This window comes from Bos taurus, chromosome 5, assembly GCF_002263795.3.
Source record: "Bos taurus isolate L1 Dominette 01449 registration number 42190680 breed Hereford chromosome 5, ARS-UCD2.0, whole genome shotgun sequence".
Classification (NCBI taxonomy): Eukaryota; Metazoa; Chordata; class Mammalia; order Artiodactyla; family Bovidae; genus Bos; species Bos taurus.
This window is the reverse complement of record NC_037332.1, coordinates 111675352-112252067: the sequence shown is the minus strand read 5'-3', so window position 1 is coordinate 112252067 and position 576716 is coordinate 111675352. Positions and strand designations below refer to the sequence as shown.

At 44.2% G+C, this 576716-nt stretch overlaps 10 protein-coding genes, 2 long non-coding RNA genes, 3 other non-coding genes and 1 pseudogene across 21 annotated transcripts; 7 read left to right on the top strand and 9 right to left on the bottom strand.

Moving 5' to 3' along the window:
• The first annotated feature begins 12747 nt into the window (after positions 1–12747).
• LOC112446911 (U6 spliceosomal RNA) lies at positions 12748–12854 on the top strand. The gene has a single exon (XR_003034987.1). It is a non-coding gene; the product is annotated as a U6 spliceosomal RNA (small nuclear RNA).
• Positions 12855–74958: 62104 nt separating this feature from the next.
• On the bottom strand, positions 74959–87906 carry RBX1 (ring-box 1). Of its 3 annotated transcripts, none has more exon segments than NM_001046241.1 (5): positions 74959–76011; positions 77991–78076; positions 81030–81100; positions 85869–85947; positions 87809–87906. In NM_001046241.1, coding segments are annotated over 5 exon segments (327 nt in total). In that variant the 5' UTR covers positions 87887–87906; the 3' UTR covers positions 74959–75998.
• Positions 87907–92336: 4430 nt separating this feature from the next.
• On the bottom strand, positions 92337–136197 carry XPNPEP3 (X-prolyl aminopeptidase 3). 3 transcript variants are annotated; one of them, XM_005207416.5, is made up of 10 exons: positions 126969–127059; positions 126039–126185; positions 117979–118386; positions 115910–116112; positions 108910–108972; positions 106087–106200; positions 101042–101127; positions 99713–99893; positions 98522–98642; positions 92337–94951 (listed from the first exon to the last, which is right to left on the bottom strand). In XM_005207416.5, the coding sequence occupies exons 3-10, from the start codon at positions 118328–118330 to the stop codon at positions 94785–94787; spliced, it is 1287 nt and encodes a 428-aa protein (XP_005207473.1). In that variant the 5' UTR covers positions 118331–118386; positions 126039–126185; positions 126969–127059; the 3' UTR covers positions 92337–94784. The 3 variants fall into 3 exon arrangements, with proteins under 3 accessions (XP_005207473.1, XP_005207472.1, NP_001179123.1); NM_001192194.1 differs by lacking the exon at positions 126039–126185 and adding an exon at positions 136049–136112 and having other exon boundaries at positions 94449–94951; positions 126969–127085; XM_005207415.5 differs by lacking the exons at positions 108910–108972; positions 126039–126185 and adding an exon at positions 136049–136197 and having other exon boundaries at positions 126969–127085.
• DNAJB7 (DnaJ heat shock protein family (Hsp40) member B7) lies at positions 129998–131062 on the top strand. The gene is given in 1 exon segment (NM_001099730.2): positions 129998–131062. A coding segment is annotated over 1 exon segment (915 nt). The 5' UTR covers positions 129998–130102; the 3' UTR covers positions 131018–131062.
• Positions 136198–136338: 141 nt separating the features above from the next.
• ST13 (ST13 Hsp70 interacting protein) lies at positions 136339–160057 on the top strand. The gene is given in 12 exon segments (NM_001101926.2): positions 136339–136859; positions 140831–140888; positions 142200–142275; positions 144199–144269; positions 147367–147433; positions 149833–149917; positions 150041–150151; positions 152649–152751; positions 154321–154437; positions 155284–155332; positions 157429–157562; positions 158058–160057. Coding segments are annotated over 12 exon segments (1110 nt in total). The 5' UTR covers positions 136339–136749; the 3' UTR covers positions 158187–160057.
• Positions 160058–165288: 5231 nt separating this feature from the next.
• Positions 165289–207859, top strand: SLC25A17 (solute carrier family 25 member 17). The gene is made up of 9 exons (NM_001045948.2): positions 165289–165447; positions 184253–184313; positions 186104–186170; positions 187561–187712; positions 199537–199653; positions 200614–200759; positions 200848–200943; positions 203103–203185; positions 207053–207859. Exons 1-9 carry the CDS (start codon positions 165394–165396, stop codon positions 207198–207200), a joined length of 924 nt encoding a protein of 307 aa, NP_001039413.1. The 5' UTR covers positions 165289–165393; the 3' UTR covers positions 207201–207859.
• LOC112446916 (uncharacterized) lies at positions 181486–181585 on the bottom strand (annotated as a pseudogene).
• LOC101905167 (small ribosomal subunit protein eS27-like) lies at positions 191038–191501 on the bottom strand. The gene has a single exon (XM_059887168.1). The coding sequence runs from the start codon at positions 191374–191376 to the stop codon at positions 191218–191220; it is 159 nt and encodes a 52-aa protein (XP_059743151.1). The 5' UTR covers positions 191377–191501; the 3' UTR covers positions 191038–191217.
• A 45783-nt stretch (positions 207860–253642) lies between the features above and the next one.
• Positions 253643–258337, bottom strand: LOC104972593 (uncharacterized). Its single transcript, XR_807002.4, has 3 exons — positions 257602–258337; positions 256863–256976; positions 253643–253866 (listed from the first exon to the last, which is right to left on the bottom strand). It is a non-coding gene; the product is annotated as an uncharacterized lncRNA (long non-coding RNA).
• A 647-nt stretch (positions 258338–258984) lies between these two features.
• On the bottom strand, positions 258985–262460 carry MCHR1 (melanin concentrating hormone receptor 1). Its single transcript, NM_001103292.1, is given in 2 exon segments — positions 258985–260846; positions 262060–262460. Coding segments are annotated over 2 exon segments (1062 nt in total). The 5' UTR covers positions 262142–262460; the 3' UTR covers positions 258985–259866.
• A 10838-nt stretch (positions 262461–273298) lies between these two features.
• On the top strand, positions 273299–273429 carry LOC112446871 (small nucleolar RNA SNORA33). The gene has a single exon (XR_003034957.1). It is a non-coding gene; the product is annotated as a small nucleolar RNA SNORA33 (small nucleolar RNA).
• A 16-nt stretch (positions 273430–273445) lies between these two features.
• Positions 273446–299896, bottom strand: LOC104972592 (uncharacterized). Its single transcript, XR_009494682.1, has 3 exons — positions 299739–299896; positions 276238–279985; positions 273446–275165 (listed from the first exon to the last, which is right to left on the bottom strand). It is a non-coding gene; the product is annotated as an uncharacterized lncRNA (long non-coding RNA).
• A 36060-nt stretch (positions 299897–335956) lies between these two features.
• MRTFA (myocardin related transcription factor A) lies at positions 335957–512101 on the top strand. 2 transcript variants are annotated; one of them, XM_010805772.4, is made up of 16 exons: positions 335957–336015; positions 378657–378918; positions 401047–401100; positions 472521–472586; positions 493538–493593; positions 496071–496146; positions 496816–496977; positions 500434–500609; positions 501056–501187; positions 503126–503391; positions 503900–504071; positions 505144–506361; positions 506744–506839; positions 507212–507364; positions 507633–507693; positions 510771–512101. In XM_010805772.4, the coding sequence occupies exons 3-16, from the start codon at positions 401055–401057 to the stop codon at positions 511271–511273; spliced, it is 3183 nt and encodes a 1060-aa protein (XP_010804074.1). In that variant the 5' UTR covers positions 335957–336015; positions 378657–378918; positions 401047–401054; the 3' UTR covers positions 511274–512101. The 2 variants fall into 2 exon arrangements, with proteins under 2 accessions (XP_010804074.1, XP_005207502.1); XM_005207445.5 differs by lacking the exons at positions 335957–336015; positions 378657–378918; positions 401047–401100 and adding an exon at positions 445571–449239.
• On the top strand, positions 406133–406210 carry MIR2439 (microRNA mir-2439). The gene has a single exon (NR_031049.1). It is a non-coding gene; the product is annotated as a microRNA mir-2439 (primary transcript).
• Positions 512102–512223: 122 nt separating the features above from the next.
• On the bottom strand, positions 512224–546281 carry SGSM3 (small G protein signaling modulator 3). 2 transcript variants are annotated; one of them, NM_001076545.1, is given in 22 exon segments: positions 512224–512732; positions 512944–513004; positions 513105–513227; positions 513729–513814; positions 513889–513937; positions 514056–514126; positions 514237–514389; positions 514551–514600; positions 514779–514833; positions 514960–515115; positions 515211–515338; positions 515491–515545; positions 515951–516175; positions 516407–516552; positions 516799–516994; positions 517211–517354; positions 517889–517996; positions 518069–518265; positions 519508–519574; positions 519941–520026; positions 520521–520632; positions 546193–546248. In NM_001076545.1, coding segments are annotated over 21 exon segments (2244 nt in total). In that variant the 5' UTR covers positions 520528–520632; positions 546193–546248; the 3' UTR covers positions 512224–512651.
• Positions 546282–559809: 13528 nt separating this feature from the next.
• ADSL (adenylosuccinate lyase) lies at positions 559810–576482 on the bottom strand. Its single transcript, NM_001102377.2, is given in 13 exon segments — positions 559810–559939; positions 562007–562183; positions 562588–562677; positions 563273–563363; positions 564681–564828; positions 564973–565042; positions 565395–565485; positions 566301–566347; positions 566562–566733; positions 569517–569596; positions 570101–570145; positions 571784–571987; positions 576268–576482. Coding segments are annotated over 13 exon segments (1473 nt in total). The 5' UTR covers positions 576439–576482; the 3' UTR covers positions 559810–559852.
• Between the last annotated feature and the right edge of the window lie 234 nt (positions 576483–576716).

Here is a 576716-nt window from a genome sequence, read left to right as displayed (position 1 = left end):
TACATTAAGAGGTTAACGGATAAACAAACTCTGGTATATCCATACAATGGAATAGTGTTTGGTAGTAAAAAAGGAATATGTTGATGATACCTACAATAAGATAGATGAATCTCAAAATGATTATATTGAGTGAAAGAAGCCAGTAAAGTAGTATATGCTGGGACTTCGCTGGTGGCACAGCAGTTAAGAATCTACCTGCCAGTGCAGGGGTCACGGGTTCTGTCCTTGATCTGGGAGGATTCCACGTGCCTCAGAGCAACTAAGCCAGGGAGCCACAACTACTGAAGCCCGCCAGCTCTAGAGGCTGTGTGCCACAGCAAGAGAAGCTGTCACACTGAGAAGCCTGTGCATTGCAATCAAGAGCAGCCCCTGTTTGCCACAGCTAAAGAAAGCCCGCCCAAAGCAACAAAGACCCAGCGCAGACAAAAATAAGATAAACAATGAAATAAATAAAATTATAAAAAATAGTATATGCCATATTCATACATAGCAGTTATATACACTCTAAAAAATGCACATTACTGTATAGTGGGAGTATACAGTGGTGGCCTAGAGAGGTATCCAACACTTTGACCACCTGATGGGAAGAGCCAACTCATTGGAAAAGACCCTGATGCTGGGAAGGATTGAAGGCGGAGAAAGGGATGACAGAGGATGGGATGGTTGGATGGCATCACCAACTCAATGGACATGAGTTTGAGCAAACTCTAAGAGATGGTGAAGGACAGAGAAGCCTGGAGTGCTGTAGTCCATGGGGCTGCAAAGAGTCAGACATGACTGAGAGTGACTGAACAAGAAAGTTAAGCGGGAAGGATCACCAAGGAACACTAGGAAGCTTTGGAAGAGGTGATGGCTAAGTTCATTATCCTGATTGTGATGATGGTTTATATATGTCAAAATTTTTTAATTCATACACTTTAAATGTGTACAGTTTTTATATGTGCTATTAAATTAAACATGCACACACAATTACATTAACATCTGAATAAATAATATTAAAATAAATGGCTTTTTGGAGAGGGACTTTGCTGGCACTCTGATGATTAAGAGTCTGCGCTCCCATGGCAGTGGCACAAGCTCGATCTCTGGCTGGGGAGCTAAGATTTCTCATTCCACACAGCTCAACCTGAATCCCCCCTCAAAAACAAACAGTTTTTAAAAATTGTCCTAGTTTGGATGGTAAATTAAATCATCACCCTATATATTTTTCTCTCCACTTATAAAACATACTTACCTGCTCCCCAATAAAGAAACTTCCAAATCCCACTGTATCCAGCTCAAACTATAACCTAAGTCTGTAACTACCTATCGGGTTCAGATAAAAGTTTTTAAAGTTTAGTCACTCAGTCGCATCTGACTCTGCGACCCCATGGACTGTAGCCTACTAGGCTCCTCTGTCCATGGGATTTTCCAGGCAAGAGTACTAGAGTGGGTTGCCATTTCCTTCTCCAGAGGATCTTCCCAATCCAGGGATCAAACCCAGGTCTCCCACACTGTGAGCAGATGCTTTACCGTCTGAGCCACCAGGGAAGTCCTGGTTCAGATAAAGGTGCAACCTAAAAACTAAAAGACAAACTATCTTTAAATATATACTAGTGGAGAAGGCAATGGCACCCCACTCCAGTCCTCTTGCCTGGAAAATCCTATGGACGGAGGAGCCTAGTAGGCTGCAGTCCATGGGGTCGCTAGGCGTCGGACACGACTGAGTAACTTCACTTTCACTTTTCACTTTCATGCATTGGAGAAGGAAATGGCAGCCCACTCCAGTGTTCTTGCCTGGAGAGTCCCAGGGACCGGGGAGCCTCGTGAGCTGCCGTCTATGGGGTTGCACAGAGTCAGACACGACTGAAGCGACTTAGCAGCAGCAGCAGCAGCAGTGGAGTAAGAGGGGCTTCCCAGGTAGTTCAGTGGTAAAGTATCTGCCTGCCAATGCAGGAAACGCAGGTTCAATCCCTGGATCAGGAAGATCCCTGGAGAAGGAAATGGCAAGCCACTCCAGTAATCTTGCCTGGGAAATCATGGACAGAGGAGTTTGGCTGGCTGCAGTCGATGGGGTCACAAAAGGGTTGGACCTGACTGAGTGACTGAGCATGTGCGTACAGAGAAGATAATACAGGAGAAGTGGCAGAATGTTACTTTCAAGATTAGCTCATGAAAAGATGGTGGTTCTGTCTTGTGGGCTTAACTTTCCCTTTCCCTTGGATGGTTTACTCTGGGAAAATCCAGCTGCCATGCAGCAAGGCTGTCCTGTGCAGAGCCTCATTTGAGGGAGTTTGGAAATAGATCTTTTGAGGCAGAGGAGCCTGGTGGGTTGCAGTCCATGGGGTGGCAAAGAGTTGGATACAACCGAGCACAGACACACGTAAGTGGAGTGAGAACAAGATAATCACAATGACTGTTCTGAAAATGTCCATTACTCTCCAAGGACGCAAGGAAGGTGGGCACTGGGGAGGTGGCTTACTGAGGCCGCATAGTTTCAGTGCTTGCCTCCTGCTGAGGCGGGTTTCCTTCAGGGTTGAGTAGTCACAGATGTTCTCAAGTTCGTGGTTTCTTTGCTAATACAGTAGTCCCCTCTTATCCCCGGTTTCAGTTTCACTTACAGTTTGCCCCATTTCAGTTAGCCAGGGTCAAACGCCATCAGAAAATATTAATTGGATAACTCCAGAGCAAACTATTCATAAGTTTAAATTGCACAGTGTTCCGAGAAGTGTGATGAAATCTTGCCCCGTCCAGCTCTCTCCTGCAGGGACATGAGTCATCCGTTTGTCCAGTGTATCCACACTGCACATATTTCCCATGGAGAAGACATTTAGCACCCTTCTTGGTGATCAGATAGACTATTTCAATGTCCCAGTGCTTGTGTTCAGATTACTCATTTCACATCATAATGACCCCAAAGATCAAGAGTAGTGATGCTAGAAATAACAGTATGTATGGGGTTCCGTACTATCTGTGGTTTTAGGCACCCACTGCTGGTCTTGAAACGTGTCCCCCGAGGACGAGTGGGAACTACTGTTTGTTTTTTTTTTTTTTTGGAACTACTGTTTAATTCTTTCTCTGAGCAGCTCCAGATTATTTGCTTCCTGTGCAAGGAAGTGACCACAGCCAAAGAGCTCACCTACATATAACTTTTAGGCCTGGATACTTTGGTCTATGGGCTTCCCTGGTGGCTCAGGGGTAAAGAATCTGCCTGCCATTGCAGGAGACGTGGGTTTGATCCCTGGGTTGGGAAGATCCCCTGGAGTCGGAAATAGCAACCCACTCCAGTATTCTTGCCTGGAGAATCCCATGGACAGACGAGCTGGGGGCTACAGTTAATGGGGTCGCAGAGTTGGACACGATTGAGGAACTAAGCACGCGTTTTGGTCTACAAGTGAATCCCAGGGCTGAGCCTGATGGCCGCCACTTTCAAAGCCTCTAAAACAGGGTGGGGAGGCACATTCCTTAATCCCATTTTTGCCTTCAGGCTCCTGGCCTCTGGGGGAAAGTTAGCCTTATCTCTCATTGCTTTAAGCCACTCCTTGTAATTGCTTAGGTTTGAAATACCAAAGCAGATGGCTTCTTTCAGCCCCGAATCTTCTCTGTGTTATGGAACTTTTGGACAATTTGGATTGGGGGCTGCCAGCAGAGTACATTCCTTTGCACCTCTGCTGAAGACTGGAGCGCTTCTGTGTCCTGCTCTCTGAGAACTCTTGAAAGCAAACAGCACCCAACACACCCAAAGACTGAACTTTCTCTACCAGTTCTCCAGTATTCCTGCCCTGTTGGGAATATTAGTGTGTTGTGATGTCAAGTGGGCCACAGCCAACTTTTTTGTTTTTTTGTTTTTTAAATAAGTTAGAATAGAATAGAAAATATCAGATGCTTGCAGCTCAGGGCAGGAATAGAAGCTTCACTCCACAAAGTTCCCTGCTCAGCTGCTTCCAGCGCCTTGGCTCACCCTCCATGGCTAACTGGTGGCTTTCAGACTCTGGCACTGATCTCAGAGGGAGAGCAGTGAGCGGTCTTCAAGGAGATCTTGGTTCCCTGCCCAGGAATTGAACCTGGGCTGTTGATGTTGTTCAGTCACTAAGTCATGTCCAACTCTTTGTGACCCCATGAATCCACACCAGGATTTCCTGTCCTTTACTAGCTCCCGGAGTTTGCTCAAACTCATGCCCATTGAGTCAGTGATGCCATCCCACCATCTCATCTTCTATCACCCCCTTCTCCTCCTGCCCTCAATCTTTCTTAGTACCAGGGTCTTTTCCAGTGTTCCAATGTCAGTTTTTCGCATCAGGTGGCCAAACTATTGGAGCCTCAGCTTCACCATCAGTCCTTCCAATGAATATTCAGGACTGATTTCCTTTAAGATTGACTGGTTTGATCTCCTGGCAGTCCAACAGACTCTCAAGAGTCTTCTCCAGCATCACAATTCGAAAGCACCAATTCTTCTACACTTAGCCTTCTATATGGTCCAACTCTCACATCCATTCATGACTACTGGAAAAACCATAGCTTTGACTATATAGACCTTTGTTGGCAAAGTGATGTCCTTGCTTTTTAATAAGCTGTTTAGGTTTGTCATAGCTTTTCTTTCAAGGAGTAAGGGTCTTTTAATTTTGTGTCTTTGGATTTTGGAACCCAAGAAAATAAAATGTCACTGTTTTCACTTTTTCCCCATCTATTTGCCTTGAAGTGATGGGACCCGATGCCATGATCTCAGTTTTTTGGATGTTGAGTTTTAAGCCAGGTTTTCACTCTCCTCTTTCACCTTCATCAAGAGGCTCTTTAGGTCCTCTTTACTTTCTGCCATTAGAGTGTATCAACCATATATCTGAGGTTGTTATTTTTCCAGGCAATCTTGATTTCAGCCCAGCATTTTGCATGATGTACTCTGCATATAAGTTAAATAATCAGGGTGATAATATACAGCCTTGATGTACACCTTTTCCAATTTTGAACCAGTCCACTGTTCCATGTCCAGTTCTAACTGTTGCTTCTTGACCTGCACACAGGTTTCTCAGGAGGCAGGTAAGGTGGTCTAGTATTCCCATTTCTTTAAGAGTTTTCCACAATTTATTGTGATCCACATAGTCAAAGACTTTCATGTAGTCAATGAAGCAGAGGTAGATGTTTTTCTGGAATTTCCTTGCTTTTTCTATGATCCAACAGATGGCAATTTGAACCTGGGTAGCATGAATGAAAACCAGGAATTCTAGCCACTAGACCACCAGGAGCTAGAGCCCAGAAGCAAAATGGCCCTGGCTCTTTCCCCAGTTTGAAAGCAAGATTGTTTCAAGGAGACAAAAACTGTGAAAACAGGTACAAAGTTTGTTATTAGAGACACAGCACAATGTATGGGAAAGCACACCAGAAAACAGTTTATTTATCCAACTCAGAAGCACAGCAGAGATACACACTCAGAAAGAAAGTGTATGGACATCCTTTCTAATGAGGGAGACTGTGGTAAGTCAGAAACTAGGCAGAGACATACGCCCAGAGTGGAGTGGGGGGCATCCTGAGTGAGGAGGAGCACAGTAAGTCAGAAACCAGGCAGAAATGCACACCCGGACGGAAGTGCAGACACCCTGAGTGAGGAGGAGTGCAGTAAAGAGGTGATGTAAATCATTTGTATGGGACAGTCCTTCCGGGTCTTTGTTTATTGCTTTGGCCAATTAACTTGTTTCTTTCTTCACACCTAGATGCATGCACAACTTTTTGCTAAGATGGATCCCACTGCAGAGGCCTGTGAGTGCATGTCCACATTTATTATGGGGTGGGGCCCCCTCCCTTTTTGACCCTCAAGAAGCCTTCCTGTGCATGTGCAGACAGGGAAGTCTTCCTTGACCTCAGGAGTGGGCACCTGATCTCTTTAGCAGAGCTCAGCTTTTGCCATAGCTTTGTCCTTGGGATGTCTGGGTGAGACCAAAGGCTAGGTTTTATTCTACTTGACAAACACCAGGTGTCAGGTCCAGAGGCCTGCTGCCTCCTACCTCAGCACCAATTCAGTATCTTTAGACGAGGCAGAAGTTTGTGGAAAGATGGAGGAGCAGGCAAAGGGAGCCCCAGCAGTGTTTTATTTTCTGTTCTTAGAAGCTGCCATATAACACTTCTACTTATAGCTCACCAGCAAGAGTTTAGATACATGGTCACATCTAGTGCAAGGAGGGTGAGAGATGTTATTTATTTATTTTTTGTAATTTTATTTATTTATTATTTTTGGTTGCACTGGATCTTCGTTGTTGCTTTCAGGCTTTCTCCAGTTGCGGCAAGTGCAGACGACTCCCTGCTGCGGGGTATGAACTTCTCATTGCGGTAGCTTCCCTGTTTGTAGAGTTCTAGGTTCTAGGCATGTGGACTTCTGTGGTTGCAGCTCACAGGCTCCAGAGCGTGGGCTCAGTAGTTGTGGTGCACGAGCTTAGTTGCCCTACAGCATGTGGGGTCTTCCTGGACCAGGGATTTAACTGGTGTTCCTTGCATTGGCAGGTAGATTGCCATGCACTGTACTACCAGGGAAGTCCTGAGAGATGTTATTTTCATGCTGGTGACTGTGTGCCCTTTTAGTGATATTACAATGGGGAAAAAGGGAGAGAGCACGTTCATTATAAGGCAACTAATAGGATTCACTTGTAGATTCAAGGTATCCTGCTGCTGCTGCTGCTAAGTCACTTCAGTCATGAGTGGTAACCAAGTATTTCATTTTTTTTTTAACCATTGATTTTTTTTCAAAACTCTCAGAGCTGTTCTCACATAGCTAGAAGACACCTTCACTTTGGTCTGCCTTTGACCCATTCCCAACTCTTCAACCATCAGACATAGTGCTTAAACTTAGAAGTGGAATCAAGATTCCTAGATTCAAATCCAGCCTACCCTGCCTATGAGCTGGACCACTTTTTCTGGCAAGTTATTTTAACCTCGTCTCAGTTTCCTTGGCTGTAAAATGATGGAGACCAATAGTATTGTAGCAGAGTATTTTTACAAGGATGAAATATGAATTTGCATGTAAAGAAGCAGAGTGCCAGGTGCATAATAAACTTAATAAGTGATCAACAACAATTTATTATTCAGTAGCTCTTTGCTACCTGAAGGCTTAACTTCTCAGCACATGACAATCTTCCAGAATGTGCTGTGGTGCCCCTAGAGGGTCCCACTCCCCATTGTATGGTACCTCATTTATTCATTTTTTTAAATAACATTGTTTCCAATTAAAAAGTAATACAACCCAATCGTTTTACCTTTGGAATCTATCTTAGAAACTTGCTGAATGCAGAGACAAACCTGTGTGCTGCATTGTTGTAAGAGTAACAAATTGGGAAACAACCACTCAGAAGAGAACATTTTAAAAGTCAGGAAGAGAAAGACAAATACTGTATGATATCACTTCTGTGTGGAATCTAAAATACAACGCAAAGGAGCATATCTATGACACAGAAGCAGACTTACAGATACAGAGAACAGGCTTGTGGCTGCCAAGGGGGTGAGGGGAGGGAAGGACTGGAAGCTTGGGATTAGCAGATGCAAACTGTTATATATAGGATGGATAAACAAGGTCCTAGATACAGGGACCTATATTCGATATCTTGTGGTAAACCATAATGCAAATGAATATGAAAAGAATATATACATATATAAATGAATCATTTTACTGTACAGCAGAAATTAAGCCTGACATTATAAACCAACTATAACTTCAACAAAAAATTCAAAAATACTACGGAACAGCCAGACTCTGGAATCCCATGAAGTCATTTAAAGTCCCAGATTGACCTCTTCTGAAACCACTCTTCCTCTATCCGCCTCCGGCCTTCCTGAGGGGGTCTCAAACAATCCGTTCTTGTTCCTGTTGTGGGACTTCTACATGAGCCCTTTCCTCAGCTTGGCATATTCTGTCCCTGACAAATTTCATTTGGATATAACTTTCCCTAACCCACTTTTCCCAATCTAAAAGAGTTCCTCAGCTTATCTCTAGCACACTAATTAATTAATTGACTAAAATTATTATTAACTAATTAATTAATTTACTGTCTGTCTCTCCCAGCTGGAACACAAGCGTCAGGAGAGTGGGACCTTAGTCTCGTTTATCATTCTCATGACAACCAAACTGCTACATAGTGGTGATTCAATGCATATTTGTTAAATAAATAATATTAGCTATACTTATTAAGTGCTTTCTATTTTCTGGGCATTGTTTTATGTCCTTTAAGTATATTAATATATATAGAATCCTTACAACAATTCTATGAGGCAGTTGCTATCATATTATATCATTTTACAGATGAGGCTGTTGCCTAAGGCCAAGGGTTAATAAGTTGCAGAGCTGAATTTCAACCTAGGGAGTGGGTCCTGATCTTATGACCTTAACCCCTACACAACATGTAGCTGAAGCAGGGCTCAGGGCACAACTTATAACTGTAAATGCCTAGTTTTAATACAAAGAAAGATCTTAAATCAAGTACTTAAACTTCCGCCCTAAGGAACTAGAAAAAAGAGCAAATAAAACCCAAAAGAAGGAGAAGGAAGGAAATAATAAACACTAGAGCAGAAAACAAATGAACTAAAGAGCAGAAAAACAAGAGTGAACGTCAATAAAACCCAAAGGTTTCTGAAAAGGTCAACAAAAGTGATACACTTTTAGCTAGACTGATCAGAGAAAAAGAAAATTAAAATGTCTAAAATCACAACTAAAAGAAGGGACATTAAACTAAACTTAAGGAATAGGAAAGATTATAAGAGGATACCATATGGGAAGATGCTGCTCAAAGGGTACTAATCTGCAGTTATAAGATGACTAAGTCCTGGGGATCTAATGCACAGAATGAAACTCTGCCCAATATTATGCTGTGTACTTGAAATTTGCTAAGAGAATAGACTTTGGACTTCCCTCATGGCTCAGATGGTAAAGAATCTACCTGTAATTCAGGAGACCCGGGTTCGACCCCTGGGTCGGGAAGATCCCCTGGAGAAGGGAATGGCTGTCCATTCCAGTATTCCTGCCTGGAGAATTCCAGGGTCAGAGGAGCGTGAGGTTGCAAAGAGTTATACATGACTGAGTAACCAGAAGTTTTAATTTTTTTTTTCATCCTCACCACACACATGCAAAAAAAGTAACTATCTGAGATAATGGATGTGTTAATTAACTTGACTGTGGTAGTCATTTCACAAAGTATACATAGGTTAAATCATCGTGTTGTACGCCTTTAATGTATACAATTTCATTTGTAAATTATACATCCATAAAGCTGGAGAATACTATGAGCAACTGCACTGCAACAAATTAGATAATTTAGATCAAATGGGCAAATTCTAGAAAAGCACGACGATTGAAACTCCCTGAAGAAGCAGCTAAGGACTTCCCTAGCGGCTCAGTGGTAAAGAAGCTGCCTGCCAGTGCAGAAGACTCGAGTTTGATCCCTCGTCCGGGAGGATCCCATGTGCCTCGGGGCAATTAAGCCTATGTGCCACAACCACGGAGTCTGTGCCCTAGAGCCCGTGCTCTGCAACAGGAGAAGCCGCCACGGTAAGAAGCTCACGTGCTGGAACAAAGAGTAGCCCCTGCTTGCCACAACAAGAGAAAGCCCGTGAAGCAACAAAGCCCAGCACAGCCAACCAAAAATAAATACAGTTATTCCAAAAAAGAAGAACCTGGGCTTCCTTTGTGGCTCAGTTGGTAAAGAATCCTCCTGAAATGCAGGATACCTGGGTTCTATCCCTGGGTTGGGAAGATGCTCTGGAGAAGTGAAAGGCTACCCACTCCAGTATTCTGGCCTAGAGAATTCCATGAACTGTACAGTCCATGGGGTCCCAAAGAGTCGGATGTGACTTAAAAAAAAAAATAAAAAGAAGGAGAAGCTGAAAATGTGAGTACGCCTATTGTAAATAAAGATATCCAATTAATAATTTTAAATGTCCCACAAAGACAAGTTCAGTCTCAGATAGCTTCACTGGCAAATTCGACTAAACATTCAAAGAAGAATTATGGTAGGTGGAATAAAGGCTCCCCAAAGATTCCCTTGTCTGTCGCAATTCAAAGAACCTGTGAATGTTAATTTATATGACAAAAGGAATTTTACAGATGTGATTCAGCCAAGAATCTAGAGATAAGGAGATGATCCCGGATTTTCTGAGTAGGCCTGATGTAATTAGAAAGGTCCTTATAAGAGGGATGATGGAAGAGTCAGGGTTAGGATGCCACGTCAAGAAGGAAGCAGAGGGAAGAAGAGTCTGGAAAAGAAGCTACTACTCAACTGGCTGTGATGATGGAGAAAAGAGCCATGAGCAGCTTCTAGAAGCTGGAAAAGGGAAGAAGCAGAAAGATTCTGTCCTGGAGGGCTTCCCTGGTGATGCAGTGGATAAGAATCCACCTGCAATGCGGGGGACATGGGTTCGATCCCTGATCCAGGAAGCTCCCACGTGCTGCAGAGGAACTAAGCTCGTGTGCCAAACTACTGAAACCCGTGCACGTAGAGCCCGTGCTCTGCAACGAGAGAAGCCACTGCAATGAGAAGTCCGTGCACCTCAGCGAAGAGTAGCCCCCACTTGCGACAGCTAAAGCAAGCTCCAGTGCAGCAACAAAGCCTCAGCAAAGCCAAAACTAAATAAATAAAAAGAAAGTAATGTGTGAACATTTGTGCAAGAAAAAAAAAAAAAAAGATTCTTTCCTGGAGCCTCCAGAAGGAAGCAGTCCCATTACACCTCAATTTTTGGACCTTTTTTAAAAACTTCATTCTCTTTTGGCCGTGCCTTGCAGCGTGTGGGATCTTAGTTCCCTGACCAGGGGTCAAACCCATGACATTGGAAGTAGGAAGTCTTAACCACTGGACTGCCAGGGAAGTCCCTCACTTTTTGATTTTTGGATGTTCAATCTCCAGAATTGTAGAAGAATACATTTGTCAATTTAAGCCACTAAGTTTGTGATAACATGTTACAGCAGCAAAAGGAAATGAATACATCAATCTTCCAAAGACTAGAAGGGCCAACTCTTCCAAAAACAGGAGAGAAAACTTCCCAATCGTTGCATGAGGCCAGTATTACTCTGATATCAAAACTAGGCAAATACATCACAAGAAAAGAAACCTACAGATCAATAACCCTCACAAATTTAGACACAAAAATCCTGAACAAAATACTAGCAAAATGAACCCAAAAGTATATGAAAAGGAAAGAATGAATATATGTGTATAACTGAATCACTTTCTGTACAGCAGAAATTAGCATAATATTGTAAATCAGCTATATTTCAATAAATAAGTAAATAAAAATAAAAAATATGTAACAGGATTATACACCATGATCAAGTGGGATTTATTCCAGAAATACAAGGTTGGTTTAATATCTTGTGCAGAAAGGAGTAAACACATGGAATTTAAGACTGCTATCCTTAGAAATGCTGGTTTGGAAGGTGGGCCCTTGGCTGGCATCTGGAAACGGGAATTTCAGGACTGGTAAGTGCAGTTCACTGTGCCTATACTGTGTATACAAATAATGTGGTTTATGCTAACTAAATACCTCCTTTCCTTCTAAGAGTCTGGAATTTTGGTCCATGCTAGGCAAAGGATGCCTGAATGACTGGTCTTTATTTAAAACCTTGGATGCTGAATTTCAAATGAGTTTCTGTGGTAAACAACATCTCACGCATTGTCAGGACTTGTTGGAGGTGTTAGGTATGTTTCCACTTGAAAAGCACGCTGAAAGCTTGTGTTGGTTTCCTCTGGACTTTGCCCCACATGCTGTTTCTCTTTGCTGATTTTGTGCTGTATCCTTCCACTATAATAAAACTTAGCTGTGAGTATGACTACATACTGAATCCTGTGAGTCTTCTTGACCTTGAAGATGGTCTTGGGGATTTGAAAATTAATTAATGTAATATAGCACATGGATAAAATAAATGACAAAAACCATATGATCATCTCGATAGATACAGAAAAAAGCATCTGACAAAATCCAACGTTTAATAATAAAAATACTCAACAAACTAAGAATGGACGGTAACTCTCACAACCTAACAAAGATAATCTATGAAAAACCCATCATAATTAACTACAAACATAATTGTGAAAGACTGAATGGTATATGATCACTGCAGATGGTGACTACAGCCATGAAATTAAAAGATGGAAGAAAAGCTTTTCTTTCCTTGGAAGGAAAGCTATGATCAACCTAGACACCGTATTAAAAAGCAGAGACATTACTTTGCTGACAAAGGTCCGTCTAGTCAAAGCTATGGTTTTTCCAGTATGGATGTGAGAGTTGGACCATAAAGAAAGCTGAGCACCAAAGAATTGATGCTTTTGAACTGGTGTTGGAGAATACTCTTGAGAGTCCCTTGGACTGCCAGGAGATCAAACCAGTCCATCCTAAAGGAAATCAGTCCTGAATATTGATTGGAAGGACTGATGCTGAAGCTGAAGCTCCAATACTTTGGCCACCTGATGCGAAGAGCTGACTCATTGGAAAAGACCCTGATGCTGGGAAAGATTGAAGGTGGGAGAAAGGGACGACAGAGAATGAGATGGTTGAATGGCATCACCAACTTGATGAACATGAGTTTGAGCGAGCTCTGGGAGTTGGTGATGGACAGGGAGGCCTGGTGTGCTGCAGTCCATAGGGTCGCAAAGAGCTGGACACGACTGAGCGACTGAACTGAACTGCATGATATACCCCTAAGATCAAGAACAAGACAAGAATGTCCACTATCATCACTTCTATTTAACATTGTTTTGGAGGTTCTAGATAGGGTAATCAGGCAAGGAAAAAAAGTTCATCCAGGTGCTCACTTTAGCAGCACATATACTAAAATTGGAATGATACAGAGAATATTTGCATGGCCCCAGTGCAAGGATGACACAAAAATTCATGAAGCATTCCAGATTATTTATTTATTTATTTATTTATCTTTGGCTCTTCTGGGTCTTTGTTGCTGCTTGGGCTTTTCTCTAGATGCGGGGAGCAAGTACCACTTTCCAACTGCAGTGTGAGGGCTTCTCAATGCAGTGGGTCCTCTAGTTGCGAAGCACGGTCTCTAGGACACTCAGGCTTCAGTATCTGCAGCTAGAGGGCTCAGTAGTTTCAGCTCCTGGACTCGAGAGCACAGGTTCAATACTTGTGGCCCACAGGCTTAGTAGCTCCAAACATGTGGGATCTCCCTGGATTAGGGACGGCACTCGTGTCTCCAGCATTGGTAGGTGGATTGTTTACCACGGAGCCATCAGGGACACCCACATATTTTTAATTATTAGAGAAATGCAAATCAAAACTACAATAAGGTGCCAGAGTGAGACTGGTCTGAATGGCCATTATTTTAAAAATCTATATATAAGCTGGAGAGGGTGTGGAGAAAAGGGAAGCCTCCTACATCGTTAGTGGTGATATAAATTGGTGCAGCCATTATGGAAAACTATCAAGAAAGTGAAAAGATACTCTCATCCAGAATATGTAAAGAGCATTTACAACTCAATAATAAAAGGACAAATAACTTCTCTAAAGATGTATAAATCAACAATAAATACATGAGAACATTTTCAACATCATTAGCCATCAGGGAAATGCAAATCAAAACCACAACAAGATCCCACTTCCCATCCACTAGGTTTGTTCTTGTTGAGTCACTAAGTCGTGTCCCACTCTGTGATGCCATGAACTGCAGCACGCCTGGGTTCCCTGTCCTTCACAGGGAACATCAGTCAGTCCAGTGAATAGTCCTTCCACTAGGTTGGCTGCAGTCAAAGATAGACAATGACATGTGTTGGTGAGGGTGTGGAGGACTTGGAATCCTCATACACTGCTGGTAGAAATGTAAAATAATGCGGTTCTGTGGCAAACAGCTAAGCGGTTCTTCAAAAAGTTAAACATAGTGGAAACAACATGAATGGCCATCACTGGATGAACGGATAGAGAAAATACAATACACCCGTACAGTGAAATATTACTTGGCTTTTAAAAAGGAGGGACTGATGTATACTACAACATGGATAAAACTTGAAAGCATAAAACATCACCATTATAGTCACAGCATGTCACATATTGCATGATCCCTTTTTTTTTTTTTTTTTTTGGCTGCCCCACTGGCTTGCAGGATTTTAGTTCCCCAACCAGGGATTGAACCCAAGTCCTTGGCAATGAAAGCGTGGTGTTCTAGCCACTGGACATCCAAGGAATTGCCTGTATGAATGATCCCATTTTATGAAATGTGCAGAAATAAGCAAATTCATAGAGACAGAAATAAGATTAGTTTCTAGGGCCTGTTGAAGTTGAGGGGAAGTGGGGAGCGACTGTTAATGGGTATGGGGTTTCTTTAGGGGGTGATAAAAATGTTCTAAAATTGACTATATGATGATGGTTGCACGACTCCATGGATATATTGAAATTCATAGAATTGTACGCTCTAAGTGAACAAATGGTATGGTGTGTGAATTATATCTCAATACAGTTCAAAAAATGCAAGGAAGCAATCAGGCATGACTCCTGAGAGGAGAGGCTGGAGTAGGAGAAATAAATTGAAAGTTACTGGGCCACAGATGGGGACGGGAGAGATCTGACTGGAGAGATGAGTAGGCGGGTAAGAAGCTTTGGGATCAAGTCCTGGGACCTTTCCTCGCTGGAAAAGAGGAGAGGAGGGGAGTTCAGGAAAGAAGGCCAAATAGGAGCAGATAATGGGGTGGGAGATACCCATGTGATGTGGGCCAAGGGAGAGGAGTGTTTTGTGAAGGGGCAAGGGCCGAGTATGTCCCAGGCAGCCGAGTGGGCAGGAAAGAGCAAGCAGGATGTAGGGCTAACCCCAGACTCTGCCCTCTTTGGCAAAAAGTCCATGATGGGCCCCTCTGAAGCCCCCCTGAAGCAGTAGAGGATGGAGTTAGGTGAAGGGGTAGGAAGAAGGGCACTAGGGCAGTTTCAGCCTGGCTGCTCATTGCCTACGTGACCTTAGAAAGACAGCAGACCTGACTCCTCAGCTCCCAGATGGGGCTAGCTGCTGTTCAGTTGCTAAATCACATTCAACTCTTTGTGATCCCATGGACTGTAGCACTCCAGGCAACTCTGTCCTCCACTATCTCCTGGAGTTCGCTCAAATTCATGTGCATTGAGTCAGTGATACTATCTAACCATCTCATCCTCAGTCTCCCTCTTCTCCTCCTCTTAATCTTTCCCAGCATCTTTTCAGTGAGTTGGCTCTTTGCATCAAGTGGCCAAAGTATTGGAGCTTCAGCCTCAGCATCAGTCTTTCCAATGTATATTCAAAGTTGATTTCCTTTAGGATTGACTGGTTTGATCTCTTTGCTGTCTGAGGGACTCTCAAGAGTCTTCTCCAGCACCACAGTTCGAAAGCATCAATTCTTTGGCGCTCAGCCTTCTTTACGGACCAACTCACAACCGTACATGACTCCTGGAAAAACCAGAGCTTAGACTAGACAGACGCGTGTCGACAAACTGCCTTTTAATACGCTGTCTAGGTTTGTCATAGCTTTCCTTCCAAGGAGCAAGCACCTTTTAATTTTATGGGGCTAGTACTGCTGGCCTTTTAGAGTTGATGAGGAGATGAAATACTGTACCCTCTGCAGACCACCTGACACACAGCACTTTAGTTGTTAAAAGCTCTGGGTCCAGAGACAGGCAGCTAGCTGTGTGATCTTGGCCCGTTTCCTTCACTTTGAACCTCAGTTTTCAGGAGGTTCAGGGACATCTGAGTCAAAACTACCTCACTGGCTTGTTGCAGGAGATAGATGAGAAAATGCAAGGAAAGCATTTGGCGAGGGGCCCAGACACGGTACGGGCTTCACGAAGAGCTGGTTGTTCCCTTCTGCTCTCAGCCCCTGCCCTGATGCACGCCCAGGCTGGGTGACAGTCAGGGTCAACCGGGAGCAACTCCCACTAACGATGTTCCTGAAGGAGTGGACTCCCTGCTCCTAGACAACCACTCAGCTCTGCTAGCCTGGCATCAGTGGGCCACGGAGAAGATTGAGACCAAGGGTAGAGGCTGGGCCTTAGCTGGAGCTGGGTGAGGGGTGGATGTGTGCCTGCCTGCGGGGTGGGGGGACTGTCGCCTCTCCTCCGGTATTGGCTCCCAGACCCGCAACATGATCACCACCTTGACCCCGGGAGGGAACAACTGCACCGAAGCCATCCTGTGACGCGAGTCCCTCAGTAAGGCCCCCTTAACCTTGAGCAGCTGCCGCGTGCACGGCCAACAGCTGGGCCCCGAGGCCCATAAATCACCGATGGCACAAGCCAGCCAGAGCGATCCGCGGGGCGGCTGCCAGGGGTGGGGGTGGGGATGTGGGTGCAGGCAGAGGCTCAGAAACACTCCCCCTTACCCCCTCCCCCAAGCCATTCCATTCAAGCCCAGGGTGGCGGCTTTATAGGCTTGCTGGGCAAACTTTCCTTGAATCCACTGAGGTCTTCCGACACCACAGACCCTGCACATGGGGAAGCAGAGTGGACGTCCGGGGAGGCTACACGCGTCTTCCAGCCAGAGGCCCTGTGCATCTTGCCTGCGTCCTGGCGGGTGAACCCTGGGGCACACAGGAAGTCAGCTAATCCTGCGGATTCCACAAATGCGCCCAAATATATGCTCCCCGCCACGGCCACCGGGCAGAGGCAGGGAGACCACCACCCAGGGGACTCGGACACACGCCCCAGGCGATGTTAGTGCAGGGCACCAGAAGACAGCCTGGATTTTTCCATTATCTGATGAGAGTGCATTCCAGACCATTCATCCACGTGTTTACTTTGCTTCTGTGTGATTTGTCTAGAAATGTCTGTAATGGCATTTTCCCTTGAACATTGTAATAGGCCGCGGAGAGGAGAAGAGTGTTAACCATTATTTGCCATTAGACTCCTCACAGCAAAAACTGGCTGGTGGTGGAAACACACGTGGGTCGTTGGCAGGACCTTCTGGCAATCTGCCCTGCTTGTTCAGGTCTTGAAACGACTGAAAGGAAAAGTGCAAACATGGAAAGAGTTGTTTGGGCTGGTGGGGTGATTTGCTTTTAATTGTCCCTGGCAAAACGAATCTATGGGGTGGGGAGGACGGTAGCCCTGGCGACTGGTGGTGACTGGGCAGGGTTTCTGGGGGTGTCAGTGGTGTTCTGTGGTCCACACAGAAGTAGGTTATTACCTGGGCTGTTGCTGTTGTTCAGTTGCTCAGTCGTGTCTGACAGAGACCCCATGGACTGCAACACGCCAGGCTCCCCTGTCCATCACCAACTCCTGGAGTTTACCCAGACTCATGTCCATTGAGTTGATGATGCCATCCAACCATTTCATCCTCTGTCACTCCCTTCTCCTCCGGCCCTCAATCCTTCCCAGCATCGGGGTCTTTTCCAATGAGTCGGCTCTTCGCATCAGGTGGCCAAAGTATTGGAGATTTGGCTTCTGCATCAGTCCTTCCAATGAGTATTCAGGGTTGATTTCCTTTAGGATTGACTGGTTTGATCTCCTTGGTTTCCAAGGGACTCTCAAGAGTCTTCTCCAACACCATGATTACCTGTGTAAGTTCGCTCTATTCACCTAGCTGGACACTTACCATTTGTGTGCTTTCCTGTACATTTTACTTTAATAGAATGTTTGCTTTCACAAATGATTGTGAATGATATTTTCTTATTTGTAAACACTAAGATATTTTCAAAGGTACTCATAGAGTGAAAGGGAATTGATTGATTACTGAAGCCAATTCCCCTGCTGTGCTGATGAGAAAGGAAGAGTCAGGATGAAACTGTTCACCCAGACCCTTTGAGTCAGAGGCTGAACCAGAAAAGGGAGCTCAAAACCCCCTCATTTCTATTCTACCAAACCAGGTGATCTCTGCAAGCCTGGATTAAGAAAACTTCTCGTGGATCATGATTTTTTAAAAAAAGAATACTAACAATGTTTAAAAATTAATATGGTGTTACTTTAGTTTTTGGATTGGTTATATGTACAAAAGCTACAAAATTTAAAAAGTTACCAAAAAAAGTATATGCTGCAAAGTCAGTCCCATTCTAAGGGACTCTGTCCCACCCCAGCCCAGGTACCATTGCAGAGATTTCTGGGCATCTTTATGGAGCCAGTCTGTGTGTGATTAACATGCTTTCCTTATTCACACGAAGGGAACACACTGAACACACCATTCTACACCTTGTTCCATCACTTCATAACTCACAGTGAACCCTGTTCATTTTACCATCTGAGCCACCAGGGAAGCTCTAACCCTGTTCATTTGAATACCCTTAGCTGCTGCCCAACCACACCCCTGCCTTTTAAAGGCTATAGAGTGCTCCTTTGTACGGACTATTTAAGCAAATCCTCTATTAGTGGACATTTAGACTGGTTCTAATCAGTTGATATTAGATCGATGCTGCAATATATAGATTTTTCATGTTATTTGGCAAAAGTGTACATAGATCATAGGATAAATTCCTGGAAGCAGTGGTGGCTCAAGGGTTCATCCACTTAGAATTTTACTAAATATAGCCAAATTGCTAGCCTAAACTGTGTCATCTTACAATCTCATAAACAAGGTACCAGAGCACCTGTTTCCCTCTACTCTTGCGACACAGTGTTTTCAAATTCTTTGGACGGTGCCGATCTGATAAATTCAAAAGGGTATGTCAGGCTGATTATCATGTATGTTTCTCTTATTCTAGGCAGACTGAACACTTTTTCATTTGTTTGAATCATTTGTTTTTTCACTGTGAGAACCATCTGTCCATATCCTCTGTCCATTTCTCTATTCTTTTTTTAAAAAATTTTCAACTCCATTTTAAATTGAGTTGTTGGCTTTTTATTATCAAATTTTTATTTGGGAATGTCATTTGTAGAGTGAAAAAAAATCACACTCCTTCAGCACAAAAATCAGTTATACTTTGTGTGTTCCTTTCATGGTCTCTTCCAGGAGCATACATGCTTTGACACCGTTACAACCTATTAACAGTATCTACCATTATAGTGGATGTTTCCCAGGTGGCTCAGTGGTAAAGAATCCACCTGCCAATGCAGGAGACTCAGGTTTGATCCCTGGTTCGGGAAATATCCCCTGGAGGAGGAAATGGTAACCCATTCCAGTATCCTTGCCTGGAGAATTCCATGGACAGATAGACGCCTGACAAGCTACAGTCCATGGGGTCGCAAAAGAGTCAGACATGGCTTAGTGACTGAACAACAACAACCATTTAGTGAGTACTTCCTGGTTGCCAGGCGTTGTTCTAACAGTCCTAAGGGTACATGAAATTTCTAGTTCTGCTTTTTCACATAATGCAGCCGGAGTGGTTTTCATGTTGCAACATTGTCTTTATGACTCTCACTTGCAATGGCTACTTAGCAAGCTGTCAAGATAGTGGCTATCCTATTATGGAATCAGCTGTTTTCTAATTGTTAACTTTCAGTTGCATCTATTGCTTTATCATTTCTGATAAGTAAACTCTTCAAATGTATTTAAATTAAATTAAATTCTTAAATTAAATTCAATTCTTACACTGATGTTGTAAGTTGCATCTTACTTTGCCTGCATCGTCACTCGTGTGTCCAGCTCCTCTGTCCATGGGATTTTCCAAGCAAGAACACTGAAGTGGGTTGCCATGCATTTCCTTCTCCAGGGGATCTTCCCAACCCAGGGATTGAACCTGTGTCTCCTGCACTGACAGGCAGATTCTTTACCACCGAGCCACCAGGGAAGGCCTCAAAGTACATAGCAGAGTCTTGATTGATTTCACTCATGCACAGCCAACTCAGAATTTAGCCTAGGCAGGATCTTTTTGCTTTGGAATAAAACAGCAGAACTGATGTCAGATGTGGGTGGAGACAGATCTGAAAGGAGCTTCCCACCCTGGTGATTAAGGTTCATCTGCTCTGTGAACCGACATCTAAATGATAATTATGGGGATAAGGTAAGCCAGCACTACCCAAAACTTGTTGTATTAATTGGTTGTGATTATAGATGATTCCCTATTTCCATGTTACGGAGCATTTTTTTTTTTTAGTTATAAAGTAGGCAGTGAGGAGAGCTGCCGAAGAGATGAAGAGTTTCCAGGGTGGGAGACAGAGGGGAGTGGAATTCTGAGGAAGAAAATGGGAGGAGGGGTGGGGAGGGTGGGGGTAGGGGAAAACCAAAAGAGTGGATTGCCCCGGGTCCTTGTGACACAGCAAGCCCACAAGGGCATCTGACCCACTTTTAGGCAGGAATTCTGCTTTTAGGCAAGTTGGAACTCTTGCCTACACACCTGAATGGGTTCAGCCAAGACAGACAAAATTCTGTCGGTCCCCAGTACTCCAGAGTGAGGTGACCCGCCCCTTGGAGCACAGGCCGGGGCTGGCAAGTGGGGTTATTTCTTTGCTGTACTGGTGACTGGATGCTCAGCACCCCCAGCTCCTCATATCCAGGGAAATCACCCAGCTCCTTCCCAGAGGTTCCCACCCAGAACACCCAGGACACCGCTTGACTGTTCCAACCTGCACACAGGTTGTACGTTGCAGCTTCTTGGTGTTGTGGCTCTGAGGTTTTATCTCTATCAACTTTGGTTGCCAAGGCAACCACACAGCAGTTTAGTCTCCTGATACTCACCCATCTAGGCTGGCTTTTACTGTAGTAGGTAGTCTATCTCTTCTCCAGGGGTTCTCCCTGATCTAGGAATCCAACTGGGGTCTCCTGCATTGTAGGCAAATTATTTACCAGCTGAGCTATCAGAGAAGCCTTCATTAAATCTTCTTTACTTTAAAAAAGCACATAGAAATGGCCACCCAGTGGCTGTCTGGGTTCACACTTCTAGGTCCAGTTCTTTCTCCCTCATCTTCCTCCTTGCCTACTGGACAAATGCAGAGATCACCAGAGGGAAGGGCCGGCGTGGGAAGGAGGAGGTGTGTCCACAGAGAGGCTCAGTGGTGAGCCAAGCAGTGGTCCTTCATTCTTTTTTTTTTTTTTTTTTTTTAAGATTTTTTTCTTGGACTTCCCTGGTGGTACAGTGGATAAGAATCTGCCTGACAAAGCAGGGGACACAAGTTTGATCCCCAGTCCGGGAAGATTCCACATGCCTCGTGGGGCAGCAAAAGTCGTGTGCCACAACTACAGAGACTGCCCACCTAGAGCCTGGGCTCCACAGCAAGAGAAGCCACCGCAGTAAGCAGCCCAGGCACCGCAAGGAAGAGTAGCGCCTGCTTGCTACAACTGGAGAAGGCCCTTGCTCAGCAATGAAGACCCAGCACAACCAAAAATAAATAACTTTTTTTTAAGATTTTTTTTTTCTTGATGTGGACCATTTTTAAAGTCTTTATGGAACTTGTTACAATATCGCTTCTGTTTTATGCTCTGGTTTTTTGGCTGGGAAACATGTGAGATCCTAGGTCCCTGATCAGGGATAGAACCCACACTCCCTGCACTGGAAGGCGAAGTCTTAACCACTGGATCCTTCACTCCTGCGTTGTTCTTCACAGCCTGCTGAATAGGTCCCTCCCTTGCTGGTGCCACCAGCCTGAGGTCACACAGCCAGGGTGCAGATCTAGATACAAGCTCCAGTGTCTTCATATCCAATCTGTGGCTCTTTTTCCTGCAACCAAGAGGGAGAATCTAGGGAATCATGGGAGAGGTGAGTCTCCAGGGAGAATGGGGGACAGTAGGGGGGGGTCACTGCTCAGCTGTGCTACCCCAGGTGCCAGGCTATGCCAGCCAGCCCAGCTTCCTTCAACCCCAGCTTCCTGGACTCAGACTCAGAACCCAGTACCAACCGCCGTGTGTTGAAATGAGTCCGTGATTTGCCTGCCTCCTTGTAGTGATGCCTGCTTTTGTTTTCCAAGCATCTCTCTTTCCACTGGGAGGCTGACTCTACCCCATCCCATGGCAGGATGGTCACTCCTAGGGACTTGTTGTTGCTGTTCAGTCACTAAGTTGTATCCAACTCTTTGTGACCCCCTTGACTGCACATGCCTGGCTTCCCTGTCCTCCACTATCTTCCAGAGTTTGCTAAATTTATGTTCACTGAGTTGGTGATGCTATCTAACCATTCCATCCTCTGCCGCCTTCTCCTTTTGCCTTCAATCTTTCCCAAAACAACATGGTCTTTTCCAATGAGTCACCTCTTCCCATCAGGTGGCCAAAGTATTGGAGCTTCAGCTTCAGCATCAGTCCTTCCAATGAATAATCACGGTTGATTCCCTTTAGGATTGACTAGTTTGATCTCTCGGCAGCCCAAGAGTCTCTCGTCTTCTCCAGCACCACAGTTCAAAAGCATCAATTCTTCAGCACTCAACTTTCTTTATGGCCCAGGGCCTTGACTGCCACCTAACTATGGGACTGGGTCCAGCAGTCAGGGTTTGGATAATGAAGGTGCCCAATGTCAACCCAGAGTGACTGGTCAGAGGAACATGCAGCCCTGTCTCGCCCAATCAGTTCCTTCCCATCCATTTGCTTAGGGACATCAGGAGGGACAGGGTTCCACTTTCAGGTTATGACCTTCAAAGGTGGGGGCTGGGGTTTGTCAGCAGCTGCCTTTCCCACCAGATGGAGGTCTGGCCATGGCCAGAGGAACGAGACACACATTCGAGGAGAAATAGGGACAAGCAGGGTCAGGAAAAGGAGAGCCCTGCCCATCCTGTGCCTTCCAGACACGCTATGAGAACACCTCCCCTGGGCTTCACCTGGTCACCCAGTTTCTACACCAACTCAAGAGGAGGGCCAAGTATATTTTCTGACTGGGATCCAGAGTTACCAGTGATCAGAACTGCCAGAGTTACTGATTATTCTTAGCATAAATGAAATGCCCAACCTCAGTGAATCAGTAGTGAAAGAAGTAAAGGTGTTAATCGCTCAGTCATGTCGGACTCCTTGCAACCTCATTGACTGTAACCCTCCAGGCTCTGTCCATGGGATTCTCCAGGGAAGAATACTGGAGTGAGTAGCCATTCCTTTCTCCAGGGGATCTTCCCAACTCAGGGATCGAACCCAGGTCTCCGGCATTGCAGGCGGATTCTTTACTGTCTGAGCCACCAGGGAAACCTGGTGAAGTGAAATGAAATGCCCAAATGAAGTGAATTTCCAGTGAAATGCCCAACATCAGTGAATCAGTAGAGCACAGTGCTTAAGAGCACTGTTCTGAAAAGCCAGATTACCTGGCTTTGTGAATTCACTAGTAGAAATTTGGCTATATTAATTGTCTTCCTCTAAACTTCATCCTTTTTATCTGTAAAATGGGGATGATAAAGATACACTCGTGATAAGTACTCAGTATAGGTGGGTTGCTATCTTTCCTTTGTTGCTTGTTATACTATTAGTGGACTTCTCAGGTGGCGTTAGTGGTAAAGAACCCATTTGCAATGCAGGTAGATTCTGGAGACAAAGGTTTGATCCCTGGGTAGGGAAGATCCCCTGGAGGAGGGCATGGCAACCCACTCCAGTATTCTTGCCTGGAGAATCTGCATGGACAGAGGAGCTTGGCAGCTACAATCCATTGGACCGCAAAGAGTTGGATACAACTGAAGCGACTTCACACGCATGCATACTGTTAGTATTTTCATTTTAATATTTATTATATGTGTTTGGATTATGATGATAAGTGTTGGCTAATGTTTTTTTCTACAATTAATATTTTTTTGAAGGCCCATGTGCCAGGCGGTGTGCTAAGTTCTCTATGTGGATGATCTCAGGACAAGAATGAGAAATGGCAACCCACTCCAGTGTTCTTGCCTGGGAAGTCCCAGGACACAGCTTAGCAACCTAACAACAACAACAAATTGTCCTCTTGCAGAGATGCACACAATGCTATTACTGCTCTCACGATACTCACAGAAGAGAGAGGGAGCCAATTGTGGACATGGAAACCAACAAATCCGAGGAAGAACAGAGTTACGGAAGATGCTGCAATGTGGGGGTTCACGAAAGTTGGCAAGAGCAGAGACACCTCCACCCATGCGTTTCCAGCACCAGACACAGCTCCTGGTACCCAGCTGGGGTTTAGTTAGTGTTGAATGAACAGAAGAGCCAGTGATGCTGGGGAAAGGCCCCCTGGGAACGTGTTCTCCAGGCTGGGGCTTACAGAAAAGAGTTGTATTGGGCCGGGGGAGACTGAGTCTGAAAATTCCTGGCTTTGAGAAATCCAGATTTACTTTTAACATGGAAAACTTAAGGAATCTCATATTAAAACCTGGGCTTGGGGGCCTCTCCTGGAAAGTTGGAAGGTCTTGCAACCTGGGGCCCACAATTCTTCCTAGTGACTGTCTCTTTGCTGAGCAGCAGTGGCTCCCTCCAGGCATGAGCCTCCTTGGCCTTCAGTCATTTGCTCCTCCTTTCCTTCCTGATCCTCGAAGGCAGCTGTGTAGACTCTTGTATTGAACCCACGCTCCTGGGTTTCCTCACTACTCTTATTTAGAAAGCTTTTAATTCAGGGATTCTCAACTTAAAGGGTGCAGGAGAGATGGCCTCTTACACACTAGAAAGATTCTAGCACAACTCCTTCCCCCGTCCTTCTTCTCCCCACGCACAACCAAGATCACTTTTTTTTTTTTTTCCAAGATCACTTTTGGAGGCCCAACCTCACCCCTGGCACGCTGGCAGCGCTGAAGTGTGGAAATTCCACCCACAAAGTTTCCCTGATTCTGTGGGAAGATGTGTAGACTCTCCTCTCACGCACCAGCATCACCCCCTCCTCTCTAATCATCGCTAGAGCTTGTCACCTAGCAACATAGCATCCGTGGGGTAGCAACCGCTCACCAGTTCATTCATCCCTTCAACAGACACTGACTGAGTTGCTCCCACGCCCTGGATAGGCAGAGACTCAAAAAAGATGGTTGTGAGGATGAATGAAGATACAGGGATGAATGAGGCCCAAAAGGAGGTCAGACTCTGGAGAAAAAACAGATTAAAAAAAAAAAGATTTGTAATACAGGCCATGATAGATGTATGTATGCATATGTAAATTCCAAAGAGGAAGCAACAGTCCTATACAGGGAAGTCAGAGACTGAAGATGGAATAGTTCAGTTAGGTCTTAAGAGAGGCAGGAGTTTGTTGAGACAGAAAGAAAGAACAGGAGAAACCACATTCCCGGGCACAGGAATATCACAGGCGAAGGCTCCAGGCAGGTGGAACCACATGGCAGGTCTGAGGCCACAGGGAAGTATCAATATCAATAGAGCAGAGAATGTACCAAGATTCTGAAAAATCTACATCCATGAAGGGTCAAGCCAGTCTCAACATTCAGACAATAAGATTGGGGTTTCCTTTGACAAAGAGGGTAGACTCACATCCCTGCACAGCCCCCTCTGAGCACAGGGCCTGGACTGCGCCCGTCAGGAGAATGTTTGCAGAATAAAACTGAAGATGAAACAGAGACAGGAAGGGAAAACAGGAACCATCCACACACCAGGCACAGCCAAGACACTGCCTGAAAGTGAAAGCTTCTCAGTCATGTCCAGGTCTTTGCAACCCCATGGGCTCTTCTGTTCATGGAATTCTCCAGGCCAGAATACTGGAGTGCGCATAGCTGTTCCCTTCTCGAGGGGATCTTCCCAACCCAGGGATCGAACCCAGGTCTCCCACATTGCAGGTGGATTCTTTACCATCTGAGACAGTAGGGAAACCCAGATGCTTCCTGGGTGCTTCCCAAATACTTTCTTACAGAAGTCCCCTACACACGAATGAGTTCCATTCCGAGAGTGAGTTTGTAAGTCCAATCTGTTCATGACTCCAACAAAGTTAGCCTAGGTACCCAACTAACACAATTGGCTTTATAGTACTGTACAAGGTTTAGAATACTTTTCACACAAATCATATGTTCATTAAAAAACAAACACAAAAAATAAAGAAAACATTTTTAATCTTACAGTACAGTACCTCAAAAAGTACAGTAGTACAGTAGACAGCTGGCATACAGGGGCTGGCACACACGTTTGCATCTTTGAAAGTCCACAGCCTGAAGATTCATGTATAGGGAACTGACTGTACCTGTTTCCTTCTGGAGAAGGGGACGACGGAGGACGAGATGGTTGGATGGCATCACTGACTCGATGGACATGAATTTGAGTGAGCTCCAAGAGGGATGTGAAGGACAGGGAAGCCTGGCGTGCTGCAGTTTATGGGGTCACAAAGAGTCAGACACGACTGGGCGACTGAACAACAACCCTAAGGCAGCTGGCACACAGGGGTTGGGCGCACACTCGCGTCGTGTGCTGCCCCCTCACTCTGTTCTTTACCATGCTGCTCTGTGTTCTCCATTCATTAATTCCTTTGTTCATTTCCAGGCAGGAGAACAGAGACAAAACTAGCTGTTTTAGCAGGGAGAAATTAACGAGGGAAATTGGTTAAACAGATTTTTTAAAATATGTTTTATTGACCTATGGTGGCGCTGGGTCTTCTTTGGACTTCCTTTAGTTGAGGCAAGCAAGGGCTATTCTTTGTTGCAGCGTGCAAGCCTCTCACTGCAGTGGCTTCTCTTGTAGCAGAGCACAGGCTCTAGGTACATGAGTTTTGGTACTTTTGGCGCCAGGGCTCAGTATTTGAGGCTCCCAGGCTCTAGGTCTCCAGCTCAGTAGTTGTGGCACACAGTCTAATTTGTTGCGAGGTATGTGGAACCTTCCTGGACCAAGGATTGAACCCCTGTCCCTGGCATTGGCAGGCAAATTTTTATCCACTGTACCACCAGGGAAGTCCTGAACACATATCGTAGGACTGAAAAGGCAAGGCTGGAGTTAACACAGAGACAGTAACTGCAGGTGGCCACCACCTGCCTTGGGCCCCGGAGGACAAAGGCAAGAGCTAGAGCTGGAGAACCTGCACACCTGGAGGAGGGGCCCATGGAGCTTGGACTCCGATGAGGCCATCATGATAGTACCACACCTCCTCCTCCACCAATTCCTCAAAGCACCCATTATTCCTCTGCATCCCTAGGCTTCCCAGTGCAAGCGCCAAAGACTCTCTACCTGAAGGACTTTCTTGGGCCGCAGGAACTTACTCAGACTGAATGTGGGCAGTACGAAAGTGCCAGGAAATTAACACTCCAGGAGCAGCCCTGAAGGATGGGAAGTAGAAGTTAGAGGATAAATAGCGTGCTTCCCTAATCCAGAGTAGCACCATCCCAAGGACTGCTCTGCACCACTTCCAAAGGGAGTCTGTGATGATCTCTAGCTGCCCACAGTGGTGCTGTTGTTAGTCGCTCAGTTGTGTCAGACTCTGCAACCCCGTGGACTGTAGCCCAACAGGCTCCTCTGTCCATGGGATTTCTCCAGGCAAGAATATTGGAGTGGATAGCCGTTTCCTTCTCCAGGGGATCATCCCAACCCAGGAATCGAACCAGGTCTCCCATATTGCAAACAGATTCTTTAACATCTGAGTCACCAGGAAAGCCCCCAGGGGTAACCTATCATTAATGTACCCTGTATATCAACCACATCCTGGGCATCAGCTTCCTTACCTTTCCTGTCTTACTTTTCCACTCCATTTACTGGGACTTCCCGGTTTCATTTTCAAAATAAGCTACCTGCTCTCAGATTCTTGCCTAAGGACCTGCATCTGATGAAATCTAAGGTAAGACGTTACCAGAAGTGGTTCTAGGAAGTAAGCTCTCAGAACGGGATTTTGGAATTGGATCACTTGCCAGCCAGATGGCAATGAGGACTCTTATTCATGGTGAGTGGGATGGAGATGACCCCAAATACGCTGGACCAGCACAAGGACTGAGACTCTCATCTTTGGTTGATGGGGATGCAGTACCAGTAGAAGATGCTGCATTGGCATCTGCAACGATGCTACTGCATGAAAAACACCAGGATCAGGGATTATAAGGATCTGGGGGCTTTTTAAAAAATATATTTATTTATTTGTTTGGCTGCGCTGGGTCTTAGCTGCAGCATGTGAGATCTAGTTCCCTCACCAGGGATGGAACCTGGGCCCCCTGCATTGGGAACATGGCCTCTTGGCCACTGGATCACTAGGGAGGTCCCTAGTTGGCTGTTTTAACTGCCACAAGAACCCAAAAGGAAGAAAACAATTGGCTCAAGTCAGTCAATAATCAACTCAGAGCATGATGTGGAAGCCAGAAAGTCACCATCTAAAGAGACCCTCATCTCCTGCACCCAGAGGACAGACAGTGCTGGAAATCAGATCCAAGATTTTATTTATGAGTTACAAAGAAGGCTGAACTCGCAGCCCAGCAAGTCTCCTCTGCTAGGGACTAGAAAGAGGAGTGAGGCTCTGAGGCCCGGATGTGACATTGAGTAGATGCCTTAAGAGAAACTTAAACACCTAGATTCACCATAACCACCAGAGACAGCAGGACTGGCTCCTCCCCTTCACTGAGAGAAAATGAAGGAAGATTCCTTGGGATTCCAGACACAGTTTTGTAGCCCCCTTTTTAAGTAACGATACTTCCCCCATGGCTCAAGCAGTAAAGAATCCGCCTGTAATGCAGGAGACATGGGTTTGATCCCTGGGTCGTGAAGATCCCCTGGAGAAGGAAATGGCAAGCCACTCCAATGTTCTTGCTGGGAAATCCCAAGCACAGAGGGCCTGGCAGGCTACAGTCCATGGGGTGGCAAACAGTTGGACACAACTGAGCATGTGATGGATTTGTAAGTAACAATTTGCTTTGAGAATTCAGGTGAATCACTCCAGCCAGTAGAGTAACCTCTTTCTTTACCAGATGGGAAGTGCCAAACATCCAGATTCCAACTGAATGAAACCATAGCCGTGTCCCCTAATATTAGGACAAATTCCTTCTTTGGGAACTAAGGCCTCCCATCAAGCTAAAGGTGTGGGAGAAGGAGCTGAGCAGGTTTAACAGTGAGAGGTGCTGCTCCTGTCTAGACCTTCAAACAGCACCACGTATTGACCACACGTGCAAGAAAGCACGTGTAAGACAGACTCCCATCCTTTCAGGGTGTTCTTCTCAACCGGCATCAGGAAAGAACTTCCAGTAGGTCACTCCACCATCTTTCAGGCCAGCTGCCCCTAGGTGGTGGGGTACATAGTAACACTACTGAATTCTATGCACGCGTGCTCACACCTACAGTTCTTTTGCTAGGAAGCCAGTCCCTTGATTGGATGTGCAATGGAATACTATGAAATACATGTTGCATGGAATACTATGCAAGTGCAAAAGGCATTCTAAGAGACTATGGACGGTGATGCAGGGAGAAGCACTGATGACAGGATGTATGTTTTTCTAGAGAGGAAAACTGCTGCCAACACGATGGAAGGGGTCCAGCGTAACCAGCCTACAAGCAAGTGGCTAGTCCCTGGGGGATGATGGCATGCAGGGTTGGGGAGGTGAGTGCTGGTCTCTGCTTGGGAGGTTATACACTCAGGAATGGCAGAAGCCAGGGCAGCTTGTTGAGGGGAGGGCCTTGTTAGCTGTGCATATTATCTTCATCCTCGCCACATGGACCCACTTGAACCAGGGTGGCCAGGGAAAGAGGCTGACTGACAGCCGCAGAATGTATCATTTTGTCCACTTGATAATACTGAGAGCCTCCTCTGCAACAGATATCCTGTGAAGAGCATTCAAATATGACACAAATAGGTCCACACTGCCTGTTCTGAGCACCCCCATCTACATAGCTCTTCCCTAGTTTTCCTGTTGGACTCCCCTGCTGGCTCAGTGGTAAAGACTCGGCCTGCAATACAGGAGACCTGGGTTTGATCCCTGGGTTGGGAAGATCTCCCGGAGTTAGGGCATGGCAACCCACTCCAGTATTCCTGCCTAGAGAATCCTGTGGACAGAGGAGCCTGGCAGGCTGCAGTCCATAGTGTTGCACAGAGTTGGACACGACTAAATTGACTTCAGCAGTGGCAGTTTTCTGGTTACTCGTCTTCCAGTCCTGTCCCTTCAAGTCTCTGTTAGTTACGGCCTGTAAGTCTAATTTCAGGTCATCCCCAAGTCTAGACCTTGTAGACAATGACATACACTACTCCAGTTTTGCCCCTTGGGAGGATTTCTCTTCACCATTGCTTTTTCAAGAACACTCATGACTAGGGTTGTAGGGTGACAGGCTGATGGGGAACTTATAATAGAAGGATCAGGCTGAAAACACCTGATCAATCACCAAGAGACAACGAGGCTTTATGGGATGCATCAGGAAGTTCCCAGCACGATTAGAAAGATGTTGCTTTTGTTGTTTAGTTGCAAAGTCATGTGCAACCTCCTGGACGCACCACCAGGTTCCTCTGTCCCTGGGATTCTCCAGGCAAGAATACTGGAGTGGGTTGCCATTTCCTTCTCCAGGGGATCTTCCCAACCCAGGATTGAACTCTCATTTCCTATGTCTCTGGCATTGGCAGGCAGATTCTTTACCACCGAGCCAATGTAGAAAAACTCAGTGTGGAAAATTCTAAAATACAAATGATCTGGTTTCTTAAAAAATTTTTAAAGGAGAGGAAATGTTGTAGGTTAAAAGAGGGTTAAGAGACAAATCAATCAAGTGCAATATATGGATTTATTTGTATCCTGACTGTAACACACAAATTATTAGAAAATCACTTATGGGATAATCAGGAAAGTGTGAACACTGGTGACTGGCTATTAGATAATTATTTAGGAATTACTGTTAATTGCTTTTAGATATGAAAATTATTTTGCAGTTATGTTAAAAAACTAAGTTCTTAACTATGAAAGATTGAATCCTTCCGTTAGAGATACATACTGAAGTCCATTTATGACTGAAAGAGAATGAATTCTAAGATTTGCTTTAAAGTAACTAGGCAGGTATGGATGAAACAAAATTGTATGTTGATAAAGACAGATGTTAGATGACGGGTATGGGTTCATTATATTATTCTACTCTCTAGTAAGTCTTAAATTCTCTGTACTAAAATGTCATTTCGTTTTAATGTATCTTGACCTTATGCTCCCTTTGGCCTCATTTCTCTAGTTTCTGCTCACATCACAGTTTCTCCAAAGATTAATCACTCCCTCACTCATGTTCTCTCAGGTCTCTCTGGTTTGGCTTTCAACTATGTTGCACTTTTGAAATTACTCCCACCAACTTCACCAAGGGTGTCCCAGTTATGAGATTAAATGGCCACTTTTTCTTTGTCCTCCTTTTCCTTGACCTCTCCATGATATTCCACACTGTCAATCCCTCTCTTTCTTTGGAACGCTTTCTTCCCTTGACTTCTGAGAGACCACTCTCCTGATTTCCCTCCAACTTCACTGGCCACTATCTATTCCAGTCCTGTGATTTTAAATACACTACAGGTTCTCAGGGAGAAGGCAATGGCACCCCACTCCAGAACTTTTGCCTGGAAAATCCCATGGACGGAGAAGCCTGGTAGGCTGCAGTCCATGGGGTCGCTAAGAGTCGGACACGACTGAGCGACTCTACTTTCACTTTTCAGTTTCATGCATTGGAGAAGGAAATGGCAACCCACTCCAGTGTTCTTGCCTGGAGAATCCCAGGGACGGGAGGCCTGGTGGGCTGCCGTCTATGGGGTCGCACAGAGTCGGACACGACTGAAGCGACACAGCAGCAGCACAAGTTCTCAACTTCCGGATTTAAATCTCTAGCCCTTGGGACTTCCCTGGTGGTCCAGTAGTTAAAACTCCACTCTTGGAATCTCTAGCCCTGCTCTCATCCCTGGGAATTCTCTTTAAATACCTACCTCCCCATGGTATCTCCACTTGGATATCTCAATGGCAGCTCAGGTGTAACATACCAAACTCCATTTTGGTTTCCCCCAAATCTTCCCCTAGTCTTCTCAAGTCAGTTCAAAGCACTGCCATTCTTCTAGCTTCCCGTCCTCCAAGCCTCTCTCCTTCAAGACTTCTGTCTAATCCATCAGCAAATCCAGTCACTTCTACCTTCGATTGGAATCACACCTCTTCTCCCTGGCTCCTCTCTGCTCAAGCTCTCACTTTGGGAACTTAATACCCCACCCCCACCCCGCCCCCCCACCCCCGGAAAGCATGGCCTGGGCTTTCACCCATCATTTCAGTCTTTCCACTCCTTCCTCTGTTCAGTCTCCTTTATCTTCATGTTTAGCTCCACTCCTTAATGTTTTAATCTATTCAGCTTTTTAAATGTTTTCTAAACAAACAAAGGGCTTTTCATCAAAAGCCAGTAAGTGTCTCAGGGGGCACAACTGAAATCTGACCCGATGCCAAGGATCTGTTTCACAATGACAGGTCGGGGCCGTGGGTGGAGAGTGAGGGTCAGGCAGAACCAGATGGTCACCTGCTTATAATTGTATCTGAGTGCTGCGCACCTGGGGGACTCATCTTACCATCGTGACTTTCGCTTATGATAAAAAAATCCTCCATGACATGATTAAACAAAAAATCCAAGATTACCAACTTTCCTGTAACTTTAAGGACAGGAACTCTCGCCCGGCTCTTCGGGTCAGCCCTTGAGGCTGTGATCTCACCCATATAGTGAGGGCTGACAGTCACTAACTACTATCAGCGTGGCCCTGATCCTGTCTATAATCTCCACCAGGGCAGGGGTCCAGGGCGCTCCAGTGGGCTCGCCTGCGCAGCTCCCAACCCCCGATTCGGTGCCAGCGGCCGGGACACCTGGGCGGCAGCGGGGCGAGAACGGGGCTCCGTGCCCCCTGAGGCCCGGCACGTGCAGCCGCCGGGACCCCGCGCGCGCGCCCACACCCGCCCCGCCCGGGACCGAGACGGCGGGACTGCCCGCGGATCAGCGAAGGTTAAGGGTCGAGGTCCGCACTGAGCCCTGAGGCCAGGGTGGAGGGGCCCGGGGATCGCGCGCTGAAGCCAGAACAAAGGTTGGAAAGAGCGGAGCCCTAGGGCGCGGCTCTCTCCGCCCCGGGCCCAGGTGTCGGGGTGTGGCCGGACCGAGCCGGCCGCCGCCGCCCGGGTCTCCCTCCTCCGCGGAAGCCCCCGGGGCCCCGGCGGCCGCGGGGTCTCGGGGCGACCCGCCCGCGCCGAGCTGCCCGAGGGCGCCTTTGTGTCCGGATCTGGGTGAACGAAACCGCCACCGTTTTGCTCTCGCGTCCGAGTTCCCTTTTCAGATTCCCCCCAACCCCACCCCCACCCCGCTCCCCGCCCGGGAGCCGGGAGGCCGCAGCCGAGGCTTCATCACTAAAAAGTAGACGCGGGCCCCGCCACCCCTACCCCGCCTCCGGAAGTGCCGGTCCCCGCCACCCACCCCAGGCAGGTGCGCGGCCCTGGGGGCCACAGCGAGGCGGCGCGGCTGGGCGGGGGGTGGGAGGGCCTGGGCGGGCAGGCAGGCAGGGCCTTAGTGGGAGTGGAGGTGGGGTGGGGGGTGCTGCCCCGGGGTTGCGCCCGGGTCAAAAAAAGCCCGCAGAGCAGGAGGCGGGTACTGCACTGTTGGGGGCCAGGGGTCGCAGGCTTGGGGACGGGATTGACAGGACGCGGCCCGAGCGGCAGGCAGCGCGGGCACACGGGTTGCGTGTGACCTCGGCAAGCGGCCTCTCTGGGCCTCGGCTTCCTGGTCTGTCTAATGGGAATGGCGTTTGTGCGCGCCACCTGCAGGGCTGGGCCGAGCGCCCCTCCGCTTCTGCCGGGCAAACCCAGTTACACAGGTCTGGGCTCCTTCCTCCCCTTAAAACGGAATTCCCTTGTGGCTCAGCTGGGAAAGAATCCGCCTGCAATGCGGGAGACCTGGGTTCCATCCTTGGGTGGAGGAAGATTTCCTGGAGAAGGGAAAGGCTACCCACTCCTTGGCCTGGAGAATTCCATGGACTGTATAGTCCATGGGGTCGCAAAGAGTCAGACACGATTGAGCGACTTTCACTTTCACTTCCCATTAAAACAGAGGTCGGCAGAGGACCAGAGGGTTGGATGGCATCACCGACTCAATGTGTTTGAGCAAACTTCAGGAGATGGTGAAGGACAGGGAAGCCTGGCTGCTGCGGTCCATGGGGGTTGCAAAGAATCCGACACACAACAGCCCATTAAATATTCTGAGGCTTCTGGCACCGAGCCCGTGCTGGGCGGGAGGGTGCAGTGATAAAGGCAGCGGGCTGGGCCTGGAGAAGCCAATAAAGGAGACTTTCCCTCCGGCCAGAAGGTGGGCCCTTGAAGCTGCAAGAAGTCAGCCAGCCCAGGGCCCTTCTGTGTGCCAGGCCTAGGCTCTCCAGGTAGTGCCAGCCACTTAGAGTACTTGCTTGCCCCTTGGCCTGTTTTTAGAAAGGCCATGTGACCTGAACACTGCTTCTAGATAAGATACTAGGTGTAGACTCTCAGAAGCCAGACCCCGACCCTTCAGTAGGCTGAAAGATCCTTTTCTCTTGCCACCTCTGCATTAGGAAGAGTTCTGAAGGAACCCCCTTTTCTCAGCTTTTCCCCATCCCGCAGTGCTTAGGGCCTCAGGCCATCCCTCAGTTAGTTTCAACACAGCGCCTTAGCTGGTCTTGTTCAGGGCCTGTCCCCAGACTGTTCAGTAGGTGAATACTGAGTGAACGGAAGAAGTCTTTTGTTCTCACCCCCGACCCCCACCCCCATGCTCCCTTTTTTGTTTAGTGGCTAAGACTTGTCCAACTCTTTTGTGGCCCCATGGTCTGTAGCCTGACAGGCTCCTCTGTCCATGAAATTTCCCAGATAAGAATACTGGAGTGGGTTGCCATTTCCTTCTCCAGAGGATCGTCCCAATCCAGGGATTGAACTCATGTGTCTTGCGTTGGCAGGCAGGTTCTTTACCACTGAGCCACCAGGGAAGCCCCGAGTGCTCCCTGCAGAGGCTTAATAAATAATCCCACCTACCATTTACTGAGTGTCTGTGCTGTGCCAGGTTCTATGCTAAGTGCTGAGTTCATGCTTTCCTATGAGGGGGCATGGAAGGATCACTTGGGTAGTTCAGCCACACCAAAGCTGGATGCTGGCATGGGACAGATTCTGGAGGCAATGGGCTGCTCCGCCTGTTCAGCTGAGCTGCACAGACTTGCACAACTCCATTGTCAGAGCGGCCTGGCATTCCCCATGCAGGGACTGAAGTCAGTTCGGGGGCCTGTGCTGCCATTCTGGAAGCTTGCAGGACTGTCAGGTCAGCCAGGGTCCAGGTCCTACTGATTCTACCCCTCAGTGTCCCTCCCATCTGCCTGGGTCTCCATTAGTCCCCAGACCATCATCCAAGGCACCCTTCCCTCTGATTGCCAGTTCTCCCTTTTTAACCTATCCTGACCCTCCATCTTCTGGAAAAAGCAAATTCCATTCTTGCTTCTCTGGTGGCTCGGATGGTAAAGAATCTGCTTGCCAAGCAGGAGACCTGGGTTCAATACCTAGGTCCAGAAGATCCCCTGGAGGAGGAACATGGCAACCCACTCCAATATTCTTGCCTGGGAAATCCCATGGACAGAGGAGCCTAGTGAGCTACAGACCATGGGGTCGAAAAGAGTCAGACACGACTGAGTGAGTAACACACACAACCCCAGGGAGCAGGCCTTTTGCCACATTTTGGAGGGAAGTTTATGAGGCTCTGGGCCATATTTTTAACCTATTCTCCAGCCACCCCACTGCAGGCTTTCCAATACAGCAGAACAAACCAGTTCTCACTTCCCTGCCTGGCTTCAGCTGGGCCTTCCATCTGGGCTCCCACCATCCACACCTGCATCGCCAGGCAGGGCCCAGTGGTCTGGATGCTGCCAGATCGAAGCTGCCTCTTGGCTCTTTTGATTCCTCTGTAAAGACTGTGAGCTGCTAGAGGGAGACAGGACTCCCTAGAGGGAGCTTAGACGTCACAGACTCCCTAATGTCCAGCACAGTGTGTGTGTGTGTGTGTGTGTGTGTGTGTGCAATTGCTCAGCCATGTCTGACCCTTTAAGACCCCATGGACTGTAGCCTGCTAGGCTCCTCTGTCCATGATATTTCCCAGGCAACAATACTGGAGTGGGTTGCCATTTCCTACTCTAGGGGGTCTTTCCGACCCAGGGATTGAACTTCTGTGTCTTGCTTTTCCTGCATTGACTGTATCACTGGCTCCACCTGGGAAGCACAGCACAGTGTGTGCTGAGGCAAATGAATAATAGAATAAGCGAATGAGGGACTTCCATGGTGATCCAGTGGCTAAGACTCTGCTCTCCCAATGCAGGGGGTCCTGGGTTCAATCCCTGGTCAAGGAAGTAGATCCCCCATGCTGCAGTTAAAGATCTTTCATGCTATAATTAAGGCCTGGCACAGCCAAAAAAAAAAGAATTAAGTGAACAAAGGGGCTGCAGATGGGACCAGCCTGTCCCCATGGGCTCCAGTGAGTTTCCAAGACACACTTCAAGCAAATAACCCTAACCTGGTTACATTCCACCCAACAGAGAATACCAAGGGCAGGTCTAGGGTGGGAGCTGTGAATCCGGGGAGCCCTAGGCCTTGCCACAGGGCACTGCCGAAGGCCAAGTAGGAGGGCCAGCATGCCCCTCCCCCACCTCAGGCCACCCAGTTCTGCTGTGTGAGGCGGTCTCTGGGCTTCCTGTCGGATTTTTCCATAGAGGATGGGAGGGATGGGAGGGATGGGATTTAATATTAACTAACCTTTACCACCTGCCAGGGATGTCGAAAGGCTTTCCATGTGTATTTCATTTACTCCTCACATAGCCATCGTACAGTTGGGGAAATGAACCAAGTAACTTGTGAGGACGCAGAGTGTCAGCACTGGGATTTAATTGTAGGTTGTCTCGCTCCAGGATGATTTGAATTTAGGATCAACAGGTGGGCCTTTCTCTGCTCACTGGCTTGCAGGGGCCATGGGCTACCTGGTGATAAGCTGGCTTTCTTTCCCTCTCAGTGCGGCTGAGAAGCAGCAACTGAGGGAACCTGCGGACGCATGACCTTGTTAGCATGACAAGAGCCCTGTCGCAGCAACCCAGATGTCGCCGATAGGCTATCAGCCTTACCAGCACACATATCGCCCAGGAAGTTCAGGCAGCACTCCAGTGGCCGCACCTGCTAGGGTTCCGGGGCAGCGAGTGGGGCCAGCCTCAGAGGGTGGGCCCAGAGACGAGGGGCCCTTTGACTGTGTCAGACTGAGGCAACTTACAAGATATAAAACATGCCTGATATAGAACAGTGCCTGTTGTGAAACAATCGCTTTTCTACTCAAAAGCCTTCAGTGGCTCCAGATAATTTGCCGTGATTTACCCCTTTGGAATGAGTAGGGTGTGGACTGGCAATAATGTTTTCTCACCATTAAAAACAAACGTCTGTGGGACTTCCCTGGTGGTCCAGTGGTTGAGACTTCGCCTTCCAATGCAGGGAGTGCAGGTTTGAACCCTGGTAGGGGAGATGAGATCCCATGTGCCTCCCAGCCGCCAGCACCCCCCCCACCAAAAAAACCCCAAAACCGTAAAACAGAAGCAATAAAAAAAGAAAAAACCAGAAGCAATATGTAACAAATTCAGTAAAGACGTTAAAAATGATCCACATCAAAAACAACAACAGCAAACAAACAAACAAAAAAAACGAAATATCTAGATTCTAGCTCTGTAAATCCTTTCCCATCTGGGCTTGTTCCTCTCCCTCTCCTGACAACCCCTGCCCCCACCACACGGGCTTCCCACATGGTGCTAGTGGTAAGGAATCCACCTGCCACTGCAGGAGACACAAGAGATGCAGGTTCGATCCCTGGGTCACAAAGGATCTTCTGGAGTAGAAAATGGCAACCTCTCCAGTATTCCTGCCTGGAAAATTGCAGAAAAGCCTGGCGGGCAACAGTCCCATGGCACCGCAAAGAGTCAGACAGGACTGAGCGACTGAGCACACCCACACACGCAGGTAGCACAGACCTACTTTAATTTTCATCTTGACCACTGCAGTAATTTCTCCCTTATTCTCCCACTACAAGCATCCATTTGCTCAACATGTATGTCTTAGCTGGAGGCTGTGCTGGGAATTGGGGGCTCCACAAAGTAGGCCTGCCCCTCTTCTCCTGGAGCTGGTGGTCCAGCAATGCAGGCAACACCAACAATTAGCCATTATCAAGACCAGTCGTGCTGGGTTCAGGGGTCCCCTAAATGCCCAGAAGGAAAAAGGGAAGCTAGGGGAGGAACGGGGTGATGGGCAGAGAGATGGGAGGGGAAGCTTAAGGGCTGGGCAGAGTGGGAGCCCAGAGGCTGTCATACACATTACACTGCAGGCAATGGACGTGGGGCCCACTGAGGGCAACAGGGAGAGGTAACAACTTTGTCCAGGTTCTTTTTTTTTTTTTTTGGTCACACCTCAAGGTATTCAGAATCTTAGGGACCAGGGATCGAACCCGTGCCCCCTGCAATGGAAGCACAGATGCCTAAGCACTGGACGGCCAGGGAAGTCCCAACTTTGTCCTAGTCCTAACCTGGCTACCCCACCATGGCTTACCAGGACAGACCAGATTCCAGATAACACCTTCCAGCCTAGGTCTTCTTTGTAAAAAGGGAGGACTGGGTGAGACCGTCATACATGGGACTCAGCCATACATATACATGTACCCATTCTCCCCCAAACCTCTTCCCATCCAGGCTGGCATATAAGATTGAATAGTTCCATGTGCTACGTAGTAGGTGCCACAGGTTGGTTACCTACCTATTTTGAATAGTGGTTTCCCAAACTCCCTAACTATCACTTCTCCCTGGCAACCATAAGTTTGTTTTCTAAGTCTGTAAGGTCTCACTTTTTTTTTAATCTGTAAAATGAGAATATAAAATAGTGTGACCTCACAAGCCAGTTGTGAGGATGAAATGAGTTTCTGCTCCTATGATGGGAACGATGCCTGTAACAAGGTAATCACTCAATAGATGTTAGGCATTCTTCCTGCTGCTGAGTCAGTTCAGTCATGTCCAACTCTGTGCGACCCCATAGACGGCAGCCCACCAGGCTCCCCCGTCCCTGGGATTCTCCAGGCAAGAACACTGGAGTGGGTTGCCATTTCCTTCTCCAATGCATGAAAGTGAAAAGTGAAAGTGAAGTCACTCAGTCGTGTCTGACCCTCAGCGACCCCATCGACTGCAGCCTACCAGGCTCCTCCGTCCATGGGATTTTCCAAGCAAGAGTACTGGAGTGGGGTGCCATTGCCTTTCCTAACACCTTAAAATTATGTTGAAAACCATTGGAAGTGTGTACTCCACAGTCAAAACAGTGGTTGGTGGCCCAGAACTTACCAAGGGGTCTTCCTGACCCAGGGATCCGACCCAGGGATCGAACCTGGGTCTCCTGCATTAGTAGGCAGATTCTTTACTGTCTGAGCCACCAGGGAAGCCCATAAACATGTAAACACTCAGCACAAATATGAAGTCATTAATTACGATAAATGCAAAGCAAGAAAATGGACCTGAAGGACAAGTGTGGGAGCCAGTAAAATAAAGAGCAGGTGAAAGCTTTGGGGTCTCCTACCCAGGCCACGAGTATTCAGTACTCAGGAATTAGGGAAAGGGAGGGACTTCTGGTGGTCCGGTGATTAAGACTTTCCCTTCCAGTGCAGGGGGCTCTGGGTTTGATCCCTAGTCGATTCCTGGATTGGGAAGATCCGCTAGAGAAGGGATAGGCACTTCAATACTGCCCACTCCAGTATTCTTGGGCTTCCCTTGTGGCTCAACTGGTAAAGAATCTGCCCACAATGCGGGAGACCTGGGTTGGATCCCTGGGTCAGGAATATTCCCCTGGAGAAGGGAAAGGCTACCCACTCCAGTATTCCGGCCTGGAGAATTCCATGGACTATACAGTCCATGGGCTCACAAAGAGCAGGACATGACTGAATGACCTTCACTTTCACTTGAGGAGCTAAGATCCCTTGGCCAGGAAACCAAAATAGAAAACAGAAGCAATATTGTAACAAATTCAATAAAGACTTTAAAAATGGTCCACGTTAAAGAAAAAAATCTTAAAAAAACAACAACAGTAGGAATTAGGGAAAAGGAGATTCATGGTGAAGGAAGAAAGGTTACTAAAAAGAAGCAAAGTAGACATTGCTGAGTGGAGTCGAGGCTTCTTCAGAAAGGAGTAGATGGAATCTTTCCCAAAATACAAGTTGGATGGTGTCATTTCTAGGCTTAAAATGCCCCCGTGGCTCTCTCTCCTGGGGATAAAGACCAAATTCCATGTTTTCTAGCAAAATTGGGCCCCACATTCCACCTCAATCTCTCTGATGCCTGGCTTTTGCTGCCTAGCTTTTCTCACCCGAGAATGGTCCAGGAATATTCCTGTGGAGCAGACAGCTTGTCCTCAGGACCACCTCCTCTCCCTTCTCCCAAGTCGTTCCCGTCTCCCTGGCGACAGCAGGAGCGAGTTTGCTTGCCACTGCCCCCACCCCCAGGATCCCGAGGGGCTCCACGACCTGCCACATGGGGGACCCTGTGCACACACATGCTGAGGTTCCCCGTGCCAGCCGTCTGCAGCACCCACCATACCCCGAGTGACCTGCTCCGTCTCACCTGTTTCCTAAAAGACTCTTCCTGACACGCTTCCATTCACCTCACTAATACCTGAACAACCCTTGGCTCCGTGGCTTGGAGGCTTCCTCTTCCGAGAAGCCCTCCCTGACCACTCCTCAGGGCTTCCACACCGTGTTGATTTGTCCCCCCTCCTATTGCCTCACTGAAGTCAGTCCCCCTGCTCCTCCAGGCGCTTAGATCCAAGGGGAGGGAGACAGAAAAGGAAAGAACAAATAGGAAAAAAATATGTAGTGCAATGGCAGGAGGAGGGAGGCAGTGTGGGAAGAGAGGTGGCAGTTTGGGGTGGGTCGGGGGCGGTCAGGGGAGTTCCCGGGAGAAGACCTGCCGGAGGAGAGGGTCAAGCGACACCTGGGGGAGAGCAGGCCAGGTCAGTGCAGAGAGCCTGCCTCAGGGAGCACAGCCAGTGCAAGTGGAACCGGACGAATGAGGGACAGAGAGGAGAAAGGCGGGGAGGGACAAGGGGGCCCCAGAGTATGTAGACTCTGAGACCTTTGCAAGACCTTAGGCTTTTACTCTGAGTGAGATGGCAAACTAAAGGAACCAGCATTCACTACACCTGCCCTGGCCAGGCAGAGTCCTGAGGACAGAGAGAAAAACAGCCCTCCTCCCAGGGGCTCCCAGGGCAGTGCAGTGTCCCCCAGCCAACTCATACCTGCATTGTAGAACAGGCCCTCCGACCAGCACACACGGATGGACTGGAACACTTTATTTGACCTGTATGCTGTGTTCTGATGAAGGTTTATTACATACAGGTGATTAAGACAAGTTCCCTATCAATTTCTTCTTCTTTCTCTTTCCATGCTTGCCTTGCTTTCTTCCAGAAACATTTATTCAAAGCCTATTATACTAGCTACAGAACTGGATTATAACCCATGGAATAAAATATCCACAAATCCATACTGATGTACGTGGGTGAATGAATAAATGAATACATAAATGAGGAAACATGGGAGAGGAAAGAACAGCTCTGTTTTACAGAAGGATTCCAATTAATAAGTGAGAAGGAATGAGGGGAACAGGGGCTCACCATTAGAACACCATAATAGTACTCACGGCAGCCAGCATCCACCGATGGATGGAAAATTAGTGGGAAAAGTTTAAGGAGAGGAGCGTGTGTGCATTGTCTAAAAGGTATTTATTAACTACAAAAAGAAAAATAATAACTGAACAGTGGAAAAATATGGCAGACACCATCTTAACCAAGTGATTAAACTGCATATCTCAGGAAGAAGACATATGAACATCAGGTATCCCTAATGTAGTGAAAAGAAGGCCTCTTCTTCCGTTATGCTTCCCCAGAAGGCACAATCTCCCTCAAATGATGAAAAAACATGAGATAAACCCAAAGGGAAGGACGTTCTACAAAACACTTGACCAGTACCCTTCAAAAGTGTCAAGATCACGATTTATGTAAGGAAGGACTGAGGGACCCTTATGGGCGAGGGGAGACTAAGGTTACATCATGGGTAGATTTAACGTACCATCCAATGGGATCCTAGAAATGGAGTGGGGGTGGGAGAACATTGGTGGAAAAATTGCTGAAATCTGAATAAAGTCTGCAGTTAATTTTATTTAATAGTATTGTCCCCATGGTATTTTCTTGGTTTTGATCATGATACTGTGGTTATGTAAGATGTTAACTTGAGAGGAAGCTGGGCAAGAGGATATAGGGGAACTCTCGGTGCTATTTTTGCAACTTTTCTGTATGTCTAAAATTATTTCAAAATAAAAAGTAAAAAGAGAAAAAAATTTAAGAAACCAATTATACCCCTAGGACCCAGCTTATGGTCTCTAAACATGATTGCCTTCAAGAGGAACCAGAGCTCCTTAGAGAGTGGCTGATTCTAGATCTGAACCCCAGAGAATTCTGGAAGATCTGGAAACACCAGCTAGCAAAGAGGCTATCAAGACTTACAGGGTGTGGGACTTCTCTGGTGGTCCAGTGGTTTGATCCCACATGCAGCTTGGCCAAAAAGTCAAAACAAACAAAACCATACATACATGGGCTTCTCTCATGGCTCAGTGGTCAAGAATCCACCTGCCAGTGCAAGAGACACAGGTTTAATCCCTGATCTGAGAAGATCCACATGCCTCGGAGTAGTTAAGCCCATGTGCCACATATACTGAGCCTGTGTTCTGGAGTTCCAGGAGCTGCAGCTACTAAGCCTGTGTTCTGGAGTCCAGGAACCTCAACTACTGAGCCCACGAGCTGCAACTGCTGAAGCCCGTGCAGCTGAAACCCTAGAGCCTGTGCTCGCAGTAAGAGAAGCCACTGCTTCTCGTTCTCCACAATGAGAAGGCTGTTCACTGCGACTAGAGAGTAGCCCCGGACTGCCGCAACTGGAGAAGAGCTCTCACAGCAACGAAGACTCAGCACAGACAAAAGTAAATATGCAAATAAAATTTTTAAAACATATATTAAAAAAAACCCATACATATGTATATGTTTTTGCTAAAAAAAAAAAAAAAGACAAAGGACTCAGGAGCTGAGTTGAGGTTTCCAAAGGCCTTTGGTGGATGCTGGTGAACAAACTCAGTATTTTGAAGACTGGTAAATAAAGGGTGAGATTGAAGCGTTTTTCAGGCCCTTCCTTTAAAATCTATACCTCAGATGAGTCAGACAGGTGGTGACAGGAATTTCACTTCACAGAGGTATTCTGGAATTGATCATTCCAGAGAATGATCAATTAGATGATTTTCGTCTTGCAACTCCTCATGAATTTAGGGACCTCAACACTGAACGACAAGGCTGCTCATGTCACACCAAAGAAGACAGCCAGACATTTTTTGCCTCCTAGTGAAATCACACAACACCTCTTCTGAATTAGTCTTGTCTAAAAAACTCTAATTTGAATCGAATCAGGCTTTAGGTGAAACTATCCCTTTACGAGAAATACAAAGAACAGAGAAATTTGTTAAATTAGACCGCAGAGATGCAATCAGCAAACTGTCAGCTATTTTAGGATAAATAATGTGTTTTGGAAGAACATAAAAAGAGATGAAGGGGGACACTGTAGATAAAAGATACCTAAACAGTATATCAGCTAATTACATAAAGCGGTCATGATTTTCATCCTGATTTTCTTTAAAGCAGCTGTAAATTGGAAACACCTATGCATATGTGACACTGCTGGAAATCTGAACACAGACTGGCCATTTGATAATATTAAGGAATAATTGTATATCTTCTTAGATGTAATGGTATCGTGGTTGCCATATATATGTGCATATATTTGGGGGGATCCCAGGTGGCTCAGCGATAAAGAATCCACCTTCGAAGCTGGAGATGCAGGAGATTCGAGTTCGATTCCTGGGTCAGGAAGATCCCCTGGAGGAGGGCATGGCAACCCACTCCAGTGTTCTTACCTGGAGAATCCAATGGACAGAGGAGCCTGGTAGGCTACAGTCCATAGAGTCGCAAAGACTCAGACACGACTGAGCTACTAACACACACACACATATATTTAAAGGTCTTCTTTTGAGAGATACACACTGAACTATTTGGAGAAGAGATAATATGATCTATAGGATTTACTGCCATGGAGTACATCACAGAGGGGTGGATGGAGCATGGTCAGGCATGGGTGGTTGGTTACTGGGCTGACAACAGTTCACTAAAGCTTTTGACTGTGTGGATCACAACAAACTGTGGAAAATTCTTAGAGATGGGAATACCAGACCATCATACCTGCCTCCTGAGAAACCAGTATTCAGGTCAAGAAGCAACAGTTAAAACCAGACATAGAACAAAAGGACTGGTTCCAAATTGGGAAAGGAATGCATCAAGGCTGTATATTGTCACCCTGCTTATTTAACTTATATGCAGAGTACATCATGAGAAATGCCGAGCTGGATGAAGCACAAGCTGGAATCAAGATTGCAGGGAGAAATATCAATAACCTTAGATATGCAGATGACACCACCCTTATGGCAGAAAGTGAAGAGGAACTAAAGAGCCTCTTGATGAAAGTGAAAGAGGAGAGTGAAAAAGTTGGTTTAAAACTCAATATTCAGAAAACTAAGATCATGGCATCCAGTCCCATCACTTCATGGCAAATAGACGGGGAGACAGTGGAAACAGTTTATTTTTGGGGGGCTCCAAAATCACTGCAGATGGTGACTGCAGCCATGAAATTAAAAGACGCTTGCTCCTTGGAAGAAAAGCTATGACAAACCTGGTGGTGGTTTAGTTGCTCAGTCGTGTCTGACTCTTGCGACCCCGTGGACTGTAGCCTGCCAGGCTCCTCTGGCCATGGGATTTTCCAGGCAAGAATACTGGAGTCGGTTGCCATCTCCTTCTCCAGGGGATCTTCCTGACTCAGGGATTGAACCCGGGTCTCCTGCACTGCAAGCAGACTCTTCACTGACTGAGCTACCAGGGAATTTCCATGACAAACCTAGACAGCATATTAAAAAGCAGAGACATCACTTTGCTGACAAAGGTTGATATAGTCAAAGCTATAGTTTTTCCAGTAGTCATGTACGGATGTGAGAGTTGGACCATAAATAAGGCTGAACACCAAGAACTGATGCTTTTGAGCTGTGGTGTTGGAGAAGATTCTTGAGAGTCCCTTACACAGCAAGGAGATCAAACCAGTCCATCCTAAAGGAAATCAATCCTGAGTATTCATTGGAAGGACTGATGCTGAAGCTGAAGCCACCTGATGTGAAGAGCCTATTCATCAGGAAAGGCCCTGATGCTGGGAAGGATTGAAGGCAGGAGAAGAAGGGGATGACAGAGGACGACAAGGTTGGATGGCATCACTGACTCAGTGGACATGAGTTTGAGCAGGCTCTGGGAGATGGTGAAGGACAGGGATGCCTGGCGTGCTGCAGTCCATGGGGTCTCAAAGAGTCGAACACGACTGAGCAACTGAACAACAACAATGGTTCATTATTATCCTATTTTATTTTTCGCATATTTCCATACTATTCCAGCATATTTCAGCACGATAAAAAGTCTTTTAAAAACATCTGCAATCTACAACCTAGAAATAACAACTATTAACATTTTGTAGTCTACCAGTGTCAATTTAAAAAATGTAAGTGTGTATGTACCTGTGTATTTTATAAAATTTGGATCATATGACATAAAATCACACTGCTGTACCAGTAAATACCCTACCCGTGGATAATTTTTACGTCTTTTTTTACCCTGGGTGCTGCAGAGTCAAGCCTGATTTCCCACCTCCAAGGCAACCTGTGATCTAGGGGAGTGTGCAAACACAGCCCTGTGACTCAGTTTGCCCCTCTCTATAATGGGAGCACGCTTTCCACCTCCCAGCTGTAGTTTCAAGGACAGAATATTCACTCTGTTGCCCAGGCCTCCCTTGCAAGGGAGACCTGGACTTGATTCCAGACAGGGAACAACTGCCCAGGTCCATCCCAGGGGCCTCCAGACTGAAGGACAGTGTCCCCTGCATTTGGGCACTTAAGTTCTATTCCTGAGCTCCACTTCAGAGCTTGTCCTTCGCCTGTTTCTCTAGGCAGTGTCCCTGCCTTCCAGGCTGCATCAGGAGCTCCTTGGGGGCCCCAGAGCCACCCTGCCCCCGCCTGTGGCTGCAATGTGGTTAGCAGTCACCTTTCTAGCTTCCCCCAGGACCCCTCAGGCCCCCCAGCGCCTGGCAGAGGGTCCCGCCCAAAGGAAGCTCTCATAAATGTGTGTTGGCTAAACAGGAAAGAAAAGCCACGGGGTATGCAGGACCCAGTGTGTGTCTGTGTGTGTGTGTGTTTAATCAAACCCCAAACCCCAAAACCAACTCCTCAGTGAGGCTTTACAACATGAAGTGCCAGGCAATTGAGGATTAGAGGGACGAACTGTCGCATCTTCCCCACCCCGCACACCCCTGCCCCCTGCTTTCCTTGGGAGGCTCAGGAGGAAGGAATAAGGGGGTGAACCACAGAGGGGCAGCCCGGAGGAGGCAGGCATGCGGGTTCTGGCGGGAGGAAGCAGTGCGAGCAAGAGGAAGGGCCCCTTCAGGCCACACTGTGCTCAGTGAGTCTCCGGGCTTGAGAAAGCAAGCGGGGAGGAAGCCCTGGGAGGGAGTCTGGGGCTGGCATCTCCCTGTGTGGCAATCATGATTGCTCCAGAGCCAGCACTCCCCCTCGCCCACACTTCCTCCCTGTCTTCCCACCCCTCGGCCCATCGGCCTGGGCCTGCACCCACACCCATGGCCCTCCTCTTGGCTTGTTTACCTGGTGAGGTGCAGTGGAGTGTGCTCCTTCAGGCCTCACTCAGCCTGATTGCCAGGGCTATGGTGTGGGAAGCTGCTTTGTTCCTGCTGTAAAGGGGGGACAATCAGTTCACATGGTCTCCCCTTTAGTAGAGCTCATGAGTGGCTAGGGAGACAGAGCCCCCTTGATCAGTTTACAAAACCCAGGAGACGAGTTGCCCAGAACTTAGGACCTGAGCTCCTCCCCCAGGATCCAGATCCATCTCTGTGAGTGTCCCCAGTCTGCAGTAAAGGGCCTGGCATTTCAGGAGAGGAGGAATGCAAGAGGCTTGGGAAATACTTGCTGAATGAATGAGTAAGTGAACCATGTTAAATACACTGCAGTGACCACAGGACAAAGTAGAAAAGAGTAAGAATTCCAGAGTCAAGCAGTCAGATCTGGGTTCCAATCTGTTCTCTGTCAAGTGCTAAATAGTCGCTTGGGGTAGGTTGCCTAAAAAGTTCTGAGCCCCAGGTTCCTGTAAAATGAAAGCAAAAGAATTCTACTTTGTTTATGAATTTTTTTTTTAAGACAACACCTTCTTCTTTTTTAAAATTCTTGTCTGTGCTGGGTCTTTGTTGCTGTGGAGGTTTTTCTCTAGTTGCCAAGAGTGAGGGCTACTCTCTGGTTGCGGTGCTCCAGAGCAAAGGCTGTAGGGCGTGTGGGCTTCTGAAGTTGCAGGTCCTGCGTCAAGCGCACAGGCTCAATAGTTGTGGCGTACAGACATCGTTGCTCTGTGGCATGTGGGATATTCCTAGATCAGGGATCGAACCCAAGTCTCCTGCATTGGCAGGAGGACTCTTCACCACTGAGCCACCAGGCAAGCCCCTGTTTATGAAATTTGTGTGGCATCTTTGTAGAGGATGTGGCATTAATAGGCTTAATAAATGTTCACTATTGTTGTTAGTATTGTTTACTAATTCAGCAAATATGCATCAAGCACCCACTATGCTGCAGAGGGCGCAGGTTCAATCCCTGGTCAGGGAAGCTCCCCTCGGTATGGCCAAAAAAAAAAAAGAAAAGTTTATCATGAAAAATAATAAATGGAAACCCATTAAAAGAAAAAGAAAAAAGAAGGTGACATTTGAGCCAAGACTGGAGGTGAGGGAGACAGACGTGCTAGTATCTTGAGGAAGAATGTTTGCACAGAAGGAACATGCCTGTGCAAAGCTCCCCAGGTGAAACGTGCCTGGCGGGGCTGGGGGTGGGGGCGGTCGGGGAAGCTGAGCTGAGAGATGATGTCACAGGTCAGGCCGCCAGATCCCATGGGGCAGTGCTGGTCATGGTGAACTTGGCCTTTACTCCAGGTGGAGCGGAATCACTGCAAGGTTTTGAGCAAAAGAACGACATGATCTGACTTACATTTTAAAAGGAGGTGCGGAATGAGGCTGGGAGAGCCGGTGCAGAGGTCCTGGTAGGGCAGTGGTGGCAATAAGAAATCATCGGATTCTGGGTGTATTTTGAAGCTGGGACCAGCTTATTTTCCTGAGGGCTCTGATCTGGAGTGTGTGTGTGAGACAGAGAGAGGAGATGATGGCGATGCTGAGCCTGAACTAACAGAAGGAATCAGTTGCCACCAACTGAGATGGTTGAGGCTGCAAGTGAACCAGGTTTTGGGGAGGAGATCCACTTCAATGTGGACGTATTAAGATCTAGATGTCAGACATGTGCATGAAGATATCTAATAGGATGTTGATGTAAAACAGAGTTGTTAGCACTGGTGGTGGTGGTTTAGTCACTAAGTTGTGTCCGACTATTTTGATCCCATGGACTGTAGCCTACCAGGCTCCTCTGTCCCTGGGATTCTCCAGGCAAGAATACTGGAGTGGGTTGCCATTTCCTTCTCCAAGGGAATCTTCCTGGCCCAGGAATCGAACCCGGGTCTCCTGCATTGCAGGCAGATTCTTTACTGACTGAGCTACGAGGAAGCACTACAATGAATATTTTCCTTCACTTTTACACCCAATCCTCACACTAGCCAGTGAGGAAGGCAGGCCAGGGATTATTACCCCAGTTTGGCAGAATGGAATCTCTACAGAGTATATACCTGAAATAATTGTAAAGAAGTATTCAAGCAATTGCTGGTACATGAATCATAGCAACACTATTCACAATAGTCCAATGGTGTCCATCAGTGGCTGAACAGATGTGTAAAATGTGGGAGGCCCGTACAATGGGATGTTATTCAGCCATAAAAAGGGATGATGGACCAATGTATGCTACAAGGTGGATAAACCTCAAAAACATTATATTCAGTGAAAGAAGTCAGTCACAAAAGACTACGTATTATCATTCTATTGATATGAAATATCCAGAATGGTTAAATCTGTAGAGACAGAAGGCAGATTAGCGGTTGCCAGAGGCTGGGGAAAGGGAGAAATAGGGAGGGATTACTTAATGGGCACAGGGTCTCCTTTGGAAGTGGTGAAGGTGTTTTGGAACTGGTAGGGGTGATAGAAAATGGGACTAAATGTCATTGGGTTTTACACTTTAAAATGGTTCAAATCATGTTTTGTGAATTTTAATCTCAATTAGAAAACAATCCTTCTATGAAGAACCTAATGCCAGGCTTGTGGTACTCAGCGCCCTGCGGTGACTCCCGGGCTAGCTTGCTTGAAGCCTGTGAAGGACTCTCACCGGTTCTTCATCCCCCTCCTGAGCAGAGTAGCCCAGCGAGACAAAGGGATGTCTCCCCTGCGAGGTCAGTTCCGGGCTATTGGCTCTCCCAAACTCCAGACCAGGGAATCTGGTCTGACAAGCACGGAACTCGCACCTGAGACCAGCCCTGCCCTGGAAAGCCTGTGGCTGGGGGGTGTTGCTGGCGTCCCAGGGAACCTGTACTTCCGGGTCTGTTCCTGGGAAGGAAGGAGGGGCAGCAGCCAATCAGGCTCCGCTGAGCGGCTGTATTTAACCCTTCAGGGTCCAGGCTCCCGAGACGGAAGGGTCTTTTACGGATCATCTCTGAAGAAATGGAAGCTCCAGAAAGATAAATACCTTCTCCCAAGTCACGCCGCCTGTAAATGGCTGAGTCGGGACGAGGAGGAAGGGAACCAACATGGATACGGCACTTACTCCGCGTCCAAGAGCCTCACAGAAGTCGTCTTCGCTCCATCTGCAGAGGAGATTCAGGGAGGTTTAGGCACCACGCCGACATCACGCAGCGGTGAAGGGGCAGGGCTGGCAGTTGAATGTAGGTCTAGCTGATTCTTATAATATGTAATTCTTTTCTTTTAAAAATATTTACTTATTAGGCTGCAAAGGGTCTTAGTTGTGGTCCACCGAATCAGTGGGGGCATGTGAATTTTTTTTTTTTTTTCTGGTTGCGGCATGTGAGAACTAGTTCCTTGACCAGGGATTGAAGTCGGCCCCCCTGCACTGGGAGTGCCCACTCTTAGCCACTGGACCACCAGGGAATTCCCATAATCTGTAATTCTTGCTAGACCTTTATCTGTCTGGTTCACACGTGTCTCCCCAACATCGAGGGAATGAATGAAGGAATCAAGCTCTTTCCAGTCTCCCACACCTCCATCCAGATTCACCCTGATCAAAGTTAACAGACCCTAGGGGCGATTACACGGTTGCCATGGTAACCGAACTTTAGAAGTAAGTGCTTCAGGCAACCCAGGACAAAACCAGTGAACCCTTCTCTCTCTGGAATAATTACAGCTTTTCTGTCCAAGCCGACAAAGGTTAACACAAAGCAGCAAAGAGGAGAGAGTCCCTGATGACAATAAAGTCATACTTTATTGCTCTTGACCATCCTTGTTGACCAAGGACCCTGTTTGTCCCACCACCGCCACCTTCACAACAGACCCATAGTTTAAAAAATGGTATCTACCGAGGACACTTGCCCATAAGTGGTAAATAAATTGTAGCCTCATTCTTTATCCATCAACAATTACAGAACTACCATCAGAGCTTCAGGAGATAACCATCCCCTCACGAGCTTTGATAGTATTTTAGCCCCAAATCAGAAACTCCACAGTTTTGTTAAGTAGTTCATGCCTGTAGGGTTTGGACTTTCTGAAATATAGGAAATAGCTTCCTGAGGCCTTTCTAAACAAAATCAGAAGTGAGACTGAGGAAATAATCACAGCTACAAAGAACCTTAAAAGAATTGTGATGATTATGCAAGTAAATGAGAAAGCCTGAACTAAATGGGTGGTTTTCTAGGAAATCATAAATTACAAAAATCAGTCCTTAAAGACCATTAAATTGTAAACAGACCAAATATTACATAAGAAAATGAAAATGTTTATTAAAGAGCTATTCTCCCACACGTAAACGGGAAAGAAAGTACTGAGTCCAAACAAGACTTCAGGTGAATTCAAGCAGAACTTTATAAAGTGATGAGTAAAAATGCCATTCAAATGGTTCACGGCCCTAGAAGTGATAAGAAAGCAGCTACATTTGTAGAGTCCCAGTGGCACACACAGTTCTGAGTGCTGTGTTCATTTAATTCTCACAATAAAGGATTATTCCTGTTTAAAGATAAATTATTGTTCTCACTCTGGAGATGAAAAAACACAGGCAAAAGGAGTCAATAAGTAGTTCAGGGTGACACAGTTAGTAAGTGGCAGATCCTAATTTGGACCCAGTTGAGTTTAGCTCCAGAATTCACCCTGAACCACTATGTCCGGTCAACTCTTCCAGATTACCTTTATGAATATTACATATCAATAACCAAGTCTGTCACTGATGGCGCAAGACAGCAACAACACAAATTATCTCACTTATGAATACAACAGCAAAAGGTGTAAACCCAATACTAGCAAAGACAATCCAGCAGCACATACAAAGTTATATGCTACAACCGAGTAGGTCGTACCAGGAATAAAAGACAGTTCAACATTAGAAACACCATCGATATTATTCACCATATTGACAAATCATTGGAGAAAAATTGTCTGATTATTTCAGAGATGTTGAAAAGGTATTTGAAAAAGTTCAAAAATCCATGTTTGATTTTTAAGACAATTCCTTAACAAGAGGATGGGAAAAATGCATCCTTAAAGTACAATTACACCCCACAGCCACCTCCCTCAACACACACACCCATACAAATACATATGTATATACCTCAAGCCAAAAAGTCTAAAAGACTTCTCATTAAAGTCAGGACAAAACTAGTATATCCACTACCATCACTTTTATTTATAATTGTTCCAGAGGCACTTACCAATGTAATTAAACAGTTATAAAGGTGGAAAAAGTGATATAATTATTATTTACAGGTGAAACGATACAATTATATTTTAGAAAGCCTACAAAATTCAACTAGAAAATTGTAGCACACAATTCAGTGATGCATCTCCGTACACATTTCATATACAAAAATCAATAGCCTTACTAGATATAAAAAGATTGGTCTGAAAATATAATGGAAGACTTTTTTTTTTAGCCAGTTCCTAGTTTCCTGACAAGGGATCAGACCCCTCCCCCTTGCAGTGAAAACATGGAGTCTTCACCATTGGACCAGCAGGGAAGTCCCAGAGGACTTATATTTTGACCCAGCAATTTCAGCTCTGGGAGTTTATCTTACCAACATACTTGTGCATACATTCATTCATTTATTCTGCAGTTACTACTGAATGCTTACTTATTCCATATCAGATAGCTTTCTGAGTGCCAAGATTGCAAATAAACAAGCAAATTGACAAAAACAAAACAAATAACAACAAAAGCCTTTTTAATCTAGTGGTAGGAAACAGATAATAAGCATAATTTTAAAAGTAAATGATACAATGTGTTAGAAGATTACTGTCAGGATAGGGAGATTGGGCGTACTAGGTGGTCAGGATAGGCCTCGTGGAGAAGGAGGTGAGGGGCTGAGCCATGTGAATATGGGCACTGGGGGCAGGGGGCATGCACAAAGTCCCTAGGGTGGGGTTATGCCTGATGAGTGCACAAGAGTCATGTGTGTAATAGCAAAAGATTCAAAGAATAAGTATTCATCGATAGGGAACCAGTTTAAACAAAGTACATCTACCAATGGAATACTATGCAGCTATACAAAGAACGAAGGAAACTCTCTGCGATGTGAAATGGGAAGATCTCCAGTTTAGTGGAAAAAAGCAGGGAGCAGAATAGATTCTAAATCATGCTGGCTTTGCGTATCCAAAGGAGGTAAATCAGTGTTAGAAAGATGTCACTTTTTTCTCAACTAATTTATAAATTTAATATGGGCTGTCCCCAAAGAAAAAGAAAACTAGTTTTTAAGAGCTAAGAAAATTCTTAAAAAGAGAGTAAGTAGAGGAACTAGCCCAGCTGGATATTAAAACATATTATAAAGCTATGGTAATTAAAATTCTTTTGTATGGAAACATGAGTAGAGATCAATAGAGTAAAATATCCTGAAACAGACCTAAATACACATAGGAAATCATAGATTATGTAAGAAGTTTTCCTGGGAGTATGAGTAGCCATTTGGAAACAAATACATTTGTATCCTTCCTGTAGTACTTACACTAAAATAAGCTGCAAATGGCTCAAAGATATAAATCTAAACTACGAAACCATAAAAGTAGCAAATTAAAAAAAATTTATAATCTTGCAGTGGGGTGGGCTTACTTAAGCATGACGCAAAATTCAGAAGTCATCAACTCTGACCACAATAAAAGTTTCAAAATTTTCCATGGAAAAAAATAAGAAAATCAAAAGACAAACTAAGCAATAGTTTATGCAACATATGTAACAGACAAATTTCTGTAACATAAAGACAACTCATATATCAAAATACAAAAAGCTAAGATCCTATAGAAAAATAGTCCCAGGATATGAACAAAGAGTTCACAGAAATGGAAATTAACATGGCTCTTAAATACGTTAAAAAGATACTTGTGTGCTCAGTCGCTTCAGACATGTCTGACTCTTCGCAACTCCATGGACTTTGTCCATAGTCTTTGTCCACAGGATTTTTCCTGGCAAGAATACTGAAGTGGGTTGCCATCCCCTCCTCTAGGGGATCTTCCTGATCTGGGGATCGAACCCACATCTCCCTCATCTCCTGCGTATTAGGCAGATTTTTTTTTTTTTTTTTTTTTTTTTACCACTGAGCCACTGGGTAAGCCCAAAATCGCTCAGTTGTGTCCGACTCTTTGCGACCCCATGGACTGTAGCGTACCAGGCTCCTCAGTCCATGGAATTTTCCAGGCAAGAGTACTGGAATGGGTTGCCATTTAGACTCAAGGATTGGCAAAGATAAGTGGTTAAGAATCTGCCTTGCAATGCAGAGGACGCTGGTTTGATCGCTGGTCCGGTAAGATCCCACATGCCGAGGGACAGCTGAGCCCCTGCGCCACGGCTGCTGAACCCTCACTGCGGAGCCCACAAGCCACGACCACTGAAGCCTGTGCACGCTAGTCTGTGCTCAGCAACAAGAGAAGGCACCACAATGAGGAGCCTGTGCGCTGCAACTGGAGAGTAACCCCCGCTTGCCACTAGACAAAGCCTGTGCACAGCCACGAAGACCCAGAGCAGCCTAAAAGAAAAATAAACTCTTCTTTAAAAAAAAATACAGTGGTTTGATAACATATGGCTCATAATCTATTGTCATTGACTAGTGCTGATCTAGATTGAAACCAGTTCCCCCGTCAGCTGTTAAATCACTGAGCTACAGCACCTGGAGGACTCGTCCTTCCAGATCCACCAGGACCATTGCAGGAGCTGCCGGCCTCAACCCTCTGAGGCCCAGGCAGGGATGCTCATCCCGCCATGCCTGTTAATCCTCAGTCACTGCCCCAGATATCAGCTGTTTTGGCCATCTCTTTTCTCCATACCATTCTGTAATTCCCCTCTTGTTTTAATAGCCCTCTGCTCTCCACCTTCTGAAACTTTTTTCCTTTTCTCTTTGGAAAGCTGATTCTTGGTCAAAAAAATCACCTAGGGACTTTCCTGGTGGTCCAATGGTTAAGGCTCCGTGCTTCCAATGCAGGGGGCACAGGTTCAGTCCCCTGTCGGGGAGCCAAGATCCCATATGCCTCAGTTCAGTTCAGTTCAGTCGCTCATCGTGTCCGACTCTTTGCGACCCCATGAATCGCAGCACGCCAGGCCTCCCTGTCCATCACCAACTCCCAGAGTTCACTCAAACTCACGTCCATCGAGTCGGTGATGCCATCCAGCCATCTCATCCTCTGTCGTCCCCTTTTCCTCCTGCCCCCAATCCCTCCCAGCATCAGAGTCTTTTCCAATGAGTCAACTCTTCGCATGAGGTGGCCAAAGTACTGGAGTTTCAGCTTTAGCATCAGTCCTTCCAATGAACATCCAGGACTGATCTCCTTCAGAATGGACTGGTTGGATCTCCTTGCAGTCCAAGGGACTCTCAAGAGTCTTCTCCAACACCACAGTTCAAAAGCATCAATTCTTCGGTGCTCAGCTTTCTTCACAGTCCAACTCTCACATCCATACATGACCAATGGAAAAACCATAGCCTTGACTAGACGGACCTTTGTTGGCAAAGTAATGTCCACTTTTCGTGGCCAAAAAGTTAAAAAAAAAAAAAGTCGAAATAACCTGAAAGCCCATCAAGGCATGAATGTATGAACAACACGTGGTCTATTCATTTAACAGAATATTATTCCACTACAAGAACTAAGTACCAACACATGCTACAACATAAATCCGGAGAACATGCTAAGTGAAGGAAGCCAGACACAAAAGGCCACTAATTGTATGATTCCATTCATATGAAATGTTCAGATTAGGTAAGTCCATAGAGACTGAAAATAGAGAAGTGGTTACTGGGAGAGAAGGGAAGATGGGGAGTGATTGCTAGTGGGTATGGGCTTTCTTTTGGAGATGATGAAAATATTCCAGAATTAGGTAACAATGATGACTATACACCTTTACAAATGTACTAAAATCCACTGGATTATGCATATTAAAATGTGAATTTTATGGTATGGGAATTATATCTCAGAAACAAACAAAGAGAAAGAGGCCAACAATCTGGATCATTATGAGAAACCTGATGTTTTTCACATTGACTTAAATTCCTTTTTTTTTTTGGCTGCACCACGTATCTTGTGGGAACTTAGTTCCCCAACCACGGATTGAACCGTGGCTCTAGCAGTGAAAGCACCGAATCCTAACCGCTGGATCGCCAGGGAATTCCCTGACTTAATTTTTGAGCAAGCAAAGCAAAGTAGTATTTGGCCTGTAGGCCACCAGTTTGGAACCTTGGAACAGAAATCACGCTCTTTTCTGAGGTCACCCATTCCCAGGACCCTCCCTCACTCAAGTATTCCCCCTCCCTTTCTTGCACCCGCCCCAGTCTTCTTTCCCGCCTCTGAAGTCCCCATCTCGGCTGTGCTCATTCACTGACAGCTCAGTTTCTATCTTCGTCTCCCCTCCAGCCCCTCCTTTGCTCTGCTACCTTCGTGCCCACGTATGAGCCCCTCCTTTCCAGCTGTTAGTGGCTTGAACTCTTGTTTTGTGACCTCAGGCCTATCTTTGACTCCACGCCTGTCCTCACTCCCTTCCCCTCCCTTGCGGATTCCACAATTCCCCACCATGGCTGCTCTCTTGACAACATCCTCTTCTCCCTGTTGCACCTCCCTGTTGAACCTGCCTGGAACCCCCACCTCGGGGTCAGTCTGATTGCCCTTCCTCTCCTGGGGAGCGCCTGGGCCCTGAGCTTTGCTGGAGGAAATCATGTCACCACAGGGCCTGTTGCCATCGCTTCATGGGTGATGACTGTCACTGGGTCCTCGTCAGCTCACCCTGCCGCCCACTGCAGAGGCTACCTCTGACCTCACCTTCTATTCCACACAGAGACCGAAGGCCCTCAGACAGGATCTCCCCCAGTGTCCTGCCACCGAGGAGCCCACCTGATTGCCTCCTGAAGGGAATATGTGTCCTTTTTCCATCTTCTGCATCTGAATGTTTGTCCCCCCAAATTCATGTGCTAAATCCTAATACCTGGGACTTCCCTGGTGGTCCAGTGGCTAAGACTCTGAGCTCCCAGTGCAGGGGTCCCAGGTTCGATCCTTGGCGGGGGAACTAGATCCCACATGCTGCAACTGACATGGCATGGCCAAATTAAAAAAAAAAAAAAAAATCCTAACACCTAATGTAATGGTATTAGGAGGTCTTTGGGGGTGATGAGGTCACTCCATGAATGGGATTCATGCCATATAAACAAGGCTCCAGAGGGAGCCACCCTTAGCCAGTCTATCACGGGAGGCAGCGCCAGACACCAGATCCGCTGTTAAACTCCCAGCCTCCAGAACTGTGAGAAATACATGTTTATTGTTCGTAAACAACCAGGTCTGTGGTATTTTACTACAGCAGCCTGGATAGACTAAGACGTCATATAAGGCCAGGCCTCCCCACTGTGCGGACTCTCACACCCCAAACCCCACTTTCCACGCCTGGATGCCCCCTCAGGCTTCTGTGGGCTCTCTGACTCTTTGCCAAGAGCAAACCGAGCTCCTCATGTCTCTTCCTCCCTCCCTGCCTCTCTCCTCCCCTCTGTGTCCTTTCCTAACAACTAGCCTCTTCCCTTCCTAAGCCGATTCTTTTTGAATGAGTTGTCTACACTGGCTGCTTCAGTTTCCCCATACATCCCTTGATCCCCACAACAACCTGGCTTCTGCTCGCAGTTCCACCGAACCCTTTCCTGCAGGCCCCACCTGTCTCCACCTTGCTCAATCAAGGGCACTTCTAAGTTCTTAGCTTCCTGGGCTTCTCAGAGCAGCTAACAGCCCAGGGGTCTGCCCTGCAGCAGGTGATGTGGTGGAGGGGTCTGGGGGAACGCACTCAAGTGACATTTAATCCAGCCTGGAGGGGGCCAGACAGGGCACCCTGGAGGAGGTGACCTCAGAGCACAGCAGGAGAAGATGAGTAACTCAGCCAAGCGGAGAAGGGACACAGTGAAAGTGGAAGTCGCTCAGTCGTGTCCGACTCGTTGCGACTCCATGGACTGTCAAGGGAATTCTCCAGGGCAGAAGAGTGGAGTGGGTAGCCTTTCCCTTTTCCAGGGGATCTTCCCAACCCAGGGATCGAACCCAGGTCTCCCGCATTGCAGGTGGATTCTTTACCAGCTGAGCCACATGGGAAGCCCGAGGGTGCACAAGGGCTTTTTAAAAAAATGAAAGAATTCCCTGGTGGCCCGGTGGTTAAGACTCCTATACTTCCATTGTAGGGGGCGTGAGTTCAACTCCTGATCAGGGGACTAATATTCCATATGCCTTGTGAGTTGAACCAAAAAAATAGAGAAAAATATGGACACAAATTTGAATTTCATATAATTTACATGTGTCATGAAAAACTATTCTTGGGAATTCCCTGGTGGTCCAGTGGTTAGAACTCCAAGATCTCACTGCCAAGGGCGAGAGTTCAACCCCTGGTCAGGGAGCTAAGATCTCAAGGTGTGCAAAGTGATCAAAAAATAAGATAAATAAAAAAGAAAACTTCTTTTTTTGAGTTTTTTCCAACCATTCTTAACTCCCAGGCTATGCAAATACAGACAGTGGGCTGCATTTGGCCTTCATGCTGAAATTTGCCAACCCTGCCTGCGTGCTACGTCACTTCAATTGTGTCTCACTCTTTGAGACCCCATGGACTGTAGCCTTCCAGGCTCCTCCGTCCATGGGACTTTCCAGGCAAGAATACTGGAATGGGTTGCCATTTTCTTCTCTAGGGGATCTTCCCGATCCAGGGATCAAATCCATGTCTCTTACATCTCCTGCATTGGCAGGTAGGTTCTTTACCAGTAGAGCTACCTGGGAAGTCCCTGGAACAACATGATGAGAACTGAGTTTTATTTTTTGTTTATCTTTTGGCCATGCTGCATGGCATGTAGAATCCCCAACCAGGGATTGAACCTGTACTCCCTGCATTGGCAACACCTGGTCTTAACCACTGAGTCACCAGGGAAGTCCCAGGAACTGGGCTTTATTTTTATTTAAAAAAATATTTATTTCTTTATATTTTGCTGCAGTGGGTCTCGGTTGCAGCACACGGGATCTTCGATCTTCATTGCAGCATGCAGACTCTATTTGCAGCACGTGAGATCTAGTTCCCTGACCTGGGATTGAACCCGGGCCCCCTGCCCAGGGAGCTCGGAGTTTTAGCCACTGAACCACCAGGGAAGTCCCAGAACTGGATTTTAGAATAATGAGGCAGAGTGGGAGTGAGTAAGCCAAAGAAACTTATCAGAAAGTGATCTCTGAGAGAGGATAAATAACCAGGTACGTGGCAATGAGGATGGAGCTAAGTGAATGGACTAGGGAGCCTCTGGGCACAGATAGGACTTAGAAAGCTTCCCAGCCACAGCCACTCCAGGAGAGATTCAGTAGACCAGGCGCCTTTCCTCCTCTCCTCGCCACCCCAGAACAAAGCACGATCCCTGAAAGCTAGGGTAATGGGAGTGGGTATCACCACTGATCCACCCAAGCTAGTTCTGGATAGATCCTCCCCAGAACACATGCCAGGGGCTTTCCACTACCACCAGCCCCACAACTGTCCAGAGAGTGCTGACCTGTGTCGTGACTGTTGACAAGGTCTTCTTCATTCTCATGGATGCTTTGGACGGACTGAGCGAGGCTTCAAGGCAGAAGGACTTCGCCAGCTAGACCACCAGTGGGGTCAGTGCAGGCAGCTGGTCATGGGAGGCTCTACTCGGAGGGCGAGACACACAGCCCCGCCATCCTGGAAGTAGGTGATAGGTGGGCTGCTGGACCCGCTCAAGCGGTGGGTGTTTCCAACGGTCCCAGGAGTTGTTGGACTTTACAGGAGTAAACTCCTGCTCTTCTCCTGAGTCAGCAAGGCCCCACCAAACTCCTCCTGACTCTCTTTTCCTGCCTCTAACCTCAGATATAATCTCCTCCTCCTACCCCAGGTGATGCCTAACATTTTATCTCTTTGCTTTCCAAACTACTGTTGTTAGATAAATACCATGTCCCTCCCCATCAAAGGGGCTGCCCCTCTAGTCTCAAAACCACTATACCAACATCCCTGATGGTATAGTGGAAATGAATCCGCCTGCCAGTGCGGAGGACATGGGTTCCATCCCGGTCCAGGAAGATTCCACTTGCAGCAGGGCAACTGAGCCCATGAGCCGCAACTACTAAGTCCAAGTGCTGCAACAGCTGAAGCCTGTGTGCCTGGAGCTTGCGCTCCACAAAAAAGAGGAGCCAGCACAATGAGAAGCCCGCACACCACACCTCCAGCAAACCTGTGGGCGGCAAGGAAGACCCAAGATCCAGTTCAGTCAAAAAAAACCTAGCTGGTGCAAATCAAAGCTCTGGCTCTCGGCCACAACACTCAGCATGCTCTCTCAGCAGGATGGGTGGGCAGACCTCAGATCTCCTTGCCCTCGACATTCTACCCCATCATCCAGACAAAATGCCTACAGTACCAGTGCTGAGAAGGAGGCTCTACTTAGTACTGATAACTTTATCTCTGAGAGAGATGGGAGGAAAAATAAAAGGACCCACATTTTGGGTGAGGGTGGTTGTTGAGCAGCATGGAGGCCCTTCGTTGTTCAGTTGCTCAGTCGTGTCTGACTCTTTGCGACCCCGTGGACTGCAGCACACCAGACTTCCCTGTCCTTCACCATCTCCTGAAGCTTGCTCAAACTCACGTCCACTGAGTCTGTGAAGCCATCCAACCACCTCATCCTCTGTCACTCCCTTCTCCTCCTGCCTTCAGTCTTTCCCAGCAAATGTTGTTACTTTGACTTTCATGTGATAAAGTCAAAGTAAGAACATTCAGCACGTGTACCACAGCTACTGAAGCCTTCGCACCTAGAGCCTGTGCTCCACCTCAGATGGGTGTTATTCCCCCAAGGACACTCAGCAGTTCAGCAAGGAATGAATTAAAACAATGATGGAGCCAATCTGGGTGACAATGGACATGAGGATGGGAAAGGCAGGGATGAGCAGTTAAAAGATGGACAGCCAGTAGCTTAGGGGTCCCAAACATGTGTGTGGGCTAATGGCTTAGTCGTGTCTGACTCCTGGCGACCCCATGACTGTAGCCCGCCAGGCTCCTCTGTCCATGGGATTCCCCAGACAAGAATACTGGAGTGGGTTGCCATTTCCTTCTCTGGGGGATCTTCCAGACCCAGGGATTGAACCTGGGTCTCCTGTATTGCAGGCAGATTCTTTACCATCTGAGCTATAAGGAAGTCCCAGGGGACTAAAAGGGAGGAAATATAGTTGGAGGTAGAAGTACCAGACTAGGGTGTTTGGAAGGTCTGGTTGCTGTGCTGTTTATTCGCTAAGTCATGTCTGACTCTTTGTGACTCCACAGACTGTAGCCCACCAGGCTCCTCTGTCCATGGGATTCTCCAGGAAAGAATACTGGGGTGGGTTGCCATTTTTCCTCCTCCAGGGGAGCGTTCCAACCCAGGGACTGAACCCACATCTCCTGAATTGGCGGGTGGATTCTTTACCACTAAGCCACCTGGGAAGCGCTAGAAGGTCTGGAAATGGAGCTGCAAGTGACAAGGTTTGGGGCATGACAAGATCAATGGTGGCCAAAGAACAGATTCTTGGCAGCACAGAGGTCAAGAGCCTGGGGGTTAGATGGGTGGTCTAACCCGTGGATGCCGGATTCACAAAGAAGGCGGGAAGGAATAGAGGTGGAGAGAGAGGCAGTGAGCCCTGGGGAGGATGAGGAGCACCTGGAAGGAAGGCAGGGGAGTGACTTGAGAGTAGGGACCTCCTCTAAGGGCCTGTGCACCAAAGAGGCGTCCGAGGAAAGGAGAGTGACCGCATCGGGGGAGAGGGGGAGAGGAAACAGGAGCATGGAGGAGACTCACCCCACCTCTGGCCCTTTGGTCCAGGGAGTCCTGAGGAGAAAACAGTCCCCATTTAAGGACTGAGAGGAAGCGGTGTCCCGGGGAGAGTCAGGCTAGCGGAGAAGACGTGGAGACGGACAGGGTTTTGCAGGCTGTGAGTTCTAGAGTGTGGTGGGAGCATTTGGTTGATCAGGAAGTGCAGGGACTGGACCATATTAGGGGCTACTTGGAGTCACACGAGGTTGAGGGTCCAAGTGGTGAGGGGTGAGCTGGCTTTGGACAGTGTGAAACGTGATGGGCCCATGTCTTCTGCCTGTTCCTTGGACCCCTTCTCTTCTCTCCTGAACTCATTCCCAGTTGCCCTAACCCAGTCCCACACCTGGAACACCATCTGCCAGTGAAGCCCCAGTTACAGCTTCACCCTCAGCCTTTCCGTAGGGTTCCCAGCATGACGGTCTGCTGGACATCTCCACTTATGTAAAAGACCCTCCCAAATGGAAGCTGTGGGACTCTTCCCTGGTGGTCTTCCCAGTGGTTAAGAATCTGCCTTGCAATGCAGGGGGCCTGAGTTGCATCCCTGGTCAGGGAACTAAGATCCCACATGCCTCGGGGCACCTAAGCCTGAGCACCACCCTGGAGAGCCTGCATGACTCAGTGAAGATCCCACATGCTACGACTAAGACCTGATGCAGCCAAATATATATATATATATATATATATATTTTTTTTTTTTTTTTGAAATGGAAGAGGTGAACCGACAAGTCCTCTCTTCCCCTAGTAAATGGCACTAGCATTCACCTTGTCACTTAGAACAGAAGCCTACAAGTCACCCTGGAAACCTCTGTTTGCGTTGTCCTGCTCTGTCCAGCATATCACCAACTGCTAAAAGCACCTGCTTCTAAATCCACCTTGTACCCAGCATCACTCGTGGCCTTCACACTCAGTCCTGGTCCTGTGATGGTTACTCCCTCCTGGTCCCACACAGCGCCCCCATCGCCACATCTGCCCCACTATGGTCTATTCTCATGGAGCACTGAGAGCGAATGTTCTAAAACAAATATCAGAGCAAGTGACTCCCCTCCTTTGGCTTCCCAAGGCCCTGGGATAGAATTCCAAATCCACAACTTCGGAATCTGGCTGCTCTCCGCCTTCACTCCCACCCGCCACACCCCCTCAACTCCCACACCCCAACACACCCCCAACCCACCCTGGGCTCACCTTGCTGGTGTCAGCCTAGCTGTGCCAGCCTCCAGGTTTCACTCAGACACTGTGTCCGGCCCCAGCCTGGGCCTTTGCCTGGAAGACTTGTCCTCACCTTCAGGGCTCTGCTCCAAGGACACCTTCTCCTAGAGGCCCTCCTGATCGTCCTGCCCCAAATTGCCTCTCCCTCCACCCTCCCCCTTATTCTGCCTTGTTTTCCTTCATATGCATTGGAAGATTTCGTGTAAATCAATACTATGCTTATTTGTTCACTTGATGGCATTCTCTCTGGGGGAATGATTCAGCTACACCTTTTTCCACCGCTGTATTGCCAGCTTCATTCAAGCTGCTCTCAGCTCATAGTAGAGGCTCAGTAAGTATTTGTTGAATAAATATCTGCTAAAGAAGGCTATTTTATCTGACATGGGATTCAAAAGTTCATTTTGAAAACCAGAGACTGGATATTGCAGTAGCATTGCATGCATTCCTGCCATAGTAATTCACATTCTCCCCCAAGGAGAACTGGGTGGAGGAGAAAGCCCATGTTTCTCAGCATAGTAACGAACGTGTCCTTTTCTTATAAGGCAGGGGCTATGCTCTGCCTTCCATGGCGTTAGCCTCCTTTGTCTCTGAAAAGAAGACACCGACCTCCACTCCTGCCGGTGGGTTGCATTTCAGAGTCCAGGGGGGCTGCACATCAGTGTTCAGCTGGCTGAACCCTGGTGAGGGTGAGGGAGACTCTACTTGAACTTGAGGGAGGAAGAAAGGTCATTCCTGTTTGAGAAAATTAATACGGAGTGGGGATGGTAGTTTTCAAGAGAGAAAGAATGTGAATGTGAAAAGGCCTCCAGGAAACAAGGAGCAAGGAAGACTTGTTCTGAAGGTTGATGTCACTGGGGAGCTGGGGAGAGTCTCTCGAGGGAGAAAGTGGCTCCAGGCAGTGATAAGATCAGTCTGGGTCAAAAAAGATCCTGAGAGGATGGATTGGAGGAGGCAGAGCAGATGCAGAGAAACCAGAGAAGCTGTTGGTGAGTGTCTAAGAGGTGATGGTGCTATAGACCGGGTTGGGGAGATGGAGAGAGATGCATGGATTTGACAGGACTGCAAGGAGATCCAACCAGTCCACCCTAAAGGAAATCAGTCCTGAATATTCATTGGAAGGACTGACGTTGAAGCTGAAACTCCAATACTTTGGCCACGTGACGTGAAGAACTGACTCACTGGAAAAGACCCTGATGCTGGGAAAGATTGAAGGCAGGAGGAGAAGGGGGTGGCAGAGGATGAGATGGTTGGATGACATCATCTACTCAATGGACACGAATTTGAGTAAACTCTGGGAGTTGGTGATGGACAGGGAGGCCTGGCGTGCTGCAGTCCATGGGGTTACAAAGAGTCGGACACAACTGAGTGACTGAACTGAACTGAACTAAGAGGTTAAGCTGATGGAGCTTGGCGATAAGTCAAATATAGATGAGGGAGAAGGAAGATGGAAGGAGATGCCCACAGGGAGTTCCCTTGTGGTCTAGTCCTTAGGATTCCAGGCTTTCACTGCCGTGACCCAAGTTCAGTCTCTGTTCAGGGAACTGAGATCCTGCAACTGAGCTGGCCAAAAAAAAAAAGAAAAAAATTAGAGACAGATATCCATATTTCTTGGTGGTGGTTTAGTCTCTAAGTTGTATCCGACTCTTTTTGCTACCCCATGGACTGTAGCCCATCAGGCTCCTCTGTCCATGTACTTCTCCAGGCAAAAATACTGGAGTGGGTTGCCATTTCCTTCTCCAGGGGATCTTCCCAACCCAGGGATCGAACCCATGTCTGCTGCTTCTCCTGCATTGGCAGGCGGATTCTTGACCGACTGAGCCAACAGGGAATCCCTCTCTTTGTTACCGGAGCCTAGATAGTCATGGTGCCATTTATGTGATGAGGAAGACTTCACAGGAAGAGGCAGAGGGAGAAGGACAGACACTGAACCAGAGAGCAGGAGGGAAATCTGGGGAGTTTGGCATTACAGGAGTCAGTGCAGGTACCAGAACTGAAGTTACAGTGTGTGATGGGCCGAGAGCAAACTTTGCCATACATATATATTCGTCATTGAAAATGTAGAAGATCTTGGAAGAAACAGGAATGACCAACAACTCAACAGAAAACCAGGCAGTTGGGACTTCCCTGGTGGTCCAGTGGTTAAGAATCTGCCTTGCAATGCAGGGAACTCAGGTTCGATCCCTGGTCGAGGAACTGAGATCCCACATGCTGGGAGCAACTACTGAAGCCCATGTGCCCCAAGGAAAGGCCCCTCTTGCTGCAACTAAGACCTGACACAGCCGTAAGCAAATAAATTTTTAAAAAAGAGATAAAACGATTGAGACTTCGTGCAAGTGCACACCTGCCTTTGACTGTGTGCCCTTGGGCAAGACTCTTAAACACTCTGAGCCCCAGTATCCTCATTTCCAAAGGGGGATCCTGATGAACAATCATGATTGCTCAGCATCAGAGAGGGATACGGATGAACAATCTGGGAGACCTGGGACTGAAAAAGGAGTCAGAAATGGTTCGTGTGGACCAGTTGTTATGTTTTATTCTTTGGACCTCAGAAATAGGGGCTGGGAGAAGGTCAGGGCCTGTGGTCACGGCAGCCAGCTTTGGAGGCCCAGGTCTGATGAGCTGGGGTGTGTGGAGAGCCCCGCCCAGTCAAGGCGGTGACCCCAGGGACCATCCAAGCTTCTCTGGAGGACTGGTTAAGTGCAAGACTTCCACAGAGACTTGGGCAGCAGAGTGACACAGAAACCCAGAGATGCACAGAGATTAAAGGCAAGAGTAGAAGTCTGCTGCAGAGGAAGCTCTGAGCAGGCAAGACTGACGAAGCAGTAAGGGCTGAGAGGCAGCTAGCTGATGATGGTAGTTGAAGAGGCTGCTGGTACCCTGCCCCATCACCCCTTGGTCCTTTTTATTTTACCTGCAGATACAGGAGATGCTTCTCTGCATGCAGTTTTGTTTTGTTTTATTTATTTATTTGGCCATGCTGTGTGACATGTGGGATCGTGGTTCCCTGAGCAGGGATCAAACCCATACCCCCTGCAGTGAAAGCGGCCAGGGATGTCCCTGCATGCAGTCTTTACCTCCAGCACTCAGTACTCAGCCCTTTGTTCCGGGCAGCCCGGAAGGGCCGGAGACGTGAACCGTCTAGGGCGGTGGGAGTGGGCGGACACACCCCCGCGAGCACGGCGCTGAGAGCTCGGCGAGGCTCCTCCCAGTGAGGCGGAGCCCCGCTGCCCGCAGGCGCGTCCTCATTTTCTCCTTTCACTTTCCGTTTCACTTTCCCTTTCCCTTGCTGCGCTTCCGGGACTCGCCTCCGAAATAAGCTCTGGAGTTCTTGTCTCAGGGTCTTCTTTGGGGGCATGTGAATTCAGACAGTAGCGCTGCAGAAACAGATGTGGCTTCCCAGTGTCTCAGTGGTAAAGAATCTGCCTCCCAATGCAGGCGACACAGGTTCGATCCCTGGATCCCCGTGGAGCAACTAAGCCCAGTGCACCACTATTACTGAAGCCCAGGTGCTAGAGCCTGTGGTCTGCAACAAGAGAAGCCCGCGCACTGCACCTCGATAGCAGTTCCCCACCCTCTCGCCACGGCAGTGACTAGAGAAAAACCTGAACAACATGGAAGACACAGCACAGCCAAAAATGAAGAAATAATTTTTTTAAATGGGTAAAGGATTTGAATGGGCATTTTGCCAAAGGCATACACATAGCCAATAAGCCAAACTGAATGACTGATGATGTTCAGCACATTTTCAGCTCTGGGAGCTGGTGATGGACAGGGAGGCCTGGTGTGCTGTAGTCCATGGGGTCGCACAGTCAGACATAACTGAGCCACTGAACTGAACTAAACTGAAATCAAAACTACAATGAGATATTGTATATACAATTTTTTTTTTTTTTAAAGGGACTCAAGTGACCTGCCCAAGGTCTCATGGCTCCTTGGTGGTGGGCCAGGAGGGGACCCAGGTTTATCTCTTTCTAAGACCGCCTCCTCTCTACTCGCCCACGTAGCCTCTTCTACAGAAAGGCTAGTGTAAGGGAAACACAAGATAACGGAGTGAAAGCCCTTTGTAAATGCTTAAGGGCTGCACAAACATCAGGCCTTATCAATCAGGGAACATGGGGAACTCCTTGGTCAGGGAACGAGATACCACAGGCTGGCAACTAAGTCCTGGAGGAGCCAAATAAATAAATAAATAATAGATAAATAAAGTACTAAAAGAGAAAAAATAAATTACTTCTTAAAAAAAAAATCAGAGAATATGGCTGTTTTCCCAAGCACCAATCTAATGAACAGCATTATTATTATTACTGATTTGTACATTCTACTCTGACCTTCAATATATTAAGAACTGAGCTTCTAAAAAAACAAAGCAGGGACTTCCCTGGTGGTTCAGTGGTTAAGACTTTGCCTTCCAAAAAAAAAAAGACTTTGCCTTCCTTTAATGCAAGGGATGTGAGTTGAATGCCTGGTCGGGGAGGTAAGATTCTACATTTCACCCAAAAAAACAAAACATAAAACCGAAACAATATAGTAACAAGTTCAATAAAGACTTTAAAAGATAAATTAAGAAACAAAGCGAACACACAAAAAACTAACAGGTCTCATCTTCACTCTGTCCCTAAAGGTTGTATCTGGCCACGGTTTAAAAGAAAAAGACTGACAACTCTGGGTATGGATGGCAGCACACTGAGGGGCCAGGCTTCTGGAAGGGGTAGGGTGAGGTGGAGTCATCATCATCAGAGACCAAGAGAGAGGGTGAGTCGAATCCCCTGGGTGAGGCGGGGCAGGTAGAGCTCAGCGCCAACTGTGGGCCTTGGGATGAGCACACCAGCTTTTGCATCAGACCAACCTGCAGTGCTGGAGATCTGGGTTCAATCCTTGGGTTGGGAAGATCCCCTGGAGATGGCAATGGCCACCCACTCTAGTATTCTTGCCTGAAGAATCCCAAGGAAAAGGATTCTGAAGAGCTACAGTCCACGGGGTCACAAAGAGTTGAACACAACTGAGTGATTAACACTTTCACTTTCAACCTCAGTTTAAAATCTGCCTCTGCCATTACCTACGGTGAGAATTTATACAGTCACTTAAGCTCCCTGAGCCTCAGTTTCTTAATCTGTAACATGGACTAGCAACAGCACTAATCTTGTAGATTCTACTTTTGTGAAGACTCAGTGGATGATAAAGTTCTCATTGATGCCTGGCAAGTCATCAACAGTAGTGAATAATAATAATGGTAAATATAGACATCAAAAATAATTACCAAACCCTTAGACTTTAAAAAGATAACATTAATTTCAAAGTGAACCATAGCTATTACAAGGATCAGAAAACTACATCTCCACTGTCAGTTTAATACTCTTTCCCAATAGACCACCAAACCTGGATCACAGTTGATTTGGTCAGCTTAAGTTAAATAAATGAGAGAGTCGATTGATCTCGCAGTCCTGTGTTTATTTCCTCATGCAGCAAAGGCACCTTGGTAGGTGCTGGAGATTCAGGGGTGAATAAGACAGGTGAGGTTTCTGTTCTGAAATTTCAGAACCAGGTAAAACAAGTGATCACATAAGGGACCAAGAGGATTTTAATAGCACCAAGTACTGTGTAGACAATAAAATGGGTTGATGTGATAGAATGAATGGGTGGCAGGGAAGTCCTGCTTAGGCAGTGGCAATTAAGGGGAGCTCTGAGACTTGAAGCCAGTCGTGCTGAGAAGTGGGGGAGCCCCAGGCCAAGGTCCTGGCTCCCTTGGGGCAGAGAAGTGGGGGTCAGGAAGGTGGTTGGAGCTCTGTGAATACCAGAGGGAATGACATTCTTAGATGTGGGAAGGCAGGAGGGGTCAGCTCACCTGAGAAGGAGTTGCTGTGGGTGAGAAGTTGCAATTTAAGTTCAGTGGGAAAGCCAAGGAAGAACGTCTTAAAGTTAATCAGATGATGCAGATATTTAAAGCAGGACTTCCCTGGTGGTCCAGTGGTGGAGGGTCTGGCTGCCAATGTGAGGGACATGGGTTTGATCCCTGGTCTGGGAGGATGTCACATGCCACAGGGCAACTGAGCTGGTGTACCACAACTAGAGCTCGTGTTCTGGAATCCTAACTCTAGAGCCTGAGTTCTGAAATGAGAAGCCAGAGCACTGCAACTTGAGAGTAATCCTCGCTCGCCACAACTAGAGAAAGCATGCCATAAATACATATATAAATAATAAAATCCAACAAAACAAACATATAAAGCACACAAAGATTTCCAAAGGGAGGTTGGCTTTGTCAATGGCTGTTACTAGTCAAAGTCTATTAGCCACGGCTGCTTATTCTGCAGGGAGTAGGGATGGGCCCTGCTTACTTTTGACTCAGTGAGGCTCAGGTTTTAGGTTGCTGAGATTAAGCCCCTTTAGAAGTCAACATATTATTTATTTGGATGTATTAATGCCATTAATCCCTTCCCAGTCCTTTCTTGCTTGCCTGGGATCCACTTTTCCTCTGTCTGCCCATCTGTAATCCCAGCTCTGCTCTCTTCGATGTTAATCTCAGCAGGTGATCTAATTTTCTTTATTTCTCACTTTTCATGGTATCCCTTATACCTATTTTTAAAGATAAGGCTCCTAAGCTCAGAACCTTGTTCAGAGTCACCTCGTGTTGGTAGCAGAGCCAGGCTTTTAGCTTAAACTCATTTGACCCCTCGCTATGGGAAGGCAGTGGAGATCAAGAAGGCCTTAGGGAGAAATTTGAGTAGTACTGTGAAAATACAGATAATGCTGTATACTCAGGAGGATGGGATATAACAAAGGAAGATATAATGACAGCAGAGAGGAGCTTGGCAACTCAGATAAAGCAAGGAGAGAGACAGGCTCCTGAGCTTTATAGCATCTGCCATCTTTATAGGAACACCCAGCGGGTAAGCAATGAAGAGTAGGGTTGTCAGTATGACACAAGGGAGCTGAACATAGTCTCAGGTGTCTCCAAGATGTGCTGGGTTGGGAGTGGAGACAAGGAACCCAGCCACTGACTTTGTTCAGAAGCAAAGATCTGAGAGAGGCAGTGGTTAGGAAGATCAGATGAGGTTGTATATATGAGAACATGATGGAAATCGTGAATTTTGAGGATCATGCTTCCGCAGTTTGAGTCACTGATCTTGGTAAGTGGAGCCTTCCGGAGTCTGAAGACAACTTAGCATCTTGGTGGGGTTAGGGGGAGGGGGAATTCTTCTTTTTCTTATTTTATTTTTTAAAAAATTATTTTAAATTTCTTTTACTTTTGGTTGGCTGGGTCTTTGTTGCTGCTCAGGCTTTCTCTCTACTTGTGGTGAGCGGGGGCTACTGTCCAGCTGTGGTGCTCGGGCTTCTCCTTGTGCGGCTTCTCTTGTTTCAGAGTTCTAGGCACGTGGGTTTCATGGCTCTAGGCACCTGGGTTTCAGGGTTCTAGGCACGTGGGCTTCAGAGTTCTAGGCACGTGGGCTTCAGAGCTCTAGGCACGTGGGCTTCAGGGCCCTAGGCACGTGGGCTTCAGGGTTCTAGGCACGTGGGCTTCAGTAGTTGTAGCTCCCAGATGCTACAGCATACTTGTGGCTCTTGGACTTAGTTGCTCTGCGGCGCGTGGGATATTCCTGGACTGGGGATCAAACCTGAGTCTCTTGAATTGTCAGGCCAATTTTTTTTTTTCAGCACTGAGCCACAAGGGAAGCCCCCCTTTTCCTTATTATTTCCCCTTTAAATGCAAGAGGAAACATAGCAAAAAACAAACAAAACATGGTGACAAATGACCCACAATTTAATATACCTAACAGCAATCTCATTTTGCATATTATCTATGTTTTTTACTGGAGTATATTGTCGAATATGCTACATGGGCAGTCACGATGCCCATAATAATTCTATTTCCTTTTGGCATCACATAATAAATGCTTTTACGCATTTCTTATCAGTTTTCACAATTAAAGAAAATATTCTACCCTATTAAAGTTCCATCTTACAATTAGTATTCCATTTGATTAGTGTTAGAGCATGTCTACATGTTTATTTCTAGGCAGTTGTATTTTTGTGAAGTTTTGAAATTCGGTGAGATTTAAACATTAGTGGTGTAAAGAAAGAAATTGTTGGCAAATGTATGCTCCTTCATCTTTGCCTTGTTCCCCAACAGTTTTGAATGAATGAAGATGCCTTCTGCAGACTCTTGAGAATACAGCTCAGAAGAGTCCGAGAACGTGAGTTTGTTGAAGGGGCAAAATCTTTAGATGACATAAAACTGGACCTTCTGGATTATTCTTTTCTTTTTTTTTAATGTGGGTTATTTTATTTTATTTATTTATTTTTTTAAATTTTATTTTATTTTTAAACTTTATAATATTGTATTGGTTTTGCCAGATATTGAAATGAATCTGCCACAGGTATACATGTGTTCCCCATCCTGAACCCTCCTCCCTCCTCCCTCCCCATACCATCCCTCTGGGTCGTCCCAGTGCACCAGCCCCAAGCATCCAGTATCGTGCATCGAACCTGGACTGGCGACTCGTTTCATACATGATATTCTACATGTTTCAATGTCATTCTCCCAAATCTTCCCACCCTCTCCCTCTCCCACAGAGTCCATAAGACTGTTCTATACATCAGGGTCTCTTTTGCTGTCTCGTATACAGGGTTATTGTTACCATCTTTCTAAATTCCATATATATGCGTTAGTATACTGTATTGGTGTTTTTCTTTCTGGCTTACTTCACTCAGTATAATAGGCTCCAGTTTCATCCACCTCATTAGAACTGATTCAAATGTATTCTTTTTAATGGCTGAGTAATACTCCATATGTATGTATATGTACCATAGCTTTCTTATCCATTCATCTGCTGATGGACATCTAGGTTGTTTCCATGTCCTGGCTATTATAAACAGTGCTGCGATGAACATTGGGGTACACGTGTCTCTTTCCCTTCTGGTTTCCTCAGTGTGTATGCCCAGCAGTGGGATTGCTGGATCATAAGACAGTTCTATTTCCAGTTTTTTAAGGAATCTCCACACTGTTCTCCAGAGTGGCTGTACTAGTTTGAATTCCCACCAACAGTGTAAGAAGGTTCCCTTTTCCCCACACCCTCTCCAGCATTTATTGCTTGTAGACTTTTGGATCGCAGCCATTCTGACTGGCAATGTGGGTTATTTTAAAAGTCTAATTGAATTTGTTGCATTACTCTTTTTGTTTTATGTTTTGATTTTTTGACCTCGAGGGGTCAAACCTGTACCTCCCACACTGTAAGGTGAAGACTTAACCACTGGACTAATAAACCAAGGGAAGTCCTTGGGTTATTCTTTCATGATACTTTTTATCACGTGCATGAAGTGAAGTGAAGTGGAAGTCGCTCAGTCGTGTCCAACTCTGCGACCCCATGGACTGCATAGTCAATGGAATTCTCCAGGCCAGAATGCTGGAGTGGGTAGCCTTTCCCTTTTCCAGGGGATCTTCTCAACCCAGGATCAAACCCGGGTCTCCTGCATTGCAGGCGGATTCTTTACCAGCTGAGCCACAAGGGAAACCCAAGAATACTGGAGTGGGTAGCCTATCCCTTCTCCAGGGGATCTTCCTGACCCAGGAATTGAAGCAGGGTCTCCTGCATCGCAGGTGGATTCTTTACCAACTGAGCTATGAGGGAAGCCCCATGCATTCGTGCTAAGTTGCTTCAGTCCTGTCTGACTCTTTGTGACCCCATGGACTGTGGCCCGCCAGGCTCCTCTGTCCACGGGATTCTCCAGGCAAGAATACTGGGATGGGTTGCTATTTCCTTCTGCAGGGGGTCTTCCCGACCCAGGGACCGAACCTGCATCTTTTAAGTCTCCTGCATTGACAGGAGGGTTATTTATCTCTAACATCACCTGGGAAGCCACTTTCTATTATAAGGGCTCCTAAATCTTGTAGGTGAAGGGAATAAGGGACACATTTCAACAATCCAGATGATGATCAAGGCCTGAATAGTGGAGACAGAGTGGACAAAAGTGGATTTGAGAGATGCAAAATTGAAGTATAATAGATAGGACACAGTATACACATGGATATTTGGGATGAGGGTTGAGGTGACATTAAAGATGAGTTTAATGTTTCTAGACTGTTTGTTTGGATATCAGTGTCTCTGAGCAAGATAGAGGCTATCACTTCCAGAAGGAGTTTGTTTGGCAGAACATAGAATAATTATCAAGGCATCTGAAAATAGTTCCATTCTCTGCTAAGTATAGGATGATAGGCTCTACTTTTGTGTAATGGTTAGTTTCATGTCTCAGAACGCAAAATGTAGAAACAATTAGTTTGAAAAATTGCTACTCTGAGGTTGCTCTGAAGAAAGTAGAAGAAAGGGGACACTTTGGTGAAAGACACCACGCTGTTTCAGACTTCATCATAGCCTGGGTTTAGCTAGAAATATGGTCTCACTTTGGGGGAGATTTCAAAAAGTTCGGAGAAAAGAGGACACTATGATGCTGGAGGCCCTAAAGGGAGGCAGGGGCCCTGACCCTGTTTAGAGGAGTCTGGGGGAGGGCTAGCCTCTCAGGTAACCCGGCACTGAGACAAGGGAGTAGGGAGGGGGACTGGATTGGGCAGGAGGTATTCTTGGAAGGACGGAGGTTCAAGCAAATCCAGCTGAAGCTTCCACGTGGCACTGGGATGAGGTCAGAGGAGCTCATGCCAGGCTGGAAAGAGAGGAACAGAGATGGGGATGTGCTTTGCGGTTACAGGTCGTGTGAGGCTCTGTATGCCATGGGGTGAAGACCCAAGTAAGAGGGCAGGGCAGTGGGCTCAGTGGGGACAAGAGGCCCTCAAAAGGTGTTTCAACAGTAGGCTGAAAAATTGGTCCAAGCAGGAAGAAAATAAAAGGCATTGAAGGAAAAAATATCACAAGAGGGACTTCCCTGGTGGTCTAATGGTTAATGACTCCTTGCTTCAGGGGAAGGGGTTCAATCCCTGGTCAGGGAACTAAGATCCCACATGCCAAGCAGTGCAGCGAAAAAACAAACTGATCAAATAGGGGACAAAAACCGAGAAGAGAAAAGACAGGCAAAGGACTCTCAGAAGTATTCTGTTGGCTGAAGAAGTGAATAAAAAATGTCAGATGACATTTTCATAAAATGATGGGCTTTTTAGGACTGTTTTGAGAATGAATAAGGAAACAGTGTACACATACCTGGCAGGGGCAGGAGGGGATTAATGATGACAGTTGAGAACCAAAGGCCTGGGTGATCGTTGCAGCAGACTGGATACGGTAAGAAATGTTGGAGAGCTCACCGCAGCACAGGGCATGTTGGAGAATCAGGCTCGGAAAATGGGCAGCAACTGGGACCACAGCCAAAATGATGCCACAAAACTGGTCTGGGAAGGTGCTGGCTATTGAGGCTATTAAACACCGGCTGTCACAACCCATTTGGCTGTCTGCACTGGGCCTTGGGTGCTGCCAGTGCTGCTGCCCACAGCCACAAAGGATGGCAGCCCGAGTGTCTCTGATGGAGGTGGGGTACCCTACCTCTCCAGCTGCTTGGAAGCCGGAGGAGCCGGGATGAGGCACGCTCGTCTACAATGGGAAGTGAACTCTGTCCATCAAGGTAGAGATTTCCCAGCTAGTGGAAGGGGCATCAGTCAAGTTAAAGATTTGTTTCAGGTTGTAGCAAGGAGACTAACGATAACAGTTGGAGAACTGCAATTGTTTTAGAGGAAAATGAAGACAGCCTGTGCTGTCAGTGGCGATGGGAATGGAGAAGAGGGTGCAGGTTGCAGTGAGTGCTGCAGGTGAATGGAGTTTAATGACTACTTAGATGCAGAGGCGAAGGGAGAGCTCAGATGCCTCTGAATGCCTGTGGCTTCAGGAATTGAAGAGTTGCACCTCCATTAATCAGGCGAAGGTTTGATCCCTGGTCAGGGACTCCAGATCCCACAAGCTATAAGCATAGCCAAAAAAAGCAGCTGGTCTTTGTGAAAGAGCGATAGAGAGAATCCCAGCAGGGATGCCCTGGTTCTAGTTATTCATTCTTATGTCCAGCCCCTCTGTGTCCCTTTCTCCTTTCAGAGGACACAGCCCCCTGGCCCTCACAAACATTCCATGACCTAAGCAGAAGCTGGAGTTGGCTGCTCTGCAACCAAGGGTCCTTATGGATACCCAGGCAGAACTCTGCAAATATGTGACGCCAGCTATGTGAAAACCGTTCTTCTGCATCGCTGAAGTGTTCCTGCAGTGTGAATGACCACCGGAAAGGGGTTTAAAGGAGGTGATTTCTGCCGAGGGTGGAAGGAACATCGACGGCACCAGCCGCCTGGCCCTGAGCACCTGCACAGTTGGCGGCCAAGTGGGGAAGCTGGGTTCCACCCAGGCTGGACCTCAAAGTTCTTACTTACTAAGCTAGAGGTTCTCAAACTTTTGAGTCTCAGGATCCCCTTATGACCTTAAACACTGACGAAACCAAAGAGTTTTTATGGGACTTGCATCTATACATATTTACCACTGTGGAAATCAAACTGAGACATTTAAAAGACTTTAAAAGAACAAAAATCCATCACGTTAACATAAATATTTTTATTCAAAGTTAGTTTTTCAAAACAGAAGTTAGAAGAGTGGCACCGTTTTACATTTTTGCAAATCTTTTTTATATCTGACTTAGCAGAAGACAGCTGGATTCGCTGCTCTGCGTCTTCATTCAATACGTTGCTTTGGTTGAAGGAAAAAAAGAAAAACTGGCCTTTTACAGACATGCAGCCAGAAAAGGAACTTCGTGAACCTCCTGAAAGTGTTTCTATTACTCCCACAAGTCCTCAGCACACACTTTGAGAATCACTGCAGTAAATTAACCCTCCTCTTAAAGGCTAAGAGACTGAAGTAGTGTTAAAACTGGCAGTTCCGTTCACGGCCAAGGCATTTTAAACAAATTACAAAGGGTGGTGGTGGAGAAGGGAAACCTGAATTCTCCCGTTAACTCTAAATGACACTGATTTCCAATTTGAGTTCACACATTACTCCACTGCCAGCCAAGATAACATATTAATTTTTTTTTCAAGTTAACTTTTCTAAACTAAACTGAGAAAGCGACACGTCATACACAAAGTTAACACCTGAACAGCGTTCTCACAGTTTATAAGGCCTCTTTCTGTGCCCAGATGATCCTGTTTAGTCCTTGGCAGCCACTTCACGGAGGAGGAAGAGCTCGGAGCAGAGAGACCACTCGCCCAAGATCACCATCAGCAGCCAGGCTGTGGACCAGGCTTCCTCGAGACCAAGCGACGTGCTCGCAGGACGATCCTGCTTTGGCTCTGATGAACAAACGTCTCACTTTCAAAACCTGGCCTTCCACCCTAGAAAGGGGCGGGAGGGCTCTTTACTTGCATTCACTTTTTGCACATACACAAGAGACAGCGTCTGTTCTAGAATCCAACTGGATTTTATTTCACACAGAATACAGTATGGCTGCCGGAATAGCAAACTGAAAAGACAAAGCAGAAGAGACACGGTTCTATCTAACTTATAATTACGTAACAGGAGGGCAAGTCATTCAGTGGATAACAAAAAAACAGTTGAGCTTGATCGAAGAATTCTCTTTTTCTAGTGCCCATACCTGGAAGACAAAGTAAATTATTAATTCATTCCTTATTGTGATTCCCTGTTTGAGACTGTAACACCTGCTAAAAATATATCCGCCAATCTGGTTAAAACTTTGAAGACTGGGTTACAACCCTGGTCTCTGCCCGTTTCAGCCTACCAGCCTCCTGTAACATTGTCCCTACCACCCTCTTCATAGTGATGGTCCCCCACTCAACTGTACCCGCCTGACTCTTTCCAGGTGCCAGGCAGATGCAGGGCAGTAACAGGGAGGAGTCACAGCTGATGCTTGTGAAAGGGAGCTGCACCTGATGGCCAGTAAGTGGCTAAGACAGCTTGAATCCTCTGCCCCCCTCCCTGTGGGCCGCCTCTTCCCCTCAACTCCCGTACTCGGGCTAGTTTAGGGTAAGGCTCGTACAGAGAACAGTAACCGAACAGCCTTCAGTGTCAAAATCTATCACCAGTTCCAATGACAGCCCTGAGTCCACTGAGCACCGCAGAAAGAGAACTGTCGAGAAACGAGGTGTGGATCTCAGGGCCTTTCTGATTTCCCCAGAGGCCAAAATTTGGCTCCAGAAAGATTATAACCAATGACAGGACATTTTTTCCACATATAAGATTTCTTGAACACAGAATCCATTATTATCTTAATCTTTTGTCCTGGTTCTTAGCGGGTAGTTCGCCTCTAATGAAAATACTTCGTTACACAGATGGAGACCAGGGCACCAGAACTCTGCATCACTGTTGCCATCATCCTGAAAGGCTGCTAGATTCTTTAAGCACTCCTTATAAGAAATTCGCTTAAATATTCTCTAAAAAAGTCCTCACAGGGTAGAGCTCCAGCTTGTTAGTGAGAATAACCTGGAAGTTATCCATCAGATTAAAGCATGCTGAAATGAAATTTGCTTCTTATGAATTTGTTTTCCCAGGGCACTCATAACCACAGCCAGGCAAAGTCACCAGCTGGATAAAGCGACAGGGCCAAGCCCAGCAGGGGGACTCTTCACACCCCCACTTCTTAGGCTCAGCCCTGGGCACGCGTACGGGCTACGTGAGACAGTTTTGGTCTGAAACGGCACCCTGAGCCTGCTCCACGGCACAGTCAATGACAAAGGCCTCTCGAGAACTTCGAAAATCCCCCTTTCCATTAAAAATTTGATAAATTAACTGAAAATTCAACAGATAAAAAAGTGTTTCACAGAAAAACACAACAGGCATAAAAACATGAAAAGCGGCCCAACTTTACTCAAAGTTTTAAAATATACAATTGAAAACTGATTTTCACCTGTCAGTAGCTAAGATGAAAACGTCTGATAACAGAGCACTGGCAAGAAATGGAGAATGCAGTCTTCTGCTTCACTGTTTGTAGGGGCTGTGAATTAGTACATATTCTTGGGAAAGGAAAAAATCTGACACTATCAAAAAATAGAAACATACATACTCTTAAACCAGAAATTCCTCTTTTAGGAATTACTAGTCCAGACCGACCATTTGAATTTTTGAAAATTTGCATGCCATGTATTAATTACACGCTACTACAATTAACAGCAGCAGCAATGATGATTTAGTTGAGATAGCCATAAACCCTGTATCAGAATTAATCCCTGTGAGATAAACCAATGAAACGGGATATAATTCTAGCCCAAAGCAAAGACAGGTGACACGAGTTAGCCCCTGGAGCCTTATTACTGATGTGATTGTGGAAATATTTAATAGCTTGCAAAACGAGCATTTGCAAGCTTCTACTACTACGCCCAAAGGCCCCACCCAGATGGCTGGCAAACTCTAGGCTGCAAGTTTCTAATGCTGGTTCACCTTACGCGTTTTAAACAGACACGAGTCCTTGTCTAACCGAAAGCTAGTTTACGAACCGAGCATGTTTTATGTCTTCATCTTCTAAAACTGCGCACCGTCCAGCTTGACGTGAGTCCAAGAATGGCACTGACCACACAGCCCAACCTTACGTACAAAGTGGAAACAGCCAGGGACACCTACTTTTGGAATTCCCACTCTCTGTTGTCCAACGGACACACCTGCCGTGTTTTGAGCCAGCGAGAGATGCAGTGGAAGTGAAAAGCATGCTGGAAGAAAAGATACATTTTATTAAAAATAATTCTGTGCAGGCTCAGCCGTCTACGGACAATACGTCTCAAGGGGAGCAGGGTGGTGATATACAGCGGCTGGAGAACCAAGGAAGGCAACACACAATGGGAGACAAGAGGTCTACGAGGGGTTACACCCGGTTAGGTACCAGGCCACGGCCCACGAAACGTTTGCGAGGCTTCGTTCCTACCAAATGAAGCACACGTTTAGGACGCGTGGTGGGTGTTCACGCAATGAGGTCTCTTCCCCTTTCCTAAGGTAAGATGGAGTGGGGCTCCCTGGGTCTTGTCGGCCTGGAGGGGAGGCTTGCTTTCCTCACACACAGGCAAAAGGAGGCCCTCAATCATCCGCACATTTCAAATTGCCCACTCTTGGTCTCCAGCTCCCTCCCCATCCTGGAGAAGGGAACCCCAGGAGGAGAGGGTTCTCCTTAGCACATGGCAGTGCATCACTCCCGCCAACCACCCAGAACTGCGATGGGCACGTCCCCGACCTTCCACACCCAGCTCAACACTGCCCAAAGGACTGTATTTGCAGATTTGCTCATAGAGGCATTGATATTACAAAAGCTTGGTACTTAACAAGCCTCTAGTAGTGGGTGAGACTTTGTCTTAAAAAAGGAATCAGATAAAAAAAATCAGGGTAAGAGGAAGCAGTGTGATGGGCATTCTGCATGCAAGCAGCTGGAAGAGCATCAAAGGGCTGGTTCCATGATCCAGATGGGAAGTAAAAGGGCGAAAGCACCAAGAACGCTGGGCGCTGACAGGGAATGAGGGGTTGGCCTTTGGGTTTGGGGAAAAGCAAAGTCTGTGCGTGTTAGGGACATGCAGATGCTGATCACAGCACTTCTGCAATGATGCTTATCCTCCAGCCCTGCTCGTGTGAGCAGCATCAGGATGGAGCAACAAGGGTCCCTGCATCTGAGCCACGACGGGTCGGCTGAGGTGGGGACTGGGGAGAAGTGCTGACACCCCAATACACAATGAAAGTTTGGGCAGGCCTGGCTTACAGCCCTGAAACCTGGTCAGTGTGTCTACCCAAACATGCATGGAACTTAAAGAATCATAATGTGGATTATCATCTGTGAAAACTGACTTTCCACACAGACAGAAACAGAATGCAGTGATGAAGACTAGAGTCCATACTAGTGCACTGGGGCTACTCAGGGACAAAGACTCCCAAAGTGACGGCCCTTTGCAAGATCCTTTTCGTCCTGATGCTCACCTGACTTACGGTGAAAAAGAGGAAAAACAACATTTCCAAAGGGCAGAAAATGGAGGCATTTTTTCAATCCCCAGGCAATGGGGACAGGCTCACCTAAGGGCATTCAGGACCCCCTTCTCCCTCCCAGCTGCCCCACTAGGCTCTTTGCCAGTGTTCAGGGTCCTTGTACTTGCGCCCCACCCTGAAGACGGAGGGAAAGAGGGGCTGCAAATGAGGCTGCTGGGCCAGGACAGCACCCCTGAACATCCTCGATCCCAGCTTTCCTCCTGCCAACAATCTAAGACCTATCAATGGACGTACCCAGCAGCCTCAAAACGCACTGCCTCGTGCTTTACACTTAACAGGAGGGCTATGAACACCTATCACCTCACTGGAGCCTGCAGCAACCCTGCCAAGCGTGACGGGTATCACCATCTTCATTTTACAGACGTGAAACTGAAGCCCAGATGAGTTAAGTGACGTGCCTAATTCACAGAGCCAGTCAGTGTCATAGAAGACCCAACCCGGGAACCCAGGACTAGTCCAAGGCTTCAGGCACACCTGCTGCTCTTTCTGGTGGCAGGTTCTCTGAGTGTGACTCTCCTGAGTCAAATTTAAGGAGCAGCGCACTGCTTTTCCTTCCACCACAAAGTGACATGGTTCTCACTCTACACCTGGATGCCACAGAGAGCCAAGAGCCCAATATGCTTTATTCTTTATCCTCGAAGGTGGCACATGCAGTCCCTTGACCAACAGGAGCTACTGTGAGACTGCCAAAGGGACCTGCAGGAGGTATTCTAGGCACTTTTTTTTTGAGCAGAGAAAAAGGTTTATTGCAGGGCCATGCAAGGAGATGGGTGGCTCATGCCCCACCCAAACCCTGAACTCCTCTAAGCATCTTTTTTTAAACATAAAATCATTTCATCCTGATTATGATGCTAAGCAGTATACTAACAGCTCCACTTCATATGAGGCTTAGAGGGGCCAATACCTTGCCCGCAGCTGCCTAGCAAGTCAGTCACAGAGACAGGGAGTGGTGGTCTGACTCGAGTGTGGCTTCTTAGGCCTGTGTCATGCTGGGAGCTCTCAGTCCCCTGGGCACAGGACACCCGGACAGGACATTTTTAGCTCATATGACTGGGACTACATGGCTATAAGGATGAATTTTTAACGTGCTGGAAATAACATATTTCATGTCTATTATCCTTCACAGCTGTCACTCCCTGGAAGGCTGTACATTCAGTCCAACGAGGCTGCACAAAACATTTCTGTCACGAAGCACATTTAAAAAAAAACCCAAATGCTAACTTGGTACATCTGCCCCCTCCACCCCGACCCCCCAGCAACATTCACAGGAATGCTCAATTTATTCACCTAACTTAGTTCCACAAGACACTCAGCCTTTAAGAAAATCTGGTAAGAAAGTACAGATTTCCACTAACATAATGTTCCAACGATTGTGCCGTAGGCTTTGAAGTCAATTCTCAAAGATAAAGCCCAACAGTGTTGCTGTGGATGCTGGTACACTTCATAGTTGAGACGAACTGCTGCCTCTTAACTAATACTTTTTACAGGTGAATAGTACAATGGTTTTATATGCCTTTTTTTTTTTTGCTATCTGTGTACCTTTGTGGAGAAAGGTGGGCTAGTCTTTTTTTCCCTAGTTACAAGATGGGCAGGCAGGAGAAGCGGTACAAGCCACGCTGGGAGGAAAAGATATTGCCTTACGTTACAGACGCCCCACGCCACGGTGCACTCTTCAGAAGTAGCGGACGCCTGGTTGGCTTGACATTCTATGCCTGTGGGAACAAGAGCGACACGATCACTGGCCCCACGAGCAACCACCTTTGACCTCCAGTGGCTCTACCCACACGTGAGGACATGACAGGGCAGGGGGTGATGATGATGGCCTCAACGGGAACAGAATCTCAAGTGGTTAATTAGTCATAATTGTTTTTTAATGAATGTGGAAAGGGGTGATGAACAGAGAAGGCAGAGCTGACTTAACAGCACGCTTTGCAAAGAATTCCTCCCCTGATTCAAAAACAGAGTAACACAGCAAAGGGCGCTTTCTAAGTCTCAACGTGACCTGACTTGTCCAAATGACAGTGATTCCTCATAATGTGGTAAATTTAGTAAATTTTTAAAGCCACCTCCTAACTCTTGGTGTTCTGAGAACTGGCATCTTCTCTACGCGGGGTGAATGTTTGCTGTTGGGCCCTTACACCACCCAGGTTTGCCACGTGAAAGCCTCAGTGACAAGCTCCAGTCCCTGAAGGAGTCAGGCAGACACATGGAGCTGGGACAGAGCAAATAAAAGGGGTGTAGAGGGCTGCGGATACTCTGTGCGAGGACATCAGAACTCAGGTCCTCAAAGCACTGTCAGCACAGCAAATTTGTGAGGCCGACAGGTTGGAGAATTGGGGTCACCAGCTGTGATGCTTACTGTCCCGAGACGTTTCTGACCAGTGAGTGGAACAAATTACTGCAAACTACCCGAATATCCATTTTAGAGGGGGAAGGGAGAGAACTTAAATGGAATGAAAATTTGACTGAGATCAAGAAAGGATGAGTAAAGCTCTATTGGGGATAAATATTCCAAGAACAAAAATTACTAACGTGTAATTTGCTTTCTCTGAAGGTGGTAACTAAATGGAGTCTTCTTTCTGATGAATAAAAAGCTTCGGGAAAGACTATTTAATAGGAGGCAATTATTTCAAACTTTCATAGGTGGAAGATAGTAAAACTGTAAGAAAATAATGCTGAGATGTTAACTTGGTCTTGGGAAGTGATATATAACATAATAATGCTTTTCCTGAATGGCAAAGGATCTGAAATCACAGAACTTCTTTGCTACCCAGATTCAGTTTAAAGAGAGTAACTGGTTTTCCTTCTGAAAAAAGTGGAGAACCTAGGGTCTATGTCATATATTCAAAATACATAGTGGGAACTTCCCTGGTGGGCCAGTGGCTGAGACTTTGTGTCCCAATGCAGGGGGCCTGGTGTGATTCCTGGTCAGGGGACTAGATCCCACATGTTGCAACTAAGACCTGGTATAGCCCAATAAATAAATGAAGATTTTAAAATATTAAAAAAAAAAAAAGAATGCATGGGGTCTGTGAATGTACCCTGTTCAAAGAGATGGCAGAGAAAAGAAAATCTGATGTTCTTCAAGTGGAATCCTCTCACTTAGATGTGGACCATGTATTAAGAAATTAGCTAAGTAAGAGGCACAATTATTACTATTTAATAATGAAACTCTTTCAAAGTATATTACCATGTTTAAATTTTTCTAGGCCTACATATGTTTAGGGGGCTGTCTTTCTATGCCAAGTGCAAACTAGGCTCTCAGTACTTGAATAAGGAAACAAAAATGGCTTCTATAAATAGAGAGAATGGGGGCCAAATATGTATCTATTCTTTATCAGAAAATTCTTAACAAAGAACAACAATAAACTGTACAGCACAGGGAATATAGCAAACATTTTATAATAACGTCAAAGGGAGTACACACTATACTTTCAATCACTAGGTTGTACACCTGAAACTAATAAAATATTCTAAGTCAGCTACACTTTAACAATAATTTTAAAAAGCAGAAATAGGACTGCAATCTAGAATGCCAGATAAAAGGGGATAAGGCATGAAAAATTACTAAAGTGTTCTCAAAGATAAAATGTTTTCAAGCTTTCGGTTCAGAGAGTGAGCATAGGGGTTTAGTCGTTTGCTTAAACAGGGGAAGAAATTGCTCACTGTCAGCCTAAAGCAGACAAAAAAGCAGCATGCAACAGGTTCTTATCAGACCCCTGCAAAGGCAGAAGTGTATTTCATGTGACTTACAAAGCTTGAGGACTTTAATACAAGGGCCATCACCACCAGAGGACTGCTAAAGAAGCAACAGCTTCTTCCCGGAAGTGAAGAGATTTCACCCTTTGAAAACACTGATGGATCTTTTTTGTGGTTTTAGGTTTTTGTGGTTTTAGGAAAAGACTAACTTATGGGCAAAGGCTGGGTCTAAGCACTTCTGGACAACCTTTTATCTGGGACAAGATTACCAGAGGTAATGGAGAAAATGACACCTAGCAGATTGCATTTTTCAGCAACTCTTAAAAGCACCAAGAAGCAGGGTAATGCAAAGTGAAGTCCGAGGCCATAGTAGGACATACAGTATCAATCTGGAGGCCAAAAGGGAAGTCTTCAGACCGAGAATGCTTTGCAGGTGGGTTCAACTGGAGCTCAGCCATAATTACTCATTTATTTACAACTATGTATATAATTATTCATTTAACTCCAGGCCGGAATTTGTTAGAAAATGGCCACTGCTAAATCAAGATTCTTATTTTCATCTTTAACGAAAAGTTTTTTTTACAAGAACCATAATTCATTTTTGAAAGGAAGATAAGTCTAGTTGTGGCGATCAGATTTCTCTTTAGTGTCTGTAATAAGCAGAAGGCTATGTTTCATAAGGGTAGAGACCCGAGCCCAGTTGCTGTTTTATCCTGGAGCCTTGCAAAATGCCCAGGGTGTGAATATTCATCAAATAATAAAACACACGACGTGAAATCACTTTGTTATAGGAGTTCAATGCTCTCCTTCTGCACCCAACATTTAAAATATATGATAAAGCAGGTGTCTACCTAAGAGCCCACATCAAGCCCTCAAGCGTTCAACACTAAGAGAAGACGGTATCAATGGCCTTTGTCTGTCACTGTCTTCTCAAGAAGTACATTCTCTTGCAACCAGAGACACACAATGACTTAATCACAAGAAGTTAAAAAAAAAAAAGTCAGGATTATATAAAATCATTAAGTATTTATAGAAGAGAGCCTCAAGAAACTAAAATTTTCTCTGGGAACAACTCCTTGTGAAAATGCACAGCCCCCTCCCCCCCCCCAAAAAAAGGGCAAGCATGTAATCAAAAACCCCACCCAAGCACATGTAAAACCGGGCATGTGTTTTTCTGTGATGGGTCTTTTCTATCTCCATTAAACATCATGGTAGCTGCTGATCTGCTTTGACTGTCGTGTGAAAAAGTGTTAAAACAGGGTCAAAACTCAAAGACACCAAGGGCAGTAAACAACCAACACAGACCAAGACTACTTTCCAACGCAAAATATTTGCTTTGTGCTTTCCAAGTTGCAGTGATCAGACTGGTCCCGTTTGTTTCTGTTCTTCACAGAGCAAGCACCTAGGGAGAGACTACTATGTACCAGAACACTACGCCCGATGCAGGAACACAGCTGTAAACAGCACGGAATTATAAAGAGCCAACTAAGCTAAATGACTGCCACAGAATCTCAAAGGAAACTACAGGACATCTCGGAAACGCCTGTGTTTGTGTGTATGTAAGTACGGTCAGGGAAAACGTCTATGAGCAAGTTTAAGGTGAGATCTGAAGACCAACTAGGGGTTAGTTCTGCATGACCTAATAAGTAGCCCTGGCCACGTATGGCTATTGAGCACCTGAAATGTGGCTAGTCTGAAATGAGACGCACTGGAAGTGTAAAATGCACTTTGAAAACTTAGTACAAAAAAGACAAAAAGTAAAATATTTCGCTTTAAAATATTGATTACATGTTGAAATTTAAAATATCCTGGATATAGGATAAAATACAAATCATCTGTTTATTAATATGAGTATCAGAAAACGTTAAATTATGTATGTGCCTGCATTTTTGACTTACACTTAGACAGTGCTGAGTCAGATAAAGATAGGTGGAGAGTGGTAGAGAAGAGATGGAGAAGATTCAAACAGGATATATAAGGGTTCTAAACAAGAGCATGGGCACTTCAAGAATGGAGAGGAAGTCAGAGGAACTACCAGAGTAAAGCAGGACAGCGGCTCAAGAGAAAGCCGAAGAGACAGGTAAGTCATTTAAAACTAAGTTACAACTTCAATTCTAGAAAGCTGCACATTCTTTGCGCTATTTCTGATTTCAATCAAACCATTTTAGTATCTGGATGAAAAAAGGACTGTTCCTGGTGTGACCAACGTTCTGGCCCGTTACTCTAAGGATACTAACTTCCATCAACAATTAAAAGCAAACCTGCTACGTGTTGCCCACTATGTGTAATGAAATATGTGGAAATTGAAATGAAATTTCTTTAGAGCAATGAACTGACTACCGAGGTGTCGGCAGTGATGTCCTCTCACTACATTTGGGGCTAACACTGAAAATCCACTCTTGGGACTCTTTTCGTCATAAATTTCCCCCAGCAAAAACTAGTGCTGGACAGAACGTTTTAGCTCAAAGTTAATTTTCTTTCTTTCACTGTTTTTGCCTTTGAGTGTGGTTACATGATGGGAAATAGAATCTAGTCAACAGGACCTGGGTGTCCACAATTCATTCTAAATGTGGCCCTGCCATCTTTAGGTTGAGCAGATTTATTCTGAGAGATGGGTATGCCTGCAGGATATCATAAAAAGCTACTTTATTTGAAACTAGATGTAGAAGGCCCCAAATGCTCTGACTATATTTCTTTGTGGAGAAGAAAATTGGTCACATCAGGATAGCCGCAATCTCTGTAACCTTTTCAACTCCCCCCCATCCTCCTTCAATTACTTACAAAGATCCATAATGTGGTTCCTGCAGATGGCACAGTTATCAACCACAATATCCCAGGCCCAGAGGGCTACTGCATTCCACTGCAAAGAGAAAAGGGAGAACAATGCACTCCACTCCTCGTAACATAGACACACACACGACACAAACCACACACACGCTCTAGGATTTCATGCTGCACTTATCATCTTTTTGGCTACAAGGGCCACTAAACAAAAGAGCTGCTGGATATCACCTTACTCTCATTTATTATTTCAGAGAGCAAGGGCTACACTATGCACACCCATTCTCCCAACAGTTGAGTATATGAACACAGAAATGAATGTCATCTTTTAATTTTTACCTACAGTTTAGGTGGCCATGTCAATGTAAACAGATCAGGAATGATGTTTAAATGCCTGTTTTAGGTCTAATAATCACAAACCTGAATTATTGCGCAGGCTCTCCTGGCAGTTGCAGGAGAGCTCAATTTCTGTATAAATGAATATCTGCTCTTCAAGGCAACTCTGGAACCAGGAATAGGGGAAAGCAAGGAACAGAATGAACTAAGATGATGACTGGATCATAAAACGGGTAATCATGGGATAAGCGGATAACCAATCACGCAGTGTCAGTACACACCAAGGTCATCACTTAAATCTTACAAGATAATTGCACAACAAACTTTACAATTTTGTTTCCTATCTGCTTAGACTATTATATTAATTTCCGCAAGAGTTTATCTAAAAGTAGCATTTAAGTAACTCAACCTTCTGACTTCCGCAATTATAAATATTCCCAAACTCCTTTTCATCCACGAATCTGGTGCCACTTCCTAAACCTGCATCTCTTTCCAGCCTAATTCTCAGTGTCTGGTAACTTCTTCAGTACTTTTCACACGACAGCTTCAACTTGGAGGGGGAAAAAAAAAATCCTACTTCTATTCTTCAATATGGCTGCTAGCTGTACCTGAGCATGCAGTGCCCACAATGAAACGACAAAAAGCACCAGGAGGGGGAAAACTGTCAGGGTCTAGGCCAGATGTTGCAGGAACAACATCTTCCCTATTTCAGAGTCTTCATTTTGTACATATTTGTTTTACCTTAGTTGGGAATCGGCACTTTACTCCCAAACTGTACAGTTGCAAACAACCGTAAGGCATTTCATGCAAAAAGACACGTTCCACACATTTCTGCTTTTCCATTTCTACCAGGTCGTTCGCAACTAGTACTCAACTCTCGCTAAATGACACAAGGTTTGAGCTCACATTTTCTTTTTAACGAATTCCACCATGCCTTTTTTTTTTTTTTGGACAGGGGGTTTCTGGATATGACCGCAGGACCGGGGCAGCTTTGTGACAAACCTACAGACCTCTTAGAAGAGCCAAGAGTTACACTCGAGACACTTTCAACTTGGCAGGGGCGAGGGCCGGAGAGGGCTAATGGAGGCCTCGGTTAGGCGAACACCAGGTCGTGGTCCGTCAGAGGGACTCCAAGTTTCGCACAGGGGCAGGGCACGGAGATGTCCAGCCCGGGTCCTCAGAGGCCTCCAATGCGGTAGGACCTCAGGTTCCTGGCTTTCGCCGCACTGCCCCCATCCTCCACCCGCCGCAAGGCTCCGACTCCCCCCTTCCACCCACCCCACCCGCTCTTTCCCCACCCCTCCGCCACTCCAGTGACAGCTCAAGCGCTTGGCTCCTGCAGCCAAGTCGCAACCGCGCTATCTCAATAAGCACTTCCGTGATTGGCCCCTCAGCCTCTGAAGGAAACCAACACCGCCACGGACAGTGGGCCGCAGCCACGCCGATCAATCCTAAGGCCCGCCCCCTGGCTTCCTTTCCTGGTACCCTGTCCCAGGAACGCCCTGAAATGAAGCCCTTTCCTCCGCGCTTCGGTCATCCTCGGGCCTGCCAGCCAGATCCGCGCCTCTCTAGCTTCCCCGAGGAAGGCGCTGGCGAGACCCAACCTTTTTCACTTCAAAGCGCTTCTTGCCCGCGCCGCTGTTGGTGCCGCTCGGGGTATCCACATCCATCGCTGCCGCCATTTTGGAAACACAAGGCTGTCGGCCGGCTACTGCGCCTGCGCGCTAGCGCACGCTTCGCTTCCCCTCCCACCCTGGCACCTCCTCCCTCACCCCACCCATCACTGGCGCGCTAGGGGCAGGTAGGGGCGGAGCGTGTAGCCACGCCCCTTAAAGGCGCTGGCGCTGGTTTCCCCCCCCAATCCTACCCCCTCACACACCTACCCCGCGTTGGCCGGGAGGAGGCGGAGGCCGGAGTGGCTGGGGCGGGGCGGGGCGGGGCCAGGCCGACGCAAGCGAGCCGGGTGGAGACGTTCGAAAGGACTCGCTCTTGTTGCCCTCCCCCGGGAAGCCCCCAGCCACACTCTCAGCTGGGGCGGCGGCTCCTTCCTCCGCCTGCACAGCGACCTGCAGCACCGGCTCCGCCTCTCGTTTCCCGGCGCCGCGCAGCACCCCCTGCCCGCCGGTCCTCGTCGCGTTCTTCCGGGGAAGGAGCAAGGGTGGGCGTCCCGCCTCCTGCTGCCGCTGAACCCGAGACCTCACACTGGGCTTTCCAGATACTGGTCGGCTTCTGAACCCTTCGGAGGTGCTTACCCTCCCTGAAAGGCCGTTCGATTTCCTGATTCCAATCCGGGAAATCCTCAGGATTCAGTGGGAAGATGGTCTCCCCTCCTGCCCAGTGCCCTCCCCAGGACTGAACTGAACAGGCATTCTCCAGCCCTGCCTTCACCTGCCCATGAAGGAGGTGGACGGAGGAGGTTTAGGAGCCTGGGAGGTGCCGGCTCCAGCCTACCCCAAATATACCAGTCCGCCCTGGATGGGTCTGTGGTTAAAGTGCACGATTTCATCTTCACTCGCTTGAGCACACTCTTCTCATTCCTCAACGAGTGCTCATCTTTCTCCTTAATTTCGGCCCTCTTTCCTCTAGTTGCGCTATCATCGCATTTGAAGTCGCTGCACTTTTTGAAGTATTTGTGTGAGATATTTGCCACTTATTGTTACTGATCATTCCTTAACCGCAAAAGCACCTGTACTTTCTGTCACCCTCCCATCTCTAGATCAGGCTCCACTTTTTCATCTCTAATCCTGCAGAGGTATGTCTCTGCTCGATCACTCTTAAATCTTGTTTGAAACCTCATATTTTCTCTTAAAATTGAAGAGTGATGGATTGTGTTGACTCTACTGTTAAACCAGAAGATATAGGATTTGCTTCCTTGTCTTAATCGTAAAGAACAACAAATCTGTGGAAACACCACCACAGCTTTAACCAGACAAGAATATACAAAATTTGTGTGAGAGGAAACCGTACAAAGCAAGTTTTATTAATGATTCCATTTTAGGAATTCAGTTATTTGTTTTCCTGCCGGAGTATTGGAAAACAGAGTAAATTGAGGGCATATGTATCTTCATTCAACAAATTCATTGAGTATGTACTGAGTCCTGTTGTAAATGGGAGAGACACAGTGATGAGGAGTCAAACACCTGGTAGGGAAATAATATACAAGTCAACAAACATATCAGAAAATCGCAGGTATCAATAAGTCAAAAAAAGTCATGAGACTGAGGGGAGATGGAGGCAATATTAAAATAGGTGATTAGATAAGGCCCCTATGAGGAGTAACATTTCAGTTGAATTCCTTGCAAGGGCCTAAAAGACCCTGTATGATATGCTTCCCATTCATTTTACTGAACTTTTTCCTTTACTGGTACATGTACCTTCTAACTTTTTGTTTGTTTACTCATTTATTAGATTTATTGTTTCTGTGTGTCTGGCCAAGAGAAGGAATATTTTATTATTCTCTTTATTTTTGACTGCCCTGTGCAAGTTGTGGGATCTCTGTTTCCCGACCAGGGTTTGAACCTGGGCCCACAGCAGTGAAAGCTTGGTATCCTAGCCTGGGAATTCCCTATTGTTTTATTGATAACAAACACTCCTAGAACAGTGCTCAGTCCGTTGTATGTGCCCACTATGTGTTGAATGAATAAATTTGAAGCTTACAGAGTGAGGGTGGTTGAGAGGAGACAGGCAGGTAGGGGTCAGATGAGGTGGGGATATTATTGTAGATGTTATTGGAAGGCATCGGAGGGGTGCAGTGTAAGGGAGGGGACTAACGGTGACATGTGTGTGCACACACGTGCTCAGTCATGTCTGAGTCTTTGCAACCCCCTGGACTGTAGCCCACCAGGCTCCTCTGTCCATGGGGTTTTCTAGGCAAGATGCTGCAGTAGGTTGCCATTTTCAGGGGATCCTCTTGACCTGGGGATTTAATACGAGTCTCTTGTGCCTCCTGCATCGACAGATGGATTCTTTACCACTGCGCCACCTGGGAAGCCCAAAAGTGACTTAATCGTATTTTAATTTTGAAAAGTTTTAAACTTTGTTGGAAGAAGGTATTGTAGAGATACAGGAGAGGAAGCAGCAGGAGTTTGCAAGTTGTTTGCTCTGTGAAGAGCTACAGTGGGGCTGTTCCATTAAGCTGTGAAAGCCTCATGTACTGGTCTCTCCTTTGGATGTTTTCCTGGCTGTGATGATTGGCCATGCCTTTCTGTATACTAGCTCCTGCTGCGTAAACTTTTTGTAGACCCCATATAGATTCTTACCCTTCATAATTTTAGTTTACAATGCAATAGGCTGTTCAGTTTAGCTCTGTTCAGTTGATCCATCCATTCATTCATTCATTCAACAAATATTCCTAAAATATTCACAGAACCTGCTGTGTGTCAACTACACCATATTGCTTTAGATATTCTAAGAACTTGGAAAAGTCCCTTTTCATCATTGAATTTACCATATGTAGCAAAAGAGGCGATAGTCAGTTAATGATAATTCCAATGAATTTTAGGAAAGGAGAAGTAAAGGGTGCCTTGAAGCAGAAAGATTGCCTGGAAGGTAGAGGAAGTCCTCTTAGAGGAAATGGTATGAGACTGAAGGAGAGCCAGACAAAGAAGCCTGGATGCAGTGGTATGCTGGTAAAGAAAACACAACAGCTGTTGGGACTCCCTTGGTGGCCCAGTGACTAAGGCGGTAAGCACCCAATGCTGGGGGTCCAGGTTCAATCGCTGCTCAGGGCATTGGATCCCATGTGCCACAACTAACAGTCTGCATGCCGCAACGAAAGATCCTGTGTACAACAACTGGCACAGCCAAATGGATAAATACTAAAAACAAACAAACAAAACCAGTTCTTAAAAAAGAAGTCAAGTTCTGATTTGTAGCTTTAGCAGTCAGACTGCAAAATTCCCAAAAGGTTAACAGTTGCTCCTGCAAACTGATGCAATTTGGCTCCAGCACTCACACACACTGAGGGATGTGGAAGAAGGTGCCATTCCAGGTACAGCCAACAGCATACAGGAGGGGCTGCAAGCATAGAATGCACAGCACACTCGTAAAGAAGCCTGGAATGGCTCAAACATGAAGAGAACCGGTGAGATAAGAGTCTGCAAAGATGTGCAAGAATCAATTGTTAGCCTCTTCTCCCAGTTCTGTAAGTTGGTATCTTGAAATTGGCCATAATCGTCCTGTTTATGCCATGGAAATTGGCAAATGCTACAACCAGGGATTCCCTTATCCTCCTAAAGTCAGTTGATAAACATTTACCACTGGTATGAACCAGGTCATGCAAGAATGTTTGGTAGAGCCATGCAAAGAGTTTTGGTCTTTATCCGCAGTGAGGAGAAACCACTGAAGGATTTTAACCAGTCACATGGTCAGATGGGGCTTCCCAGGTGGCACTAGTGGTAAAGAACCCAGCTGCTAACGCAGGAGATATGGGATGCGGGTTTGATCCCTGGTTCAGGAAGATCCCCTAGAGGATGGCACGGCAACCCACTCCAGTATTCCTGTCTGGAGACTCCTGTGTCCATAGGGTCACAAAGAGTCGAACATGCCTGAAGTGACTCAGCACAGGCTCAATAGTTGTGGTGCAGGGGCTTTGTTTCTCCGAGGCACGTGAGGTCTTCCTGGATTGGGGATTGAATGTCTCCTGATTGGCAGGCAGATTCTTAACCACTGAGCCATCTGGGAAGGCCCCCCTGACCCCTGCCCGCCTGCCCAGTTTCCTTAAGCTGTAATTGACAATACTGTAAGATGTTTAAAGTGTACATCCTGATGATTTGATACACGTATATATTGTGAAAAGATGTCTCCCATTAAGTTAATTAACACATCCATCACCTCACAAATTTTTCTTTTTTTGTGTGTGAGAACATTTAAGTTCTACTTTCTCAGCAGATTTCAATTTTACAATACAATGTTATCAAGTATAGTCACCATGTTATATGTTACATCCTTGAGTAAATCTAATCCATTGGTTCCCCCCTTCTATGACTGATAAGATTATTCCAAGTTTGCCAACATGATTTTGTGACAGTTGTCAATGAATGCTTTGTAAAACAAAATACTTTGTAGAACAAAAGTCGCATTTAAAGCTATGAACTTTAGATTTGAAAATAACACACAAACACCAACCACACATTCTTATATTGTTTTACAGTTTATTTTTAAAATGACAGTAACAAATGCTGTTCCCTTGTTTGGGAACCATGTATTTATTTTCAGTCAATAGCGCCTTAAAAAGTAACAGCATTTTGTCCAAATTGAACTTATATAATTGCACAAAAGTCAAACAAAGCATTAAGAAATGCTGGCAAAGACTGCAGTTCTCTCAGCTCCTCATGAAGCAAACCCCCAAAGGCCTGGATTTCAGTGGAGACCCCTGACCCGAATAATACTGATGCTCACCCTGAGTTCCTCAGGGACACACAGGTGGAGGTGAGAGCAGCCAGGGAGACTCGCATGCTTTGTGATAGTGGAATTCTGCTCTACCCCTAGGGCTTCGAGATACAGTCATTAGAATTATTAAGCACTTCAGCTTGAAGTATATTTGTTCAGGCTTAAAACGCACCCTTATCAGCTTACATTCTGGGATACAGATCCCACTTCAGGAAACTAAAAAAAAAAAAAAAAAATAGAACCACACCATAAAAACCTCTTCTAAGCGAGGTCCTGTATGCTGCCACCCCGGCCCTCACGTACTTTCTAACATACATACAAAAATAAGTTACATGATCGTTGATCATATGCCAGCTGAGGGATGGTAGACAGAGTCTAACTCAAAGCCCAGCTCCTGTTTTATTGACAGCAGTTACTGGAAGGACTCTGAAGTCACAGCTGGGCTGGCGGAAAGCTGCTGTGCTGTGCTTGTGATCTGACATGGACACAGGACAGGGAGAGGCAGCATCACGCATCATGTCTGCAGTCTTTCTATTATTAAGAAAGTTAAGGAGGATGTTGGTTATGTATGTCTTAAAATATGTAACAAAGCCCATTTTTAAAATTTTAATGAGATATAGTGTCTTTATCTGGGGATTTAACTTATTTTATGGCTTTTAAACCCAATTAACATATAATGTCTATAGTAGTTTTCCTTTTCTGACCATATGAAAGTTAATGAAAAGATAATATTTTGAAAGAAGATACACGAAGACATCTTTAAGTCACCATGAGAGGTACCTTCCTAACTTGGGTACAATTATGGGAAGAGGAGAGTTATTATTTTACTTCTTAACTGCTGTGTTTCAAGTTAAAAAAACATAGTTATAGTTTCTTTATCACAGAGAAAAATAGCAACTCCTGAATACTTTCACAGCCATAAAAGTATGTGGCAGAGGCAACAATGCTCCTCTCCTAGCCTGTTCTTCCCTAAAGCAATTATTTTCTTAAATTTATGTTCTAACAGCATGTTTTATACATTTTGGGCTCACATTCAGGTTTAAAGGAGGTGAATACACTATTTCCTAAAGCAGCCCCCTATGACTGAAGCTCCCAAATAAACCATCTGCAGGGGTCTAGCCCCGTTCACTCTGCAAACTGAGTTTAACATAACTGCATTCAATGCTGTATGGAGGGAAACGCTGGGCTTTCCCATTGCCCATCCAGGCTAACGTCCAAGAAAGGAAAGGATCAGAGGGTGTTTACAGCTACTGGCTGGGTTCCATGTTTTGCTTTTATCAGCACTAGAGGAAATCACAGAATGATAACTGGGTGCTGTTCCCCTGACTCTTAACTCGGTGAGCAGAGGATCTGCCCTTGGCCAGAGAAGCAGCTTCAAGGCTGTGCTCTGAGGATCGGTGTGGTAAGAGTCTATAAAGACAGCAAGGATATCTGGGAAAGGAGTGCTCTTTAGATTGAAAACAGACAGATGGTGGTCTGGATCTAGAGCAGATACATACATACTTTTCTTTCTCTTCCATTTCCTTCCTTATCAAGAATCTAAACACCTTCCAGGTCCCAGGCAACCAAATAGTAAAAAAAGCTCAAAAATGTTCTGTTCGATAGCTAGTGTTGCTGGAATCTGGACTGTGGCTCAGTGATGGGGCTGGAGAACACCAGTGCCCTGAGGGCTCACGTGGGCTCCTGAACAGGTAAGGCAGGTATCATGGAAGGTACACACTGGCCACCCACAATCAGACAGGCGGCTTTCAATGTGGGCAGACTCTGGTGATTAGCTCGAAGTGTAAGCATTACACGAAAATTTGATGATATTAGGTAGATCTCAGGAAAAGTGCAGAAGGGGAAGGACCTGGAGAGAATTTTCCACAAGTGCCAACTGGAATGCATGGACATATGTAACCAACATCTTTCCTTATATCTTAACATTAACCTTGTCTCGGTCATTAATTCTACAGAATTAATGTTAATAAAGTTGCAGTAACATATAGTCCAAAAATGCAATTTTTCCAAGTTTCTAGCCACATAAAACAAAAAGACAACACACAGACTCACACAGACTTGCACAGCTGCAGCACTCCCCAAGGGAATGCATGAACAAGTATCCACACAGAGATCCCTGGAAAGCACACACGCACAGGTACCTGCGTCCACCCCCCCTGCACCCGAGACCCACGCGGGCTGCCGTGAGGGTCAAGAGGCCCTACTGCATATCTGTTCGATGTCCTTCATCTCTTTGGGACAGTCTGCAGAAAGGACGAGCGGGGATGCCTCAGTCACCACCACATCATCCTCAATTCGTACACCGAGACCACGGAACCTCTCAGGGGCATCTTGGTCGTCCTCCGGAATATAAATTCCTGAGAAGTAGAAAAAAGAAGTCGAATGTTTGATTCAAAAATGGCAGTGACTGGATGATTTGGGGCAAGTAAGTTAACCTCTTTGTGTTACAATTCATCTGTAAAGCCAGGATCCTAACAGTACCTACCAATAAAAATGTGGAGTGAAAGTGAGATAATAGATATAAAAATGTCTGGTATATAAACCGTCAAGACTTAAATTGAAGAAAGTAGGGAAAACCACTAGACCATTCAGGTATGACCTAAATCAAATCCCTTATGATTATACAGTGGAAGTGAGAAATAGATTTAAGGGCCTAGATCTGATAGATAGAGAGCCTGATGAACTATGGACGGAGGTTCGTGACATTGTATAGGAGACAGGGATCAAGACCATCCCCATGGAAAAGAAATGCAAAAAAGCAAAATGGCTGTCTGGGGAGGCCTTACAAATAGCTGTGAAAAGAAGAGAAGCAAAAAGCAAAGGAGAACAGGAAAGATATAAGCATCTGAATGCAGAGTTCCAAAGAATAGCAAGAAGAGATAAGAAAGCCTTCCTCAGTGATCAATGCAAAGAAATAGAGGAAAACAACAGAATGGGAAAGACTAGAGATCTCTTCAAGAAAATTAGAGATACCAAGGGGACATTTCATGCAAAGATGGGCTCGATAAAGGACAGAAATGGTATGAACCTAACAGAAGCAGAAGATATTAAGAAGAGGTGGCAAGAATACACAGAAGAAATGTACAAAAAAGATCTTCATGACCCAGATAATCACGATGGTGTGATCACTCACCTAGAGCCAGACATCCTGGAATGTGAAGTCAAGTGGACCTTAGAAAGCATCACTACGAACAAAGCCAGTGGAGGTGATGGAATTCCAGTTGAGCTATTTCAAATCCTAAAAGATGATGCTGTGAAAGTGCTGCACTCAATATGCCAGCAAATTTGGAAAACTCAGCAGTGGCCATAGGACTGGAAAAGGTCAGTTTTCATTCCAATCCCTAAGAAAGGCAATGCCAAAGAATGCTCAAACTACCACACAATTGCACTTATCTCACACGCTAGTAAAGTAATGCTCAAAATTCTCCAAGCCAGGCTTCAGCAATATGTGAACCGTGAACTTCCTGATGTTCAAGCTGGTTTTAGAAAAGGCAGAGGAACGAGAGATCAAATTGCCAATATCCGCTGGATCATGGAAAAAGCAAGAGAGTTCCAGAAAAACATCTATTTCTGCTTTATTGACTATGCCAAAGCCTTTGACTGTGTGGATCACAATAAACTGTGGAAAATTCTGAAAGAGATGGGAATACCTGCCTCTTGAGAAATCTGTATGCAGGTCAGGAAGCAACAGTTAGAACTGGATATGGAACAACAGACTGGTTTCAAATAGGAAAAGGAGTACGTCAAGGCTGTATATTATCACCCTGCTTATTTAACTTATATGCAGAGTACATCATGAGAAACGCTGGACTGGAAGAAACACAAGCTGGAATCAAGATTGCCGGGAGAAATATCAATAATCTCAGATATGCAGATGACACCACCCTAATGGCAGAAAGTAAAGAGGAACTAAAAAGCCTCTTGATGAAAGTGAAAGTGGAGAGTGAAAAAGTTGGCTTAAAGCTCAACATTCAGAAAACGAAGATCATGGCATCCGGTCCCATCACTTCATGGGAAATAGATGGGGAAACAGTGGAAACAGTGTCAGACTTTATTTTTTTGGGCTCCAAAATCACTGCAGATGGTGATTCCAGCCATGAAATTAAGATGCTTACTCCTTGGAAGGAAAGTTATGACCAACCTAGATAGCATATTAAAAAGCAGAGACATTACTTTGCCAACAAAGGTCCGTCTAGTCAAGGCTATGGTTTTTCCAGTGGTCATGTATGGATGTGAGAGCTGGACTGTGAAGAAGGCTGAGCACCGAAGAATTGATGCTTTTGAACTGTGGTGTTGGAGAAGACTCTTGAGAGTCCCTTGGACTGCAAGGAGATCCAACCAGTCCATTCTGAAGGAGATCAGCCCTGGGATTTCTTTGGAAGGAATGATGCTGAAGCTAAAACTCCAGTATTTTGGCCACCTCATGCGAAGAGTTGACTCACTGGAAAAGACTGATGCTGGAAGGGATTGGGGGCAGGAGGAGAAGGGGACGACAGAGGATGAGATGGCTGGATGGCATCACTGACTCGATGGACGTGAGTCTGAGTGAACTTCGGGAGTTGGTGATGGACAGGGAGGCCTGGCGTGCTGCGATTCATGGGGTCACAAAGAGTCGGACATGACTGAGCGACTGAACTGAACTGAACATTACTAGAACTATTATTGTAGTTATTTTTTGTTATTAGTCTACAAGATCTCTTCAACTACAATAATGTTGATCATGATTCTGTCATGTGCTAATGGCTCAAACAGGCCACTAAAGTTACTTTATGACTATGTCAATATATGCTGGGAACTAGTGGATTACATAAATGCATTCTTTCTTTGCTTAACAGTCCCTTGGAAGAAGGGCACTTTGCAAAAATAAGGACATACAGAATTTTATCATGTATTTAAAAAGCACTTATTAGAGATTATTAGTCTCAACAACCAGAAGCTGCAGAAATACTGAAATAAGTCATAAATGTAACTGATACACATGATATAAAGAAGGAAAAAGGAAGAGTTTAATGAACATCTGAAAAATTCTAAGGCCAAGTTTCCCTTTCTAATCATAAAATCAGACAGATACCAGGTCTTTTCATTTTAAGAAACTGTAAATTTCCTGTTCTATACTCACAGATGCTGTTCTGTGATAAGAAAAGGATCAGCAAAGGAAAGTGTAGTCAAAGTCTAAGGAAGTGCCAACTTGATTGGACTAAATGGTAAACAAGGCCACAGATAGCAACATACGCCTGGGCTCAAAGTGGAGCTTAAAAGACGTGTCCCAGCTATAACTTACATAATTTAGATGTGAAAACACTTGAAATTTAAGACTGAGATCTGCTTTCATGACAGAAACAGCATCTGTGTTTAAAAGTAACTTGTAGTCTCCATCTTCACACTCCACCATGGCCACTACTTCTCTCCTGCCCCACGCCTACCATCATTCAAGCTGGGGAACCATCAGACTGCCCGCTCTCTCTGAAGCCCAGGAGAAAGGGTCTGGATACTGAAGAGTGGAACAATGCAGGCAGTTCCATGCAGTTTGCAGAGGAGCTGCAACTATGAACGTGAGGAATCTGAGAATCTCTGGAGGAAAGTGCCACGGGTCCACAAGCATCAGCAGCCCACCACAAAAGGAAGACTAGTACAAACTGGTCCTGGCAAAGGCAGGGTTAAAATAAAGATTTATTTCTTAATATCTACTGATAGGAAGTATTCCCCATCTGTTGTTTATTGGAGAAGTCAAACAAATTGTGTGATGTTAAATAAAAAAGCTCAAGGAGGATCTAAAATAAAGTTCCCTTCTATACTGGAGAGATTCATTTTCCTGTTTCTTCTAATTTAATTACATTGGTTCACATAAGAAGAAAGTGTTTACCCTTCTATCTAACACTAGGATTATGTGTCCCAGGGGATGGGAGGCTGTTGGCACCTCCCCTTACCTGGCTCCACGGTGATTACCATCCCGGGCTGGAGAGGGAGGGAGCGGGGCATGTCTGGAGTGTCGTGGACGTCCATCCCCAGGTAATGGCCAACATGATGTGGGCAGTATTTTCGAGCAGCCTGGAAATGATATGATCACAGTGTTATCAGAGCAATGACCCTTAAGGGAAAAGTTGGGCCTGTGTAAATCCACGAGATACGTGTCAATACTGTCCCCTGCCCTTAGCTCTGCTGCCTGTGTCATCTATCCCTGGGCTAATGCTTAAGAGACTGAAAACTGCTACCTCTTGTGTGTAATTCTGCCAATGGCATTCTATTAATAACTAATCCACATTTCTGTTCCTACCATTTCATACTACACACATGCTAACTGGGGTCGCCCCAGCAATGACAACGGCAAGTGAAAATTTCTTTTCTGGGGGGGAGGGAGATAATTATGTTAGAACAGTTCTTTTTCCAGCATGCACACATCCCTCTCAGGGAGCCTTCTCTGGAGACCCTAAGTATCTCACAGCAGCTTGTGGGGTAGGTAGGAAATGTCATACAACATAGTAATTATGAGGCATTTACCAACCTGGGTACTTCTGTCCGTTAATTAAAGATTTGTTGGCATGAACAGGAGGAATTACAGCTTCTTCCTTACTGATAAAAGAAGCCCTGGCAGTCTAACTTGGAGATAAGAGATACCTTACTGGTCTGTCTGGCTTGACCACCTGGCATCTTAATTTAAAACTGAGTCTTTAAAGTTTTCTTCAACACCATCATACTTTGGATGCAGATGAAGTTCACTAAAGACATGGCAAGTGAGAATACTGTTAAAAGTCTCAACAATGTTACTGAAGCCACACACACCTTCACCCTTTGACCCCCACTTTTTCAAAATCATTAAAAAAGAATTAAAGAGTTAACCTCTCCTCCCTTTTATGTCCTTTCCCACCTTGTCTACACCGGACTTCATTTTATGTTTTCTGAAGATTGAGCTAGTCACACAGTATACAATGAACTGCATGTGCTGCCATCTTCTGGGAGAAAGAAGTACTGTGCCTTTTGTTTTAATCTATGTTCAAAAAAGTCCCTCTTACAGCAGAATCACAAACTCCCATTTCTAAATCGAATTAGCTTTACATAGGATAAAGCCCAAGCAGCATGTCAGGTGTTCTTAAGAACTGAGATTGAAGGAAGTGAAATACCTTGAAGGGATTCTTCTCCTTAATGTTCCTCGTGATCCCCAGCTCCTTTAGCTTCTGGCTTATCAACGTCAGCATCATGCTGTAGACGTTCTCCAAGCTGGTTCCAGGGCAACAGAGGGTCAGACAATCTCTCTGGACTTCGAGAACAGCTTCATACAGCTCTGCCTGAGGTGCCGTGAACCTGGCGACAGGGAAATCCAAGAACGAGAATTTGGAACTGCCTGATATTGCAGGAAGTTTTCTTCTAAGTTTGATTAGAAAAACTCTCTCAACGGTCAGCAGATAGACATGGTGAAGTAAGAAGATGCACCCAGCCATGAATGCAGTTAGAGGGCCAGATCAGGCTTAACCTTGATCCTTCCCATTTTTTTTAACCATTAAAAAAACACAAATACAAACAATACCAACCAGTCAGCCAACCAATCAACCAAATAAAAAAACAGTCTAAAGATCTACTTCTTACAGGCAAAGTAGATGTCATGGGATAAACTAGTCAATACTTTGGCTACTAGTAACTTACTAGTTTCTGCGTGTCTTTAGAAGAATCATTTTTTTAGCAGTAATGGAGGAAAACTCTAACCACTTACATCTTACCCATTACAGCTCTTCTTTCAAGGACAGACTTACAGCTGCAGTTTCTGCCAGCTTTTAGAAAGCTCTCTGGTGTCTTCAAATACTTGTTTTTATTTTTCTTTTTTGTTTTTGGTTGCACCGGGTCTTTGTTGCTGCAGGCTGGCTTTCTCTAGTTGTAGAGTGGCGGCTACCTTGTTGTGGTGTGCAGGCTTCTCATTGCAGTGGCTTCTCTTCTTGTGGAGTGCAGGCGCCAGGCGCACGGGCTTCAGTAATTGCAGCACGCAGGCTCACTAGCTGTGGTGCACAGCTTTAGCTGCTCCATAGCATGTGGAATCTTCCCGGACCAGAGCTCAAACCTGTGTGCCCTGCACTGGCAGGTGGATTCTTATCCACTGTACCACCAGAGAAGTTCTAAATGCTATTTTTAATATTTTGTCCAGATTCTATAATTATTATCTGTGGAGGGTTAACCTAGCCAAACTATTCTACCAAAACCTAAATATTATTTTTGCAATCAGAAAGTAAAAACTTTAAATTTATTTTTTTTAAAGTGTGTGCACATGTTAACTAGGTGTCTTTACGTGCCTCGTCCTATGATATGATGAATAAAGCAGTCTCAGAAAAGAATCAGGGGCTTTGTAAAGGCAGTTAACCTGAGCTGGAGGGACCCTGTATATTTCTTTAGTCCTTTATTCCAAACATACCCATTTTCTAACTCATATTCCTAAGAAGCGGTGGGATCTGTAGCAGCCCTACCTGCCATTGACGGGCCAGGTACGAGTGATGTCACTCACGTAGCAGGAAGACTCACAGCCTCCATCCAGCAGCACCATCTCCCCATCCTGGAGCAAGAATAAGACAGGTAAACAAAGGTGACTTTATGACTGTCAGTTGTATCTTCTAACTTAAACTCTTTATGCCTTTCATTAAGAAAAAAAAAAGTTCCAATTTAAAGGAGACTAATCTCTGGTTCCTTCTCACAAGAAACACCATCTAAGTGTTTCATATGAATTCACGTTGGCTCAAGAAAGACGGCACTACTGAGTGGTTAAGTGTGTTGGCTCTGGAATCATAGTGCTTGGGTTTGAATTACTAGATGCGAATATTAGCAAATCATAAATGTTACCTCTGTCACTATTAGTTAAAAAAAAAAAAACCTATGTAAGTTGGTATCCAAGGCCTTTATTCACATATAACTTACCCATTTAACTTTAGAATGTTACTCCCTCTTTTGCTCTCCATCAAAACATATGGTGGGAGCAAAAAAAAGAAAAAAAAATATTTTGCGTAAATCTCTGTTTTACCACTTGTCACGTTATACTGCAATTTTCTCTTTATGCCTTTGAAGACAGGCCATATCTCATTCATATCTAAATAAGCACAGAACTTGGCACACAGTAGAATAATGGTCAGATAAATACATATATAATAATGATAAGAAGAATGAATGTGGTTTTTATTTCTGGCAAAATACAGAATAAATTTTAGAAAACAACTCAGTTCTGGATAAAAATATATTCTATGAAATGCTGACATTACATCATGTAAGATGTCTTAAAGACTTTTTTCCTTGAATAAAGATAGCCCAGAACTGAAACTAGCGCTGGGAGTGAGTATTACAGTATATAAGGTAAGTATTACAGTATATAGGAAAGAAAGTGTCTGCAGAGTGGGCAAGATGAGCAGGAGATTCCTTCAGTAACCCAGGACATTCACAGGGGTAGCAGGCCCTGGGGCATCAGGACCCACTTCACTTCTGACAAAGGCATATGCAAATAATATTTAGAGGAAATGGCCCCCAAATTTGGGACCGCACAATTTCCCCAAAATAACAACAAGCAAACATGAGCTCACAACCAGATGCTGTCACGGTCAAGCACGTGAGGCAGTAGGTCACGGTCAGTGAGACTCAGCAGGACCAACAAATACCAAATTCAGATCTTCCAGAATTCCAGGTAATGGAATTATCTGGAATTCATGACAGGATTGCTGTCATGAAATGTTTATAAAGAGATACAGAATGGAATCACAAAGGTTAACAAGCAACAAACGACAACTAAAAAATAACCATGTGGATTTGAAAGGAATGGAGATAAAAATTACTTTTGAAATAAAATACTATGTGGATGGCTGAAGGCGTAGGTTAGACAAATGAAAAAATGTAGTTTCCTAGAAGACAGACCTACCAAAAACCCCTAGAATATGACAGAGACAAAGCCAATGTAAACATGAAAGAAAAGTTAGCTTACTGAAAACAGAAAAGAGGTTTAACCTATTAACATATCTAACTGAAGTCCTTGAAGGAGTGAGGAGAGAGACATAGAAGAGATGATATCTAAAGAAATGTCTGAGCATTTCCTAGAACTGATAAAGACACAAATCTACAGATTCAGGAACCAGAAGGTATCATAATGAGACATGTAAAAATAAATTTGTACTTAGAAATACAATAAAACTGAGAAATACCAAAGAAAAAGAAATCTTAATGTAGCAAAAAGAAATTTCCCAAAGTAAAATAATAATTATTTTCTTTTCTAAGATCAGCAACACTGAAAGTCAGAAAAGAGAGTAAAAATATATTAAAACTGATGACTAAAAATAACTGTCAATCTAGGATGGTTTTCTCAGCATAGCCATTTTTCAAGAATGAGAATGAAATAAAGCTGCTCTGGCTAAACGAAAGTGGAACAAGTTTATCGGCTATATACCTTCATCTAAAGGATGCTGAGGTGGAAGGAAGGTGACCCCAGAAAGGCCGGCTAAGAGGTAAGAAGGGAAGATGAACACGCAGGTAGGTTTGTTTCAAGCCTCTGCCGTGACCTATTCCTGACAGCTGCATGCCGCTGTGGTAAGCCCTGAGGCAGAACTACGCGCAGCCTGCGGTCTCTCTGACCACAACTGTGCCAGGCTCCTACTAGCCAGTCAACAGCAGAGCCCTTCCAACACCGGGCGTTTCTCATGGCTTGTTGATAACCTCGCCCACTAACTTGAATTGAAAACTTTTAGATAACCAAAGCTAGACTATGACCTATAGGTTTTCGACCATTTCCCCTTATTTCTTACTTGCTCTAATAACAGCAATATGTCTTCTCGCCTTATAAAGCTAGATTTGTGCTTATTCTCTAGTTTTTCAAGAATGAATACTATATTGTTTAGGAACAGGTACCCTGGTGGTAAAACTATGAAGAAAAACCAAAAAATGGTTAAAATAAGAGTTTGGATGATAGGAGACAGAAAGGGAGATGTGCATGTGATTGCCTAGAAACTTCTAAGGTTCAAGCAGTGTTCTTCTTATCCTTGATGGTGGATACATGGTTGTTCATTTTATTATTATTTTAAACAGTACATTTATTGTTTATAACATATGATAAATATGACAACTTTAAGAAAATACATGGAATGTAATGAAAGTGAAATATTAATTCTTAAATAATCATAATTAGAAAAGAAAAAAGGATGAAAATTAACGAATTTAGGGAATTCCCTGGTGGTCCCGCGGTTAGGACCAGGTGCTTTCAATGCCCAGGTTTGATGCCTGGGGGACTAAGATCCTATAAGTCACATGTCACAGTTAAAAAAAAAGAGTTTAGCACCTAATTTAAGAAGCTAGAAAAAGAACAAGAGAATGAACATAAAGAGCAGAAGAGTAAAATTAACGAAGGCCAGGACACAGTGTGGTAAGATAATAAGCAAAGACAAAATAGCATTAATGATATGTGAAGTTGACTTTAACAGACTAATAAAAACCCACAAGCCTCTGCTGAGATTTCTTTGCACAGATCTTAAGTGTACAGACCTAAGTTTTGTCAAATCTATATATCCAGGTAACTATATGCTCATGCTCTGACCCAGGCAACGCCCCATCAGAAGCAACCACTGATCTGATTTCTAGCACCACAGATGAGTTTTGCTTATTCCAGAACTCCATATGAACATATGAATAGAATCATATAGTTTGCAATTTTTTTCTTTGGAGGTCATTTGTGCTCTTGGTAGTGCTGTGGTTTGCTCCTTTTTCTTAAGGATATACCACATGGCAACATCCTCATCTAACATCCTAGTTACAAACTGGCTATCAACATTCTTGTACAGGGCATTTTGGGGGTATATGTTTTAATTTTTCTTGGAAAAGTACCTACAAAAGAAATAGCTGGTTCATAGGGATATGTATATTTACTTTTAAATAAACTGTCTATTAAGATTTATTAGAAAAAAAGAGAAGGCAAAAATAGTTCAAGACTGTAAAAAGGTACATAAAGGAAAACAAAAAACAAAAGGAAAAGAAAAAGAACGTAAAAGTGTAAATAATTCCAAACACAAAAGATTAAAACGTAAGATAATTCTATGAATAATTTTAAAAACTTGGTCAAAATGCTAGAAAAATATAATCTACAACACTGTTTCAGGAAGAATGGAAATATAAATTGATAAAATCACTTTGGGAATGTCTGGCAGTTTCTTTTTTTTTTTTTTGGTCTCACTGAGTGGCATGCAGAACTTTCTCAATCAGGGATCAAACATGAGCCCCTTGCAATGGAAACGCAGAGTTTAAACCACTGGACCACCAGGGATGTCCTAGGCATTATCTACCAAAGTTGCAAATATGCATACCCTGCTGCTGCTGCTGCTAAGTCACTTCAGTCGTGTCTGACTCTGTGCGACCCCATAGACGGCAGCCCACCAGGCTCCCCTGTCCCTGGGATGCACACTCTATGACTCAGCACCTCCACTATCAGGTGAAGTTCCTTAGCAACCTTGATAACTTGTGCCACAAGAGAAGATGCTTAACTTCATTGGTAATAGAGGCAATGGAAATTAAGACCACAATGAGACCACACTGTCTTATCCCAACGAAAATGATAGAAATTAAGAAGTTTGATAATAGCAAGAGATAGAGAGAATATGGTCAACAGAATTAATTATACATATATGCTGGTAGGAGTGTGAACAGATACAAATACACGGGGAAAAAAATTATTTTATCCTGCTTGAGTAAAAAGAAAAGTTAAGCTCCCAAAACTACATATAGCAGTATGTAATTTTCATATAGTTCATAAAGAGGCAGAACTAATTGTTTGGGGAATCATGTCTATATGATACAACTATTTTTTTAAAAAACCCAAGAGAATGACAAACAGGAATTTAGGATACTGCTTAGTGACCTTTGGGAAGGAGGCTGTGGGATGGCAGAGCTTGAGGGTATGTAAGCAGATTGAACATACTGGCAATGTTCTTGAGTTGAGTCATTGGTTCACAGGTATTCATTAGAAAAAAAATGTATAATTTACATGTTTGCTATATTCATTTTTTTGAATTTACTGTAAATTTAAGTAGATAATTAAAAGTAGACTTAATAAAGGAATACAAGACTCTTTACTTATAAATCACTTGGGAAGAAAAACCATAAAATATAAGTTCCCTCATAGCTAATAGGCTATTGGTAAAATCTGCCTGCTCCCAAAATAAGCTTGGCCTGTTGTTGGCACAAGACTTCAGTGAAGAAGTTTAACCACATGAAATGAGCAAAGGATTTAGACTAGAACAGTTGGCTCGGCATTAATGAGTTACCGCAAGTGTCTTTTCCTCTTCTGTTAAACAGGCATGTTAATAACTGCTCCTATCTCACAGTGCTAATGTGAGGATCAAAGGATAGCATGTCTGTAAAAGCATTTTATAAACAAAGGGTTTTATAAACGGCAGTTAACTTGTGAAAGCTGAAGGCTAGGGGGCTGTGAGGCTACAGCTGTTTCCTACTAAGGCACCTGAACCCAGGGGTGGTAGCCTGAAGGGCATCTACGTACCTTGATGAGCTGATTGTTCTTTACATAGTGCAAAGTGTTTGACCGGTTACCTCCAGCAACCACAGGTGGGTAAGCTAAGATGTCTGCACCACGGGCCCGGCATTCAAACTCAAACTGAAAAACAGCAGCAAAGTATGACAATACAGGATGGAAGAAAGGATTTCCTTAAGGCTGCCCTAGCCTAGTCTCTCTTAACAGCCCACACCTCCATCCAAGTACGCAAGTCAATACCGGAAAACGATTCATCACATTTTTTAACCAAAGTTTTATGATATAATTTCAGTCCATTTCTTTTATTCTCACCCCAATACTGTCATTCAACTCTATTACTACATCTGTTCTTTTCTTCCAAGTGCTCTAACTTTCCTATGATTTTCAAAGAGTTAAGTCCTGAAGAGAGCACAGAAAACTTATGATCAGGCTGAGTACAGAGATATAGTCTAGATACTTTACATGTTACTTTTTCTTTCTTATTTAGGTAAACACTGGAATATAGCTTGCATTTTTAACAACAGCTCTAAATTACCAATTTCAACCTTCCAAATAGCTACCAACCTACATGCTCTGGAAATTTGAAAAAGGATGCTGCTGCTGCTGCTAAGTCGCTTTTCAGTCGTGTCCGACTCTGTGCGACCCCACAGACGGCAGCCCACCAGGCTCCTCTGTCCCTGGGATTCTCCAGGCAAGAACACTGGAGTGGGTTGCCATTTCCTTCTCCAATGCATGAAAGTGAAAAGTGAAAGTGAAGTCGCTCAGTCGTGTCCAACTCTTAGCGACCCCATGGACTGCAGCCTACCAGGCTCCTCCGTCCATGGGATTTTCCAGGCAAGAGTACTGGAGCGGGGTGCCATTGCCTTCTCCGGAAAAAGGATACTAGGTAAATGGTAAATTCTAATTTTGCTATGTCCTAGGATGAAGCTGGAGGCTGGTTCGTATCTGCTACTATCCATAGAACCACCTCAAATTCTCTGCTTTTACATTTACCTAAACACTATGATTCTTATTAACTCCCTCTTGTGAAAGTCCTTCCTTCTTTATCTGTTCTTTTCAATTTTCTCCATTTAATTGTGAAAGAAAGTAAAAGTAGCTCAGTTGTGTTCGACTCTTCGTGACCTCATGGAATAGTTCATGGAATTCTCCAGGCCAGAATACTGGAGTGGGTAGCCGTTCCCTTCTCCAGGGGACCTTCCCAACCCAGGGATCAAACCCAGGTCTCCCACATTGCAGGCAGATTCTTTACCAGCTGAGCCACCAGGGAAGCCCAAGAATACTGGAGTGGGTAGCCTACCTCTTCTCCAGCAGATCTTCCTGACCCAGGAATTGAACCGGGGTCTCCTACATTGCAGGCGGATTCTTTACCGTCTGAGCTACCAGGGTAGCACTACATATTTTAGATTCATCTAATAAATTACCAGTGACATTTAAGAACCAAATCTGTTGGGGGCCAGCGTGAGGTACTCCACCCATGGCAAAGGTCATGAGGAAGGAGGCTCGACATACGTAAAGGCGGGATCAAGCCTCAGGAGTCTCCCTGGAAATCCTTGAGCATCTACCCCCAGAGCCTGCCTACTTTACTACTTTGTGCTCTCCCCTACACCTCTGACTTTACGGGGGGCTGTCTCCCACCACCTCTTTCGGAGAAGGAGTTAACTTAGAGCTCCAGTTAATAATAATTCCTGGGCATGATAGGAGTGTTTCAACCTACAAACTCCTCTGAAGGTTCTCTAGCCTGCCTGACGGGCTTGTCCGGCCACATGTGATTGCTCACAGCTTCCCAACCGTGAGAGGCATGAGATGCTTTAAACCTTCTAAAAACAGGTTCCTTAGAAAAGTTAGAAAACTATTAGTATAAGTATAACGGGCTGATTAGAAATTGTATTGGTGAAGGGTTTTTCATTTGTTGAGCCAATGTTTGTTGCTAAGTCTCCACATCCCCTGCCCTTACACACGTTAATGAATATATAGAAGAAATAAGTATTAACCTTTGATATTAATCACGTTAGACCTTAGGCTAAGTAAATTCTTTCCTTAACTAAAACCCACTACACCCTCACCCTACAGGAATGTAACTTTATTTGGGTGGCGTCTGTTTTAAGAATAATCACCCTTGGAGAAAAAAGTGTTCTGGTTGACTGACCACTGTCACAAGGAGAGGGTCGTAAATTGTCAGCAGGCCCCCCTGGCCAGAAGATGATGTAACACCCCTAAGACCTCTGTATACATTTGTGTGAAGCACCTGACTTTAATAAAAGTCAGGACTGCTGTCCCCACGTGACTTTTGTATAACATCTCAGTGTATAAAAGTAGACCATGGAAAATAAAGAACTGGGATCAGTTCCTCGAAAGACTGGTCTCCCCATGTCTCTCTCTCTCTCACTCTGGCTGAGTCTCCATCTGGAGCGCGGAACCCGCCATGCTTACTAACTATGCCTGGGCTTCTAAGATCCGACCGGGGAGGCCTCAGTGTCTCCTCTCCTTCGGGAGAATGGAAGGACGCCTGTGGCCTACGTAAGTGGTGCAAGCTTCTTGTCTTGAAGTTTTATTGGTCTCCCGCGTAAACCAAGCTACTCAGCCTCTTTTCTCCACTGAATTTTCCTACTGAGCTATCCTCATTCTATTACTCTTTATATCTTTGATGAATATTTAAATAGTCGCCTAAGCCGTCTCCCCTTCGAATACCCTGGATCAGCCGGGGCTGGACCCCGGCACAAATCCTCTTCATGGATACCCTAGTCATGTCCATGAAAGCCAACTGGATGCCATATGCAAATCAAGAAAGTACATTTGCCTCTGACAAAACTTCGCCAGGCATTTGAAGCTCACCTTAGCATACAGAAAGCCTTCTTCCACAGGGGCTTTACTGGCAAACATGGTCTCTATAAAAGCCTGCAAAGAGAATGAAGGAAGAAAAGAACATAGTCCCATTTTAACTACGTTGCTTATCCAAACATTCAAAATACTGGAGCTCAAATGAAAAACACAGTTCTCCCCAACTTTGTTGACCTGAAGTTACGGCTTTGTGAGCACGATAATATTTTCCAAAGGGAAAAATATTGCTTTCTGGAATAGTTGGCTGATGACAGACTTAGTGGAAGGGCATTCAACCTTCCCAGTTAGAATATACACTGTATGCTAGAATAAGCGGCAGGGAAACACATTTGTCATTTATCTTTCAAATGCTTCCACAGCCTTAGAATATATGCAATTATGGATGGACTCATCTCCAACCTTGGCACTATCAACATTTTGGGCCAGGTTATTCTTTATTTGGGGGCTATCCTGTTCCATGTAGGATGACAGTAGCATTCCCTAACTGTGATAATTAGATGTTGCCAAATGTCCCCTAGGGAACACAAAACTGCCCCCGGTTGAGAACCACCAGCCTACAATATAAGTAATTTAATTACTGGATTGGCTAATAAGTTCATTCAGATTTTTCTGTAACATCTTACACAATGTGCCTTTGTTTTCATTTTGTTTTAGCTCCATTCCCCTCAAATCTTGCTTTTATTCAACTCTACCATGATTTTATGCTCTCTTATATTTTATGTATCCATGTAAGCTAATCAAAATCCTTTTTGAAACGAGGTCCAGTGAGGAATTACAGACATGGATGTTTACAAAGACAGAAAACATACACATGTATAGTGTGGCTATCACAGAGAATTCCTGGGTTGGCCAAATAGTTTGTTCAGGTTTTTCTGTAAGATTCTTTTTTTTTTTTTACCCTTTTCTTAGTGGAACTATTCTTAAGGAAAACTATTTTGCCCAAATATCAAAAGTCTTATAGAAACAGTCTAGATTAGAATGTTGGGAATCCTGAAGGAATATAATCACTGGTAGCTAGAAGTTGTTTATTAAGAAAAATAAGGGCAAATTCTCTGTTGTCATTACTAAATTGGTAGATTATAAAGGAATTACCAGACTTAATACTTCTAAGACGGCTTCCCTGTGGCTCAGACAGTAAAGAACCCACCTGCGATGTGGGAGACCCAGATTCGATCCCTGGGTTGGGAAGATCCCCTGGAGAAGGGAATGGCAACCTACTCCAGTATTCTTGCCTGGAGAATCCCATGGACAGAGGAGCCTGACAGACTACAGTCCATGGGGTCGCAGAGCTGGACATAACTGAGTGACTGACACTTCTACTTTCTTTCAATACTTCTAAATTTTAGGACAACATTGCCTAGCACTGACCATGGTCAAGGTCTGAAACATGTTGGTTAATAGTGCTGAGAGGAGTTCCCAAGCAGTCTGTTATCAGCTTATCAGTATTGATAACAGTGAAATTAACGGTTTGTTCTTGGATTCCCTGGGACCTCTGAAGGGCTTTGCTGCTTCATAGCAGGAATATACCAACACAATCAAAACCCTAGGATTCCTAGCTGAGATTCCTGGGGCTGCATGGTTCTGAGGTGTTCTATGTGTGTATCTGTGGTTCCAGAGCCTCCGAGAAAATGCATCTTCCCCAGTCCTGACTGAGGAGGACAACAGGAGCCTGTACTCTGGACCTGGCTGATGGGTTATTGTTGTTGTTCAGTGGTTAAGTCGTATCTGACTCTTTGCGACCCCATGGACTGCTGTGTGCCAGGCTCTCTTGTCCTTCACTAATCTCCCCGAGTTTGCTCAAATTCATGTCTGTTGAGTTGGTGATGCTATCTAACCATCTCATCCTCTGCTGCCCACTTCTTCTGCCTTCAATCTTTCCCAGCATCAGAGGCTTTTCCAATGAATTGGCTCTTTACATCAGGTCGCCAAAGTACTGGAACTTCAGCTTCAGCATCAATCCTTCCAATGAATATTCAGGGCTGATTTCCTGAATCAACTGAAAATTTTGACTGGTTTGATCTCCCTGCAGTCTAAGGGACTCAAGAGTCTTCTTAGCACCACAATCCGAAAGCATCAATTCTTCGGTGCTCAGCCTTCTTCATGGTCCAATTCTCATATCCGTATGTGTTGGCAAAGTAATGTCTCTGCTTTTTAATACTCTGTCTAGGTTTGTCATAGCATTCCTTCCAAGGAGCAAACGTCTTTTATATTTCATGGCTGCAGTCGCCATCTGCAGTGATTTTGGAGCCCAGGAAAATAAAATCTGTCACTGCTTCCACTTCCCCCCGCTTCTGTTTGCCATGAAGTAATGGGACCAGATACTATGGTCTTAGTTTTTGAATGCTGGGTTTCAAGCCAGCTTTTTCACTCTTCTTTCACCCTCATCAAGAGGCTCTTTAGTTCCTCTTCACTTCCTGCCATTAGGGTGGTATCATTTGCATATTTGAGGTTATTTCCCCTCGCAATTGTGATTTTAGCTCAAGCTTCATCCAGTCCAGTATTTTGCATGATGTACCCTGCATGTAAGTTAAATAAGCCGGGTGACAATATATAGCCTTGACGTACTCCTTTCCCAACTCTGAACAGTCCACTGTTGCAAGTCTAGTTCTGCTGCTTCTTGACCCACTGTACCCTTATAGTGTACCCTTCTCCTTTAGTAACTCAAGACTTGGAAGCACCACCACTGTCTTTAACAACTGATCCGTTTACCTGCCATTTGTTAGTACATCTGGCATCTAAATTCATTCACTTTTTTTTTAAACCCAATATGAAATCCATATTGCATAAAATTAACCAATGAACAATTCGGGGAATTCTCTGTGCTTCCACCACAGGGGGCATAGGTTTGGTTCCTGGTTGGCGGACTAACAGCCCACAAGCTGTGCCTCGTGGCCAAAAAAAAAAAAAAAAAGTGAACACTTCAGTGGCATTTAGTCTATTGACAATGCTAGGCAGCCTCCACCTCTGTCTAGTTTAAAAACATTTTCACCACCACAAAAGAAACGCCCTACCCAATAAGCAGTTACTTTCCCCATATCCCTGTCACCCTAGCCCCTGGCAAGCATCAATCTGCTTTTGGTTTCTATGGATTTACATATTCTGGCTATTTCACATAAACGGAACTACATAATGTGTGGCCTTTTGTGTCTGGTCTGCTTCACTTAGGATAATGGCTTCAAGGTTCATCAACGTTGTGGAATGTATCAGTATGTTATTCCTTTTTACGGCTGACCAGTATTCCACTGTATGTATAGATGTATATACTACATTTTGCTTATCCATTCATCAATGGATGGTTATAAGAGTTGTTCGCACCTTTTGGCTATTGTCAATAGTGACTCAACTTCGCTCATAGCTCAGTCGGTAAAGATTCTTTCTGAAATGCAAGAGATCTGGGTTCAATCCCTGGGTCAGGAAGACCCTCTGGAGAAGGAGATGACAACCCACTCCAGTATTCTTACCCGGAGAATCCCACAGACAGAGGAGTCTGGCAGGCTACAGTCCACAGGGTCACAAGAACTGGACACTACTTAGTGACTAAGCCAGCACCACCATTGTTTGAGCACCTGTTTTTAATTCTTTTGGGTATATACCTAAGAGAAGAACTGTCAGGTCATATAATAATTGCTTAATTTTTTTCAGGAACCCCCAAGTATTTTCCACAGTGACTGAACACTTCTCCTGGTAATGTACAAGTAAGGAAGTACATGTCGCTCAGTCGTGCCCAACTCTTTGTGACCCCATGGACTGTAGCCTACCAGGTTCCTCCGTCCATGGGATTTTCCTGGCAAGAATACCGGAATGGGTTGCCATTTCCTTCTCCAGGAGATTTTCCTCTGGTCGCGGTCAGTGGGGGCTGCTCTCTCGTTGTGGTGCACGGGCTTCTCATGGTGCTGGTTTCTCTTACTGCCCAAGCTCTAGAGCACAGGCCCAGCAGTGTGGTGCTCAGGCTTAGCTGCCCCGAGGCTTGTAGGATCTTCCCTGGCCAGGGACTGAACCCATGTCCCCTGCACTGGCTGGTAGATTCTTTACCACTGAGCCACCAGGGAAGCCCAACATTTGTTATTTATTTTTAAATAAGGTATATTATTAGGTGTGAAGTGGTATCCGATTTTGATTTGCATTTCCCAAGTGGCTAATGATATTTAAAGCATTTTTTCATGAGCTTAGGTCATTTGTATATCTTTGGAGAGATGTCTATTCAAGCTTCACTCACTTTATAATTGGGCTGTCCTTTTTTTTCTGGTGGCCGTGCCAAGAGGCTTGCAGGATCTTAGTTCCCCGACCAGGGATTGCACCATCACCCTCAGCAGTGACAGTGTGGAGTCCTAACCTCTGGACTATCATGGAATTTCTTTTGTTTTTGAGTTGCAAGAATTCTTTACATATTCTGAATACTCCATCTTTATCAGATATATGACTTGCAAACATTTTCTCCCATTCTGGAGGTCACCTTTTTACTCTTAAAAAATGCCCTTTGAAACACAACTATTTTCAACTTTGATCAAATCCAATTTATTTATTTTTCTTTTGTTGCTTATTTTGGTGTCATATCTAATAAATTCAAATTCATAAAGATTCAGCCCTGTATTTTCTTCTAGGAGCTTTATATACTTGTAGCTCTTGAGGTTAGGTGTTTGATCTATTTTGAGTTAATTTTTGTATATGGTGTGAGGTATGGGTCCCACATCTTTATTGCGCATGTGGACACCCAATTGTTCCAGCATACCTGGATTATTCTTAAAATACACAGTTAAGGAATTATTTTGAAAGAAAAAGGATGATTCTGATGAGAGGGGTGAAAATAAAACTCTTGAGCTTGGGTGACTGCCAAACCGCTGCTGGTTTGAAGTAGTACTGGCTTTTAAATCAGTGGAATCTGAAAAAGATAGAATCTGAACCTTAGCAGCTAGCATAATGGATTGGAAAGGAATCGCAAACTGACGGCAGGTATGGCTTTGGTTTGAGAAAGCTCACTCTTCTTCAGACGAGTCTCACTCACTTTGGGCAGCAGGTGGAGCTCTAACCAAAGCAACGTGCGCCACTGTTAATGAACCAGTGAGGCTTCTGAGACATGCTACAACTAAGATAATTCAAGTATAGCAAACTGTCTGATGGAGGACAAAAAAAAAAAAATCAGAGACCCTTATCTAGTAAGGTTTAGTACGCAGAATACTATGTAAAGAACTCTGCAACTAAAAAACAAAAAGATAAATAGTTCTATTAGAAAATAGGCAAAAGAGCTGAATGGACGTCTCCAAAGATGATATATAAAGGTCCAATAAGCACACAGAAAGATGCTCAATGAGTGATTAGGAAAATGCTAATCAAAACCAAAATGAGATACCATTTCTTTTGTGTGTGTGTGTGTGAAAGTTATTTATTTATTTTCGGCTGCTCTAGTCTTTGCTGCGTGTGGACTTCCTCTAGTTACAGCGAGTGGGGCTACTATCTCGTTGTGGTGCGAGGGCTACTCATCGCAGTGGCTTCTCTTGTCGCGGAGCACTGGCTCTAAGGTGCCCAGGTTTCTGCAGTTGCGGTGCATGGGCTCAGTAGTTATGGTTCATTGGCTTAGTTGCCCCGGGGCATGTGGGATCTTCCTGGACCAGGGACTGATTGAACCGACGTCCCCTGCATTGCAAGGCAGATTCTTTTTTTTCCGCAAGGACGATTCTTAACCACTGGACCAACAAGGAAGCCCAAGACACCATTTCACATCCATTAGGGTGGCTATCATCAAAGCAAACGAACAGAACAAAACCCCCAAACCAAAACACAAGTGTTGGTGAGGATGCAGAGAAACTGGAACCCTTGTATACTGCTAGCAGAAATGTCAAATGGTGAAGCCACTATGGAAAACAGTTTCAAGGGAGCAATCAATGGGTGACATAAAAGGGAAAATTTAACGTAATTTTGTGCCTCAAGAGATGCTTAAAGCAAGACAATACTATTTCTCTTAGCCTTGACTCAGAAGCTCCTTGGGGTGGAGGGCTCTGATGAAATCTTTCTCTTTTGAAGAGCCTAAAACAGAGCTACACAATAGCCAACGTAACAAACACACTTCCCAGAGCGACATACGTTCTCAAAATGGACAAGAGATGAGAACTCTGTGTTTGACTATATGAAGCTAGTTTTTTGGGTTTGTTTCTGATTCTCACGTCATAGGATGGATCTATTATAGAGGAGCTATGTTGGGAAGCAACCTGTGGGAATATTTAACAGGTTGAACTTGAAAAACACTGATTAATAATAATCTAAATGAACATTATACAGTCATCAATTGTGATGATGGTTTAAAAGAGGTACCACAATATGATGGTAGAATGTCATCTACTCTATGTTGATGAGATCAAAGGTTTATACTTGGTCTCTGTGAGAGCTGTTACAGAGCAGGAATATGCCAATGAAACTAAAATCCAAAAATCCCTAGCTGAGATTCCTGGGGCTTCCTGGTTCCGAGGTGTTCTACGCATGCATTTGTGGTTCCTGAGCCCCACAGAAAATGCACCCTGCCCGGTCCTTACTGGGGAAGGACAGCAGGAGCCTGCACTCAGCTTCTCTGGACACGGCTGTGAGACAGCCATTGGCTGTGTTAGCTATTCTCACATTAATGCTGTTGGTAAACTGTGCCTTTCTCCTGTAATAAACTGATAATTCATAAGCATGGTCATTTTAGGTCTCATGAATCTACTTTAATAAGCTCTGTGGCCACTATTACTGTAATTATGATAAGGAAAGGAAATAAAATGAATTAACTTATGTTGTTCCAAAGAGAAACAACTAAGATCGTGGATAAAAAGATACAAGAAGGATATCTGATTTGCCTTCCTAAGTACTGCACAAGTCTCTAGACACACTCGGTAAACATCAGAGCAGAAGCTATATGTCCATGTGCCATTAGACTACTGCCCTGGGTACACAACCTCAGGTGCCCACTGAACCCTAAAAGCTGGACTTTTTAATTTGGGAAGAACTTCTTCTGTAGGAACCATACCTGTGATGTCAGCTTCCCAGCAACCTGCATCCGTTCAATTTCTGCAGGAGATTTGATCAGCCTGAGGCGCTGTACCAGCTGCTGCACAGCCCGAACCTTGTTCTTGCTCCTGGCTTTGACCTCCGCCAGCTGCTGCATGTAGTCACAGTGGAGTTGTTTGTGAGCAGGCCTCATCCAGTCATACCACAGTGTATGTGTCTCAGCTTAAAAGAGATTTAAAATAAGACAGCGACAAGAAATACCACCTGTCATTGACTTGAAGAATCAAAACTATTTTTAAATGTGTAGTATAAACTCTAAAGGGTTGAACACACTCTGTCAGGACCTAAAGGAATGGGTCATAAGTCATTGGGAAGGCCCTTCCTGAAAATGGCAAGATATTCTGAGACTGGATATACAGCTTTTTCTGCCCTCAAACCTCAGTGTTTTTTTGTAAAGACAATAGATGAAACTAGAGCTTTACTCAAGCTTTGATTATTTTTAACTGTTTAAGAACAATTGTGACAATGGTTCTCCAAACCACAAGTCAGCTAGAGGTACTGTTAAATAACTGGACACAGAAGGACAGAAAAAGTACTCAGCTCACAACCTCATGGTTAAAAGTGCTCCATCCCTGAGTTTCAAACAGTCTCAGTTCGGGTGGGAGGGGGTCTCACAGCTGATAATCCACATTCATCCAGAATACCTGTCCTCTTTCATCTGCCATGTGTTCTCATTACAGACAACCACAGTTCACCTTTCCACTTTGTAGACCCAAGGAAATGGTTGAGTTTTGCTCGAGACTTAAGATAAGGCACACCAGGAAAATTTTTTCCACTTACACCATGTCTCTATTTGTTTCCCCCCCTTTTTATTTTCTGACAGAAACCTATGAGTAGTATTCCCAACAATTTAAATCTGAAGATTTCTATGTTTCGTACAGTGGACTGGGGACAGAAGAGGGGGGAAAAGCCCTAAAAATTTTGATTGGGTATGCATTAGTGATACAATCTCCAAAATATTTTTACTTTTTAAAATAAAAATGATTTTAAATATAGACTACATGTCAAACTCTAATCTTACTTTTAACAGAAATTTAGTTGTTGTAGTTTTTAAAAAGTAAAACAACCATGACTATTTGCTGTCATTTTATAAAATCATAGGCCAACCTTTTTAAAACTTTCAATCCAGGATTGTTGGAAGCAATTTTGAAATCCTCTTTTAATAAAAGAATGACTTCAGAAATGTTTATATATCTTACAAGAATGTCAGACTGAAATTTTACAATCAAATACCTTATTTTGTCTAAAATCAGTATTTTATAACTTGACCATCTATCTTATTTACCAAATGTGGCTCTAAGTGACTTTTGGACACTAAAAAGTAAAATACTTCCTAGAGCTGTAGATGTATAAGAATCACTAAGGATAGTTTATAACGTAGTATACACTCTGAAAAATTCTAGAAAAGGAGTCTCAAAACATTGAGTGACCACAATTCTACCAGAATAAACATAGAGAAAGTGATGTTTTTCAAGGGGCATGAACTCAACTGTGTACATGAACCACTGGAGAATCTTGTTAAAACGCAGATTCTGATAGGAGGTATGAAGTGGGGGCCACAGATTTTACACTTCCAGTATCTAGTCTGCATTTGTAATTCTTTTTTTTTTTTTGCATTTGTAATTCTATAACGCATCACCAGGTGTTTCTGCTGCTGGTGAAGGATAAATCATTCTTTGAGAATATTGTCCATTTTTGAAGAGTTGGCAAAAGTGGTAAGATAAGTAGTAGGCAAGGGTCAACGGATTGGTCAGTTATCTTGAAGACTGGCCCATGTCCATCCTCCACATTAAAATCCTCTTTCTGGGATTTCACACTAGAACAGACAGTCTCTGAATGAATAATCTAATGAAGATTTAGCAAACGAATAAAGGAAATCCTTAAAGTCTTATGGAAAAGCTTTATATTCTTTCACAGTGCCAAGGGCAATGTTGCCATGCTAATAGTTTTAGCAAAGGAAGAACAAATGGTCAAGAAGGTCTTAGTCCCAACCTGGCCTGTGATCTGAGTTCTGCTCCTATCTGTTACCTTTCAGCTTTGGTACAAGATGTTGAAATTCCTCCAGTGTATAGGCTTCATCCACTCCAGTTAGAGCTATTGCTCCATCGGTGCCAGATCGAGGGCCATCCCAAAGTTCTCGACTTGGGTCTCTCCGAGGCACAAAAAGCATGGCCTTGTGTGCTGGTAACTGCTTGCCAGGGAGGCTCTGAAGGACCAGAATGCTATCGGGCTCCTGGAATCCACACAGGTACAGGAAATTGTTGTCTTGGTGGAAAATATAGGGGATATCATTGCTCATGTAGTACGTAGGGTTGGACAGCAGTACCACTGTGTGGTCTGTACCACTCTGCTCTTGTGCTTCCTTGTGGATCAGAGACATTAGTTTGTGTCTGCGAAGGGCATATTCCACCTGGGATAGTCCTGGCGTCACCTCCCCTAGAAATGACAGATAACAGTGAAGCTTCGCATTTCTATAGTGGCAGAGTATTGATACTTAAGATAGTTTAATATTAGATGGATACACTCAAGTTCATTTCTTCAATTTATGCCCAATCTCCTCACAGCACATGGCAAAATTAAGGAGATAACCCAGGTTTCAAATTTCTATTCCATTGCAAAAATTTGGAAGAAATGATAGTTAAATGTGGTCCTGCCTGAAAACTGGGATCACGACCCCTTAAGATCTTTTCCAGCTCTCTGGTTCATTCTTTTACTCATTCGCTCAAATACTTATTAATTATTATGCGGAAGGCACTCTCAGGGACACAATCCAAGTTGCCCTTAAGTTTCAATATACAAGGTGAGGAGAAGGATCACATTTTCTGTGTAAGACTTCCCCAAAAGAATATAAGTTCTTTGAAGACATCGAATTTTGTCTGTTTGCCCAATGCTATATTCTCAGGGCCCAGAATAACAACTGGAATATAGCAGGGCTTTGAACTCTAGTAATATTATCTGCCTCTTGGGGATGTTATGAGAATCAAATCTGATAAAGTAAGTGGTTCTTAAAGACTTAAAAGATGTCCTAGAGAATCTTTTGAAAGCTACGGATTTATTCTGTTTACTAAACTCCGTGTAGGCACATACAAACTTTTGACATATAATTTCAAAAGTCTCAGATTCCCTTAAGCTCACTCAAACAACCCATTTTAAGAACCTTTGAAGGGTTATGTCTTAGTTCTTAATACTAGTACCTAGAAGACTGCCTGGCTGCTAGCCCAGTGATGCCTGTGTGAATGCTTCACTTCTGAATGGAAATTATGCCTGCTTTCACTTCAGGTTCTCAAACAAAAGAACTACTAAAACAGTTGTTTCCTAAGCCTGAACTTAACAATATTAAGAGTAAAACAACATCTAATGCTTACTGAATGCTTACTATGTGTCTGTACTATTCTAATTATTTACATGTATCAACTTTTTTGGGCTTCCCTGATGGCTCAGTGGTAAAGAATCCACCTGATAATGCAGGAGATGCGGGTTCAATCCCTGGGTTGGGAAGATCCCTCGGAAAAGGAAATGGCAACCCGTTTCAGTATTCTTGCCTGGAAAATCCCATGGACAGAGGAACCTGGTGGGCTACAGTTCAACGGGGTCACAAAGAGTTGGACATGACTTAGTAACTGAACAACAACAATCAACTTATTAATCTTCACAATGACTTTGTGATGTGGGAAAATAATTATTATTCCCTGTGGTAGCCAGTCTCCATATGCAAGTATGAGAAAATGGCCATGAAACACTGCTGTATATAAGAAGTGAAATATCAAGATGGACAATATGTTCGCATTATTAAAAAAAAAATTAAAGGAGAGAGGAAAAAAAAGAATCTAGAAAAATCTGGAAAAGAATCACAATTTTTACAGTGGTAACCTATGGAGAATGAGATAAACTGAAATTCTCTAACATGATTTTTTTATTATTTGAATTTTGCTTCAGGGGGTATATACTCTTAAAATTAAAATCTCAAATAAAAAGATAGAGAGGCTAAAAAAGGGACACCGTGGACGGTCCACTCCATACTCATAACCTATAAGGGTTTTCTATTGTCCATTAGATCAAATTCAAACAATTAAGCTATTTCGACACTTACATTTAATATTAACATATTAATGTTCTCTACCAGGTAACTTCAACTTATCTGGCCAACACTTTTGGTAACAGCTTTACTGAGATATTTTCATACTACATACAATTCACCCATGTACAAGTATAGAATTCAACGCTTTTTGGTATATTCACAGATTTGTGCAACCATTACCCAAAACAATTTGAGAAAATTTCATCACTCCAAAAAGAAGCTCCGCACCAATTAGCAGTCATTCTATTTCCTCTGAATCCACCCCAGCCTTTGAAAACTGCTATTTTCCCTCTCTATGGATTTGTCTATTATAGAGATTTCATATAAATGAAAATACACAATATGTGGTCTTTGGAGACTTAAACTTTTTTCTTAGTATTCCTCCAATTATTGTGAAATTAATTACTTCTAAGTCTCAAGTCCAACTTGTTCTTTCCCTATTACCTTGCTTACAATGTGCCCCTTTTCTAAAATTTCTTCTTCCAAAGCAATTCCACTCCAAGACTTGAAGCTCAAGATGTTTGCTTTTAGACCCTTCTCATTCAAAACACTTTCTTAACTAACCCTGTTCATGCTCATTTGTTCCTTTGATCTACTTTTTAAAAAATTAACTATTTCTTTTCCATATATACATCTTATAGTTGTATATAAATGTACTCACACCATACTCCCCCCCACCATTTCTTCATTATTTGAGCCCTCACTCCCCTTCCCTCCTTCTACCCACATTAGAGCCACCCCCATGGTTTGTATTCTAGTAAGTAAACTTCCCCTTTATGGATCACAGCCTTGTCATGGGGGAAGGAACTTATATAACTCAATGAAGCTATGAGCCATGTTGTGCAGGGCTAGCCAAGATAGACGGTCATAATGAAGAGCTCTGACAAAACATGGTTTATTGGAGAAGGGAATGGCAAGTCGCTCCAGTATTCTTGCTGTGAGAACCCCATGAACAGTATGAAAAGGCTTTTTAAAAAGATACGACACTGGAAGATGAGCCCCCCCCCCCCAGGTTGGAAGGTGTGAAAGATGCTATTGGAGAAGAGCGGAGACAATTATGGACATGAATCTGAGCAAACTCCGGGAGATAGTGGAGGACAGAGGAGCCTGGCCTGCTACAGTCCAGGGGATCACCAAGAGTCAGACATGACTTAGTAACTAAACAACAACAACAGGACTTAGTGACTGAACAACAACATCATATCCTTTCCTATTTTTCTCAATATTCATATAAACGCATACATATTACCTGCATTCAGGGTTTTATGAGTCCCTAGTGTTTTACAAAAATGGGACACCACACAGTCTTTTCTTCATATTGCTTTTCTAACACAACAATACCTCATAGAAATCCCTCCCACCAACTCATCTGGCATAACTTCAACTCATTCTGCTTGATGTCTCCATATTATTTCTTGGGGGCACTGTATCATAATTTCCTGATTAATTTCCCTACTGCTGGGCATTTATATAACTTTCTGCTATCATAATAAATATCTTTATACTTATCCATAGGGTGCCTTCATGCGCTACGCACACTGGTGCTTTGATTTCTGTGGGACAGCCCCAGGAGAGAAACTGGTGGATCAAAGTTCTTCGAGTTTTCCCAGTCAGTACTCATGTCCAGTACGTGCAGCTCAGTTGTTTCTGCTTACTTGGGGAGTGTCTAGTTGTTCTACCTGTAGCTGTATCCCATTAATAATTTTTAACTTTTATTTACCTACAATAGAAACACTGACATTTTTATTAACGAAATTGGGGAGAAACAGGATAGATAAATGAGGGGTCTTGTGACAATTTGAATTGGGAAAGCAACAGAGCTGGTCCTAGAAGAGTTCATAGCACATTTCTTTCTCTCAGGATTAAGCTGGCTAAAAGTACCCTAGGGCTCCACCGCAGAATACTGAACTTTGTACCAGAGCCTAAGAATAGCTTAACTATTCATCTCCCTGATAATTATTCATGTTAATTCTGTTGCTGTTACTCAATATTGGAAATTACCCAGTTTACCACAAACAGCACATACTCTTTTCTAAAAGCAGAGGCTGCTTATAACAAGTGAATTATCCAACTTTTCCTTTTTTTGTTTTACTTTTGTCCCTTTCCTGTGCTTCACTTTTGGTTATTTCATAGCCTTAGTCCATGTAATAAAACTAAACTTAAAAAATCAATTCATTTTGTGTTTTTAAAAAAATTTTTGAAAGAAAACTCACAGTATTAATGATCTTAATTAATGAACGTCTTATCTCATTTTCATTAATAACAGTATACACATAGCGTATTAGGAAGTAACTTCTGAAAAAAGATAAAAATTATTTAAAAATCAAAGCAGGACTGCAAAACCATCTTTCACATTCTTTAAGCATTCACTATTGCTGAATGTAATTTCATACAAATGATTATATGAGAAATATTTAAAACACTGGCTACATTTCCCCAAGCTTACTAATTATAAACACTATAGAGTGACTATTAACTAAATGCTTCTAAACTTCTGAAATTTTAAGGAACTCTTGGTCACAACAGAAAAAGTATCCAAGGAAAAACATACCTTTTCTTATCAATTGAAGGAGGGGTAAAAGTGTGATAAAGCAATGAACTTTAACTCTACAGGTAAACCTGACAGTTATTATGACCTTTGGTCATAGAACTAACCATTATAGTCAATGTAGCCTGAATTTCTTCAGATAAAATTGTATCTGAATAGACTTTATGGGTAATTTCATCAAACTGTAAAGTATTAAAAGGCACAGTCAGTATTTTGTCACTTGAAGTCAATTAAGGATAGAGGGGCTACTCGAACAAGCTTATTTAGTCAATCAAGTGCCTAGATGTCACAATCTGGACTCTAAATAGCAAAGTCTCATAATCAATCTCGAGAGTCGGCTGCCAAGAAGAAAAGCTCTTCCAGGATATCGAGAACTGGGCCTCTGAAGACAACAAGAAAAATGTTCTTCATATTTTATCAGCCAGGCAGAAAACCCAGAGAGGAGTTTTATGAAGACTGAATATGGATGGAAAGATGCAAGTCTTTGCTACAATCTAGGTATGTATTTTAATTACTTCCTGAAACTAACTAGCTTAGGATTTTTTTCTTTTCTGGTTGTGCCTTGTGGCATGTGAGTTCTTAGTTCCCCTACCTGTGCCCCCTGCAGTGGAAGAGAGGAGTCTTAACCACTGAACTGCCAGGGAAGTCCCTAGGTTAAGATTTTAACATGGTCTGATTTGAAGAAGTGTCCCTGAATTTTGTTTAGTATTAGGTAGCTTTTATTGTGTAATAAGAAAGAAGTGCATAAAATGATCTATGACTATATAGTTGGAAAACGAGGATAAAGAAAAAGTTAACAAACATTTCCTTTACAACATAAAACACAGATATCTCTGAAAAAATGAAATGACCAAATAATTGAAAAAAATCTCTAAATGGATTTTATTTGCATATACTGAGCAAAACAAGCTAGAGAAAAAGGGTTCATACTGTATGACTTCACTTCCACAATACTCAAGAACAGACAAAACAAGCATGCTGATAGAAACGAGGCCAGTGGTTAAGGATGGAGGTGGGATTGACTAGAAGGGTATGCGAGGACCTTCTAGGTTGATGGCAATGTTCTATATCTTGAATGGGGTATGAGTTATATTGTTGTATGTAGGTATATGGACAATCATTATCTTTATAAAAGTAATTGTTTTTACATGAAAGCCCCAAATTATCTGGCTTTCTTGCACAATGACAAGAATGAGTTTCGAGTCATTCAGGAGACTTTTATTATTCAGTTCTTAGGAGATTTCCAATCCTTTCCTGGGGTAGATTCATGCTAATCTTTACCCCAGAGAATTTCTTGATATGGACAAGAAATATGCACAAGGTGTTTCTGTAGTATCTATAATAGTATAAAAATCTCACCCCACTGAAATAAATCTTGATCTTTTAGATACTATTAAAGTCAATCATGTTTAACAAAACTTAAAAAAAAAAATACACCCCTTGCTTAAGGCAGAACTACAACTAAACTATCACTAAAGATGATAACTAACTGGTTTTGAAACTTTCAAGTGAAGAAGATTGGGGAATGATTATGTATAATCCACTCTAGAACCTTTCTTTTCATCATTTTAAATATTACACTTAACAATAACCGTACAGTCTTAGCCATTATTTGATGATAAGGGACAAAAAAGTTCATGGTAAAGGCATTCCCTCAAATTCTGGGCCACACAGTTGTGTTCTGATTATGTTCCAGTGAATTTAGTCATTGCTGTAGTTGAAAGAAAACCAAGAAGTGGTTCTGCATAGGTCAGACAAGTCATTCTGATAAGCCCAACTCTTTGAATAACCCCTTTTTAAGCTCCAAACTATATCACATATTCCAAAATTAATTTTGCTTAGGAACATAAATATAGGTTTTGGAAATAATACTTAATTAGACACTAATTTTTCCTATCCTCTGGAAGGGAACTGTTGATGAAGCTGCACACCTTGCAATGTCAAGGAACTAAGTGTCTTTCCCATACAGATACTGTAAAAGTAGACTCATGGTTCATAATGGTATTTAGCTCAGAATGCTTGCCTTCCTTCATGGAATCCCTTTTCTTCTTGGTGATAGATACTAAGTAGAAGGCATGTTAATGATCAAGGAGGATGAACTGACATTTCTGTCTCTACATACATGGTTCTTAACACAGAGATGGCAATGTCATAAAAAGAAGAAATAGCCTATAATGCTCAGACTTCTTTAAGCAAAGGACAAGTTTTAAAAATCACTGAGAGGACTTAGGGGAGTGAATCTGACTCTTTATTTCCATCTAAAGCAGTAGTAAGCACAGCCAACACAGAACTCCTTTATCTCCTATGTCTTTCTGCTGATATCTTCCAAGTTACTGTTGCTTCGGGAAATGCATAGGTATGGCCAAAAGAAATCCAGGGAAATTCAAAATTCAGGTGTTGATCCAGTAATTTCACTTCTAAGAATTTGGGGTTTTTCTTTTTTTGCCACATGGCTTGTGGAATCTTAATTCCCCGACCAGGGACTGAACCTGGGCCACCGAGTGAAGTACTGAGTCCTAATCATTGGACTGCCTGGGAAGTCCCACTAAGAATTTATTTTAAGGAAATAATTGATCAGTATAGAGAGTGTGTATACATGCACACACAATTCGATGTAAGAAATAAGTCTAGAAAAAGAAAGCACTAAAATCTCAATAGTTGTTTTCTCTAAATGGTGGAATTATGAGTAATTTTTAAAAAAAATTATGCTTATCTGTATTCTTTAATTTGCCTATAATATATGTAGAACTTGTATAATAATTAGGAAAATGACTGAGATGTTTTCCAAAAGTTTAAAGTACTGGCAAGTATTGGGAAAACATGCCAAACATGAAACCTTTGGGAGCAAAACATATCATAGAAACATAATTTTATATTTCAAACTAACAAACTGACTTTAGGTCTATAAGAGATTTAAAAAAAAGGATTGCATGTCTTTTAATTTTTCTTAATAACTGACTTTTCCTACACCCCACAGTTATTTGAACACTTTGATAAGTTCTGCATCTCTACATGGTGCAAGATAAGTGATGAATACTTGGAAATTGTATGTGATGGCTTCTTTCACAATGACAGTTCTTTCAAATTCCATCCACGTCTATCCCTTCTCACTTACACCAATCCTTACTGTCCAGGAGGATAACGATTAGGACGTGCATTCCTCTCTCCCCATAGTATATGTGAACATATGAACTTGTATGTGTATGCTTACTCATACCCACTTTTTACATGGTTACCGTGCACGTAACAGAATTAACAGTCTAGACACAGAGGCCATCACCCTGAGGATGATTACTAGTTTCAAGACCTGGAAAATGCAGCTCACCATGTAAAAGTATCTCACCACGAGAAATCAGTAATTTTCAAAGCTGGTAAAACTTAATATCAAACTGAAGCTACAGGCAGGTTGACTGGATAGAGAAATATTTAAATCAGCACCAACTGTACTGCTACAAAGCTTACCTTACAGCTTTGAAAAACTCTGATTTCTTGTGTGTTTCAGTGGTGAGCTGCATTTCCTGAGTCTCAGCCGACTTCGCAGCAGGTACTCTAGTCTGATGAAGATCAGCAACAGGAAGCCCTCACTGACAGACACACTGGTATCATTCACTGAGTGGAGATAGTGAAAGAGCAACATATTTCCAAAGGCAATTCAGACCGTGTTAATAATCTAGGCTTACACAGTAAATACAGATTTAACTTCCCATGGCAGAAGCCTGGGAAAACCTGACTGCATTTTCTACAAAGCATTTGGTTTCATCCTACCTACTTCTTTGGGATGATATTCATTCATCATAGTTCATCACTTAACTGTCTCTTTGAAAAAACAACACAAAGAAACCTTAGGTATGAATTTGAACAATAGAATGACATATCTTCTAGCAGCAATATTGGAATCTTAAAGTAGAAAAAAAATCAGTGAGGTAAACCTTTACCAATTTATAAAAATTAGTGAAGTAAACTTTTATCAACTTTTTGCATCATCTTTATCATCGTTATCACCTCTCAAAGCTGGGACAATCACATCTGTAAATCTTGTGTAGTCTCTATAGAAATATTTTTGTTAATACTGAAATGAGCATTTCATGTTTTCAAGAAAAATGTTTCCTAACATGTCTTTAATACAGTTCACAATGAATCGATAGTCAGAACACAGTTCTAGAAATCATGTTTTAGGAAACATTTCTTTAAAAACATCTTGAAATACATATTTTTTTCACTGATACTTTTGAATTTTAGCCTAATCCTATTTATTCCCCTAGATGGTGCTGTCTAAACAGTACTATTAGCCCTACAGCTATTTAAATTTACATTAAAAAATTCTACTGGATGGCACGGTTCTAGACAAAGCATCTGAAGAGAGAGACGGTCATTACAGGTCAAAGGCCTTACCTGGTCTGAGGAGGTGTGGGTGTGTAAAGGGGCTGGGCTGGCCTAAGTATCGGTTTGGAATCCTCCTCTCTGGGATGGGCTGCAGGGAGTATCTTCGCCGAGAACATGACAAGCATCCTGAAGGAAAAATAAGGACGATGAAATGGAACAGTGCATCTAGCTAGTCCTCACAGTACATACACATTTATCTGGCTCCAGCAGTAGGTTGCTTTAGAAAAATGCAAATCGGTATCTCCTTCAATATTTGCATGGCTCTTCCTCTGAGCCAGCCAGAGCCTGTGTTGGGCCTCAGGGATATAGAAATAAGACTCTTTTTACCTTGAGTGACTTTGGTCTACTATTACATAATAGAGGCATACATACCCACAGTATGATTAGCATATGAATAAGGAGCTAAGGGAACAGAAGAAAAAAAACAGACAAAAGCAGGGGAAGGGGTAGGAAGCATTTCATTGAAGTAGTGTTACGCTGTGCCCTAAAATTTAGAAAAAGTGAATGTTTTTACTGAGAATATGTGAAGTCTGGGGAAATATGCACATACTCTCATTTAATCTTGGAATGTTAGAGCTAGAAGAAATAATGTATGAAAAATGCTTAATCACAGTTAGTACACAAGAAGCTAGTAACCTTCAATACCAGTACTGAATACTAGAGTTCAATACTCTAGTATTCAATGAGATCTATTAAGTGTGTGACTGGCACATGCTGGAAAAAACACAAGAATAACATAAGACTATCTGCCCTGGTCTTAAAAGAATATATAGTCTAGTGGATGTGAGACAGAGCAATGCCACATGGTGAGCACAGTGGTGGATTCATACACAAGGTTTCTGAGAGCACAAGACTAAAACAATGCTGTCTCGGTGACAAAGACAGGACACAGAGCTCTGGGGAACAGAGCAGCACACAATCGGTGCTCCTGTGGGGCTGCAGAAGTAGGTGCCGCCTACTCTGAGCAGGAACTGGTCAAGTGAAAGCGACAAGGGGAGTGGAAGGTATCATGAATGGGACACGAAAGGGAAGGCATAGAAGACACCGTGCTTACATGTGCGTGTGTGCTTACTAAGGCAAGAGGGACGGAAAAAGAGTTTCAGGTCAGTGCTGCTGCTGGAGGGAAAGCAAAATATCGGCAAGATAAGGATCAGACACCTAAAGGCTTTGTACACCAAACTAAGGAATTAGATTTTTAACTGTCACGAGGTTGGCATTATCGCTTTAAAAAAAATAAAAAACAAATAAGGAATTAGATTCTGAAGTAATTTGGGCAATGTTGGCTCATATGATAAATAGTCTACCTGCAATGCAGGAGACCTGGGTTTGATCCCCAGGTCAAGAAGATCCCCTGGAGAAGGGAATGGTAACCCATTCCAGTATTCTTGCCTGGAGAATTCCATGGACAGAGGAGCCTTGCAGGCTCTAGTCCACAGAGTCAGAAAGAGTCAGACATGACTGAGCAACTAACACTTCCACTTTCTCATGCAGTACTTAGAAAGCTAGGATTTAAATTCAGTTTTAACTTCAAAATCTTTGCTCTTTCCCCTCCACCTTGCCACTCAGTAAGTCCTCTCTGCCAAATTCCCAATGACATAGTTAGTGCCATACAATCTCCCTGCATACATACAATCACTCCAATAGCAAAATGTGAAAGTCTACACAGAGTTAAAGGTTCTAGTAGGCATTATCAAGTAGGAATGACAGTGTATGTATTTAAATTTCACTGAATACTATTCTTCCTATGATTGTTATTTTTAATCCCTGTTTCATTAAAAAAGTTTGTCTCAGTGCCCTAAAATGGTTTTATCACTGCAATATTTTGCATGGTAGCCCCCAAAAGATATGTCTATGCTGTAATTCCCCAGACCTTGTGACTGTTAATTTGGAAGAAAGGTTTCTGCAGATGTAAAACTAGATTAAGGAACTTGAGATAAAAAGATCATCCTAAAAAAAAAAAAAGATCATCCTGCATTATCTGGGTCAGTCCTAAATCCAATGACCTGTGTCCTTACGAGAGAAATGCAGAGGGAGGAGAGAGAGAAGAGAAGGAAGCAATGTAACCACGGAGGCAGAAATAGGAGTGATGTGGCCACAAGCCAAGGAATACCTAGAGCCACCAGAAGCTGAGACGTAAAGGATGGAGTCCCTCCTAGAGCCTTTGGAAGGAATGGAGCCCTGCTGACACATGATGTCAAGCTTCTGGTCTCCAGAACTGTGAGACAATGCATTTCTATGTTTTTTTTTTAATGTATTTATTTAAAAAAATTTTTTGTTGTGCTGGGTCTTCGTTGCTGTGTGTGGGTTTTCTCCAGCTGTGGAGAGCGGGGGCTACTCTGTTGTGGTGCATGAGCTTCTCACTGGGTGGCTTCTCTCGTTGCGGAGCACGGCTCGAGGTGCAGCTTCAGTAGTTGCAGCGCTTGGGCTCAGCAGTTGTGGCACACGGGCTTAGTTGCTCCGTTGCATGTGGAATCTTCCTGGACCAGGGATCGAACCTATGTTCCCTGCACTGGGGATTCCTATCCACTGGACCACCAGGGAAGTCCTCTACTGTTTTAAGCAGACATGTTTGTGTTAATTTGTTATGGTAGTCTCAGGAAACCAATATAATGACTTTCTAAGGTTGAAATAAGTATGTCAACTGCTTGAGTACTTTTTCAGAGTTCACAAATTCTTCATTTTTCCAAACCAAAACATGGAAGAACTAAGAAGTAGGTTATTAAAGCTCAGTAACCCAGAGGTCATATTATGCAAGGGGCATGCTGCGGCCATACTATAACAGGTTCTGCTGGTTTATGGGGCACTGTTTGAGGCTTCTAGGAAAACATAGGAAAAACAGTCCAGAGGGTTAAGGATGGTCTGGTTTGACTCTGGACTAGCTCCATTTAGAAGGTCTGGTCCCTACACCAAGCCCAGAGTGACACCACAATGCAGCCCTCTGACATAAGCTTGTAAGTCTGCTTGCCACATAATCAGTATCCTAACGTCTCCTAGCAGTGGTCCAAGGTAATAACATTGTCCTCAATGTAAAAATGCCTATTTACAGTCACTGCCTCTACCACCAGCACCAGCAGAGCCTGAGCTGAGAGGAAACTACGGTTCTCACTCCCTAGAGCAGCCCTTTCCAACCATCTGTTAAAAACATGGTGGATTACTACCAAGTTCTAGGATTGGAGAGACATGCTTCACCTGAGGACATTAAAAAGGCTTATCGAAAAGTGGCACTTAAATGGCACCCAGATAAAAATCCAGAAAACAAAGAAGAAGCCGAGAGAAAATTCAAAGAAGTAGCTGAGGCATATGAGGTATTATCACATGATGAAAAACGGGACATTTACGATAAATATGGCAAAGAAGGATTAAATGGTGGAGGTGGAAGTGATTTCGACGATTCTTCTGAATATGGCTTCACATTCCGTAAGCCAGATGATGTCTTCAAAGAAATTTTTGGTGACAGGGACCCATTTTCATTTCATTTCTTTGAAGACTCACTTGAAGACCTTTTAAATAATTCAAGGAGCTCCTATGGAAGCAGAAACAGAGGTGCAAGATCCTTTTTCTCTACATCCAGTGAATACCCAGTTTTTGAGAGATTTTCTTCATATGATATAGGATATACACCATTTGGTTCACTGGGCCATGAGGGACTTTATTCATTTTCTTCCCTGGCATTTGATGGTAGTGGGATGGACAACTACATTACTGTTACAACTTCAGGTAAGATTGTTAATGGCAGAAATACCAATACAAAAAGAATTACTGAGGATGACCTAGAGAGAGATGAAGACGACGGTGAGTTGAAGTCCTTTCTTTTAAATGGTGTGGCAGATGAAGAGGGCTTTGCTGAAGAATATTGTTGGAGAAGACAGTCATTTAACAATTATTCACCAAAGTCCTGCAGCCCCAAACATGCAAACAATGATGAGCAGGGTATAACTTGGGTCACCAGCAACTGGAATCCCTCTATTTTCTCAGCAGGATTCAAAGAAGGTGGTACGAGGAAAAAAAAGAAGCATAAAGAAGTACAGAAGAAGAAGTCAACTAAAAGGAATCGTTAAATTGATTCTTCAGACACATTATGTTCATATAACATTTGAACACAACTCTGTGTGTGTTTCTGTTAGTCTTGTAGATAATATTTGTTTAATACTACACTAAGATTATGTTTTTAACGTGCTTAGCAGGATTGTAGACATCTGATGAGTGGTCGTTTGGATTAGATTTGTTAGAAAAAGATGAATCGTGGTAACAGTGATATTAAGAGTTTAGAAAACAGCAACGATTATTTTACTTTTTGTTTTTGAGATAAATGCTTATATGGACTTCCCTCATAGCTGAGTTGGTAAAGAATCCACCTGCAATGCAGGAGACCCCGGTTCGATTCCTGGGTTGGGAAGATATGCTGCAGAAGGGATAGGCTGAGTGAGTGAATGAGTGAAGTTGCTCAGTCGTGTCCGACTCTTCGCAACCCTGTGGACTGTGGCCCAACAGGCTCCTCTGTCCATGGGATTCTCCAGGCAAGAATACTGGAGTGGGTTGCTATTTCCTTCTCCAGGGGATCTTCCTGACCCAGGGATCGAACCCAGGTCTCCTGCATTGCAGGTAGATGCTTTAACCTCTGAGCCACCAGGGAAGCCCAAGGGATAGGCTACCCACTCCAGTATTCTTGGGTTTTCCTTATGGCTCACATGGTAAAGAATCTGCCTACAATACTTATATATTATATATATCACATACATACTTATATATTATGAAGCTTTTCTTTAGTCAAGTCTATAATCATTCCTTTGACCTAATTAAAGCTACTTTATAGACTTCTGACACACATAAAGCATTAGCAGCTAAAAATGTATTAAAACACATGGGTTCAGTCTACATAGTTATTAATGAGATGACTTTTTTCAGTGATCACAGAGCACTTCAGACACAACTTAAGACACTATAAAAATGAACGTATAAAGGCATTTTAAGTTAAAAATAGCTACACTTATATCTGGACGCCTATGTTCATAGCACACTTATTCACAAAAGCCAAGAGGTGGAGCCAGTCCAAATGTCAATTGACAGGTGGATGGATAAATATTTATACATATAAGCATACACAGATTCTGAATTCAGCCTCAAAAAGTAAGGAAACCTTGTCACATGTGACAACATGGATGAACTCTGAGACATCATGATTCTACTTATATGAGGTATCTAAAGTCAAATTCATAGCAATAGAAAGTGGAAATACGGTTACCAGGGGCTGCAGGGAGGAGGACAAAGCGCTGTTAGTGGATACAGATTTAGATTTGCAAGATGAAAAAGTTCTGGAGATCTTTTCACAACTGTTTATTTAAAAGTTATTAACATGGAAAATTTGATGTTACATGTATTTTACATGCAGAAGGCAATGGCAACCCACTCCAGTACTCCTGCCTGGAAAATCCCATGGATGGAGGAGCCTGGTAGCCCAGTCCATGGGCTCGCGAAGAGTTGGACACGACTGAAGTGACTTAGCAGCAGCAGCAGCAGACAGACTTTTAACCGGCTACCGGGCTTCCCAGGTGGTGCTAGTGGTAAAGAACTCAGCTGCCAATGCAGGAGACCTCAGAGATGCAGGTTTGATCCCTGGGTGGGGAAGACCCCCTGGAAAAGAGAACGGCAACCCAATCCGGTATTCTTGCCTGGAGAATCCTAGGGACAGAGGGGCCTGGTGGGCTACAGTCCGTGGGGTCGCAGAGTCAGACACGACTGAAGGGATAGCATGCATGCACGTATTTTACCACATTTTTTTTTTTTTTAAAGCCAGACTTATCCTGGGTTCTTCAGAGCAATGTGGCTGTATCATGCATGGGTGGCCATCAGTGACTTATTTCTAATTTTTTGAGTATGTACACAGGATATAAAAATACATTACTCTAAAATACCAGCTTTAGCCATCGCAACCTAGGCTTATGATGGAAGAAAAACAGATGAGTTTCAGAGTTACAGATATATCAGATATTGAGCAACTGGTTTAAGCTCAATGTTTTACTATATTGGCTTCCTTTAAATGAATTTATTATCAACACAATTACTTCTTAGCTTCCTGTAATTATTTCATTTTCAAAATACACTGCTTTCATCCTAGTATTTTTATTCTTTCACTCATTCAATGGTATTTTTTGAGTACCCACTATTTGTGAGGTAGTATCCTAGGTACCTGGGATACAATAATGAACAAACAAAAAACTCTTAGCTGTCACAGAGCTTAGACTGGAGAGAGACAATAAACAAATACTAAGTAAAATATGTTAGTCATAGGTGTAAGTAAAAAAAATCAGGGGAAGGACATAGAAGTTTTGGAGCAAGAGCATTGACATTTCAGCCAAGGTAGCCAGGGTGAAATGATGGTTACATGTGAGAAAAGATCTCAGTGAAATGAAGGAGTAAGCCATGTGGATATCTGGTCACAGAGGATTCCAGGTAGCAGGACTAACAAGTCCAATGTCCCTAAAGCATGTCGTATAAGGTGCATGAGGAACGTGGAGGAGATCCGCATGGCCCTTTCTGAGAGCAAGTAGGTGAAGTATGAAAGGTGACAGAAGTCCACAGTATGCAATGACTTCCAGAAAACAGTATAAACTACGGTATAACATTTGGGACAGGAAGCCACTGGAGGCTCTGAGGAGAAGAGTGACATACTCTGACACACTTAAACAGACCTACTATGGCAGCTGTAAGTAGGACTTGCCTGGCTGTCCAGTGGTTAAGACTTCACACTTCCATTGCAGGGAGCAGTTAGGGAATTAAGATCCGGTTGCCAAGAGTCAGATACAACTTGGCCACTTGACAATATTGCCTTTCTTGAGCTTCCATGTCACTTGAGTCAAGACTCTAATCACCATCCTTTGCTATATTCTCATTTGTTGCTTCTCTATCATCTGACTAGACTGTAACTCTAGGCAAGTGGAGATTCGTCCAGAATGACTCCCTAACTCAAAAGTTATTGACTCAAGTTATTCTGGCTCAATAAAAAGTTCCCAAAGAACTCTACTTAGCTAGAGTAAGACCTAGCACAAGTATAACAGGAAAAGGACTATATGGCAAATCACAAAACATTCCTGATTTGCTACTTGTGATACTGTGTTAGTTTCAGTTCCCTATCAGTAAACTATTTGCTCTAACTTACTGGACTTGTGAAGATCCGATGAGATCATTCATTCAGAAAGCCTATATATGTATGGTGGTGGTTTAGTCACTAAGTCAACTGAGACCCCATGGTCTTAAGACCCCATGGACTGCAGCCCGCCAGGCTCCTCTGGCCATCGGATTTTCCAGGCCAAGAATACTGGAGTGGGTTGCCATTTCCTTCTCCAGGGGATCTTCCCAACCTGGGGATTGAACCCAGGTCTAATGAACTGCAGGCAGATTCTACACTGAGGGAATTCCCCTATATATGTATATTATGATATTAATAGAAGAGGTAGTTAAATTTACTTATTCTACTGAGGCAAAATGAAGAATGATAAACACATTTTTCAAAGATCTTAGTGTGTATAATCCAGTAAACTAAAAACTTAAACTACACTCAGTAGTGCTCAACTCTTTGCGACCCCATGTACTATACATTCCACGGAATTCTCCAGGCCAGAATACTGGAGTGGGTGGCCGGCCTTTCCCTTTTCCAGGGGATCTTCCCAACCTAGGGATTGAACCCAGGTCTCCTGCATTGCAGGTGGATTCTTTACCAGCTGAGCCACCATGGAAGCCCTGGTGTAATTCAGTACCTTGTCCTAAACCTTGATTAATCAGGTTTCACACAAAGCCTCAACAAATACAAAAAAAGAGAAGTCACAAGTAAATCAGTGGTTCCAGCTCTAAATCATAAGCTATGGCCTTTGTGTTCAAGACTGACTAACAGCCTATCTATTCACCTACTCTCGATGATCTTGGGACAGATTTCTGCAGCCTAGCTATTAGAAGCAAAGAGCAAGTTCTGTGCACTGGACAATTATTACTTTTTATTTTCATATTTTAGAGTTAGGAGTAAGTCTTGCTATAATTACCATCCCACTATCAATAAATTCAAGTATGAAAGTGAAGTCGCTCAGTCGTGTCCGACTCTTTGTGGCCCCATGCACTGTAGCCTACCAGGCTCCTCTGTCCATGGGATTTTCCAGGCAATAGTACCGGAGTAGATTGGCATTTCCTTCGCCAGGGGATCTTCCCGACCCAAGAATCGAACCCCGGTCTCCCGCATTGTAGACAGACGCTTTACCGTCTGAGCCACCAGGGAAGTCCAAATTCAAGTATAGCAACACAATAAATAAATGCCAAGACACGGTTTTGGTGTCACAGACCACATGCTCTGATGCACACATTATTCATCTATCGCCTCAAAAAACTAAAATATGATTCAATGGCAGATCTGCCTGAAAGGCAGATGATTCAACCTTCACTGATCAAGTTTTCATGTTTATTGCATTAATTCCTCACGATACAATACACCGTAAAAATATCCTCCCCCCCCCCCCCGCCATATTCCCAGAATACTCTACCTTGCCTTTACAAGCAAAACTTTCAGACATAAAAAGCCTCAGGAGTATTTCCAAATATTACCTCTTCCAAGAGGAACTACTCAAAGGATTTGTATTATTAAACTTAACGTTTCACGTCCATTTCGTGAGAGCCAGCTCTCACGTCAACTCTTTGAAAACACGAAAATACGATTTTAAGTTATCCTAAACTTACTAGGTTATCCTAACAAGAGCTACCTGATGCGAGACACCTTGTCACCAGAACAAGTGTGATAACTGACACAAGTTTCTTGAGTCCGCAAGACTTAGCCCCTCGGGGAAGACAGCACACACTTTTCTCTCTGCATGCATTTCAACTCCCAGAATACCTCAACGGTACAGAGAACACCGGGCCCACCCTTTGTCAGGGGCAGTAGGAGGAAGAGAAGAAATTTGAGGAGTGCACAGAGGGTTTGGGCGTGGAAGTCCCGGTAGAAGGGTCCGCCGAAGCAGGGGTCGCCTGAGACCAACTTGGATCCCGCTTGGCGCGCCTCAGGCTTCGCAGAGCAAGCTCCGGAGGGGACACTGTGGGAGGTTAAGTCTAACCTGAGAGGCTGCGGGCGCTTGCTACCGCGGGAACAAGCCTAGTTGCAGAGAATAGCCAACGCATAACTGCCACGCTCAGGCGTCAGGAAGGAAACGAGGAAACCTGCCGGAGAAGCGGTCGCCAGCAGGGATGCGTCGCCAGGAAACCTGGCCAGGCGCCCCTCCCCTTCCGGCCGGCGCCGCTCGCCGGGCTTTCCTCCCACAGCGGCGCAGTATGTTTACGTCACGCCCGGATTTGGGAGGGACGCTCCGACCGGAGGGCCATCTTGGTGGCGTCATGGCATCATGTTCTATTTAATGGTCACACTCAAGAGACTATTCTATTCTAAATGACTCCCCACAGAGGCTAACAGCTTCCGCCTCCTTGAAAGCACCGGATGGGAGGATGATCCCTCTAGAGCACCGGTTCTAGAGTTAATATAAGAAAGAGTGTATGGAGAGGCAGGCAACAGCACGAACAGCCACGCTTCTAGAAGGTTCTGAGCAGTGCGCAGGGCAGCGGCAGAGGGAGTAGGAATGAACAGGCGAAGGACCCGGGGTCACGAGACCGTTGGGTGGGCGGAGCCAGCGGCCGGGGAGGTTCTAGTCTGTTCTGCCTCGCGGCAGCCGCCCCCTTGACGCGGTCACGCTGAAGTAGCGCCCGGGCCTGGAATCGGGCCGCCGCCCTCGCCGCGCCCGCCGCCTCCCGCCACTGCTTAACTATGGACCCCCGCAAAGTGAGCGAGCTTCGAGCCTTCGTGAAAATGTGTAAGCAGGACCCGAGCGTTCTGCACACCGAGGAAATGCGCTTCCTGAGGGAGTGGGTGGAGAGGTGAGACCCGGGCCTGAGGACCGTTGGGGGGAGGGAAGAGGGACGGCCGGAGCGGGTGCTGGGCCCCGAGCTGGCGCGGGGCGGAGGAGCGGGGAGCTCGGCGGCGGGGCTCGCTCCCTGGAGGCCACCTCGAGGGGCTATTGGAGGATCGGGACGCTTAGATGGTTCAGAGGCGCGGAAAGAAATGGCAGAGCTGGGTTCCCTGCACCCTGAGGTGTCCAGGGGTGTGTCTTCGTCGAAATACGGAGATGCAGAGTGTTGCGGGGACCTGGACACTGTAGACGTGAGGCGGGGAGGGGGGAGGGCCGCAAGACGGCTCTCTAGCGTGGAGTTGTTTTTCTTGCCGTCTCTGGTGTCCTGTTGAGGTCGCAGTAACACAAAGCAACTCTTACACGCACTATGCTCTTAAAAATTGGTGTGGTTAATAAGTTACGGTACAAGTGAAAACTATGCGATTACGATTCTAAGTGCGTAGAGTTATTTTGTGAATCCCTTCTTGTCCTTTGGTAGTGGCAGTTCCATCACTTCAAACACTGAAAGAAAAATGATTTAAGAACCCCCTTGTTAACACCGTCTGTTCTTGTTATCTGTAACTCCAGAGTACGTCGCTACGAGCGTAAAATTAATTGAACAGGCATTGTGCCAGATGCTAGCTATGAAACAGTATGAGAACAGTCTATTGAGTAATACAAATGAATAAACACAGAAATTCATTTTGATATTTAGAGGTTCGTATTCTGCGTTTTGGAGGGGAACTTAAGGAAGAAAGGGAACCCTTCCCCGAGATGATTTTTTAAAATCAATGCCTCTGGTGAGGAATTTGAAAGAGATGACATACAAAATCGCATCTCACGGTGATACGTAGCGACAGTACAAAGAAACGAGACCCTTAAAAGGTACTACCCTAAACATTGATCTGTTTTCTTCAGTAAGATTTTTATAGGGAAAGATGCACCAATGATGAGCCAACATTTGAAAGACTAATTCTTCCAATGAGCTTGTTGTAAAGAAGAGATTTAAGTTCAGATCCATCAACGTTGTTTGTGGTGGGATAGTCTTTTTTTTTTTTTTTCTCTTTCAGTTTCTCAGTCCTTGTTTATGCATACCAGTTTTCTCGCTACTGTAAGATTTCTGCTCCTGATATTTATGTAAAATTCTGAGCACACTTACAGTTAGTTACTGTAGTAGTTTAGTAACAGTTGTTAACAGTTAAGAATACTATTCTGCAAATTCTCCTTTTTGACAGAAAAAAGCCCATAAGAGTTGCAGTTAGATTTTCAGGACTAGAAACTGAGATCTAGATTTTAGTTGTTTATTGCATAACTTGATCCAAAAATGTCACTTAAGATATTTGTGTGCTTTCCTCTTATTATCCATTCTTGAGAGGAATGAGCCTACAATTAGTCCAAGTTCTTAAAATTGCAGGAAAAGGGGACCTATACTGCAGAAAGAAATCACTGGCATCAAGAGTGAACGGTATACCCAGTGGATACATGGTTTGTGCCACCACTAGAGGGGTAGAGAGGACCCTGAAGAAAAGTTAAAGCGTATCTGAGAACATTGTTGTAACTTATCCCGGAGAGCTGGTCGCTGTGTAAGAGAATTATGATTTAAGGTCTGAAAAATACTCTCAGGTGTCGTTTAAAAAAATAATAATAACCTTGTGTCTTACTTTAATGTTTCCCATAGGTAATTCCAGTTTTTCTTTCTGGTTCTTTTTATATTTTTCTTTTGGTAGACTAAATTGTTGGCTTAAGTGTGGAACGAAGGGTCTTTTTTCTGATTCTGAACACATCTGATTCTGAACGTTTAAGTTGAGGTACTAACCTACAAGCTTTTGTTATTTGTTTCCATCTAAATTTAAACTTAAATGGTTGTGGTCTCTGAAGTGTTTTAATTCCTCTCTTTTCTGCCTTCATATCAGCCGCCTTAAAGCAGTCCAAGGTTAATAGTAGATTGGGCTGAATGTGGAGACTTGGAAGGTCTAAGAATATTCCTAAACCTAATGCCACTTTAGGTTTCCATTTCAGGTTTTCCTCCACTCCAGTACTAAATTAGTCATGGATACCGGGGCTTAGACAGTCTCTTTGCTTATTTGCCATAATTTCTACCATTATTTATACCTTTAAACTTCATTTAGTTTTAAGAATTTATAAGTTTAATATACTGGACAAAGAAATATGAAGAAAAAATTTTGGCTTGGTAGCTAGTGGGAATTGGGGAGGCTACATTCTTTCCCAGAAATATGTTTTGGAATATTTTTGTTTCTCTAGAGGCAGAAGTGTTTTCTGATGCTGTTTTCTCCTATTTGACAACTCGGTCTACATTCTATCTTGTAGGTGCTTTTTATCCTTTAATTTTATGGTAATTTAAGATAAAAGGGAGTATCTTTGTATTCTGTTCTCCAGCACAATACATGGACCGTTGCTCTTCAGCAAATACTCTTTTTTTTTTTTTTTAATATATATATTTTATTGAAATACAGTTTCAGGTGCGCAGCAAGGTGATTCAGTTATACATATATTTAAAAATTATTTTCCATTATGTGTTAGTTGCTTGGTCGTGTCTGACTCTTCATGACCTCATGGACTGTAGCCCTTCAGGCTCCTCTGTCCATGGGATTCTCCAGGCAAGAATACTGGAGTGGGTTGCCATTTCCTTTTCCAATAGTTCTCTGTGCTATATAGTAAACCTTTGTTTCAGCAAATATTTTAAATGAAGTGAACCGAATGCATTTGTACTGTCAGTGAATTTAGAATATAGCACCCAGTTTTTTGTACACGTGTGTCAGTAACTATAGCAAAGTAGACTGAATGTTACCAAAGTAAGAGAATTATGACTGAAGTCTGTGATTCCACATGAGAAGGTCTCTGCACTAGTCCTACGTAAACGCCTGTATTGACAAAGTCCAGTTTGCAATTTTGACAGGGAACTAGCTTGTTTTCAATCTTGGAAGCATAAAATAAAACTTGTGTACCTATAAATTGGTGTTACCTTCCAGTAGTTAACTAGAATTTGGAGTGTGAGAAAATCTAAATCTAAATCTATGAATAAACCCTCTTGGGTTTTCCTCCCAAGTTTTAAATTTTTTGGAAACTGTTTCTAGCTTGCAAACAGAATGCAAGTGTAGTATGAAGAACGTTTTTCCTGAACTATTTCCAACACTGTCCCCAGTGCCATTTAGTGTGTGTTTTCTACAAACAAGGACTGTCCTTTGCAGTGCAGTCATCAGCTCAGGAAACTGATGCATTAATATTATCTAGTCTGCAGAATTACATGTTGCGCTTTGTCGTCATGTCTCTTTGTTCTGAGATAGTACTTCAGTCCTACTGATTTTCATGACCTTGGCAATTTTTAATATTATGAGCCAGTTGTTTTATAGAACTTACCTCAATTTGGGTTTGTCTGATCTTTCCTTAGGGTTAGATTTTGTTTACTGCATTCCTTGGCAGGACTGTTACCTTCCAAGGTTGTTTTTTTTTTTTTTTTTAATTTTAATTGGAGGCCAGTTACTTTACAATATTGCAGTGGTTTTTGCCATACTCTCCCAAGATTTTAACATGAATTAAACTGTTAGGACTGTGTTTGGATGTCATCCTAAATACATTCTGGAATGCTGCATTTTGAAACTGACTTAGTTTAAGAATTCTAGTGTCTTCATTAAAATTTAACTGAAAAGAACTCATATTTGATTATTATGTTCTTTTGAAAAGTTATTTTTAAAGAATTTTGTCCTATTTGTATGCTTGTTCCTTATCATTAAATCCCTTCACTCTGCTGAAATGCATGCTTAGTGTTTTGGATTGTGTAATGATTCAGTAATTGGTACACAGGAGCCATTTTTCATTATCACTATCAAAGATACTGAGTAATTGAAGATTCTTTTTGATAACTGTCACATTAAATAGAATGGGAAAGGTGCACATTTAATTTTAGTTTTCTAAATATATTTTTTTTTCATCTTCCTCAAGCATGGGGGGTAAAATACCACCTGCTGCTCATAAAACTAAATTGGAAGAAAATACCAAGGTAAGTTATGAATTTCATTTGTATGTTTAGTGATAAAGTACTATAAGGTTTCTTAGGAATGTTTTTCACCTGCTGCCCTCAAATTACCACCCCTGATTTCTCCAAGAAATCACTTGGAAATATCTTGGTAAAATTTCTATTTTGCAGTCAAATCTCTGTAATCTGATTTGATACTTAGAATGTGGGGTTGAATATTCACTGTGTTGTAAAATAAGTGAGAATAAATGCTGGATGCATGTTACATGCATGAGCTGTAGGTGGTAAGCTCTGTAATTTTATGCATTTGTAGTCTTCATCATTTGGGGTGGGGGAGGGCAATGCCGCATGTCTTGCTGGATCTTACTTCCCCACTGAGGATGAAACCTGGCACTGCAGTGAATCCTAACCTTTGGGCCTCTGGGGAATTCTCATTCATAATTATCATCATTTTTTAGCACGTAGTATAGTATTTTTGTAGGTACTTTATTAATATTTGGAAAGTAAATGGAAAAACAGCCCAAATTTGTTGCGCTCTATTTTTTCTGCCTACTACCTGAGGGATATTTCTGAGTGTGATTCAGGGTGTTGCTTTAGCATATTTGCCAAAAAGGTGTGTACAGTAGGGAGGTTGCTCGGAGAGGTTACTAGTAGCTAAAGTTTAGAGATGAGGGTGGGGGAAGAGTGCTCTCTCCAGAATTCTTTTTCTCTTATTTTGTGCCTCTATGTCTAGAAGGTTTTCTCCCCTCAGAATTTTCTCGTTAGCTGTCTTAAATTGATAAGAAAATTTGCCGTTTTATTATTTAACGTTATCTTTGAAGGGTGAAATGAGAGAAGTAAAAGCTCCAGAAATAGTTAATTCTTTTTTTAGATGAGTCATTTGTCAGGTTTGGTAGATTCTGAGCCCTAGGTAGGCTGTTTTGCCATATGATAAATATGTATGAAGATAAAATTGTTTTTAATATGTATCTCTGCTAAAAACTTTATTTTGCAAAAGTAATAATGTGTTTGATTATGGGGAGTTGTGGACTGTAGTGCCTGGTAAGGCATAATATGTGGTATATCCACTTTATTAGCTTCCTAAAATCTTAACATTTTTAAAATTCTAAAACTCATTGTCTAAATGGTTTGGATAAGGGAGTGGACCTATACTTAACTTAAAAAGAGCAATAAAAATAGAAAACTAAAAGTAGTGTACCAAACACAACAAGAAAGAACATTAACAACTGAAATGTAATGCATGTGAATAGTATATATATAAATGTATAAATTAATAGAATATGTATTGGGTGTGTTATTAAATGCTGATAGCATTGTTTACCTTCCCTTTGCTAGGAAGAAAAAACAGATAGTAAGAAGACGGAGGAAAACGTAAAGACAGACGAACCGTCAAGTGAGGAAAGTGATCTAGGTGAGGAGACGGTAGTTAGTGTGTATTTGATAATATAATATGATCACTATAATATGATCCCGTGTTGATTTTTTGTACTAGATACTAATCAGTGCTAATAGTAGTATAGCATGAACTACATATGAAACTTGAAGTTTTCTTCTAGTAGCCACATTTTAAAAATTAAAAACAGTTGAAATTAATTCAAATAATGGATTTAGACTAATATGTAAAATGTTATTAGCATTTCGACATGTGATCAGTGTGGAAAAATTATTAATGAGCTGTTTTTCCATTTTTCATACTAGGTCTTCAAATTCAGAGTATTTAAGTATTTAAAGTATATCTCAATGCAGATGTTATATTTTTGTTGGAAATACTTGATCAGTATTCAGACTTCATGAAATTTGTAAAAAAAAAAAAAAATTTTTTTTGTAGAAAAAGTTGGGTCACATACCCAGGTTTTTCTAGATGTGTGTAAAAGTTTTCAAATAACTGAATCAGGTACCAAAAAATTGTTTTCCTTTAGTATCTGCATCTATGTTAGTAATATTAGTTCAGTTTAGAAGAATTGATGTGTCATGGGCCTGGGGTTTTATTTGGTTTTGTTTTTTCAGACTGCAGACTGATAAGTTTCTTCATAAATTAGGAGGTCCTTTGAGACTATAAATATATACCCTAGTTATTAATTGGATAGTCTCTTAATTCATAGAACCTATCTAAAAGCTAAAAAAAAATACTTAAAATTTTTAAAATTTCGAATTGGTTCTTGATCTTTGGTATGTTGGAAAGAGCTTGTTGTTTGTGGGCTTAATCAGATCTTTTACTTACTGTAAAATATTTTTTAGTCTTACAGTTTTATGAAAATTACCATGACTATAATAATTCCTACAAAATTAAGCATTTTGTGCTTGAACTAAGCTGGGGGCTCAGCAGGTAAAGAATCTGCCTGCAGTGAAGAAGATGAGAGTTTAGTTCAGTCCCTGGGTCGGGAAGATCCCCTGGAAGAGGAAATGGCAACCCACTCCAGTATTCTTGACTGGAGAATTCCATGGACAGAGAAGCCTGGTGGGCAGAGAATCAGACACAACTGAGTGCACACACACACAAGCTCAGTTCCTGTTAAAAATTAATTAAAATTTTTTTTGTTGGATGTGAATTCTGATTTCAGGTAGCTAACTTTAATTTCATTCTTTTTTGACTGTTTAGAGGAAACTGCTTTTATCAAATTCACTTTGCTAAATATGTTTCCTAATACTGTATCAGTAGTATGTGCTGTGCTAAGTCACTTCAGTTGTATCTGACCCTTTATGACTGTAGCCCTCCAGGCTCCTCTGTCCATGGGATTCTCCAGGCAAGGATACTGGAGTGGGTTGCCATGCCCTTCTCTAGGGGGTCTTTCTTACCCAGAGATTGAATCTAAATCTCTTTTGTCTCCTGCATTGGCAGGCGGGCTCTTTACCACAAGTGCCACCTGGGAAGCCCTGTCAGTAGTATACTTTTAGTTTAAAATTTATCCGTTCTGTTTTCAGACAGAAAATGGTAAAAAAAAAAAAAATATTTTACCATGATTTACAGTAACTTGCGCTATCTGCGTAAAATTAAAAAAAAAAGAAAAAGCGTAAATGTCTTGGTATGTAGAACAGAGTATTTGCATTGATTCGGTTTGTTGCAATTGACTAAAGCAGTGGTGTGTCTGTGTGTAATACGTACAAGGACTAGTGACTCTCCTAAAACACTAGGATTGTGTTTTACAAGAAAATATTTTAGTATATCAGTTTAAATAAAACTAACAAAGTAAAATATTTAAGTTAACCTAGAGTAAAATGTTTCAGTTCATCAGTTACACAAGCCAAGGTTAATTAGTTTTTAATAGCCTCCTGTGGCCAGTGGCTACTATATTGGATAGCACAGCTCTTATTGGCATTTTCTTAACTTTGACAGAAATTGACAATGAAGGTGTGATTGAACCAGACACTGATGCACCTCAAGAAATGGGAGATGAAAATGTAGAGGTAAAGTCAATGGCTTGTTTTCTATTTGCTGTCAGGACTGTGAAAGCTTACCGGTTGCAGTTATCTTATGATGTGTTTCTCCTAGGAAAAGGGCATGTTAAATCTTACTCTCACTTAAGGCATCTAGGAAAGCATTTGTTACTTAAAATATTTGGGAAAACTCCCTGTATTTTTTATCATACTCTAACAAAATGCTTGTTTTCTGTTAACCTGTTTCAGTTTCACATCTGGTTGAACTGCTCTTGAAACCATAGAGTTCACCTCACATTTCTACAAGTGAAATTGCCTGTTAATGGGATATCTAGTACCAGTTGTTTTCTAAAATGATTTTGTCACAGCACACTATATTAATCTCAAGGTGGTGAAAATTGATTCTTAGGAGATGGATCTTGAAAAAAACCTTTAGGTGTTACAGTGGTTAGTAGTATTCCAAAGATCATAACACATTAACATGTATGGAGTATGTCTGCACAATTAAAATGGAGGAGGTAAGAAGTAAGGGGAAAATGCCTAGTAAGCTTTTTTGGGGGTTGATAATGAAATGGAGCTTGAGAAACGCTGTAATATACTAATCATAGCTTAATAGATTGGTTCAGGCCCTCATCACTACTTAATATTGTCATATTTCAACATTGCCATACTTACTTTGTAAAATGGTGGTGTTCATCTCAGTGTGTCTAGGTTTATAATACTTTGTATTTATCCTACTTGGGATTTACTAGGCATCTTAAATCCTAGGGTGGTTAACTTTTTTTTTAAGCTCTGAAGTATTTACAGTTAGTATCTCTTTCAAAAATGGCTTCTTTCCCATTCTGCTATCACTCAGGAGCCGTAGTTAGACACATTAGACCTTTTCATCATTAAGTTCCATCTCTTTAACACTGATGAATTATCTATACTTTCTTTGTCTAATCAGCTGTTCTATCAAGTTGGAATTTGAATGCTTGTTTTTCATTTTGATATTTTTGCTTTGATTTTTATTTTAAAGACGACTTGGTTATTTATAAGTGTCTTGCTCCTTACTCATTTTCAGATCTTGCCTAAATAGTCTCAAAACACATTAAATTTTTTATCACATTGTTTTGCTGGTCTTATTCTCCTGTTATTTTTCCTGATTCTTGCTCATTGAGGTACTTTGTTTATTGTAGTTCATGTGCGAGAGAGAGACTGTGTGTGTGGATGTTTTATGGAAAGTTTTTGAGGCCTAAATAGAAGGTGTGTTTCTCCAGAGAGGGATATGTTTGCTTCCATCAACACTCTGATTTGGTGCTACTGACTCAAGGGCCATTTTAAATTTTCATGGTTTTTTCCTTGCATGTTCAACTACACAAGTAATGTGACTGTGGTTATGAATTTTCAGTGGAGATTTCTTTTTCGCCTCACTGCACAGCCCTCCCTCTTTGCACAGGTTTATGTTTGGAATAGGCGTTTGGGGTTCCCGATTGGTTCTGGAGGCTGTCTGAGCAGGCAGCATTCATTGTGTCACCTGAATCTAGACTTTGGTTCATGTGTCCTGCACTATCTTCAAAAACAGAATTGCAAGGTCACCAGGTTTGGTACCTTCCATAGTGTTAAAAGCAAATGGAGTGCCTGGCACCTGGCTGAATTTCATGTCTTCGTTTAATCTTGTTCTTTGAGGATTTCTACATTCTTAGGTCATAGATGGCTTTTGAAAGGTGTGCTTTAGACTTGTTCAGAGTATCATGTGTACCATATTGCCATAAACTGAAGTCATCTTGCAAATTATCCTGGCTGGGCAGGATACTTTACTATCTGACAAGCGTGTTTTCCTTTGTTCTTTTTAAAAGGGTTTTTTAGTTTGTCCAAAACTTGTATGAATTTTTGTTGGAATTGCTTTTAATTTATTGAGTAACTTGGGGTTAGATTGATGTAGTCAATAGATTTTTCATGAGCATAGTGTTTATCTGTGTCCTTTAACAGAATTTTATCTCTCACCCCTTCCCCTCCCTTGAAAGTCTGGTGTGCTCTTAGAATGGTATCCTCTTCTATTGTATTTTAGAGTTGACTTTTACAGATGTGGAAGAACTCTGGGTTTATATTTTATGTAGCTTTTGTTTCTGAGAACTTCATTGAATTGTCATAGCAATAGGTATAAAGACAGCTTGGTATTTTCCTTCCAGTTTTTAAATCTGTCAAATCATTTTCTTAATGAATTAGCCAGCATATTCTATAGTGATGGTGATAGAGTGGATTTTTGTTTGTTAAATTGCTTCTTGTAGGACATTTGCTAATCTTTGTAGTGTCAACATCTTGTACAGTGTCTTGTTCTGTCTAGTATAGGTGCTCATGGATGGTTATTGGACCAAAAGAATGAGACGTTTTTCTTGTGAAGATTCAAGCCTCTTAGGAACTAACTTTTTCACTTGTGAGGAGACTGGGTTTTATAGTACAGGCATGCCTCCAAGATATTGTGAGTTAGGTTTCAGACCCTTAGGATAAAGTGAGTCACACAAATTTTTTTGTGCATGTAAGAAGTTTTCTTGACACTATACTGTAGTCTGTTAAGTGTGCCATAGCATTATGTCTCTAAAAATGTGCATACCTTAATTTAAAAGTACTTCATTGCTAAAAAAAATTGGCCATCTGAGGCTTCAGCAAGTCATAGTAATAACATCACAGATCACCATAGCAAATACAGCACAAAGTGAGCAAGTGCTGTTGGAAAAATACCTCCTGTAGACTCCTAGGGTTGCCAAAAACCCTCAGTTTGTAAAAGGTGTAATGTTTTTTTGCAAAGTACAATTTTAAAAAAGCTATGCCTATACTTGTGAATAACTAGAAAAGATTTGAAAAAAACTAGGGTGGGAAAAACCTGCTCTAATCGGGATGGAGGGAAGCAAAAATCATGTCTAGGGCAGAGTATAGGGAGTGAAATTTATTGTTTAGTATGAAAGATTAAAATGTATCCTGTATAATTTCTTACTAGTTATTTATCATAATTATCCTCTTTATTCCCTGAAGACCAGAGTCGAATGAATGAAAATGGGAGTTGTGATTACTACACCCCTAAGAAAATCCAAATTGTTTCCTCTTTGTCTTTGCTTTTCTACTGAGTTGATCTTCAATTTCCCCCTAGATAACTGAGGAGATGATGGATCAGGCAAATGATAAAAAAGTGGCTGCCATTGATGCCCTAAATGATGGTGAGTGGGTTTTTTTTTTTTCTCTTTGCTATATTTCTGTAGTAGTCTGAATATTCTCTTCTCTAATTTTCTGCTACAGTAACTGTTAATAATGGGAAAGTGAAAGGGAATTTAAATTTTTTGAGTATTTTGTGCTGGAGAAGAAGGTGTCCTGTTCTCCACTCAGCTCTTGCCCATTGATAGAGAAGCTGAAATGAGCACTCAAGTATCATTATCTTGCCTCAGAATGTAGACAGATCCTGATTGTCACTCCAAGACTGTGCTTTCCTGACTATAGTGTTTTTCCCCTGACAAGAGGCCTTTAAAAGGTGGACGACTTCACCCCAAAGGGTATTAGATCAGTGAGCCTCAACTTTTTACATAGTAAAACCCTTCACAAATACTGTCCATTGACATAACAGTCTTGTTCTAGTCTCTGCATGTTAGAACCTCTTCAGAAAATCCTATCAGAATGGGAGAGTGCTGATAGTATTAAGTATATTGTTTAATTACTTAAAATGTATAACAACAAATTATTAATTGGGTACTGAGCAGACCCCTTCAGAACTGTGGTGTAGTGTCACAATGCCATTGCTGAATAGATGCTGTTGTATAATGCTGTTGTGCATTTGGACTTCATTCATCGTCTTAGATGACTAAAGTTTTATTTTAAAATGGTTTCCACGCCATCAGGGAAGGCCCTAGAATGAGTTCAGTACTGACTGTTATTCAGGTTCCTTTATACTATTGCAGTTACCTTAATCGGTTGTCTACCTGAAATGTCTCTGTTGCTTTTTGTTCACTGTTCCTAGGTTATTTGTACTTATAACTTGTTTTTATTGTTACACACTCCTTTGCTTGTAACCTGCAATTAACTTTTGCATACATTTTGAAGATAATTATAGCATTAGAGCTGCTAGAGTCAGATCCCATATTTGCCGTCCCAGCCTTGTTCTCTTTTTGAATATTAATCCTCCATTCTCACTTTCCTTCACTGTTCCTTTACTTGTGCTTTACTGCTTCTGTATAAAGGTCTTCTTCACCTATTTCAACTTTTAATTTGTACCCAGCAATTTGTCCCAGCCACTTCTCTTCCTGACCATTCCTTTTCCACAATAATCTTTTCTTAATTGCCCTGCCCCATAGGATTTCTGTTTACCTAGCAGAATGAGGAGTGGTTAAATTCTAGATACATTTTAAAAGTAGAGACACAAGGAGTTTTGGTTTCAGATTGTGCAGTCAAGAATAACTGCAAGAATTGGGGCTTGAGGGTAGATCAGCAGTTTGCACACTGCAACCTCATGTTTTTATAGAGTTGGTGGAACAGAGCCACACCCATTTATGTTTTGTTGGAGGCTGCTTTCCCACTAAAACTGCAGAGCTGAATAGTTAGATTGTTAGTCTGCAAAGCCTGAAAATTATTAAATGGCCCTTTCTAGAAAATGTTGCTGACCTCTAAACTAGACAACGAAGGAGCCATTTAGTTTATAAAGTCAAAATCTTTGTCTCTAATACATTTACTTGTGTTATTCTATTATATATATAAAAAGTGTTTAGTTGAGAATGTAGGGTAGGGGAATAGATTTGGAGATGGGGTAGGAATTAAGAGTTTCATTTTGAATGTGGTAGATGTGAATTGCTTGTTAAGACATCCAGACCTAATTTCTAATAGACATCTGTAGGAGTAACTGATAAGACAGAACGTTTTTCTGCATTGTTTCATGAGTTCTGTTAAGGTCCTTAACACTTGAGTTAACTGGGTAAAGATTTTTCATAGTGAATTGTGGCCTTTACTTTAAAACTGTTTGTTTTGTCTCACTGGTTTCCTGTGTATTATGTTTATTAACTGACTTTACTGAAGGTACTAATAAACAAAAGAAGCAATTATGAGAATGGGATATTGAAAATGAATTTAAAATACGGGTATGGTCTCTCGTCAGTTCTAGTCCACCCCCCCTTTTTTTTTTTTTTGGCTTGTGAACCATCTCTGCTATGTATAGTTTATTGGTCTCTGATATGTTTAGTTTTTTTTTTTAATTTCTGTATCAGCCTCATGAATGTAGTATGGGTACTTTTTTATAAGTTTAATTTTATCCTTTTAATGGATAGAAGAAAATTAATTAATGGAATAAAATTGCCTTAGCCTTTGATTTTATCTTAATTTAAAAAGTCAGTAAGTCTTACCAAGAGTGTGGTATTCTGATATTTTTAAGGGGGGTTGTGTTCCCCAAAATTATCTCTTGTCTTGGGTGACTTACAGTATAGGTCTAGTAAAGATTTGCTTTGAAGAGCTACTTTTGTGTATTAATTTAGAAACTAGTCTTCTACTGGACTAAAAGGGGAATGTGAAAGGCTAATAAAAGAGATAAACAGTTAATATTTTTTATCCACTATTTCTCAATAAACTTGTTTCACTTTAGGTGAACTACAGAAAGCCATTGACTTGTTCACAGATGCCATTAAGCTAAATCCTCGTTTGGCTATTCTGTATGCCAAGAGAGCCAGGTGAGAAATCTAAATAAAAGAGCTAATTTCTGCTTATTTGTTTAGATAGAATTGCTTCTATGGCAATCCTAAAGATGTTATTGTTTGAAATGAATACTTTTTAATACCAAACTTGTTTTTTAGTGTCTTCATCAAATTACAGAAGCCAAATGCTGCCATCCGAGACTGTGACAGAGCTATTGAAATAAATCCTGATTCAGCTCAGCCATACAAGTGGCGAGGGAAAGCACACAGGTAAATAGCGGAACCTAGTTATTTTCAGAGCTCTTTAAATTTAAAATCTGGTATTTTAATATACCTTCTTTTTATTAAAAAAAAAAAAGAAACCTAATGTGGTAGGTACATGCTTAATATGTAAAACTGAGAGACTATGTCATACGGAACAAGTAAGAAAATAAGAATTCTTTTCACTTCTTCCATTCAGTGAATATCAGTGTTAACATCTTTGGCCACATGTAGCCAAGGATTTTTCTCAAAGTTATCTCTAAGAAAAGATAGTAACTTTATATCAGTGTCTTACAAACTTTCTCTTATTTTAAGACTTTGTCACTGTAACTTAACATTAAACAACCAGTATATTATGGAAGAAGGAATACAGCAACTTGAAACTACTTCAATCACTGCTCGGTAACATGAACTATCAGATAAAGGGGAAAATAAATGAATTTCACCCAGATTAGTAATCAGACCTGAAAGCAAAGTTTAATATGTGGATAAGTCTTTGTGGTTTGGGGTGAAATGCCCTGTGCTGTTTACGTCTTACTGGTTTGGAAAAGGTCTGTGCTTCAAGGGGGATGCAGCTGGAGGTGAGCATGCTTGGGACCTGTTGTATTAGGTAACTCAGTAAAGTAGCTCTAATGATTATGAAGACAATGTTAAAGATACAGGTAAAAGATTGGAAAATTGTTATTAATGCTTTGTGGGTATACGAAAGGTCATGCATTGCTGTGGATTGTCTTGAAGACCCCATTTGTCTTTGAGCATTTCTTTGTCTTCTGGTGCAAGAACTCATTCTGTACTTTGACTTGGAATAGACCATTTCTTCAGGAAATCATGGTTTGTTTTAGTGGGACTATTTTGTGGAAAACTGAAGTTTGGCCACTAGGTATGTTTATTGTTTCCAGGATATCATCACTGTCATTTCAGTTAACCTATATAATGTTCTTGGGGTGAAAAGTTTAAAAATTTTGAGTATATACTGACATTTTCAATTAAAATTCAGCGTTAAATGTTTTCCCTTTTGTATTTTTTGACAGTATTCTCCTAGAATCGTGCCTTAAGAAATAATACACCCTCTAAGTGGGGGGTTGTTTTTTTGTTTTGGTAGTTTTTTCTTATCCTTAGAATACTTCTGTCTCACTTAAGATATAGTCAAAATACTATTTTAAAAATTACTTGCATAAATTTTTCCTGCATGGTTAATGTTGTCAATGTGATAAACAAGTAGCCTCTTTTTATTTCTGTTTGTGTTCAGGGTTAGGGCTTGCTTTATTTCTGTCCTTTCTTATTTGAGTATGTGAAACACTTGCATGTTTAAGAGTCAAAACTGAGTTAATAGGTATACCCAGAGAAGTCTCATTTCCATTGCTATCCTCTACTCCATTTGGAGAATCTCATGGACGGAGGAGCCTGGTGGGCTACTGTCCATGGGGTTGCAAAGAGTCGGACACAACTGAGCGACATCATTCACTCACTCACCAAACTTTAGTTTCTTATTAATCTTCTATTTTAAATAAAATGTGTACACATGTATTGTTTCTTACTGCATATAGAAGGTAGCATGTTAAATACACATCATGTTAACTGTTTTTTGTTTCTTTGTTTTTGAGAAGCAAGGGCTCATGTTCACCACAGATGGGAGGCCAGTTGGGGAGAAGGTGGCAGGTGGCATAGCCACCTTATACAGCATGCCATACTGGTCCACTGTCAGACCAGTGATGGCCTCGGCTCCATTGCCCCCCAGGCTGACTCTGGCTCCTGCCTGGCTCTGCCCGGCCACCACAATCCTTGGGGACCATTCAGAGGCATCACTGGAGGGTGTGTGGTTAGTTGAGCAGCTGGTGGTTCTCCCCATATCCTTGTTGGTCACGGGGAGGTGTCTTTTTTTGGTGGAAGGCATTCCTGACTCCTCTGATGAACAGATTTCATACTGCTTTGTGGTGTTCTGGATCCTGGAAAGGGTCGGCTTACTCCTTGGGGCGTCAGAAGGGGCGGCTTTGTGACTGCCTTGCACCCCTCTGTGCTGTTGGCTGGAGCGCCCACATCTGAGCTTCCAGTGGCGCTTCTGAGCAGCTGTAATAAGAAGCAGTGTCCTCCCCACTGGCTTGGGAGCCAGCCCATCTTAACGGCGCTCCCTGGGCTCCTCCTGCTGGTTCCGGAGCGGCTACAACGGCTACCACCGCCATCCCTAGCCCCAGAGCCACCCCACACCCCTTAATTCTGTTTTTGATGAGTTGAAAGTTGTGGCTCTACATAATTTTTTAAAATATATTCTGAATTAAAAAGAAATTTTTTTAAGTTTTTAAACGTTTTTTAGTAAAACAGCTTCCCAGTTACCATAGAGGAAATAAACTCATACTAAATTTTTATAGAGTGGAAATGTAATAATTAAATTAGTTCATTATCTAACTTAAACCTCTTCTGTTACAGTCCTATTTTTATAAGAAAGACACTGTGCTACATAAATGAATATGGATAAAGGCCTCCAAAAATGACTTTAAATCTGTTTCAGACTTCTGGGCCATTGGGAAGAAGCTGCCCATGATCTTGCCCTTGCCTGTAAGCTGGATTATGATGAAGATGCTAGTGCAATGCTGAAGGAAGTTCAACCAAGGGTATGTTAAAGTAAAGGAAGGGAAAGTCATTACGGTGATACTCCTTGGCTCTGTTACTTAACCCTTGGCAGTAAATTTACTGCAGATGCAAAGAAACGACCATTAGAAGTTACAATCTGTAATCACTTAAATTTGTGTTGAATTCAGGAACTATCATTGAGTTTTCATGCTTTAATTTCTCCTGCAGTTATTTACAGCAAGCTCTGCAGGCCTGCAAAGATATAACCAGAAAGTTAGAAATGGTAAAGGGGGCATCAACTTTATAGCAAAGGAGAAAACAGAAAATCTAGAAAATGTGACCCAAGATTGAGTCTGGTCTGTCTGTATTTCTGTCTAAAATTGTTAGTTAAAATAACTTAGTGTATCTACATGGCAAATCTTTCCTTTTGTGTGAAATTCCATTCTGAAGAATTTACTCTCAAAGACTGTGGAAGTTTTATTAAATTTAATCTGTCAGATGATTTGATTTTCTTTGTTTTTGTAACAGGGCTAAATTAACAAGGTTACTGAGTGAAATATTCTAGAACACAAAGTTTTTAAATAATCATGAAGAAGCTAAAGTAACAGTTGAATATGAATCTTACATTTCTATTCTATGAATAAATGCTAGATTCCAAGTATTTGACATGTACTGTGTACTAGTGCCTGGCTGATCCTTATAGTTAAAACTAACATACTTCTCTTCCTTGCCCCTTCATTTGATTGATGAGGAAAACTTAAGTATAATTAAACTGTGGGAAATAACTGCTATATGTGTTCCCAGTCTCTGCCTTCCCATGGCATGTATCGGGCAAGAATTGTCATGCAATCTGACATCTGTTTATCATCTTTGCACTAGTTAATTGTTTGAAATTTTTAACACTCCTCTAACTTCAAATCCCAGCCTCTTCTCTGGGTCACAGTTGATAAGCCTCTGCTGTGCTTAGTCACTCAGTCGTGTCCTATTCAAAATTTTTAGACCCTGTGGACTGTAGCCCGCCAGGCTCCTCCCTCCATGGGAATTCTCAAGGCAAGCATACTGGAGTGGGTTGCCATGTCCTCCTCCAGGGAATCTTCCCAGCCCAGGATTCGAACCCAGGTCCCCTGCATTGGATTCTTGACCATCTGAGCTGCCAGGGAAGCCCAAGAATACTGGAGTTGGTATCCTGTCCCTTCTCCAGGGGATCTTCCTGATCCAGGAATCGAGCTGGGGTCTCCTACGTTGCGGGCAGATTCTTTACCAGCTGAGCTGCCAGGGAAGCCCACTCACCTCATCACTGAGGTTCTAAGTCTCCCTGCTTGGTCATGGTAGCTCTCAGAAGATCTGCTGCCTGCACGTGAACTGTAGCTGCCCAAACATGGTTGCCTCTTCACACCCTTTAATGGTGGCCTCATTAATCCAAAATTTATCCACCATCTCCTTGTGCCTGAGTTAGGTCTTTTTCTGTAAGATAAACCTAATTTTTCAGAACTGTGTGTTAAGTTTACTCTTTCCCCAAAGAAAAATAATACTTTAACAAAACCATTGATTTGTGTTGACCTTATTCCATTTTCAGAGAAGACATTTTTCTGTGACTGTTTCTTTCCTAGGCCCAGAAAATTGCTGAACATCGGAGAAAGTATGAGCGAAAACGTGAAGAGCGTGAGATCAAAGAAAGAATAGAAAGGGTTAAGAAGGCTCGGGAAGAACATGAGAGAGCCCAGAGGGTAAAATTTCTGTACCTAAACCATTAAAGAGAGATATGGTAGATAGACTTTTTTGGATATCATTCTAATTCCTGGCCTTTTTAAAATAAAAAGAGCTGGCTGCAGTTCTATAGGATAGTGATACTACTTAAAAGGAGGTTTTCCTTCCCTTCATTGCTTAGTCTTCAAGTTCTTAAGTGAGTTTTTATAGCACCAATTTATATCCTTGCTTGTGTTCTCCTAAAATCAATACTTCTTCCTGGCCAGGTAATTAATTTAAAACTTGGCAGTGTTATTTGCTTTGTTTTTTGATATTTTGAGTTTTATGATACCTTCTGTTTTAGTAGTGAATTCATAGCTATTTAAAATTGACTCACTATTTCTTAGTTTTAGTTCCAAGTCAAAAATACTACTTAAAATCATTACCAAAAGTTATGCTAGGTTGCTTCAGTCATGTCCGACTCTCTCAGACCCTGTGGACTACTGTAGCCTGCCAGGCTCCTCTGTCCATGGGATTCTTCAGGCAAGAATACTGGAGTGGGTTGCCGTGCCCTCCTCCAGGGGATCTTCCGACCCAGAGTTTGAACCTGCTCTTATGTCTACTGCATTGGCAGGCGGGTTCTTTACCCCTAGCTTCCACCTGGGAAGCCCACCAAAAGTAATAACTTCCTCATTGAGAATCCAATTGAAAATTGGTTTTTTGAGGAATGGGATGTTGTCTTTAGCCCAGTACTGCCTTTTGAAACTTGTCATTCTTGTACCTCCTCTAGCTAGTTTATTTTACAGTTTTTTCATGGTTTGTATGGATAAGGTAGGCATGGACAGCAGACTTCTTACTATGTAATTTATTTCCTTTTCATATTAAAGGAGGAAGAAGCCAGAAGACAATCAGGATCTCAGTATGGCTCTTTTCCAGGTATTTTGAAAGAAAAATTAAAATTCCTAATATTGTAGATAATTGGGGATTATTCATTTTGGGGCTCAGATGTGTGTATTGTATTTAGTACCATTAGTCCCTGGGAAAGTTTCATTCTTGGTAAAATTTTGTTATTGGAAGTACAGTGTATTATTTTCCTGCAAGCCTTGAATAGTAGCAGTGAAAGTGTTAGTCACTCAGTGGTGTCCAACTCTTTGCGACCCCATGGACTGAAGCCCGCCAGGCTCCTTCTGTTCATAGGATTCTCCAGGCAAGAGTATTGGAGTGGGTTGCCATTCCCTTCTCAAGGGGATCTTCCCGACCCAGGGATCAAACCTGGGTCTCCTACATTGCAGGCAGGTTCTTTAGCTTCTTTACTGTCTGAGCCACCAGCAGAGGCCTCTGCAATACAGGTAGAAGAGCTGTTAAAAGGTACTCAGTATATTTTTGGATACTTTCTGAATTGAGGCAGTGTGACGTTTATGTAAAGATGAAGAGTTTTTTTTTTTTGAGTTTGTCATTGTAATGGGGAATCGGCAGCTTCCAAGTAACTAGCTTTCTTGTGAAGGGTTATAGAGGCAGCTACGCACCACCTCTCTACTTAGAATTTACGTGATCAGAGGCTAGAAAAGGTTGCTGCTGTTGTGAAAGGTCATGTGCCGGCAACTGAAAAGGGGTGGGGATGACTTGGAGCAAAAGCAAAAAAATAAATTTTAGCTCATGGCTTACTTTTTGTTTATAGGTTAATACCTCATATCAGGTTCCTTATTTTAGAAAATGACCACTAATGTGGGCTAGCACTTGAGATAATTTTTTGTATGATGGGCTTTATTACATAGATTTGACAAGCAGACTGGCTCACCGTTGTTGCCTTGGGTCAATAATTTTTGTGGAGACTAGTTAAGTCACAGCAGCACAGGAAGCTAGAAGTTGTTTTCAGGTCTCCTTATCTGATTAGGTCTCCTTACCTGTGATTGTTAGTTATTTATGGGCGTGTTTGAATTGTTGAGACAGATGGAAATCACTTTGTTGTATATATTTCTTCTTTAGAGTAGCTTTACTTAAAATGACTTGATCCATAGAATATGTTAATGTTACCTGTATTTCTCTCTAGGATGTCCCTATATTATTATAGTGTGTTAATTGTGATTTTAGAATATCTCCAGTGAACGTAAAGATTTATGGTAGTGAAAAATGGAGTAGAAAAATTTGAGTTTATAATCTAAAAATATACTAGAATTAGATTGGTTTTTGTTAGAACTTTTTTTTCACTTTCAGAAATTTTGATGCAATTTGGGTGAAGATTTAAAAATCCATAGGCTTTTTTTTTTTCCCCTTAAATTTTGGCCACGTTGTGTGGCTTAAAGGATCTCAGTTCCCTGACCAGGGATTGAACCCAGGCCACGGCAATGAAAACATCAAATTCTAACCACTAGATCACCAGGGAACTTCTAAAAATCCACAACTTTTTATAACATGTATTTAGGGTAGTTCTTGAAGGAATAACTGCTTAGAAGAATATTGCTTTTAAGAAGAAAAAAACACGAATTAACTTTAAATTGAAACAGATGAATAATATTAAAGACTGAGAAGATGACTTATTACACTTTTTAATTTTATTCTTTTTAAAAAAATACTTATTTTTAATTGGCGGATGATTGCTTTACAATATTGTATCAGTTTCTGCCATATGTCAACATTGGTGTGTGTTCTGTCACTTTGCGACTTCATGGACTACAGCCCACCAGGCTCCTCTGTCCATCAGATTTCCCATGCGAATACCGGAGTGGGTTGCCAATTTCCTTCTCCAATATCAACATTAGACTTTTTAATTTTATAATTCCAAGGGACTATTAGCTTTCTCTATAGTTTTGTTACTAGGGAAAAAGTATTTACAGCCTTATTTTTAAAGAGGAAATGTGATGATAAAAATTACGTCTTGTATCATCCAGTTTGAATGTTCAGACTATTTAGTGTTCAGCAGCACCCTTGTTCTTTGTGCATGCACATGTGTTTTATCAGAAGGAAATAATATACTCTCAGACTACTTGGGAATATGGTTGGTGTCTATACAGATCTCTCATTTATTCTTGCAGGCGGCTTTCCTGGGGGAATGCCTGGTAATTTTCCTGGAGGAATGCCTGGAATGGCAGGGGGAATGCCTGGAATGCCAGGAATGCCTGGCCTCAATGAAATTCTTAGTGATCCAGAGGTCCTTGCAGCCATGCAGGTAAGACTTGGAAGAACAAAGTTGAACTTTATATCATTAAAGCATTTCTTTCTTAATTCTATGTGGGAACATATTAAAGTTACTCTGATAGCCATATTTTACTGAGCTGAATTATGTAGTCGTGACATTCATTTTCTGTTTTTCAGAATGAGTAGTTTAAGTTTTTAAAAAGCTGTCTATAGGGAATACTCTGCAATAGTTGGTAATTATATCCAGTTGTCCTTTTCTATCAAAATTGTATACCTTTTTTTTCAATTGTCTTGAGTGACATAGTTGAGTTTGACTTTGAAGTGCTCATTAATAATATTTATGCTTCAGGGGCTTGTGCAAATCTGAGTTGATTTAGCCGTGAGGAAGACTGGAGGATGACTGCTTTCAGTGCTGTGTCGGTTTCCGCTGTATATCAGAACTATAGGTCTAAGAGATAGGATTTAGGATAAAAAATTGATGACCCATAGAATATTTTTTTAATACTACATATACCTTTCTTTGCAGGATCCAGAAGTTATGGTGGCCTTCCAGGATGTGGCCCAGAACCCGGCAAATATGTCAAAATATCAGAGCAACCCAAAGGTTATGAATCTCATCAGTAAATTGTCGGCCAAATTTGGGGGTCAAGCATAATGCCCTTCTGACGTAAAGCCCTGCTGGAGGAAAAGCAACTTAGATCATCTAATGGATGTTGCAATAATACAAACCAGTGTACCTCTGACCTTCTCATGAAGAAAGCTGGGGTGCTTTGAAGATAATCCCTACCCCTTTGCCCCAAATGCAGCTGAAAACATTTTACAGCGGTTTGCCATTAGGGTATTCATTCAGATAATGTTTTCCTACTAGAAATTTAAAACTTTAAGCAATTTTTAAACCTTAAAAATATTTAAAATTAAAAAGGTGTATTAACCCCTACATTTTTCTTTACTAATGATTTTTATTTTTTCCTTTGAATTAATTAGGCAAGTCAGATACATCAGTGTGGAAGATTTATTGTTACAAGTTTGAGTGAAATAAAGATTTGTTAGTGGGAGGCAAATAGAGCATTTAAATAGATAAAGTTTGAATTGGACATATGGTTACTGAGGCATTTTGATTTGTCTTTTTAATTGCTTTGTTGTTACTATCTTAAATGATTTGCTTCTGGAACTCTTGGGACCACCAGTATTGCAGTAGGACCTGGGGAGGGACTGGAAGTACTTGGCAGGGCAGCAGCTGTCTTACTACATTTTATATCACATGTCCCCTTGTGCACATGCAGTTAAATCTTACACTGTGGTGAAGGGATGGTTTTTATAATGCTGCAGTAAAATTGGATTACTTAGCTCTGTTCTTGTCTCATACCTAAAATAAATTGTTTCGTATTTCCACATAGGGGAAATAAGGGAATGTTTTCCTTTCTGTATTTCTGTGTTTAAAAATGTCCTTTTCACATCAGAAAATGCCCAGTTCTTTGTCCGCTTTTTCTGCTCGTTTTCACAGTTTTTTCCTCCTACTCTTCTTGGGCTAAAAAGATGGTCCTTTTTCACGAATATCACTGCTATCATCATTCATAGCATAATTATACAGGCATATTTAACGCTGGGTTTAATATTTAATACAGTGACAATGTAGGGTAATACCCATAATAGCTTCAGTTTCTTACTTGGCAAAGAGATTTCATATTTAAGTGTTAGATTTTCTCTTTGGTGAAATCGTAACATATCAAAGGACCTTGGAAGAAGGGATTCCCTTTGATGTTTGGTCTCCTACTTAGGTAATACCTATTGCAGTTTGAGTTTATCTTGTAGTATTAATCTTTGGAGAAGTTTGAATTAATTGATACACAGAGAGGGAAACTTGACTTCCTAATCACTGAAGAATTAATGAGATTCATGATGATTCTTCATTGTGAAGTTGTCAGCATTGTGAAAGATTCATTGTTCTATTCAGTTTTTAAATACTGCAACTCTCTTTACTCTCCTTCCCTCTCTTCCAAGGATAAAGAAAATGATTTTCTGTCGTACATCCAATTCTTACATTAAATGAGACTTAAGTCCAAGCACTGTAACAGGAATTGCTGGGTTTCTGCTTACTATCTTTCAATGTAAAGTGCCAGTGTTTAACAGAAATTTCAAGGGATGAGACCCCCTATACTTTGCTTATTTGAGGAATCGGTGGGAGCAGTGAAGTAAACTCCATGGAACACATTTCTGAAATCATAAGTTAATTCAGGTTCTCACCCTTTGCTGTATACAAGCAAATAGAAATGCATCAATGAAATGAGAAAAAACTGCTGATTGAGCATGCGTTTTAAACCCTTTAGAAATACTCAGTGTATAAACCTGAATTTGAGCTTGCTGATGCTCTTTTTGTTAACATGTGTTCTCCATTCTCAAAATCTCCAATGTGTGCTGTGAGTACCTCAGGACCAGCTACTGCTGGATTTTTTATTTGATTTATACATTACCTAAGTATGTTCTAACATAAGTGGGTAAAAGTAAAATTATTTTCCTGAAAATGTATCCTGTGCTTTTAGATTTCTAAGTTAATATAAAGTACGTACTCCTTTCATTAGGAACTCAACATCGTAACATCATTTCTACACCAGAAATGTCCTTTTCTTGTGCCAATGATGCTATAAAAAGGTAAAGGAATTTTTTTCTGCTTAAAAATACATAGTTACTGGATATTTCTAGCTACATTAAAAATAAAGTATGGCTTCAAACTGAATATTGACTGTTCCCACCACCGTCACTCCCCTTTTTTTTTCAGCACATGTCCTATATTTTTTATGTGTCTATCACTCATCCTAAGGTATTTTCTAAGCACAGTATACTTTAGATTATACAGTGTTGTTAAGAAGGAGCCCTACAAATACATTCTTTTGAGTAAAACGGAGCTTTACATATCCTCAGGTAGCAGTTCAGAGGTAAGCAGTTCTGCCATATTTAGGAACAGGAGAGGGCATCAAGGAAGCTTATGCTGAAATACTTTAAAAAATGGGAAACAAAATGTTCATTTGAAGGGCACTGGTTAAGTGAGGAATGTCACATCATTGGTTGTGATGAAGTGTATTAGTCCACTTGTAACGGGCCCTATAGTTGAGTTGCTCAGTTGTATCTGACTCTGTGAGCCCATGGACTGCAGCACGCCAGGCTTCCCTGTCCATCACCACCTCCTGGAGCCTGCTCAGACTCATGTCCATCGAGTTGGCGATGTCATCCAACCAATAAGGGACTGAAAAAATTCGTTTTAAAACTGGTGCAGTGATTAAAATTAAATGTATAGCAATATTTATAACCAATAAAGTACACTTTTAAGTGCATGCGTTAAGTAGGCAAACAGTTAATGATAGCCAATAAAATTAAATCGAAACTGAAGAAGGCATGTTGATTTGGCGAAAGCTTTAAAACTATGGCTTGTAAGTAAATAGGTGGAACCAGGGTAGTGAAGAGGTAAATAGCATAAATATGTATAAATACTATGAAAATCTAGATATCCTGTTATATAATAAGGATGTTCTTTAGTACACTCATCTCATTGGGACATTTTCAGGTTGTGTAACCTGACTACATGCAAGTGTAGAAATGAACAGGAAGGTGATCAGTTCTAAGTTCCTATTTTATTTTGTACTGATAATACAGGTGTGAACAGAAGGAGGCTAAAGATTTAATATACTGTTTCTATAGTGTGGGACTTAATGCTTGTATAGTTCAGGGAGCTCTCTTTTAAGAAAAGTAGTACATAATTAGGAATACTGAGATGTGAAATTATTTTTTGACAGCTGCTATGCAAAAGATTTCACAGAGATGGACATGCTGTCTGCATATCATACCGTACAAAGGGGAAATAAGAAAAATTGTGTTCAATTACTGCTATAAAAGGATTCATAAAGTGTGTTTATAAGTCCATATGCTACATAATGCAGTGTGTTCTTGAGAGAGCTTCCAAATTAAGTAGAAGTCCACAAGGGCTGAGTCCTCCGATTAACGGCGGACAAGGTTCTGTGTTCCAGTGCAGAATCCTACCTTCGTTTGACTTTCGGACCTGGACCTTCATGTCATGACTCTAGGGAGTGGTGGGAGTATTCCTGGGAGAGATTCCTAAAACAGATCTAGCAATAACATGTTAATACGTATGAATAGGTATTCCTAAATCCAGCTATCTCCCCAACTTGCTTGTAACTTAGCTGTGGTCACTGGAGCAACACTTAAATGTGCATGCTTAGTCGCTCAGTCATGTCTGACTCTGCGACCCTGTGGGCTGTAGCCTGCCTGTCTCTCTGTCCGTGGGGATTCTCCAGGCAAGAGAACAGGAGTGGGTTGCCATGCCTTTCTCCAGGGGATCTTCCCAACCCAGGGATGGAACCCAGGTCTCACATTGCAGGATTCTTTACTATCTGCGCCACCAGTGAAGCCCCAGAGTTACAAAGGGATCTTAACCAGTAGCAATTGAAATACTTTCAAATTTTGTGAAAACAGGACCAGGTAAACACTGTTAGGGCCCTCTCCTGGGAGTAAATGTGATAAAAGGCGTAAAACATTGGGCCTCTGGCTGTAATAAGCAGTCAGTTCAGTTCAGTCGCTCTTGTCGCTCTGTTGCGTCTCTGCGACCCCATGGACTGCAGCACGCCAGGCTTCTCTGTCCATCGCCAACTCCCAGAGCCTACTCAAACTCATGTCCATCGCGTCAGTGATGCCATCCAACCATCTCATCCTCTGTCGTTCCCTTCTCCCGCGTTCAATCTTTCCCAGCATCAGGGTCTTTTCAAAGGAGTCAGCTCTTCGCATCAGGTGGCCTAAGTATTGGAGTTTCAGCTTCAACATGAGTCCTTCGAATGAATATTCAGGACTGATTCCCTTTAGGATTGACTGGCTGGGTCTCCTTGCAGTCCAAGGGACTCTAAAGAGTCTTCTTCAACACCACAGTTCAAAAGCACCAATTCTAAGGCACTCAGCTTTTTTTATAGTTCAACTCTCACATCCATACATGACTACTGGAAAAACCGTAGCTTTGACTACACAGACCTTTGTTGGTAAAGTAATGTCTCTGCTTTTTAATATGCTATCTAGGTTGGTCATAGCTTTTCTTCCAAGGAGCAAGCATCTTTTTTTTTTTTTTTTTTGCATCTTTTAATTTCATTGCTGCAGTCACCATCAGCACTGATTTTGGAGCCCAAACAATAAAATCTGTTTCCATTGTTTTTCCATCTACTTGGCATGAAGTGATGGGACCAGATGCCATAATCTTAATTTTCTGAATGTTGAGCTTTAAGCCAACTTTTCATTTTCATCAAGAGGCTCTTTAGCTCTTCACTTTCTGCCATAAGGGTGGTGTCATCTGCATATCTGAGGTTATTGATATTTTTCCCGGCAATCTTTATTCCAGCTTGTGCTTCTTCCAGCCCAGCATTTCTCATGATGTACTACTCTGCATATAAGTTAAATAAGCAGGGTGACAATATACAGCCTGGACATACTCCTTTCCCAATTTGGAACCAGTCTGTTGTTCATGTCCAGTTCTAACTGTTGCTTCTTGGCCTGCATACAGATTTCTCAGGAGGCAGAAAAGATGGTCTGGTATTTCCATCTCTTTAAGGATTTTCCACAGTTTGCTGTGATCCACACAGTCAAAGGCTTTGGCATAGTCAATAAAGCAGAAATAGATGTTTTTTGGAACTCTGTTGCTTTTTTGATGATCCAGCGGATGTTGGCAATTTGATCTCTGGTTCCTCTGCCTTTTCTAAATTCAGCTTGAACATCTGGAAGCTCATGGTTCATGTACTATAGAAGCCTGGCTTGGATAATTTTGAGCATTACTTTGCTACTGTATGAGATGAGTGCAATTGTGTGGTAGTTTGAACATTCTTTGGCATTGCCTTTCTTTGGGATTGGAATGAAAACTGACCTTTTCCAGTCCTGTGGGCACTGCTGAGTTTTCCAAATTGGCTGATACATTGAGTGTAGCACTTTCACAACATCATCTTTTAGGATTTGAAATAGCTCAACTGGAATTCCATCACCTCCACTGGCTTTGTTCGTAGTGATTCCAGGATGTTTGGCTCTAGGTGAGTGATCACACCATCGTGGTTATCTGGGTCATGAAGATCTTTTTTGTACAGTTCTGTGTATTCTTGCCACCTCTTCTTAATATCTTCTGCTTCTGTTAGGCCCATACCATTTCTGTCCTTTATTGTGCCCATCTTTGCATGAAATGTTCCCTTGGTATCTCTAATATTCTTGTAGCGATGTCTAGTCTTTCCCATTTTATTGTTTTCCTCTATTTCTTTGCATTGATCACTGAGGAAGGCTTTCTTCTTTCTCCTTGCTATTCTTTGGAACTCTGCATTCAAATAGGAGTATCTTTGCTTTTCTTCTCTGCCTTTAGCTTCTCTTCTTTTCTTAGCTATTTGTAAGGCTTCGTGAGACAACCATTTTGCCTTTTTGCATTTCTTTTTCTTGGGGATGGTCTTGATCACTGCCTCCTGTACAGTGTTATGAACCTCCATCCATAGTTTTTCAGGCACTCCATCAGATCTAATCCCTTGAATCTATTTGTCACTTCCACTGTATAATTGTAAGGGATTTTATTTAGGTCATACCTGAATGGTCTAGTGGTTTTCTCTGCTTTCTTCAATTTCAGTCTGAATTTGGCAATGAGTTAATGATCTGAGCCACAGTCAGCTCCTGGTCTTGTTTTTGCTGACTGCGTAGAGCTGCTCCATCTTTGGCTGCAAAGAATATAATCAATCTGATTTCTGTATTGACAATCTGGTGATGTCCATATGTAGAGTCTTCTCTTTTTTTGTTGGAAGAGGGTGTTTGCTATCACTTGTGCATTCTCTTGGCAAAACTGTTAGCCTTTGACCTGCTTCATTTTGTACTCCTAGGCCAAATTTGCCCGTTACTCCAAGTAGCTCTTGACTTCCTACTTTTGCATTCCAGTCAAGGACTATCAATCAGCAAGGGTATTATGAAAGTAAACTTGATAGTTCTGAAACTGGCAGAGACCCATGACGATGGTACCTAAGTGACTGAAGTTGAAGTCCTGAAACTTGGTGTCACAGTATGTTGTGGGTGAGGGGTAGAATGTGGTTTTTCTAATTTTGTGTAGTTTGTTTTCACTTAGCAATATGGAATTTTCTTCGGTATTTTTTTTTCTTCAGTATTTTCTAAAGTACGTTTAAATTTACATAAATTAACTTTTGTAATCCTAGCAGTATTAACACTGTCATTTCACAAAGGAGGAAACCAATAGGTTAAAATTTTTTTACGAGGTGCCAACTAGTTTGTTCCCACCTCCATCTGATCATTTTGATTTCCTGAAGCTCAAGTTCTCTTCCCACCAGGGTTTTTCAGAGGGGAGAACATTGCCCAATCAACATGTATGTCTTCTTGACGAAAATGTGACTAAAAATACTAGCTAGAGAAAATATGAGTAAAGTCTTAGAGAAACAGGAAGATGAGACCCCATCTTGCTTGTCTCCAGCTAGTCTTACGAAGAGATGTGGAGGAAAAAAAAGGTTTTCTTAAGTCCCCAGTGTTGGAGTAGGTGTAAAGCACCACCGGGCAGATCGCGACAACGCGAGGAAACAACAGTTGACCTCCTGGGTGCCGAGTTTCCGCGAGACCCAACGCTCCACGTGAACGCCGCAGCACCACTCTGCCCCGCCCCGCGCCAGCGCCGGGCCAGGAGACGCGGGCGCCCTGCGACCCGGAAATGGTTGTTCTGGAGGAGGCGGGCCTAAGGGGGTGGAGCTTGTGACTCTCCTGCCCGGTACTCTGGCGCAAGTTTCGCCAGTTGATTTGGCTTCAGCTTCTGCTGGGAAACTGCAGCCGGGTGTGCAGGAACCGCACTTATGTCTTCCGTGCTGTCCTACGAAAGCCTGGTCCACGCCGTGGCGGGAGCCGTGGTGAGGCGGGGTCTTCATGCCCGGGCCACTGCGGGGTGTGGGGCTTCTCTGAGGCCAGACCAGGCTTTGGCTGGGGGAAGGGGATGACAAGGCGATCGTGTCGTGACTGGGGCGTAGAGGAATGGGGCATAAGCTAAATGTTGCTGGGAGAATTTGGTGTAAAGGCCGACACCCTCTCCGCTCCTGGCTACAGTATCTGGGATGTGTGTGTGTGTGGCGGGGGCGGGGGGAAGTGTTTGTCCCACACACCCACAAGGAGGAAGATATTGTTCTCTTTGCCATCTGAAATTTAAAGGGCAGTCGTCCTCCTGTCCCACCCCACTGGGCGCACAAACTTTGACTGGACCAGAGGAAAACCTAGGTGTGAAGCTGTGTTGCTTAATCACATTCTTAACCAAACAGTCTCTTTTCACACACTAAACTGCAGGTGAGAGGCAGAACCCAGCAGGGATACATACCTCTGGCCAATATTGTTGGCAGGAGAAGATACCATTTTTTTTTTTTAAGTCAAGAGCAAAGTTGCTTTTACTGCAGGTGTGGTTTACTATGAGGAATGCTCTTGGTTCTTGAGCTTCTGGATGTCTCACTTCCATTTGACACCACTCTTTTGGTTCGGTACCTTCCTCTCTGGTTCTCATCCTGGTTCTCATTCTGGCTCTCTGCTTTCCTACATCCTTCTCTAGCTGTCAGTATGCACCTGATATCACTGGGACTTCAGAGGCATATAACTGGCTGAATCCTCTCCTCTTCAGTTCAGTTCAGTCACTCAGTCGTGTCCGACTCTTTGCGACCCCATGAATCGCAGCAGGCCAGGCCTCCCTGTCCATCACCAACTCCCAGAATTTACTCAAACTCACGTCCATCGAGTCGGTGATGCCATCCAGCCATCTCATCCTCTGTCGTCCCCTTCTCCTCCTGCCCCCAACCCCTCCCAGCATCAGGGTCCTTTCCAATGAGTCAACTCTTCCCATGAGGTGGCCAAAGTACTGGAGTTTCAGCTTTAGCATCCGTCCTTCCAATGAACACCCAGGACTGATCTCCTTTAGAATGGACTGGTTGGATCTCCTTGCAGTCCAAGGGACTCTCAAGCGTCTTCTCCAACACCACAGTTCAAAAGCATCGGAGCTCATGTTCTGTGCAGACTAATGGAGGCTGAGCCCCAACTCCATCCTTGTTAGATAAGTGGCCTAAAAACTTTACTTTCCTAATCTTTAAATGGAGGCATTGACACCTACCTCACAGAGTTGTTATGTGAATTAGATGACACAGTAGTTGATGGAAGTGCCTGATTTAGGAGTCCTAGTTCGCTCAGACCAGAAGAGCCTTTCAGCCAGGGTAAAGGCGCTGAAATGGAAGCTTGCTTGATATACCCTAGGATAGGCCTGGAGACCTTTGGAGTGGAGAAGCAAAGGGGGGCAAACAGGTTTCAGGAGACCAAATTGTGTGCGAATTTTAACCCTGAGTGTGAAAGGCAGCTGGCTAGCTGTTAGAGCAAGTTATTTTGAGCATGCAGCAACTTGCTTACATTTTAAACATGATCACCATGGCTGCTCTGTTGGCAGTAGACTGTAAGGGAACAAGGGTGAAGGCACGGAAACCATCAGCCCGCCAGGATGGTAGCAGTGGAGGTGGTGAGAAGAGCTCATTCACCTGGAATGTATTTCTAAGATAGAGCTACCAGGGTTTTGATGGTAGATTGGATGTGGGATGTAATAGAATAAGAGCTGGTTGACTCCCAAGTGTTTTGGCCTTGAGCAACTGGAAGGATTGTATTTCCATTTACTGAGATGGTGAAGACTATAAAGGAGCAGCTTCTGGGGGAAAGATGAGAATGGTTTTGGGTTTTATTTTTATTTATTTTTACTTCTTGGCCATGCCACTCAGCATGCAGGACCTTAGTTCCGGGGCTCGGGATTGAGCCTGTACACCCTGCATTGGAAACTCAAGTCTTAACCGCTGGACCACCAGGGAAATCCCTGGGTTTGGTTTTTGATAGTTAAGTTCGAAATGCCAAAGAGTAGTCATGAGACTAGATGAGCTCACCAAAGAAATGAGTTTTGTGAATGGAGGAGAAAAGTCTCAAAGGATTAGCCTGGAAGCAATGAGAGGACTAACAAAGGAGACTTGGAGAAGGCAATGACACCCCACTCCAGTACTCTTGCCTGGAAAATCCTATGGACGGAGGAGCCTGGTAGGCTGCAGTCCATGGGGTCGCAAAGAGTCAGACACGACTTAGCGACTTCACTTTCACTTTTCACTTTCATGCATTGGAGAAGGAAATGGCAACCCACTCCAGTGTTCTATGCCTGGAGAATCCCAGGGGCGGTGGAGCCTGGTGGGCTGCCGTCTATGGGGTTGCACAGAGTCAGGCACGACTGAAGCGACTTAGCAGCAGCAGCAGCAGCAGCAAAGGAGACTAAGGAAAGGCTGCATTGGGTAGGAGGTGAACTGTTAATAAGAGAACGTGGTGTTCTGAGAGTTGCACACAGGAGGGTATAGACCAACTGGGTCAGATGCTGCCGATGAGTCAAGTAAGATGAGGACTGAGGATCGACCGTTGGATTTATCAATGTGTTTATCAACATGATAAATCCAGTGGTGAACTGAGAAGACTTGTTTTGGTGGATTTGTAGGGTGAATAGTGGCAGTGCATCAAAGAGAGAATGAGATTGGGAAGATGGGAAATGTTTCTTCTCCTTTCTTTTTCTTAATAAATAGCCATTCATTCAACATCTTTATTGAGAGCTGTGTATGTGCCATGCACTGATTTAGGTGCTAGAAATAGAGTGGAGAACAAAAGCTTTTTTCTTTACAAAGTTTGCTTTCTAGTGGGGAAGTCAAGACAATAATTGACTAAGTCAAAAAACAGATTTTATGTAGTGTTAAGTTTTATGAGAGAAATAAAATAAGGGTTAACAAACTTTTTCTTTAAGGAGGCAGCTGGTAAATAATTTAGGCGTATGGTCTCTGGCAAAGCTACTCAACCCTGCCAAGATGGTTTGAAAGCAGTCATTGACAGTAATGGACGGAGCGGTGTTCTGATGAAGTCTTAGTTTACAAAGCCAGTCATTGCATAGACTTGACTCTTGCAGCTAGTTTTCTGAGTTCTGCTGTAGGCAGTAATTAGGGATGGAGATGATATAGGTTATTTTAACCTGCAAAGGCATTTCTTTTTTTTTCTGTCTCGTTTCCTATTTTCCTCGTGTTAACAATTCTGCTTGAAATTAAGCACCTGAAATTTTCAATGGTTTTTCTTTCTCCCATAAGCTATGTTAGATTATCTACTAGATATACTTTCGTAAGAATAATTTCTTTTCCTCTTGCTTCCTGGAACATGTTAGAAGGAGAAGTTGCATTGTGTTTTGTTGCTTTATTGAATATCAGGCTGAGAGTGGATCTCTTAACTCTTTGCAAATTTCTGTTTTAAGGATAAACTTCACATCATGGACCGGCTTTCTTCTAATTGCTACCAAAGGAAAACAGTTTCACCACAAAATGTCACTACATTTGATGAGAAAAATGGCATTACTTTTAATGTATAGTACTGTGGTTTGATTGACTCATGTTTAGTTAAATGCCTTGGCCATACAAAGTTTTGAGATGATCCAGGAGAGCATAGGGGTTAGGAGCACTTGAGTGCCTGAGTGCCTGACTTGAGCAAGGCAGCCTGTATCAGAAATGCTGGCAGTTTCCCTCACCAGCTTTTTGTCTTTGATATAAACTGGTGTAATTACTTGTTGCTTCTCCCCGAAAGATTGTTAGGTCATTGTTTAAGATGTTGATTTACAGCCTTTTTGAGTGGACATGTTTTATGTTTGCTTAGTCACTTTTTTCCAGGTTCTACACTTTCTCACCTCAAGTGTGGTGTATGCGCATACACATAACACTTTGAAAGTTAAACAGATTAGTGATTTGGAGTGCTTTATGGTACATTTTGGTATAATTGCAGATAATCTCAAGTATTTGAGAACCAGAATTGTGCTGTTTCAGGAGAATGCTTTATGGCTAGTCGATGACTGTTGCCTGATACAATTAATGGCCTCATATGTAAATAATTCTCAAAATTTTGAGTATAACTGGATTTATAATTGTATATTTTTGGTTCTCATATTAGCTTCTGAAGGTAGACTTTATTTGAAGAAATGTACATTTGTAATTAAGAGATTTTATTAGTCTAGAATTTGAAAAGTGAGATTGGTTGGAATTGTCTAGGGGGTTTAGATGCTGAAACAGACATTGGGATTGTAATGATGATAATTAATTGGTAGCTTTCAAGAGACTTCTTTTTCCCTATTGTTTATTTAAAATAAAAAAATTAATTGCATAATTTGTTTTAAAAGAATTACATTTCATTGAATAAATGCTGATGGTTAAAGAATTCAAGTCTTATAGAAATATGAAAGTTTTCCTTTGTTCTTGCCTTTTACCTTTTATTGTTCTGTGACTCAAAGCTCAGACAGAGCCATCCTTAGAACTGTGTAAGAAAGCTTATTCAGAGCACTTTTCACCAGTTGGTATCAAAAGAGAAAATTAAGCACAACTATCTGACTCCTGGGCTTGTGAGGTAGCACTAGTGGTAAAGAACCTGCCTGCCCATGCAGGAGGTGTAAGAGAAGCAGGTTCAATCCCTGGGTTGGGAAGATCTCCTGGAGGAGGGATGGCAACCCACTCCAGTATTATTGCCTGGAGAATCCAGTGGACAGAGGAGCCTGATGGGCTACAGTCCATACGGTTGCAAAGAGTCGGACATGACTGAAGCAACAGGCACATCTGACTCTTACATACTTAACATTAAGTGGACTTTTTACCTTGTAGGCTCACTACCTGCCTTTTAGAAATAGAAACCAAGCAGAACTTGTTGATTTTCTGTCCAAGGCCTCTGGATATGAAGGTCATGGGAAAGTCCCTGTCCTCGGGAAGCTCTTCTTAGGTGTGTAGTGGTGGTGTATAGTCAACGCTATGGTTTTTCCACTGGTCACGTATGGATGTGAGAGTTGAACCTTAAAGAAGGCTGAGGGCCAAAGAATTGATGCTTTTGAACTGTGGTGCTGGAGAAGACTCTTGAGAGTCCCTTGGACTGCAAGGAGATCCAACCAGTCCATCCTAAAGGAAATCAGTCCTGAATATTCGTTGAAAGGACTGATACTGAAGCTGAAGTGCCAATACTTTGGCCAACTGATGCGAAGAAATGACTCATTAGAGACAACCCTGATGCTGGGAAAGATTGAAGGCAGGAGGAGAAGGGGGCGACAGAGGATGAGATGGCTGGATGGCATCACCGACTCTATGGACGTGAGTTTGAGCAAGCTCTGTGAGTTGGTGATAGACAGGGAAACCTGGCGTGCTGCAGTTTGTGGGGTCGCAAAGAGTCAGACACAACTGAACGACTCAACTGAACTAAATTGTAGGTTTGGGGAAGGTTGTACAGTTCAGTCGCTCAAGGTATCTTATCTACCACCTCAAGGTATCTTATCTACCACCAAGATAAGACCTTGGTGGTACCTAGGAAGAGGTGGTGGGTTGCCCCTGTGAAGGTGATGGGAAGCCCCCAAGGCTGACATATTACCAAGATTGTGCACAGTGGAAAGAGGTAAAAAAAATCAGCCCACCCACAGGAAAAGAGAATGTTGCTGTGTGGCCCAAAACATGAAATATCCACTATATCATGTTGTTAAAAAGACTTCAGAAATCATTGGCTTTTTAATAAAAAATATTCTTGTCATATGAGTATTCCATGCTGCTGCTGCTAAGTCACTTCAGTCGTGTCCGACTCTGTGCAACCCCATAGACGGCAGCCCACCAGGCTCCCCCATCTCTGGGATTTTGCAGTCTTGAACACTGGAGTGGGTTGCCATTTCCTTCTCCAGTGCGTGAAAGTGAAGTTGCTCAGTCGTGTCCGACTCTGTGCGACCCCATAGACGGCAGCCCACCAGGCTCCTCCGTCCATGGGATTTTCCAGGCAAGAGTACTGGAGTGGGTGAGTGTTCCATAATTTATGAATATTTTGCATTGTTTCTGACTTTTCACTGTGGTAAATATTTAGTACAAATGTTAATGTGACCTCACGCCACCGCATTATGAAGGAACTATGGGATTATTTGGTTACGATTTGGAGTAAGACACGACTATCTGTGTCATCTTGGGTCGTTCATGTTTTCTTTTTGAACTTGAGTTTTCTGAGCTATAAAATGGAAACTTTGCTTACTGGGTCCTCCCGAGAAGTCAGTGTGGTAACACTTGTGGAGTACCTATCTCAATACCTGTGATAGTGTGGTAAACCCATACTCATTCGTTTCTTTATCAGATGTATTCTTGAAAATGCAGCATTTGGCCGATTTTAGAAATTCAGTGGAATTGAAATTTTCTCTCATCTTATGTGGTCAGCTCTGTCCATTCACTTGTGACAGATGACCTCGCCTTTTGCTCTAGATAAAATAGATAAAAAACGTTTCCATTTTTTCTAATTACAGAATCAGCTACAGTTGTCCTCAGTATTTCCTCCATTGTGCTAATCTCAGGAAAGACGGATGTGGCTGGATTCTGCTACCTTTGATCTTTATCCTCCCCTCTTACATTACCCACAGTTATCTTTTGGGACTTTGCTCCATTCATTTTTCCTTCTTTCCTGTAACTTTAACCTTTTCCCAGTGTTTTTCCCTTCAGCTGTGTCCTGTAATGTAACCACACTGATCTGGTTGAGAAACTGCCCTCTTAGGTGCTGCTCATTCTCCTTCCTTTGATGCTAAGTTTATTTAATGACTAGTCTGTACTCACTGCCTTCCCTCCTCATCCTATTCTGATCACTGGACCTGCTGTCCCACAGACCAACACTGACTTCCAAATGGCTTAGTCTCCTGACTGTTTTTCATTTTTATTTAACTCAGCTTTGTAGTATTTCACACTATTGACCCTCCTACCTTCTTAAAGCTCCTTCTGAAAGAGCCATATTTTTTTAATGAATTTACTGAATAACAATTGCTCTTTTGGAAGGAATGTAAGTCAGATCAGATCAGTCACTCAGTCGTGTCCGACTCTTTGCGACCCCATGAATCGCAGCATGCCAGGCCTCCCTGTCCATCACCAACTCCTGGAGTTCACTCAGACTCACATCCATCGAGTCAGCGATGCCATCCAGCCATCTCATCCTCTGTCATCCCCTTCTCCTCCTGCCCCCAATCCCTCCCAGCATCAGAGTCTTTTCCAATGAGTCAACTCTTCCCATGAGGTGGCCAAAGTACTGGAGTTTCAGCTTTAGCATCATTGCTTCCAAAGAAATCCCATTGCTAATTTTAGGGCCCTGATTAATATTGAGCCCTACTGCTAAAAAATGCTATAAAAAGTACATACAGAGAGCAGCATTTCTTGAGTGCCAGCTGTGTGCCTAGTATGATATTGGGTCTTTCCATAAGTTAATTCTTACCTCTTACAGCAGCCCCCACAGTTTTTTTTGGTCCCCAGATTACAAATGAGGAAATCGAGGCATGGAGATTTGAAGTAATTTATGTGTGTACTCTAGCTGGCACTTGAACCTCAGTTTATTTTGTTCCAAAGCCCATGCTCCTTCTGACACTCAGGTATGTTTAAGCCTTCTGTTTACCTTGTATATTTGTGTTATCACTGTGAGGGTTAGCTTGATTGTTGTATCAGGGGAAAGACTTATATTAACTCTGGTTAGGTGAAGAACATTTTTTAATATGAAAGCCACAAGTGGCTTTCATCTTTGGAATTTCCTTAGCTCGAGATCTACCACTGACAGTGTATTTTAGTTGTTTTTCTTTTTAAACTAATCCTTCTGCCCAGTAATGCCGTGTACTGTATTAGAAGATGCTGTACACCGGTTTCAGGGGTGCTCCTCTGACTCAAGCACTATTTCTGGAGTCCTGGAAATTTGCTTTGGAACTAGCATTGCATTGAGGGGGTCGGGGGATTGTTTTTCATCCTTCAGGAGAGAATTAGCATTTTGGAAATGGTTGAATTTGGTTGGTCGGCCAACCCAAACATCATTGTTTGTGCTGAAAGGGCATGATACTCTGCTTCTGTGTTTATATGTGCCCCTGTCTTGGTATTTCCAGAAGATTGTACATGCTTAGGAAGCCAAGCCTTGACCAGGCTCACCCCACTGTTTCCTTCTGACTTGGTGGTGTTAAGTACCTCACTTCAACTCCATGTGTGTTTGTGTCATTCAAATTAAAAGGTAGACTGGATATTTATTGACCTTTTACAGGAGAGACATAGCCCAGAAAATGAATAAACTATCTGTTTTGGACATATAACCTGAAACGTAGATATTGATACATTATTAAGGAATCCAGGTGCTGACGATGGGATCGTTCACAATAGAGAGAACCAGAAATGCCCAAGAACTTAGGCAAAAAGTGATCTGTATGACTCTGCTTGCCATTTTTATCTCTGGCTGTGATTTGTCTCCTATCTGCAGTATGGTGTTGCCAACTGCCTAAAGGTTTTGTTTTCTGTTTAGTCATTAATTAATTAGTTAAAAGTTCCTGTCCATAGTCTTAATAAGGAAGATAAACTCATTAACAACTAGATACCATACAGTGCTGCAGCTGCTGCTGCCGCTGCCAAGTCGCTTCAGTCGTGTCCGCCTCTGTGCGACTCCATAGACGGCAGCCCACCAGGCTCCCCCGTCAGTGACTGGGATATATAATAAGTCCCCTTCATATGAATCTTCAACTTGAGAGCTTTCAGAGATGCAGATACGCGTTCCATCACAGTCAGGTGTGAGTGAAATGGCAGCTTGCCCTCTGTCTCCTGTTGCTGACGCTCCTTCAGCTCTGCGTCTCCCACCCCTCCCTCTCCTAGCCAGTAACTCCTTGATTGTTCACTCAGTGCCAGACCCTGCATGCCAGCCGTCCTACTGTCCTGCTGTCCTTTTCAAGGTCCTGTACTATAAGGTTAAAAGTGTTTTCTTTATTTTTTTGTGTTTTTATGTATATTTGCGTGACCAGTATTATAAACCTATTACAGAACAGTATTATAGAGCCGATGGTGTTAGTTGGGTGCCTAGGCTAACTTTGTTGAACTAATGAACAAATTGGACTTAAGAACTCACCCTTGGAACAGAGCTCGTTCGTATGTAGTGGATTTACTGTGGTAGAATTTTGTACCTGGGATATATAATACTGCTCGAACTCAAGTGAGAGCGTATTTAATTTTTTATCATCTGAAATTCACTGTGCCCAAGACTGAACTAGTAATTTCTTAAAACTATATCATTTTCATTTTCTATTTCCTGTCAATTTTCTGTCTATTTTCTATTTCTGTTTTCCTCTTTTCATTTACCTATTTCTGTCAGTGGTATCTTCATTTCTCTGCCTCTCCCATCTCTCTTGCGATCCACATCCAATAAATAAGCAGATACTATTGAATCTTCTATAGTTCTCCTGGCAGACATTCCTTCTCTATTTTCCTAGCCACCACTCAAAGTGATTCAAGGCCTTATTATTTTAAATCAGATGTATTGATACTTTGCTAAAGCAGTATTAGTATTTGTGCTCTGGTCTTTCTGGTTGAAACTCTTGAGGCTGTGTGGATGGCCCCTTATAATGCCTCTGGTATGTCTTTTAATCAGATACTTGTGTACCAAGAGCCTAACTTCAGATTCTGGGTTTTTTCCTCCCTGATTTTGTCATTGTCCTCATTTTCATATTTGGGATACAGTGGTAGTTATTTTATGTTTGCTCTGATTTACTTTTGCTTGGTATTTTTTACTGTATAAAATTTTGTAAATTTTTTGGAGCAGGGGAATTAAGTTAAGAATGAATTTCTAGTTCACTTGTTAAATATCCAAGGAACATAGAAGAGAGGTGGTGGATGCTTAGGGGTAATAGATTCAAAATGTGAACATATATGTTTGGGAATTAAACACATTATTGAATGATCTGTGGGTTAAAGAAGAAATCAAATGGAAATAAAAAAGCATTTAAAACTGAGTGATAGGGAATTTCTGGTGGTCCAGTGGTTAGGACTCTGTGCTTTCACTGCGGAGGGAATAGGCTCAATCCCTGGTTGAGGAACTGAGATCCCACAAGCTGTGAGGTGCAACCATACACGCACAAAAAAGACTGCCTAAAATTACTCAGTGCAGATCAGATCAGATCAGATCAGTCGCTCAGTCATGTTGGACTCTGCGACCCCATGAATTGCAGCACGCCAGGCCTCCCTGTCCATCACCAATTCCCGGAGTTCACTGAGACTCATGTCCATCGAGTTGGTGATGCCATCCAGCCATCTCATCCTCTGTCGTCCCCTTCTCCTCTTGCCCCCAATCCCTCCCAGCATCAGAGTCTTTTCCACTGAGTCAACTCTTCACATGAGGGGGCCAGAGTACTGGAGTTTCGGCTTTAGCATCATTCCTTCCAAAGAAATCCCAGGGCTGATCTCCTTCAGAATGGACTGGTTGGATGTCCTTGCAGTCCAAGGGACTCTCAAGAGTCTTCTCCAACACCACAGTTCAAAAGCATCAATTCTTCGGCGCTCAGCCTTCTTCACAGTCCAACTCTCACATCCATACATGACCACAAACAACTGATAGCTCTGGTGGCACATGCTAAAACTTGTAGCTACGCTAAAAACAAGTCATTGAAAAAAATCCCTAAGTGGGAAGACATCCTCTGAATAAGTGGGTTGGAAAACATTATTCTTAAGGTGGCAGTGCTTCCTAAGAGGATCTGCCAGATTTGGCATACTCCATATCAAAATTCCAATTTGCTTTTTTGCAGAAATTGACAAGATGATCCTAAAGTTTATATGAAAACTCAAGGGATCCAGAGTAGCCAAAATAATCTTGGGGAAGAAAAATTTGGAGGACTCTTAGAATCCTAATTTCAAACTTAGTACAGAGCTACAGTAATCAAGAGACTGGTATTGGCATAAGGATAGACAGGCAGATCAACAGAGCAGCACTGAGAATCCAAAAAAATAAACCTCCAAATTTGTGTTTAGTTGACTTTTGGCAAGGACACCAAGGAACATCAATGGGGAAAGAACAGTCTCTCTAATAAGTTATGCAGGGACAGTGGCACATCCACATGCAACAGAATGAAGCTGGACCCCTGCTTCACGCCACACAAAAATTAACACAAAATGATCCTCAGACATAAATGTAAGAACTCAAACTACAAAACTGTTAGATGAAGACATTGACATAAGTCTTCATGACCTTGGATTAGGCAGTGGTTTCTTAGATATAACACCAAAAGCACAGGTAGTAAACATAATTTGGACTTGATCTAAATTAAGACTGTGCTTCAAATACTATTAAGAAAGAAAAAACAACAGAATGGAGAACATATTTGCAAGTCTGATTTGCTATATCTGATAAAGTGCCTAGCCTCCAGAATATGTAAAGAATGTTTGCAGCTCATTAATAGAAAGGCAAATAGCCTAATTTAAAAATGCACAAGTGGGACTTCCCTGGTGGTCCAGTGGTTAAGAATACGCCTTGTAAAAAAAAAAGAATACGCCTTGTAATGAAGGGGACGCGGGTTCGATCCCTGGCCCGGGAAGATCCCACAAACTGAGGAGCAACTAAGCCCGTGTGCTTACAGTCCTTGCTCTGCAACAAGAGAAGCCACCCCAATGAGAAGCCCAGACTCATCACTAGAGAAAGCCCTTATGCAGCAACAAAGACCTACCATAGTCGATAAGTAAAAATTAATAACTTCAAAAAAATGCACAAAGGATTTGAATAGACATTTCTTTTGTGAAGATATACTAGTAGCCAATAAATACATGAAATGCAAGTTATCAGAGAGATGCAAATCAAAACCACAATGAGATACTATTTCACATCCACTAGGATGGCTATACAACCCACTCCAGTACTCTTGCCTGGAAAATCCCATGGACGGAGGAGCCTGGTGGGCTGCAGTCCATGGGGTCGCTAACAGTTGGACACGACTGAGCGACTTCACTTTCACTTTCATGCATCGGAGAAGGAAATGACAACCCACTCCAGTGTTCTTGCCTGGAGAATCCCAGGGACGGGGAAGCCTGGTGGGCTGCTGTCTATGGGGTCGCACAGAGTCGGACATGGCTAAGTGACTTAGCAGCAGCAGCAGCAGGATGGCTATAATTAAAAGCACAGATAATGACAAGTGTTGCAAGGGTATGGAGAAACTTGAAACCTCATGTTTTGTTGTTGGGAATATAAAATTGTATTGTCACTGTGGAAAACTGTTAGTTCCTCAAAATGTCAAACATAATTACCATATGACCCAGCAATTCCACTGCTAGAGAATTGAAGACATATCCATGTAAAACTTTGTATACAAATGTTCATAGCAGCATTATTCATAAAGCCAAAAAGTGGAAATAACCCAAATTACCAACTAATGAAAAGATAAGCAGAAGGTGATTTATCCATATAATAGAATATTTTTCAACCACAATAGAGAATGAAGTTCTGATTCTATAACATGGAGGAACCTCAAAAGAAGCCAGTCAGAAAATCATTTGTTATTTGGTTCCATTTACATGAAATGTATAGAATAGGCAAAAGAGAGACAGAAAATAGGTTAGTGGTAGCCAGCGTGTGAGAGGAAGAGAAAATGAAGAGTGATTGCTTAAAAAAAAAAAAAAGGGTGACTGCTACTGGGAATGGGTTTTCTTTTAAGGTGATTAAAAATGTTCTGGAGTTAGCTAGTGGTGCATGTTGTACAACTTTGTGAGTATCTGAAAAAACCAGAGTTGAAAAGGAAAGCTGTCAGGTACAGCGAAAATACCTAGATGGAAAGGAGTAACTTATAAAATCAAGTTTGGAAAAGAAGAAAGACCTAAAACCAATGAGCTGAGCATCCATCTCAAGATGTTAGATAAGGATATAAGTTCACAAAGGAAAAGGGAGGTAATAAAGAGAAGAATCAGTAAAATAGAAAATAGAAACACAAAATGTTCTGCCATGTGGTATGTTTTCAGTTATTTGTTGAGAATGGAAATTTGATTACGAAAATAAAACAGTATATGATTGCATATTGGTAAAATAATGATTTCACCCACCCCTAACAAAAATCTGTCAAGCCATGGTACAATCATTATTGTCTTAAAGGTGAAGAAAGATGCTCTATTCCAGTAAGTTCCAAATCTACATTTCTGTCCCAGAGTCTCAGGAACTCCAGATGGATCTGGCTGCCTGCTGGATATCTTCATATAGAAGTCTTTGAGGCACTTAAAAGTCAGGCTTCCATGGTAGCTCAGCTGGTAAAGGCGCCTGCAATGAGGAGACCCTGGTTCGATTCCTGGGTCTGAAAGATTGGGCTTCCTTGGTGGCTGAGATGGTAAAGAGTCTACCTGTAGGGCATGAAACTTGTCATCGATTCCTGTGTTGGGAAGATCCCTTGGAGAAGGAAATGGCAACCCACTGCAGTATTCTTGCCAGGAAAATTCCATGGACAGAGAAGCCTGGCAGGCTACAGTCCATGGGGTCACAAAGAGTCAGATACGACTGAGTGACTTTATTCACTTTTAATGCAAAAGCCAAGCTCAATATGCTTTTCCCGAAGTTGCTCCTCCTGCAGTATTTACCATCTTAGTTCATGACTACACTCTCACTGTTTTGTTTTTTTTTAAGCCAGAAACCCGGGGGTTGTCCTTGAAATTCCACTTCCTCTCCCCACATCTGTCCAGTTGGTCACTAGAATAGTCCTTAATATACTCAGCAGAAGCCTTTGACTTGACGTCTACTTAACCCCAGACTTTTGTTCCCTTCTTAGTCATGCTCTCTGTATTCTGAGGATAATAGCCTTTGAATTTCCAGGATGTTCAGGTCACTTCCAGACTTGACTTGGTTTTCCTTTCAGAATTCTATTAGATGTTTTTCTCATCTAGTGTCTCTGTTACTTAAAAAACAAAAAACAAAAAACAACCAAACCCAAGCCTCTGATAAATGATTCCCCTAAGGTATTAATTATAGGCTGTATTTATTTTTTCTAGAATTATTTGCCTTTTGTAGAGTTTTGTGGAAAGGTTGTGTCCAACCCAAAAGTTTGTGATGTTTTCAATTTCTTACATAACACGGGTATATCATCAGCTGAAAAGGATATTAGAAGTGATATGTTCAATAATTAAGTTTATTAATAATGTACTATTTTTCATATTTAATGGCATGTTTATAACAGAAGTTCTCAAGACTATCTGGTCTCATAATTTCTTTATACTCTTAAGAATTATTGCAGACTCTGAAGAGGTTTTACTTATTTGGTAATAATTTTCAATATTTATTGTTCTAGAAATTAAAGCTGGGAAATCATAAAGATACTTATCTGCTAAAAATATTAAGCCTGTTACATGTTAACATACATAGCATTTTTAAAAACTGTATTTTTCCCCCATTAGTAAGAGTGGCATTGTTTTGTATTTTTGCAAATCTCTCTAATACTTAATAGAAGATAACTGGATCCTTTTATCTGCTTTTGCATTCAGTCTGTTACAATATTATACATCACAGAGCCTCTGGAAAGCTTCACTACACACTGTGAGAAGATGAGAATTAAAAAAGGCAAAAAAATGGAATTATGCAGTTGTAGTTTATGAAAACAGCTTTGATCCTGCAGACCCCTGGAAAGGGTTAGGGGACTTTCAAGGATCCCCAGCCCATTGCTTTGAGAATCTCTACACTGTCTTATTCTCTTGTATTCTGGTGTCTTTTTTTTTTAATTTCCTTCTCATTTCAAAACTAAAGCCAACACATGCTTATTGTTTAAAAATAATAATTATACAGAGATACATCCCAAGGGAGTTGTTAATCCTTCTCCCTATATAATCCCTGTTAAGAATTTCCCAATTGTGTGTGTGTGTTAGTATTGTGTATACTTTTACAAGTAGAAGAGAAAAATGCAAAGTTGCTTATGTCTTGATTGAAAAAAAGATTGAGAACTGAGGTAGAACCGTGAACAGTAGAACCTGGAGTTCAAGAGACCTGGGTTCTGGCTGCCTCTGCCCCACTGGCTTTCAGCAGACTTCTCAGTGATGCTCTGATCCTCGTTGTGGCTCACTGGTAAAGCATCTGCCCACAGTGCAGGAGACGGGTTCAATCCCTGTGTCAGGAAGATCCCCTGGAGAAGGAAATGGCAACCTGCTCCAGTATTTTTGCCTGGAGAATCCCATGGACGGAGGAGCCTGGCCGTCTACAGTCCATAGAGTCACAAAAGAGTCAGACATGACTTAGCAACTAAACAACAACTTCTCAACCCTGGCCAGGCTCCTTGGTGTGCAGGGAAAGGGTCTGCAGTGCCAGGTGACCTGTAAGGACTTTTCCACCTCCAGGTGCCAGTGTGGTGTAGAAATTGTTTTCCCAGCACCAAATGGTTAAATGCCAGAAGGGGATGGTAGATTGTGACTCAGAATGTTTGGTTTTGGTGAGTTAGAAGAAGGTTGTTTCTGGGAAAGAGAGTCTTTTAAATTGTAATTGTTGTCAACAATAGAACTCCCACTCGGAAGGTTGGAATTCTGTGGGACTCAGATAATAGATTGATGTATATGCCTCTCTGGCACCTGGTGTAGTCATTGTCTCAGTATTTTGTGGTGTCTCATTTTATGTGAGTGAGAAGACAGTCCTAGAGAAAAAAACAACACTGAGTATTTATGAAGAGCGGAATTTAATTCAAATTTCTGAAAAAGTCATAAGACTGTAGCTTAACATAAGACTTTCATGTATAGAATTATGAAAACAGTCATCTGTGTGTTTGCTTGGTGAGAAGACAAATACAGCAAGTCCCCAAAGTACTGAATAGCTATGTTCTCAATTTACCTTTATCATTTGCAATATACTTTCTCATAGATGTTAAGTTTATTTGTAGCTGGATACAGCTGTACTTTTGTTATTAATCACAGGCTACCAGGTCGAATGGTGTAAAACAAGCAGGTCAGAAATCAGATACACAGCCCATGAGCTAAAATTAAAATGTCAATGTGTTCCTTTCTGGAGGCCAGAGGAGAAAATCCATTTCTTTGCTTTTTTTGGCTTCTAGACGCTGCCCACATTTCTTGGCTAGTGGCCCCTTTGTCCATCTTAAAAAAAAAAATATGGAATGCTTCACAAGTTTGTGTGCCATCCCTGCGCAGGGGCCATACTAATCTCTGTATAATTCCAATTTTAGTATATGTGCTGCCAAAGCAAGCATCCTTTGTGCATCTTAAAGCCAGCAATAATGGGCTGAGTCCTCTTGCCTCACTCCCACCTACTCTTCTACTTTTAAAGACTTTTGTTGGGCCCACTCAGATAATCCAGAATAATCTCTCTGTTTTAAGATCAGCTGATTGGCAAAGTGACTTGCCATGTAATGTAACATGTTCACAGGTAACTGGGGGTTAGAATCTTTCAGGGGGCTATGATTCTGCCTACTCTATCTACCTTCTGTGCATTTTGGTTTGTGGTTTCTTCTTTCAAAACAGCCTTACTCTGTTATCCTTTTAATTTCTAATCCACCAATTAGATTCCTTTTAGTTTTTCTACAAAGCACTTTTATATTAATGTTCTAAATCTTCTGTCTCAGTATTAGTGATTGGAATGCAGAGGAGGCAGTGATGGGTTTTCAGTTTACCATCTGGATCCAGTCTTTCCAGTACTATTATATTTTTTAAGTGTTTTTTAATTTTATAGATCTGAGTTTTTTATGCTAGTCCTTGAGGAGGTAGTAGACCTTTGAGCTCTTTGGACTGACTGTTCTCTTTATCTTGGTACAAGACGTACTTTAAGATTTCAAGATTGGAAGAGGCCATGGCAACCCACTTCAGTATTCTTGCCTGGAGAAGCCCATGGACAGAGGAGCCTGGTGGGGTACAGTCCATAGGGTTGCAAAGAGTTGGACATGACTGAAGCAACTTAGCACACACACAGGGCAGGGTCTTCTAAGTTAGAAAACCTCAGGTGTCTACTTAAAGCTGACAGGGAAGACGGATGGAGGTGATCCAATTGTTTGAGGAAGTAGTTTCCAGGCAGGACTTTTCTGTCTGGAGCTGCCCTGTCTACGCAATAGCCTGCATAGATGAACTATTGCAGCATGATAGGAAGTAAACTAACCTTGATACGTGTTCACCAGCTTTCCAGCCCCCATTTTTCTTGGAAATTGCCTGTAAGGTGAGCAGAGATGCCAGGAGAATAGATTTGTAGACTGTACACCTTTACAGATCCAGAGTTACTTAAACCATTAAATATTATCTAGTTCTTATTAGGAAAGATCATTTGATGTGGGAGCCATCAGCATAGCATAAATAGCTGAGTTCAGTTCAGTCGCTCAGTCGTGTCCGACTCTTTGCAACCCCATGAACTGCAGCACGCCAGGCCTCCCTGTCCATCACCAACTCCCGGAGTTCACCCACACTCATGTCCATCGAGTCAGTGATGCCATCCAGCCATCTCATCCTGTGTCGTCCCCTTCTCCTTCTGCCCCCAATCCCTCCCAGCATCAGAGATAGCTGAAAGTAGATTGAATTTAATAAACGTTTAAGAATCAATGATATTCAGAGATAAATAGATGTTCTCACAATCGAGTGGAAGAGTGAGATTTCACTGCAGCCTGAATGCTCATAAACAAGTGCTGTGGGAACACAGAGGACCTGATGGCTGGGGGTAATAACATTTAATCTGAGTTTCTAAGAGTAACTAACAGGACAACACAGTGTTCTCCCTTGTCAGACAGGCTCATCTATAAATAGATAAGAGACTTAGCACATTTTTGTTCTTATCTTTAAAGTTGACTTAGTTTCGCATTGTTGTCATGATAAAAATATTCTGTGTTACCGTTATTAGATCAATAGCCTACAACTTGATCTTATGCCCAAGAATGTACACCAGAGGCGTCTGCATCTAGGTTGATAACCATAAACCCACCTGGGGATTTCATGCATATGATTTTATCCCTAACTGTATGCTTCTAGTTTTTGTCTGTCTTGGGGCTTTATGAATGAAAAGACTGGTTGTTGGCTTCTTATTTTTCCCCACTGATAATTTTTGTCATTGGATTCTCTTGGATGAATTATTTGTAGAAGTTTTAGCAAAGATATTTCCCCTCTTTTATTTACAACCAAGCTGCTGGTGCTGCTAAGTCGCTTCAGTCATGTCCTACTCTGTGCAACCCCATAGATGGCAGCCCACCAGGCTCCCCCGTCCCTGGGATTCTCCAGGCAAGAACACTGGAGTGGGTTGCCATTTCCTTCTCCAATGCATGAAAGTGAAAAGTGAAAGTGAAGCTGCTCAGTCGTGTCTGACTCTTATCGACCCCATGGACTGCAGCCCACCAGATTTCTCCATCCATGGGATTTTCCAGGCAAGAGTACTGGAGTGGGGTGCCATTGCCTTCTCCGTTAAAACCAAGCAGACAGAGCTGTTTTAAAGAACAATATGATCCTTAACCCTCTTTTACTTTGTGGTGAATGTATTATTAAGGAGAGAGTATAGAAATACGTATCTGATTACGAGATTTTTTGGTTTCTTGGGTTATCAGAGGAGAGCATAGGAGCAGTAACTGACCAATAAAAGGTTAAAAATCCATTTACCTGCTGTCTTTGACATGTGTCCAAGGTTGTAAATCCCTAAATTTGTCATCTCGAGGGACCCACTACATTTTCTTTTTCAATATCAGAAAGAGATTTCTTCTATCTGTTCAAGTATGTAACTAGCAGAAGTTTGAACAATAATGATCCCAGTAGATTAAAATAATCTGTATATTCATTCTCTGAAAATTTGATTTGACCCATTGATAGCAACGAACTTATGTTCATTTAAAAGTTGTGGCTCATTATTTTTGTGATACCATAATGGCTAAAGGCTTTTCAAATTTTTCAGGGAAGCATGACAGCAATGACAGTATTTTTTCCCTTGGATACAGCTCGACTTCGACTGCAAGGTGAGTATCTTATTGTCATCACATTCCTGTTCATTTGATATCAGGAAGCAAACTTATTTCTCTACTAAATTCTAAATCAACATAAGGATATTCTGTTTCATTAGTATCTGCTGTTGTCCATTTTCACTGACTTTAAAGACTGGTCATCACTGCTATTTCCTAATTAACAGAGAGGTGTTTGTGAATGAGTCATAGCCTCAGCCATTTTCTAATCTGAGAGACCTGAGTGGGTTTGCATTAGTCATTTTGAATCATTACAGTTTGTTCTGATAAACAGTATGACTTTTGAAAGGCAGAATGTAGAGGTTTTTTGTTTTGTTTTTTTTCACTAGGAGTAGATTTTCTGGAAAGAGAACAGAGAATAGGAAACATGGACCCACACATCATTATCATTGCTCTTCTAGGCATGGAGTTCTAGGCGCCCCCCACTCATTTCACTTTATATTTATAAATTCTACTTGTTTTTTCCTCAGTATTTTTCAACTTGAAATTATAAGCCTATGCCCAAACTTACATTAAGAGATAAGAGTAAGATTAGCTTTGAATAAACTAATTGCTGTGTTAAAACCCTTCATGACTACTGTTTAATTAATTTTAGAGATTTTGGGCAGGTAGTACTTTTACATGACTTGAAACCTAAAATACGTAAAAAGATAGACAGTACAGTGGAAAAAATCTCACTCTAGTCTGCCTCCTTTTCGTTTCGCTATAGATAATATCTTTTCTTAGTCTCTCAAGTAGCCCTGAGAGTCTTTATGGACTAAGAAGCAAATGATATATATTCTCAATTTCCTCTTTCTTACTCAAAAAGCATACTTTTCACACTATTCCATATCTTGCATTTTGGGGATGCCTTCCAAATCGGGTTCCGGGGGCTTCTTGATTCTTGCGGTTGTAGAGTGGTCCATGGCACGGCTGCAGCGCAACCTGTGTACCCCTGCACTGTTAGAGATCCTTGATTATTTCTCCTCTTTTGTGCAATAGACTTGTTCACATGTCATTCTGTTTCTGTAAATTCTGGGGGCTAAATCCCCGGAAGTGGGGTTGTCGGATCAAAGTGTGAGTATTTGTAATCTTGATGGTTATCGTCAGGTGCCTTGTACAGTGTTCCCTAGTTTGTCATCTCATGAGCTATGCAGGTACCAGTTTTCTTACGTAATTCATTCATTTTCCCATTTTTAGATTCTCAAAATGTTCAGATATGGGTAGGAAATTTGAAATTAAAGTAGGTTTTGTTTTCATTGAGAATGCCAAGAAAAGTAGAGTTCTCCTTTTAAGACCTTTTTTTTTTTTAGATTAGGAAACAGAGCCCAAGGCTAACATTTTGAAAGCTTGAATTTTAATCCTGGCTCTGCTGCCAACCACATGTGTCCTTCACAGTGTTGTGTCTGTAACCTCTTCTCTAAAAGGGAAATGGTAATTTATTTTCTCTCTAGTTTATAAGATATTAAGATAAAAATGAGAATATATAACTTTGAAAAAAAAAAAAAAACAGAAGAGCCCTATGAAATATAAAAAAATAAATTTCTCCTTTTACATCTTTTACTTTACAAATCAGGTATTGAATTAAAATGTTTTATGGTTCATGGATAACAGTTAAAACCCAGGGAATCAGCAGTTGAGAATTTAGCCCACGGGAACAGAGGAGAATCATTGAATTCTGAGGCAAACCAGGGAGCCCAGAGATTGAAAGATTGCTCAGGCGAGGTCAGTGGCCTCTCAGTGAAATTTGTTGGTGCTGAAGATAACAATTCTCAAAGGATTTATCTTTAAACTCTTTTATCTTGTAGTTGATGAGAAAAGAAAGTCCAAAACAACACACATGGTGCTCCTGGAGATCATTAAAGAAGAAGGCCTGTGAGTACTACCGTCTTGTTCATCTTTGTCAGATGGAGCAGCTCACTGGGAGATTCCTGGGCGTCTGTCGTGTCTCTGCTCACTCTCGATCCATTTCTCATAGCCTCGTTGTGTTGTGAATTTGTAATTGCCTGACTTTTAACTACATAGTTATTTTCACTTCCTTGAAGGTCTGTGGTTGGCCATTATAATTCTTGATCACAGAGACTTCACATGAAACCTATGCTTTGTTTTATGTACAGTAAGTTGAAGGAGGTGATAGCTGTTTGATTCATCCTATCAGATACATTCAGACCTGTGTACCTTTTAAAAAGCTTTTAATTTGGAAATAATTTCAAATTTACAAAAAGCTGCAAAGCTAAAATAGTGTTAATACAAAGAATACCAGTATGTAGTTTACCCAGATTGACCCGTTGTTGACATTTTCTTTCCTATTTGTTTTTTCCATTTCTGCTCATGTTTTCTCCTTCCCTCTCCGCCCGCCCCATCCTCCTTCCTTTACTACACAGACACACAACGCACTCAAGTTTTTTTCAGAATTATTTGTTAGTAAGTTATATACCGTACATCAAGCCCCTTACCCCTATGACTGACATTTTCAGAGTGTGGACCTTCTCCCGTTATTTTTCCTTAAATAAAATGTTTCTCATTTTAAGTTTGCCTCAAGTTTCTTCATGATTAGCATGAATCTATGCATTCTTGGGCAGAATAACATGTAGGTGAAATTGTGTCCTTCTTGGGATGTCCCATCTAGAGTCACATATTGTCCACTTGCCCTTTACTGGTTAATTACAATTTCTTAGATTTGAGTTAACCACTGAATAATTTTATTTTTCCTCTCTTGCACCTGTAAGCAGTCTATGAGGAAATACTTAATTTAGTATTATAGAGACTCAGAAATGCCGTGGTTTCCAGTCGATTCCTTAGTTATTTTGGTGGTCACATTGTCCCAGCTGTGGCCAGTGTGAGCCCCTGCAGTCTGGTTCCCGTGCCCTTATGTCCCGATCACTTTTTTTGGATGCCCCCATCACTTCTGTTCTGTATTTACTTAATTTTAAATGTTCTTGCCCTGTAATAAAGTGAGTAATGCTATATTAACTAACAGTCATGAGGAAATTGTCTCTAATTTTATATAGTAATTTCTAAAGGAAATCAAGGGGAGGAATCAGTAAATCAGTCATTGAATGTATGTTGTTTCCTGTTATCTTTAATGCTAGAAAAGATTTCTTGGGCATCCTCAGAAGGTAGGATATGTGTACAGTTTGGAGTTTATTTTGATACAGGAATGAACTTTGAGAATATGTGAATGATGATCAGCCTTTTCTAGGACTTTCTTTTCTAGAGGCTTCTGTCCCACATCTTTACTTTGCTTATTGTGTTCTTCTCCTAGCCTGGCACCATATCGAGGGTGGTTTCCAGTTATCTCCAGTCTCTGCTGCTCCAATTTTGTTTATTTCTACACTTTTAATAGCCTCAAAGCAGTCTGGGTCAAAGGTCAACATTCTACTACTGGAAAAGATCTGGTAGTTGGATTTGTTGCAGGTAACTTTAAGTTTTCTGAATATAAGGTGTTTTTATATTTTATTATTTATATTGTATTCATATACCCTATATGAGGTTATTTTAACACACAGTAATACTACAAAGAATGTAATTAGTTTTCTAACTTGAGTCTGTGTGTGTGTATAGTAAAAATGCATAACATAAAATTTACCATCTTAATATTTTTTAAGTGTATATTTCAGTAGTAGGTTTATTCACATTATTGTGAGACAGATCTCTATAACATTTTCATCTTACAAATAAGAAGCTGCTGCTGCTTAAGTCACTTCAGTCGTGTCTGACTCTGTGCGACCCCATAGACGGCAGCCCACCAGGCTCCCCCGTCCCTGGGATTCTCCAGGCAAGAACACTGGAGTGGGTTGCCATTTCCTTCTCCAGTGCATGAAAGTGAAAAGTGAAAGTGAAGTCACTCAGTCGTGTCCAACCCTCAGCGACCCCATGGACTGCCGCCTTCCAGGCTCCTCCATCCATGGGGTTTTCCAGGCAAGAGTACTGGAGTGGGGTGCCATTGCCTTCTCCGAAATAAGAAGCTCTATACCCATTAAACAGCAATTCCCCTTTCCACCCTCCCCCCAGCCCCTGGTAACTCCAGTTCTACTTTCTGTTTGTATGAATTTGACTACTTTCAATGCCTCATGTAAGTGGAATCATACAGTATTTGTCTCTTTTTTTGACTGATTTATTTCACTCGGAATAATGTGTACTCAAGGTTCATTGATGCTGTAGGATGTGACAGGATTTCCTTGTTTTATAAGGGTGAATGGTATTCTGTTGTATGTATATACCGCATTCTGTTTATCCATTCACCCACTGATGGACACTGAGGTTGTTCCCACCTCCTGATTACTGTGAATAGTTGCTGCTGTGAGCGTGGGTTGTATGAATCTCTCTGAGTCCCTGCTTTCAGTTCTTCTGGATATGTTCCAAGAAGTGAGATTCCCGGATTATATGGCAATTCTTTTTTTAATTTTGAAAGGAACTACTGTGCTGTTTCCCACAGTGGTTGCACCGTTTCATAATCCCGCCAGCAGTTGGTTCCAGTTTCTCCACATCCTCATCAACACTTGTTATTTTCGTTTTTTTTTTTTTTTTCCCATCATAATGAGAGCGAAATAATAGTTCACTGTGGTTTTGATATGCAGTTTTCTGATGATAGTGATGTTGAGCATCTTTTCATCTGAAGCTGAGCATCTTTGGAGAAATGTCTGTTCAAATCTTTGCTCCTTTTTTTGAGTTATTTGATTTTTTGCTGTTGAGCTATAAGTATTCTTTATATATTCTGAATACTAGCCCCTTATCAGATATATGATTTACACATATTTTCTCCCATTCTGTGGGTTGCCTTTCACTCTGTTGGTTATGTCATTTGATGCTCAAAAGTTTTTGAGTTTGATGTTATGCCATTTGCTTGTTTTCCCTTTTTTGCCTGTGCTTTAGGTGTCATGTCCCAGAAATCATTGCTAAGTTTAATGCCATGAAAGCTTTTTTCCTAATTTTCGTCTAGGAGTTATATAGTTTTAAGTCTTTAATCCGTTTAGAGTTATTTTCTGTGTGTGGCGTCAGTAAGGATTCAACTTGATTCTTACGTGTGTGAATGTCCAGTTTCCTTAACACCATTTGCTGATGTGACTACACTGTCCATTACCCCATTGGCACCGTTGTAAAGCTCAGCTGACCACATACAGGAAAGTTTATTTCTGAGCTAACTTGGCTTATTTTCATCTTCTTAATAGGAGAAGAGGGTCAGTTATCCCTGTTTAGTAGCCTGTACCCGGAATTTATGGACATTAAGATCTCTTTTTTTAAAAATGAAAATTACAGTACCTTTCCTGCTTATTTTCTGGGGGTTTTGTTTGTTTGTTTTGTTTTTTGGACTGAGATGTTTAACATGAACAGGACTGGCTACATAATTTCCAGGGTCCAGTGTAAACTGAAAATGCAGGACTCCTGTTCACAATTGATTAAGCACTCCAAGATGGTTGACAGTGAAGCCTTACACCAAGCACGAGACAGGGTTGCATACCCATGAAGCCCACTGTTAGTGTGAAAGCGTTTAGTCAGGTGTGACAAAGAGATCTTAGTGCACAGCTCAGTGTAGTCAGTATCATCATAGTCGTTAATACTTTTGGGGTTCATAGGAGAAAGAGGGTCCCTTTTGGCTGGGAGATATCTGCATATAGAAAGCAGTGGCTCTTGAACTGAACCTTGGCAGAATTAGTAGCACTTGGAGATAAGTGGTGGTAGTTTCCCGATGGAGGGAATTGAGAGAATATAGGACCTTGTTTAGAACAGTGAGCTCTGCAATTTAGTGAGTGGGTAAAGTGAGTATAGGAACATGAGCAGTAAGTTGGAGAGTTAAGGAGCCCGATTTTAGAAGTCTTTGGATCCTTGTCACCTGAGGTTTCAGAAGAGCTGGGAAGCCATTAACCTGATACTGTGAATATTTAGTTATTGTCTGTTTCTTCTTAGTGGAATAGAACACTGTAAGATATAGAGCAGTATCTTATGTATAGCTCATACGTATGAGGTATATATTACATATGTAAGATAATATATGTTGCAGTTATATAGCTGTGTTTAGTTATTATATGGGCTTCCCTTGTGGCTCAGCTGGTAAAGAATCCACCCACAACCCGGGAGACCTGGGTTCAATCCCTGGGTTGGGAAGATCCCCTGGAGAAGGGAAAGGCTACCCACTCCAGTGTTCCGGCTTAGAGAATTCCATGAACTATGTAGTCCATGGAGTCGCAAAGGGTTGGATACGACTGAGCTACTTTCAGTTTCACTTTAGTTATTATATATACATATATATTCATATACATATATATTGTTATATACATATATTCCCCCTCCCTTGCTAAATTTTCAGTAAGAACAATTCCTAACGTAGTAGGAGCTCAATAAATATTTGCTGAATAAATAAAGTATTTGTTGAGTTAATCAGAGTTTTATTAAAGAGGTGGGAAAAGAGTAGATCTATTTCCTTTTGTGTGTGTGCTTATCTATTTAGTTTGTATCTCAATTAATTTATTTAAATGTTGTCCATTTAGTGTTGGTATTTTGTGGACTTACTTTTTGATATATTCTTTGAAAAATTACAGATTTGGAAGCTGCACAACTGAATAATGTAAATGTCCAATTGAAATATAAATGATCTGACTGAAAACCAGTAGCCAGACCAAGAGCATTCATGGCCCAGCTCCTCCTCTTCACCTTATGAGACCACTGCTACTTTTCATTTGGTCTCTGAGCCTTTCTTATGCTTAGTAGTCTTATTTTAGTCTTTAGTTGATTTTTATTTATTTATTTATTTTTTTTGCCCATAATCAAAACTTTATTAAAAAACTGACACTAAAATAGGAGAGTGTTGCTGTATACCTTACAAAATTAAATGTAATTACATTATCTTGGTAGATTAACTGGAATTACTGAACTGATAAGGCTTTCTGCAATAGAACACAAATTCAAGAAGTTGTGTGGATCATTAGTGTTGCTTCCTTCTAAATGAACAGCCTTCCGTGAGTCTGGCCTTTCCTCCTGTTGGCTGGCACAGCACTGTTGAACAGCCTACGCAAAGCACTACTGTCTGAGCATGGCTGAAGACCGTGGTAATCTTGTAGCAACCTGGACATTTTACATCCATGAAGTAAGAATTTGGACTTTGAACCAGCCATTTCTTTTTATGTTTTTTCTTTTCCTCATCCAAGGAAGGATGCAGTAAATCTAGGCATGTTGATCCTTTCGCAAGCCCAGCCCGTGCAGATCTCTAAGGCGACAACCCCAGCGAGCAGCACGCGACCTAGTCTTTAGTTGATTTTTAGATAATAAACTTTCCCTTGAACCAACTTTATTTTTTTTAATTGAGATATAATTGACATATAATATTATATTAATTTCAGGTTTACAACATAATGATTCAGTATTTGTGTATATTGTGAAATTAACACTGCAACAAATCTGGTTAACATTCATCATCACACATATTTACAAATGTATTTCTTTTCTTGTGGTAAGAACTTTTAAGGTTTGTTCTCAGTAACTTTTAAATATACAATACAACTTTATTAAGTAAGTCACCTTGTACATTATATCCCCATGACTTATTTATTTTATAACTGGAAGTTTTCTACCTTTTGACTACCCTCACCCCCAACTCTGGGCTTCCCAGGTGGCTCAGTGGCTAAAGAATGCACCTGCCTATGTTGGAGGCTTGACTTGGATCCCTGGGTGAGGAAGATCTCCTGGAGGAGGGCATGGCAACCCTCTCCATGGCAACTCTCTTGCCTTGAGAATCCCACGGACAGGGGAGCCTGAAGAGCTACAGTCTATAGGGTTGCAAAGAACTGGACACGACTGAAGGCGACTGAGCATGCATACACAGACTCCCAACCTCAGCCAGACCAGCTTTCAAATAAAGAGTGTAACGCACTTTCTCTGAGGAAATGAATGAATAAGTAGGTAGCTCAGGACAGAAATCTGGAGGTCTTCATAGAGAGTGCTCTCTTTCCCTCTGTGTCTGCTCAGGCTTCATGAACCACCAGTCTGTCTCTTAAAGATCTCTTGAACGCATGCCCTCTTCTCCATGTCCATAACTGTTTCCCCAAATCAAGTATTACTATCCCTCACCTGGACCATTGCTCTGCTATGATCTCCTTGCTTCTCAAGTCTTTCTCACTGACACACTTTGCACAGTTCTGCTCAGGTAGCCTTTCTAGAAGAATAGTTTTCAGACACTTATAATTTGAAGAACTCAGGTTTGAAATTTGTTCACTGAAAAAAAAAAATCAGAATAAATCCAGCCTATAGAGAGGGGATCTTCTTTTTTATATAACTGCAACAAATGGAAGTCTGGTATGATCTTTTATTCCTGAGACTAAATGTTTGTAATACCTTGATTATATTAGTTTCCATATATATTTACATTGAAAAGGTTATGTCTCACTGTCAGGGACTAACTTAGGTAACTTTCCATGAAACTACTATTTTATGGAATATAGGATGAAATCTTCTCCCTTGTGCTTGTCCAGAGCTATTTGTTTGCTGTGTCTGGCTTCCCGTTATACATGAGGTATACACCACCCCTTGTTACATTCTCTCGCCGTGAAGTGAGAGTCGCTCAGTTGTGTCCGACTCTTTGTAACCCCAGGGACCATACAGTCCATGGAATTCTCCAGGCCAGAATACTGGAGTGGGTAGCTGTTCCCTTCTCCAGGGGATCCCAGTCCAGGGATCGAACCCAGGTCTCTCACATTGCAGGTGGATTCTTTACCATCTGAGCCAACCAGGGAAGCCCTACATGCTCTCACTGTACTCTGCTGATTTCCTTTCTGACTCTTACACAATTTACAGTTACAGTAGATTCTCCCACACCTAAAACAGCTAGCCCAGTATGGTAGGGTGGTTAGCTTTTAAAAAGTCAGTAGAAGTATGGAATGTCATAAATGGCCCATGTGCCTTAAATATTTTATTTTAACCTAAGATATATGAATATATACTTCTCTAATTTTCTGTATGGCCAAGGCATATCCACTCATTGATGGGAGTTTTGTGCTTTTTTTCTGGTATGAAAGTGAAAGTCGCTCAGTCGTGTCTGACTCTTTGTGACCCCATGGACTGTACAGTCCATGGAATTCTCCAGGCCAGAATACTGGAGTGGGTAGCCTTTTCCTTCTCCAGGGGATCTTCCCAACCCAGGGATTGAACCCAGGTCTCCTGCATTGCAGGCAGATTGTTTACCAGCTGAGCCACAATAACCTGTGCCTATAAATGCTTTGTCTACTGTAACAGATATGACCGACATAAACAGGTTTGAGAAAAGGCATAATTCACTCTTGGTAAGCCTCGGCCCCCGTGGGATGGAAGTAAAAGAGCATGGGGACACTAGAGCGTAGCCTCCAGGCCGCAGGAGCCAATGTGCCGTGGCCTCGTCAGAATGTCCGTAAAGGGAAAGAGGAACACAGGTTTATCTGGTGAGTGCAGTATGTGGAACTGATTAAAAGAGAGCCCACTGTGTTGGTATCATTCTCATTCATTTATTAGTACATTCTGAACTGTTTTCTTGAGAGTGTGAGAAAAGAATGGAATTGACGTACAGTTAGAACCCACGGGTCTGCGTGGATTGTGAACATCATCTATTACACGTCTTGTCAGAGAAGCAGTTGAGAACTGCTGTTCTGAGGTCTGAATCAGATTGTTAGGCCCAGCCTCAAACCCTTCAGTCCCTGCCGCCTGCTGATAGGATGATGTCACAGCGCCCTCAGCAGAGAAGACACTCCCTGCCTGGTACACATGCAGGATAAGGGTCCCCCGTACCACATCTGCTGTGGTACTGCTTCCCTCCCTAGCTTGGCCTTCCTGTGCCTGTCCTCCCAGGCCGTGATTCCTTCCTCACCAGCTGCTGTTGTCAGCCTGAAGCAGTCTTACTGCTCTTTTTTGTCTCGTTAACTCCTATTCATCCTTTTATTCTCCGCTCACGCCACCTCCTCTTCAGGAAGCCTTCCCTGTTTCTCATACTCACCACCCCCAGGTTTATTCTGGGTTAGGTGCCCACCCTCTGTGCTTCAACTCAGTGTATACCTCTAAGTGCTTACGCTACTGGATAACAGTAGTCTGCATATTTGTCTTTTATCTTTTACTGCTGCTGCTGCTAAGTCGCTTAGACCCTCCTTAAAGGCAGAAATTACTTTTAAAAAAAATCTCTGCATATCTAGTACCTTAATGCAGTGGCTGATACACAGAAAGTGCTGATTAAATGTTGAATGAATTAAATTTTTAATGTTGTTTAAGTCAATTCAAAGGACTGCAGTCTTCCCCATTTTCTTAAGTGGCAACTCTCATCTTCTAGTTGCCCTACCAAGAGTCTTGAATTCATCCTCTTTCTCTCTGATCCCACCCCCAGTCCATGAACGAATCCTATTTCCTGTTTCTTCATATGGCATCTAGCAGTTAGCCCCTTTCCCCTACTTGTACTACCCTGAGCCCAAACCACCATTGAATCTTGCCAGGATTGTCCTCAGAGTCTCCTAACTGATGGCCTGCTTCCTTCTTTGTCCCCTTCAATATGCGTTCAACACAGCTGCCAATGTGATCACACTAAAGCATAGAGGGATTGTATTATTCCTCTGTTCAGAGGCCTCCAGTTGCTTCCCTTCTCACTCAGAATAAAAGCCAGAGTCCCCAGAGCCCAGTGTGTCCTGCCCACCTATCCGTGCCCCTCACACCACTACAGCCACGCCAGCCTGAACTGTCCCAGAATACTTCTCCCTCGGGGCCCGTGAACTTGAAGCTTTTTCCTCTTCCTGGTTCCTGCGTGGTTCGCTCCCTCACCTCCTGTAAAGTTTTTCTCCGAATGGCTATACTGTCTAAAATGGAGTCCCTTTCTACCACCAAAACTCTATCTCCCTCCTCTGCTTAAATTTCTCCTTAACTTTATCCTCTGACATACTACGTATTTTCCTTATTTATCCTGTCTTACACTATTAGAACATAAGCTTCACAAGGACAGAGATTTTCATTTTTTGTGTACGTGTTGTATCATCAGCACCTACTTAGCACGTAACATTGTATGGGAAAACCCGAACGAATTTTTTTGCCAACCCAATACTAGACACACAGTACATATTTGATGAGCAAACCATAGGTGACTTACTTGCAGGTCATAAACATTTACTTCTCCTAAAATACACATAAAGTTACTTAAGAATTGCTAATTGGGCTTCCCTGGTGGGGATCAGGGGCAATGCAAGAGACTCGGGTTCTATCCCTGGGTCAGGAAGGTCCCCTAGAGAAGAAAATGGCAACCTACTCCAGTATTCTTGCCTGGAGAATCCTATGACAGAGTAGCCTGGCGGGCTACAGTCTGTGGGGTTGCAAAGAGTCAGACACAACTTAGTGACAGGCTAACTTTTTACTCTTCAGTTCATATCTCAGGTAAAAAAACACCTAATGGCTGGTTTTATATGTTTCCACTTGCTTTAAGAAGGTAGATTTAATACCAATAAGAATAAAACTTCTAACTGCTCTTGGAAAGAATAGACTTTTTGGGGTGATAGTGAATTCCTGTCTTTTGAGGTTTTCAAAAATAAAGTGAAAGTGAAGTTGCTCAGTCATGTCCAACCCTTTGCGACCCCATGGACTGCAGCCTGCCCATGGGATTTTCCAGGCAACAATACTGGAGTGGGCTGCTATTTCCTTCTCCAGGGGATCTTCCCAACCCAGGGATCAAACCCAGGTCTCCCGCATTGTAGGCAGATGCTTTTACCATCTGAGCCACCAGGGAAGTCCCAAAAATAAAGTGAATAATCACCAATCCACTTGGTGATTGCATTAGGTCCATGGGGAACGTGTGACTGTGTCTAGAGATATTTTTGGTTGTCCCAGCCAGAGGATGCTCCTGGCATCCAGTGGCTGGCGGGCCAGAGACACTGCTCCATACCCTACACATCTGCACCCCTGCCGCCCAGACGTGAACAGTGGCACAGTTGAGAGACCCTTGGTTAAATGATTTGTATAGTCCTTAATGATTCTGAGATTCTTTGATGATAGGTCCTCTCTTTTTCTGAAGGTAGGGAATTCCTTGGAAATTACTGTTAGGAGTTTTAACTTCTCCTCGTAACATGTTTTTATATCTTAATGCCTACGAATTTTTGTTCGTTTGTTTGGCTGCACTGCGGGGCTTGTGGTATCTTAGTTCCCTGCCCAGGATGAACCCCTGCCCCTCAGTGGAAGCGCCGAGTCCTAACCACTGGACCCAGGGAATTCCCCAGTGCCTGCGCATTTTTACAATGAGAACAGCTTTTTTCTCTTCCTTCTGTGAGCCCAGTCATTGTATTACCATCACTGTAGGAATGAGTTACATCATCTCCCAGGAGAACTACGCACAAGTGCTATTGTTACTCCGGCTGTGCTAGAAACAGATTTGTTACTATTTATTGTATTTTCACAGGAAAAAACCCATGTAGCTTAATACCCTGGAGAAGAATTTGAGCCCAGAACCTGACAGATAACATAAATGAAGATACTTGCCATTTTTATGAAATTGGAATTTTTGTCAATAACTCTTTTTGAGTGCCAATGGTATTATCATTGTTGCAACAGTTGAAATTAATTTCCTGCCTTTATGCCTTAAATCTGGTAAGGCAGGCTTGTTCCTGCAGTGTATCAAGTCGCCTTCCTTTGTAGGGAGCCAAACTCTTAGATTGGTGACCTTGATCTGCTATTTTCTTGTCTCAGCGGTCATTGCACACGTTCCCCAGAAGAGCACCCAATTAATGTTCTCTGTTTTTGTTTTCTGTCCTTAACTCAGGAGACTCACTGCTAATAAAACTTCGTTTTCAAGATTTCAGAAGTAAAGAGCTGTGTTCCAATTATTCCCTGAATCAGTGAATGATTTTAGTATGTTCAGTAGCTGTTCTTCATCTCTCATTTTTGATTGTGTTTTCCAGTAAATTATTTTTTATGAACAAAGAAAGAAAATAGAATCACTTGAATTGGAAAGAGAACAGTCTCCTGTTCTTAAGTAGGTAAAGTATTGGTATTCTCATCTTAGAGCTGAAATAACGGCCATGACTTGGAACTGGTGAAATTTCCTACACATAAATAAGCAGACAGCTTTCTTTATTCTGCAGCCATACCCATTTTACCTTAGTAAGAGTTGAAATCGCTCATCATATTCTTTTGCAGCTGGTTTTTCCTCCACAGAGAAATGTCCTTTGCTTGCTTATATAGGGTACAAGTTTTTGTCTTGGATCCTCAAGTGTTTTCTCAGAATTCATAAAATGAAAGTGGTTAAAAAGTAACCTTTCCATCTATTTGGCTTAGAGTATGAACAAAGATCTTCTCAGATAAAAAGCTTTGAAGTACAGAATGTTCTTACGAGGACTTTGTATTCTCTTCTGTAAATGATATGATGCATTTTTGTACTTGACATTGTCCTTAGAATCCTCTCAGTCTTTCAGCTCATGTGGGTAACAGGATAATGTAAGCAGATTCCTGAATAATGGCTAAATCTTCATTTAGCTGCATTTCCTCTGACCTGTTCTGTGTGTGCCTACCTCTCGAGTAGAACATGAAGGGAATTTTTATTTCCAAAGAATTTCTTTAATGGGCGACCTATTTCGTTTGTTTAGAAAGGTGTTTGCACTACAGTACCCGCGGAAGCTTGTGATCTCTGGTTCTGAGCTTGCCTGTCTTCGTCTAAAACAAAAGCAGCAGACTGCTCAATAGTACTTTCCACTCTGATTTTTCGGACTGTTGGTTTTTTTGTTAAGTGATGTGTACATTATATTGAATAGGAATACATTATAAAGTCTGGGCAGATGAGTGTGTATTGATACTCTTATCTTGGCCTCTTGGGCACTGGTGCTTTTTTAAAATGAGACTTGCAAGAATCTTAGTTACGACTTTTTCAGATTATGACCAGTATCTTGACAATGTATGAAGATTTTGAGTCATAACTAAAGATGACTCCTTGGTGTTATATGGAAAATTCTAACAAATACAACTCATAAAACGATAATGCCTTTTGAGAAATATGTTCTCATAATGTTCCCGAGAGAGAGGTGCCAAAATGTCTTGCATTCCACTAATGAAAATTCAGGATTCGGATTTCCTGGCATTTTCACCAAGTTTATTAACTTTGGTGTTATCTGTATAGTATGTTTGAAATTCCTTAAATCAAAACATCCTTAATCTTGCTCTGTTGCTGTGGTGGTGGTTTGTTTTTTGATTGCACCATGGGGCTTGCGTGATCTTAGTTCCCAGACTGGGGACTGAACCCGTGCCGCCTGCAGTGGAAGCACCAAGTCCTAACCCTGGATCTCAGGGAATTCCCAATCCTGTTTGTAAAAGATTTCTCTTCTTTACGATTGTGCCTCTCACTTCTGAGCGTGGCCCGATAGCTTGGTAAATGGTTGTTGGCTGAGTTTGTTCATTAGTTTACTTGTTAAACGTTTATTTAACACACATTTATAAAGTATATACTGTGCGTCAGGCATTTTTATTACAAGTCTGTCTGGTATTTTTCTCTAATCATTTCAGGACTGATGAGGAATGTCTTAATATCTCAAGATGGTGCTAAAATTGGGATCGTGTGTTTTCAAAACAGAAGCACCTGGCTCGTTGTATTGTTCCACTCTGAGGCCACCTTGGGTGGCCAAGATCCCCATCCTTAAGCTTGTAAGAATCACGATGCTTGTGAAGCTGTTGCAGGTGTTTTTGTGATGGTTCATAACGACTGCTTGCTGCCTGCCTGTCCTAATTCCCCGAGTGATGAGGAACTCTTCTGTGAGCCTCTAGTCCCTGTCGAAGTCCTTTCAAATGTCACACTTTCTCCCACCTGTCTTTTATGGTACTGGATCCGTACTCACTTAAAACCATGTGAGCTACTTACGTGAGAGTTGGAAGGTGTGTGTTTTATGTGATATTGTCATGGACTTATTTAGCATGTGATCAAGAAATCAGTTCCCCCATCTGAAAGCTGTTTTTAAAAACTGTGTTTAAAACTATATCAAAATTGCTACTTTGGATGCTGCATAAGTTGACAGATTGCCTCTTAGTGTACAAAGGAGGAAACTCTGCACTCTCCTCCCGTGGCGAGGCGCTGCTGCCGGCCAGCCCGCTCTCGGCAAGGCTTCTGAATTGCTTCTAACAGTGGTGGCTTGTGTTGTACCTTGGCACAAAGGGACACCTCACCTCAGGTCTCCTAGTAGGTCAGCAGAAAAATAACTGGAACAGGGACGTGTTTAGCTTTAACATAAAGGTTACATTTTGCTTTCCCTTTGTCTCGCCCCCTTTCTCTTTACAGGGGTGGTGAATGTGCTGCTCACAACTCCACTTTGGGTGGTAAACACCAGACTGAAGCTGCAAGGGGCAAAGTTTAGGAATGAAGACATTGTACCGACCAACTACAGTGGTATCATTGGTGAGTGTCTTTTGGATGTGTTCCTTTTTAAAGGTTCTCTTTTCTCTTTGTATCTGGAATTTATCAGCATGATAAGGACAGCCTCAAATCTCAATGTCCAACAGTAAGCATTTGTTTAGCTCCTGTGTCTGTGGATTGGCAAGGATTTGATTCATCTAATATGACTCCAGCCTAGGATTCTCAGCTCCATGTGTCTCTCTTCCATTTCCTGGGACCAGCCTCAGGATGTTCTTCTCTTGGTGATAGCAAAAGCACAGGAAGACATGCCTGATCATACAAGCATATTTCAAGCCCCCGTTTGCATCTTGTCTGTTACCATCGTCTTGGCCAACACACTCCCAATGGCCAAGCCTCAAGACAAGGGATAGAGAAATATACCGGTGGAGTATAGCCCATAGAGCGAAGGTGGGAAGGGATGAATATTTCTGAAGAATAATTTGCTACTTTTTCTCCCCCAGTGTTGTCTTTGAATAAAGATACAAAATTAGTGTCTGATATCTTTGAGATTCTACTTTTTAATAGTATCACACTGCCAGTTTCTTCTTTCCCATCTTTCCCTCTTTATAATGAGGACAGTGATTTTCTTAAAAGGCAGTCCTATAAAATGAACTCTGGAGAACTGTCTTATCTTTTTCTGTACTGGCCTTCACTGTGAAACCCACAGGCTGTCGTTCCCCATTCTGTCTGTGTAATACAGAGAGCTCAGAGGTGGAGATGATCAGTACTGAGGAAAACTTGACCTGCTAACCCCAGATTTGTCAGGAAGGGTTGCCAACAATTGAAGTTAGTCTCTCAATAACTCAGTGACTGTCAGTATCTGATGATTCTCCAGAAGCAGTTAACGGATTAACTTGTCATTGCCAGAAGGAAATCTTGATAGAATCAGTCTGGCCTGTGTTCTGGGCACGTTGTCTTTCTAGTTAGGGGATTGTCCTCAAAGGTCCTTGATTTCTCGCTTAGATGCTTTTCACCAGATCATCCGGGATGAAGGGATCCTGGCTTTATGGAACGGCACCTTTCCCTCCCTGCTGCTGGTCTTTAATCCTGCCATCCAGTTCATGTTCTATGAAGGCTTAAAACGGCAGCTTTTAAAGAAACGAACGAAGGTAAGCCCTGATCTTGAAAGCTGCAAACAGCCCCTGACCCCTTCTCACTGTGTGGACTGATGCAGTTCGTTCTTTCTTTGCCTTGCAGCTTTCTTCCCTGGATGTGTTCCTCATTGGTGCAATTGCCAAAGCAGTCGCCACCACGGTCACCTATCCTATGCAGACAGTACAATCAATTCTGAGGGTGAGTGCTAGGCTTCTCCTGCATTTAGACAGACAACATTCTAAAATAATGTGGTTTCTTTGTTTGAAGCAGTGTTAATAAAGCCGTGAAGTGCTCCAGAGCATTTCTCAGCCAATTTCCCGTTGTTTGATATTTTGCTAACTAGTCAGGCTGTCAGTTGGTTTTCTCTTTGGTTTGGAACAAAGTTTACACTTTGAATTTCTTTGGTCACCTGCTGTCTTAGAAAATCCAAGTATGGAGGAAGTTCTTTAAAGACCTCAGGAACATAATAAGCTTGCTTCCTTCACATTCAGGTTGATTGGCCTGGTGCATAGGGTAGATTTCCCTTTACAGAATCAGAGATTCATTCAGAAGGAATGAATGATGTAGCTTTCCTGAAGTATTTTCAAATTTCTAGTTTCTCATTCATTCAATTATTTATTCTTTGAAATATTTTTTTAAGTACCCATTCTACGAGCAACTGGGGTGCACGTGGTGAATAAAAGCCATAGTCCCTGCCCTTGGGAGTTAACCGAGGAGAGAGCGAACAAGTAAATCAGCATAAATAAGTAACTGCAGGTTGAGGAAGGAGCTATCAAGGAAGTAAGCCACATTCTGTGATTTAGTGGAGAGGGCCACAGTGGGGGTCTTCTAAGATGGCACGATTGGGGTGGGTCCTCTGAGGAGCCCTGTGTAAATCAAGACTTAAAGGAAGGTAAGGACCCAGCCATGCAAAGAGCAGAAGAAAGAGCTTTCCAGGTAGAGGGAACATGGTGTACTAAGAGCTTGATGAATCCTAGCAACTGAAAGGGAGGCCACTGGCTGGAGGTGGCTCAAAAGGAGATCAGAAAAGAAGCAGGATGGCTATGAGTGATGACTGGATTTTATTCTCACTGCAATAGGAAACCGTTGCAAGGCTTTAGACAAGAATAATGTGATCTCATTTATAATTTGAGAAGACTACTATGACTATTCAGGATAAGAGAAAAGGGAGTTTCAGGTTAGGAGGCTATTTTGGTCACATGTGTATGAGATGCGATGGTGGAAAGGGAGGGATTCAAGTTGTGTTTGGGAGAAAAAATTCAAAGGACTTAAACCGATGAGTAAAATGGAGGCGTTAATGAAAGTATTTTAGTTTGAAAAGATTATTCCCTTCTGTTAAAACTATTTTTACCAATGGACTATTTTTCAATTGGTACTTAATATAAAGAATTTCAGTTGCAGTCAAATAAATGTATTTTGACATTTTTATAGTAGAAACATAACATGCAGAGCTTGGACTACAGAGATTCTAACTGATTAATGTTTGTCATAACTTCTTAAAAGACTGGAAGCCATTCCATCAGTATCTAAATCTTCATCCTGGGCGTGATTTTTTCTTTTGAGGTAGAATTTTCTCCATGATTCTCTGTAAAAATGAAAACTCTCATGCTTGCTTCACTGGAAAAAAATTCTTATTTTCAGTTATTTCATTGAAATATTTCATTTGTTTCATTGAAAAAATAGGCTTAATGAAATCTAAATCTAAAAAAGCCACCAGGGGCTTCCTTAGTGGTTCAGATGGTAAAGAATCTGCCTGCAGTATAGGAGATCCAGGTTCGATCCCTGGGTCGGGAAGATTCCCCTGGAGAAGGGAATGGCAACCCGCTCCAGTATTCTTGCCTGGAGAATTCCATGGACAGAGGAGCCTGGCGGGCTACAGTCCACCAGGTTGCAAAAGAGTCGGAGGACACGACTGAGCGACTAACACTTTCACTTTCACATATTAAAAGGGTATTTTTATTACCATGTGCTGTAAGATGTTACTCCAACATAAGTGGAAATTAAGATTAAAAAAAAGTGATAACAGGGCTTCCCTGGTAGCACAGTGGTAAAGAGTCCACCTGCCAAACGCAGGAGACTCGGGTTTGATTCCCCTGGGAAGGTCCTGCATGCCGTGGAGCAGTTAAGCCTGTGCGCCACAACTGTTGAGCCTGTGCTCGGCAACAAGAGGAGCCGCCGCAGTGAGAAGCCCAGCGACTGTGACCAGAGGGTAGCCCCGCTCAGTGGAACTAGAGAGCAGCCCGCGCCCAGTGACAGAGACGCAGCACAGCAAAAAAAGAAACAATAAATAAGTAAAAATTTTTAAAAAAGAAAGCGGTAACAGATGGTAATTATTTGTCTTGTTCCTTCTTCCTTAGTTTGGACGTCACAGACTCAACCCAGAAAACAGAACACTGGGGAGTCTTCGGAACATTCTCTATCTCCTTCACCAGCGAGTAAGGTGAGCTTTGTAGATGTTTCACATTCTGTCCTCTCTTTTAACAGCTGTCTCTGCCAAGAAGTGGTTGGATTTGCTTATCTTGTATTTTTGCCTTGGCAGCGGCATCCTGAAAACTTCTCCCTTGCCTGCTGTGCTCAGACATTTCTCATTTAGGAGCTTAGTGACACATGAGAGCATTTAGGGAAATTGTGGAAAAGTTCATGTCCTTGGTTCTTCGTTAGTTAGAAATATTCAGGACTTTTTTAGAAAGGGAATCCTCCAGTGAAATCCTGCCATTTGCAACAACATGGATGAACCTTGAGTGTTTTGTTAAGTGAAATAAGTCAGGCCGAGAAAGACAGATGCTTTGTGCTTTCACTCAATGTGGAATCTGCAGACAGACAAACTCATCAGTGCTGAGAACAGATGGGTAGCTTCCAAAGAGGAAGAGGGTTTGAGGGCAAAGTGGGTGAAAGGAGTCAGCTGTATGGTAGCAGCTGATTATGGGACCTGTGGTGGTGATCACTGTGCGGTGTATAGAGAGGTCAAGTATAATGCTGTACACCTGAACCGTGGCATTTCCCTATAGCCCAGTTGGTAAAGAATCCGCCTGCAATGCAGGAGACCCCGGTTCAATTCCTGGGTCGGAAAGATCTGCTGGAGAAGGGATAGACTACCTACTCTAGTATTCTTGGGCTTTCCTTATGGCTCAGCTGGTAAAGAATTCACCTGCAATGCAGGAGACCTGGGTTCGACCCCTGGGTTGGGAAGATCCCCTGGAGAAGGGAAGGGCTACCCACTCCACTGTTCTGGCCTGGAGAATTCCATGGACTGTTTAGTGCATGGGGTCGCACAGAGTCGTGCATGACTGAGTGACTTTCACACCTGAAACAAAGGAGAGCCCTCCTGTAATCTAATCTAGAGACTGCTCTGCTGAGTAGTGCTCCATTGATCACGTATCCCAAAACCCTTGTTAGAAATAAGCAGGTGTCAGAGAGCCGCAGTCATCATGGGAAAGGGAAGGAGGGTAGGCAGAGGAACAACAGCTGTAATCTCAGTTACGACAACAGTGATGATGATGGCGAGGGGAGTTAGCGTTTTTGAGCTATTATGTGGCAGACACTAAGCCAGATGCTCTACTTGGGTAATCTCACTTAATCCTCACAACAGCCCTTTGAGGCAGGTACTGTCGTCATCTCCCCATTTCTTTTAAAGGGGAAATCAAATAGGTCAGCACCTTTGAGGCAGAAGCTATTATAACTTTATTAGTGTTCCTAGAGGTAAGATATTTTAAACTAAGTTTATTATAAAAATAGAATATGCTTGGGATAAAAAATCAAAGATAAAGAATTGGTGTAAAGCTGAAAAAACAAAAATGCTGATCATACCAAGTGTTGGCAAGAATGAGGCAACTAGAACTTTCCTGTGCTGGTGGGAATTAAGAATGGCACAAGCATTTTGGAATGCAGTGTGGCATCTTCTTATAAAGTTAAACATACACCTCCTATAGACCCAGCCATTCCCTTTCAAGGTGTTTACCCAAGACAAATGAAACATGTCTACACAAAGACCTGTGCATAAATGTTAGTAACAGCTTTATTTGTTAGAGCCCAAAACTGGAAACATCCCAAATGTCCATCATTGAATGAGTAGGTACAAGTTCTGATATACCTGTACAGTGGGATACTGTTCAGAAAGGAAAAAGAAATAATTATTGATACACGCAAAAATGTAGGTGGATCTCAGAATAGTTCCGCTGAGTAAAAGAAATCAGACAGAAAAGAATTCATATTGTATGATTCCACTTTCATGAATCCACCTGCCAGTGCAGGAGACGGAAGAGATGTGGGTCCAATCCCTGGGTTAGGAAGATCCCTTGGGGAAGGAAATGGCAACCCACTCCAGTATTCTTGCCTGGGAGCTTCATGGACAGAGGAGCCTGGTGAGCTACAGTCCATAGGGTCGCAAAAGAATTGGACACGACTGTGCACACACACACGCTCATCACTCAGACTTAGAAAATGATCTACAGTGACGGCAAAGGAACGTGAGGACAGCGTCCTCCTGGGGATGACGGATGGTGGGTACGTTCATGACCTTGAACGTGGTGATGGTTCACGGATGTACCCACCAGTCAAAACTCGTCAAACTGAAATCATTTAAACTTCAATAAAGTTATAAATACATGCATATCTACACTGTTTTCTGTCTCTTTTCCAGGAGATAGTCACTATTAAAAAGTATATGTATTTCCAAAATACTGTATAAAAAACATATATTTTCCACTCCATTTCCAGCCCCCTCTCCTCTCTGGAGAATAGTAGGTGGTGCTGGAAATTCCCAGCTTCTGATCTTTGCTTGGTCTGTCTGGTGACCAGCCCCACCCAGGAGTCCAGCACGGATCACCTCATTAGAACAGAAGACACTGCTGCCACCCAGGACTTAAGGGATTTAGGAGCTCTGTGTCAGGAACTAGGATCAAAGACCAATTGTTAGAATAAAGAAATGTTCCTAGTGTTCTTTTCACTTAGGAAATTATAAGCAAGAGCTCCTAAAACTCTGTGCCAGGAACTGAGGACAGGGACTAATAGATTTTTTTTTTTTTCTGTTATCTCCTAGCAGACCTCACCTTGAGAAATACCAAGGTGGAGTTTCTTGGGTTTCTTGGGGGAACATAAGTTAGCCAGTGAACGAGACATTCATGAGTCAAAGCTTTTCATTTCTATTTATCACATGATTCACTCCAAATAATAGGTTTTCACACATAGCAAGTATGTAAAATGTAGAATAGCTCCTGAATGGAGCACTTGACTTTTAATATCTCAGTCTGCATGCGTGCTACATAGAGCCCTGGAGTTGCTGATGAACTAGCAGATGAGATTAATTCACTCTCAATAATTAGCTCTGGAGACATCATTTACTCAGCTTCTGTTTCTAGCTGAAGCATTCTTCTCTGTTGTTGGAGCAGTCGTTCTAAAGGGCTGGTGTCCAGGCGGGCCTTGTTATCCTCATCACCTGGGAGCTTATTAGCAATGCAGATTCTTGAGTCCCATCCCAGGCTTAATGCTTCGGAATCTCCGTGGATAGGACCCAGCAATCTGTGGTTCACCGAGCCTTCCCAGTGATTGTGACATACACTAAATTTGAGAACCACGGAGTTAAAGGGTCAAATGTACAGAAAGACTCGGTATTGGAGAGATTTTCATTCCTGTCACTTTCTCTAGTTCTGTTCAGGCTGCGATGATCTAAACCAATTGGCAGCTCTCCTACCATTTAGGGACTGTTGCTGCTGCTGCTGCTAAGTCACTTCAGTCGTGTCCGACTCTGTGAGACCCCGTAAGCCCAGAGACGGAAGCCCACCAGGCTCCCCCGTCTCTGGGGTTCTCCAGGCAAGAACACTGGAGTGGGTTGCCATTTCCTTTTCCAGCGCATGAAAGTGAAAAGTGAAAGTGAAGTTGCTCAGTTGTGTCCGACTCTAGCGACCCCATGGACTGCAGCCTACCAGGCTCCTGCGTCCATGGGATTTTCCAGGCAAGAGTACTGGAGTGGGACTGTTAGGTTGAAATAACTTTGTTGAGAGAGCCTTAAAAAGTCAAGATCTAAAAGTTCTTTGTTAATCTTAGATGTTGGCATTAAAATGGTTTTAGGATTTTAGGATCTGTACCCTGTCTGTGAGAACCTATCATCATTCCGCTGATTAATCATGGCTTTGAAGAAATAATCAACTTTTGTCAATTCCCAAGCACCTTCAAAGATAAAGTACTTAAGTAACAGAAGTCTGTTAATATCTAAAACTTTGATTGCTTCTTTTGATCCTAAGAAGAAGCCTTTGCAAAGTAGTATGTTTCTTTGAAAACCTTTTGTTTTTTCCTCATCCCTTCCTTTCAGGCGTTTTGGAATTGCGGGACTCTACAAAGGCCTTGAAGCCAAGCTGCTGCAGACAGTCCTGACTGCTGCTCTCATGTTCCTCGTTTACGAGAAACTGATGGCTGCCACCTTCATGGTCATGGGGCTGAAGAGCACGCGCAAGCACTGAGGCACCTCTCAGCCCCCGGCGCTCAGAAGTGCTCCAGACGGGGGGCGTGCGTGATTCCACTGTACTTGCCCCTTCCTCTGAGAAGTCTACCCTCATTGGCTTGAGATACATCCAGGGTTGTAGCCAGCTTGACTCATTACCAACTTAACTCTTTTGATGGTTGGTTGAGTTTTGTGGAGGAGGTTGGACCAATGGCCATATGAAAAGAACACATGATCGAAAACCTAAAAATGAAACTTGATGGGGATTTATTGATTTTCCTGAAGGGAATGGACTATTGCTCTCATGTATAATCTTCTCCAGTTAAAGTCTTTTTGAAATTTACCAGCTATTCTCTTTCCCTGAACCACCCCCCGGCTCCAGGTTCTACAGCCGATTTGCTACCATGTAATTCTCTTGGTATTCTCCTCCTATATACTTTTGCACGTCTCCATCTTGGTATTTTCCTCACTAAAAATGTTATGACTATGCCACAGGCATGCCTATTATTCTTGAGCTTTTTTTCTCCTGATTCAGGAAAGATATCTTCTTTAGTGTGTGAGCTATTTATTTTGTGGGGGAAATGAAAATGATTAATTCCAAATGATTCTCTTATAAACTGTAAGCATCACTTATTCTTTCGTATCTGACATAATTAAAAAATATTTATTTTGAATCAACCTTTTCACTACAGAATTTGAGGTTTTGTGTTCATCCATATGGGCCCCAGTAAATTGTAAGCACAAAAGCGATTCTTCAAATTTGCCCTTTAGAGTATTACATTGGGTTTACAACCAGCTGGTAAAAATCACAGAAAAGGGAAAGGGAGCAGATACCTTGTTTAGGCTCTGGAATACTGTCTTCTTTTGTAAACTCATGGTAGAGGCTGTATATTTTGAGAATAAACTTCTGGTTAAGGTTATTTCTGTTTGAAAATGTTGCTTAGAGTCCTGCTACTCAAAGTGTGGATCCCAAACAGTAGCATCAATATCACCTTGGGAGCTTGTTGGACATGCCATCCCAGACTTTCTGAATCATCTTCTGTGTTTTAACAAGATACTCACGTGATCTGTACTCATCAAAGTTCAAGAGAACTTAGAGCTCCTGACTCCACCGAAGATGCAGTTGGTTTCAATTATGGAAACCAAACATCGATATCGAAGGAAAGGTAGAGTAATGTATTATATTAGAGCATCCTGTGAAAAGACCAGAAGTTCTGTCATCATTTACGTTCACCTCACAGCACATGTTCAGGTTGGTAGGACTTTCATTATGTGGTCAACAATGAATTTTGACGTCTCAAGGCACTCAAGAAGCAAACCCTCTTGACATGAGTAGAACAGCAGCTTTTTTAGACCTTATTTTAGCCCCTATATCAAAATGACAGGTTTTTCATTTATAAGTCTTATTCAGTCAATTAAAGTAATAATGAAGTGTCTGTGTCTATTCTATACTAGTATTTAAGTTCAATTTTGAGAGTGGAAATTTATTTTCTCTCATCCTGGTGGTAATTTCAAAATACATGATTATTAGACTAGTAATAATCAAAAGATCATTGTGTTGTTCTAGAAAACAAAACCTAAGAGGAACTCGTAATCAGAGAACTAGACTGAACACTTCTCTAAAAGCTAGAGAATTGGCCCCACTAACTGCTTTTTATTTTATTTATATATTTTATTTTTTAAAGTGTGTGTGTGTGTGAATGTGTCAAGGCTTGAGTGGGGACTTGGGAGAAGAATGACCATAAAGATGCCATGTGTACTTTTGTTATTCTTTTAATTTTTAATTTTGATGTTCACTTTGGAACTTGAATTTTGAGCTCAGGGTATTATGAATTGTTGGTATGTTAAAATAATTCCCAAGTCAGGATATATAGTTATATTGGATGTTTATGATGTGGGAATGTATCTGATGCTTCTTTTTTATCTGATTTTATGAGGAAACAATTTCACTTTGAGGTTTATGTTCCCTGTGGAAGCTAAGCTCACTATGAGTTAATAACTCACCCAGTTTTATAACCTTTGATTGTTAATAAGTTGCTTGAGAAAACTAAGGAGCTGAATTCTATACTAGGGGAAGGGAAGACTTTCTTTCTGATTCTTTATGCAGTTTCTCTAGAAAATGAGGATTAAGAACCTTAGAGATTATGTTAGAAAATTTCATCTGTAAGCATTTAATCTGTGCTTTAAAGTGGACATTAAATGTCCTTTCTTGTCTATTTTACTGTTAAGTTTGAAACACAAAAATAGGATTTACCATCAGAACATAAGCAGTTGGAGTTAGAATCTTGGGTTTTATTCTCAGCTCTGCCACTAACAAGTTATGTCATCTTGTGTTTCGGCTTTTTTATAAGTGGAGGCAATAATACGATCGATCCATCTCAGAGGGTATTTGAGAGCTCATAATGTCAGCTAAATCCCTTTATGATCGTGGGAGAAGGAAGATCTGAGTGAAACTTGTAACAAGCCCAGATTTATATGGCAATTTCCCTTCTTAAAGCTTATACACTTTCTCATTTTATAATCCCAATACCTCTGTGAAATAGGGGGCAAGTAACCATATTCCCATTTAATTAATAAGGAAATTGAGACAGCTATCAAATGACTTGGCTGGTTGGAGCCAGGACTAGAGTTGGGTTTCCTGCAGTCTAGTGTAATGATTACAAGAATGGGTTCTGGAGGTAGACCCAAGTTCAACTCTGGTCTTGCTCTCTGCCAGCTGTGGGAACAAGGCAATTGCCAAACGGGTATAAAACTCCGTTTTCTCAACTATGAAATGGAGATGATGATAAACCTACCTCATAGGGTGATTGTGAAGATTGAATGAGATCATATATATAAATTTCCTAGCACAAGGCTTGCCATATAGGAAGAGCTAGATAAAAGTGACGACTATTACTACAGTATTATTATTGATGAAGGATATGACTGAATAGATGCAATTGTAGTTCAGTGGAAAGCACTCTGGGTTTTGAGTCAGATCTAGGTTCAGACTTTCATTCTATCACTTAAAAGCATTGTGGTGTGGAGTCACAGATGTAGAGGATGGACTTGCCATGGGGAACAAGGGTAGGGATGGATTGGGAGATTGGGGCTGATATGTACATACACTATATATAAAATAGATGGCTAATTGGGACCTACTGTATAGCACAGGAAACTACTCAATACTCTGTAACTACCTATATAGGAATAGAAACTAAAAAAGTGTGGATATGTGTATGTGTGTAGCTGATTTACTTTGCTATATAGCAGAAACTGGCATGGAACTGTGAATCAGCTATACTCCAATGAAGTTTAATTTTTTAAAAAAAGCATTATAGCCACAGACAAGTCATTTCCTCTCCTTTCTTAGTCTTTATGTGTTTATCTGTCCAATAGAAATGATGACCAGGCAAGGCTATTTTATATATGTGTGTGTGTGTGTGTGTGTGTAATTTTTTAATTTTTAGAACCAGCCTTGCAAGGTAATCACTTCTGTTGGCTGGGTGAGGATGTATGTGTATATGTGTGTGTGCGCTTAGTCGCCCAGTCATGTCCAACTCTTTGTGACCCCATGGGCTGTAGCCCTCCAGACTCTTCTGTCCATGGGCATTCTCCAGGCAAGAATACTGGAATAGGTTGCCATGCCCTCCTTCAGGGCATGCCCTCCTTCCCAACCCAGGTCTCCCTCACTCCAGGCAGATTCTTTACCAACTGAGCCACCAGGGAATCCCATATATATGTATATATGCATCTGGCAGAGTATATGACCTATAAATATGCTTAATAAATGCCAAGGTTTTCCACTCAGATGTAATTGACATATAACATTTTATTAGTTTCAGATGTACAATGGAGTGATTGCATATAGGTATATATCGCAAAATGATCACCACAGTAAGTCGTAAACATCTACCACCAAAACATGCACCAGATAAATGCTGTTTAAACCAAGAAAGCCAACTATATTTTACTTTGAGACAGTATTTCGTCTTCCCATTTGTTTTATTAGTGGACATTTCTTTTCTGGAAGGCTTTTGTGTACCTCATCAAAAGTGAAGCCAAACCCAGTAATTTTATGTTTTAACCACTACAAGAGTCCCTTGGACAGCAAGGATATCATCCAGTCAACTCTAAAGGAAATCAACCCTGAATATTCATTGGCTCCAGTACTTCGGCCATATGATGTGAAGAGTCAACTCATTGAAAAGAGCCAACTCATCTTTCCCTAATACTGGGAAAGATTGAGGGCAGGAGGAGAAGGGGGTGACAGAGGATGAGATGGTTAGATGGTATCACCAAGTCAATGGACATGAGTTTGAGCAAACTCCGGGAGATAGTGAAGGACAGGGAAGCCTAACATGCTGCAGTCCATGGGGTTGCAAAGTGTCAGACACGACTGAGTGAATAAACTGATTGACTGACTAGACGGTAAAGAATATGCCTTCAGTGCAGGGGATCCAGGTTCAATCCCTGGGTCGCAAAGATCCCCTGGAGAAGGAAATGGCAACCCACTCCAGTATTCTTGCCTGGAGAATTCCATGGACAGAGGAGACTGGTGGGCTACAGTCCAGGAGGTTGCAAAGAGTTGGACACAACTGAGTGACTAACACTTTTCTTTAAGTGACTGAACAATAATCCAACATTCAGATGAAGGCACCCAAATGTTTATCAGTTCATCAGTAAAATATGAACTGGTTCAGTAGCACTGAGTCACTGGCTGAGCTACTGTCTCATCTTCGCTCTCTAGAAAAGCTAAAGAATTCTGACTTCATGGCACCAAATGCCACATGTCTCTGGAGAGCCCTGCTTCTGGGCTGATGAATTACTTACCTAGCAGTGTTGACTGTCACCAGAATACCAAAGATATACAAAGGCTTGCTTGTAGAATATTTTTATATGCAGGAAATGCAACTGATGTGACCGCACAGGATTTTTACTATAGAAATGATTGGACTTTGGGTTAGGCTTTCTTTATGGGGCATACTGGTAGCCCCTGAAAATTATGTTCCTTGAGACACAACACGGTAAGAAAATAACTTACCATGGACTGCATGAGAAAAGAGAAGATAGAAAATAACTATAAAGAGTGGAGAGGAAATTAGGAGACGGATATGAGGGTCAGGGGGAGGTGGGGACAAGGCACCAGTGCCTAGCATAGCACTCAAGGAAACATGCTCAAAAAATGCTCATAGACTAGGCAGTGAACTGTGGAACCCACCAAATGAGATCCAGTCTGGGGAAGGGGAAGGAAAACTTGGTTTGGAACTAACCGTGAGAATGGGTAATGGAATTTCTGTGTGTAGAGTGCCTGGTAAATGCCAGGCACAATGAACTTACATATATCTTGATACCTTTGTAATAACTCTAAATACATGAGATTGATTCCCATTAACAGATAAGATAGTTAAGGTTTCAAGGGTAATTTATCAGTGGTCACTCAATGACTGAGGGTCAGGATTTAAAATTTAGGCTGACTCCAGAACTTTCTACCTTGCCACACCACATTCTTCAGATGTCCCTAAAAGTAAGCCTTCTGAGCCAGTGTGTGCATTCCCTTTTCAAACTTAGAGGAACATATGATTGAAGATGTGTAACTCTTTCTGTAATGAACTGTGTGAACCTCTATATGGTGCTACAAGGCTCAAGGGAAGCCTCTGGCCTCTGAATCCAAGGGTGGCTCCATAAATCCAAGTCTTTCTCCTATTCTTGGTGGAGATAAGGAATCAGCTCTTCCTGGAAGCCTTTCTGGAATTTTGTGTTCTCCTACCCACCCACCTCCAAAGACTTTTGTGCACCTGTACTATTTTGTATGGGCTTCCCTGGTGGCTCAGCGGTAAAGAATCTGCTTGTCAATGCAGGGGTCACAGGTTCAAACCCTGGTTCGGGAAGACCCCACATGCCGTGGAGCCACTAAGCCTGTGCACCACAACTATAGAGCCTGTTCTCTAGAGCCTGGGAGCCCCAACTAGTGAATGCCACGTGCCTAGAGCCCGTGCTCCACAAGAGAAACCACTGCAATGAGAAGCCCACGCATCACAGCTAGGAAGTAGCTCCCACTAGCTGCAGCTGGAGAAGACCCGTGCACAGCAGCGAAGACCCAGCACAGCCATAAATAAATCTTTTTTAAAAAAATCGAGGAAGTCCTTTCTATTTCTCTTTTAATTTACAGCTAGTTTATAGGTATGACATTTACAGATTTTTTTCTAATGCATTCATTCTCACTTTATTCTCTCTATTGAAAGGATTAATTACTTTTGTACTGTACAGGTGGAGAAGTGAGACACAAATCTGGGTCATGTCGCATAGCAAAGGATTGGGAGTCAAAAACAGGAGTTCCGGCCCCCTGGTAGTCTATCCAGTAAGCTTTCACTGGCTTGTACTGCTTGGAGGTTTAAAGTTTTTCTTTTAGTTTTGGAGATTTTTTTGGTTATAAAAAATAACACACAGTCATTAAAATTTTTCAGAAGATACAGAAAAGAAGAATGAAGTGAGTAAAGATATATTCCTGTATGCCTGTGTTTATATATATCTTCGTATATTCTTACTGCCCAGAAATCACTGCTAATATTTCACTATATCTATTTTCAGACTTGTTTAAATACACAAATTCACAGATATATTTAGGTAGGATTTTTAAAATGAGATCAAACTATGCCTAACTTTGTAACTTTTTGATCTCAAATATAACTTGCTGTCAATAAATATGTCGTAGTTTGTTATGTAGAATTGCATTGTATGAATGTACCCTTATCTAGTTAGACTCCTATTGATGATCGGGCTTCTGGGTTGTTTCCAATTTTTTGCTATTATGAATAATATGATAAAATCCTTTATATATGATTCCCTTTATATTTTTTGATTACTTCTTTAAGAAAAAATTTCCAGGAATCCAGTTCCTGGGTTAAAAAGGTATGCCTCTTGCAAATTATATTATTAAATTAAAACTTCATCCTGTCTATTCTTCTTATGTTCATTGTCAAGCATTTTCTGGGACTTCCCTGGTGGTCCAGTGGCTAGGATTCCATGCTCCCAGCACAGGGGTCCCGGGTTCGAGCCCTGATCAGGGAACTAGATCCCACATACAAAACATGCCACAGCTAAAGCTCTCACATGCCACAGCTAAAAATCGCACACGCTGCAACCAAGACCCAGCACAGCCAAATAAATAAATATTTTTTAAAAATAAAATTCTCCCTTCCTTAAAAAGAAAAAGAAACTTCTTTTCTTCACCTCTACTTTGACAAACAGCAGGAGAAATTCCATTCTGGGTGTGACAGGGAAGAAAAGTTGTATGCCAGGGGCTAAGCTTTATATGCTTTTTCATTTAATTCTTGTAACAATCCTATGAAATTCAGAGTTAGGTGTATCAGAAGTAATTGTTACAGGAGTTTCAATTTGCTGAAAATTAGATTTCTTCCGGCAGATGACTGGGATCATTGAACAGCACATGCTGATGCGTAATAATTTATTGAGCACCTACTATGCTCCAGTTGCCATACTAGGTGCTTTACATAAACTGTCTTATTTAAGCCTGCTACCGAGGTGCCAAAGCTGGCATACTTTCCACAGTTTTTCGCCTTCGAGCTTTGGTTCCAAATCTGCATCCCAGCTCCCGAGTCTTTGTTAGGTGGCAAATTCTAGAGGGCAGGGACTTACTCTGAATCATTCCCTGGATCACCCGTGAACATGGGGTCACTCTGGGCATGTGCCACTGTAGAAATGCTTTAAGATGATGATCTTACTTTTACTATTTATCTTTTATTGACTTTTTACTTTATTAGTAAGCTGTTTGATGGAAGATGGCTGTTTTGGTTTTGTTTTAACCATCTGCAGCTATGGAAAACCTTTATGCCACCAGAGGGCATTGCAGTCAGCCTCCTTTATCATCATCATAAATCCCTGCAGTCACTGTGGCTGATCCATATTGATGTATACCAGAAACCAATGCAATATTGTAATTATCTTTCAATTAAAAATAAATAAAAATAAACAAACAAAGCACTGCTGTCAGAGATGCTGAGAGAAATTTGTTCCCAATTAAACTGAAGAAGGCAGAATTCTTAGGCATGATGAGCGATCAGCATAGGGCCCGTGGCTTGCGCTTGGTGGAGCGCTGCCTTGAAGAGCCTTTTTAATCTATAAAAGTGAAGAATGGAGTACGTAGTATTTGCTGAAATTATATTCTTTTACTTTTTCCTTTCCCCAGGCCTATGCCTAAACTTTTAATTCATCATCCACAATTTATAATCTTCTCTTGGCCAGATATTAAAGCCGGCTGCTCTGTCTCAATAGGAATTGAAGGCAGAGAACCAATGGACACAGTTTTTCTCCAGGAGCGTCCACCGCTTTACTGGTCTCTATTAACACTAATAAAAACTTGCAAAATGGACTGAGCCACAGCTGAGTAATTTGCTTGTTTCTGTTCACCATCTGATAGAATTGCTGATAGGCAGGGAAATGATTAAAAGGCAGAGCCGGAGGGAAAAGAGATCAAAGGCATTCTGATAATCCATGAATTTAAAAATTAGTTTAAATCTTTACTATTGTTTTTTTTTCCTATAAACAGGTACATCTTACCATATAATTTGAAATACATTTTCAAAATATTGAGGCTTCTAAGATATAGCCAACTAGAGCTCTGTCCCCTAGGAACATTTGAGATATTTATTTCACAAATACTTTTCAGTATATTTGATAAAGACTGGGGCATACAGATATGAATAATAATTAATCTTTATATATTGCTTTGCAGTGTATAGAACAATCTGGCATCTTGGAGAAGGAAATGGTAACCCACTCCAGTATTCTTGCCTGGAGAATCCCATGGACAGAGGAGTCTGGTGGGCTACAGTCCATGGGGTCACAGAGTCAGACACAACTGAATGGCTAACACTTTCACTAAGGCTTTCAAGTCTTATGAATCCTAGCATCTTTCCCTAAGGTATGATTTATGCAGTAATACCTGTGTTAAAAAAGAACAGGCTCATCATTTGAGTGTCAAGCTTTGTCTCTAACACAAAGGTCTCTGTGCTCTTTTTTTTTCCTTTGGTTATTTGTGGACCATAGAACCCAGGCTACAGCTCTATTAAGTAACTTCTGCATTAAGTTCTATTTCTCTGTTTACTTACCTACCTCCATGGATAGATTAAGGGCTCAAAATCCTCACCACCATCACTGTGTCCCAAGTGTGATTTGTCCACTGAGTATATGTATTGAGGGGGAGGTGGGGTATAGTGTAGAATTTAGAGTGCCTAAAGTTGCAATCCCTGGGATAATGCGTATTTTGACAGAAGTAACACATGGCTGCCCCAAAGTTCAGTTTCTTGGTAGTTTCCCCACACTAAATGCAACGGTATATGTACTCCTTAGTCTGAACTGAATGAAGTGCGAGATGTGTCCAGAGAGAAGGGAGCTGCAGAATAAATGCATAAGCTCGGGAGTGTGTAAGCAGAGAAAATACTGTGGAATTAAAACAAGAATGCTGGCGTCAACCTTACCACGTGTTATTGTTCATCTGTTGCTCCGAGTCCTGGAGCACAGTTTTCATCTTTGTGTCTCGAGTACCTAAGCGAAGACTTAATAATAAAGGTGCTTAATAAGTCTTGTTGTCTTGTGCCAAAGGTATGCTGTTAATCAAGAAGTCAACAAAGAATGTTTGAGCGCATGCCACCTGCCAGCTCTCTGCTTAGTAACGGGGATACACTGTGAGGAGAATAGACAAGGCCCCTGTCCTTGTGGGACTTGTGTTGGGATGGAGGGAGGCATGAGTGTACAGGCCAGTAGGGGATTTTAGACACAGATAAGTGCTGGAAACAACATAACATAGAAACATATCCATCTGACATACTCTAATGGATTTTTTTGGACTGATGGGTCTTCGTTGCCTCCCGTGGGCTACGCGCACACGAGTAGGGACTACTCTCTAGTTCTGGCGCCTGGGCTTCTCCTTGGAATGGCTTCTCGTTGCAGAGCACGGGCTCTAAGGCTCATGGGCTTCAGTAATTGTGGCACATGGGATTTGTTGCCCTGAGGCATGTGGGATCTTCCTGGATCAGGGATTGAACCCATTTTCTCTACACTGGCAGGGAGATTCTTTTTTTTTAATTAATTAATTAATTTAAATTGGAGGCTAATTACTTTACAGTATTGCAGTGGGTTTTTTTGCCATACACTGACATGAATCAGCCACGGGTGTACATGTGACCCCCCATCCCAAACTCCCCTCCCACCTCCCTTCCCATCCCAACCCTCTGGGTTGTCCCAGTACACTGGCTTTAAGTGCCCTGTTTCACACATCGAACTTGGATTGGTCATCTGTTTCACATATGGTGATATACATGTTTCAGTGCTATTCTCTCAAATCATCCCACCCTCGCCTTCTCCCACAGAGTCCAAAAGTCTGTTCTATACATCTGTGTCTCTTTTGCTGTCTCGCGTATAGGGCCATCATTGCCATCTTTCTAAATTCCATATATAGGTATTAATATACTGTATTGTTCAAGCTGGTTTTAGAAAAGGCAGAGGAACCCGAGATCAAATTGCCAACATCCCCTGGATCATGGAAAAAGCAAGAGAGTTCCAGAAAAACATCTATTTCTGCTTTATTGACTATGCCAAAGCCTTTGACTGTGTGGATCACGATAAACTGTGGAAAATTCTGAAAGAGATGGGAATACCAGACCACCTGACCTGCCTCTTGAGAATCCTATATGCAGGTCAGGAAGTAACAGTTAGAACTGGACATGGAACAACAGACTGGTTCCAAATAGAAAAAGGAGTATGTCAAGGCTGTATATTGTCACCCTGCTTATTTAACTTCTATGCAGAGTACATCATGAGAAATGCTGGGCTGGAAGAAGCACAAGCTGGAATCAAGACTGCCGGGAGAAATATCAATAACCTCAGATATGCAGATGACACCACCCTTATGGCAGAAAGTGAAGAGGAACTAAAAAGCCTCTTGATAAAAGTGAAAGAGGAGAGTGAAAAAGTTGGATTAAAGCTCAACATTCAGAAACTGAAGATCATGGCATTTGGTCCCATCACTTCATGGGAAATAGAGGGGGAAACAGTGGAAACAGTGTCAGACTTTATTTTCTGGGGCTCCAAAATCACTGCAGATGGTAACTGCAGCCATGAAATTAAAAGACGCTTACTCCTTGGAAGGAAAGTTATGACCAACCTAGATAGCATATTGAAAAGCAGAGACATTACTTTGCCAACAAAGGTCCGTCTAGTCAAGGCTGTTTTTCCTGTGGTCATGTATGGATGTGAAAGTTGGACTGTGAAGAAAGCTGAGCGCCAAAGAATTGATGATTTTGAACTGTGGTGTTGGAGAAGACTCCTGAGAGTCCCTTGGACTTCAAGGAGATCCAACCAGTCCATTCTAAAGGAGATCAGTCCTGGGTGTTCTTTGGAAGGATTGTTGCTAAAGCTGAAACTCCAATACTTTGGCCATCTCGTGCGAAGAGTTGACTCATTGGAAAAGACTCTGATGCTGGGAGGGGCTGGGGGCAGGAGAAGAAGGGTTCGACAGAGGATGAGATGGCTGGATGGCATCACCGACTAAATGGACATGAGTTTGAGTGAACTCCGGGGGTTGGTGATGGACAGGGAGGCCTGGTGTGCTGCGATTCATCGGGTCACAAAGAGTCGGACACGACTGAGCGACTAAACTGAACTGAACTGATACTGTATTGGTGTTTTTCTGACTTACTTCACTCTGTATAATAGGCTCCAGTTTCATCTATCTCATTAAAACTGATTCAAATGCTCTTTTTTCAATAGCTGAGTAATATTCCATTATGTATATGTACCACAACTTTCTTATCTACTCGTCTGGCAGGCAGATTCTTAACCACTGGACCACCAAGGAAGTCCTCTAATGATATGTTAGTTACCAGCATCTTTGTGAGAGAGATTATTCAAACAATGTGTGCGAATGCTGATATGAGCAAGGTAGGAGAGTATCAGAGCAGGAGAACCTGAAGCCATGCAGAGATAGAAAAGGGCTAGAATACAATACCATGTCACCAGCTAAGGGACTTTATATATTAAATGTGTATGTATGTATTGTTATCATAATTGAGACTTTTCCCTCAGCTTTGCGTCTTTGTATTTGTCTATGTGGCAGATTCTAGGTCCAGCAGGTAGTGTCTACAGATTGCCATGATTCCACTCCTGCTCACGAACTTCATGCCCTTTCCCCACCTATATCAGTTCAGTTCAGTCGCTCAGTCGTGTCCGACTCTTTGCAACCCCATGAATCGTAGCATGCCAGGCCTCCCCGTCCATCACCAACTCCCGGAGTTCACTCAGACTCATGTCCATCGAGTCAGTGATGCCATCCAGCCATCTCATCCTCTGTCGTCCCCTTCTCCTCCTGCCCCCAATCCCTCCCAGCATCAGAGTCTTTTCCAATGAGTCAACTCTTCGCATGAGGTGGCCAAAGTACTGGAGTTTCAGCTTCAGCATCATTCCTTCCAAAGAAATCCCAAATTCTGCCAAATGAGAACTTGGTTCATAACTGAGTTTAGGCATCACCAACTAAAACCAGTCAATCCTAAAGAAAGTCAACCCTGAATATTCACTGGATGGACTGGTACTAAAGCTCCAATATTTTGGCCACCTGATGTAAAGAGCCAACTCACTGGAAAAGACCCTGATGCTGGGAAAGACTGAAGGCAGAAGGAGAAGGAGGCAGCAGAGGATGAGATGGATAGATGGCATCACCGACTCAATGGACCTGAATCTGAGCAAACTCTGGGAGACGGTGAAGGACCGGAGATCCTGGTGTGTTGCAGTCCAAGGGGGTTGCAAAGAGTCAGACATGACTTAGCAAATAAGCAACAACAACAGACTAAAATCTGAAGTAAATTAAGCAGTCACTTTTCTATTATTTTTTTTCTGTATAGAAATCTTACAAAATACTAATACATCTTTGCTGCCTTAATGATAATAGAATATATATAATCGACTATTACTGTAAAACTTGGACATCATTGTGATGTTATCATGCTGGTTAATAATGTGGTAACACCTTTGGGAGATTATCAAATAATTTTTCCTTTTAAGAAAATCACTCCAAATTGCTATGTATTTTGCATTTCTGTATCTGCTTTTTACAAATACAGATTTTCCTGTACCTAGTTCTTAATTGGCACTTTTTTCTGACCTTAATATGACTGCCTCTGAAAGTATTCTCTAATTAGGATTCTCTTATTAGGCAACTTCTAATATGCTGAAGACCAGTCTGTCGGAAAACCAAAGTATCTAGAAATTTTTGTAAAATAACAGTAAATCACCCAGTAAATCAGATTTACCTGCAGAGCTTAAAAAAAAAAAAAGCAAATCCTAAACCCTACCAGAGGCCTGTAGGTTCAAAGGTGGTGCTAATGGTACTGAACCTACCTGCCAACGCAGGAGAATAAGAGACCCAAGTTCGATCCTTGAGTTGGAAGGACCCACTGGAGGAGGGCATAGCAACCCACTACAGTATTCTTCCCTGGAGACTTTCCTGGACAGAGGAGCCTGGCAGGCTCCAGTCCATAGGGTCGCACAGAGTTGGACACGACTGAAGCGACTTAGCAGGCACACAGGCTTAGGTCTAAAGTGGCTGGTCAACAGGTACAAGGGACTTAGTATACTGGGTGAGAAACCCAAAGCCCTTTAACATCTAGTCTTAGATGTTAAGACTAGACTTAGCATCTCCCTGCCTTTCTAAATACTATTTCTTGGGACCTCCTGGCAGTCCAGTGTGTTTAAGACTCCACTTTCCACTGCAGAGGGCAGTGTCGATCCCTGGTCCAGGAACTAAAAGTACAGCTAAACCTCACCTGTGTCATCTAGCCTTCCAGCTACACCATGCTGGTTATGACTCGTTTTCTTTGCATGTGTTTTTTTCTTCCCTGAAGCAGACTGCTCAGGTGCTTATTAGTCCACCTTCTCTTTCTTCACTAGCGACAAAAACCCGTTTTATTGAATCGTGACTATGTTCATAGTTAAATAACACATTTCCTAACCTTTTGTACAGATGACAATGCCCTCCTCCCCTCCTCTCCTTTTCCTTCTTAATTGGCAAAAGTTATACATGAATACATTCTGGTCATACAGGCTTCAGACAATACAAATGTACACCTTTGACCTGCTTGCCACCGAGAAGTAATTGCCTCTAACAGTTTGATATACAACCTAACAATACCCTTCTGTGAATTTAAATCATTTTGCTTTCTACATAGTCATCCAACATTTTTGACTCCTATTTCCTCAGTCATGTTCATCCAGCCTTTTTTAATTGTGGAATTTCAAGGCATATTTTTTAAAATATGTTTTTTTCTAAGGAAAAGAAATTCTGAAAATTTAGATTAGAAGAGCCTTTGGGGATGCACTGCCCTTTCACCTTCAATCATGTCTCTCCTGATTTTGAGTTCTTGTTTTTCAAAGAATGGTGAAAATCTATTTTTCTCCCTTGGTCTTCTAGCAGCCAGATGAAAGTGAAGTCATCATGACTGTATTATCAGTCATGATAATACAGAGAGAAAGCACTTAGGATAGAGGCACCTGGCTAAGGAGACAACGGGCCTAAAGATCTCAGGTTGACCTATAATTTCTAGTCCCAAACATCTACCAAATATAGAGCATTATTGCAGTAAAGGCACTGGAGAGGGAATGCTCCGGTTGTCCAGAGGTTAGAGTTCTGTGCTTTCATTGACAAGAGCCCCAAGTTCAATCCCTGGTCAGAGAACTAAGATCCCACATGCCCTGCAGTGTGGCCAAAAAAAGCAGGAATTGCAGAAACACTATGGGGTGTATGAAGAAATATGAGGCAATCCTAGCCCCCAAGAAGCTTGCAATTTATTTTGGAAGATCACCAAAAATACAAAATTGTTTGGTCTTCTATAAAAATTAGTATCTATAGGGACTTCCCTGGTGGTCAGGGGCTAAGACTCCGTGCTCACAATGCAGGGGCCCCGGGTTCAGCCCCTGGTCAGGGAACTAGATCCCACATGCCGCAACTCAGTTCAGTCACTCAGTCGTGTCCGACTCTTTGTGACCCCATGGACTGCAGCATGCCAGGCTTCCCTGTCCATCACCAACTCCCAGAGCTTGCTCAGACTCATGTCCATCGAGTTAGTGATGCCATCCAACCATCTCATCCTCTGTCATTCCCTTCTCCTCCTGCCTTCAATCTTTCCCAGCATCAGAGTCTTTTCCAAGGAGTCAGTTCTTCACATCAGGTGGCCAAACTATTGGAGTTTCAGCTTCAGCATCAGTCCTTCCAATGAATATTTAGGACTGATTTCCTTTAGTATGGACTGGTTTGATCTCCTTGCAGTCCAAGGGACTCTCCAGAGTCTTCTCTAACACCTTTCTTCAAAAGCATCAATTCTTTGGCGCTCAGCTTTCTTTATAGTCCACGTATAGTCCATATACATGACTACTGGCAAAACCATAGCTTTGACTAGATGGACTTTTGTTGGCAAAGTAATATCTCTGCTTTTTAATGTGCTGTCTAGGTTTATCATAGCTTTTCTTCCAAGGAGTAAGCGTCTTTTAATTCCATGGCTGCAGTCACCATCTGCAGTGATTTTGGAGCCCCCCAAAATTGAGTCTGTCACTGTTTCCATTGTTTCCCCATCTATTTGCCATGAAGTGATGGGACCAGATGTCGTGATCTTCGTTTTTTTGAATGTTAAGTTTTAAGCCAACTTTTCCCTCTCCTCTTTCACTTTCATCAAGAGGCTCTTTAGTTTTTCTTCACTTTCTGCCATAAGGGTGGTGTCATCTGCATATCTGAGGTTATTGATATTTCTCCTGGCAATCTTAATTCCAGCTTGTGCTTCATCCAGCCTGGCATTTTGAATGATGTACTCTGCATATAAGTTAAATAAGCAGTGTGACAATCTACAGCCTTGACGTACTCCTTTCTCAATCTGGAACCAGCCTGTTGTTCTATGTCCGGTTCTAACTGTTGCTTCGTGACCTGCATACAGATTTCACAAGAGGCAGGTCAGGTGGTCTGGTATTCCCATCTCTTTCAGAATTTTCCACAGTTTGTTGTGATCCACACAGCCAAAGGCTTTGGCATAGTCAATAAAGCAGAAGTAGATATTTTTCTGGAACTCTCTTGCTTTTTTTATAATCCAACAGATGTTGGCAATTTCATCTCTGGCTCCTCTGCCTTTTCTAAATCCAGCTTGAATATCTGGAAGTTCACAGTTCATGTACTATTGAAGCCTGGCATGGAGAATTTTGAGCATTACTTTGCTAGTGTGTGAGATGAGTGCAATTGTGCAGTAGTCTGAACATTCTTTGACTTTGCCTTTCTTTGGGATTGGAATGAAAACTGACCTTTTGCAATCCTGTGGCCACTGTTGAGTTTTCCAAATTTGCTGACATGTTGAGTGCAGCACTTTAAAAGCATTATCTGTTAGGATTTGAAATACCTCAGTTGGAATTCCATCACCTCCACTAGCTTTGTTCATAGTGATGCTTCCTAAGTCCCACTTGACTTTGTATTCCAGGATGTCTGGCTCTAGGTGAGTGATCACACCATCATGGCTATCTGAGTCATGAAGATTTTTTTTTTGGTGCAGTTCTTCTGTGTATTCTTGCCACCTCTTCTTAATATCTTCTGCTTCTGTTGGATCCATACCATACATACCATATGAAGACCCAGTGCAGCCAAATAAATAAATAACCTTTTTTTTTTTTTAAGTACTATCTGTAGGCAGTTCTCTAATGGTCAAGTGGTTAGGACTTGAGGCTCTCACTGCTGAGGGCCTGGGTTCAATCTCTGGTCAGGAACTAAGATCCTACAAGCTGCATGGCACTGTCCAAAGAAAAGGGTAGTATCTATGATCTTCCTATATTGTAATTTCTTCATATGTAAATATCTCATTGGTGCAGCTAGATTGTGAACTCCATGAAAACAGATTGTATCCTGTGTTCCACTGCATATTCCAACATGGAAGCTCCTGGTGTGGGTTAAAGGAGATACTGAGTTATACAGATGATAATGTTCTCGAGTTTAAGCCTGTCTCTTCCATCAACAATGGGCTTATCTGGAAAGGAGATAGTATCAGTCGCCAGAGGTTTACTGTAGGGCGTCTGTGCGCCATCAGGAGGCATGAAGTCCAGGCATGGATCGGCTGTAGAGCACACACGGTGTCTTATGTTCCTCCTCTTCTTTCCCTCTGGCTCCAGCCAAGTGGGCAGAAAGGTGAAAAGGAAAACATGGATTCAGCTGTGAGAGTCACAGGTGTGCTCTGTCAGTGACTTGTGTGAACCACTCTCTCCTGGCACGTTTAATTCTGAGCAGAAAAGAAGACTGGGGTTCCCCAGCTCACGTGGGATTGTGACGTGACACCAGGCAACACCACCCACTGCATGACAGTCAGAGTTGTGTGCAACCATCATATCCCGTGATTATGCTTTCTTCCCAAGCTAACCCACCCCTTTAATGCCTAGTTCTAGACCCAATCCTGTTGCAGCAATGTGAACTTTGACATGTTTTCTAGTCCATACTCCTTACACCTCGGCAAGTTTTACCAATTTAAATTACTCCCAATTGTGACGTAATGTAAAATTCCCTACCTTATTTATACAGATTTCCTCACTGAAGAAAACTTGGGCCAATTAGATACATGGATGAAGAAAAAAAGTCACCTAGAGTTCTACCACTCCAGAACAACCATTGTTAATATTCAGTGTTGTTGTTGTTGTTGTTCGGTCACTCATTCGTGTCTGACTGTTCGCGAACCTATGGACTGTAGCCTGCCAGGCTCCTCTGTCCCTGGGATTCTCCAGGCAAGAATACTGGAGCAGGTTGCCATGTCCTTCTCCAGGGGATCTTTCTAACCTAGGCATCAAATCCACATCTCCTGCTGGGTGGCAAATTCTTTACGACTGACCACCTGGAATGCCCAACATTTAGTGTATTTCTCATTTATGTTCCTGTGTGTATAGTTATAAAACTAGGATTAGATGACATAATTACAGTTTTTTTAGTTTTTAAAAAAAACGTTATTGACATATAGTTGGAAAAGACCCTGATACTGGGAAAGATTGAAGGCAAAAGAAGAAGAGGGTGGCAGAGGATGAGCTGGTTAGATAGCACTACCAGCTCAATGCACATGAATCTGAGTGAGCTCTGGGAGATAGTGAGGACAGGGAAGCCTGACGTGCTGCAGTCCATGGGGTCGCAAAGAGTCGGACGCGACTTAGTGCCTGAACCACAAAGTTGATTTACAAGGTTGTCTTCATTTCTGCTGTACAGCAAAGTAGCTCAGTTATATACATACCCTTTTCTATTCTGGTTCATCACAGGATACTGAATACAGTTCCCCATAGCTACAGTTGTAAATCATAGTGTAAAAGGCAAGTTATACTTACTATTTTTGTCACTCTACATCAGATTATACCTATAGTTCCGTTGTTATGACATGGTTTGATAAACATAATTTTTAACAGTCCACCCCATTTTTTATGCAAACCAATGGATGCTAAGGATATTCACATCTCACAAATTAGGAACCAGTGAGGGAGTGGGGAGAAAACTCAGTAGTCTTCTGTCCAAACTGCTCCCCTCAGGAAGAAGAGTCAGAGACATCTCAGACTCCATCTCGTGGTTGAGACTCAGACTGGCCCCAAGCCTGCTCAATCTCCAATCTCAGCTTAGTGGAGACCTGGCTGGGTGACCCCAAGCAAGCTGCTTTGCCTTAGTTTTCCCATCTGCAAAATCAAGATGCTGCTGCTCCTTCCTCCTAGTGTTTTCAGGAGGATTAAATGAGCTAATATATGCAAACTGCATAGAACAGTGCCTGGCAAATCCTAAGTGTTATGTAAGTGTTGGCTGTTTTTCTTCGTCGTGGCTGGAGGTCCTAGAGTGAGATTGGGGGCCTGGCAATATTTTTATTTTCTATGCCTCTGTGATTTAATGGAGCTTCCCTGATGGCTCAGACAGTAAAGAATCTGCCCGCAATTCAGAGACCCCACCAATTTGATCCCTGGGTCAGGAACATCCCCTGGAGAAAGGAATGGCAACCCACTCCAGTATTTTTGCCTAGAGAATTCCATGGACAGAGTAGCCTGGCGAGCTACAGGGCATGGGGTTGCAAAGAGTGGGACACGACTGAGTGACTAACACACCCTGTGATTTAATAGCTTTTATGCCCTTAGATGAGGTCTTCTATTTCACTTAGGGACAAATGTGTTGTTGCTTCAGTATGAATATTAGAATGTAATTTAATTAAGAAGAAAAAGAAACAGATTCCCGGGGGAAAAAATCTTTCATAAACTTAGCATATCATTAATGATTTTTTTCTCTCAAAAATGCCAAAAGCCTGATTCCTCTCTGTAAGTATGCCACAGAGTTCTAGAACTCTGCTATACCAGCTGGTAAAAACCTCTCACATGGCCTTCTACGTGAGCTCTGTGATCACTCTCACAACATTTGCTTCTAGAAGGTCATCTCATCTAAGTTGCTTTTCCAAGAACTCAGGCAGGAAATTGAGTTGTTTTCTAAATCATCCCTGAGTATGATAGCAAGCTCACTGGACGAAGTAGGGTCAGGAGACTTGGATTCAAATCCTAGCTGCTTTCTTTCTTTTTAATTTTTATTTGTTCCTTTTCGGCTGCGCTGAGTCTTCGTTGATGTGCTCAGGCTTTCTCTAGTTGGGGTGATCGGGGGCTACTCCTCGTTGCCCTGTGTGGGCTCCTCGTTGTTGTGGCTTCTCTTGTTGCAGAACAAAGGCTTTAGGCCACTTGGATTCAGTAGTTGTGGTACACAAGCTGTTGACCTGAGGCATCTGGGATCTTCCCGGACCAGGGATTGAACCCCTGTCCCCTGCATTGGCAGACAGACTCTTAACCACTGGACCACCAAGGAAGTCTCCTAATAGCTTTCTTAGTTCTTTCGCTGATTATTCTGAGTGGCTTTTGGCAAATCACAAGACATCACTGAAGCTTGGTTTTCTTTTCTATAAATGAGAATGGGTATTGTCCATAACAGCCTTGGAAGGATGCTAGAAGACTAAATACAATAATATGCAAGAGAGTGTGGTAGAAATTAAAAAGCATCATGTGGCTGTGTCATTCTTATTATTAGGTGGAATAACATAAACTTCCTAATCTGATCCCCATCTGAAAGGGGTTTTGTTTTTTTCATTCTCCACCGTGTCTCCTGTGTGTGCCTTCTGGAAACATGCCGTGTCCAATAGCTGAAGATGCATCACAATGAACAGATAATTGCAGTGTCCAGCTTTGTGTTTTTTCCTGGCTCCCATAATGAACCAGCCTGTTAATTTCCATCCAAGGGAAGCAGGCTGATTATTTTTTATCAGATCTTCTTCTGTCACATTCATTAATTGTAAGTTCCAAAGGAAAACTTTTCTATTTAAGCCAAGATCTACATCTCATGTGATTAGCGTGAGCCTCTTCAGGCACCTACTGTGTGGTGTGCTCCCCAAGAGGTAGGCTTGTAGCTATGGTAACTGAAGCCTTGTCCAGACCCATGGATAGTCTGTGGATAAGGCAGGGGCAGTGCTGACTGTTGATTTCTCTCTTCTTCACTGTAGTTCTGAATCCCCTGGGGATGTTGGTGGGATTACTGAGAGCTGACTCCCTTGACTCTCAGCTATGTCTTTTGTTCTTTTGATAGCCTGCATGCGTGCTAGGTTGCTTCAGTCATGTCTGAGTCTTTGTGACCCTATGGACTGTAGCCCCCCAGGCTCCTCTGTCCTTGGGATTCTCCAGGCAAGAATACTGGAGTGGGTTGCCATTTCCTCCTCCAGGGGATCTTCCGGACCCAGAGTTTGAACCTGGGTCTCCTGGGTCTCCTGTGTCTCCTACACTGACAGGTGGGTTCTTTGCCACTAATGCCACTTGGGAAGCCCCCTTTTAATAGCACTAGATGTCAAATGAGAGAAGAGAGAACACCGAGAATTGCATGTTTTAATATGCTTGTGCCCAAATGATCTACAGCACTGAGCACAATACCCACACCCAGCAAGAATCAGGATTAGGTTATTCATCGGTCAAAAAACATTGATTGAGGGGGCTTCCCTGGTGGGCCAGTGGCTTAGACTCTGCACTCCCAATGCAGGGGGCCCAGGTTCAATCCCTGCTCAGAGAACTAGATCCCACATGCTGCAACATTCACCTCTACCAAACCTGTTCTTTACTGGTACTGCTTCTGCACCAGGAGTAGAAATACAGTTCAGTTTCTCAGTAAGAGTGGTCATGGTGATCTGTTTCCCTCTCTCTTGCCCAGTCCTTCTCGAGAACTGTGAGGATTTGCCAAAAGGCTGGCAGGGGTCAGGGCTGAACCCACACTGTGGCCAGATTTGAACTTGAACTCGGTGTTATTTGATCAGCCTTTTTTAGGTATTCTAACCACATGCCAAGCGTATGCTAAGTGCCGGAAAAACAGAAATAAATGGGACCTGGCCTCTGTCTGTGGTTCATGATTCAATGGGGAACACAGATGTGGAGTGACGACTATGAGGAGCTCAGTCAGGGGGACAGAGCGCTGTGGGAATGTGCCTGCAGGGCCTGTCTCCACACCCCTTCCTTTGCACTTGCTGGTACCATGCAGAAGATGCTATTCCTCACCTTTTTCACTTGGATGATTCCCCAGCTGACCTTCCAATCCAATTCCAAGATCATCTTCTCTTGAAAGCTTTCCTGATAGTCTACCCTCAAACCTGTTTTCCCAGAGCCCTATGTTGGTTTGCTTGTCCAGTTCACCATTTTTGACTCTAGGCTATGTTTAGCACCATGCTTAGCACAAAATTAATTGGGCCCTTGAGGACTGACTCATCTGATTCACACAAAGCAAACTCACAGGGATCTAACCTATTAAACAGGGAGTCATTTTCCTCATCTCCTGGGGGTGGGGAGGACAGGAAACAGGGAGCAGAGGAGAAGGCCAAAACTTGGCAAGCCCCCTCGTGGGGCTCCTTTACTGTCTGAAGCACACCTCTGTGGCACACCTCCCATGGCAGAAGCATGGGAGCCTTCTTCCAGCTGGACTCTGAGAACCCCGAGGGCAAGGGCAGGGGCTTGATGAGGATGGAAAGAGGGAACAGGGATCCTCCCGGGCGGCTTATTGGTATGGGAGTTAATTTTATGTCAACATGGCTAGGCTACAGTACCAGTTGTAGGGTCAAACAACAGTCTATATGTTGCTGTGAAGACATTTTTCAGATAGGATGAACATTTATATCTGTAGACTTTGAGTAAAGCAGATTACCCTCCATAATGTGGGTGGGCCTCATTCAGCCAGTAGAAACCCTTAAGAAAATAGACTGGGGACTTCCCTGGTTGTCCAGTGGCTAAGACTCCCAAGGCAGGGGGCCTGGGTTCATCCCTGGTCAGGGAACTAGATCCCACATACCGCAACTAAACTATGGTGTTGGAGAAGACTCTTGAGAGTCCCTTGGACTGCAAGGAGATCCAACCAGTCCATCCTAAAGGAAATCAATCCTGAATATTCACTGGAAGGACTGATGCCGAAGCTGAAACTCCAATACTTTGGCCACCTGATGTGAAGAACTGACTCCTTGGAAAAGACCCTGGGAAATTCTGGGAAAGATTGAAGGCAGGAGGAGAAGGGGATGACAGAGGATGAGATGGTTGGATGGCATCACTGACTCAAAGAACATGAATTTGATTAAACTCCGGGAATTGGTGATGGACAGGGAGGCCTGGTGTGCTGCAGTCCATGGGGTTGCAAAGAGTTGGACACGACTGAGCAACTGAACTGAACTGATCCCCAACTAAGAGTTCACACACTAAAACTAAAGATCCCGCATGCCACAGTAAAGATTGATGATCCTGTGTGCCGAAACTAAGACCTGGAGCAGCCAAATAAATATATTTTTAAAAATTTTATTTATTTATTTGGCTGTTCCAGGTCTTAGTTGTAGCATGTGGGATCTAGCTCCCTGACCAGGGATCGAACCTGGGCCCCCTGCACTGAGAGCTCAGAATCTTAGCCACTGGACCACCAGGGAAGTTCCCAAATAAATATTTTTTAAAAAAGAGAGAGAGAAAAGACTGAGCTACCAGAGAAGGAAGGAATTCTGCCTCCAGCTGTCTTAGGACTCAAGACTGCAACACCAATTCCTGCCAGAATTCCCAGCCTGCCGACCTTCACTGCAGACTTCCAACTTGTCAGCCCCCATCACTACAGAAGCCAATTTTTAAAAATAAATCTCTCTCTATAAATAGATTTTTCAGTTCTGTTTCTCTGGAAACCTCGATTAAAACCTTCAGTCTCACATGGGAACTTATGATAGATCCATAAGAATTAGTACTCTGAAAGCTGTGGACTTTTAGTTAAAGTCATCAAATCTTAAGCTTTTAGACTTGAAAGCACTCTAAAAAGTTATCAAAATTACAGTTTTATTTTGTTATTGAGAAAACTAAGGCTCAGAGAGGCCAAGTTTCCTAACCAAAGTCACCCAGCAGAGAAGTAATTATAATAGATGGAGCTGGCACCTGGTCCTCTGACATCTCACTTTTTCTCAAAAGAACATCAGTGAAAAATGAAATATATAATGTCATCATACTGTGCCTTGATTTTATGATGGCACAAGCGATAAGTATCCTTTCAGGATCTGATTTACATGTAAAAGAGTCATTCTGTTTCCACTATAGAGAATACAAATGGGAAGGGGCACTGTAGAGTAACTGCTAAGGGGTGTCTTCCTGCTGTCTTTCAAAATTCATAGGCTGTCACTAACCACATCTGAGGGTAGAGCTTGGGACTTCCCTGGTGGTCCAGGGCTAAGGCTGCTTTCTCCCAATACAGGGGGTCTGGGTTTGATCCCTGGTTGGGGAACTAGATCCCACATGCTGCAATCCCACATCCCACATGGGGAACTAGAGTTTGCATGCCACAGCTAATACCCGGTGAAGCCAAATAAACAAATAAATTAAATAAAAATAAAACTTAAAAGTGTGCTGCCTGCCCTGTGGGAAAGTGTTGAATAACAGAGGGGTAGCTGAAATCAGGGGGCTCCAAGATCTTTCCTAGTTTTAGTAGTAGGAGTAGGAATAAGTGCTTCTCTTAGAATTAGTTGGGGCAAAAAAACCTCATCATCCATGAGAGTTTGAGGATTTCCTTAAGCAGGTGTCACTAAATGGAGTTTACAATCTAGTTTACTTTATAAACTTACTTGTTAATCCATTGCCTTGCTTCTGCAATTTCCCCATCCCACATTTTGAAATACACCAGGAAGACTCTTTTTTAAAATTCATTTTTATTGGAGTATGTTGTTGTGCTTAGTCACTCAGTCATGTCCAACGCTTTGTGACCCCATGGACTGTAGCCCTCCAGGCTCCTCTGTTCATGGGGTTCTCCAGGCAAGAATAGTGGAATGGGTTGCCATTCCCTCCTCCAGGGGATCTTCCTGACCCAGGGATTGAACCCAGGTCTCCCAAATTGCAGGCAGAGTCTTTACTGTCTGAGCCACCGGGGTATAGTCGATTTAAAATGTTGTGATAGTTTCTGCTGTCCAGCAAAGTGAATTGTTTATACATATATCCACTCTTTTGTATTTATTTATTTTGGGTCTTCACTGCGGTGTGTAGGCTTCTCATCGCGTCAGCTTCTCGTGTTCAGAGCAGAAGCTCTAGGCGTGCCGGCTTCAGTAGGTTCTGCTCACAGGCTGTAGATCGTGGGCTCAGTAGTTGTAGCACACAGAGCCCCGGCATGTGAAATCTTCCCAGGCTAGAGACTGAACCCACATCCCCTGCACTGGCCGGCAGATTCTGATCCACTGCGCCACCAGGGAAGTCCCCACTCTTTTTCAGATTGTTTTCCCATACATGTCATCACACAGTGTTGAGTAGAATTCCTTGGACTGTAAGTAGGTCCTCATTAGTTATCTGTTTTATGTATAGTTGTGTGTATATATCACAGTTATTCTTTTTAATGTTTGGAATTCACTCATCAGAAGCTGAATCATCTTTGTTAAGTATTGTCCTGGACACGTGATGAAATTTGCCAGTTTTGGGGAAGAGGCTGGCAAAATTGTTGTGACATCCTGGTTTATAAAATTCTTGTGGGGGGATTTTGTTGAGATAGTGGAGTAGGAAGCACTAGGAATCTCTCCCTACCTGGACAACAACTGCACGGGCACCTCTGTCTCATGTAACTGATATTTTAAAACTCTTGAGCTTGCTGAAGCCTTGCAACTTTCAGGCTTTGGCCCAGAAAGAGTTATTAAAAAAAAAAAAAGTTTTTCCCATTTAAAAAACTTGTAAAATACAACAAAATTTACCGTTTTGACCATTTTAAGTGCACAGTTTAGTGATATTAAATACACTCATAATGTTGTGCAGCCATCAGCACCATTTATCAGCATAGCCCTCGTCATTATGTAAAACTGAAAATCTGTACCCATTAAACACCAGCTCCCTATCCCTCCCTCTCCCCAGCCCCTGGCAACTACCATTCTACTTTCTGTCTCTGGATTTGACTCCTCTAGAGTCCTCCTACGAGAGGGATCACACAATATTATCTTTCTGTGACTGGCTAATTTCACTAGTGCTAATGTCCTCAGGGCTCATCCATGTTGTAGCAAATGTGAGAACTTCCTTGCCTGATGCAAAGGAAAACAGACTTTCTGCATTCTGCTTTATATAGAAATTCCTTATGAATTTAGGTGTGAGTTTGATCAGTGTGAAGCAGATGACTCAGTCCCTAAAAACCTGATCCATTTTGTATGCACTAGGAAAGGTCTGTTTCTTCACTCATTCATTTTTTGATAGACATTGATTGAGCACCTGCGTTAGGACCAGACGCTAAGAGGTGCTCAGAGTACAAAGAGGAATAATATAGCCTGTGTCCTGAAGTAACAGTGTGTGTGCATGCCCAGGCTCCTCTGCCCTTGGGATTTTTTCAGGCAAGAATACTAGAGTGTGGTATTGCCATGTTCTCCTCCAGGAGATTTTCCTGACCCAGGGATGGAACCCACGTCTCCTGCATTGCAGGGGAATTCTTTACCCCCTGAGCATCAAGGAAGCCCAAAAGCCCTGAAGTAAGGGAGTCCCTATAGTAAGTAAGGAGATAAACTGAAAAACCTTTAAAGCTCCTTTTATAAAAATAGGCATTTTTAGAAATAATTTATTTGGTTGCTCTGTGTCTTAGTTGCAGCATGCAGGATCTTTAGTTGCGGTAAGCAAACTCTGAATTGCAGCATGTGGGGTTCCGTTCCCTGACCAGGAATCCAACCCGGGCCCCTGGTGGCCGCTGGACCACCAGGGAAGTCCCAAATCACAGCTTCTGGATGCTGGCAGGCTCCACCCTCCCCATCACTGAATCCTCTGTCTCCTAGCAGTACCAAAAATTTTCACTTGCTTTTGTCAGGGCAAATGACAAGGGAGCCAGGGTCCAGAGGGCCTAAAGAGAATTAATTTTTCACTGATTTTTACAGCGGGGAAAGCAGAAATCGATATAATGAATATTACTTTTCAACCAAGTTTGCCAGCACTTTGGGAGACTCTTAGTATAGGAATGAAAGTATCAGTGGCCATTAAAGTGATATAAAGTGAGGTAGCATTTCGTTTTTGTGGTGTGATTATCTTTATCTCCAACTCTTTCATTAGTTCTCTGGAGAAATCGGGTTGTAATTTACTCAAACATCTTTTATTTCATTTTCAGTGGATGCGCACTTATCTGTGATGGCGTAACTCCTAGCAGAGTATTGCAGCTCACTTACAGGACAGAAAGTAGACAGGGTCCTGGGCCTGGTCACGAGCCCAAGAACGGCTGTGGAATCCACAGCCCTGGCTCTGCTCTGTTAGGAGTGAGGAATTTTGGCCAAGTTAGTCCATATTTCTGACCCTCCATTTCAACACCTGTAAGATGAAAGAAGCCATGCCCCCTGGGAAGTTTAAAGAAAGGACTAAACGCAAGAGCACCAAAGAATTGAAGCTTTCAAATTACGGTCCTGGAGAAGACGCCTGAGAGTTCCTTGGACTGCAAGGAGATCAAACCAGTCAATCTTAAAGGAAATCAACCCTGAATATTCACTGGACGGACGGATGCCAAAGTTGAATCTCCAATACTTTGGCCACCTGATGCAAGGAGCTGACTCATTGGAAAAGACACTGATGCTGGGGAAGATTGAAGGCAAAAGGACAGGAGGGCAGCAGAGGATAAGATGTTTGGATAGCATCAATGGACATGGATTTGAGCAAACTCCAGGAAACAGAGGAGGACACAGGAGGCTGGTGTGCTGCAGTCCATGAGGCCTCAAAGAGTCAGACACAACTTAGTAACTGAACAAGAGCCCATGGTGGGTCTCCCAACAACATCTTGATTTTGCTTTCTTTGTGTGTGTGTGTTAGTCGCTAAGCCGTGTCCGACTCTTTGCGATTCCATGGACAGTAGCCCATCAGGCTCCTCTGTCCATGGGATTTCCCAGGCAAGAATACTGGAGTGGGTTGCCTCTAGCCTGCAACTATTTATGTTTATAAGATGTTTGATCAAGGTTGAGGTTGTACTTTTTGATTTTTTTAAATTTTTAATTCTTTACACAATTTCTAAAAGTTATATTCCATTGACAGTTATTATAAAATACTAGTTATATTCCCTATGTTGTACAGTACATCCTGGCAGTACCTTGATTTTCTCTTAGCCATGTATTCTAAAGGAGGAAACACCCTGTCGACCTCCAGTCGTGGCTCCTGGTTGGCTTAGGATCAACATGTGTGTGTGTGCTTAATCGCTCAGTCATGTCCGACTCTTTGTGACCCCATGGACTGTAGCCCACCAGGTTGCTCTGTCCATGGGCATCTCTAAGCAAGAATACTGGGGTGGGTTGCTGTGCCCTGCTCCAGGGATCTTCCCAACCCAGAGATTGAACCCGAGTCCCCTTTGTCTTCTGCATTGGCAGGTGGGTTCTTTACCATTGAAGCCACCTCGAAGCCCTAGGAACCAACATACCACCACTCCAGTCACAGCAATCACAGCAGGAGGGCTACTGCTGGGCGCATACCTTAGTCAGAGCTGAGGGGAGACCAAGGAACATGGGCTGGGGGTTTCTGGAAGGAAAACCTTCTTTCATCCATGTGGACTTGAACAAGGAAACCTGTGACCCCAGGGGCAGTTGACAGCCCTTCAGACCATCAGGGAAGAGCCTGCCTGGAAGTGGAGCCCTTCCCAGACTCCTCTCACCTGAAGCCTTCGCTGTCCTAGACCATTCGTCTACTTTGTTATTTCAGCCAGTGTGAGATGAGTTTTGTTTCCTACAGCATCTGGTCCTAATTGATGGTCGTGGGTTGAATGGTGGTCCCCCAAATGATACGTTTACATCTAAACTCGTGGACCTATGAATGTCCCTTATTTGAAAAAATAAAAAAGGTCTTTGCAGATGTAATTGAGTTAAAGATCTTGAACCAAGCATCCTGGATTGAACTGTAGGAGAATAAATGTCTGTTTTTGTTTTATTATTCAAAATTTTTTTAAGATTTTTTTTTTTTTTGAGATGGGCCATTTTTAAAGTCTGGGGCTTCCCAGGTGGTGCTAGTGGTAAAGAACCTGCCTGCCAATGCAGGAGGTATAAGAGACTCGAGTTTGATCCCTGGGTTGGGAAGATCCTCTGAAGGAGGAAATGGCAACCCACTCCAGTATTCTTGCCTGGAGAATCCCATGGACAGAGGAACCTGGAGGGCTACAGTCCATGGGGTTGCAAAGAGTTGGACACGACTTAGCACACATGCACACATTTTAAAAATCTATTGAATTTGTTACAGTATTGCTTCAATTCTATGTTTTGGTTTTTTTTGCAGCAGGTCATATGAGATCTTAGCTCCCTCACCAGGGATTAAACCCACACTCTCTGCATTGGAAGGACCTGGGAAGTCCCGTGTCTGTTGTTCTAAACCACCAAGTACGGCTTCCCTGGTGGCTCAGATGGTAAAGAACCTGCCTGGATGCTGGAGACCTGGGTTCAGTCCCTGAGTTGGGAAGATCCCATGGAGAAGGGAATGGCAACCCACTCCAGTATTCTTGCCTGGAGAATCCCATGGACAGAGAAGCCTGGTGGGCTACAGTCCATGGGGTCGCAGAAGATTTGGACAATTGATGCTTTTGAACTGTGGTGTTGGAGAAGACTCTTGAGAGTCCCTTGGACTGCAAGGAGATCCAACCAGTCCATTCTGAAGGAGATCAGCCCTGGGATTTCTTTGGAAGGAATGATGCTAAAGCTGAAACTCCAGTACTTTGGCCACCTCATGCAAAGAGGTGACTCACTGAAAAAGACTCTGATGCTGGGAGGGATTGGGGGCAGGAGGAGAAGGGGACAACAGAGGATGAGATGGCTGGATGGCATCACTGACTCGATGGACATGAGTCTGAGTGAACTCCGGGAGTTGGTGATGGACAGGGAGGCCTGGCGTGCTGCAATTCATGGGGTCGCAAAGAGTCGGACATGACTGAGCGACTGATCTGATCTGATCTGAGGGACTTAAACTTCACTCACCCCAAGAAACAAATATACTAATCAGTGTGCATTTAGAAATATTACTGTCCTTTTCTTTATGTACATTTAACTTCTTTTTATGCCTTTCCCATTCCCCTTCCTTAAAAGGGCTGAAATAGTCACGCTTGAGCCAGGCTGCCTTGGTCACTTCCTAGCTGTGTGACTTTCAGCAAACTACTTCACCTCTCTGTGCCTCAGTTTCCTCTTCTGTAAAATGTCTCTACTAGAACTAAAGGGGTAGGTGCCTGGCATGCAGTGACCAATACACGAAAGTGGTGGTCATTATGTATTCTCCCCTGTCCTAAGACTTATTTCCTCCCCTCATCAGAATGCTGCTTCTTCATGGTAATGAGTCCAGTTTTGTTTGTGCTTAGATTTTTAAAATTATTATTACTTGTGATTCATTCACCTCATTATGCTTTTAGGCCAGCAACAAGGGGGAATTGTCGCTCAGAAAACTGTGAACAAACCAAGCCCAGGGGGAATCTTACTAAGCAGCCATACTTAATGATTGGAAAGGTCAACAATCCACACCATTAGCAAAACAGAGAGACAAAGAACCTGATTTAACTAAAAAGCTGTTCAATACAGCGGCTCCAATTGGCTCTCTCTCTTTCTCTGTTGCCTTTGAAATACGCATTTCAAAGGACATAAATAATTTAATTGATTTTCAGAATAACTGACTTGTTTTTGGCAGGTGTTGCTATGTTTGTTTGGTTTGTGGAGGGGGTAGATGCTGGGAGAAGGAAGGTTTAAGGAAACTTCTGACTATCCTATTTTCCAAATTTAAAGTCAGCATTTGTTTCTAAAGCAATTGTTGCCTCCCTTGCTTCAAAGGAATGTAAAAGTAGGCCTTATCTTAAAAATCACTTAGCTTAGAATAGCACAGCAGCTTTTATGACGGTTCCTCATCCAGACCCTGGCAATGTCAGAAAGTGTTTAATTTACTAGTTCAGCTGGACGTTCAGAGCTCTCCTCCCACGTTGCATTAGCAGCTGTTGCTGTTAAGTCACTTCAGTCGTGTCCTACTCTGTGCGACTCCACAGACAGCAGCTCACCAGGCTCCCCGGTCCCTGGGATTCTCCAGGCAAGAACACTGGAGTGGGTTGCCATTTCCTTCTCCAATGCATGAAAGTGAAAAGTGAAAGGGAAGTCGCTCAGTCGTGTCCGATTCTTAGCGACCCCATGGACTGCAGCCCACCAGGCTCCTCCGCCCATGGGATTTTCCAGGCAAGAGTACTGGAGTGGGGTGCCATTGCCTTCTCCTGCATTAGCAGCTGACTGTTCCCAATTCTCTGCCCATCTACAGGGCCTGCTCATCTTAAGACTGGGCTGTGTTCTTTTCCATTCACTCTCTCCTTCAGAGAAATGGAAAAGGAGAGAACAACAGATATGTCTGTTTCTCAAAGCAATTTCTTTACCATATTTGCAAACTGAAGAGGCTTTCAGCATACACATTGGCATGGTTGAAAGCCCTGGTTTAGGTAACAACTGATTTCCTAAAACTGGGAGATTTTAAAAAAAGAAAATAACTACTTCACTTAGTTTTGGCCACTCTGGGTCTTTGTTGCTGCACTCAAGCTTTCTCTAGTTGCGGTGAGCAGGGGTGACTCTTCGTCGAGCTGCGCAGGCTTCTCATCACGGGGCCTTTTCTTGTGGAGCACCAGCTCTAGGACACTCGGGCTTTGGTAGGTGCAGCACATGGGCTCTGTAGTTGCAGCTCCCGGGCTCTAGAGCACGACTCAGTAGGTGTGGCGCAGAGGCTCAGTTGCTTCATGGCACGTGGGATCTTCCCAGACCAGGGATCCAACCCGTGTCACCTGCATTGGCAGGTGGATTCTTAACCACTGGACCACCAGGGGAGTCCTCAATTTGCATCTTTCATGATCACTGCAAACTTTGAGACTTAGATCAGGGAAAGAACAGATTATTCTGGAAGCAGCTGACAGTTTCAGATTGATATGGGACTACTCTGAATAAAGAAGACAGATCTGTCAGCAAAAGGACCTGTCAGGATGAACAGAACTGCCCTTTGTTGGGGCCCCGCAGGAAGGCTGTGGAGCAGCAGGAGGCTGAGGAGACAGGAGACAGCTCAGTTCTGGCAGCAGGAAATTGCCTGGGGAAGATGAATTTGCTTAGCACCATTATTAGACCAGAAAGGGCTTTGTGCGGAGGCTTTTGTGTGTGTTTGACTCACCCAGGTCATCCCACCTAATGTATTCTTAGCTCCCCTCTTGTTCATCAAGCAGTCACAGGCAGGGACACTTAAACAATGGCCCACGAAGCCCGACTTCCTGAGACTCCGATAATCTTTTATTGATACAAAATACACCTCCAGGGCAGATCTAAGCTCTCCTAGGCAGGGGCTGCCAAGGGGTGGAGATGGGGCTAGGACAGGGCTGTAACAACAGCCCATGGGTACCCAAGAGAGACATACATGACCCCCAGGGTCCCTATCTCCAGCCTCAGCTCCCTGGTGTTCCCATTCCGACAGCGGAAGAAGCCAGATCAGAGAAGTTACCTGACTTGTGGCACCCCACAGCTAATGGATGGCAGAGACGGTATTATGGGTTGGAGTGTGATCCCCCCTGGCCCCCAGAAAAAGATGTGTTGAAGTTCTACCCACAGTAGCTCAGAATGTGATCTTATTTGGAAACTGGCTTGTGGCAGAGGTCATTAGTTAAGACGAGGTCATACTGGATTAAGGTGAACCCTTAATCAAACGTAACTGTGTGCTTATGAGGAGAGATGCACAGGAGAAGACGGCTGTGTGACAAGAAGGCAGGCTGGACCGGTGCATCTACTGGCCAAGGAACGCTGGCAAACACCAGGGGCCGGATGAGCAAGGAAGGATGCTTTCCTGCTGCTCTCAGAGGGAGCATGCCACTGTCCACCCCTCGACTTTGGACTTCTAGCCTCCGGAACTTATGAAGCAATACATTTCTGTTGTTTTAAGTGACTCAGTTTGTGGTCCTTTGTTACGCCAGCCCTGGAAACCAAGGCAGATGGCAGTGTGGTTTTCCCATTGATGCCACCAGGACACAGAGGGAACCATGTGGGATGCAGAGACCAGTAACATCCACACCTGCATGCCCACTCCAGACCCGTCTCGTGAGGTTGTGGTAGAAGGTCAACACGGTCGGCTTAAAAAAACGCACACACACACACAAAAAAAAACGCACAAAGTAAGAGTTGTGAGTTGTTTTATTTGGGGCAAAATGAGGACTGCAGTCCAGCAGACAACACCTCAGATAGCTCTGAGAAACTGCTCCAAAGAGACGGGGCCGGGAGGGGAGGATGTATGGATTTTAATGAAGGGACAGTACATACAATCGAGTACATATTTCCCCAGGTTCCTTCTAGTCATGAGAAACAGATCACCATGAACGACTTTAGTGCTCTTCTAGATATGAGGAGATACAAGAGTTGGGCTCATACTCAGCTCCTGAGGGTGTCTAACTGTCTGAAGACCTATCCTACCAGCTTTTCCCCCAAGCATGGGTGCCTCACTTCTCTTCTCTATCCTGAACTGTCAGGGGTGTTGAAAATCAGCAGCTACAGCAGCGCAAGATTGAATCCTTATAGAGGTAGATGGCAAGCGCTCGTGGCAAGTGCCAATTATAGTTGACCCTCTTCAGTTGAAAAGCAGGAAGGCCAAACTCCTGCCCAGAGGGACCCTTTGGAAACTGTAGAAATGCTCTTCGGGGATGCTCTGAGCCACTCTGGTTCTTTATGTTTTACTGCAGAAAGAATTCAGCGAGACGCACAGTGATAGATAAGAAATGATTTATTAAAATAGGATGTTTGTGAGGCTCACAAGCCCGTGGGCAAAAGGATGCCACCCTGAGAACTTAGTGGGCTATAGTTTTGTTTCTTTTTTTCTTTTCTTTTCTGCAAGGGCAGGTGAGTGGGTGGGTTACAGTTTTATAATCAAAAGACAAGTGGGGAGGAAGAGGAGACCACCTTTTTCCCCATCAGCTCATCCTCCACGTCAGGTGGGTGAGTTTTCTTGTCCCTACATGGTCAAAGTGGGGTTGTCATGGCATAAAGGAAATAAGCGAAAAGGTGGTAACATACACGAAAATACAGCAAATATGTATAATGTCACTCTTTTTTTTTTAATTTTATTTTATTTTTAAACTTTACAATATTGTATTAGTTTTGCCAATTATCGAAATGAATCCACCACAGGTGTACCTGTGTTCACCATCCTGAACCCTCCTCCCTCCTCCCTCCCCATACCCTCCCTCTGGGTCGTCCCAGTGTACCAGCCCCAAGCATCCAGTATCGTGCATCGAACCTGGACTGGCGACTCGTTTCATACATGATATTATACATGTTTCAATGCCATTCTCCCAAATCTCCCCACCCTCTCCCTCTCCCACAGAGTCCATAAGATAATGTTACCCTTTCCTTATAGTTTTGTTTTTGGTGCTCACAGAAGAGCATGTCCTAGGAATCATTAACTTTCCGACCTCCCTGGGCTGGATGTGGGTTTCATGCCAGCACTGTTTTCTTGTTTGGGGGCATGTCTCTTGCTTCTGTTGCACGGTTTTGTCACTAAGCCAGCCTGTTTGGTTTTGTGGTTAAGCAAACCTGTTTTTTTAAGTGATCATTAACTTACAGAGTCTCCCATACTTTCTTCTTTACTTACGATCCCTTCGTAGGATTAACTATTTAATCACCTACTTTGCCCCTATCATTGTAAACACCATGCTTTTATAAAGACAGCAAAGGAGACCAAAGTGTCATAGTTAAGCCCCAGAGAAGCAAGACCTGAGGCTGTGGTGCTCATACAAGGGATTTATCAAGGAAGGGGTCTCAAGAGAAACGCTTAAGGGCAAGGTGCTGGGGAAACATGCGGTTTACAGCAGTCCAGCCTCGGACTTCCCTAGTGGTCTGGTGGTAGAATGTCTGCCGGCCAATGCAGGAGACAAGCGTTTGATTCCTGTTCCGGGACGATTCCACGTGCTGCAGGGCAACTCAGCCCACGTGCCACAAATACCGAAGCCTGTGCACCTACAGCCCGTGCTCCACAAGAGAAGCCACTGCAGTGAGAGGCCCTCGCACTGCAGCTAGAGAGGAGCCTCCACTCACTGCAACTAGAGAAAAGCCCATGTAGCAACGAAGACCCAGCACAGTCAAAAATAAATGAATGAATAAATAAATAAAAATTTAAAAAAAAGAAGTCCAGCCTCAGCCTGACCCCATGGGGAGCTCTGGAGCATAAACTGTCACACAGAGGTGGTTGCCTGAAAAGGCAAGGGGTTTCAGTGTGGCTATAACCTCCCAGCAACGCCTCGGCCAAAAGCGAGCTTTTAGAGGAGCGCGAAGGTGTGAGCCGTGAGCGGCCTACACCTGCAGCGCTGGGGATGGGGGCGCCCAGGACAACAGCAGCATCGGCTTGGCCCTGGGATGTGGGCATCAGGCGAGTCCCAGCTCTGCCGGCCATTGGCCGTGCTCAGGCTGTCCCTGTCTGCGCACTGCTCACTTAGACATAGGAGGAGATGGGACAATGAGGGGATGGGATATGGGCGGAGAAGGAATAGCAAGAGGTTAATCAAAGTCTTTTCTTTCTGGTGTGACTCTGGAGGAGTACGGAGTGTAGGAGTAAAAAAAATTTAAAAAGTGGGTTCTGGTCAACTTCGTCACGATTTAATGGTCAGTGTTCCAAAAACAACAACACAACCTTTGACTTCTTCTTCCTCCGAAACTCATTACTTAAACTGAAGTTTGACTAAAAGTCAAAATACCTTAAGGAAAAAAGATTTAGATCAGTTAATGAGTGCAAGGTTGCTTATAAGTCGGGAGGATCCCGGGATGCTTAGAACACACTTGATGTGTGTGTGACGCAATGCCCTCCTCCTTCCCCATCCGTACACCTAGCAAAACAGGACAAAACAAAATGAAACAAGGCCTTCCTTGGTTCTACATTCCAGGATAAAGTCAAGGGATGAAGCCCTTGCTTGATTGGTGGGGTTGGGAGGCCGGAGGGTGGTGCGTGGGGAAACAGCAGAGGAGACTCGCTTCTGATCACAGGCAGGATGTTCCCTTGGTGAGCTTGATTCTGGGGACCGTGCAACTTCGGAGCTTCTTCGGGGCTGGCCTGGGGCCCTTGGTCCCTGCTTATTCACCTTCTCTCACCCAGTTTATCTGCTGCCTCCATGATCTGGGAGGCCAGCCAGTTTCTGTCCTCATGTCGCTGGCAATGGAAGTAAGGACAAGGCTGGACATGCTGGCACAGTCTGCCCCCTGCCCCCTCATGGTGCCACCTGCTCACATACACCTCCCGAGGAGGCCCTTCTTGTCTCTCCCTCTCTGCTCACCCCACAGGGCTTCCTGCATTCTCCTCCACTTCCCTACCCCCTGCCTTTGCCTCAGATGACCCGAAGACCTGGTTGGGGACCAGCCCACACTAGAAGTCACACCTCTCCGTGCTCCCCAGCCTCCCTCACACTTTCATTCATGTTAGGGTGCATGTGGCCAATAGTAGTCTGCTTGGTGGGGGCAGGGAGGTTGTCGTGTTTTTTTTTTTTTAACATCCTTCAAAGTGCTAAGCTGAAAATCTTACTTCTAGTTCCATTGTTTTCCCTCCCTTTCTTTTCTTTTCTTCTTTTTTTTCATATTTATTTATCTGGCTGCACTGGGTCTTCATTGTGGAGTGTGAACTTGTAGTTGCAGCATATGGAATCTAGTTCCCTGACCAAGGATCAAACCTGGGCCCTCTGCACTGGGAGCGCAGAGTCTTAGCCACTCAACCACCAGGGAAGTCCATCTTTCCTTTTATTTTTTTACTTTCCCTTCAATTTCCAAAGCTATCTTTTTTATTCCTTGACATCGCACACGTTTTTCTAAGCCATCTCAAGTTCTTTGGGTAATGAAGAAGTACCAGTAAACATACACATACATAAACACATAAACATACATAAACATAAACACAAGTAAAATACAAATTTGAGTTGAGCACCCAGAATCAGGGGCTTGCAGCAGCTCAGCGGTAAAGATTCCACCTGGAATGCAGAAGACACAGGAGATCTTGGTTCGATCTCTGGGTCGGGAAGATCCCCTGAAGGAGGGCATGGTAATCCACTCCAGTATTCTTGCTTGGAGAATCCCATGGACAGAGGAGTCTGCCAGGCTATATTGTCCATAGGGTTGCAAAGAGTCAGACACAACTGAAGTGACTTAGCACGCACACACCGAGAGTCAGACTTCACCTCTCTTAAACCCACTCGACTCAGGGTGGGTCAACACAGGCTCCCTGTCCCTGAGCCTCTTGTGAGATCCCCTCCCAGAAGCTGACCCTCTGTGGCCTAGGAGCCAGCTTTGCATTTACTCCAGGAGATATTCTGGTCCATCAAAATGCTTCCAGGTGTTCCTGCCCCAGACAAAGGCTGAGGAAATTTCTGACTCGACTCCCACACTCTGCAAAGTCCTCACAGGGAGCAGGGGTAGAGGGGAAGGTGAGGTGGGGAGTCAGGGAGGAGGAAGAGGAGAGGCTCTTGGTGGCTGCCCTCTGCCCTACATGAGGCCCCAGGGTCCTCTTACGGCAGCTGCCCATCCTCGTGCCATCTTTCAGCTGCGAGCCCCAGTCGCTGCATCCCACCCACCTGCATTCTTTTGCATCAGTGTGAGAAAGCAATTTGCATCCAACCAGCGGGATTAAGTAAGATAGATGGAGGCGGCCTGCCTTCTCATCTCAGAAACCCTTTTCATCTTGCAGAGGCTGCTGTGCAGAAGGCGGATAGAGTTGTCTTGTTTTAATGTGGCCCCTGCAGGCTGAGTTTCGTTTTGTGATCCATCTGCCTTAGAGATGCCGAGTAAGTGAACAGCTGGGAATGCTGCAGGCTGAGCACCCACCTGCCTTGAACCTTTACCCCGTGGCCTCTAGTTCCTGCACAGGGTGGCTGTTTTAGGTCAGAGGGAGGACCAGGTCTGCTTGCGATACCTGGGATGGCATGGGGCCCCTGAGGTGCTACAGAAAATGGGATTCTGGTGGCATCAGCTGCATCTGGATGGCTGCTCTCTCCCAGGGTCCCTCCTCTGGGATGGAGAGCTATCCGAAAAGCAGAGAAGCCACGAGCTGTCCCTGTCCCAGAGCCGAGTGCCATCTTTGCCAACTTCAGTGTCTTTACCTGCAAAATGGGTATTTAATATTCCTGGGCTCATAGAGTTGTTGGGAGGATCAAATAATAATAGCTGGTGCTTTAATAGTCTCATTACATGCTGGTCATTCTAAATGAGACTATTAAAGCACCAGCTATCATTATTTTATCTTCCCAACTCTGTGAGCCCAGGAATATTAAATACCCACTTTGCAGGTAAAGACACTGAGCCCAAGAACTCATTTAATCTTTACAACACTCTTAGCTATTATTATCTCCATTTTTCAGAGGAGGAAACTGAGGACTGGGGAGCTTAAGCAATGTGTCCAAGTTCACAAAGCTAGAGAGTGACAGAGCTAAGATTTTTAACCCAAGTAACCCGGCCCCAGGGGCTTCTGAGGTGGTAAAGAATCCGCCTACCAACTCAGGAGATGTAACAGACTCAGTTTCGATCCCTGGGCACGGAAGATCCCCTGGAGAAGGAAATGGCAACCCACTCCAGTATTCCTGCCTGGAAAATTCCATGGACAGAGGAGCTTGGTGGGGTACAGTCTGTGGGGTCGTAAGAGTTGGACACGACTGAGCAGGGACATGCACACAATGTTTACTTAAATGTTGCTTCTTCTTTGTTTTGCACTGGAGCCAAGAGTTTCATCAGGGAGGAGGTGAGCTGATGGCTGGGTGGCCTTGCCCTCCTCCTGGTGGCCTAGCCAGAGACTGCCCTTTCTAATCTGTTCTTCTGCTTTGTCGGTAACCGTCTCAAGCGGGTGGTTTTGAGAGCCTTTTGACTGTTATTAAGAGCCTTGATTGAGAGCCTTGATAACTGTTATTATTTTCCAGCACAACGCAAAGCATGCTTTTAAAAAAGGAATTTGAACATTACAGCAACTTTGAAAATGAAAGTCCTTCATAAACTGCTCTTCCAAGTGTGGTTTGGTATCTCCTGGGAACTGGCCAGAAATGCAGAGTCTCAGGCCCCTTCCAGCATGACCTGCCGAATGAGAACCTGCATTTGACTGAATCCCACTGACTCACAGGCTCCTGAGAGCGAGAAGAGCCAGCTGCAACCCTCCTGTCCACAAGCCCGGCGAAGATAATAATGTCATCGGTTGTGTGTGCACTTAAGAGCCATTTAAAATGTGCACTCTTCTAACCTCTTCCAGTCATTACCTGCAATTTTCAGGCCTTGTCTAAAACCAAAATCCTCATCAATGTCATTCAGCAGGAAGCTAATAAAGACATCATTATCTTGTCTGTCAGCTGCCCTCTTGCCCCGTCTCCAACCCCAGCAGTCACGGTGATGGTTCTAAAACATAAACCGATCGCATCACTCTCCCGCTTAGACTCCTGCCCTGCCTTTCCATGGGAGCGCAGTCCTTGCCCTCTGCTGCCTGTTTCTGACATGCTGACCTTCTCTTTTGGGCCATCTGGATCTTTGCACTCTCGCTTCTGTGCATGGATGCCCTTTCCTCCTTCCTCTCGGCTGGTTCCTTTTCATCCTTCATGTCTCAGCTTAAATGTCACCTCCTCAGAGGTGTGAGGTGAAATGACCATATGGGGAAAGCACGCCCTTGCTCTTTATCACAGCTCATGTCAGTCACCAGCCATGGTCAGGACTCTCTCTCTGGAGGAGTGTAAATCCCACAAGGGCAGAGACCATCCTGTCTGCTGCTCTCCCTTGGACCCTTGTACTTGGCACAGCATCTTAATAAACATCTATTGAATTAATGCCTTCTTTCTAGAGACCAGGTATCTGAATATCATCACCTTGTTTGTACTGACTTGTTGAAATTATAAAAATAATAGATCCTAATTTTATATATATTTAAACTCTGCAGAAACTCAGCAGAAAGGAATAAATGAAAAGCAACATCTTTTTCCCCCTCAATTCCTTCCAACTGCAAAAGTAACCAATGAGGGACTTCCCTGGCAGTCCAGTGGTTGAGAATCAGCCTTCCATTGCACAGGATGCGGGTTCGATCCCTAGTCCAGGAACTAAGATCCCACAGGCTGCAGGGCAACCAAGCCCACGTGTGGCAACAACCTTGAGCTCTAGAGCCGGTGCACCATGACAAAGACCGGGTGCAGCCAAAAGAAAGTAACTACTGATAGCTTATTTTGTCGCCTTCCATAACTTCAGAACCCTTTAGAAAGGCACACTAACAAGATCACGCTATAACTATTAATTCTATTCTGCAACTTGCATTTCTTTAAAATTGTGGTAAAACCCACGTACCATAAAATTTACCACCTTAACCATTTTTAAGTGGACAGTTCAGTCGGGTTAAGTACATTCAGGCTGATGTGCAGCCGGTCTCCAGAACTGAAACTCTATCTCCCCATTTACCCCTCCCCCAGTCCCTGAAATCACCATTCTACTCTCTGTGTTTATGAGTTTGAACAACTGGCCTTTTGAACTTAACTATGAGAAGGAATCGGAGAAGGCAATGGCAACCCACTCCAGTACTCTTGCCTGGAAAAATCCCATGGACGGATGAGTCTGGTAGGCTGCAGTCCACGGGTTCGAGAAGAGTCAGACACGACTGAGCGACTTCCCTTTCACTTTTCACTTTCATGCATTGGAGAAGGAAATGGCAACCCACTCCAGTGTTCTTGCCTGGAGAATCCCAGGGACGGGGGAGCCTGGTGGGCTGCCGTGGAGTCTAACAGAGTCTAACAGAGTCGGACACTACTAAAGTGACTTAACATGAGAAGGAAATGGCAACTCCAGTATTCTTGCCTGGGAAACCCCCTGGACAGAGGAGCCTGGCGGGCTACAGTCCATGGGGTTGCAGAGAGTTGGACATGACTTAGAAACTAAACGACTACAGTGCATCTTGCCATGGGGGCCCATGGAATCTGTCTTGCTGTTCCTAAACCCACATAGCACTCTCAAGCCACAGCTGATATTTAACCAGTGAAACAAAGATGGCTCCCTGTTTGGAGTGACTACAGACAATGCTGCAATGCCAGGGTTAAACCCCCCAAGCTATAAAGTCAAAGGGTATGTACTTCCTGTCTGCCAAAGTGCTGCCCAAGGAAGTTGACCAGTTGGCCACAGAGGAAGAGGGGGCTCTTCCCAATGTGTTAGGGGAATACTGACTGAAACCGTCCACTCTGGCCAGACACCACAGTAAGCATTTGCATGAGTTATTTTATAACAGGAGGTCCTGGTAAGAAACAGAATTAATAAGCCACCACCAACCGGAAGAATTTGGGAAAGGTCAAAAGGAGACACCACATGTCCTACCAACTTCCCAGAATCCTCATCAATGGACTCCATCTTGACTGAGTGGTGTGTGCGCCACCAGGAAGGACATCGAGTCAGAATGATTGACCAGATACAACCTGGAAACTAATCCCATTACCATAAAACCCCAAGACTGTGAGCCACACGTGGCAGAGCAGACCTCCTGGGTTCCCTTACCCTCCTGCTCTCCGCCCCGGTGCCCCTTCCCAGTAAAGTCTCTTGGTTGGGCAGCATGTGTCTCCTCAGACCATTCATTTCTAAGTGTTAGACAAGAGCTCGCTCTTGGGCCCTGGAAGGTGACCCCCTTCCTGCAGCAGAGGACAACTAAGTAAATACCATCCCATCCCAGAGCCAGGTCTTGAAGGGAGGGGAATAGCCTAAGGGGGTGAGTTGGTGGCAAGAAGGGAAATGGAGCTGCTAGATGTATACACAGGAGGAAGTCAAATTCAAAAACCATATAATGAGTGGACTTGGAAAGCAGCTCGTTGCTGTGGCAACCCCATTCCCCTGCTGCCAGGAGTGGGGGGGGGGGGCGGTTTCTTTCCTCTGAACCTGGCAGGAGCTCCTCTCCCTCAATATCACTTAAGAAAGACAGAGTTGGGTGTCCTTTTATTGAGATCAGTGTGCAGTTTCTGACAGTGACTCCCCATCACTGACCCGCTGTGATTCTCAGCCGTCCTCTACAGGCAAGGCACTCGGGCCCCCGTTCCCACAGTAGACAGATGCCCTGGGTATGTTGCCCAAGACCCTGATGTAAAGGGGCCTGCAGAGATGCCAGGGGGGCTGAGCCCCCAAGGAGACTGTTCTTTTCCCTTCACAAGAAAAGGTTTTCTAAATTTTTGTTTCTTTAAGATTGCCAAAGGTCAAGGTCAGGGGAAGCTTGCTTGAGCTGGCCCCTTAAACCAATTTCCGGTTCTGAGTCACTTTGCTCTGCTTCCTGCAGGGTATTTAACCCTGAACGTGCTGATTGGGTTAGAGCTGGGAGAGGGGGCGGCAGAAGGATGGATGGCAGAATCAAGTTAAACTACTTTTACCTGTTCCTGCATCAGTGCTAGACACACGGTGTACACACCCTCCTCTGAACCTTTTAACTGCTCAGTAAGGTGGGAATTATTGTACCCATAAGCCTCCAAAGTTTAAATGCTTTGCCCAAGATCTCCATGCAGGAGTATGAACGGGCTTCTGTCTGGGTCTCAGGCTCACATTCTCACCCCCAATCCCAGGAGACAATTTGGGGACGCAAACCAGGCAACAGAAGGCTGGCTCCTCTAGGACGAGATGGCAGCCAACTTTAAATCTCCCCCTAAGCAAAGGGATCAGGGCTTGCCTGGTGGCTCAGATGGTAAAGAATCCACCTGCCAATGCAGGAGATGCAGGTTCGACCCCTGGGTCAGGAGGATCCCCTGGAGAAGGATATGGCAACCCACTCCAGTATTCTTGCCTGGGAAAATCTCATGGACAGAGGAGGCTGGCAGGCTACAATCCATGGAGTCGCAAAAGAGTCAGACACAACATAGCAACTAAACAACAGCAAAGCAAAGGGGCCTATGGGGACGTGACCTACCAGCATCACCGGTCCCTTTTTCCTTTAATCAGGCAGCGGGTTAAGTGGGGACATGCGGGATGTGGAGTTTCTGATCCAAACCAGCTGTGGCTCCTGACCTGGTGTGAACCCCAGCCTCAGAACACGAACATGGGGAAATGGTGCCTCTGGATTTTGTTTGTGTTTTGTATGAACACCCAGCGCTTCGGGGAGGTTTAAGTGAACCGAGGGGCAGGCTCTCGGACTGTCACTTTTAAAATCCAACAGCCCAGGTCTCTCTCTCACCTGGTGCTTCTCCTTAGCCTCCGGGGTATGTGACAGTACTGATTTGTACTCTTGAATTTGATTTTCCTACATCCTCCCCCCGAGGCAGCTATCCCCGGAGAGTCCCTGGGGAATTGTGCTCCACTCACACTAACATTTCATCTCCAAATTCCAGACCCCCAAGAACCCTCTGCCGCAAGCCCTGCCCCCACCCCCTCCAGCAGCCGTAGAATCGTAGAGTCGTTGCTCCCAGCCTCTGGAGCCCTGCCAGGGTGACCGTGGCCTGGGAAGCAGGAGCACAGATTAACACTCAAGAAAAAAATGCCCCGACAAACGTAGCTTCTCAGTTGCCTGTGACTGAGTTGATGAGCCCCTGCTCGCCTTCGGCGAAGTAGGAAGGAGCCCTAATTTGCCGATTCATGGTGCCACAGCGTCTTCCAGCTTAATTTGTCTCCAGTGGATGACTCAGTTCTCTTAGGGTACATGCTCAGTCCTTTTAAGTTTCTCCTCTTTTTCTGCTGTCACTGTCCGTGATGGTGGTGGCTGGGTCCACAGAGTATGACCTGAGGGCCTTCTGGAGTGCCCTGACACCCACTGCTGGAACCTTGCCCCGTGCATGAGGGCCCCCACAAGAGTAATAGCTCTCTTTTTCATACACGTATAAATTTAAAAAATTGGCCACATCATCTGGTATGTGGGGTCCCAGTTCCCCAACCAGAGATCGAACCCCAACCCCCTGCATTGGAAGCACAGAGTCTTCACCACTGGACCAGCAGGGAGATCCCAGGAGGGATCCAGCCCTGAGACCTTAAGGGCCCCTAGGCCCTTCAGCCCCTCCAATCTTCTTGCCAGACCCGAGTTATCTCAGGACGCCTGCAGCCGTGGGGAGTGGGTCATTCATCTGGCCATTTTTCCTCCTCCATGTAGCTCTTCTCCCCTCTGACCTGCTGCACTCAGCTCTCACCCAATATGGATCTCCTCCCAGGGATTCAAATAGAAAAAGAGTCAAGAAACAAGGACTTTCATCTGTCCCCTCAACCCCTGGCTTTGGCTAGAAGGAGGACCTAGACCACGTGTTGGACCTCCTACGTCCCTGGCCCCTGCCTTTCTGCACGATTTTCCTGGGGTCATGCCCACTGCATCATACCCTGACTTACTTCTCTTCAGACTCACGACACAACTCTGGGTGACCTAGGCCACCCACCAGGCCTGTCTGAGTATCTTAATGCCTGCTTCCATTATTTAGAACACCCTTTTCTTTCTTGGCAAAGATTGGCTTTCAAGGTTATTCCCTTGTTTTACACTCAGGAATATATTTTTGGATGTTCAAAGCTTAGCACTTCCTCTTCCTCTTTGCATTCCTAAGCCTCTTCAGGCAGAAGAGGAGGGACATTACCCGAGAAAGCACCTGGATGTCTTTCAACTGGCATCTCCCCAGTCCACCTGCTTATACAATGAGGCCTATATGAGTTTCTCCCGCCTGAAGTTCTGAGTTCTGTCCTTTCAACCGTTGATTTTGGAGCAACTTTTTCATTAGCAGTTTTGTTTTTTTCAAAGACCTTTTTTTAAATGACATTGCTTTTGCTCTGCCATAGCTGTCCTCCCTGCCATGGTCAAAATATCCTGGGAGAGTTGTTCCTAATGCTTCAGAACCCACCAAGGTCAACCAACAACCTCTCTACTTCTAAATCCAAGCCCTGAATTCATTTCCTAGGCCTGCTGGGACAAGGTACCAAACTGGATAGCTGAAAACAACAAAAAAGAGAGAGAAATTTATTCTTTTACAGTTCTGAAGGCCCCAAAACTCAAAATCAAGTTGTTGGGCAGGATACGTTCCTTCCAGGACCTTCCAAGGGAGAAGACATCCCATGCCTCTCTCCCACTCTTTCTGTCTCTTGGCTCATGACACATCACTCTAGTCTCTGCCTCAGGCTTCACGTGCTTGCCCTCCGTGTATCTCTGTGTCTAAAATCTCCTTCTCTTTTAATAAAAACCCAAGGTCGTGGAGAAGGAAATGGCAACCTGCTCCAGTATTCTCACCTGGGAAATCCCATGGACAGAGGAGCCTGGCGGGCTATATAGTCCAGGGAATCACAAAAGAGTCAGGCACGACTGAGTGACTAAAACAACAATTTAATAGGGATTGCACTGAATCTGTAGAACAAACGAGATTTTTATAAAACATAATTTAGGACTTCCCTGGGTTCAGTCTCTGGTGTGGGAAGATTCCACACGCCTCGGGGCCACCAAGTCCATGTGCCATAATTACTGAGCCCTCATTCTCGAGCCCAAGAGCCCGACTACTAAAGCCTGCCCACTCCTGTGCTAAAGCCTTTGCTCCAGAACAAGAGAAGCCACCCCAGTGAGCAGGCCATGCACCGCAACTAGAGAGTATCCCCCACTCACGGCAACAAGCAGTAGTGAAGACCCAGTACAGCATAAAGACCAAAACAAAACCCAAGGACATCGCTCACAGGGTTTAGGACCCACCCTGAGTTCAGGATCATCTCATCCTGAGATCCTTAGGTTAATTATATCTGCATATCTGCAAAGACCCAGAACAGGTTAAAGTCTCAGGTGTTGAGGCTTAAGACTTGGACATACCTTTCTGGAAGACAACATTCAACCCATGACACATCCTTTTCAGCCCTCAACTTGACCTCTCTGCAGCATCTGGCGCTCTGACTCACTTTGTCTTGGAAACTGTCCTTTCCATTGACTTCCAGGCTGTCAAGCTCTCCAGGTTGTCCTCTTATTGCTCCAGCTGATCCCCAGGTTCCTCTCCTGGTTTCTCTTCTTCTGCCCAGCCCTGCAAGGTGAAGGTCCCTAAGATTCTGTCCTGTCCTTAGCAGGCCCTGCCTGTTTTCACTCTGACAGTGGGCACTGTGCCTCCTCACAGCCGTCTGGGGTCTTCTGTCTGACTTGGCTGTCAGATACCCAGATTCCTGCACTACCAGGGTTCCTCTTCGGGCACTGGGGAGGAGATTATAAACCTTCCAGACTTATGGGCTGTGTTTTATGTGCATGTGCCACTGGGCACTCAGGGGGAAGGATCCAGAGTTTTCATCAGGTTCAAGGTTAAAGATTCTTTCCTGTGCAGAATTCTCCACAGTAATCACCTGGCTTCCTGGCTGGCCTCTCAATCTCTTTGATTCTCCTACCTGTCCTTTGTCCATTCTCTTTTCCACACCACCCTCTCTAATTATTGAGACCCTTCCCGGTGGGATGTCTATTGTCTTTTTGCCCATCACACTTCTTTCTACTTAAGGTGATATAGATTCTCTTTTTCTTTTCAGAACTACAAAACACACATATACACAGAATGGGCCTGCCGGTGATGTAACCCCACTCGGGTGAACGTGTGACCTACTCCAGCCAATAAGAGTGTTCCATGTTCCTAGATCTTATGCGTGGTTGGGTGGAAGGGGAAGGTGGGTAACTCACAGGGGATCATTCAGAAGCTTTTTTGGGTTTTGAAACAGATGTTGGAGGGAAAGATGGCAAGAACATGTCAGGTGGCAGGACTGAAGTCCCGGCTAATATCCTGTAGTTGCTGCCTGTGAGGACAATACAAGTTCACACAACTGCTGGAGGTCATCTTTGCTACTACACTGGGGACCCCATCACTTGAGAAAGAGGCAACAGAGAGGAAAACTGAGCAAAGCAATGGAGAGAGAGAGGGCATGGGGAAGACAGAAAGGGAGAGTCTGTCCTGAGGACAGAGCTTGAGCTGTTAGATCCACTCATGACTGAAAGCTTAGCAAGCTCTGAACTTTTCCACTAACTAGGCCAGAATTTTTTGCTCAAATCAATTGAGTTGGATATTTGTCATTTAGAACTAAAAAGGCTCTTACCAATTGTCTTAGCTTGGGCTGCTGAAATAAAACACCATAGACGCGGTGGCTTAAACAACAGACAATTTATTTGTCACAGCTCTGGAGGCTGGAAGTCGAAGATCAAAGTGCTGGCTGATTTATTTCCTGGTGAGAGCTCTTCTCCTGGTTTGTAAATGGCTGCCTTCCCACTGCGTCCTCACGTGGCCGCTCCTTGGTGTGTGTGAGTGGAGAGAGAGAGTCTTATCAGGGCACTAATCCTCTCGTGAAAACCCCACCCTCATGACCTCATCTAAACATAATCACGAGGACTTCTCTGGTGGTCCAGTGGTTAAGAATCCACCTTGCAATGTAGGGGACTCAGGTTCCATCCCTGGTCAGGGACTAAGATCCCACACGCCTTGGAGCAACTAGGCCAGTGTGCCACAACTACTGAGTCCGAGAGCCACAGCCGGAGAGTCAGTGCACTGCAGTGAAAGATCCTGCACGGCATAAGACCCAGCACAGCCAAAAATAATAATAATAATTACCTCCTGAGGGCCCATGTACAAATACCATCACAAGGGTTAGGCTCTCCACATATGAATTTTGGGCAAAGACAAGTCAGTCCACAATACCAACCTAATCTTTAGAATGTTCATATCTTTCTTTTATTAAAAAAATTTGTATTTGGCTGTGCTGGATCTTAGTTGCAGCAGGAGGGATCAGATCCCACATGCTGAAACTAAGAGTTCGGATGCTGCAACTAAAATGTTCATATCTTTCTCATCAGGACTTCCTAATTGCAAATAATAGAAAGCCCAACTGAAATAGCTGTTAAAATATAGGGAACTTATTGACTCCTATAATGAAACAGTTCAAGAGCATCCTAGCTTCAGGTAAGGCTGATCAAGGCCCAAACAATGTCAACTGATTCTCACCCTCTCTCTTTCAGCTCTGATACTTCTGAACTGGCTTCATTCTCAGGAAGGTTTTACCCTAGCTTTACTCCAAGGTGGCTGCTGGCAGCTCGTGGAGCCGTGTGCTTCCTGGGTCAGGTCTAGAGTGGGGGGTTGGGAGGTACCCTGTTCAGTAGCTCTAAACAGAGAAGAATCAACACTTTCCTTCCCAGAAGTCCTGGCTGACTTCTTACTTCCCATTGGTTGTTCTCACCTCCCCTGAATGAACCACTGTGAACAGGGAGATGGGATAGCAACTGGTTAAAGCCAGTTGGGCCCCATCTGTGGAGCTAGGGTGGGGTCTGTATTTCCTAAACCAGGAAGATTTAGGTTGGAAGCTTAGGACATTATCACGAGGGTTAACAGAACAGTTGCTTAAACAAATAGGGATTTATTTTCTCGCACACCTAGAAGCCTGGAGGTTGATGTTGGTTCAGCAAGTCATTGATGCCCTTGGGGACCCATGTTCTCTTGGGCTTCCTGACCCATCAGCCCTGGAGCATTGGTTTGCATTCTCGTACTTGTCACTTCATGATCTCAAGAGAGTGGCTGCAGCTCCGGTTGATGCATCTGCATTCAAGGCAGGGAGAAAGGAGGAAGAGCCCAGATGCTACCAACCTGATCTGTTTCCTTTAGTCAGGGAAGCGAAATGTTTTCTAGAATTCTCCACAGCAGACTTCTGCTTAGGTCCTGTTTTTGTTTTGATTTTTTAAAAACCTGTTTCTTAAGGAAACATAGAGATAGAAGGGAAACACAATTTTGCATTTTCCATATTCAAAGTGGACCTTATTGGTCTTCTCATTAAGCTCCTTTCCATTGATTGATTAGGATTTGCTGTTAATTGATTAGGATTGATTGATTAGGATCAGTTTTAGGATTCACACGAGAAGAGAGAATTCACACAGCTAGCATCCTTGCCTTCTGTCCTCATAGAGGTATATTCAGCTCTTTTGTGAGACATTCTGGAAGATGGAGGAATTTTATCTTAAAACTGACCAAGCCTTCATTGTGTAAGACACTTGCATCATTGAGGATTCAAGCTGTGATTTGAATTCTGTGACATTTTTATAAAGGTAAAATGTTACCACTACTTTAATTACTGTTATAAATAGCTTTATAATGTGGAAGACTCATTGCTTAACTCTAAGACTTTGGAATTCTCATTTTTTAAAAGGATATATAAGGCTACCCTTTTATAATAAATTTTAATTCAATACGTCAGTTACAAATTGGCACTTGTCATGGGCGCTTGCCATCCACCTCTACAAGGATTAAATCATGTGCTGCTGCAGCTGCTTATTTTCAACAACCCCTGAAAGGAGTTCAAAGTGGAGAGCAGAAATGAGGCACTCTCTGTTGGGGCTGATGGGGGGTCTTCAGGGAGTTGGATATGTTCAGAAGCCGATTTTATGAGCCTAAATCTTGTACCTCCTCATATCTAGAAAAGCGTTAAAATCCTTCATGATGATGACTGCTCCTCATGACCAGCAGAAAGCTTCTGCAAAATATACGTGCTTTGATTGCATTGTGCACGTAGTCTCCCTTTACCAAAATCACATATACACTAACGCTCCCCCTGCCTCTCTGGAGCAGTTCCTCAGAGCTAACGCAAGTGCTGTCTTCAGGCTGCAGTCCTCATTTTGCCCCCCAATAAAATGTGACTCGCAACTGTCACATTGCACAATATTTCAAGTCGACATAGAGCAAGATTAATCACCTAATAAGTGGCATAACTTGGAAGTTTTATAGGAGCCCAGAGAATGACTGACTCATTGCAGGCTGGAGAGGGCTGGGAAGGCTTTGTGCGCAAGTAGGGAACTGAGCTGGAGTAGAAGGTGGGTAGGATTCAGGCAGGCACCGGGGTGTGTGCATGCTCAGTTGCTTAGTTGTGTCTGACTCTTTGCAACCTTTTCAACTGTAGCCTGAGTGGTTCCTCTGTCCATGGGATTTCCTGGGCAAGAATACTGGAGTGGGTAGCTATTGTCCTTCACCAGGGGATCTTCCTGACCCAGGGACTGAACTCTCATCTTCTGCATTGGCAGGTGGATTCTTAACTGCTGAGCCATCAGGGAAGCCCAGGCATGGGGCAGAGAGGTCAAATCACAGGACAGAGGCAGGACTTGTAAGTCAGTTGCAATCAATCAGAGAAGGGAAAGAACCTGGAGCAACCCTTGGAGCTTCATGGAGGACAGGATAGGAAAAGTAATATAATTAACAACGAACATGGTTACATTGTATGCTTTCTGTGTCTAGTAGAAATTTAAAAATCACCTTTTTAGAATTATGTTGCAGGGAATTCCCTGGCAGCCCAGTGGTTTGGACCTGGTGCTTTCTCTGCCAATGTCACACATTCCATCACTGGTGGGGGAACTGAGATCCTACAAGCTGTGCGGTGCCGCCAACAAAATAAAAGTAAATAAATAAATAAGTATGCTGCAATATAGTACTTATTGCTCCCGAACAAGTGTTGCAATTATAAATACTTTCAGGAACCAGGGGAAACAAAAGTGACTCAGACCGAGCTTTAGACAGTAGGGAGTGGTGGCAGGGATTGCAGCAAACTTGGGAGGATTTGTTTTCTCTAAAAAAGGGGGTCACTGCTCAGCCCCAGCCAGCTGTGGTCCCCAGTGACCACCATGATCTTACATCCAATGGGCCCTTCCATGTCTCATCCATCTGACCTCCTGGACAGCTTTGGTCCAGCCAACCACTGCTCCTTAAATGACTCTTCTTTTGTTTCTATGATGCCACAATTTCTGATTTCCTTCTACTTCTCTGGCTATTTCTTACTTACATATTACAGATGTCTCTACTGGCTTGACTGTTCCTTCTCTGTTCAACCTCTGCATGGAAATGTCAAGCCTTTCTCTCTCTGCCTCTGCACTCACTCTTTCCTTAGATCATCCCATCTCCCTAGAGGCCAGTGACTTCCAAGTTTCTATTTCTCCTTCATCCTCCACAGCCAGCTCCTCCCAGGCCCTGTGGCTTCTGCTTTACAAATGTATCTCACATATGTGCTTCTTTCTCCATCTCCACTGCCGCCGCTCTAATCCAGGATGTTTCCATTGCCTGGACCACTGCTGTATACGCCAGTCTGTTCAGGTGACTGCTGGATTGGGCTGGGGAAAGACATATTGGAAGAGTTGCCCCCACCCCCATGATAACCTCTCTGTCCTCTTTTCCCTCTCCAGCCATGAGTTCACCTCTCCCCATTCCTCTCCCCTCGATTCTGTCTACATCACCACCCACTCACGTTCCCGTCTCAAGCCATTTTGCTTCAGCTTCAGTTTTCAATATGGCATTGAGAGTCTCTGGGGCCTTCAGCAGGTCATTCACCCGCCCACTCACCCACCTGTAGCCTTGGTCACCTGCATTTCCTAGGAGAGGCCATCTCAACTATTTCCTCTCCTAGATTCCTCCTTGAAGGGGGAGGGGGTGGGGAAGACAGACCCAGGGAAGCCTTCCACAGGCAAACCAGATACAGGAAAAGCTCCTTTTGCAGAACCAGTGGGTAGGGGTTGCCTTAAGGCTCCCATAAGAGTTGCTTTTCTTTTGTACATCTCAAGTAGATTTGGAGCTTACCTGTGACAGCTAAAGACCCCACTGTTAGAGAGTAAGGAAAACTAACTATCCCCACCCCTTACCACCCCAATTCCCCATGCCCTGGGTGGAATGGAATGCAAGAGGGAAATACTAATACTAATGATTAGAAAAAGCTCCCAAAAGGACCCAAAGAAGCTGCCCAGAAGTTTGCTAAACAGGCTACCTGCTGCAACTCCGCAGTGAAAAATGAGGACCAAGAAGAGGCTCTGCTGATGCACCTGCTTTGAGGATGTGTCTGGATGAATCAGGACTCACAGTTTGCTCCCACTGTCTCATCCACGTCTTCATGCAGGACGCCTGGCTCCGGGCTTCTCTTGAAGAAGCTGAGACGCAGCATCCTTGGCTGCCGCCCAGCGGCCCCATCTGTAATCTTCTTGCTCAACGTGGCTCACGATCTTCGCAGCCGCAGCAAGAGGCAGGCTCAGGTTCAGGCTGCCCCAAGAAGCCAGCCCTGCAACTTGTGACTCAGCGGAGGAGGTGGTGGGTGGCACTCGTTACAGCCGGCAATGGTAACAACCAAGTGCTTTTGAGCAGAAGATGGGAAGCTGAGTCTGAGAACAAGCCTGGCAGCGAATTTTTCGTTTAATGAATTCACAGTAATTCCATTTGTGTCATCTTCCCTGTGGGTTTAGACGTGCAGATCCCCGGCTTCTTGCTTCCTACAATGCAGCCTGAACCAAGGTCTGGATTCCACAGCCAAGAGACCCCTCCTTCCCTATTTGGCCACCCACCCTCATCGCTTCCCCCCAACCCCCAGGCCCAAGCAATTATACAGGAGCATCCAGAGAGATGTGGGTGGAGATTTTCCTTTATTCTTTTTTTTTTTTTTAACTTCAGAGAGAAAGGGCTGGAGCAAAAAGCTGATGTCCAAAGCTCCAGGCCTTAGAATGAACCCTGAACGTGCAGGACCCTGATGCATGTCACTCTGGATCTGGTGACTGACAAATGCACCCCATGGAGACAATGTCCTCACAGCTGCAAAGCCCCCTCACCCCTCCCCATTTTTCTTAATTTCAAAGCCCCCACCCGCACCCACCCGATAGCCTTGTCATTCCCGGGTAGTGGATCTCCCAGCAAATTGGGCTTTTACCTCTGTGGGCTCAGAGCCCCATCCCCACCCCCCAAAGAAACATGCATCGCTTAGAGAGAAAGGGAAATTGACACAGGATGCTTGAACCTGGAGAGCCCGCATGCTTTATTCTTCATCATCCTCCAGCTTGGGAGAAAGGCTGCCTTCCATCCTACCCATGGGAGACAGGAAAGAGCACTGAGGCTCTGGCACCTTTCCCATCTCCCCAGGGCCCTGTGCCGTACCACTGCGCACACCCGAGCCCTGCCTGATTTTAAACAAATTTGGCCAGAAGCCTTCTACTTCTCCTCTTGGGAAAAAGACATGTGAGAGCTAGCAGGTGTAGGGCTCAGTGAACATTTAAACCAGTCTTCCTGCTCAGTGTCTGTTCAACCCGAACGTCCATCCAGTTCTCAGAAGGAGATTTCTAATGCTTGGAGCCCCCAGACCCGGCGCCAAGCGTCCCCAGTGGTCTGTGACCACCGCTCACCACCCCATCTCCCCACAACCTCCCAGAGCGGTCTTGGGTTGCTCTCAGTGTCTCTCCCCATGGTCTGCTGTGGAGTCCTGACGTGGAGGTGCCCAGGGTGGCAGGGGGAAGCGTCAGGCGCCTTTGCTTTCTGTCCTCTCCTCATCAGCTGTCTGGGCGTTGCTGACGGCGCGGAGCTGCCCCTGGGCCGCTGGCTTCACCGACAGGACCAGGCGTTTCCGGAACGTCTCACAGAGCACGATGTACACAAAGGGATTGAGGCAGCTGTTGGCATAGCCCAAGCTGATAGCCGCGTTGTACAGGTAGACAAAGGTGAGCGTCGGGCGGCTGAGAGACAGCTGGGTCAACTGAAGCACGTAGTAGGGCGCCCAGCACACGAAGAAGACCAGGCAGATGGCGATGGCCGTGCGGGTCACCCTCTTTGTCCGCAGCCGGATGCTGCGTTGAGAGGCGGGGGCCACGGAGGACGTCATGCGCTGCAGGATCCTCACGTAGGCGGCCGTGATGACCACGAAGGGCAGGGCAAAGGCCAGGAAAAACTGGTACAGGGTGAACCAGTAGAGGTCAGTGTCTGGGTTGGGCAGGCGGATGCCGCAGCCCACGGTGCCCCCGGGGAAGGGGATCAGCCTGGCATAGAGCCACACGGGGGTGATACTGATGAAGGACAGGGCCCACAGGAGGCAGATCACCAGGGTGGCCACAGAGGGCTTCCGGAACTTGGTGGAGGAGATGGGGTGGACGGTGGCCAGGTAGCGGTCAATGGCCATGGCGGTCAGGATGTAGGTGCTGGTGAACTGACTGTTGGCGTCCATGGCCGTGATGAGGGTGCACATGGTCTCACCAAAGTGCCAGACTCCATTGCCCATGAGCTGGTGGATCATGAAGGGCATGCCCAGGAGGAAGAGGAGGTCCACCACCGAGAGGTTGATGATGAAGATGTCGGGGACATTGCTGAACCAGTGCAGCTTGGACTTCTTCACCACTGCGAAGATGACCGTGGAGTTCCCGACAATGCCCAGGAGGCAGATGGTACCAAACACCGAAGGCATGATGATGTTGATATAGGAGATGCTCCCTGTGCGAGGAGGCAGCCCTGGGGACAGAAGGAGCAAGGGTTGACCATTCGACATGGACTCTGCTCTCTGAGGGCTGAACTCCTACTGGCATGCTCAGCCTCCAGCCATGCGCCTGCCCACCTCTCTATCCACCTGCCATTTCAGTTCAGGGCCCATCTTTCATCTGGAATCTTCCCTGCCATCCTCTCTGCCCACACCGTTGCTAAACCTAACCCCATGCCCTCCTGCACCAGCTCCCTGCTCAATCCCACCAGAGTCTCCTGCACCACCTGTTCATTAAAGGACCAGTCCCTTTGCCTCCTGCGTTTTCTCAGAAGGCACAGCGTCACGAACCACAGCTGTCTGCAGAGAACGGTTCTGTGGGCCTCGGGGCTTCACCAGGAAACATTATCGAAATAGCCAGCAGGACACGAACGTGTGTGCATGTGTGGGCATGAGCATGTGTTTCCTCGTTTCCTATTTGCAGCCCTGCTCATTTCATTTTAGGAGTCGCTGGTTGGAAGCCGTGCGCTGATTCCTGGGGATCTCTGTGGGTAACTGTCTCATGGAGGCTTTTGGCCATTAGGCCCACAGCCCCCCCTCTCCTGGGTCCCTATCTTCTGAGCCTGGGCTTTCCGAGTGACTAGACTGAACCTGTGTGCCGCAGCCCAGCAACCCAAGAATTTTCTCCATGCAAACCTTTCCTCTGTTTTCTTCTCTTCCCCTTCAAAGCTAGAATTCCAGGGCATCTCAGCGCTGGAAATGTCAGGAAGAGCCTTTCACCAGCAAAGTTAATCCCCTCACATCTCTGGGAGTTATTCCTTCCCACACCTCTTCCGGGAAGGAGACAGTAAGGATGTTTCAGAGCCCACCAGATCACGTAGTTCAAGTGAAAGAACCAAGGGGATGGGCGAATGAGTGAGCTTCCAGCCATCTCCCTACATACAGCCCTCCAGGTTCTCTTGCTTTTGTAGCCTGGAATTTTTCCGGCAAAGCATCTTCGGAACTCCTCAGCAGCCCTCCCCTGCCTCCCTCGCGGCTGGCCAACATCCGAGGCTAGCATGCCTCTGCCCCTGCCCCTTCCTCCCCGTAGTCCCCTTCTCCCCTGGCCCTCCGGGAGGGCAGACTGCCCATCTCATTCCCAAGAACTGGCATAAAGTTTCGCAAGCAGTTTAGCTCAGAGGTGAAACCTTCCTGTTTCCCACCCTCGGCGGCGCAGAGGAGGGAGGCCCGCCCTCCAGCGCATCTCACCGGCCGAGGTGAGGTTATCCGGGCTTTCCGAGGTGTTGCTGGCATTGGGGCCGGTGGGCAGCAGCGAGGCTTCCAGGTCCATCCCGCCGGCGCCGGGGGTGCCCGCTCGCCCGTCCACCCACGCAGGCTGCCGCAGCCTCCCGCGCCGGTCCCGAGCCCGGGCCCCAGGAGCCCCGCAGTCCGGAAGGGGGGTCTTCCTCGGGCTGCCCGGCAGTCTCCGCCGCCTGCGATCCCCACCGCTCTCCCCTCCCTCCTTCCCCGGCTCCCACTGACATCACCTAGACACATTAACATTCGGAGGCAGATGCGCGTTAACCTCTTCGGTCCTGCGCCGCAGCTCTGGCTTCCGACTGCCTGCAGAGCCCAGCCGGCCGGTCAACCCCATCGGGGACCGGGCTTCCTTCCCTCCTGCACTTGGGGCCGTGTCTCCTGTGCCACCGCGGGTGCTGCTGGCTGCCCGCGAGGCTCCAGTCTCTCCAGAGGCAACGGGCTGCCTCCCTGTGGAGGAGGAAGGGAGCCTGGCCCGGCCCTTCACCTCCCCGCCCCCCCCCTCCCCCCGGGCCGCTGGGCAGGGGCTGGGGTCGCTGTGCTGGGAACTTGGGAAGGGAAGGCTTGGACCACTGGCATGCCCGCCTCCAGGCCACCCAAGGCCCCTTGCCAGCGCCCCATGGATTCCAAGCTGTGGAGTTGCTGGTTGTTGAGCCGTTTGGCTGGCGCTCAGAGGTGACTCGGAGAAGGCGATGGCACCCCACTCCAGTACTCTTGCCTGGAAAATCCCATGGACGGAGGAGCCTGGTAGGCTGCAGTCCATGAGGTCGCGAAGAGTCGGACACAACTGAGCGACTTCACTTTCACTTTTCACTTTCATGCATTGGAGAGGGAAATGGCAACCCACTCCAGTGTTCTTGCCTGGAGAATCCCAGGGACGGGGGAGCCTGGTGGGCTGCCATCTATGGGGTCACACAGAGTCGGACACGACTGAAGTGACTTAGCAGCAGCAGCAGCAGAGGTGATTCAGGTCACCCCGAGCTGGTGATGCCCAGGGACTTGGGACCAGAAGAGGACAAACTCCTTTCTTCCCTGGGATCAGCAGGGACCAGGCTTATAGAGGTTTTAGTTTTCTAAATGCTCTAAGGTCCTTGAGGGTTTACCTGGAACTCCTTGAGACAAATTTCAGAGCAAAGACCCCCAAAGAGATCCTTGCTCAGTCACTTCAGTCGTGTCCAACTCTTTGCGACCCCATGGACTTAGCCCACCAGGCTCTTCTATCCATGGCATGCTCCAGGCAAGAATACTGGAGTGGGTTGCCATGCCCTCCTCCAGGGGATCTGCCCCACCCAGGGATCGAACCCGAGTCTCCTGCAGCTCCTGCATTGCAGGCAGATTCTTTACTGCTGAGCCACCCGGGAATCCCAAAAGAGATCCTGAGGAACAGCCTAAGAGGGCAAAGCATTGAGTGAATTCTCTGCAGAGGCTGCTGCCAGGTTCTGATTCAGCAGGTCAGGCGGAGAGGGGCCTGAGACTCTGCATTTCAGACAAGTTCCCAGGAGATGCCAAACCAGGTACAACACTTGGAAGAGCAGTTTATGAAGGGCTTTCATTTCCAAAGTTGCTGTAATGTTCAAATTCCTTTTTTTAAAAGCATGGTTTGCTTTGTACTGGAAAATAATAACAGTTATTAAGCTATTTTTAAAAGGCTCTCAAAACCACCTGCTTGAGATGGTTACTGACAAAGTAGAAGTACAGAGTAGAAAGGGCAGTCTCTGGCTAGGCCACCAGGAGGAGGGCAAGGCCACCCAGCTATCAGCTCACCTCCTCCTGATGAAACTCTTGGCTCCAGTGCGAAACAAAGAAGAAACAATGTTTAAGTAAACGCTGTGTGCATGTCGGCGCTTCGGCGCTCAATCAGGTCCGACTCTTTTGCGACCCCATGGACTGTAGCCCACCAGGCTCCTCCATCCCTGGGATTCTCCAGGCAAGAATGCTGGAGTGAGTTGCCATTTCCTTTTCCAGGGGATCTTCCTGACCCAGGGATGGAACCATGTCTCCTGCATCGGCAGGTGGATTCTTTGCTACTGAGCCACCAGGGAAGCCCAAAAGGGAGGGTAGCAGGTGGAAAGTGCAGAAGGGGAAATCCTATCGGGCCTCAGTCATCGTCCTGGGACAAGGACTCATGTGTACATAGCTTTTCCAAGTGATGACACAAGGAGCAGGCGTGAGGAAGCAAGGACGATGGGAAAGGAAAAGGGACAAAGCTCAGAGAAGGTGCTTTATCACCATCGCTGCTGTGGACAAGGGGAGCTTGCATTTAGCAGGATCCTTGAAAAGGGCATGGACTGTTTCCCAGAATCATCTGCCTTTTCCCAGTTGCCTCGACCCCCAGTGGTTGAGTGTTGCCGCTGGGGTGTTAACACTGCACTCCTGGGAGCATGGGAGGAGCAGACTCCTGCTGCATCAGATGCGGCAGAAAGTGAAAAGATGTGCAGCTCACGCTTGAGGCGAGAGGCTGTCAGTGCAAGGTGAATCTCGTGTGGGAGCCAAGAGGCTTCTGGGTGAAAAGCAGACAGACACAAGGTGTGTGCTGGAGGTGAGACATGTCGGCTCCAGACCAGTTAAGCCTGCACACACCTGTGTGCTGCAGCTGGAGCTGGAGTCAGAGGTGACCGAGGGAGATGTGACACGGGGGGACAGAAGCACCCGATATAGAAGACTATTGCAGGGCTTCTCTGGGGCTTCTCCCTGGGGTAAAGCATCCACCTGCCAATGCAAGAGACATGAGTTTGACTCCTGACCCAGGAAGATCCCAGATAGCCTGTGATCCGCAACAAGAGAAGCCTCTACAATGAGAAGCCTGCACAGCGCAACGAAGAGTGGTCCCCACTCGCTGCAACCAGAGAAAAGCCTGAGCAGCAACGAAGACCCAGCACAGCTAAAAATAAATAAACAAATGAAATTATTATTATTTTTTAAAGAAGACTACTGCAATAATCCAATTGAAATAGGATGGTATCTTAGATTGGGGAGATGGGAGTCAGGAGAAATGGTGGGTGTTTGTACATTATGTAGAGCCCTGAGGGTTGGCTGTAGTTTTAACCAGAAACATACAGGAGAAAGAAGTATCAGGGATGACCCCAAATGCCTGGCAGAGGGGAGATCGGGAAGGCTGTAGGAGGAGATGATTTGGAGGAGAAACGCAGTATTCTGTTTGGATATGTTACATTTGAGATGTCTGTTAACATCTGCGTGAAAAGGTTGGGTAGTTTTGGATATGAGTCAGAAGTTCCAGGGAGAGGTCACGCCTGGAGCTACGAAGTTAAATTGATGACACCAAAGGAGCTTACCTAAAGTGAGGGTGACTGGAAAAGAGATTCGAGGACTCAGCCCTGGAGCATTTCAGAGTTTACAGGTTGCGGAAATGAGCCTTATAGCCTACTGTTTCCTCCTCTTTTACCTGCCGTAGTCTACCCACCTCCATCTATCCATCCATCCACCCTTTCATCCAGCAGATCTGGATGAAATCTGGTTGAGCCTCTGTTATACCAAGTACTGTGTTAGGCTCTGTGGATGCAGTAGAGAAAAACAAAAAAACAACAAAAAAAAACGAGTGACTTTTATCCAGGAGCTTCAGTGACAGAGTTGGGAGAGACAGATAATAATAAGTCAGACAACAAGAGGAGGCCATGGCAACCCACTCCAATATTCTTGCCTGGAAATCCCATGGACAGAAGAACCTGGCGGGCTACAGTTCATAGGATCACACAGAGTCAGACATGACTGAAGCGACTTAGCATGCATGCACAAGCCAATAAGTAAACAAGATATCCTGCTCAAGGCTTCAATCCAGATGAGTCCTGGTAACTTAATCATGAAGGGATTTAAGTGCTTATGAAAGAATAGCTATGGAATCATGCCAGGGAAAATGTCTCTGCCTGACTGGAGAAATTTAAACCATGACCAAGCAGCCAAGGGACCTGGAACAGAAGGCTTTAGCTTCCTGGCCTGTCATGCTGGGGGTGGGGTGGAGTGGAGGGGGTGAACGCTGAGTCAGTCAGTCCACAATGGCAGATGATTCGTGTGGTAGGGAATGAATGGGATGATGGGAGTGACTGGGGTCCTTTAGAGAGGAGAGTCAAGGATGTCCTCTTTAAGGAAGCATTCAGGTAGAAACTTCAGCATTCATTCCATTACAAATGATCAATTTAAACCATATCTCCTTTCTGCTAGTGACTGAGAGCTGAGCATCCCTCCTGGATACCGACGTGTACCTCTTCAAATCCTCTCGGCCACATCTAATTTTTATTCCATCCATTGCTACAATGACCCTGCTCTGCAGTCTCCGACCAGTTGCAGGTACAGGTGTGGGTAAGACCTGACCGTGCTGTGTCCCAGGCCCACACCACGTACTATCTACCCTCAACCCCAGTCCTCTCTGTGGCTGTCACAACTTAGACTAGGGGACCCCAGGGAATGCCCACGCTGGAGTGACCTGGAAGTACAGGGAGAGTTCACTCCTTAGCGTGAACCCTTGGCCAATGAAGTGTGGAAGCCATGGAAAGATGCTTTTCCTGTTTCCCCCTTTTCCTGAGACACATTTCATATGGTTTCTCAGGGATCCCGTGGAATGTAGCATCTGGTCACTTGTAGCGGTGGATGAGCCCATGTGTGCCTGTGTGCGTTCTGAGATGCTTCAGTTGTGTCCAACTGTTTGCAACCCTGTGGACTGTAACCTACCAGGCTCCTCTGTCTTGGGCATTCTCCAGGCAAGAGTACTGGAGTGGGTTGCATGCCCTCCTCCAGGGGATCTTCCCGACCGAGGGATCGAACCTGCGCCTCTTATGTCTCCTGCATTGGCAGGCGGGTTCTTCACCACCAGCGCCACCTGGGAAGCCCAGATGAGCCCATACTGCGCATCACCTCCTCCTGAGAATGGAAATTTTGACCTACTTTGCTCCAAGCCATCCGACTCTTGACCTGCCCCTCCTAGCGCAGTCAGGAGGTAGATTCAGCCTAAGTATAGCAATGAACCTTTCCCCTCCCATCCATGTGCCCCTACTTACTATGCCTTACTCAGGGGACCCCTTATCTCCCCCCATGGTGACACCCACCTGCCCTGTACTTTCTAGGACTTGACCACCGTCTGCATGTGTCGAAGTCTTACTAGGGTTGCGGCATCGATTCTCACTTGCTCCCCTCTCTCCTGCCTCACCCCTTCCACTCTACTCCCACCGAATAGCAGGAGTAGTTTTGTTAAGATAGACATTTCCAGGGGACTTCCCTGGTAGTCTAGTGGTTAGGACTTGGTGCTTTTGCTGCCTGGGCCCGGGTTCGATCCCTAGTCAGTGAACTAAGATCCCACAAGCCGTGCAGCGCAGTCAAAAAAAAAAAGAAAGAAAGAAATTGCATCACCCTATACTGCTGAAAACACTTCAGTGGCTCCCAGTTGCTTTCAAAATAAAGTCACCCTCCCTAATGGAATGTAATGGACACGACACTCTTTGGTACCCAGAACTTGATCCCCCAAAAAACCACGGCCTTGAGAAAACCTTTGGAAGTAGCAGCACCACCAAGCAGCCCTTGGTGGGAGCTGCTGGTGGGAAAAAGGCGTCCTTATTTCTGCGGGGATGTGAGACCCTGGGGTGGGAGAAAGCAAGTGGCAGCACTTATTTCCAGAGGAAAGTGAGCATGGGTATTGTAATAGAGTGGTTATCATAATAGACGGCACCAGTGGAGTTCTCCAGGTGATTGCCCTGCAGAGGCTGATGTAACTGATTGATCATAAATAGATGAGGGGCTGGCCCACTAAGTTCCTACTTGATTTGTATATCTGAGAAAACCCTTCAAGTCTGGTCAGCAGATCTCTGACTTCAGCCCACTTGGCTCTACTGATCAGGGTGTGAGTTAAAGTGGATCAAGTAGTAAATGGACGTCTTGTTTTTTTTCCCCCCAGTATGGCCAAATTTCTTTTATTTTGTTTTTACTAAAAAAAAAAAAGGTCATACTATAAAATTTTGCACCTGGCTTTTTTCTCTTGAAGCTCCCTCCACATCAGCATATACCATATATCCATTAAAAAAAAAAAAAAAAAAAAACTACATTCATTGTTTTAAATGGATCCTAGCGGGTAGAGCCAGACATCTTGGAATGTGAAGTCAAGTGGGCCTTAGGAAGCATCACTACGAACAAAGCTAGTGGGGGTGATGGAATTTCAGTTGAGCTATTTCAAATCCTAAAAGACGATGCTGTGAAAGTGCTATACTCAATAGGTCAGCAAATTTGGAAAACTCAGCAGTGACTACAGGACTGGAAAAGGTCAGTTTTCCTTCTAATCCCAAAGAAAGGCAATGCCAAAGAATGCTCAAACTACTGCACAATTGTACTCATCTCACATGCTAGTAAAGTAATGCTCAAAATTCTCCAAGCCAGGCTTCAGCAATACGTGAACCGTGAACTTTCAGATGTTCAAGCTGGTTTTAGAAAAGGCAGAGGAACCAGAGACCAAATTGCCAACATCGGATGGATCATCGAAAAAGCAAGAGAGTCCCAGAAAAACTTCTATTTCTGCTTCATTGACTATGGCAAAGCCTTTGACTGTGTGGATCCCAATAAACTGTGGAAAATTCTTAAAGAGATGGGCATACCAGACCACCTGACCTGCCTCTTGAGAAACCTGTATGCAGGTCAGGAAGCAACAGTTAGAACTAGGCATGAAACAACAGACTGGTTCCAAATCAGAAAAGGAGTATGTCAAGGCTGTATATTGTCACCCTGCTTATTTAACTAATATGCAGGGTACCTCATGAGACATGCTGGGCTGGATAAAGCACAAGCTGGAATCAAGATTGCCAGGAGGAATATCAATAATCTCAGATATGCAGATGACACCACCCTTATGGCAGAAAGTGAAGAACTAAAGAACCTCTCGATGAAAGTGAAAGAGAAGAGTGAAAAAGTTGGCTGAAAGCTCAACATTCAGAAAACGAAGATCATGGCATCCGGTCCCATCACTTCATGGCAAATAGATTTGGGAAACAGTGGAAACAGTGGCTGACTTTATTTTTGGGGGCTCCAAAATCACTGCAGATGGTGATTGCAACCATGAAATCAAAAGACACTTACTCCTTGGAAGGAAAGTTATGACCAACCTAGATAGCATATTAAAAAGCAGAGACATTATTTTGTCAACAAAGGTCCATCTAGTCAAGGCTATGATTTTTCCAGTGGTCATGTATGGATGTGAGAGTTGGACTGTGAAGAAAGTTGAGCACTGAAGAATTGATGCTACTGAACTGTGGTGTTGGAGAAGATGCAAGGAGATCCACCAGTCCATCCTAAAGGAAATCGATCCTGGGTGTTCATTGGAAGGACTGACATTGAAGCTGAAACTCCAATACTTTGGCCACCTCATGCGAAGAGCTGACTCATTTGAAAGGACCCTGATGCTGGGAAAGATTGAGGGCAGGAGGAGAAGGGGATGACAGAGGATGAGATGGCTGGATGGCATCATCAACTCAATGGACATGGGTTTGGGTGGACTCCGGGAGTTGGTGATGGACAGGGGGGCCTGGCGTGCTGCAATTCATGGGGTCGCCAAGAGTTGGACACGACTGAGGGACTGGACTGAAGGGGGTGGATCCACTTCCCTGGTGGTCCAGTGGCTAAGACTATGTTCTCCCAATGCAGGGGCCCAGGGGTTCAACCCCTAGTCAGGGACCTAGATTCCACATGTCACAACTAAGAGTTCACATGACACAATCAAAAAAAAAAAGATTCCACAAGCTACAACTAAAAAGGCCCCACATACCACAAGAGATCGAAGATCTTATGCGCCCCGACTGAGACCCAGTGCAGCCAAATAAATAAATAAATATTTTAAGTGGATCCTATTAATATTACATGTATATATCAGAGTTTAGTTAGCCACCTCCCTAGTGACGGGCATGTCAATGACTCAGTTCTATTATTTTGGCATAGGATGCTGCATATGGACATCCTTCTCCAGGTAATAAATTGAGTTTGACTAGACTGACTTCCAAACAGTCCCCATGGATCTCCAAAGCTTTCTGTTTCCCTGCCCCTTCATCTGTAGCTGGAATAGGTATCCCCAGCCATTGACAGAACTACTGTATTGGCTCCTGGATTGGCAGAGTAAGGGATTCGATGAGGACAGAAGTCAAATGGAGATCCCTCCTCACTAAAGTGATAAGCCAAAAGCAATATTGCACCCCCGGGGGACTGGAGAGAGTAATGGTGTCATCAAGGCCTTTAAATAGGCTGGGTGGTGATTTTATCACATCCTGCTCTCAGTGTGGCCAGTGGAGAAGGCAGATGGGTGTCAGAGAATGCCAGTGGGTTACTGTAAACGTAATTATGTGGTGACTCCAATTGCAGCTGTTATTTCAAATGTGGAATCGTTGCCGTGGAAAATAAATACAGTCCCTGACACCTGGGATGGAGTTATTGATCTAGCAAATGCCATCTTCTGTATTGCAAGAAGCAGGAAAAAATCAGAAACTGTGCTTTTATTTGTCAGAGTCATTGGCACACCTTTGCCATCTCTCCTCGGGACTTCGTTATCTCTTTTGATGGTTCTTCAATTCTCAGACTGAAAGGTTGTTGTTGAATCACGCGAATACACCGGGATTCTTGGCCCCCGGAGGAGAAGAATTCAATCCGGGGCCAGAGACGAGGCTTGATCGCTCAGAGCTTTTGTGTAATAAAGTTTTATTAAAGTATAAAGGAGATAGAGAAAGCTTCTGACATAGGCATCAGAAGGGGGCAGAAAGAGTACCCCCCTGCTAGTCTTCAGCTGGATGTTATATAGTCACTAGCAGTCTGTTAATAAAAGAAAGGAATGTCTTAAAATTCAGAATGGCACCAGGCCCCTCACCCATAAGATGCATTTTGGGATAATCTTGGCACCAAATGGTTTATCCTGGGCCATAAAATGATTAACTTGAATCTTGAAGAACGGCAGACCACCATACAAATGGTTTCATTTACATAGATTAGGGGAACAATATCTGAGTATAACATACTGGTTTGTCAAGTAGGTTCTGGGCCAAGAGGCAGCGGAACCGACTTGGAGACAGAGTTTGGGGTAAAGGCATAGCATATTAGCATAGCTTAAGACACACATTTCCCTAAGAATAAGGCATTGGATATCTCTAGGCTCAAGAATAAACCAGGTGTCATTAAGGCAACACAGTATTTTAAGAGAAACCTCCCTTTAAATTTGTATAGAGAAGGAAAAAATATTGCTAGTTTGTTTCCTCCTGCAGCTTAAGAGAGAGAAAAATGTCTGACACTTGCAGGCTATTTCCTCCATTTGGAGACCCCTGGCCTTCCTGCCTGTTACCCTCTCATTTTCATCGACTCCAGTCCCCAGGTCCTGGTCTACAAAGACTGTGAAAAGTTTGTCCTTTCTTCCTCCTTGAGAATTCCAGACCCCTCTCTCCTTGGGGACCCCTAGATTTCCTATCAACCTGCCTAGGAAATGACTCTCTCAAGACTTTGAACACTTCATCGTCACATGAGACAGTATGCTATGTTGATAACATCATGAGCTAGGGCCTGGAGAGTGGAAGGGAGCAGATGCCAGAGGTGTGAGACAAATGCCGTGAAAATATGAAGGCCTGACATCTCAGGAAAGGTTTGGGGTCCGGTGTTCTGAATGTGTCACGGTTTTCTCTCCAAAAGTAAAGCACAGTTTACCTGACATCTCCTACCACAAAGGAGGGGCCCCCAGAGACCCTGGAAACAGGAGCAACAATTCCTAAAAGGGGCAGAGAACAGAGGGGGTGCTGGACATGCAAAACCCAGGGGAGCCTAGTCCACCCAGTCATCTCTGTTAGCCTGGCATGCCTTGCATGCAGGGACTGTGACCCTTATTCTGGTGTTAGGTCATGACTGCCGTGTCAGTCAGTGGGTTCTTAGCATAGCCCTGGTCCCCTCTGCAGCCTGGCACCCCACTTTAGACATTTGCACTGTACCCTACACTTTTTCTTCATGGGGATTCCCAAGTGGTGCAGTAGTAAAGAATCTGCCTGCCAAAGCAAGAGACAAAAGAGATGCAGGGTTCAATCCCTGGGTCAGGAAGATCCCCTGGAAGAGGAAATGGCAACTCACTCCGGTATTCTTGCCTGGGAAATCCCATGGATGGAGGTGCCTGGTGGGCTACAGCCTATGGGGTCGCAGTATCGGACACGACTGACACAGTTGTGACACTGCACAACTTCACTTTAACTTCATAGCAGTCATCACAATTGTAAGCAGACATTTATTTATTGAGTGGTTGATGGTTTAATTCCTTTCCCTCACTACGTTATAACTTCCAGGGAGGCAAAGCCCATGTCTGCCCTATCTCACTGTACCTCCTGCACCTCACACAGCGCCGGGCACCCAACAGGCGTTCAATCAACGTGGGGAGGATGAATGGCTAGTAGAGGAATCTCCATGAAAGCCCTGGGTGCAGAGGTGGGCAGAAGGGAGCAGAATGCAAGCAATACTGGCCGTGCTCCCTGACCCGAGGCTCGCCTCCACCCCAGTGCTTCCCACCAGCCTGGCAGCAGTGGTTGTCATGCCCCTGGGCAGGCAGTGGGTGCCAGTCAGCTGTGAGGCAACCCAGAGACCGCGGGCCCTCTCTGATTGTGAGGAAAACAAACGAGATCACCTTCAGGGGTAGAGATTCATCCTGAGATTCACGGAAATCCCAAGGAAGCATGGGAAAGCAGCTACATGAAATTCTGACACGTGTGACCGCAGGGTTGAACCCGGAAGACATGACCAAGGGAAAGAAGCCAGATCAAGGAAACAAACGAAGCCGTGAATGATTCCACTCATGTGAGGCACCTGGAGCCGTCAAACTCATAGAGACAAGGAGTAGAGCGGTGGTTTCCCGGGGCTGAGGGAAGGAGGCATGAGGAGTTAGGATGTAAGTGGTACAAAGCTTCAGTGTGGGAGGATGAAAAAGTTCTGGAGATGGATGGTGGAGATGGTTGAACAACAGTGTGAGTGAACGTGATGCCACTGAACCGTACGCTGAAAAATCGTTAAAGTCAATTTTTGTATGTTGTTTTGGCCACAGCTTGTGGCCTGTGGGACCTTAGTTTCCCAACCAGGGATTGAACCCATGTTTCCTGCAGTTGGAAGTGCAGAGTCTTAACCACGGGACCACCAGGGAAGTCCCAGAGTGAATTTCCTGTTATGTATATTTTATCACAATTTAAAAATATGTTCAACAAACCCAGTCAATGAATCTGCTTACCTGAATATGTTTCTGCAGAAATTTGGAAAATGCTGGTAAAAGGAAAGCCATGTTATAAGCCTTAAAAACACTGAAAGTCATTAAGGTCCCTGAAAATGGCTATAAGACTTTTTTTTTCTTTTTAAAAATTTATTTATTTATTTATTTTGAATACATTTATTTCTTTTACTTGGAGGCTAATTACTTTACAATATTGTATTGGTTTTGCCGTACATCGACATGAATCAGCCATGGGTGTACATGTTTCCCCTATCCTGAACCCCCCTCCCACATGCCGCCCCATCCCATCCCTCAGGGTTGTCCCAATGCACCAGCCCTGAGCACCCTGTCTCGTGCATCGACCCTGGACTGGCAATCTATTTCACATATGGTAATATACATGTTTCAGTGCTTTTCTCACAAATCATCCCACCCTCGCCTTCTCCCACTGAGTCCAAAAGTCTGTTCTTTACATCTGTGTCTCTTTTGCTGTCTCACGTATAGGGTCATCGTGACCATCTTTCTAAATTCCATATACATGTGTTAATATACTGTACTGATGTTTTTCTTTCTGACTTACTTCACTCTGTATAGTAGGCTCCAGTTTCATTCACCTCATTAGAACTGATTCAAATGCATTATTTTTAATAGCTGAGTAATTGTTAACTCTGGGAGTTGGTGATGGACAGGGAGGCCTGCCGTGTTGCAGTTCATGGGGTTGCAAAGAGTCAGACACGACTGAGCAACTGAACTGAACTGAATATTAGCTATAAGACATTTTAATGATGGAAAGCATTGTCAAAAGACATGTGCTAATTTTTGTTAAAGCTTTGCTTTAACTAGTGCTAACTACTTAGCCAAATTTCCGAATGTTAGTAAAATTGTTTTTTCTTTTTTTTTTAGGATTATGGCAAAGAGTTTCAAGCCAAGGATGTCATCAAGGAGTACTTCAAATGCAAGAAATGATCAAATTTAAAAAATGGAGCTCTTGTTCCTCAAAAAATAAAAGTATGTTAAACAGTTTAAGAATGGTATCACATACAGTAATTCAGTCAAGAGTTGTTTTATAAGATTTCAAAAAGCTTTCAAAAGTTTTCAAATATGTCATATTCTTATAAATTGCAGCTCCATTGCATGTTCAGTTAAATATCTTTTCTTGATAAACAAGGAAAAACTGAAACACCTACAGCACTCTGGGCCCCAGAGATTGCAACACATGAAGCCACTTGGAGACCGGGGGCACCCAGTCTGTGTTATTCAATCTGAGTTGTTTGGTTTTTTTTTGGCCTCTCTTCCCTGGTAGCTCAGACGATAAAGAATCCGGCTGCCAATTCAGGGGACCTGCGTTCAATTCCCTAGGTTGGGAAGATTCCCTGGAGAAGGGAATGGCTACCCACTCCCACTCCTGGAAGAAAAGTTATGACCAACCTAGATAGCATATTGAAAAGCAGAGACATTACTTTGCCAACAAAGGTCCATCTACTCAAGGCTATAGTTTTTCCAGTGGTCATGTATGGATGTGAGAGTTGGACTGTGAAGAAAGCTGAGCGCCGAAGAATGGATGCTTTTGAACTGTGGTGTTGGAGAAGACTCTTGAGAGTCCCTTGGACTGCAAGGAGACCCAACCAGTCCATTTTGAAGGAGATCAGTCCTGGATGTTCGCTGGAAGGACTGATGCTGAAGCTGAAACTCCAGTACTTTGGCCACCTCATGCGAAGAATTGACTCATTGGAAAAGACTCTGATGCTGGGAGCGATTAGGGGCAGGAGGAGAAGGGGATGACAGAGGATGAGATGGCTGGATGGCATCTTCTATGGGGAGATGAAAATATTCCACAATTTGTTGTGGTGATATTTGTGTCACTCTGTGAATAAAAACAAAACAAAACACAACAACATTGAATTGTACACTTCAAGAGGATCCTTTTATGGTCTGTGAACTATATCTCAATAAATCTGTTTTGAGGGCTTCCCTAATGGCTCAGTGGAGAAGGCAAAGGCACCCCACTCCAGTACTCTTGCCTGGAAAATCCCATGGACGGAGGAGCCTGGTGGGCTGCAGTCATAGGGTCGCTAAGAGTTGGGCACGACTGAGCAACTTCACTTTCCCTTTTCACTTTCATGCATTGGAGAGGGAAATGGCAACCCACTCCAGTGTTCTTGCCTGGAAAATCCCAGGGACGGCGGAGCCTGGTGGGCTGCTGTCTGTGGGGTCTCACAGAGTCCGACACGACTGAAGCGACTTAGCAGCAGCAGTAGCAGCTAATGGCTCAGATGGTAAGGAATCTGCCTGCAATGCAGGAGACCTGGGTTTAATCCCTGGGTCTGGAAGATCCCTTGGAGAAGGGAATGGAAACCTACTCCAGTATTTTGAAAGCACTGGTGGGAGTTGGAGGGCTGTGGCCACAGGAAGGGTGGAGAAACGCAGTCTCTTCTGTTCTCAGGACAAATGTCTGTTCTTTGTCTCCCTCTCTGCCCTGCCTCTTGGGAACCTCATCCAGCTATTGCTACATCTCGCCAACCTTTTGGAGGATATTGGGGCTGCCCACGGGAACCACTGTGAACACTCTGTGCTGAAAGGGACTTCCTGGGAATGCCTTGGCCATCTAAATTGCAGAGTGAAGCTGGATCTCAGCTGATTCTGCTGACGATGTTGGAGCCGGTCCTCGGGTGAGTTGACACCTTAGCTCTGCTGCTGACTTGCTATGTCATCCAGTAAGTCCCCGACCTAATCAGTGCCAAGTGGGAACTGGGGTCAAAACAGCCTGAGGAATTCTTGCTGTGGGCTTCTTTTTTTTTTTTTTTTGCAAAATGACTGTAACTTAATATTTGCACAGCCTTTTTTGCACACGGATGTTATCTTAGTTGACCCTGTGGAATAGATATGATCCCAGTGCAGATGTGGAAATAGGGCCTCGGTGAGCCGAGTGACCTTACCAGAGTTGTCCAGCTGGCACAGTGGTGCTGGGCCCCAGGCCCAGGCCTTTGGCTTTGCTGACTCCAAATCCTGCGTTCATTCCTCTCCATGGGACTCCCTTGTGACGACATTTCTTTCTATTTCTAAAATGCCTACGTCAAGAAAACAACTTTCAAATCGCTCCCGACTCCTGCATTTCCCTCAGCGCCTGGAGACAGCCCTTCTCTGGCCATCACTCTCTGCCATTTGCCTGCTGGTGGCCTCTTGCTCACTTCAGTTCTGCAGAGCATCGGGGCCCTTGGTTGCACCCACCCAAACAGGGCCGGGCTGCCTCACCCCCTGACGGTGCTGAATGTCTGCACAAAGGGCTGAAGTGGGGTGGAAGGAGAGTCCAGTTCCTTTTTTACTTTTTTTTTTTCTTGGAGTATAATTGGTTTATAGTGTTGTTAGCTTCTGCCAAACAATGAAGTGAATCAGCTATATATACACATATATCCAGGCTTCCCTGATAGCTCAGTTGGTAAAGAACCCGCCTGCAATGCAGGAGAGCCCAGTTTGATTCCTGGGTTGGGAAGATCCACAGGAGAAGGGATAGACTGCCCACTCGAGTATTCTTGGGCTTCCCTGGTGGCTCAGCTGGCAATGTGGGAGACCTGGGTTCATCCCTAGGTTGGGAAGATCCCCTGGAGAAGGGAAAGGCTACCCACTCCAGTATTCTGGCCTGGAGAATTCCATGAACTGTGTAGTTCATGGGGTCACAAAGAGTCGGACACTACTGAGCGACTTTCACACACACATATATATACACATATACACACACACACACACATATATACATGCGTACGTGCTAAGTCACTTCAGTCATGTCCAACTCTTGTGATCCTATGGACTGCAGCCTGCCGGGCTCCTATGTCCATGGCATTCTCCAGGCAAGAATACTAGAGTGGGTTGCCATTTCATCCTCCAGGGGATCTTCCCCACCCAGGGATTGAAGCCACGTCTCTCAGGTCTCCTGCATTGGCAGGTGGGTTCTTTACCACTAGCACCACCTGGGAAGCCTGGGAGGCCTACACACTCACACACACACACACACACTCACACACACACTCACACACACACACACTCACACACACACACTAACACTCACACACACACACACACACACACACACACACACACTCACACACACACACACACGCTCACACACACACACACACGCTCACACACACACACAACACACACACAGGGCTTCCCTGGTGGCTCTGATGGTAAAGAAGCTGCCTGCAATGCAGGAGACTTGGGTTTAATCCTTGGGTCAGGAAGATACCTTGGAGAAGGGAATGGCAACTCATTCTAGTATTCTTGCCTGGAGAATCCCATGGACAGAGGAGCCTAGCAGGCTACAGTCCATGGGATTGCAAAGAGTCAGACATGACTGAGTGACTAACACACACACACACACACACATGCACACACGCACACACGTACACATATGCTTGGGCTTCCTTGATGGGTTAGTGATAAAGAATCCACCTTCCAATGCAGAAGACATGGGTTTGATTCCTGGGTAGAGAAGATTCCCTGGAGAAGGAAATGGCTACCCACTCCAATATCTTACCTGGAGAACCCCATAGACAGAGGAGACTGGCTGGCTACAGTCCATGGGGTCGCAAAAGAGTTGGACACAACAACAGCAACGGTATATATACAAACATACATACCCTCTCCCTCCTGGCTTCCCTCTCATCTCTCTCCTTCCCACCCCACCCTCCTGGGTCATCGCAGAGCACAGAGCCGAGCTCCCTGTGCTACGCAGCAGGTATATTCGCTTTCTGTTTTACCCATGGCAGTGTATTTATATTAAGCCTAATCTCCCAGTTCATCCCCCCTCCCATCCCCAGGCCCCACCATGTCTACACGTCCATTCTCAACACTTGCGTGAGATTCCGGTTCTTTTCAAAAGAACTTGAATCTCCGGTCTTTTAGTATGGCACACAGGACCTTCATGACTTGGCCCCGCCCACCCCTGTGACAGCCCAGTGTCCTACCTAAACAGCTTAGCCTTCCCAGAAAGTGCGACGTGCTCCTATAACTGTTGCACACATTGACGCCTTAGGTCGTTCCTTGCTTGTCCACCTCCTGAGCTGTTCTACAAGATGCCCCAGAAGGACCTTCTCCTCCAGGAAGTCCCCTGCCCTCCAGCTCCCTTCTGCTCCCTAGCCCATCCTCCACCAGACATCCAGCGTGAGGAACATCAGAGCAGAGGCCATTGGCATCACCTCCCCTCTACCCCGTCTAGGTGGCTCCACCAGGCTGGTGCTCCCATCCTCCAGCTGCTGAGAGTGAGGGCTCCAAGGCCTCGTGGCCACCCCAGCTGTCCCCTCATGCGGAGGATTGTCCTTGGCTGGCAGGAGCCTCCTTGCCAGGCAGGTTGCCACTCCCAAAAGCCAGTAGCTAAAGCCTGAAAGAGACGTTGGAAAGGTTCCCCTTGATTCGAGGAGAACTGTTCCACAGCTGTGTCCAGAGCCCACGTTCCTGCAGACACACAGACACACAGACACACAGACACGCGCACACACACACACACCCCCTCTAGTCTCAGTCAAGGCTAGACTGACCTGAGGCCTCCTGATTGGCAATGACCTCCTTCACTTCTCCCCCCGGGGTACCTTCCTTTAATAAACCCTAGGTCCCTGTGCCATCACATTCCGTTACCATGAACAATTTTCTTATTGTGTCCAGACCAGACTCTGTGCTCCCTGAAGGCAGAGACAAAAGCCTATTTACTGGGGGGCCTCACCCTCTAGTTGGGGATCTGGCAGACAGCAGGTGCTCCATGTTTGTGCTCCATCCAGTTTCTGAGCGGTTGTGGCAAGCACTCCCTCTCTGTCTCCCCTATTTCCTATCCTCCAGGACCCCCTTCTAACCGAGCCTCCCTCTTCTCTTCCTCCCCTACCCTCCAAGGGATAGATAGATCCCCCAGTCTTGCTCCTTGACCCTTAGATTTGAAGGAAAGAGACGGGCAGAGCTGGAGGGTGGATGGGGCCAGGGTGAAGACAGCGCCCGCCCACCCGCCAGGGACCAGCGCTGGTGTGGGGGGGTCACCAGCTCCCACTGCTGCCACGGATTTCCCCTCCCTTGCTTTCCGAGCTTCTTGACTTCATAAACGCTTTAGGAGCCATGGTGCTCCCACTCTTTTTCATTCATTCCACCCACTCGCGACACCAACCCCGTCACAGGAGGAATGTCTTGGCTCCCAGGCTTATTAACTTTCCAGGCAGCAACCAGCTCACGTAGCCGCTGAGTCAGTGCGGTGTCAGCAGCCCGCGAGGGAGGCCTCGCGAGGCTGACTCAGATGGAGCGGGTGGGTCTCGGCGGAGGCCTCCTTCTGCTGCACAGAGCGGAGGAGCAGGGACCAAATCCACCCAGGGGGGCTTGCTCCGGGGAGGCTTCTCTCACCTAATTCCCCACAGTCAATCATGCGCTGTTTTTGCGGCCCCACGTCCATCCTCGTCATTTCCCTCTGCAGCCCCAGCAGCCCTTAGGCTTCCAGCAGGTAACTCAGCAGCTCCCCCATAACTATGATGACTGGTCCAGAGCCAGACAGGTGACCTGTCAGAGCCAGTGAGTGATACTGAGACTCAGGTTCAAAATTCTGGGACAAAGGTGCTCGCTCCTTTTAGCTGGACTTGAAACCAGAGAGGATAGTAGGATTAGAGCTGCTGACTCCAGCTTGCTACCAAGTGAAATCTGAGACGGAAGCCACCCCTATGGAAGAAAGAGAGAGAAGTGAAGAGAAACTGAGTCTTGATTTTATCCTGGAGTCCTGAGTTTAGCCATACCTGAAGCTGCGTTAATATAAGGACTTTGGGACTTGGTAAAAGAAGATGCCTGCCAATGCAGGAAACATAGGAGACGCGGGCTGGATCCCTGGGTTGGGGAGATCCCCTGGAGGAGGAAATGGCAACCTGCTTCAGTATTCTTGCCTGGAAAATTCCATGGACAGAAGAGCTTGGTGGGCTGCAGTACGTGGGTCGCAAAGAGTCAGACAAGACAGCACAGCAGCACAACTCAGTATACTCCTTTCACTTAAGTCAATCTGGGTTGAGTTTTCTGTCACTTTCTTGTCAAAAGAATTCTAATCAATACAGGTATTTGCTACCCTATCTACCCAATTCTAAGACATGCGTGAAAGTGAAAGTCGCTTAGTCGTGTCCGACACTTTGCAACTGCATGGACTACATAGTCCATGGAATTCTCTAGGCCAGAATACTGGAGTGGGTAGCCTTTCCCTTCTCCAGGGGATCTTCCCAACCCAGGGATCGAACCCAGGTCTCCCGCATTGCAGGCGGATTCTTTACCAGCTGAGCCACAAGGGAAGCCTAAGACATGCATAACTTAACATCTCTGACATTGGGATTGTGTCTTAGAATCAAATGTCAAAGTCCTGATGGGGACATCATTGTTTGCAAATGTGAGAAATTGAGCACAGCGGCCCATATTGTCTTTCCTCCATCTGAGTTGGATGCACTGTTGGTACGGCACGTACTGAATTTGGTACTGTTTAAAATGTCTTTGAAAATATCATGGTGTGATTCAGCATTCAGATAAAAGTGATGACGGGGAAAGGCACAGATATGGAGCAACAGGGTGGGAAACTGATACTAAATGAAACAGAGTTTTCTCTTTAGAGAGAGGACTACTCTTCTCTTATGAAACAACAGCAAGTGCTTGGCAGAACCTGAGATAGGAAGAAGCTGAGGGACAGGCAGGAGATGGTGCAGGACAGGGAAGCCTGCTGTGCTGTAGCCCATGGGGGTGCAAAGAGTAGGAGATGACTGAGTGACTGAACGACAAAGGCAAGAAGACAAACTAGAAACAAGAGTTGTGTTACATTTTGCTCCTAAGATGTGGGCAAAAAATCTACACGGGAGCCGGTGCTCAGTCACTTCAGTCGTGTCCGACTCTTCACGACCCTATGGACTGTAGCCTGCCAGGCTCCTCTGTCTATGGGATTCTCCAGGCAAGAATATTAGAGTGGGTTGTCATTTTTCCTTCTCCAGGGGATCTTTCCAACCCAGGGATTGAACCCGCATCTCCTGCATTGCAGGTAGATTCTTTACCACTGAGCCACCAGGGAAGCCCACACACCAAGCAACGGAACCTAATTGGGAGAAATTGCCAATCTTGCAGAAGAAATGAGAGAAATCTCCAAGCCAGGAGAATTGCCATGACTGGTTTATGACTTGTCCAGCACTATCATTAAGACATGTTGTCACCATGCAGTTGGTGTTTTTTTGTTTGTTTCTTAGTGGTACATCTTATAACCATTGGAATATGTTCAGTTCAGTTCAGTTGCTCAGTCATGACCGACTCAGCGACCCCATGAACCGCAGCATGCCAGGCATCCCTGTCCATTACCAACTCCTGGAGTTTACCCAAACTCATGTCCATTGAGTTGATGATGCCATCCAACCATCTCATCCTCTGTTGTCCCCTTCTCCCGCCATCAATCTTTCTCAGCATCAGGGTCTTTTCAAATGAGTCAGCTCTTCATATCAGGTGGCCAAAATATTAGAGTTTCAGCTTCAACATCAGTCCTTCCAATGAACACCCAGGACTGGTTGGATCTCCTTGCAGTCCAAGGGACTCTCGAGAGTCTTCTCCAACATCACAGTTCAAAAGCATCAGTTCTTCTGTGCTCAGCTTTCTTTATAGTCCAACTCTCACATCCATACATGACTACTGGAAAAACCATAGTCTTGACTAGACGGACCTTTGTTGACAAAATAGTCTCTGCTTTTTAATATGCTGTCTAGGTTGGTTGTAACTTTTCTTCCAAGGAGCAAGTATCTTTTAATTTCATGGCTGCAATCACCATCTGCAGTGATTTTGGAGCCCCCCAAAAAAGTCAGCCACTGTTTCCATTGTTTCCCCATCAATTTGCCATGAGGTGATGGGACCGGATGCCATGATCTTAGTTATATGTTATCACTCCCATTTTGCAAAAGTGCTGTTAAAGTCACTTGCCCAATGGATGGACCTAGAGATTGTCATACTGAAAGAAGTAGGTCAGACAGAGAAAGACACATATCATATGATATCACTTATGAAAGTGAAAGTCACTCAGTTGTGTCTGACTGGTTGCAAAGGGTCTTTGCAACCCTGTGGACTATACAGTCTGTGGAATTCTCCAAGCCAGAATACTGGAGTGGGTTGCCATACCCTCCTTTACAGGATCTTCCCCACCCAGGGATTAAACCCAGGTCTCCCGCATTGCAGACAGATTCTTTACCATCTGAGCCACGAGGGAAGCCGAGAATGCTGGAGTGGGTAGCCTATCTCTTATCCTGCGGATCTTCTGGACCCAGGAATCAAACCAGGGTCTCCTACATTGCAGGTGGATTCTTTACCAACTGAGCTATCAGAGAAGCCTGTTATCACTTATATGTGGAATCTAAAAAAAAATAAAAAATGATACAAATAACCCTATTGACAAAAGTTGAAAGCAGACTCACGCTTACCAAGGGGGAAGGAGGTGGGGATAAACTGGGAGATTAGGATGGACGTGTACACACTACTATTTATAAAAGATAACTTGTAAGAACCTTCTGTAGAGCACGGGGAACTGTATTCAGTGCTCTGTAATGACCTATATGCGAACGGAGTCGAAGAGAGTGGATACATGTATATGTATGGCCGATTCACTTTGCTGTACAGCAGAGACTAACAGAACATTGTAAACCCACTAGACTCCAATAAAAAGTTAATTTAATAAATTGAAAATAAAATGCAAAATAAGTAAATCACGTCGCTTGCTCAGTGTCACAGGCTAGATCTGACACCATGAACCTGAGTGTTACATCACACACACACCCGACCTGGGAGGGCCCAGGTTCTCAGCAGTCAAGGAGGGTGTTGAATGGAGGCCACGCCTACCATCCCTCACCTGTCGTGTGTCCTGACCTGGGCTGGCTGAGAGGACGTGGAATCAGGTGGCGTCCCTGTCCTGGCCTTCAGCACTATTTGTTCTCAGTTGGAGTTCACTAGCTCAGCCTTAAGAATTTTCTCCTGCTCCCTGATGAATTTCTGTGTCTACAGTTTTGAGTAACACCAGTAGGCTGTGCTTGGATTGTAGTTTTTCCTTGTCTAAGCACTTTTTAACATTTTTGCATAAAACAAGACTTCCATAGAGATAATATACTCACTTCTTCATAAAGAAGGTAATAGTGACATTCCTACTAGAGTTATCTTTCTGCTAAAGCTAATAGAAAAACAATAGATGATATTTACCAAGAGGTGCCATGGACCGTGGTTCAATTTACAGACTCTGGACACAGACTTGAGCTCAAAGCCTGTTCTGCCACTGACTAGCTGTGTGACCCTGAGCAGGTCACTTGAACGCTCTGTTTTCTCATTTGTAAAATTAGGAAAATAACAGTAAGCAATAGCTTCCATCTCACAGAGATGCTGTGAGGCTCAAATGGGACCATGTATATAAGGCCCCAGAGCCTAGCATGCACACTAATTTATTTCACAACCCTGAGGCAACCCTGACCATGTACCTGCACTACTGATTTCCCAGGATAATTCAGGGGACGGTTGTAAGGATTCAGTTCAGTTCAGTTCAGTCACTCAGCCGTGTCCAACTCTTTGCGACCCCATGAATCGCAGCACACCAGGCCTCCCTGTCCATCACCAACTCCTGGAGTTCACTCAAACTCACATCCATTGAGTCGGTGATGCCATCCAGCCATCTCATCCTCTGTCGTCCCCTTCTCCTTCTGCCCTCAATCTTTCCCAGCATCAGAGTCTTTTCCAATGAGTCAACTCTTCGCATGAGGTGGCCAAAGTACTGGAGTTTCAGCTTTAGCATCATTCCTTCCAAAGAAATCCCAGGGCTGATCTCTTTTAGAATGGACTGGTTGGATCTCCTTGCAGTCCAAGGGACTCTCAAGAGTCTTCTCCAACACCACAGTTCAAAAGCATCCATTCTTCAGCGCTCAGCTTTCTTCATAATCCAACTCTCACATCCATACATGACCACTGGAAAAACCATAGCCTTGAGTAGATGGACCTTTGTTGGCAAAGTAATGTCTCTGCTTTTCAATATGCTATCTAGGTTGGTCATAACTTTACTTCCAAGGAGTAAGCATCTTTTAATTTCATGGCTTCAATAACCATCTGCAGTGATTTTAGAGCCCCCAAAATAAAGTCTGACACTGTTTCCACTGTTTCCCCATCTATTTCCCATGAAGTGATGGGACCAGATGCCATGATCTTAGTTTTATGAATGTTGAGCTTTAAGCCAACTTTTTCACTCTCCTCTTTAACTTTCATCAAGAGGCTTTTTAGTTCCTCTTCACTTTCTGCTATAAGGGTGATGTCATCTGCACATCTGAGGTTATTGATATTTCTCCCGGCAGTCTTGATTCCAGCTTGTGCTTCCTCCAGCCCAGCGTTTCTCATGATGTACTCTGTATATAAGTTAAATAAGCAGGGTGACAATATACAGCCTTGACATAGATTAGATAAGTCCCTGTCTGTCAGGTATGAACCTCATCTCCTAGACTCAGCATGGCCCAGTAGTTCCTCACTTCCTTCTTAGCTCTTTTATGCTTTTAAGAAGATATTTTGTCCTGTGTTTTAAGTTAACATTCATTATTTATTGTCTTTCCCCATCCTCCACTTTGCCCCAAATAAAATGTGAGTTCCAGGAGGCAGAGGCTTTTATCTTTGTTCACTGATGAAACCCAAGTACCTAGACCAGCGCTTGGCTTATAATAGGTGTTTAAATTTTTTAAAATTCATTTTATTTTGTCTGTGCTGGGTATCCGTGTTCACTGCTGTGTATGGGCTGTCTCTAGTTGCAGCAAGCAGGGGCTACTTTCTCGTGCTGCACCTTTCACGGCGGTGGTTTCTCTTGTTGCAGAGCACGGACTCTAGAGTTCGGGCTTCCGTAGTTGCGGAGCAATGGCTTAGTTTCCCCATGGCAGGCGAAGTCTTCCCAGACCAGGGGTTGAACCCAAGTCCCTTGCATTGGCAGGTGGATTCTTAACAATTGGACCACCAGGGAAGTCTTCTCGTTGTCATTTTTTATTCAGCCAGTGGATAGGTATTTACCGAGCACCTACTATGGACCAACTCAGACTCGGAGAAGTATACTCCTGGTGAGAAGGGGCACGGGCCTCCCAGGAGCTTCCTAAAAGATGGGTAGGGACTTGCTGCAGGGCAGTTGGGAAAAGCAGGCCTTTTGAGAGGTGACAGAATCTGGGTGATGAAATAAAATTCTTATTTTAAGGCAAGACAAGAAAATGTTAAACAAAAATTTTCTCTGCTCCTTTGGACATCCTCCCCTCCAGTGTGCACTAGGCATCGGCATTATGTGCTAATCAGACCTCCCCCAAGGCAGCAGCTGGTGCTCAGTCGTGGTCAACTCTTTGTGACCCCATGGGCTGTAGCCCTCCAGGCCACTTGTCCATGGGTTCTCCAGGCAAGAATACTGGAGTGGGCTGCCATGCCCTCCTCCAGGGGACCTTCCCCACCCAGGGATCGAACCCGCATCTACTGCATTGCAGGCGATTCTTCACCGCTGATCCATTGGGGAAGCCCAGCAAACACCTGTTAAACCATAAAGATCTATTTTTCTTCTTCTGGCACCAGCCATATAACTCCTTAGAAGATGACATAATTTAAAAAATATTTTATTTATTTATTTACTTATGTGGCTGAGTCGGGTCTTAGTTGCGGCATGCGGGAGATTTAAGGGGGGGTGACCCCCCAGGACCCCACCTTTCCTACTCCCCACCGTGTTGCAGTGTAACCTGAAGATTCTTTACACCCAGGCACTTGGGAGAATCCTAGCTGTCCTCAGGTCTTCTGGGGCAGGGCGGGGGGAGGGGGTGCTCGCTTCTCTCCCATGTGAGTTTATCAAGGAATTTTCTTCCTGAGCAAATAAACAGTGCTTCTCCTGAAAGGAATGGCAGTGAGTATGATTTTCTCCATTTAATCACCATCAGGTTTACGTCACAGCTTTTAAAAGATATATATTTATTTAAAAAAATTTTAGGGTACACCCTACAACATGTGGGATCCAAGTTTCATGACCAGGGATTAAACACATGGCTCCCTGCTTTAGGAGTGCAGAGTCAACCACTGGACCACCAGAGAAGTCTCTAGACCACAGCTTTAAGTTCTTTAATTCTCATTAATCATCCCAACCCTTCAGAAAAGGCAGAACACACTGTGTTGTGGAGAGATAGACACAGGTGAGAGGCAGAAGCAAGAAGCTCTGGTCTGGGGACTTTGGGAAGAAGGTGACATGGCCCAGGTAGTCCAGACTCTGACTCACACGGAGGGGCAGGGTGGTCCCCAGCTGTGCTGGGAGTGAGGAACCCACACATGCAGTGAAGACTGGGCAGGCCTGAGCGGAAGTCCACACTCCCAGTGTGAGTCAGAGGAAGCAGAGGCTGAAGGCTGTTACCACAGGCGTATTTAGCCCTCATCTTACACGGGACAAGACCGATCCCCAGGGACACTCGGTAAATGACCTGAGGTTGCCTGGCCAGCAAGGCGGAGCCAGGTTGGGAACCACACTTGCCTCTCTCCTTTGCCTCTCTGCTCTTGAGTTTCTGACGAAGTGTCTGTTTCCTACCGCTCTCACCAGGCGCATGTGGTTCACCTGTGGGGAGCTGGCACCTTGGAGTGTCTATAATTGATTAGCGTGACTCTAATCAGCATTTTTGCTGCTGGTGGTTTTTAATGCACTCCAGTTTTCTGAGACTTGGGAAGCAGCCAGACCTTGAGTACCCCTGTCCATTCAAGCAAGACAAGATAACCACTTGAGCATAACTTTGTAGAATAGCAGCCCCTACAGGCATGGAGTACATCAAGGTTGTATACTGTCACCCTGCTTACTTAACTTATATGCAGAATACATCATGTGAAATCCTGCGCTGGATGAAGCACAAGCTGGAATCAAGATCACCGGGAGAAGTATCAATAACCTCAGATATACAGACGACACACCCTTATGGCAGAAAGCGAAGAGGAACTAAAGAGCCTCTTGATGAAATTGAAAGAGGAGAGTGAAATATCTGGCTTAAAACCCAACATTCAAAAAACTAAGATCATGACATCTGGTCCCATAACTTCATGGCAAATAGATAGGGAAACAATGACAGACTTTATTTTCTTGGGCTCTAAAAACACTGCAGATGGTGACTGTAACCGTGAAATTAAAAGACGCTTGCTCCTTGGAAGAAAACCTATGACCAACCTAGACAGCATATTAAAAAGCAGAGACATTACTTTGCCAACAAAGGTCCATGTAGTCAAAGCTATGGTTTTTCCAGTAGTCATGTATGGATGTAAGAGTTGGACCATAAAGAAAGCTGAGCGCCAAAGAATGGATGCTTTTGAACTGTGGTGTTGGAGAAGACTCTTGAGAGTCCCTTGGACAGCAAGGAGATCAAACCAGTCAATTCTAATGGAGGTTGGTCCTAAATATTCATTGGAAGGACTGATGCTGAAACTGAGGCTCCAATACTTTGGCCACCTGATGTGAAGAACTGACTCATTGGAAAAGACCCTGATGTTGGGGAAGATTGAAGGCAGGAGGAGGAGGGGGCGAAGAGGATGAGATGGTCGGATGGCAACGATGGACATGAGCTTGAGCAAGCTCTGGGAGTTGGTGATGGACAGGGAAGCCTGGCGTGCTGCAGTCCATGGGGTCACAAAAAGTTGGATACTACTGAGTGACTGAACTGAACTGAACAGGCAAGGAAAACATAGAACACTGGCCGAGTCAGGTGGGACTTCTTAGGGAGAGAAACCAGTACAACTGGGTCTCCAATTCAGAGCACAAACAGAGCTCCTAACTAGTTGCTGGAGTCCTTACCTCCCCACCAATCCCAGTTTGCGATTTGCCCCCTGAAGCAGAGGGCTTCAGGCATGGCTCACCCAGAGGCGTGAATGATATCCTGAGAACCTTGCCTCTCTCCTCGCCTTTTGGTCCTGCTTGTCACTGCTGGGCTTTATTCCTAAGTCGCTTGGTTGCTCAGTCATGTCCGACTCTTTGTGACCCTTTGGACTATCCCCCGCCAGGTTGCTGTCTTCATGGGATTCTCCAGCCAAGAATACTGGAGCGGATTGCCATTTTCTCCTCCAAGGGATCTTTCTGACTCAGGGATCGAACCAGTGTCTACTGTGTCTCCTGCATTGCAGGCAGATTCTTTACCTGCTGAGCCATCAGGGAATACCTTTATTCCTAAGTTTTCTCTTGCCACCTGACCAAAAGGTGGCCACTGGCAGTTCTAAGCCTACCTTGTCCTCATGGCTTATGAAGTTAGAGGAGAAGACAGCATCTCTTCTTAATGTTTCTGGCTAGAGTCCCAGCCAAGGAGCATTCAGACTGGTCTGGTTTGGTTGCTTCCCTCTCCCGGGGTATTCAGTAGGTTGGCCAGAATTTGATTGTATAGGCTCTTTGGGGGTAAGAAGCAATGCTCAAATCCACTGAAAGAGTACAGACTGAGAAAGATTTCAAGGAACTGCTGCTAAGTCACGTCAGTCATGTCTGACTCTGTGAGACCCCATAGACGGCAGCCTACCAGGCTCTGCCATCCCTGGGATTCTCCAGGCCAGAATACTGGAGTGGGTTGCCATTTCCTAGGCGTGGGTTATTCCGTAGAAGGTCTACAGAGCTGGCATCCACTTGACCTTCTGGGTGCCACCTCCTGGCACCCAGAGGTGGCACCCAGAAGGTTTCAGCCAGATGGCTTCTGGCTTCAAAGGATAATGCAAAACTCAAATGAGTGTAAACAGAGAGGAAATGTATTTATTAGGTCACACAACTGAAAGTCCAGCGGTAGATCAGCCTCCAGGGATGGTAAAATCAGCTGCTCAATAAAGCTGATTGAGGGGGAAACTATGGTCATTTCAACAAATGGTGCTGGGACAACTGAATGTACACACGGATGAATGTGAGCCGTCACCTCATGCCACACGCAGAAACACTCAAAATGGACCACGGACGAGAACGTAAAAACTAAAACTACAAAGCTTCTAGAAGAAAATATGTGAGAAAACCCTCATGACCTTGATTTTAGGCAAAGATCTCTTCGATATGACATCAAAAGCACAGCCTAAGGGACTTCTGTGGTAGTCTAGTGGCTAAGAACCCACCTTGCAATACAGGGGACGCAGGTTCGACCTCTGGTCAGGGAACTAAGATCCCACATGCTGCAGGGCAACTAACTAAGCCTGCACACCACAAGGAAAGATCCTGCACGATGTACCCAAGACCCGGCACAGCCAAATAAATACATACACATTTTTAAGAAGCACCATCCAAAAGAGCATAAGAAAAAACTTATAAATTGGGACTTTATCAACATGCAAACTATTTTTTCAAAAGGTACCATTAAAAAAGTAAAAGACAAGCCACAGAACTGAATGTTTACAAATAAAAAATTTAGCCAAAAGGGAAATTCCCTGGTAGTTCAGTGGTTAGGACTTTCCACTCCAGAAGTAATGGACTCGATCCCTGGTCAGGGGACTAAGGTCCCACATGCTATGGGGTGTGGCCAAAATTTTTTAAAATATAAATAAATAGATGTGTGTGCTTGCGAAGTCACTTCAGTCGTGTCTGACTCTTTGTGACCCTATGGACCACAGCCCGCCAGGTTCCTCTCTCCATGGGGTTCTCCAGGCAAGAACACTGGAGTGGGTTGCCATTGCCTTCTCCAGGGGATCTTCCCCACTCAGGGATTGAACCCATGTCTCTTAAGTCTCCTGTGTTGGCAAGCAGGTTCTGTACCACTAGTGCCACCTGGGAAGCCCCCAAATAAATAGATAATTAAATAAATAAACATATACAACACTTACCATATGACCCAAGCAATACTACTCCTAGGTATCTATCCAAGAGAAATGAAGATGTTCACAGCAGCTTTGTTCACAACAGCCCCAAACTAGCGGCAGTGCAAATGTCCATCAGCTTGTGAACAGATCAACATGTTATACTGGTACCTTAACAGACAATTATCCTGCAAATGAAATTTTTCTGTGCGAGGTAGTTTAGAACACTGGTTAAAGGACTCTGGACTTACTTGCTCTGTACCCTCAACACACTTTAATTCCCTGAGCCTCACTCTTTTCATCTATAAAACTGAAATATGAGTACTTACCTCATACAAGTACAGAGAGAATTAAATGAGGAAGTGCAGATAATGTACCTCAGTTAGTGCTCAAAACAGCTGTTTCTGTATCAATTTTACTCGAACACTTAGGGAAAAGTCATAACATTTAAAAGGGAATTTAATTATTTACTTTTATATGTAAACAAAAACAGATACACATGTATATAGTCATCCCATATACGGAAAAATGCATATTTATCACTCCTACCTCACACCATACCGAAAATAATTTCTAGAAGGAGTGCAGTTCTGAAGCTAAAATAAATAAATAAGTAAAGTTTTTAAAAGAAAACATATAAAAATATCTCTGACTTTGGAATAGGCACATCTTTTGCAAACAGGAAACAAAAACTGTCAATCATGAATGAAAAAAACCTTTAATGAATTCTATGAAAACTGAGAAACGGTGTTCATCAAAAGACACCATTATGGGAGCAAAAAGACAACTCACAAGTATTCTCTCTATATATATCTGATAAAGGTCTCCAAGTCAGAATTTTAAAAGAACTACAAATCAATAAGAAAAAGATAGAAAACCCAAGAGAAAAATGGGCAAAGATTCGAACAGACACTTCAGAAAAGAATCTATACAAATGCCAAACACAGAAAGGGTCTTGACTTCATTACTCTCTAGGGAAATGCAAAGAAACTACAGTGTAACACCACTCCACTTGACCAGAGAGAGTAAAAAGGACAAAAAATATAAAATCTAGACAAAGATGGGAAGGAACAAGAACTCTCTGAGTGACAGTTGCTCCAATTACTTTAGAAAGCTAAGCAGTAGGAGACACTAAAGCTGAAGCTGCCTCCCCTATGACCCAGCAAATGCACTCTCAGCAGAAATATAGGCGTGTGTGTGCTTTTTTCTATTTCAATAAAGGTGAATCATCTTTGCATTTTAATGTGTTTTGCTAATAATTAATTTTTATGACTTTAAAAGGGTATACTATGAGTTAGTTACTGCTACAATAATTCTACAAACCAAGCCACTCTACAATTCACTGGCTCACAGGTCTATGCTGCTGCTTATTGCTCAGTCATGTCCGACTCTTTGCAATCCCATGGACTGTAGCCCACCAGACTCCTCTGTCCATGGGGATTTTCCAGGCAAGAGTACTGGAGGGGGTTGCCATGCCCTCCTCCAGGGAATCTTCCCAATCCAGGGATGGAACCCAGGTCTCCTGCACTGCAGGTGGATTCTTTACCATCTGAGCCACCAGGGAAGCCCAAGAATACTGGAGTGGGTAGCCTATCCCTTCTCCAGGGGAACTTCCTGACCCAGGAATCCAACCAGGGTCTCCTGCATTATAGGCGGATTCTTTACCAGCTGAGCTACCAGGGAAGCCTTTGCAGGTCTATAGGTCAGGCAGAAAGTTCTGCTGAACCTGGCCATTGTAGACATGTCCATGTTAAACAAAAGACACGGATATGAATATTCATAGCAGCACAGTGTGCTGAAATAACACACTGAAACAACTCATGTCAGCTGAATGGATAAATTTATTTCAATAGATTTATACCATATAATAAGAATGAACAAACTATAATCACACACAAAGCTTATGGCCTAACCTCACTAACATAGCTCACAGTAAAGTAAACCAGACTTAAAATACCTTGGAGTGTATCATTTCATTTATATACGGAACAAAAATAGAACTAATCTATGCTGTTGGACATCAAGACAGAGGTACCTCAGGGTGGCAGTGAACAGAGGGGGCATGGCGGGAACTCTGGTCTTGTTCTCTCTCTTGATCTGGGTGCCGGTTAAACGTGCGTTGGCTTGTGAAAATCCTTTGAGCTATAAGGTCAAATATCCCTTCTCTGTACACTTCTGAAGTGTCTATATGTCGATAAAAGGAAACAGAACAAAATCAAATATGGATATATTATGACATCAAATTTGAAATATGCCCAAACAAGAGCCTTAGGGAAACCATGCTTGCTGCAGGGCTTCTGGCTTCTCCTAGCAGTGGTTGTAATCCTTTCTATGAAGTTTCTTTGGTGGGAACATCTGAAGGTACCATTTCCATTTCCCATGGTGAGGTTTTGAGGGCCATCGTCAGGAGCCCTTCACCCAGAGCTTCTCGAAGGGGCTGGGGTTCCAGGCTCCTGGGCCAGTGCTCACGGGACTGGGGCGAGGCCAGTGAGACGTGGCAGGGCAAAGGCATGGTCAGAGCCTGTCTGTTCTGTACTTGAAATTTTGCTCATCATTTTTTGCCATTAATTTCGTTTTCTTTCTTTTTTTTTTGTTAAATTATTGTCTTGATTATTGAGGGTTTTCTTTTGGCATCCACTTAAAGTTGTGTCTGAGTCTCCTCGCCTTAGACTATGACAGCCTGGTTGGTCAGCTTTCATTTAAGAAAAAAGAAAGAAAAATCTCTGCTAGTTTTTATTTTTGAAGCAAAATCTTCATGTTCCCCAAGCTGTAAGAAGTTTCAGTTGGGTTCCACTCTCATCCTTTACCCACAGTACGGGTTCTTTCATCTGAGTAAGAAAAGGGCTACTAACAACTTTTCACCACCAGGAGGCGCCAAAGAACCGTTGATAAAGCCGAATTCTCAAGGTGTCAGCCGGGAGACGTTCCCCAGGCTGGATTCCTTTTCTCTGACAAAAACCCATCCATTTTGTGATTCGCTGTCTCTCTATAAGGGACTGTTTCCAGGAGGCTCCAAATACATGAGCCAAATTCAATATAAGAGTATGCTTGGATTCTGTCCCCAGAATATCCAAGTAAGAATATTTATATTGGCTGCAGTGATTAGAAAGCCAGAATAAAGTCCCATGGGGGTTTGAGCTGGTTAGACTTGAGTTTAAATCCTGGCTTGTGTAATGTGGAGCAAGGTATCTTGATAGGGTGATGAACCCTCTGGATTTGCCTGGGGTTGTCCTGGTTTTGGGCTACCCAGGTGGCTCAGTGGGTAAAGAATTTGTCTGCAATGCAGGAGACCCGGGTTCAGTCCCTGGGTCGGGAAGATTCCCTGGAGGAAGGCATGGCAATCCACTCCAGTATTCTTGCCTGGAGAATCCCCATGGACATAGGAGCCTGTAGGGCTGCAGTCCATGAGATTGCAAAGAGCCAGACACAACTGAAGCAGCTAAGCCTGAAAGTCCTGCAGCTCAGTCTGTCAGTTCCTGCAAACTACTCGCTTGACCCTCAGTTTTTCTGATCTGTAAGATCGACATGAGCTTCCCTAGTGGCTCAGTGGTAAAGAACCCGCTTGCCAATGCAGGAGACCTGGGTTTGATCCCTGGGTCCAGAAGATCCCCTGGGGTAGCAAATGGCAACCTACTCCAGTATTCTTGCCTAGGAAATCCCACGGACAGAGAAGCCTGTAGTCCATAGGGTCACAAAGAGTTGGACACGACTTAGCGACTAAAAAACAAGAGGGACATGATGTCAGGACCTCATTGGGTGAATTGAATGAGAGGATGATGTACCTAGTAGGTGCTGAATAAAAGAATCTGCCTGCAATGCCGGAGACACAGGAGACATAGGTTCAGTTCCTGAGTCAGGAAGATCCCCTGGAGGAAGGCATGGCAACACACTCCAGTATTCTTGCCTGGAGAATCTCCGGGTGACAGTCCATGGGGTCGCAAAGAGGTAGACACAACTGAGCAACTGAGCACAGACACAGTACTGCAGAGGGCTGCAGGCATGGCCTGAGTTCCTTTGAAACCATTTAAACAGAGCCCCAGAGTTTTTATCACCCTGCTCATGCATTCAATTCAATTACAACAATATTTGCTGAGTGCTTATTAAGTATCAAGAAATTGTTAGTGGTTTAGCAATTATGGGCACATTTTTTCAAATGCTTGACACTTCTCAAGGATGTTATGATCTCTGGGGACAAGCAAAGACAAAGTGGTTACAGAGCAGAGGGGAAAAAATAATCCAAGGCCATTGCCAGCGCCCTCATGGATCCTAACTTAACTCTTGACTGGAAAACAGTTGTGGTCTCCTAACTTATCCCCTCAACCCCATTTCAGTCTCCTTCCAATCCAATCAACTATCAGGTCGCTCTTAAGACACAGTTTGGATCCTGTTTTCAAATGTCCAATGCCCATCTGGTCTTGGCATTCTTTCCTTTTTACAACAGGGCCTCTGCCAAGGGTTGAAAGCCTTCTCTCTCAAACAAGCCAGACAACTCCCTTGCTCAGATATGCCCCATATTGTCCTTCCTCCACGCTGTTACTCACAGTGTTCCCTAAGATGGAGGGCCATGCCTCACTCCCTCCTTTCAAACCTAAACTCCTTCACGTGCTCTTACTGGGTTCTACCAGACACGAGCTCTCCCTTCTCTGATTTCATTTCTACCATCCTTACAGCATTATTCAGATTGGTGCCATTTATAGTGCCAGGAGAAATATCAATAACCTCAGATATGCAGATGACACCACCCTTATGGCAGAAAGCGAAGAGGAACTAAAGAGCCTCTTGATGAGACTGAAAGAGGAGAGTAAAAAGTTGGCTTAAAACTCAACATTCAGAACATGAAGAACATGGCATCCGGTCCATCACTTCATGGCAAATAGATGGGGAAACAATGGAAATGGTGAAAGACTTTATTTTTTTGGGCTCCAAAATCACTGCAGATGGTGACTGCAGCCATGAAATTAAAAGACGCTTACTCCTTGGAAGAAAAGTTATGACCAACCTAGACAGCATAGTAAAAAGCAGAGACGTTACTTTGCCAACAAAGGTCTGTCTTGTCAAAGCTATGGTTTTTCCAGTAATCATGTATGGATGTGAGAGTTGGACTATAAAGAAAGCTGAGTACTGAAGTACTGATGCTTTTGAACTGTGGTGCTGGAGAAGACTCTTGAGAGTCCCTTGGACTGCAAGGATATCCAACCAGCCCGTCCTAAGAGAAATCAGTCCTGATTATTCATTGGAAGGACTGATGCTGAAGCTGAAACTCCAATACTTTGGCCACCTGGTGTGAAGAACTGACTCATTTGAAAAGACCCTGATGCTGCGAAATGTTGAAGGCTGGAGGAGAAGGGGATGACAGAGGATGAGATGGTTGGATGGCATCATTGACTCTATGGACATGAGTTTGATCAAGCTCTGGGAGTTGGTGATGAACAGGGAAGCCTGGTGTGCTGCAGTCCATGGGGTTGCCAAGAGTCAGACACAACTGAGTGAACTGAACTGATTGTCCCTATTCTTGATTGCAGACCAGGATTGTCTATTTCACTTTTTAATATCTCCTCTAGTTCCTTCTGTGTAGCCAACGGATGTTTATTGAATTTCAGCCAGAGTTCTCATTTTAGTATCTGTACCCTGGCTTTGGTAGTTTTTGGTTGTGTGATAGCAAATCAAGTTCCTTAATTAACCTCTCTGTCTCAGTTTCCTCATCGAACAATGAGGATCATAATAGCATTCACCTCAGGGTTACCACAAGAATGAAAGAAGATAATGCACTCAGAATGCTTAGCAGTGTGCTTGGCACTTTAGAGACGTGGATTATCAGAGAAGGGAAGGATCATTTAGACTGGAGGGCTTCCTAGAGGAAGTGGAATGTGAGCTAGGATATAAATACGTAAAGATACAAGAGAAGATATTTAGGGAGAGGGACCAATCTGAACAAAGACTTAAGAAGAAACAGGGAAAAGCAAGAAGAGCTCAGGATAGGGCTGATCAAGACCTGGGAAATGGAAGTGTCCTGGTGGTCCAGTGGTTAGGACTCCCTGCTTTCAGTGCTGTGGCCCAGGTTCAATCCCTGGTCAGAAACGGATATCCTGCAAACCATGAAAGTGTTAGTTGCTCAGTTGTGTCCGGTTCTCTGTGACTTCATGACTGTGGCCTGCTAGGCTCCTCTGTCCATGGAATTCTCCAGGCAAGAATACTGGAATGGGTAGCCATTCCCTTCTCTAGAGCATCTTCCTGACCCAGGGATCAAACCCAGGTCTCCTGTATTGCAGGCAGATTCTTTACCAACTGAGCCACCAGGTAAGCCCACAAACCATGTGGCGTGGCTAAAAAACAAACAAACAAAAAAAGACCTGGGAAATACCTTTGAAGAGATTCCCCAGGAAGAGAGACAGCAAGGAAAAGGACAGGTGGAGTAAATCTTTCAGGGTGATGGATTAGCAGATTGGAAGGAGGGGGAAATGGGTCTCTCGCAGTTTGTTGAAGGTTTCTGTCATTGGATTTGCCCATTTCAGCAACAGCAGCAAAATTAGAAGTGGCAAGTTACATGGGTAACAGAATCAAATCGGCCTGTACAGCAATTTGCAGCAAAGGATGGAAATGCACGAAATGACAACTACTGCTAATTACTAGGAGGGTGAAGCTAAAAATCCCATATTTGTGTTAAATAATTAAAGGTGTACAAAAAAGAGTGAATTTGGCTTAGTAGGAGATTGGGGGGTGGGTGGGTGGGAAGGAGTAAAGGAAAGAGGGTGGAAAACGTTGGTGACAAAGTCAGTTTGAGCCACAGGTTCAGGGCAGCCACTAAGCCTGGTTATGGAAACTTGCAGTGTGCTCAAGGATGGAGGGGTCAGATCAAGGAAGGCCAAGGTTTCACTGTGCTCTGTGCTGGTCTCATCACACCTGGGTGTTTAAAGTAGTCACATGTTGGCTTCAGTGAACGAAAACCCAAGTGGGAAGGGAATGAACTGGCCCCCAGGGTTAGACCCACACGGTGCCCCTTCCAAGTTTCTTTAACAGGCCAGTTCACCCATCCCCCAGCTGCTGTACTGGCAGCAAAGGGTTCCCAGATGCCCCAAATTCTGGAGAATTGCCCTCAGCTGAAGGGACTAGCGTTGGGGAACTTAACCCCTTCGGAGCCCATGGCTAGTGACTGAGTGACGTTGGGCAACACAAAGTGGCCCCGTGGCGGGGATGACCACGTGGCATGGTTTATGCGCCAGAGCTCTCTGCGGTGGATCAGGCCAAGAGATTACTTGAGCCTTACTTGGCTCTTTTCCTTTCCCTGCTCAACTTCCTCCCTTATAGGTTTTTCCTCCCTCAATAATTCCATTTATAGAATCTCCCTTACAGGCAAGGCTCTAAGGACCCTGACCAGACATCTGTGAAGTCAGCCAGAAAATGGCTGGACCCGGGCTCTCCAACAGTCATCACCTGCTGGGGCCTTTACGGTGTCTCAGCTCTGATAGTTCGCAGGTTCTCACGTGGACTTTATTCTCAAGCACGTTATTTCCTGTGGTCTCCGGGTCAGTGCCAGGTGCAGAGCTGGACAGTTCGGCAGCCTCATTGCAAGAACTTCTCCTTCCTAATAGTTTCAACAAAGGATCCAGGAATTCCAATTGTACCGCCCTGGGTTACCTGCCTTTCTCTAAATCAGTCTCTGCAGATGGTGGAGGTGGGGAGGGGTGAGCAGTGCTTTGATCAGGACTGGGTTGGAGTCAGCTCCTTGGCCGAGTGTGGGGAGGAGTGGGTCCCCAGGGGAAAATTAGGGTCCTCTTTCCAGAAGAGAAGATGTCTGATGGAAGGACAAAAATAGCACATGTCCCTGACGTGCTCGTGTGCAGTCATGTCCAACTGGACTGTCGCCTGCCAGGCTCCTCTGTGCATGGGATTCCCCAGGCAAGAATACTGGAGTGGGTGCTATTTCCTATTTCAGTGGATCCTTCTGACCCAGGGATCGAACCCGTGTCTCTTGAGTTTCCTGCATTGGCAGGCAGGGTTCTTTATCAGTAGCGCCACCTGGGAAGCCCCACAGTATAATCCAGAGAAAAAAACAAGAGTCAAATTGAAAGCAGAGATCATTAAGTGCTCTAGATACAAGTTTCATTAATTATTTTACTTTTGTGAAAATCTTCCTGCATTGCATTACCAATAAAAAATAAATAAAACCCACCACCAGCCATTTCTATCTTCATGTCTGTATCCCTAATAGAGCCTGACAAACTGAAGATGTCCCCACAAAGTCCGTGGGAGAGTGTGGTGCATGGAAGCCATCGTCTGAGGAATGGTGACGAGAAGACTTAATCTCTGTTGTTTTGGGGACTGGTAAGAGGGTGTGGGAAAGGCAGCTTGCTGGTCATCTTCAAATATTTGGAATGTTGTCATGACAAACTGGGATTAGACGTGCCCTGTGTTATCTTCAGGGGATGACATTAGGATTTACGGTCAGAAACTAGAGGCAGGCAGATCATCCATAAGAAATATATATGCACACCATATATATGATATTCACACACACACTCACACACACACACTATATATACATATATATATATACACACACAATTTGTCTTAAGAAAAGGAGAGGCCTGTTTGAGAGATGGTGAGTTTGCCATGTCTGGGAAGCTGAGTGGGATGTTACCCTGTTCATGGCTAATAACATACGCTGTGGGACTTTCCCAGCCATCCAGTGGTTAAGACTCTGCTCCCCAATGCTGGTGGCCTGGGTTCGATTCCTGGTTGGGAAACCAAGATCCCACATGCCATGGGGTGTGGCCAAAAAGTCAAAACAAAACAAAACAAAACAAAACACACAGCTGTGTTTCCCTCTCCTCCCGGCTGTTTCCTGAAGGCTGAGGGTAGGTAGACACCATCGGGAATGCGCCAGCCCGGTCTTGTCTTGGGGAAACCTGCCCCACGCCAGTAATTTCCACCAGCAGGACTTTTGCCTCATACCTCTGGGCCCTCTAGTTAGTCATGCTGCTGGGGATCGGCTGCATGGTCACCCCAGCATGTGCCTTCATGTCCCCCAGTTCGGTGAGAGAGCACCCCCAGGGCAGTGATGACTTCGTTTGTCTTGCCCCCTCCAGAAATATTTGCTGAATAAATAATTTTATCAAGACTTTCATGGAGGAATTCTTGCCTTGGAGGAAGGTATGTGACTAAAGGGCCACAGGGCTCTTGCCTGAACTACAAGATTCTATGACCAGCGGTGATACTGAACTTGAAATTGACAAGATAGATGAATAACTGGGAAGACCCGGGGCGCCCCTTAGGCTTTTGCAGCAGTTGGAGGGGGATAGGCATCCTCTCCTGCCTTACCTCTGAGAGTGACACCAATGGGCAGCCTCGGGAGGCTTTTGGGGGAGAATAGGGGGGTGTAGTAAGAATTTCTCTGGGATGTAAAACGATCTGCCTCTTTTCAGTCTGTGTGCCATCACGCCGCTCCTTCCTAAACCTGCAAGAATGCTCTAGCCCCTTCTTCCTGTAGCTGCCCGTTACTCCCCCCTCCTTACTCTGTCTGGTGACACCATCCCCAGGAAGCTTTCGGGAAAGCACTTCCCCCTCTTTCCACCCCGCCAAGTTGCAGTTATTTAGCCTTTTCTGGGCTCCCGCCCATTGCTGGGGGGAGGGGAAGCAAATGGCTTGCTTCCCTCGAGGCACTTACCGCAGGGAACCTGGTTTTCCTTGTTTCTCTCTCCCTTTTAGCCCGCTTTCTTTCTCCTTGTTGAAGTCATGGACCAAGTCCCTGTGTGGCCTTTGCGCCTAACGCAGCACGCGCGCGCGCGCGCACACACACACACACACACACCCCGCACCCCCCACCCCCCCACACCCCTTCGCTACGAGAGTGGATGCCGGAGAGAGGAGGACATCAATCAGCATCTTACAATTATAGAATTACAAGAGTCGTCTAGTGCAGTCCTTCCTTTCACAGATGCTCTTCCTGAAGTGTCCTGATACAGGGTTTTGGGTTCATTCAGTCTTTTTTCTTGAAGCCCAAAGCACTTTTGCTGTTAATGATCTCAACATTCTGGGCAGGTAAAGTTGGGGTAGGTGAGTGCCGGTATCCTCCCGTTTACTGTACTGGAAACTGATTCAAAGAAACGAGACGACGGGCTTCGGTGGGGCGGGAGCTGTAACGGGAATTCAGGGCTCCGGGCCAGTGCGGAATTTATTGTGTCTCCTTTTGGGAAGCGTGAAATTAAGTAATCGATTTATGAGCCCCGGGCGGGATCCTTCAGCCCCCTAGAAGGATTGTGATGGGGGCTGGAGGATTAATGCACTAAGCTCTGGCAGCACTGACCCCTTGGCAACTTGGCCAGGTCTGGCCGGGTCCGCCACCCTTGCCTTGACTGGATGACCAATGGGTTGCGGCCTCTTTAAGGCCCCAGCGCCCCGCCTCCGGCTCGTCTCCGACCTCCTCCCACCTCCGCGCCGCCACTCCACCAGTTCCAGACTTTCCTCGACAATGAGGTCATCTCCCCGCTACCCATTGGCTGCGCTGGGCCGTCAGTCACAGGAAGTCCCGCCGCCACGCTCGCCTCCCTTGTATCCCTCCCGTGCCCTCCCTCCTTTTAGTCCGTGGTTCCCGGCCTCCACGAGGCCTCAGATTGGTCAGCACTGCTGTCACTCCTTCAGCGGGCGTGGCGTGGTGGGGGGTGCGGGAGGCGGGTGTGGTAGGAGGACCCGCAGCTTCCGTGCCTGAGAGGAGCCGGCCAAGGCCGTGTCTGTGGTGTCCCCGCGGCGGCAGCGGTGAGCGCGACCGTCCCATCCTTCCCACCCTCTCAGCTCCGCTCGCTGCACGCCCTCCGCTCGCGCCGACTTATCCACAGCTCCGCGCGTCCCGGCTGGACGCTGAGCCTCGGGAGGAGACACGCGCGGTTGAGAGCCGGAGCGGGGACCGCCGCGGAGCCCGGCCCGGGAGGAGAGCCAGGCGGTGAGTGAGAGTCTGGGCAGGGGACCCCTCCCCCACCGCGGCCCCGCCCCGAGCATCCTTTCTCCGGGCGACCCCGCCACGCGCGCCCTCCGGGGGTCCGGCTGTGGGCCGGCCTCGCCCCTCGGCCCCTTCCCCAGCGTCGCCCCGCTTCCCCAGGCTGGGGTCCTAGAGCCGAGACGGGCGGCGTGGGGGCGCGGGCGGTCGGTGCACCTGTGCGCGGCTGGGCCGTGCCGCGGGGGTGTGGAGGCACGGAGGTTCCCGCCCCCGCGGCGTCCCGGGCGTTTCGTGACTGCAGGGACCAGGTGTCTGTCGGGTGCTTTCTCCTGGATCTTGTGTAGACCCTTAGGATCCATGTGCAGTTCCCAGGATTCCCAAGCAAGGAAGTCTCACCTGGACTTGTTGATGCCTGTTTGGCTACCTGAATGCTGCCAGGTGTAAGGGATCTGGCAGATCTGAAACTTTCCCCTCCAACAAAATGTTTGTCATGACACTTCTAGTATATTCCCTAGCCTGGCGAGAATGCAGGAGCATTGATCCTCTGTAGTTGCTAGGGCTGAAGTTTTCCAGTCAGATTCTCAAACCTGCCATTTGCTAGCTGTGTAATCTTGGGCCTCAGTTTCCTCATCTGAAAATTTGGGGTAATAATAATATCCATCATGGAGTCGTTGTAGGAGTTAAAATGTTTGACACTGCGCTTGCCCACCTTAGTAAAGGCCCAAGCAGCGTTTGTTTTTGTGACATTGAGAACCACGATAGACCAGCATGTGTGTGTAAGCACCAGCCCAACTTGGCTTTGTCAGGGTTTCTCTGTTTTCTCTGTTATGCAGCATAACTAAAGGGCAGTTTGGTGGACAGTTAACTGCTTACCAGCCTATACTTGGCATGAAGTGTGCGTAGACAGGAATGTGAAATACGTCACTTAACTCTAGCAGTGAAATTACACCTAGTGTCCTGCATGTTTACATACTTTAAAATCCATAATATGTCTGAAATGCGCTGCCCGCCGCCCCCACCACCGAGTTGCCAGTTTTTGAGCTCTTTTCAGGGTCTTCCACCTGGAGCCAAGGTCTGAAGCAGAATCTCTATTTAAAATAAGAAGTTAAATTTCCGTGTCTTACTTTGGAAGATCCCCCCAGATTCCACATTTCACTTATGCAGTTTTACTGTTGAAAAGCAGCCACCTCCCAGGGATGAGGTGACAGCCAGCTGGCCCACAGCCCTATGACTGTAGGGTGGGGAACCTTTGGCTGAAAGTTACTAAGCTAAATTTTGCCTGGTGGTGTTCACATTTTTCACAGCGAATCAAAGGGCTTTATGATCCTCAGTTTCTTAATGAAGTGTTTTAGAAAGAAGCAAACCATTACTGCTTTTTTCAAAAGCACATGCATAGGAAAACCGGCTGTAGTATAGTTCCAGCATTTGCTTCAGTTCTTTGCCAGTAACTCTTAAGAAGAGCTCCTGTTTAAAAAGGCTTCCAAAAGCCACATCCATTAGGATACCATTTTTTATTTAGAATGAAATGATGTGAGAGTTTTCTGTATTGCATAAGCCAAAAGTATTTAATGCAGACTTTCTGAGTCCTTAGTGCTATGTCGAGTGTTACGAGGAAGGGATCAGAAGCACAGAGGAGCATCTCGGCCCATAAAGGGCAAAAACACAAAGTTTGGTCACCCAGGAGTGATCCGGGTACTGCCCAAGTAGTGACTTCACTCATTCATTCAGTTTTTGTTTCATGCCTGTAACGTGCCAGGTGTTTTTCTAAAAGCTGAGGCTATGAAATGAGTGAGGTGTATGTTCCCTCCTCATGAGGAACTCACGGTCTAGTGGGAGAGACGGAAAGTGACAGGGAACTGTAACACACTGACAGAAACGCCAGGTACAAACCCAGAACTGTGTGGGAGAGTCGAGGGGACGTTTCCTTTGGACTTCAGGGAGAGGATGGCCTTTGAGCTGAATCTTTTATTCATTAGATAAAGGAGAGGAAGATCATTCCAAAGAGGAATAACTAAACTTAAAAACTGACAGCTGTTCGGACCATAAGTACAAGCCCTAGGTAAGGGGTAAGAAAACTGACGTTCTGCGACGCTCACTCCGTAACAGGCATCAAGCTAGGCTTTTAATGCATTGCTTAATCCTCACAGTGATTCTGTGAGGTAGATTTTACTTCCACTTCAGGATATGGAAACTGAGGCTCAGGGTGTTAAAGAATTTGTCTAAGGTTACACAGTGGGGGACAGAGCCAGGACTGGAATTCCTAATTTAAAAGTGTAGTGAGCTTTTTTTTTTTTCTTTTAACAGTCTGTTTTGTTGTAGAAGTACTAAATAATACAATATACTTCAGTTAAAAATTGCTTTCTGTGAAACAAATTCATATTTGATTGAGTTGCTTGGACTTGTATAATGAATATAGGCTATTAAAAAAATCAAATGGTATTTATTTTACACTTATAAATGTGATATTTGCTAAAAATCGTGGCCCATGAAAACATTCAGTAAAAACAGAGAATAGAGACAGATTTAAGTGGGGGCACTTTAGGAAGTAAATAGGTATGGACTTTTCTTGAGCCTGCAGCTTCAATATTTATTTAAATATAAAAGAAAAACATATGCAGACATACAGCCAATTAAATAGACATGATGAAAGGGGTGAAATAATTTTTGAATACTTAAATTTTACAAAGGGGAAACTAGAATTTTGAAGTCCTGTTAACAAAGATTGTTGTATTATATTCAGAGAGACCACTGTGGCAAGGGCATACACTGGACTGTAAGCTCCATAAGGGCAAGGATGTTTCTTTGTTTTGTTGTCAGCTTCAAGGGCGGTTCTGGGACACAGCAGATGCTCAGAAGTCTATTTCAGAAGGCCTTTGAGACAGAAAAGGGAGGACATTGATAGAGTACAGATGAAGTACTTTAGGCATAGGGAATAGTTTGTTAATGGATATGTTTTGGAAGAAAAGGAACAGTGGACAAAGGGGAATAGTCTGCTGGCACAGTTCAACAAATATGGGCACTGTTTATTTCTAAGGCTTCAGGGAGCTTTGAGAATTAAGAAAACAGTCTATGCTCTTAAGGAGCTTCCAGTGTTAGAGAGTAAGTGTCTGGTATTAGCTGTCTACTGCTGTCAATTGCCGTGTAACAGTTATCCCCAAAGATAGGGCGTAAGATGGCAATAAACATTTATTACCTCTCACAGGTTCTGTGAGTTAGGAGTTCAGGAGCAGATGGGCTGAGTGGTTTCATGCTCAGGGGATCTCCAGAGATTGCAGTAATATGTCAGCTGGGTTGCAGTCCTCCAAAGGCTTGACTGAGGCTGGCAGATCCTCTGTCAGGGAAGCTAATCTATATGGCTGGCAACTTGATGCCAGCTATGGGGGGAGGTCTCCGTTTCTCTCCACGTTGGCGCCTCCACAGAGCTACTTCTGCCTCCCTACTCCCCCCCCCCCCCCCCCCCCCCCGCCCCCGGCACGGCCACTGGCTTCCCCCTGAGCGAGTAATCCAGTAGACCACACAGCATCGTCTTTTATGACTTAGCTTCAGAAGTCACATAGCATCCTTTCTCCAGCATTCTGTAGGCCACTCATTGCAGGAAGTGACTACACAGGGATGTAAATACCAGGAGGTGAGGGGTCAGCTTGGAGGCTGCCTGCCATAGTGGGAAGCATAGCAAAAGCTAAGTGTTGGAAGAAAGCACAGGGTGCTGGGGTGGGGGAGGGAAAGAGGGGAGGGGAGGGAGGACACAAGAGGGAGAGATTGCCTTTGGGATGATGAGGGCATTGGGAAAGTTTTCATTGTTTGAATAGATAGTTGCAAATATTTATTGTGCGCTTACTGTGTGCCTTCCACATGGTAGGCTCAGTTATGGAGGTGGACACTGAATTGGGGCCACCTGAATGTTTTTAAGTAGCCTAGACCAGCATCGACACTAAGGACAAATATTTGATCTTTATGTATAAGGTGAAGGTGGAGTCATTTTTCTGATGTTGAAGAAAACAGTCACTTATCAGAGAGATAGACAAGCAGTTACAGAGTGTGAGTAGTTAAGAGGATAAATACTAGAGCCAGACCTTCCGGGTTCGAGTCCTGGATCCACCGCTTGCCAGCTCTGTGTGTGGTACTGTGATACTTCTGCTACTTTATCTTCTCAGTGACTCACTAACTGTAAAATGGTGGTGATAATGATGCCTGCTTTATATTTTGCTCTGAGGATCGAAAAACTTAAATATGCCAAGTCCTTGGAACACCTTTACATGCATCATCATCATCATGATTATTTTTCGGCAGTAACACAGAACTGACATGACTGAATGAGGTTGGAGGCAGAGATGAATGAATATAAAATGATGTATTCAGAAGGAGGCATTTAGATGTCAGTCATTGCTGCTTCAGCATCACTTTTTCCAGTTCAGATACCTACATCTTGATAGATTTTATTTCGCCAGTTAGAGTGAAAGCAGTGATTTTATTAGTTGAACTCCACAGTTAAACAGGACCTCAGGAGGTACACAATTTGCCCACTAACACATTGTTGACCGGGATATTTTTGCAGAAACTAACGCCTGTGGTATTAATGTGTCTCTGGTCAATAATGTGTTAAGGGTATCTCATACCCTCCTGTTGTCCCTCTAAATTCCTGGGCCCTTTGTCTGCAGAATGGGTTTAGTCAGAAGCACTTCTTACAGTTTCACAGGCTTCAAGAGAGCTTAGAGGTGGATCTAGGCCCCAAAGTAAAAATACCTAGAATGAGAACTTTTGTGAGTCACACAAAACTGAGTTACAGAAGAATCTGCAAAATTCTTAAAGTTATTAACTTACCACTTTTGTGAAGAGGAAAGATAAGTGAACTCCGTGTTGCTAAAGGTGTTGAAGTAGGAATTGGTTGACCTGCCAGGGTACCTTAGTTAGTTTCTAGTGTTCACCGCTCAGTTGTGTATTACTCTTTGCAAGTCCATGGACTAGAGCCTGTCAGGCTCCTCTGTCCGTGAAATTCTCCAGGCAAGAATACTGGAGTGGGTTGCCATGCTCTCTCCCCAGGGAACTTCCCTGACCCAGAGATCCAACCTGGGTCTCCTGCACTGCCGGCAGATTCTTTATCATCTGAGCCACCAGGGTGCCTTGGGTGGAGCTAATTGCTTAAGTTGCCTTCAGTTCTGCGGTTCAGTGACTCAAGTCCAACTCACACTGTTTAGTTGAAGGGAGGCTCTGAGAAATCAAATGATGTGAAGTTCCACCACCGTCTAGTGGCTGCGCTGGAGCAGTTCCTCACCCTTTGTTTAAGACAGGCTCACACAGTAGCAACAAAAGGCCCACAGAATCCTAGGAAGACAGAGGTGTGAAAAAAATGTTTTTTCCTTTCTTCAGATACTGTATTTTTCCTTTTGTGGTATATTTGATTCATTTGCTTCTTCACTTACTCTTGTTAATAAGCATTAAGAAATCATTCTCTGTATAAATGAGTACAAGTAATCAGTAATTTGGGTTGCTCATTTTAAAATCTGGAGTGTATCCTCTGTTACTGAATTTGAAAACAAGTGGGCTATTTTCAGGTTTTTGACCTCTGAAATTGTGAGAATTAAAGGTCAGTTTGGTTTTCTGAAAAATCTTTGTTTTGGTATCAAAATTAAAAGTGAAAGTGAAGTCACTCAGTCATGTCCGACCTTTTGCGATCCCACGGACTGTAGCCTACCAGGCTCCTCTGTCCATGGGATTTTCCAGGGAATAGTACTGGAGTGGATTGCCATTTCCTTCTCCGGGGGATCTTCCCAACCCAGGGATCTCCCGCATCGAACCCGGGTCTCCCGCATTGTAGACAGACGCTTTACCGTCTGAGCCACCGAGGAAGTCAAATTAAAAGTGTCCCGGGTATAATTTGAAAAAAAAAAAAAAAATTCTAAACTTCCTATCCAGAGAGAGTAAAATAATTAGTGAGGTAACATGTCAAGTGTAAGGGCAGGAGCAGAGCTGGATACTAACAGTTATGTTGTGTAACCCTAGACTCATCACCTAACCGTCTGTGACTCGCTTTCCTCATCTGTAACATGGAGTTAATAATTCTTAAAACATGAGGTGGTTATGAGTATGGAGAAATGTAAAGGCGAGTAACAGTGACGTGTGCTTTATTAGTCATCGTGTTGCCTCATTAATCCTCCCACCAGCTCTGTGAAGTAAGTAACAGCACCATTTTGCAGATGACGGTACAGAAGCTTGGAGAGATGAACTAAGTTACCGCAGTTGAGACTGGAACTCAGGTCTGGCTGTGAGTTAGAGACGGCGGCTCCCCACCGTTGTATGCTTTTGTTCAGTCCCAAGTCCTGCGCCTCCAGTAAATGTTTGTTCCTTTTCACTTTCTTTTGCAGGGTTAGTGAAAATGTCTATACAGTGAGAATTTTTTATGGTAGTAATCACAGTGTTACAGCTCTCAAAATATTCTTTGGAATATTCCTTGTATGCATGCAGTATCTTACTGCCATTCCTGAAGTGGAAAGCTATAATAGTGACTTCACTGCAGTTGCACAGTAGATACTTACTAAATAAGGGCATACCAGAATATCCAAATTAAAATTTTTTGGTCAATGTTTCAGTATCTTTGTAACTGTAAATGGTGTAAGTTATGCCAGAGTCTCTTAATCGTGGTTAATTTGTACATATTTTCACTACCACAGAATTGACAGGAATGTGGAAATTTGCCCTCTCATACTTTAGGACATGCCATATTGCATGTTGGTATTAGAATGGTGTTATCGTAGTTGGCTTTATTGTTGATTTTATAATTTATTAAATGATGGATATCTTTAAAGTCTTTTAAAATTTGCCACATATATGTTGTCTTGGCTTTTTTTTTTTTTAGGTAGAGATGGGGAAAGAATTGAGAAATGGAGAGTTTGGGCTATTTTCTTACTTATTCTTGATACATGTTATAATCACTTTCAATGAACAATCACTTGAACTAAAGCTTCCATTCAGGGACCATTACATTCTTTAATTCTTACATACCAGCTTAATGCCCTGAGGTCATGCAGTGAAGGCAAAGATGTCGTGGTGTTTTAAATTATATTTTATGGATTCAGCGAATCATTTCACATCATCTTGTTGATATTTCCTTTCTCTTCAGATTTTTTTCCCCTGGGGTGGGGGTGTGTGGGGTGTGTGGTACTGGAATAGGAATAATAGGGAGCCAAGAATATAATGAGATCATAGGCTAGTAATTTGAAATTAAATAAATTTAAAAATATTTCCTTAGTAGAAGTTTGTAGGATGGTGTGGTTCATACGTGTGATATCTGTCATGAATCTTTGTATGCATTGAATCAGTTATTTATTTAATCATGTTCCTGACTCAGTCACTCTGGAGCGTAATTGACCTCCCCCCTCGCCCCTCTTTTGGCTTCACCTGAAAGCTGATTCTGAAGGTGAACCTAGCAGAAACAGTCTGTGTGAAAACTGGGTATCACTTGTAGAATTTGGACAAGCTATTCATGACGTTTTATTTTCAACGAGTTTAATAACCTGTTGGGTGCCTAAATAAAACTGAGTTAATTATAGTGTAACCTTTTGTTCTGTTTGGAGAGTGTTAAGGGATTTTTGAATACCCTCCAAAATTCACCTTCATCAAGTGAGCTTAGAAAGCTCTTTCTAGAGCAGGAATTCTCAAAACTTTATTTGCATGACGGTTCCTCCTCCTTCTGGCCACTCTTTTTTTTTTTTTTTTTAAAGCCTAGTAGATTTTCTCTCCTGTTTGGAGATAGTAGTGATGAATTTTAGAGTTGAATGCACCTGTTTTCAGCTGTGGCTCTACTGCTCATTGGCTTTGTGATATTGGGCAAGGGAATTAATCTTTGTCAATCTCTTGTTTCTTCGTAGGATAGATGTAAGGGGTAAATAAAGTTACGTGTAAAGCATTTAGCACATAATAGGCATTTAATTTGGAGAAGGAAATGGCAACCCACTCCAGTGTTCTTGCCTGGAGGATTGGTGGGCTGCCATCTCTGGGGTCACACAGAGTCGGACACGACTGAAGCGACTTAGCAGCAGCAGCAGGCATTTAATTCTTGTTAAGTTTCATAGCACCCGAAATTTTTCTTTTGTAGCACAAGTCCCAGTTGCAGCTAAATCGTTATATAGTTATTTTATGTTTTTCTTCTAGTAAACTTCACGAGGCTGTCTCTTCATGACTCTATTCCTGGCATGCAGCGTAGTGATTGGCAGGGCATATGATAAATGCTCAGTAAATGCTTGTTGAACGAATGAAAGTAAAGTGGTAATGTTTCTTCTGGTTGATCAGGTCAGAGCTTTGGAGTCATTTTCTCTTTCTTTCCCACTTCACATTCACTCCATTGACAAATCCTCTTAGCTTCTTCCATATGCATGATCCGATCACTTCTTACCACCTCCCTTGTCTAAGCCATCTGTATTACTTTCCTGTGGCTGCTATAACAAATTACCAGAAACTTGGTGTCTTAAAAAGACAGTGCATATTTATTCTCTCACAGCTCTGAAGGTCAGATGTCTAAAACCAGTTTCACTGGGCTGAAATCAAGGTGTCAGCCGCAGAGCTGCAGTCCTTTTAGAAGTCTTAGGGGAGTCTGTTCCTCACCTCTTCCAGCTTCTGGTGACTGCTGGCATTCCTTGGCTTGAGGTGGTGTCTCTTCAGTCTTCAGGGCCAGCATTTTCAAATGTCTCTCTGCACGTCTTCTCCTCTGTTTGTCCCATCTCTCCCTGCCTGTTTTATAAAGAAATTGCATTTAAGGCTCACCCAGATAATGCAGAATAATTGCTCCATCTCAAGATCCTTAGCTTAATCACGGCTGCAAAGATCACCCTTCTTTTCTAACATATGAGTTCCAGTGTTAGGATATGAAGGATGTGGATATCTCTTATGGTACCATTTTCAGTCTACTGCATTCTGCCCTTTGAACCTCAAAGATTCATATTTGTCCCACAAGCAAAATACATTCATCCCATTCTGACATTCCAGAGTCTCAACGCATTGCAGCATCAAGTCCAGAATCTCATCTAAATATCATCAGCTCAAAAGTCCAAAATCTCATCATCTAAATCAGGTAGAGGTGAGACTCTGGGTGTGATCCATCTTGGGGAAAAATTTCTATCTCTGGGCCTGGAAAACTAGAAAACGAGTTATGTGTTCCCAAAATACAGTGGTGGGACATGCAAAATATGACCATCATGGACGTTCCCACATCCAAAAAGGAGGAGATACAAGGAATAAGTGTGTCACTGGTCCCAGGCAGTTTCAGAATTCAGCAGGGAGAATTTCTCAGGTTGCAGTGCCTGGAAGTAATCTTCTGTGGCCAGGGACCCTGCCCTCTGGGCCTGTGGCTCTGGCATCTGGGCCCAAGTCTCAGTTCTTAGAGTTATCCTTACTTTTTCTTGAAGGGTAAGTAGTGCATGTTTTCAACTGAGTGGTTTTATTAGTAGTTAAATTGCCTGTAGAATTTTGGTAGTCCGACAGTCTTTCTTTTACTTTATTCTCTTTCTGCCCCTTTCAGGCCAAGCTGGCAGTGTTTCTGCTGATAAAACATTCTCAGAAACCTTTTGAGTCTCCTGTGTGTATCTCAGGGATTCTTGTCATTAGACAAGAAGGTCCTCCAATCTCATATTGCTTCCTAGCTTCTGCTTAGGTGGTTGGGTGAGGGGTCCCTGAGTCACATGTGTAATCTTTCAGCACTAATGAAAGGTTGCCCAGACACACTCTTGGCTTTTTCTCCATAGCAGTGCTTTCTTAATAGGGTATCTCCTAATTTTAGCGTTTTTGTGATCTAGACAAGCTGAGAATTTCCCAAATCATCATGTCCTGGTTTCTTTTAACATTTCGCCCATCTGTTTATCTTTCCTCTTGCATTTTGCCATAAGCAACAAGGAAAAACCAGGTCACATGTTCAACTTGTTGCTTGAAAATCTCTTTAGCTAAATACTGAAGTTCATTGCTTATCCTTGCTAAATATCCAACTTTTCCTTTTCACACAACTTCTGGACAGAGTTCACATAAGTTTTTTTTTGGTTTTTTTTTGGCCACTATTTAAAAAGGATTATTTTTCCTTCGGTTCTTAATAATGTTCCTCATTTTCTTCTGAGCTCTCACCAGAAGCACCTTTAATGTTTGTTTTTTACCAGCTTTCTGTTTATGATGACATATGTATTCTAATAAATGAGATAGACTTTATTTGTTGTGCTTCTCACTTCCTCCTGAGCTCTTACCAGGAATGTTTTCAACATCCATATTTCTACGAACAGTCTGTTTAAGGCAATCTAGGCTCTAACGGAGAAGGCAGTGGCAACCCACTCCAGTACTCTTGCTTGGAAACTCCCATGGACGGAGGAGCCTGGAAGGCTGCAGTTCATGGGGTTGCGAAGAGTTGGACATGACTGAGCGACTTCACTTTGACTTTTCACTTTCATGCTTTGGAGAAGAAAATAGCAACCCACTCCAGTGTTCTTGCCTGGAGAATCCCAGGAACGGAGGAGCTTGGTGGCCTGCCGTCTTTGGGGTCGCACAGAGTTGGACATGACTGAAGTGACTTAGCAGCAGCAGCAGCAGGTCTTTAAATTAGCTTCTCAGAATCTTTCCAGCTTCCATGCGGTATTCAGTTTCAAAGTCCCATTCCATATTTTAAAGAATTTGTTATAGCAGCACCCTACTTCAAGATACCAAAATCTGTATCAGTCAGTGTTCAACCAGAGAAACAGAACCAGTAGGAGATTAGGGGGTTTATTGTAAGGATTTATTGAGAAACCTGCATTAGAACTGGACATGGAACAACAGACTGATTCCAAATAAGAAAACCAGTACGTCAAGGCTGTATATTGTCACCCTGCTTATTTAACTTATATGCAGAGTTACATCATGAGAGACGCTGGGCTGGAAGAAGCACAAGCTGGAATCAAGATTGCCGGGAGAAATCTCAATAACCTCAGATATGCAGATGACACCACCCTTATGGCAGAAAGTGAAGAGGAACTAAAAAGCTTCTTGATGAAAGTGAAAGAGGAGGGTGAGAAAGTTGGCTTAAAGCTCAACATTCAGGACACGAAGATCATGGCATCTGGTCCCATCACTTCATGGCAAATAGATGGGGAAACAGTGTCAGACTTTATTTTTTTGGGCTCCAAAATCACTGCAGATGGTGATTGTAGCCATGAAATTAAAAGACGCTTACTCCTTGGAAGGCAAGTTATGACCAACTTAGATAGCATATTGAAAAGCAGAGACATTACTTTATCAACAAAGGTCCATCTAGTCAAGGCTATGGTTTTTCCAGTGGTTATGTATGGATGTGAAAGTTGGACTATGAAGAAAGCTGAGCACTGAAGAATTGATGCTTTTGAACTGTGGTGTTGGAGAAGACTCTTGAGAGTTCCCTTGGACTGCAAGGAGTTCCAACCAGTCCATCCTAAAGGAGATCAGCCCTGGGTGTTCATTGGAAGGACTGATCCTAAAGCTGAAGCTCCAATACTTTGGCCACCTCATGCGAAGGGTTGACTCATTGGAAAAGACTCTGATGCTGGGAGGGATTTGGGGCAGGAGGAGAAGGGGATGACAGAGGATGAGATGGCTGGATGGCATCACCAACTCGATGGACATGAGTCTGAGTGAACTCCGGGAGTTGGTGATGGACAGGGAGGCCCGGCGTGTTGCAGTTCACGGGGTCGCAAAGAGTCGGACACGACAGAGCGACTGGACTGAACTGATTCCTTACGTAGTTGTGGTGGCTGGCTAGGCAACTGGAACTTCATAGACTAGACTGTCAAGAAGGACAGATTGGAACTCTCAGCAGAAGCTAAAGTTGGTATTGAACGTGAAATTTCTCCTTCTGAGAAACCTACTCTTAAGGCCTTTTATCTGATGGATTCAGGCCCACCTGGATCACCTAGAATAATCTCCTTTCCTTGAAGCCACCTGATTATGAATGTTAATCACATTTGCAAAATACCTTCAAAAGCAACACTTAGGTTGGTGTTTGAATAACTGGGGACCTTAGCCTAACCAAGTAGACAGAACTCTGTGTGTATGTACGCTTAGTCGTGTCTGACTCTTTGCGACCCTATGGACTGTAGCCTGGTAGGCTCCTCTGTCCATGGGATTTTCCAGGCAATAATACTGGAATGGATTGCCATTTCCTTCTCCAGGGGATCTTCCCTGCCCAAGGATCGAAACTGCATCTCCTTCATGTCCTGCATTGGCAGGCAGATTCTTTACCACTGAGTCACCTGGGACGTTCAGACACAGCTGACCATCACTGTCTTATTGTTATCTCTTGCCTAGATTATTGCAGTAGCTTCCTTTGCACTTGACTCCCTGCTTCTGCCCTTGACTTCTTATGCTGTGCTGTCCACATACGTCCTAGGTTTTATGATTTGCTCTCCAGAGACAGTTTCATGATCGCCCCCGCCCTATGCTCACTGTACAGCAGCCCCCCTGGATTCCTCGATGTTACTGGGTTGTGCCGGGTCTTTGTGTTGGCTGTTTCCTCTGCCTGAAATCCCGATCCCTGGATCTTCACATGGTTTACTTCCTTACTCTTTTCAGATCTTTGCTCAGATGTCACATTTTTAGACCATCATGTATAAAAAAGCCACTTTACTCCCAAATCCCAGGCTTTCCCGATTTTCCTTACCCTGCCTCACTTTCTCCACAGAACTATTCAACCCGTGGCGTCTGTCTGTATGTTGTCTGTCTCCTGCCACTAGACGATAGTCTCTACAAGGGGCAGCTACCTTGTTTTGTTTATTGTTGTTTCCTAAGTACCATTAGTACTTGGCATGTAGTAGGTGCTTCATTGGAGAAGGCAATGGCACCCCACTCCAGTACTCTTGCCTGGGGAATCCCAGGGACGGGGGAGCCTGGTGGGCTGCCGTCTATGGGGTCGCACAGAGTCGGACACGACTGAAGGGACTTAGCAGCAGCAGCAGGTGCTTCATAAATATTTTTTGAATGAAAAAGTGAAGGAATGGATATTTTCATTTATATTTTGCCTCTCATGTGGTATTGAACATAGTTGATCACTTTCCTTCTTGACCCATTTTCTGTTCTTGCTATGACATTATTCGGGCTTCGCTGGGGCTCAGCAGTGAAGAACCCGCCTGCCAGTGCCGGAGACCCTGGTTCCATCCCTCGGTGGTTAAGATCCCCTGGAGAAGGAAATGGCAACGCACTCCAGTACTCTTGCCTGGGAAAGCCCATGGACAGAGGAGCCTGGGGGGCCACTAGTTCTTCACCTAGTACCTTATCCCTTCTTTCTACCTCTCCTGCAGTAGTTTCTCAGCCTCTTGCTAGCTCTTCTTCACCCTGACCCAAGTGTGGGATTTTCTCTGGACTCTGGCTCAAACCCTCAAACCTCTTACTCTCTCTATAAGAGATCTTATTTAGTTCCATAGCTTTAAACACCAACTATATGCTGATGATTCCCAAATGTGTCTATCTTTTTTAATACAAATCACTTTGCCACTTCTACTTGGATGTCTCCACAGACATCTCAAATTTACATTTCAAACTAAACTTTTAACCTTCCTTGCCTCTTGTCAGAGTTGTTCCTAGTCCAGTGTTCTCCATTTCTGTGAATGGTGCTTCTGTCTACATAAGTTACATAAGCCAGAATTCAGAGGGTCATCTCTGACATATTCTTGTATCCTTTCATCCATTCCATCATCAATTTCTATTAATAATCACTCTATAAATATTATCTCATTTGTCAACTTCTCATTTCTTCTACTGAAGCCACTCTAGTCCAAGCCATGCCCTTTCCAGGACCACTTCAATAAATTCTTGGCTAATTTTCCTGCTTACATCCTTCCCTCTAACCATAATCATTTCTCCACACCGAACCCCAAGTTTCAAATGCAGGTCTAATCATATCACCAGTCCTTGTTCCCTAGGCTTTCTCTGTCTATAGGTTCCAAGCAGATAACTTATATGAATGGAATTGGATAGGTCAGAGGTTTTATACGGAATGGTAGGAACTACTGCAGTTGGAGAGAAGAACGTGCCCTGTCTAGAGAGGGCAGCCAGTACTCAGTGTTGATTTATTGTTGGCATTTGGGAAATATAGATCCAGAGTTGCTGATCTGATTTTTTCCCAGGGGAGCCAGAAGTCTGGGTTTTTTTTAATTGTGAATTTTCTCTATATTAAAACGTTGACAACCAGTTTGAATTGAAAAATTTTCTATACTTAGGAATACATTTAATGAAAAATGTAAAAAAACTTTTACATTGAAAATCACAAAACATGGCTGAGGAAAAGAAGACCCAAATAAGTGGAGATGCACCATGTTAATGGTTTGAAAGACCCAGTGCTGTTGAACAGTCCAGTAGTCCCAAATAATCTACTAAGATGCAGTGTGTTTACAGACTCAGTTCCTGAAGGCTTCTATTTTTGGGGGGGGTGTGTGGAAATTGACATGCTGAATCTAGAATATGTGAACCTGTGAAGAACTTACGATAGCCAAACTATTTAGACGTGGGAGAATAAACTTAGATGACTTAAATTACCTGATTTTAGGACTTACTGTATAACTAGACTAATCAAGACGCTGTGGTATTGGTATTAAAAACCATGTTGATCATTGACTACAATAGAGTCTTGAAAGGGACATATATGATCAGTTGATTTTTCAGCAAAGGCCAAAAGATAATTCAGCGGGGAAAGGATAGTCTTGTCAAAAAATGTTGCTAGAACAGTTGGATGGATATTTGTATGTAAAGAAATGTCTTAATCCTTATCTGACACTATGCAGAAGAATTAATTTGAAGTGACTCATAAACCTAAATATACAAACTGAAGCCATAAAATGTATAGGCAAAATTAAAAGAGAAAATCTTTGTGGCCTTGAAATAGGCAAAGATTGTTTTAGGACCCCGAAAGCTCTAACCAACCATAGAAGAAAAAAATTGGTAAGTCAGACCTTTATAAAAAGTAAAACTTTCTGTTCTGTAAAATACATTGTAAGAAAATGAAAAGGTAAATCACAGACTGGAAGGAAATATTACAAACACACATATGCTGCATATGTACACACACACACACCTATGACTTGAATCCAGAATATATAAAACATTTTAAAATTCAGTAATGTAACAAATGGCCCTGTTAAAAATGAGCAGAAGTTTGAAGAGACCCTTTACAGAAGAAAATATATTTGAATGTCTGAAAGCATATGAATAGGTGCCCAACATCATTAGTTACCAGGGAAATAAAAATTAAAAACACAGTGAGATACCACTTCATACCCACAAGGGTAGCTAAAATTTAAAAAAAAAAAAAAAAAAAAATCCAAGTATTGGTGAGGATTTGAAAAGCTAGAATTAATCTATGTTGCTGGTGGGAGCGTGAAATGGTACAACCACTTTGGAAAACAACTGGTCAGTTTCTCCTAAAGTTAAACATGTACTTACCATGCAACCCAGCCATCCTGCACTTTGGTGTTTATTAAAGAGAAATGAAACCATATTCACAGAAAGACACATTAATTTTCATAGTACCTAATAGCCGAAAAACTGGAAACAGTCCAAATAACCATCATCAGAAGGTCAATAGATAAACCAATAGATAAAACAGTGGATTATCAGTTTATGCAACAATGTGAATGAATCTCAAAAACATGTTGAGTGAAAGTAAGAAATGAAAGAGAACTTACTGTATGGTTTCATTTATATTGAAGTTTTAGAATAAGTGAAACTAATTTATAGTAACGAAAATTAGGTCAGTGGTTGGCCTGGTGATGAGTGTGGAGACTGACTGCAAAATGACATGAGGGACGATGGGAATGTTTTTTCTTGCTTAGGCGTGGTGACAGCACAATGGTCTACATTTGTCAAAACTCATTGAACTTCTTGGAAATGTACACTTCAAATGTGTGCATTTTATTGTGAGTAAATTATGCCTCAGAGTTTATTTAAAAAATACTGTACAGGTCAACACTCTGGACTAGACAAAAGTTGTTTGCCTGCCAAATTTGGTTGAGGTCAGCCAGTTTCTAACAGCTGATCTCTACCCCCACCCACACATGCACTGCAGGGGTGCCTGGCCTATAATAGGCCTTCAAATTTCTGTTTAAGGAGTTGCAGCTCCATTGTAAGGAAATATCCCATCCTTCAGCCTCCTGCAATTTTCTGACTCCAGTCATTATGAAGTTAAGTGGCCTCTCCTGGCCAAAGTACCTTGAGGACAGATCATATATATATGTATATGTGTGTATATATATATACACACACACATATGAAAATTATGTTTGGCATAAAAGCAGAGACTGGATAAGCTCTTCTTGCTTAGAATCTGTTTCAGCTTCTATTTCTTTGTCTTGAGCATTTACACTCTGCCTGCAGTGCAGAAGATGCAGGTTTGATCCCTGGGTCGGGAAGATCCCCTGGAGAAGGAAATGGCAACCCACTCCAGTGTTCTTGCCTGGGAGATCCCATGGACAGAGGGCCTGGCAAGCTACAGTCCATGGGGTTGCAAAAAAGTCGGACACGACTTGGTGACTAAACAACAAAGCAGAATTATTACATGTTTTTTTCAACCAGAACTTTAAAAAGCACTAGTTATCATTCTGTTCTGATACTTGGTACCTTCCTTTGATAGTGCTGCTCTGAATTCTCCAAGTAACCTTCCTGCCCTTCCCTGAACTATGTCCTTGGCCATTTTAAAAGTTAGCCTGAGGCTTAACTGTACAGAAAAACTTTCCTTGATCAATACAGCCTCAAACTTGTTTTCACACTCTCCTCTCCCTGTAGTACTCTCTTATTACTCCTCTTTCTTTTTTTTTGGCCAAGTCACGAGGTGTGCAGGATATTAGTTCCCTGACCAGGGATCGAACCCATGCTCCCTGTGCCGAGTCCTACCTCTGGACTTCCAGGGAATTTCTTATTTCTCTCTCTTTTTTTTAACTTAACATTTCTTTTTTTCACCAAGACCTTTTCTTCCTGTTGACATTGTAGTTCACTGAGAGTAGGGAGGGGTAGCTGTACTGTTTTCTCTGTGTATCTAAGATCTGTGCCAAGTGGGTTTAATAACTAAAAGCATATTGACTGTACATTCTACTGTGAAGGTAAATTACGTGCAACTCAAAGCCCATAATGGTTAGAAGTACGGTACTTTAGATACTGGACTAGGTCTTTTCTCCACCTTTTCTTGGCATAAGCCCCTGGAAAGGAAGCCAGGGAGATTAAGAGTTGCCTCTATCTGATAATAGCCCAGAAACTTAAGAGGAGGCAGTTCCCACAGCAGCAATCTGAGTCCAGTAAGACAGCTTAATGAACTGCCTGTACCTGTACAATTATAAGAGTTTGTCTCTGTGCTGAGATATCAGAGGAACTGATGAAAAGAAAGTTAATAGGAATATGAGAATGAGGAAAAAAGAAGTGGGGATTGGAATTGCATAGTGTGTAATCTTGATAGTTCCAGTTCTAGTTCAGTCGCTCAGTCGTGTCCAACTCTTTGCGACCCCATGAACCGCAGCATGCCAGGCCTCCCTGTCCATCACCAACTCCCAGAGTTCACTCAAACACATGTCCTTTGAGTCAGTGATGCCATCCAACCATCTCATTCTCTGTCATCCCCTTCTCCTCCTGCCCTCAATCTTTCCCAGCATCAGGGTCTTTTCAAATGAGTCAGCTCTTCACATCAGGTGGCCAAAGTATTGGAGTTTCAGCTTCAACGTCAGTCCTTCCAATGAATATTCAGGACCGATTTCCTTTAGGATGGACTGGTTGGATCTCCTTGCAGTCCAAGGGACTCTCAAGGGTCTTTTCCAACACCATAGTTCAAAAGCATCAATTCTTCGGCACTCAGCTTTCTTTATAGTCCAACTCTCACATCCATACATGACCACTGGAAAAACCATAGCCTTGATTAGACGGACCTTTGTTGACAAAGTAATGTCTCTGCTTTTCAATATACTGTCTAGATTGGTCATAACTTTCCTTCCAAGGAGTAAGCATCTTTTAATTTCATGGCTGCAGTCACCAACTACAATGATTTTGGAGCCCAGAAAAATAGTCAGCCAACTGTTTCCACTGTTTCCCCATCTATTTGCCATGAAGTGATGGGACCAGATACCATGATCTTCGTTTTCTAAATGTTGAGCTTTAAGCCAACTTTTTCACTCTCCTCTTTCACCTTCATCAAGAGGGGCTCTTTAGTTCTTCACTTTCTTCCATAAGGGTGGTGTCACCTGCGTATCTGAGATTATTAATATTTCTCCCAGCAATCTTGATTCCAGCTTGTGCTTCCTCCAGCCCAGTGTTTCCATGATGTACTCTGCATATAAGTTAAATAATCAGGGTGACAATATGCAGCCTTGATGTACTCCTTTTCCTATTTGGAACCAGTCTGTTGTTCCATGTCCAGTTCTGCTTCCTGACCTGCATACAGGTTTCTCAAGAGGCAGGTCAGGTAGTCTGGTATTTCCATCTCTTTCAGAATTTTCCACAGTTTATTGTGATCCACACAGTCAAAGGCTTTGGCATAGTCAATAAAGCAGAAATAAATGTTTTTCTGGAACCCTCTTGCTTTTTCAGTGATCCATTGGATGTTGGCAATTTGATCTCTGATTCCTCTGCCTTTCCTAAAACCAGCTTGAACATCTGGAAGTTCACGGTTCACGTATTGCTAAAGCCTGGCTTGGAGAATTTAAGCATTACTTTACTAGCATGTGAGATGAGTGCAATTCTGCGGTGGTTTGAGCATTCTTTGGCGCTGCTTTTCTTTGGGATTAGAATGAAAACTGACCTTTTCCAGTCCTGTGGCCACTGCTGAGTTTTCCAAATTTGCTGGCATATTGAGTGCAGCACTTTCACAGCATATCTTTCAGGATTTGAAACAGCTCAGCTGGAATTCCATCACCTCCACTAGCTTTGTTTGTAGTGATGCTTCCTAAAGCCCACTTGACTTCACATTCCCGGATGTCTGGCTCTAGGTGAGTGATCACACCATCATGATTATCTGGGTTGTGAAGATCTTTTTTGTACAGTTCTTCTGTGTATTCTTGCCACCTCTTCTTAATATCTTCTGCTTCTGTTAGGTCCCTACTATTTCTATCCTTTATTGAGCCCATCCTTGCATGAAATGTTCCCTTGGTATCTAATTTTCTTGAAGAGATCTCTAGTCTTTCCCATTCTACTGTTTTCCTCTATTTCTTTACATTGATCGCTGAGGAAGGCTTTCTTATCTCTCCTTGCTATTCTTTGGAACTCTGCATTCAAATGGGTTTATCTTTACTTTTCTCCTTCGCTTTTCACTTCCCTTCTTTTCACAGCTATTTGTAAGGCCTCCCCAGACAGCCATTTTGCTTTTTTGCATTTCTTGGGGATGATCTTGATTCCTGTCTCCTGTACAATGTCACGAACCTCCGTCCATAGTTCATCAGGCACTCTATCAGATCTAGTCCCTTAAATCAATTTCTCACTTCCACTGTATAATCATAAGGGATTTGATTTAGGTCATACCTAAATGGTCTAGTGGTTTTCTCCACTTTCTTCAATTTAAGTCTTAATTTGGCAATAAGGAGTTCACGATCTGAGCCACAGTCAGCTCCTGGTCTTGTTTTTGCTGACTGTATAGAGCTTCTCCATTTTTGACTGCAAAGAATATAATCAATCTCATTTCAGTGTCGACCATCCAGTGATGTCCATGTGTAGAGTCTTCTCTTGTGTTGTTGGAAGAAGGTGTTTGCTATGACCAGTGCGTTCTCTTGGCAAAACTCTATTAGCCTTTGCCCTGCTTCATTCTGTACTCCAAGGCCAAGTTTGCCTGTTACTCCAGGTGTTTCTTGACTTCCTACTTTTGCATTCCAGTCCCCTATAATGAAAAGGACATCTTTTTTGGGTGTTAGTTCTAGAAGGTCTTGTAGGTCTTCATAGAACCGTTCAACTTCAGCTTCTTCAGCATTACTGGTTGGAGCATAGACTTGGATTACCATGATATTGAATGGTTTGCCTTGGAAATGAACAGAAATCATTCTGTTGTTTTTGAGATTGCATCCAAGTACTGCATTTCGGACTCTATTGTTGACTGTGATGATTACTCCATTTCTTCTGAGGGATTCCTGCCCGCAGTAGTAGATATAATGGTCATCTGAGTTAAATTCCCTCACTCCAGTCCATCTTAGTTCGCTGATTCCTAGAATGTCAGTGTTCACTCTTGCCATCTCCTGTTTGACCACTTCCAATTTGCCTTGATTCATGGACTTAACGTTCCAAGTTCCTATGCAATATTGCTCTTTCCAGCGTCCAACCTTGCTTCTATCAGTCCCATCCACAACTGGGTGGTGGTTTTGCTTTGCTTCCATCCCTTCATTCCTTCTCGAGTTATTTTTCCATTATCTCCAGTAGCATATTGGGCACCTACTGACCTGGGGAGATCATCTTTCAGTGTCCTGTCTTTTTGCCTTTTCATACTGTTTCTGGGGTTCTCAAGGCAAGAATACTGAAGTGGTTTGCCATTCCCTTCTCCAGTGGACCACATTCTGTCAGACCTCTCCACCATTTTAATTTAGAAAGATCTGTTATACTTGTTTTCTGCTTATGCCTGTGCTATAATTAGTATCATACTGAAGAAAGAGGACAGTGGTTTCTGCTTTTCAGAATATATTGTTTCAAATCCCTATTATATTTGAAGGACTCAGAATCTTGTTTAGTTACTTCACTATCTAAGATTAAATGTACTTTCTTTGTAGATTACCACTGACACTTCAGAAGCATTGCAGTTTCTCTACATCCTTACCAATGCTTGTTGTTTTGTTTTTTTTTCTTAGTAGATATCCTAATGGTATCTCTGAGATGGTAGTCTTTTTATATATTTAGTGTTTTCGTATATGATTGGTGGCATAATGTTGCCTCTGTAGTTATTATCACATTACTGTTCTTCCACAGCACTTATCAGTCATACCTGCAGTGCTTTTTTTGTTTTTTAGTTGTTACCATAAGAGCAGGGACCTTGTCTGTCTGCATCACTAGTGTCTCTAGGGCTGAGACAGAACTTGATCACTTATAGTTGCTTAGCGAGTATTTGATGAATGAATGAATGGAAAGTAGAGAGGCATCGTATAGTGGTTGAAACCAAAGACTTTGGCATCAGACGGACTTGGGTTTGAATCCTGGTTTCCTTATTTATAAAATGGTTTGATAGTGCCTTCCTCATAGGATTGTGGTGAGATTAAATGAGATCACATATGTAAAACCCTTGGTGCTGCACCTGGCACGTTGTGATTATCTGAAAAGTGGCGGCTTTTATTAGTAGAGAGAGGTCAGCTGGCCAACGGGGCATCAGTAGGCTTGGGACTTAAAAAAAAACACCTCATTTTGTCACTAGTAAGCTGTGTAATATTGAACAAGTTTTCTAACATCTAATTTTTTCCCTCTGTAAGAGCAGTAAGTTAGATGACCCCTAAAAAGCCCTTCTGTGATTTCATTTGATCCTTATATTTATCACGATGTTCATTCCAGCAGTCATTACCATTTCACACTGTCTCAACTTTAATTAGGGTAGGAGGTTGTTAATCTCGGTCTGAATCTCAGAAGCATCTAAATGATAGAATTAATTTCAAAGAATGTTTTATAGAGAAGATCATCCCATTTCAAAAGTTAAACCATTAAAATAGTTGAAGACTCATTTGGCCCTGCATGAGGTGTTTAGCAGTGATCTAATTAATATGCCAGGTTGTGTGTGGCCGCTCCGGGATCATAGAAATGGAGGAACGCAGATCGTAATGTCGATTGCAGCAACAGTTCGGTGGTTTTGCTGGGTTGTGTTGCACTCAACTCTTAGACTTGCGTTAAAGATACCGTTTTGTCCATTGTTCTGCTGCTGACTGATGGAATAAATAAAATCATTTTTAAGGGAAGACTTTTGACTTCTGAAATGTTGCTGGCTGTGTCCCTGTTTTTCTTAGCAAATATGGGCCCAGATATTTAAACTCAGTCTGGCTGGATTTGAGAGGAAGAGAATTTCATTAGTTTTCCCAACTAAGTAAAATGGTATGACTCCATCCAGCAGTTTTTTTTTTTTTTTGTGCCAATGATTCAGAGCAGATAATGGAAGAAGCTTGTTCTTTATTGAGTATTTTATGCTAGCCACTGTTGGGTGCTTTCGTGTCTGCTGTCTCATTTGGTTTTGTTTGTTGATGGAATAGTGTTGCTCAGTGTCACCACCCTAAATCACTCACAGACAGTCCTGCAATGGTTTTATGTGAGCCCCTATAAGCTTTTCTTAGGGAGTCACTGCTGCAACCCCAAGAAAGTACCAGTATACACTGCCTTCAAGGAGAAGCTCTTTTGATTTCATTAAAGGCAAATAACTTGGATAACTTTTGCCATCAAACTCCCTGGTCTCTTCAGAGGTGCTTTCCGGTGGTCTGCAAGTAGGAATCATAAACGCTTTCCTCACTGAAGAAATAGTACAGTTGGTGATTAGACCCCCAGATGAAACACACACGCGTATGTGTAAACTTCCTTATCTGTTAGTCCAGTAGTCATGTGGAAGACTTTCTGGGATTTAGATCTCTGTTTAAACATTTGTTTAGTGTAGGGGCCATGGAAGCCACTTGATAGTTGTGTGACCCTGAACTAGTACCGCCTTCTCTCGGCCTGTGTCCTCATCCGTTAGAGGGGGATATAATTCTCTCGTAGGAGTGACGTCAAGATGAGTGACGTAACATAGGGAAAGCCCCACAGATGTTGGTACTGTCCATTGCTCCTCTTTCCATTCTGTTTTTGAAATGACAGTAAAATCTCTTTGAGCATAACTTGGTTTGTTAATGCCTTTGTCAAAGTTGCTTATTCACATGTCACAGGGATTGACAGTGAAATTTATTTTTCTTTCCTTGTCAATTACAAATGCTATTAGAAATTTATTCTTGTTCAGACTTTGGAATGAGGAAAGTTTCTTAAAAGCAGAATTAAGTGTGCTTGCTTTAGACATCCTTCTGAGATCTAGCCAACTTGGACAGAATTAGAATTGCGTTCATAGTGGAGTTCCCACCTGGAACATAGTTGGCGGTAAGAAAGGTTGTGCAATCACATGCCTTATCAGATGCTCAGTAAGTTTATTGTTGCCTGAAAAACTGGAGGAAGTTCCCTCCTCCTTTCTTTTTCGTCAAGAAGCTGATTGTGGATTAGGAGATGAGTAAATGAAAATGAATCTGACTTTGGCAATTGGAGAATGAGAAAAATGCTAACCCCGGGCATCTAGGCTTGTTTCAGCTTCCCAGGGAGCTCCTCAGAGGTCTCGACCTATGGGTAGTAAGTGCTCAAAACAAAACAAAAACTGTACCGTGGAGCCTGGACTTGGTAGGGTAATTTAAAAGATTTCAGGTTGATAATGGGGATGCAGAGGTGATTTTCACTGGCCAAATCAATTCTGGTGTTTTGGTTTTACTCATCTAAAATTCTTCTGGGTAAACATTATTGTTCTTTTTGAATGCATTCTTTCCAGAGTAGCAGGAATGATCTCAAAAACACAAATTGAATCCTGTCACTTCTCTCTGTGAAACCCTCACCTCCAGCCGTCTCCCATCACACTTAGAGTGGAATGGGTGTTTCTTCCTGTGACCCGCATCCCACACATGCCTTGTCTGCACTCGCCTCACAGCATGGGCCCTTTCCCTCAGTCAGCCACGCAGTCATCCCTTGGTCTCTCTTCAGTGGTCCAGCTTTCCTTATCACCGTATTTAAAAAGTAGGTGCTTTCTGCCGCAGAATTCCTTCTTTGTTCTCTTCTATAACCTGGTAACGATTTGTACTTAGTTTTCTTCTTGATGGCTTGCTTACTTGCTTGTTTTTGTCTTTCTGTGCTCTGAAATTATGAACTCTATGAGGGCAGAGACCATGATTTTTGTCTAGCATGTGTTGGCTTGTGGTAGGCTTTAAATAAATATTCATTGAATGAATGGCAGTTTGATAATTTCTGCTTTACAGGGAAACAGGTGCTTTAGTTTTTAGACGAGCGCACATCTTCCTACTGACCTTAATCTACAAGACGATAAAGGTCACTGTGTGGCCTTTTTTAGGTGCTTTGTTTCCCTGGTTGCATTTTGGTTAAATTAATTTAGATGGTTCTTGGGAACTTTTTCCTGGCCAGAGTTGGATTAGCTCTTCTTGTTTGGTCTGTGGCACGGTGTGCTCACCCCTTTCATAAAACAGGTCACCACTGGATTTTATCATTGTGTCCTCAGAACTCAGCTTAGTGCCTGGCACCTGCTAGCTGTGCTTGGTAAGTATTTGTTCAGTGAAAACTAAGTGTTAGAATTGAGATATATATATTAAGAACAGTTTTTACTCTGGTAGATTATGGGGCTCATTGGTTCCAAGAATCACTTTGTTCTTTGTTACTCAGGTTCTCCAGATCATGACATAAGTTAAAAAAAAAAAAAATCAGATTTTTTTTTTTTTTTTAGAGAAAATGTAATACCAATTCATGACAAAAACTCTCAGGAAACCAACAATAGAAGGGAATTTCCTCAGTCAGGTAAAGTACTTTTAAGAAAAATCAAATCAGATCTTTTTAATGGACTACATTTCAAACACACGTGTAAGTAAACAGACTAATAAAATCAACCGCCACCATGGATCTACCACCCAGCTTCAACAGTTATCAACACATGACCAATCTTGTTTAACCTTACTCCCCTCTTCCGCCTCAGTATTTAAAAACAAATCCCAGACATTATATCATTTCATCTGTAAATACTTCAGAAGGGTATAATCAATTTAAGAACCAGCTAACTTTTGGAAAAACCTGACAGAAAAATTCCATTTGCCTCCTTGAATCTAATTGTAGATGCCAGCTGGTGAATTTCCATGTGCTAAACCACTCCCAAGGCCTGACTCATTATTGAAAGCATATACTGCATTGTAATTGCTGAGATAGCGGCAGTTTGCTGAGATATGTTATCCTGGTGAAGTATGTTTCTGTTGGATGTAGAGAGATTACAAATAAGTGAAAACAAGTGAAATAAGTGAAAATAAGTCAGAGATAAGTTTTTTCCTTTAGTTGTTGTTCAGCGTTCAGTTGCTGCCCTATGAACTGCAGTATGCCAGACTCCCTTGTCCTTCACTATCTCCTGGAGTTTGCTCAAACTCATGTCCGTTGAGTCGGTGAGACTGTCTAACCATCCAACCCTTTGCTTCCCTCTTCTCCTTTTGCCTTCTATTTTTCCCAGCATCGGGGTCTTTTCCAGTGAGTCAGCTTTTCACATCAGGTGGCCCATCCAGCTTTAGCATCAGTGTTTCCAATGAATATTCAGGGTTGATTTCCTTTAGGATTGACTGGTTTGATCTTGCAGTCCAAGGGACTCTCATGAGTATTTTCCAGCTCCAGAGTTAGAAAGCATCAATACTTTGGTGCTCAGCTTTCCTTATGGTCCAACTCTCACGTCCATACATGACTACTGGAAAAACCATGGTGGTGGTGGTTTAGTTGGTTAAGTCGTGTCCAGCTCTATAGAAACCCCATGGACTGTAGCCTGCTAGGCTCCTCTGTCCATGGAATTCTCCAGGCAAGAATACTGGAGTGGGTTGCCATTTCCTTCTCCAGGGGATCTTCCCAACCCAGGAATTGAACCCTGCTCTCCTGCCTTGCAGGCAGATTCTTTACCGACTGAGCTGCGAGGGAAGCCCATAGCTTTGACTATACGGACCTTTGTTGGCAAAGTGATGTTTCTGTTTTTTCCTTTGGAGAGGTATAAAGACAGATACTTTTGACACGGTGCTTTACAGGCCTTTGAGATTCTGTCTGGAAGATGAAGATGAAATATGGTGTGTGGATTAACAATTTCCCACAGTACTTTGTGGCTGGATTCCTGAGAGTCACAATTAGCCATAAAATGGAAAGTAAGAGTGCTGGCAGACTTAGACCTGGAAAGACTCCTAAGCCTTGGTAGGCGGAAGGGTTGGAACCTGGGCCAGCAGAAAAGACACACGGCTCAGAAGTGGTTATGGTTAGTTTTATTCTAGAAGTTAAAGTTGTAGATCTCTTAGATCTCTGTAAATAGCCTAGGTGAAATAAAATTTCCTTTAGGACAGGAAAATAAGACACTGTTTTCTTTCAGCAAATATTTTAAAGGATTAAGTACTATTTTTAAAAAATTTGGAGATTGGCATTGAGTGAATGGTTGGACTGGAACAGTGTTCTCCTGTGATTCCAGTGTTTTGTGGAAAAGAAATGGAAGGGGGGATGTAAATGATCATAACAGCCTTTAACTACTTTGGTGTTTAGGTGCTGTTTTAGTTGCTGAGTGAAGTCCAACTTTCTGCGACCCCATGCACTGTAGCCCACCAGGCTCCTCTGTTCATGAGATTTCCCAGGCCACAATACTGGAGTGGGTTGCCATTTCCTTCTCCAGGGGATCTTCCTGACCCTGAGATCGAACCCAAGGCCTCCTGCAGGTGGATTCATCACCACCGAGCCCCCTGGAAGCCCAAGTGCTTGCTTTAACAAACCACGTGAGAGAACAAGATTCTAAGAGGCTTCAAGGCCTGTCCCTGCAAGGGTCACAGCCTTGCTTTCTCCTTGCCCGGAAGCACCAGATGAGTCTTCTGTTTGTAGCATTGGTAGGAGATGGTGAGTGTGGTGATCCCGGGATGATTCTTCACAATTTATTTTGAACGTTTTGGCAATTTGTTTTGCTTTTTTATTCCTGCCTTTGAACTCCCATAACGATTAGTTAATGCCTGTAATAAAAAGTACGTAGCACACAACGCCTTGAATAGGGATTTTGTCATAATCATCTGTGTATCCTTAGCATCTAGCACATGGTCACTTGGAAAATATTTGTTGACACATGATGGTCCGTTTCCAGCCCCGAGATGAAGTGATTTTTCAATTTCTCCTGTGGCCTTGACTCAGAATGTGGGTCACGCTAGCCCTGTGTCGGCCCCTCTCTCCATTGTTCAGTCTGGGTACGTTTGTTCCCAGGCTCCGCTCTGTTCTCTTCTTTGGGGACCTTCTAGGGAAAGTTTGGAACAAGGGGAGCCTGTGAGACTGGAGGTGATCGATCATGTTAGGGCTCTTCCAGCTGCCATCTGGATGAAGAATTCAGATGCCAGGAGCTCCTTGTATTTGTCGTTCTACCTCATTTACTGTGATTTGACCCCATACCTGTAACTGTGGTGTGGAATAGATTTCATTCTTGATCTGCTCCCACCACTTCTGAGTCTCTTTATCCTCATCTACCTTTTCTTTTTCTTCCCTAAAGCACTCATTACATTTTAAGATCTATGCAGTTTACTTATTATGTTTATTATTATTTTTTATGTCTCTGTCAGAATATAAGCTCTGGGAGAACAAGGGTCTCCGTCTTTCGCGATCACTGATGTGTCTTTGCAGCTACAGTGCCTGCATGAAGTAGGCCTTCACTAAATGATTGTTGAATAAATAAATGAACTGTGAGCTACTGAACTGTTGCTTTTGCTTAAATCCATGTTTTTGAAGTACCTAGAGCCTATACCAACAAAGCGGTTTATATATTTGAATATATCAGCAGTAACATCTCCTTATGGTCATTCTGGAAGATAGGTGGTATTATCTTTTTTTTTTTTTAAGCATCTCTGAGCCTCAGAGAAGCTGAGCAATTTATTCCAAGATCATATGACTAATGAAGGTTGGAACTGACATACAAATCCGGATCTGACTCCAAAGCCTACGTTCTCTGCTGCCATATTATATCTTCTTAAACCATTCATTCAATAAATATTTATCTAGTTCCTACCAGGTTCTAGGCACCTTAGGCAGTCAAATAGCAGTTTATTGTGGGATACTAACCAAAGTCTTTTAAATTTTGTCATCTTCGTTGTATTCTTTATGAGCGATGAGAGGTTTAATGTGTTTATTTCATTTATTTGCAAGCTCTGCTTAAATGCAGGTAAAAATAGGCATGAAAATGCCTCTGATAAAACTTTGGTTATCCAGAGATCAATTTGCTGTCATTTTCAAGCATCCAGAAGAGTTCTGAACCCAAAATTAAGAAAAAGAAAAGCAAGTGCCTTAGATAGTCAAGAAAGAAAGACCTTTTGAGCATGTTGACAATTCCTGCGAAGACTTGAATGCCAGAAGTGCTGTGAGTAGTCACTTCTTCCAGAAATTGAGGGAGCTTGTTGATTAAACTGGCAATGTCTAGTTATAAATAGGTCAGCATTTCTTGAGAAGGCCAAAAAACCTAGGTGAAAGGATATTAAGACATGCAGAGAAGGCAGAGTGGAGAATGGTGGTAGTCAGCGTAGGCAAGGTTTGAAGTGACTGGGACGCAGAATGAGTGGTAGACTCTTGAGAACCTCGATGAAGAGCCAGATCAGACACTTCTTTGTGGGTCAGAGGTGGACCAGTGCCATAGGAATACCTTCAAATGCAAAGTGTTTTGAAGCCATAGATATAAGAATCCTCTCCTTTGAATGCAAATGAAAACCACAGTGAGTTACCACTTCACATCCTTTAGGATGACTATTACCAAAAAACGGAGGAGGAAAAACTGGAACCTAGGTATCCCAGTTGTAACACGGTGTAGCCACTGCGGAAAACAGTTTTGTGGTTCTTCAAAAAGTTAAGCACAGAACTGCCATAGGTACAGCAATTCTACTTCTAAGCAAATACCCAAAAGAATTGAAAGAAGGGACTTAACACTTGTACACCAGTGTTCACAGCAGCATTATTCATAGTAGTTACAAGATAGAAACAACCCAGATGTCCCTCCGCTGGTGAATGGATAAATAAAATGTGCTATGTACACACAATGGAATATTGTTCTGCCTTCAGAAAGAAGGAAATTCTGAAACAACGTACAACGTGGGAAGCTTGAGGATAACTACGCTGCGTGAAAGAAGCCAGGCACAAAAGGACAAATATTGTATGATTTCTCTCACACGAAGTACCTGGAATAGGTAAATTCATAAAGACAGAAAGTAAACTAGTGTTAGTGGGGGCTCAAGGGAGGGGAAATGGGGAATTACTGTGTAATGAGTACAGAGTTACTGTTTGGGATGATGAAAAAGTTTTGGAGGTGAATAGTGGTGATGGTCCCACAACATTGTAAATCCAATGCCCCTGAATTTTACAGTTAAACATGGTTAGAATGGTAAATTTTATGTCTTGTTTGTTTTACCGTGGGCTTCCCAGGCGGCTCAGTGGTAAAGAATCCACCTGCCAATGCAGGAGACGTGGGTTTGATCCCTGGTTTGGGAAGATCCCGTGAAGGAGGAAATGGCAACCCACTGTAGTATTCTTGCCTGGGAAATCTTATGGACAGAGGAGCCTGGCGGGTTACAGTCCCTGGGGGTCACAGTCGGACACAACTTAGTGACTAAACAACAGCAACAGTATTTTACCATGCGTATGTACAAGAAACCTCTCGTCTCGTGTGTGCACTTGAGTGGAAGTGTGTGTGGGGAGGGTACAAACGTGCAGTGCCACAGTGAGGCCCGGCCTCCACATTCAGTGGTGGTGGAGATGTGCTGTCTCTGGTGGGGCGATAACCATTAAGTCACTCTACTGCAGCTGTGTTTGTAAGCACAGGAGAGTGATCCAGTTGTTAAGAAAGTGTTAACTGGCAAGAACCTTGGTATCCTTTCTTGAAAGAAGTACTGGGGGACTGGGTGGGAAAGAGACCTACGTTTCACGATGCGTTCATTGTACTGCGAGGTTTTTTAAAACCATAGTTGTATATTACCTATTTTGAAAAATTAAAATAATTTATTACGGAGAAAAAGCAAGGAATAGTAATATTTATTTTATTCTGTTTAAGAAAATAGGAACGTATGCATTTATTAAAACTTGCTGCAGAGGTGTTAGAGTCAGGTTTGAGATCTAAAAAATGATTAGAACTCAGAGACAAATGGACTCCTCCTCTGCAAATCCACTTGTAATAGGGCTTTGTTGCGATTTACTCTCCACCCATCATCTCTGTCAGTACCACCTTACAGTGTTAGGAGAATCACATAAGACAGTAGATGTCCAGACACCTGGAAAACTATAAAGTGAGTTTTGCTTTGCAGTTTCAAAAAGTGATCACTGTATCTGCCCATCTGGAGCTACGACTTCAGTCTTCATACACAGTGAGATGGGCAATGCTTCCATGACTTGTTATGGAGTGCTGGCAGGGGAAGGTGAAACTGGGAACTTTAATAGAGTTGGAAACTCTCCATCTGCATGGAGGGTTTGAGATTTTAGTTTTTTATTTGTAAGTTATGTCTGTGTTCTAGTGCCTTAGCAAGGGATTCCTAGGTAGCGCAGTGTAAAGAATCCAGCTGCCAATGCAGGAGACTCAAGAGATGTGGGTTTTATCTCTGGCTTGGGAAGATCCCCTGGAGTAGGAAATGGCAGCCCACTGCAGTATTCTTGCCTGGAGAATCCCATGGATAGAGGAGCCTGGTGGGCTACAGTCCAGGGGGTCGCAGAGTTGGACAGGACTGAGTGATTGAGCATGTACACACAGGCATGTGTTAGGTTGAGTGCTGCAGCTGTGTTGATAATCGGACTACATAGATCTTAATTATCCCTTCCCCCATCATATATATGTATATATAGTACATATGGTTTTGCTTCTTTTTTCCTCTTGTCATCTTAATTAAATGTTATCTTAAATGTTTTTTAAATTTTCTGTCCAAGTTAAATTGATAATAGGAAAGGAAGGGCTTTTGGTGCATGTGAAAGGCTGCAGAGTATATGGCTCCTCATGTTTCTAGTCTCTTCTAGAGGAGGTTATAGACTTGTCTGGGAACAGTGGTCTTTCTTGACTCTCGCCTTGAGGCTCTCTAGTATTAATAGTCCCAGCCAGTACCAGCACTTTGAGGGGGCTTGCATGGACTGACATTTCTCACTTCCTTTCTTGTTCCAGGAGGCCCAATCCACTTAATGCTCTTATCTTTGGAAGTGGAAGAAAGAACAGATAGAGGAATCAGGCAAAAATCAGGTTTAGATTTTTCTTCTAGGTGTTCAGTTTGAGGAGCTATGTAACCATACCTTGTAGATGAGCTTGTGTAAAAACTGTCGTTCATTTATTAAATTGAAAATTGTTTTTCTCCTCCTTCTTTGATATCAGACAAACATTTATACTGATTTTTCTTCCTTTTTTCGTTTTCCTTCCATTTTATTTTTGTTACTTTTCTTTTGTTTTTTGCATCTCTTTCCCCCCAAATTAAAGTGAGACAATAGCATTCTTTCAAAAGAAATGTTTGTTTGAAAGATGACCCTGGATTCTGTGAAATTACTTTTTTTTTTGGCAGGAAATTTATGTTTTAAAAGATAAGGATAATGTCATCTTAGATTGTAAAAATTATTCCCATACCCTTGGGAATGTGAGAAAAACTTTTTAAAGCTAAACTCCTAGCAAAGATTCTATGTAAGCAGGTATTGAGCCAAAAGCATTGAAAATAACTGCTGTAATTTTTCTGTTGCTCAAGTTTTTAAGGGACAGCATTTTCACATCTTTAGGGTGCAAATTTAGTTTTTAAATTCTTTTCAGCTAGTGAATAAGTGTAGGTATTTAAACTTTTTTTCATTGTAATTTCCAAAACATGTTCTGTCTTGATAAAACAGTGTGTTAGGTAGTTTGGAGTAGAATAAATTAATTGGATTAGTAATCAGATTCTGGTCCCCGTCTCCCTGTTATCAGGTCATTGAACCCTTTCTGCTCTGGTTACCCAACTGAGATGGAAGGGATCAGATGTGTGAGCTTGTGAGGTTTATTTATAAAAATTCAGTCATTTCAATTTTACTGGCATTTTTCTAAAGCTGATAAAAGAGTAAAAAAGTTCTGCTTATAATACTGTTCATATAAAGCACTTAATTTGTTTCAATATAAAGTAAGTTAGACTGGATTCTGAAGGGGTTTAGTCAGTGGATGACTAAAACAACTTTTTTATGAGATGGTCTCATGTAGAAATCAGTTTCAAAATACTTTCTCTGACAGCTTGGAACTTAAAAACCAGGATCTCATTTTAAGTGAGATTAATCATTGTAAGCAATCTGTCATTAGCACATATCTTATTTCTATTATGATATTTTAAAATAGTAACTCAAAACTATTCGGTTGACTTTTTCTGCTATGGCTTTCATCGAAATACTATTGCTACAGTCATTCTCCCTGACTGAGTTCCTTTTCCTGAGAATAAAGGATTGAGCTCATACCTTTGCACAACTATCTAAGGAGTATTTTAAGCCTGGAGTGTTCAAACCTGGCGGACTCAATTAGTATGTGGGCAGACCAGCACATTAGAACATTTTTTAAGTTCCAAGCCACAGATTGTGCTTTCAATGAACACAGACCTGTATGAAGTGAATACTTAAGCCTTGGAGAGCACAGACATTGAAAATGCCCCTTGCCGTGGGTGACTGATGCCAGTGAGGCTCCTACGTGGCCGGCACTTTTCTTCCTCTGCTGGAAGCAGTGTCAGGAGCAGAGTCAAGAGAGGGTCTGGTCCTCTGGCACTCTGCTACCCTCTGCTTTGGGCAGAGAAAAAGGCTGCTGTCTTACTTCTTAAACTCTTACCATATGGAAAGTTTCTATAAATAAACCTTAATTTATGATTGGTCTTCTAAATTTGTAACCTCTACCATCTGTGACTAAAGCCAGTATAAATACCTATTTAAACATACATACGTCTTCCCAGGTGGCTCAGCAGTAAAGAATCCTCCTGCTGAGCAAGAGACACGAGTTCCATCCCTGGATCGGGAAGATTTCCTGGAGAAGGAAATGGCAGCTCGCTCCAGTATTCCTGCCTGGAAAATCCCATGGACAGAGTAGTCTGGCAGACGGCAGTCCATGGGGTCACAAAGAGTTGGACCTGACTTAGAGACTAAACACCTGCATTCGAGTTGGATCATTTCAGTGAGAAAGATCACCATCCACAATATCTAAATAGTCAATTCACTTAATTTTACCTTTGTCCATTGGCATGGATGAGGACCTTATTTTTTTATCAAGCAAAAACTAGTCAGCTGGTTGTGTTTGGTGAATCCACTTTGACTTTTTTGTGTATGAATTGTTGGTATAATTATGTAGCATACATATTCATGAAGATGTTAAAGTACATTAAATTTCTGACAAACTGAATTGTTTAAATGTACTAAATAACTGACTTTTTAGTCTTTTTAATATTTTAATTTTTTAGCTGCTCCATGGGGCATGTGGAATCTTAGTTCCCCTGACCAGGAATTGAACCTGTGCCCCCTGCAGTGGAAGTGCAGAGTCTTAACCACTGGACCACCACCGAAGTCCTGATTTTTTAGAGGAATCCTGTCGTTATTCATTTTGTAAATTTGAGTCTGTCGGACCTTCAGTCAACAAGTGCATAATTGGCACCTATTACGTGCCAGACACTAGGTCTTGGGGGATATAGGGTCATATAAAAGATGTTACCTGTTCAAGTAAGAGATGAGCAAAAAAGAAACCTGAGGACAGGAGAATGTTTTATCGTCCTGGTGGAGAAATGGACAAATGCCCTTCCACGCAGGTGTGGCAGAGAGGCCAGTAGATTAACTCTGGAGAATTGGAAAAGGTTATAGAAAAATGTTTCAGTGGAATCTTGAATAATAGTATTTATAACAGAGGTTATATTTTATTGAGTACCTACTCTGTATTAGGATTAGTTAATGTTACCTACCAGGGAAAAAGTCTGGGGTTGGGGAGTGGGGGAACTTTCAAGGCAATAGGAGAAACAACAGAGCTATCAAAGATTGTGTATTCTAGAAGGAAGAAGTTGGACATGATTAATGAGGAGGGGGAGAGAGGCCAGTGGACAAGGGCAAAGGCTGGTGAGACTGGATGGGATCAGATGATGAAGGACCCGGATGACTGTCTCTGCCTCAGGGTTTTGTTCTTGTTTCCGTGCCCGTAGGGCGTTTCTCCTGTCTGCCTTTTTTTTTTTTAAATGTCCAACTTTAGGGCACTTCTTCTGTGAAGCTTTCCTTTGCTTTTCCCAAAGGTTACTGATTTTTTTTTTTTTAACTGAATGATTGCACAGAGAGAGTGTACATTATAATAGGACATTCCATTTCTTGGACTGTTTCTTGGATTTAGTATGATCTCCCCAACTAGTTTCTCAACTCTGTAGGACAGAGACTGAATCCTGTTTAACACCTAGTGTAGTGCTCAGCTCACCATGGGGACTTAAGAAATATAAAATGAATGGATGAATATGGAACATTTTATAAACATCAACCATTGAGACAGCCCAGCAACAGTGGTTGAGATTGCCTACATTTTAAAAACTTTTTGAGATTGCCTGCATTTTTAAGAGGCATTTCTTTACACTAATAAGAGCAATTTTCCCATTCTTTTGTTTTCCTCTATTTCTTTGCATTGATTGCTGAGGAAGGCTTTCTTACCTCCTCTTGCTATTCTTTGGAACTCTGCATTCAGATGGGTATATCTTTCCTTTTCTCCTTTGCTTTTCGCTTCTCGTCACAAAGAGTCGGACACGACTGAGCGACTGAACTGAACTGAAAGAGCAATTTTCAGAGGTACAGGTCAGTTGTCATTTGTATGTAAAACGAGTTGATCAATATCTCATAGGGTTGTGAGAATTAAATTAATTAGTACATTTAAGCACTTAGAATAGTGCCTAGCATATAATTAGTGTTCAATCAGTGTTACCTGTATCTAACTCCACATTCAGTTCAGTTCAGTGGCTCAGTCGTGTCCGACTCATTGTGACCCAATGAATTGCCGCACGCCAGGCCTCCCTGTCCATTACCAACTCCCGGAGTTCACTGAGACTCACGTCCATCGAGTCGGTGATGCCATCCAGCCGTCTCATCCTCTGTCGTCCCCTTCTCCTCCTGCCCCCAATATCTGGGCCTTTTTGCCAGTGACACTCAGCTGCTGTTGTGGGAGTGGAGAGAATAGGAAGCAGATAAATAGCTGGTCACCTCTGAAACCAAGCACCTTGTAGGAACTGGAAGAACTGCTTATATGGCATGAACTTTTATTTTTCTGTTTGTGTTTTAGTGATCGAAGGGGTATGATTGGCATGGAATTGAATTTCATCTGTCTGTGGGAGTTGTAAACAAGGTAGGTCCCAGGTTTATTTACACTTTCCTGCCTTCTTCTCTAAGGTGTTTGTTCGTGTTTTCAGTTCTACTGAACTTGGATTGATTGAATTTGGTTATTATTTAGGGAAGTACTCATCGTGGCCCCGTAATGGCCCTATGATAGTTTGTCTAGTATTGTGGACTACATCTAGGGTCTTGTCAGAGGGTACTGAATGCCAGTAAGCAGCACAACCAAGTTAAAATTCTGGTAGTCATAGAACTGAACCATGAAAACACACACAAACACACCCCCCCACACACACACCCCCACACCCCCCCACACACACAGCCACACACACCCCACCATCCCCCCCCACACCAACCCCCACACAGCCGCACACACCCCACCGCCCCATTCCCCATGACCCACTCCTGAGGAGCCACAAGCTCTTGTATTGGAGCCATTGTAGAAACTAGCTCGAGGTAGTGGGAGATGACAGGCCAGCTAATTGTTCTGGTCACTAAAATTCAGTAGCCTGTCTGAATGGTGACTAGATGCAATCAAAGGGCTTATCGTGACAGTGGCCAGGCCATGCTGACAACTGTAACTCCAGCCAGTTATTGCTGACAACTATAAATTTTGTTACTGATGACAGAATCGTCTGTCCGTCTGTAACCACTAGAGTTGATTTGACACAGCATGCTTGTGTTCCTATCTTAAGCTCTGGAGCCTGAACAAAAGTACACCAGTTATGACTTTGACTTATTTATCTGTCTTGTATCAGATGCCCACAAAAAGAGTTATAGACGGCAGCTTCGTGCAGCTCTGCAAGCCTATTTCTGGCAGAACATTTCCTGTCAAAGCAGAGATGAGTGCCGTTGCATGTAGTTTTAGTTTTCCATATTCTTAGGTGTGTGGAGACCCCTTTCCTCGGGGCAGGAAACTTGGATCATTTGGAGGGTGAAATTGGTCACCAAAAAACCAATGGCAGTACTCCCCGCAATCTTCCAGCCAGGAACCCTGGGAGCTTGACCGTGGGGCTCTGTGGGCTGACGACAGTGATCTGGGCTCTTGCTGCACCTGCACTTAGAACAGAACAGGTTCTCGAGACCGGCTTCCAGTCCCAAAGAATGGGGACGGCTGGTGCCTTGCTGCGGGGAAAACAGGCGAGCCATTTCCTGTAGCAGAAGGGAGGGAGGCAGAGAGAGTAAAATTTAACTTTTGCAGAACAGCCTTCATCATCATCTGGTGGCCTGAATTTTCAGAATCTGATCCAGGTGTGCAGTCAGGAAACTATCTTTTTTTATTCGCCTGCTTTTTATTGGGGTATAATGAACAGGAACTATTTTATGGAAATACTCTTAAGAATTAATGGAAAGGAAAGAAACATTTATTGACTGCCTACTGAAGGTTAGGCATGGTACTGTAAACTTTAAAGTTCATCAATATTACAATTTTTCAAGTCTAGATGGATTAACACCATGAATATCACTATCTTGAACTGTTTTGACTCTTACTATACACAGAGGAGATAGAATTATACATTAATAGGTTATTTCATTTGTATCTGCTGGAACATTCTTTTATGGAGGAAGAGAGAAAATACCTACATGCCATGGCTTTTTGTTTTTATTTTCTGGGCTTGCTACTGATTTAGCCAAAGTCAGAGAGGAGACACACAGGTCTGAAATTAGAGACACCTGTGCTGTTTTGGAAGCTGAGACTTGACCCAGGATTTGCTGGAGTTGGTGCCAGGGGAGGTCAGAGTAGGTTAATATTTTCATAGCTCAAAGCAAATGTGAATTATGGTCGTTTGTAGGTGCATTTTTGCTTGATCTTTGTAGTTACAAATAGGGTAAATATTTTAAAATACAGTATTGCTGTTTTGGGAAACTTCCGCAAAAGTCCCTGAACCAATGCAAATTAATATTCTCCAAAAATACCAAAAAATACCCCATGTAGATGTTTTGACTGACTAAGGGAATTGACTGATTGTCATCAGACAGGTAAAGAAATTACCATAGGTTCTTTTAAAACAGTTTGATTTCCTGCTTTCAAATGTTTAAAAATTCTTCTCAGAGGGGCTACCATCTCTGTATCTCAGCACATGCAGTAATGTGAGATTAGAATAAATGGTTATTCTCTTCTGGGGAAAGGAAAGTGAGGAGGATAGGAAAGTGAGGAGGATAGGAAAGTAAGCTGAAGTGTTCCTTCTCCTTAATGCCACGTTTAAGATTTCCAAATCTATTGTCTTTATACTCTTAAGATAGGAAGATTTTGTGGTCTTTGCCAGGTCTGTAGTTACCCAGAGATGCAATACTATTCTTCATTGGGCTGAAGTGAAAACATTAGTATTTCTTAATCTATGAAAAATTTCCTTTTTATTTTCCTGTCAAATGAATTACTATACTTTTCCTCTTGGCTACTTCCTTTCTTTAGTCAGAGAAACTCTTAATAGTGTAATTTTCTCTCCATACTTCAGCAAACAGATACCACTTAAAAAAAAACAACAGCCTTATTGAGGCCTAATTTATATACTGCAAAATTTGTCTTTCTGAAGTGTACAATTCAGTGATTTTTAGCAGATTTGTAGAGTTGCGTAATTATTGCATGACAGTGGTACTTTTCCAGCACCCCAAAAAGATCTCTTGTAAACACCACTTTTTAACTTCCTTTAAAGTCATCCATAAGTTTTGTTAAGTTCTGCAGCAAATTTAATCTTCCTGTAAAGTTTCCTAGCATTCTATCGCATGTGTTCTTTCCCCCTTTTATTTTTATATTAGTTTCTTATTGTACATCAAATTTAACCATCTTTTTGTCATTTTAAGTCCATTCTCTCACCACTTTTAAAATTGGAGAAATTTCCCCTTACCAGAGGCCTGTGCGTTTCCCTTCTCGGACAGGTTATGAAGGAGTAGCGTCTGTACTTGCTGCTGTCACTTCCATATCTCTGCTCACTTTTTAACCATCTGCAGTTGTTCACCGCACATTGTGCCAGCCCTGAGGATGTTGTGTGTGTTTTAGTGGAGAGGGGTGCTGAAGTCCAGCCTGAGCCCTGCTTATCAATCTGCGTGCCCACCCAAAGAATATGTCTTTTTTGAATTTGCATTTAGGTACCCTGTGGTCTCACTGAAGTCACCAGTCACTGTTTTTTCCATATTGCCAAATCAGTGAATCCTTTATTTTTTTAATTAAAAAATATTTGGCTGCGATGGGTCTTAGTTGCGGCAGGCAGGATCTTTAATTGCAGCATACAAACTCTTAGTTATGGCTTGTGGGATCTAGTTTCCTGACCAGGGATCAAACCCTTGCCTTGGAAGTGCAGAGTCTCAGCCACTGGGCCACCAGGGAAGTCCCAAATCAGTGAATATTTCTTTCTTTATATTAATTGGTTCATCAGGTATTTGTTGAGCCCCTTCTGTGTGCCAGGCACTGTGTTGGGGAAGGACCCGTCTGAGGCATTTGACACTTTTATACACACATACACACACACACACACACACACACACACACATAAATCTTTTATATATATATCTTCTTTGACTTTGTATTTCCAGTGCCTAATAATAATAAAAAAAAAAAGCAGCTAGCTATTCTCTACTGGGTTGTTTAGTATATGCCAGGCAGTATTCTAGCATTTTACATGTATTGTGTCATTTAATCTTCACAGCAGCTCTTTAAAGTAAGTACTGTTATTATCTTCCCTTTAAAAATGAGGATATCAAAGCACTAAGACATTTAGTAATTGGCCGAAAGTTACACCGATAGCACGTGGTGGAGTTGGGATCTCGTAAAGCTAGGATTCAAACCTGGGCACTGATTCCAGAGTCTGATTTTTATTGTGTGTTGCGGCCATGGAGTCTGACACACACATATATTTAATAAATACTGGTGAATGAGTGAACACTCACCTTTTCTGCACACTGGGCTTTTACTTTAGAGATGCGGTGTTGAAGTTCTGTCAGCAGCACGCTTGTGCTTGAGGTTATACGAAAAGGAAGACAGGGGTTTAAGTTGCAGCGGCCTGAATTCCTATCTTACTCTCTGACTTCCGCTTCTTGATTCATTGCTCCTTCCTTTTTCCATGAAGAATGGTTCTGTTATTCTGTCTTAATCCTTTAGGTAATGTCCACATTAAGTAAACAGTATTGACGTATTATCACTATCTAACTTACAGTCCACATTGTGTATTTCCCCAGTTGTTCTAATACTGTTCTTTATAGATTACTTTAAAAATTTTGAAATCTAGAATTTAGTCAAGAAATGTATTGCATTTAGATGTCATATTTGTTGTTTAGTCACTGTCGTGTCTGACTCTTTGTGACCCCATGGACTGTAGCACACTCCTCTGTCCTCCACTGTTTCCCAGTTTGCTTAGATTCATGTCCATTGTGTCGGTGATGCTATCTAACCATGTCATCCTCTGCCACCCTCTTCTCTTTCTCCATTGCCTTCAATCTTTCCCAGCGTCAGGGTCTTTTCCAAAGAGTTGGCGTCATATATCGTACTCCATACTAGTCCCTTAGCTCTCTTTTAGGAAGGGGGAGGTGTCTTCCATGACAACAGCATTTTGGGAACCCAGTTATTTTGCATAATATCCCTTATTTGAATTTATCTGTTCCTTCTTGAATAACGTCAGGGTAGATATTGTAGGCAGGATGTTTTGTCTTTCTCAGTGCTTAACATCAGGAGGCCCACGATGTTAGTTTCATTATCAGTGATGTTAAATCTCACTCTTGGTTAAGTTTTCATGTGCCAGGTTTATCCATTATAAATTTGCCTTTTCCCCTTTGCAGTGTATAATCTATTAGGGTAATAATAGTAATTCCCTTTTATATATCTTGAAGTAATGAAGTATCACGTGGTTGTTAAAATAGAAATGCCTGTTGGGCCTTCCCTGCTTGTCCAGTGGCTAAGACTCTGAGCTCCCAATGCAGGCATCCCTGGTTCGATCCCTGGTCAGGGAACTAGATCCCACATGCTGCAGCTGAAAGATCCCATGAGCTGCAACTGGGACCTGGTGCAGCCAAATAAGTAAAGATTTTTTTTTGGAACAAAATGCCTCTAAGCCACACCAAACAGACTAACAATGTTTAAAAACAGTATTATGTGCAAGGCAGCATGTGCAAAATGGAGTTCAGAGTTCATTTAATTTGAGCTTCTTTGTAATGTGAACTTTTAAGTGCAGAGTTTAAATATGATTCCTTAAGAGCCTTGGGATGAAAATCTAATTTTTCTTGGGTCATAGGCATTTTTGCTGATAACCTTTTCATAGTTAACTTTAGTGTATTCAACATTTTTCATAGTTTTCAGATAAATTCTTTCCTGCTCTTAAAAATCCTTTCCTCCAGTGTTATTAGTGCCTTGAAATGATACAGCTCTCAGTGAGGGCCCTGGAGTTGATCTGGATCTGAATCCTGTCTCAACCACTTAATCACTACATGGTCATGAACAAGTTATTTAACCTTCCTGTACCTCAGTTTCCCCTCCTATAAGCTTGCTGCAGGTGTTAAATGAGCATTTGGCATGGTTTCTGGACACAGGTGTTTAGGAAGTGTTATATATTCTTCTCAATCTGATAATCAAGACTTGTCACATATTACTCACTTGTCACATATTACTCAGTGACCTTTCTCTTAAGTCCGTGCACTACACACACCCACACCCACACCCACACACACCCACACCCACACCCACCCCCACCCACCCACCCACCCACACCCCCTGTAGACTTGGTCCAAGCAAATAATCTTAGACGTTTCTTTGGAATTCTGTCTCATCCTTTTGTATTGAATAGATACTTTTAAGTTAGAATACTTATAGAATCCATATGTTAACCTTCTTCCCTCCACTCCCTAAAATGTCTACATTTGCTGTATCCCACTTTGAAAATAACAGCCAGGAACTGCCCAGCACTAGAAGAAAAGTGGTAGATATTCTTTCTACTTCAGACCACATGATCTTAATACTTCCATGGAAACGTTTAAATTCAAGGCACTGATAACTGCCCAGCGTTTCTGCCCTGAGTTGGAGGCAGCAGTTCATTGTGTGTCCGTCACACTTAACTAAGGAGAATCATTGGTGTTTTTTGGCGGTTCTCAGTTGGAAAGGCATCGTGTCTGCAGAGGGCATGTGGAAGAGTATGGGCGCGCTTGGTTGTCACAGTGCCTGTTGCGGGGAGCAGGAGACGCAGCACTGGGATTCGGTCAGGGTTCAGGATAACAGTCCAAAACGGGGAATTCCCATCCACAGCGGCAATAGTGGTGCTGTTGAGAAAGTGAGCTAATTGAACCTAGAAGACTTGTCGAATTGGCAGATAATGTTTTACTTTTACCCTCAGTTATTTACAAACGGTTATTGCTTAAGGCAGGAAGTTTTCTGAAAAGAACTTTTCAGAACTGTAGTATATGATCTCTGAATTCTTCAAGGAGAAGTAGGCGTATTATTTGGGAGAGTAAGGTATTTTCCTGAAAAATCTGAAAGCGTTGCCATTGTGAATGTGCATTGGTGGTGTTTAATCCCTAAAGTTAGGAGCAGTTGAATGGTTAGAATGGTTTAGTGGCTAAAGAAGATTAGCATTATGTTCCTTTAGTAATCTGTGTATCTCCATGGTTAGTAGAAACAACATAATTTGTGCCTAACATTCCAGTGATGCTTGAATATTGCTTGTGCTGTTCTTTTTTTAAAAAAAGACCAAATGATGTATTTTTTTGGCAGATGAATATGTTTATATTAGGTATCTACTTGAACTTGTTGTAGCTTGTTTCACTTGAGCCTAATGTAGAACTTTGACAAAGATTTTAGGGAAGATAAGTATTCTCAATTTCCTAAGGAATGTTACACAAAATGTTTTTGGACTGTGACTCATAGTTGGAGACATATTTTATATTAGAATCCAGTTATACAATTAGTATACGGATATCTGAAACCAAAGTTTCATGGAATAATACTCTTACTACATGTGGTACAGTCTGATAGTATCTATCTTATTTAGTTTAAAATGCTGACCTTGGTCTATTAAGTTGATTTTGTGACCTTTGTATTACAAATTGCAATATGAAAAATACTGCTGTAGGATATAAAGTCATGAGATTGTAGCCCAAGGTTTAAAATATTTCCCAATTATGTCTATGTCTTAAAATGTTTTTTTACATTATTATGTAAGAACACTTAAAATGAGATATATCCTGTAACAGATTTTTAAAGTGTACAGGACAGTGTTATCTATATGCACAGTGTTGTATGCACATCTTTAGAACTTATTCATCTTGCACACAGGACTAAATTTTGATGGGCATCTTTCACTTTAAGGGTCTCCCTAGCCTCTAGTAGGCACCTTTCTGTTCTGTGAGGTTGACAGTCTTCGTCCCACATATGAGTGGGGTCATGTGTTCTCTGTGCTTCTGTGGCTGGCTTATTACACTTAGGAAAGTGTCTTCAGGGTTCATCTGTGTTGCTGCGTATTACAGGGAGTTTCTTTCTTTTTTAAGCTTGAATCATATCACATTGTATGTATATATCACCTTTTAATTGATATTAAAAACTGGCTATTTGTTGTTTTTTGTGGTTCAGTATGAATTTTAGAATTGTTTTTTCTCTTTCTATAAAAAATGCCATTGAGACTTTAATAGGGATTGCATTGAATATGTGATCTCTTTGGGTAGTATTGACATTTAAACCATATTAAGTCTTCCAATCCATGAACATGAGATGTCTTTCCATTTGTTTGTGTCTTTAATTTCTGTTGTCAGTGTTTCATAGTCTTTCACGTCCTCAGTTTTGTTTCTTAGTGTTTTATTCTTTCTGATGCTGTTGTAAATGGGATTCTTAATTTCCTTTTTAGGTATTTTGTTTATTAATGTACATTAATTTTGTACCCTGCAGCTTTACTATATTTATTAGTTCTAATAGTTTGGGGTTTTGGTGGAGTCCATAGGGTTGTCTGTATATAAAAACATGTTATCTGCAAACAGGTCCAGTTTTACTTCTTACTTTCTGACTTGGATGCCTTTTATTTTTTTTTCTTGCCCAGTTGCTTTGCCTGGGACTTGTGGTACTCTGTCAAGTAGAAATGGTGAGAGTGGGCATCCCTGCCTTGTTCCTGATCTTAGTATCCAGTTTCAGGTTTTCACTGTTGAGTATGATGTTAGCTGTGGGCCTTTTCTGTATGGCTTTCCTTATGTTAAAGTAATTTCCATTTATTCCTAGTTTGTTGAACTTTTTTTTTTAATCATGAAAGAGTGTTGAATTTTATCAGATGCTTTTTCTGCATCTGTTGAGAGGATCATGTGGTTTTTATTAATTTTTTAAAAATGCTATGTATCGTATTAATTGATTTGTGTATGTGGAACTATCCTTCAGTTCAGTTGCTCAGTCGTGTCCGACTCTTTGCGACCCCATGAACTGCAGCACGTCAGGCCTCCCTGTCCATCGCCAACTCCCAGAGTTTACTCAAACTCATGTCCTTTGAGTCGGTGATGCCATCCAACCATCTCATTCTTTGTCATCCCCTTCTCCTCCTGCCCTCAATCTTTCCCAGCATCAGGGTCTTTTCAAATGAGTCAGTTCTTCACATCAGGTGGCCAGAGTATTGGAGTTTCAGCTTCAGCATCAGTCCTTACAATGAATATTCAGGACTTATTTCCTTTAGGATGGACTGGTTGGATCTCCTTGCAGACCAAGGGACTCTCAAGAGTCTTCTCCAACACTACAATTCAAAAGCATCAATTCTTCGGTGCTCAGCTTTCTTTATAGTCCAACTCGCACATCCATACACGACCACTGGAAAAACCATAGCCTTGGCTAGATGGACCTTTGTTGGCAAAGTAATGTCTCTGCTTTTGAATATGCTGTCTAGGTTGGTCGTAACTTTCCTTCCAAGGAGTAAGCGTCTTTTAATTTCATGGCTGCAGTCACCATCTGCAGTGATTTTGGAGCCTCCCAAAAATAAAGTCTGTCACTGTGTCCACTGTTTCCCCATCTATTTGCCATGAAGTGATGGGACCAGTTGCCATGATCTTAGTTTTCTGAATGTTGGGTTTTAAGCCAACTTTTTTACTCTCTTTCACTTTCATCAAGAGGCTTTTTAGTTCCTCTTCACTTTCTGCCGTAAGGGTGGTGTCATCTGCATATCCAAGGCTATTGATATTTCTCCCAGCAATCTTGATTCCAGCTTGTGCTTCATCCAGCCTGGCATTTCTTATGATGTACTCTGCCTATAAGTTAAATAAGCTATTCTTGCATCCCAGAAATATCTATTTACTCCACTACTGACCTTGGCTAAGCCACCTTCATTTCTCTTAGACTTCTCCAGTAGCCTCCTAATTGCACTCCCTGTTTCCTCTCATGTTCTACCGCCATTCAACTCTGTTCTCCTTTCCACTATATGAATGATGGTTTAATTTTTTTTTTTTTTTTTGCCATGCGACACAGCCCCTGGGATTTTAGTTCACCGACCAGTGTAGAGTCCTAACCCCTGGACCACCAGGGAATTCCCTGAAGATGATTTAAAAATATTATTCTGGTCATACTATCCCACTGACTATTGCTTTTTTTTTTTTTATACTTCTAGTCTGTGCGTTTTAATAAAACTTTAAAAATTAAAAGTTAAGGTAATCACCATTTTCAGGTATCTAGAACAAGTTACCTCATGGAGCCCTCTTGTTCAGTAATGTTGAGGCCTAAACAGAGTCTTCCCATCCTTGTTTGTTCATTTGCTATTCGCACAACCCTGCTATGCTCACCTCATTTCCAGTGTACCCCTTGACCCCCTTTTTTGATCTACTCTTTCTTTCAGATTGGCAGAAATGGTAGCTGCTCTGCATTTTGCTGTAACTTTGTTTGGAGGTGGGTGGTAAGCTAATGTGAGAGGAGATTTGGCATTTTAGAAGGCAAGATAGTGTGCTGAATCAAATAGCCCAGAATCTTCCATACCTATTTCATCATTTGTTTGCAGGAAAGGAACATGGATGTATGGAAATGCAGAGTTGGGAGTCAGGAGGTTTGGGTTCTCCTCCTGTCTTTGCCATTAATTCATCTGGTGACATTGAGCAAATTGCTAATAACTCTTCTGAGCTTTAGTTTCTTCATCATCTGAAATCATTGAATCCTGAAGCTTTCTTCATACCCTAAAATTCAGCAATTCTACCACCTTTTGACAAGGTTTTGAGATAGTCTCTTTATCTACTCAGCCATCCTGAATCTGAATGCCTCAAAGAAGGAAAGTTAAGTTTTAGTCTATCACACTCTATTATTATGATGGAATATTTCCAAAATTGTGGTTATAAAATAGTATGAACTTGTAAAATACAACAGATAACCAATAATTATATACTGTATTTTTTACCACTGTGGGGGTGAAAAATGTGGATAAGCAGTTGCTTCCTGTGCACTTTGTGTGAGATGCTCTGTGGTCATCATTGTATGATCCTCTTTAAAGAGCCTGTTGGGTTCTGCTTGACGGTGTTTTACTTGAGTCGCAAGGCTGATTTCTTACGCCGTTCTCTTTGTATTATGTTTGTGCCTGGAGCGCATGTAATTAAGCCAGAGGTAAAGCTGGAGAATTCATTGCTTAGAGAGTTGGAAACACTCCACTTACATCCTGAGGCAGTTTTGCAGGAGAATTTGGCACCAGAAAAGCTAAGGATACCAAAGTTATGACAGCCCTGTTTGTAAGCTGGGCCCCTAGTGTCACATACGGAGCTCAGGTTTCCTTATTACACCTTTTGTTTTCCATTAAACAGTATAGCTTTCTCTGAGGTACTAGTGAGCTGTCCAGTGACTGTATTTGCTTTCAGGTTATCTGAAAGATTGGTGGACATCCATTAACGTCCTGTGAAAATGGTTGCAAAACAAAATTCTTGTGTTTTAACCAGTAGATTGCTGGCACTTAGGCTCTTTAGGCTCTTTCACAGCCCTATTTGTTAAAGGCTGTTTACCTCATTTGGTAGAAGAGACAGAACATGTGCCCTAAAATCTATCATCTGTTTCATTCCAGTGAGGCACTTACCATTGCAGTGCCTAATGAAGGGCACCGTATCCAGCTCACCCCTAAGTACTCGCAGCCAGATCACCATCGGCTTTTTTTGAAGAGAAAGAGCAGTGAACTGCACACTGTGTGTCTGTATGACAGTGTCTCAAACTTAGAGTATTCACATGTTGTTAGGTAGGACTGCTCTGATTTGTGCGAAACCGTGACTTTCCAAGGGCGCTGAAGTTGGACTAGACTGCCTTCGCCATCAGAGAAGGGCGCGCGTGTGTAATAACTACTGATGGCTACGGAGTTCCTTTTTAAGGTGATGAAAACATTCTGCAATTAGATAGTGGTGATGGACACACAGTTTTGTGAATGTACGAAAGACCAATTAATTGTCCATTTTAAAAGGGCAAATTTTATGGTATGGTATGTGAGTTATAGCCCAGTAAAAGTGTTGTTTTTTTTTTTTTTAAAAAAGGACCAATTTATCTGTCTATGGGTAAGATGTCTACCCTTTTTGCTGGATAAAGCTATATGAAATTTTAGCACATTGGATGCTTTTATTAAAGATACTGTATATCATTTTTCTAAAGGCTTATGCCAACTTGAAAATCATAATTATAAAGGAGATTTTGTTTTATTGAAAGACTGAATGTGAAATTCAAAATTCTGTAGTGCATGGCTCCATGGGTGAGCATGGCAAAGGAGCAGATTTATATAGTGACTTAGAAATAGGAACACGACAGAAGAGAAGGCATGCTCGTCTAACAAAACGGTAAAAATCGGCTCATTCTCAGATAATGAGATGCTGTTTCACACGCTTGAATTGTGCAAGTATATCTAAAGTTTGACACGGCTGTGGGGAAGAGAAACCCTAATACGCTGTAGAGAGATGTGTAGTTTTTGGCAAGATTTTGTGAAGTTGGAAATGAACAAATCCTAAGAACAGCAATTAAAGGGATATATAACTCTGCAAAGTGAACCTTGCACTTATGCAAAAGGATACATGTACAATCATTTTTATTTCAGTTAAGTTTGTAATAGGAAAAATTTAGAAACAAATGATCAGACTACAGAGGAATGGATAATAAATTGTGCAGTGGTATTTCAGTGCAATTTATTACTGTTATACAGGCAAAATGGACAAACCAGGTCTGCCTGTGTCCACATAGGCAACTCCTGGAAACATTTTGTTCAGAAAAAGGAAAGCAAGTTACAAAAAGTTAAATGTGATACTACTTACAAATGTTAAAAACAAAATAAAATAATCTGTGTTGTCTGTGGATCAACATATATTCTGAAAATTTATGTTTTTAAAAACATGGTTTAGAAGAAGATACATGAATTTTAGCAGGGCTTTTACTTCTGAACAGACAGAGTGCCTGAAGAACTATGGTCAGAAGGCAAAATAGTTGTCTGAGGAGGCCTTACAGATACCTGACAGAAGAAAAGTGAAAAGCAAAGGAAAAAAAGAAAGATATACTCATCTGAATGCCGAGTTCCAAAGAACAGCAAGGAGAGATAAGAAAGCCTTCCTAAGTGAACAATGTGGAGGAATAGAGAAAAACAATAGAATGGAAATGACTGGAGATCACTTCAAGAAAATCAGAGATATTAATGGAACACTTTATGCAAAGATGAGCACAATAAAGGACAGAAATGGTATGGACCTAACAGAAGCAGAAGATATTAAGAAGAGGTGGCAAGAATACACAGAAGAACTGTACCAAAAAGGTCTTAATGACCTGGATAACTTTCGATGGTGTGATCATTCACCTAGAGCCAGACATCCTGGAGTGTGAAGTCAAGTGGGCCTTAGGAAGCATCACTATGAACAAAGCTAGTGGAGGTGATGGAGTTCCAGTTGAGCTATTTCATATCCTAAAAGATGATGTTGTGAAAGTGCTGCACTCAGTATGCCAGCAAATTTGGAAAATTCAGCAGTGGCCACAGGACTGGAAAAGGTCAGTTTTCATTCCAATCCCAAAGAAAGGTAATGCCAAAGAATATACAAACTACCGCACAGTTGCACTCATTTCACATACTGGCAAGGTAGAACTCCAGACCCTTCAAGCTAGGCTTCAATGGTACATGACCCAAGAAATTCCATATGTTCAAGGTGGATTTAGAAAAGGCAGAAGAACCAGAGATAAAATTGCCAACATCTGTTGGATCATAGAAAAAGCAAGGGAATTCCAGAAAAACATCTGCTTCATTGACTACAGCCTTTGACTGTGGATCACAACAAACTGTGGAAAATTCTTCAAGAGATGGGAATACCGGACCACCTTACCTGCCTCCTGAGAAATCTGTATGCAGGTAAAGAAGCAACAGTTAGAACCAGACATGGAACAACAGACTGGTTCTAAATTGGGAAAGGAGTACGTCAAGGCTGTATATTGTCACCCTGCTTATTTAACTTATATACAGACTACATCATGCGAAATGCCAGGCTGGATGAATCGCAAGCTGGTGGAATCAAGATTGCTGGGAGAAATATCAGTAACCTCAGATATACGAATGACGCCACCCTTATGGCAGAAAGTGAAGAAGAACTAAAGAGGCTCTTGATGAAGGTGAAGAAGGAGAATGAAAAGGCTGGCTTAAAACTCAACATTCAAAACACTAAGATCATGGTATCTGGTCCCATGACTTCATGGAAGACAGATGGGGAAAAAATGGAAACAGTGACAGACTTTATTTTCTTGGGCTCCAGAATCTCTGCAGATGATGACTGCAGCCATGAAATTAAAAGAAAAGCTGTGACCAACCTAGACAACATATTAAAAAGCAGAGACATCACTTTGCCAACAAAGGTCCCTGTAGTCAAAGCTATGGTTTTTCCAGTAGTCATGTATGGATGTGAGAGTTGGATCATAAAGAAAAGCTGGGCATCAAAGAATTGATGCTTTTGAACTGTGGTGCTGGTGAAGACTCTTGAGAATCCCTTGAACAGCAAGGAGATCCAGCCAGTCCATCCTAAAGGAAATCAGTCCTGAATATTCGTTGGAAGGACTGATGCTGAAGCCGAAGGTCCAGTACTTTGGCCACCTGATGCGAAGAGCTGACTCATTGGAAAAGACCCTGATGCTGGAAGGATTGAGGGCGGGAGAAGGGGATGGCAGAGGATGAGATGGTTGGATGGCATTGACTCAATGGACAGGAGTTTGAGCAAGCTCCTGGAGATAGTCAAGGGTGGAGAAACCTGGCTTGCTGCAGTCCATGGGGTTGTAAAGACTTGGACTTGACTGAGCAACTCAACAACGATAACAGCAAGGCAGAGAGTATGGTAGAATGAGCAGGAAGACCAAGTTACCTGAGTTTTCTGTTTCAATAAAAAAAAAAGTCAGAAGCAAATAGGACCATGTGTTATAATTGTTGTATTTGAGTTTGCTATATTACACTTTACTGTATTTTAAAATCTCTCATAACTAAAAAATAAAAATCAAATAAGTGAAAGAAAATTGTATAGCATAAGTTTAAAAAAATCAGTTGGCCTACACATTTTTCCTCAATGTGTTCATAATTACAGTCAAAGAAATGATCCATTGCTAATGGTCATAAATTTTAGAGAAGTGCAAAAAGTGTATGTGCTGTGAGTTATGTCATATTTTCATTTAAAAATACTCATATCCATATTTGAATATTTTTTCTTGATTGAAAAATGCTTTATCAACATAGTGTTACACAGCACATTAGTTACTAGTCTGAGTTCTTAAGAAAGGTGCACGAGTTTTTATGTTTTATAGTTAGAACTTGGCTTTTCCTCTGTGAGAGCACCTGTGTTTTCCGGTCTTCGTGTGGGAATGCTGCCTGGGAAGGGGCACAGAGCTCCTTTCACGTGCTCTTTCACACAGTTTGAGGAAGACTGTCAACTACTGTGATACTGGCAGGCACCAATGTCATTGTTTGACTTAAAAGTTGATTTATTGATAATATTATTTTTAATAAACCCTTACTGTATATAATGAGAAAGTGTGAATCACCAGATGGAAGTGTACTTTTGAAGAGCTCCTAGGGATAGAACTTCTTGCATCTGAACAATGGAGTGAGGAATAGATGATGATTAATTATTTTAGCTACTCAGCTTAAACAAACCTTAGAGAAATAGCACAAGATGCTGCTGCTGCTAAGTCACTTCAGTCGTGTCCGACTCTGTGCGACCCCATAGACGGCAGCCCACCAGGCTCCACCGTCCCTGGGATTCTCCAGGCAAGAACACTAGAGTGGGTTGCCATTTCCTTCTCCAATGCATGAAAGCGAAAAGTGAAAGTGAAGTCGGTCAGTTGTGTCCAACCTTCAGCGACCCCATGGACTGCAGCCCACCAGGCTCCTCCGTCCATGGGATTTTCCAGGCAAGAGTGCTGGAGTGGGTTGCCATTGCCTTCTCCGATAGCACAAGATATGTGTGCCTTTATAAGACTCAGGAATTCCTCAGTATTTATCTTTCTAAAACATTTATTTATGTGTTAATTTGGCCATGCCTCATGGCATGTGGGATCTTAGTTCCCCTGACCAGGGAATGAACCCATATCCCCTACATTGGAAGCACAGAATCTTAACCATTGGACTGACAGGGAAGTCCCAGTATTTATCTTTTAAGTAACAGGCTTGGCTCTGGATATTCTCCCTAATAATCCCAGTTTCCTTTCTGTCACTGTTAGAGGTAAGGATGTGACTAGGATCTTTTCTGTTTAGTGTAGAGAATATTCTCTTCCTAGTTTCCCTTTTTTCCAAGAAATGATTTGAGTTTTTATATTTTAGATTGAGTTTTCAAGTTAGACTTTCCCCTAGAGAAGTATCATTATTTTTTTAAAATTGCAGTATATTTGACATGTAACATTATATGAGTTTCAGGTATACAGCATAGTGATTCGGTATCTGTATCTATTGTGAAATGAATACCTCAGTAAGTGTAGTTAACATCTGCCACCATACATAGTTACAGTTTTTTTGTCTTGTGATGTGAACTTTTTTTTACAGTCAGTACCTTTCAAATAGGCAGTACAGTATTATTAACTGCAGTCACCATGCTGTACATTATATCCCATGACTTATTTCTCTTATAACAGGAAGTTTGTACTTTTTCCGACCTCCTTTACTCATTTTGCCCACCCTTTCACCCAGCTCTGGCACTCACCAATATGGTCTCTGTATCTATGAGCTGTTTGTTTCTTTGTTTGAATCTTTAATTCCAGGTATGAATGAGATCATCTGATATCTGTCTTTCTCTGTCTGACTTATTTCACTTAGCATAATGCCCTTAGGGTTCATCCATGTTGTCACAAATGTCAGGATTTCATTCTTTTTCGTGGCTGAGTAATATTCCATTGTTTATTTTTAAAACTGTGTTTTCTTTGTCCATTCATCCCTCGATGGACACGTAGGTGTTTCCGCGTCTTGGCTGTTGCAAATCATGCTTCATTGAACATGAAGGTGCATATATCTTTTCAAGTTTTTCTGTTTTCTTGCGATAAATACCCAGAAGTGGAATTGCGTGATCATGTTATTCGTTCTGTTTTTAATTTTTAGGAGAACCTTCCATACTGTTTTCCACAGTGGCTGCACCAGTTTTCATTGTCAGCAGCAGAGCACGAGGGTTCCCTTTTCCCCACATTTTCCCCAGTACTTGTTATTTCTTAATTTTTTGATGATAGCTATTTTAATAGATGTGAGATAGTATCACACTGTGGTTTTGATTTGCATTTCTGTGATAATTAGTGATAACTGAGCATCTTTTCATGTACCTATTCTCCATCTGTATGTCTTCTTTGGAATAATGTCTGTTCTTGTAATGCCCCCCTCCTTTTTTTATCAAGGTTTTTTTAACTGTTGAGTTGAATGAGTTCTTCATATATTTTGAGTATTAACTCCTTATCAGATATTTGATTTGCGGTGATTTTCTCCCGTTCAGTTGGTTGTCTTTTTAATTTGCTGGTGGTTTCCTTTTTGGATGCTTTTTAGATTTAGTGTAGTCCCATGGATCAGTTTTTGCTTTTGCTATCTTTTCTTTTGGTGGAAAAAAGTAATTGCCAAGGCCAGTGTCAAGAAATTTACCACCTGTGTTATCCTCTAGGAGTTCTACGGTTTCAGGTCTTCCATTCAAGTCTTCAATCGTTTTGAGTTGGTTTTGTGTGTGGTGTAAGGTAGTGGCTCAGTTTTATTCTTTTGCATGTGCTGTTCAGTTTTCCCAACAGCATTTCCTTAAGAGACTGTCCTTTCCCCATTGCACATTCTTGGCTCCTTTAGGGCAGTGTGCTTTGAGCTGGGATATGTGCTTGGGGGAGAGCAGTGCTGTTGAAAAGATCATGAACTCTTGAGGCATTTTTCAGGACAGTAATTTAAAGAGATCAGATTTAAATTCAATAAGGATGGTTTTCTCTGTCTCTGCTCTTTGCTTTTCTGCCTAGCTTTTGAAGGCATGTCAGTACTCTAGAGACATTTAGAAGTGTTTACATAAATATGCCATGTTTGGGGCCAACGGTGGTATTTGTTTATTTTGCTGCATTTGGTCATTATCAACCTAAAATGGTTAATGTCTTCTATATATACAACATTCTTTAAGGACGTCCTCTCCCCCACTGCAAAATGAGGTCCTTCAAGCTAGAAGCACACTCATGTCAGGAATGTTTGGGCTTCTCAGCTGTAATCTTGTTTCATTAATTATCTTAATGGTGACAGGAAACAAACTACTTCAGTTAAATGTTATATTGGATTTTTTTCCCGGTAGACATTTTTGTGTTTTTTAAAGATGCATTTAACTCATTGAAGGTAGGGATCTGCCAGTGTGCAAAGAAAATTTGTGTAATCTCCCCAAACTCCATTTGTGGAAAAAGTGGAAGTTTAAGCCAAAACCTGACTTGGAAACATAGTTTCTCTAGGGGATTTCAGATTTCTATCATGATTTAGAATCTCTTGGATTATCCCATAAAAAGGTGGGAAAAGTAAGGTTTATGGTAGAAGTGGAAAACTTTTATGCCATTAAAAGTTTATCAGCATTCATTCACAAGTTACTGAGATCAATAGAAAGCACCTTTTTTAAAAAGAAAAATTGCATCTGTATTTGTTGTCAGAATGCTGCATAAGAATGCTACCAAAGAATGGAATATAATATATTTAAATGAGAGAAATGCGTAAAAATAGTATTTGTTGAATTCTTACTCTGTCAGCATTGCTTTAGGTGCTTCTCATGTATTATCTCATTTAGTCCTCGGGGTAACTGAACATCCTTAGTATCTCCATAAGCGTTAGTGCTTAGCCTAAGGTCGCACAGCCTAGTAAGTGGTAGTATAGGCATGTGAAGTCAGGCTCTTTGACTAAAATACTCATGTTCTTCATCACCATATTGGCTTGATAAAGTCACTATGGATTATTTATATCAACTGAATGTCAAGTAGGTGAGCTATATGTTGTTGTTCAGTTGAAAATTTGTGACTGACTTTGCAACCCTGTGGACTGCAGCACTCTAGGCTTCCCTGTCCTTCACTGTCTCCTGAAGTTTGCTCAAGTTTATGTCCATTGCGTCTGTGATGCTGTCTAACTGTCTCATCCTCTGTCGGCCTATTTTCCTTTTATTTTTCCCAGCATCAGGGTCTTTTCCAGTGAGTTGATTCTTCGCATCAGGTGGCCAAAGTAGTGGAATTTCAGTTTCAGCATCTGTCCTTTCAATTAATACCAGGGTTGATTTCCTTTACGATTAACTGGTTTGGTCTCCTTGCATATGCAGGCCACAAACACGTTTTGAATCAGAGGTGTGAAACTGTGTCTAGCATTTAACAAATCATTTTACTTCTTACTACTACTTATCTGGAGAGCAAATTCTTAAAAAAAAAAAAAAACAAAAAGGACTATTTTTAAGTAGTACTATTTTTCAGTTTAAAATTTACCCTAAAGTGAGTGTATTTTTGTGAAAAGTATCTGAACACATCTCAATATTTTATATCTAAATCTAGAACTTTGACTTCATGGGTCTGTATGAGGTAGTTAATTAAACCATTCCACCAATATTTATTGAGCAGTTGAGCATCTTCTTTACAAGGCCCTGTACTAGCTGGTTGGGAACAAACTGGGGAGGGAGTTAACATTTATTGTACACTTGTATTCCAGTTGGTCTTTAGGTCTTCATCTCATTAATCCTTATAATAACCCTGTTATATAGGTCTTATCCTCATTTTATAGTACAGGAGACTTGAGGCATAGAGAATTTAAGCTTTTGTAACCTAAATAACAGCTCTGAAATTGGAATCGAAGTCTGCCTGACAGAACAGTCCATGCTCCTTTTCTGACTCGCTGAGCTGTCTTGTGTGTGAATGTGTCCCCTTTTTCTAAGAGCTGCTTAGAATCTAGTCCAGGAGTTTGCAAAGTGGAGCCTTCAGGTGGACTGCTGGGGGTTCCTGATTTACTTTCAGAACTGTTTGTGCTGATACTAAGATGTTCTCTCTCATTTCACTGTGTTGCTAGTTACATTGATGATGCAGAAGCAGTGATGGGTAAGACTGCTGGCACCTTAGCATGAATTGAGGGAGTGGCCCCAACTGTGCTCAGAGTTGTGGGTTTTTTTTTTTTTTTTTTTTTAATTTAACCACTGTGCACTTACAGGGAAAAAAAAAGTGGTTTCACTTACAAATGTCCTTGATACAGCAGTGCGAGTTTTTACTTATTTGGACCCGGTAGTGTAGTGTATATACCTTTTTTTAAATAAAAAATTGAGATATAGATCACACATAAAATTCACTTTTTAAAAGTGTACAATTCCTTATTTTTCAGTATGTTAACAAGGTTGTATAATTATTACCCACTGTCCAATTCCAGAACATCTTCATTACCCCCAAAGAAACCCAATACCTATTGGCAGTTACCATTCTTCCCTGACCCCCAGCACCAAGCAACTGCTAATCTACTTTCTGTCTGTATGGATTTTCCTATGCTATATTATTCCATTTGTATGGAATATATGTTGTTTTTTATGTCTGGCTTCTTTCACTGAACAGTGTTTTCAAAGTTCATCTGTGTAGTAGCTACTGCTTCATTCTTTTTCTAAACAGCTTTAATGAGATACAATTCAAATCCTACACAATTCACCCATTTAAAGGGTACAGTCCAGTGTTTTTCAGTATATTCACAGATCTCTGAAACCATTACCACAGTTGATTTTAGAATCTTTTTATCACCTCAAAAGAAACCTGTACCACTTGGTTATCACTGTCTCGCAGTCTCCCTGCTCCTTTCCAAATAAAGAACCACTAGTTTACTGCCTCCCTAGATTTCCTTGTTCTAGACTTTCATATGAACAGAATCATGTAGTACGATTTCATAATCTTTCCATTTTCTCCACATCCTCACCAAGATTTGTTTTAATCTGATTTTTTGGTTCCAGCAATCCTAATGGGTGTGATGTGGTATCTCATCGTGGTTTTGGTTTTATTTCATACTCCCGAATGACTAATGATGCCCAGCATCTTTTTATGTGTTTATTGGCTATTTATATGCTTTCTTTGGAGAAGTGTATATTCAAAACCGTTGCCCATTTAAAGATTGATTTATTTGCTCTTTTATTATCAAATTAAGAGTTCTTTATATATTCTGGATATTAATGCCTTATTAGATATATAATTTGTATTTTCTCCCATTCTTGTAGGAGAAATCACTTCTTGATTGTATCACTTGATGCACAGAATTTAAACATTTTGATCATCCAGTTAAATTTTTTCTTTGGTTGTGGTTTAGGTATCATAGCTAAGAAATCATTTAATTGAAAGTATGAAGATTTACACCTATGTTTTTTTGTCAGAAATGTATATTTTTAAACTTACATTCAGATCTTTGATTCGTTTTGAGTTAATGTTTATATATGGTGTGAAGTAGCAGTTCAGCTTCATTCTCATGTGAATATCCACTTGTCCCAGCACCATTTGTTGAAAAGATTGTTCTTCCCCTCATTGAGCTGACGTGGCATTAATTGTTCATCGGTCTGACCCAGTAAATTCGGGGCTGGGGTGATTTTTTAGGTCCAGTCTTTGTGGCTTGTCCTAGTCCAGAAGAGGCTCTTCTTAGCTGTCTCTTTCTCTGGTCCCTTACTAGTGAGTTACCTGACCTATGGTTTAATTTGTTGCTCCTGATTAAGAGGAGCTATTTTTCAAGAACTTCCTTAGGCCTGATTTTCCTACAGTCTGTTTCAAATAAAGCCAGTTTCTTTGGGAGAGCTTTGGAGCTTTCTTATCTTATGGACTACTTCTCCCCTTGGACAGAATCTCTGAGTCATTACTCTGGATGTTGGCCAGGATTGTATTGGGTTAGGGTTAGGGTTTTTTCATAAAAACCCAAATGAACTTCTTGGCAAACCTGATAGCTTTTTGCTTGATTGGCTTGTCTGTCCTGGCATGGAGCTGTTGCCCTATGAGCTGGGGAGAATACAGCCCAGGCCACAGGATTCTTGGACTGCTGCATCTTGGGGAGAGCCTCTGTCCTACGGATAGGGCTGGGTGGAGGAAGAGACCCCATTATCTCCTGGTCCCTAAATTCCTGAAGAGGAATTTAGCCTCTTCAGGTTGGAGTTGTGAAAGATGAGAAATCCTGTGGTCGTCTCCTTCTAGTGAGTGGCTGGGAGCTAAGGAGAAGAGGAGTACCTTCTGCTTAGTCACACCCAACTAGAGTGAAGCTCCATCACACTGACTCTGGAGTAGTATATAAAAGCTCAAATGCCACAGATGTACTCTGTTAGCAAACGTTAGTCGATTCTCTTGAATAACTACTTCTTTATTTGCTGTTTGCCTCTAGGACCATTTCCAGAGACTTAATTTTTCTTTTTAGTAATTTTCACTAGCTGTGCTTATTTTCCAGGGGCGTTTGCTCTTGGGGCCCCTCATACTAAGATCCCAGAAGTTGAAATCTGTAATTTACACTCTGGTTGGGGTTAATATCAACTTGATTTCAGTAGTATCATTTTGCTCCTGTATAGCTCTGCTCCCCTTTCCCTTTTGCTGTTAATGTCACAAATTACAACCCAGATTTATAATTCTTACTTTATACAGTTGTCTTTTCAGAGACAAGAGAAGCAAAATGCATTTATATTCTCTTTAATGTTTACCTATATAGTGTCTTTATAGATATTTTTTATTTCTTTGTGTGGATTTGAATTATTCTCTAGTGTCTTTTCATTTCACACTGAAGGATTCCTTTTAGTATCGTGAGGCAAGTCTGCTGGCAACAAATTTCCTCAATTTTTTTCCCCCTCAGAATGTCTTTAATTTTTCCTTCATTTTTGAAGGGTAGTGTTGCTTAATATAGAATCCTTAGTTTACAGGCTTTTTTTCTTTCAGAATTTGAATATGCCATCCCACTGCCTTCTGGCTTCTTGGGTTTCTGTTGAGAAGTCATCTGTTATTTGTATTGAGTATCTTGTACATGAAGACTCACTTTTTCTTTCTGCTCTCAAGATTTTTTGTCTTTTTATAATTTGAATATGATGTGTCTGGGTGTGGATCTTTTTCAGTTTACCCTACTTAGAGTTCATTGACCTTCTTGAATGTGTGGGTTAACATTTTTCATCATATGTGAGAAATTTGCATCCGTTATTTCTTCATATTCTTTCCGTCCCTTTTTCCCCTCTTCTGGGATTCCCATTATACATATGTTGGACTTGGTGTTTCATAAGTCTCCGGGGACATTATCATTTTTCTTTATTCATTCCTCAGATTGTATTACTTCAGTTAATTGATTTTCAAGTTCATTGACTTTTTTTTTTTTTCTTTTGCCTTGCTCAACTGTTTCCTGCAATGAATATTTCACCTCGGTTATTCTATTTTTTTTTTTTTTTCAAAATTTCAGTTTGGTTCTTTTTTATAATTTCTAACCTCTTAATAGTGAGACGTTATTCTCCTGCTTTAGGTTTTTTGTTGTTGTTGTTAAGGCATGGTTTCCTTTTTAGCTCTTTGAACATATCTGAAACAGCTGGTTTAAGACCTTTTTCTTGTTTATTAACCAAGTCGTGTCTGACTCTTCCCAACCCCATGGACTGCAGCACGCCAGGCTTCCCCGCCCTTCACCATCTCCCAGAGCTTGCTGAAACTCACGTCCATTGAGTCAGTGATGCCATCCAACCATCTCGTCATCTGTCATTCCCTTCTCCTCCTGCCTTCAATCTTTCCCAGCATCAGAATCTTTTCTAATGAGTCGGCTCTTCACATCAGGTGGCCAAAGTATTGAAGCTTCGTGTCAGTTCTCCCAAAGATAGTCAGGGTTAATTTCCTTTAAGATTGATGGGTTTGATCTCCTTGCTTTCCAAGGGACTCTCAAGATCTTCTTCATCATCACAGTTTGAAAGCACCAATTCTTCAGCACTCTGCCTTCTTTACTGTCCAGCTCTCACATCCATACATGACTACTGGAAAAGACCATAGCCTTGACTATATGGACCTCAGCATCTTCAGAATGTCGGCAAAGTGATGTCTTTGCTTTTTAACACAGGTTTGTCGTAGCTTTCTTGCCAAGAAGCAATTGTCTTTTTATTTCATGGCTGCAGTCACCATCCAAAGTGATTTTAGAGCCCAAGAAGAGGAAATCTGTTACTGCTTCCACCTTTTCCTCTTCTGTTTGCCATGAAGTGATGGGACTGGATGCCATGATCTTAGTTTTTTAATATTGAGTTTTAAGCTGTCTTTTTCACTCTCCTCCTCCACCCTCATTAAGAGGCTCTTTAGTTCCTCTTTGCTTTCTGCTTTTAGAGTGGTATCATCCACGTATCTGAGGCTGTTGGTATTTCTCCTGGCAGTCTTGATTGCAGCTTGCGACTCATCCAGCCCAGCATTTCACGTGATATGCTCTGCGTATAAGTTAAATAAACAGGGTGACAATAAACAGCCTTGTCATACTCCTTTCTAAGTCCTGAACCAGTCAGTTGTTCCATACAGTGTTCTAAGTATTGCTTCTTGACCCACAAATAGGTTTCTCAGGAGACAGGTAAGATGGTCTGGTATTCCTGTCTCTTTAAGAGTTTTCCATGGTCTGTTACAATCAACACAGTCAAAGGCTTTAGCATAGTCAGGGTAGATGTTTTTCTAGAATTCCCTTACTTTCTCTATGATCCAGTGAATGTTGACAATTTGATCTCTGTAATAGGTATAAATTCAAGCTTTGGGCTTCCTCAGCATCTTCAGCATGCATTTTCTACTTTATAATCTGAAGTGCTCGGGCTCCAGCCATACAATCTGTATTCTAGCTGTCAGGAAGGGGGAAGGGCTGAAGACTTGCTTGAAAAGTGAAAGTGAAAATGTTAGTCACTCAGTCATGTCCAGCTCTTTGTGACCCCATGGACTGTAGCCCACCAGGCTCCTCCGTCCGTGTGATTCTCCAGGCAAGAATACTGGATTGGTTTGCCCTTTCCTTCTCCAGGGGATCTTCCCAACCCAGGGACTGAACCTGAGTCTCCCACATTGCAGGCAGATTCTTTACCACTGAGCCACCAGTGAAGCCCCAAACATGTGCTTATTCCCTTTATACTTCCTAGAAGTTCTACATGGTACTTTCACTTAGAAACCATTGGCCAGAATGTTATACCTGATTTCAAGGGAGGCTGGGAATTGTAGTCACTAATCTGCATTGCCATTTGCCTGAGTCTTTTATTACTAAGAAGAGGAGAATTGATTTGGGGGTGTAATTAGGATTTTTTGTTTTTTAAATCATAGTCTGCCCCTTTTGTTTTTTTAATATATATGCCTACCCTTCTTTTCATATGTGCAACACATTCACCTCATCCTAAGAGAAACTCCCCCAATGTTTTATTCAGTTATGGCATTCAGTTCAAAGCCCAGGATGTCTTGAGTAATGTATGGTCTTCTTTGGTTGGTATGGTTCAGGGCTTATAAACTAAAAGACAAGGTAACTGTGCCCCAAATAAGTAGTGTACAATAGGTGTAATAGAATTATAATAGCAGTAAAAAAAAACTACCATTTGGAAAATTTGTCTTTTTATTGATATTCTTTATTTGGTTAGACATGGTTGTCATGCTTCCTTTAGTTTTTTTGACATGGTTTCAGAAAAGGGGAGGATTGGTAACATAAAATTCTCTGGTTTATAGCAATTATTAAGTGCTACTGTGTAGTAGTATATTTGAAGACTTTCTGTCCGGACAGAGGAACAAATTTCTGGATGAAACGTGGTTTTCAAGTTTGATAACTCTGGTCTTTTCCTTACTCAGCTTTGTGCTTTGCCTGTCTCCATCCCATCTTAGCTTAATGGCAGTCATGGTGAGGCTGTCTGAACCAATTGGCTCCCCACTGGTCCCCCTACCCCCATTTTGTTTTGGCAGTTGGGTTCATAGCCTTTATGTGGCAGAGGTCCAGTCTTATCTCCATTTGGCAGTCACCTCTTTTAACTGTACCATTTTGGAGTGTGGAGTGGTTTCCTCTTTCTACCCTATAAGGCTCCAAAGTGAGAGGCTTTTAGTCAATTGAGATTGCAGGCCACAGGGAAGAGAACACCTTCCTTAGCAATGATACGTTCCTTTATATCTCTTCTTATTAACTAACTTGCTCTAGTTGTTTACCTCTCATTTTTTCTTTTCTTTTTTTTAAGCTTTTCGTTTTGTATCGGGGTCTAACCAACTAAGAATGTTGTGGTAGTTTCAGGTGAACAGCAGAAGGGATTCAGCCACACATGCTCATGTATCCATTCTCCCCCAGGCTCTCCTCCCACCCGGGTTGCCATGTGTATTAATAACATTCACTGGAGTTCCATGTGCTATTCAGTAGGTCCTTATTGTCTTTTACCCCTCCTCTCATATAAATTGTTGAAAGTGGCAAGAAGCAGCCAACACATACAACATTCTGAATCTTTCCTGTTTCCCTTGAAGCATTCCAGTATAATCAGGCAGTGCTTTAATGAGGTGTTTTCTCACTGCATAACAGTCATCACTAGCTTTTCAGTTTTCAGTATCTGAAGGCTCACTGCAAATGTTATGTTCTTTTGCGTGAAGCATTCTCTTCCTGACACCAGATTATGTATTAGCATTATGTTCAACCATTTGCAACCCCCTGGCTCAGATGGTGAAGAATCTGCCTGCAGTGCAGGAGATGTGGGTTTGATCCCCAGTCGGGAAGATCCCCTGGAGAAGAGAATGGCTACCCACTGCAGTATTCTTGCCTGGAGAATCCCAGGGACGGAGGAGGCGGGTGTGTTTCAGTCCACGGGGTCGCAAAGAGTTGGACACGACTGAGCAACTACCACTTCACTTTTTTTCAAAAGTAAAATAATAGTGACTTTAAATATGATATAAGTTTACTGTCATCTTATGTAAAAGATGGAGACGGCAATGGCACCCCACTCCAGTACTCTTGCCTGGAAAATCCCATGGACAGAGGAGCCTGGTAGGCTGCAGTCCATGGGGTCGCTAGGAGTCGGGCACGACTGAGTGACTTCACTTTCACTTTTCACTTTCATGCATTGGATAAGAAAATGGCAACCCACTCCAGTGTTCTTGCCTGGAGAATCCCAGGGACGGAGGAGCCTGGTGGGCTGCCGTCTATGGGGTCGCACAGAGTCGGACACGACTGAATCGACTTAGCAGTAGCAGTAGCATGTAAAAGAAGTCCAGATATGGGTAACCCAGGACATGCTAGGAAGACAATAGAAGCTTTCCATGCTGCTGTACACTTACCTTTTCTTCTTCTATATCCACATCATGTTGCCTGCACAGACACCTTCAAAATGCACTGTGTTAACTGCTGGCTGCTGCTGTGTGTCTTAAAGTTTTACAAATTCTACAGCATCTGCTCTTAGATGTAGTTGTAAGGTGGAGAGTCCCACAGTGCTTTGGAGAACACTTTCATTGTGTTCTTTGTTTGGGACATGGATTTCTTTGCCTGTAGTCTTTTTTCCCTCTTTATTTCAGAACTTTAAATATAATCGTACCGAAGTTAACATATTTCCTGACGTCTGTTACATTTTATCCCAACAGAACTTCTCAGCACCTTTTTCAAAATATTAGTTGGCTGAGAGTAATACTATTTGAAGCAAGAGGCTGTCAGAAGGGAAGAATAATGGACCATAACTTAGCTGTTTTTATTTGAGATTTATTATATTTCCAGAGATTCTGCCTTGATTGAAGCCATTGATGACCATGAGCAACTGAGAATATATTTTTAAACACAAATTCTGCACTGTTTACTGTGAAGGTAATGTGAAGAGCCAGTGCTCTGATATGGTATACCATACCATACCAAAGATGGTAACTGATCTTGTCAGAATAGATTCATTTAATTAATAGGGTAGCTTTTATAATTAAAGTGTAATCAGAAGAGTAATGGATGAGTATGATGGTGACATAGGCTTCTCAGGTGGCACAGTGATAAAGAATCCGCCTGCAGTGCAGGAGATGTGGGTTCGACCCCTGGGTCGAAAGATTCCCTGGAGAAGGAAATGGCAACCCATTCCAGTATTCTTGCCTGGGAAATCCCGTGGACAGATGAGTCTGGCGCGCTGCAGTCCATGGGGTTGTAAAGAGTTGGACGTGACTTAGCGACTAAGCATGCATGCCTGCACGCGTGCTGGTGACATACCTTGGTGTTTCATTGCAAATGCAGCAAGTGCTGTCGTAGATGTACATTGTCCTGAGGGTCCCTCGTTGTAGCACCAGCGGGTGCCTAGGAGCCGTAGTCTGGCCTCTTCTCCTTGACCCACAGACACTCGAGTCTTCAGTGTACTTCTCTGAGAGTGTGTTCCTGTATTTGGATTTGAGTTTGCTGGAGTCCTATAAAATTGTGACAGTTTCTGGATTTTTTTCTTCTTTTTATGGCCAGATATTTCGTTCTCAGTCTTTTGAAATGTTTGATCAAGGATTTAGGAAATATCCAGAGCTCGTTTTATAAGGAAGGGAACATCTCTTAAGTTATGGGGAGAGAGCTCTTTGGGGAACCTAAGGACGTGAGCCTCTGGCCCTGGAAACAGTGCTTCTCCTCAAACACTCCATTGTAGTGTGGAGACAAAGCGCGGTTCTGTACACGCCTCCCTCTCCCCCCAACTGCTGCTTGTCTTCACCCTCGATGAGGTTTGTCTCAACAAGTTTCTCATTCCAAAGTCAGTATGTTCAAAAATAACTAATTTTTTTCATATTATTCATACCTGAACAGCATCGCTAGGGCAGATTTTCTATACTGTGGCCTGGCAGCATTTCAGGTTGTCTTGACTTATTGGAGTGTAAGGTTTTAGTGTCAAAGAGGAGGTGACAGAAGAACTCTTACCTTGAAAACTGTCTCATGACGGATTATGCAGTTTCGTAGGTGAAATTACACGTATGTTCAGATCATATTTAAGTTTATTCAGATATTTTATACATAGCGTGTGGACTTCTAAACATCCATCATTCTTTCTCTTAGAGAAGAAACTTCTAAAAGACAAATAGAATTCCACAGTTAAAAATCAGAACGCATTTGAGTACCGCAGAAGAGGGATTAGGAATCATAAGGAAAGCATATCTGTAGTGTTTGTGGGCATGAGTATAGTTCAAGGAATGTAATGAAGTCATCTTGCCAGAATAGTGCTTTAAATCTCAGGCAGCCTTTTCTTGGGGGTGGGGGGAGATGGAATTGGAGATGGGTTAAGGCAAATTGTCAAATTTCTATTAAATATTCGCATGCAAAAAAAAAAAAAAAAAGGCTACCTGGTAGTTAAACTCTGTACTTCTCAAGGATAACTTCTCATAATATCCTTTAAGAGAACAGGACTGCTGCTGCTAAGTCACTTCAGTCGTGTCCGACTCTGTGCGACCCCATAGACGGCAGCCCACCAGGCTCCCCCATCCCTGGGATTCTCCAGGCAAGAGTACTGGAGTGGGTTGCCATTTCCTTCTCCAATGCATGAAAGTGAAAAGTGAAAGTGAAGTTGCTCAGTCATGTCCGACCCTCAGCAACCCCATGGACTGCAGCCTACCAGGCTCCTCCGTCCATGGGATTTTCCAGGCAAGAGTACTGGAGTGGTGTGCCATTGCTAAGAATTTTTATTCAGAGTGACTTGCCCAAGGTCATATCACCAAACTCAGTGATACAAGGTATTAAGATACAGGTCACATATTATAACTTTTCCCTGAAACAGTGTTATTGCAGTTGTCTCTAGGGGGCCAGGCAGAACATACCAAACTCGAAAATCAGGCAGCAGACTAAGGTGAACAGTTCCCCCTACAATCTGTTCTCTGTGCAGCTGTCAAAGTGATCTTTCAAAAACATACATCAGATCATTTCACTCCATTGCTTAAAACCTCATGGGGCATATGGTGTTTCATAGAATGTACTTCTCTACCCTCTTCCTCTGCTCCCTGCCCAGGCTGGTCTTTAATTCCTTGAAGATGTCAAGCTCGTTCCCGCCTCATGGCCTTTGAACTTGTACATGCTGTTTCCTCTGCATGGTAGACTGCTGCTTGTCAAATTCAGGTAGCGTCGGATTGTGTAGTGGTTGGAAGCATGGGTTCTGAAACCTGATTGCCTGCGTTCAAGTTACTGTTTAACCTCTCGGTGCCTTCATTTCCTGAACTGTGAAAAATTGGATAATATGAGTAAATACCTCTTAATGTTGTGAAGGTTGAATACACACATATGACGTGTCTCACACACATAGGTGCTCATTAAGTGTTGGCTGTTATTCAAGTCTCAGGTCAGATCTTATCTCCTCAGTGAGACCTTTCTTGAGCATTTAATTTAAATCAGCCATCCCACACCCCCCATAAAAGTTATGGTTACCTGAAATTATTTTACTGTGTATTTATTTTTGTGTCTGTGTCTCTTTCATTGTAATGTAGAGCTCCTTGAAAGAAGGAATATTTTCTCTTGCACTCCCAGTGCCTAGAACAATGCCTGATATTCAATATATATTTGTTGGGAGAATTAATGGAGGTCAGATCCATCCCAGAAGGCCCTCTTAGTGACACTGGGACTGAAGGCAGTTAGCGTCCCTCAGTGCAGCGTGTTCCCATGTGTGCCCAGCACCTTTAGGTTGCGGTCTCGGCCGTGGGTATCTGGCAGGGGCTGGTAGAGAATGGTGTGGAGAGGTAATACAAGGAAAAAGAGTTGAACCTGCAGATAAAACACATATTCTACTTTTCTTGATTCTAAATGTTTTTATTTATTTCTCCTGCTTCCAGCTGGTAAGTTCATGTCCTTTTTATAAGCCCTTGAGCTTACTTGTGTCTTTAAGTTTGGGGACAGCTGGTTGCCCCTCAGCATTATAAAGTTACAGCTTTATTGAGCTTCTTCTAAAATAGTGTGAGTAGAAAGTACCGATATGTAATTAGATACTCAGCTGTATATGATAATTTTAGGAATCAGAGGGATGGTCTAAATCTCAAAGTAAGCAATGTGAGACTGGGCCTTCCTGAGTTACCACCAGAGTCAGGTATGATAACAATTTACCGTTCCCTTGTATCTGTGCCTCTGCCTTTTCCTCTTACTGTCTTTTTTTTTTTTTTTCCTGTTTTCTTCCTATTCTTATATTCCTTTTTGTTTCTGTCCTTCTACTCATGTCCATGTTTTCCATATGTATATGAGTGAAAATGTTAGTCACTCAGTCGTGTCCAACGCTTTGTGACCCTGTGGACTATGTAGCTCTCCAGGCTCTTCTGTCTGTGGAATTCTCTTGGCAAGAATACTGGAGTGTAATAGCAAATGAAACAACTGACAAAGGATTAATTTCCAAAATATATAAGCAGCTCCTACAACTCAATACCAGAAAAACAAACAACCCAGTTAAAAAGTGGGGGAAAGACCTAAACAGACATTTCTCCAAAGAAGACATACAGATGGCTAACAAACACATGAAGAGATGCTCAACGTTGCTTATTATTAGAGAAATTAAAATCAAACTACGATGAGGTATCTCCTGACACCAATCAGAATGGCCATCGTCAAAAAGTCTACAAATGATTAATGCTGGAGAGGGTGTGGAGAAAAGGGAATGTTCTTGCACTGTTGGTGGGAATGTAAATTGATACAGCCACGATGGAAGATGGTATGGAGATTCCTTAAAAAACTAGGAATAAACCACCATTGACCCAGCAATCCCACTCCTAGGCATATACCCTGAGGAAACCAAAATTGAAAAAGACACATGGACTCCAACATTCATTGCAGCACTATTTACAGTAGCTAGAACATGGAAGCAACCTAGATGTCCATCAACAGATGCATGGATAAGGAAGTTGTGGTACATAGACACAATGGAATATTACTCAGCCATAGAAAGGAACACATTTGAGTCAGTTCTGATGAAGTGGATGAACCGAGAACCTATTTATGCAGAGTGAAGTAAGTCAGAAAGAGAAAGATAAATATCGTATTCTAACACGTATATACGGAATCTAGAAAAATGGTATTGAGTGTATTTACAGGGCAGCAGTGGAGAAACAGACATAGAGAATAGACTTATGGACATGGGGAGAGGGCAGGAGAGGGTGAGATGCATGGAAAGAGTAGCATGGAAACCTACATTGCCATATATAAAATAGATAGCCAACAGGAATTTGCTGTATGGCTTAGGAAACTCAAACGGGCTCTGTGTCAACCTAGATGGGTGGGAAGGGAAGGAAGATGGGAGGGAGGATCAAAAGGGAGGGGATATATGTATACCTATGTCTGATTCATGTTGAGGCTTGACAGAAAGCAACAAAATTCTGAAAAGCAATTATCCTTCAATTAAAAAATAAATTTAAAAAAAGTAAAAAAAAAAAAAAAAAAAATACTGGCATGGATTGCCATGCCCTTCTCCGGGGTATCTTCCTGACACAGGAATTGAACTTGGGTCTCCCTCATTGCAGGCAGATTCTTTACTGTCTGAACCACCAGGGAACTGAAATGATGTTTCTATTGTCTCACTTTGGCTCCTGCATCCAGTACCCAAAATCACATTCATTATCCCCTCAGGTAGAGGTCGTCCTCCTCTCTTCCCTGTTTCTATTAGCAGAATTAGTGTTCTGCAGTCATTCTGGCTTAAAACCACGGTATCATCTTTGATACCTCCTTTTCTTCACTCCCCCCATAACCAACTACAAACCAACTGTATCACTTAAAAATTCTCTCTTATTCATTAACTCAGCAGAGATTTGACTTTCTGCTCTGTGCCAGGTATGGCTCCATGTTGTGTGTGACAGTTCCTGTCTTTCTGCATTGACTACTGCAATTCAGGATTTCAGTAAGTTATTCTTCGCCTAATGAAAGTAGCTTTGTAACTTTTTTCCCAACCTCATAGTCCTTTTTGCCAATCCAGTATTTATTCCACTGCCAGATTAATCCTCCAAAACATGGTTTGATCATGCTGTTCCCTACTTTAAATTTTTATTTTACTTTATATTGAACTGTAGTTGATTTATTCCTGTTTCCTAGAGTGAAGCTCAGCTTGCTATTCAGGGCACATCTCATGTAGCTTGTATGCAATTGCCTTTTTAGAAATCTTCCACACCTTTTCACACCCATGTTTTTGTTTAGGCTCTTCTTTTTCCTGGAAGAATATAAGCTCCCTGAGGGCAGGAATTTGTTTTATTCATTGTAGCATCCCTCAGCACCCAGAAGAATACCTGGCATGGAGTAGGTACTCAGTAGATATTTATTGAGAGAATGAATAAAAAAATAAGTGAATCTTGTCAGTAGTACCCGTTTAAAAGTGTTTATTGACGTATAGTCGATTTATACTGTTAATTTCTGCTGTACAGCAAAGTGACTCAGTTAATATATATATACTTTTCCAAATATTTTTCCATTCTGGTTTATCACAGGATACCGAATATAGCTCCCTGTGGTATACAGCAGGACCTTGTTGTTCGTCCAGTCTCTGTATAATCCCAGACGCCCAGTGCTTCCCTCCCCCGTGCCTCCCTCCCTTTGACAACTCGAGTCTCTTCTGCATGTGTGTGAGCCTATTTCTGTTTTGTGCGTGCATGTGTGCTAAGTCGCTCAGTCGTGTCTGACTCACGGCAACCCCATGGCCTGTAGCCTGCCAGGCTCCTCTGTCCATGGGATTCTCCAGGTAAGAATACTGGCGTGCGTTGCCATGCCCTCCTCCAGGGGATCTTCCCCACCCAGGGATTGAACCCATGTCTCTTTCATCTCCTGCCTTGGCAGATGGATTCTTTACCACCTGGGAAGCCCCATTCTGTTCTGTAACACTGTCCATTTTTTATGACTGTTCTCAAACTTCAGTGTCTTAGGAACCTTTTCTGATCTTGTGTGTATTTTTATTTAAACATAAATACCTACCTGTGACAGACCTTTGCCGGGGTCCAGCCCCGGTGGATCCAGGGAATTCGAAGCGGGGACGGCGTCGGCGAGGATCAGGAAACAATTGCTTAATTAAACGTTAATTAAGGATATAAAGAGTAATAGAATGAGGATAGCTCAGTGAGGAAATTCAGTGGAGAAAAGAGGCTGAAATAAGGATAGCTCAGTGAGGAAATTCAGTGGAGAAAAGAGGCTGAATAATTCAGCCAGAAGGTAAGAGAAAGAACGACATGGTGAGACCAAGTTTCGGTGAACAAGGCCCGCACTTTTTTCCAAAGTAGTTTTTATACCTTAAGTTATGCATAGAGGATAATGGGGGAAGGGGTAGAGTCATGCAGTAAGCCAGGCTTTCTTCCTGCAAACTTATCATATGCAAAAGTTTAGGTGATTTGCATCATCTTCTGGCCCGGAGGCCTTTTTCTCTAAAGGTGATTATTCTAAAGTCAGGCGCCAGCCTCCGAAAAGCATTAGATAAAGTTGCATTCCTACAGAGCAAAGGTGTGGTGGGCTATAACAAGAAAAAGAATTAACTCAAGGGTCCCAGGTTACAAACATTAAAGCTACTACTTACACCAATTATATTAATCAATACACTGCCAGGGACACAGCAGATAAGGGATATGGAAACTTAGCAGCAAACATTGGCCCAACAAGTGAAAATCCCTTCACCAATACAATTTCTAATCAATCTTTTAACTGCTCAAAGGAATCTGTATTTAGACAGTTTAGAACATCTCATGCCTCTCAGTTTGGAGGCTCTGAGCAATCACATGTGGCCAGAAAAACCTATTCAGGCAGGCTAGAGGACTTCCAAGGGAGTTTGTAGGTTGAAACACTGTCACACCCAGGAATTATTAACTGGAGCTGTAAGCTAACTTTTTTCAGAGAGGTAGTGGGGGACAGCCCCCCCCCGTAAAGTCAGAGGTGTAGGTGAAAGCACAAAGCAGAAAGTAGGCAGACTCTGGTTTTGGGGGTAGATTGCTCGAGAATTTCCAGGGAGACTCCTGAGGCTTGATCCCGCCTTTGCGTATGCCAAGCCTCCTTCCTCATGACCTTTGCCAGGGGCGGAGCTCGCTCCCCGCAGACCTTCTTCTCTTTTTTTTTTTTTGTATCAGTGCTGACTGTTTATATGTCATGTGGTTTCCACGACGTTAATATAGTCAGTAGATGAGCAAATGTTCATTGAGTTCTTATTCCGTGTCAAGTATAATATCCAGGTACTTGAGTCAAAAAGACAGTAGGACAGAATCTCTTTCCTCAGTGCACTTGACTGCCTAGTGGAGGGTCAGTCTGTTTTAATAGTAGTAAAAGCAAGCAATGAGAAGCAAGCCCAGGATATTATGGAAACATAGCCTGTTGGCAAGTGATAATAGGGAGAAGAAGGTGGGTTGCAGAAGAAGAGGCGATTCTAGGCGGTCACAAGTGGAAAGCCGCAGTAGCTGCTTAGAGGGGAGAAATGAGAAGTGAAGCAGGTGCTCTGAAGGGCGCTGCACTGCTGTTACTGAAGAGGCAGTTCTCTATTGTTAGCTTTTACATGTTTTGTTGGAATAAGAGGAAAGACTTTGATGGCTGATTCCCTGTAGAATGATTGGAAGGAGCTGAAAACTTGAAGTGAGCAAAAGCTGAAGATCCAGGGAAGTTTTCTGAAAAAAAATTACTTGGGTGGTAAAGTTTGTTACTTGAAATGCCTTCCTACTTGAGTGATAGGCTATATAAGCAATTCCAGTTTGAAAATAATTTTTTTCTGAGACTTTGAAAGCATATTCTATCTCGGTTTCCAGTGCTGATGTTAAGAAATCCGATGTCATTTATTGTGTCTCCCAATGTAGGTAAGGCATTTGGGCGGGGCATAGCTTGGGTGGTGTTCTGTTCCACGTGGTGTTAACTTGGTCCACATGGTGTCATTCAGCAAGTGACTGGGCCTGCCTAGTGGGTCCAGGAGAGTACCTGCCTGCCACTTTGGTGGGGGTATCTGGAAGGCTAGTCTTAGCTAGGTCCCTTTTCTTTTCAGTGTAGTCTTGAGACCTCTTTTTATGGCCTGTCCATCAGAATAGTTGAACTTCTGGGAGTGCAAGGCTTACACAGTAAGAGTTTTAAAGATTTGGTTTATCTGTTAAAGTAAATCGAGGGGAATAAAAGTAAAAATCTGTACAGCTAAAAAAAGTTTCATTAATTGATTTTAAAAACCACTTTTTATACAGAGAAACTTTTTTTTTTGAAGAACCATATCATTTGGTTGTGTGAAACTCTCTTATCACGGGTCATAATACAAAATCATGATAGTGTATACTTTTTCAGATTTATCAGCTGTCTGCCTGAGCTCTTCCATTTCTCTGACACATTTTGTGCCGTTGCTTCTGGTTACATATGCCGCTCGGCACCAGCAGAAGGCAGGCGGCCCACAAAGGGGGTGGGGAGGAGAAAAGATGAGGCGGAACCGGGCCAGCAGGAGAGGGAAACAGATGGGTTGTGGGAGATGACCCTGCCCCCACGCTGTTTTGGTTCTGGCTGCTACTGATCGAATGTGAATCAGCAGTCAAGAAATGGAAGTTGGTGATTCCATGATGAAAAAGAAAGTTTGGCTTTGGACTCAGTAGAAGTGTAAATTCACACCACTAAAACGTGATGCAGATATTTTTCTCTTGGTTATTTTAATTACCTTTCCTTTGAGATATTTCGGAAGGTATTTTGAGACATAACTTTAAAATTTTTCTAAATAGCATTATACATATAATCTGAGATAAATATTACTCTTTCAGCTTTTCTTTTTCATGCAAATTGTACAATAAATAAAATTTTAGGAGTATTCAAGAACTGGTAGACTTAATCTATGATGGCAATGCCTCAGCATTTTTGGTTCTTGTCTCTGGATTCCCAGTTGACTAGGACTTTCTCCTGTGGGCTGTTTAAAAGTGAGTAGAAAATAGGTATGTTTGCTGGAGAAATAAATCTTCGCAGTGTATATATTTCATGCTAAATATTCTCTCTTGTCTTTTGTCAGTGCTTGCAATAGACTTTTGTTTGGCTTATTTTCTAAGGAGAAGATTAAGGAAACCTTGCTTTATGTCTTACCAGGTCTTTACTTTGTTCTATGGAAGACTCTTGTTTAAAAAATTTTTTTTTAAATTATAAGAATGTTAGCCAACATACGTCAGTATAGAGAGAACAATAGTGTAATGAGTCTCCATATGCCCAATATAGAGCTTCAGCAGTTACCAGTGTTGGGCCACTCTCGTTTCATCTGTTCCGCCTGCCCCTAATGATTTTTTATGGAAGAATTTTATTGTAATACCATTTAATGTTAGCATTTTAAAAGAAATATTTCAATTAAATTGAAATCAATTAACTTGAAATCTTTCAATTAAAGACTACTATAGCATGTAACTTGCCTGGTAAAATGTGTGGTAAACTATCTATATAGGTATGTAAGATTTTCATGTGACTTCTTCAAGCCCTTAATAATATTATAAATATGGAACTTAATCCCTTTACCAGTTCAGCTGGTAAAGAATCTGCATGCACTGTGGGAGACCTGGGTTCAATCCCTGGGTTGGGAAGATCCCCTGGAGAAGGGAAAGGCTACCCACTCCAGTATGAATTCCACGGACTGTACAGTTCATGGGGTTGCAAAGAGCAGGACATGACTGAGCAACTTTCACAATCAGGTGCTAAACTATTAAAATAAATTCTGAATGGAACACTGAATAAAAGTTTTTCAAACTGCATTTTCTTTCATTCAAGATAGTGGCAGGCAGTCATGGTCCAGGTCATTACAGAATTTGATATTCCTTTCTGTAATCTACTAAAAATGCATGAGTAAAAACCATCACTTTTTAACCTCATTTTTCTTCATGCCTGGACTTGGTTTGACTTTCTTTGAGGGGCCATATTCTGGTTTCTTTTAAAGAGAAAAAAATTTTTTTTTTTTTTTTAAAGAAGTATCGGTTATGTGTATTAAGTACATACCAGAATTACAGACTTATGCAGTTTAACTTCATTTGCTTCATTAAAAAAATCATGATATCATGTGATGGGTGGATCTTGATTGTCTTTTGGGAGCAGTAACACATGTGAATGTCAGATCTCTGCATCTTAGCAATAATAATTTTCTAATTCAAAGTAATAGGAGAAAGCTTGTTCTGAATTACTGAAAAATAAATTCAAGGGCACTTTAAAGAATAGACAATTTATTCTTTCAAACTCAGTGACTAATATGGGTTAGTTTAGTAAATTATTTCTTAAGCAGAGATCTTGCCAAGCTATTTCAAAATTATTGTGGTAAAAAACACATGCTATTAAAGTTACCATCTTAATCATTTTTAAGTGGATAGCTCAGTTCAGTCGCTCAGTCGTGTCCGACTCTCTGCGACCCCATGAATCGCAGCACGCCAGGTCTCCCTGTCCATCACCAACTCCCGGAGTTCACTCAAACTCACGTCCATCGAGTCGGTGATGCCATCCAGCCATTTCATCCTCTGTTGTCCCCTTTTCCTCCTGCCCGCAGTCCTTTCAGCATCAGAGTCTTTTCCAATGAGTCAACTCTTCACACGAGGTGGCCAAAGTATTGGAGTTTCAGCTTTAGCATCATTCCTTCCAAAGAACACCCAGGGTTGATCTCCTTTAGAATGGACTGGTTGGATCTCCTTGCAGTCCAAGGGACTCTCAAGAGTCTTCTCCAACACCACAGTTCACAATAAGTATATTCACATTATTGTCCAACAGATCTCTAGAATTTTTGCATCTTACAAAGCTGAAACTCCACATTGAGAAATACTATTGCCAGGCCATTTTAAATGCAAAAATAGCTCATTTGAAATGAGAAATACATTTGAAATGTATTCTCATTTGAAATGAGAAATGTTAACATTGACATATTAACATTGTGTTATGTGTTAGTCTCTTTTGTAATTGTGTTAACAATTACACATTATGAGGCAGTATTTTAGTTTTTCTCTTAATCTGGTAAACACTGTAAAATTACTGACATTCTTTTATCCTACCCCTCCTTCAAGTAGCATAAAATTTTTCTTAATCTCATACTTGGTTGGAGACTTACTGATATCAGTGAAGTCTGAAATAAGGAGATTTTGCTGTTTTGTTAAGAACTTTTTATATGAAAGTATGATTCTGCCCCAGCAGCTTACCTGGAGTACTTGAATGAGGTTTGCTGATTCCTGTCCAATCTTCTTATATCATTCAGATTTTCCTCGAGACCTGCCTGTCTTGGTCCCCAGATTATCTTTTAAGTGTCTTTCATTTGCTTTTGTCTTATGCACAAGTGTTTTATCAAGTGGATGTTAAATGTGCAAATACTATTTGCAGGGTCTGTCTGCTGTGTACACACACAGCTGTTACCATCTCAGTTAAACTTCTCCTTTTCTAATGAGAGGTATAAACTCATACAGTCTATAATGACTTAGCAAATGTCTTTTCCCAGTTTTATTGAGATATAATGGATAACATAGCACTGTGTAAGTTTAAGGTGTAAGGTGTACGTAATGACTTGACTTACATATACTGTGAAATGTTTACCACAGTCAGTTTTGTTAACATTCATCATCTCATATAAATGAAAAATGTTTTCTTCTTTGTGATGAGAGCTCTTAGGATATACTTCTTTAAAAACTTTCAAATATGCCATATAACAGTGTTAGCTCTACTTATGATTAGAAGTTTGTATTTTTGACAACCTTCATCCAATTCCTCCACCTCCTACCCCCACTTCTGGTAACTACAAGTGTGATCTTTTTTGTGTGTGAGTTTTTATTTTTGTTTTGTTTTTTAGATTTCATATATTTGTCTTTTTCTGTCTTGATTTATTTAACTTAGCTTGATGTGCTCAAGGTCTCTCCGTATTTTTGCAAATAGCAGTATTTCCTTCTTTTTTGTGGCTGAGTAATGTTCCAGTGTATCTTCACAACCCTAAAGTTGAAGTTTTGGTACTATCCTGCTCCTGCTTTCCTTAGGACTCATTTGGGGGGGTTGGGAGGAGAGAGAGAGAGAGAGAGTGTATGTGTGTTTAAACTCACTTCTCAGTGCCATCATCTATGTGCGTTTGTGTGTCTGTGTGAGCATGCTCATATGTTTCAGGGTGATTGAGGATTCTATCCTAAGGAGTTTGAGTCTCAAAGGATTACCCCCCAACCCTGGTTTTTTTTTTTTTTTTTTTTTTAAATCTAAAATTTCACTGATTTATACTTCAGTGAAATTGAATCCAACTTTACAGAGAAATTTCAGTCCAGCTCCCTAGCCTGTCAGACTCAAAACCTCCTTTTCTGTCCTCTGTGGATATTAAAACCTAAGATGTATGGCCACCAAGACCAGCAGCTTTCCCAGAGCCAACCGTGTGCTGCACAGCATCTTGACTACTTTCGTGTCATCTCTGTGATTCCTAGTTCCTGCCTCATTCCTGGAGCCAGGGGTTTCTCTACTTTCTTGTTAGTTCAGCTATGCATTTAAAACGCTTGTTCAATTTTATCCAGCATTTCTAGGTGTTTTATAGCTAAGAAACATTCAGACTACCTGGTCCCTGCCTCATTGCTAGGAATCGAAATTGGCCTCTTCACTTGACAAAATAGACTGGAACCCAAAGATGGGACCTGAGGCCACACAGCACGTCTGAGAAACACTTAGGCTCTGGGCCTTCTGGTTGGTTTCTCTCTCCTGCAGGGGAAAAGGAAAGATGTGGCTCAGTCATGAACTCGAGTGACTTTTGGCAGACCCTAAGCCCACACCCCACTGCCCGGAGCCTGTCTGGGGATGGAGAGCACAAGGTCTGTCCCACAGAGTTTGGGGAAGGGCTGCAGATGCAGGGGTGGCAGAGGGCAGGGGCAGACGGGGCTCAGGGAGAGGCTGGGCACTCAGGCTTCCTGGAGCCAGGCTGCAGCTCCTCCATGTGGTACATGGAGAGCCGGCCCACAGCCCCCCACACAGAGCTCTTCTCCCCTCAAAGGATTTTTGAATAACATAAAATTGAATTTTTTAGTCTGAAAAGGCTCCTGTTAAGGAAAGCAAACATGCTATTAGCAAACAAGCCAGATGGATTAATCATGTATAATAATTGTTTTCTCCCGGTACACATAGAGACATGGCTTAAATGATGGTAATCATAGACAAGATGGGCAAAATTCTTTGAAGGTCAGATTCTGGATTTTCTTGGTAGGCATTTGTTATTATATAATTCCTAAAATTTTCCAACCCTTTAACAGTTGTTTCCAGTGTTTGCCCGCACTGTCTCTTGGACTATTGAGTTCCTAGTATATATTTTTTCTTTTGAACATCCCTCACTCACTCTCTTTCATCCTTTTTGGAGTAGAGAGTCCTTCTTAATATCCCTGTTCTTCTTAATGTCAAACCCCTCCCCCTTTAATTGCTCTTACCTGGATCATTTCCTTTCCTTTGTATTTTATGAGGATCAACCAGAACTACAGTTAGCTTTGGGCACAGGGAAAGCTTTACATGAAGGTGGATGTGATGGTCCTTTTCGTTTTCAATGTCTTTCTTCATTTCATGGCTTTCCAATATTTTGGTGATTTCTTCATCTGAAGCATATTAGATGCAAGTCCTCATTAAAGTCTTCAGGGAGCCCCTAAGTCCTCTTTTTAGATTAAGAATTATAGCCTTTTCATTATAAAAAGCAATACATGTTTTAGAGAAAATTTGGAAACTAAAAATTTTCATAGTCCAACAAACAGAACCCATTTTGTGTTTTGGTAAACTTCCTCATGGCTTCAGTTGGTAAAGAATCTGCCTGCGGTGCAGGAGACCCTGGTTTGATCTCTGTGTCGGGAAGATCCCCTGGAGAAGGAAATGGCAACCCACTCCAGTATTCTTGCCTGGAAAGCCCATGGACAGAGGAGCCTGGTGGGCTATAGTCCATGAAGTCACAAAGAGTTGGACATGACTGAGTAACTCTTTATGGTCTTTTTTCCCCTGTGTAATATTTTTATATGAGTATGTATTTTTATATCTTACTTTTTAAAACTTTAAATAAACATTTTCTGCATTTTAAATGATTTGAAAAAAACCTTCTTCATAATTCCACAGGATTTGGTGGGTGAATATAGTCTTAATTCCCTTAACCATTAATTCTCATGTTTTTGAAAAGACTTTCATGTTATTCGTATTCTTTTTCATTTTTAAAGATCTTTTTCTTATGTTGCCGTGTGTTTTGCATTTTAGTATCCCATTCCTGGGTACTATGATTAAATATTCAGGTAGGTTAAAATATTTGAGCTAAAAACCAAAACCACTGCTTTGAAAAGATAATATGCACCTCAGTGTTCATAACAGCATTATTTACACTTGGCAAGACATGGAAACAACCTAAGTGCCTATCAACAGATGAGTGGATAAGGAAGACATGATACACACATATATATACACACACGTATGTATATATATGTGTGTGTACACACACACATATACACACAGCGGAACACTATTCAGCCATGAAAAAGAACAGAGTTTTTGCTGTTTGCAGCAACATGGATGGACTTGGAGGGCATTTTGTTAGTAAAATAAGTCATAGAAAGACAGGTATTGTCTGATATCACTTACGTGTGGAATCTAAAAATGTGCCATCAACTAGTGAATATAACAAAAAAGAAGCAGACGCACAGATACAGGAAATAAGCTAGTGGTTTCCAGTGGGGGCTGGTGGGGGTGGAGAGGCAATATGGATGGAAGAGGAATGGGAGGTACAGACTGTTGGGTGTCCGATACGATCAAGGATGTAGTGTACAAAACGGGGAATATAGCCAGTATTTAGATGGAAAGTAACCTTTAAAAGTTGTATAAAAATTTTAAAAAATTTGAGCAATTATCCATTATCAAACAAACATCTCCATATTTCCATGTGGAATCTAGTGGTTAAGGAATTCTTTTCTATAAGAAATTTTCTCCCCCAGATTAAGTTGGTACAATATACTTTAATATCTTGTACTCATGATGTGTTATTTCTCAAGATATTTTTCCTTAGTAGTTGGAAGGTAACCGTGATCTCATACCTCTTTCTCCTTGCTACTGTTTCTTTTTATCCTATGAGACATGTGTGTGCGTTGGTTTTTCTTATTTCTATAGTATTTTATTTATTTAAAAATTTATTTTAATTGGAGGATAATTACTTTAGAATATTGTGATGTTTTTTGCCATATATCGACATGTTTGTGCATTGGTTTTATTTCAATTGTACACTGTCCTCCTGAGTGATACAGTTGAGGACAGTTGCCAGACTTGAAATCTCATGCACTCTGTGAGCATAGTAAATATTAATTTAATAATAATGCTAGCTTACGTTACAAAAAGCTTTTTAAGAATAGTGGTAGCAAAAAAAAAAAAAAAAAAAGAATAGTGGTAGCGTACCAGTGATATAATATTAGTATTCAGCATTCTGTACTCAGTGGAATTGTCTCTTTTCCACATCTGAACTTTGCGTTTCCTTCTCCGTTTCCAGGTTGCCATCACGAAAGCCAAGGTGGATTTCTCCAGTGTAGTGTGCCTGCCCCCTTCCGTCATTGCTGTGAATGGGCTGGACGGAGGAGGGGCCGGCGAGAATGACGATGAACCCGTTCTGGTGTCCCTGTCCGCGGCTCCCAGCCCCCAGAGCGAGGCTGTTGCCAATGAACTGCAGGAGCTCTCCTTGCAGCCCGAGCTGACCCTCGGCCTCCACCCTGGCAGGAATCCCAATTTGCCTCCACTTAGTGAGCGGAAGAATGGTGAGTAGATATGGAATTATTGAATTGCATGATTTGAACGAAGGTCTTCATGTTTATAATGTCATAGATCCTTACTTTATGTCTCTTGGGAGTTTCTTATAATTTTACTATTTCTTATAAAATGGAGAAATAATAAGTTTAGATGATCACTGTAAGCCCAGCATTTCCTGCCTGGATTACCATAATTATGTTCTATTTTTTTTTTTCCTACTTCTTTGCTTCTCCTTATGTAGTAATATTTCTCACTTTGTAAACCCATATACACATTTATGTAATACTTATATTAATTGGGGAGCCAAACTGTTTTGGCTAATCTTGCCCTTTTAATTTTACACAATTTTAGAATCAGCTTGTGAAGTTCTACAAGAAAACTCATTGAGATTTTTTTCCTCCAAATGAAAAATTTCAAACATATGATGAAGTAGAGAGTTTTGCAATGCACACCTTTATATCCATCACTCAGATTCTACCATTACCATTTTATAGTATTTTCTTTATAATAGATCTATCTATCCCTCAGTGCATCAATCCACCTTATTTTTTGGATGCATTTCAAAGTAAATTGCAGACATTAGTACATTTCCATTTTATCAAAGTATAACATTGATACAGAATAACACAAATTGTAAGCATTGTGGTTGTTGAGTTATCATAAAGTGAATATACATGCATAATTACTACTTAAGGAAGAAATAAAACATTTCCAGCACCCCAGAACCACCCCTTGTGCTTCTTCCTAATCAGTATTCTCTCTTCCTGCCCAGGGAAAACTATCATCCTGACTTTTAACATAATAGGTTAGCTAATAGGTTAGCATTGTTTGTCTCTAAACTTGGGGCTTCCCTGGTGGCTCAGACGCTAAGGAATCCGCCTGCAGTGTAGGAGACCTGGGTTCAATCCCTGGGTCAGGACGATCCCCTGGAGAAGGGAATGGATATCCGCCCCAGTATTCTTGCTGGAGAACCCCGTGAACAGAGAAGCCTGCCGGCTGCAGTCCATGGGGTCACAAAGAGTTGGACACAACTGAGCGACAGCACACACGCAAACTTGCTGTGAACGGAATCGGCGTTCCTTTGGTGGCTTCTTTTATGTTTTTGAAATTTTTTTGTTGAATTGTGTGTGGCTGTAGTTTATTTTCATTGCTATATAAACCATTTCATGATTGTAATTTGTCCATTTTTACTTTTGATGGATATTTGGTTTGTTTTAGTTTGAGGCTATTACGAATCATGCTGCTGTGGAGTTCTTGTACATGTCTTTGGGTGTACTTGTTGGGATTTTGATTTTAAGGGGGGGAAATATACATTGTAAATATTGGGTCTTCCTGTCCATTTAGTTAGCTTTATATCTCTGGTTAAATAGGCCTTCTTTAATACTTACGCACTGGTTTTATAATTTTTTTCCACAGAGGTCATGCAAATATTTTATTAGGTTTGTTCCCTGATGTCTTTTTCTTGGGCAGACATTATAAGTGGTATATTTTTATAAAATACGTTTTGACTGTTTGATCAGATCAGATCAGTCGTTCAGTCGTGTCCGACTCTTTTCGACCCCATGAATCGCAGCACGCCAGGCCTCCCTGTCCATCACCAACTCCCGGAGTTCACCCAGACTCACGTCCATCGAGTCAGTGATGCCATCCAGCCATCTCATCCTCTGTCATCCCCTTCTCCTGCCCCCAATCCCTCCCAGCATCAGAGTCTTTTCCAATGAGTCAACTCTTCCCATGAGGTGGTCAAAGTACTGGAATTTCAGCTTTAGCATCATTCCTTCCAAAGAAATCCCAGGGCTGATCTCCTTCAGAATGGACTGGTTGGATCTCCTTGCAGTCCAAGGGACTCTCAAGAGTCTTCTCCAATACCACAGTTCAAAAGCATCCATTCTTCGGCGCTCAGCCTTCTTCACAGTCCAGCTCTCACATCCATACATGACCACAGGAAAAATCATAGCCTTGACTAGACGAACCTTTGTTGGCAAAGTAATGTCTCTGCTTTTGAATATGCCCTCTAGGTTGGTCATAACTTTCCTTCCAAGGAGTAAGTGTCTTTTAATTTCATGGTGTACTGAACACCAAACCTTTTCAGAACTCCTCTGACTTTTCCACATCCATGGCCTCCACTTCCACCCCTTCTACCCTCTGCTGCTTTCTTGCTAACTCTTACTTGTCCTTCAGTATTCTCTTCGGACATCACTCCCTCTGAGAAGCTGCCGCCACTCGTATCCAGTGGTAGGTGTCGCTCTTTGTGTTTGCCCAGTTGCCCTCCGTCGTACTTCTTCATCTCCCTGTGTGGTAATTGGCGTTCTCCACTCAGCTGAGTCTGAAGTCAGTCATTGTTACACTCCTCTCAGAACCCTTCAGTGACTTGCCATGAGACTTAGGATGAATCATAGTTCTTATGAGGTGGTCCTGGTATCACCTCTGACCTGATTGCTCACCTCTGTTCCCCAGCTCATTCTGTTCCAGCCACGGTTACTTCCCTGCTGTTTCTTGAACGGGTCAAGTATGCTTCCGCCCCAGGGCCTTGATACTTATCTCGTTACTGAAGTTCCTGCACAAATGTCATTTTTTTGGGAGGCCTTTCCCACCTATCTTATCTAAGATAGCACCTCCTGTGACTCTGTGTCCTGCTTTGCTTTTCTCTAAGCACTTACTATGACTTGTATGTGTGGATTTGTACGTGTGTGGATATATCTTTATTATCCGTATTCCCCATCTGTGATAGTATTTACATTTCATGAGGCTAGAAACTTTGTTTACGGTATATATTCTACTCTTGGTTCATAGTGGGCACCCAATAAATATTTGTTGAATAAATAGGTGAATGGTTTACATGTTTGTGGCAAGAACTCTGTTTTACATCCATAGTGGGAAATGTAGTGGAAACTCAAGCATTTTTTATTTTGGGAAATAGTGGACGCTCGAGCAATTGTTTGTGTTCTTTTCCCATTTCTAATTTCTACTTATTTCCCCAAGATGGCAGAAAGTTCAGCTTATTTATATGCTAAGGGGAAAGAGTTAGTCCAGAGGGAAAAGCTGGAGACAGAAAAAGAGAAAGGGTGACTGATGGAACAAAGTTCTTGGGAGATGTGAAAGGACGGGATCCAAAAGATACTGGCTCTGCCTTGAGCGTGAGTGGGGACCGGCATTCCTCTGGGATGGGAGGAACGGCAGCGCAGGGGACGACAGGGGCAGACAGCAAAGCTCTCGTCTCTTGGGCAGGAAGGGGTGAAATTGGTGCAGACAGCTGCGATGGTCTCAGGGAGTAGGAGGCAGCGGTCACTGTTGAGGCGGAGGCGTTGGTGTGTCTTCAGCCTTTCTCTCTCAGTTCTTTGTCATATAAATCAGCCAATCCCCACCCTCCCCCCGCCATTTTGAATAACAGCAATTCCCTTCCCTTTATAGTCAAGCTCCTAAAAGAGGAATTTATGGTTACTGTCTCTTCTTTCCTGCCTTCTGGCCTCTGTCCCTGCCTCTCTTCAGAAGCTGCCATTGCCAAAATCATTAGTGTCTTTTTGTTGTGGGTCAGATAGGGACTCTATTCTGTTTGACCTCAGTGCAGCATTGGGTTGGCCACCGCCCCCCACCCCCAACCCTGAAACTCTTTCTCCAGTGTTGTCTGTGACACTGCTCTTCACTGGTTTTAAAAACTTGATCTTGCTAGTCACTCCTCTGCACAGATCTTTTTACTGTCTTTCTCTGCTCACCTCTCCCTTTCATGGATCACAGCCTTGTCGTGGTGAAGTGGCTTGCGTAAGTCAGTGAAGCTATGAGCCATGCCATGCAAGGCCACACAAGGTGTACAGGTCAGAGTGGAGAGTTCTGACAAAACATGGTCCACTGGAGGAGGGAATGGCAAACCACTCCAGTATTCTTGCCGCAAGAACCCCATGGACAGTATGAAAAGGCACAAGGTATATGACACTGGAAGATGAGCCCCGCAGGTTGGAAGGTGTCCAGTATGCTACTGGGGGAGTGCAGAGGGCAGTTACTAATAGTTCCAGAAAGAATGATGTGGCTGGGCCAGAGTGGAAATGATGCTCAGTTGTGGGTGTGTCTGGTGGTGAAAGTAAAAGTCTGATGCTGTAAAGAACAATATTGCATAGGAACCTGGAGTGTTAGGTCCATGAATCGAGGTGAATTGGATGTGGTAGATGGGTAGATAGCATCACCGACTCAATGGACATGAATTGAGCAAACCCTGGGAGATAGTGAAGGACAGAAGAGCCTGGAGTGCTGCAGTCCATGGGGTCGCAAAGAGTCAGACGTGACTTATTGACTGAACAACAACAGCGACGACTACTCACCTCTTAAATTTTATTACTCTCCAGTGTTCAGCTGTGGAGTTTCCTTGCTTCTTACTTGGTATCTTTACCCTGAATGGTATTCCCCAGAATTCTGGCTTTAACCACCATTATATGCCATTGACTCCATATTCTCTCTCCAGGCCATGTCTCTGCCCTGAGTCCAGACTCTTACGCTTGGCTGCCTTGTGTCTTCACTGGATGTGCTACAGACTGAATATGCTCAGAGCAAAACTCATCATCTTATTGCTGTTACTCCTGAATTCTTCATTGTAGGAATTGGGACCACCTTTTACCCAGATGTTCAGAACAGGGAGTTGTTTTGTTTTCTTTCTGAATGAAATCTTAAAGAGCTTCATTTGTTTCATAATCAGATAAAGTATAGGAAAAAAGAAAAGAAAAATTCCCTCGTAACTGTGCAGTTCAGTGATAGCCAGTAGGAGCAGTTAGTATATTTTCTGTCATTTTTTGTTTGTTCATTTGTTTACTCTTACACATACATACTCTGCATAAATTAGTTTCGTGTAGTATTATTTTATGAGATTTTGCTATAACATTCAGCTGTCTTAGAAAACATTTTTCTTTGCTTGATATTTGAATTGTGTGCGTATACAGCATTTAGCCAGTCTCCTTTGAAACTCTTGCCTTGGTTTTATTTTTTTCTGTTATAAATAAAACTGCAGTAAAATCTTGGTGTAAGTCTTGGTGTAAGTAACTGCAGGACAGACTTGCAGGATGAAAAGATAAGGACGTAAAGGACACTGTCCTTCTGATGGCAAACGTGGCATGTTTGGGTATGAAGTTTTTAATTTTAAAGTCATTATTTCCAAATTGTCCTCCAGAAGTAATTTTTTATTCCATCTTCTTTCTCCTCTTTCCTCCCAGTCACCGATTCTTGTAAATTTCACAATGCTCATTTCTACTGAATTCATTCTTTTCTTGCAGTCCCTATGGCTGACACTTAGTTCAAACTCTTAATAATGTCACATTTGGATTACTCCAAGAATGGCCTTCTAACTCATGTCTCCTTGTTTTAGATCTTGTCCCTGGGGCCCTGGGATGATCTTTCTAAGACATAAATGAGGTTGATGCTCTCCTTCATGAAATTCCTTCAGTTCAGTTCAGTTGTGTCCAACTCTTTGCGACCCCATGAATCGCAGCACTCCAGGCCTTCCTGTCCATCACCAACTCTCGGAGTTTACCCAAACTCATGTCCATCAAGTCCCTTAGCGGATCCCAATTCCTCCCCTTGTTCTCATCCTGGCAGACCTTCACAGCCAGCTTCTGCCCCGCCCCTCATCTCTTCCTGCTCACAATAAAATATTTAGGTTTTCCCGTAAGAGACACTTCCGCAGCTCAGTTCCACTTCATGTCCTCTTTTTCCTTCCTGGAAGAACCTTCCTCCTCCTCCTCTTCTGACTCTTGTTTCTTTCAAGTGTGGAACCAGGGGAAGGTGCTGCTTCCTTAGGACTTCTTCCTCAGACTCTCAGGTTAGGGGCTTGCCCTTTGTGTTCTTCAGAAGAACCCTGTGCATAATTACCTACTTATTTGTTATCATATTTGACTAGATGAGAAACTTTGTGAAAGGAAGGATTATGTTTTATTTATTGTGGTATCTTTCAGTTCAGTTGCTCAGTCTTGTCTGACTCTTTGCGACCCCATGGACTGCAGCACGCAAGGCCTCCTTGTCCATCACCAGCTCCCGGAGTTTACCCAAACTCATGTCCATGGAGTTGGTGATGCCATCCAACCATCTCATCCTCTGTCGTCCCCTTCTCCTCCTGCCTTCAATCTTTCCCAGCATCAGGGTCTTTTCAAATGAGTCAGTTCTTTGCATCAGGTGGTCAAAGTATTGGAGTTTCAGCTTCAGCATCAGTCCTTGCCATGAATATTCAGGACTGATTTCCTTTAGGGTGAACTGGTTGGATCTCTCTGCAGTCCAAGGGACTCTGAAGAGTCTTCTCCAACACCACAGTTCAAAAGCATCAATGCTTCAGTGCTCAGCTTTCTCTATAGTCCAATTCTCACATCCATACATGACTACTGGAAAAACCATAGCCTTGACTAGATGGACCTTTGTTGGCAAAGTAATGTCTCTGCTTTTTAATATGCTATCTAGGTTGCCATGAAATTAAAAGACGCTTACTCCTTGGAAGGAAAGTTATGACCGACCTAGAGAGCATATTCAAAAGCAGAGACATTACTTTGCCAACAAAGGTTCGTCTAGTCAAGGCTATGGTTTTTCCTGTGGTCATGTATGGATGTGAGAGCTGGACTGTGAAGAAGGCTGAGCGCCGAAGAATGGATGCTTTTGAACTGTGGTATTGGAGAAGACTCTTGAGAGTCCCTTGGACTGCAAGGAGCTCCAACCAGTCCATTCTGAAGGAGATCAGCCCTGGGATTTCTTTGGAAGGAATGATGCTAAAGCTGAAACTCCAGTACTTTGGCCACCTCATGCGAAGAGTTGACTCACTGGAAAAGACTCTGATGCTGGGAGGGATTGGGGGCAAGAGGAGAAGGGGATGACAGAGGATGAGATGGCTGGATGGTGTCACTGACTCGATGGACGTGAGTCGGAGTGAACTCCGGGAGTTGGTGATGGACTGGGGGGCCTAGCGTGCTGCGATTCATGGGGTCGAAAAGAGTCGGACACGACTGAGCGACTGATCTGATCTGATCTGATCTAGGTTGGTAATAACTTTCCTTCCAAGCAATAAACGTCTTTTAATTTCATGGTTGCAGTCACCATCTGCAGGGATTTTGGAGCCCCAAAAAATAAAGTCTGACACTGTTTCCACTGTTTCCCCATCTGTTTCCCATGAAGTGATGGGACTGGATGCCATGATTTAAGTTTTGTAAATGTTGAGCTTTAAGCCAACTTTTTCACTCTTCTCTTTCACTTTCATCAAGAGGCTCTTCAGTTCTCCACTTTCTGCCATAAGGGTGGTGTCATCTGCATATCTGAGGTTATTGATATTTCTCCTGGCAGTCTTGATTCCAGCTTGTGCTTCCTCCAGCCCAGCGTTTATCATGATGTACTCTGCATATAAGTTAAATAAGCAGGGTGACAATACGCAGCCTTGACGTACTGGTTTTCCTATTTGGAACCAACCTGTTGTTCCATGTCCAGTTCTAACTGTTGCTTCCTGACCTGCATACAGATTTCTCAGGAGGCAGGTCAGGTGGTCTGGTATTCCCATCTTTGAGAATTTTCAACAGTTTATTGTGATCCACACAGTCAAAGGCTTTGGCATAGTCAATAAAGCAGAAATAGATGTTTTTCTGAAACTCGCTTGCTTTTTCGATGATCCAACGGGTGTTGGCAACTTCATTTCTGGTCTCTTTGCCTTTTCTAAAACCAGCTTGAACATCTGGAAGTTTATGGTTCATGTACTGTTGAAGCCTGGCTTGGAGAATTTTGAGCAGTACTTTACTAGCGTGTGAGATGAGTGCAGTTGCGAGTGAGATGAGTGGTATCTTTAGTGCCTAGCCAAAAACTCTAATGTACTTATGAATCAAGAAGTGAAAGTTGTTCAGTTGTGTCTGACTCTTTGTGACCCCATGAACTGTACAGTCCATGGAATTCTCCAGGCCAGAATACTGGAGTGGGTTGTCTTTCCCTTCTCCAGGGGATCTTCCCAACCAAGGAAATGAACCCAGGTCTCCCTCATTGCCAGCTGAACCACCAGGGAAGCCCAAGAATACTGGAGTGGGTAGCCTGTCCCTTCTCCAGCGGATCTTCCCAACCCAGGAATCAAATTGGGGTCTCCTGCATTGCAGGTAGATTCTTTACCAACTGAGCTGTCAGGGAATCAAGAAGGGTGCTTGTTAAATGCAGATTCTGATTCTGTAATCTGGGTGAGGCCCAAGATTCTGAAAAAATTTGAAAAAAAAATTTTTATTGAAGTGTAGTCAATATACAATGTTGTGTTAATTTCTACTGTACAGCAAAGTAATTCAGATATAAATTTATGTACATATTCTTTTTCATCATGGTTTATCACAGCATATTGAATATAGTTTCCTATCCTATAGTAAGGACCTTGTTGTTTATCCACAGAGATTCTGCATTTCTAACTAGCATCCATTGGCGATGCTAGTGCTGTTAATCTGAGTATCAAGGTGTTTGATAAATGTTTGTGGAATGTGTGAGCAAATGAATGAGTGGTGAAACAAACTATTAAATCACTGAAACACTGATTTATTAGATCTGAGCAATTAATAAAGTGATTATTGACTCTTACTGGACAGAAAAAAATAACTTGTTTAATTTATGGTTTAGACTATTTGAAAGAAAGACTGAGTCCATGTCTTTACAGGTGAAGTATTTTGTGGAGTCATTCTTTTATTGTCTTAATTAGTGATAAAACATTTAGACCAGAAGTCTTAACTACTTTTTTTAAGTTGAAGATCTCTGTAAGTTTGAAATTACATATATAAGTCCAGTGTGTACAACAGCTGCTTGGGTTGGCAGAAATCTGTATGAAGGAGCCAGAGCCCTGCTTGCTTGGCACCCTGCCCTTCAGGCTGCTCTTGAAAGGGCACAAGTTGAAAACTTCTGATCTAGGTCATCTGTCTCTGTTAGTTTGAGCTGTGTCTAAGCCAACCTCTTCAGTTGCTAGAATGGTCTCCTAACTGCCAGGAGCGCCATATTTATTCATTGTGATCTTGTTTATAGGAGAATCTGGATACTTATAATTGACAAACACAATGGTTTGTACAGCATAATTGTCATTTTGGCAGGAGAAAATAAACCCCCCAAATTGAAATTGTGTTCAACATTAGAAAGGAAACAGTGGTGAAATATTGGTATTAGAATAATGCTGAAGAAGAGGGGACAGGCTTAATAAAGAAATAATCTATAAGAAGTTTGACTACAGAAAAATACCTTAGGGAATGTACAGCAGTGGCCAGGAATACTAAGTGCTTGGCAGAAATTGTTAAAATGATTATCAAAATCAGATTCTGTTATTATAGGGGGGAATAGGAGTTATTAATCAAGTTAAGAAAACTAGAAAGTTGCAGAAGAGCTGTGTCCATGGTGAAAGATCTGACTAGTTTCTTTTTTATTCCATCCAGGAGCCAGCAGGTGAATATCTGGACCGGGGTGGTGGTGTTAGGATCTGGTTGTGTTGCTTTCCTGGCCATAATTGGGTGTTCTGTTCGTTCATCTTAGTGGTGCTTCTTTCTGTCAAAAGGGGGAAATTATTATATTTTGCACTAGGTCTGTTTTGCACGGTTATTGGTAGGGAGGTAAAGGTAAGAGCAGAAATGGAAAATCCCTGAGGGGATTATGAAACTGGGAAGTGTGCTTTTCTAGAGCAAAATAATTTCTGGGGTTTAGACGAGGTACTTTTCCATGGATGATGTATTCTATGTTGAAAAGGTGGAGTGAAATTTTGCTTCTTCTCAGATCTTTCTTTTAGAAGCCTATCTTACATGGAAACTCACTGGTTGAGCAAGGATTCTTATGGAGCAGGCAGGCAAAGTCCTGATACTTCAGTTTCCTTAACAGGGGAAATTGGAATTCTGTTGCGAGGAGGTGCCTTTGGTTAACCCGACCTTTACTGACCTAATTGGAAAAAGTTGGGAGAGTGATTCAAGGTGTATTTTAGTCCTCTGTCGTCTTCTAAAAGATAAGTTTGACGTACCTGTAGATTCTCTCCAGCCTGGGCTTGGAGAAGCCTGGAAAAAACTCTCTAATGATCTAACACCGTCCCCTTTGGCTCCAGCTACAGGAGTTCTGGCATACATTGAATGAATGTGTCATGATGGAAAATTTAAGTTTTACTTTGCTTCTTCCTTTAATGGCGCAGTACTCTTTGGCTGTCTCTTCCTTACGTATCCACCCCTTCTTTATACTGATAACAGTCTTTCAAGTATGAATGAGTTTCAGAACTGGCTGAGACTGCATAAAGCCTGCTTTCAAGAGCCTCTAGGATGAGAGCTGAAATACTATTTGCCCCTTTTCTCATTGAAAGTATATTACATTTTAGTTACCTTATAGGTTTTGTGGGGAACCCTGGGAATTTTGCCATATTTCATCTTTCATGGCCTTTGTGGGAAAGTACATTCCATATTCCAAATGATCAAATTACAAATGAAGTTTTGGAATATAATCCATTTATATGCTGGGGACTTGCTTACACCCTAAGAGGTGTGCCTCTTGAAGTTTGGGTGTTACAGGTTTAAGACACAGTAAATAGTAGTTGCATGGACTGGTTTACTGGGAAGGCATTACAGACAAATGGTTAGAGAATGTAATGGATGACAAGTTCATAAATGTTTCTAAGAGAAAGCTGGTATTTTGGAGATTGTATCTTGACCTTTTATTTTACCTTGACTCTTTAGATTTTATTTCAGGACAGTCATTAGTACCTTCCTACAATCCTGCTCCTTTTCACTACTATGGCCAGTATGGAAATGATTATTCAACAGATATTTATAAAGTGCCCAAGGAAGATGTTGTATACAGAAGAATAACTTGGACCTCAGCTACTAGTTTTTCCTTTATTTCTAAGTTTAATTTAAAGTCATTCATTTGGCCGCATTAGGTGGTAGTTCCACCACGCGGGCTCGGTAGTTGCGGCACACGGACTCTGTAGTTGTGGCTCAGCAGCTGTGGCTTGGGCTTACTTGCTCCGCAGCACTTGGGATCTTAGTTTTCCAACCTAGGGTTGAACTCCTGTCCCCTGCATTGCAAGGCAGATTCTTGACCACTGGACCACCAGGGAAGCCCCGTCTCCTGTACTTTAATGAGCAAACCATTAGCTGTTTTATCAGAGCTAACCAATACCAAATTTCTGTTTTTCTTTCCCATGTTAGGTGCTACAGACTAAATCACCACCACCACTATCCTCTATATTTTGGACTTTGCTTATAGCTCAGTTGGTAAAGAATCTGCCTGCAATGTAGGAGGCCTGGGTTCGATCCCTGGGTAGGGAAGATCCCCTGGAGAAGGAAATGGCCACCTACTTCAGTATTCATGCTTGGCGAATCCCATGGACGGAGGAGCCTGGCAGGCTACAGTCCACGGGATCACAAGAGTAGAAAACAACTTAGCGACTAAACCACCAACCGCCACCACCACATACTAAATAATAGGCTAGTCTGTTTATGGGGGATAGTTTTGGGGGCCACAGAGGTTGAATACCAGGCACAATTTTGACAATGGTAAGATTAACCTTTCCCTGTTCCTGCTTGGTCCCCCTAGCATTCCCTCGGTTGCTCTCCTGAACTTCTTATGTGCTAGGTAACAGATCCATGTTTGGTTATTAAAGCTGTTGAGAATGTCATATGACTTGAAGTTTTATATTTTGCATTCTCATTATCGAGAAAATACTTTTCTCCAACCCACCGAGGATTGAGTAAATAAAAACTTGAAATATCACCCACAAGAAATTATTTTTATCTGTACCTGTAGGAACCTTTATTTCTGAATCACAGATTGTTCACGATCCAGCAGTTATGAATATACTTAGAGAATAACAGGACAGAAGATCTGAAGTTAAATCTGCATAGCTGAAAAGTCTTCTTACACTAATCACTCCCCTTAGAATTAGATTGGTGGTATGTATTTTACCAGGTGGAGCTAGTGGTAAAAACCAGCCTGCCAATGCAGGAGACACAGAGAGACACAGGTTCAATCCCTGGGTCAGAAAGATCCGCTGGAGGAGGACATGGCAATCCACTCTAGTATTCTTGCCTGGAGAAGCCCATGAACAGAGGAGCCTGGCTGGCTGCAGTTCATAGGGTCACACAGAGTTGGACACAACCGAAGCGACTTCGCGTGTATTTTACCATTCATGTCTTTTTCTCTTTTTTTTTTGGAGAAGGCGATAACATATACACAGAAAAGTACATAAATCACGGTAGTTTACAGAATAACCATAAAACAAAGAGCTGTGTAACCACTATGTAGTTCAATAGTAGCTCATTGTGAGTCCCGCAGAAGCCTCCCATATGCTCTTCTCTGATTACAACACCATCTCTTCTTCCTAGGAGGAACCACTATTCTGACTCCTTGAAAATCATTTGTTTTACCCACTATAAATATATTTCTAAGCAGTGTAGTTTAGTTGAAGTTTATGTGAATGGCATGATTATATCTTCTTTCACTCAGTGGTGTTGTTCAGTTGCTAAGTTGGTCCAACTCTTTGCAACCCCAGGGACTGCAGTGCACCAGGCTTCCCTGTCCTTCACTGTCTCCCAGAGTTTGCTCAAACTCATGTCTGTTGTGTCAGTGATGTTATCCAACCATCTCATCCTCTGTCTCCTTCTTCTCCTCCTCCCCTCAATCTTTCCCAGCATCAGGGTCTTTTCCAATGAGTTGGCTCTTCACATCAGGTGGTCAAAATATTGGAGCTTCAGCTTCAGCATCAATCCTTCCAAAGAATATTCAGGGTTGATTTCCTTTAGGATTGACTGGTTTGATCTCTTTGCTATCAAAGGGACTCTCCAGAGTCTTCCCCAGCACCAAAGTTTGAAAGCATCGGTTCTTTGGCGCTCAGCTTTCTTTATGGTCCAATTCTCACATCCATACATGACTATTGGAAAAACCATAGCTTTGACTATATGGACCTTAGTCAGTAAAGTGATGTCTCTGCTTAATATGCTATCTAGGTTGGTCATAGCTTTTCTTCCAAGGAGGAAGCATCTTTTAATTTCATGGCTGCAGTCACTGCAGTGATTTTGGAGCTCAAGAAAATAAAGTCTGTCATTGTTTCCACTTTCCCCCTTCTATTTGCCATGAAATGATGGGACTGGATTCCATGATCTTAGTTTCTTGAATGTTGAATTTTAAGCCAGCTTTTTCACTCTCATTTTCACCCTCATCAAGAGGCTCTTTAGTTCCTCTTCACTTTCTGCCAACAGTGATATCATCTGCATATCTGAGGTTGTTGGTATTTCTCCCAGCAATCTTGATTCCAGCCTGTGATTTATCCAGTTTGGCATTTCACATGATATACTCTGCATATAAATAAGCAGGGTGACAATATGCAGCCTTAATATACTCCTTTCCCAGTTTGGAACCAGTCCGTTGATCCATGTTCGGTTATAACTGTTACTTCTTGACATGCATACAGGTTTTTCAGGAGACAGGTAAAGTGATCTGGTATTCCCATCTCTTTAAGAATTTTCCACAGTTTGTTGTGATCCACACAGTCAGAGGTTTTTAGCATAGTCAATGAAGCAGAAATAGATGTTTTTCTGGAATTCCCTTGCTTTTTCTATGATCCAGTGGATGTTGGCAATTTTACCTCTGATTCCTCTGCCTTTTCTAAATCCAGCTTGTGCATCTGGAAGTTCTTGAATCACGAACTGATGAAACCTAGCTTGAAGGGTTTTGAAAGCATTACCTTGCTAGCGTATGAAATGAATGCAATTGTGTGATAGTTTGAACATTCTTTGGCATTGCCTTTCTTTGAGACTGGGATGAAAGCTTACCTTTTCCAATCCTGTGGCCACGCAGTCTTAACCACTGTACCTTCAGGGAATTCCCTCTCCATTTATTTAGATTTTCCGAATCTCCTAATGAGGTTTTTATAATTTTCTGTGTGGTGGTTTTACACATCTTTTGTTAGATTTATTTTTTAAAGTTTCGTATGTTTTAATACTGTTGTGGTATCATTTAATTTTTTTTTTTTTAACTTTTTAAGTTCTGTTGCTGATCCCAAGTATTTTTCTGGAAGAAATAACAGGTGTAAGTTTGTATGTGTTTTTATAGGCTCTGCTGGGTGGAATGAGAAGAGTTATATAAAAAGAAATGAACAGAATAGAATGGGAGTGAAAAAGACACGTTCGTAAAGGGCACATTTGTTCCCCTTTCATAGATTTTTCTCCTTTGTGTAAAACTTAGGAAATACTCATTTGTTTTCCATAGGTGTAGCCTGTGGGAGAAAGGGCGGGTAATGTTTTTTTCCTTCGAGGGTACACTGTGCCCTTTCATGCTTTAGTGTTGTACAGGAGGTACTAATTAACTGCTGGGAAAAGTAAAAAGTTTTGAGTGGGCAGTTTCTGATCCAAATTATATTATTTTCTTGGAGAAAGGAGTTTTGTTACTTAGGTTCCTCAGGAAGCCTGGTTGTTAAGGGTTTTTTAGATTAGCCAATGTGAAAAATGCCCAGATCTTAAGCACGTTAGTTCATTAAGCACTTCTCTTTGTAATGTGATTTAGAGAATTTCATAACCTATTTCATCTCAGTACTAAGAGATAATCAGTTTCCCGTTCCTGAGTATTCATCACATGTTGTGCTACTACTACTGCTAAGTCGCTTCTGACTCTGTGCGACCCCATAGACGGCAGCCCACCAGGCTCCTCCGTCCCTGGGATTCTCCAGGCAAGAACACTGGAGTGGGTTGCCATTTCCTTCTCCAATGTAGGAAAGGGAAAAGTGAAAGTGAAGTCGCTCAGTCGTGTTGGACTCTTCGAGACCCCATGGATTGCAGCCCACCAGGCCCCTCCGTCCATGGGATTTTCCAGGCAAGAGTACTGGAGTGGGGTGCCATTGCCGTCTCCAGAGCATGTTGTGCTAGGCACCTGGAAAACATACTAGGTAGAATCTCCCTCAAAACAAACAAGCACACATGAGATTAACTCCTGTCTCCCAGAGAAAATTCCTCTTAGCACATGATTTATTTCCCTGTAGTCTTCTTCTAAATGTATGTTTGAAAAATAACTGAGCTAGTACTATAGACCAGAGAAGGCAATGGCACCCCACTCCAGTACTCTTGCCTGGAAAATCCCATGGATGGAGGAGCCTGGTAGGCTGCAGTCCATGGGGTTGCAAAAAGTGGGATATAACTGAGCGACTTCACTTTCACTTTCACTTTCATGCATTGGAGAAGGAAATGGCAACCCACTCCAGTGTTCTTGCCTGGAGAATCCCAGGGAAGAGGGAGCCTGGTGGGCTGCCGTCTATGGGGTCGTACAGAGTCAGACACGACTGAAGCGACTTAGCAGCAGCAGCAGCAGTACTATAGATTCAACTGTCATTTTTTTAAATTTAGCATTGTAACTCAAGATTTTCAGTCACTGAAATATTTTTTTATAAACAGCCTTTCATTATGTGTAAAACTTATGTTCTGTATCATCATTGAGTTAATTTCCCCACTGATTGGACTTTTGAATCATTCTTTTTTTTTTGCACTTACACTGATGTTTGGATGAACATTTTTAAAGTCTTTCTGCATTTTGAGTTATTTCCTTAGAAGTGAAATACTGGCTTAAAGAATTTGACCATTTTAACACTGAAAGAATTTATTAAGTGACTAGTGAGATCACCTGTATGCTCAGTATTGGACAGCAAATAAGGAACAAGACAGATAAGGTTTTCATTGTCATGGAGTTTAGTGAAAGAGAAAGATTAAACAATTATGCAAGCCAATTCATAGTTAGAAATTTTGGGAAGTGCTTGGGGAAGAAAGCACAAGATGTCGTATAGAAGAGCAAATCAGTGGTGATGGTTCTAATTTGGGAGGGGGATGGTGGGAGTGGTCAGGAAAGGCCTCTTTGCGGAAGGGACATTTAGACTGATAACCAAAGCACAAGTAGTGTGTGATTGGCCCATCTAAGGAAAGAGGGCATAGCCTGTGTTAAGACTGGGGGAGAGGGGGAGGTGGGGAAAGGGGTCTGGGACAAGGGTTTTGGGGAAAACTTGGAACAGAAGAACTGAACAAATATCCTTCTGTCAGTGGAGAGAGAGAAGGAGAGAGATGTGAAATAAGAGGTAGTAAGGGGCCTTTCTAGGTTGTATTAACAGTTGAAGTTCTTGAGAAATACATTGTGTTGTTCCATTCCAAAACGACCCACCAGTGTACACGCCTGTCAACCCTGTTTAAGTGCCTGGCTCATTTAATAGCATTGATAGTCTTATTTGTGAAGGACTTTGCTGATGTGATTGTTGAAATGTTTTCATTTCAGTTTGTATTTCTTTGGTAATTATTGAAGAGTAATCTTTCCCCAAATGTTTGTCATCATTTTGGACCGTTCCATCTGTTACTAAATGGACCATTCCTTTCTCACTAAAATGTCATTTTTAAGGTTCTCCCACAAGTACTCAGGTGACAGACTGGGAACCACTTGTTAGGAATTGAAAGAAGAGTTTCTTGCATCTCTCACTCTTAGTTCTCTGAATAAGGGGCTGGATTTGGTCAAAACTGCGTTTCTTATGGCTGTATTATTTTATGATTCATGGGTATACAAGTGTGTCGAGTTGGGAACTGGAAAAGAAACTGATAAAACTCTGGTGACTTTTAAGAGCCAGCTCACATCATCTTTCTTTAAGGAGCAATCCAGGTCTGTGGTAACCAGAACCAGTTGCTGCTGCTTTTATGTTTCTTTAGCGTTTTGTTTGTACTCTTATTTAATTCGACTCTTGGTTTCTTCTTTTGTTTGTTCGTTAGAGATTTTCTACCTTCATGATGAGCTCCTCAAAGGCAGAGGCGGTGGCGTGCGGTTCATCCTTGTGTTTCTGCCTTCACTGGTGTTGACACCATACATAATGATGATATTTCCAACATGCCATGTAAATAAGCTAGCTGGCTGTTTGTATTTGTGGCTATCATACTCCTTAACGTTGACTGTCCTTTGAAAACTTAGCTGGAGGAACAGCCTTTGTCTGCTCTGGGGCTGAGGAATAGCATGCCCGTGGTAATGTGTCAGCCTCCCAGGTTGACACGTCTTGGCTGGGTTTTCATCAGTGGTCCGTTGTGTTCACAGGAAGTGGAAGCTGCCCAGGACCTGTAACAACTTGTCTGGGTGTTGGGTTTTGTTATCTTTGGGGTGTTTTTACTTTGCCCAACACCAGGTGTCTGGGGGAGAGACCTAACTGGTTGGAACCTGTAAAAATTCATTGTGATGACGATCTTTGTAGAGCTGAACCTCAGTAAACTCCTGCAAATACTTGTGAGAACCCAAATCAGAAATGGACGTGGGATCTCATCTGATCTTCAAAGCTGAGTAGGGTTGGGCCTGGTTGGTACTTGGATGGGAGAAATGGACACGGGAACAAGATTACATTTCTGTGTTCTGAAATGCCACAGAGATCACAGAAAGGCATTCTTAATTTTGTGTATACCTGTGTATACTCCATTCCCTCATAGAAACTGCTGTCAGTTGTTAGAGAATCTGCACGCTCTCAGTGCTTAAAGGACTGCTTGGTTTGTTAGGTGAGCCAGGCTCTCTGCCTCTCCGGTTTCTCCTACTCATGGCCTCCAGTTTGAGCATTTTCTTTGCTATTAGCAGTTAACATTCCTGAGGTTTTTATTGTGAATGTCCTTTTTTATGTTAACCCTGTACCTCAGTACTGTGGATAATTTCAGTCTTCCTCATCTAAGGTTTCTAGTTAATGGCACTTCAGCATGTGTTCTAATGAAAATTGGAGCAGACCACCTGCCTTTTCTGGGTAGGTAGGGATTCTTTTGTTACGAACTTCTCCCATGCTGTTAGAATTTGCTGAGATAAATAGGGCTTGTCATTCCATTTGGCTTACATTTATGAATGCTGTCACACGTTAGGCGCTGTGTGAGCTCTGTTCACACAGAGACATTAAACCACATGGTAAGGAGCAGTAATAGAGTGGGGCACAGGTTCTTAGGAAGCATCAGTGAGAGGTATTTAGCACATCTGTGGAGGGTGTGATCCCAGAGGCTTTCTGGCGAAGGCAGCAGTTAAACTGGGTTTTGAAGGATGAATAAGAGTCAGTTGGTAGCAAGGATGTGTCTTAATTGAGGCAAGGCTGGGGAGAAGGAGTGTGTTAAGAAGCTGTTGCTGAAGCACACGCTGCCACCTGTGAGATATCTGGTGAGAAACTTGAACCTGAATTGGATCACGACTCTCTCTAACTCCTAACTTACTGGCTATAAAGGGATTGCGCAGCATGTTAAATGACATCTTAGGGATACAGTTAGCAAAGCCCAAACTTGGGGAAGCTATCTGGTTATTTTCAACAAATAAAGTACAGAAAAAGAGGAAGTAGTAATCTGTAGATTAAAAGAGCTTTAAGAGGGAATTCCCTGGCAGTCTAGTGGTTAGGACTCGGAATGCCTGGGGCCCAAGTTTGATCTCGTGTCAAGGAACTAAAATCCCACAGGCCGGGTGGTGTGGCAAAAAAAAGAGATTTAAGAAACATTAATGAAATGCCGTATGTTGCCCTGTTGGACGCTGATTTGAATAAATCATCTCTAAAGAATTTATGAGACAGGAGGGAACGTTTGAACATTTACTGAATAGTTGGATAATATTGAACAATTTTTAAAAATTTAGGTGTTGTAATGGTAGTATAATTATTTAAGGAAATAGTTCTTCTCTTCAAGGTATAGAATAAAGATGAAATTACATGATGCCTGGAATGTGTGTGCTGTGCTAAGTCGCTTCAGTCATGTCTGACTCTTTGCGTCTCCATGGACTATATAGCCCATCAGGCTCCTCTGTCCATGGGGTTCTCCAGGCAAGAACACTGGAGTGGGTTGCCATTTCCTTCTCCAGGGGGTCTTCCTGACCCAGGGATCAAACCCGGGTCTCCTGCATTGGCAGGCAGGTTCTTTACCCCTAGTGCCATCTGGGAAGCCCACGTGTCCCAGAGTGATCCAGAATTGGCTGGGTGCCAGGGGGAACAAGCATGTACTGATACATTTTGAAGCTGAGTGATGAGCTACATAAGCTCCTTATTTTGCCTTTCTTTCTTGCTTTGTGTTTGTTCGCACTATTCAGTAATGTTTTTAAAAAGCTGTTACTGTGCTCCAGGCAAGAACTATTAGGGACCTAAAGTAAAGCACTGGTTGTAGAGGTGGAACAAAAGGAATAAGTTATAAGATAAAAAGATGGATTTGAGGAATAAGTTATAAGGTAATTAGTTAAAGTTGAATGTTTGGGGCTGGAGGGAAGGAGGGGGTCTAAGTTGATGGTTTAAAGCCTGAGCACTGTTCCCTAAATTGTGGCACATGGAAGCCACGTATCTTGAGGACTTGGTGCGGAGTAGTGGTATTGCAAGTTTGCTTTTGTACATACTGAGTTTAGGACAGCCAAGCCAGGGAGCAGTGCATGGTTGGTAGCTTACAAGTAAAGACAAAGCAAGATACAGATGAGTATGTAGGTGGTGGTAAACCTTAAGAAAGGCTGAGGTTGCCCTGGGAGAATGTGTGCAAGAGGAAAGGAAGGGGTGCAGAGGGGTAGAGAGAGAGGAGCCAGTTAGAATTCCGAGAGGAAAAGTCTGAGAGAGAGGATTTTTAAAGGAAGTCAAGGAAATAGGAAGTTTTAGGAAGAGTGTGGAAACTGTGACAGATCCAGGAGGAAAGTCAAGTAGGATAAGAGCTTGTCTAGTTCCTCTTGCTTATGAACATTAAAGGCCTTTGGGGAGCTGGTGGTGGGTGGGACAGCTTTATGAGTAAACTATATTTACTATCCTGCAGTTGTTAGTCCCTTTAGAGTGGATTAATAGAGATTGTAGACCATATGAAATTTGTGCTAATTAGCTAGAACGTTATGATTAAAAGCGGAAGAGCTTTTATTTTATTGGGAATTAAGATCATTACCCTTCATTCCCTTGGTGTCATCCACTTGAAAATCATTTTCACTTGTGCAGAGACCTTTTCCAAGTTTACTCTAGCTCCCTTTCTGTGAAATTTTGCTAAATTGCCCCAAAATTAGTGGATCAGAAGCTGGGTTCAGAGTTTAGGAATTGTGACACCTGTTTTAAATGCAGTTTTCCCAGTGAGTCTCATGCTGTGCTGTTACTCTTCAGGGTGAGTGCAAAATCCTAGTGGTAGGCAAAGATGGTGTTGCTTACCGGTTTCTTTTCTTTTCTTTTTTTTTTAAGATTAATTTTTTGGATTTCTGTTTTAAAAACTTTTTGTTTAGCTCTTTTTATCCCAAAGTACAGATGAAATAAATGACTGTGGAGTTGCTGTGAAAAGTTAACAGATCGGTTGAACTGTGATTGTTTATGTTACTACCAGCACATGACCATCAGCACTGTATCTCTGTGGGGCTGGAATATGGACAGTTGTTGCATTCTGAGAAAAGTGTTGGCAGGAGGGAAATAGCCCTGTGCCCCTCCTACCATCTTCTCTGCTGGAATCTTAAAGTTTGTATTTATTTTCCTGTAAGTACAGAATTGTGAGAACTTGTTTGAAAAACCCTCACGTAGCAAATTGTCCAGCCCACATAGGGACACAGGGATGACTCAAGCTGTTCGGGATTCTTTTCCTTTTGTTGGTAACCTCTGACCAGAGAATTTACCCATTTTTCATAAGACAGTTTGAGAGCTTGGTGGAGAGAAGGGGCCAGTGAGAATGCTTCTCTTCCCAGAGCGTGGCTGCCGCTCCGTTGCCTGTTGAGTCATTCCCACAGCTCTATATAGAGCTTTTCTGGCTTTTCTTTTAAACATGATGTTCTTGGAGTGGGAAAGAAAGGAAGTTTTTTTTCTCCTCCACAGACTCCCCCACCCCAAATCTGCGTTGCTCACTCTCTTCTAGTAACAGTATTGCCCTCAGTCGTTCTGAGACTGTTTTCTCTTTTCAGGCCTCTCAGCACTTTCATTTATCATTGTGTGACTATGTGAGCATTAAGGCATTTGCTGGGCTTGGTTCCCCCAGTAGGCTTTCAAGATGTCACTTAACCAGAAAAACGGAGGCCTTCTGGTTAACCATACCAAAAATGGATTTCTAGTTTTCAGCTATTTTAAAGTTAATCAGATAAGGTAAAAGACATCTTACTATCCTTATTAAGACTATCAGTAAAATGTGCTGTGAAGGGAATGAATGTTTTTAATTTTGGATAAATAAAAATTGCTATAACTTGACAGGATTTTAGTTTCTGTTTTTGTGATGAAAGGTTAAAATGTCCACATTCGTTTTTATTCAGATCTTGCTCTCTGCTAGTGGAAAATGACTTGACATTTCTTTATGAGGAAAGGGAAATTCTTATTTCTGTAACTGTCTTCGTGTGTGTTTCAAACATCCAGTCAGATCATAAAGCATTTTAGAAGAGTCAAATAACATCAGTAAGTTGTCTGTTCACACAGCCCATGTCCTACATAGGCACAAGTAAGGAGCTCTTTTAAGGGGTTGGCAGATCGAAAAGACAGATTATAGCTCTGGAATGTATTCAGATGACTTTTTGAAACAGATATTTTAATTGGAGAGGGGGTGGAGAAATATTTGTGCTTCTGTAGTTAAATACTCAACTTCCTTAGCCTGTTATCTATAAATATCACAGATGAGAAAGCCGTTGGAACGCTTTTTCAGAAAATAACTCACAGTACATATTTATTTGTGTGTATGTGTTTATATGTGCCTTATCCCCATCCATTCTCCATTCATGGGTCAGTAATCAGGCTGTGCCTTTCATAAGATTGAGTTGTTCGGATTATGTTTAATCTGTTCTAAACTGCATTAGCAGCAGAGTCCCTTACACTAAGGTTTTCAACAAAACCTCATCTTCTCTCGTTGAAAAGAGAGGAAGACAAAAAAAGCAGTTGATGTGTTTTCTGAAGGTCTCTTTCTGTACCTCTCTTCCCACCACCCCCAGAGCTGCACAGCAAGGGGAGGAGCTTCTTACTGCTCTAGCCACACTTCATATGTCTTAACTTGAGTGCTGTTTGGTTTCCTGTCGGCAGTAAATCAGCTCTGTGCCATCTTGACTTGCGTGAAGGGTGGATGAATTGGTAACTGCACTCAGAAGAGGAGTGAGTTCTCACAGTCTGATTTGAACATAAGGTGTGAGACTGAATTTATGAAAGCTTCGGTAGCCTCTGAAGACAACCTTTTCTGTGACTTTGTTTTTTTTTTTTTTCATGATATCTGTGGGCTGTTGTTTCTGAGAAGAATCTGTCATGACGCTACTGGAACCTGAGATGTTAATGATGGCTGTACAGTCCGGTAATTCCCATATTTCCTGCAAATCCTTTTTGCCTTAGCTTTCTTAAAAAACACTGGGCACTTTGGCACTAGGACTGGATGGAGATGAGGAGGAAGGCAGAGGGAGGGTAAATCTAAATTGTCCAGTAAATGTACTGCATTTTCAGATTTTTATTGTAAAACATAATAATTTTCTCTTGATTGCAAATTCTGGATATTCAGACATCGCTTTGAATTAGATGCTTATCAATCTTAAGACTGCTCAGTGAGGAGACATGTAAGGGAAAGCTACTTGTCTTCTTTAATTAGGTATTTTGTGATTGTAGTGGTGCTGCTTTTAATATAATTAAATTGTTTTTGCTGTTTTGAACAGTACTGTGTTTAATCACTAATCTATACTTTTTTTTAAATGACTCTGTGAAAGCTTGTCTTAACATTTTTCCTTAGCTGTAATTTCTCTTTTGTGTTAAACCTTCTATCTGTATCGTCTTTTGGTTCTTTGTGGGATGCTCTTGTTAACATGTAGGGTTGGGAATCTTTTAAGTTTTGAAGATGAGGGAAGTTGGAGCAAGGAGGCAGTCAACAGAAGGAATGCAGGATTTCCGAGGTTCTTTGTTTTGAACAGTTTTCCCAATTCAAAAGTGTCTTTTAAAACATTAAAAAAAATTCCAGTTTGTTTTTAATAATTTCTTTTACTTTCAGTGCCCTTAAATTTGTAAGTTAGATATCTAAAAATAGAGAATGTTCTTTGGTTATTTTTAGACTTCTACTAAAATGTAGCCTGTAGTGTTTTCCTGTTTCAGAGACTATCTCGAAAGATTCATACAAGTGGCATTTGGGGACCTCTTCCCATCCACTGGCCTTTACTCAAAGGAAGATGAGCCTCCTTGGTGCTGGCAGACGCTGTCTCTGGCAGAACTGGTCTCACTGCTCTCCTCGGGGAGCACTTAGGTGTTACGCTGCCAGACACAGATCTCCATCTGAAGACCGAGTCAGGTGCTGTCAGGTTACGCTTTAGGACAGAGTGTGGACAAAAAGGAAAGACCGCCACTGTCCTGTTCTTGTTTTATGGATGACCTTGACTGAGTCATGTATTAGTTGTCTTTCTGTTCATATATGCTGTGCATTCCAAGTCCCTTTCCTTTTCCTCCCACAGATCTGTTGAGCTTTGTGTTCTAAACAAGATTGTGTGCTTATCTGAACGTTTCCCATCTGTCTTTGATGAAATAGTTCCCAGTTAAAGTGACTCAGATTTTCTTACCACTGCTCTGTATCTTCGTTCTCTGCTGTATGTGGGCAAGGGCATATTTTATTTTAGGGAGTACAAGTGAGCCTTTGGACTCTCTCTCCCTTCTTTATTCATCTTGTTACCTACAGATTGTCTCAGTCCAGTAACTTCTTAGTAAGATAAAAGACTGTTTGCTTTCCTCTGAGCTGGGGTCTCACTGTTCTTGCCGAGTAAGGGAAAGGGGCTTACTTAGTATTTTCTTGTCTTGCCCAAGAGCCATTTTTCTAATGACATATGTTGGGTAGGGCTAGCCACCCATCTGTTGGACCAGCTACTTCATAAAACTTTCAAAGGATAGTAGTATGTTAGACAAGGGTGGGTGAAACTGACAAGGGTGTTGGATACAGGTAAAACGAAAGATCTGCAGAGACTAGCATGTATGCGAACCTCTTTCTTTTGTGTATGTTCTTAAAAGTAGAGAAACTGGATATAGAAAGAAGTAATAGCAAACTGATATCTCTAGTACTTGTGGTTCCTAAATGTGCAAAAAACCTTAGCACTGTGTTGTTTTGTGAAATTGTTACTGTTTTCTTCTTATGCTCTCGCCATTATATTGGATTGTAATAGTAAATGACAGGCATATCTATGATAGGAAATGAAAAAACATCTCTTATGAAGTTTTAATTAAAAAAAAAAAAGGCCTGTCATTTTTTTTTCTAAAAAACTAAAGACAAAATTTAGACTATCTATGTGAGCCGTGAGTGAGTTTCACAGGAATAAAGTATTTGGATCTCCATGAATATAGGCTTTATAGGTGAAATTACTGTTTAATGAAATGCTCAAGGTAATGAAAGCAATTTAGACAAGATTTCACGATATAAGATTTTTACCCTAAGTTAAACTTTAAGATACTGAATGTTAGAGCCAAGTTCCAGGGTACACTGTGTGTTTATATCAACTTTCGTTTGGTATTTGGAGCTTGGAGATTTGGGTGAGGCATACTTACATATAGACTTTGATCCTCCTCACTGCTGGTGGTCTCCTTCTAACTCTTTGAGATCCAGTTTAACTGCAGCGTTTTTGTGACGCCTCTCTCAATAGAATCAGCCCTTCCTTCTCTTTCTGCAGCACTGCCTTTACAATGTAGACTGTAGACTGTATATTATCATTTTCCTGTCTGCCTAATTAGATTATTAGCTTCTCAAAAGCAATACAGTATATTCATCTGTGTGTTGGCTCCTGACATGTATTTTTTAAATTTTAAGTGAAGAAATCTGGTTTGACATACCTCCCCTAATAAATAGGTGTAAGCCTTTTAAATCAAGATTTTACCCAAGTATTTTAAGATCTGTTTTCATATTAAGACATGAAGCCTCTAACCGCCATCTGTATCTTAGCCAGCCCTTGCCCACAGCACGTGAAAGCGCAGCTCTCAAAACTGAAGTTCTCGCATCTCAGGATGTGCAGTGTGCCCATCTGTCAGCCTGTGATGTGTGCTGGTGAACCCAGGTGTTCTCATCAAGACACAGTGAGAGGATTAAAGCACCTGTCACCGCTGTGGCACCCTATCTGCATCAGTGTGATTAGAAAGCTAATGATCTGAGAGGGACATTTGGGATTTCTGGAGCTAAGACTAAGGGGATATTGGGGTACAGCGTTGACTCTGGTATGTTTTAGAACCAAGGAGTCCTGGGGCTTGGTTGTTGATAGCTACTGTGCGAGGCTTTGATCAGGCACACCCTGTGCCTGCATACAGCCGATGCAGTCGCCTTATTAGTTTGTAACTCTGTAGCAGGGGGTGGCTTTCTGTGTAGAGAAGAGGACTGAAGCGGTTTCTTAGGTATGTGTGATCACATGACATACACCTGATCGTGATGCAGCCCAGTTAGGGAGCCAGTCTGTTGTTTCCATATCTCTTGTGGGTATATCTGCGCATCCCCACCCACTCACGCACACACAGACAACACACTCCATCCACACCCTACACCCGCCTCCCCTCTCTTGTCTCTGTACAGGATGTCTCTGGAAGGATCTATCTGTCTGCACATGAGCTGTTTCTGGAAGGACTGTAAGGAGCTGGTAACAGTTACTGCCTCAGGGAAAAGGGATGGAAGCTGGGAGGTTGGGACGGCAGAGACTTCTTGCTCCACAAAACAGTGGAGTCCTCATTTAAGTTCATTATGATTATGTTGTTCGGTTGCTAAGTCGTGTCTGACTCTTTGCAACCCCATGGACTGTAGCACGTCAGGTTTCTCTGCCCTCCGCTATCTCCTGGAGTTTGCTCAGGTTCATATCCATTGAGTCAGCATTGCTATCTAACCGTCTCATCCTCTGCCGCCCCCTTCTCCTTTTGGGATACCCTGTAATTGTGAAGGAATACACAGAGGACATATTACAAGGGTATATAGAACACATAGGCCCATGGACACAGTATCCAGCCTGAGAAATGCAGCACAATATACACTGAAGTCCCCTAAGAACCCTCTTCAATTTGTCCCTTAGGAAACTTTTGTTAGTTTGCTTTTAACTTTACGTACCTTTAAAAATTTTTGTGTGTGTATCGTGTACATGTGCTTTAGTTGCTTGCTTGTATCTGACTCTTCTCTCTCACTCTTTGCAACCCCATGGACTGAAGCCCGCCGGGCTCCTCTGTCCATGGGATTCTCCAGGCAAGAGTCCTGGAGTGGGTTGCCATGCCCTTCTCCAGGGGATCCTCCCAACCCAGGGATTGAACCCAGGTTTCCCGCAGTGCAGGCGGATTCTTTACTGTCTGAGTCACCAGGGAAGCATACATGCTACCGTACAGAAGTGTTTCCTAGGTCTCTTTACTCTCTCTTTCCTTGATGTCTGTACACTTAATTCCTGTATATTCACTTAACTTCTAGTTCCCTGATCATTACAGTTTGTCTCTGACCTGTATATTATAATAGTATGGGTTAGAGTGAGAGGAATAGTAATTCATAAAAATAAAGTTAAAGGAAAACGGTGGGCAGACAACTTGTGCCCTTTTTGATGATACGTTAGTGCTTAAAGGAACCATCTGTTTGGGTTCACATCACTCTGGAGTAAAAAACTCCAGAACCTCCAGCAATAATTACCTTTTGACTCTACTAATACTTTAAATATTAGTGCAGGCTTTTAAATATATATATATATATATATATTTGTTTATATTTAAGAAATTTTAGAGCTTGAAGGAAACGTTAGGCATTTTTTTGTCCTCTCCTTAAGATGAGGAATACTCCAATACTTTGGCCACTTGATGCGAAGAAGTGACTCATTTGAAAAGACCCTCATGCTGGGAAAGATTGAAGGCGGGAGGAGAAGGGAAAGACAGAGGATGAGATGGTTGGCTGGCATCACTGACTCAATGGACATGAGTTTGAGTAAACTCTGGAAGTTGGTGATGCACTGGGAGGCCTGGTGTGCTGCAATCCATGAGGTCGCAAAGAGTCAGACATGACTGAGCAACTGAACTGAACTAAGATGAGGAAATTGGCTGGTTGAGATTATTTCCTGTAGTCACATGATTAACTAGTGGCCAACACAGAAGGAGAATTCATTTACCTACTCCCATGTCGGTGCTCTTTCTAAAACATACTCACAGAGAAACCATCAGAGACCTTTAATGCATGAGATTGTTTATAATTTTCTCCAGAGATCTTGGTTTTCTTTGGGTTTTTCCATCGTGGGTTTCCATCACTTCTCAGATTAACTCACATCTTAAGAGGTGGAGATAAAATCCAGTGCCTGGGGTCCACCTCTTGCCCCTGGGAAGTGAGGCAGATGCTGCAGGCTCTGTGGTCCCTGGTGGACCTCCCTCTTGTCTTGCCGTCTCTGGCCTGGCTGATGATCTCATACCTTGATGGTGATATCAGAAGACAGGTAGGCAGACGGACCGACGCTGTCATCAGCATTCTGGACTACATCTTACTGCCCTTTCTCTGGCTGTTAATGTATCCAAGGTCCCCTTAGAGTTAGGGCCTAGATCAAAGGAATTTGAATTCATCTGTCTGTCTCTATCTTTTCTTCTTCCCTTTTGTTTCCTTTTGGATGAGGCAGGCTGTCAGGACCATGAACCACAGTTTTAGCTTTATTACAGCCGTGCCAAATTAAATAAAGATGAGTCTCGTACAGTCTTGTTTTTTTTGGAACTTCACTTTTATGATTACTACATGCATTATTTTTGAAAGGATTTTCTTTATACTAACAAGGGGGAAAAAATTAAAAACCTCCCGGTCTGCCATCAACAACAAAAAACAACATTCTCTGCCTTGCTCTCACCAAGCCAAAGGGCAGTGTCAGGCTGAGCTCATGATGTTAGGGGGCTGGGGCACACTTAATCTCAGGGCAGGCACGTAAGTGGGGTGGCGGCAGCAGTCTGGTGAGTACAGAGGGCCTTGAAAAGAGGTGTCTGTGGCAGTTACATAGTGAAAATAAACTCAGCAGTGAAATTTTTATAGTGTGTCATAATTTTAAAGTGTTTTATATATAATATCTTACTTGATCGTCTCAACAACTTTGAGGTATCTGTATCTTCTCGTTTGTAGGGTAGAGCACTGAGGTTCAGAGAGGCTTCAGGGCACATAGTAAGAGATGGAAAATATGTTTAAATTTAGGTGTTTTACTTGAAACACTGCTCGCTTATGTGTTCCATGTAAAATGAAAGTCAGATTGTGTCCCTGCTCACTGAGAACCTGCCCCGGGTTCTCAGTCACAGACGCGGCCCCTGTCCTTACAGTGCCTTCAAGGCCCCAGCCTGTTCCTCTCAGACTGCACTCCCCTCCTCTTCCCTTGCCGCTGCTGGCCCAGCCGTGCCAGCCTCACTTGTCCCTGCAGACCTTGGGCAGTGCTCCTGTTTCAGGGCTTGCCTGCTGGCTGGCTGTTCTTTCTGCTTGGAACACTGTCTGCTGGGTAGCCTCATGGTCTGTTCCCTCACCTCCTTCATAACTTTTTTCCATGTCACTTTCTTAGTTAGGCCTTCCCTGACCACCCTGTTTTTAAAAATTCTGCATTTATTTGTCTTCATACTGCTTGCCATCTGATAGAATACAGTCATCCCTTGATGGGGATTGATTCCAGCCCACCCCCACCTCCAGTACTAAAATTCATGGATGCGCAAGTCCCTTCTATAAAATGGTAGGGTATTTGCATGTAACCTATACACATTTCGAATCATGTCTAGATTACTTACAATACCTAATGCAAGGTTAACGTTGTAGAAAGAGTTGCCTGTGCCGCAAATTAAAGTTTTGGTTTTGGGGACTTTCTGAATTTTTTTTCCCCGAATATTTTTGTTCTGTGTGCAGTTGAATCTGTGGATGCGGAGCCTGTGGATATGGAGGCCTGACTAATGTGATTTGTTTATTCATTTATTGGATACTGCTGTCTTTCCCTACTATAAAATAAATAACTCAAAGTAGGAGATTTTTCTGTCTTGTTTTCTACTGTGTTTCCAGTATCTATAAAGGTACCCATTGCACAGTATGCACTTCATAATTCTTGAATAAATGATTTACCAAAAAGTTTGGAATATGTTTTAGGCAAGTATGTTCCTGAAAACATGTCTTTCAAGTATCCTGTGTAGCATGCACTGCAGTAGCTAGTGCGGGTTTTCAGAACATGGTCTCGGGACCTCTGGGCACCCCTGAGACCTTTTCAGTGGACGTGAGCTGGAAGCTCTTTACATACTTCCGTGTGAGTGCCCAGTCGCTTCAGTCACGTCCAGCTCTTTGTGATCCCATTGACCGTAGTCCGCCAAGCTCCTCTGTCCATGAAATTTCCCAGGCAAGAGTCCTGGAGTGGGTTGCCATGCCCTCCTCCAGGGAGTCTTCCTGACCCAGGGATTGAACCTGAGTCTCCTGAACTTCCTGCACTTGAGATAGATTCTTTACTGCTGAGCCACTGGGGCAGCTCTTATATGTTTATCAGATCAGATCAGATCAGTCGTCAGTCGTGTCCGACTCTTTGTGACCCCATGAATCGCAGCACGCCAGGCCTCCCTGTCCATCACCAACTCCTGGAGTTCACCCAGACTCACATCCATCGAGTCAGTGATGCCATCCAGCCATCTCATCCTCTGTCGTCCCCTTTTCCTCCTGCCCCCAATCCCTCCCAGCATCAGAGTCTTTTCCAATGAGTCAACTCTTCCCATGAGGTGGCCAAAGTACTGGAGTTTCAGCTTTAGCATCATTCCTTCCAAAGAAATCCCAGGGCTGATCTCCTTCAGAATGGACTGGTTGGATCTCCTTGCAGTCCAAGGGACTCTCAAGAGTCTTCTCCAACACCACAGTTCAAAAGCATCCATTCTTCGGCGCTCAGCCTTCTTCACGGTCCAGCTCTCACATCCATACATGACCACAGGAAAAACCATAGCCTTGACTAGATGAACCTTTGTTGGCAAAGTAATGTCTCTGCTTTTGAATATGCTATCTAGGTTGGTCATAACTTTTCTTCCAGGGAGTAAGCGTCTTTTAATTTCATGGCTGCAGTCACCATCTGCAGTGATTTTGGAGCCCAGAAAAATAAAGTCTGATACTGTTTCCATTGTTTCCCCATCTATTTCCCATGAAGTGGTGGGACCGGATGCCATGATCTTCGTTTTCTGAATGTTGAGCTTTAAGCCAACTTTTTCACTCTCCACTTTCACTTTCATCAAGAGTCTTTTGAGTTCCTCTTCACTTTCTGCCATAAGGGTGGTGTCATCTGCATATCTGAAGTTATTGATATTTCTCCTGGCAATCTTGATTCCAGCTTGTGTTTCTTCCAGTCCAGCGTTTCTCATGATGTACTCTGCATAGAAGTTAAATAAGCAGGGTGACAATACGCAGCCTTGACGAACTCCTTTTCCTATTTGGAACCAGTCTGTTGTTCCATGTCCAGTTCTAACTGTTGCTTCCTGACCTGCATACAAATTTCTCAAGAGGCAGATCAGGTGGTCTGGTATTCCCATCTCTTTCAGAATTTTCCACAGTTTATTGTGATCCACACAGTCAAAGGCTTTGGCATAGTCAATAAAGCAGAAATAGATGTTTTTCTGAAACTCTCTTGCTTTTTCTATGATCCAGGGGATGTTGGCAATTTGATCTCTGGTTCCTCTGCCTTTTCTAAAACCAGCTTGAACATCAGGAAGTTCACGGTTCACATATTGCTGAAGCCTGGCTTGGAGAATTTTGAGCATTACTTTACTAGCGTGTGAGATGAGTGCAATTGTGTGGTAGTTTGAGCATTCTTTGGCATTGCCTTTCTTTGGGATTGGAATGAAAACTGACCTTTTCCAGTCCTGTGGCCACTGCTGAGTTTTCCAAATTTGCTGGCATGTTGAGTGCAGCACTTTCACAGCATCATCTTGCAGGATTTGGAATAGCTTATATGTTTATACTTACGTGTTATTTGCCTTTTTCACTCTTGGTGTCTCGTGAGTGTGCTGTGTGGTTTTCCAGATGTACGTGATGGTATGATGATATCCCAGCAGCTTGAATGCAGTATCAGGGATGAGCATTCAGCTGTCTGAGTTGTATGTTAAAGAGATTTGCAAAAATAAATGATAAAATGATATTTTTACTATTATTTTTTATTTTGGAAAGTATTTTTTCATAAAAATGTTAACATGTAGTGGGTTTATTGCTATTTTTAAAGAATAAATATTTTAAATGTTTTCAGTTTTGACTTATTGTATGATAAGTAATAATAGATGTAACTCATATATACAAAAGCTCTTCAAAATTGTCAGTAACTGTAAGAGAGTAAAAGAGTCCTGATGTCAAAAAGGTTGAGAAGAATAGTATAGTTTTTAAGAGCATAGACTTTGGAATCCAAGTTGTCTCTTTTTTTAAGCTCTGCTAGCTGTGTGACCTTGGGCAAATTGCTTAACCTCTCTGTGCCTATTGCTGCATCTGTTTTTTTTTTTTTTTAAATGCTAATAGTATTAGTACCAACCCCAGGAAGTTGTTGTAAGTATTAAATGATTGAATGTGTGTAAAATACTTCTAACGACTCTTGGTATATAATAAATGCTATATGTTTTTTGATGTTATTGTGGTTGTTTTTCTTTTGTTGGGATTTTGAATACTATAGATGCAGGTAGTTTTTTTATTTCTTCCTGGATATTCTGACAACTTGTCACAACTCACTTGATATTTGACAACTCACAAATTAAAAAAAAAAAATAAAAAACCTTCTTTAACCTTGAAGTACTTCAGGAAATTTGTTCTAAACATATTTTAAAAGATATGTAAGATTTATATATAAGGATGCTCATAGCAGTATTCTTTATAATAGAAAAAACAAAAACGGAAACAGCCTATACTTCAGCAGTAGAGTATTGGTTAAATAACTTACCATATAGTAACATAATTGGTACTAGTACACATAGGTTTTTTTAAAGATGTGAGAAAATGTTTGCCATATATCCATATAACCCTAAAGAAATGGCTATAGGGATGATATACCTCAGAATATTAATAGCTGTCCCTGGTTAACTGGGATTTCTTTCTTCTTTGTTTTCCTATATCTTAAGCATATGTTTCTGTTGTGTATTAAAATAAAACTCATATTAAATAGCATGAGCACGTAGGTAGTTGAGGGAGGCAGAAAATGGCTGGGTGTATAGTGTCTTGGATCAGGAGCTTGAATTGTTGATTCGGGACCTCTGTCTTCAAAGCACTCCACCTCCCAAACAGTGTTAAAGAGGCACTCCATCCCACTAGGCTGTTCCTTCTGACTGGTCTAGTTTGTATAAATTTCTTTTATATCTTTTGCCTTTGTTTCTGCTTTGTAAGATTTATTGAAATTTATCTTCGGTGTTTGTATTAGGTCATATTCTTGCCAGAACTGTAGATTCTCTGCATACGAACTTAGTCACAATTCGCTGAACCTTTCCGAGGTTTTGATGACCTACAAAATAGACTAATTTTTTTCTGTTTGTTTTTGATGGGTAAGAAAACTGAGTTCTCTTAGCCATAAAATAATGGTGGTGATATAAAACGTTTTAACCATTTGAAAGTACATTTCTGTAATATATTTTCTTTGACTTTAGGGTAGGTGTGGGGATCCTTTTAACAATCCGTCTACTCCTTGTCAGAAAGCCTAAACTCATACTGCCTCATCTTTGCTTTGTAGATAGGAACTGAAGTACTTATGCTGAAGAATTGAGTGTTAATTAAATTGACCTTGATTTTCTTAGGAGAAACATTTAGATTATATTCCTCAAATCAGTGCCATAAGACTAATTGACAAAATATTTGGCTGTGTAGAGTATTGAAAATTTATTGTGTGAACATTAATTAGGCTATACAAACAGATGCTGTAACCTTGCTAGCACTTCTAACACCCTGCTACTCAAAGTGTGTTCCAAGGACCAGCATCATCTGTATCATCTGGGAACTTGTTAGGAATACAGTCTCAGGCTCCACCTCAGACGGGTATTCAGAGTTTTTATTTTCACAGGATCCTCAGGTGCATATTAAAGTTGAGGAGTGTTGTTCCAACAGATACTTTATTTTTATTGACTTTGTTTTGGAGGTGAACAGGTGAAAGAGAAAAACAATCTGTTGGTGTTTGTTTTTTTGTTTTTTAAGAAGTAAACTGTTGATACATAAAACAGCTCTCCAGAGAATCATGGAAAGTGAAAAACCTAATCCCAAAAGGTTACATACGTGATTCCATCTGTATAACACTCTTGAAATGGCAGAATTATAGAGAACAGATTGATGGCTGTCAGGAGCTAAGATGGGGTGATGCTGGTGTGGTTTAGTCGCTAAGTTTTGTCCATTTCTTGTGACCCCATGGACTATATAGCCTGCCAGACTCCTCTGTCCCTGGAACTTTTCAGGCATGGATACTGGAGTAGGTTGCCATTTCCTTCTCCAGGGAATCTTCCCCACCCAGAGATTGAACCTGTGTCTCCTGCATTGAAGGTAGATTCTTTACAGACTGAGCCCCCAGGGAAGCGGGGGTGATGTTGGGAGGAAAGTAATTGTGGCTATCAAAAGTCACCATGGAGGATCCTGATATAGATGGAATTTTCTGTATCTTGACTGTATCAGTGTCAGTATCCTGGTTGTAATGTTGCAGTATAGTTTTGCAAGCTGTTAACATTAAGGGGAACTGGGTGAAAGATAAGCTGATCTCTAAATTATTTCTTACAAATGGGTAGGAATGTATAATCATCTTAAAATAAAAATTTAAGAAAACTCAGTTTGGCATCTTTTTAAAACATTGATCAGAGTTACCATATAACCTAGAAATTCTCCTCATAGGTATATACCTGAGAAAATTGAAAACACTGCTTCACACAAAAACTCATCCATAAGCATTCATAGCAACCTTAGCCCAAAGTGAGTCTGGAGGAGAGTGGATGCATGTGTATGTATGATTGAGTCCCTCCACTGTTCCCCTGAAACTATCACAGCATTGTTAATCAGCTGTACCCAATACAAAATAAAAAGTGTAAATTAAAAAAAAAGTAGCCCCAAGTGGAAACAACTCAAATGTCTGTCACTTAATGAATGGATGAACAAAATGTAGTATATCCTTACAATGAAAAGGAATGAAATACTAATGGATGAACCTTGAAAACATTCCAAGTGAAAGAAGACAAGCACAGAAGGCCACATATTATATAAATCCATTTATGTGAAATGTCCAGAATAGGCAAATCCATAGGGATAGTATAGTCGTTGCCAGGGCTTGGTGGTGGGGGATGGGACAGTGATGAGGAATGACTGGTAAGAGATGTGGATTTCTTAGGGGTGGTGATGGTTGTACAACTATAGGAATATATGAAAAACTGCTGAATTTTACTCTCTGAGTGAATTGAATAGTATGTGAATTATATCACAATTAAAAAATAAGTCTGAGAACAAATTGCAGATTTCTCTAGAGTGATGTAATGGTTAAACACATTTCTGACCTTTTCCTATTTTAGAATATCTGAATTAAATGCTCTTGTCCTAAATTTCCTTTCTATATTGGGATGTCATAGTCAAAGCTATGGTTTTTCCAGTAGTCATGTGTGGATATGAGAGTTGGACTAGAAAGAAAGCTAAAGTTTGAAGAATTGATGTTTTGAACTGTGTGCTGGCGAAGACTCTTGAGAGTCCCTTGGACTGCAAGAAGATCCAACCAGTCAGTCCTAAAGGAAATCAGTCCTGAATATTCATTGGAAGGACTGTTGCTGAAGCTGAAACTTCAATACTTTGGCTACCTGATGTGAAGAATTGACTCATTGGAAAAGACCCCGATGCTGAGAAAGATTGGAGGCAGGAGAAGGGGACGACAGAGGATGAGATGGTTGGATGGCATCACCGACTGGATGGACATGAGTTTGAGCAAGCTCTGGGAGTTAGTGATGGACAGGGAAGCCTGGCGTGCTGCAGTCCATGGGGTCACAAAGAGTTGGACACGACTGAGCAACTGAACTGAACTGATATTAGGATGATCGTTCCTCCACATTTAATCCTTCATACAGCCCTAACTTTTGCCTAGAAGCTTCTCTCTTTTTAATAGTGATTCTTGTATTTGTTCACAAGGATTAGAAAGGATGCTATTTTGAATTGCAGTGTAGCAAGATTTCAGACTCTACACCATGGCGGAAACCAGTGTCCTGTGTTTGAAACTAAGCAAAAAAGAGTTGGACAGGACTTGGTGACTGAACAGCAACTAGAGTGACAGATAGCCTATCAGTTGTTGCCTGGGACCAGGAAGAGAAGATAACTACAAAAGGACATAGGAGCACTTTGGGGCGCGGCAAGGGGAGATGTCAAATTTCTTGATTGTCATAGTGGTTATGCAGGTGGATACATTTGTCAAAAGGCATTGAACTTCTGTGCTTAAAATTCGGGAGCCTATTGTATCTAGATTAAACTTCAGTAAAATTGATTTCCGAAACTTGTAACATTATCTCTGATTGTTTTAAGCTTAAAGTCATATTTATGTTAAAACTCTTTTTAATACAGGCTAACAGCTGTTAAAAAAAATTAACTTGGGGACTCTGACTTCTGTTGCTAAGGTCTATCTCCCTTTTCCATCTAGTCAGTTTACACAGTGAAATTAGATTGATCATTTTCATTCAGACTGTGCTCTTGTGCTTTTGAACTTGCATGATTCTGTTGCTCTGCTTTTCAAAACCAATGAGTGGGTGTGATTATTCTAAAAAATTTAAGTTTATGGAACATTGTATTGGCTATTGTTGCCTTTTTCCTTTTATGTACAACAGAAAAATGTTCCATTGGATATAACAAATCAGGTTGATTGCCTTTCACCTTCATACACTCTGGACTACCCCAGGCTAATTTGGGCACCAGGAGGTTGGAGTTAAAACTCCTCTTAAAGGAAGTAAGCCAAAAGGAGAAAAGGGTAGCACTGCTAGGTAGTGGTTAAAACAAATGAAACACAGCAAAACCCCAAGTGTGTGAACTTCTTTCACACCCCCATCACCTCTGTCTCGCTGATCTCTTGTCAGCAAGTGTGCCTTATCACACAAAAACCTCCAAGGTGTGAGAACGGCTGTGGAAGACCGTCTCTAAGTTAGCAAAAGCATCTCTGTACGTGGTTCCTGAGCTTTCTCCCTGAGGTTTTCTTCCCTCACCCTCACTCTCTTCTTGGGCCTGACCGCGCCTAAACCCAGTGCTAGAGTATTTCCCCATTTAAAATTCTCCACAGGTGAAGGGATTTTTAAATTACTTTTTCCCTTAAGCATAGGCAAGACAGCCTTATATTTTAAAAACAAATCATTAAAAACTAGTAGAGATCAGAAATTATATTCAGTATCTTATAATAACCTGTAGTGGAAAATAATCTGAAAATGTATATGTAAACCTGAATCTCTTTGCTGTAGACCTGAAACTAACACCATATTGTAAATCAACTATACTTCAGTAAGAAACCTATTAATATGTTAACAGAAATAACATGTTTTAAGAAAAATAGCTATATTTTCTAAAATAAAAATTAGTAAGATAATGTCATTGTTTTACATTTTTGCAAACATCCTTAATATGTGGCTTGATAGAAGAAAGGAAAAAAAAAAAAATACTAGAGACCACATAGGAAAATACAACAAACCACAGAATATAAGAAACACATTTATAGAGTATGGAATTCTAAATATATTTTGTAAAAAAACTCCAGCAAAAATATAGACATATATTTAAAATAAAATAATAGTACCTAACACTTGCATGGGATTTACCACATGCCAGACAGTGTTCCAAGCTCCTTGCGTGTATTAAATAACTCTTGCAACAACTGTGTGAGATGGGATCTCTTATTATCCCACTTTACAGATGATGAAATTGCGGGTTAAAGTAGATAAGGAATCTGTCCACACACCTGGTAGGTGGCCTGGCTTCAGAATCCATGCTCTTTACCACTGCATTATATTGTTTCCATGTGAACTTTTATGCCCCGGTTCTATGGTACCTCTTGACAGGCTGTCCGGCTTGTCTTGGTTCCTTGTGTTGTTCTTCCATTACACAGACAGTCTTTTTTACCGTCTTCCCTCCCTCTTTATCCTCCACTCCCCCACCCTAAGCACAGTGTGACCTAATTGTTAAACGCTTTTCTGACCTTTTCCTCTTTTTCAATATCTGAATTAAATGCTCTTGTCCTAAATCTCCTCTCTACATCGGGATGACCTTTTCCCCCTACATTTAACCCTTCATACAAGCCCTAGCCTTTGCCTTGAAGCTTCCCTCTTTTTAACAGTGATTCTTGTACCTGTTCACGAGGATTAGAAAGGATGCTATTTTGAATTGCAATGTAGCAAGATTTCAAACTCTGCACCCATGGCCAAAACCAGCGTCATATGTTTGAAACTAAGCAAAACCTCTTGAATGTCTTGCCATAAACGTGCATTAGAAATTTTTTCCGATGTAGCAAATGGTTTCTGTGAGTAGGAAATAAATTTAAACCTGTATATCTTTAGAGTAGAAACATTTTCCATGTGAAGGTCCTTGCTAACTCTGGTAAGAAAAAAGGTCCCTTGCGTCTTTCCCCCTTTTCTTCTGAACTCTACAGTACAGAGCTTTCAGAACGTCTTGACAGCTGGGTTTTATATCTGCTAAGTCAGTCCATGAGGTATTTGCAAATAATCTTCCATTAGTTTTATGCTAAAGATCCTCTTGCAGCTTGGCTTTTAGTCAACTGACTCAGTGACTAAATTTATTATATTGATTCTCAGCTAAGGTGGTAGTACAAATGTTTTTAGAAAAGTCTTGATAAATTTGAAGGAAAAAGTGTATTTTTTGATGTACTCTTAGAATTTCCTAGGCGGTACATGAAAAGTGTCTGAGAATCTAGAAAACCATGTGATCCCCTGCATAGGGTCATATGCTAGCTTAGATGGTTTAGAAGAAGAGCTTAGATACCTAGTTCTGAATTCCCTATTTGTATTCATGAAATAGTAGGCGAGTTTCTCAGTGTGTGTGGTTCATTTTATCTGTCCCTGTCTACTTCTCCAGTGGCACCTCCTGCTCATTTTCCTTTTTTTGCTTTCTAGGTTCCATCCACACCTCTCCTTCCTTAGTGTTTCAGAGACTGCCCCTCTACCGTGCCCCTCACCTCTGGTTATTTTCATTCTTTCTCATTCTCTCTTCTTGATTTATACTTGGAGATTATGTCTTTACTTATGTGACTGTTTGATTAATGTGTGGTTCCCTCAGTACTTCATCAACTCTATGAAGGCCTCACCTGTTTCTTTTAATTTTATCTTAATTTTAATTTTATTTTACCTGTTATTGTTAATTTTGTTTTATATCTAGCATCTACCTAGTTTGCTGGGTAGTAGCTGCTGCATAAATGTACATTAATGAGTGAATGAAGTTAACATGAAATATTGGAGACATTGGGAAGATGAAAGCCACTCTTGGAACATTTGGTATTAGGTTCTCCAACCCAAGTATTTCTCGAAGAGCAAGCACATCCTTAGTAACCCGCTAAGGATGACTCTCCAGTTCCTTTATAAGATGTAGAGGGTCAAGGATTTTTGTACCATCTTTCCCTCTCCATCATTCACTTTGAGAAAAGTCATTCTTGGCTTTTGTGAAATTGTCAAGATATATAAACTACAGAGTATTTGTATCTCTATCACTAGATACACTTCGGCCCCAGATTGGACCAGAAGTTATCTCTTGCTTCAAGTGAGGAGCTAGTACATATTTGGGAGCATTATGTTTTGGCTAATTGATTAGAGGATTTAATTTTTTTATTTTTAATATACTTAGTTTTATCTCAGGCCTTGTGAGATCATTATGGTATATTTAAGTCAAAGGACTTAACTATTTTTAGTAAGTGGCAAGGATTCATTTTGAAATTTAAAAGCTCGGGCTCAAACCAAGAGTTTAGTGTTTGACTGCTTCTGCTGCTTGCCCATTGATTTCTTACCTCCTGCTTCTCAGAGTGCTTTTGAAGGTGAAGGTTGACAAGTTTTGTGAGATACAAGGTGCTGCTGAAAGCTCTTGTCTCAGTGGACTCAGTTTCAAAAATTCATAAGGACATTAGACAGCTTTAAACTTGATGTATTTGTAGTGGGACTAAAGTACCACAAAAGACTTCTTTCCTTGAAAAACTTTCCTTTCTTCTAATTTCTTTCTTTTGTTACTTTAGGGTTTCTAAATCTTCTGTTTTCTTTGGAGATGTTTGGAAATTTCTTTTTCTAGTAAAGGGGTTACACAAAATAAGATTTAGAAAATTTATAGTTTAACAAATGCTCTTGTAAACTATTCTTAATAAAGACAGATTAGTTAAAGTTTACAAATTACTTTTAAGATGCAGATTGCTAAGTGGTGGTGTTATGCGTTCTTTGCTTTCCAGAGTGTCATCCCTTTTAGCCCTGTAGCTACATATCAAGAGGCTACATGTTCAATCATAAAGCATTAGCTTCTGCCAACATTACATCAGCTCTGCAAAACCTCATTGGCTAATTATCCCCTGGGACTAGAACATGGATTTGGCAGCTTGTGAAAGCTGCTATTTCCAATTTCTCCCTTCCTGGCTGTGACATATCCCAAAGGAATGAAGTTGAGAAATAACCATCTTCTTCTGAAAGCTCTCAGCCTCTCATTCCCACAGTAGTTCTCATGGTCAGGGATAGAAGGTCCCTTCTTCCGCTTGAGGAGTCCTCGTAGCTGATGATATAGACTTCACGTAGTGGCCAAAGCACCCTGAATGAGCCATGGAAGAGTGATGACAAGGAGCCTTGCATCTCTTGAGAAATGTTTCTGGGTGGCTGTCTACAAGGATCCTAGTGCTTTGGTTGGGATCTTCTTTATATTACCGAAGTCGAAGAAGCTAGAAGTCCTGGCTTGGGAACTGTATGTGATTATCATCTGTGTCAGTTGACATTCTGTGTAAGAATTAGTCTAGACATTTAACACCTCCTTTAATGAGCATCTATAAAGTAACTTTCTTGAGAGTAGCTGTGGGTAGTTGAAAGAACTGTATGATCTTAAGCAATAATCTTAATCTCCTTTAGTCTCAATATTTTCACCATAAAATAAAGATGCAGTACTTGCGTCATTTTCCCCAGAAGATGTCATAAGGGTGGAATGAGATCGCACACGTGAAACATGTCACCAAGATCGCCACTGACCTACTCCGCACCCTGTGCAGGGGGCCCATTTAGGTTTCCCCTTACTTGACCTTTCTTCACCATTTGACCCTATTCAGTGCTCTCTTCCTATTCTGTACTGCTCAGGGTTCTTTTCTGTAGTCTCGGTTAACCTAAGCATAAAACCGGGTTTTTGGAGGAGTCTTGGATAGTTACATCCGTTGGATCATCAAAAAAGCAAGAGAGTTCCAGAAAAATATCTACTCCTGCTTTATTGACTGTGCCAAAGCCTTTGACTGTGTGGATCAAAACAGACTGTGGAAAGATGGGAATACCAGACCACCTTACCTGCCTCTTGAGAAATCTGTATGCAGGTCAAGAAGCAACAGTTAAAACTGGACATGGAACAAAAGACTGGTTCCAAATTGGGAAAGGAGTATGTCAAAGCTATATATTGTTACCCTGCTTATTTAACTTGTATGCAGAGTACATCATGAGAAATGCTGGTCTGGATGAAGCACAAGCTGGAATCAAGAGTGCCAGAAGAAATATCAATAACCTCAGATATGCAGATGACACCACACTTATGACAGAAAATGAAGAGGAACTGAAGAGCCTCTTGATGAAGAAAGAGGAGAGTGAAAAAGTTGGCTTAAAATACAACATTCAGAAAACTAAGATCATGGCATCTGGTCCCATCACTTCATGGCAAATAGATGGGGAAACAATGGAAACAGTGAGAGACTTTATTTTTTTGGGCTCCAGAATCACTGCAGATGGTGACTGCAGCCATGAAATTAAAAGACACTTGCTCCTTGGAAGAAAAGCTATAACAAACCTAGACAGCATATTAAAAAGCAGAGAAGGTCCATCTAGTCAAAGCTATGGTTCTTCCAGTAGTCATGTATGGATGTGAGAGTTGGACTATAGAGAAAGCTGAGCACTGAAGAATTGATGCTTTTGAACTGTGGTGTTGGAGAAGACTCTTGAGAGTCCCTTGGACTGCAAGGAGATCCAACCAGTCCCCCTAAAGGAAATCAGTCCTGAATATTCATTGGAAGGTGAAGCTGAAACTCCAATACTTTGGCCACCTGATGTGAAGAACTGACTCATTTGAAAAGACCCTGGTGCTGGGAAAGATTGAAGGCGGGAGGAGAAAGGGACGACAGAGGATGAGATGGTTGGATGGCATCACCGACTTGATGGACATGATTTTGAGCAAGCTCCGGGAGTTAGCGATGGACAGGGAAGCCTGGCGTGCTGCAGTCCATGGGGTTGCAGAGTCGGACATGACCGAGCGACTGAACTGAATTGAACTGGATAGTTATTATTATTGGATAGTGCACAGCCTTAATAAGACGTGAAAGTGAAAGTGTTAGTCTCTCAGTCGTGTCTGAATCTTTGTGACCACAAAGATTGGACTGTAGCCCACCGAATCCTCTGTTCATGGGATTTCTCAGGCATGAATACTGGAGTGGGTTGCCATTCCTTTCTCCAAAGGATTTTCCTGACCCAGGCATCAAACTTGGGTCTCCCACATTGCAGGCAGATTCTTCGCCATCTGAGCCACCAGGGAAGGACTTAATAAGGAGGCTGGTTATCAAAGGTCAGAAAGTGAGCGAGGTGAGACGTAGCGAAGACCAAGTCCCAGAACTTGTCTGCTGAGAACTCTGACTGGCACTGCTGCTGGCGTGGTCTCCAGTGAGCGCCTGCAGCCTTTGGCAGTGTCACCAGGAGATACTTGCCACAGTGCTGTGGGTAATTTCTGAGTGTATTTCCCATCTTTGTGTCATTTTCCCCAATTTTTCAGTACTCTAAATGGGAGGATCTGATTGGCTGGATGTGGGCTGTATCTGTGAGCCAGATGCCAGGGGCTGAGACGGGGACTCTATGTTCCTCTGCAGCTTCTGTAGTAGGAAGAGAGGCCTGCCTTCCCCTATCTAGGAATTTACCCCAAATAGGAAAGGTATTCAGATCTGGGCAACTAAACTATAGACACCATTCTCTCTTTAGCTTGCCTTCTACTTCTCTGTCCACTATTCAGTCTCTTCTTCAGTCTTCTCTTCTTCCTGTCCTTTAAATGTCAGGTTTTCCCAGGGATAATCCTTGACCCATTTTCTTCTCAGTTTTCACGTTCACTCTAGCAACGTCATCCCAACTCATGGCTTCAGCTCCTGCTTCTTCAGGATGTCCACACCTGTATCTCTAGCCCCACCGTATTTCCTGAGCTTCGTTTAATCTACTACGTCTTCCCACTGGACATCTAGGTGGCCACATGCATTTCAGACTTGTACAGGTTTAAAGTTGCTGTTACCTGTCCCTGTGATGACCCTTTATTCCCTACCGTGGAGCATTGGTCTCACCAGAAAATCGGGAGTCATTCTCAGTTCCTGTTTGCTGAGATTCCTCACATCTGTTTGGACTCTGAGCTCTGTAGGCTCTACCTTTACTTTGACTTCTCATATCTTGTCCCACTGCCCTAGATCCGACTGTCACGGTTTCTCACTATAGTTTTCAGGGAACCTTTTTTTGGTCTCTGCCTGAAATCTGGCTCTTCTCTAATTTGACCTTCATACAGCTGCCAGTATACTTTTTCTGACAGTCAATTCTAATCGTTTTATTTTCCTCAGAATGCTTCAGTTTCTAATAGGGTAAAATTCAGACTATGATACTCAAGCTATTATATTGTTTATTTGGCCTCTGATTTGGTCATCTCCTGTCATTTGTAACTTCACAGTCTCCAGCAATGATGAACTGCTTTTAGTTTCCAGAACATTCTGTGCTCTTCTAATTTTCTGTTCCTTTGCATACAATCTTCCCTCTGCCTTGACCATTCCTCTCTCCATTTGTCAGCCTACTGACTTCTGCTTTTAAGTCCCAGCTCCAGGGCTCCCTCTTCCGAGATGCATGCTGTCTTTGACTCCAGATGGGGTTAGTGCTCCTCCTCTTGTGCTCTCCCTCTGCTTGGGACAGACCACCTGCAATGCAGGAGACCTGGTTTCAACCCCTGAGTTGGGAAGATGCCTTGGAGAAGGGAAGAGCAACCCACCCCAGTAGTCTTGCTTGGAAAATCCCATGGACAGAGGAGTGGTGGGCTGCAGTCCATGGGGTCACAAAGAGTCGGACACGACTGAGTGACTAACACACCGGAAGGTTAATTTTCTTATGTCATTGTTCCTAGAAGATCTCAGCAGTAAGCTCCTTGAGTGTAGGGGTGGCGTCTTATTTCTCTGTCCTCAGTTCCTGTCATACAGCATACCTGTCATAGTCATTTTTATTTAAGGACTAAATGAATGAAAGCATTTTGAAAGTGAAGTGCTGTACAAATGTAACCGTATTTTTAACAGTTGCATTTTCCTGTACGCATTAGACCTTTCCTGACTCTGAATTTCTGTGATCTGTAGATCAGGTCTGAGGGTACCATTCTGGTTTTGTTTCATTCTTCTCTCTGTCTGCAAGTGACCAGAGGTCCAGGAGCCCTCCCAACCCCTCAGATGAGTTTGCCTTCTCTGTGATCAGCCTGATCCTCTTTCCCTGAGAAGTTGATTAAATATCCTTCACTTTGGTTTTTCCCAGCCTTCCACCTTGATACATATTTTGACCCTAAATAATGATTTGCTTCACACGTGACTCCATTTCTTTACCCCACCGCCACCAGTTTGACTACTTAGCTTTAGTTGCTCTAGTTACCATAAGTTATGTAGTGGCTGGAAATGTACACAGTATTAGTATTCTGGAGCTTCTCTCAAGGACCTCAAGAACGTCTGTCCATTTGGCTGGACTGCTGCTTCTGCAGCTGCCTTCTCTCCCACCCCGCAGCTCTCGTCCCAGTTCTGTGCTCCTACTTGTGGCCTTGGCAGAGCAAACAGTCTATAGTTGAATTTCACTCACCCTTTATTTTTTAGAGCTTGGCTGCTGTTTCTTGATTTATTGCACTGGGAAGAATAAGTTTTTATTTATTTATTTTTTCTTGTTCCTCCCTCTGAGGGAGCCTGCGTCATTGAGAAATGTTTAACCTCGTGGCCTTGCATTGGGGCTGGAAATCTGCCTAAGGGAACTTGAACTGGTAGTGTTTTTACTAAGATTCCTCCTTATGAGGGGGGTGGGGGGATTTCAGCAGGGCCTGCCAAGACAGAAAGATGTTGGGAAATTTTTTTTAATAGCAAAGTATTTGAGGAGTATATTTCGGAGAGATGCTTAGGCATTTTGAAATCCCTCTGGGAGCAAGCTGTAGTTTCTACCAGGTAAAAATAAAAATTCAGGATGAAAAACAGCTTTTCAGGTATGTGGTGTGTTGTGATAAGAAAACTTTGACTAATTGAATGAGAACGAGAAGCTAAGCAGAGAGTCTGAGGAGTTAGAAACTTTGACCTAGGGAGAGTAGTGGTAGGCCGAGGCAGATCTCTGTGGACTGTGGGAAGAATTTGGCTCTTTATCAATTCTGGATTAGCCCAAGAGTCGATCATCCCAGGGATTTTCTTTGGCAAGCCTCTCTTTGAAATTCTTACTGATGTTGTCACTCTGTTCTATTTACAAAAGCACTTTGTTGATACAAACAAGGTATTTGCCCAGTGAGAGAGTTCAAATAGCTGATCTTTTGTGCCCAAACAATGATCTCCCTATTAGGAGAAGGTGTGAACCAGCAAAGGTTTAGAATATGACTACCTCTGCTTATTTTTATCTTTGTGTCACTGATGAGGAAAAGTTATACAGTTGTTTGTCAGTATGGAATGATAAGCTGGGAAAGCCTTAGACCCTGACAAGGGAAGACTTGTGCAGCTAGACCATTTGTGGCAACCTTGTGACTACCTGTGCAACTGGCAACAACCAGTATTTAATATGAGTGTAGGTGTGGCCAGACCAGCAGGTTGTCTCTCTGTGCGCTGGCTTTTCTGTTATTCTGGGTGATTGAGGGTTGATAATGTGTATGGGCTAATGAGATCTCTTAATCAGCAAGTATTTATTTATTACTGATTTTATACACACACACACACGTATATATATGCACGTAACACTCTGCTAGGATTCCTGAGAAGTGTAAAGGAATGATTCTGAGACTCAAGAAATTTGCATTCTTGTTGGAGATACTGTGGTTATTGAGGATTATAAAATCCTAAGAAAAAAGAAGGAAATGAGGTTAGGAAAACTTCACAGTGGAGATAAGATTAGAGCTGGACCTTAGAGGAAAAGTGCTGGTAGAGTAGATGAGGAGTCGAAGGCGGGAAGGTTTGAATCCCATGCTGATCAGGCAGATGGAGTATCCTAAGCGAAGCTTTGGAAACTAGACGAGGCTGGTATGTAAGGAAGAATAAGGCTTTCGCCTTGATCAGAATAGGAGGTACAGGAGAGCTGGAAGAGAAGACTGGGTTGAAAAGGTAATAAGGAGCTGGATAATTGAAGATCCTGAATGTTAAATTGGACAGTTTGGCCTTAAACAGATAGTGGGGAGTCATTTTAAACTCTTGAGTAATTATTTATCAATCCATTTCTTTCAGTAATTATCTTTTAAAGTTTTTGTTAATCATAGATTCATAGGCAGTTGTAAGATATAATACAGAGAGATCCCTTGTACACAATAATTACTTTTTTTTTTAAGAGCAGAATTTGTAAGCGTCACTTGAAAGCTCACATAAACCTGAAAAGATGTGGCTGCTTTTCACCAGCATACAGGAAAAGGACACATATATACATCATTTTTAGTAGATACTGTATAGCAAAATATGAAGCGTAATATGTGTGTCCTGGGGGCAGGGCTCTTAGAGATGCAATGAATTGCTTTGGGCTGGCGTTTGAGGAAGGCTGCATGGTGCCAGTGCCATGTGAAATGATTCTCTCAGCCCCTGGCATATCCCAGGGCCATGCCAGGGTACAGTGGTGAACAACGCAGACATGGCTCTTGTCCTCGTGCAGCCTGAAGTTTATTGGTGAAGGCGGACCAGTAATTACAGTAACAGAGAATGGGAGTCATAATGGGAAATTCAGAGTGCCATGGGAGAGCAGGGCAGAGGGATCCCAACAAAGCCAGGGTATGTTGCAGGAAGGCCTCTTAGAGGGATGTTTAAGCAGTGATCTGAGGGATGGTCCAGCAGAAAGAACAATGTGAAGATCTGACGGTGGGAAGTAAAATAGCACCTTCAAGGAGCTCATGGACTTCTGTTACAGCTGTGTGTAGAGATGGTGGAATATCATAGATTTGAGGGTGGGCTCTAGAACCTAACTGCTCTGATTTACATCCTGGCCCTACTGCTTACTGATTGCCCTTGGACAGTTATTTAGTTGTGCCTCAGTTTCCCCATCTGAAAACAAGCATAACAGTAATTCCTACCCCACAGATTAGGGCTGAATGATCTCAGACATGTAATGCCCCTAGATTAGTGCATGGCACATAGCAAGTGCTCAGCGCATATTAGCTAGTACTGCTGTCGCTGTGACTACAGCTATAAAACATAAAATGATAAATGGTAAGAGTAGCTCACAGATACGAGGGCGTTTTAAAAGTCATGTTAGGAGTTTAGACGTTATCCTAAGAGCAGTGGGAAGTCACTAAAGGGATTTCAGTAGAGACATGACATCAGACTTGCACTTTAGAAAAATTCTTCTGGTTTCAGTGGAGAAGATGAATTGAAGGGGCCTAAGAAAGAACCCACCTGCCAATGGAGGAGACACAGGTTTGATCCCTGGGTGGGGAAGATCCCCTGCAGTAGGAAATGGTAACCCACTCCAGTGTTCTTGCCTGGAGAATCCCATGGACAGAGGAGCCTGGCAGGTGCCAGTCCTTAGGGTTGTGTAGAGTTGGACACAACGGAAGCAGCTGCGCACACACCGAAGAAAGATGGCAGGGAGACTAAGTAAGGAGCAGTCTCAGGATCCAGGTGAGGGGCCATAGTCTTGAAGAAATGGTTTGGTTGAAGAGGCCATGTAGACTTCCCAGTTCTGGAGGTGGATCTCTCATGGAGTTTAGGTTCTGTTGGTAAGAGGGAGGCCTAAAAGGGCGGTAGTGACAATGAGAAAATACATAACACACTATTAGGAATGATAAGTGCTGTTTCGAAAAGTAGAGAAAGGGGACGGATGATAAGAGCTTGTAACTAATTCAGAAATGGTGGTCATGGGAATTCCCTGGCAGTCCAGTGGTTTAAGACTCTGCGCTTTCACTCCTCAGGGTGTGGGTTCAGTCCCTAATTGAGGAACTAAGATCCTACAAACTGTGGGGTGAGGCCTAAGAAAAAAAAGAAAAAAAATGGTGGTCAAGGAGGGCCTTTCTGAGGAAGTGACATTTACGCAGAGATGTGAACAAAGTGAGGGTTTTTCCTGGGGAAACACTTGCCAGGCACAAGTGTGATCATGCTTAGCATGTTCGCTAGCAAGGACTGTAGGGGAATATTAGTGAGGAACGCATGTGCCACAAGAACAGAGATCCTGTTCACCTAGAATTGCCTTGAGCAGACCTGGCATGTACCCTCAACAAATACTTGTTGAATGAATGGATGGGCAGATAGATTGGATTTCAGATGAATGAGCAAATAAATGATACATTCTCCCAAATAAGCCTGGAAGCCAGGAAGAGGGGGAGAAAGTTGTAGGTAAGCTTCCCAACTAGTGCTTTTTTCTTAGGACAGGTTAAGAGAAAGGGCTCTGGAGCTAGACCTCAGATCCTGGCTTTGCCATCTGCTAGATGTATGACCTTAGGCAAATTACTTATCTTCTTGGTGCCTCAGTTGCTTCATCTGAAAAATGGGAACAACAGTAGTGCCTTCCTCATAGCATCATTGCAGAGTTTCTCAGCCTCAGCATCGTCGACGTTGGGGGCTGGGTCATCCATGTGGGGGAGTCGTGGAGGCAGTCCTGTGCTCTGTAGCGTGTTCAGCAGTTCACCTGGCCTCTGTACCTACTAGATGCCAATAGCACCCTCCAGTGTGACAAGCAAACATGTCCCCACATACTTCCATTTGTCTCCTGGGCAAAGTCACCCTGAGTGAGAACCCTGGGTTTGTGTGAGGATTAAAGGAGTTGATCTGTGTAGAGCATCTAGAACAGTACCTGGCAAGTGAGCTGTTACTAAAATTAGCATAGTGGTTTCTAGGGAAGAATAAGTGTTTCTCCTAGACAGTTTAGTTTCCCATTTGATTAAGTAAATGACAAAAACTTTAAAGCACAGATGCTGATGGAGTATTTGAAAATGGATTTGTCTGTCTCCAATTAAATTTATTTATACATACTATCACTTTCTGTGGGTTGAACTCGTTCTCTTCATTCAGGAACCTCTGGCCCTACCTTTAGATACAAAAAGTATCTCAATTGGAAGTTTCTTTAAAGTGGAGGAATGTTAACAATAGGTTCTTGCCATAGAAACTGTAATTTGGGGCCACTTTTTTATAATGTAAGAATTTGGTTTCTAATATTAACATGCACTTTTATTTGGGTACACAGTGGTTTTCAACAGCTGTTAATGGAAACCATCATCTATCCTAGTCAACTCACCAGCCATAATCAGCATGATCAGTATTTATTGTATTTGGCTGTTGAAGAATTGAAATAATAGTGTGTTCAAGAACATTTTGTGGTTTTAAATTTTTTTCCAGTTTCATTGGGAAACAATTGACATATACCACTGTGTAAATTTAAAGCAAACAGCATGATGGTTTGGTTTACATATATTCTGAGATGATTACCAAAATAGCTTGAGCAAACATCCGGATATCTTCTCATATGGTACAATAAAAAGTAAGATGAAAAGAAAAAAGGAAAAAAAATTCTTGTTGTGATGAGAACTCTTAGGATTTACTCTCTTAACAACTCCCCTGTATTTCATATAGTGCTGTTGACTATAGTTATCCTGTTATAGTCATGGTTATATTTTATAGAGTCCGTTTTTGTGTGTTTCATCTGTGCTTGCTGGTAGCTGGTGCATGGGTTAACTTTTGTAAGTAGTGTTTACCTTCTGTATATCTTAACTCTGCTTACGCTGTGAAAGTGGTGATAAATTGAGGAGGATGTTGTTGTTTTAGAAACATGGTATATAGAAAAACATCAACATGAATGTGGCAGTCAGAATGAGATAATTGAATAAATCTTTTAAAGTCATAAAATCAGGAACAGGACAGGGATGCTCCCACTTGGCACTTTATTCAACACAGTATTGGCAATCTTAGCCACAGTAATCAGACAAGAAAAAGAAATAAAAGGAATCTGAATTGGAAAGGAAGAAGTAAAACTGTCACTGTTTGCAAATGACATGATACTATACGTAGAAAATCCTAAAGATGCCATCAGAAAACTATTGAAGCTCATCAGTGAATTTGGTAAAGGTTTTAGATATAAAATTAATATACAGAAATCTTATATACAAGATATACACTAACAGTGAACTATCAGAAGTGAAGGAAACAATTATTTTTACCATCACATCAAAAAGAATGAAATACCAAGGAATGAACCTGCCTAAGGTGGTAAAAGACCTGTCCTCAGAAAACTATAAGATACTGTTGAAAGAAATTGAAGACGACATGAACACATGGAAAGATATACCATGTTCTTGGATTGGAAGAATTACTATTGTTAAAATGACCATACTACCAACGCATAGTTTCAGTGCAATCCCTGCCAAATTATCAGTGGCATTTTTCACTGAACTAGAATGCATAGTTTAAAAATTTATATGGAAACACAAAAGACCCTAAATAGCAAAACAGTCCTGGGAAATAACAGAGCTGGAGGAATCACAATCATATTCCTTGGCTTCAGACTAGACTACAAAGCTACAGTACACAAAACAGACACGTGGATCAGTGGGACAGAATATAAAGCCCAGAAATACACACGTGCGCTTCTGGTTGATTAGTCTATGACAGAGGAGGCAAGAATGTATGTGGTGTTGAGAGAACTGGATAGTTTCATGTAAAAGAGTGAAATTAGAACGTTCCCTAACATCATAAACAAAAATAAACTCAGTAGATTAAAGACATAAAGGTAAGACTGAAAACCTTAGAACTCCTAGAAGAAAACATAGGTAGACCACTCTGACATAAATCATAGCAATATATTTTGAATCTGTCTCCTCAAGCAAAGGAAATAAAAGCAAAAATAAACAGATAGGACCTAATTAAACTTAAAAGCTTTTGCAGAGCAAAAGGAACCATTTGCAAAACGAAAAGACAACTGGCTGAATGGGAGAGAATATTTGCAAATGATGTGACTGATAAGAGGTTAGTATCCAAATTCTATAAAAAGTTAATACAACTGAACATAAAAAAAAAAAAAAAAGTAAACAACCCAACTTTAAAATGGGCAGGAGGCGCTGTCACGTGGTTCTCAGGTCCGTGAGCTTCCACAGCTTCCCTCTGGTTCCTGGGTCGGGTTTAGGCCCTGCCTTTCCTGTGTGGAGCACTGAGAGACGAAGATGCTATCAGGTGGAGGGTTTAAAATAAATGCCTTTCAGAAGATCAGTAGTGCTGTATAGAAGGAGAAGTTTTGAAACTACTGTAAAAAAATAAGACCAATAACTGGAAGCAGGAGGCTTAAATCCAAACCCTGACTCCAGGGAACTTCTGACTCCAAGGAGCATTAATTGACAGGAGCTCATCAAACGCCTCCATACCAACACTGAAACCAAGCACCACACAAGAGCCAACAAGTTCCAGGGCAAGACATACCAAGCAAATTCTCTAGCAACAAAGGAACACAGCCCTGAGCTTCAAGATACAGGCTGCCCAAAGTCACCCCAAAACCATAGACATCTCATAACTCATTACTGGACACTTCATTGCACTCCAGAGAGAAGAAATACAGCTCCACCCACCAGAACACCAACACAAGCTTCCCTAACCAGGAAACCTTGACAAGCCACCTGTACAAACCCACACACAGTGAGGAAACGCCACAATAAAGAGAACTCCACAAACTGCCAGAATACAGAAAGGACACCCCAAAACCAGCAATTTAAACAAGATGAAGAGACAGAGGAATACCCAGCAGATAAAGGAACAGGATAAATGCCCACCAAACCAAACAAAAGAGGAAGAGATAGGGAATCTACCTGGTAAAGAATTCCAAATAATGATAGTGAAATTGATCCAAAATCTTGAAATCAAAATGGAATCACAAATAAATAGCCTGGAGACAAGGATTGAGAAGATGCAAGAAAGGTTTAACGAGGACCTAGAAGAAATAAAAAAGTCAATATATAATGAATAATGCAATAAATGCAATTAAAAACACTCTGGAGGCAACAAATAGTAGAATAACAGTGGCAGAAGATAGGATTAGTGAATTAGAAGATAGAATGGCAGAAATAAATGAATCAGAGAGGATAAAAGAAAAACGAATTAAAAGAAATGAGGACAATCTCAGAGACCTCCAGGACAATATTAAACGGTACAACATTTGAATCATAGGTGTCCCAGAAGAAGAGGACAAAAAGGAAGACCATGAGAAAATACTTGAGGAGATAATAGTTGAAAACTTCCCTAAAATGGGGAAGGAAATAATCACCCAAGTCCAAGAAACCCAGAGAGTCCCAAACAGGATAAACCCAAGGCGAAACACCCCAAGACACATATTAATCAAATTAACAAAGATCAAACACAAAGAACAAATATTAAAAGCAGCAAGGGAAAAACAACAAATAACACACAAAGGAATTCCCATAAGGATAACAGCTGATCTTTCAATAGCAACTCTTCAAGCCAGGAGGGAATGGCAAGACATACTTAAAATGATGAAAGAAAATAACCTACAGCCCAGATTATTGTACCCAGCAAGGATCTCATTCAAGTATGAAGGGAAAAATCAAAAGCTTTTCAGAAAAGCAAAAGCTGAGAGAATTCTGCACCACCAAACCAGCTCTCCAATAAATACTAAAGGATATTCTCTAGACAGGAAACATAAAAACGGTGTATAAATTCGAATCCAAAACAATAAAGTAAATGGCAACGGGATCATACTTATCAGTAATTACCTTAAACGTAAATGGGTTGAATGCCCCAACCAAAAGACAAAGACTGGCTGAATGGATACAAAAACAAGACCCCTACATATGTTGTCTACAAGAGACCCACCTCAAAACAGGGGACACATACAGACTGAAAGTGAAGGGCTGGAAAAAGATTTTCCATGCAAATAGGGACCAAAAGAAAGCAGGAATAGCAATACTCATATCAGATAAAATAGACTTTAAAACAAAGGCTGTGAAAAGAGACAAAGAAGGTCACTACATAATGATTAAAGGATCAATCCAAGAAGAAGATATAACAATTATAAATATATATGCACACAACATGGGAGCACCACAGTATGTAAGACAAATGCTAACAAGTATGAAAGGAGAAATTAACAATAACACAATAATAGTGGGAGACTTTAATACCCCACTCACACCTATGGATAGATCAACTAAACAGAAAATTAACAAGGAAACACAAACTTTAAACGATACAACAGACCAGTTAGACCTACTTGATATCTATAGGACATTTCATCCCAAAACAATGAATTTCACCTTTTTCTCAGGCGCACATGGAACAGTCTCCAGGATAGATCACATCCTGGGCCATAAATCTGGCCTTGGTAAATTCAAAAAAACAGAAATCATTCCAAGCATCTTTTCTGACCACAATGCAGTAAGATTAGATCTCAATTACAGGAGAAAAACTACTAAAAATTCCAACATATGGAGGCTGAACAACACGCTGCTGAATAACCAACAAATCACAGAAGAAATCAAAAAAGAAATCAAAATTTGCATAGAAACGAATGAATATGAAAACACAACAACCCAAAACCTATGGGACACTGTAAAAGCAGTCCTAAGGGGAAAGTTCATAGCAATACAGGCATACCTCAAGAAACAAGAAAAAAGTCAAATAAGTAACCTAACTCTACACCTAAAGCAACTAGAAAAGGAAGAAATGAAGAACCCCAGGGTTAGTAGGAGGAAAGAAATCTTAAAAATTAGGGCAGAAATAAATGCAAAAGAAACAAAAGAGACCATAGCAAAAATCAACAAAGCCAAAAGCTGGTTCTTTGAAAGGATAAATAAAATTGACAAGCCATTAGCCAGACTCATCAAGAAACAAAGGGAGAAAAATCAAATCAATAAAATTAGAAACGAAAATGGAGAGATCACAACAGACAACACAGAAATGCAAAGGATCATAAGAGACTTCTATCAACAATTATATGCCAATAAAATGGACAATGTGGAAGAAATGGACGAATTCTTAGAAAAGTACAACTTTCCAAAACTGGACCAGGAAGAAATAGAAAATCTTAACAGACCCATCATAAGCACGGAAATTGAAACTGTAATCAAAATTCTTCCAGCAAACAAAAGCCCAGGTCCGGACGGCTTCACAGCTGAATTCTACCAAAAATTTAGAGAAGAGCTAACACCTATCCTACTCAAACTCTTCCAGAAAATTGCAGAGGAAGGTAAACTTCCAAACTCATTCTATGAGGCCACCATCACCCTAATACCAAAACCTGACAAAGATCCCACAAAAAAAGAAAACTGCAGGCCAATATCACTGATGAACATAGATGCAAAAATCCTTAACAAAATTCTAGCAATCAGAATCCAACAACACATTAAAAAGATCATACACCATGACCAGGTGGGCTTTATCCCAGGGATGCAAGGATTCTTCAATATCCACAAATCAATCAGTGTTATACACCACATTAACAAATTGAAAAATAAAAACCATATGATTATCTCAATAGATGCAGAGAAAGCCTTTGACAAAATTCAACATCCATTTATGATAAAAACTCTCCAGAAAGCATGAATAAAAGGAACATACCTCAACATAATAAAAGCTATATATGACAAACCCACAGCAAACATTATCCTCCATGGTGAAAAATTGAAAGCATTCCCTCTAAAGTCAGGAACAAGACAAGGGTGCCCACTTTCACCATTACTATTCAACATAGTTTTGGAAGTTTTGGCCACAGCAATCAGAGCAGAAAAAGAAATAAAAGGAATCCAAATTGGAAAAGAAGAAGTAAAACTCTCACTATTTGCAGATGACATGATCCTCTACATGGAAAACCCTAAAGACTCCACCAGAAAATTACTAGAACTAATCAATGATTATAGTAAAGTTGCAGGATATAAAATCAACACACAGAAATCCCTTGGATTCCTATACACTAATAATGAGAAAACAGAAAGAGAGATTAAGGAAACAATTCCATTCACCATTGCAACGGAAAGAATAAAATACTTAGGAATATATCTGCCTAGAGAAACTAAAGACCTATACATAGAAAACTATAAAACACTGGTGAAAGAAATCAAAGAGGACACTAATAGATGGAGAAATATACCATGTTCATGGATTGGAAGAATCAATATAGTGAAAATGAGTATACTACCCAAAGCAATTTATAGATTCAATGCAATCCCTATCAGGCTACCAACGGTATTCTTCACAGAGCTAGAACAAATAATTTCACAATTTGTATGGAAATACGAAAAACCTCGAATAGCCAAAGCTATCTTGAGAAAGAAGGATGGAACTGGAGGAATCAACCTACCTGACTTCAGGCTCTACTACAAAGCCACAGTTATCAAGACAGTATGGTACTGGCACAAAGACAGAAATATAGATCAATGGAACACAATAGAAAGCCCAGAGATAAATCCACACACATATGGACACCTTATCTTTGACAAAGGAAGCAAGAATATACAATGGATTAAAGACAATCTCTTCAACAAGTGGTGCTGGGAAATCTGGTCAACCACTTGTAAAAGAATGAAACTAGAACACTTTCTAACACCATACACAAAAATAAACTCAAAATGGATTAAAGATCTCAACGTAAGACCAGAAACTATAAAACTCCTAGAGGAGAACATAGGCAAAACACTCTCCGATATACATCACAGCAGGATCTTGTATGACCCACCTCCCAGAATATTGGAAATAAAAGCAAAAATAAACAAATGGGACCTAATTAAATTTAAAAGCTTCTGCACATCAAAGGAAACTATTAGCAAGGTGAAAAGGCAGCCTTCAGAATGGGAGAAAATAATAGCAAATGAAGCAACTGACAAACAACTAATCTCAAAAATATACAAGCAACTCCTACAGCTCAACTCCAGAAAAATAAATGACCCAATCAAAAAATGGGCCAAAGAACTAAATAGACATTTCTCCAAAGAAGACATACAGATGGCTAACAAACATATGAAAAGATGCTCAACATCACTCATTATCAGAGAAATGCAAATCAAAACCACTATGAGGTACCATTTCACACCAGTCAGAATGGCTGCGATCCAAAAGTCTATAAGCAATAAATGCTGGAGAGGGTGTGGAGAAGAGGGAACCCTCTTACACTGTTGGTGGGAATGCAAACTAGTAAATCCACTATGGAGAATAGTGTGGAGATTCCTTAAAAAACTGGAAATAGAACTGCCTTATGATCCAGCAATCCCACTGCTGGGCATACACACTGAGGAAACCAGAAGGGAAAGAGACACGTGTACCCCAATGTTCATCGCAGCACTATTTATAATAGCCAGGACATGGAAGCAACCTAGATGTCCATCAGCAGATGAATGGATAAGAAAGCTATGGTACATATACACAACGGAGTATTACTCAGCCATTAAAAAGAATACATTTGAATCAGTTCTAATGAGGTGGATGAAATTGGAGCCTATTATACAGAGTGAAGTAAGCCAGAAAGAAAAACACCAATACAGTATACTAACGCATATATATGGAATTTAGAAAGATGCTAACAATAACCCTGTGTACGAGACAGCAAAAGAGACACTGATGTATAGAACAGTCTTATGGACTCTGTTGCAGAGGGAGAGGGTGGGAAGATTTGGGAGAATGGCATTGAAACATGTAGAATATCATGTATGAAACGAGTCACCAGTCCAGGTTCGATGCACAATACTGGATGCTTGGGGCTAGTGCACTGGGACGACCCAGAGGGATGGTATGGGGAGGGAGGAGGGAGAAGGGTTCAGGATGGGGAGCACAGGTATACCTGTGGTGGATTCATTTTGATATTTGGCAAAACTAATACAATTTGTAAAGTTTAAAAATAAAATTAAAAAGAAAAAATAAATAAATAAAATGGGCAGGAGACCTGAATAGACATTTTCCCAAAGATGCAGATGGCCAACAGGTTCATGAAAAGATGCTCAACATTGTTAATCATCAGGGAAGTGCAAATCAAAACCACAGGAGGTGTCACCTCACGCCGGCCAGAATGGCTGTCATCAAAAAGAACACAAATGGCATATTGATGGGGATGTGGGAAAAAGGGAATCCTCGGATACTGTTTCTGGGAACTTACCAAAATGGATGAGTTTTTGTGTAGCCATTTCAGTATTGAAGATGTAAGAAAAAAAGCAACGCTTTTGGCATATTAGGCTTTATTATTTCAAGAAAGGTAAAAACACAACTGAAACACAAAAAAGAGTTTGGAGTAAAAGGTAAGGTTAAAAACGAAACTGAAAAGGTAAAAATGCAACTGGAACCAAAAAAAAAAAAAGTGTATGGAGAAGGTACTGTGACTGACTGAACATGTCAAAGTGGCTTGCGAAGTTTCATGCTAGAGATACCTTGCTGGACAATGCTTCACCATCAGTCACGTAGGCCAGTTGAAGTTGATAGCGATCAAATCAAGACATTAATTGAGAACAGTCAGCATTTCAACATGACCTGCTCCAAATACCCAAATCAGGTTTTGAAAATCATTTGCACCCACTTGGTTATGGTAATCATTTTGGTGTTTGGGTTCCATGTAAGTTAAGCAAGAAAGACCTTGACTATGCATGCAATTTTCTACTGAAGCGTAATGAAAATGTTCTGGTTTTAAAACATATTTTGATGGGCAAGGAAAAGTAGATACTGCATAATAGTGTGGGACGGAAGAGATCATGGAGCAAATGAAATGAACCACACCCAAAGTCAGTCTTCATCCAGGGAAAGTGCTGTCATGTATATGGTGGGACTGGAAGGGAGTCCTCTATTATGAGCTCCTTTTGGAAAAGGGGACAATTAATTCTAACAAGTACTGCTCCCAGTTAGACCAACTGAAGGCAGTATTTGATGAAAAGCATCCAGAATTAGTCAACAGAAAACCCTTGATCTTCATCGGATAATACAAGACTGCATGTTTCTTTGATGACCAGGCAGAAACTGTTGCAGCTTGGCTGAGGGGTTATGATTCATCTGTCTTATTCACCAGACATTGCACCTTCAGATTTCCATTTGTTTCCATCTTTACAAAATTCTTGTATGGAAAAGCTTTCAGTTCCCGGAAAGACGGTAAAAGGCACCAGGAACAGTTCTTTGCTCAAACAGATGAAAAGTTTTGGGGATATGGAATTATGAAGTTGCCTGAAAAATGGCAGAAGGTAGTGGAACAAAGTGGTGAATATCTTGTCCAGTAAAGTTCTTCGTAAAAATGACAAATGTATCTTTTGTTTTTACTTAAAAACTGAAGGAACCTTTTGGCCAATCCAGTACTTTAACATAGTCAGACATTTCCCATATCAGAGGATATTGTATTTGTTTTGTTTCTTTTTCTTTTGCTATTACAAGCTTGTTGCAGTAAATGTCCTTTTTACATATGTTTTGTTTTTATTTCTCTGGTGCCTATTTTTAGGAGTGGGACTGATGAGTTAAAGAGAATATGTATTTTTAAGCTCCATAAATGCAGTATTCAAATTGTTTTTTAGACTATAATGCTTCCCATTCCACTGGTCCTGTATGAGAGTACCATTTTCCCTACCTCTCTGTTCGACATAGGTATTATAAACCCTTAAACATTTTTGACTCGTCTAATGGTTATGATGTGATAGTTTGTTGTTCATTTGTGTGTGCATGCTAAGTCACACACAAATGTGTGTGTCCGACTCTTTGCAACCCCATGGATTGTAGCCTGCCAGGCTTCTCTGTCTTTGGAATTCTCCAGGCAAGAATACTGAAGTGGGTTGCCATGCCCTCCTCCAGGGGATCTTCTTGACCCAGGAATCAAACCCACATCTCGTACATCTCCTGTATTGGCAGGTGGGTTCTTTACCACTGCACCATCTTGGAAACCATTGGTGTTAATTTAATCTCTCTCCAGTCAGGATTTTGGTTAGGATTCTTAACAAGTTTGCTGAGTAAGCCATGTGAAAGCCCACCTTCTTTGGACACTGCAGCCACATCTTGAGATGCAAGTGACATGTGGATTGTGAGGGACCAGGGGATGAATACAGTAGTTTGCTAACAGTAGAAAGTTGGGCTTTTGGATTCTAAGATGTGTTAATGTGAAAATGTTGCATAACACTGGGTTTTGCTGGGATATATGTCTTTATGTGAGTACAAAACCTTCTTCCCGAGATCCCTGACAAACTACCTCGCAGCAGAGATCGTTTTTCTAGGGAAGTTTAGCATAGTGGTAAGCAGGTCACATTTGAGAAGGGACTGTATTTTATGTACCATATTTTATCAGGGAATTAATGTCATAGTATAGTAAAATTTATATTGTGAATAATTTTTTTAGCTTTATAATTAATTGTGTTGACAGTAATGATAAGTACCATGTGTTGACTGCCTCCCTTGTAGTAGGCACTTTAAATAGTCATCTCATTTAGCTCCAACAGCAGTCCTTCAAGTTAAGTAAAATTTTGCCTTGAGTTAAACTGGAACCTAGCTAGAAACTAAACTGGAACCTAACTGATAAGTGCTAGAGCTCAGGGCTGTACCTTCAACTTAAGAGCTCCTAACTATGAAAACCATGCAGTCTCTTGATTAGATACAGTGTGAAAGAGCTTGGGTAAGACTCATGAATAATTTTTTAAACTCTATTTTAACATAAACACAGACCACCACAGTCTAGACCTTATCACTTCCAGGGGCTAATTTGAGTTTGACTTTTTACCATTTGCCTTTGTCTGGGATCTGGCAGCGATGACAACATTGCTAAGGGTTCAGTAATTAGTGAGCATCTGGTTGAAAGATAGTGGGTTAGATTCTGTGAGTATTTGATAATGTTTACTGAGTATGGAGAAGCTCTGTAGTTAGCAAAAACAAGATAGGGAGCTGACTGTGGCTCAGATCATGAATTCCTTATTGCCAAATTCATACTTAAATTGAAGAAAGTAGGGAAAACCACTAGACCATTCAGGTATGACCTAAATCAAATCCCTTATGACTATACAGTGGAAGTGAGAAATAGATTTAAGGGACTAGATCTGATAGACAGAGTGCCTGATGAACTGTGGATGGAGGTTTGTGACATTGTACAGGAGACAGAAATCAAGACCATCCCCCAGGAAAAAGAAATGCAAAAAAGCAAAATGGCTGTCTGAGGAGGCCTTACAAATAGCTGTGAAAATAAGAGAAGCAAAAAGCAAAGAAGAAAAGGAAAGATATTCCCATCTGAATGCAGAGTTCCAAAAAATAGCAAGTAGAGATAAGAAAGCCTTCCTCAGCGATCAATGCAAAGAAATAGAGGAAGACAGTAGAATAGGAAAGACTAGAGATCTCTTCAAGAAAATTAGAGATACCAAGGGAACATTTCATGCAAAGATGGGCTCGATAAAGGACAGAAATGGTATGGACCTAACAGAAGCAGGAGACATAAGAAGAGGTGGCAAGAATACACAGAAGAACTGTACAAAAAAGATCTTCACAACCCAGATAATAATGATGGTGTGATCACTCACACTCACCTAGAGCCAGACATCCTGGAATGTGAAGTCAAGTGGGCCTTAGGAAGCATTACTACGAACAAAGCTAGTGGTGGTAATGGAATTCCAGTTGAGCTACTTCAGATCCTAAAAGATGATGCTGTCAAAGTGCTACACTCAATATGCCAGCAAATTTGGAAAACTCAGCAGTGGCCACAGGACTGGAAAAGGTCAGTTTTCCTTCCAATCCCAAAGAAAGGCAATGCCAAAGAATGCTCAAACTACCACACAATTACACTCATCTCACACGCTAGTAAACTAATGCTCAAAATTCTCCAAGCCAGGCTTCAGCAATAAGTGAACTGTGAACTTCCAGATGTTCAAGCTGGTTTTAGGAAAGGCAGAGGAACCAGAGATCAAATTGCCAATGTCTGCTGGATCGTGGTAAAAGCAAGAGAGTTCCAGAAAAACATCTATTTCTGCTTTATTGACTATGCCAAAGCCTTTGACTGTGTGGATCACAATAAACTGTGGAAAATTCTGAAGGAGATGGGAATACCAGACCACCCACCTGACCTGCCTCTTGAGAAACCTGTATGCAGATCAGGAAGGAACAGTTAGAACTGGACATGGAACAACAGACTGGTTCCAAATAGGAAAAGGAGTACATCAAGGCTGTATATTGTCACCCTGCTTATTTAACTTCTATGCAGAGTACATCATGAGAAACGCTGGACTGGAAGAAACACAAGCTGGAATCAAGATTGCCGGGAGAAATATCAATAACCTCAGATATGCAGGTGACACCACCCTTATGGCAGAAAGTGAAGAAGAACTAAAGAGCCTCTTGATGAAAGTGAAAGAGAAGAGTGAAAATGTTGGCTTAAAGTGCAACATTCAGAAAACTAAGATCATGGCATCCGATCCCATCACTTCATGGCAAATAGATGGGGAAACAGTGTCAGACTTTATTTTTGGGGGCTCCAAAATCACTACAGATGGTGATTGCAGCCATGAAATTAGAAGATGCTTACTCCTTGGAAGGAAGGTTATGACCAACCTAGATAGCATATTGAAAAGCAGAGACATTACTTTGTCAACAAAGGTCCGTCTAGTCAAGGCTTGTGGTTTTTCCAGTGGTCATGTATGGATGTGAGAGTTGGTACTCTAAAGAAAGCTGAGTGCCGAATAATTGATGCTTTTGAACTGTGGTGTTGGAGAAGACTCTCGAGAATCCCTTGGACTGCAAGGAGATCCAACCAGTCCATCCTAAAGGAGTTCAGTCCTGGGTGTTCTTTGGAAGGACTGACGGGGAACATGTGTATACCTGTGGTGGATTCATGTTGATATATGCCAAAACCAATACAATATTGTAAAGTTAAAAAAAAAAGAACTGACAGTATTTCAAGTAAAAAAAAAAAAACTCCAATACTTTGGCCACCTGATGCGAAGAACTGACTCATTTGAAAAGACTCTGATGCTGGGAAAGATAGAGGGCAGGAGGAGAAGGGGATGACAGATGATGAGATTGTTGGATGGCATCACTGATTCAATGGACATGGGTTTGGGTGGACTCCAGCAGTTGGTGATGGATAGGGAGGCCTGGTGTGCTGCGGTTCATGGGGTCGCAGAGTCGGACATGACTGAGCGACTGAACTGAACTGAGTATCTCTTGGATAGAGCCCTGTTTTATTTTATGGCAAAATAAAATAATCAAGATGCTGATCCTTTTCAACAAAGAGTTTAACATTCAGCTCAAGATAGACTTGGTCATTATACTACAAAATAAGAGAAAATATTATGCTTATCCTTATAAGAACGTACAGCAGGTGGAGTGACCAGAGCTTTCAGAGGATAATTAAGGAAGGTTTCTTGCAATAGGTAAGTTTTGAGCCAGGGTGGTTTTTTTTCTTTTTTTCTTTTGGAGCCAGGGTTTTAAGACAATGCACGTGAATAGTTGGCATATCTGAGTTTCCTAGAAGATTATATACTCAAGAGTCAACTTCAACTTGGAATATTTCATAATTTTAAAGTGTCCCTTATCACATATCTTGAGATTCTAAATTGAGGATTCTGTTTGATCAAACCCTTTGCTAGGTTCTCACTTAGTTAAGTGACTAATTTGCTATGCCTCTGTTTGTCATTTTGATTGCTTGAATTTGTGGGAATGAAGTTTATTATAAGACTTGGATTCAGAAAATAATTTTTTAGTTCTCTGTTGCTTTTCATAAAAATGTAAGGTTTAGAGGTAATTTTAATTTTTCTTTACCATTCACCTAGTTTTACTACTCAGAAAAGTTACTATTTCCTTTTTTAAGTCTAATTTTAAAAGACCTGTTTCTTAATTAGTCATACATATGAATAATATTATATGTTCCTTTGTTGTCATTTAGTTGCTAAGTCGCATCTGACTCTTTGGGATCCTGTGGACTGTAGCTCACCAGGCTCCTATGTCCGTGGGATTTCTCAGGCAAGAATACAGAAGTGGGTTGCTGTTTCCTTCTCCAGGGAGTCTTTCCAACCCAGGGGTCAACCTGAATCTGCTTTGTTGGCAAGTGGATTCTTTACCACTGAGCCACCTGGGAAGCGCATGTCCCTATGTATGCAAACCAAAAAAGTGAAGCCCTCCTAAAAGTATTTAAGAGCACTCTTTAGCAAATACATTCTTTTAACAACAACAACAGGAGAAAGTTACTGTTTTCTAAAAGGCTGATGTATTGATACATTGGCCTGACTTCTGACCAGATGCAGCATTTATCCTGAAATTATCTGAGAATTTGAGACCTAAGAAATTTGAGGAATCTAGGTAAATTTTTTTTTTTAATTACAAAGCAAGTGGTGGTCAATTTTTAATCTTTAAAATTAATTTTCAATTATAGAACAGTATAATATTTGTTTCCTTAAAATAACAAAGTTGTACAGAGAAGCCCCAATCCAGCTTTGAACTTTCTTAACCATTTATCTTTAAAGCTATGAAATTAATTGCATGCATCTACGTGCTGAGTCACTTCAGTCGGGTCTGACTCTGCTACCCCACAGACTGTAGCCCTCCAGGCTCCTTTGTCCATGGGATTCTCTAGGCAAGAATACTGGAGTGGGTTGCCGTTTCCTTCTCTAGGGAATCTTCCAGACCCAGGGACTGAACCTGCATCTCTTTTGTCTCTGCATTGGCAGGCGGGTTCTTTATTAATTAGTTAGTTCAGTTGCTCAATTGTTTCCAACTCTTTGTGACCCCATGGACTGCAGCACTCCAGGCTTCCCTGTCCATCACCAACTCCTGGAGCTTGCTCAAACTCATGTCCATCAAGTTTGTGATGCCATCCAACTATCTCATCCTCTGTTGTCCCCTTCTCCTCCCGCCTTCAATCTTTCCCAGCATCAGGGTCTTTTCCAAGGAGTCAGTTCTTCGCATCAGGTAGCCAATGTATTGGAGTTTCAGCTTCAGCATCAGTCCTTCCAATAAATATTCAGGACTTATTTCCTTTAGGATGAACTGGTTGGATCTCCTTGCAGTCTAAGGGACTCTCAAGAGTCTTGTCCAACACCACAGTTCAAAAGCATCAATTCCTCTGTGCTCAGCTTCCTTTATAGTCCAACTCTCACATCCATACATGACTACTGGAAAAACCATAGCCTTGACTAGATGGACCTTTGTTGGCAAAGTAATGTCTCTGCTTTTGAATATGCTATCTAGTTTGGTCATAGCTTTTCTTCCAAGGAGCAAGCGTCTTTGGCTGCAGCCACCACCTGCAGCGATTTTGGAGCTCAAGAAAATAACGTCTGTCACTATTTCCATTGTTTCCCCATCTGTTTGCCATTGATCTTCATTTTTTGAATGTTGAGTTTTAAGCCAGCTTTTCATTCTCCTCTCACTTTCATCAAGAGGCTCTTCAGTTCCTCTTCACTTTCTGCCATAAGGGTGGTGTCATCTGGGTATCTGAGGTTATTGATATTTCTCCTGGCAATCTTGATTCCAGCTTGTGCTTCATCCAGCCCAGCATTTCACATGATGTACTCTGCATATAAGTTAAATAAGCAGGGTGGCAATATACAACCTTGACGTACTCCTTTCCCGATTTGGAACCAGTCTGTTGTTCCATGTCCAGTTCTAACTGTTGCTTCTTGACCTGTATACAGATTTCCCAGGAGGCAAGTAAGGTGGTCTGGTTTTCCCATCTCTTTAAGAATTTTCCACAGTTTGTTGTGATCCACAGAGTCAAAGGCTTTGGTGTAATCAATAAAGCAGATGTTTTTCTGGAATTTGCTTGCTTTTTCTGTGATCGAACAAGATATTGGCAATTTGATCTCTGGTTCCTTTGCCTTTTCTAAATCCAGCTTGAACATCTGGAAGTTCTTGGCTCAGGTACTGTTGAAGCCTGGCTTGGAGAATTTTGAACATTACTTTGCTAGCGTGTGAGATGAGTGCAATTGTGTGGTAGTTTGAGCATTCTTTGGCATCGCCCTTCTTTGGCATTGGAATGAAAACTGACCTTTTCCGGTCCTGTGGCCATGCCTGAGTTTTCCAAATTTGCTGGCGTGTTGAGTGCAGCACTTTAACAGCATCATCATTTAGGATTTGAAATAGCTCAACTGGAATTCCATCACATTATTAATTGTTCTTATCGAAATTTAACTGAATCTTTTCAGTGGGTCTCTGCAACCTTAGTTTATTTCTTTTTAAATATCCTAGGAAGTGTTGATACTTTCTTTGCAGTACAGTCTTGATAAAAATTTTTTTTGTTATTGAATAATACCAATCTCAGGTTAAGATGTTTGATGGACTCTAGTCTTTTTAAAATTATGAAGCATTGCAAATTGGAATTGACTCTCTGAGTATAAGGAGTTCAATAAACTCACTATCTTAGGGTTCTTCCTGGTGATCGAGTGGTTTAGACTCTGAGATCACAATGCAGAGGGCATGAGTTTGATCCCTAGTCAGGGGACTAAGATCCTGCATGTTACAGGCAATGGCAAAAAATAAATAAATAAATAAACTCAGTATCTTAAAGGGCCAAAGCTTCTTCCAGCTGGCACGTTACAGACACCATGTAGTTCAGTGGCTGTCCTGTGTGTACTGTCCGCAGACTGGGTATCGTGTGTGTCTGTATGGACTAGAGAATGGATGTCTGTGACAGGAAACATGTAACCCTGGTGAGTGAGTCTCCACTGAGCACCCTGAATTCCAGGGAAAATGTCTGGATTTGCAGAAGAATTAACATGCAGTATACTCTTGCTTCAGTGGAGAAAAGTGAAGGGAGGTAACTTTGTGCTGGAGGAGTTCTAGCAGCTTTTGACTTTGAAAAATATGAAGAATCAAAGACATAGGATAAGAATCAAAGACAATGAAGTAATGAGAAAGAGCCAGCAGAAATGTAGTTTGACATCGGCTAATAGGTTTTTCCCTGGAACTGTGCACTGATAACTTGGTTGCTGGTTTATAATATGGGCAGCTTGTTTGGCTGGTGGCATCTGGGCTGCTGAGGAAGAGCAGATGGTGGTATGCGAGAGGCTAGCACAGACTCTTGGATTCCTTGCCTCATTGGCTCAGCACCCCACTACCTAAAGGGAAGAACCTGCCTTTGTGGTTTCTTTAGGCTCGTCTTGCTGATACACAGTGCAGCCTGGAGACCTTGAAGAAAAACGGAGCACGGCGGGTATGTCAGTCGTTCAGAAGCTTCTCTAGCTGCTGCCTTCCCTGTGCACTAATGACAGGAGGAGCCTGGAGGAAACTAGCTCCAAAAGGGGGCCCTTTAGCATGAGGTGGGCAGAAAGATCCTGGGGTTCCCTGGAAGGATGACAGTTACCTCCAGAGCACTGTCTGTATAAAGAAGACTGTAAACCACTAAAGGGAGAAAGAGCCATAAAAGTGCGGTACTCTTTCTGTTTGTAAATGTAGACTTTTACTTCAGTTTAAAAAAAAAATGTAAACTGTACTTGAAATTCTTCTGTTTGGGCTGAAGTATCACTGCCTCGTTTCACTGTAGAGGGAAATTTAAGGAGGAAGGTTTAAATACAATCCTTTTGGCCTTTACAGTCTGGGGTCCCAAGGAAGACAGTTTCTTTTCGTGTTGTACAAAGTCATTTGTAAAAACTAAACATTTTAAAAAGATGGTTAAAACATTTTTGAGTATGTAATTTTAGGAAGGTTGCAGCCTCTAATTTTTTTCCTCAAGAAGCATGTTAATCGGTATGCCTCTTTCTCCTCAAGGCATCATTGCTCAAGAAAGGCACATCCAGTTAGAAAACGCTCTGTCTCGGCCTTTCTGTTTCAGAAAGCGGTGCTCGCGGGACCTGGTCAGCCTGCTCCCCATGGTGTGCTGACTGCTTATCCGTGCTCTTTGTTGTCTCTGGTCTTTGCATGACTCAGTGTTAGTCAGAGGCCAAACGAAGAAATCCCAGGGGAGATTGTGACTGGCTCCCTTTTTTGGGTGATAGCTTTTATTTAATTTACTCGGTCATGTAATGTAGGCAGATATTAACAGTTTGAGAAATCCTAAAGGAATGTCAGTTCCAAGCACAACATCTTTATAAGAAAACAGTTGTGAATTCGCTAAAATGTGAACTTAGTTAAACAGATTTTTATACCTTGTTCTCCCTATTTTCTGCTCAGAGTAATTTTGTCTGTTTAATGGGAGATCGTGGGCTGCCCTAAAAGTGGAAGACTGAAGTTGAACAACAGTGAAAAGAACCATTTGCTGAACATTTTCTGTACCTGTGGCATACTGATTGTTGATTGATTGTCTCACTAAAGTCACCCTAAAACCACATGAATTTGGTGATGTTACCCCAATTTTCAGGAGGGACGAAAGCTCAGAGACGTTAAGAGACTTACTCAAAGCCAGACTGGTGGTAGGCGGTAAAAGGCAGAGTTGGAACAAAGATCTGTCTGGTTCCAAGTGCAAAGCGCTCAGCCTCCTGTCACATTGCCGCTATCGTGCTTCAGAGGGTAGAGAATCTTGGTAGATCTCGGACAGACGAAAAAGCAGTCTGGTTCTTTGGTGGTTCATTTGCTTACTCTCTGTGTCTCCCCTTCTTCCCCAGCACCCAGCATGTGCATGACGCACACTCAATAAATATTTACTGAAAGAACAATTAACCACGGAAAATGGAAGTGAAAGGACATTTTTGTAAAATTTTTGCAACTATATGCTGTATTTGTAAGTATAGTAAAGTACATCTTAGACTAATATTTCTCAGGTTTATTCATGGCACATATAGATATTTGAATAAGAATAAAACATTTACAGTTCTATATGATTTCTGGAGATTATCAACAGCCTGACCTCTCATTTCCCTCCTCCTAACCAGCCTCCCCACTGAGAGAGTCTTGATTCTCTTTATTTCACACTGCTGTTAGATTGTCCTTTCCTTCTCTCTCTCCTCCATTGCCCAAGAAATTATTGTCACATCTTTGCTTTTGTAGCTTCCTCTCCCTTTGATTGCAATTCCTTTCCCCATCTTTTTGGTTTGACTTTTAAAACAAAACAAAACATTCAGGTCTTGGCTTGCGTGTCTTCTCTGACTCCTTCCAACCTAATTAGTTCCCCTCTTTATGTTCCTCTCAGAGTACTTGTCATGCTGATGATTGTATAATTGGGTACACGTCTGTCTGTTTCTTTGCACAGCCTGTATTGTAAGGTCCATGAGGGGAGTGAATAGAATGTTTTTATGTGTGTGTCGTGGTGCCTGGTTCATGGTAGGCAGGCAGTAAATGTGGAATGAAAAATAAGTAAACGGTGTAGCTTGCACAGTTCCACCATACATCTCACAGAACCATTCCATTTTAGAAATGGAGCCTCTCAGCTCTAGCCCCTCCTCCCATTTAGAGATGAGGATGACGCTCTGCAGTCCTACAACTAAGTAATTAATAATTAGCTGCACAGCTGAAAAACAGAGCTCCCGAGTTCTAGCCCAGTGTCCTTTCTTTCATTGTTTTTTTTTTAAAAAGGATTTTTTTGCTTATTATAAAGGCAGTAGTTGTTTAATGTAGAAAATTTGGAAGATACAGATAAACAAAACGGAAAAGTAGAAAATAAAAACATCCTATTCCCACCACCATCCAGACATGTTTATCTGTGTGTTCTATGACTGTGTGATGACCACAGCGTGCATTTACTGAATCCCATGTTTAGGACAGGCACTGTCATAAGTGCTTTGTAGGTATTTCATCATTTATGATAGCACCCCTGTGGGATGAATACTGTTATCCGCATTTTCCAGATGAGGAAATGAAGGCATACAGATGTTATCTTAAGGTCATACAGCTGGAAAGTGGTAGAGAGAGACAAGATTTAAACCCAGGCAGTCTAGCTCTAGAGTTTATATTCTTAACTCTTACATTCTTAACTATGATTCCATTCTGTCTCTATGCATATTATTTCATAATCTTTTTAATTGAGATCAGTGTATATACAGTAATGGGCACCCTTTCTAGGAGTACAGCTTAGTACATCTTGGTAAAAGGCAAGCAACAGCCACAACCGAGAGAGACTATTTCCATCAGAAACACTCCCAGCTTCTGGCAGCCACTGATCTTATTTCTGCCCTTACAGTTTGCCTCTTCTTGAATTTCATATAAATGTGTGGTCATTTAACGTGTGGCCTTTCGTGTTTGTCTTGTTTCACTTAGCACAGTGCTTCTCAGGTTCATATGTACTGATGTCTATACCTGCAGTTCAGGGATTTTTAAAAAATCACTGAATAATATTTCATTGTATGGATACACCACAATTTTTATTCTGTTCACAAGGTAAAGGACATTTGGATTTCCCCCCTCCCTAGTTTTTGGCAATAAAACTGCTCTGAATATTCATGTACAGCTCTTTATGTGGTCATTTGTTTTCATTTCCCTTTGTTTGAATACTCAGGAATGAGATTACGGGATTGTATAAGTTTAACTTTCCAAAGTGGCATTATCATTTTGCATTCTGCCCAGTGTCTGAAAGTCCCAGTTGTTCCCCATCCTCGCCAGCAAATTATTTCATCAGTAGTATTTGTATTCTGATGTGGGCTACATCGATGGGGTCGCAAAGAGTCAGACATGATTGAGCAACTTAACACTTTCACTTTTTCATTAGCCAAATAAATCTCTTCGCACAGTCTTGTTGGGAAAAGTTGTTGCTTAAATTTTCTGATATTTTTTCTTTTTCATTTCCCATTTGCTTTCCTTTCCATTTTACAAATGTTTATTGATCATCCTGCAATGCAGGGGGGTGGATGAGGATGAGTGAGTCTACTCGGAGCCCTCCAGTTGGTCCCTGGAGTGGAGGCTATGCATGTGATGGTGATGCCGTAGATTATTAAATGACTCTTAGACTTCACCTGTTTTCCTGTTGGAACAAATTGCTCTGCATGGAGGTTTTTGCTTCTGTGTCTCTGCCCTGTATGCCTTGCACAGCTTTCAAGTGCGTATGAGCCTTGTGAGGAGAGGAATATGGTGCCACATCGGGCACCAGCTGTGCCGCCAGCCTTTCACCACCACCTGCTTCAGGTGGAAATGCCAGGGAGTATCATGGTGGCAGCTGTTGCTATAATGAGCTGGGTAGGGTTTTCAGCTCACTCTGTTAGTGTAGTCGCCCCAGTCGCCGCCTCAGTGACTTGCATGGTGGGACTGTGACGTCTAAGGAGCAGAATCAGATGGTGAGAGAAAGTGCGGCCAACGAGGTGGGAGTGTGGGTCTTACCTGTGGATCTCAGGTTCGGGGCTGCCACTGTTGCTGCAATGCACTGTCTCTGACGTCAGTCAGCTTCTTAAGAGCCTTTGTTTTCTTTCTAAAAGAGCAAGTCAAGTATGTCTCGAGCTGTATCTTTTTTTGGAGATTTTTATCAGCAAAATACTTTGCTAAGAAATGTGTCTCTTCACTCATTTCGTTCATTCATTGGGCACCTTTACTAGCTAACCACTGTTTGTGGTTCCCTTCTTAGTGTTGTGATACGGCTTGTTTCAAAGTAAATTCTTTGAGTTTTTCTCTTAGTATCTTCCCCTCCTTCCAGTTTGATATCTTTGATCTATAAACATTTTAAAAGCAAATGTCAAGTGAAATAAAATAGTATTATAGCTCCTTGTTCCACTTTGGTGCCGACTTTGCACAAGAAAGGAGGGAGGAGGAGGAGAGAAGAGAGCTGGGTCATGTGATGCTGCTTGTCTGGCAGAAGCCTTTTGGTTCTGAGCAGAGAAACCAACTGTTTACTATTTTGGGTGAATGAGGTTGGTTGGTTGCTACGAGCATTTTCTCTCAGGGAACCCTCCTGTCTTCCAGCTCTACACGTCGAAATCATCCCAGTGCTGCTTTTTGGCATTTGGGCAGAGGAGGGAGGTGTCTGTGTCGAGGCCCAGTGCTGACAGGAAGAAATGTTTTCCAGGAGACTTACTGATTCTGACCTTCTGCTGTCACTGCCTTTAATGCCACACTCCCTAAGTAAACTTGGGGTCTGGCTGTTCTTGCAGGTCCGAGGGCTGCAGAAATGAAGTACCCACTTTAACTAAAAGAGCCATGCTGATCAGATTTACTGCACATAATAAATGGACTCTTTAAAGAGCGAGGGCAGGAGGATGAGTTTGTTGCAACACTGGCCTTTGGAGTCTCACCTCTCCCCCAGCATGCTGGAGGAGAGGGCCAGGATTTATCAGCCCACCTGCAGGATCCTGCCGCTCCCATGGATTGTCCTGAAGCCGGGGAAGGACAGCCGCTCAGCCATGTGCCTGGCCCCTTATCACAGTTTACGGGAAGGTTGGCATATTTGTCCCTTGGGGATTTGCATGTATTTTTTGTCTTCGCCTCTGTTTACTGCTGTCTTTTTTATCCCCTCCCTGTTTCTCTATAGCCATGCACGCTTTGACTTTGGATGGTTTATCCTTTGGATGGTTTTTATTGAAGCTTATTGAGCACTAAGCAGATAGATAACTGAGCAGGGACCTGTAGGGTGTATTTCATGACCTGATGGGACAGTGTCTAGGATGTTTCACTTTATTACTCCTTTCCTTTCACCCGTGCAGAGCTCATGTATCAAATTGAGATTATGGAAGAAGAAAGAAAAGTCTTTTCTTTAGTAAGGTGGGATTCTTCCCATGTATGTAGATCAAACACAGTGTTTTTATTAGTAAAACATACACTGGCCATGAGTACTATACTGATCAGTAGGAGCTGTTGATGATGACTTCAGTTTCTTCTATTAAGTACTGAAAGCAGATAGATAACCTCTAAGAGCTTGTAACACTAAGACACCATAATTTAAAATAAAATACCACTTGAAAGGTTTTTCTTTATATTGCATGTTAGTTTTGGTTAGGGTGGACAGTTTGAACTAGCCTTGCAGTCTTTTGTGTAATTGCAGAATTAGAATCATATCCAAGTCTATGGAAGACAGCAGGAAACTATTTATAAGGGAACACCCATGAGGAGTTTTCCTTGAGACCATCTCTTGGAGTTCTGGGGGTGGGGGGGGAATATTGAAACTGCTGGAAAAAAAGTCTTTCAGAGGGTTTCTGGGTTATGAAAAATAGGAGGATACAGACTTGATCCAAATTCTATCAAATGTAGATGGAAAAGAATTATTAACATTTACCTTCTCCTAGCTTGGAAATCTTCTATTATCCATGATCAGAATTTAAATACAGTCTCTACTATTGGTCACATAAATTCTGCTTCTCTAAAAACTTGGATATAACTTTTGAATTTTTGAGATTTCTTTGGGACTTTACTAACATTTGACAGGATGAGTTGAGCATGTGGCATCACAATGAATGAGTTCATTGAATAGGTCATGAGTGTTTATTGGTGCCCTGTTTGCAAAGAGAATACTTTAAAAAACTGGTCGAGAGGCAGTTGATTTTTCTTTGAATATCTAGATGTGTTCTGGACTAATGTCAAGGGAACACCATGGCAACATTAGTGGGAAGACTGAGCGGCAGAGAAAATATGACTCAGGACTTAAGACTTTGTGCTGCTGTGTTGACTTTTTATATTCCAGGGAACTGTGGTGTTTTAGATTCCCAGTCTGATCATTACGAGCATCTTTAAATGCAGGAGTATATAGGAAATAGAAATGCAGAGTTCTTTTCATAAGTAGGGTCAGAATGGTAGTTTTAGACAACTGTCCTAAGCAATTGACTGTATGTTTTTCTGGCTTTAAACCACACTTAGAACCCTGTATTTAGAATTCTGTATGTCTTCCTGATCTCAAGTAGACTCATATTTTACTTTCTACAAATATATATAAACATTGTTTTTTTTAATATTATCATTTTGTAAACTGCAGAAAAGAAATAGGCTGTGCATTAGATAGATGCTTGATGTTACTTCTTTCGAGGTGAAGCAGGTGTCTGAAGAGTAAAGATAGTTCTTCCTTTAAATACTCAAAAGAAACTCAGTGGAAGTAACTTCCTACTCTTGTGCTTTATTATTATCAATGAATCTTGAATAATATTTTTTCTTCTTTCATAGTTTCTTAATTGTCTTTTTTTTTCTTAATAAAAAAGTAGATTCTAAAAGCTGGCACATGTTTTTAGAGATAATTGTTTATAGGAGGCCATGTGTAACACTTTTCTCATTGCTTTAGCTGACAGTTGGAAATGGCTAGAAGGATAGAGACCAACCTTTTTTATTTACCTTTTATGGCATTAGGACCTGTGGTTTTCTTTATTAACAGACTTTGGCAAGGATCAGATCTGCATTTTGGGGGAGGAGTGAGCTTGAAGGATTGATCAGCCTTGAAAGATTGACGTTTTGTAGTTGAATACAACCTTCTGTTGCAGTGTTGCCCAGTACCACCGCTGTTCTGTCCACTGTGGTAACCACTAGACACACATAGCTTTGGAGACTTGAAATGTGGTTGGAGTGACTCAGAAAATGACTTTTTAATTTTATTTAATTTCAAATAGCATATGTGGCAAGTAGCTACCGCATTGAATAGCACAGTTGTAGACCCTTCACATTCTGACCTTAGCCTGCTTTCTAGCTACCTTCTACCACTCCTTTTAATGGACTTAATGCTCCAGCTAGACCGCAGCGTGTTGATCGTGTGTTTACCCTTACAGTGTTTTGTAGGCCAGGTCTTGGCTCATGCTTTTACTTTAGTTTTTTGTGGTCCTTTAATGATGGTGTGCATGCTACTGCTCCAGTGAAGCGTACCTAATTCTTTTTGTACTCAATTGATTTATCATTTGCAGTCTCTTAAAGCACTTATAATACGGTGTTTGATTACAGTGATTTTGTTTTACATTTCCTGTCTTCTCCATTATATTTATATATTCCCTGGGGGCCTTATATGGTTGCTGTGATTGTACATATGTGACAGACTTAGCCTATTCTCCTTTTTCTCCTCCAGAATGCTTAGCAAAGTGCATTTATACACATGTGTATTTGTGTTCAGTTGTGTCTAATTCATTGCGACCCCATGAACTGTGGCACACCAGGCTTCTCTGTCCATGGAATTTTCCAGGCAAGAATACTGGAGTGGGTTGCCATTTCCTACTCCAGGGATCTTCATCGGCCCTGTGTCTCCTGCATCTGCAGGCAGACTGTACACCACTGAGCCACCTGGGAAGCCCAGCGTCTATTCATAGAAGGCGGTTGCTGTGCATTAGCTGAGTCTGTTAAGGTTATTGTGCGCTAGAGGGCAGTATCATGCCCATAAGCAAAATGCGGTGTGTGTCCCACAGTGATAGGTTTGGAGCACTCTGTCCTAATTCAGTTTTATTCAATCTCATATTAATAATTATAGCCTTCAGAAGGAACTCACATCTTTTAATTGTCAGTGATATTAATAACCTTTTCACATAATTGTCTTGAATTAGATTCAAAATATGATGTCAGGAAGATCCCCTGGAGAAGGAAATGGCAACCCACTCCAGTATTCTTGCCTGGGAAATCCCATGAACTGAGGAGCCTGGTGGGCTACAGTCCATGGGGTCACAAAAGAGTCGGATATGACTTCATGACTAAACAACAGCAACAATGATGTTGGAACCGGAGACTGGTGAGATTCTCACTGGAAAGAAGCGTAGTGCATCTAGGAAACACTGGCCAAGGCTTTAGGTGTCAGAGATGACTTCCTTGAGGGCAGAAGCCTTTTTATGGTAGACAGCTAGCGCTCGACACTGAGCCAGTGGTCAGGAACCTGAAGTTCTTGGTTTGATCTTGCCAGTGAGGAGCTTGGCTAAATGATTCTAAGCTGAGCAGACCAGTTTCTTTCATTGTGTAGTGAGTATAATATCTGCTCTCCCAACTGATAAGATTGTATGTGTGAAAGTAGCTTTGAAAAGTATTATATAAACGTATTGGGTTATTTTCCTTCTTAATTCCTACCTTTTACCAAGACATGTACATAGTAAGTGATTGATTATATTTATGACGTTAATTTTTTACATTTTATGTAAACCATTTACTCTTTTAAAGGTGGCTGAGAGAGATATTGATGCAATTACTCCCACCTAGAATGCATACACTGAGAAGTGATTATTGTCACAATAGTTTGGTTAAAATATATCCTGTCTTTTGATGTTATGCAGCTTTAAAATTGGGCTTCGCGGGTGGCTCAGCTGTAAAGAATCCGCCTGCCAATGCAGGAGACGTAGTTCAATCCCTGGCTGAGGAAGATCCCCTGGAGAAAAAAAATAGCAACCCATTCTGGTATTCTTGTGTGGGAAATCCCATGAATAGAGGAGCCCGGCAGGCTTCAATCCATGGGGTCAGAAGAGTCAGACAGGACTTAGCAACTAAACAGTAGCAACCACAAGCCTTAAAATTAATTATATGTGATGTATGTAAATTGCAACCCACTCCAGTGTTCTTGCCTGGAGAATCCCAGGGATGGGGGAGCCTGGTGGGCTGCCATCTATGGGGTTGCACAGAGTCGGACACGACTGAAGTGACTTAGCAGCAGCAGATGTATGTGTGTGTAAACTATGTATATATAGTTATATATAGAGATTCTTTCTCAGTCTCCTCTGTAATGGATTTATCTTTGTGTATCTTCTACCCTTCTTAATACTTAAAATATTCAGAATGAGTCAACTATTCTGAGTTTTTTTTTTTTTTAACTCATTATAGAAAACCAGGTTTTGGAAATATGTATTAGGATATGTTCTTACAAGGTTTATGGGTTAGAAAAGGAGCAGTCCGTTCTTGAAGGAGGATAGGGTACTGGTTGCTTTTTGCTGAGAACAGCCATCAGCCTGGAGCCTTCTCTAGTAAATCATTAGCTGCATCAAATAAAATGTTCAGCCGAAGTTCACGCAATCTCACAGTTACTAAATGCTCTTGCCAAAGAGAGTTGCAGTCCTAATATCTGCAATCGAATCACTTCCTGTTCAGGCTTGCAGGTGGGGGAAACTGTCTGAAGCTGCAGTCCTGTAAGATTAGTTATAAAGAGCATGCCTTGGTGAGAGCGGCCTTAGTGATAAAAGTGTAGGCTAGCAAGTGGGGAGCTGCAGAGGCTACCCCGCGGATCCCGGGACTAACCAGACTTTGAGGTATGGATCAGGATATGCAAGTGCACTCCCGTGGGGCCACCTACTGAAAGCTCTTCTGGGGCATTCAGATATGTGCTGAGCACACTCGGGCACGGGGCCAGGCAGATGGCACATTCCTGCACCGACCTTCGGAGGCCGGCCAGGCTCCAGAGCTAGCATTGGAGGCGTGGCTGTGCTCTGGAGCGGACAGCCTGCGGGCCTGCGTTTCATCCAGCGTCTGGTCCTCCCCGCTTGAGGGGATGCCCTGGGACTTGGTTTGGTCTCCGAGTCTACCTAGGGGTTGGCACATACACTCATCCCTTTGCCCCTGCTCCATCGTGGAGTTGATTTTCATTGTCTGCACAGCCCCAGAACTGTCTCACATCCTCTAGTGGTTCCTGCAGATTGGGGGTGACCCAGGTTAGCCTTTGTGATGCTGCAGCTCCCCCTGGCCCTCCCCCAGCCTGTCGTCACTGACCCGCATTTTTAGGTTTGACTCAACCTTCCATCCGAGAATAGGTGGGGCTCAATGAGGCTGCAGCCCCCCGTCCCTTTATTTTGCTTTGGTGCATCCCTTGGACTGTGTAAAGGAAATTCGGGTGTGATACACAACTTGGGCTTCACCTTACCCCTCTCCCCGCCCTTTTCCTGTTGCCCTTTTGATTTGTTTTAATCTGATACTGAGCCTCTCCTCCCCCCAGTCACTCACCAGTGGAGTCTCCGAAGCTATTTCTGTCGGTTTAATGATCCCCAGCTGTTGCTGTAGTTCTGGTTGCTTTCATGCCCCAGAGAGGCAGAAGAGCCAGAGACAGAGGGGTCTTGCTTGTGTATCACACAGTGTGTCAAACACGTCGAATGCACTTTTCTGAAACAACTACAAGGAGACTTCTTAGGGAGGGATGTTATTAATGCTGGGACGATTCGAAAGTGCAGGAGGAAGGAAGCTATAAGCTGGTATCCGGGATAATTTAAAAATAAGCATTCTGCTAAAAGGCGTGGCACCCTCTGCCGTCACTCAGAATCATGCTAGAAGGTGCGGTGTGTGGTCACTGGGTAATCGGTTGGTCCCTTTGCATTCTACTTCCATTTTAGCTTTGGAGCTGCACTGTCCCCTCTGACCCATTGTATATGTTGAAGAGCCAAACATCTAAATTAAAAGGAGGTTTCTGTGATGGGAAAACAGAGAGAAATCATTCCTGAAGTGGCCAGAAGGCATGGATTTCAGTTCTGCTTTAACTTAATGCAGGTTTGTTTCGTAAAATTCTGTGTAAAACCTGCAGTAATGAAATGCTCCACTTGCAAACCTGACCACAGAAACTTCAGGAAATACAGAGTTGTAGTTCTCCTAACAACCCTTAGACCGCCCTTAGAGTTACTTACACATTTACTTTTGTGATGTCTTTACTAAGTAAGCCTGGGGGGATGGGGCATGGGAAAATCCTACAGTAGTTAGATGGGCTACTGTATTTTAATAGACTGACTTTTCTGATCTTGAGAATTTTAACTCTTCCAACGATTTTAGCTGATAGAGTTGTAGCTTTCACACCTCATATACTACGTGAAATTTAATTTTATGGATCTCGTTCTTCTGCAGAAAAGAATTTTGCTGCTGTTGTTCAGTTGCCCAGTTGTGTCCTACTCTTTGTGACCCCAGGGACTGCAGCACGCCATGAGGGGCCTACCTGCCCCTCACCATCTCCCAAAGTTTGCCCAGCTCCATGTCCATTGCATCAGTGACGCCATCGAGCCATCTCATCCTCTAACACCCTTTTCTCCTTCTGCCCTCAATCTTTCCCACATCAGGACTTTTCCAGTGAGTTGGGTATTTGCCTCAGGTGACCAGAATACTTGAACTTCAGCTTCAGCGTCAGTCCTTCCAGTGAATATCCAGGGTTGATTTCCCTTAAGATTGATGGCCTCCTTTATCACAGTCATGATTATCCCACCGTGTTGTGTGTTTTCAAATCCGTATTATAAAGATACAGAAGGAATAAATGCTCTCATATAGTTTTAAGAGAAAACTTTTTGGGCTCACTTCTGGCTTGCTGTGGAAGAACTACCCTGTTCCAAGTTTTGAATCTGTTCGCCTGTCACCTGCCCACAGCAAAGTTGGGTGCACATGTCAGCACCAGTTACACAGGGCATGCATGCTTGGTCACTTCAGTCACATCCAACTCTTTGTGACCCTATGGACTGTAGCCCGCCAGGCTCCTCTGTCCATGGGATTCTCCAGGCAAGGATACTGGAGTAGGTTGCCAAGCCCTCCTCCTCCAGGGGAATCTTCCCGACCCAGGGATCGAACCCACGTCTCCTGCATCTCCTGCATTATAGGCAGGTTCCTTACCACTGAGCCGCCTGGGAAGCCCCCACCAGTTATACGGCAGGGAAATAGCAAGTGAAATTTGAAGCAGCCCATGTTTTCTGGGTGAACGTGCAGAACTAACGTGACAGGAAAAGTGCTGTTCCTGGTGCCTTTAAAGCTGGAAGGGCTTGTTCAGACGGCTCTGCCAGTCTAAAGGAGGCACATTCCCAGTTTATCTCCATCTTTCAGACGTGTGGTGCAAGTACACGTTATTCTCAGGTCTTCTGTGGTGGGTCGTTTGAGCACTGCCTTGTTGATCCTCCGGCAAGAGACTGGAGACATTGAAGTGGCTGGCAGTTTGCAATCTGTCTGCTGCAGTTAGAAAAGATCACTTCAGGGGTGTGATGAGCAGCTACCCAAAATGAAATGGTGAGCCTCAGGTTTTTGAGGACGTGGGAGTTTAATTTATTTGCTTACTTATATGTAATTATTAGTATTTTTGCCATGACTCTGGCATTAAATATGATGTAATAGAAAAAGCACAGACTTTGGGATCAGACCAACTTGTGTTTGAACTCTGGCTCTACCTCTTACTAGCTGTGCAAACAGTAATTAACCTCTTTGAACCTCTTCTTCTTCATCTATAAAATAGAGGCAGTACGTACCTTAAGTAGCTGCCGAGATTGAATGAGTCCTTGTAGTAGGGTACCCAACTCAGTGACTGCATAGTAAAGTTCAGTGTGTTCAATTCATTTCTTAAGTCTCAGTTTCTTTCTCAAGACAAGTCTTTTCTAACTTTGGTACCTTTGCATTTGCTATTTTTGTTGCCTGGAATACTCTTTTCTCCAGATCTTTTCATGGTTTCTCATATTATTTAGATTTCTGCATCTGTCTCCTCAGAAGGGCCTTGCCTGTGAACTCAGCATAAAATGACCACCCAACCTCTCTCTCTTTCCTTTTATTCTACTGTATTTTTCTTCATATAATGTCCACTGTAAGTTATATAACTTATTTACTATGTTTTCCACAGTAGAACATACACTGTGTGAGGGCAGGGATGCCATCTGTCCATGTTTCTGCTATATCACCTGACACAGTGCCTAGCGCATAGTAGGTGCCTGATAAATATTAGTTTGATTAATGAATGAATGAGTCAACCCAGAACCTCCCTAGTACCAGGAAAGAGCCCCTGGCAGGTTGCAGAGAGGTAATTGTACCAGGAAGCAGGTACTCTCTGCCTGTTCAGCATGGATGTTCCCACATTTGAGCTCCAAGTGGAAAGTGGGCCTGTGGAGTTCTCTGGGATCCTACCCGACTGCCTCCCACCTCTGGGAGGAGCCCCTTTGAATGAGCTTTACAAGTGACCACTGTTATCTATAGTCTCTGTTTCTGTTGGAATTTGAATAGAGGGAGGCTTTTCAATTCTGGAGTTCTGGAATGCCATATGCTATTAGCTGAAATCACCTGGACTTTCCCCTGGTTCATAAGAATATAGATCATTTTTTTCCAGTCACTCATGCAGATAACATTACTAATACAGTGTCATTTTTAAAAGTGTGGAACTGGTGTGTGTTGTGGAAGAAGAGAAGCACAATATGTAGTAGTGGTCACAAGCTCAGCTTGTCGGTTGAGATAGAGCTGGGCTCCAGTTCCTGCTCTCTACCCTTTACCTACCCTATGACCTTGAGTAATTGCTTAATTTCCCTAAGGTTCAATTTTCTCATCTACAAATAGTATAATTATAACATCTTCCACATAGCTTTGTTTCAAGAATTAAATAAGATGATGCATGCGTGTTTCCACCATTTTATAAGTATTATTACACAATACAGAGCCCTTTTATTTTTCATACTTCAGTAGTTCAAGTTAAATTTTCACAAGCTTATCTTTTGTAAATTACCAGATTTACCAGCCCAGGAGAATACCTCATCACTGCCTGTCTCTCTGCTGGTATTCAGATTAAATAGAAGATATTTATCTTTTTTTGATAATATTATTTCTGATTTCTAAAGCAGATTATTTGAGAGATCATATTTACATATTTCATCAACATTACGTATTAAGTCATATTTACACACTGTTTAGAGAGATGAGACATTTGTGGGATTTTGAAAGGGTTGAATGAGCATATCGCTAAAATAGTGATTTTGGTATGTGTAGTTTTTAAAGAATTAGGTATTCCTGTCTTCAAGTCTTCAACGTTCCATTGTTTATTGTATTTGTTTATGCCACAAATCATTTTATAATTTGAATTTATTAGACTGTTATTTGTTACAACCAATCGTTTATAGGAATTAGTCATTTCTTTCTGTCCAACACATGGTAGCATTTCAGTTTGAAAACCCTGACCCTGAATATGTTTTCATAACTGATTCATACATCTCTCTGAAAGGAGAGTCAAAGTCATGGGTTTCTGAAGTAAGCTTTTTGTTTCAGAATAATTTTGCACTTACAGAAAGGTTGCACAGATGGAACAGGGAGCTCTCGTATACCGTTCACTGGCTGCCCCAAATGTTAGCATCTTGCATACCTGTGGTGCATTTGTCAAAACTAAGATTAACATTGGTTACACTGCTAAGTAAACTCCACGCTTTATTTAGATCTCATTTGTTTTCCCACTCATCTCCTTTTTCTGTTCCAAGATCCAGTCTAGAATACCGCAGTACATTTGGCCATATGATTTTTAGATGGTGGATCAGTAGGATCTCAGAGAAAATCAACTTTTCCTTCTCTCACCTCTACCTCCTCCTTTTTGTCTTTACTCCGTATCTGACTTTTAGCAGGTCCTTCTTTCTCTGGCAACAAATAAAGGGACCCTTCTGGGTCCGTTAACCACTGTTTTGGTATTGACAGCTCAGAATTTCAGGCACGTGCTTTGAACACTTACTGTACATTTAATTTTATTAATGAATGAGTGCTGATTCTTCTGCCTTTCTCTGTCTCTCACTCCTTATGCGTACCAGGTCGTCTGGAGTCCGGGAACAGAGCGTGCTGCTTCACTCACTGCGTGTCCCAGAACTGCCTTCCAGAAGCCTTCCAGAAGGAAGCAGTTCTCCCCTCCTCTTCCCTCTCCCCCTCCCTCCTGCCCCACACAACTTGGGGTGTGATTTTAAACAAAGAGGTTTTTATATAAGGCCCTTTTACTCTGCAAAATAGAGTTTCTCTTTGGGGGTATGGTACTAGGTTACACTCCTAGCAGTTCTTGCTCCTGTCCAAGAGAAAAGCTATCTGATGTAAAGACCTCTAGTGAGACATTTATAGTCTGTGATATGGTTTTTTTTTTTTTTTTTAATTTTATTTTATTTTTAAACTTTACATAATTGTATTAGTTTTGCCAAATATCAAAATGAATCCACCACAGGTATACATGTGTTCCACTTTTCACATACATGAGGTTTTTTGGAGCTTCAAAGGGCAGGAGTTATTTTACCAAATTGTATTACAGTGAGAAAAATTGAGGCTAAAAAGAAATCCAGTGACTTGATTAGGTAGCAGCAGAGCCAGTACTGGAACCCCTGCCTTCCCATTCTTCCATGTTTTGGGTCTACCCTTAAAGGTTAGTACTGTTTAAAATACTGTTGTTTACATTAAAAGCACAGGCCAGAAATACATTTTTAGTGCCATGTACACTATGCTAGGCTTCCCTGGTGGCTCAGATGGTAAAGCATCTGCCTGCAATGTGGGAGACCCGGGTTCGATCCCTGGGTCGGGAAGATCCTCTGGAGATGGAAATGGCAACCCACTCCAGTACCCTTGCCTGGAAAATCCCATGGATGGAAGAGCCTTGTATGCTACAGTCCATGGGGTCTCAAAGAGTCAGACGCAACTGAGCGACTTCACTCACACTGTGCTAACTGTTCAGGCTGATATTCCAAGTTGAAGGAAGAAAATCATGAAATGGTCTAGAAAGCTTGAAAAACTCTGTATAAGGAGCAGGAGAAGAAAACATTGCAGGGATGCTGTAGGACGGGGCAGAAGTTGAGAGCCAGGACGCAGAGAGGCAGGGGAGAGCAGTGGGGCGCAGAGGCCTCCCCCTGTCTGTCACATCTCTGTAGCGTCTGCAGGAAGGACTTAGAAGAGGCTGCAGTAAATAGGGGCCCACAGGAATGGTACTTTTGGGAATGATATCAGAAAATTACTTGAAACGTCAGTCCACACTTGTCCTACCCCACGTAGAAAGCCTCTTGTTTCTCTTTCTCCGTGACTTCCAGCGTCGGGTAGCGTCACCTTTGTATTCCCTTGGCACCTACAAATACATAACTATTTGAGTTTTTAAGAAACCAGCACTTCCTTTTTTATTATTTATGCACACGTGTATCACACATGAGGCCAAATGACTTGGAAATTGTCAGGGGCCCCAGTAGTAGGGCATGTGTGCTAGCTAAAGTTGCATTTTCCTGTGACTTAAGTAAAAATCTATATTACATCAATATCTTTCTCATTGCATCGTAATTATTCACTTTTGAGACCATTTTTCCCTCATTAGACTTAAGATTCCTCGAGCATGAGAACCATGTCTGTATTTCTAGCACCCAGCCCTAGCTTTGAGAGTACAGAATAATGTTTGAATGCATGAATTGAATTGTGGGCCCCATCAAACCACTTGGTTGGGATGTGGTGTCTGAGTGATGTTTTATTTGAAAATACTCTTCACTCTTATGCACACCTATTTGATGGTTATTGCCCTCAAACAGCCACTGAAGGCAGAGACTCTGTCTAGTGGCTACTTTATCCCCCCAGCAAGCTCAGTGTCTGGCACAGGCAGTAGATCCTCAGATTTTTTGAGTGAACGCCAAGGAAAGTTTTGACAAGGAGCTGAGGAATAACTGAATAAGGCACGAATATGAAGTACATAGGCATGCTCACCAACAAATGTGTGAGCCCTCAAGCAGCTAAGCAAATATATGTAAAGTGAATAAATGAAACTATGTCTTAACTTATTTTAAGACAGCTTACCCTGAGGTCTCTGTTTCTCACGGAGTGTTAGTATCTTAGATAATTGACTGTCACAGTGAAGAGGAGAGGTGGAACGTTAGTTATCGCAGAATATTAAAGAAGTAACTGTGGATTCCAGAGTCTGAATCCTTCATTCTTTATTCTTTCTTATAAAACGTTAATTACAACTTGTACTTACGTATGTGCAGTTTGATGTCTTGTTTCCCACTGGACTGAAAGCTTTATGTGAGCAGAGACCATAGTTGTATCCAGCCTACTAGCCCAGACCCTAACATATTTATTTAGTAAATATGTTAGGTAAGTGCATGAGAGAATGCATGGAGGAGAACTCTTTGCTCATCCTGACCCCCAATCACTATTTTGGAGGTGATGCTGTAAAATAACCCAGGCAGCAGAAATGAGGAATAAATACCCTCCTTGGGGGGTACCTTCACTTACTTTTAAAAATAATTTAAAAATTGAGATGTAATTGACATAAACACCTTCACCTACCTTTACTCATATATTCTAATAATGAAACGAGTGAGCATACAGAGAATAGTCTGGTTTTCAGTGATGGGTGATGTGTTTTTACTATTTGGGTGATTTTGCAATTTATAGAATAAACTGAAGTATAAAAATACACCAGTGGGGGACACATGTACACCCATGGCTGATTCATGTGAATGTATGGTAAAAACCACTACAGTATTGTAATTAGCCTCCAATTAAAATAAATAATTTACAAAAACAAACAAAAAATACACCAATAGCATCAGTATAATTCACTGCTGCAGAGATGAATTTTCTAATTATGAGCATGCTAAGCTTGCTCATAAAACCTACATTGTTCCTTCTCTCGTCTTCCCAGTAAAACACATTCTCCAGTTTGAAGCTAGGGGTGGTGTTATCTATTGCTGAACTGAATTGTATTTGTGTATTTCTTCTGGGATTGATATCTGAACGTTAATGAGGAGAAAAAAATGTACCAGTTATTATGAAATCAGACTTTGGGGATTTATAGAAGGAACAGAATTTGGAGTAAGAATATATACTATCTAAAATTAGTTGTAACAATATTCTAAACATGCTAGGCTGTGTTCAGAATAGAACTTAGGAGATATTACATCATATCAAGTGCATTAGATTTAGATCAAAGACTCACAGAAACGAGTCGAGAGAGACCAGATTTTCTCTCTCTGAGGTGGTTCTTTCACCATTCTTTTCCCTTTGACAAACCTTCAATAGTAGAGAACACATGTACCCCAGTGTTCGTTGCAGCGCTGTTTACAGTAGCTAGGACATGGAAGCAACCTAGATATCCATCGACAGATGAATGGATAAAGAAGCTGTAGTACATATGTACAATGGAATACTACTCAGCCATAAAAGGAACGCATTTGAGTCAGTTCCGATGGGGTGGATGAACCTAGAGCCAGTTATACAGAGTGAAATAAGTCAGATAAAAACAAATATTGTATATTAAAGCATAAATATGGAATCTAGAAAAATGATACTGATGAACTTAACAGGGAAGCCGTGGTGACGCAGACATGGAGAACAGACTTGTGGAGAAGGGCAGGGACGCGGAAAGAGAAGGTGAAATGAATGGAGAGAGCAGCATGCAAGCATAATCACTACATGTGTAAAACAGATGGCCAATGGAAGTTTGCCGAATGACTCAGGGAACTTAAACTGGGGCTCTGTAACAACCTGGAGGAGTGGGAAAGGGTGGGGAGGTGGAAGGGAGGTTCAGGGAGGAGGGGACATATGTACACCTATGGTTAATTCATGTTGATGTATGACAGAAAACAAACCAATGTCATAAATAATAATGAAATACAATTTTTAAAAATGACAAATAATTTTTCCAGAAGAAATGTGTTAGAAAATGGGAGTCCTCTCCTGTTACAAACTTTTAAATAAATCTGAAACAAAATTTTTAACTTAAAAACACTGAACATTGTTCAGTGCACAACAAAAGATGATGTACTTTGTTGTCGTTCAGTCGCTAAGTCATTGTATCGACTTTGGCAACCCCATGGACTGCCTTGGTGACCATACTCTTTACTACTAAGCTACCTAGGAAGCCCATGATGTGCTTTAAAAGCACTTAATTGGGACTGTCAAAAGAAAGGTGAATTAAATCTGCTTAATACTAGTTACTTGGGTTTTCCAGGTGTCACAGTGGTAAAGAATCCACCTCCCAGTGCAGGAGACATAAAAGACTCGGGTTTGATCCCTGGGCTACAGTCCATGGGGTCACAGAGTCAGACACGACTGAACACACACGTCAGCTCACCCAGCTCAAGTACTAGATACTCAACCTGATTTATGATTGGCATCATGAACATGGATGCAGCATGTTTAATTTTCCAGAGTAAAGTGAATTTAAGTTAGACCAAACTATCATTAAATGGGGCAGCAGTTCTTAACCTGACGCTGCATTAGAATCACGTGGCAAGTTTTTGAAAAACCCTGATTCCCAAGCCTCACTCCAGACCAATTAAAAACGTTATCCATGAACTTATGGTTGAGGGGTGGGGAAGGGTGGGGAGGAGGGATAGGTTGGGAGTTTGCGATTGACAGATACACACTGCTGAATTTAAAATAGATAACACAAGGACCTACTGTAAAAAATAAGTAAATTTTAAAAATTCTCAGATAATTTTATTTGTGAAGTAAGTGTTGCGAATCACTGGAATGGGGAAATAATGCAAGGATAAAAATTCAGCATATTTGGTTCTAGTCCTGGCTTCTGCTTTCTAATATTTTGTTGAGAATTTTTGTGTCAGTATTTATAAGCTGTGTTGTTCTGTAGTTTTGTTGTGGTCTCTTTCTGGCTTTGGTATCAGAGTAACTAATAGAGTTAGTTGGAAAGTGTTCCTTTCTCTGTTTTCTGAAAGAGTTCTTAAAGGATTATTACTAATTCTTCTGTTAAATTTTTGGTAAAATTTGCCAGTGAAGCCATCTGAGCCTGAATTTTCTTTTGAGGAAGATTTTAAATTAACAAGTCAATCTCTGCTTTTTATACGTCTGTCTGTTTTTTGGGTTTTTTTTTTTTTTTTTTATCAATGTCAATAGTCTGTGCCAGTCTAGGAACTGGTCCACTTTATCTGAGTTATCTAATTTGTTGACATGTGGTTCTTCATGGTATCTCTGTTAACTTTGTTAATTTCTATAGTTGGTGATAATGTCTCCTCCTACATTCCTGATTTTCTCTCTCTTTTCTTGGTTGTTCTAACTAAACATTTATCAATTTTGTTAATCTTTGTAAACAGCAAATTTTTGGTTCTATTGGTTTTCTCTATTTTCTACATAATTGCTTTATAATTTAAAGCAGTGGCATCACCGACTCAATGGAGATGAGTTTGGGTAAACTCTGGGAGTTGGTGATGGACAGGGAGGGCTGGCGTGCTGCAGTCCATGGCGTTGCAAAGAGTCGGACACAACTTTTGCGTGTCCAACTTCCATTTAACTTTCATTTAACTTTCATTCTTCTGCTTACTTGGGTTTAGTTGCACTTCTTTTCTAGCTTCTGATAGTGAAGTTTTTCTTTATAGCATGAGTTTGAAGTCTTCCTTCTATTTTCATACAAACATTTAAATCTATGAATTTCCCTCTAAGCATTAGTTTAGATATATAGCCCATAAATTTTTATATGTTCAGTTCAAAATACTTTCTAATGTCTCTATTATTTTTCCTTTGACCCATTGGCTATTTCATGATTTCAGTTGCTCAGTCGTGTCTGACTCTTTGCGATGCCATGGACTGCAGCACGCCAGCCCTCCCTGTCCATCACCAACTCCGAGTTTACCCAAACTCATCTCCATTGAGTTGGTGATGCCATCCAACAATCTCATCCTCTCTTCTCCTCTTCTCCTGCTGCCTTCAATCATTCCCAGCAACAGGGTCTTTTTCAAGGAGTCAGTTCTTCACATCAGGTGGCCAAAATATTGGAGTTTCAGCTTCAACGTCAGTCCTTCCAATGAACACCCAGGACTGATCTCCTTTAGGATGGACTGGTTGGATCTCCTTGCAGTCCAAGGGACTCACAAAAGTCTTCTCCAACATCACAATTTGAAAGCATCAATTCTTCGGCACTCAGCTTTCTTTATAGTCCAACTCTCACATCCATACATGACTACTGGAAGAACCATAGCTTTGCCTAGACGGATCTTTGTTGGCAAAGTAATGTCTCTGCTTTTTAATATGCTGATTAGGTTGTTCATAGCTTTTCTTCCAAGGAGCAAGCGTGTTTTAATTCCATAGCTGCAGTCACCATCTGCAGTGATTTTGGAGCCCCCCAAAATAAAATCTCTGTTTCCACTGTTTCCCCATCTATTTGCCATGAAGTCATGGAACCAAACGCCATGATCTTAGTTTTCTGAATGTTGAGCTTTAAGCCAACTTTTTCACTCTCCACTTTCACTTTCATCAAGAGGCTCTTTAGTTCTTTGCTTTCTGCCATAGGGTGGTGTCATCCACATATCTGAGGTTATTGATATTTCCCCCTGCAATCTTGATTCCAGCTTGTGCTTCCTCCAGCCCAGCGTTTCTCATGATGTACTCTGCATATAAGTTAAATAAGCAGGGCAACAGTATACAGCCTTGACGTACTCCTTTTCCAATTTGGAACCAGTCTGTTGTTCCATGTCCAGTTCTAACTGTTGCTTCCTGACCTGCATACAGAGTTCTCAAGAGGCAGGTCAGGTGGTCTGGTATTCCCATCTCTTTCAGAATTTTCCACAGTTTATTGTGATCCACACAGTCAAAGGCTTTGGCATAGTCAATAAATCAGAAATAGATGTTTTTCTGAAACTCTCATGCTTTTTCGATGATCCAACAGATGTTGGCAATTTGATCTCTGGTTCCTCTGCCTTTTCTAAAACCAGCTTGAACATCTGGAGGTTCACAGTTCACGTATTGTTGAAACCTGGCTTGGAGAATTTTGAGTATTACTTTAGTGTGTGAGACGAGTGCAATTTTGCAGTAGTTTGAGCGTTCTTTGGCATTGCCTTTCTTTGGGATTGGAATGAACTCTGACCTTTTCCAGTCTTGTGGCCGTTGCTGAGTTTTCCAAATTTGCTGGCATACTGAGTGCAGCACTTTCACAGCATCATCTTTCAGGATTTGAAATAGCTCAACTGGAATTCTATGACCTCCACTAGCTTTGTTCATAGTGATGCTTCCTAAGGCCCACTTGACTTCACTTTCCAGGATGTCTGGCTCTAGGTGAGTGTGAGTGATCACACCATCGTTATTATCTGGGTTGTGAAGATCTTTTTTGTACAGTTCTTCTGTGTATTCTTGCCACCTCTTCTTAATATCTTCTGCTTCTGTTAGGTCCATACCATTTCTGTCCTTTATTGAGCCCATCTTTGCATGAAATGTTCCCTTGATATCTCTAATTTTCTTGAAGAGATCTCTAGTCTTTCCCATTCTATTGTTTTCCTCTATTTCTTTGCATTGATCGCTGAGGAAGGCTTTCTTATCTCTCCTTGCTGTTCTTTGGAACTGCATTCAAATGGGTATATCTTTCCTTTTCTTCTTTGCTTTTCACTTCTCTTCTTTTCACAGCTATTTGTAAGGCCTCCTCAGACAGCCATTTTGTTTTTTTGCATTTCTTTTTCCTGGGGATGGTCTTGATCCCTGTCTCCTGTACATTGTCACCAACCTCCATCCATAGTTCATCAAGCACTCTATCAGATCTAGTCCCTTAAATCTATTTCCCACTTCCACTGTATAATCGTAAGGGATTTGATGTAGGTCATACCTGAATGGTCTAGTGGTTTTCCCTACTTTCTTCAATTTAAGTCTGAATTTGGCAATAAGGAGTTCATGATCTGAGCCACAGTCAGCTCCCGATCTTGTTTTTGCTGACCGTTTAGAGCTTTTCTATCTTTGGCTGCAAAGAATATAATCAATCTGATTTAAGAGTGTGTTATTTAATTTCTCCATATTTTTGAATTTCTCGGATTTTCTTCTATTGTTAGTTTCTAATTTAATTTCATTGTAGTCAAAGAATGTACTTTGTATCATTTAAATTCATTTAACCTTATTGAAAGTCGTTTTATGGCCTAGTATATGATCTGTCCTAGAGCCCGTTCCATGTATGCTTGAGAAGAATCTGTGTTCTGTGGTTGTTGGGTGGAGTGTATTGTTCGAGTCTTGACGTTCTTGTAGATTTTCTGCATATTTGTTCATTATCAAGAACGAGGTTGATTGTAATTCATGAGTAGATAAATCAAGCATTCTTTATTCTAAATCATGTAAGTATCATGAAGTTGAATTAAAATGGAGAAATCTTCTAGTATTAGTTGTATCTTAGGAATACCAGGAATGACATCTAATTTATTTTCTAGTGTATTCGTCCTTTTTATTTTAGTATCTTACTATGGCGATCACTTTTCATCCTCATGAAAACTCATAATTTCAGACTCAACTCCAGCCAGGCCAGTCTGTCAGTTGATCATTTCTGGGTTTCTGTATCCTCCTTGGAACTAGGAGAACCTCCATGGCTTAGAGTCAGATATCTTAGTGGGGTTTTGGGGTGGGGAGAAAAGATTTTTGAGAAGGCTTGTTTGCCTTTTGCTCTCTTCAAGCATATAAACCTCACTGAATTTCTAATACAGCAGTGACTTTTTGGGCTAACTTGTAATATCTAGTCAAGGAGCATTTCCTTTATTCCCAAAATCAACAAGTTTATTTTGGAGCCTTTTCGTAACATAAATATTCTGAAAAGCTGCAGTCAAATTCATGGTCTTTTGATTATGTTTAAAGTTTCATATCCAGATTTAAAGAATGGAGAAAAAGATTTATCGGTGTTTGTGACAGAGCCGAGGTAATGGGACGTTCCTGCAGTCAGATTCTTCGTTGAAGAGGTCTTTGTCCTGAGCAAGGATGGTACACGGGCAGGGGTTTTGCTCTTTCCCAGTTATTCCTGTACTAATTCTTTGCTCTTCTCTTCTATTTCCCTCATAACTCACACTTCCCCTCCCTATTCTAGAAGTCTTGGGGAAACCAGTAATGGGTGAATACAAATGAGGTAGGAGCAACCTGCTGAGCTGCACATCTCCCTTCCCAGTAAAATACAGAACTTCTGACCAGTGGGAGCCACAGAGCCAGACTTGGGAGTATACCACCTGATAGATTCAATTGTTTGATACATTCAGTCCTTGGGCATCAGCCCTTGAATACCATTGGCATACCTTTATGGTCTTACCGGGCAGAAGAACGTCAGGTTCCTCCCCTTGCTCTAATTTCCTGAGTAGCCAGTTGTTCAAATAGCAGTTGATCACCTTTATTTGAAATAGGTTGAAAACTTGGTTCTTTTCATGGGGATGGAGAAGCTCAGGTTCCCACTTTCTGGTTTGTTTCTTTTCTTTGAACCCTTTACTGGCAGGCAGCTCAGCTGATTCACCAGGCATCAGCTTCAAAGACATCTGTTCATCTATAGATAATAGGCTGCTTGCACAGATGCATTTAAAACCAGATGCTATATTAAATTTGTGGAATTCGGTAACAGTGAAAGTATAAAGACTCGTGCTTGTACATAAATAGGTATTTTTGTTTAGTTTTTTATTGACTTGGGGACTGGAGAGGAAATCTAAATGGTGATATACACTAACATAGAATTTATCGCATTCCTACTTTTAAAAATTGCCTTGATCTAGCACTGTGTTTGAAAATAATCACTTGAACTAGTGTTAGCTTTATCTTGGTGAGGGTGGTTGTGTATTAAATTATGGTCTCTTAAATGTGCTCCTGATCTGAGTATCTTTTGCAGTGAATACATAATATATGACTCTTATGGTATTTAAATTATTGAATGATTTCTTCTAAAATGAATAATCCCAAGGCCTAGAAACATAAAGGCGTTTTATTTAGACTGCTTAGAATTAAGAGGAATTAAGATAGACTAAGGAAAGGGGAAATTCATGTAAATACTGTTTCTTTGTGGTCAGACATCTCAGAAGAAGGATTGTTGTATATATACACAGCCAAACAGATACCGTACACCATAATTCTGAATTTGCTGCTTATTTTCCTCCTTACAAACATTGTTAGAGTGAGCAGGGATTATGCAATGTATGAAATAATACATACCTGCTATCAGGTTGTAGCAGTACCCAGGGCATACTGACACAGGGTTAATTCTGTTACGTGAATGGGAAACTTGGTCAGATTGCAGATTAGACTAGAGTTTGGTATTAACTGCTGAGAGGCACAAATGGAATTTTCAGATAACTGAACTTTAATTTCACTTAGTTTGAGATAGAAAAGGTTTATTAGATGAATCTTCCCCTTTGAACTAGAGCCATTTAAAAAAAAACCAACTAAACTCCATGAATCATAGACTTAACCTTTTGCTTTCATGAAGCAAGAAGTTTTTCAGTCAAGAAGTTTGCATAATGGATTCCTTATGGCCCTATCTGTATATGGGTTTTTGGAAAGGCGCGCATTGCTATTTCAGAACTATTCTTGGATAATAGACGTATTTTTCATTCATTATTGTTTTTTTGAAGTGTTCAGACTTACTGCATTAGGTTTCCCTGTTCTCTGAAATGAAACAAGTTTGATACATTTAATCATTTTCCAGTAACTCATCTTACACTGGGCCTTAGAAACACTGTAAAAGCTAACAGATTCCCCTTTCCCCTCTTACTTTATTCTGCCTGGCCCTCCTCTTTCTTCCAAGGAAACATATGGCACAGTATTAAGTATTTCCCTTCACTTTAGAATCACAGAGACCTGATGTGAATCCTAGTTCCTGCACTTTTGAGCCATTTGACCTAAGGCAAAAGTTTAAAGGTTTGGTCCTTAGTTTTTCCATCTGTAAAATGGAGATAATAATTGTAATATCCCCACAGGGCTTTTTTTTTTTTTTTTTAAGTATGTCAGTCATTTAATATAGGACTGACACGTAGCAACACTCAATGATTCCTCTTACAATTTTATTATTACTGTTGCTGCTGATCTATAATTTATTCTGAAATCAAGTTCTTAATTTAAATTTATTTTACTGAAGCTGATCTCCTAGACTTCTTTGTCCCTGGCCTGAATCATCTATGTCCCTCAGCCCCTTTGTCTGTCTTGGCACAGAATGAACCCAGGCAATCACATTCCGGGCCTGTTATCTTAGCAGCACAGGCTTTCAGGAGACCCTGGAGAAACAGAGAAGTGGGGAGCCCAGGTTCTGGAATCAGAATGCTTGAGTTCCGAACCTGTTGTACCTCTATTAGTGGATAACCTTAGGGAAATTACTTAATCTCTCTGGGCCTCATTTTCCTTGCCTGTAAAGTAGGATAATAATACCTGTTCTGTCCATTGGTTCTATCAGTGTTAGCTATTAGTGTGACTGTTGCCACTTTTATCTTTTATTCTGCAAGGCTTTCTTAATTTTAACAGTGTTAATTTGTAAATGATAATAATACCCTCCTATTTAGATTTCTCTGACTGTATGTATCATCATTTAGAGATGCAGTTCAATTTAAGAAACAAATTGTCAAATACCTACTGTGTATTGAGTACTATTGGTTGGGAGAGCATCATAGATTAATAAGATACATTCCCTGTCCTCCAGGAGTTTACATTATTTGGGGGTAAGTATTACACAGGGCAAAATATCTCTATACTTTTTATAACAGATACAAGGTAGTTCATCGGAGGCCTGGAGTAATTCTCAGTTGGGAAGGTCAGGTGAAGAAGTGATGAGGTGGGCATTTCCAGGTGAAGTGAATTGTGAGTAATTGGACAATCCGGATTGTGGTGACTTAGAATGGGTGAGGGCTTCCCTGGTGGCTCAGATGGTAAGAATCTGTCTATAATGCAGGAGACTGGGGTTCAATCCCTGGGTTGGGAAGATCCAGTGCTATCACTGCAGCATGAGAAGATGCAGTAAACTTGATAAAATAGGAGTGTAAGGAGGTAGCAGAGTTGAAGTTGGCTTAAAAATTTTAGTGTTAGTACTGGGGAGGAGGATGGTGATACCATTAAAGAGAAAAAGGATGGAATGTTGATTAGATTTGAGGAGTTGGGTGGGGAAGAGATGGCTCAGCAGGTAAAGAATCTACCTGCAATGCAGAAGACACTGGAGATACAGGTTCCATCCCAGGGTCTGGGAAGATCCCCTGGAGAAAGAAACGGCAACCCACTCCAGTATTCTTGCCTGAAAAATCCCATGGACAGAGGAGCCTGGCGGGCTGCAGTCCAGTGAGTCACAAAGAGTCGGATAGGACTGAGCGACTAGGCACAAGCAGTAGGTTTTGGACCTGCTGGGTTTGAAGGTGGTCAGGAGACTGGTTACAGGTCTGCCATCTGGGGAGGCCGTCTTAAAACTGCTTTGTGGATGGGGAAGACAGACGTTAGGGTAATGCAATTCCACATAGATACAGGTCGCCCTCAGATGGGACTTGCAGGACCTTAGAATGAAGACTTATCACAGAAAGGAACTTCCCTTGGCCAGTGAGATCCTCTCAATCTTCCTTTTCCGAACATGTTCTCACTTCGCTTCTGATTGGAGGCCTTTGTCATTCCGCATGGTGTGCAGTGGTAATAATACCTTTAGGTTTCACTCACATTTGAAATAAAGATAATTGGCTTTTAACTCTAAAAAATTCCTATTAACTTGTTACATCAGGTGGTGTTGCCAGAGTAGAAATAGGAGAAAACCCCCTCATCACCCTCCCCTGGCCCGGATGTGCTTTGAATCACCTAGCTTTGTGTTTCACGTCAACAGAAGGCTCAAAGTGCAGAGGAAGAGGCAGAGAAGAGTTGTCTTAATGGGAAAATAGTTTCTGGCCGAGGGAAGTGCATTGCTTGGTGAAAACAGGTATAATTTTTAGATCCAAAAAAGAAGATTTTACAAATAACCAATACTCCCTGATCTGTAACTCACTACACTTAACTGTGATAAACATTTACCACCAGGAGGAAGGCGTAGAGCAGCTAGAAAAAGCCTTTTCTGCTGGGCAGTGGTCCTCATTATGTTTTCTTTGAGTTAAGAATTTGTGTTTTTTCAGTCCTGGAGGAGGACACAGTGTTTGTTGTAGGAGGTTTTGAGCAATAGGCAAGACTCTGGTACTTTGTGGATTGTTATCGCCCTGCAAGACCCTTCGCAACTTCCTCTCGCCGCCCACAGCAGAATACGGAAGCCCTGCTGTATCAGGCCACTTCTGCAATTACAGCCACAGTTACCGGGGATCCTTGTTTCACACTACACCCTTGTGTGTCGAGGCTTTCTGTGCATTTGAAAATGTGTCTTTTGTGGTGGAACAGCTGCCTGAGCCTTCATCTCCCCTCTCTCTCTGCTGCCCTGCAGTGCTGCAGTTGAAGCTCCAGCAGCGCCGGACTCGGGAGGAGCTGGTGAGCCAAGGGATCATGCCGCGTAAGTACCCCCTGCCTCTCAGCCCCTGACGGAGGTGCTCTGGGGACTCGGTGTGTGTACCCAGTGTGCCACGGGAAGCACCTAACAGAAAACAGGGCCACCGGGCTCGTTTTTCGCTCCTTTCTTTGTCACACTTTCCCAAGTTCAGGGCCTCTCACTTGGCCATGGTTAAGAGACCTGTGCTCATTGATCAAGTTCAGAAAAACAGCATTCGGCTTATGGGTGCCATTGAATCACCCTTAGCTTGTGAGCTGCACCTTTAAAAGGGTTTCTCCGCCCTGTGCCACTTCCCTTTGTAGGAGGAACAGATCGTGAGCTGGGGTTCTGTGAGGGAGCGCTCTCCCCTCGTGTGTTTAGCCTGAATGTTGGGGTGCTTGGGGAGGGATGGCCCTTTCCCACCTAGTATTCCAAGTCAGCCCCAGTTTTGTTTAGAGTGAGAGCCTCACATACCCTAGCCTGGTGTAACTGGAGTCATTGATGGGGTATTGTAGGGCGGGGCTCGGTGCAGAACCGCATCACTCGGGAGAAATAAAACCCATCTTGGAATCTATTCAAAGTAAGAAAATTTGCCTTTAATACCAGCAGCCTTATAAAACAAGCGGAAGCTGACACCAGCAGGGTTTTGCTCTTTTTGACATTTCTTTTTGAGTCATCTGTGGAGAGCTTAGGCTCTCCCTCTTCGTTTTTTTATCTTTGTGTGTTCCTGCTACTTGGGCACAGCTGAATGAAATAAAAATTTATATATCATTTACCACTTCCAGCTTCATAGTGGAAGGACTGATGTTTTAATTTTTTAAACCTTAACTCAGTGCCTGCTAACCTGCTGCCGCTGTATCTTGCTAGTTCTCACTCACTCATTCATTCACAGTATTTGGCTAACTGGTATGTGCCTGCTGATGCAGCAAGATAAACCCAGCTCCTGCTCTCAGGAGTTTTGCACTTACTAAGTAGACTGATAACATAACAAACAGGGAGACAAGTACACTAACACCGTAGCTTCAGAACATGGTAAGTGCTCTGAAGTGAATGTAACCGGTTGGCATAGTAACAGATAACAGGGATGAGAGGGGATCACTTTGAAGAAGTTGGTCAAGAAAGGCCTCCTCGAGAAGGAAATATCTGAGCTGAGATCTGAAGGGTTAGTTGGGGTCAGTCATTCAGAAGCAGGAAGAGGGCCCAGGAAGAAGGGAAAGCAAGTCTGAGGGCCCAGCGCAGTTAAGAGCCTGGCATGTTTGAACACATCAAGGAAGCCATGGTTGCTGGGCCTACTGAGTGAGGGCAGAGTGAGGGCCAGCTAAGATAGGCAGGCTGGGCGGGGCCAGAACTGGAGCCCTGTCAACCGCACGGAGGAGGTAGATTCTACTCTGACTGCAATGGGAAGCCATTGAAGACTTTCAAGTAAGTGAAGACAGGATCTGATTGACCTCGTGGGGATGTCAGATCCATTTCTAAGAGCTGGAACTTCATAGCACGTATAAAGATCCTGAGGTCTGTTTCTGTCCTAAGCATCAGCCAGGAGATTCAAGTCTCAAGTTTATTTTTTTTAAAATTACAGTTAACTACCAAACCATTTGCCCACATGCTGTCTCCTCTGACCTTGCAGTGAAGGACTCTTGTCCTTAAAGTGTGGGTCTGTTAATGTGCTCAGGTAGAGTGGTGGTGTGCTTTTATAAAACACTCCAAATCTGCCAGTCTCCAAACCTTGTAGAGGAACAAGTCACCCCGTGTCAGTCTCATTGTCCCTTTCGCCAAGGACATCCTGTGTTTAGGGTCTGCTTTTTGCTTGTGATAATTCTAGGTGCTCTAGAGATTAAAGAAATATTCAGCATGGGACCTGCCCTTAAGACACTTAACAGTTTATCTGGGTGGTAGGATTTGCCCATACACAACATAAAGAGCAGTTCAGTGCTGATCTGTGGGGTGCTGACTCTGATTACAGTACTAGTTCTGGGAACATAGTGCTGCTTCTCAGAATCTGTAGTATGTTCAGGATCTAAAAACCACTCAGAGGATGAGGGCCTTACATTTTTTTTGCAGCCTTTCATTTGATACCAGGGACTACTGGAGATAACTGCTTAGTAGGATTTATTGTGTCGCATTTCTTACAGTATTCTGTGCTGTTAAGACAAACGATGCTTGAATATTGCAGTTATCTGCTTAGATGTTTGTCTCTCCAGTTAGACTGTGAGCTCCTTGAGGAGATATCTTATTTATATTTCTGCCCCCAGTACCTGGCACTGAATGAATGAATGAATGAAGACAGCCAATTGTAAAATGGTATGTGTATGAGAGAGAAAGAGAGAATGAAAGACAGACAGAAACAGATACTACTTAACTGCAAACTTGTTGGAATTCTGGGCATGGAATTTGAAACAACACTCCTGTTCTCCCAGGAGCTCAGATTCGAAAATATTCTAAGTGTCTAATTGTGTACCTTGGGTGGTTCTCTGCATCTGTGAAGTGAGAGTAACTGCCCTTCCTATAGGAATAGAAACGCCCTGCTTCTGTGAGAATATTGCGTTTTCCCTTGTAACACAAGCCACCTTCAACGATGGGCACAGCTTGTTTTTCAGCTTTTCCAGTGAAGAAAGTAGGTAGCAAACTCTCAGATTGTGAGAGAGGGAGTGTTGAGGCCTAGGAAAAGCTCCAGGTGTGAAGTGCCCTGCTCCTCAGCTTACCAACTGAGGTGCAGACGGGGCCCAGAGTTCCCAAAGATGAGGTTCCCAGCCCCTCACCCTCTGAGTAACCCCACTTCCTCACCCCAGCCCCTCGCCACTACCGTAACTCCTGTTATAATCTGGGACATTCTCTGCCTCCCTGACACCCCCACCAATTCCATGGTCATCCTTTGCTCACGTCTTTCAAAAGAAAATGTGAGTAGTGCTGGGGGCAAATCGTAACTGATCAGCAATTTGTTGGTTATTGAAGACTGGGCGATCTGGAAAGATAGCGTCTGGTTTGAAGTGCCTGTTTCACTTCCATCTCGCTGGCCTGAGGAGTTTCTGAAAAGTGCCTTTATGTTTAAGTTACCTGTACAACTTATGAAAGTCGTTAAAGACCCTCACACCAGGGGAAAGGAGCAGTGTAGTCATGGCCGTGTTCTGCCTCATCAGTTTCTGTTTATGTCTTTTATCCAATTCATCTCGTCCCGATCTTCTGTAGCTCTGGGAAGAAAAACCCACCCACCTTGTTTCACAGAGCATTCCCACAGCTCCCACAGGGGTCTCTGGCTTCCAGTCTGGACATCATGTCTGCAAGGCACGATGTTTTCAGTGGCTGCCCTGCCTTCAGGGTTGTTGGTAGTTTTGCGTATTGTTCAAAGTTGGGCAGTGGCCTTCCCATAGATTTCAGGGGATTTAAGGACTTCCCTGGTGGCCCAGACGGTAAAGCGTCTGTCTACAATGCGGGAGACCCAGATTCGAGCCATGGGTTGGGAAGATCTCTTGGAGAAGGAAATGGCAACCCACTCCAGTACTGTTGCCTGGAAAATCCCATGGACAGAGGAGCCTGGTAGGCTACAGTCTATGGGGTCGCAAAGAGTCAGACACGACTGAGCAACTTCACTAAGAGCCTCTCAATTCCCATACACCTCTTTCTACTGCTTGATATGCTCTGCTCATGGCATCTGAACTATGGGGTCTAGAAGTTTGTGGTTTCTAATGTGTTTTTAAATAGGGTCATTTCTCAGAATCCCTCATTCTCATCATGTAAACCTGTGTCTCAAATTTAACACTACTTAAACCGTACCAAGTGCAGAGTGCCAGATAGCAAAGAATTACATATTCTAGGTCCTATGCTTTCTTTCCTGATGTCTGAAGCTCTGCATATCTTGAGGGAACAGGAGAAATGGCACAGATAGGAAGCTGGTGTTCAAGTCCAGAAATTAAGGAATGCCTCTGTGTTTCAGATGAAAAGTCATAGAAGAGGTGGGTCCTGTGTGGTTCACTTTGTTTCCAAACAGAGTTTTCCCCACAGCCTTTCTCTCTGACATTTGAAGTTGTACAAGCCAGAAAGTTAAGGTGAAAACTAAGAAAAATATTCTGGCAGTCAGGGCTGCTGCAGAGGAACAACCTTTTAAAGGAGAACATGGACGTTCTCCTGACCCAAACAAATGACAGATAAATTTCCTGTAATCTTCCTAGATATGAGAGAAGAGCCTCATTTGTCCTTCCCTCTCAGCCTCCTGTTACTGTCCTGTGAGCCCTTGAAGAAAAGCAGAGGTCACTTTTCTGATGCCTCGGTTCCCCCACCAGTTCATTACTGCCCCGTATGCATATGGGAGCAAAGCCTCGGTACCTCGGCAAACCCGTGAGGAAATCGTCTGTATATCCAATAGGTTAGGGACTTCCCTCTGTATTTCTTGGGTGAGTTTTTTTTTGTTTGTTTGTTTTGTTTTGTTTTTCATTTTAAATGGTGTTTCTGCGCACCTAGCCACTGCCCCTGGTGACACTTTCTTCTGAATTGTTGGGAGAAAACACACACAGTATGAAGGCATCACAACTCAGGGCAGCCGGGGTCGATCCAGAAGCCTCTCAATCAGCCTGGGCCCTGAGAGGCACTCAGCCTTGCTGCTGGGTGAGAAAGTGAACCAGTGGTCAGTGCGTTTGATTGGTTTGTGGCTCTGCTGGTAGGCCCCATGTTCTCACATTGAAACTGGAAAAAAATGGTCTCGTGTGATGGAGTTCCTGCAGCTGTTTTTAATAAGCTTTACCACATCTTGACTCCTGACCCTTCAGTTCTGTAGTTCGACCCCTTTGACAAGCTTCAGCTTGTTGGCGTTGGCCAAGTGCTGCACAGAGACCCAGTTGCTTAAGCTGGCATTTTACTGGGTCCCACGTCAGCTGAAAATCTCCTGTTCATCTGACTATAGCAGTCTCTGTACCAGGAAGAAATTTCTTCTAAACTCTGACAAAAGATTATTTAATGGCTGAAAGTGTCAGGGTTAATTATTATGATCTCTTTTCCTCTGTAGCTGAATTTCTTCTTAATAATAATATTTTTGTTATTTGTAACTTGGGAATTATTCCTTATATTATTCTTCATCAAAGGTATATAAACCTTGTTTCAAGATTCTCTTTCCTGAGTACATATGGATAAAATCCATTTTGGTGAAGCTCTTTTAAAAATAACTCTTGGTGTTCATAACCCCTGAGAAGATAAACCAACCTCAGGCCTCAAAATTTCTTGTAATAAGAAAGGAGCTGTGATTTAACTTTGTAACTCTCAGTCCATCTTTATTAAATACTGAGATCCATGGCATCTTTTCCCCAAGTTTCCATGAATTCTAAAGAACTAGCCCCCCCAAAACCAGCCCTGTCCAGTGGCACTTTCAGTGTTGGTAGAAGTATTCTGTGACACTAGCCGCTACCCACAGGTACTCCTGAGCACTTAAATGTGGCTAGCTTGAGTGAAGAACTGAATTTTTTAATGTAATTTTAATTAATTTAAATGGTCACATGTGGGTGGTGGCTGTAGTATTAGACAATAGGATTTTAGGCTTTATTCGGCCACTTAGAAACAAGGTGACTTTGGACAACTCATTTCACTTTTCTGAATTCAAATTCTACTTTTGTAAAATTCTTATCTGAACATGGAAAAAACCTTAAATGTCCATCAACAGATACATGGATAAAGAAGATATTCTGCACACACCCTGGAATACTACTCAGCCACAAAAAAGAACGAAGTGATGCCTTTTGTAGCAACACTAATGAACCTAGAGATTATCGTACTAAGTAGAATAAGTCAGAAAGAGAAAGGCAAATACCATATGATGTCACTTTCTGTGGAATCTGAAGCATGACACAAATGAAACAAACAGACTCACAGATGTAGACAACGGCCTGTGGTTGCCAAGGAGCGGGGAGGCGAGGAACAGATGGACTGGGAGTTTGGGATTGGCAGATGTAAGCTATTATATATATGTGTATAACTGATTCACTTTGCTCCACACCAGACAACACAACATTGTCAATCAACTATACTTCAATAAGATACGTGAAAAAAATAAAATGCTTCTCTACCCCACAGTTAATTTTGGAGATAAATGAGATGATGTGTTGTTCCTACTTTTGAGATACGGGCCGTATTATTTGCAGTGAGTGGAGCTTTCGCTTGGATCTGCCATTTGGGTATCTGAAAGTAGCTTTTAATATATATAGCTCATTAACTTCTGTGAAAACCAGTGTTTGGACACAGGAACTGTCCTTCAGTAAACAAAATTCTCCTTAATTTCACTTTCCTCTCTACTTTTGGATTAAAAAACATTTGCTGAGGGACTTCCCTAGAGGAAGACTCTGCAGTTCCACTGTAGGGGCCTGGATTTGATCCCTGTTTGGGGAAGTAAGATCCCATGTGCCTTGAGGCACAGCCAATAAAATAAGAGCAATTTGCTGAAAATCGTTGAGAGTCAGAGAACCACTAGCCACACATGGTACTCTGTTAAGGTTGCTCCCCTTTTGGTTGAATATTAACAGGACGACTCTTTTTATTAGCGTGCCCTCTTCATGGTAATTTTTTTTTTTTTAATCTCTCTTAAAACATGTAAGTGGATAGGTTGGAAATAATGTATATATTTTTAATTTCTGGGCAGCTTGCCAAGAGACTGAAATGTTCACCAGCGGGGACCCAGTGGTGATTCCAGTGCAGATGAGGGTCTAGTTTGCAGACAAATTGCTCGCTTTTTAAAAAACTTGTAAAGATGGAAGATGACAGAATTGTAGGCTGAAAGGAAATGTTGTTTGTTTTGATTTGAAGTGAAGTGTTAGTGTGTGCGAGGCATTCTTTCTGAGAGGATCTTGCGTAGCTGATGCGTTTGGGTGAGAGCGGGCTCTCCCCTGGGCCTCGGCCCTTGCCTGTGTGCTCCAGTCCACTTGGGAGTCACAGAAGCTCTGTGTGGTCATCTCAGAATAGCTCTCCCTGTGAGCCAGAAAAGTCTGAACAGGATTGACCTGCACCCCTTTCCAGTAAGAGCTCAGAAAAAGACCTCCTCCAAAGCCTGCAGTTTGCACCCGGCTCCAGCCCAGGTGGGGACCCCGGGCCTGTGCTTCTCAGGGGCTCACTCTCACAGCTTTTAGTGTGGTCCCGTTGGCTCTTTCAGATACATAGGTATCTTTGAGTGAAAGAGCTAGTTTATTTCTGCCTTTTCTTTTTAATTGAGATATGGCTGGTATACGTGATGTTTGTTTCAGATGTACAACATTACTTTTTTTTTTTTAAAGCAGAGAACTCTGCCTATCTGAGATGCTGTATCCTCAGCTCAGGAGTGAGACCATTTAACTCTAGTTGGATCCTAGGTTTACAGGACATTTGAGAAACGCCACGGTCAAGCGTGTGTTCCAGGATCGGGGCTAACCTGATCCCTGGATTTGAAGCTGAGGGAAGACTGTGTTACCATATGGGCTCAGGAATCTTCTCTTTCATCTCAGGAGAAGACCAGCTGGGCATGTCGCTCCCTGCCATTTGATGTTGCTTTTCTGAGAGGTCCTGGAGAAGGAAATGGGAGCCCACTCCAGTATTCTTGCCTGGAAAATCCCATGGATGGCGGAGCCTGGTAGGCTACCGTCCATGGGGTCGCAAAGAGTCGGACACGACTGAGCGACTTCACTTTCTGAGAGGTAGCAGCCTTCTCATCTCTCTTCCTGCTGCTGTAGGTCACCAGCAGTGTGTGTTCCTACGTCAGGGGTCAGTGACTAGCACGGAACTGCCTCCTTGTCCAGTTGCTATCAAATCCTAAAATAGCTCTAGAATGAGTTGTATGTTCCATGCATTTTCCTTGTTGAATCTGAGGAGGAATCCAACAGGGAGCTGTCTTGGACAGACCGTCAGAAGTAGTCTTCCTGATACAGGTTCTTGATACACTTTAATACCTAAAATGTATAATAGGTATTCACTTTCATTTAATAGTTCTGGAAGTATCTGCTTCGGCTGCTGCTGCTGCTAAGTCGCTTCAGTCGTGTCCGACTCTGTGCGACCCTATAGACGGAAGCCCCCAGGCTCCCCCATCCCTGGGATTCTCCAGGCAAGAACACTGGAGTGGGTTGCCATTTCCTTCTCCAATGCATGAAAGTGAAAAGTGAAAGTGAAGTTGCTCAGTCATGTCCGACTCTTAGCAACCCCATGGACTACAGCCTACCAGGCTCCTCCATCCATGGGATTTTCCAGGCAAGAATACTGGAGTGGGGTGCCATTGCCTTCTCCCGGAAGTATCTGAGATGCTTTTAAAGATAGTATCTGAGATACTTTGCCATATCTTTTCAAGATAGTGAAGGAGTTTAAGTCACTTGTTGAAGCTACGTACTAACTTTTCTTAAACAATGAAATCCTAAAGAATTATGCATTCAGGGGAGCCCTGATGGATATCTGATGATGGTGGTGATTTAAAATCCTTCAGCCTAATGGGAGGTTATTTGCAGAGGAGTGGAGGTGATTCAGAGCTTGTATTTAACAGGTGACCTAGACATTTTGGTTATGGGGCTTCAAAAAGGTATGTCTGTGTGTGCTGCAGCATGGACTGTGTACTGGAATGACGGACTGATCTGGAGCGCTAGGCTGGGCTGTGGTGTGAAGACTGGATACAAACAGGCCTGGCCTGTAGGCCAAAGACAGACTTGGAAGGCCAAGTTCAGAATGTTTGACCCCTCACATTTTAAGCTTTTGAAATTCACTGTACCTGTTGGTATTCATGCCATGCAGAATTGTGTGATGCCTTTTACCTCCCAGTCTCAAGTCTTTTGCCCGTCAGTGGGGTCAAGGTTGAAGACCCGGGAGCACCTTGCACTTCTGAAAAGGAAAAGCTGCGCATCCTTGAGCCTCCGTTTTTAACCTTCGTTCTTGGTAGTTGGCTCCCCTGCTGGTTTGGGTGGGGTGACAGCCCAAGTGCCGAAACAGGGGTGGTTGGCCAGCCTGCTACCAAAACAGGATGTGTGCGGAGCACGTTTTCTGCCTGTTAGTGGGGATCCTTGCTTGCCCTGGAGTGTGTGATCTTTCCCCATAGCCCATCACCAAAGCTTTTTCTTTGACTCTCCTGGACTTAGTTCTGGTTTTCATTGTCATGGCCAGTCCCTGGACTGTCGACCCAGCTCTTTGGTTAATATCATTATTGCTGGTTATTTTTGTAGGCACTTTGGCATGACAGATAAAAACAGAAAGACAAAAAATGGAAGTCAGCCCCAGTTAGCTCTCAGCATTTGACTCCACACCCACACGTTCTCTTCAGAAGTAGAATGGCACAGGAAAAAAAAAAAAAAAGTTTAAAACAGTAACAATGCCAGAAGCTTATTAAGCAGAGCTTCCAGCAGGTGGTGGAGCACTTTCACAGTGATGCTGAGAACCACTGCCGCAGGGGTTTGTGTAGTTGCCATTTTGTGGATGAGGATACCAAAGAGCAGAGGATCAGAGGCCTTGCCTGAGGTCACAGCACCAGTGGAAGACAGAGGTGAATCCAGTCCGGGTCTTCTGGCTCCAAACCCCAGGCTGATTCCTGAAGGTCACAGTCTAATGATTCTTACTGATAGTGGAATCTAATGGTGATGGCCTGATGTAAGCTCACCAAAATGTCAAATTTGTAAATATTAAAAATTGAAAACAGTGTCAGATCAAGAACCAGGGTTGGCGGGGAAAGTGAAAGTTAGTGGGGAGGGTATATGTGAAAGTAACTCCATCATTTTTAAGCCATCTATTAAAGTTGCTTCCAAGTTGCTGCTCCTGTATGCTGGCTTGGAGGCCGTGGGCGTCTCTTCTCTGTCTCAACAACTCTTAGTTAAATCAGAGGTTCTGGATTTTTTTTTTTTTGGTGCCATTGATGCTCCTTGGGAAATCTTGCATGTCCTCTCACTAGACGGTTTCCCAGGCAAGTAACCCAGACCTCAGCACACAATTTCCAGGGATTCACAGATGATCCAAAGTAGTACAGCGTGCCCCAGGTTAAGAGCCCCTGCTCTGCCTGGATATGGAGTCCCAGGGAAAACTGTTGCCCTAATGGTGTTGTGAACCCAGTGACACAGCAGCCTCCGAGCTCCCCACCCACTCGCTCTAGAGCAAGGGCCGCGTTTCTGGAGCTGCCTTCCATGGAGTGGGATTGCCAGGCCAGTCCCAGCAGCAGCATATGGAGTCCATCCTGGCTGAAGCAGGCCCTCATCAGGGTGTGAGGAAAACGGCAAACGGGCAAACAGCCCCCGATGCGTTGACTCTCAGAAATACGTACTTTGCAGGTTGAAACACTGACCTGAAAGGGCTCAGGAGATTCACCTCCGCCAGTCTGTGGGTACCTGCACCGCCAGCAGAGACGCAGTTCTGAGTTAGCTGTTTAGAAAAGTTACCCAGACCTGACTCGGCATGCTGCGTAGTCACGTAGCCCCCGGTGGTGGGGAGTGAGCAAGTAAAACTCTTTTTTTCTCATCTGCAGTGTCACCTCTCCTGCCTTCTGGACTAGGGAGACAGGGGTTTTCACATTTTACTGGCACCAGCCTCCTCGAAGAGCTTTTATTAAAGATTAAAATTCTTGAAGCTCAGAAATCTGCGTTAGATTCTTACCCTCCAAGACTTCCTAAGCAAGTACCCTCCTAGACTTCTGGAACCCCACTTGGGGAAACACTGGACAAGGGTCGAGGGCCTCGCTCCCCTTGATGGCATAGAATGCTGCTGTTCACCTCTCCGCAGGAGTCCTGGAGTGGAGGGTAGCCCCGTCCACCTGAGTCAGGAGTCAGTGATGGATCTCCCAAGACAGTTGAGGTTGTTGCATTGTGCCTGAGCGCAGGCAGCTGGTGCCCCTCGTCTCCAGTGCTGGGAAAAGCCCACCTCGCTGCCGCCCGAGTGGCCTTGCACCACGGCTGGGGTGAGTTGGGCAGTTCCTGCGCTGCCCAGACCCATGTGACAGACTTCCGTGCTGGGGCCATGGGACATGGCAGAGTTCACTTTGGAGGAAATCTGATTATATAGCGACTCCCTCTGCTCTGTTGAGCCCTCTGAGAGAGGTCTGATGGGGAGAGGGGTGGGGAACTGTGTGCCCCTTGACATGGCCCGAGGTCGCGTCTGAAGTCCTCCTCTCTGTCCCGTTGCCAGTATTTGAGTGAATGACGAGGCGGTGTTTGTCTCAAGAGGAAGAGCCAGGACAGGAAAGCAAAATGTAGAAGAGCAGATTAAAATCTCTGGTGGTGGTTACTTTTTGGTAACTTAAAAAAAAAAAAAAATCAGAGAAGTATGTTTCCTCTGACCCACTCCCACCCTCCTCCTACCTGGCTTATGTGGAAATAGACACACACGAAAAGATCTGGATTTGGACATCAGGAGAACTAGAGCCTGGTCTTCGTTCTGTAGCCGATTAGGATGTGACCCCACTCAAGTCAGTTCTTCTTTATAAAGTGTGGAAACAGCAGGTACTCAGGAGCTCACATCAGGCCATTTCCATCTTGAAAACCTCAGGGAAAACACACAGAAACTGTTCGCAGCAGATCCTGGGAGCCACTTTATCCATGGCAAGGTTGACGGGCACAATCCCGCTTTATTTATTCTCTCCATTTCATTTTTTCTAGTACCCCTGGAGAAGAGAGCAAAGTCCTGAGTCCTCCAAGGCCCTGTGCAGCTCCCCTTTTCCTGCATCTCCTCCCACTCTTCCAGGTCACTCTGCTCTGCCAGCCTGGCCACCCGGTGGGTTCTGCCCCAGGCCACTCTGCTTGCTGCTCTCCTGCCTGCAGGGCTCATTCCCCTCCTCTGGGTCTCAGCCCTGGCATCACAGCAGCATCACACCAGGAATCCCTGACCACAGTGTATAAACCCTGCCCCATCACTCTCTGTCACCCATACCCAGCTCTGTATTCCTCAGAGCCTGTATTGCTTCCTCCTGTGGTAGGTGTTTATATGTCTGACACCTCATTCTTCAGTGGAGTGTAAGCTCCATGAGAACATGGACATCCCAGCGCCAGCTGACACACGGGCTCTCAGTTAACATGCATGGGGAGTGTTAGCACGTCGTGACGTCTGGGAGGACAACACCTCTGGAATCCACGTCCTCCTCTCCTCCTCCTCCATGTGTTAAAATGGCTTTCTGCCCCTACACCTCACTGGCATCACTCTGAGACTGCTGGCCTTGTCCTAAGTATCATGATCCTCTGGAAACTTGGCTAGCCTTGTTTTGTCTGACCTGCCCACTGTCGGCATCTCTTTTTCTTGAAGCTTAGTGTCTGTATCCGCTTTGCATTGCTTTCTCCCACCCCTGTGAGCCTTCTCAGGTTCTTTTGCTGGGCTCTGTTTATCACTTCTGCTTAAATGCCAAGATTTTCTTAAGATTCATCCTGGGAAGTGTTTTCTTCCGTCTCTCCATGACATATATCACATCATCCCTAGATGATGCCGTATGCATGCACACACACACATGTACACACGTGTGCATGCACACACACACACACACACACCACTTGCACATCTCTTGAGAGGATGTCTCACAATCAGCTCACATCCAGCATGGCCCCCAGTAAGCGTAGTCTCTTATGTAATGCCCCAGGCTTATTCTCCCTGTATCCTTTCTCTGGGAATATTGATGGCATGACCATGTACTTGGTCACCCCATATTTTTCTCCTGAAAAATGGCCTCTTGATCTCTACTAGAGTGATCGTGTAAAAATGCAATTCTCAATATTTTGCGATTCTCAACGTAATAACTGATTCCAGGTAGGTATTGTCAATAGATGCTAAAAGCATGAAGTGCTTAGGGAACAGGATTTTCGCAAGGCCTCCAAGTGTTACCCCATAGATTACGTATTAATTACAGAGGGGGAATGCTTGCTTCGGAATGAAGAGAGCTGGGGTCACCTTTCACACTCAGCACCGCCATCAGTTGGGCAGCACGGCATCGCGTGTGTCGCTGATGCTGAAAAGTACACTCAGCTCTGTGCTCCTCCTGCCAAAAACATTTAACCTAAATCTAATCATGGGGAAGCAGCCAAATTCAGATTATATGACATTCTTTCCACAGGACAAGCTGGTTTAGACACACTTAAGTCAGCATCAGGAAAAGTGAAAAAGGCAAGAGTCCCGTTTCAGATTGAGACTGAGTAGCAAACAGTTAAATGTAGTGCATGATTCTTGATTATATCTTGGTGGATTCGGGGGGAAAATCCAAACAGCTGTAGAAGACATGTGAGGGGCAGTTGAAATTCAGACACCGACTGTACTTTAGACTATATGATTGAATAATGTTCATTTTCTGAGGTGTGCTAAAGATATTTTAGTTACAAAGGAGAATGTCTTTATTCTTAAGAAATGCATATGTAGAATTTAGGGATAAAATATTATGATTGGCAGCCATCACTCTGTATCTACAGGTGGTGGATTCAACCAACCACAGATTGAAAATATTTGGGGAAAAAAATCCCAGAAAGTTCCCCAAACCAAAACTTGAATTGGCCATACACTGGAAACTATTTGCATAGCAGTCGCTTTGTATTAGGGGTCATAAGTGGAGATGATTTAAAGTACATGGGGGCTCTTCATGAAGATGGCACCGAAGGTGAAGGAGGAAGCCCCTGCCCCTCCTAAAGCTGAAGCCAAAGCAAAGGCTTTGAAGGTCAAGAAAGCAGCGTTGAAAGGTGTCCACAGCTGCAAAAAAAAAAGAAGATCCGGAAGTTGCCCACCTCCCAGCGGCCCAAAACACTGCAGTTCGGGAGGCAGCCCAAATATCCCTGGAGGAGCGCCCCAGGAGAGACAAAGCTGACCACCATGCCATCATCAAACTCCCCTCACCACCGGGTCAGCCACGGAGAAATTAAAAGACAACAACACCCTGGTATCCACTGTGGATGTCAAGGCCAACAAGCACCAGGTTAAACAGGCTGTGGAGAAGCTCTGTGACACTGACGTGGCTGAGGTCAACACTCTGCTCAGGCCTGATGGCGAGAAGAAGGCGTACGTTCGACTGGCTCCTGACTGTGATGCTTTGGATGTTGCCAACAGAATTGGCATCATCTAAACTGAGTCCAGCTGGCTAATTCCAGATATAAAAGTTTTCACCATGTAAAAGCATAATAATTTTAAAAAGTAATAAAAAAGTACATGGGGATGTGCGTAGGTTACGTGCATTTTGTGTAAGGGGCTTGAGCGTCCGTGGGCTTTGGTGTCCACGGGGGATCCCGGAGCCAGTCACCTGCAGATGCCAAGGGACGACTGACTGCAGCTCAGTTTCAAGTGATTTCATCAACAAACCAGCAAAACCGTGTGTGTGTGCACGTGTGCACAGGAGAGGAACACAAATATGGCTGAAACGTGCCTGGCGAGTCTGGGTCAGAGTTGTAAGATTGGTTATTCCTTGCCCTTTCAGTGATCTGTAAGTTTGAAAAGTTGAGAATTAAAAGCAGCTAGTGCAGGGAAGAGTGAGGAGCCTGTGAGTGCAGACGTGCACGGTGAAATGAATACACCACCAGTTACTAGGTGTGTTTCTCCTCACTTAGCTTTTTTTGTCCACTTAATTTTTGACACAAAACATCAAGTTGGAAATAAGTCCACACCCCTCGTGTACTGGGTCACGCCCCTCGCCTGGGTGGTGGGATGGTTGATGGGATGGCCTCCATGGCCTCTGATGAGGCAGAGAACTGCTCTCATTCAGATTGTCTCTCCTCTGTCTGCTTTCACGGTTTTGCCTGTGTTTTAGCTTTCAGAAGTTTAGTTGTGATGTATCAGATCAGTCGCTCAGTTGTGTCCGACTCTTTGTGACCCCATGAATCGCAGCACGCCAGGCCTCCCTGTCCATCACCAACTCCCGGAGTTCACTCAGACTTAAGTGTATCGAGTCAGTGATGCCATCCAGCCATCTCATCCTCTGTCGTCCCCTTCTCCTCTTGCCCCCAATCCCTCCCAGCATCAGAGTCTTTTCCAATGAGTCAACTCTTCGCATGAGGTGGCCAGAGTACTGGAGTTTCAGCTTTAGCGTCATTCCCTCCAAAGAAATCCCAGGGCTGATCTCCTTCAGAATGGACTGGTTGGATCTCCTTGCAGTCCAAGGGACTCTCAAGAGTCTTCTCCAACACCACAGTTCAAAAGCATCCATTCTTCGGCGCTCAGCCTTCTTCACAGTCCAACTTTCACATCCATACATGACCACAGGAAAAACCATAGCCTTGACTAGACGAACCTTTGTTGGCAAAGTAATGTCTCTGCTTTTGAATATGCTATCTAGGTTGGTCATAACTTTCCTTCCAGGGAGTAAGCGTCTTTTAATTTCATGGCTGCAGTCACCATCTGTAGTGATTTTGGAGCCCAGAAAAATAAAGTCTGACACTGTTTCCACTGCCTGGCATGTATTTCTTTGACTTTAACTCGTTTGGGATTTACTCAGCTTCTTGAATGTGTAGGCTTACGTCTCTTGCCAAATTTGGGAAGTTTTCAGCCATTTATTTAAGTACCTTTCCTATCCATCTTTTTCCTCCCCTTCCAAAGCTTGGATGACACGATGTTAGACGTTTTTGTGGGTTGGAGGTGAGCTTGTAATGGTGGAAGTCCTGACTCTTCACCAGCCCTCCCCTGACAGTCCCCTCGGCGGGGACGGGGTCTCCTTACTGCTAGCGGGGATGTTCTCCCTACATGGTCTGCACTTACTCCTTGGGTTGGGGCAGCTTCCTCCTCGGCCTCCTTCGATGCCCCGTGGCAGGAGGACTGGGATGCTTCATCACAGCCGTGGAGGGCTGGAAGTCTGGACTCCCCCTTGGCCTTTCCTGGTAGGGGTGGGGCTTTCACAGTGATTGATTATTGTCTAAGCTCTCTCTTGCTGGGATGCCCTTTTCCTGGTCCTGTGGCTAGCGAGGGTAGGTTTTGTTGGGGCTTTTTTGTCCGCTTCCATCAGCATCTCCAGGTTGCTGGCTTCGTCAGCTCCAAGTCTGGGATGTATGAGGGACCCACCACTGTGTCCTTCAGGTTCCAAAGTCCCTGGCCAGTCTGTCACCTTCTCTCCACCTTTGAGAACCTACTGTATAAGGTCTGGAGTGTTCATTTGTAGTCAGTGGGAGGAGTACAGGAAAGTATGTCTTCTCAGCTCCCCTGATGCAGCCCTGCGACGGCTCATTAGAGTTCTTCAAGGGCTGGGCCCTCCCCGGCCCCCCAAGCCTTGTGGTCGCCACATGAACACCCCCGACCCGCCACATCAGACCACTTGTAGTCCCGTGAAGCTGCTGTGCTCTCGGGTGACCGGCCCACTCCCTTCCTTGTCTGCATGTGGTATTTCTATTCCCTTCATTTGGGTTTTCTCTGTAAATCTACCCGGACAGTTGAAACACTTCTTTCCTCAGGCAGAATTTTGCCTCTTCTGTCTCATGTCGTTTCAGTTACTTCTGCACCTATACTTCTCTCTTATGGTGTCATTATTTGTCTTTTTCTGACCAGACTGTGAGTTGCCTTAGAGGGCTGGGACTCCATCCTGTCCATCCTTGTCCTTAGTAACTAGCACAGTAGCTGCTTAAGAATGCTTTATTAGATGGATGGATGGATCTGGCTCTCGTTTCCCACCTGAGGTGTTAAATACGTTTGCTCCCCATTCCCTCACCCCACTGCCACACACACCAGCCCCCACTGATGGCCTGTGCACAGGGCTGCTGCTTCTGCCGTGGACAGAGAGCCCCCAGGCTTGCCTGGCCCGTCACACTCTGTTGACCTCGCTGAGGTGTCCTGTGATCGCAGCCTTTGAGTTCCTCTGCACACAGCATCGGTGGTGAGCTTTAGTTCTAGCATGGTATCTTCCTGAGAATGGGAACGATCATTTTTGTGTTTATTATGTCAGCACCTAATAAAGTGACATTCAGACCCAGGCACCTAATAAATATTCCTTAATGACAGTGGTGAGGAAATGAGTCTTGGTCGTTCGTTGCTGTCGTTCTTGCTGAAAAGCTTTTCCAGAAGTGCCCTGTGGCTTGCAGGAGGCGTTGCGTTGTCTGCGTCTGGGGCTGGTGGTGGGAGAGCGCTGCGCCCCCTGCTGGGGAGGTCCTGAAGGCTGCTTGCACTCACGCCTCTGTGCACTCGGTCCGTGTCCTGAGAACTGCTCCCAGCACAGCACCCAGCTGGCCCTGGGAAGCAGAAATCTCCTTTCCTTTGAGAAAGGAAATTGAAGCAGTTTCTTCTCTTATTAGGTCACAAATGACCTCAGTTAAGGCAGCAGATCTGTTCAGGGAGAAGGAAGATGGGCGCTGAAGAGAAGGAACACAGTATATGGCTGGTGCTTAGAGCCAGCCGGGGCCGAAAACTGGGGTCAGGAGCACCGCACCGCTTAGCCACTTGCGCGCGTTTGATTTCCTTGCTGCTGTTTCCTTTCAGTGCATGTTTGCAGTCCTCCCTGTGTCCACACAAAGCCGTGCAAGCGTCCCAGGAAACCAGTTTCGAGAAGATGGAAATGAAGAATCCCGTTTCACTGCCCAGTGACACCACGCACGTGTGTTCTTGTGGACAGCCGTGCGCGGTTCTTGGGCTTGCGTTGGTTTCGGGAGTGGAACGTCTCTTTCAGAGACTGCCTTCTTGGAGTTTCTGGGAAAATAAAAGTCCCAAGTGAGCAGTGCCTGGGCTCCTTGGGCAAAGCCACTAAGGCAGTCTGGCACAGGAAGACGCGAGTCTAAGGTGAACACCGCCCTCGGACTCAGACACACACTTACGGGTTAACTTTTGAGTCTTTGGCGATTTTCCACAACTCGTAGAGGCCTGAACTTTGTAATGTATTTTCTGTGTTGCTCTGCTTCTTGGTGTCTCGTTCCTTAGTGGACAAGCGTGTGGTGATCATGGCTTGACACTGCCACCTGCTCCCATATCAAGAAAGGCCAGGGCTTTGTGTTATCACCCCTACCCCTCACTAGGCGACCCTCCACAGCCACAGCTTCTAGCAAAGCTGGCCGGACATGTTCAGGGATGGCCTCTCCACCACGTACCCCAGTCTTCCAAGAGCACTGGCTACTCAGCTCCAGGCATCCCCAAACGGGCCTCAGAAGCGCCTTCTAGGAGTCCCGACGAGAGGGGCCATCGCCTCCTCCTTTGCCTTCCTGGAAGTGGCGCTCGAATTCGCTGAACTTGCTCTCAGAGAGCAGAATTAGACATGGGGAGCGCAGAATGGGCTCTTCAGGGGCTGACAGTCCTCGCTTGTCACCCAGGTTGGGGTCCAGTACCCGGTGAACGGCCTCACGGGTCACCGCAGTGTTGGTTTCCTCACGTGTAGAACTGGAAGAGTGGCACCTGCCTCGTGGTGGTTAAGATTCAGTGAGATTATAATGTCATAAAATGAAGCCGTCTTTGGGGATCAGTGATCATTGTGTTGAATTTTTTGCGGGGGTCTTCACTTCTGGTTCTTTTGCTCAAGCTCTGAGCAACTACTGAGCTCCTCTGGTCTTCTTGTTCCCCTCCTGGCTTATCTCCTGGAATCGGTGCTGGAGGCTGCGCTTTCAGCCTCATGTGGGCTCATCTTTCTGACCGTGGCTCTGGGACCTGCAGTCACTGCACCCCTCCTCTGAGCCTCCCTCCCAGCATTTGTGCTCAGCACGGTGGTCAAGCCAGCCTTGCCACACCGCCTGCCCTCTGCCCTGCTTCTCAGCCTTCCTGCCTCCACATCCAGCAGGGTCATCCTTCTCCACCTTCTGAAGAAATTAAGAAGCCAGCCCAGAGGAGAGAGAACGCCAACCTGAGGGTGAGAGAGGATGGGGTTGAGAACCTTACTCTGCCGCTCACTGCCTTTCCTCCCGTTTCTGAGCCTGCCCACGGCTGTAAAACAACACTGCACACCACATGGAGTCACTAGGAACATTCGACTGGACAGCACTTCAAAGTGTCCAGAATGGTGTCCACCACAGCACCTCGCTAGCACGAAGATGGAGCCACGCAGGAAGTCAGCTGCACCTGACGTGCATCCCTACTCCCGACCACACGTGCTGGTGGGCCGGAGGGTGACACGGGCCTTTCCCATCGGGAAGGTCTGTGCAGCGTGAGCTGGTGCCCAGAGACTGGGTGTGTGCCTGCCCCCGTGGGCAGCAGAGTAGGCTCTTGCGCGTCCAGCACCAAGACTGCTGCAGAAACTCACTAGCCCCTGTGGGGATCTAACCCAGGGCTCAGCCAGATCACCATGCAGGGTGCCAGCAGCACCCTACCCGCGGCGGTGGGGGTGCCCCCGGCCCCAGAGCGCCGTCACTCTCAGAAGTGGGCGGAGTCCACTCTGCAGAAGAAGACGAGACCCAGAGAGCAGGTCATCCCCCCGTCAAACCAGCAGCGACGGGAACACAGACGTCCTCATTTTCTGTCGGGGACCCCTGAGGTTTTGAACCCAGATGAGAGCTTAATCCTGGCTGCTCAAGGGAAAGTTCAGAGTTCACAGAGTCCTCCGGTTTTCTGTCACCAGGGTACAACTGTATGTCCATTCCACGTGGAATAGCCAGTAGATCACCAAATGAGCCACGCGCTGGGTGCCCTCGGCGGCGCTGGGGTTACCGTCAGAGAGGAAAGGAGGACACGGGCCCCTGCCGTGCCCGAGGGAGCTGGCTGGCAGTAAATTAGAAAGATACTGGTGCGACTCTCTGGAGTGTCAGACGGCAATGAGCTGTGGAGAAGGAGAAGGCAGAAGGACAGGCGGGGGCGGGGCAGCGGACACTGAGTTTCCCTCTGCTTCTCGGTCCTTACCGTCCTCCGCAAGGGCTGTGTGTGTGCCCTGCTGTCCGTCACCCCGCGCCCAGCAGTGCTCTCGGAGGCTGATGCTGGACTTGCGCCAGCTGTACTCAGCAGAAGCAGATGCAGGCTGGCCTGCTGGCCTGCAGAGATGCCCAGACCTTCAGACCAGAGCTGGGTGGGCTCTGGGAGCTTGGTGAGGGAGGCTGTGTGCTGGTTTTCCTTAGAGATCATTTGTTAAGTCTAGAGCTCCCCCTGCTGTTTAGGAGGTAGGGTGCTGTCAGCTGACCTTTCAAAAATGATGGTTTCTTTTTTATCCTAAGATTTAAAAACTTTTAAAAAATTACTACGGGGACATTTGGCACTTCCTTCTGGTTTGGCTGCTGTTGAGGCCCAGCCCGGGGTGGGGTGGGGCGGCGGGGGGCAGGGGCCCCAGCAGGATGGGGTCAAGTCTGTGCTCTGGCTACTTTTAGCGTCTCCTCACCCTGCTCTCCCACCACAGCCTGCAGCCCCTTCCACACCGTCTCACAGCTGCTCTGAAACCGTGGGGCGGCAGAACTGAAACTGACCCCCGTCTGGTGAATTTCTTGAAGTGAGCCAGGCCAGCCGTTCCCTGTTCAAGCTCAGGGTATCCCCACTCATCATTTGCTGAACTGGCTTCGCAGTGCTGCTTTGTAGAGGGTCCGACTCTGGTCTCCCTGCCCCCAGCATGCTTTGCCGAGTGGCGAGCTGTGGCCCGTGGGGTGGTTGCCCCAGAATAGTGCCGAGTCCCTGACGGGGCTCCAGAGGGGCCTTCTGGTCAGCCGCTGGTTGTGTGCACCGCAGTCAGCCATACAAGCCCACTGAAGGTTTTAGTCCTTCAAGATGAAATGCAGGTTAATTTTAGCAGCACTGTTAACACCAGCTGAACCGAAGAAGGAAACGGCACCAAGTAGACCTTCGTCCTTTTGGTTGAGCTGCCTCAGTCACACCGTCTGATCATGTGGTGATTCCTGATGAGGTTAAAGGAGGACAGTGGGGGCGCCTGGCTTGCAGGGGTACTCTGTGTCCCCGTCTTCCAGGGTTGGTGGCTCCGTAAGGGTTGTGTTAGGGTTACGTTCCGTGGGTGCACCTTAGCAGTAACTATTCCCCATGAGAATGAAATCACCAGGATTGTAGTGATGGGGCCTCTGAGCCGTACAGACGTGTACTTACTCAGGCGCCCCCTTGCCCTTCCCGTCAGCCGATGTGAATAGTGCTGCTCAAGTGAACTTGAATTCAAGATGCCTTCTCCACTGTAAACTGCAGCAGTAGACGCGGTGCTTCACTCTGATGTAATTATTGTACGCTTCTTCTCCCAACAGCTTTGAAAAGTCCAGCTGCGTTTCATGAGCAGAGAAGGAGCTTGGAGCGGGCCAGGGTAAGGCGTCTTTCTTCCCAGGGACCCCCCAGCCCTGTCAGAGCCCACTGTGCTGCTGCCATCTTCCGTCTGGCCTGGCGCGGCCCCAGGGTCAGCCCCAGCCTCACAGTCCTAAACAGAAAGCTCTGCCTTTCCACTTCATCCCACCCCAGCGTCTGCCAGCATGAAGGTTTGGACCGTGATCAGAATGAGTGTCCTCCTCTGGTACATCCAAGGGTGTGTCATGGGCGCCAGCCTCCTCTGGGTTTGGAGACCGCTGGTATTTTCCAAACTTGAATTCCACTTGGCCTTTGGTAGCTGTTAGGACATGAACACCGGCCACGGGAAAGCTTGCTGAGTGGTGGTCCCTCCGTGTCTGTGGCTGCACTGCTTGCATGTCTCCAGGTGGGCCTGGAGACCTCCCTGTTGCCTGAGCAGCCAGGGTCCACTGGAGGCTGTGGAAGCAGAAGCTGGGCCCCTGGGCGCCGGCTCACGCTGCCGCACCTGGCTTGCTGCTCTGTCCCCCTCGGTTTCAGTTCCCCCAGGGGCCTCGGGGGGTAGTCTGCTGCCTGGCGTGGGTGGAGATGGGGAAGTGGCCAGAGCGTGCTTCCCCATCTTGGCCCGGCACTTTTTCTTTTATGTAAAAGACAAGGGAGGAGAACCTCCCCTGATGGAGGCTCACAGGCTGCCCGGGACCCACAGCTCTGTCAGAGACTGAATCGTTTACCTCCAGGGCTCTCCTTACGGTCTTCTGTTTTTATCTTATTTTTAACCAATTTCTAAGGAAAATGATGATGAATTCTTAGAGTGAGCAGGAAGAATGAGGGCCTGGGTGCTGGGAACGAAAGGAGTGGCTGGGTGCACTGTTGCACTGGCCGGAGGATGAGGGAGTACGAGGAATGGCCTTGCCCGCGCCTTCCACCCAGTCTTAAGACTTGGTGCCACTTCTTGGCCTGCTTCTCCAAGGCAAGGAGTAAATGTGACCTGATTAGAAAAGGTGCTAGTTGACAGGTGCAATTCTGTCCTTTTCGTGTTTAGGTTCACGGCAGCTCTTATGCGGAGAAGGCAATGGCACCCCACTGCAGTACTCTTGCCTGGAAAATCCCATGGATGGAGGAGCCTGGTGGGCTACAGTCCATGGGGTCGCTAAGAGTCGGACACGACTGAGCGACTTCGCTTTCACTTTTCACTTTCATGCATTGGAGAAGGAAATGGCAACCCACTCCAGTGTTCTTGCCTGGAGAATCCCAGGGATGGCGGAGCCTGGTGGGCTGCCGTCTATAGGGTCGCACAGAGTTGGACACGACTGAAGTGACTTAGCGGCAGCAGCAGCTCTTATGAATTAGGCATCTATCTTCACCTTAATAGATGCAGCTAAGAGAGGTTAGCTAACTTGTCCAGCTAGTCAGTGGCGGCCAGGGTGAAACCTTGGTCTGTGGACTCCAGGTGTTTCTTCCTCAGTACCTGGGCCTCCTCCCGCTGCTGTCCGTGAAGACCGGCTCCGGCCAGAGTCTGCTGTGCTTTCTTCTCCAGCAGCCAGGGCAGCACTTCTGCCCACCACAGATGGGTGACAGGCCCTGAGCCCACGGCCACCATAAGCCGTCTCCTGGGAGCTCAGCACCACAGGGCTAGGGCCATAGCCAGGCCAGGGAGCAAGTCTTGACCTTGCTGCAGGCGTGATGTCTGCTCTGCCACTTTATTCTCCACCCTGTTCTACTCTACCTGCCTCTGCTCTGTCTTGTCGTGCCCTGTCCTCTCCTAACATGTGCTGGGTAGGAGAGGTGATGGTCTTGGCTGATGGTTTGAAAAATTCTGGTGCAAAGCTTAAGAACACAGGCTCTAGAGTGAGACAGATCCAGGGTCACATACACATTATACCAGGAGCGCTGGGTAGTGGGCTGGCTCCAGGACTGTCGGGGAAATGGTTTAATTTGCCTGGAGTCTCATAAGTGCAGAAATGAGGACATTAGACTTTAAGGAACTAGAACTATGACACCACGTATCAAAATTAGTTCAGAGTGAACAGAAAATGCTTGTGGTGTCGGGCAGTGCCAAAGATTTTGAAATAAGATGCAAAGTTATATTCAGTATGATTAGAGCTCTGCAAAATTAAACCTATCTTCTGCATGGAAGAATGACTAGAAACAAATATCCCTAAGTACTAACGGGATAATTACATGTTTTTTTCATTGTTGTTTAATTTTTAAGTTTTCTTTAATGAACTCATATTACTTTTGTGATAATAAAAGTGAAAGATTAGAACGTATGTTAGTAGTTCAGCCTCAGAGAGACAGACGGTCCTCACCGGTGGGCAAAGCCCTCAGCAGGTGCACTGAGGGTGGGTGCACCCTCCCCAGGCCTCGGGGCCCAGCAGTGTCCAGGCTGGGCTCCTGGGGCGGCTGAGGTCACCCACTGAAGCCACGGCTGCCTTTTGGTCTTGTCCAGGCCTTAAGCTTGTGACCTGCGTCTGAGAGCTGCTTGGTGTGTTTTTTCCGCAGACAGAGGACTACCTGAAACGGAAGATCCGTTCCCGGCCAGAGAGATCGGAGCTGGTCAGAATGCACATTTTGGAAGGTGTGTTAGGCCGGAAGTGCCTCTTCATGCAGGCCCTCTTGCCCACTGTTTCCACCCTGTGCCACCCACGCTGCTGCTTCACTCTTCCTCGTTGCCCCCATTCCTCACAAAAACGGGGTGTGCAGTCCTCTCCCCCAGATCTGTCTCTAGCGTGATTTACTTCCACTCGTTCCTGCATTTACTCGGTATTTACTCCAGCACCTGTGCAGTACAAGCGAGGTCATCCCAGACAAACTCTGCGTGCCCCGCCCACACACTTCTTTCCTCGTTCTAGGGAAGGAAAGGCTTGGGCTTGAGTCTATCCATATTTTGTTTGGTTTAGAACCCACTTTGGAGTTGGAAGAAGACTTTCCTAGTCTGAACCCTGCATGTGGCAGGAAGCCACTGAGGGGGAAGACACCGAGGCCCAGAGCAGGGAGGCAGATCGTCCCCCGCAGCAAGCCCCGTCGTCTGGGCCTGCTGTGCCTAGTGACCACGGCTGGGCGTGACCACACACTGTCCTCAGTGGGGCCCCCTCCCTCTGTCCTCGTGAAACTTCACACCGGGTCCCCCACTCTGCCTGGTTCTGCTGGTCTCTGCTCCTTCCCTGGCAGGAAGGGGAGGTGCCCTGGGGTTTCAGGGCAGAGCCTGCTCACCCCTGTATCCTCCTCCACCCTCTCCCACATGCAGAGACCTCGGCTGAGCCCTCCCTCCAGGCCAAGCAGCTGAAGCTGAAGAGAGCCAGGCTGGCAGATGACCTCAATGAGAAGATTGCGCAGAGACCCGGCCCCATGGAGTTGGTGGAGAAGAATATCCTGCCCGTGGAGTCCAGCCTGAAGGAGGCCATCATTGGTGAGGAGCCAGGCCTCCCTGCGTGGACCCACGAGCCGGCGCGGGGGGAGGGCCACCAGGCTGCTTGCTCCCTAACTTCCTGCTTAGCGTGGGGCGGGGGAGCCGAGGCGTGGAGAACCAGAGCCTGACAAACGGGTCATGCGAGCCAGGGTCAGTGCCCATGGCCCCATGGATCAGCGCCGTGCCGGAACAGCTAAGCCAGTAACCGAGGCCTCCATCCGCTCCCCATCTCAAAACCCAGGGGTCGCCCCTCTTTCTCAGAGAAAGCGGGTAGGTGTCAGGGTTGGTGTGCACGAGCACGTGAAGATGCCGAGAACTAGAAACCATGCCTGCTGCTCCTTTTCACTCGTGAAGCCCCCTCTTGGAGCCTGACCCTTTGCCCAGATAGTTCGCTTACAAAGGCCGACAGACCCGAGCGGCGGGCTAGGTGCACGGACCACGGCCCTGGTCCTTACAGAGCTCAAGCCCAAGTGCAGACCCACGCAGGGAAGTAGGCCCCAGTGGACCGAGGGCCACCCGGCCCGGCCCTGACGGTGGGGGTTGGCGTCAGAGGAGGTGAGGCCAAGGTGGGGGTGCAGGCCAAGCAGGAATTGAAGCGTCTGCGGGGGAGGAGGAACACCTGCACGTTGACCTCGAATGGGGGTGTCAGGAAGGGGCAGGGGGCGCTGCAGGGCCCTGTGGCCACGGTCAGGCGTGCGCCCCTGATCCCCTCACTGCCGCGGTGAGGGGACAGACGTGCTTCTGTAGCTGCTATGGGCCTGAGATCTGGCCTAGGAGGCAGCTGGAGTGCTCCCACCATAAGTGTGAGCTGGGTCTCTGGGCAGAGTAGGCACGGGTTGGCTCAAGGCAGGCCGGGTGGGGCCCGGGGCCCGGGGCCCCGGTCAGCAGAGGCAGGTCTGGGCCTCACCTGCACCAGTGCAGAGGTGGGCTGAGCTGGGGGTCTCAGTACCCTCTTCCTTGCATTCCCCACCTCGCCCAGGTGTTCGTCTCGCCTGTGTCAGTGTTCAGTCGCTTAGTCGTGTCCGACTCTGCGACCCCATGGACAGCAGCACGCCAGGCTTCCCTGTCCATCACCAACTCCCAGAGTCCACCCAAACCCAGGTCTGTTGAGTCAGTGAAGCCATCCAGCCTCTCATGTTAGTGTGCTCCCCCTCAAATCTCCAGCACATTCTACAGCAGCCCCTAGTTACGGCCAGTGTTTGGGCCGAGGTCAGTCTGGACTCTCCCGCCATCCCAGATCTGATAAATGTTTGCCAAGAGTTGGCCGGGTGCCAGGCCTGCGCGAGCCTGGCCATCACAGACACAGAACACAGACACAGAACACACTCCTGCTGCCCTGCACGGGCTCGGCCTGACGGGAGAAGGCTGTGGTGTGCACCAGTGACTTCCGCATCTTGCTCCCGGGCACAGGTGGTGCTGCCTGCTGAGAAAGGCCCGGGCCCTGTGACTTGGGATCCGAGTCACCTGCCTTCCGGGAGCTCACAGGCTCCGCCTGGCGCAGTCCTAGCTGCCTGGGGAGGCTCGGGAAAGGGCTGTGCCATTGGCAGTGACGTTCATGATAGAGCAGCTGGCCCTGCTGTCGTGGACAGCGCAGGACAGTGGGCACGTGGCCAGGCAGCCGGGGCTCGTCCGAGCCAGACGGGGAGGGCCGTGGGGCGGGGAGGTTGCACGGCTGATGCGCATGATTGGGGTCAGCCTGGAGGTTGAGTCCGTGCACCGAGTAGAGCAGGTACTGAGGGCCATTCCAGGCGGAGGGGCAGTGTGAGCAGTGGCCTGGAGGCCTGGGAAGCCGGTGCGTTTGGTGGCGAGATCGTCACTGGTGGCTGGAGAGAAAGGGCTGTTCTCCAGCAGTGGTCACGAGCTGGAGGGGTGGGGGGGGCAGATGTCGTCCGTTGTTCAAGAGGAGTGGGTAGGGTGGTCAGGAAGGATATTTAGGCTGAGAAGCAGGCAGGTTTAGGGCTGAGAGGATGCGTCACGGGCAGGTTGCAGAGGTGGGAAGATGGGAGGAGGAGGCAGAGGTTGGGGAGCCTGCTGAGGGTGGGGGCCCGGGAGGGGCCTTGCAGGTGGTCCCTGTCACCGCAGATTCCCCCACACACTCAGCTGCTTAACACTCACACACCTACTTCCAGTTGACCTGGAAGAGTTGTGTAAAAGCCCCAGAAGTCTTCCCCGAGCCTGGCTCCCTCAGCATCCAGGCTTCTGTCTAGCAAAGCATTGGCTGTGCCCCACAGCCTGGACCGTGAACTCCCTCAGGGCAGGACCCTGCAGTGACCCCTGGACTGAATTGGGGTGGACCCGAGGCTCCTCTGTCCACTCTCTGGTCCTGGTGGTCGCCTCTCTGGGAGTGGGAGGCCGGGGGAGGAACCTGGGCCTCGAGCGGCTGGCAGGAGGCACACAGTGGTCAGGAGGCTGTGCCCCCTCGGAGCTCCAGTCGAGGGCAGGTGAGGGGGGCCAGGAGGGTCACCCTGGCAGGTTGCGGCGAGGGGGGGGTGTAAGCTCAGGGGCATCCTGTCCAGGTTCCCGTGTCCTCGGGTCACGGCCCTGGAGGGGGAGCGCTCCAGGTTGTTCCTCTTCCTCGTCTGTGGTGTGGCCCCCACTCCCCTGCACCTGGTTCCTCTGTGTGGACGGCGGCTCGTGCCGCGCTTCTCTTCTGACCGTGCTGGCCGCGGGGTCGTGACAGGAGTCCTGAAACACCCTGCTTGTCCGTCCCCTTTTTCCCCTCCCTCTGCGTCTGGGATTCCCACGCCAGGCCCCCCAACCCGGGCGCACAGGCCTCCAGGCCCTGCTCCCTCACAGCGGGGAGGGCGGGCGGTGGCTTCGCTGCCCCGGAGCTTTGAGAGCCACTGGCCCTGCTTCACCTGGGTGAGCAGGCGGCGCTCCTCCCCTCCTCTGCCCTGCCCTGCCCTCCACCTGCACAACTGCCAGAAGCTAGAGTGGTCTGTTCCTGGTCTTCAGGGAGTCAGGCAGCCCAGGGGAGGAGCTGCACCCCCATAGCTGTTCGCGACTCCTTCAGCCCTCCTCACAGGGTCCCCGGGGTGGAAGTATAGTGCCTGCAACAGCCAGGAAACAGGAGGTGGAGGCGGCGACAGGCTTGGGAGGGAGGGCAGACATTCACCGTGAAGAACGAACACGGGTGCGTCTTGTCTTAGAGGGCAGAGGACGGGCGAAGACGGGAGGGCTGAGAGGAGCAGCCTCCAGGGTGGCGGTGCAAGGGGGCCCAGTGGGCCAGCAATCAGGCCTCTCCTGCCGAGGCAGCGCTGTGAGGGCCGGTAGGACTGGCTCTCCTGGCCTTCGCTTCGGGGCCGTGAGGATGAGCTTTCCTCCAGCTTGTTTGGGTACAAGAGGCAGGGCGGCTGCCAGTTGCCTCCTCCTGCTGCCCACGGGGCGAGAGGACAGCCTCTGGCTGGGGAACAGGGCCCTCAGCCGAAGGAGTCTCACCCGGGCCTTGGCTTTCAGTGGGCCAGGTGAACTACCCGAAGGTAGCAGACAGCTCGTCCTTCGACGAGGACAGCAGCGATGCCTTATCCCCCGAGCAGCCTGCCAGCCACGAGTCCCAGGGCTCGGTGCCGTCGCCCCTGGAAGCCCGAGTCAGCGAGCCGCCGCCCAGTGCCACCTCTGTGTCCCCCACTCAGGTGAGCTTCCTCCTCCACTCCCCAGGGGCCCAGACCTGCTGGAGCAGCCCCTGCGAGGTCTCTCCTTGGGACCAGGTTGGGCAGGGAAGCCGGGAGGTGCTGCCCCGCTAGCTCGGGTGGAGGGTGTCGGCAGCGGGCCTTTGGAGTTACATTTGGAGGCCTCCCTGCCGCCCTGTGTCCCCTCGTGCAGAACAGCTGCCTTTCCTGAGTGTGTGCAGGTCTGTGACACATTCTCCACATTCTGCTCCCCCTTTTCTAGTCCCCCCTCCCACTGCCACCCTGGAGGCTGCTCTTCTCAGCTTTCCTTCCTCTGCCCTCAACAGCGACCGTCAGAGGGGGTGACGGCCGTCCAACCTCCGGGCGGACCAGGCAGGGTTGCAGCACCAGCTGGAGCCTGGAGGTGGTGCAGCTTCTGGGGTGTCCTCACATCCCCATCTCTCTCCCAGGTCGTGTCTCAGCTCCCCGTGGGCCCAGAGTCCGGAGAAACGCTCTTCCTGGCAGAGCAGCCTCCTCTGCCTCCCAGCCTCACCAACGGAACCACGGTCCCTGCCGCCAAGCCCCTCCCCACCCTCATCAAGGTACAGACAGACTCCCAGCCCACTGCCCCGTGCCCCTGATGCCTCGCTGACTCCAGTGTGGGGACAGTGTTGGCAGTGGGGGTGCTCACCCTCTCCTCCTGGTCAGGGACCAGCAGAGGTCACCACGGGGCTACAGGCGGCCTGCCCACTTCCTCCGTGGACAGGGGCTGCAGTCACGGCCCCAGTGTACTGAGCGCAGGGCAGGCTGTCACTCCTGCCCGCCCCGTGTACGGCCTCGTGAGACCTTAAGGGGATCGAGTAGCGAGGTGGTGGCCCACGGTCACTGGCCAGCTGTGCTGGGAGTTCGTCTTCATTCTCTTTCTCCGAGTCCTGACGTGAAATACCTGAGGGGCCCCAGTTAGCCTCAGCCCACGAGACACCCACGGGCACTGTGCTGGGCTTGGTGCTGGACCCTGAGGTTGAGTTCAGCAGCACCATGAGCCAGCGTCTGGGCCTCCTGCCTCAGCCTCTGGGGCCTTGGCCCTGCCTGCCCCCTCCAGCCTGTGCTTCGCGCCTGCTGGGCAGGGGCCCTTCCTTCCAGCCCCACTTGCTTCTGCGCTTGACTGATTTCTGAAGTCCCTCCGCGTAGGCCCTGGCCTGGAGTCTCAGGCCACCCACGTTCTTCTCCCGCTGCTCACAGCCTTGGCTGAGCCCTCTCTGTGTCTCCAGGTGCTCCTAGTCCCTTTGGGCTGGCGCCCCACCCTGGTCCTGCTCCTCCCGGCCTGCAGAGCTCGCGTGCCCCGTGGCTCCCAGCCGCTCCCTGGGCAGCCAGCCGCACCTTCCTTGTCTCCGTGGTCCGTTCCCGACTGGCCCAGACATCTGAGGTTTTCCCCCAGATTTCCTCCCCTAGACATACCCCTTGTCACAGGTCTCGTGCCTGCCTCTGCCCACCTCCCCTCTGTGAGAACCGTGTGTGTGTCTTTATCTAACTTCCTCTTTTCTGGAAGCACCTCGGCCCCTGGCTCCACAGCCCCGCTGTGAACGCTCCTGCAGAGGAGCCCCAGCTGCCTTTGACCGCTTGGGTCGCTCTCCTCTCTGGGTGGCTTCCCTGGACTCCCTGTCTGCGTCCCTTTCAGTGAGGTGCTCCTGGGCCATTCTCGGCCTCTTTCTCGCACCCTCGGCCTGGCTGGGCCCTCTCCGTGGGCCCCGTCCATCCTCTCGGGTGCGCTCTGGCCCCAGCGGCCCCTCGCTTTCTCCCCCTCTCTCCACACCCAGGCCACCCAACCCTCTTCCCCACCACCATGGAGGGGCTGCCGTCAGAGCGCAGAACCCTGAACCGTGTAGCTGCTCGGCTGCCGCAGCTCTGCTGCCCCTTCTTCCCCTAGTTGGTCACCTCTTTCCTCATCCTGTCAGTCCCCACAGCCCCCTAACCAGACCCCCACTGACCCCGCACGGAGTCTCCGCCCTTCCCTCTGCTGGTCTCTGCGCAGATGCTGCGAGGCCTTCTTGGTCCTGCCCGGCCCGTTCCCTGCTCACGCGCCCCACTCAGCTCCACCCGCCCTCACCCCAGAGGACCCTCGAGGCCCAGCAGGAGGCCGCCCTGTGTGCCAGCTGTGGGTGCACGAACAGGAGCTTTTGGAGTCTTGGGCTTGGATCTCGGCTCCTTCGTGGGCGAGATCACAGCCACTGTGTGACCTCAAGCCACTGACTGCGCTGAGCCGCTTCTTCATCTTCCAGTAGACACGCCGGCTCCTGGCAAGGCAGGGTTCTCGCCAGTCTCTTTCACCCCATGTCCTGTTCCCGCTGGAAGCTCTGTGAGGAGCAGGGCATGTCACAGCACCGCGCCCCCATCAGCTCTCGCCCCCTCCCGGGCACACTCCGGGGCACCAAGGAGGCCGCTTCTTTGGGAGGGGTGTTATCTGGCAGGGCAGGGTGGATGCACAGCCCTCACGGGAGCCGCCCAGGCCTCTAACGGTGCCCTCTGTCTCACGCCCCCAGCAAAGCCAACCCAAGTCTGCCAGTGAGAAGTCACAGCGCAGCAAGAAGGCCAAGGAGCTGAAGCCAAAGGTGAAGAAGCTCAAGTACCACCAGTATATCCCCCCGGACCAAAAGCAGGACAAGGGGGCTCCTCCCATGGACTCCTCCTATGCCAAGATCCTGCAGCAGCAGCAGCTCTTCCTGCAGCTGCAGATCCTCAACCAGCAGCAGCAGCAGCAGCAGCAGCAGCACTACAACTACCAGACCATCCTGCCCGCACCGCCCAAGTAGGTGCCGCCCTGCCACCCACGGGCCCCGCCTGCCCACAGGCCCCGCCCAAGTAGGTGTCGCCCCACCCACTCATAGGCCCCGCCCACCCAAGTAGGTGTCGCCCCACCCACTCATAGGCCCCGCCCACGTAGGTGCCATCTTGCCGCTCACGGGCCCTGCCCATGCCCCCCCCCCACCGCCCATAGGCTCCGCCCAAGTAGGTGCTACCCCAACTGCCCACAGGCCTCACCCAAGTAGGTTCCACCCTGCTGCTTACAGGCCCCGCCCAAGTAGGTGCTACCCCGCCCACTCAAGGCCCCACCCAAATAGGTGCCACCCCACCCGCCCACAGGCCTGGTGACCGGTGATGTGTGGGTGACCCTGGACTGGCAGGGACCCTTTGGTCCCTGTCCCATCAGAGTGGTCTGGGAGCAGGGCCCTTCCTTGTGCCCCTCTCCAGCCGGCCCAGCAGAGGCCAAGGGCGACGCCTGGCGTGGGCTCATTCCTGTGCTCTCTTCCTCTCAGGCCGGCAGGGGAGGCTCTGGGCAGCGCTGGGGGCGCCCCGACGCGCAGCCTTTCCGCTACCGGCAGCAGCTCTGGCTCGGGCGCCCCTGGACCCAGTGGGCTGGTCCGACAGAACAGCACCTCGCTGGCAGGCAAGCCGGGGGCCCTGCCCGCCAACCTGGATGACATGAAGGTAGGTGGTTGTGCCCTGGTGGCCTTGGGTGCTGCCAGCCTGGCCTCTCGTGGGGCCGTCAGGTGCTTGGCGTCATGCAGGGAAGGTGGCCGGCTGGGGACTACGGCCATGGAAGGCAGAGCAGGGCTCCGGACTCTGGTCTCCTGCAGTGGAGGCACCTGGAGCCTTCCTGGAGGCTCGCCTGGCTCTGCTCATCATGGTCGTTGTCATTAAAGATGCCAGCTGGTGTTCATCCCGGGCGTGGGCTCACTGAGCACTTGTGTGCCTCTGATTTCCCAGCCTCCCATGCAGTGTGAGGAACGGGGGTGTCACCCTGGATTCAGGGTGAGCAGGCCGAGGCCTGGGGGAGGGGGTGGACAGGCTTGCCCGAGGTCACAGGCCCAGGTGGTGGTCGAGCCAGGGCTCAGGTCAGGGCTCCTCTGCAGCACTGCCCTTTCCTCATGGCTCCTGACATCTCGCTGAACCTGCTCTGTGAGTGCTGCATCCACCTAGGAGAGAGCGGCCGCACTTGGGGCACTGACCCCACTGTGTCCTGGGCCTTGGGGGTGGGAGATGCCCAGGCCTGGCCCGCGCTCTCTGCCTTGGTCAGAAGGGGGATGGATCACATTCTCCCTTGAAAGTTTGTGCCCTGGACTAGCCTGCTCCCTCCTAGTCATGACCCGGGTCCCAGCAAGACACAGCCCTTGGGCGGGGACCTGAACATGGGCCTCGGTGTCCTCGAGACCCGGCCCTCACTCCTAGCTCTGCCCACCATGACATCACCAGTATGACCCCCAGGGAGTCATTTCACTGTCCTGAGCTCAACTTTCTCATCTGTAAGATGCAGTGAGTTCACTCAAGTGTTGGTTGAGCACAGGCTGGGGCTGGAGACAACTGAGGACATGTCCTGCCCAGCCGAGGGGCGAGGACAGGGAGGAGGGGCAGCAGAAGCAGGCCTCTTTCTCCAGGGTGTGGGAGGGCTGGGGCTTGGTGTGTCTGAAGTGGCCAGTGGGGCCCAGACGGACGAGGCCCAGTGGTTGGGAGCTGGTCTTGCTCCCCGCCCCCGGCAGCCCTGACTCCCGTGCCCTTGCAGGTGGCAGAGCTGAAGCAGGAGCTGAAGTTGCGGTCACTGCCCGTCTCGGGCACCAAGACAGACCTGATTGAACGCCTGCGTGCCTACCAGGAGCAGGTCACCCCTGCCAGCCCCGGAGCGCCCAAGGCCCCCGCCACCTCCCTCCTGCCCAAGGCGGGCGAGGTGGTGGTTGCCTTCCCCACCGCCCGGCTCAGCACGGGGCCCGCCCTGGTGGCAGCGGGCCTGGCCCCGGCCGAGGTGGTGGTGGCCACGGTGACCAGCAACGGTGTGGTGAAGTTCGGCAGCACGGGCTCCACGCCGCCTGTGTCTCCCACCCCCTCAGAGCGGTCGCTGCTCAGCACAGGCGACGAGAACTCCACACCGGGGGACAGCTTTGGCGAGATGGTGACGTCCCCAGTGACCCAGCTCACGCTGCAGGCCTCGCCGCTGCAGGTCCTTGTGAAGGAGGAGGGCCCCCGCCCCGGGGCCTGCTGCCGGAGCCCGGGGGCGCGGGCCGAGCTGGAGGGCCGGGATAAGGACCAGATGCTGCAGGAAAAGGACAAGCAGATAGAGGAGCTGACGCGCATGCTCCGGCAGAAGCAGCAGCTGGTGGAGTGGCTCAGGCTGCAGCTGGAGCAGGAGAAGCGGGCCCAGCAGCCTACCCCGACCCCGGCCCCCGCCCCGCTCGCCCTGGGCCCCGCGGTGAAACAGGAGAGCAACCTGGCTAGCTGCCAGCTCAGCCGGCGGCCCCCGGGCCCCGAGCTCCCCTTCAGCCCCAGCCTCGCGGCCCCTGCCGCCCCCCACGCAGACGCCCGCGCCCTGGTGTCCCCAGCTGTGGTGGTGAAGCAGGAGGCTGTGGGGTCCGAGCCTGAGCCGGCCCCGGCCCTGGTCACTCTGGGCCCCACAGTGAAGCAGGAGAACAGCTTCACCAGCTGCCAGCTGAGCCGGCAGCCCCTAGGCCCCGAGCTCCCCTTCGGCCCCAGCCTCGCGGCCCCCGCCGCCCCCCACGCAGAGGCGTGTGCCCTTGCGCCCCCGGTTGTGGTGGTGAAGCAGGAAGCCGTGCCGCCCGAGCCTGAAGCAGCCCCGGCCCCGCAGCTGCTGCTGGGCCCACAGGGCCCCAGCCTCGTCAAGGGGGTCACACCGCCCCCACTCCTCACTGACTCCGCAGGGACCCATCTTGTCCTCACCGTGACCAAGAACACAGACAGCCCTGGCCTGGCCAGCGGGAGCCCCCAGCAGGTACCTGGGGCAGGGGGGTGCAGAATCCGCAGGAGGGCGAGAGGGCGTTCAGTGACAGTGGCCGGTCCACAGGTGCTCCCAGGGGAGCAGGTTGTGCTCGTGTCCTTGGATCGTCCCCTTCAGCCCTCCCAAATGAGGGCTGCCCACTCGAGGTCACCCACGCAGGGCTGAGACTGCGTGGAAGTTGGGGAGGTTGGGGCCCCTGTGTGAGACCCCCAGCCTTGCAGGTGGAGCTGTGAGGGCCTGCCCCCGGCTGCGGCCCTTAGTGTCAGAGCTTGTTTGTGGCCCCCCCAGGCGGGCCACTCCTACCCCTGCTGCAGGGTGGCGTGCACCCGGGAGGGGGGGCGGGGCCTGACGGGAGCCCCGCCCCTCCTCCCCTCAGCGAGGCCAGTCGTCCCCCAGCAAGGTGACGCTGGCCTCTGGCTCCCTGCTGCCGCCGCCCTCACAGCCCAGACCGTCCACTCAGCCTGGTCCAAAGGTAAGCCTGCTTTAGGCTTTGTGTGGCCTTGCCCGGCAGGGCTTGGGGGGTGGGGCCGGTGACAGGTCCTGGGGACTCGAAAAGGGACCTGGGCCCTGAGCAGAAGCTCTGGGGAGGGGAGGGGCGGTCAGCTTGGCGCCCCTGCCTGTGCCCTGGGACCCCAGGGAGCCACTCGTCCTCGCAGGGTCAGAGGTCAGGGCCACCCCCATCCTGTATGGCTTCTTCCCCAGGGGTGTCCACGAAACTCCCCGAGAGCGCATGCATCCGCACCGACCGCTGGCCTGGGCGGAGGTGGACGCTCCCCGCCTTGCCTGCCTGGCACGGGCCCCGGGCTGCCGCCCTCAGCCGGCCATGGTTCTCTGTCCTCTTCAGCCCCTGTCCCAGCCTGAGTCTCCAGCTCCCGGCCCCCCAGGCCACATGGACCTGGAGCCCCCACCCCAGCCCCTGTTTGGGACCCCTGCTTCTCAGCCGAAGAAGGAGCCGCCTGGCTACGAGGAAGCCGTGAGCCAGCAGCCCAGGCGGCAGGTAAAGAGGGTGGCCGGGGGCCCGCGGAGTGGGTGGTTACAGTCCCCCGGGTCTTGTGGGAGTGGGGCTGGCTGGCTGGAGCCAGCCTTCTGGGTCCAAGAGGCCTTGGAGAGGGGGTGTCGGGCCAGGAGAGAGGGTGGGCTGCAGGAGCCTGGGCGCAGCCCGCTGGGGCCTGACTGCTGGCTTAGGGCCGGGAGGGTCTGTGCTCTGAGTCCGGCTGGGGCTCCCTGTTGTAGGTCCTCATCTTTTTCTGGTCTTTGGCCCACAGGAAAATGGCTCCTCGAGCCAGCAGATGGATGACCTGTTTGACATTCTGATTCAGAGTGGAGGTAAAGTTGAGGCCCCACGCTGCCTCTCCCCACCCTCCTGCCTGCCTCGTGTCTCTAGCCTGGGCTTGGCTGATTGGGTTTGGTTTGGTTTGGTTCTTGACACAGTGCCTGGGGGGCTTGGTGAGTACTTAGGAGGCAGCAGCGTGTGAGACGCGTCCCAGAAGCTGGGCAGGGCCCCCCTGGGGGTGCATCTTCAGCACACGTTTGTTGTATCCTGAGCCGCTGCACCACGTGCCCGGTGCTGTGCCCGCAGCCCAGGGTGAAGCAGTGAGAGAGATGCCCACCTCAGCGGGGCTTGCAGCCTATTGTGGGGAAGTGATGGAGGAATAAAACAAACTGTCCTTCGGAGCGTCAAAAAAAGCAGGGGAGGCAAGGGTCCCAGGTGCGAGGGGTGGTCGGGGTCAGGGTTGCTGGGCAGGTGCTGTTCATCGCTGCAGGGCAGACTGGAGCAGGTGTGGGTGGTCCAGACACCTGGGGGCGCCAGGCTGAGACACGGGGACCCTGGGTGATGCTGGGAGCCATAGCACAGCTTCGCGTGAAGGGTGGCTCCTCTGGAAGGGCAGACTGGGAGGCTGGTGATCCAGGAGAGCGGGGTGTGAGGGGGGCCACAGGAGGGCTGAGTCCAGGAGTGTCCGCAGAGCGCCAGTTCAGTTTCCTGTGGCTTAGTTAGGTGTGTGGCCAGGGGACACGGCAGCCGGGGGCGCGGTGTTAGCAGCAGCGTGAGTGCCCGGGAGCGTGGGCGCCTCAGTCCCTAGACTGAATGGAGGGGCTACAGGGCCAGGCCAGGGGAGGTCTGGGCTGAAGGCAGGAGTCAGGGGGTTGCTGGTGTCCCGACAGCATTCAGAGCGGTGAGGCTGGGTGTGCAGAGAGGAGGAAGTGGCGGGGGGTGGGGGGTGGTGGTTCAAGCTGCTGAGGCTGACCAGGGGGCAGAAGGGGAGCTGCACCCTCATAAGGATCAAGGTCCAGGGCCGCTGAGTGCTGCTCAGGAAAGCTGGGGACCGAGACCTGGCCCCCGGCCGTGGTGGCGGCCGCCAGTGACCTCAGCCTGGACAGTGGGTTGGTAGCCAGAGCCTGCCTGAAGCCGGTTGGAGAGGCTGGGCTGTGGGAGACAGCGGGTCTAGACTGCTCTCTGCAGGGGGTCCCCCGCAAAGGGGTGGGTATGGAAAGGAGGCGTGTTTGCCTGCTGGTGGGACGAGCTGGTGGTCTGGAGGTGAAGGAGACCCCAGGGGCGTGTCTGCGTGGGCAGAGAAAGAGGCAGCTTCTCTCCTGAGGGATTTAATTGTGTCAGTAGGAAGAGCAACAGCTTATCAGCTTGGACAGTTTAAAGTGGTGGATTTTACCTCAATTACAAAAAAATCGAGGTCACTGGTTTTGATCTCGGGGAGACTCCCTGGATTGCAGGGTCTGCAGTAGGGGCCTGGGGTGCGTTTCTAATAAAGGCGGGTGGCGCTGAGGTTCCAGGAGGGCAGGGCTGCCAGAAGAGGGGCTGTGGGAAGCCGAGAAGAGACAGCAGAGGAGGAAGCTGGGGCTGTTTGCCCCCAGAGGGCCACAGGGCCGTGGAGGAGGGCGTCAGCAGCAGGGGCGCGCAGGCAAGCTGAGGGAGAGGGAGGCAGGGAGTGGGGCTGGGCGTCTGGCGCTCAGCTGGGACAGGACCTAGAGGGCCAAGGAGCAAGCCTGGTTTCTGCATTAATTTTTTTTTATTGAGATAAAACATATGTAACATGGTTTTCCATCATAATCATCTTTGAAAGGTGCAAACTCAGCAGCATGAAGTTCATTTTCATCGTTGTGCAGCCATCACTGCTCTGTTTCTAGGACTCTTGCATCATCCCGTGCTGACAGTCACCTTCACACACTAACTCCTTGTTTCCCGCCCTTTTCTGCTTCCTGTCTCTGAATTGACTGTTCTAAACCTGTGTGTGAGTGCAGTCATACACTATTTCTCCTTTTGTTTCTGGCTGGCTTCACGTAGCATAATATCCTCAAGGTTCTTCCCTGTCACAGCTTTTACCAGAATTTTTTGTGCTGAATAGTGTTCCATGGTGTCAGTACCAATGTGTTTATCCCTTCATCCACTGGACATGTGGGTCGTTTCCTATCCCTTCATCCACTTTTGGCTATTTCTGCCTTTTGGCTGTTGTGTACAATGCTGTCACGAGTGCTGGTATCTGAGTCCGTGTTTCCGTTCTTTGGGGTGCGCACCTAGAGGTGGGGCTGCCGGATCATTCTGTGCTTTTCACGTTTGAGGGACTGCAGGACTGCTTTCCACACAGCTGCACTATTTTCATTCACACCAGCCACTCACAAGGGTTCCCGCTGGTCCACATCCTTGCCAACACTCACTTTCAAATTTTTGTCTTTCCCTGATGATTACTAGTGTTGAGCATCTTGGCTTCCCTGGTGGCTCAGCGGTTAAAGCGCCTGCCTGGAATGTGGGAGACCGGGGTTCAATCCCTGGGAAAATTCCCTGGAGAAGGAATTGGCAGCCCACTCCAGTATTCTTGCCTGGAGAATCCCATGGAGGGAGGAGCCTGGTGGGCTACAGTCCATGGGGTCACAAAGAGTCGGACACGACTGAGTCACTTCACTTTTCACTTTTTCATGTGCTTACAGCTGCCTGTTATATGCTGGAGAAATGTCTTGATTTCTTGGTCCATTTTCCAGTTGGGTTTTGTTGCGTTCTAGGAGTTATTCTGGATATCAATCACCTACCCAGATACACGGTTTGCAGATTTTTCTCCCATTCCAGGGCTTGTCTTTTCACTTAACTTTTTTGAAGTATAGTTGCTGTATGGTCTTTTCATTCTCAATAGTGATCTTTGATGTACAAAGTTTTAAGTTTTTATGGAGGCCAGTTTATTTTTTCTTTGCCTATGCCTTTGGTGTTACAACCAAGAAATCACTGCTGACTTCAGTGTCACAAAGATGTTCCCTTTTCTTCTTTTATAGTTTTGGCTCCTAAATCTAGATCTTTGCCCCATTTTGAATTAATATTTGTACATGCTATAAGGGGAAGCTCCAATTGCAGGTCACACTCAGGCTGGCTTCTGACGCCCCTTTGCTTTCTCGATTGGCAGAGATCTCAGCGGATTTCAAGGAGCCAGGGAAAGAGAAGGCGCCCCCGACAGCAGCCTGCAGCTCGCCCCTGGCCGCCCAGCCCTCGCCCGCGGCCGAGCTCCCTCAGGCCGCCCCGCCGCCTTCGGGCTCGCCGGCCCTGCCTGGGCGCCTGGAGGACTTCCTGGAGAGCAGCACAGGGCTGCCGCTGCTGACTGGCGGGCACGAGGGGCCGGAGCCCCTCTCCCTCATTGACGACCTCCACAGCCAGATGCTGAGCAGCTCCGCCATCCTGGACCACCCCCCATCCCCCATGGACACCTCGGAATTGCACTTTGCGCCTGAGCCCAGTGGTGTGGGCCTGGACTTGGCCGACGGGCACCTGGACAGCATGGACTGGCTGGAGCTGTCCTCGGGCGGGCCGGTGCTCAGCCTGGCCCCGCTCAGCACCACGGCCCCCAGCCTCTTCTCCACGGACTTCCTCGACGGCCACGACTTGCAGCTGCACTGGGACTCCTGCTTGTAGTTCCGGGGGGTGGGAGGGCTAGAGGCCCCGAGAACTCTGGGGCGCCCGGCACTTTCCAGCCCCATCCCGCCCCTCCGTGAGGCCGGAAGTCCTGACAATCACAGGCCCTGCCAGCTCCAGGGAGGCGGTGCTGGGACCCACCCCGGGCTCCGGGAGGCCTGCACGGGCCGGGCTCCTATTTGACCTCCTTCTGTGAGGTCCGGGTGCACTTGCTGGCTGCGGTCTGCTCAGGAGGCGAGGCCCGGGGCTGAGGCAGAGCCAGGGCCCGCGTGTCCTCTTCCCCCGAGGGGGCACGAGCTAGGCCTCTACCTCACCATCCTAGCGGCGCCAACACCAGCGTCCCAGGCTTCCCGGGAGGGGCTCCCTGCATCTTAGTGTCTTGGTGTAGTGCAGCCATGTGTGGTTGGTGGCAGTTTCTGTACAGGTGTACATACCTCTGTTATATATCGCCATACGTATACACATATCTCGGCGGGGGCGGCCGCATCCACCCCCGCCCGGAGACCACCGCTCCCAGGGCCGGGCGGGGCTCACCGCGGTCCCGCCCATCACTTGTGTTTGACGTGTAGCCACCTCGCCACAGCCTGAGCCCCACCCTCCTGCTTCCTGCTCCTTATCAGTGCCACGAGGGCGGGGTGCTTCCTGCCCACATTCCGTCTGCTGCCTCACTGCAGCCACCACGGCCCTGGCGGGGGAGCCCGGGGCGGCCCTCAGGCTCTGGCCACCGCCTCCTGCCCCTCACGGTCATCCACGGGACGAGGGGTGGCGTCACCAAAACCGGAGGTGGGACAGCTGTGTGAACTTTTTAAAATAAAAACAAAAACACCTCTTGCTGGTCCATCTCGTTCAATCCACGTTAGACGAGACATGGGTGGTAGGGCTGGGCCCAGGTGTCCACACTGTGACCCTGACACCACTTCCCAGCCCTGCCTGGATGGGAGACGGGGAGGTGCTTTCTCAAAGACAAGAGTTTATTTATAAATCACAGAGGCCCAGGAGCCTTCAGCCACCCCACCCTCTTCCTGAGCAAAACCTGACAGCCCAGAGTTGGCGTGCCACCCCGTCACGAAGTTTTTGGTTGGCACCATGGAGCTGGGCCCAGGGCCTCTGTAAAGACGCTGGCAGGACAGGGCCCTGCTCCAGCCCTGGGGGGACCTGGCAAAGCTGGGCACCCCCGCCTGTTCCTGCCACCCTCTGCCCTCCTCTGCCACTCTGACCCCCCCCACCACGGTGCCCAGTCAGAACTCTGAAACCTGTCCTCCCCTCGACCCTGCAGCTCGGGGCTGGCCGTTCTCTCCTCGCTTTGCGGGGGGGGGGGAGGGGGGCGGGGGGCGCGGTGGGCGGCGCCTGGGTGAGACGGGGCCCCTGGAGGAGCACGTCACCCGTCGATGTCCCAGCTGAAGAGGTGGTGCTTCACCAGCATGTCCTGGACGCCCTCCTTCAAGGGCTTCTTCTCCTCCTGCACGAGACAGCCCTCCTGTCATAGCTGCTGGGCACACGGCGAGGAAGCCAGGTGGCAGGGCCAGGGTGGTCGTTGCAGGTGGCGCCAGCACTCAGGGCCCCCCCGAGGCCTCAGCCACCCAGAAATGCTTCGGGGAGGCGGCCCCCGGCACTGATGCCAGCCTGCCCCACCCGCTACAGTCCCCTGGGAGGCAGGCCCCACTACCCACCTCTCTCTTTGCAGGAAGCTCCCAGTCCTGGGAGAGGCTGAAAGCGAAGCAGCAGAGGACCCTGGAGAGCGAAGGGGGGCTGTCAGACGCTGGCAAGGCTCAGCCCCCCCCGCCCACCCTCACCCCCGGGCTGGGCCTGCAGGAGCCCAGGGTCTCCTCACCGCAGCTCGCACTTGATCTGGACCCAGCCGGGGCTGCGCAGGAAGGACCAGGGCTGGTACCACTTCTCCACGGTGGGCAGGCTGGAGCAGAGCACCTCCAGCCACAGGTGCAGCACCTGCTCGCTAGGGGCAGGGAGGGCACCTGCTCAGAGGCCCGCGCCCCCGACCCCTCGCCGCCCCTCCTGCGTCTGAGGCTCCATCACCACCTCCCTCAGCCCTGCTGGTCGCTCAGCCTGTGACACGCCTGCTCGCTGGCCAGCAGCCCCACGGCATGCTCTGAGCTCATCACGGAGGGGCTCCCGCCCCCAGGTCAGCGCAGCCTGGACGCCGCCCCTCTGCCTGGTGGCAAGTCCAGAAACCCCACGCTCAGCCTGGCCCACCCGAGGCCGGCATCCCTCAGCCTGCAGCCAGGTCCCTGGTGAGCCCTGACCGCTCACCTCACTGGAACCAGTGCTTCACCAGCCCCAGTGCCCCTCCCTGCCAAGCGGTTGCTGGTCTCACACTGGAGGACGATCTTTGGGAGCCACCCTGGCCGCCACCCACCTCCGTCCGCCCAGCTCAGCCCCGCCCCCCGTGAGGGCACGCACACACACAGCCCCCGCTCACGGGGGCGCACACACTCACTTGAGCCCCACGCAGATGAGGGAGCGGAGCTTCACGTCCATTTGTGCGTGAGCAGCGTCGTGGGTCACGTTAACAGACTGCACAGCCTGGGGGGCACAGCGGTCACTCAGGTGTCCCCAGCTGCCCACCCTAGAGGCCGGTCCGCCCGCGGCCCCCTTACCCGGTAGAGCAGCTCCTCTGGGGTCAGGACTTTGCCATCTTCATCCAACCTGAGGGGGGACCAGAGCTGCCCACACCGCCCTGGTGGGCTCGGGCCACGCCCTCCCTCCATCCCGGCCCCAGGCTGCTGGGAGGGCGACCTGCAGGAGGACGCAGGAGCCAGGTTACCTGTACGTCTTGCACAGCACCAGGCGCGAGTACACGGAGTCGAAGTCTCTCTCGACCTCCCGGCCCGCTGCCTGGGGGCACAGTGAGTGTCAGCGACCCGCGGGTAGATACCAGGTCAGAGCCACAGAGTCCAGCTGAGCAGGTCACCTCCCCACCAACTCCACGGGGTCCGGACACTCACCTCCTCGATGAACAGCCAGGGGTGGCAGGCACCCCCGAGCAGCGAAGGCTTCTTCAGTCCGTGTTCCAACAGGGCCTTGAGGGCCGGGCAGAGGGTCCCTCGCACGAGGTCTGTGACCCCCTCCGTCACAGCATCGTCCCCCGCGATGGAGTACTGAGGGGGGAGGACGGGGTCTGAGGGCCCCAGCCAGCCCCTCCTCATCCTCACAAGCGCTCCACACGCCCAGGGGGACAGCCTGGGGCCACGAGGGCGCCAGCCTTGGGGTAGAAGGGGCACGGCCCCCGGGGACAGGCCCACCTCGCGTGCGCGCTCACCTCCTTGCTCCGCTCATCCAGGACTTCCACGAACTTGGCTGGAAACCAGCCTGGGGGAGAAGCAGAGCCTGTGAGGCGTGCAGCTCTGCATCCTGAGGTCTCCCACCCGCCACGGGGCTGAGGACACAGGCGACAGAGACACTGAGCAAACCCAAAGCCGCCGCAGCTTCACGGCCTGGCCCGCCCTCCCGCCGGCCCGGCACGACACGGACCAGACGGAGGCCTCACCTCTCAGGCCGTTCAGCTCGCCCACCCAGCAGTGCTCGTCCTTCTGAGAGACGATCTGCCAAGGAAAAGTGTGGGAAGCTCGGCTCCGGCTGCCCGGCTTTGTCCTGGGTCAGAGCTCTGGCCAGGCGAGGGCTTGGCCACCCCACCCGCTGCCAAGGGAAGGCGCCCACTCCCCACTCACCGTGATGATGTCGTTCTTGCGGAAGCCCAGCTCGTCGTCGTCATGGCGCTCGAAGTCCAGCAGGGCCTTGGCTCGGCGCGGGTGGCCCCGAGAGCAGGCCACGTAGCTCTCGTGGTCCCGCTGGTGGCTCTCCATGCTGTAGTCCGGGGTCAGCTCCTGCCAGGGCGGCAGAAAGGCCACTGCTCAGGCCAGGGCCAGGGCAGCGAGGCCCCGGTCAAGCCCTGCACCCAGGGCTGGGCCCCAAGACTCACCACATTGCAGTTCTTGGGGTCCGTGCACTGGAAGTGGCGGGCCACACGCAAGATGGCTTCCCGAAGGTCAGCCACCAGCTCCGTCTGCTTGATGTTCTTGGCCTTCATTGCCTCTAGGTCATCCTCCCCTGCGAGGCCCAGAGACCAATGGCAGCTGTGGCCGTGCCCCATCCCGACTCCAGGGAAGCGCAGAGTCCACGTGGGGTGTGAGTCTGATCACCCCCATCACCCCACTTTCAGAGCCCAGCCCAGCACCTGGCCACAAGCATGGAGCTCTCACCGAAGAGCAGTGATGTGATGCCAGACTTCCTCCGCTGAGTCCTGCGGCGGACCACCTGTGGGCACGAAGTCAGGTCAGCGAGGCTGGGCACCGGGCACCCAGCACCCAGACCACCTGTGGGCACGAAGTCAGGTCAGCAGGGCTGGGCATCCAGCACCCAGACCACCTGTGGGCACGAAGTCAGGTCAGCGGGGCTGGGCACCCAGCACCCAGATGGCACCCCAGGACAGGAGGAGGCCCGGCCAGCATCTCACTCACGCTGCCTTCTCTGACGTGGCCTCTGACGCCAGCTCTGAGGGTCAGATCAAGCCTGGGTCTATCCTATGCCCAAAGAGGGTAGCTCTTGGCAGAGACGTGCCAAGGCCAAAGCGGTGGTCCCTCCACAGCGGCGGTCCGGCCAGGCTGGGCCCTGGGAGCTGAGGGGCAGAGGTGAGCGTGGCCTCCTCCCTCCCACGCCCACCTGAGAGAGGCCGGTGGTGGCAGGGGCGCCCAGGAGCTGGCCCTGGTCGGCCAGGAGGTAGGCCAGGTGCTTGCGGCGCTGGGTCTCCACGGCCACGGCAGTGAGCGAGCCCGCCAGCCGCATGGCCTCCGCCAGCAGCAGGTCCGCGTCCTCCAGCTGTGACGGGATGTCTGACAGCGTGTTGAAGATGGAGGCCGAGTTCTCCGACTGGATCAGCTCGTCCTCCTGGGCCGGGCAAAGGGCGGGCGTCACCGCCTGGCGGACCCGAGCCACCAGGGAGACTTCCCTGCACGGTCAAGCTGAGCACAAGGAGGCCCTGCCCCTGAGAGACACCCCCGCTCCCCGGATGGGCCGGTGCACAGGCCGCAGGAGGCCGCGACCTGGACCGGGGAGGTGGAGGGCCAGCCCTGCGGGGCTGCCAAGAAGCCACCTCTGACGCCGGGGCTGGGCTGTCACCTTGAGGCGCAGCATGCCCAACGTGGCCTGGAACAGCACCAGGGAGCCCTCGTAGAAAAACAGGTCCCAGAGTCGCAGCAGCAGGCGGATGTGCACCACGCTGGCGAAGGCCGTGAGGAACCAGTGCAGCGTGATGAGCGACAGCTCTGCGGACACATGGCGGGGCAGGGGTGGTGGGCGCACGGCCGCCAGAACGGGGTGTCCCCAGGCCCGCGAGCCGTGGAGGAGGCGGGGTGGCAGAGAGCAAGAGAGCTGCGCAGGGGGGCACGCCCCCTTCTCCCTCCCGAGCTGCCAGGTGCCGTGCTCGGCCACGTCCCAAGGCCTCAGACCTGCAGAACCTAAGCCCAAGCTGGGACCCCGGGATCCAGAGCAGAGGCGGGTCGGGCCCTCACCAATGTCGTGCTCCTGGAGCAGCCTGTCCAGGCGAGGCAAGTACTGGACGATGAGGTGCCGCAGGACACGCTGGTCCGTCTGCACGCCCAGCAGGGTGGTGCTGAAGTAGGAGGCGGGGAGCAGGTCCTCGATGATGGCGCACATCATCCAGAAGGCGTCATCCTCCTCCAGGAAGAGCAGGAGGCAGGCAGCCACCTGGCAGGGCAGGGGGACGAGGGGCATCTACCCGGGTCTCCACACACTGTCGGGGGGACCCATCAGAGTAAGGTGGCCTCTGTGGGCGTCACGCCACAGACCATGTGCCCGCCTCAGGCACCTGGTGGCCCTCTCCCTCCTCCCAACGCCCCCGCCACTCTCTCCTTCCCGCCTCCCACCCCAGTGATGAGGTGGGTCACCCCGGGCTGTGCTCACCATGCCCGTGCCCTGGCAGTAGCCGATCTCCGGGTAGAGCCAGGCCAGCGCTCGGAGCACCCTGCGCAGGCGGGGCACCCCGACGCCGCTCACGTGGGCGAAGCAGGCATTGCTGGGCATGGTGCGGAGCAGGTCCTTCTCGATCTGCCGGCAGCCCGCCCACAACAAGAGCCCATGAGGCGCAGCTGCAGCGGCACAGCCTCCGCACCCCCGACACCGAGACCCCCGGGGAGGAGGCCAGGGACCCCTGTGTGGGGCAAACCTCAGGTTGGCTTCTCTCCCAGGAAGAGGGGGTCCTCAGGCTCTGGGTCAAAGTTAACCCTCCTCCCTTGGGGATGAGAGCCCAGCTGGTGTGCAGCTGAGGCCACGTGGTTCACGGGGATCTTCTCAACAAAACTACAGAAGCCTGGGGCTTGAGCCAGAGCTATGGAATGAGAATCTCTGGAAAGAAGCCTGGAAACCTACATTTAAAGTCTCCAGGGGACCCTAATATGCACCAGGTATGGTGACCTTTCTGACTATTCCCCCAACCCCTAGAGCAACCACGGGAGAAGCTGGCTCCAGGCACAGGTGTCGGGGTGAAAGGACTACCCAGGGCTGCCTCCTGGCCGCCGAGCTCTCCTGGGCCAACCCTGAGGGGCCTCCCCCGACTCTTTGCCCCCCACCACAGGGCCTCACCTGCTTGGCAGCAATGGTCTCATCATTGGAGCTGTTCTTCACAATCTCTCGGTAGGACAGTTCGGAGTTCCTCTTCTTCTGCAGGGCCCCAGACAGCCGCATCCACAGCTGAGGAGGGGGCACGGCACTCAGTCCCCGTGGGGCCCCAGTGCCCATGGCCTCCGTGGGCCCCCGCCTCACCTGTGGCCTCATGCTGTGGGGGACCCCGGCCAGCACCAGGGAGCGGAGCTTCTCCGAGCGTGGCAGGGAGACAGCAATCTTGTCCCAGGTGAGGTCCCCCACGTCGTGGTTGTGGGTGAACTCCAGGTGGGCCTGCCAGCGCAGCCTCTGGGGCGGGTCCTCCAGCAGCTGGCCGGAATAGGGGATGCCATCTGCGTCTGTGGGGAGGGGGACAGCGACCTCACTGTCTGTGCTCTGAGCGCAGAGGGCCAGGCTCGGGGTCCACTGCCAAGAGCTCGCTGCTGAAACCCAGGGTACTCTTTCCAGTCACTTCCCTGGCACTTCCCTGGCACCCTGAACAGCAAATCTGCACTCTTCACTGTCTCCCCCAAACCAGACCCATGAGCCCACTGTCCCTGCTCCCTAGGTGTTCACCCTTCTGGCCTGAAAATCCTGCTGGCCTTGTCTTTGTCGAGGATCAATAAACATCTAAACACTGTCCCCGTCAGGATACAGAATACTCCCATCATACTAGAAAGTTCCGTGTTCCTCTCAGGCGCAGCTTTTAACTCACAAATACCTGCCTATGAACCAGACAACAACGAAGACTCAGCAGAACTGGAAATGTGCGTGACCTGCAGACGGCTGGGTCTCAGTCAGTTATCTGGTTGGTGGCAGGCCACCCTGGGTTCTGGCAGACGGCCTCCCAAGCGCCCATGTGGCGACCGACAGCAGCAAGCAGTGGGGATAGCCTGGGGTTCACTTACAGAAGACCGGTCACAGATACACAATGACCAGCCCGTTGCGATGGGTCAGTACACAGTCACAGAAAATATTCTTTAAAGAATATCTTAACTGACAGACAAAATGCTCATGGAATAAGGTGAAGAGATATAAGAACAATATAAAAACATGTATATGATACCATCTTAGTTATGAAAGGTACAGACGGATACTCACAAAGCCAGGAGAAAAACACACTGAAATGTCAGCAGTTATCTGCAGGTTGTAGGATTACGGATTGTTTTAATCTTTACATATTGATGTATTTTTAAAATTCTTTATAATGAACATTATTGCTTTTATTATCATATTACGATCAATAAAATTAATCTTAAAAACAAAAACGGGGAATTCCTGGTGGTCCAGTGGCTAGGACTGAGCACTTTCATTGCCAAGGGCCTGAGTTCAATCCCTGGTTGGGGAACTAAGAATCCACAAGCTGTGCAGAGTAGCAAAGAAAAGAAAAACAGGAACCTCACCCCCCTCCAAAACCAAAAATATCCTGGAGAACTCCATATACTTGTAATAGCATCAGCATCAGATGTGGCTTTGTCCATGATTCTAGAACATCGGGGCGAAACATCCAGAGCCCGAGGCCACCATAGTGTCATCGGCCACAGAGCTGGTGCTCCCCAACAAGGACGGGGGCAGGTTACCCCCGAGGGGCTCAGTCTCACCTTCCTTGTCCACGCGGAACCCGAACTCATCATAGCGGAACTCTGGCTGCTCCACGGTGGCCTCCTCCTAGAGCCGGGGGCAGGAAGGTCAGCACCGCTGCGCTCCTCCCAGCCTCCCCTGAAGCCTCCTGTGGTCATCTCTCAGCTACGGGGCCAACGACCCTCTCGAATTCTCCCCGCATTTTCCTCAGAGGTCAAAGATAATAAGGTCAAGAAACACATTTTATGTGTTTTCGTGTCCCCATAATACCGAGAGCAGAGGTCATACTTTTTCTCCAACCTAATGGTTGATTCACAGAGGATGTGGAGCTAAGAAGCTGTCTCGGGGGCCCCATGTGAATACAGGGGAGCGGCTCCCCTCCCAGGACACCTGCAGCAGGTGGTGGCCCCCCGGGCGCCCCAGCGTGGGGCAGAGCTGCTGAGCCTGCTGTACCTGCGCGTACTTGGCCAGGATCTCCTGGGGCCACATACTCGGAGTCAGGGCTGAGAAGGGGCCATTGGCAGAAGGTACGTGACTTCCTAAAAGCAGGGAAGACCAGGAATAGGAGATAAACATAATGCAGAGTATTCAGGGGGGAAATTCAAGTTGAGACATCCCTCCTCTACCCCCACCCCCCACCATTAAAGGACTGGACCATCCAGAGTGGGATGGACGGGGGAAGGGAGAAAGCTAGCAACGTGCAACTTTTGGAGGCAGTTACAGGAGACCAGCGGTGTGCTCCAGACGGAACCGGACCCCCTCCCCGGCTCTCCTTCCACCTGCGTATGAGGACTGCAGGGAGAGGGGGACAGGGACTCGGGGAAACTGAGGAGACAGTGGCAGTAACCCTCCCAGAGACCTGTCAGAAGACTTCCTCCTTCCTCCACCTCTGACCTGGACAGTCCACGTGACCCTCAAAGGTCCATGGGAAACAAGCCGGCTTCCCTCCCACCAGGAAGATCCTCTTGGGTAAGACTCCCTTCCCCCTGGAGGGCCTGTCACCCCATTTCCAAGCCAGGCCCCTGCCTCCCACCTGACATTGTGCAGAGAGGACAGGAGAATCTTCTGCAGATCCAGACTAGGGTTTCCTAGCCTAGTGTCTCAGAGCTGGGAGGCTCCTCAAGTGTCATCTGGTCCAGAAACATCTGCTTGGGCAGGAGTGCAAAGGGGAAAGTCATCCACCGCAGCCCCTCTGCAGGGGGTCCTTTCTGTGCGTAGGCTGATACACTGGTCCAGGGCGGTGGCAAGGTAAATGTTTGACAGGGAAAGAAAAGTCTCACTTGAAAGAAAAAGTCTACTGTTCTCAACATTTCGTCCAAGAGGAAAACACTGTGAAGAAGCTATGAAACTTGTTCTCAACAGCTCTGCGGGCCAAGAGGAGAGCCTGCTCAGTCCCTGCACTCCTAAGGCTGGAGAGGACCACACAGACAGATGTCCTGATGCTCTACGCTCAAGCAAACATTCCTAAAACAGAAAACAAAAACCAGACACCGCCGAAACTTCCGTGAATAGGTTCCTCCGAGCCAGAATTTTTGAGGAATCACTTAGAACACGTCTGAGTCAGTACCTCCACTCACCTGACTCTGGCGTTTCCACTTCATCCACCACACTTTCCAGCACCTCACGGCTGGAAAACTATGAAGTTGCAATCTAACTAAATCTCCTGTTATTGTTTAAACCCTTGCCTTTCTCTTTTTGTCCTCGTAAAAAAGTGACCCAACATTAAAAAGACAAATAGCCCAATTTTTAAAAACAGGCTTAAGATCTGAAAAGACATTTCTCCAAAGAACAGATGTTAAGTAGCCAGTGAGCATGTACAAAGATGTTCAACATCATTAGTCACCAGGAAAATGCACATCAGAACCACAGTGAGAGACCACGTCACAGCCACGAGGACGGCTGTAATCAAAAAGGCAATGATTAGTGCTGGTGAGGATGTGGCGAAACTAGAAGCCTCATCTGCTGCTGGTGGGAACGTCAGATGGCGGAGCTGCTGTGGAAAGCACTCTGACGCTCCTCAAAAGGTGAGATGTAGGGTTACCATATGACCCCAGAATTCCACTCCTAGTTATTTACCCACAGAAGTTAAAACAAGTATCCACACAGACAACTGTACACGGAGGTTTACAGCAGAATGACGCATTCGAGCCAAAATGCAGAAACAACCCGTGTGTCCAAGAACTGGTGCAGGGGTATATGGAACGCACAGAATATCCATACAACGGAATATCATTCAGCTGTAAAAAGGAATGAAGTGCTAATGATGCTATACCATAGGGGAATCTTCAAAACAGTATGCTCAGTTAAAGAAGCCAGTCACAAGAGGATGAATATTGGTATGATTCTATTTAAAAGAAATGTCCAGCAGAAGCAAATCCCCAGTTACAGAAAGTAGATTAGTGACTGCCAGGGGCTGGAGGAGAGGGGAAGGCAGAAGGCAGGGGAAGGATGCGTGCGGGATATCTATCTGTGGAGGTGAAAACTGGTCTGGAATTGGAGAGTGGTGATTAGCCACAAAACAGCAAGAAATATTCAAACCACTAAATTATCCACTTTAAAAGTAGTAAACTTTGTAGCATGTGATTTGTATCTCAATTTTAAAACAATAAATAATCAATCGAGGCATCAGCACTCAGGGCTTCCTCTCACTTTCTAACCTGCTCCCTTTAGAACTAGAAAGAACCTGTCATCACCTACTTCAGCCTCAACAGAAATGCAGCTTCTCAGCCTTTTTCTGAATGAAGCCTTTCACTTCTAACCATGAAACGAATGGAAGGTAACATAAACGGAAGATAACCATGGGGCCGTGGCTGAAATCTTTTAGGACAAGTGCCCTCTGGGTTTTGGAACCACACCCGCCCAGCCCTAAACACCCTTCCGCCATTCTCAGGTGACAGGCGCGTGAAGGTGACAGCTGCTGGCTCCACCTCCTCCCTGCTGTCTGCACAGGGTTCTGGGTACACGTGAAGGGTCAGCTGAGTGAGAAAGAAACAAAAAGGAAAGTCAGAGAACCATCGAGGGCGCTCTGAGAAAACATCAGCCTATGGACCCTTTACTCCAGCATACGTTGAAAATTAGGCACGTGAAAAACATCTTAGCTCTCTTTAAAGACACACTTGCAAATCTGGGGCCAAAACTAATCAGCTTGTCCCAAGGGCAGTTCAGCTGGGTCACCAGCCTCTCCTCCTGCCCAGACACAACCTAACTGGGCCATGTATGAACTAAATGCTCATCATGAGGGCCACCTGGGAGGCAGCCCTCCTGCTTCCAGACAAGTCCTGCTGAGAAACAGATGGCAGAACCCACTTCCCTAATGGGCCAGCCGCCCTAGACCTGTCTGTCTGCTTTGCAAGAGGAAGACGTAATGTCTTCCTTCAGTGTGACAGGTATGCGGGGCCTGGTTTGAATCAGAATTCTGTGATGGATGGAGCAAGTATTTTTACATTAAAGCAAGAAATTCTTAAAATCATGTCAGCATGCATCCTCAGAGCATATTTTGATGCAGATCATCTCCAGTCCTCACACATGAGAAACAAGCTGAGAGGAGACCCACGTGCAGTCTCCCAAACGGACCCTGATAACCGTCCCCAGCATGGCACCTGCGGAGAGGCTGTCGGTCAGCCACCAGCTCGGCAGTGCTGGGGAAGAACCCCCGAGCTCGGCCATGCCGCTGCGGCCCGGAGCCCTGGGCGAGCACGCTGCTGTGGCATCAGCCTTAGGAGAGTGCGGCTTTCCAGCTCATCCTCTGCCACCTTCGTGCAGGGCCAGACGGTGCTGCGGATCAAGTGAAGACCTCTCTGGTCAGACAGGTGTGCATTCACACCCCAGCTCTGCGGCTCCCCGCTTATAAGCTTGGGCACATTCACATCACTTGTTCGAATCTCAGTTTTCTTCTCCACAGACTGGATAGAATAACAGTACCTACCTACATCCTAAAGTGGTTATGAGGATGGCCTGAGAACACAAAGGGCCCTACTGCCCTGACACACAGCGAATGCTCAGGAAGCATCGGGCGATAAGCAGTCCTTCTCCTAACTTCCGAAAGGTTACTGTTAATTACTGGACCCTCGACACTGAGGTTACTAAAGGCCGTATGGCAACTGCTGAAAACCATCCATTACAACCTCAAAAAACAACAACTTCCTATGGTTCAGTGTAACACATGCCAGTTGAGATCATCAGAAACACTCCTCACTGCCGGGGTCCAGACCCGGTGGATCCAGGGAATTCGAAGCGGGGACGGCGTAGGCGAAGATCAGGAAACAATTGCTTAATTAAACGTTAATTAAGGATATAAAGAGTAATAGAATAAGGATAGCTCAGTGAGGAAATTCAGTGGAGAAAAGAGGCTGAATAATTCAGCCAGAAGGTAAGAGAAAGAACGACATGGTGAGACCAAGTTTCGGTGAACAAGGCCCACACTTTATTTTCCAAAGTAGTTTTTATACCTTAAGTTATGCATAGAGGATAATGGGGGAAGGGGTAGAGTCATGCAGCAAGCCAGGCTTTCTTCCTGCAAACTTATCATATGCAAAAGCTTAGGTGATTTGCATCATCTTCTGGCCCGGAGGCCTGTTAACATTTTAAGACCCTTTCTTCAGAAAACTTATTTTTCTCTAAAGGTGATTGGTCAGGAGCCACCCTCCAAAAGCATTAGATAAAGTTGCATTCCTACAGAGCAAAGGTGTGGTGGGCTATAACAAGAAAAAGAATTAACTCAAGGGTCCCAGGTTACAAACATTAAAGCTACTACTTACACCAACTATATTAATCAATACACTGCCAGGGACACAGCAGGTAAGGGATATGGAAACTAGCAGCAAACATTGGCTCAACAAGTGAAAATCCCTTCACCAATACAATTTCTAATCAATCTTCTAACTACTCAAAGGAATCTGTGTTTAGACAGTTTAGAACATCTCCTGCCTCTCACAGTTGGGAGGCTCTGAACAATCACATGTGGCCGGAAAAACCTATTCAGGCAGGCTAGAGGATTTCCAAAGGAGTTTGTAGGTTGAAACACTGTCACACCCAGGAATTATTAACTGGAGCTGTAAGCTAACTCTTTTTTCAGAGAGGTAGTGGGGGACAGCCCCCCCGTAAAGTCAGAGGTGTAGGTGAAAGCACAAAGCAGAAAGTAGGCAGACTCTGGTTTCGGGTGTAAATGCTCGAGAATTTCCAGGGGGACCCCTGAAGCTCGATCCCACCTTTGCGTATGCCGAGCCTCCTTCCTCATGACCTTTGTCATGGGCAGAGTTCCTCACACTGGCTCCCAGCAGTGATAGAATTTCAGTTGAGCTATTCCAGATCCTGAAAGATGATGCTGTGGAAAGTGCTGCACTCAATATGCAATGTGCACTCAGTATGCAATATGCCGGCTCCCGGCACCTCACCAGCACCTCAGAGGCAGTGACCTGGCTGTTTCCTCCAGAAGGGCCGAGGACGTGCGGAGGAAGCGGGTGCTGCTGTGGAGGATGGAGCGGGCTGGGAAGGCTGTTCTCAGCATGCAGCTCCCTTTCCCGACCTTGGCTTGCCCCTTGTTGGTTCAGTCACTCAGCAGTTACTGAGCGCCGCCAAGAGACAAGCATGGCTATCAGGGCCGAGATGCAAAAATGAAAAACGCAAGTCCCCACAATTACATCCCAACAGAGACTCAGCGAACACAGAAACAGCTGTCAGACGGTGCTACCTACAGTCCTCTGAGGGAAAAGGTACAGAAGTGTCAGGAGAAAGGGGCCATGTAGCTAACGTGATCAGGAAAAGTTCTCTGAGGATTAGGTGACATCCAAGCAAAGACCCAAACAAAAGGCAGTGGGAGACCAAGTCCTGTGGCTCCTGTGGCAGGAGGGTCCAGGCGGCAGGCGCAGCAGGGAGGGGCGTGGCAGGTGGCGGCAGCTGCAGGGGCAGCCGGCTCAGGGGGCCTTCAGCGCACAGACAGCCGGGTCTCATTCTCCTACCGGCTCTAAGCAGCGGTGAGCCCCAATCTGACTCAGGACTTAAAAGTTCTCTCTGGCTGCTGTGCAGAGAAGACTGCAGGGCAGGGGGTGGTGACGTGGTAGGAATGATGTTGGCTTTGCTATTGTGGGAACAGTGAGAACAGGCCAGACTCTGGATATATTTTAAAGACTCTCTGAAAATTATATATATAGGCCATTTCTCTCACTAACTGCCCCCGAATCCCTGAGTTCCCAACAGGAGCTGGAAGTGACATCACTAATCTGGGCAGGCAGGTTTTTCCAGCTTCCGGTTGCTATGGGAACCTTCCAGAAAGCAGCCATCTGGGAGCTGGCTGAAGCAGCCAGGTCACTGGTGGCCCTGCTGTTGTCACAGGGGTACTAAGAGGCAGAAACTTTTGAATAGTAAAGAATATAATGGAAGCAGATTAAAACACGTAAATGCAATTCTTAAAATTACCTTTTGATCCAGTAATATTCTCCTGGAAACTTATCTTAAGGAAATAATTCAATAGAAGCGAAAAAGTATGTGCATGAAAAGGTCTACTTCAGCATCATCTATACAACAAAAACATGAGAACAATTTATATGTCAAATATTATAGGAATTAATAAGATCTGGGTATATTGACACTGTAAAATGTGATATAATCATTTCATATTCCAGTTACGGACTTCTGCTTCTGGCCGAGATGGAGCTATAAGGAATTGGATTTACTTTCCCAACCTGAACAGCTAAAAAGCCAGAAAGATACACGAAACTATGGCTTCTAAACACTGGACGACAGGCCGCACAGGACAGTGAAGCCGGAGAGAGAGAGAACAATTGAGCTGAGCCCTGTGACCACCTGGAGAGAGTCTGCAGTCAGGACTGGGCACCCAGGAGGGCCGAGGAGCTGCTGAGAGCTAAAAGCCACCAAAGCAGCCTGAATATGTAGACCAGAGACCTGCAGAGAGAACTCCAGAAATCTGCGGACAACACCCTCAAATCTTCAGTGGCGGGGGCGGGGGGTGGGTGGGTGGGTGTGGGTGTGTGTGTGGGTGTGGGTGTGTGGGTGTGTGTGTGCGTGCGTGTGCGCGTGTGTGAGCTACCCAAGGTTGGAAAGAGAGCCACCTGCAAGGAATGTGAGGAATAATACCTGAAGCTCACCCTACTGAGTCATTGTGATTATATTTTCCTTTTCAGAAATTCACTTAAATTTTAAGAACTTTTCATCTATGTTCATAAAGAAGGCTTGATTGTAGTTTTCTTTCCTAGTAACACCTTTCTTGGGTTTGCTATCAGGATGGTATCTGCTTTACAGAATGATTCGGAATTAGTCTCTCCTCCTCCATTTTAAGGAAAAGATTGTGTAGAAACTGGCATTATTTCTTCCTCAAATGTTGAAATAAAATCACCAATCAAGTCTCTGGTGCCTGGAGTTTCCTTCATGGAAAAATTTTCAATTACAATTTTTTAATAGGGATAAGGCTATTCCGATTATCTATTTCTCTTGAGTGAGCTTTGATGGTTTGTGTACTTTCAAGGAATTTGACTATTATCCAAGTTGTTGAATTTATTGGTAACTTGAGTCCAAAGTATGCAGAAGAAAAAGACAAACAATAAAGATAACCACAAAAATCAGTACAATAGAAAACCAAAAAGAGAGAGAAAAATCAATGAAACCAAAATCTGTTCCTCTGACATCAATAAAATCAAACTGATCAGACTGAACAGGAAAACAAGACACAGATTACCAGTATTATCAGGAATGGAAGAAGATACACTACTATAGGCCCTGTAGGCATTAACAGGGTAATAAGAGAATATCCTGAACAACTTCTGCCAGTAAGTTCTACAATGCATAAAATTAATACTATCATGACCAAGTAGACTTTATCTTGGGAATGCAAGATAAGTTGTTTAATATTTAAAAATCAATGTAATTCAGTATATCAACAGACTGAAGAAGAAAAACTATATGATTATCTCAATAGATGCAGAAGAAACATTTCACAGAAGTCAACATCCATTCATGATAAAAACTCTCAGCGATCTAGAAATAGAGGAAACTTTCTTATCCTAATAAAAGGCATCTACAAAAATCCTACAGTTAATATCATACTTAAAGATAAATGCCTGAATGCTGTCCCCCTACGATTGTGAACACGAAAAGATTCAACGTAATGCCAATCAAAGTCCCAGTAGGATATTTTGCTAAAACTGACAAACTGATTTTAAAAGCTAAATGGATAGGTAAAAGAATAAAAATACTCAAAATATCAATAATTTGGAAAAGCAGAAAGTTGGAGAATTCACACTGCCTGATTTCAATACTTACCATAAAACTATTGGGTTGATCAGAAAGTTCATTCAAATTTGTCCATACTACATCATGGAAAAACCTGAATGAACTTTTTGGCCAACCCAACACATGCAGTACTGGGTGACACTGGCAAAAGGAAAGACACACAGATCAATGGAACAGAAGAGGTGATCCAGCAGCATACCCATACACGTGGTCAATTAAAGCTTTGAATTGATTTGTGTCCCCCATAAAAAGGTATGTTGAAGTTCCATTCCTCGGTACCTCAGAATATGACCTTATTTGGAGAATGGGTCTTTGCTGATTTAACCAACTTAAGATGACCTCATTAAGGTGAGCCCTAATCCATTATATCTGATGTCTTTTAAAAAGGGGGAATTTGGGCACAGATATGAGAGAGATGATATGAAGAGATGGAAGAACACCATGTGGAGCACAGACTGGAATTATGGTGCAATAAGCCAAAGGACACCTGGGGTTACTAGAAGCTGGAAGAAACAAGGAAGGATCCTGCCCTACAGGTTTCAGAGTGAGCATGGCCTTGCTGACACCTTGATTTCAGATTCCTGGCCTCCAAAACTGAGACAATATTACAGTTGTTCTAAGTCACTCAGGTTGTGATACTTTATTATGGCAGCCCTAGGAAAGTAATTACTTTTCAACAAAAATACAAATGCAATTCAATGGGGAAAGGACAGTCTTGTCAACAAATGGGCCTAGAAAAATCACTACAAAACTTCTAAAAGAATGGACTTCCCTAAGCAGTCCGGCAGTTGAGAATCCGCCTGCCAATGCAAGAGACACATCAACCCCTGGTCGGAGATGATCCCACATGTCATGGAGCAATTAATCTTGTGCGCCACAGCTGTTGAAGCCTGTGCACCCAGAGCCCACGGTCTGCAACAAGAGACGCCTGTGTGCCGCAACTACAGAAAGTCCACACACAGCTACGAAGACTCAGTGCAGCCAAAAAATTTCTAGAACAGGAGAAAATGTTTGTGATCTTGGTTATGCAAAGATTTCTTAGCTATTACACTAAAAGCATGATATATAAAAGAAAACATTTGATTAAATTAGATTATCAGAAGCCACACATGGTAGAAACTATGTCCATATCACACATTTGATAAAGAACATGTAACCAGAGTATAAGGAATTCTCAAAACTCAGTAAGCTAGAAACAAACAATCCAATTTAAAAAAGAAAATGGGCAAAAGATTTGAACAGGAGCATTACCAAAGATACAAAGATGACAAACATCCAGAAAGATACACAACACCCATGAGTCATTAAGGAAGGCAAATTAAAACCACAATGAGATTATACCACACACACATTACATAGCTAAATTAAAAAGCAAACCGCCACCACCACCTGACAACATCAAGTGCTGATGAGGATTCAGAACAACCAGTGTTCTCACTCATTGCTGGTGGGAATGCAAAATTTTGGAAGAGTGTTTGGCAGATTCTTATAAAGTTAGACATATACTTAACCATATAACCCAACAAACCCATTCCTAGGTATGTTTATCTAAGGGAAATGAAACTTTTGTTTACACAAAAACCTGTGTGAAAAGGTTTGTGGCAGCTGCAACTGCCAGAATCTGAAAACGCAAATATCCTTTAACTGATGAATGGATGGATAAAAAATTGTGGTACATCTATGTAAATAAAAAACTAATGAACACTCAACACAGATGAATTTTTTAATTTTTACAGTAGGCCCTTGTTGATTACCTAGTTTAAATATAGCAGTGTGTACCCATTAACCTGAAACTCCCAATCTATCCCTATCCTCCAGTCTCCCTCATTCTCTAAATCTACAAGTCTGTACGTTTTGTAAATAAGTTCATTTTATCATTTTTTTTTAAGATTCTGCACATAAGCAATATCATGTATTTGTCTTTCCCCATCTGACCTACTTTACTTAGTAGTATTATCTCCAGGTCCACCCGGGTTGCTGCAAATGGCATTATTTCATTCTTTTTACGGCTGAGGAGTATTCCATTGTGTATATAAACCATGGCTCTATCCATTCGTCTTTCAATGGACATTTAGGTTGCTTCTATGTCTTGGCTACTGTAAATAGTGCTGCTATGAACACTGGGGTGCTCGTATCTTTTCAAATTAAGGTTTTCCTCAGGTATATGCTTCAGGAGTGGGATTGCTAGATCATGAAGTAACTATATTGAGTTTTTTAAGGAACCTCAATACTGTTTTTCCATAGAGGCTGCATCAATTTACATTCCCACCAACAGCGCAGGAGGTTTCCCTTTTCACCACACCCTCTCCAGCATTTATCACTCGCAGCCTTTTTAATGATGGCCATTATGACTGGTCATATCTTTTTTCCTTCTCATTGTATTCATGGGATTCTAAAGGCAAGAATACTGAAGTGGTGTGCCATTCCTTTCTCCAGTGGACTATGTTTTGTCAGACTCTGACTAGAAGGGACATATCCTTCAGCCACTCCAGGCAGCCAGACGACATGCCGGTGCCCTGGTTGCCCCACTGCTGGTTCTCGTTGAGGATGCAACCTTCACCAGGTGTTGGCCAACATGCCGCCCGGGTATCCAGTGGTCATGCACAGAGGTGAGAGTTGGACTATAAAGAAGGCTGAGCACTGAAGAATCGATGCTTTTGAACTCTTGAGAGTCCCTTAGACTGCAAGGAGATCCAACCAGTCCATCCTAAAGGAGATCAGTCCTAAATATTCATTGGAAGGACTGATGCTGAAACTGAAGCTTCAATACTTTGGCCACCAGATGCTAAGAGCTGACTCTTTGGAAAAGACCCTGATGCTGGGAAGATTGACGGCAGGAGGAGAAGGGAATGACAGAGGATGAGATGGTTGGATGGCACCACTGAGTCGATGGACAGGAGTTTGAGCAAACTCTGGGAGTTGGTGAAGGACAGGGAAGCCTGGCGTGCTGTGGTTCATGGAGTCACAAAGAATCGGACATGACTGAGCGACTGAACTGAACAGGTTCACTGGAAGCAGAAGCCTGGGGCAGGTGCTGGGAAAGGACCAGCTCCAGTTCAGTGGCATCACTGACTCAATGGACGTGAACTTGAGCAAACTCCAGGAGAGAGTGAAGGACAGGCAAGCCTGGTGTGCTGCAGTTCATGGGGGTGCAGAGAGACACAACTTAGCGACTGAACAATTCTGACTGGTGTGAAGTGATACCTCATTGTAGTTTTGATTTGCATTTCTCTAATAATTAGTGATGTTGAGCATCTTTTCAGGTGCCTACTGATCATCTGTCTGTCTTCTTTGGAGAAATATCTATTTAGGTATTTTGCACATTTTTGACTGGGTTTTTGTTGTTGTTGTTGTTATGGAGTTGTATGAGCTGTTTGCATATTTTGGAAAAAATTCAGCTCTTTTCAGTCACACCATTTGCAAATATTTTCTCCCATTCCGTAGGTTGTCTTTTCATTTTATTTAGGATGTCCTTTACTGCGCAAAAGCTTGTAAGTTTCATGAGGTCCCATTTGTTCATTTTTACTTTTATTTCTTTTGCCTCGGGAGCTAATAAAACATTGGTACAATTTATTAGAGAGCTTTAATTTTTAATGGTGAGGGTGGAAGTCTAACTGGGAACAGAAGAAAAATGGAGTAGATCACGAAGATGTGATTTCAGCCATTTAAAATGTATTTAACACATACACATCGAAGGTAACATAAAAAGAATATGCCCGGGTTAAGTGGTAGGAGTATGGGACTTACTCATTTTGATTTTAAATGTTCTCTTTTTGGAAAAAGTACAGAGGTATTGTGTTTAAAAATAATTACACCACATCAAAACATCTGTACACAATGTTTGTACACAAACATTTGTACATTTGAACATTTGTACACAAATGTTTACAACAGCATTATTTATAATAGTCCAGAAGTGGAAACAATTCAAACGCCCATCAAGTGATGAATGGATGAACAAAATGTGGTATACCAGTACACTGGAATCAAGCACTGACATGTGCTGACGTGGAGGAGCTCGCCAGGCTCCTCTGTCCCTGGGATTTCCCAGAGAAGAACACTAGAGTGGGCGGCCATGTCCTCCTCCAGGCGCTCCTTCTGATTCAGGGATTGAATCTGGGTCTCCTGTGAGCCACCTGGGAAGCCCTGATATATCTATGCATTGGAATACATTACTCTTCCTAAAAACGAATCACGTATTGACACATGTGCCAACATGGCTGAGCCTTGAAAACATGCTCAGTGAGAGCAGTCGGTCACAAAGGACCACACAGCATGTAATTCTATTTATATAAACTGCTCAGAAGAGGCAAACCCAGAGACAGAAGGTAGATTAGTGGCTGCAGGGGCTGGAGGGAGGGGGAAACAGGAAATTACTGCTAGCGGATATGCAGTTTCTTTTGGGGTGATAAAGTATTCTGGAATTAGTAATGGTCACACAACAGTGAATACACTGAAAACCTCTAAATTGTATACTTTAAAAGGGTAACTTCCATGGTACATGAATTATATCTCAATTTGAAAAGACTACAGTTTAAGTACAGAACACTGAGGAATAAGAATGTGTTCTCCTTGTGTTTCCTGAGGTCCGCAAATGAAGCCTGAACTTACACCAGCTATGCAGTTTCTTATCTTGCCTTCCTCCTCCGCCTTCCCTCTCGATATTACTTATCACCTCAAGTATCCATCTCCAATGCTAATACAAAACCAAAGAAAGCAAATGTGAAAAAAAGGTGCAAACTATTAGACATAGTTTATCTGTAACCATGAAAAGAATCCTTTTCTTTCTCATTTATAACTAAAGTGAAAGTGAAGTCACTCAGTCGTGTCCGACTCTTTGTGACCCCATGGACTGTGGCCCACTGGGCTCCTCCATCCATGGAATTTTCTAGGCAAGAATACTGGAGTGGGTTGCCATTTCCTTCTCCAGGGGATCTTCCCAACCCAGGGATCGAACCCGGGTCTCCTGCATTGTGGGCAGAAGATTTACTGTCTGAGCCACCAGGGAATCCCAATTATAACTAACACTTCACTAAAACTGCTCAGCATGAATCTCACTTCTTAGCAGCAGGTGTGAAGTCAGGAACTCCCTGAGCTGCTAAAAGGTAAAGTCCGTCATTTTTCAAGTTACTGTAACAAGACTTCCCTCAAAGGTCTAAGTAATCACTGGAAAAAGAACTGACAACACTTAGAAACCAGATTTTCAAGGTTATTTTATTTTTGTTTTTTAAGGCTAAACAGAATCCCCAGGTATCTGCCTTCACATCCACTACAGTGATGTGAAACACTTTCCCTAAAGCAAAAGCTACTAAAAGCAGTTTAAAGGAAAAGAGAAGCTTATAAACCAGGAGACCAGAAAAGTACATCAATTTGCAAGACAGGCTCTAAGGGGGAAGAACGCTATTTCTGAATCTAGTTGTACAGAAATGCCCCCTGTCCCCTGTTTTCTCCACAGCCTGGACGTTTACTTGGTCTCCTGCGACACTTGAGCTAAGGTCAGGGAGGACAGGGGCTGTCAGGGCCAGCAGCTCAGGTGCGCTTCTTCCCAACACTCTGGGCACTTCGCTCTTTTCCACTGAGAACATGAAGGACAGACTTAAGTGGTAGCGGGACAAATGTAAGCCACAGGTCAGAAGACAATCTCGGAGCATAAACACAGTCACTGGTTTATATTCTGGGAAGGGAAGTTTGGGTTAGGGTTAGGGTTAGCTCTCCTCTGAGCTTTGTAATTATACCAACACAATGACATTAACGGAAATCAAAATTTAAAAAATTCTGCCACAAGTTTGCCAATTCAATAAGTCACATTTTCTTCCTTCCTCTCCTCACTTCTGTTTTTTTTCTACACATACACAGTCCTCTTATATTTTAGATTTTGAAATATTTTTCTCTACTGAACATTAAATTATCATTTCCCCAGTAATTATGCAGTCTTTGTTCTGTAATTTACTAATGTAGTCATCTTTTGATACAATATTTAGGCACCCAACAGCAATTTTTGTACTAATAACAGTGTTGTGAGAAACTTGACCTTCAAAGATTTTTTTAAATGAAGTTAATGCATCTGTTATTCTCCAATTAAAAATAAAAATAAAATAATAAAATGTATGTGTTGTGCTTAGTCGCTCAGTCCTGTCTGACTCTCTGTGATCCCATGGACTGTAGCCCCCCAAGCTTCTCTGTCCATGGGGATTCTCAAGGCAAGAAAACTGGAGTGGGTTGCCATGCCCTAAAAAAATGTGTCTTTTCTACTTTATAGTGTCAGTTTTGTAAAACAAAAATAAGGACTAGATTAAGAATTATTGGCTAGAGTTTAACATGATGCCACTTGAAGCAAGGTAATTAACCTAATGACCCCTAAAGTGAACCTAAAATTGTATAACATTATAATAACAGCACAGTGGAAAATTACTGTTTTAATAGTTGGCTCCAGAATGCTTCCCAGAGACAAGGTTTACCTCTGTTTGGGAAAATATTCTGATAAGCTCCTTAAAGGTGGAAGGTAAACCCTGAAGATGCAGATTAGAAAAGGAGAGATCTATCAATTGCCTAGCAAAGAAAATTAATGGAAATTTGGAGGTAGGGGAGAAGAGAAAACAGGGGTTACAGAGGGGAAGGGACAGAGTCCAGGAATGGGTAGGAGCTGCCTCCTTCAGGACAGAGCGGCCCACAGGGCGGCAGCACGCGGCACGTCTGGAAGCAGCGCAGCCCTGGGGTGGACCAAACGCCTCTTAAGGAAAGGGCAATCCAAAATCCAATTTCAGTTAGGTCTTAATTGCAAGGTATTGTCCCTTTGTGTTCCATACCTTCAGTAAAGCCTGCTCTACTCATAAGATCCTTAACTGTGCGGGAAATCAAAGAAAGGTCTGGAAGTAGGGACAATAATGAAAACCTGGTGAAGGGTGCTGGCCTTCTCACATAACAAGGGATACAGGACTTACGTCCATTTTATTGACACTTCAAGATAAGTGATTTAGACTGATAATGTACGTAATGCAAGTTTTATTGGCTTATTTCTTTGGCATATAAAGTAACTACTTTTATATAACTTTTATTTCTGTAAAAACACAAGCGACACTTCAGCAATACTACAGAGTTTAGTTCCCTGACTCTACAGTATTGTGACCTCACCGTAAATGAGCGCCATCAGTGGTTCTCGAACTGCAGAGCATACTGGGGTCACCTGGAGGGCTTCCTGCAGTGTGGGAGACCCAGGTTCAATCCCAGGGTCAGGAAGATCCCCTGGAGGAGGGCATGGCAACCCATTCCAGTGTTCTTGCCTGGAGAATTCCATGGAAAGAGGAGCCTGGTGGGCTACAGTCCATGGGGTCACAGAGAGTTGGACACGACTGACTATCACTTCAGAAGGCTTCTTACGACCCAGGTCGCTGAGGCCAACTCCCAGAACTTTGATTCTGCAGATCTGGGTAGGGCTTGAGAAGCTGCTGGGTGATACTGATGCTGCTGGTCCAGGAAATACACTGTGAGAATCGCTGAAGTCCACCTGTTACAGTTTTTTTGAATTTTAGTTCAGATGTGCCTCCTCTAATGTGTTCCCTTCCACCTTCCATGCCCCCTTCCTTCTTTCTCCGACAGAATTAATCACTGTATATACTACTGTTGTTGTTGTTTCAGTCACTAAGTCAAATTGGACTCTTTTCGGGATCCCATGGACTGTGTAACCCAGCAGGCTCCTCTGTCCACGGGATTTCCCAGGCAAGAATACTGGAGTGGGTTCCCATTTCCTTCTCCAGGGGGTCTTCCCCACACAGGGATGGAACCCGAGTCCCCTACAGTGGCAGGCGGACCCTTCACCACTGAGCCACCTGGGAGGCCCCCAGCCTACTGCCTCTTATTTCATACTGCAGGTGCGTTGTGACTTCTGGATGTACTGCCCATCTGATGTAGGACAGAGCCCAGCGCCTGACCTGTGGCAGGGAGTGGACTGTTCGATGAATGGAGGCGACACTAAACTCCAGGAAGATTCCCCACAAACAAGTTCCTTTTTAAGTTCTTGGGCTTGGCCCTTTCTGCTCCTGCTGCTTGTAACGCCTCCACTTCATCTGACTTTTCATTACTCAGGCTCTGCTCAGGCATTTCCTCCTCCAGGAAGCTTCCACCACCCACCTTGCTTCTGGTCTGTGTCAGATGCCCCTATTTTTCTCTAATGTAACCTATCTATATCATATTTATCTTAATAATAGCCACCATTCACTGCAAGCTTTCTAATCCAATAATCAAGGTTGGATTAAAACCTTTAGAGGCTCTTAGGTCCAGCAATTCCCACTTCTGGGAATTTATCCTATACTTAAGAAACGTGACTTATACAAGGTAACTCCCTATAGCACGGTTTGTGGCAACAAAACTTTAGGTGGTAAAATATTAGAAAACCTAAATTTCCATCAGCAGGGGATCAATTAAATAGTTAAATAAACTAATACATCTATATAATGAAATAGTGTGCAGCTATGAAAAAGGATGGGTTAGCTATCTGTGCAATGATAGGGAATGATCTCTGAGATACATTGCAAAATGAATAAATCAAGCAGAAAACAGTGAGAGGAATGGTAAATAGTTGTGCAGAAAAAGGGAGGAAATTTTCACATAAATACAAGGCTGTAAGTGAGAGGAACTAAGTAGCAGATTTTTTTTACTTAGTAACCTTTTGTACTTTTGAATTCTGAACCATTTTAATGTGTTACCTATTTAAACAAATAGGGCTAAACATAAAAAAAAAAAAAGACCTTCAGATAGCCATAGAATAAAAAAGACTGGGGTGCTCCCTATTTAATTCAACACAAAAAATGAGTATGAGGAAGTTCAATAATACTCACAATCTTTTCCAAGATGACTTTTGCTATAGTAAATGAAATGCCCAGGGTCAAGTTCTTTCCATTTTCTCTGTTTTGTCTCTGCTTTATTAGTGCTCAGCTTAGGCCTGGTGTACTAAAGGGTCACCCCAACACTGCTGCTGGGCATTAGATCCACAAAGACATTTCAGTTCTTACCACATGTGATCTCTTAGTAGCAGTAGCATGCCTTGCAGTAACCTCTTCCTTCTTCCTGAAGCACTCACTTTCCAGGGTCAGTGTCATAACCTCAGGGCTTCCTCTGGTCCTTCCAGCTCTCCTTCTTAAGTCTCCTTCCCCAGTTTCACCTCCTCTGCTACTTCTTAAGGTGCCTTAATGGTTGGTCCTAAACCCTCCCTGGTTCCCTGCACCCTGGTTTACTCTTGGCTTCATTTAACATCTACAGACAGATGATGCCAATTTATATCCCCAGGACACCTTCTCTCTGAACTTCAGGCTGGCATGTCCAGCTGCCCACTGGGTCAGTCCTCCACATCCTTCAAATTTACTACACTCCAGAACTAAGTTGTCAGCTCCCTTGGAAACCCTGCCTCAGGAAGCTGGCATCACTGCATAGCCACCACTCCTTTCTCCAGCTGGACCTGGGCATTGAGGTCCATGGAGTCCCGGTCTCCCCACCTCCACCTCTGAGGCCTTTCCTGATGTTTTCTGAAGCTTCCTTTTTCTCTTCAACCTGCTGCTGCTTTTCACTTGGGGCTGTGGTCATTTCTCCCTGTCACAGTTACTGTAAGACTCCCACAGGATCTCTCTCTCTAGTCTTGCCCCCTGCCCTCCACACCCCATCTACTCTCTACCTTGCACAGAAATCCTTTTAAATGCAACAATTTCCTTCTCTCCTTTAAAACTCTTTCTTCCCTCGAATTTTTGGGGAAAACCCCACATTTGTTAACTGGCTTATGAGACTGCATGACCTAGTGGTCCCCGCTGACCATTCCAGCCTCAGCTCTCAGCCCTTGACACTCGTGTGATGCTCTGGCCACAGCACCCTTCTTTCAGACCTCAGAACCCACCACTTTCTCCTAGGGCAGGCTGCTAAATGAAGCAAGTACCAAAATACGGAAAGAAAGCCACAAGACTTGAGCCCCATCGAACATCATAGTAAAGTGGCTTGTGGCACTAATCTAGAACTGGCTCCCCCCTTCTAAGTCACCCCAATCATGCTTGTTGAAAACACATTTACTATTCACACTATTCTTCATCTGCCTAGTGAATAAAGACATCCAAACTTCTCAGCTGCCTCCTCCCAAACTGGCATTAGCAAAAGAGCAAAACGACGTAGGAACCAACCCCATTCTGCGCTCCACTCCCACAGGCTTACAGCTGGGCTGCTTCCTCATCCCTGAGTCAATATTTTCTTTGTGACCACAGTTAGTGTTCCTTTAGGCAAGATTCAGGCCTGACTGAGCAAGGTAGAGATCAGACTGACACAGAAGAGGGAAGCAGGATCCTCCCTCCAGAACTCCGCAAGCCTAGGCACACCGTCCCTTTCCTGCACAGCAGCACCAGGTACCTGAGGCTCTCCTGTGCTGACGCCACAGCAGGCCCACTCTCTCCAGGTCCTCCTGTAAACTAACCACCCAGGGTTATCTGGGCACTTCCCTGGGTACCTCCCAGGATCATTCCCCTAAGACTTACGGCCTGGAAGCACCTGGACTGTGGCAAGGAAAAGAGAAGCAAGGTAGTGCATGGATCTTGTCAGTCCCACCACCAGGGCTGGGGAGCAACACCTGCCTTAGAAGTAAAATGAAGTAAATTAACGGGTAGCTAACCTTAACTCAACATTCAGGTAGCTCTAGAAATATGTAGACAAGAGTTTTTGAGAAAAATAAAGCTCCTTGAGGGCTGACTGGCAAAAAAAAAAGAGGGGGACACAAAAAAATTTTAAGCTTTATATTAACATAGAAGCTTAGGGCACTTAAAAGGAACAAATCATAAATATAGTTAACGAAATCTCTATTCCTCATATAATCAAACCACAGAATTCAAATAACTAAGTCACTTATTTAGCCATACCACCTATATCATTACTGGGAATTTTTCATTTGCAGAGATGAAAATACCTCCCTACTAACTTTAAAGTACGGTAATCCAGTCCTAGGTACTTTGTGGCAGTCAGCAGATGGAGGTCATTAGAGGGGAGAGAGAATGAAAGAAAGAAAAATAACATTTGTTAGCATTTACCCAAACTAGCTAAGCACTCTTCATTTTAAACTTGAGGAAAGCGGGGCTCTGAGAGGTTAAGCATCTTGCATCAATCACCAGTGAGTCAGAAGTGACTCCTAAGTGGTCCCTCTCTACCACACCGACTAGCACAGCCGAGTCGTCAGTTCTTGTTCTGGGAAGACCTTGAAGCCACTTGTGTGCGTGTAAGAACGTGCACCTTGACTTGGGCATGGAGCCCAGGGGAAGCCCAGGCAGGGTCAAAACATGACATTTGCTGAACTGTACTAAGAAACATAAAGTTCTTTTTTCAAAGCTTTTTTTGTTTTGGTTGCACCATGCAGCCTGTGGGATCTAGTTCCCCGACCAGGAATCGAATCCATAACCCCTACAGGGGAAGCATGGAGTCTTAATCAGTGAACCACAGGGGAGCCCTGAGAAAGAGAAATTTTTGTGACAATTCCAAATTCAATACAAATTAGGAGAGAATCCCCATACTACAATCTGCACCTACATTTAGAGATCATTAGCTTCTTTAGTACCGGGTGTGGGACAAACACTCTTAAAACAGGGTCACAGAAGATGCAGTTAGAAGAATCCTTTGCGTTCATCTCCCTCTTTTTTCAAAAGAAAGAAACTGCGGCCAAAGAGGCCAAAAGACTAATTTAAAGCTATACAGTAGAGACACAGCTGGACCAGAAGCTAAATCTTCTATTTCTGCTACCCCACCTCAAACTGAATAAAAAACTTGGGAACAACTTAGGAACAGGCAAAATGGATTACACTCAGATCAGCAGCAGCATCATCGGAAATTCTGGGAAAGATGTCAGAGGAAGCTGTCATCCTGCTGTTGTAAAACATCAGAGTTAGGCAGACCATACCTGTCCTGCCTTTAATGGCCTGCATTCCATTAAATAATTTGCAATGTTTTGGGCAGCTCTTTATATCGCATACTTAACAGTGCCGATTTCATCCACCAGGTCCACATACTAACTCCTACATCATAGGAAGTGACACGACCATGTTGAGCCGACACTGAAACTGAAACTGACATGACACTGGCCTTGTCCAGCTCTAGGCAAGTCCTCCTCAGGCTCTGCCCACGCTCCTCTTGTCATGACCAGGAAACGAGCTACGCGAGTTACTTATCTTCCCTGTTGCTCAGCAGCTTCATTCCTCTCCAGCTGACCTGGCGGATGCTTCCTCAGAGCTTTCAAGCCTTTCCCATGTTTCTCCAGGCCCACCAACTCTCCCTGCTGCCAGCGTTCCCAGCTCATGGCCTGGCTGCCAGCTTCACAGAGCTGTGGTCACTAGGCTTAGCTCCTCAGCGTCCTCCTTCACGCAGTCAACACTGCTCCGTCTTTTCACCTTTTCCTCTTTCACTCGTCCTCTCCTCTTGGGGGAAGAAGTAGCTTCCCTCTCTTCCCGGGTTAACTCCTCCACCCACAAGACCTTTCAGTCCATCTCCTTGACAGCATCTTCAATCTCTTCCTCCTCTCCACTGGCTTCACGTCTGGTGCACACAGTACTCAGATCTCCTGTATCCTTAAGTAGAACAAACCACAACAAAGCCGCTCTCCCTGGACCCACTCAAGTCTCCTACTTCTCTCTTTTTCCCTGCCTCACTGCCATAGTTTCAAAGGCAGACTAGAATTCTGCTCCCTCACCAGTCAGCCCATACTTGAAGCTTCTCCTCATACCGCCTAGACTTTCTAAGGTTTCCAGTGGTTTCCTTGTCACCATATGGAATCCTCTTCCTTTGGCCTCATTTCCTTAAACTCCCTGCAGGATTTGAATCTGCTGACTTACATGGGTTCCTTGAAGCTGCTCTCCTAGGACACTGACTACACGGGTTCTTCTTCTCTACTTGCTCCTAGGCAGGCTCCTCTTCTTCCTCCAGACTCCCCCAAAACATTCCCCAAATTGGTCTTCTCTTTTTTAATCCACTCCTAATGGATTACTACTGGGGAATCAATTTCTGTCCCTTTTGGGGATTCAGCTCTCACTGCCATACAGATAAGCTATAAATCTCTATCTGTAGTCATGACGAGTCCTGCTATCTCCAACTTTCTGCTGTTGGATGACTTCAGTTGACTTATCCCATAACACATCAAATCTGTACTTCTCACACAAATCTATTTTTATTCCATCCCAGATGATTCTTTCGATTTTCTCTATTTCTTCTTCAGGACACTCATATTCTAACTTTAGGGTAATTTCTGGCTCCTATGTTTCTTTTGTTCCCAACACTGACTGAGTTGCAAAGTCTATTGATTTTATCTTTAAAATATTTCTAGGCATCTCTTTCCACTGCCATGACCAAGACCTGGCCACTTTTCAGAGCCACTGTAAAAGTCTCCTAACAGGTTTCTGCACCTCCAGACTCTCTCTCCATCCATTCATGTTAAACAAACACTAGACTAATATTTCCTGAAGCACAGCCCCAATTATCTGGTTCTCTCCTCATATTCTTCAGTGCTCCCCAATCCACCTGTTGGCTCGGCTCTTGTTTTCCCTTCACATACCCTCCCTGCTGGTATCCATAGTGCTTCCTCTGCTTAGAAAGCCACCTCCCATTTCCAAATGTCCACAGTCTACCAGTCTTACAGTGCTCAGCTTAAATGACACTCCTGTGAAACTTTCCCTAGTCCTTTCTCTCAACATTTATGTTTTGTGTTGAGGAACTATTCATTCATTCAACATACATTTACTGAGTGCCGACTATGTGCCAGGCAGTGTTCTAAGTGATGAGCAATGATCAAAACCAATGAAAGTCTCTTTTTTTCAGGGTCTGGCATTCTAGAGGGGAAACAGGTGATTAAAAAAATAAGAAACCACTGGACTTCCCTGGTGGTACAGTGGTTGAGAATTCGCCTGCCAATGCAAGGCACACGGGTTCAATCCCTGGCCCGAGAAGATTCTACAAGCCTCAGAGCAACTAAGCCCATGTGGCACATCTATTGAAGCCCCCGCACCTTAGAGCCTGTGTTCCCCAAAAGAGAAGCCACAGCCATGAGAAGCCTGCATACCACTACGAAGACAGCTCCCACTCGCTTTAACTAGAGAAAGCCTGCACAGCAAACAAGAGCCAGTGAAACCAAAAATAAATAATTAAAAAAAAAAAGGAACCACACTGAATGCCAGGTGATGAGCATCACTACAGAGGAAAATGAATCAGGAAAGGGACCAGGCAATTTCAAGAAGTTGCTACTTTGAAGCAGGTGTTCAGGGAAGGCTCAATGAGAAGGTGACGTGAAGAACGGAAGGCGCTGGGTGAAGCAGGGGTGTGGGGCGGAGACAATAGGAAACCAGGCTGGCACTGTGGGGAAAGGCAAGACGAGTCTGTTCTAGAGCAATCTCTAGGGCCCAGAGTCTGGAGACTTAGATTTCAATCACAGAATCATTATCTCAGAGTTGAGGAGAACTTTACAGATCATTTAGTACAACTACCCATTAGATTATTAAACACCTTTATTACATCTCTCAGGTATCCATCTTGTCACAGCTTCCTCACCTTAAGTGGGCATAATACTAATATACAGGATGGTTGTGAAGACTGAGTTAATATATATAAAATTCTTAGAACTATGCCAAGTCTATGGTAAACAGCCAATAAACACTAGCTATTATTGAGTGGTGACAGTAGGAGTAACCACCCTAATTTTAGAGATGAGCAAAATGAGGCATTGGGAAGTTATATTACTTGTGTTAAGTTTTCAAAGTTTAAAGTGGTAGAGCCAGAATTTGAACTTTATTGTAGGTGCTAATTAATTACTACATCCTACTAACTTCAAAAGTGGAACAAAAGGTGGTATTTGGACTTTAACCCTATAACCTCAAGTCACACAAATTAAGGATATTTACAAATGAAACTCAAACACAAGAAGAGGGAAATCATCTGTTGCTGCATGTCTTTAGAATATTAGCTGGGAGGCTAACTAGATATCGAGAAGGCCAGAAGAGTTGTATGATTTTGTTAAGGAAAAAAAAAATCTATTAAGAATAAGCCTGCTGATAACTGGGTTGGTGCTTTCAATCTCATTTTTCATGTTACTCTTACTGGTAAATGTACGTAATGATTCCAAAGACATTAACTTCCAAAACCAATTTACAACATTAGCATAAAAAAAAACACATTACAATTAGAAAAAGCAGAGATGTGTTTATAACTGGAAAAGAAGCATAATATTAGAAGTGAAAACACAGTTATCACCTAACTGTACCTACGGAAAAGAGGTGAATGTCTCTCTTCTAAACTGTGAGCATAAATTACAAGCCTAAATGTTCAAAAAGGGGAGGTGATTATGCGTGTACTATTTCAAACAATGGTGTCTTCAAAAATCAGTTCTTAAACCACACTGATGGCCACTCACTACTTCAGTCTCACTGTGCTGCTGGGAGTATGAACAACTCCCACGTGCTGAACAACATCCTATGAGGTAGTCACACCACAAACATTTAATGACCACTGTTCCAGAAGAGAGGAGGTGGTGAAAAACACAAAGCCCTGCTTTCACAGCGCTGACACTGTACGCAGGTATAAGGAAGAAATTAAGGCTCAGTTGCCAGACCTGTCAGACTCTAAAGCCTACACCGCATGTTTCAACTGTATCATCTCACACTGGCGAGATGCACCTTCTCCTAAAAATCCACACCTGACCATGCAGTCCTGACACCACTGTCTGCAGCTTAGGCTTCCTCTCTGTTGGCAGTCCGGTGTCACCTTCTCAGTGAGCTGTTCCTCCCCCACTCCCAAAAGCAAAGACTGCTTGGTCAAGGGTTAACATATATTGACATGTATGAAATTCTTTTTCTCCCTCATTAACTCCTAAACTCTCTCAGGACAAGAACTATATCTCAGCCTCTTTTTAAGTCTAGAAGATGGTCCATACAATAGGCATTCAATCAAGGGCAGAGTGGAGTTCATGAGAACAATTTCAATAGAGTCAACAGTGGAGGCCAGCCTGCAAGGAACTAAGGACTAAAGGGAAGAGAAGGACATAGAGTTTGTTTGTTTGTTTGTTTTTAAGAACAAATGTAGAAAGGAAACAGATGGAGAAAGACAGCACTGTGAAGAAGTAACGTGGCCCAGTTAAGGTGGCTTTTTTTGTTTTTTAAGAATGAGAAAGATTTGAATGAATGTGTTGGTAGGGTAGTACAACGCAGTACAAAGAGCAAGGTGTCAGCATTAGAGACCTGAATTTGCATCTGGCCCTGTCACTACATCTGTAGACTACTTAAGCTCTGTATTTACACACATACAAAATGACAGTGGTAACACCCGCACCTCACTGTGACGGTCACAGCACTAAGCAAACAGGAGACATTCAATAAGTGGTGCTAATCACTATGACCCTATGTGGAAGCCTGGACTCTGGTGTTCTAAACCTCCCACGTAGTCTGTGCTTTCGCCCAGATTTCCTGTCTCACTCTACGTGTAATATGCGAAGGCAAAGAAACAGGGTCCTTATTTCTCCTGTGAGCCACCCTCCATGCTATTCCACTTCCTGATGACAGACTGCATGAGCTCCTGAATGGCTGCTGGGGGAAATTAGTGATGTCACCAGCTAAGGAAGAGAGACAAACTGCAGAATAAGCAGATGACACTGGCTTTAAATTATCAAATGTACCAGATTTTGAGCTCCTGCCAAAACATTCATTGAGAACTGGGAAAAGAGAAACCAAAAACACAAGCACACAGAACATTGTTTAAGTTTCAAAGCCATCAAGGTGTCCCCAGCATCCACTCTGGGCACAGAGAGAAGGCAGTATGATAAAACATCATCCCTGAGGTCCTTTCTCAGCATTTTACTCTGATGTCAGATTCATTATAAGTTCCCCAAATCACAAGATTAGTATTTAAACAATTTTTGTTCACAGTCATTTATTTATTTTGTCATGCCACGCAGTTTGGGGGATTTTAGTTCCTTCACCAGGGACTGAACTCCAGCCCTCAGCAACGAGAGAGTGGAGTCCTAACCACTGGATGGCCAGAGAAGTCCCTACAGCCATTTAAAGTTAATGCTCATGGATTGTGTTCACCTGTTACCTATATCTGGCCAAGAGCAGCACCCTACCTCAGCCCTCTCTCCCAGATCCCACATCCCCCTGCTTAACAAGGTATATGGAAGTGGGCCAAAGCCCAGGTTAATGTAATAAGTAATGAGGAAAAGGCTACAGGCACCCGGGATTATCAAAATACAGGAAAGATGTCTTTTATTACAATCAATTACCAGCTAATCAAGGACTACAGAAATAAACATGTAAAACAAGAAAATACAACTATCATTTAGAGTTCCAAGACAACTGAAAGATGGAAAAGAGATGAGGAGGAAAAACAGCAGGAAATACATGTGTTATCTACAAACTTAATCACAAACACTCACAAAAGCTTCAAGTAACCAAGCGGAGGCTGAAAATTCAGTTTTTGTGAAACAGGGTCTGATTAGGAACTTGAATTTACCACGGATGAATAAGAAAGAAGGGTAAAGAATATTCCAGACAGCTCTAAACATCTCACCAGAAAGCAAAAAAAAAAAAAAAAGGCCAGAAACCCACCACAAATCACATAGGCAGCACAAGACTGGAAAACAAGGTAACAGTCATTCGTCACGGAAAAGAAACTTCAAATCATCCTTCCCCCCATATAAAAAGCATCTTGAATCATTATTCCATGAGAATAATTTTCAGAACTCCAATCCTAACCACACAGGCTGATCCTGGATAATACGCGCCTCAGTTTCTCCAGAGTTCAGATCAGATCAGATCAGTTGCTCAGTCGTGTCCGACTCTTTGCGACCCCATGAATCGCAGCACGCCAGGCCTCCCTGTCCATCACCAACTCCCAACACATAATAAATACAGTGAGTTCTGAGTCTGACCAGAATCTAAGCCTGTGTTCTGACCCCAGACCTGAATCGTCAAGTTCCAAGTCACACCTGAGGAAGACTTTGCTGCGGTAAATGTATCCGAGGCTGCCGTTCCTTCAAAGAAAAGGGCCCCGGCGTGAGGTGCGGTTTCTGTAAACTGCTCCCAGCGGCGGGAGGGGATGTATTCGGCCTCGAGCCCCCAGGGCGCTTCAGCTCGGACGCCGGGGACCCCCACCTCTCGCTGAGCCGGCTGAGGTCGGGGGTTCCCGACCCTGGGAGGCCACCCCCGCCCCGAGCACCGCCCTCGCCTCGCAGGCCCCGCACCCGACCTCACCAAGCCCGCGACTGGAGACCGCCGGCCTAGACCCCCACCCCGTGCGCCTGACGAGCGAGGGCCCGGCCGGCCCGCGGCAGCGCCTCCCGGCTTCTCTGCCCGTCAGTCTGCCAGTCCGTGCGTCAGTCGGTCTCTCCATATTCCCCGCGTCTCCACCGGGGGTGCATGTGTGGGCTCCGGGCCTCGCAGACCCAGAGGGTCGCCACCAGCCTCTCGCTCGGCACTCACCTGCCCGGCGGGGGTTGTCCAGCTGCCTCACCGCCGCGCGCCGTCGCCTCCACGGTGCCAACCCTGCACTGGCTAGCGCGGCTCGACCCCTGTCAGCGCTTGGCTGCGCCACCACGCACGCGCGTGGGGCCGAGCGGACGGTCGCGGGGCATTCTGGGGGCTGTAGTCTTTTGGGTCCGCCGGCGGGAGCGGCGGCGGGGTCTGCGAGCCTCTGGACCCGGCACACCAAGCTCTTTTCGAAGCCGACCCTGCGTCTTCCAGCGGGCGGCAGGGGTGGGAGGTGTGACCTTCAAAGCCCAGTTTTGGCTTGGCGAGGCCCACTTGGCCTCCCGTCTGCACTGCAGCCCGAGGATTTAGGGGAATATTGGGGTGGGTCTGTGGTCAGGCTGTGGGACAGACGCTCCAGGGCTGTGGGAAGGAGCGGCTTACTTGATATTCATTTTCTAAATATTTAAGCGCCTTCTTTATGGGTGTACAAACACCCTGCTTATTTAACTTATATGCAGAGTAGTACATCATGATAAATGCTAGGCTGGAGGAAGCACAAGCTGAAATCAAGATTGCTGGGAGAAATATCAATAACCTCAGATATGCAGATGACACCACCCTTATGGCAGAAAGTGAAGAAGAACTTAAGAGCCTCTTGAGGAAAGTGAAAGAGGAGAGTGAAAAAGTTGGCTTAAAGCTCAACATTCAGAAAACTAAGATCATGGGATCTGGTCCCATCAGATCAGATCAGATCAGATCAGTAGCTCAGTCATGCCCAACTCTTTGCGACCCCATGAATCGCAGCACGCCAGGCCTCCCTGTCCATCACCAACTCCCGGAGTTCACTCCGACTCACGTCCATCGAATCAGTGATGCCATCCAGCCATCTCATCGTCTGTCGTCCCCTTCTCCTCCTGACCCCAATCCCTCCCAGCATCAGTCTTTTCCAATGAGTCAACTCTTCGCATCAGGTGGCCAAAGTACTGGAGTTTCAGCTTTAGCATCATTCCTTCCAAAGAAATCCCAGGGCTGATATCCTTCAGAATGGACTGGTTGGATCTCCTTGCAGTCCAAGGGACTCTCAAGAGTCTTCTCCAACACCACAGTTCAAAAGCATCCAGTCTTCAGCGCTCAGCCTTCTTCACAGTCCAACTCTCACATCCATACATGACCACAGGAAAAACCATAGCCTTGACTAGACAAACCTTTGTTGGCAAAGTAATGTCTCTGCTTTTGAATATGCTATCTAGGTCGGTCATAACTTTCCTTCCAAGGAGTAAGCGTCTTTTAATTTCATGGCTGCAGTCACCATCTGCAGTGATTTTGGAGCCCAGAAAAATAGTCTGACACTGTTTCCACTCTTTCCCCATCTATTTCCCATGAAGTGGTGGGACTGGATGCCATGATCTTCGTTTTCTGAATGTTGAGCTTTAAGCCAACTTTTTCACTCTCCTCTTTCACTTTCATCAAGAGGCTTTTTAGTTCCTCTTCACTTTCTGCCATAAGGGTGGTGTCATCTGCATATCTGAGGTTATTGATATTTCTCCCGGCAATCTTGATTCCAGCTTTTGTTTCTTCCAGTCCAGCATTTCTCATGATGTACTCTGCATATAAGTTAAATAAACAGGGTGACAATATACAGCCTTGACGAACTCCTTTTCCTATTTGGAACCAGTCTGTTGTTCCATGTCCAGTTCTAACTGTTGCTTCCTGACTTGCATACAAATTTCTCAAGAGGCAGGTCAGGTGGTCTGGTATTCCCATCTCTTTCAGAATTTTCCACAGTTTCTTGTGATCCACATAGTCAAAGGCTTTGGCATAGTCAATAAAGCAGAAATAGATGTTTTTCTGGAACTCTCTTGCTTTTTCGATGATCCAGCGGATGTTGGCAATTTGATCTCTGGTTCCTCTGCCTTTTCTAAAACCAGCTTGAACATCAGGAAGTTCACGGTTCACATATTGCTGAAGCCTGGCTTGGAGAATTTTGAGCATTACTTTACTAGTGTGTGAGAGGAGTGCAATTGTGCGGTAGTTTGAGCATTCTTTGGCATTGCCTTTCTTTGGGATTGGAATGAACACTGACCTCTTCCAGTCCTGTGGCCATTGCTGAGTTTTCCAAATTTGCTGGCATATTGAGTGCAGCAGTTTCACAGCATCATCTTTCAGGATTTGAAATAGCTCAACTGGAATTCCATCACCTCCACTAGCTTTATTCGTAGTGATGCTTTCTAAGGCCCATTTGACTTCACATTCCAGGATGTCTGGCTCTAGGTCAGTGATCACACCATCGTGATTATCTGGGTTGTGAAGATCTTTTTTGTACAATTCTTCTGGGTATTCTTGCCATCTCTTCTTAATATCTTCTGCTTCTGTTAGGTCCATACCATTTCTGTCCTTTATCGAGCCCATCTCTGCATGAAATGTTCCTTTGGTATCTCTGATTTTCTTGAAGAGATCTCTAGTCTTTCCCATTCTGTTGTTTTCCTCTATTTCTTTGCATTGATCGCTGAAGAAGGCTTTCTTATCTCTTCTTGCTATTCTTCGGAACTTGCCGAAGTCTAGCCCTGGCTGATCCAGGGTATTCGAAGGAGAGACGGCGTAGGCGAAGATCAGGAAACAATTGCTTAATTAAACGTTAATTAAGGATATAAAGAGTAATAGAATAAGGATAGCTCAGTGAGGAAATTCAGTGGAGAAAAGAGGCTGAATAATTCAGCCAGAAGGTAAGAGAAAGAACGACATGGTGAGACCAAGTTTCGGTGAACAAGGCCCACACTTTATTTTCCAAAGTAGTTTTTATACCTTAAGTTATGCATAGAGGATAATGGGGGAAGGGGTAGAGTCATGCAGCAAGCCAGGCTTTCTTCCTGCAAACTTATCATATGCAAAAGCTTAGGTGATTTGCATCATCTTCTGGCTCGGAGGCCTGTTAACATTTTAAGACCTTTTCTTCAGAAAACTTATTTTCCTCTAAAGGTGATTGGTCAGGAGCCACCCTCCAAAAGCATTAGATAAAGTTGCATTCCTACAGAGCAAAGGTGTGGTGGGCTATAACAAGAAAAAGAATTAACTCAAGGGTCCCAGGTTACAAACATTAAAGCTACTACTTACACCAATTCTATTAATCAATACACTGCCAGGGACACAGCAGGTAAGGGATATGGAAACTTAGCAGCAAACATTGGCCCAACAAGTGAAAATCCCTTCACCAATACAATTTCTAATCAATCTTCTAACTACTCAAAGGAATCTGTGTTTAGACAGTTTAGAACATCTCCTGCCTCTCACAGTTGGGAGGCTCTGAACAATCACATGTGGTTGGAAAAACCTATTCAGGCAGGCTAGAGGATTTCCAAAGGAGTTTGTAGGTTAAACACTGTCACACCCAGGAATTATTAACTGGAGCTGTAAGCTAACTCTTTTTTCAGAGAGGTAGTGGGGGACAGCCCCCCGTAAAGTCAGAGGTGTAGGTGAAGGCACAAGGCAGAAAGTAGGCAGACTCTGGTTTTGGGTGTAAATGCTCGAGAATTTCCAGGGGGACTCCTGAAGCTCGATCCCGCCTTTGCGTATGTCGAGCCTCCTTCCTCATGACCTTTGTCATGGGCGGAGTTCCTCACGCTGGCTCCCAGCAGTGATAGAATTCCAGTTGAGCTATTCCAGATCCTGAAAGATGATGCTGTGGAAAGTGCTGCACTCAATATGCAATATGCACTCAATATGCAATATGCCGGCTCCCGGCAGGAACTCTGCATTCAGATGTTTATATCTTTCCTTTTCTCCTTTGCTTTTCGCTTCTCTTCTTTTCACAGCTATTTGTAAGGCCTCCCCAGACAGCCATTTTGCTTTTTTGCATTTCTTTTCCATGGGGATGGTCTTGATCCCTGTCTCCTGTACAATGTCAGGAACCTCATTTCATAGCTCATCAGGCACTCTATCTATCAGATCTAGGCCCTTAAAACTATTTCTCACTTCCACTGTATAATCATAAGGGATTTGATTTAGGTCATACCTGAATGGTCTAGTGGTTTTCCCCACTTTCTTCAATTTAAGTCTGAATTTGGCAATAAGGAGTTCATGGTCTGAGCCACAGTCAGCTCCTGGTCTTGTTTTTGTTGACTGTATAGAGCTTCTCCATCTTTGGCTGCAATGAATATAATCAATCTGATTTTGGTGTTGACCATCTGGTGATGTCCATGTATAGAGTCTTCTCTTGTGTTGTTGGAAGAGGGTGTTTCTTATGACCAGTGCATTTTCTTGGCAAAACTCTATTAGTCTTTGCCCTGCCGAAGGGCGCGCCAAAGCGCAGGCGGCTGTGACAGCCAGGCGCACCAAGCACGGCCGAGAGGAGCCACCCCACATCCGAGGTCAGAGGCAGAAGCCGGGAGGACCCCATGCCCGAAGGGCAGCGGCCAAGAGGAGTTACCCCACGTCCGAGGTCAGGGGCAGCGGCCCAGAGTACCAGACTGCGATGGCGCAGGAATGACCGAGAGGAGCTACCCCACGTCCGAGGTCAGGGGGGGCGGCCGAGAGGAGATACCCAGCGTTCGAGGTCACTGGCGGCAACGAGAGGAGTTACCCCGCCTCCGAGGTCAGGGGCGATGGCTGGGAGGAGCTACCCCACGCCCCAAGCCCGAGGCCAGGGGCGGCGGGCGGGAGGAGCTACCCCACAACCGAGGCCAGGGGCGGTGGCCCAGAGGACCAACCCCACGTCCAAGGAGCTGTGGTTGCGCGGGCACAGGAGGGCCTAGAGGAGCTATCCCACGTTGAAGGTCAGGAAGGGTGGCGGTGAGGAGATACCCCTCGTCCAAGGTAAGGAGCAGTGGCTGTGCTTTGCTGGAGCAGCCGTGAAGAGATACCCCACGCCCAAGGTAAGAGAAACCCAAATAAGACGGTAGGTGTTGCAAGAGGGCATCAGAGGGCAAACACACTGAAACCATACTCGCAGAAAACTAGTCAATCTAATCACACTAGGACCACAGCCTTGTCTAACTCAATGAAACTAAGCCATGCCCGTGGGGCAACTCAAGACGGGCGGGTCATGGTGGAGAGATTTGACAGAATATGGTCCACTGGAGAAGGGAATGGCAAACCACTTCAGTATTCTTGCCTTGAGAACCCCATGAACAGTATGAAAAGGCAAAATGAAAGGATACTGAAAGAGAAATTCCCCAGGTCAGTAGGTGCCCAATATGCTACTGGAGATCAGGGGAGAAATAACCCCAGAAAGAATGAAGGGATGGAGCCAAAGCAAAAACAATACCCAGCTGTGGATGTGACTGGTGATAGAAGCAAGGTCCGATGCTGTAAAGAGCAATATTGCATAGGAACCTGGAATAGCAGGTCCATGAATCAAGGCAAATTGGAAGTGGTCAAACAAGAGATGGCAAGAGTGAATGTCGACATTCTAGGAATCAGCGAACTGAAATGGACTGGAATGGGTGAATTTAACTCAGATGACCATTATATCTACTACTGCAGGCAGGAATCCCTCAGAAGAAATGGAGTGGCCATCATGGTCAACAAAAGAGTCCGAAATGCAGTACTTGGATGCAATCTCAAAAACGACAGAATGATCTCTGTTCATTTCCAAGGCAAACCATTCAATATCACAGTAATCCAAGTCTATGCCCCAACCAGTAACGCTGAAGAAGCTGAAGTTGAACGGTTCTATGAAGACCTACAAGACCTTTTAGAACTAACACCCCCAAAAGATGTCCTTTTCATTATAGGGGACTGGAATGCAAAAGTAGGAAGTTAAGAAACACCTGGAGTAACAGGCAAATTTGGTCTTGGAATACGGAATGAAGCAGGGCAAAAGCTAACAGAGTTTTGCCAAGAAAATGCACTGGTCCCATCACTTCATGGCAAATAGATGGGGAAACAGTGGAAACCGTGGCTGACTTAATTTTTCTGGGCTCCAAAATTACTGCAGATGGTGATTGCAGCCATGAAATTAAAAGACACTTACTCCTTGGAAGGAAAGTTATGACCAACCTAGATTGCATATTAAAAAGCAGAGACATTACTTTGTCAACAAAGGTCCGTCTAGTCAAGGCTATGGTTTTTCCAGTAGTCATGTATGGATGTGAGTTGGACTATAAAGAAAGCTGAGCACCGAAGAATTGATGCTTTTGAACTGTGGTGCTGGAGAAGACTCTTGAGAGTCCCTTGAACTGCAAGGAGATCCAACCAGTCCATCCTAAAGGAGATCAGTCCTGGGTGTACATTGGAGGGACTGATGTTGAAGCTGAAACTCCAATACTTTGGCCACCTGATACAAAGAGCTGACTCCTTTGAAAAGACCCTGATGCTGGGAAAGAGTGAGGGCAGGAGGAGAAGGGGACGACAGAGGAAGAGATGGCTAGATGGCATCACCAACTCAATGGACATGGGTTTGGGTGGACTCTGGGAGTTGGCGATGGACAGGGAGGTCTGGCATGCTGCAGTTCATGGGGTCACAGAGCTGGACACAACTGAGCAACTGAACTGAAACCAGTCCTAGACCAGTCTGACCCACTCTTACATAATTCACAAGTTGGTTGAGGTCTTTTGGGCAAATACAGTGAGGGTGTAGTCAGAGGTCTGCATTTCAGTCTATCAACCACGGTAACTTTTGGCTCAGCCATAAAATGAGAACCTGAACCTATGGTTGTTGTGAGAACTACTTGCTATTTGAGAAAATGTTAAAGTACAGTATGACTGAACAGTCCATGAAGTTAGCCGGGCCCATCTCCATCTGATATCTAGGTCCCAGTTGACATCAGGCTGTAGTTTAAAAAAAAATAAAACACTTCCCATGTTTTAGAAAGGTCACCAAAAGCTACAACAGAATTACAGGAATATTTTTCTAGAAATTTCACCCTTATTTGGAAAAGAAAGACTACAATTTAGCTTGAGAGCTGCTTATTAACCTAAGCTCAAATTCCTAAGGGTATTCCAAGGTGGGAATGATGCAGTGAATTAATGGGAACCACAGATGAAATCTACAAAACACAAGGCATTCTCAGTCATGACCTCATCGAATTATGCTCACTTTACAAAGCACTTTCATGCTATTCACAACATTCCTGTGGTAAAAGCGGGGCAAATTTTATGCTTACAGTTTTACAGAGAACTTGGCCAAAATCATGAGAACTGATAAGTGGCTGAAGAACTGCAGAAACAGAGGGTCAACTTTAAAGTTACGTGTGGATTTTCAACCACACAGAGGTCAGTGCCCCATGTGGTTCAAGGGTCAACTGGCCTTGGCCCTGGCACTATCCTCGTTACAGCTTTATGAAGCCCTGTCTGAGGTGTAACACTTTCCTGTAGTTTTAAACCTCTCAGTGCCCTAGAGCCATATCAATGAAAGGCTACATCATGTGTGGATGGGAACTTTACTTTTGAAGCCTTCTTGGCTCCAGGCTCCCTCTCAACCTCATCTGGGTCTCCTTTGATAGGAACTTATTATTTCCTAGGAAACTCCCATGGGGAAAGTCCTGTCCTTACAAGAGGGGTCTGCAGTAGCTTCCAAGTACTCCTTTGAGCCCCTCCTGCCACACCAGCTTGCTCTGGGAGTCATTCGCCTGGCCACAACTTCTGGCCCACTATGGAGGAGGAAGGCCGACTACCACCATGATATAAGAGAACTTTCAGTACAAAATAGGGCATTAGAATCTGAAAGGGCAGCTCTGACTGACTTTTCTAAGGCCAGAGGATCTTGTTACACAAGAAGATATAGAGGGCCTCCTGTTTCGTGCCACCCAAAGGTCTCATTTGACCTTTTGTCCAATAGTCACCAACACATCATCTCATCCTCTGAAGTGCTCACGTTGAAATTGGGGCCAGAAATCCAACTCAATTCCTTCTTGAGTTTGTACATTTCATGATTGTACTTTTCACCAGGGCAAATCACCACCCATACTTACCACTTAAACCATCCCCCCTGCAACCCTCTCCAAAAATTTGGCCTCTAAGAATCTTTCTGTACAGTACACAGCACTTAATGAGGTAAGCATAGGGTCACACCAGATCCAGAAGTGAAAATCCAAATTTTGCTTTTACTTCTAGTTATGGTGGTGCTAGTGGTTAAGAACCCACCTGCCAATGCAGGAGACGTAAGAGATTAGGGTTCGATCCCTGGGTTGGGAAGATCCCCTGGAGGAGGAAATGGCAACCCACTCCAGTATTCATGCCTGAAGAATTTTATGGGCAGAGGAGCCTGGTGGGCTATAGTCCATGGTGTCACAAAGAGTTGGACACAACTGAAGTGACTTAGCACATACACACATTCAGGAATAGCTAAATTTTGTGTCTTTATCTCTAATAAAGAACATACCTTGTAAGTAATGTATATGAATTCCAGTATTTTTCATCTTTTTTCTTTTGGTTACGCCATGTGACATGTGGGATCGTAGTTCCCCAACCAGGGATTGAACCTAGACCCTTAGCAGTGAGAGCACAGAGTCCTAACCTGTGGACCACTAGGGAATTATGAATTTCAGTATTTTTAAAATGTATCATGACTAAATATAATTTCTGCTCCAGATAGAGTCCTGGAACAGAAAAAGGTTATTAGCTAAAAATTAAGGACTTTAACATATCAAAATTGGTTAATAACTGTGAAATGGTTATATGATATTAATAATAAGGGAAACCAATCAGTATATATGGAAACTCTATTTTATATGCAGTTTTCCTGTAAATCTAAAACTTTTCTAATATTTAAATAAAAATTGCATCAAACCTTGAAAAAAATGCACAGAAGCAAAAAGACAATATAAAACACCTAGGAATAAGTCTGATTAAGGAGGTAAAAGACCTGTTCTTGCAAAACTATGATGCTGCTGAAAGAAACGGAAGATGAAACAAACAGATGGAAAGATATACCATGTTCATGGATTGGAAGAATATTGTTAAAATGACCATATTTACCCAAGGGAATTTACAGATTCAATGCAATCCCTATCAAAATACCAGTGACATTTTTCACAGAACTAGAACAATTTGCATGGAAAAATAAAACAAAACATCCCAAATAGCCAAAACAATCCTAGGAAAGAACTAAACTGGAAGTATCATGCTGCCTAATTTCAAACTATACTGCGCAGCTACAGTCATCAAGACAGTATAGTACTGACCCAAAACCAGAGCCGTAGGCCAATGGACAGAACAGAGAGCCCAGGAACTGTCCACTCATGTGGACAATTAATCTACAACAAAGGAGGCAAGAATACAAATGGGGAAAAGACAGCCTCTTCAATAGTGTTGGGAAAACTGGATAGCTACATGCAAAAAAATTTGCACTGTTATGGGGAACGTAAATTGGGGCAGTCACTATCGAAAACAGTATGGAGTTTCCTCAAAAAATTAAAAATAGAACTACCATATGATCTAGCAATTCCACCCCTAATTAGAAAAGATATATGCACCCCTATGCCCATTGCAGTATTATGTATAATAGCCAAAATATGGAAGCAACCCAAGTGCCCATCAATAGGTGGGTAATGATGATTTGGTAAAGACACAATGGGATATTACTCAGAATGAAATCTTGCCATTTGCAACAACATGGATGGATTTGGAGATTACTATACTAAGTGAAGTAAGTCAGCAGACAAGTTTGTAGGGTTTCACTTGTATTTGGAATCTAAAAACAAAAGAACATAATAATAGAAATAGAGTCACAGAGAACAATCAGGTGGTTGCCAGGAGGGAGGGGGTTAGGAGAGAGAAGTTAAGAAGTACAAACTTCCAGTTGCAAAATAAATGAGTCATGGGTATGAAATGTACAGTGTGAGGAATATAGTTAGTAAATGTGTAATATCTTTTATGGTGATAAATTGTAACCAGACATTGTGGCGATCACTTTGAAATGCATAAAAATATTAAATCAATGTTGATTAACAGGAAATTAATACAGAGCTGTATGTCAATTATACCTCAATGAAACTGGAAGAAAATCCCCTTAAACTCATTATCCAAGAAACCACAGTTTCATCATGTAGCTTTCTAGTCTTTTTTTTTAAACTTTTTACTATTCATTTTTGATGTTGACATGTCCTCCATTCTCTGGTTGGTTCAAGTTTAGGATGCACTCACCTCTGGTAGGCGGACCAAACCAACATAAACACTAACATAGTGTTGTAGGACTATCTCAAAAACAAACTCATAGGAAAAACATCAGACTTTCGGTTACCAGATGTAAGGAGTGGGAGCAAGGAGACCTGGTTGAAGGCAGTCAAAAGGTACAAACGTCTTTGGACTTCCCTGGTGGTCCAGTGGTGAAGACTGCACTTCCACTGCATGGGGCACAAGTTCAACCCCTGGTCTGGGAAGTTCTACATGCCGACCAGTTCACCCCTGCCCCTGCCCCCCAAAATGTATAAACTTCCACTTACAAAGAAGATCTAGGGGTACATTGGAGAAAGAAATGGCAACCCACTCTAGTATTCTTGTCTGGAGAATCCCAGGGACTGGGGAGCCTGGTGGGCTGCCATCTGTGGGGTCACAGAGTCAGACACAACTGCAGGGACTTAGCAGCAGCAGCAGCAGGGGTATATTGTACAACATGATAAATACAATTAACAGTGTTTATGTGTGCACTTAGTCATGTCTGACTCTTTGTAAACCCACAGACTGTGGCCCAACAGACTCCTCTGTCCATGGGATTTCCCAGGCAAGAATACTGGAGCGGGTTGCCATTTTCTTCTCCACGGGATCTTTCTGACCCAGGAATCGAAAGAGAGTTTACTTCGTCTCCTGCACTAGCGGGTGAATTCTTTGCCACTGCACCAGCCGGGAGGCCGTGATTAGCACTGCTGTATGTTACATATGGAAGTTGTTAGGAGAGTAAATCCCAAGCGTTCTCATTAGAAAATATTTTTAATTAAAAAAATTTATGTTTACTAGGCTTATTGTGAGGTCATTATGCTGTACACCTTAAAATTATACAGAGCTGTATGTCAATTATACCTCAATGAAACTGGAAGAAAATCCCCTTAAACTCATTATCCAAGAAACCAGTTTCATTATGTAGCTTTCTAGTCTTTTTTTTTAAACTTTTTACTATTCATTTTTGATGTTGACATGTCCTCCATTCTCTGGTTGGTTCAAGTTTAGGATGCACTCAGCCCTGGTAGGCGGACCAAACCAACAGCAGCATCAGGTCTCAGCCTGTTCCCCAACTAACCATCAAGAAGGCTGGCAAGCTCTCCTGGGCTTGGAAAGGAAAATGACCTTCTCTGAGTACTTTCTTCACGTCAGACCCTGGGTTTACATCACTCTTCTGGAGGCACCTAACCTCTGTGCTTCCACTGCAGGACACCAGGCTCTCCTGGCTATCATATGGCACCCCACTCCAGTACTCTTGCCTGGAAAATCCCATGGACGGAGGAGCCTGGTGGGCTGCATGCAGTCCATGGGGTCGCTAAGAGTCGGACACGACTGAGTGACTGCACTTTACTTTCCACTTTCATGCATCAGAGCAGGAAATGGCAACCCACTCCAGTGTTCTTGCCTGGAGAATCTCAGGGACAGGGGAGCCTGGTGGGCCGCTGTCTATGGGGTCGAACAGTCAGACAGGACTGAAGTGACAGCAGTAGCAGGGAAAGAGGGCAGTGACTGCCCAGGTATCTGACTGCAGCTGGCCCCACAGCCTGCCCAGACCCTGATTTCTGGATGGTTCAGATTCTAATTTCTGGTGGTTCAGATCCTAGGGTTTCTTGCATCACTGGTTAACTGAATTCAATCTAATTTTCGAGATGCCATGTTCTCTCCTCATCCAACCTGCCACCCACCCAAATGTCTTTAATAAAAATGTTAAAATAACAAACTGCACTTAAGAATATATCACAAGTATATAAAAATAAAACCAAAAGAGAATGAAAAAAAGGAAATCCGCCCACTCCAATAGCCCAGAAAGGAAAACCAGCCAAACCACAGATCACTAGCAATCAGAATTGTCAAACAAGACTGGCATTCTATTTCCTTATTTGCTATGAGGAAATTAACTAAAACCCATGGTGTCCAATATCCTGCCCACCCCCCACCCCCCGCCCCGTGTGTGTACTAGCAGCTCTCAGATTGCAGATGCTCTGGTAGCACCTGCTTCCTCTCTGGCAGCCCGTACTGGAGAAGGAAGTAGATGTGTGTCTGAACAGCACTCTGTGATTAATCACTTGGGTCACAGATCTAGTAGTTTCAAACATCCCTCCCAGACTCTCACGAGAGGACTAACAGAGAAATCAAATTGTTTCTGGAGGAATTGAAATGCCACATGGTGGTCCATGCCTGCCGGTCGCCCTGAACTGTACTTTAGATTTGACTTTAAGGATCACGTCCTGCTCTTCTTCCCAATAGGTCGAGCTCTTCACCTTGGGCTGCCTTTGATTTGATACACCTGGGGAGGATTCAGCCGCTCCACCCTCACAACACCCCCACTCCTGATTACTAGGTGATCTGAGGGGGAAGAGCGGGGAGAAGCACTAACTCCGAGCAGTTCCGATGTCTGGGCCCAAACCTGCTTTAGACTCTCAACCACAGGTATGGACGGGTCTCAGCTGTGTCTCTCTTCCTCATGACAATATTTGAAGCAATGCCAAGTTTTCTCTTACAAGGTCTGAGCCTTAACACTGCTTCACCACTCCTATGTTCTTGGAGGCTGGATCTCGTGTTTATCTCTGTTCCTCAGATGGGGTGTCTGAAACTGAGACACCCCATGAGTGTCTCATCACAACGCCATGAGCCTGGAATATGGAGACTAATGGCTTCGCCCGATACCACTACCATCAACATATCCTAAAACTCTGATCTCACTGGCAACCACTTCTGGTTAATCTATTTTCTTTGGATGACATCTTAATTATCTTACCAAATAAACGCCTTGGTTAACTGTCCTAGTTTTGTGTCATCTGCAAAACTGAGAAATAAGCTTTCTTCCTTTTCATCTCTGCTGGAAAAATATGCAGAATGAGGCAGGGCCCAGGACAGAAGCCTATGGCGTAACAATAGTGCTTTCCTTCCAGGGGGGTGATCGTCCACTCCCTTTCACCTCTGACAGCAGCTGGTTCAGTCAGCTGTCAGGATCAGAGACTGTCAAATGCCTCAATGAGATCAATACATCCAGTTAGCATCTCCTTGACAGACAGCCCTCTCCAAAGAGCAAATGAAGCTGGGCACAACTTCAGCTGAGTCAACCTGAAGATCACATCAGTTTCTTTGACAATTTATCACAGCTCTAAATTTCACTACTTATTCTCATCAAATACAACTGAAATGTAGGTATGTGGCCATAATGAATCACTGAATCCAGATTATTTTGCAAGGCCCAGATAAAACTCACTTTCAGAAGAGAGGACCAAGAATTTGTTCACCATGTTGCAATCAAGTGAACATGTAAAAAGGATTAGACTAGCTGGAAAATGTGCCTTCAAAGAGTAGAGTGCAAACTATGAGCTATATTTATTATGCAAACTTGTGTTGCTGTGAAAAACAGAGTCCAACTACAGTGCAATTTATTTCGGCATTGCAAATGTAAGAAATGTGAAAGCACCATGGAAAGAAAAAAAAGTGCCGTATTAATTTACGGTAACAGTTCCTGAAATAAAATATGGCACTAGGGTAATAGTTTTTATGACTCGGCAATAAAAGTTAACAGAGCCAACAATGGTTTTTATTTAATTCTCTTCCAACTCTACAGACGTAATTCTGCCTTCACCTTCATCACACTTTCATACGGTTTTAACAGGGGACACACCTCCTCTTCTAAGAATCTCTGTACCTGTCAAAGAGGAAAGCAAATGCAAGACAGAAGAAAATGTTAAAATTTGAGAAATCTGAGAATCCTTTTTTCAATGCCACTTCATAACACAGAGACTTACTTGGACAAACTTTTATGCTACTTTTATGTTTGAGGGAAGCACACCTTTTTTAGGATCACTAAAGAGACAACCCTAGGGTAGTAGGAGTTGGAAAAGACTTCTCAAAAGACATGATATCTGAGCTGAATCTTAAGGACAAGTAGGAGTTACTTGTAGGGAACACCAGGATGTGAAGAGACGACAGATGTATGGATGTCATGGATGACAAACCACTGAGCTTCTATTTTTCTCAACTCCCTGCAGAAATCTCTCCCTAAACACAGGCAGCTTGCCCCACCAGGCTGCTGCCCACCCAAACCAGCCAGCTGTACCCTTTCCATTGGTCTCACCACTCCCCACCCATCACCAAAGCTAAAATCGTCATGCTTCTTCCTTCCTCCCCTTCACCCAGCTTCCAAGTGACTAACCTACCGTTAACAGCCCTCGGACCTGCGCCCTATGTGCGTCTGTCTACCCCAGCCTTGGCTCGGAGCCCTCGTCACCAGCTGCTCACCCGTTGCAGCAGCCTCCTTATTGGTCTTCTCACCTCCAGTTTAAGTCCTTCAAATCCAGTCCATCAGTGTCTCAGATATAAATGACAGGTTCCCATCTGTCTTCTACATTAATCCTAGCTACTCTGGGGGCACCTGACAATCTGGCAACTCTCTCCCATGTTGGACATCCATGCATCTGTCATCTCTTCACATCCTGGTGTTCCCTACAAGTAACTCCTACTTGTCCTTAAGATTCAGCTCAGGTATCATGTCTTCTGAGAAGTCTTTTCCAACTTCTACTACCCTAGGGTTGTGTCTTTAGTGATCCTAAAAAAGGTGTGCTTCCCTCAATTCTTGCATGTACTTGATATCACACTGACCTACGTACAAGCCTTTACCGTTAAGTTTTGAGTTCCCTGAAGATAAGGATTATCTAGTCATCTTTAAAGCACCAGAATTAAACACAGCACCCAAACACAATCTGAGCACCTAGTCTGCACTCAATGAATATTTTTGAATTAGCCCTTGTAATCTTCAAAAGGCCATGAGGAAAAGTGACAAATGTTTACTGAATACTTACTACGCACCAAGCGAGGCCCTTCAGTCCACACTCTGAGATATGTACCTCTATCCCATCAGCCAGTAAAAGCAGGAAGTCAAGACTGAGCCCGGAGCTGCTACTGTGCTGCGCTTAGTTGCTCAGTCATGTCCAACTCTTTGTGACTGTAGCCCGCCAGGCTCCTCTGTCCATGGGGATTTTCCAGGCAAGAATACTGGAGTGGGTTTGTAGGCCTTCCTCCAGGGGACCTTCCCAACCCAGGGATGGAACCCAGGTCTCCCGCATTGCAAGTGAATTTTTTACTATCTGAGCCACCAGGGAACCCAAGAATACTGGAGTGGGTAGCCTATCCCTTCTCCAGGGGAACTTCCTGACCCAGGAATCCAACCAGGGTCTCCTTCATTGCAGGCGAATTCTTTACCAACTGAGTTACCCAGGAAGCCCAGACCCGGAGCCACCTGACAGTAAAACCCAGTCTTTGTCCGTTACACCACAGGCTGCAGACCAAAGCAGAGTTCAGAGAAATCCTCAGGGAGAAACGAACGTAAGGCATTCCCAAAATAACCACATTTTAAGTTTTAGATTGCCCTGTGGCTTAGCTGGTAAAGAATCCGCCTGCTATGCAGGAGACCTGGGTTCCATCCCTAGGTTGGGAAGATCCCCTGGAGAAGGGAAAGGATACCCCCCTCCAGTATTTTGGCCTGGAAAACTCCATGGACTGTTTCGTCCATGGGGTTGTAAAGAATCGGACATAAATGAGTGACTTTCACTTTAAGTTTTAGGCGGCAACCTGCCCTGAATTCTAACTAGCCCCGTTCTCATCATACCTCCTATGAAGCAGAAACACAGATTGTATTCTAGGCTCTGCAGCCCAGCAGTGTAAACAGAGCGTGTCTGGGGAGGACTGCAGCCCCCAGAAACGCTCTGAGGCCTACCTGCTGCGACGCACGGCCGGTGAAAGAAGAAGGATCCAGCAAATGGTCCAGCTGGGAGTGGATTGGACTGAAGTAGGCATCGGCCTGGATGCGCTCGATGAGGTCATTGTCACCCCCTTCCTGCTTGACCACGGCAGCTGCCTGCTGCGAGAGCACTCTGATTTTCTCATGGCAATCCTGGGAAGACAGGAGGCACTGGGGTCTCACTAACAGCAGGCATTTGAACGTTGACGCTGTTTATGGCTGGTGCTACAAAGGCCTCTTCTAAAGTTTCATGAACCATCTGCTCTTATGTCCTGCCCAGTTCCTGGCATTTCCCATGGAATCTAAAACCTAATTTCTTCACTGAAAGCAGACTTTTTCTACAAGTGATTAAGCAAGTCACTTTTTAATTAACTGATTTCACCACCATCACCCTCCAAAGATAAGCCTGTTCTGTGACAGCCTGTTGTCACTGTTCTGCACCAACGCCATGACTGAAGGGAAGGACAGAAACACCTTCGTCCACCCTTCTTCAGGGAGGAGAGCAGGACCAAAGGTGCAGTGCTTTCAATTTATGCAGGAGCACGAGGGCTACACACCTGGCGGTTACCCCCGGCTTTCACCATGGCCATGATGATGTTCTCTGTGGCCATGAAAGGCAGCTCCTGCTGAACGCGCCGCTCAATGACCTGGAAGAGTGAAGCGCCAAGAAGGATGCCTCAGGTTACAAAGTCGTACGCACAGTAAGACATAAACTACGACCGAAATCATGCACAGTGGGGACGTGTTCTCCCATGTCCACGAAGAAAGAGGGTAGAGGAATTTGTCTTATTCTATACTGTATTTTTAAGTCTTCTCATACTCCAGAGTATTATTCTGATTTTAAAAAGGGATACTGACTTCATCAGAAAAATTCCTCAAACCTCAAGTTTGCTCCAGTTCGGGGCCTGACTTCAGGAGCTGAGTACAGAATGGAAACAAACCCATCCGCCTCAGGCACCTACAAACGGGCCAGTGGAACAGTCTACCGCGCCAGCCACAGCAAAGCCGATGACTCAGGGTGGCAGACAGTTTTCAGCCAATTCAAAGTGCTGCCTCTTTCCTGGTCTATAAACCGGTCTACGAATTCCACAGACTTGTTCCTGAGAGCTCGTGTCACAATGTGGAGAGTGAGCTCTGGCTGGGAAGTGCTCCTCCAACACGCTCACTCCAGAGCACAAGGCCCCACTCCCTGCCACACTCCAACCCCTCCTGAATACTGCGCTTTTCAGCGAGGCCTCTTACTTTGGGGTATACCACCAATCCTTCAGAAATGTTCTGCAACGTATTCAGTACAGTATCTGCAGTGAGAAACGCCTCCGCCAAACAGATACGTCTAGAAAAACAAACAGCCAATTCAGTTATAACTTAAAACAAATAACAATTTCCGTGAAATGCAGGGTGTGCCTCAAGGAGCTGCCCTACTGACGTCTCATGCCAGATGTGCCACTTGGACAATTCCCTTCAACAGCCTCAATATCCTGATGACCCTTGAATCTACCACCTCTTGCCCAGACCACCTGCCCAGGCGCCAGGCCATACACCTATTTGGAGAGTTCCACCCGGCTCATCGGTAGGTTCCGCAAGCCCAGGACTGAATGCAGATGCTTCTCCACTGCCTCCTGCTCAGCTCCTCACCCTACTCTTCCTCTCCTGTAGCTCCTGCCTCAGGAAATGGCACCAGCACACCATCACCATCTAAACCCCCACTCCAGCCAACTGCCCAGGCCAGTCCCCGTGACATCAATTTATATCCACATCCTCTCCAGTCACACTGCCGCCATGCCAGCGTGGGCGTGGGTTTTTAAAGCAGCCTCCTAACTTGTTCTGACCAGCATCCTGTCTTATACCTGATTCTCCAAACTGTTGCAGGGTGTTTTAGTGGGCACAGATGACTGGGTCACAGTTTGCTAAAATACAGTCAATGTCTGACTTCCGAATGAGTTCACATGTTTTATTTCCATAAATCCTGGATTATGAACACAATCCAGAGAGTTGGCTTTAACTACTGATCATTTCCTCTCAAGAAATTCCAGCAGAATACAAGCAAATGACAGTGAATCTGCTTTCAAATAAGTATATACATAAAGTAGAAAGTCACGTGCATGCTGGTACCTTATTAGTAACTACTAATTACTCCTGGCCCATCTTGGACCTAATCAAGAGGTCACTGTGCCAAGATACCACAGCTGACACCACCCGCCATCAGAACAACATCTACTACCCTCGTTTTCAGGGCCCAGAAGGCCCTTCATAAACTGGCTATTTTCCACGAGCATTCCTTGCCACGGACTTCATTCTCCAGGGCTACCTGACTACCAGTAACTAACTCTCCAAACCGTTCTTTCTCCTGCCTCTGCTTTATCCACGCTTCTGATTTCGCCTCGCTTGTTAACCACCTAGACTTCTTCAGTCTACAGCACCGCCTCCTTGTCAAGCTTCCCTCGACGCCTCCCAACCCCGTCTTTGCCCCCGCAAGGATACCCTGTACAGATTCTAACACGCATCACACTGTACCGCGTTCCTGCCTCCCGGTTAAGACTCCAGGCTCCTATGGACGAGGAGGGAACACAGGGATGCTCTGTAGTCCTGTTGCTCCCAGGCCCTTTGTGCCCTCCTACAGCTTGCCGTGTGTGATGCCCCTTTCACTGACCGGTTGGCACTGTCATCGAGTGTGCGTTCAAACCACTGCACAGATGCCGTCTGCAGGGGGTCCATGACAAGGGCCATCAGGTGCCGGGCCAGGCTGCAGCACCGCTCTGAGCGCATAGGGTTCCGCTTGTATGGCATTGCACTTGAGCCTACCCGTGTAAAGGACAAGAAGCAAAGGCAGGAAGACCTCAGGGAACAGTGGGAGGCCGAGCAGGCTGCCGGCTGAACTGCTCACACGCGCCCACAAACCCGCCGCATCTCGCGGTGTTCCCAGGTCTCCACACGACACTCACCGATCTGCTGTTTTTCAAAGGGCTCCTCCATCTCCTTGAGGTTTGCCAGGAGTCGTATGTCGGTACAAATCTGAGGGAAGCAGGGGCCAGGCGTCACCCCCATTCTCAGTGCTCGGGGCCCAGGCAGGGGCTAGACTGACGGAGGAGGTGAGCGCTTCGGGTGCTGCCACCGAGCTGACCGTCAGCACGGTAACGCTCTGGGGAGACACCACTAGGACATCACGGGCAGACGGTGGCGAGATGAACTTAAGGGCAATGCAGGACCCAACCCTTGTTTTTCACACACCTTCACTTAAGAGGCTCCCCTGACAGACCCAAATTACGAACAGCGCTATCTGACATCTCTTGAGAGCACGATGAAGTCGGAGCCTGAGGCTGGGGGTCAGTCTGTGTGCCGACTACCCACCGCTGCCTCCACTTACCTTGTGCACCGATGCCCCCAAGCTAGCCAGCACAGAGAGCACCTCAATATCTACTTTTCGTGTATAGGTCTGCCCTGTGATGATAAAAGCCCTAGAAATAAATAGAAAGAGCTTTAAGTGAAAATATTTCAAAATGTAACTGTCAGACAAGGGAGCCAACGCAGAGCCTAAGCAAAGGCTGGTCTCACTGAGGTGTTAAGTTGCACTGAGTCCAGGACTGTGCTGATTAGTGGCTCCAGGAAGAAACTGCACTTCCCCACCCCACTTTTTACTAAACCTAGGTGGCCGCCCTGACCCAAGGAGGACACAGTCCAGCAAGCCTCTGTTCTGCAGCCTCTGCTGCAGCCCAGTGAAGTGCCTGAAACAAGGAGCCAACGTGGTGGGTTGGGGGGGAGGGGGGAGGGGTGAGGGACAACTTCCCTCGTGGTCCACTGGCTAAGACTCTGTGCTCCCAATCCAGGGGGCCCGGGTTCGATCCCTGGTCAGGGAACCAGATCCCACATACCACAATTAAGAGTTCACATGACTCAAGTAAGACCCATTGCAACCAAATAAAGAAAGAAAGAAATATTTTACATAAAAACAACAAAAACAAGGAACCACAGGGGAGCCTGGGGGCCCTTGAAGCAAATAGACAGACTGAGACCAACCTGTCAGAGGCCTTTAGTAAAAACAAAGCCAAAACAACACAGGTAAGGCTATTCTCCTGAACTCACAGCTAAACAGCTCCCTTTTTTCTTAAAAATTATAAGGAATATAATAGAATCCAGGAAACAAAACCACACCAGAGATAGAAGGAAATGGGCGGAAAGACACAGAAAAGAAACAAACAGCTAAGGCCAAATCTGGAGGGATATTGCCTTTTATTACCTAACAGGGAGGCCGACACTTTCCCCACTCACCTACCTCTTGAATCCTGCCTTTTCTGTCACCATCTTGTCAAGCTGTTCTACCTTGGGAAAAAAAGACATCCCCATAGAAATCCAGGCATGTCTAGTAGGAAAACATTGTGACACGTCATCCTGCCCAGGTTTATGCTTTCAGTACCCTTCCAGTCGAGACTGTACCCACCCCAAGATTCATCGCTCCCACCATCCCGGGGGTCAGCTTTGTTTCTGGCACTCCCACGGCTGGGTCTGCCTCATCCAGGTCACTCTCAAAGCACACCTTTTGGTCATCTCCTTCGAAGAGCTGCAGGAAGCTGGCCTGGGTGCCAGTGGTACCCTTCACGCCTCGGAAGCGCAGCTCATCCCGGACACGCTTCAGGTTCTGGAGATCCATGCACAGATCCTGAATCCAGAGACAGCAACGTTTCCCAACTGTGGTCAGCTGAGCAGGCCTGAACACAACCCAAAGAGAACACACAGAAGTCTCAAACCAATGACTTGTTTCATAAAACCTTCGTTGCTTCTTCTAATAATCACTGTTACCCCTGGGAAGGGAAAGAATTAAAGTGAAGACAAAACAAGAGCTAAAAAGCTTAAGCAAATACTAGTTAAGCAGATTCAATGTCATTCATAAGTATTCAAAGGTTATAAAACTAAAGGGCCACTAGCATAGCTCTTGCTTCATCATCAAGAGGCACTATAAGGGCAGAGACAATGTCTGCTTTGTTTGTCCCTAGATCTTGGCAAGAAATACACACATAACAAACACTTGCCAAGCATCTAATGTGTTGCTGGTATTGGAAATACAACAAAGAACAGAACAGACCAAGTCCCTGTCCAGTGGAGCTCAGACTGTAGTGTAAAAAAGTAAACAAGCAAGATAACTGCTCATTTTTAAAATGCTATCAAAAAGTAAAACAAGGACACTGGAGACCGTGACTCTAGACCGGCAGGAAAGAAAGGACTTTGGAAAGAGTCAAGACCTGATGAAGACCGAGCTGAGCCGCAGAGAACCACCTGGACACACGCACAATCAGAGGACTCTAACTGAACAGCTAATGGCTTTGTCTTCAGTCTAAATCAATGCCAGCCAACAGCAGGTCTGTTTATAACATAAAACGTGATTATGAATAAACTATAATAAAGCCAGAGTTCTAATAGATTACCTAACCTTCTCTATTAGGCGAATGATACTGACAGCTGGCGACAGGAAGGCACCCCACTAAGAATGTCCAAAGCAGACACATAATCCCCAATTAATCTTTAGATAGTTTTCCTTAAATAGATTATTGGTATAATAAAGAAAAGAAATTTGCGTGGACCTATTCATAGCAGCCTTACACGCAACAGCAGCAGAGTGGGAACAATCCAAATGTCCAGCAACTGGTGAACAGATAAAAGGTAGCGTATCCACATAATGGTATGTTATTTGGCTGTAAAACACATTAAGTAATGACACATGCTACAACATGGATGAACACTGAAAATGCCATGTTAAGTGAAATGAAGCCAGTCACAAGGAGATGAGTACTGCACGATTCTACTTGATTGAAGTGTTCAAGAGACAAATCCACAAACAGAAAACAGATTTGTGGTTGCCAAGAGATAGGGAATGGGGAGATGGGAGGGACTCCTAAAGGGTACAGGTCTTTTGAGGGGGAGGTGATGGAAATATTCTGAAATTACACACTGGTAATGACTGCATAAACTCTGTAAATATACAAAAAAATGGGTGAATTTTATGGTACATCAGTTGTATCTCAATAAAGCTGTTTCTTTTTAATTGCAGGGACTGATCCGTTCTGCGGTGAGATCTATGCATCAGTACCATTTTCTGAGTTCCTAACACCTGCCAACTGTGGCAGCAGACACCTCTCATTCCACCATCCCCAAAGGAATACTGGAATGGCTGTATTCCCTGAATACTCTCTAGCAGATGCCGAAGAAGGGTTGCAACACAGATGATGCCAGGTGTGGAGGGAGCCAGCACAGAGGGCAACCTTTGTCATGGCTCAGCCACAAACACGGAGCAACAACCCCCTCACATGAACAAATCCTTCTGGTTTCTGCAACCAATAATGTAGGCCCTAATTTTAAGGAAGGTTAAATTCAACTCAATAGGCTTTCCTAAGCTACAGGAGATGATATCCTTGTTGCCATAGCAATACCTACCCCGTCAAAACATAAGGCAGATGCCAATACACCACGACTCAAATATCATCACCTGAAACCTGCCACTAGCAATCCAAAAATGACATCATCGGCTTTAAAAAAGGGTTTTACTTGGTAATCATAAAAATGCTTGCACGTTAAAAAAAAAAGGCCAGAGTAATCAGTATTTACATCTTGGTGCACCTTCCAATCTCTGTACAATTTACATGCTGCATTCCCATGCATTTACACATGCATTCCCATGTCTTATTAATCTAACAAGCATCATTTTCCTGGCTGTGTATTATTCTAACCTATGTATATACTACAGTCTTATTTAAGTATTCTCTTATTCTTAGACATTTATAGATTGTTTCCAAGGCTACCATCATAAATAATATAACAATGATCTTTGTACATACAGCTTTTTCCATAATTTGGATTACTTGCATTAAATACTCAAGAATGGAATCACTGAATCAAGAGCACCTTCTTGAGAGGCAGAGTGGAAACAGATCTAAGAAGGGAGCAATCAAGAGTGTCCCCTTCCTGGGCCACAAGGCTGGGAGAGCCCCTCTCCTTCCCACTCACGCCACAGGAAGATGCCCACCTGAACTCTGGTCCTTGATAGTGACCCCAACTAGCCATCTGTTATCCTGACCTGGAGAACCACCGGGGCTGCTTCTACCAACCAGCACTGATTCCGGAGTGGGAAAGGAAGGGTCAGGCCCTGTGACCTAAATAGGATCTGCTTTCCAACCTCCTCCCTACCACTATAAGATTTCCCTGTAGGCAAAGGGGATACCAGAAGTGTTAGAGTAGTAACAGCAACAACAAAAAGAGAACGCTTTCTGAATACATAACTGTATACGTAGTTTTCAGTGAGACGAACCATCAGGTTACTCTCTCAGCAGTACAGCTTCTAAGGTAGGTATAAGCTTCATTCCTCATAGGCATCCCAAGTGCTTATATTTTGAGTTTTCTTAACTCAAGGTTACCATGGAGAAGGGAGAACTGAAGGAATAAATGGAAGCTGAATGCCCATAAATAAGCCCAACCCCCAAGAGATAACCCTCTCACTTACTGGAAATGTGTGAAACCTAAGGTGGGGAGATCGGCTTGTTCCTTGGCAAAGTCGGCAAGCCGAGAGATCACCCTGGCAAGCTGCAACGAGACGGTGTGGGAGAAAGGTGAATTCAGGCTGAGCACTGCATAAACAGGAACTAAACCTGGAGACAAATTCATCTACAATTACACTTCCAGCTCACAGAAGGCAGAGGCCACATTTTTCCATCTTTGTACCTTAAAGTACCAAACAACATTCAAAAACTGAGTTGACTACCTAAAATGCCACAAATTATTTCTGCATAGTTTTAACACCACTGGCATGCTCATGAAGAAAAACAAAATCATAATCTGACCCACACATTCCAGCAACATGCTGCTGGTTACACTTCCCTCACTTAAAAGGCTATGCTTTAAAAGCACAAACTCATACACTGTTTTAATTCAAGAAGAGACAATTAGTTCTAGAGATGTGATCTAGGATCATTCATCTGAGTACACAGTAACTTATTTAGATCTATACTGTGCTGATTTATTCAAGGTGGTGCCCATCTCCTGTCACAGGGAATCTTAGGACTGGCAGGAAATTCGTCAACTTCTTACCTTTGGCAAAAGCAGGTCAAATGCATTTCTGAGAATAATCAGGTCCTGCAAGGGAAAATGCAGTGGTCTGACATTAATCAGCTTTGCCCAAATGTTATGACCTAACACGTTACGGCCGTCACATCTGGGTTTCTTAGCTAGTTGCCTAACTTACTTTCAGCAATACACTGTGCAAGTCAGAAGCTGCTAACAGAACTCTTCTGATTATTGCCTTAAAAGCCTACCAACTGGGAGCGCAGTACTGCTAGGATCTATAAGCACAAAGCCTTTATACTTATAAAGCTCATTTATGGGGTATCTAACTTAACTGGAAAATGATAAGGGGCAGCCCTGTCATGAATATGACAAAGATGTCCAGGTCAACAGGGTTTATATCTTCCCGGACAATAGCATTTGAGTTTCTGAGAAGACTCCACAGGGCACATTCCATTAGTCTCTGCTCCCTTCTCTTTCCATGTCTGTCATTGCTAACAACAAAAAAGGCATGAACTAAAGGATCTAGGTTCAGGAAATTTAACGCTGTTCTTGGGGGAGTGAGATGATGTAAGTGTTGCAAGCAACTCCAACACATGCTTGAGACGGTAACTGTTGAGCCCAACTACACGCTGGATACTTTTAAAAAGCCTACTCCAAGTTAGAGGACTGCTCTTCTCCCATTATCTGACTCACTAATTATACACAGATGCCTTTAATTATGTACCACTTTAGACAAAAAAAAGTTATGTGGGGGCAACTTAAAAACTACTGGCTTCTTTCTGAACTGGAAGTGTATCTGGATTCTAACTTCTAGTCCCACGGGTGCACTGTGACTAGGGCAGAGGTTTGGAGTCATTCTACCCAGGGCTGTATACTTTCCAGGTTGGGCAAGTTCTTCAACCTCTTTAAGTTTCCTCATCTGTGGAGGTGGGGATTATAAAGCCAGAGCCAAAGACTATATATTCTGCATCCATTTACGTGAAATTTCGAGAAGACACAACTATAGACACAAAAAGCAGGTCTCAGTTGTTTGGGTCTGGAAGGAGTGGGGACTGATGGCAAACAAGCAAGACAGACCGTCTTGGGATGAGGGGTGTGTTCTAAAACTAGCATGTGGTGAGGCTGAATGTTGCATAAATTTATTAAAGCTCACTGAACTATCCATCTAAAATGGATGAATTTATGGTATTAAATTATACCTTAATAAAGTTATTTAAAAATGGAGACAACAGCATCTATTATGCCTGTTGTGATGAAAAAATGAATACATATGAAGTGCTCACCTAGTAAACTTTTAGGAAAATGCCTGCTTGTTACTTTTTCATGTTTGACTATGAGACACTTTTGCTAATTAAAGGATTTAAGAATTATAATGCAATTACCTTTTCTTTTCAGAAGTCAAAGTTAAGAGTTATAAAGGACTTTGGAAAGAAAATCCCTTTGGAAAAGTACTTTGGCCACTAAAATGCTAAGCTTTCAGCTATGTCCAGCATACTGATGTATATAGGCAGTATCTGTAAATCACTTTATGGAGGTCATTAGGGGTTTACAGTTTAGACTGGAAGGATACCAAAAGCAGAAAAATCCTGAGCGCTGAGATCCTAAGACCTATGGACTCACTTCCTAAAATGGACAAAATCAATTAAAATGTATAAAGATATTATAAAGCCTGAGTCCTAGGGGACACAGAACAGCATGGGCTCCTACCGTATTGTCTCCCACATAGCAGGAGGTGGCGCCAAGATGGATAATGCTGGCGGCTTTGGGGCAGCAGTGGGCAAACGTGTGCACGTGGGCCATCACATCATGTCGCAACTGCTTCTCCTCTTCAGCTGCCATCCTGAAGTCAATGTTGTCCAGGTTTGATTTCATCTCCTGGATTTGTTCATCTGTGATAGGCAAACCCAGTGTCTGCAGAACAGGCAAAATAAAATGAAGTTACTTCTTATGTCACATCATTTGAACGGAAATGACAGTAAAAAAGAAAACTGATTCATGTTAGTGTTTATGCCCTACCTTCCAATTCTTAAACTAAAATTTGGAGCAATTAAACTAAAAGGACATGGGGAGGAAGAGACAACTATCTTTTTAAAATTCTGGCTGCGCTGGGCTTTTGTTGTGGCACGGGGGCTCTTTTTGAGGGCACGGGCTCAGTAGTTGCAGTGCTCAAGCTTAGTTGCCCTGCTGCGTGTGGGATCTTACCTCCCTGACCACGGATCGAACCTGCATCTCCTGCAATGGAAGGTGGATTCTTACCCACTGGACCACCAGGGAAGTCCCCAGGAAACTTTCTAAATGAATCATGGCAGTTATATTCTAAGTAAACTCCAATATACACAACAACGTAGTCCTGATTTCTGTTCCTTCTGCCCCGACACCTCTGCTCACTCCCTCACAGGTTCTGGTCTCTGGGCTCAAATGCCATCGCCTCAGAGAGGCTTTCCTGACATCAGTGTGAAACACCCTTCTTCGGTGTCACTCGCTATCCCTTTAACCTGGTTTTATTTAGCACTTACTGCCATATGACATTTTTATACATCTTTTAGCCTGTCTCTCCTCTCTAGAATGTATAGACTCCCTGAAAGGAGAGCTTTGTGGTATTTATTGCTTAGGCTCTTTAGTGCTCGGTTCTTAAATGCCCAGAGTGTGGGATCCCGGCCACAGCTTTATATCCGATCTAGATGGATTTAGTCAGAGAAACCAAAATTAGCAACACTGTTAGTAGCTCTGCCAACGAATTATGTGCTGCGAATTCAGTGCAACTGAAAGCAATTCCAGGAGATATTAATGAGAAAATAAACACATCAACATCTTACATTCATCCATCACTGAATAAAATCAGGCTGACAAAAAATAGCTGGCAGCCCACAGGCAGCTAGGAACCCTGGAGCCAAGTGCTGAATATGTACATTGGTGAATTTTACCCAAACCTCACTTCAAAGTCCCAAGGCCTGGTCCTGAGAAGGAGCTCACATCTTAAGACTTATCTAGTCAGATGTGGCTATTTACATTTAAACTAGTAAAAATTCAATTCCTCGGTCACATTACATCTGGCCAGGCTGCCTTGGATCTTTGAGCGGAGACATCGTAGGGCTCCTCCTAAAACAGAACAGCAGGGGGCAGTGTGGTCAAATTGCTTCCTCCCCAAGCAACGCATCTTCTCAAAATCCAAGGCGGACGAACTTTCTGCGCTTGCCCTAGTCTCTTATTCCTCAAGTATTTTTTTTTAAACTATTAAATTATTATGTACTTCATGCTGTTCATTTTGACACCCTAGCTAATAGATAATACAGACTCAGGAGATATCAAAATTGCATGCATTTCAGGCAATGTGTAGACTGGGCAGAGGAAAGGATACGTACCGACTCTACATTTCAATTCCAGCTTTAAGTTCTTACAAGCTATGGTGACTGGCATCAGCCTCATCTACACGGAGTACCAAGTAAAACAGAAAACAGAGTAGATGCTGCTGCTGCTGCTAAGTCGCTTCAGTCGTGCTGACTCTGTACGACCCCATAAGGTAACAAACCACAACACACTTCATGTCCTGATCTATTATTGTTATCCGAGCTCTGTGTTTATGAAATCTGTGCCTTCATTTTATCCTCTGTAAAATAGGAATCACATACTTATAAAGAATTGTTTTGAGAATTAGTAAATTATTTTTTAAGGTCTTCAAACTGCTTAGCACACATAGCAGGCACTGTAGAAATGTCTGCTAGCATTTAAAAATTTTTTTATTGGAGTATGGTTGATTTAAAAGAATGTGTTAGTTTCAGGTGAAAAGCAAAATCAATCAGTTATCATATATCCATCCACTTTTTTAGATTCTTTTCCTAGATAAGCCATTACAGAGTATTGTGTCTGCTAGTGTCATGTACTACTTTATTTCTTGAGCAAGGTGATAGGAAGGGGGTAAAATTTAGGAAGAAAGTTTTCTGTTCGGGGACCCTATACCTTGGTCCTAGGTAGGTACTCAGATTGTTTCTGAGGTTACTGAATGTCATTTCGGAGAGGACTGCCATCTTGCTTGTTGTGGCATTTTCCTCGGAAACTTTATAGCTCTCTGGATCACTCTCAGCTTCCTTCAGCGCTTCTGTGAAGATCCTTCTGGGGCTATTTCTGAAACCGCTCGGCAGAATACCTCTACATGAAGCTCTCAGAACCCATAACTCGCATCTAATAACCCCCTACCCTGATTCTCTCTCCCCAGAGACAAAAAAAGGCAGTCTAGTGAAGAGGAAACAATGGCCCAGGAAATGTGTATTTTGCAGTGACAGCTCTCTGATTACACAGAGGCATGTGGAGGGCGAGGTGGCTGGGCGTTCAGTCAGGCTTTGCATGGTCACGGGTTCACACCCGGGTTCCTTTATTTATACGAGAGTGCTAACTTGCTTCAGTCATTTCCGACTCTTGGCGACTCCATGGACTGTATAGCCCGCTCTCTCCATCGGATTCTCTAGGCAAGAATACTGGAGTGGGCTGTCATAATGGTTAGAAGCAAATATCTCAATGGCACATCATCGGGGCTTGGTCTTCTCTTCTATAACGTGGGAAACCTCCCCCTAGTTTGCAAAGTCTTTCTGGGTTAACCGGGTAAAGACGTGTGATGCCGGGAGCTGGTGAGGCATTCCACTCGTGACAAAGGTCATGAGGAAGGAGGCTCGGCATACGCAAAGGCGGGATCGAGCCTCAGGAGTCCGCCCGGATATTCTCGAGCATTTTCCCCCAAAAAACCAGAGTCTGCCTACTTTATTGCTTTGTGCTCTCACCTCTGACTTTACTGGGGGCTGTCCCCTACCACCATCTTGCTCTCTCTCTGTCAAAGAGTTAACTTACAGCTCCAATTAATAAAGTTCCTGGGCAATTAGGAGTGTTTAAATCCAAACCCCTCAGATGGCTCTCTAACTCGCCTGACAAGTTTACCCAGACTCCTGCAGCTATGCATACGATTGTTTACAGTCTCCCAGCCTCCAGAGGCACGGGAAGCTTAAGATATTCAAATAGCTTAGAGCCTCTCAGAGAGTTAAAAACTGTCAGAATAAACTAGTAAAGGATTTCATTGATGAGTCAATGCTTGTTGCCAAGTTTTCACATCCCCTGAATTGTATCCTTGAATGTGTATTAATTAATAGTTGGTATATAGAAAAAATAAGTAGTGGCCTTGGTGTTAGTAACTTTAGACCCTTAAGGTAATAAATTCTTTTCTTTGTTGTAAGCCCATTACACATCCGCCCTATAGGAATGCAATTTTATCTTTGGAAGATGGCGCCAAACCTTAAAATAATTACTCTTAGAGAAAATAAGTCTTTGTCGATAAGTCCTTGTCAAGAGTCATAAAATGTTAGTAGGCCTTCTGGCCAGAAGATGATGTAAATCACCTAAACCATTTGTATACGATAAATTTGCAGGAAAGAAACGTTGATTTTTGATAAGAATCAAAGACTGCTGACTTTGCATCCCCTATTATCCTCTATGTGTAACTTAGGGTATAAAAGCCCCTGTTGAAAATAAAGCTACGGGCCTTGCTCACCAACGCTTGGTCTCCCCATGTCATTCTTCCCTTTAACTTCCAGCTGAGTCTCCATCTGGAGCGCGGAACCCACCACGCTTACTAATTATGCCTGGGCTTCTAAGACCCACTGGAGAAGGTGTCTAGGGTGAGGCACCTTCCGCTATTCGAGAGGGCGCCTGCGGCCTACGTAAGTGGTGCAAACTTCTTGTCTTGAAGTTTTATTGGTCTCCCGCGTAAACCAAGCTACTCAGCCTCTTTTCTCCACTGAATTTTCCTACTGAGCTATCCTCATTCTATCATTCTTTATATCTCTAATTAGCATATAAATAGTCGCCTAGGCCGTCTCTCCTTCGAATACCCTGGATCAGCTGGGGCTGGTCCCCAGCAGTGTACAGAAGCCAGCACAACTGCACGGAAGGAGTACTCAGCGGTGCACTCCTACAGGAACCGCCAAAACTTACTCCCGGAAACGGTAAATGGACTTCTCGCCGCCCACCGTCCGCCTCCAACCCTCCACCATTAAAACGTGAGATAACAGGGAGCGACTGCTGGGCCTCCTGCCCTGGCCTTCCTGGGGCCGTTCCTCCGGAAAGGGAACACCTGGCCGAAAATAGCGGGGCAGCTGCCGGGGGAGGCTCAGCCCGCGCTGTAAGTCCCAGCCTGGCACGTGCGTTACCTGCTCGGCCTCCGCCAGCCACAGCCAGAGCTGCCGCCAGGTCCGGAATTTGTACTTGTCGCTAAACAGGAAGCACATCTCCGGGCTAGCATAACGGGAAGCAAGCGGCGAACGGTAGCTGTCATGCCCGCAGGCCGCCTCCCGCCCGCCACGGTCACCCGCCGCGGCCATCCCGGGCTCTAGACCCCGCCGAAGCTGACAGAGTCAGCGAGGGCGGAAGGGGAAGTCTGAGGGCGGGACTTCCTCCACTTGGTTCCACCCCTGGGGTTTCCGGGAGACCCGAGCCTTCAAGGCTGCTGGGGTTAGGCTCTTTGCTGCTGCTGCTGCTGCTGCTGCTGCCGCCGCTGCCGCTGCCGCTGTCGCCGCTGTCGCCTCAGTCATGTCTGACTCTGTGCGACCCCATAGACGGCAGCCCACGAGGCTCCCCCGTCCCTGGGATTCTCCAGGCA

What these genes read in the sequence shown, in the direction of transcription:
- RBX1 (XM_059886419.1), bottom strand. Translation starts at nt 87,886, where the DNA reads ATGGCGGCAGCGATGGATGTGGATACCCCGAGCGGCACCAACAGCGGC. An exon ending in GAACCACATTATGGATCTTT is followed by an intron (nt 81,101 to 85,868) that starts GTAAGTAATTGA and finishes TTGTTCCCACAG; the next exon opens with GCATAGAATGTCAAGCCAAC. An exon ending in GCCCACCTTTCTCCACAAAG is followed by an intron (nt 78,077 to 80,927) that starts GTACACAGATAG and finishes CTTTTCTTCCAG; the next exon opens with CATGCTTTTCACTTCCACTG.
- XPNPEP3 (NM_001192194.1), bottom strand. Translation starts at nt 136,112, where the DNA reads ATGCGTTGGCTATTCTCTGCAACTAGGCTTGTTCCCGCGGTAGCAAGC. An exon ending in AGGAGAAGAATCCCTTCAAG is followed by an intron (nt 98,643 to 99,712) that starts GTATTTCACTTC and finishes TATCATTTCCAG; the next exon opens with GCTGCTCGAAAATACTGCCC. An exon ending in GGTAATCACCGTGGAGCCAG is followed by an intron (nt 94,952 to 98,521) that starts GTAAGGGGAGGT and finishes TCTACTTCTCAG; the next exon opens with GAATTTATATTCCGGAGGAC.
- SLC25A17 (NM_001045948.2), top strand. Translation starts at nt 165,394, where the DNA reads ATGTCTTCCGTGCTGTCCTACGAAAGCCTGGTCCACGCCGTGGCGGGA. An exon ending in ATCATTAAAGAAGAAGGCCT is followed by an intron (nt 186,171 to 187,560) that starts GTGAGTACTACC and finishes TTCTTCTCCTAG; the next exon opens with CCTGGCACCATATCGAGGGT. An exon ending in GGTAGTTGGATTTGTTGCAG is followed by an intron (nt 187,713 to 199,536) that starts GTAACTTTAAGT and finishes TTCTCTTTACAG; the next exon opens with GGGTGGTGAATGTGCTGCTC.
- LOC101905167 (XM_059887168.1), bottom strand. Translation starts at nt 191,376, where the DNA reads ATGGATGTAAAATGTCCAGGTTGCTACAAGATTACCACGGTCTTCAGC.
- MRTFA (XM_005207445.5), top strand. Translation starts at nt 449,032, where the DNA reads ATGGACTCTTTAAAGAGCGAGGGCAGGAGGATGAGTTTGTTGCAACAC. An exon ending in GAGCCAAGGGATCATGCCGC is followed by an intron (nt 472,587 to 493,537) that starts GTAAGTACCCCC and finishes TTCTCCCAACAG; the next exon opens with CTTTGAAAAGTCCAGCTGCG. An exon ending in CCTCTGTGTCCCCCACTCAG is followed by an intron (nt 500,610 to 501,055) that starts GTGAGCTTCCTC and finishes TCTCTCTCCCAG; the next exon opens with GTCGTGTCTCAGCTCCCCGT.
- SGSM3 (XM_005207432.5), bottom strand. An exon ending in GCTCCAGGAGCACGACATTG is followed by an intron (nt 516,553 to 516,798) that starts GTGAGGGCCCGA and finishes ATGTGTCCGCAG; the next exon opens with AGCTGTCGCTCATCACGCTG. An exon ending in CGAGCTGAACGGCCTGAGAG is followed by an intron (nt 514,601 to 514,778) that starts GTGAGGCCTCCG and finishes CTTCTCCCCCAG; the next exon opens with GCTGGTTTCCAGCCAAGTTC.